At 40.8% G+C, this 543,421-nt stretch overlaps 25 protein-coding genes across 33 annotated transcripts; 17 read left to right on the top strand and 8 right to left on the bottom strand.

Annotated features, from left to right (window-relative positions):
* The first annotated feature begins 2,740 nt into the window (after positions 1-2,740).
* Positions 2,741-37,853, top strand: clip1b (CAP-GLY domain containing linker protein 1b). Of its 2 annotated transcripts, XM_061085140.1 has the most exons (23): positions 2,741-2,846; positions 5,764-5,973; positions 6,361-6,741; positions 6,900-7,033; positions 7,877-8,001; positions 8,125-8,329; positions 9,453-9,650; positions 10,313-10,416; positions 11,181-11,241; positions 12,183-12,287; positions 13,200-13,361; positions 13,478-13,573; positions 14,563-14,620; positions 14,726-14,823; positions 17,778-17,852; positions 23,853-23,959; positions 28,461-28,500; positions 28,709-28,752; positions 32,745-32,850; positions 32,952-33,117; positions 33,200-33,252; positions 33,348-33,460; positions 34,481-37,853. In XM_061085140.1, exons 2-23 carry the CDS (start codon positions 5,865-5,867, stop codon positions 34,713-34,715), a joined length of 2,775 nt encoding a protein of 924 aa, XP_060941123.1. In that variant the 5' UTR covers positions 2,741-2,846; positions 5,764-5,864; the 3' UTR covers positions 34,716-37,853. The 2 variants fall into 2 exon arrangements, with proteins under 2 accessions (XP_060941123.1, XP_060941174.1); XM_061085191.1 differs by lacking the exon at positions 12,183-12,287.
* A 2,994-nt stretch (positions 37,854-40,847) lies between these two features.
* bcl7a (BAF chromatin remodeling complex subunit BCL7A) lies at positions 40,848-49,258 on the bottom strand. Its single transcript, XM_061070347.1, has 6 exons — positions 49,129-49,258; positions 46,581-46,662; positions 45,692-45,788; positions 44,710-44,859; positions 42,101-42,204; positions 40,848-41,118 (listed from the first exon to the last, which is right to left on the bottom strand). Exons 1-6 carry the CDS (start codon positions 49,218-49,220, stop codon positions 41,044-41,046), a joined length of 600 nt encoding a protein of 199 aa, XP_060926330.1. The 5' UTR covers positions 49,221-49,258; the 3' UTR covers positions 40,848-41,043.
* Positions 49,259-52,556: 3,298 nt separating this feature from the next.
* eif2b1 (eukaryotic translation initiation factor 2B, subunit 1 alpha) lies at positions 52,557-59,465 on the top strand. The gene is made up of 9 exons (XM_061073930.1): positions 52,557-52,801; positions 53,460-53,561; positions 53,672-53,808; positions 54,857-54,973; positions 56,009-56,121; positions 56,207-56,275; positions 56,363-56,438; positions 57,258-57,383; positions 59,260-59,465. Exons 1-9 carry the CDS (start codon positions 52,789-52,791, stop codon positions 59,413-59,415), a joined length of 909 nt encoding a protein of 302 aa, XP_060929913.1. The 5' UTR covers positions 52,557-52,788; the 3' UTR covers positions 59,416-59,465.
* ddx55 (DEAD (Asp-Glu-Ala-Asp) box polypeptide 55) lies at positions 59,161-67,940 on the bottom strand. Its single transcript, XM_061073929.1, has 14 exons — positions 67,742-67,940; positions 67,604-67,654; positions 67,031-67,117; positions 66,772-66,863; positions 65,970-66,032; positions 65,084-65,233; positions 64,359-64,551; positions 64,194-64,276; positions 63,483-63,614; positions 63,297-63,389; positions 61,383-61,497; positions 60,188-60,356; positions 59,809-60,092; positions 59,161-59,715 (listed from the first exon to the last, which is right to left on the bottom strand). Exons 1-14 carry the CDS (start codon positions 67,847-67,849, stop codon positions 59,488-59,490), a joined length of 1,848 nt encoding a protein of 615 aa, XP_060929912.1. The 5' UTR covers positions 67,850-67,940; the 3' UTR covers positions 59,161-59,487.
* Positions 67,941-69,962: 2,022 nt separating this feature from the next.
* On the bottom strand, positions 69,963-73,527 carry tmed2 (transmembrane p24 trafficking protein 2). The gene is made up of 4 exons (XM_061070738.1): positions 73,214-73,527; positions 72,466-72,658; positions 71,109-71,216; positions 69,963-71,022 (listed from the first exon to the last, which is right to left on the bottom strand). Exons 1-4 carry the CDS (start codon positions 73,391-73,393, stop codon positions 70,898-70,900), a joined length of 606 nt encoding a protein of 201 aa, XP_060926721.1. The 5' UTR covers positions 73,394-73,527; the 3' UTR covers positions 69,963-70,897.
* A 4,560-nt stretch (positions 73,528-78,087) lies between these two features.
* Positions 78,088-93,979, top strand: ptpn11a (protein tyrosine phosphatase non-receptor type 11a). The gene is made up of 16 exons (XM_061067820.1): positions 78,088-78,336; positions 79,664-79,786; positions 81,545-81,739; positions 83,176-83,368; positions 84,314-84,433; positions 84,546-84,659; positions 85,566-85,662; positions 85,765-85,862; positions 86,119-86,277; positions 87,277-87,408; positions 88,463-88,617; positions 88,719-88,786; positions 89,513-89,664; positions 89,752-89,870; positions 90,002-90,107; positions 90,870-93,979. Exons 1-15 carry the CDS (start codon positions 78,323-78,325, stop codon positions 90,069-90,071), a joined length of 1,809 nt encoding a protein of 602 aa, XP_060923803.1. The 5' UTR covers positions 78,088-78,322; the 3' UTR covers positions 90,072-90,107; positions 90,870-93,979.
* Positions 93,980-109,839: 15,860 nt separating this feature from the next.
* On the top strand, positions 109,840-140,623 carry rph3aa (rabphilin 3A homolog (mouse), a). Its single transcript, XM_061074262.1, is given in 17 exon segments — positions 109,840-109,906; positions 109,909-109,942; positions 128,159-128,287; positions 128,444-128,573; positions 128,961-129,044; positions 130,426-130,570; positions 134,121-134,336; positions 134,463-134,690; positions 134,949-135,028; positions 135,343-135,417; positions 136,942-137,051; positions 137,126-137,252; positions 137,495-137,548; positions 138,679-138,830; positions 139,075-139,156; positions 139,274-139,370; positions 140,490-140,623. Coding segments are annotated over 17 exon segments (1,944 nt in total).
* Positions 140,624-142,558: 1,935 nt separating this feature from the next.
* Positions 142,559-150,540, top strand: pla2g3 (phospholipase A2 group III). Its single transcript, XM_061068833.1, has 7 exons — positions 142,559-143,289; positions 146,227-146,359; positions 146,462-146,596; positions 147,708-148,069; positions 148,155-148,284; positions 148,790-148,900; positions 149,286-150,540. The coding sequence occupies exons 1-7, from the start codon at positions 142,752-142,754 to the stop codon at positions 149,524-149,526; spliced, it is 1,650 nt and encodes a 549-aa protein (XP_060924816.1). The 5' UTR covers positions 142,559-142,751; the 3' UTR covers positions 149,527-150,540.
* An 815-nt stretch (positions 150,541-151,355) lies between these two features.
* Positions 151,356-276,832, top strand: ttc28 (tetratricopeptide repeat domain 28). The gene is made up of 35 exons (XM_061079853.1): positions 151,356-151,575; positions 159,927-160,292; positions 221,174-221,321; positions 224,927-225,199; positions 225,284-225,414; positions 235,549-235,770; positions 237,728-237,916; positions 238,044-238,140; positions 249,809-250,005; positions 250,082-250,235; positions 250,336-250,507; positions 250,997-251,165; positions 251,269-251,429; positions 251,517-252,005; positions 253,083-253,275; positions 253,398-253,478; positions 254,142-254,394; positions 256,756-256,865; positions 258,512-258,641; positions 258,878-259,105; positions 260,858-261,026; positions 263,554-263,685; positions 264,660-264,804; positions 264,920-265,099; positions 265,333-265,907; positions 265,992-266,239; positions 269,618-269,742; positions 270,509-270,586; positions 270,679-270,838; positions 271,171-271,247; positions 272,070-272,093; positions 272,350-272,479; positions 273,076-273,183; positions 273,266-273,902; positions 274,966-276,832. Exons 1-35 carry the CDS (start codon positions 151,546-151,548, stop codon positions 276,092-276,094), a joined length of 7,710 nt encoding a protein of 2,569 aa, XP_060935836.1. The 5' UTR covers positions 151,356-151,545; the 3' UTR covers positions 276,095-276,832.
* A 1,332-nt stretch (positions 276,833-278,164) lies between these two features.
* On the top strand, positions 278,165-295,513 carry pitpnb (phosphatidylinositol transfer protein, beta). The gene is made up of 12 exons (XM_061066850.1): positions 278,165-278,199; positions 283,154-283,184; positions 284,239-284,384; positions 285,894-285,985; positions 286,235-286,242; positions 286,765-286,839; positions 287,475-287,558; positions 290,080-290,157; positions 290,270-290,374; positions 290,895-291,017; positions 291,301-291,387; positions 292,583-295,513. Exons 1-11 carry the CDS (start codon positions 278,180-278,182, stop codon positions 291,346-291,348), a joined length of 810 nt encoding a protein of 269 aa, XP_060922833.1. The 5' UTR covers positions 278,165-278,179; the 3' UTR covers positions 291,349-291,387; positions 292,583-295,513.
* Positions 295,514-297,643: 2,130 nt separating this feature from the next.
* On the top strand, positions 297,644-312,505 carry naa25 (N-alpha-acetyltransferase 25, NatB auxiliary subunit). The gene is made up of 24 exons (XM_061073112.1): positions 297,644-297,714; positions 300,230-300,315; positions 301,257-301,395; positions 301,483-301,601; positions 301,754-301,828; positions 301,913-302,020; positions 302,209-302,287; positions 303,209-303,320; positions 305,164-305,253; positions 305,955-306,127; positions 306,223-306,335; positions 306,426-306,633; positions 308,355-308,444; positions 308,528-308,708; positions 309,071-309,170; positions 309,342-309,493; positions 309,587-309,712; positions 309,814-310,057; positions 310,675-310,798; positions 310,883-310,948; positions 311,040-311,137; positions 311,225-311,335; positions 311,468-311,608; positions 312,038-312,505. The coding sequence occupies exons 1-24, from the start codon at positions 297,657-297,659 to the stop codon at positions 312,158-312,160; spliced, it is 2,916 nt and encodes a 971-aa protein (XP_060929095.1). The 5' UTR covers positions 297,644-297,656; the 3' UTR covers positions 312,161-312,505.
* A 2,783-nt stretch (positions 312,506-315,288) lies between these two features.
* brap (BRCA1 associated protein) lies at positions 315,289-332,143 on the top strand. The gene is made up of 13 exons (XM_061069598.1): positions 315,289-315,631; positions 315,846-316,007; positions 318,740-318,956; positions 319,045-319,234; positions 320,238-320,351; positions 323,815-323,963; positions 324,445-324,520; positions 324,643-324,781; positions 325,689-325,798; positions 325,873-325,962; positions 326,103-326,206; positions 326,512-326,651; positions 331,446-332,143. Exons 1-13 carry the CDS (start codon positions 315,553-315,555, stop codon positions 331,673-331,675), a joined length of 1,800 nt encoding a protein of 599 aa, XP_060925581.1. The 5' UTR covers positions 315,289-315,552; the 3' UTR covers positions 331,676-332,143.
* A 3,259-nt stretch (positions 332,144-335,402) lies between these two features.
* tor4aa (torsin family 4, member Aa) lies at positions 335,403-344,424 on the top strand. The gene is made up of 3 exons (XM_061075743.1): positions 335,403-335,493; positions 338,879-339,298; positions 341,326-344,424. The coding sequence occupies exons 2-3, from the start codon at positions 338,879-338,881 to the stop codon at positions 342,181-342,183; spliced, it is 1,278 nt and encodes a 425-aa protein (XP_060931726.1). The 5' UTR covers positions 335,403-335,493; the 3' UTR covers positions 342,184-344,424.
* A 730-nt stretch (positions 344,425-345,154) lies between these two features.
* Positions 345,155-355,172, bottom strand: zgc:56235 (Voltage-dependent anion-selective channel protein 2-like). Of its 2 annotated transcripts, none has more exons than XM_061075782.1 (9): positions 355,009-355,172; positions 353,167-353,237; positions 352,146-352,195; positions 350,288-350,440; positions 350,119-350,171; positions 349,243-349,464; positions 348,103-348,253; positions 347,949-348,006; positions 345,155-346,364 (listed from the first exon to the last, which is right to left on the bottom strand). In XM_061075782.1, the coding sequence occupies exons 2-9, from the start codon at positions 353,231-353,233 to the stop codon at positions 346,273-346,275; spliced, it is 846 nt and encodes a 281-aa protein (XP_060931765.1). In that variant the 5' UTR covers positions 353,234-353,237; positions 355,009-355,172; the 3' UTR covers positions 345,155-346,272. The 2 variants fall into 2 exon arrangements, with proteins under 2 accessions (XP_060931765.1, XP_060931766.1); XM_061075783.1 differs by having other exon boundaries at positions 355,062-355,172.
* A 5,189-nt stretch (positions 355,173-360,361) lies between these two features.
* On the top strand, positions 360,362-371,864 carry slc25a1b (slc25a1 solute carrier family 25 member 1b). The gene is made up of 9 exons (XM_061083137.1): positions 360,362-360,692; positions 364,875-364,982; positions 365,994-366,093; positions 368,409-368,547; positions 368,735-368,819; positions 369,084-369,188; positions 369,288-369,403; positions 369,492-369,565; positions 370,355-371,864. Exons 1-9 carry the CDS (start codon positions 360,581-360,583, stop codon positions 370,467-370,469), a joined length of 954 nt encoding a protein of 317 aa, XP_060939120.1. The 5' UTR covers positions 360,362-360,580; the 3' UTR covers positions 370,470-371,864.
* Positions 371,865-373,097: 1,233 nt separating this feature from the next.
* Positions 373,098-402,920, top strand: pi4kaa (phosphatidylinositol 4-kinase, catalytic, alpha a). Of its 2 annotated transcripts, none has more exons than XM_061071576.1 (54): positions 373,098-373,250; positions 375,487-375,603; positions 375,692-375,785; positions 376,520-376,608; positions 378,145-378,217; positions 378,316-378,572; positions 378,665-378,731; positions 378,836-378,984; positions 379,088-379,153; positions 379,240-379,336; positions 379,423-379,614; positions 379,712-379,812; positions 381,808-381,937; positions 382,014-382,143; positions 382,826-382,921; positions 383,018-383,201; positions 383,291-383,391; positions 383,569-383,737; positions 384,203-384,253; positions 384,385-384,493; positions 384,605-384,741; positions 384,829-384,962; positions 385,063-385,145; positions 385,218-385,288; positions 385,397-385,521; positions 386,473-386,554; positions 387,024-387,107; positions 387,200-387,289; positions 387,403-387,522; positions 388,293-388,385; positions 388,871-389,027; positions 389,152-389,279; positions 389,361-389,519; positions 389,608-389,759; positions 389,925-390,032; positions 390,391-390,518; positions 391,459-391,614; positions 392,516-392,595; positions 392,700-392,899; positions 395,861-395,948; positions 396,039-396,206; positions 396,333-396,386; positions 396,497-396,617; positions 397,295-397,424; positions 397,503-397,573; positions 398,063-398,135; positions 398,245-398,425; positions 398,514-398,618; positions 398,930-399,055; positions 399,515-399,635; positions 399,854-400,013; positions 400,139-400,228; positions 400,421-400,504; positions 400,648-402,920. In XM_061071576.1, the coding sequence occupies exons 1-54, from the start codon at positions 373,137-373,139 to the stop codon at positions 400,697-400,699; spliced, it is 6,297 nt and encodes a 2,098-aa protein (XP_060927559.1). In that variant the 5' UTR covers positions 373,098-373,136; the 3' UTR covers positions 400,700-402,920. The 2 variants fall into 2 exon arrangements, with proteins under 2 accessions (XP_060927559.1, XP_060927551.1); XM_061071568.1 differs by having other exon boundaries at positions 390,391-390,611.
* A 1,547-nt stretch (positions 402,921-404,467) lies between these two features.
* On the top strand, positions 404,468-416,387 carry marveld2a (MARVEL domain containing 2a). 3 transcript variants are annotated; one of them, XM_061069826.1, is made up of 9 exons: positions 404,468-404,539; positions 407,993-408,082; positions 408,825-408,881; positions 409,248-410,216; positions 411,688-411,908; positions 412,610-412,809; positions 412,980-413,151; positions 414,816-414,866; positions 415,520-416,387. In XM_061069826.1, the coding sequence occupies exons 4-9, from the start codon at positions 409,265-409,267 to the stop codon at positions 415,637-415,639; spliced, it is 1,716 nt and encodes a 571-aa protein (XP_060925809.1). In that variant the 5' UTR covers positions 404,468-404,539; positions 407,993-408,082; positions 408,825-408,881; positions 409,248-409,264; the 3' UTR covers positions 415,640-416,387. The 3 variants fall into 3 exon arrangements, with proteins under 3 accessions (XP_060925809.1, XP_060925818.1, XP_060925800.1); XM_061069835.1 differs by lacking the exon at positions 408,825-408,881 and having other exon boundaries at positions 407,993-408,051; XM_061069817.1 differs by lacking the exon at positions 408,825-408,881.
* Positions 416,388-419,375: 2,988 nt separating this feature from the next.
* oclna (occludin a) lies at positions 419,376-428,074 on the top strand. The gene is given in 8 exon segments (XM_061069849.1): positions 419,376-419,425; positions 420,125-420,800; positions 420,890-421,057; positions 422,893-423,042; positions 425,802-425,956; positions 426,994-427,165; positions 427,281-427,322; positions 427,461-428,074. Coding segments are annotated over 8 exon segments (1,512 nt in total). The 3' UTR covers positions 427,560-428,074.
* Positions 428,075-429,302: 1,228 nt separating this feature from the next.
* Positions 429,303-430,923, bottom strand: ankrd34ba (ankyrin repeat domain 34Ba). Its single transcript, XM_061080417.1, has one exon. The coding sequence runs from the start codon at positions 430,921-430,923 to the stop codon at positions 429,382-429,384; it is 1,542 nt and encodes a 513-aa protein (XP_060936400.1). The 3' UTR covers positions 429,303-429,381.
* An 18,426-nt stretch (positions 430,924-449,349) lies between these two features.
* Positions 449,350-489,202, top strand: rasgrf2a (Ras protein-specific guanine nucleotide-releasing factor 2a). The gene is made up of 29 exons (XM_061074083.1): positions 449,350-449,628; positions 467,543-467,649; positions 468,496-468,643; positions 468,944-469,033; positions 469,115-469,368; positions 469,479-469,558; positions 470,547-470,740; positions 471,114-471,223; positions 471,309-471,427; positions 471,534-471,697; positions 472,707-472,773; positions 472,866-473,002; positions 473,164-473,246; positions 474,092-474,340; positions 474,598-474,690; positions 474,781-475,295; positions 482,781-482,906; positions 483,007-483,096; positions 483,255-483,361; positions 485,188-485,300; positions 486,197-486,257; positions 486,373-486,402; positions 486,640-486,743; positions 487,266-487,350; positions 487,511-487,708; positions 487,796-487,875; positions 487,966-488,083; positions 488,273-488,341; positions 488,459-489,202. Exons 1-29 carry the CDS (start codon positions 449,350-449,352, stop codon positions 488,552-488,554), a joined length of 3,966 nt encoding a protein of 1,321 aa, XP_060930066.1. The 3' UTR covers positions 488,555-489,202.
* A 4,375-nt stretch (positions 489,203-493,577) lies between these two features.
* Positions 493,578-500,585, top strand: ckmt2a (creatine kinase, mitochondrial 2a (sarcomeric)). Of its 2 annotated transcripts, none has more exons than XM_061072857.1 (9): positions 493,578-493,726; positions 495,747-495,945; positions 496,170-496,265; positions 496,380-496,601; positions 498,195-498,280; positions 498,693-498,816; positions 499,360-499,494; positions 500,172-500,297; positions 500,469-500,585. In XM_061072857.1, the coding sequence occupies exons 1-9, from the start codon at positions 493,578-493,580 to the stop codon at positions 500,583-500,585; spliced, it is 1,254 nt and encodes a 417-aa protein (XP_060928840.1). The 2 variants fall into 2 exon arrangements, with proteins under 2 accessions (XP_060928840.1, XP_060928832.1); XM_061072849.1 differs by lacking the exon at positions 498,195-498,280 and adding an exon at positions 496,831-496,916.
* A 1,803-nt stretch (positions 500,586-502,388) lies between these two features.
* LOC133009768 (ubiquitin-conjugating enzyme E2 L3-like) lies at positions 502,389-504,795 on the bottom strand. 2 transcript variants are annotated; one of them, XM_061077302.1, is made up of 4 exons: positions 504,769-504,795; positions 503,484-503,579; positions 502,930-503,116; positions 502,389-502,715 (listed from the first exon to the last, which is right to left on the bottom strand). In XM_061077302.1, exons 1-4 carry the CDS (start codon positions 504,793-504,795, stop codon positions 502,561-502,563), a joined length of 465 nt encoding a protein of 154 aa, XP_060933285.1. In that variant the 3' UTR covers positions 502,389-502,560. The 2 variants fall into 2 exon arrangements, with proteins under 2 accessions (XP_060933285.1, XP_060933292.1); XM_061077309.1 differs by lacking the exon at positions 503,484-503,579.
* A 2,377-nt stretch (positions 504,796-507,172) lies between these two features.
* Positions 507,173-509,623, bottom strand: LOC133009555 (ubiquitin-conjugating enzyme E2 L3-like). Of its 2 annotated transcripts, XM_061077081.1 has the most exons (4): positions 509,597-509,623; positions 508,309-508,404; positions 507,771-507,957; positions 507,173-507,556 (listed from the first exon to the last, which is right to left on the bottom strand). In XM_061077081.1, exons 1-4 carry the CDS (start codon positions 509,621-509,623, stop codon positions 507,402-507,404), a joined length of 465 nt encoding a protein of 154 aa, XP_060933064.1. In that variant the 3' UTR covers positions 507,173-507,401. The 2 variants fall into 2 exon arrangements, with proteins under 2 accessions (XP_060933064.1, XP_060933071.1); XM_061077088.1 differs by lacking the exon at positions 508,309-508,404.
* A 1,385-nt stretch (positions 509,624-511,008) lies between these two features.
* Positions 511,009-516,517, bottom strand: LOC133005079 (ubiquitin-conjugating enzyme E2 L3-like). Its single transcript, XM_061074668.1, has 4 exons — positions 516,421-516,517; positions 513,192-513,287; positions 512,566-512,752; positions 511,009-512,339 (listed from the first exon to the last, which is right to left on the bottom strand). Exons 1-4 carry the CDS (start codon positions 516,445-516,447, stop codon positions 512,185-512,187), a joined length of 465 nt encoding a protein of 154 aa, XP_060930651.1. The 5' UTR covers positions 516,448-516,517; the 3' UTR covers positions 511,009-512,184.
* A 2,849-nt stretch (positions 516,518-519,366) lies between these two features.
* Positions 519,367-540,997, top strand: zfyve16 (zinc finger, FYVE domain containing 16). The gene is made up of 18 exons (XM_061074185.1): positions 519,367-519,541; positions 523,705-523,813; positions 524,263-526,331; positions 528,282-528,378; positions 532,420-532,596; positions 532,697-532,836; positions 533,975-534,197; positions 535,327-535,449; positions 535,596-535,751; positions 535,851-536,075; positions 536,715-536,797; positions 537,362-537,466; positions 537,977-538,127; positions 538,246-538,326; positions 538,438-538,600; positions 539,276-539,381; positions 540,064-540,240; positions 540,334-540,997. Exons 2-18 carry the CDS (start codon positions 523,744-523,746, stop codon positions 540,490-540,492), a joined length of 4,305 nt encoding a protein of 1,434 aa, XP_060930168.1. The 5' UTR covers positions 519,367-519,541; positions 523,705-523,743; the 3' UTR covers positions 540,493-540,997.
* Positions 540,998-543,421: the final 2,424 nt, after the last annotated feature.

The following is a 543,421-nucleotide window of genomic DNA, read 5'->3' as shown; positions in this document are numbered from 1 at the left end:
TTTTAAATATTTACTGTAAATGATTGCAAATGTTACATCTGTTGTGGTGAGTGAGGGATCTTCTTTTGTGGGTTTTCAACATTAAGGTAGTTAACAAAATCCTTTACTTTGTCAGTCACTTCAACTTTAAACAGCAAAGCCTGTCTATCTGCCAGGAAAATAATATTTACAGTACAAATCAGATGAACAGTCAGAGGCATGTTTAGATTTCTTGAGTGATATCAGTAAACTGTTGACAAAACACTCCACAGACTGGTTTGTGAATCAACTAGGAAAGAAAGCGTATATCATTATACATAGTTTTTCATTTTCCTGTCTTTGTATCCTGACACATTCTGCCTGGTTTTCAAAAATTAGTTAAACATTGGAGAATATGAATAAACTTTATAGTATGTTTTTGCCATATTCCTGTTGGTTATGTTGTGATGGCTGTACGGACTAAAGAAGTTGTGTATATCATTATGCATTTAGGATTTGTATTGATTTTGCAAAGAAACATCAGACACATGGCGACAGAAAGGTCAACAATAAAAAATGGTGTGTGAGAAATTGAGTCAATAAAATTAAAAGAAATGTGTGCATTTTGGCAACTCTTGAAAGCTTTTCTTAAAAGATCCCAGGAAGAGATCCCATCTTCCAAACCCACCGTTTAATCTGTCAGGTCTACACCTATCAGTGGATGCTGTTACTATAATTGTATCCATCTAGTCCTTTCAATGGCTCATTAATTAAACCCACTATAATAATAAAACAACAAATGTACATTAAGATATATTTGGTTTTGGAGTTTTGTCTCGTAACAAATATAATACAGGAATCAGAGGGTTTGCTGAACCAAACCAATAACCCAGGACTGTCGTAACTAAATAAGTTAAATCATTTGTGTATGTTGTCCAAAGTTAGAAATTTCAATTAAAAATGTCCCCCCTTTGTTTCTATTCTTCCCGTGTTACTGAACAGAGGAATTGTTTGGATAAAGGAGATGTATACTTGAAACGTTCCAACTTTGTAGCATTCTTTTTTTGACTGAGTCTTTCTGCTGACACATCATATTATATGAGCTTTGGATCAACTTTGTTATATATATATATATATATATATATATATATATATATATATATATATATATATATATATATATATATATATATATATATATATATATATATAAATAAATAAATCCAAAGAGATCAGGATATTTTAGTCAAAAACAATCAGTCACTGATTGTTTTTACAGACAAACCTGAAGACTTTATCTTTGGACAGATTCAGCCTGTATAATATTTGTGTGGTAACCATGCCTGACACAAACAGAACATGCAATTACCTTGTTTCTATGTTTTTATTTCCCCCCTGTTCTGCTGTGGTCCTAACTCCTAGGTCTTCCTGTCATGCCTGGCATTGGATAAACACTTTAATAAACTAGAAGACCAAACTAAGAAAGGGAATTTTGTCTCCTTTTAGTCATGTTGAAAACACATAAGAGGTGATGTTTTAATGAGTAACATAGATTTATTACTGAATGGGCCTATCGGGCACAGGACCCCGGGCCTGCAAAACCATTGAGCCTCTGTATGTGTCACATTTTTTGTTAAAAAGACAATTAAATAACTACAAAGAGATACAAAGCAACCAAAAAGTCTCACACAAGACATACAACTACTATAAAGACTCAAAACAAAATACAAATACACAACAGTACTATTAAGACTGTGCTACAACAGAGAATGGAACTGCCAATTACATGTTGTAATGGAAAATTCTACCAATACACTACAATATATATTATCTCTACTTGTGCATACTATTTCTGCTTGTGTAACTGTCAAGAAGACATCAGGGCCACAAATCTGAGACTGTGCTCTTCTCCTCCTACCAAGACCTCGAAGAGGCCTTCATCCTGTGTCTTATCTCCTGGGATTTTACCCTTCACTCAGTTCACACACATAGTTCATGCAAACACACACACACGTAGTTTAACTCTTCACAAACACACATCTCTTCACTGCATCTGCATAAAAAGTACACACCTGCAACTGTTTCTTTGTCACTCCCTCTGCAGAATGCTCTTCGCATGCTGTATGATTGTCTGACCTTCCCTGCAAGGAATTGAGTATATTCAAAAGACTATGATTCTCTAGTCTCTTTATTTCAGAAGTCTCACCAGGTCAAATTTCCATCACAACGTTAAATGACCAGAGAGACTCTAAACTGTTACAAACCCTCGCAAAAAAAAATGCAAAATGATGCAAAATGACAACCAATGGAGAAAAAACAGCAATTGATTTATAAATGGTAATTTTGTGTCTGAGTTTGGTCTCTTGAGAAGGACAGGAAGCCTTTTAAAAGTCTTTTCCCAGTGGTCTTCCATGATGGCCACCATGAACATGAAGACGGTGGAAGCCTCATTGCCCATTCTAGGTTAATGAAATTAACAATTCGTATAAATTAGATGAAACATGCAAGTGAAAACATCACTCTGATTATTTTATACTCAATTTCTGCCAATAGATCCCTTTCACCTAAATCTTACACACTGGACCTTTAAGGTAAAGATTTATAGATTCGTTTTTTCCTTTGACGAATTAAATCTCTGATGATGTTGTAGTTGGGAGGAACGAGGAAATGATCAGGATTTGATTTTGTTGAAATTTGCTTTACGATGCAGATTTGAACATTTGTTTGACGAATCACATCTCTGATGGAGCTGGGATGTACGCGGGTCCGTGAAGGCAGCATCAATACCCAGGCTGACGTCATGCTGTCGGGCTGTGGAGACGAGCTGCTCGGTGAAGTGGAGCCACGACATCCCGCCCTGAGACCCGGCTCGCCGACATAAACACCAAGTAAGCCTCCGCAAAGACTCGACTGCTTCTATTCTGCTTCAATGTCGCCTCAACATGGCGCCAGTCGTCTCGGGCGTTAACCCTCAGCTTGTTCTGCCATGCTAATCTGTAGCTAGCTAGCTGTGGTTCTCCTCCAGCAGCGACCCTGGACATGACAGAGAGGAAAGTTCGAGCGGGCTCAAAGCTCCGGGAGCAGCCGCCTCACTTCATGTGTGCTGGCCGGGAGCGGGCAGTCAATGTGCCGGGTTGGTGAGAGAAAGTGTTCCCACCAAAGTTATCCCACTGGCTCCGGGGAGGCAGCGTGGGTGGGGAGAGAACAGAGCCCAGACATCAACACCACGGGCCCGGGCTCTGCGTGTGTCTGCCCCGCTGGAGAAGCAGCGGTGCTGGGTTGTTATCATGGAGGTTGTTGTGTTTGTGCCCAGCGGCCACGGTGTGTGAGGCCGGGGACGAAGCGGTGACAGCGTGAGAAGCTGCAGGAGGAGGTCTGACAGCTCCGGGTGTGCTTGTTGTTTTGGTGTGGCTGCACCGGTTGGGCGGGGCGGGCTCTCAGGTAACATAACAAACCGAGCATCCTCCTCCTCTTGCCTGGTTCACTGGATGGGGTCGACTGCTCAGGACCCCCAGACCCCCACCCCCAAGACGACACATTAGACTCAGGTTTCCTCCACATTAGTTAGGTCTGAATTGTTTGATCGATTATAGATTGATTATAAATTAGTACCACTCCTCCTCTTGCTTGTGGCCCTGGTCTTGTGGGGAGAACTCTGTGTGGAAACCTGTCAGTTCATCTTTTAGTTTATATTGTTTTAAATCTGTAATTCATCATATTTTCTTCCTTTTATTTAGCCAGCAATAAACCCACAGAAAAGCAACCATGCAGGGTCTTGTTATTCCACCACAGAAGTATCATAAGGCTGCAATCACTGATTATTGTTATACTCAATGCATCAGACAACTATTTTCTTTAATAACTGCTTGATGTTTTCTGAATAAAATGTCAGAAAACAGTGAAAATACAAACGTTCTTCTATTGATTTATGTTATAAGTAAACATATTATAATTTCTTTTGCTGCTTGTTAGACCCCCAAAATGTTGAGCCGTCATTATCATAAAAATCAGTGGAGGATATCTTCCCACCTGGTTTAAGAAGCCTTAAGCCTCCACTCACTGTTGTTCTTTATCTGCCTACTCCTTCCAATGCCGCTTTAATCAAACCTATTATTACCACATTAGAGTGGTATTATACCACCACTCTAATGCTTCAAAATGTTCAATAATTAAACTGAAAATCCACCTATGTGGTATTTGACATCTGTCCCTCAATAAATAAAAAAAATCAACCGATCAATGAATTGTCTCATATCTAGAGCACTGACAAACTGTCAGCATGGGAACCATCATAGACCAATCAACTGGTTATTTCTCACAGAAACAGAAAATAGGGGTTGTAATTTACCACAACCAGAGGAGAGGTTTTCATATGTCTGGTGTTATTATACCACCACTCTAATACTTCAAAATGTTCAATTCACACTCTTTAATGATAAAGAACATATTAAACTTTCACACATTTGCTTAAAAAATGACCAACTTCTGTCAAAATAGTAAATTATAAAAAAAAATGTATTGACCAATTGTTGTTGCTCTGCACAGTCTTTGTTATATCTTCATCTTTTTATATCTATGTGTGTGATTATATTGTCGTTAGTGAATGAAACATAATGTCTGCGTTGACCTAGTTGCAGTTGGAGTGAATCATCAGCCTCATGAGTAAAATGTCCACCACCTACAGACCTGCAGGGGGATAAAATCTTATTTCAGTGTCTGAGGTGAAAAAACAGTCGCTCTTGATTTGACAAGTGCAGTATACAGTTCATGAAAAGGCATTTGTCCTCATGGCCCTAGAGCAGGGACATAGAGAGAAGCTACATGTGACGTGTGGTCAGTGTTGCTATCTATGGGTGATGATTCATAGCTCAGGAATAAACATTGGGACGTGACTTGTAGGAGGTGTGGAGAGCGGTCCAGAGTTCAGTCGCTTAGCAGTGCAGCAGCTCCCACTGAGTTACAGTTGTGTTTGTTGACTACAGAGCAGATACAAAGTAGTCCCCTCCCTGCGAGGTTTCTCTGGTTCAGTGTTTTATAACATTAAATCATATTAGATTTATTAATGTTTTACCTGACAACTGGTCACCAGTAGAAAATTAGTCATTAAGTGACAACATATCTCCGTAAGATAGAAAATGCATCACTTCCTAAATAACAGTCACCCAAATTGTTAAGGGAGCAGGCATTTGGTTTTAACTGTCATAATTAGTAGACTTGTGGTGATTAAGTATTTTTACCATTGATAAATCATTTCAGTCATTTTCTTATGCAATCATTGAATTTTAATTGAATTCCAGCTTCTTACATCATAAATATATCATATTTCAATTGAAACTATCTAGAGACTAAGGTGCCATTTTAAAAAAATTTATTTTGTCCAAACCTCAGAAATTCTGCCAACTGTGACACAAATATATGAAAATCTCAAAACTATATAATGTTTTTTCGTTATCATCTTCTTTTGATAATCATTTTCAGCTCTATAAGGTTTAAATACTTGTGTCTTTGCTTGTCAGTGTATTGCCTCAGCCTCTGGTCATGATTACATTATCGTCAAGATAATTTTTCTGCTCAAAAAAATGAATGAGGAATGAGGATAAAGATCGAGTGATGAGTTAGATCAGTTTGAAGGCTCTGTAAGTGGTTGACAACAATACATGACTTTAAGTTAACAGAATGCAACATTAACTGGTCCAGGTATGGTTCTAAATTTGTGTCATGTTCCAGCACACGTTGCAGCTGTGTTCATTGACTTTCCTTGTTTTATATTTAAAATAACTAAGTAGACAGTTTTGTTTGTTTCAGCTCTATTCCCTCATATTGGGATTGTGCGGGGGGGTGGGGAAGGCCTTGTCCTCCACCTTGATCAGGCCGGACACCCCACACACCTCCCACTATCCCCAGCCATGGACAAACCAGCCGCCATGACGACACCAGGCAAGGTCAGCGGACTCAAGCCGCCCAGTAAAATAGTCCGTCCATCAGGGGTGCCAACAAGGACGTCCCCGTCCTCAGGTAAGGACTAAGCAGTTCCCTCAACAATTAACCTTTGAATAGATGAGTGGCAATATTAGTGGAGGTTCTCACGAGTGTTTTCGTTTCCACAATAAAATAATGAATTAAACTTGCGTTGTCGCAATGTTTGTTGGTGTACGCCCTGAACTCGTTACATGTGTGTCTTTTTTTCACTACTTCCAAAACAAATGCATGTGCTGTCTGGACCAAGGTTTTTACCACTTTTGTCCACAGAGATGCCAAATTCAACAAAAATGGGAATATCCTTGTAGGAGCTTTAAGTCAAAACCAAGAGATAGCTGAGAAGTTGGGAGGGAGTTTTTAACTGACCTGTACACGGTTGTATAAACAACAAAAAGGCTGATGAAAACAAATTTGTGATTGCAGGTACTCCAAAGCCAGTTCCTCCTGAGAAGTCCCCTGGTGGTGTTACCTCCCCAACTCCAGATGGATGTGGCGACTTCCAGTTAGGGGAGAGGGTCTGGGTCAATGGCAACAAGCCCGGCTCTGTGCAGTTTATAGGGGGCACACAGTTCGCTCCTGGGCAGTGGGCGGGAATCGTGCTAGAGGAGCCAATTGGGAAGAACGACGGGTCGGTAACAGGGGTCCGGTACTTCGAGTGTGAGGATGGGAGGGGGATCTTCACGCGGCCTTCAAAGCTATCCAGGACTGCCCTGCCAGAGAAGGAGGAAAACGGGGGCCAGGCCAGCCCAGCACAAGCAGCCTCTGCAACAAGCCAGCCTGCACCTGTTGGCTCTACCTCAACCGGTAACATCTCTCAAATGTATACGTGAAAATAAACAGAAATCAAATACTTAATTAGTTTTCAGTAATTTAAAACAATGCACTACACTATCTTACTTTTTTGATTTGTGCTTGTTTTATTATGTCACATCAGCATAGTGAAAAATAATTTCTTTGTTCAGTTCAGGGCACTGGCATAAAGACAAGTGGGTTGCTCAACCGAATGCTCACGTCCAGCGAGTCGGTGTCAAACCTCTCAGACCCAGACTCCATGAAGAAGAACAGTAGGGAGCTGAGGCTGGTCGACCGTGTGCTGGTAAGTCATCCTTACATTTTGTTTTTGAGCAGAGTCAGTAATCATTCATAATGAGTAGTTATATTGTCTCAGACGTGCATTGAACTCTGGAGAATCTCGGGACATTCTACTGAGGGGCTGTATGTGATAACGCAAATGTCCTTGTGAAAACCTCCAGACTTTCTTCCAGATTTTCTCTTCCCATCTCCTAGTAAAAACTCCTATAAGAATGTCTGAATGAGCTGATGTGAGAGCACAGCAGGAGATCCTCCAGAGTATTCACTGTGAGCATTGGGACAAGTGGATGACAGACAAAAAAATGAAAAAAAAATAAAAATAGGCTTAAAATATCTGAGAATGGAAAAGCGGTGCCACACATGTAGAGGACACAGGCGAAAACGTCAAAAGACCTTTACACGATAAGGGCCTTTTGATATGCTGTAAACAAAAAACATGTAATCCAAGCAGCAGAATTAACATGTTACATCCTGCGTTGGCCTACTGCACCCCCCCCTTACCTGAACACTCTGGAGATTTCTGTGTTGTTATGAACACGTCTGAGCGCAGAATCTGGAGTCTCTTAGGAATAATGCAAAGACGATTCCTATTCTATAAGAGTGCTCCAGGAAGCAGTGGCTTATTTAACGAACCACAATGCAAAGAAAACTTAGAATAAATCATGAATTGGAAATCAATCTGGCGATGACAATGTTAACAATCTAGTATTTTTCTATAAAAGATGTCAATTTGGGTTGATCAGGTCAACTTTCAAGTCAACTGGTCAGTGAGCTTCATATGCTTAAAGTAGAGAAAAAAAACATGCTATATCAAACATAATTTGTATGTAATTCTTTTCATGTGTAGGTGGGTGGTAGCAAGGCAGGAGTTGTGCGGTTTCTGGGAGAGACAGACTTTGCCAAGGGATACTGGTGTGGAGTCGAACTAGATGAACCACTTGGCAAGAATGATGGAGCTGTAGCAGGGACCAGGTAAACAATGACAAATGTATAATATCGGCTAAAGTTCAGTTAAAAAATCTTCCTGAACCAGCAGCTGTTACTGGTTCTGTCTCCGTGTTCTGACTCTGTGCTGCAACCTGGTTTCCCCCTCAGGTACTTTCAGTGCATGCCGAGGTTTGGCTTGTTTGCCCCGGTCCACAAGGTGACGCGTATTGGCTTCCCTTGCACAACACCTACCAAGGCGAAGAGCTCACGGAGGAGGTCCGGCCTTCTGAAGAGGAGTCCAAGTGCCTCCTCCATCAGCTCGCTCAGCTCCGCCACCTCCTCAATCAGCGGCAAACCCAGCCGAGCAGGACTGGTAAGAACCACACTATGTTGTTGGCTTCATGCTGACTGGTTCTGCAGCTCATCCCCAAACTTCACTCTAAGTGGCAGGATTATGTTTTCCCCTCTTGTCCCTTTTTCACTCTGTTTTGAATTGCAGTTGATTTTCTGTTTTGACCATCAGTTAATAGCTTCTGAGAAATTTTGGATGGCAGGGTTGAGGGGTTACAGAGTGATTCTTACACACCAAACTCCCAACAGAATCATAAGGGCCGCCCTGATAATTACCAAACATGCTTTATTTTTAGGATAACAAATTGAATGATTATGCCATTACTTTCCGAAAGGAACCACAACGGCCAATGAGAGTGACAGAGAGACCAGAGCTGGTTAGGTAAAAATTCTGTAGTCTGAGCCCTTCTACTAATTTGCATTGAGAAAATGTTTTGAGACATGTGTAATACTACCATAGTGTAATTTTATGTTAAACATTTAACATGTATCTCTAACAAATCTGTACACCTTTCTGTGAAAATATAATTCATTATTTTGTTTTCCCAATTTCAGATCATTGAAATGTATACATGATTTGAGCATGTATGAACTTTTTAGGCAATCACAGCTCTTCCTCTTGGTTAAATGTAGAAAAAGTGACACAAACTGGAGGATTTTTTCAGCTGAAACCTGAGTCATTGTTTCACTTACCACAACCACAAAGTGCTGTTCTTGTCTCAAAATGACCACAAGAGGAAGGGAAGTCTGGTTTATATCGACTCCATAAGATTTACATGTCCGTGAATTAAATACAGGAGTTTATTTCAATCATAATGTATTAGGAAAAACAAATACGTATAGATAAATGTAGTTTCAGACAAATGATTACACACTGGGGCCTCATTGTGTGTTATGTTTTGCATTGGTGTATGCAAGCTAAATTAATATTTCTAAATAAGGATATTTCTTATCAATTCCACAGCAGGGAAATTAGACTTTATTGTTTGTGTGTTACTTATAATTTGCTATTTCATATGCCACCTTTAGGCCTTAGGAACCAGAAAGACAGTTCATACCCTAGCAGTATAAAATGCCCTGGACAACAATATTAGATAACATACAGTACTTGGTGTTAAATATGAATGTATGCTGTGATGTTTCAGCTGACGGAGACATCTGCGCGGTATGCTCGGAAGATCTCTGGCACCACAGCCCTGCAGGAGGCGCTGAAGGAGAAGCAGCAGCACATTGAACAGCTGCTGGCGGAGAGAGACCTGGAGAGATGTGAAATTGCAAAAGTGACCAGCCACGCAGGAGAGGTGCAGCAGGAGCTGACTATGCTGATGAAAGGAAGGGATCAGGTGAAGCAGGAACTAAGGCTACGAAAACGGAGAAAAATGACTTAATTAAACTGGTTTATTTTACCAAAAGCTGCTAGCTAGTAGTTGTTAAATTATATGTTTACCCCCAGCTATTAATGTTAGTTCAACACAACTCAATAAAAAAATTATTAGGAATTTTGAAACGAAACATACAATAAACAAAAACATTTCAAATACACAATACATGACAGAACAAACACAACTCAATTAGAAGAATATCTTAGATCTGAACAGTGGTTGCAGTCAGGAAACATGACTAATTGGAAAACAGCTTTTTAACACTATAATTGATCAGACTTGTGTTTCTGTGAGTTTCCTGCTAAAGAAATCATGCACCTTTTTAAAGAGTCACTTTTGCACATATCTATGATGACACAATGCTGCCTCTTATTGACAGAGGCTTAAATCTTTCTTATGAACCGTCAAAGGTCAAAGTTTTATCAAGTTTCTTTTGTAATACACTCATAAGAGCAACATGTACGACTACTACTAGGCCCACAACTAGAATTTGTACTACAAAGATCTTATCGAATCAGATTTTCTACTACTAAGTTGGACAATGTGCGGGATCTCTTTCACAGATATTGTAATAGTATGAATTCCATCTTAAATAGACTGCATTGTGGTTGCGGATGTTTCAGTATACCATGGAGATGGAGGCAAAGCTGGATCAGCTGCGTTCGTTGGTGGAAGCCGCAGATCGAGACAAAGTGGAGCTGCTCAACCAGCTGGAGGAGGAGAAAAGGTGGGAGGTCTGACTTTAAACATGATACTGTTCATGGATTGTAATGTCAGGGGTGAGAGCAGACACAGCAGACTCAAGTGAGAGATGAAGTAGGATAATAAAACTACTACACTGATCCAGAAGTCTGAAAGTAAGAGGTGCACGAAATGAAAAATTCATAACCTGAATAAATATGCACGGTTCAGAATATATTCATTTTGATCGACGTCAACATTTGATACAGTGTTACCTGTCTCCTGTCTTTTTATTGCATTTATGAGGGTGCACAACTAAACTAGCAATTATTCTGTCTGCAATGACTTTGCATTCATCTCTTTTTTCTGCACTAGACAATGTTGAACTAATAATCATTATATGTTCACTGATATATCCCAACAGCCGAATGTCCTTCCTGCTCCAAATTAATGTTTGATGGAGCCAAACAATTATTCAGTAGCTGATTGTAGTTATTTCTACATAAACACAGAACCGAGTGTCTAAACATAATGGATAAGATATTATTAAAAAGATAGAAATTAAAAGTCTGTTTTTTATTTCAAGCTTTTGAAAAAGTGCCACTGACTCAGCTGATATCTTCAAGAAGCCACCTGGGATGATATAATATTATATTTCACTATCAGACTAAAGGGAGCATTCCAAGCGCCACAGCTTTTTACATTTTGGCTTCATGCACCTCATTAACTTCCCATTTAATAATTAAATTAAAAATATGTATTGAAATCTAATATTTATGATGAAATTTTATTATTATTCCTGTTTGACAGAAAAGTGGAGGATCTGCAGTTTCGTGTGGAAGAGGTTTGCATTACCAAAGGAGACCTGGAGGTATCTACCTGTCTGTCTGTCTGTCTGTCAGTTATTAACATTTTATACTAATTAATTACTTTTATTTTTACTTCACTAGTTTTCTTCCTCTTTCCGCTCTGTGTGTATTGTATTTTCTCTTCAGGGATCAGTTTTTCTAGTTCTGCTTTTCATTGTCAAACTGAAACTTTTAAATGAACACCTTCACAAACTTACCAATAAGTTGATAACTAATTTTGCAATAACTTATCCATTCAGTTCTTTATAAATCAATACTTCTTCTGCACTTCTTTCATGAGTTTTGAGCTTTTTGCTTGTACTTGCTCTGTTTGCTCTGTTCTAATTTGTTAAAGCGCAGTAAGTGATTTCAAAATGGGAAAAAAGGGGCCACAAAACTAAATTACAGCTCTTGGATCAGTTTTTCCTTTTCCTGCGCTCTTTGAATCATTCATTTCATTTCTTCTTAAGACATGCCAGTCTTCCGGCTCCTTTTATTTATTCATTCAAACTTAACTCACTTATCCTTCCACTCAGATTTTTCTACCCATCTGCAGTACTTGTATATTACTATCCTTTCATCATGGTCTCATCCACACGCCTCTTCTTGAAAGCTGTTTTTGTCTTGCCTCGTCTTCAGTCTTCCTTTGCGCTTCCATCCTCCTCTTCTTTATCTGCTTCTTTGTCACTCTTGTGAAGATTTACTGCCTGGATTAGTCTCCTTCAGGTGCCCATAGAAGAGAGTTAAAAGTTTCTGAAGAAGCTGAGAGTCAGACTGAGATACTCAAAATAGTTAATTGCAGATATTCCTCTGAGCAGAATAAGCACAACCAACTGATGTAATTGAAACGATTGGAACCATCAGTGCTTTCTTACCCCCTCACTGCTCTTTTCTCTAAAGTCTTGCCTGGCATGTCAGTGTTGCATTGGTTTGTTCTACCCTTCCTGCTCTCTCTTACTAACAGACGCAGACCAGGCTGGAGCATGCCCACATAAAGGAGCTTGAGCAGAGCCTGCTCTTTGAAAAGACCAAAGCTGAAAAACTCCAGAGGGATTTAGAGGACACTAGGGTAATGCTGGCTGTCCCAGTCCCACCGCAGGACTGAGTGATGTGATTTTGATATGTTAAAGGAACCACAGTGCAAACATTATGTAAACTGACCTATTTATCCGATGGTGCCTCAGATGTAGCTTCATCCAAGTAGCTCTGGCATAGTGATGCTTAAAGCTCATTGGCCTGGGCCATATTCCTGAAAATGATGCATGTGTGCATGAAAGTCCTATTAAAGGACCCATTTTGGGAATGCCTGTGCTTTGACATTGTTGGACTTAAAGGATAAGGCTGGCACCCTTTCCACTGCTGCAAATCCCATGAAAAGACCAACAATGTGTCACGTTTTTCTTTGAATGTTCAAACTTCTCTGCCCTTTCCCTTGCACTCAGCCCCAAACTTGGAAAATACCCCTGAAATGTATATGCATTTGATGGGGACTATTTTCAATGGCGGATTTATCTGAATTTGGTACTCTAGGGAAAAGTTTGTGCAGGAGGACAGTATGTGTAAGAATAAGCCAGAATAAACTATAGTGTGTGTTTATGAGGATATTTCCTTTAGTGCGTAATTACATAGATTTTACAGGAGATTTACTTACATATACATTTCTCGAGTGACTTCCAGTAGTTTGGTAAGTACAAATTTTGGATTATGGTCATGTTATGATGGCTTAACCACAGGGATTGTGTTTGTCTTATTAATACTGTTTATTTTTGATAATGACTTATCTAAGAAACCAGTAAATAAAATATAATGATTGTAGATGATTGTATGATTCAGTTGCTACCCTCCCTCACATTACAATAGACATGTCAACGGAGTTCCCCGTATGGGCTTCAGGTTTTAAAACCCAGGTCTCTTCTCCTCTGTCAGCTTCTCCTGTATCCTCTTTCACCCTCATGCCTCCTCTCTGCATTTACTGCTGCAGGTGGCCACTGTGTCTGAGCGCTCCAGGATCATGGAGCTGGAGAGGGAGGTGGCAGATCTCCAGCTCCGGCTCCGGGCGTCCCAGCAGAAGGAGGATGCTGTGTCTCTGTCCCAGCAACAGATTAGCAGCCTCAAGGCCCAGGCACAGTCTCAAGAGAAAAGGGTTTGTGGAAAACATTAGGAAATAGGCATATATCCTTGTTATTAAGCTTTGCTGCTGTGATAATGCATTATTTATATATGTACATGTGTATGTGCTATATTGTGTGTCCACAACAGATCAGTGAGCTGAGCGTGGACCTGGAGAGCCAACAGAAAGAGCTTCAGTCTGTGCAGCAGGATAAGAGTTCTCTGGAACAGCAGCTGAGCAGCCTGGTAAGAAAGAAATAATAATCCCAAATAAACAGTAGAAAAATACAATTTGATACAGTGACATTCAATGCTTTAGTGACTTTTTCACTTATTTGTTTTATTTCAAACAAGTACTAGCGAAAAACAAGAAAATAAAAATGTCGTGAGAAGCAAATAATTGTCCATACTTGCCCAGATAAACTGTTTCTCCAGAGCCCAAAGCCTCCATGTCACAGGTGTCTATTACAGGTCAGCTCTGATAGACTCTACGTTAAGAGCCAGTTCAGATCTGGTACTAACACCAGTCTTAAGTGATCTGATCACACGTGCTCAGCGCTAAGTACTTGTCTGAATGCACCTAAATGCATCCTGAGCTCTGATCACCGAGGCCAGTCTCAGAGGTGACACATCTGGCCACATTCTTTTTGCTGTGTGAATGCAAATATGTCCTGGGACACATATGATGGACTGCCTACTCAGACATACTAACACACCACAGACACAAAAATTCAAAAAATGATATCTCAGAAACTATCTCTCAATGAAAAAGCATTGAAGACACTGATGAAGATGGAAGGAGGCTTTTCATTTTGCAACAAAAACTTGTGAAATGAATATGTTACATTCTGCCTCTGCCTTCTGCACCATCCTTCACCACTCCAGGGATTTCAGTGTTGTTGTGAACTGAGCTGAGTATCTCCTGCTGCATTGTTGACATGTAAAAGTCAGACCCTGGAGGAAGTCCGGACCGAAATTGCGAAGGCATGAAAATGGCTGTATAACACGACAAGCACGCTTCCACTAAGAAAGGCACGTCTGTAACTGGAGATTTTTTCACCGTGAGGTGTTTTGCTCGTGGGCATCGAGAAAGTGGCCTCATTAAGAGAGTTATTTCATCCACAAACTTTTCATGTTCTCTGGATTCGCTCATTACTGCCCGCTTAGCTCAAGGTACAAGAATGTTGCCATGTAAGTGATTATCTCTTAGTCAAGCTGATGTTTCTCCATTTCAGAGACAAACGCTTGAGATAGCTGAGGAGGAAAACAGGAGGACAGCAAAGACCATGCAAGGTAAACAGATATACAGTATATCTACCATCCTTATGCCGATTAAATGGTAGGTGATCTATTTCTGCTTCAAAATTGTTATTACAGTTGACCTTCTGTTTCCTTCAGAATTGGAGAAGAGTGTGGAGCAGTCGAAGAAAGGTTCTCAGACCCTGAAAGAGGAGAGCAAGTGTAGAGAGAAGGAGCTGAAGGTCCGGCTGACAAAGGTAGGTTTACAAATCACTTTGTACAGTTACTCAAGTGCTGTACTTTGAAGTACTTGGACTTAACTTGAATATTCCCATTATTTGCAACTTTACACATTCTGCTCCACCTATTATTTGGCAGCTTAACTTTTCAGATTTTGGATTTTACATAAAAAACTACAGTAGCTTAAACTGACCTAAAATAGAATTTGATACATTATCTGAAATTCAACTAGTGGCTTTTTTGTGATTGTGACCTCTAGCAAGAAAGCAGCCTTTCATGTTTTAGATGCCTATGTGTTAAAGAGACTTTCCTCTCTAGACATAAAATGAACCGATATATCATGGAAACATCTAAGAATACCGAAAATAAATCAATCTTTAATTAAAATGTGTGCATTAATATTAAATATAAAAAGCTCCAGAAGCAATTATGCATCTGTATACAAATGTCATGATGCTCTGTTACTGTGAAATAATAACTTTTGCTTTACTATTTAAATACATTTTGAATGCAGGTCTTTTGCTTGTAAAAGAGTAATTATTTATATATTTGTTTTTTCTACCGCTGTATTATGTGAGTTTTCAGTTTATGTAGCACAGTAATCCCCTGGTAAAACATCTCAGTGCACGATACTGTACAACAACACTCGTGAAAATATCTTGTCCTCATGTAACCAATCTTCTTATTGTTGTATGTGCAGTGCACAGAAATGAGCCTGAGAGCTAATCTTGCTTCTGTCTCTTCTGTCCCGGCCTCCGACTGCAGCTTGAATAATGCTGTATGTAGATGATGAATCAGTGTGTTGGTATTTGCAGCCTCCCACCAAGGTAGCTCAGTCTCAGTAAAGCAAATTAGTGTGGGCATTCTGTAAAAGGAAATGGAAAAGTAATTGCTCAGATTTAGCTAATTTTAAACTTTTTTGGCACTTTAAATAATCCCTACTGAACTAATCCTACCTCTCCAGAATGCTTTCTTACAGATTTAAGGAAAGGTTCTGGCTCCAAATCGGACTCTCTCCTCAGGCTAATTTTCTGTTGTTAAAACATTACTTGCACGCATGCACACATTGCACACATTCCCATGTGGATTAAATAATACGACCACTTTTCTTTTTTGATTAAAGCTTTACGCAAAGTCTATCAGCACAACTTTATTGTTACACCTACACAATGAAAGCATTGTTTCAATAATCAAGTTTTCAGAATCATCCATTAAATCATGTCAAATGGAGGGATCTGTAAGATGTTTTATATTGCTTAACAGGGGTTTGTTAGAATAACACAGATGACACAGACGACAGAGGTGACATATTGACTGTTGGTCAATCCTAGTTTTAATGGAAACTATGCAGCTTTTAGGCATTAATGCAGTTTTGCCGATTTTTCATGAGGTGAGAAATGAAGTCATCGTTATATAAAGGAAACACAGGAACACACTGCTTCAACTCATTTAGTATTTATGCTCGTACATTTCTAGAAGTCAACGTTTCTTCACATGTCAGACGTCATAGCAGCAGAAAGATTCTCCATGCCATCACTTAGGATCAATACAGGCTAAAACCTCAGCTATTGAATTTGGAAAGTCCTAGCTCCTAAATGGTGGAATGAGCTCCCACTCGACATCCGGACATCTGAAAGCTTACACATCTTTCGCCGAAAACTAAAAACACACCTCTTCCGACTGTACCGTGAATAAAAAAAAAAAAAAAAAAACACTAACCACTTTTGAAACTAACACTTTGGTAGCACTAAAATGGCACTTACTTATAGCACTTTGTAGTTTTGCTTTATTTCGAAGAAATTTTACTGTCTTGATTCTTGTTGTTCTTGGTTTGTACCCTCAGGGTTGAATGCACTTATTGTAAGTCGCTTTGGATAAAAGCGTCAGCTAAATGAAATGTAATGTAATGTAATGGAAAGCAGTGCATATGGTATCCACTCATTAGGTCCTCTGCTTTTATACTAATACAAATTCTAGAGTCTGCAGTTATAAGACAGTATTTACTTCCCTACTGGGTGTGAAACGGAAACTGAACAATCTTGAGATTCAGTGAAGAACCTTGTTTCTTTTTTTAGCCAAGATTTATTTGACCTCTGACCTTTGTGGTTATAAATGGAATACTGTTCCTTGAGAGCTAATGTTTTACGTCTTGACTTTGGCTTCAACTTGAAAGTGATTTGGATGATTTATACATTTGTCCACACTTGTAAGTTAATGTCTGAAATTTGCATAATGCTGCTTAGCTGTCTGGCTGCAAAACAGATTCACCAACTGCTGTTCAATCAATATTTAACGATAGCAACAGATCCCATGAATTATTTTTGATTAAAGAGATGAACTGCATAGCATATTTTAATGGGTTTGAGCTTGTTAGATTTTTACAGCACATTTCATGTTTTGATTCACTCTCACTGCTCTTATTAACATCAGTTTTGGCAGCTGTTTCATCTCAGGAATTTGAGTAGACCAAACTTGAGCTAAAAGAGAGCGAATATCAGATTTATATTTGTTAGTTGAACATTGACACAACAACAAATGAATGCTAATTTAGTTCTATGTCTGCCTTATCCGTAAATAAGCATCTGTTTGCTAATAAATTAACTATATCAACTTGATAAGGTGGAAATATGCATCGCATCTACGGCTACTCCTCTGCTGTGTTTCAACTGCCCCCAAGTGGCCAAAAAAACATTGGTTCAAATTAATGTTACATTCTAAAAAAAGGTATATTGTCCATTATCAACGAAATTCACCACAACAAACCAAAATAATACCCATAAACATAAACAATCATATTAATAGCCAGACTGTAAGCAGAACCACAGTTGAAATTCATAAATATTTTCTCTTTTTCTATAAATATAGAAAATAACATTTTTAAAAGTTGTCCTGTTTTCTCTAGATCACAGGATTTTGTGTGTTTAGAAAAAGCCAAACATTTAAAAAACGTTTTCTGTATTATCTTCTCCAGGCCACTGAGAGGTCAGAGGAGACGGCTCTGTCGCTTGATCATCTGACTAATGAGAATAAGATGCTGGAGACAGAGGTGAGTCCCTGGTTTAACATTATTTTATAAAACAATGTCACAACTCTACAAAAGAAGTGCGACCATGAGCGAGCTGTGGTTATGGTTGGTTCATGCATCTTTAATAACTGCAGGTCAGACAGGCTTTTATGTGTTCACAAAGTAATTATGTAATTTTCTTAAAGACCCATTAAAGAAATGCTGAATAAGTAACATCAGTAGTTATATTAACGTCATGACTCTCAGTGTCTTTCTAACTTATCCCCATTTGGCTGCTCAGCTTACCATACGCACTCAAACAAGCAAGTCAGAAGTTAAATTGTGCTATTCATTTTTAATGCAACAAGAAAAAAGGCTTTTCAGTTAAGGAGTGGCCGATTTGTCCTGCAAATGTTGTGTAACCTGGCATAACACAACATTTGCAGTGTAAACCTCAAGAACCAGCTTCCCCACTGTGGAGATATACTACACAACAGATTTTGTATCTGTGATTGGGGCAGTTTGTTTCATGTAACCTCACAAACAAATGTAGTTAGCTCATCAAATCCCCCTGGGCCTTTAAAGTCATTAGTTAGTTAGCCAGACATGCTATCGTTTGCATCTTATTTGAGAAGAAGTAACAGTGTTTAATCCATTCCTTATACTTGTGCTGTGGTATTACACTCAAAACTCTTTTAATACCAAATAATGCTCTCACCATAGCCCTGTGTAAACTGGTTCAGCAGGCAGAGGACGCGTGCATGTGCTACTTTGTGTATCCCCAGCCCTGTGAAGTGATTTGCACATGCACACAGACAAGTTTAGCATCTGTAGCCTGCAGGGTTTTTGTTGCGCATTCGCATCAGGAATCCCACACTGACTGCATGTGACGGTGTCCCAGTCCCAGTCCTCGCATGTAATCACCCATACATGGAGTACTGCAGTCAGCCTCCCTCTCTCTGTCTCTTTCTTATTAGCCTGAACGTCTCACCTGCCCTGACTGCCATCTTTCTATCATTTCATCATAATCCATGCCATTCCTTTAAACTGTTGTTCACCTGCAGCCACTCATTCAGTCTGTGGCTCACTGGTGCCCTTCCGCTCCTCTGCTGTACGTTGATCTCCTTTGACAGCAGCGGCCTATGCGCTCCAGATGGTCGGCATCATAACAGCGAGTGAAATGGATAGGAGATTAGCACGGGAGAGAACATAAACATGCTTCCTCTTTGGGAGTGTTTATATATTCGTCATTTTGTGGCATAAAGCACTGCAGCTGTACTCTCCTGCTGTTGCTGACTTTAAATATTTTACCGTTTTTATCTTTAAGAAACTGAATGAATGTGTAACGTGTAACTACATCGCCAACTACATCGCCAAAGCATTTTGAAATAAGAAAAAACGTAACTTTAGTGGTGGCAGTAGGTAGAGCGGGTCGTCCGTGTGCGCACGCGTGTGTGTGTTAATTGGTAAATGGCAAAACCGTACTGTAATGAGTGGTCATCAAGACTTGAAAAGCTGTAATATAAATACAAACCGTTAACCATTTTACTTTAGCTTCTTTTGTTTAGAATATGTGTACAGTTTAAATAGGTACTGTTTGCCATAGAGTCATCACCGAACCATCAACATTCTAATTATTTATTAATGTGGTTAATGACCTTTTTTATAACTTATTGAAAGTATGTTGCATGTAGCATAATTGCTACATAAATAGTTAATGAATACCACTGAATTCATATTCAAAGATAAATAATCATACTTTATTCTTTATTAATATATAAAATAAATAATTATCTAAAAATATATTAAATAGATATATCATATTTGATATTATATTAGGTTTCATGTTGTTGATTCATTGACTGTTTATACCACGGTTACCAATGCGTCATACGAGCTCTAGTTATTTATAACTTCATTAATAAATAATTACACATTATTCTTATATATGTTATCCAACCTCATTACAGTGTTTTAATAAAATGTATCATACAGCTTTTAAATGCTCAATAAAGAATGTTAACATACAGTGTGATGTTATATTTATTAATATAATATTTGTCAGTTTGATATTGTGAACCTGTAAATCTGACATCTTTTAAACAGGATCGACAGAAAATGTATCCCTACTCCAGGAAATAGTTCAATACATTCAGTGAGTAAAAGTTATTAACAGATGCATGTATGGCAAAAAAATAACATAAATCGTTTTTAAAGGCTGGAACAAACAGCAAACTGGCAAATGTATTTTAAATCCCCTTGCATCTAGAAAGCAGTAGGAGTAATGTGAACACATCAAAAAATTTACAAAATTATTTTTGCAGCTTCAACAGAGCGAGCGCACACACAACCACACACACATACACGCACACACACACACACGCAAGTATCATTGAAGAGCAATTATTCAGCAGGACGCTGCTACATCTGCCTCCTCCCATGACGTGGTAGCCTGTGATGTAATCCTGCACATGTCAGAGTGAGCGTGCGTGCGTGCTTGTGTTCTTGTAAATTTCTGACGCCCTTCGAAGGATCAGAAGTGAATTGTGGTGAGGTAAGGTTAGGGTTAGTCATGAATTGGTCATGGTTAAAGTTAGAGGTTAGGTTTGGTTGGGCTGTCCATGATGAATGGAAGTGAATACTATAACAGAGATAGCTTGTGTGTGTGTGATGATGATGATGCCCTAGTGGACAGAACATTGCTTTAGTTAATGGATGGATGACTTGATATCAGCCTCTTGTCTTGTGCTGGTCAGACACTTGTATGAGGAGCTGAATCTATAATTTCATTAATCTATCAGTTGATCAGGGGATTGGTCTTCAACAATTTTGACAATCGATTTATTGTTTATGTCTTAATTATTACTTTCTCATGATGTCTTAACCCCCACAATGGGGACACTTTTAATTGTGACATTTCTTTTCAAGAAAAAATGCAAAGAAATCTGATTCCAGCTTCTTAGTCGTGGATAGCTGCTGTTTTTTCTATTGATTAAATCAACAGAAGTTAATGGCACCTATTTAAGTAATTTTTAGGAAAGTATAAAAAACATCCTCTGACTATCTCTTTCGATTAGGTCTGGAGGATATGGCTAAATAGAAATATCACATTATTATTCATTTTAAGGTTAAGGGTTGATTTTTACTCCTGAGTAAAGGTTGTGGTTTTAAATTTCTTGATGTGCAGAGAATGACAAACTCTTGATAAGCAGCTCAACATTGCATTAAACAAAAGATAGATAAATTGTGTTATACCTCCTCCCTGTGCTGCACAATGCATACACATTATATCAATACATATTGGACTTTTATATTGCAATAATTATTGATCTTGGTTATCGCCGAGCTGTACCTCAGATGTTCTTTATTTGTCATACACGTAAATGAAAAATATTTGGGTTTTGGAATATTTGTCGGACAAAACAAAATACATGAAGATGTTACCTTTACATTTAAATTTCAGACCCCGTGATTGATTATTTGAGAAAATAATCAGTAGATTATTAATAATGTTAACTTACTGAGCTAATTCTGAACTCTGAATGTTATTGTGCTTGTAGGAGGAAGGTTCAACATAAATAAACAGGGTAAATGTGTCATTGGAAAAACAGGAGAGTACAGTATGAATGTCTTTTATCTGACCTTTTAATATGAAAGCAAAGCAGCTGATTCTACTATTTGAGACTCTGTGATTCACCATGAATGGAAGGTGAAGCGATGAAGGCGTGTGTGTGTGCATACAATGTCAGAGAGTGAGGAATCAAGACTGTGAGCAGGGTAGTGGTGGGGGTGAGTCAGGGAGGGGCTTATTTAGGCTTACATAATGGAAGTGCTCAGCTTCTTTCACCCGACTGGGAGCGATAGGGGGAGAAAGAGAGAGAGAGCGGGAGGCTGCTCAGGCAACACGCTCTCTATTTGCCTCTCGCAGTTGTGCACGGCGGGGATGAGAGCTGATGTTTTATTGATGCCCAGCTTGTGTTAGTCTGTGCATGTTGTAGTGTAGACTAAAGAGGGAGAGCGGTGTAGTGACAACGCTGCTGTGTTTAGCAGGTGGACATCAAGTTGACATCCAACAGGGGTGAGCTGTGTGTAGGTATGGACATAGCTGCTCTGCATCAGGGTTTCTCCAGTAATGTCTACTCGCCTCACTATCAGGTAGGATCGCCAGTCTCTCGCATGGGATTCAAACTGAACTGTCAGCCGATATCAGAGCGTTTAGTGGCATTGTAACCAGAAAGAGCCGGTAAACTGTTCTCTTGTTCCACCTGATGTAATTAACTATTTTAAAGTAGTATTTTCTTTGGTGTTCAAGTCAGATTTCATGTTATATGTTTCATGTTGATTCTCACTCTGCATTGAAGCTGAGCACATTCTGCATGTTTGCGTTTATTTGCGCATGTTTTCTTGGTATATTTCAGCATGCATCAGATAGCCTGTGCAAGTGGTTCTGTGTGGTTGTGTGTATTTCAGCCCGCTCTGTAGTCTAGATCTCACATTGGGGGTGTGGATTAATATTAAGGCATCACGAAGACTGAAACTCACGTGTGAGGCTTCCAAAACACAGCTGACGACACACTTAACAATGTGTGAACAAAAACAGGCTGCAGACAGCTCCCAGTGTGAAACATTACACACGAGTTTTATGATGCCAGTTGCAGCAAAAGCATTGATTTCAAAGTCATACTTGTTAATTAATTATTGACTGTTGCCATGTTAAAGCCACTGGGATCACAGCGCTGCACGTGTCTGAGAAGCAGTTTGAAGTCAGACGATGATTTATTTGGTGTTTTTGGAGTCCCAGACGTCTCAGTCAGAAAGGAAACAGAACCTTGGCTTCAGGTGAGGATGAGCTGATGCCTCTGAGGCTTTTATTTTTAGCTCCACGTGGATTTAACCCATACTGTTGTCTACTGACTCATCAGGAATATTAAGGCATTGTGTACTTAATATACTACCTGCAATTATTGTTAATGGTCCAGAATTTCATCTTATCTACCAGCAACTTTTCTATGAAAGCTATTTTGATAATGATTTTATGAATGTGATGTTGAGCTAAAATTATTGGTTTAGACTTCAACTAGGGACTGGGTTCATGGTCTTTGTCGATTTAATAATCACTGTCAGTCAAAAGAGAAAGAGTTAGAGGGGAGGCAAAGATACTGTGTGAGGTGAATTTAAGTCAAAGATAACTTTCCTTCTTTGAGTTATAACTCAGTCAAATCTGGACACACAGACGTGAAAAATATGTTGATATCATTCAGTTGCATTTCTCGAGGATACTTTTATCTTTATTGCGAAAATAACGGTTGATTAAATTATGTTTAGATGGAATTAGAATGTTGATGTGATAGTGATAGTTGTCTATACATAAATGGATAATTGCTGAAAGGATGGTGTGGTACCTAACTTTGCATATTTTAATGCTGCCAGTTTGCCAAGATATTAACATATATACTGGCCTTAATAGAGAGTAGCAGTTCCTGTACCTCTGACGTTACAACAGCACTTTGAATGAGCTTTAACAGGGTCTTGCTCTTCTAATGTCAACATGTTGGCATTAGCATGTTTTTATCTTTCAGAATAGCAAACATGTTTTATATTGTCCATTTTTATACAAAAGTCAAAATTCCCACTGAGCTGATGAAAAAATAAAGTACCTGTTCCCATAGAGATCCATATTAAAATACAAAGATATCCCTATGGCGAGATTTAACTTTAAGGGGTCTTTGGGAGTTCACTGAAAAACAGTTGGGTAATCAAAGCTTTAATTATTACTGAGGTGGGGTAAAAATAGTACTCACATGTGTCTCTAGGCAGGATTATAATCACTGACAAGAAAGGGTATTATTAAAATCAACTCGGCTTCATTAGGGAAATAAATCCTGTCTGAAAGATGCTCGGGTCTAACAACATTTTGTTGGGAATATAAGATGAGGTTTGAGCTAAAGAGAAGAATTCTACTTCCTGTGATGTCCTTTGTTGTCTTTATCTGGCGTATATCTTTCAGACCCTCTTACATTTCATGTGTCTGTTCCTCTGCAGCTTGAAGCTTTGAAACAGCAGAACTCCAACTACCAGGAGGAGCTCAGTCTGTCGAAGGAGCGGAGCAGCTCAGAAAACCAGCGTATCGGAGTCCTCTGCAAGGAAATGTAAGTAGACGGGATAATTGATGCGTCTTGTTCCTGGCTCGTGTATCCAATACAGGTTGCCCCTGCAGCCAGACAGTTCATTACAGCTGTGTGGTAAAATTTGGTGATTAAGAAAATGCAGTCTGCATTTTCTAGCTCCACTGTAATCCTGTACAAAGAAAGGACTGTGTGCACACGTGGCTTGATTTAATTACATATAGTCAATGCAAACATGTAAACAGTGTCTTTAATGGTCTACCACTGAAATGTCAAATGTGGTATTAATGTGGCTCCATCTGCAACTCTCTGGAGAGATGCTTCCACTTGTAAATATGCTATAAACCATTGAGTAAATCCCATAATGAGCTACATGCTTCTATTTTGTGATTGTGTACATGATGTTGGAATGGAGAACAATACTCAGTAAACCTCACACCTCCTTGGCTGTTATGGCTTCTATATATACATTTCTAAACTATAAGTCTTGACTGAAAATGTCAACATCTTTTCAGATACACGTGGTTTCCATCTCTCTCTGCATGGACTGAAACATCAATTATTAACTTCATGAAACAGCTTGAGTTGTGTAATCCCTCACAGTTTACTTTCACTTGTGGTAACACTGTTAAAATGCAGATTTGAAAGTCCTTTGAGTGGTACGTCATAGTAATCATTTTTGACAGAAATGATCCCATCTACATGCAGTGGATAACATAACACAAGAGAATTTAAAAATATTATATTTAAAACAATGGGGGAAAAAAATCACTTTTGAAACACATTCAAACAACGTAATTGTTTTTTATGTTAATATTCATACACCTTCCCTGTATCATAACTAAACAGAAGCCATAAACACTTTTTTAGATTGAGTGTGTTTTGTGCTTTCATTATCTTTGAATAATGAATAAACAGATTCCATGAGAACTTTATACCTAATAAATAAAATAACCATGAAAAACCCTTTCAAAATGCTGTAAGAGCTCATCGATAGATAAGAGTAAGCGATAAATAAGGCTTGACAGATTATCAGATACTTTTGTTGTTTTCACAGTTTTTGCTTGGAATTAATTAATAGTTAGAGATCTCCGACTGATTGTTCAGCTGAAGCATGATGTTTTTGATGCACAGTAAAAAAAATCATCTTTTACAAGCCTGTTTTTACTTTGCATTGTAGTGTTTGTGGTGGCTCTTCAGTCTGATGCTGAGGTCTATTTATAGACCTTGTGTGTGTATCTGTTGTGTGTGTGTGTGTGTGTGTATGTGGTATGTTTCCATGCGTGTGCTTTTGAGTCTCAACGTCACCCTGCCACCCCTCCCCTGAGTCATAAGTGTCCCAAGCTGTGACATCAGAGCTCCAGCTGGATGTAACTGGCTGAATTAGAGTCATCCATTACAGCGTCCTGTCGCAGCAGATGGAGTCGAACATGTCATAAAATGTGTTTAGTTACAGTGAAACAAAACAAGCTTCATCCACCTTTAGGAGCAGCACTTTGCATGCGTAATCCTGCCTAAATAATAAAAAAAACAAATGTCTGTACTCTCATGTGAATCACCTCTATGGCTCGGTTCTATTTCCCCAACCTCCACCCCCCTCCTGTCCTGCAGCAGCACTATTTTCCTCCATCCTTTCCGAGGCACATCCTTCCTCAGTCTGTTGATGTTATGTAATCGCTGTGTCTCCTCCTAGGACCGCCAGGCTCCAACATGGCCACTTCTCTATCAGTGACATCAGAGTGTGTGTGTGTGTGTGTGTGTGTGTGTGTGTGTGTGTGTGTGTGTGTGTGTGTGTGTGTGTGTGTGTGTGTGTGTGTGTGTGTGTGTGTGTGTGTGTGTGTGTGTGTGTGTGTGTGTGTGTGTGTGCTTTTCTGTATGTGTTTGTTTGTGTGGAATCAATGAGGCTTTTGTGGCATCTGAAAGAACAGCTGTATCCACCGCAGCACAGAATTTGTCTCCCTGCGTTTGTGTTACTCGCTTTCAAATCTTGAGGGGTTTGTCTATGGAAGCCAATGAAACCCTTTTTTTAAAGTAGGAAACCATTAGCTTTCAATTTGTGGTTTTATTTTGCAAATAATTTATGCTAATGTTTAATTTTCCTCAGAACCTCAGAGCTCCATCGTAAAAATAAATTAAACTTTAACACTGTGAGATGTTTATAAAGATACATGACTTCAGTAAAAACCCTTGCACTTGACACAGACAGGTTAAGTTAGTCAGAAATTATTGTGCTGAAGTGTTTTGCATTTACCTAAGAAAAGACAAAATCTGCCCTGTTTTTCTGAATAATGAGAACTCATAATTCTTTTAATTTCCGTCTGAGCTAGTACTGATGTGCCTGCACAAAGCAGACAAATAACAATGGCTTGCATATAATTTAAAGACACAAGCACCAATGTCTCCAACCCAAACCAAAATAAAATGAGAATCTCAGAATTCTGAGGTAATAATCTAAATAATAAATCATAAAAGGTGAATGCAATACACTTCAGTAATATTGTATTGACTAGTTAACACATTGTTGGCTTTGCTTTAGTCATGAGAAAAATAAATAGTTATTTTCATTATATTATTACTATCAAAAGTTTTTCATTTTTAATCGATGTTCCAGGCCATCATGTCAATCTTTTTCTGACTCTAAGCTGCCTAAACAAAGAAACAATGCAGCAATCAATATTTTGTTCAGGTTGTTTCATGTGTATTGATGCAGAAATTGAAGACAATCTTTCTGTTCTGCTTCTTTGTTAAACATGGAGTTTTTACCTGCAGTGATATACAGTGTTCAATTTTAGATATGTATGAAACAGCGTGACATTTAAAAGTGGAAAAGCTGAATCCTACCTGGTTCTTTCTCCTTGTGAATCTGTGGTCCGTCTGTTGCAATAGAGCACTTGTCTTGTTATGTTTTGTGGACCTATGGATTGGTAAAGTCTGGGCGAACAGTGACATTTCATTTCAACACTCTTTATAAAACATTATATAGGGAAAAAAACGAATATTTTATAGTTAAGTCCCCCTCTAACATGACCTTCTCCTGCTTGTGTTAGAGTGAATGATGCTTAAGTGGCATGGTGAATGTAATTATATATCAGGCAGCTAAATATTTCACCCAGATGGGGCTCAGACTTGGATATTAGTCACGCAGCGCTCCAGAGTTCCTCATTGGACACAAATCCTATGAATGACCCACATGGAGCTAAACTCAATTTCTCCAGCAAATCATTTGGTTCCAGCATCCAAAAATATACAGACTCATAAATGTGACTCTGATCATTTGCACAGACTAGACGATCAGCTTCATAATATCCTGATTGAGTTTTTCACTAGGGGTTGTTTGCATATTGTATCTTAGTGCTGAGGAGTATATAAACCACTGTGGGCTTTCCAGGCACCAAATCCTATAAGATGTTTCAAAGGGAGAGTGTAGTAGTCGACATAAGCAGCAGAGATACACCAACAGATGGTCTTTTTGAAAGATTACTCTGTAGATTTGATCGTCATGAGTCCGAATGTGATCTTTGCAGTAGATTAACTTAGTGAATCAACTCAAGATGCTTGTAGTTCTAACTGACTTTGCCTTTGACACACATGCAGCTGGGTCTAGAATACAAATGTAGTGTATCCAGAATAAATCATAAAAAGTTTAACAGTATTTTTAGATAGATACAGTTATCACCTGATGCTGCAGCTCATATCAGATCTAAGTGGCTTTTTTGCCTCCCTCGTCTCTTTGTTTTCGGATCTATTTGTAAACCACTGGAATATTAAACAAATTAATATATGAGAATTTCACTCACCAAGGCCCAACTGTCTAAATTCAATCAAGCCACATCAATTGCACACACTCTCTTTTAAACCAGATCGCAGTTTTTCCCTTCCTTCTTTCTTTCCCTACTTCTCTATTTTTTATATACTATAATGTTTTTTGGGAGTGCTCAGCTAAATTTGTTGTATAATGTACTATGACAATTAGGACATTCTATTCTAATCTATTCTATTATTTTTTATTTATGGATGACAGGTAAGACTTCAGCGGGTTAAATGATTAGTAGAATCTTTTTCTGATGATATACTGATCGCTTGTTGCAGCTCTCAGTGAAACCATGAAAGGCTTTTTGGGAACCATTAGGAGATGAGATGCATGATCTTCAACACTGCCCCCCCCCCCCCTTTTCTCTGTCACACACACTGCAAACTGATCAGAGAGTCTAACATACAACAGCATTTTACTGTCCATGATCGAATGTCAAATAAGCCCTCTTTAATTTAAGATTTGCACCTTTCTACTCACATCACATACATAATGCAGAACTTTTTTGGATCATACAACAGTGACTGTACAGCTCAAGTTATGTCTGTGTGCACGTTCAACAGATGTGAACCCAGAAAACATCTGGCAGACATAGATTTAAGCATTTACTGGAGTGACCGTGACACAGATATTCTAGAAACCTGATGGCTTTAGAGCAGCACTCAAAGGACTTAAAAAGTGATTCACCTCTCCTTTCTCTGTCTTCCCTCTCAGCGTGGAGCTGAAGCTGGCCTCCCAGAAGTCTCTTGACGAGGTAATGACCCTTCCCAGTCTCACATTATAGAAACTATTTCCTTCATCCTGTTATAGTAGATAAGGGTTTGGTAAACCAGACACGGTGATTTGATTAATAGGTTTTGGCATAGTGAGGATAGACTTCCTGCTGTGGCTGAACTCTTAAAGCGCAGACGGGCTAAGCCTCTAGTTTAATGCTTCTATATTTGTGTGTGTTTGCCTCTCAGTACAACGAGGATCGCAACCATCAACAACCGGACATGAAGAGCAGGTGATGTGATCTTCCTTTTATTTCAGTCCAGTTCTGACTTTTTAACCTGCACTGATGTACTCTGACTTAATGGAGTCACTTTAAGTCATTTCCTGGGTATAGCTGTACAATATAGAAATTGGTGCTATTTAAATATATGTTCTTAAATGATTGATTGCTTTTGATAAACGTAAATCCCTCCAATTTATCGTGAAGCAATGAAAGTGCAATAGCATCAACTTTCTGTGTGAAGGCTTGATTTTATTTAAATTAAATTACACTTTAACACACTATAATTTAGCTGTATGTGGATTTAAAGCCTGTTTTGTGTTTATCTTGTTTAATAGCATAGAATATCTATCGACCTGCAGCTGTTAATTTCTGTTCTTACTTATTGTTATAATTTCTTATTTCTATGGTTTAATCTGCAGATTATTTTCGCTATTTCCAATTAAGTTTGTGTCAATAATTGTTGCATTACTACAATAATAACAAGAAATGTCTTAGTGAATATTAGAGGTGCTGGTAGTTGGATTTTGTTTCCCTCTGACAGAGCCAGGTTTGCTGTCTCCATCTGTTAACATTTTTCTGCCAAGCTTCAGTAACTGCTGGCTGCAACTTCATCTCCAATGAACAGATATTAGAGTTGTGACGATCATCTTATTGGACTCTTATCAGGGAAGCGAGTTTGCATATTTTGTATGATGCCAAAAAATGCTCTAGATATTTCAGTTTTTCCTTTTATTGAATCAAAACGTAAGAAACACTAAGACACAAATAGTGGTTGCAGAATTGAACCCCGGGGCACTTCACATATTTTAGGGGCTAAAGACCGAAAAGAAACGACCAAATCGCCAACCAAAATAAATTTAAAAAACAATAATTATGACTAACACCACTGTATTGCAGTTTCAGATAATGTCTAAAGATAATGTCTAGGCATAGAGTTTGGATTCTGAAAGCATTTTATTGAACTATATATCATTAAGTTTAGCTTACATCATTATCAACTAACTAAAACTGTAAAAACTATAACTTAAACATTCACTTGGTTTCCACTGTGTTGAACTACAACAACACATGTCAGCAGACGTAGAGATACAGTTTTTAACAGAGTGATGTGTCTTTTCACTTAAAAACATATAATATATATAAAAATATATATATAATCCCCAAATTCGTATCATTTTATCTTGAGTTGGCTGTATAAGAAGCTGGTAACATTAGCTCCATGTTTATGATTAAAGTCATCATGTCAGAGCTTCATGTATCCAGGTATTTTCCCACTGGAAACCAGGTCTGAAGTGGATCTGACCAGCAGGAACCAACCCTTCAGGGACTCCAATGTAGATCCAATCTTGTTTTAGATGAACAGTTTTCTTAGTGTGAACCAGTGTTAATTTTGGCAGCTATTTTTGATTTAGTCTTAGTCTTAGTCTTTTGACGAAAATGCATATTAGTTTTAGTCTAGTTTTAGTCATTTTTATCCTTCTTAGTTTTAGTCTAGTTTTAGTTGACGAAAACAAATTACATTTTAGTCTAGTTTTAGTCGACGAAAACAAATTACATTTTAGTCTAGTTTTAGTCACATTTAATAGCCACATTAAACTCCTTATCTTCCCTTCTCAGGTCCAGGGACCCCCTGTGTTGTGTCTACAACTGCATACTAGTCTAGCTTGCAGTACTTAGGTTGTCCATTAGATGTCCCTCCTATAGGTCTATAGCAGGGGTCGGCAACCTTTACTCAAAAAGAGCCATTTTGCCCCCTCTTCCCCCAAATAAAATTTGTCTTGAGCCGCAAAACATATTTGATAACAAAGCTGATAAAATTTTATATAAAGTTATACTATACTAATCTGTAGATTACTGCATTTATGAAATTATAGAACAACAATAAAGAAAACTGTTGACATTTTATTTATTTTTACCTGTTACAACAAAGGGAAACACCAAATGCTTATGAAGAGGAGAAGAAAATACACAGGCAAGTGTCGGCCTACTTTGAAATAAATTAAACGCAGAACTATGTAGGGTTATTTGAGTCATCCCCATATTTGTGGGAAATGTATGAAATAAGAAGTACCCTATTTTGAAATAAATAAAAACATATAGCTGCAGCCTATATATTTTAGTTGGCGTTGGCGAAATGTGAAAACAAAAATTGAAAGCAGATCAGACCGGAGGAGGAAACTGCAGCTCGGTAGAAACCAGCTGCAGCTTCTGCTCTGATCCAGAAGCTGCGGCGCTGATCTCAGAGCAGCTGAGACCAGAGGAACTCTGTGTTTTCACTGTTTCCATAGTTAAGAAGCAGCCGGTGAGTCAGTGACCGGCCTGCTTCAAGTGAACGAGCTCTGATCTCACTGTGTCTCTCTGAGCGAGTGCGCGGGGGCGGAGCCTCGGGACCGGTGCGCTGTCAGCAGCACACACACACACACGCACACACACACAGACACACACACTCGCCGCTCCGGGTACTTCATGACGGCCTGATACGATTATGTTTTTAAAAATTGTTGTGACTTAGTCAACCGCCAACATTTTCGTTTCGTCTCGTTAACGAAAATTAAAATAGATTTCGTCATAGTTTTTATTTTCAAAGATTCATTTCGTTACGTCTTCGTCTCGTCTTAGTCATGGGAAAAGGGGCGTTAACGAATATTTTTCGTTATCGTCAACGAAATTAACACTGGTGTGAACGACAGTAAGGTTTATCACATGTGTCAAGACATTTAGAGGTACAGTTTTAATATGTGGTTTATATTTATATTTCTCATTGTGTTATGCCTTATTTGAGCCCTTTCTAAGTCTGGGAACAAAGGAAGCTGTGAATGTCTCGGTTTAAAACGTCACCACTTCTACAGAGCAGCGAGCGAAGTTTAGAGTGAACGTAAAATAAAGCGAAGGATGGCAGACAGCAGAGGACAGTAATGGAAGAAGCTGATGTGCATTTGGTGTGAGATGGAAGCAGCAGCGGGATGTGAAGAGAGGCTGACAGCTCTGTGGTTTTGACTACAGGAAAATGAAAGAGCTGTTGTGCATTGAAAGCAGAAACAGTAGATGAGGAGGGAGATGGTGTGTTCTTAGGTGAACATAAAAAAAAAGACAGGAGACGTGATGCAGTGAAACGATGTTGCTGCACATCCACTTTCATGTCATGGAGATGTTGTTGTGCCAGTTGTTATGTTGTGCTGTTGTAATTGATTCTGGAGGCTGTTCTATGAACCACAACAAAAAGGAGATTCTGGGATGTGAATGTGTGTTGAATCCTTACTTTGATGTGTGGTTTGTATCTGGTCATTAATTTTAGTTTCTTTGGAATATGATAAAAAAAAGAAGAAATCTTAGAAAAAACATTGTTTTTATCAGCTTTAGTGTCCCATTTAATTCAGTGCCTAATTAAATCAATCCAATTTCAGTGGGTGTGAACATAGCAATAACCTAAATGTGGAATCTAATGTTGATTAGGCCAGAAACTCTGCATGAGGTCTGCGAGAGATGTGTTCTAGTCACAAAGACTACAAACAAGAACTAAAACAGTTTGCAGTTGTGACATTTCATCAAAAACTTATAAACAACGGATGAAACATGATAATCAAGTCACATATATTTATATAGCACATTACAAAACAACAGGAGTTGAGCCAAAGTGAGCCCGACATACATTATTTATAATTTCATCGATTATTTAATATCTTTTTTTTTTGACATTTTTTAAGCAACTTATGATATTTATCCATGTGATCATTATTGTGTTTTAATGAATTAGATCTCATATGTTATCAGTATCATATTATGTATTAGGGACTTGTCTGTGTGTGCGTCATATACACACCCACATTAGCACAAGTGATAGGGAGAAAGTTGGAATTAGAGGTTTGACATAGATAAAATGGTCGAGACTTTCTCTCTTATGTGGTTGTAGAACAGTTTGATGAAGTCATTACTTCACAGCTCTTGTTCAGCTGTTCTCAGGCCTGAGCAACACACTCTCTGATTGTCACATTTTTCCACAGAGAAACCAACTCAAATCGGGAACTGGAGGAGGAAGTCAAATTCCAGAAGTCAACCGGAGCCTTAACCTCAGACAAAGATCGGGAACTGGAAACTCTGAGGAATGAGGTGCTCACTCATGACTTTCACTCTTCTCTCAGTCTTCTCATTTCTTGGAAAGTCTCCATTGAGCTGCATGAGGGATTTATCAGTTTGCTCTGTCGCTGCAGATCGCAGTTCTTCGAGGTGAAAACGCCACGGCCAAGACCCTTCAGTCGGCCGTGGAGACGTTGGAGAGAGACAAAGCTCAGCTGCAGAGTCGTGTTTGCCGTCTAGAGCAAAGGCTCATGGGAACGCAGACCCCTGAGGGAGAAGACAGCGAGGCACCACTATCGGGTGAGGAGCCAACGACTTGAACATTCACACTCTGCACTTCTTATTTTCGACCTGTTTTCTGATTCATGGTGTGTTTCTGCAGGCGATGCGGCTCTCGAGCAGCTGAGGGAAGAGAAGGAGTTCGCTGAGGGACAGGTAAGACTGTCTCGATGCTTCCCAAAATATTTTATATGCTGCGATCAAATCAGCATGTGCCTGGTTCTCAGTTGTGTTCTTATTGTCTCCGTCAGATCAACTTCCTGAACAGTGTGATCGTGGACCTGCAGCGGAAGAACGAGGAGCTGAAGATCAAACTGAAGAAGCTCGCGCTGGCTGAGTTCAATGGCAACGAAGAGACTGATGGGTAAGGATTAGACAAATAAACAATGATTATTTGTGATTTTTCAATTCTTGGTCAGACAAAACTACAAGATGTTAGAGAATAATGAACATATCACCAAACCATGCACAAAAGAAACCTCCATACTCGACCCCCCCCAACCCAAATCTGAGTCAACACACAAACACATGCAATCATTCAAATATACACACAAGCAGGGACACAAGCAGACAAAAAAAGTTACACAACCTACATAAATGTTAAATTAAATTTGTCATGATTCGGGACACAAGCCAAAAAAGGAGAAAAAACTCAATCCAGTCCAGACTATACTCAGACCAACGTCAATTCTGTTCTCAAAGATCAAATTGTGTTGTGAGAGACAGAGAGTGGAGTGAATCAATGAAATAAGGAAAAATGATAAAAGAGGAAGTCAGTGTGTAGTGGTTAGTGCTGGTTGTGTGGTGGTGGCCACAGATAAACCAGTGATAAAATGAGCCTTAACATATTTTGGGTTCATTATGAAACTGTAGCAGGTTAGAGGACGTCAGCTTCAGTCCTATATACGTGGCCCAGGACACATTTGAATTCATTCAGCTAAAGAAATGCATCTCACTCCACCTCCAAATGTGGTCTCTGATCCCTTCACACCTGAACACTGAGCTGTCCACTTGTGATCAGATCACACAGGATGGATGTTAATACCAGGTGAAGAGAGATTAACATGTACAACCAAAAAGTCAGAGTGAGTGTAAGAGACAACAAAAATTGAACCTTATGCAGACACAATGGTCCATATCTACATCAAATAAAATAGACAGGCACAGACATGATAGAAATCTGGGTTTTAACAAATGATGAATCCTGAAAAGCTTTGCACAGAAGTTTAATACTGTTATGTTGAGACAATGTGATTTGCTATGATCATGTGAAGACTGAGTCCTGAACAGACCAAAACACACTCAAAGTAGCACCTCAGGTCAAGACTAATGTTTCATTTCGTATCTTTTTTTGTCTCAAATATACTTTCTCTTTGCCACCTAGTTTTGATGAAGCTATATCGAAGCGGGAGAAGAAGGCCTCCCTCCGTCTGTTCTGCGACATCTGCGACTGCTTTGACCTCCACGACACAGAGGACTGTCCCACTCAGGCCCAGAGCCCCGACTCCGTCCCTCACAGCACCTTCCACGGGAACCCGGCCAACGAAAGGCCCTACTGTGACATCTGTGAGGCCTTCGGACACAGCACAGCGTCCTGCAACGATGACCAGACCTTCTAGAGGCTCCAAAAAACTCTCCCTGCATTTCAATTCCTTCCCTTTCCTCTTTCATGCACATCTCACCTCTTACTCTCCTGCTACATTTCCTTCAGTCCAGCCCAACATGCCTGCAGATTCTTCCATATTGTATTTTTATACTCTATATAAGCATATCACTGGTAGCCACAGTTCTGACCCAAATCCTTTAGCCCGCAGCTCTTTTCTCAGAGGAGAACCGGTTCTGTAACGCAGAATGTCCGTCCAAATACGCTGCTTTAGTGCAATATTGATGTTTAGAACAAAAGGAATCCGTCCTCTGCACTTGTTTTTAACGTGTTGTTTTGGAGTCAAGGTTGTTTTCAAAAATGAGCATTAGTCACATTCAATGTGTTTTGGGCTTTATTAGCAAACATGTGATGCGACAAAAAGTGAAGCACAGTCAAAAATGAAGGGAAAATGAAATTCCTCTCGTACTTTACATTCCTGTCCTCTGTATCACACTCCTCAGTCTGTACGCCTGTCAACCAATCAGATACTGATACAGAGATACTGCCACGACTAACATTTTACTGATGTTTTATGCTTAATAACATTTTACAAAGCCACTTTGTCAGTTTATATCTTACAATAGAGTGTTAGGGCCACTTTTAAAGAAGACGTTATGCTCGTGTTCAGGCTCATTATTTTAATAATTATTATTTTACAAGTAGTATTACTGAAAACGGTTTACATGCTCTTTTGTGATTGGTTAACCGCTTCCAGCACATATAGGAAATGTCAGCCTCTGCTCTCGCTTAATCAGAAAAGAGTGAATATCTTGAGACCAAAAGAAAATCATTTTAATATTTCAATCAAAAGTTTTATTTTTGAAGGATGTTTATGGCATATTCTTGATATATAACAACTTTATTTTCTAAACCTTATGGTTATTTTTTTGGTTTACTTTATTTTGAAAATATTGCAACTTAATTTTTTGAAATATTTTGATTTTAGTCTCATAATATTACTACATATTAATATTTGAAAGGTTGTCAAATTATTACAACATTACTGGTGAGATATTACATAACACTTTATTCTCATAATAGCACAGCATGTATTTTTGCAACATTCGCCTACATAATTACTTCATGCTCTATATATATTATACCTTTTTTTTTTACTGTTGTCTCCTTAAATATCCCAATTTCACACTTAAATTTTCAGCTTTAATCTTTAAATTTTACAACTTCACTCTCAAATTCTTATGACTTTATTCTCTAAATATTCAGACTTTTCTAGTGGCCCTAGTACTCCGTCTAAATGTTAACACTTTGTAAAAAGTTCCTTCTTGACCTTGAAAATCCTAGTTTCCATGGTAACTAGTTCTTTACAGAGCTTTCAACTCTTTCTTGAAGTTTATTCCCAGGAACTTTAACAGTTTACACAACGTGTGGAGCGTTAACGCCATCTATCGATGAGGACTGAGATGCAAATGAAGGTTTCAGAAACAGCTGGCAGGTGGATGTTGAGTCAAAGAGTCACCCAGTTGATCTTAAACATGAAGGACAGGTTGATCTGGTTACTTGCTTACTTCTCTTGGATGGAGTGGCTCTGCAACGTTTGAAATTGCAGAGATCCCTTTTAGGACTCTTCTCGTCTCGTTTGCTTTAAATTTAGATTTGAGAATTCCATGACATCTGGGCAACTTGACTGAAAACTCCAGAAAAGCTTCTCAATTATCCTTGAGGTATAATTATTTTTAATTTGAGTCTGCTGTTGGATCCAAGGTCACGAGTGAACTTTCTATTTTAACATTGTTGTGTATTTACCTTTCAATAGGTCGGCATATATGCGTTAATATCACTCAGTAATATCACGGAACGTTACTGAGGACCTGTTGTAGCTCTTGATGATGTTGATACGTTTTGTTATTTATTGTCTAATCTTTCACTAACCAGTGATATACCGACAGGGAAATAAGCTAGCACTGATTTAAAGTGTTTATAATCTGTAGTAGGACTACTGTAGTGTAGGTGGGCGTCTGCCGCATGTTACAGGAACTCACCCAGATGAAACTATAGCAGCCTCGACTTGCTTAGATTTGCACTGTCCACTTTAACGATTCAGCAGAGACATACGTTAATGTTCCGATTCTAACGTTATATAAAAGTTATTTTATCTTAAAAGTCCGTTCAGATAATTCAGTAATGTCCCATTTCATGCTGCCCTCTTTAAAGATACAGTTTGACATTTTGGGGAAATTCTCTTCTTTGCTTTTCCATGTTGCAAGAAAAGATTGACACCACTTTCACGTGTGTATGATACATGCAAACCTATAGCTATAACAAAGCCTGAAAACAGGACAAACAGCTTTAGCCTGTGAAGTTTTTGTTTAAAATTAGCTGCTGCTAACATAACACACCTCACCTGAACCAAACTGGCTGACAAGTTGCACTGTGGGTAATGCAGCCACCAGGTTTTGACCAGAGAGAAGAATGTGGAGAAGGAAGAAAAGACGATATCTCCTGTTCTGCTACATTGATTTTGATCATTTTTGTATTTAACTGACCACCTTCAGTCCAACAATGCTCTGTATCTAACTTACGTGAGCAGTCTTTTAACCCACAGACACTTTCCTCATGTGCCAGGAAGCGAATTGGCCTATTTCCCAAAATGTCAAACTATTCCTTTAAATGTATCCAGTATAAAAACATGTATTTTGACGTATCTCGTTCTTAAGCACAATGTTGGATCATATTGAATCTTCCAGTGTAACAGTGTATAATACATGACTAACCATTGACACTAGTCTTTGTAAATACCAGTCAGACGCTTCTGATAAATGTGTACACAGTGCCATGGAACAAACAATAGCTTTTATGTGTACGGCAATTTATTTTTTCTGCCCTGTTGATAAGATCGACGTTGTATATGGAGGTTTCCACTCCAGAGGAAAAACCAAGCCCCTTTGTATAGACTTTAAAAACATGATGTACTTTGTAAGTGATATGTCTAATTATTAGTGTCATGTTTTATATATGTAACATTTTCAGGCACCATCTATAAATGGTTTCCAAATGTTCAGACCATTTGACTGACGTTGGTGTGGTGTAAGATGTCCTGTTTTCTATGTACTGTATACTCCTGAACAGTCCAATAGAAATACTAAGAACAAAACCGCTGCTGTATTGGTGTTTGTTCCCTCCGGCAGGAACCTGGTGTTTTTGTGTAACACTCTAAAGGCACCGCCATTAAATCCCACTCTCTAACCCGATCGTATAGATTGGCTGCTGCACCGCTTATTGCAATCTCATTCCCACATCCATTTACTCTGGAGAGGCTCGGGCAGCACAAAGAGCCTGCTCTATTTTTCATGAGCTGCAGAGAGTTGTTACTTTTACATGAAAGTGGCTGAAGGGAGCCCAGGTTTTTGTCAGTGAGTCCAGCATTACAGACGACACGATGAGACAATCTGCTCATGCAGGATTTAAACCACCAAGACGATGCTGCAGTCAGCTTCCGAAGAGTTAAGAGGAAAGTTTAGATAAAATGTATCCGACAGTGCCGACTTGGACTGTTTAAATATGGACTAGATTTTACCAGAGAAGCATATGACTCTGGAAAAATGTTTCAGATTTGAGATACATCATCAGTGGATTAGAAAGTTTATGCAACTAAATTTGGTGTTCTTTAGCTACAAATGTGAAAGATCCCTTTTTTCATACATTCCCTAAAATAAAATAAAAGTTTCATGAATCTGAAACTGTCTAAATGAGGGTCTGGCCTCTCTGGGACAATCTATTCTAGATTTGACGGGTCTAAGTACAGTGGATTTCAATCGAGACCTGGTCAGAAGTGGTCTAGATCTTGAGTCAAGATTTTTCTTAAAGTCAAGAAAACACTATCAAGTTTTGTGAATTTTATTAAGAAAACAAAACCATTGGACATGATAAAAACCAAGCACTACTGATGGAATAAATAAGTCAAACCAAACCATTAATCTGTACAAGATCTAACGTGAAACAAAATGGTCCCATGACAAAAAAACATACAAGATTTTATATCTCACAGCTTTTTTTTCCTTACGCACAGTTTTGAGCAAACTATAATTAATCGGCTCGACCAGATGAGAGCTACAACATGAGTGAGAATTTTTTCTAAAACTGAGAGTACATAATGCTGTTTCTAACTGTTAATGTCAATACAATAGCATTTTAAGTTCCAGCGCTGCTGGACTGGGAATGAGGTATATGCTAATCCATCCTCTTAACTGAGACTGTTTTCTTTTCTCTCCATCCATGTGAACGCTGATTTGATGAAATCTGATCAAGTCATTCTGTGTCCCGTTCCACCTCTATAGCCCCTGTTGTGTCATGAAGTTGGTGGTTTGCGCTGATTCAATTGATTTCAATCCATATTCGCGAGAAAATATTGATTAATCCAAGCACATCTTACATGTGTGAGGTTGTACATTAGAGGTCATAGGTCTGAATCCGTACAATAAAGTTCAAGTCCGCACAAAACCAAGGGCGTGTATGGATTCAGCCGACAGACAGCACCTTGAGGCAGGAGGAGCTAAAAGACTGGAGCCTTGTGTATCGGGAGCTACAGGAACATTTGTGGGACATAGATAAGTTGTGATACACAGAACACGTACAGAAGACAAGGTGAGTAAATGCAAGTCGAGATGGTGGAGCAGAGGAGAAAACCAGTTTGACACACTGGTCCGTTTCTACTTTTGAGGGTGGGAAATACAACAACATGTCACCTGAAGTAAACACAGACCAGTGACCAGGAATTCGCCAGGTTTTTGTTCAGATGTTCAAATGTCCAGCAGAAACAAAACTACATTAACTTCTGGTTAGTGTTGAAGTTCTCCGTCTCCAACTGTTCAAACATGTGGTTGAATATGATTAGAATCAGGGGAATAATGAACAGAGTTATCTTAGCATGACGACTGGAAACAGAGGAACAGTTTGTCTCGTTCTGTCCAAAGGCAACAAAATCCACCAACGGTCTGTACAAAATAACTTTTCCTCAGGAAGTCTCCACATATAAAAACCTACTTCTTGTAAGAAAACATGTCATTCATTTACTTATGTGTGTGTCAACTTCCTAATTCGAGACGTTGAAGGACTGTTTTCACTGTTTGAGTCGAGCTAACCGTTTCCACCTGTTTCCAGTCTTTATGCTAGGCTAACTTAAGCTAAGCAAACCACCTCAAGCTGGAGCTTAAGCATCAGTCTTGTTTTCCTCTGGGCAAGAAAACAAATGTCAAACTATTCCTTTAAATGAAATCGGACTGTCGAAGTGGACTAGAAATATTGGATACAGCTGATTAGCGATGATTATAAGGCATAAAAACAAAACATGGCACCAAGATTGTAATTCAAAACCTGTTTGACCTAAAACATATTTCATTGTAGCAACTCAAGGCACACACCCTCAGGACCTACGCTACCTATGCCTGTCACTACTTTTTCAAGAGTTTGTATCTTCACCAGTACCGTCGTCTTCCTCCACTACCAACCACAAACTAACTTCTTGTATTTTAAAAATAATGAACACGTGAATGGAGAACCTTTCATGGATAGAGAAAAAAAGACATCCACTACAGCAGCAAATCTATCTGTGATCGATTGTGACATACCATAACAGTGCATTGACCCTCCTGAGAAAAAAATCCCTAAACATTTCCTAAACAAATATAGAACATTAATCTAACAGGAGGCGAATCGAGAGGACTGACATGACGTGGTCACCCCCCAGCCGCTGATCTGAGACCGGGTTAGCCTCTCGAGTTGTCCTGAGCTAAACCATTTAGCGGTGAAACATCTAATTATGCGGCCTCAGAGCAGCGTCCGGGATCAACCTCGTCCCGATCTCAGATCCCCAGTGTTTACTCTTTTAGTCACAGATGCAGGTCATGGTCTGCGGTCTGGCCTGGCGGTGGCTGGACTGGGCTGACAGCGCTGCCCCTGGTCACGTAGGGGATTGCAGCCTGGGTTCAGAGCTTCTCTTGGCATTAGTGAAAAAGTGTGGAGAACTGGAAGGAAGCACGGAGGGGACCAGTGAATAGAGGTAATATCCATTCTCCCTCTGTGGCAGAGGAGTGTTAGGGTGAAGGGGACAAACTGGAGGGAGGAAGGGGGGGGGGGGGGGCAGCCTTCAGGGTGGAAGGGAGAGGGGGAGGAAGAGAGATGCCCATTCTCCCTTTGGTGTTGATAAGTTTGGGTAAGGAAGGAGTGGTGGGAAGGAGAGGGAGGAGAGCCGACGTGTCCATTAGCCCTAAATTATCAGGAGTTAATGGAGGGAGGTACAGATAGAGGGAGGGAGGGAGGGGGAGAAATGACTCAGCCCCAAACGTTTAACTCTCCTCAAAGTCCGGAGAAGAGGACTCCAGTTTGCTCTTCTTGGTGGGTGGGGTCTCCGCCTCTAGGTCCTACGACAAAAACATACAACATAAAGTCATTTCCGATACCACACACATCTTTTTTTAAAACAAGGACTCAATATGCACAATGTCTAGTTTTATATCAACGAAAAGCTCTCTGTGCAATAATCCCTGATGATATAATTTAATGTTTACTGACTGACACCATCATTACCGCCCATAACAGGTAGGGAAACATTCAGGACTTTTGTAATTATATCTAAATACCTTCCTAGACCGAGGTACTTTTCATGACCTACAGACGGTGCTAGGCAATAAAACTATATCAATAATTATTGCAATATAATTTTCATCAATAGCAAGATTACAAAAGTCCAGTGTTATGGATATAATGCTTTTTCATTGAGTAAGCGTAGTGATGAGGTATAAAGGTGCATCAGATTTGTAAAAATGTTTTGCTGGATGTGATTTGTGTTTTGACTTTGAGTTTCATTTGATTTGTAATAGCTGTTCCCTTATTTTCTGGTATTCGTATGTGTTTCGGATCTGCTCTAAATGTGAAGATAACCTCTGGTTTGATGCCATATAAGTAAGAGTCTTCACTCAGCCTTTCCGTGCTTCATTTAGTGAAGTGTAGTTCAAAATCTTTTTATGTAGAACAAACAAAGACCTTATAAGGTCAGCAAACTGTGAAGGCTGATTGGTAATTCATATAGAGGAATCAAGGATTTAAGCCTGGTGGCTTTTGTACAGATTTATGTTGTATCATTAACGTAATTAACACTTGAGTAAAGAAGCCGTGACAAAAGCGCTCCGAAGGCCAAGGTCCTACCGTGTCTGTGTCTATAAATATCCACTCAACATTCACTGGCTTGAGGCCGCTTGTTGTAAGTGTAGCAGTGTAGTCAAAATGGGGCAGGGTAAAAAAATAGATCTTTATTCTGCTAATTTGACGCTTTAAGAGTCCAGACCAGCACTACACAGAATGAACTGATCTGTTGTCTCGTCCAGTTTGGTGAGGTGTTGGTACCTGAGTGGCTTTGCTGTCTGGAGAGTCCTTCTCTCCTGGGGACAGGCTCTCTCTCTTGGCACTTGGTGCTCTCTCTGAGGTCTCTGACGAAGGGACGGGCTTACCTGAAGATTGGAAAACAGCAAAGATCAGAACAACATCTTAGTTTCACACAGAGGAGAACTCAACACTCAATATTGTGGGTTATCTGCTGGAGTTTTGCGATGACACTGTGTGGGTGTGCAGAGCAAAGTCTGATGGAGTGTAATTGGATGAAACCAGCAGAGACGCATGACTGTTTTCAAGCAAAAGACAGAAAGAGACCAATTGATGAGGAGACGGGATTTAGTACAGAGTCGAATTCATTCATTTCTGTCTTCATCTACTTTTCCCCAGGACAAAAACCCTCAACAGTACGTCTGGTAAGCTCCTCCTGCACTGGATTGATTGTACTAGTCACACATTCGTCTGATGTTTAGCCAGCTTGAAATCTAGTCAAAGGCGGCGATGAAACTTTTTTCATTCACACATTGCAATCTGCCACTGCTGATCGAACGCCGATTTGGCTCGGTCAGCAAGTGGAAAATTGGGCTACAAATAATCATCCATCCATCCACCCATGCAGTTGGCATTAGGGTATCTGAGGATTCTGCTGAAAGTGCTTAACGTGCAAAATAAACTCATACTTGAACAATATATATCAGTTCAATGCACAACATGAAAAGACCCAGGAAACGTTTCAACGTCGAAAAAAGAAACTGAAACAACATTTTTAACTAGATGCCGATGTGTAATGAATTTACCTTGTTAGGGTATTAACGTAAGTTCCGTAACTTTTAAAGTTGATTATGTTTTGGTGGTTCACGTGAAGTAATGTGAAAATGGAGATGAAATTGTATTTCCAGTCTCTCTCCCACAAAGCATAGGAGTGAATTAAATCTGTATTATACACTCATTTCACAGAAGAATATTATCCTCAACAACTTGAAATCATCTCCTCTGAAATGTTACATGTTGAATGTATAAGTCATGATACTTGTGCAACTCATTTGTTAAAATATTTTCTTTATGACAAAAAAGTTGCATGGAATCTTTTTTTCATGCTGCTGTGGCCTTCAGTTTCATCGGATGACATTCAGTTCATAAAGACTAAAGTTGTCTTCCTGGCGACACTCCGGCTGTGTGAAGTTATCCGCTGCGGAGGTTTGTCATTTCCCCCCCTCGCCCTTTGTGGGACGTGATGAGCTCCAGGAACCAGCGGAGGCTAAGTGCTAGCTACTCCTGAAATCCACACGTACCTGAGAGAGGTTGAGATAAAATCCAGGCCTAAAGCCGGCTTGGGAGAGTTACAACATCGTCTTGTAAAACTACAGTCGCGCCTGTAAAGCTAGAGGGTGAGAACCCTGAAAGCAGCTTGACGGGTTTGGATGGTATGAGATTTCCACAGTATGATAAGTGTCACGGTTAATTCTTTCATGTTTGGAAGTGGGATCTCACTTTCTTTCTATTGGCAAGTGACTTTGTGACCGTCAGTCTAGCTGGATTAGGAGGAACTCTCAAGAATAAACAGAATTATTACAAACAAAAGTATATTCATGATTTTCTTCAAATGTAACTATCGCATGTTGTATAAATAAAGCAAGTTTGTTTTCATGTTAGCACCAATGATAGAAGAAAGAAAAACTCTGTAAGTATTATCATAAAAATGTACTTAGAGTCTTAAAATTAAAAGTATTCATTACTACTCAATGAAGTGAAGCTCATTTCAACAATGACTAATTTATTCCCATTATTCCCTCAGCCAAGGAAGTCATGTTTTCACCCATCTCTGTTTGTCTGTGGATTTGTTTGTTTGTCTTAAGCAAGATGACGCAAACATTACAGGATGGATACCATGAAACTTGGTGGAAGGCCAGGTATGGGTCAGGTCCCTTTAACTTTTGGTACAGATCCAGATCAGGAGGCAGATCCAGGAAGGTTTTATTTACTTTCTTTAACATTGTTTAACATTTCAACACTGTGAGATCGGGTGTTTAACAACATTTTCACTGATTTCTCCGATAATAATTCATGGATCTTGATGAAATAAATTGGGCATGTCTAGAGGACTGTTATTGAGGAGTTTGTGCAAGTTGGTGCAGATCCAAATAAAATCCAGATCTAGTTAATTTACATGTGGTATAAGATTAAATATAATTACCACCAATATGTGTTGGTAATCACCAGATAACTCACTACCCTCATACTTCACTATATAGGCACTTCTGTGTAGCTGGACTATTTAGTGAGCTTACCAGCACTGAACCACACTGAACGACAATCTTGTTTGCATCAGTTTGTTCTGTGATGCGCTGCTCCGCTCTTTTTTACATTTGTAGGACTGGTCAGGCTGTTCCTGCTGCACCGTCAGCGTAACGCATGATGGTAAATGCTCAGTTAGCGACCATCGGTTGTGCACTACTGTTCACGGTGCATTGTGGGAAAAAATAAGTCCACTTTATTAGGTAATAATAATTTCACCCAACATTAAAACAGCACTACAAAAGATTTTCTAGATTAGTGAGTGATTTCGGACTCCGCCTGTGTGTTTCTGTTTGGGTGTGTTTGTGTGTGTTGTGTGACTGTCTGACCCCTCTTGCTGTCCGGGCTCTGGTCAGTCTTGGTCTCGCTGTTCTCACGGTGAGACAAGGTGGTGGGCTCAGGGGCGGGGCTGGTGCTACAACTGTTCTCCTGTTTCACTGGGGATGAGTCAGCGATCGAGCTCTGGTTGCTGTTGTCGTCTGGCAAAGACAGAAAGATACGAGTCATTTCAGTTTCTCTCACTTTGAGGTTGTCCAACATTCGCCATAGACACAAAACACAATCAGACACGGTTTTTGCATTCCCTCAGTAAAATTTCAACAAGAGTAGAAAATGTAAATAAAAGTTCAAATGACTAAAACACAAATTTTACAGGAATTACAGTCAAGTTCTAGAATAAGATACAACATAAAAAAGATGTTAAACATATTTAGCTAAACCAATTAGCCCAGTTCTCTGTTAGTGTAAGAGTGGAGAACACAGAGTGCTGTGTGGGTTTAAGTCCATATGTCTAAAAACCAGCAGTGACAAACAACTGATATTTTCTGTATAAGCTAAGTATATTATCTGAGCTGTGAATGAACCCCAATGTTGCACTGGGTCACATGTTCATTCATTCCCATCAACACACACACACACTGTAGTTGATTTAGAATCCGTCCCACACACACACACCGTCCTACTGGCCCAAATTCTCACTCGAGCACCAAATATGGATTAATCCGCCTCTGAAAATAGTCCCAGACAAATGAAAATTTACTTCTGTTTAGGTAACATTTATTATAACCCTACCCAGCCCAACTGTTGCATATAAGCTCAAACCAGGTTTTTAAAAGATTTTATATATATATCTGTGACTTGCTTATGAGTAACCAATTGGCTTCAGTCTCAGAGCCAGAGGCAAAGAACAGAAGTTGAAAAGGACACACACAAACACTACGTTGGTTTTAGTCTTTTCATGGGATTTGTTGACATCAAGAAAAATGTAGAAAAAGTATCACCAGCCTTCACTTTGAGACTTTCAGTACCTACCATGCATGTCCATCATGCCTGGAGAGGAGCTGTTCTCCGGGGTCGTCAACTCAGATCCGTATTTTTCATCTTTACCCTTTTTTTTATTCTTGTTCTTCTACAACGAGAGAAAAAGCACAACATTCAAATGCATTAATTCTCCATTCAAAGTTAGTTACCATACAATAATGTGATGTGAAAACAAACAATGATAAACATGGTGGAACTTGAAAGTGTTATATAACTACAGAAAATGCATTATGAACAAAATGCCTTAAACCTTTCAGCGTATTAAACCAATTTTACAAATCATATACATTTAGCCCTTGATTGTGAAATGTTAATTTATGCAGTCTGTTAATATTATGTATTTGACCTGTATATTGGCAGTGTGTGCTGTTTTTAATATATAATTTGTCCACCGTCTGTACACAATAGTCATTATGTTCATATTTGCTTATGTTTTATAGACAGTAATGATTATTTTCACTGTAAAACTGATTAATCGACTCGTCTATTAAACTTTGGGGAAATTGTGATAAATTCCCATAAAATGTCCATTTCTAGAATTACAATTATCAAGACAGCAGTTCGCAAATCAAATATATTCAATTTCCAATTACTGTATATCAAACAAAAGAAGCAGCATTTCAACTTGAAAAGTATCCTCAACAATTGATTTTGCAACAATCAGTTCATTGAGTAATTGTTTCAGCTCTACTGGGTTGAACTTTTGTTTATCTGTTTATTATCTTGCAACATCCAGAGACATTTGGCCTTGAATATACGTAGATTAAAAGCTACTGGAATTATGAGTCAAATTAGTAGTATGTGTAACATACAATAAAAAAGCCCTTCTGATAATGTGGTTAAAAGTGTGTTTAATGGTCACTGAGGAGGCCGAACTCACATCATCTGATTTGGGCTCCGTCACAGGCACCCACTTGTAGATGCGAAGGGACGTGTCTCCGACAGTCACCCATTTCTTCTCCCTGTAGATGAGATTTAAAAAGAACACAAGATGAATGGAAGCCTCTGGGAGGAAATATATCATAAGCCTGACACTTTGAAATCAAGATGCTTTTGAAGTAATGTAAATCACACCATGAATGCAGATTGTTAGATTGTTTTCATTCTCAGTTGATTTCACCACAAATTCAGTTAAATGTAATCACCACTTTCCAACTGCAAATCATTACATTGTCAAAATATTAGTTTGGTCTGACAAAACCCAAAACTATCTCATTTAATATTAAAGAAAACAGACAAAAGCAGCAAATCTTCACATTTGTAAAGAAGGAAAATGTCGTATTGTTATAACTGCAGTCTAAACTCACTACTGATGCCAACAGACTCTATATGTTTTGTGACACTTTATACATCAAGTACTTGAGAGAATAATTGGTGTGGTAATCAATGATGAAACTAAAACTACAGTTAGTTAGAGCAATGAATCAAATGTCTATTCTAATTTCACAAAGATAAAGTTGACAGTCATATTTCATTTTGACTAATCAACATTTGGAATCCCAAAGAAAACAAAGAACATGAAATACTTGTGTCAGAGAAGAATGAACAGTGAATTATGGCAACTATACAAAATAAAAATCATCAATATAACGTTCTATTTGAGCCGATTAATAATTTTTAACAACAGATAATGATAATATAGCTACATTAAATCAGTATAAAAGTTATGGTTAAGTCAATATTTACATTATTTATTAATCTGCAAATTATATTCTTGAGTGATCAAAGGATTATTAAGTCTACAAAATGCCAGAAAATAGAAAATCCATACGATGACACCAACAGTTCTATCTTTGTCAGATTAAGTAAAAATATTCAGTTTAATTTGACAGCAAACAGCAAATATGAACGGTCTCTCTATATTTGCATTAAAAATTACTAATCAATTAGTAAAATAGCTAATGTAGATGAATAATTGCCCAAGGTCATTTTCATGTTTTCTACATTCACATTATTAATAGTTATATGAATGAGTACATTTTGTTTTAACTTATCTGAATGTTTTACTTTCAGTTTACCATGACTGGAAACATGAAATAGGCAAATATGAACAGCCATGATTGAGGTTTCAGTGAATTCTGGCATTTTCACTTAACACTTTAGTTATTACATCAGTAAAATAGCTTCTGAATAATTGTTTCTAGGGTCGACCAATTGATAAAGCGATAATGTTTCAGCAACACACAACAAGATGTTGTCACAGACGCATAAAAGGTCAAGACAAACAACAACAAAGCCAATCTCCATGTGTTCTTTATCTGCTCTTAAGCATTATTAAGTATGATCATTTATTTAATCAACTTTTACCAATGACAAAATTAATATCAGTAATATATTTCAATTTTCCATTTTGTCAGATAAGTTGTTCAAATATTTGGTTTACTAGGACACAAAACAAAGAAAAACAAGGTAAATATGAATATTTGTGAAGCTAGTATCTGGGATTCTCGTTGATTAGTAAAGCAGCTGCTGAATAATTGACGAATCAATTAGTAATCAATCAATAAGTCGACTATCTCAAAGTCACTGTCAAGTAAATATTTTGCTCGAGGCAAAACAATGCAACAGTAAAAGAAAACACATTGACACAAATGTATAAAAGGCCCGAACAGGAACACGAATCACCCCAACCATGACATATGTAATTTCTACTACATCCACTTGAAAGCCTCTCGAAGTTTGATCATTCATTTTATTTTTATAAACTTTTTTTTTCATCGAAGACCAACTTCCACCGGTCGGAGGGCGTTAGATTTACACACCTGATAAAAACAAAAAAAATCACATAAATTCATCCACCGTGCGGGGCTTACACACGTTCATATAAAAACAAGCCATCCTCTCAATGGCTACATGTGTGTTTGTGAATGTTTATTAAAGCGCTTTGTTCTGGTGTTGAACGTGGAGTTCACTGTACGTGTTCAGCCATGCACCACAGCCTACTTCCCTCTCCCCACCCCCACCGAGCCCCGCTCCGTGTCGGACCCACAGGGCGACTCGGAGCGCTCCATTCCAAACTCCGCCCGGACCAAAGTGCTCCGGCTCCGCGGCGCCGTCGTCGAATCGCTTCCCGGGGCCACGCGTGTCCCGACGGTTCGCCGCTAAAACCCCGCGCCGCGCCGCGAGCTCCACAGCAATGGCTTCATGTGACTGCATCGTAATGGCTTCTGGGTTCAACCCTCGCCGGTAAAAAAAAAACCCGCCGGCTACACGTCGGACCGAGCCGCCAGACGCCGGGACGACGGCGGCTGCTGCCCCGGTGCACCCGAGCCACCCGAGCCGCGGAGCCCGTTCGCGAAAGCGTCCTTTAAATTTCCTCCACTTTCATCCCTCGCTCCGTCTCGCTGCTTCCCTCTCCTCCCCCAACGAGCCTTCTTCTTCTGTCGTTAGATAACCGAGCCTGCTTCTTTTCCCTTTTGTCCTCTTACCATTTTCGTACTTTCTCAATAGCGGCCATGACCCGCTTGATGTCATCCTTCGCCCTGCTCCGGGTCTCAGCTCGCACCGACCTGCCCGACATTGCCGCGGTGGTTATAATATTTAGTAAAGCTCGCCGGCTGCTCAGACACAATGCAAACAGTGGAGCGCACACAGGAGCCAGTGCGCATGCGCCCACTGATAGAGCACGGCGAGGGGGAGGAGGAGGAGGGGGGGGCACGGGTGCAGCGAGAGAGAGAGAGACAGAGAGTAGGAGACAGACAGAAAGAGAGAGAGCGAGAGAGAGACACAGAGAGAGAGATACAGAGACAGACAGACAGAAAGAGAGAGAGAGAGATGTGTCTCCTGCTGTGAAAGAGAGAGAGAGGAGGAGAACAAAGAACCTGGCGGAGAGTAAAGTACTAGACCGAAAAAGTTATTCACAGTATAACTGCACCACATTAACATATAAATATGATAAATTGTCTCTGAATATAATATATTTTACCTGCATATAATGTATTGTCTCTTTATTTACTCTGTACATTGCTCAAATAAATGAATGGAACACTGAATCATCACAGTAAAACACCATGTCAGTTAAACTCCAGGGATCAATGTGTCCATTCAGGAAGAGCAAGTGATGAATCAATGTCTCCTGCTTTGGTGAAGATGAAAGTGACAACAGGTGCAATGGAGGCAAACGCAAGACAGCTCATGATGGTTTTACATGTGGTGGCCACAGACACCTGTTCTCTCCTCTTCCTTCCTGACTGATTCTTCTCTAGTTTAGTGTCCTTGTCACTACTGGTTGCATGAGGTGGTACCTGCAGCCCAATCAGGCTGCACAGGTAGTCCAGCTCCTCCAGGAGGACACACATCCACATATGCGGTGACAAGAAGGAGAGCTGAACAGGACAGCAGCACTGGTATCTGCTCCTCTGAGCAAGGAGGAGAAGGAGGAGCTTTACAAACTGACCTCCAGCAGGCTACAGGTGTGCTTGTTTCTGACCAAACTGTCAGAAACAGACTGCATGAGGGCCCGACTTCCTCCAGTAGGTCCTGTGCTCACAGCCCAGCACCGTGCAGCTCGATTGACATTTGACATGCGCACGTGTGACAGGCGTGAAAGAGTCTAGAAGCTGAGGTGAACGTTATGCTGCGTTTAACATCATCCAACATGACCAGTTTGTTGCTGGGTCTGGGTCTGTGCGACCCTTGGAGGGTCGCACAGACTTTCCCTGTCATAGCCAGCAGTACCTTGACCGCTATTACGTACCGGGATGAAATCCTCACAGCGATTTTCAGACCTCAGGTTGTTGCAGTGGGCCCCGGGTTCCTCCTGGTGCAGGACGATGCCAGGCCTCATGTGGCCAGAGTGGGCACTTCCTGGATAAATCCAATTGAGCAACTATGGAATGTTATGTATCCGTGCGTCCGCCGCCGCCAAGTACCACCACAGACTGTCCAGGAGCTCACTGATGCCCAGATCCAGGTCTGGGAGGAGATCTCCCAGGACACCATCCGCCAACTCATCAGGAGCCTGCCCAGACGTTGTCGGGAGTGCGTACAAACAATCGGAGGCCATTCCCACTACTGACTCACATAATGAGTTGCCTTGATGAAATTTCCGCAAGTTTGATCAGCCTGTGATTTCAGTTTTTCATTTTGATTTTTGATATGGTTTTGAATCCAGCCCTCAGTGGGTTAATGATGTTCATTTCCATTGAACGTTGTAATTTTGCTCTAAACAAATTATACAATGTACATCAGTCAGGATTTTCAACTTGAACAGTTCGTTCATTAAGATCTAATGTGTGATTTAAGTGTAACCTTAAAGGGACAGTTCACCCAGAAAGGAAAATCCACTCATTATCAACAGTGTTTTAGTCAAAAAACTAAAAAAGCAACAGAAAAAAACACAACATGCCTCCATACCGCTCCTATGTTGTCATCCAAGTGTCTGCAAGCCCTGACATTCATATCGGATTTGAAACAATTGACCATGTTTTTGGCCTAAATATCTTCTATGATCCAAACGTGTCCACGCAGAGGAGGATATCAGGCCTGTGAAATTTGGTGTGGCTTGCCTGAATCTAAGGGGACTGTTGGGAGGAGGTATGTGCTCTACTGAGTGACACTGTAGTTCTAACCTGTATTTATTCTTTACTTGAGCTACTGATATACACACATTCTCCCCGTGGGGATTAATACAGGATTATCACATTTTATGTGTAATCTCAAAGGTAGAGAGAGGGAGAGAGAGAGAGAGAGAGAGAGAGAGAGAGAGAGAGAGAGAGAGAGAGAGAGAGAGAAAGAGAGAGAGAGAGAGAGGGAGATGCCTCAAGGAGAGTGCAGTTGTGTGACTGTTGTAAAGTATAGCACTGTCAAACTGGTTAAAATAATACCAGTACATACAGGTATAATGATTTTATCAGTTATAAAACCATCAATGAATAAGTAATAACAATAGTAACAAGGACAAATAGAGGAATAAGAAGTTGATAACATGCAGTAGTCTGAGTGCCCAGTGCATGATGGGAGTTCCCTAAGTACTATAATCAGATAGAACGCACTGGAGCTGCTTATTTGTGATGTCTAATGTCATGCAGCCAGACTCCTCACCAAATCTGCAAATATCTTTGCTGACACCTTGAACCATTGTTCAGCGGCAATATGGCAAAAGTTGAACAGAAAAAAATGTGTAAACTTAATCCATGTAATGGTATGACACTGATGTACAGTACATTTTAGTTGGTTTGACTGTCACAAACTCGCAAAATGCTTTCTCCTTATAATCTCCTTATAATTAATGATACATTTCTCTTGAGCTGTATATATATATTTAGATATATACATTTTATTTTCTATTTTAAATTTTTGATATTCTATTTTATACTTTTTATTTTTTATTTTTTTGGTTGTAATTATTGAGCATTGCTAGAAGAGAGCTAGAAGAGAAAAATCTTGCAATTTAACAGTTCAAAAACATTCAAAAACGAATTGAATGAAACTTCAGTCAGGCTCATATAAAGGGAAAATGACCGTGTAACCTTTTAATGGCGTAAATTAAAACGCAAAAATTGCACTTTGCCTCAATGAGGGGTTGGAGAAAAAAATTGATATAAATAAAAAATATATATTCTGAATAGTTCCTAATTATTATTTTGATTAGACACCATTTTAAGATCTACAGAAGGCTTAATGCATGGGCTCAGTAGCTTGTCCTACTCATTGCACAATTCACACGTGGAATACAAAAAAAACAATGTTATCTAAACTTCAACCACACTTTTTTAAGTCTACATCTTTCCATCATTTCCACCAACTCCCTCAAACGTAAAATCGAGCACAACTTTTCCAGCAGCACGCGAAGGCACCACGCGAAGGAACTCTGATGTCTGTGTCGCGGGGAGATGACGTCATCTCCCCTCGACAAGCAGCGCCGCCACAGTCAGCTAATGGTGTTCAGCTCTTCACAAACCGACCACAGCTGGCGTGTCAGCTGGTTTTCACCTGGTAACTGTGACTGAAACTGCTTGTTGTAAAGTCGCGTTTGACGGGAGCTGATATAAAAACCTGTTGACTGCCTGAAACTAGCGAAAAAACCTCCGACGCTTGATTCGCCGTGGTTTGTTTCTACCCTGAGAACTCCACCTGTCAGACTGACGATGGATGAAGAAGGTGAGTTAGTTAAGTTTCCTCCTCGGTGAGCAGATAAGAACCAGGTGGTAACTAGTGATGGGGACAGTGGAACCACCTCTCAGCAGGGGAGGGGCCCTCAACAGAGTGAGATACAGTTCACACGTGTTTGGAACAACACCAGGGCCTCTCAGGGGCCACAGCAGTCATTAGTTCAAAAAAAGTCAAATCAGCAGAAAGAAAGAAAACAGTCAGAGTGAGACGAGCTGTTCTCTTGATAGTTACCTGTTTATATTAGTTGAAAACGTCTGAAGTTATAGAAACAACACAACACAGAGTTTATCAGCTCGCTGGTGTGAATACATCCTCAGACATGTTGTTATTGAACTCTGATGTCTGTGTTGAAGCTGTTTGAGAGGGATCACAGTTTTATTATCAAGTGCTTTTATTAATACGCTAAGTCTAATAAATCAGGATTTATAAGTTGATTATGGAATACAGTATGGTCAACAATAGTGTAGGACCAAGAGTTGGGGTTAGGATGTGTTGGTGTAGTTTACTCCAAAGATGATGTAGCTGTTCGATATGTTGACTAATATGCTGATGTAGTTATGTATAGAGCCAAACACAGGTGGGACAACGGATGCTCAGATTGTGGTGCTGTCTCACTGACTCTCACTCTCACTGTGCCCCGGGTCAGAGCTGGTGGAGTATTTCAGGGCTCAGATGAGGGAAGACCCGGACATGGCCTCAGCTGTGGCCTCTATCCGCACTCTGCTGGAATTCCTTAAGAGAGACAAAGGTACGTTCCCTCCCAGGTTCTGTATTCTTACACATGCAACCTGTAGTGTTAAATGGAACAGCTGCATTCTGTTCTCAGCCTAATTCGACAAGCTCTCTCTGCCCCTCTAGGTGAAACCATCCTGGGCCTGAGGGAGAGCCTGACTTGGGCCACAGACTGCCTGACGCGAGTGGACTCCTCTGTGGGCGTGTCCTCAGGGGGGGAGCTCTTCCTGCGCTTCATAAGCCTCACGTCACTGGAGCACCAGGTGAGTGACCTGCCCGGGACACAACCACCCTACAGCACTACATATCTTACACTGGGACCAAGACTGAAGAGGCAGGCAATGGCTAAAGGAGAGGTTCAAAAAACTGTACTCACATCAGGCCATCATTGTTTTAGATGAATTGCCTTAAAATTAGTTTATGGCATAAAACAACATTTTAAAATCAAGCAAAAAGTATCTGCTGCTTCTTTTATGGTTATAAAAAGGAGAAAGAGAAGTTTGTGAATTTCACTGGTTCAGGAGCTTAGACTGTACCACTGTCTTCAGGACATATTTTAGGATGTGTGTAAAGGAAGTGTTAAATTTGATTTTTTTGCATTGTTAACTGTCCGAGCTGCATTTGGTTCATTAATTTTCTTCGACAGGAGTTGAGTTGCCTATCGCGTGATTTTACTTTCAATTCAGCTACATCATATCCTTTTAAATTTACAAATGGGAGCAGTGGCTAAAGACAAATATATAAAATAATTTGACAAATAAATGTATTTAATATCAGACTAGACAGAGGAGGAAGTTGTTCTTCTACTGCCACTACTATCTCTATTATTTCTTCTGAATGTAACGTTGTCAACAACTCACATTCTGATGTGTTGGATGTGTTCGTGTTGGAAGCAAAACCTTGGAAAAATATACCCTGGTCACAAAACTGTTTGTTTGTGGTGGTTTTAACGGCCAGAAAATTGAACAGGTCGGTTGGTGGCTTGTCCATAATTCTTTAATTGAGTAAAGTTAGAAAAATGCAGTTTCTTAAACTCAAAACTTTTCATTGGTAGCTTATGAAGCAGTAGGTCTGATGACATGTTTGCTCGAATGCACTGCTGCCTTCCACGTATTAGTTCAGCTCCTCCAAGGCCAAGTCCTGTTGGATCCTGTCAAAGTAGTGTCTAGGGCCAAAGAAGCACCAAGCAATAAACCATAACTACATTAATAAGATAGTTAATTTGCATCTTTACATTATTTAGTTATTTTTTGGGGTCAGTTTTAGTTATTATTTCAAGGCAAAGCTAACTTTCGTCTCTCTGTCTGTCAGGATCTGTCTCGTTGTAAGAAGGTGATGGAAGAGAGGGGAGAACTGTTTCTAGAGAAGATCTCAATGTCCAGGGCCAAGGTTGCAAAGCTCTGTCACACCTTCATCAAAGACGGGGCTGTAAGTACAGTATTTATTATTAATATTAAAACTGTTGATGAACAAGCTGTTATTGTTGGACAGTTTGCTGAAAAATTTGTTATGCTGTATTGTATGGATTATATTTTCATTATGTGTTTGGGTCAGAGGAACTTCAGATAAAAAAACAAACAATAATCGCAAGACCTGATAAAACAGTGACTAATAAAAACAAATAACTAAAAGTGATAAATGTACATTTTGATTTAAAAGAAAAGTTCCTCAGTTTCCTCAGGTTCCACAGCTGCAGGGTTCTGATGGGAAATGTCCAGTTTCTATTGTAGCAGGACTGGGAACACTTAGCAGGGTTCTACCTGAGGAGCACTGACAGTGCTTGTAGGGGGCAAATAAACATGTAATTCAGATTGGAGCAACACCTTGTAGAGCTTTCAGAGTAATTGATGAAGATTTTTAGTAAATTCTATAGCTTAGGGTTAGCCAAAAGGAGGGGAGTGATGTGTATCTTGTATTTTGGATATTCTTTTTAAAGTCAAGCAGCCAAGTTTTGAACAATCTGAAGACTATGTGGGACACCGTATCAACCATTTCAGGTTTATAACAAGCACATGTAAATAGAAAAATTATAACGACAATAGGAAAGCACCTTATTAAATGTTCTCATCAAGCATAATTAAAGCTTTGGAGAAATCCATAAAGTACGGAGCCCATGAAGTCTCAAAAGATGATATTTTTTATATTGTGCGCACAAGTTATAATCTTGTGGGAACAAGTTACTATCATACGCGCACAAGATAAACAAGTTGTGCACACAGAGTTAATATCTGTTTGGCAAAGGCATGGCCAGCTGATGCTTTGAAGACACTAAATTTGGTTTATAGCTTTTAAGAGTTTATTAATTTCTCAAGTATTATGTTTCAATAGACCACATTTTAAGTTGGCCAATGATTCTAGGATTTAAGACAACACAGTTTGGATAAAAGCAGACAGAACACAAACACTATTTAGGCAATGTGCTGATATTTCCCCCCCTTTGTCCTCCAAATGTTTCTCTCTCAGAAAATCCTGACTCACTCCTACTCCAGAGTCGTCCTCAGAGTGCTGGAAAAAGCTGCAGCTGAGAAGAAACGTTTCTCTGTGTATGTGACTGAATCGCAGCCTGACTCAGCTGGGTGAGTGATTACTGTCAGTAAACTGTGTCCCAGTTTGATCCTGACGGGACAAACGCTCATTGAATCAGTTTCTTTCTCTATTCAGGCGACAGATGGCCGAAGCCCTGAGAAAACTTAATGTTCCAGTAACAGTGGTCCTGGATGCAGCCGTCGGGTAAATAGATTTAATATCTGTATCATACATTGTCAAGATGAACTCAGTCGCATTAATTTAGTATATTTCTGTTATTATTTTTCACAGGTATGTCCTGGAGAAGGTGGATCTAGTTATTGTTGGTGCAGAGGGAGTTGTTGAGAGCGGAGGAATCATCAACAAGGTGTGTTTCAGGAAATAGTCAGGGGTCTGTATCACAAAGTGAGTCCATCTAAGGGGGTTTTAACAAATGAAAGTCCAAACCAAGGTTCATGTCTTAATTACATTTTAAACATTTGATCCGGTTAGTTTTGGTTTCATAATTAAATTAGGAAATGTATAGATCTTGTCATCTCCGTCTAGCTATTCTTGACATTGGTTTCTAGATGGGTGTGTGTCTGACATCGGCGTCTTGTTAATTCGGCGGGTCATAGTTATTCTGTTTGAATGGAGAAAATTATTTTGTTGCCAGGGTTTTACCATTTTTTGATTACTACCAGCATCATCAACATCAGGCCCAGAAGTCAACACTAGCTTGAATGTGCCAGATGACCGTCCTCTTCAATCAAACATTATATCGTTGAAGGATTATATCGCTGCAGCAATTCTGTATCGTTTTCAATTGAAAGTCGGAACTTTCCAAAACAGTGTTTTCACTCTGCGAATGAATCAAGCCATGGTTCAGTTTGATCCCAACTGAGACCACCTCTTTTGTTCTGACTGTTGGTCCAGAGTACCTTTCATATGTTATCTTAGTTTGGACTAAACTGAAAAGTCAGAAGGTCCGGACCGAACCAAGCAGGTGTGAAAGTGCCTTAACCTGCAACATTGAGCTGAACACTTGTGATACCTTGGTGAGCTTCTCCAGATAATGGTGCGCTAACTGTATATAAAGACAGAAAAAAATGAGTAAAGCCCAAAGATGTCTGGCTCATCAACTGATCTCACTCTGTGATACAGGTCACCTGTGTCAGGCCTAAACTCCTCACCTTTGTTTCTGCAGATCGGCACTTATCAGACGGCGATGTGCTCCAAAGCTCACAACAAGCCCTTCTACGTTGTGGCAGAGAGTTTCAAGTTTGTCCGGCTCTATCCGCTCAACCAACAGGATGTGCCAGATAAATTTAAGGTAAAATATCATGTATTATGACACATTAGCCGTTTTCAGACAAGTCCTGCAGAGGATCTTCTGGACTTTCTCCGCAGTTTGCCTTTCTCTGCTCAGTCATGCTCACAACAGCAACAAAAAATCCTCAGGATTCAGGTGAGGGATGGTGCAGTGAGCAGAGACATGATGTCATTATCATGTATGAATTCCACTGTGGAGATCCTGTGATTTTGTTCGCAGCACTTTCTGTGGACGTTATATTAGGGGCCATGTGGAGAAAGTCCCTGGAGGCTCTCACTTGGACATTTGCGTTCACACATACACCTCCTTCGGAGAAAAGGCGGACCATGTCCTGAGTTCAGTGCATGTCTGAAAGCAGCTATACTTTGGGCTGTTGTCTATGTAGGAAGTTAAGCCAGTTTTGGCTGAAGTGCCTCTACTCTGAAATGTATTTATTTATTGAGACATCCCTACCCACTCCTTCATGCAGTGTCAGGGTCGCGGTGATGTGAGTCTATCTTTGTCTTTGAGAGGCGGTGGACTAGTGGCAGAAACTTGGACTATGGGCAGAAAAGGTCTCTGGTTCGTCTCTGGTTCGACTCCACGGAGAAACAACAAAAAGACGAACCTGGATTGATCTGTCCAAAAATCCAAGAGGATTCTCCCTACCCTGTCTAGTGCCCCTGAGCAAGGCACCTTACTCCCCTAACATCTGCTCCCCGGGTGCCGTACACGGCTGCCCACTGCTCTGTGTGTCTGGCACCAGATGTGTTAAAAGCAGAGGTTAAATTTCTCCTTGCATGAGTGTGCCTGTGCATGTCTGTGCATGTGTGTCGGATAAATAAATGTATCTTAATCTTAATCTTGTCTACTGCTCATCATGGGGCTTTGATTTGGGAAAGTAAGTCATCAGGCAAGGAACTGTAAAAGCTTCTCTGCACCTCTCACAATGGATTCCTGGACAGGCACCAAATCACAGGAAAGGAATTCATTTCTTTAGCAATTCATCTCCATTAATTTCTAGATGATTTTGCAGGAACCACTCAATCACTTAACTCAATTAATGCAACCTTTCTCGCTCCACTATTCAATTTAACTCCTCTCCCAGTGGAGAAGAATAACGAAAGAAATAACCCCCGTATCCACAAAAGCCGCCTGTTGGCCAAATAGCTGTCTAATCACTGAAGGTAGTTTATTCAGGCTCCTTATGACCTTTAATTCTAATTCCCCTGATTTGTCATAAAGCCAACGAAATAACAAGCGGCAAAATTTCCAAATCATGCCATCCTGAAATTCTCAAGAGTCAAGAAATATTAAGTACGGCAATGAATCATGTTCACTCTGTTTACGTTGTAAATTATTGCAAAGGGCCAAGGTTACACTGCTTAAGCAATAACATATTTAAAATAATTGTTTTTAATTCGGTTTTTTTTCTTGCTGCCTTTGCATTTCTGAGCACCTTCAGTATTTCTGCTCTATGCACATAGTGATTTGTGTTTCTATTGATGAGTGCACCAGGGCCTGAACGGAATTCAAGGGGAATTGCAGAAAGGGACGTTGAGAAACATCAGCTTGTTTTACTTTTAGAAGGTTCTTGGTGAATTTATCCTGTTGTAGAAGTCAACCTCTTCTTTTCACTTTCCTGACTGCCAGCAGCTAATTTACATCCAACATAGGAGTCTATTCTTACCACTATCTGTGCAGTGATTCTTGTGCCACATGCTACTTTTGTTGTTATTGTTCATCAAATAAAAGTGAGAGTGCTTCAACATTAATAAAAAGGGTCACTGCTGCAGGGGTTACATTTTTATATTTCCACTTTACAGCAAAAGGTCCTTTGTCCAAACCTTTACATACAACTGTTGTATCTTAACATGTCTTCTCCGTTCCTCCACAGTACAAAGCAGAAACCCTGAAGACGGTGCAGAACCTGTCAGAGGAGCATCCGATCATCGATTACACGCCTCCCTCCCTCATCACCCTCCTCTTCACCGACCTGGGCGTCCTCACCCCGTCCGCTGTCAGCGACGAACTCATCAAACTTTATTTATGACCGTGACTCAAAAGTCTCAAATAAAACCCTTTTATCAAAGGGCAAACAAATGTCCGAGGTGTTGCTCTGGATTTATTTAAAACTTTGTTTGACATTGGCCATTTTGACTTCAGGAGTTTTGTCAAACAGCTCCCCCACTGAGCCGTCGACTGGTGCTCCCTCGGTTTTGTGTTTGGATTTTGGCAAGGTTGTTATCTGTTTCTCAAAGTCCTCCTCCGTGATTTGCCCTTTCTTCAGTCTCTTGAGGAGGCGAGTGTCGCTTAAAAGCTCTTTCATATCTTCATCGTCAATTTCGCAGTCCTGCAGACACAGAAAATATAAAAGGAGGGACATAAATACATCTACTCACTGACGCTTTTATCAATTAATTTAATGGCCACTGAATGGAAATACCTCATTGCGCTTCCTCTTAGCAATAAACTTTTTCTTGCGATCCTTCTTGTTCTTCTGTTTGGACCAGGACGTAGTCTTGACGAAAACCTTTCTGGGAACAGGATTCTCAATTCTGTCTTTCAGCATCTTCACTCTCTCCTTCTGCCTGTTCTTGTCCTTGTAGCGGATGGTTTCTGTGTCCACCATCGTCGATTCGAAATCAGGGAACGTTTTTCCTCTCAGTTCAGGCATCTTCGGCAGGCGAAGGAGAGCAAAGCCACGAGCTAAGGTAGCAAAGTCCAAATCTAGACAAAGAAAGGAAATACATTTTTTTTTGTTATATTTGGACTTGATACACACCAACAAATTGAATCCTAAGATGTCAAGCTGCTTATTTCACCTTTGACCCTAAAGATGAGACTACATTCGTGTTTGGCGTAGGCCTGGACGAATGAGACGAAGGCCCTTGCGCTTTTGTCAAACATGGCGCGGTCTGCCAGATTTAAGGCCCTGGCTTTGGGCAGCACATCCACAACATCACGTACAGCGGGCATCAGCTGGAGCGGGCACTGAGGAAAATGACAGGAGAGCTTTTATTTGTGAGGCCTGGACTGTGAAGTTGCAACAGAACAAGTCTTTTTTTCAACTGATACGTATTCAATAGTAACTTATAAGGAATGTGGCCAATATTCCTGTGTCTTTTTAAAACCCTGTGACACAGATCAGAGCGGTTTCATTCTGCATGTATATGTGTCCAGTAAAACACACAGCAATGGAGGGAACTGTCGAGGATATTGATTGGCGTTTTACAGCAGCCGATAGAACTGAATGTGTCGCACAGCGGCAGCAGAGTTAAACAGTAACTAACAGCTCAGCGCGGAAAGTCCTGATGACATCCTGCTCACTGTTGTTGGGGACTCTTCACCTTCAACTGCAGATTTTAACCAATGACAGTGTCGGTCTCTGTGTGCTGGTCGCTAATTGTCAGAATTTATAGTCAAAGGGGAGGAGTTAGAAGATCAGATGCTCATATGGTAGAAATATTAATTGTTGTGTGTGTTGGCCGAGGGGGTTCATCCCTCTTTATCATCTCACTGCTGTCAGTTATAAGTATACTTATTACATACATTTATGTAAAAATCCATATAATCAAACCGGTTCTTAACAGCTAAAATTAAATGCAACCAGCATGCAGCATATATTTGCCTTAAGGGATTTTACAATCGGTATAATATAACATCCTCTGTCCTTGGACCCTAAACACCAGTGTTGATGTGCAGTTTATAAAAGATGAGAGCAATTTATTTTACTATTATACTATACTTATCATCTTAACCAGATCTAACAACCTGCACTGCCCCGTCAACATAACTCCACCCATCACTCATCCAAATATTTCCCCCACTACATCTGTTGAGTTTACCATTCCACATGTGCCTAGGTGGGAAAGTAACCTGGCAACAGCCACATCAAAGTATTTCCTAAAAGGTTTAAAACAACTTCAGTATAAGCAGATCAGGTACAAGCAGTGATAAGTTATATGGCTTTCAGAGATTGGTAAATGTTGTATGAATAAAAAAAAGGAAAGAACTCACTTTCTGGTTGATGGACAAGAAGGTAACATACGTTTCCTCCATCGGCAGCAAAAAGACCAGAGCGTTGCCCAGGTTACCAATACGTGCTGTGCGCCCACATCGATGAACAAAGGCCCTGAGACACAGACAGAAGAAATGTAGAAGAAATTAAAGCCTGAATGATGAATCTTTTTAAATAAAATAATTGTGACAAAACTACAGTATGTAATTTTAGTTAATTATACTGAAAAACGTACTGGAAACTTAAACTGGCATCTGAAGACGGTTTTTCTATATCCTCACAGTAACTTTCAAAATGCGACACAGTGTAATCTCAACATCTGAGGTTATTTGTCTTAATTGATCTGATATTCATTGGTTTTCGAAGTCATCGTTATTTGAAAGTGAATTGTGTTTGATAAAAGGTCATTAAAAGCAACTACAAACTCAGTCATAGTCCACTAGATAATCAATGTACTGATCTGCAAGTGGCATTAAGCAGCATGTTCACATCCAAGTAACCAGTGAGAAAAATAAGGCTGGTGATGTAACAGCTATGGCAACCTGTTCACTGCAGGTTTTTTAATGTCACTCAAAAAGTGGGACAACTAATGTAGGGTGACCAGATTTGAGTTTGTGAAAAAGAGGACACTTCGTCGCGGGGGGGGGGGGGGGGGGGGGGGGGGTTGGCGTGGGGAGGTGTAGTGTATAGCATGCCGCACCATGACCATGTGAATGCATACAAATGTCACAAATTAAATGACAAAAATGACACAAATGACTATATGAACATCTATTTATTGAACTTTAACAAAATTGCAAAGTGCAAATGTAAAACAAATCTTTTTTGTGGCATTTAAATGTGTCAATAATGATAACAAATAAAACATTCTAAATAATAAATTCTTTATATGGCCACATATTAAAATAAGAAAATTAAGAAACTTTTCAGTCCTCCTCATATATTAAAGCAATAATGATAACAAATACAATATTCCAAATAATAAATTACTTATATGGCCACATATTAAAATAAGAAAATTAAGACACTTTTCAGTCCTCCTCATGTGGTTGGCCATATTTCTCTGAAGACTGAATCTTACCCAGGAGTTGGCGATTGCCTATCAAATAGGTATGAAAGTCCTTGCAGGTCATGTTTTTGAAATTGTACTGGGTGCACAGAATCCCCTTCAGTGATTCAACAGACAACCGATTCCGCACGGAGTGGAAGCGGCAAGGTGCTCAATGTTGCCAGATTGGAAATGGCAAAGTAACGTTCCAAAGGCTCAAAATAGTCGTATTTGGAGGATAATTATCGTGGCTCTGGCAACCCTGAGATCGGTCGCCCAATGACAGACTCTCTCTACAGTCAGCTCGCGCAAGAAGGTGGAACGTAAGGGTGGCACCATTTCCAGAACTTGGAAGGCCGAAATAACTAGTAGGCTATGTGAAAGACCCAGAAACACAAATATGCGACGAGGCAAAAAAAAAAAAAATTATTAATATTTTTTTTGCGACGAGGCAAAATACCGGACGTTTTTGGAATCCCTGCCGGACGCATTTTTTAGGTCTCGAAAAGAGGACATGTCCGGGAAAAAGAGGACGTCTGGTCACCCTAACTAATGGGAACTAATTTCAGCAGCGGATGAATCCACATGTTAGGCTCTCATGAGTATTTGAGGAGGCGGGGCGATGTGTGTGGAACGAAAAAATTTAAAAGTGCAGTGTTTCTTCCTGGTGATGAAGGAACATGTGACCCAGTGAAACAGTGTGGCTCTGTAGAACAGAGGAACAATATGCATCAGGCTTTAGAGAAACACTAGAGATATTCATCAGGGTTTAGGTCTTTTAGTTAGATTGTCAATATGATGATGCTTATTTGGCTTTTCAGATCCAGCTATGCAGATTTTCAGAGACTTTACTTTGCTCACTCACCTGGCACTGCTGGGGGGATCATACTGCAGCACCCAGTTCACATCGGGGATATCGATGCCTCTGGCCATTACGTCTGTGCACACCAAGATCCCACTGCAGCGTAACACACGGAAAAAAGCGATACTTGGAAGTCAAATCACGTACAACCAGTGTCTCTGCACCGATCACACGCAAACTCATTCTCACCTCTTCAGGGCCCGAAAGTCTGCAAAGATCGTGTTGCGTTTACTCTTCATCTTGCCGTGGATGCAGCAGATGGTGGCTTTCTTGATCACCGTCTCCAGAATTTTGCCAAAGTACTCCACACCCGCACACGTGCTGATGACCAGAGAGACAAGTCATGTGAGTTGGTGACTAAAGAACCTGAACCACACTTTTTTTTTTTTAATCAGGGACACTAAAGGTGGAGGTTTCCGTTTGAGGGGGAACTAATCATGAATCCTGATTAATTTCCTGAACAGTTGACGATCTGTCCCCAGAGGACGGGAGTCAAATGCTGAAGTTTGAGCTGCTCAATCAGATTTCTCCCATGGCTGCTGTTGAATTATCCATTAGCTCTGGTGAGCTTATTTAGAATTTGCAGGAGTAATATTTCATAGAGCTATAACAATTAACTGATTCATTGATCAACAGATAATGAATTGTTTTAACTACTGACTATTTTTAGTCGAAGTCCCTATTTATAGTTGTGCTGCACAAAGTAACGTTGAATTTCTTTTTCTGTCCACAATTTTGACAACATTGTTATTAAGTAACCTAGTTGAGTTGTTACTAGAATAAAAAAAAATCGGGATTCTGTGTGAGAACATAAGTTGAATGTTTTGGATGTGCAGACCGGCTGATTCAAACTTTCACCTCACACAGGATTAAATCGAATGTTTGTCCAGTTCAACGTACTTGAAGAAGACCAGATTCTTCTCGTGCTTGTGTTGTCTCAGAAAAGCCACCAGGTTGTTGAACTTGTCCTCAGCTTTACATAACTGGAATGAAAACCACGATGTGAATTTTTGTGTTGTCACCATTTTTGAATTTCAGGCTGATTGGTGCGAAGGCCACACTCACTATGTAGTAGTTGGAGAGCTTGGCGGGGGTCTTCTGGGAAGGGGCGGCCGCAGCCACGCCTTTCTCTTTGACGGTGATGCGGACAGGGTTCCTGAGGCCGGCCCTCACCAGCTTCTCCAGCTCCTGAGTCTGAGTGGCTGAAAACAGGCCTGTGCGCCTCTGTTTGGGCAGGTAGCCCAAGATGGTGTTCAGACTGGAAGCACAGACAGACTGTTAATGGCAAGAAGACATCAAATAGCAGAGGAAATTAAAAACACAGCACTGTGGGAAGGTTTTAGGGACTTTAGAGATTTGGACGAACTCGTCTGCCTGGTACCAAATTCATTCTGGAACAAAATGAGCCCAAACACAGAATTTTAATCCCTGACGGGTCTACACGTCTCTGTAACGCTGCATTTACTCTTATTATTATTTAGATAAGCGAATCGTTTTTAGTCCCACAACAGGGAAAAGTGCTGTGCTGCAGCAGCAAAGAGAACAGTGAAAAAATAGGCATCATTAAAAGTAATAATTAAAGATGCATTTTCAATACAATAAGATATAACAATAGAAGTAGAATAGAAATAATATAGACAATGTAAATACAATGTATTCACTGTGCACAGAATACAGTGTACATTACACAAGAGCCATTGGATTGCACAGACAGTAAACGGTTGTCAAGATCGTGCACACAGAACTCATTTGTTCCCACACAACAACAAATATTCCCTTTTATCCCGTACCTTGCCGCAAAGCCCATCTCCAGCAGCCGGTCGGCCTCGTCCAGAACCAGCACATCCAGACACCTGACTGAGCTGCCAAAGTCCAGACCATCTTCTTTCCTCCTGAACATATCCTCCAGACGGCCGGGAGTCGCGATCACAATGTTGGCTCTGAAACCCAGGAGTTGTCAGGTTGGTTTGTGTAACTCTGTCTATACATTTTTGCGGACTTAAATTACGCGACACTCTGGAAACCGAGTCCAGGATCTGATTTGATTTCCGAGCCTCACTGCAGACATTTGTGTATAAATGAAAACGATTATTTGGGAAACGTCTGCCAGAATTCCTCGTGACAAGAACCATGGACATACTCGTTCCTCTGTGAGGAAGATGATGGCGGGACAACTGTAAGTAAGTGAGTCAGTTAAGTTGAATTAATAAAGCCCCTTTCACAGGGTAAGTCACAGTTATTCATAAAATACAGTTAAATTAAACAATAAGGGAATCAGAAACGTGTCTTGCACAGACAAGAAACATTTCCTATAGTTTTCTTTCTATTATCTCTCTCTCTCCTTTCCTAAGCCAAAGGCAAGCTTGAATAAATGAGTTTTCAGCTTTTTGTTGAGAAGAATTATTGCATAATGTTAGACCCATCACGTTCATCTCTTGTTTCTATATTGTGTGCGAGGGACATCTACTAAGCCCTGGTCAGAATAAGTAAGGTGGTGATCTAACATGGCAACAGGTCGGAGATGAACATAGGGGCCTGGCCACCGCAACCTTAATATGAATTCTGACTTAAAATGGGAAAAATATAGAATGGTACATTTGGACACCATCAGCATATAAATAATAATACAGTTACTGTTAAATGATCTGATGATGTGGCGCCCCATGCATCACATACCCTTGATCCTGGATCTTCTCCACATCATCTATTGGGTTGGATCCACCAATCAATAAAATCTGCCTGGAAAACACAGACATACATGAAACAACTTAATTAGTTAAACACAAAAAAGACTGTGTGTGGGTCAACTGATGAGGATGCTGTTCTTTTGGGACGGGTATCAATCTCGTTCTGGTGCTTTTAGATTGAATTAATGACTCTCGGTCATGGACTTTAATTTTTTGACCAAGACCTCGTACATTAGGGTTTGCCTCATTAGGACCAGGCTTTGGTTCCCATAAGGTACACTGGTCTAGTCAGTGTTTATTTGGAAAAGGTCCTGAATAAGTAACAAAAACACACTTCAGATGTGTTTTTGACAGATAAATATATTGCCACATCTCATTCAAGCTCAACAAACAATAAGGGAGATGTGGAAGAAGCTGGTTTGTGGCTCTTGGTCAATAAGGAGGCTTCATGCTCTCTCAGATTTGATTTTAGGGTCCCTCTCTTTTGAGGAGTGAAGGTGAATACAGACATACACCCTCAGTAGGAGAAACAGTTTGTCTCTCGTCTGATTATTCATTCCAGAGCTATAACTAACAATCACTGCTACTATGATTTCAATTGATTATTTTTCTGATTCATTATTTGGTCTATCAACTTTCTTGAAATTGTGGAAGTCAATTTTTTTGCTTGAAGAAAAAAAGGTCAAATAACTGATGATAGTCGCAAATTGATGCACTAATCAAATCGTTCTTTCAGCCCCAGTTCATATCTTCATCCAGTGATCCACCTTCTGCAGTGACTTTGAACTCACGTGAACTGTGGAAACTTCTGAATAAACTGCTCCATCACTTCGCTGATCTGAAGGGCCAGTTCTCTGGTGGGAGTGATCACTAAGGCGCCAACCTGCGGAAAAACACAAATCAAATCTCAGCATCTCCCTGAAGGGTCCAACCAGCCTTCTTCACCTGTGAACCTGGAAAGAGCAACACTCGCAGCATCCAGGAGACATGACAACTCCACTGGGAATGTAAAAGTACCAGGGTGAAAATACGCGTCTCTCTTATCATTACCTGCATCTTCTTCAGCTTCTCCTCTCTCTTCAGGAGCAGCTCGATGATCGGGATGACGAAAGCAAGCGTCTTCCCACTTCCAGTCACCTGCGCAACAAGACATTAGTGAACTGCACGAAAAGAAGAAAACATCTTTGACTTTGGCCGAGCGGGAATGTTTTGATGAAATGAGTAATACAACACATTATACAATTCATAATGTCCAGATCTGACGTAACATGGTTATATGGGACAGACCCCAGCATAAACAAACAATAACATGACTATAATTTGTATACATTAGTGAAATTGGGATTTTAAAAGATTGAGTGACTCATACGATATATTTGTATTGACGTGACAACACATAATAAAGCGTGATAGTTCGGGTTAGGGTTAGGGTTTTTTGATAATATGCTGTATTATCGATCTGAATCTGCTAAATACTGAAAGTTTTCTCAAACGTGTGGAGGAGTAAGAAGATAAAATATGTGATAAGTTGCAGTAGAAGGTGGCAAGAGATGGAAACAGTGAAGTAAAAGTATCTCAGGTAAGTACTCGAGTACTTGTTGCAGGTGGAGAACGTGTACTTACCGCCTCCGCAGCCACATCTTTGTTGCCCATGAACAGCGGGATACACGCGGACTAGAAACACACAAAGATGATGATGATGAGTAAAGATGCTGTGGAGAGGAGCTGGTGGGAGACTCGTGTGAGGGGTGCTGGTGTTACCTGTACAGGTGTCATGTGAGTGAACTTCAGCTCCGCCAGAGTTTGTAGAATTCCCTCGTTCAGCTGAACAGGTAACGTGTCCCATGTTGAGTCTGTTGTGTTGTCCATCCTGAAACAAACCAGCGGCGATCACTGGTTTTCACCGTGGAAAGGAAACGTGCGTGTCGCAGCTGCTGGGTCTGAGCTGCACGCTGTTCCGTGTTCCTAGTACGCCGATGTTTACAGGCCGGGTGGGAACTGAGGCACAGAGGCAAGTATAGTTCCGCGTGTAGTTCAGTTCCGCATACACATGTAACTTTCTTTATGAACCTTTAATGTTGTATTTAGGTAGAAGTAGAAGTACCCCGTTACATGGGCGGCTGTGGCTGAGGGGTAGAGTGGTCGTCCTCCAACCTGAAGGTCGGCGGTTCGATCCCCAGTCTGAACCATCTGCATGCCGAAGTGTCCTTGGGCAAGATGCTGAACCCTCAATAGCCCCCCATAGAATAACAAAGTGCTGCAAGTAGATGCACTGTATGAATGTGTGTGTGAATGGGTGAATGTGAAACTGTACTGTAAAGCGCTTTGAGTGGTCTTCATCACACTAGAAAAGCGCTATATAAATACAAATCCATTTACCAAATCCATTTACATGTGAAAGTCCTGTATACGTATATTTATTATATAAAGTACTCGTACTGACTGTTTGCTGCTTTATTTGTCTGTATTGGAACTCATTGTACTTTTTACTCTACTTAATTTATTTACTTATTATTCTTTTTAAAGTTTTGAATTCAGCTCAATAATAAAACTACAATCGACCAATACATATATAATTTTGCTTTATTTACCACAAGCCAATAAGTGATTGAAATTAGCTGAAATTTACCAACTTCAACATTTAAGTGATGTTCAAATCAATCCATCACTGATTAAAACTAATTTATATAATATAGGCTGAAATGTGCCTGGTGAGTACTTGTACTTTTGGTATTTTAAGTATCTTTCCATGTTAATACTTTGGTGCATTGACTTCAGTAAGATTTTGAAATTAGAGCATAAAACTACTTCTATAATGAGTTTTTGATACTTCTCCCATCCCTAGCATTTAAAATATCAAAACCTGATGTGCTTTTATATGTCTATTTGAATTCTGTTTGACTTTTAATGCTACCGCACGATCATTTTAAATAAGGCTTGGATCAATATAACCTGTACATGTAGGTTGTGTCTGTAGTCAGGGATACCTAAAAATGTATCGAATTTTTTTTACCTTTGGCCAATCAGCTCCTAGTTAATCAACTGGAGACAACAAAGTTTCGTGAAAATCTATCCATGTGTTGAGTTATTGACATGTATACAAACAGGGGTAATACAGTAATCTGCTTACAGCCAGCCAGAGCAATGTGCCAAGTGAAAATCATAACTTTTCTCCACCTCCTCCCATTCTCATAAAGAATACGTTTTCAACAAGTTGCGTTCCTTATGGAAAAGGTTCCAGCACATAGTTGGAAATTTATTTTCAACTATACAGGTAGAAACTTCTGTATGTTGCTGTACTGTCATTCCCACATTGTTACAGTAATCTCGTCTATAAATGAGTTAACATGTTGGACTTTTTTCACAGCAGACATTGACTTTTCATAGTAGGTGAAGCTAATAACAAACAATGGTTCTGTTCCAGTGATTAAAGCACAGAAATTGAGCATAATGTTATCACCAATTTAGCTCTACTGCTGAATTAGGTGATTTGTGGTCAAACTTTTTACCATAGCAGTTTCCACTTGTTTACAAAGACATTTGAGTAATTGTACAGAATATTGGCTTTATTATGAAACCTGGGGAATTTTCCACAATCATTCTACATTTGCACAGATGCATGAATCAGATTTTGTCAAAATCACACAAAGGAGACTGTGCACGGAGCAGTTTACCTGCCTGAACTCAAGGATGCTTTTTTAATACAAAACTGGAGCATATTCAGTAACATGCTTCAGATGGGAAGTGCCTTGGACAGAAGCGTTTTACTTTGTATGAGGAACGAAAAAATTATTTTAAAGGCATCACCAAAACAGTCGCATGTCACTGGATATGCTCCAGAAAAAGAAAACTAAAACAAAATATCCAAAATTGTATACAATCTCATAATTTAAAATCCCAGACACCAACAAACTAATTAGAGTAGAAGCAACTAAAGCACACAGCAGTCAATTAGGTGCCCCTCCCCCCCACCCACCCACCCAGCCAGCCTCAATCAACACGTAACATGTATTTCTGTATTCCTCTCCACTTTGTTTTGGAGTTTCAGCCCAAGTAGTTAAGATGAAATCCAACTTGGTCTCAGCTTTTCTGCTAAATCGCAGCTTAAAAGTTTAACTTTTTGACTATAACATCGACTTGTGACCTTTCAGGCCTGTTGCCTTTTCCTGAACTATGTAGGGACTCAAGCCATTCCCCTACAAAGGACGTCCACTGGACCCCCCCGTGGCACGGATCAAACTGATTCAACAGACAGAGCTAGAAGCTGAACAGTTTCCCATAAAGACCAGCTGAAATATAAATCCTTCAGGTTATTTAGACATATTCTTTAGGAGTGCAATTTGTTGTTTGAGAGCAGTAACACAATGTACAGTACATTGTCGGACTTGGCTTAGATATTGGAATAAAAGCCCCCAGCATCTCAGACAGTGAGCTAATGGAATCGGTTTTTAATGTTTGATATATTAAGGGTTTGAAAAGTATCCCAGTTTAATCTAAATAAGGGCACATTCTCCTGTGGTGACTCCACACATGCATGTCCACTTGTGAACATTTCTAAGCATTTTTCATCAGACTGCCTTCACTTAAATTTATGAGCCTTACACTACTTCATACAGCCCAAACTGTTCTGGCTTGTGATTGGTATTTATGTATAATTATCAAACAATACTGGAGAAAAAAATAGTCAGTTAAACAAAAACAAAATAAAAAAAAAAAAAAAACTAATGAACCTTCAGCCATTCACTACAAACATTATAACATTTTTACAGAAGGACATAGGTAACAGGACAACAAAAACATCTGAGATCCGATCATTTGTGGGCTTTACTCAAACTGCCAGTCTCATTTCCAGAGTGTAAATAACTGTCTTTGTGTTGGAGAAAACAGTGGAGGACACAGAGAGATCACTTCATCGCACTACACCACTCGCCGCACTTCGAAAAATCTCTTCAGATAGTAAATCTGTCCGAGCGTCATCGCCACCAGAACCAGAGCCTCGAAGAACGACCACAGCACCACTCTGCTGTTTGTGTTGTCGTTGACTAGAGGGAGACGAAAAGAACATTTAGGATTTCACACGCTTAAATCAACACATTACAGTTTCTGTACACGTTCCCTGGACTCTTACTTGCTCTGTGTATCCTCTCGCGGACCTCCATGTACTCCTGCTCATGCTTCACAGCTGTCATGGCAACTGCCAGCTCGTTGATCATCTCCTCCAGTTTGTTTTGGTGGGCTGAACCAGGAAAAAGTTAATGCATCAGTAACAGGCCACGCAACCATTTGTGTGCACAAAAACATGCAGAGTATGCAATACATGCGTCATACTTGGGGACATGTGAAAGGTGATGCTGTCCCATCAGACACTTACAGATCATATAATTTCCTCATTGTGCAAATAGTCAAACCATTCACAAGCATCACAGCAGCTTGATTACATGTCGTAGTACTGCACAATATTAGTTTAGGCTACGGAAACAACACTGGTTAGAGAAAACTCTGCAGTGCATCGCAAACTCAAGAGTCATAGCCTGCCCTGTGCCCTACCATCCCAGCTGTCACCACCTGTAAAGTGGGGGAAAAGGTGCCCAAAATAAAGTCACAAGGAAGGAAATCTGTTGTTGAACAAGGTAAACACAAGCAGAACACACAGAGAAACATTTTGCTGGAGCCATCTAGTGAAAGGCTGGGACACACACTCTTCAATTTCTTAAGCTCTTCTGCACGGACATATTGAGTAATAACCATGTAGATCAGTGGTCGCCAACCCGTCGATCGCAATCTAACGGTCGATCCCTCAACTCTAAAGACTCACTGGCTGTTGTCGCGCCGCAGATCAGCTGCGTGTGGGTTGTCTGTTTTACATATGCGCTGTGTGTCCGCTACTGACGGTGGAGTTGCATGTTTATCTCTTGCATTCTCTTCAAGAACAAGTTTGTTTATTTACCAAAGTAAATGTCAGGACTCTACAGTGTGAAGTTGCGCATTTTTTGGTCTGTCGATAAAAATCAAATCCCTGTTAGAACAAATGAGTGCTTTTACTTTGAAACTGGTTTCGAAAGTGTTGCAAATACATTTGTGTAATAGCCAGATAAACATTGTGGTTCATAGCAGAATAAACAGAGAAGATGATCTTTCACCTGAGTTTTAATGTTTATCTGATGAATGTATGTCACAAACAAATGGTTGCAACACTTTCTGTATGCCTTTTCAAAATAAAAGCACTTCAGCATTTCTGTTGATGGAATCCATTCCCTTGTTTAAAAAATGTTTTTTTTATTGTGAAAAAGTTGCACATCTGCCTCTCTGTGTATGTTAATTTCTTGTACATTCAACCTTAAACAGAAATTGCAAAAAAATATCAATATGACCCTCCTAAGTGTTTTTTTTGGAAGATAGTGGCAGATCTCTGCTTTCGTTTGGAATTAAAAAATGATCTTGGCCTCGAAAAGGTTGGAGAGCACTGATGCAGATCCTCCACGTACCTTCTGTCTCCATGTCTTGGCCTTTCGGTGCCTCTCCAATATCAATGGTGAACATGACAATCTTGGGTGTCATGGTGGACATCTTGTTGCTGAAGCAGAACTTGTAGGTCCCGTCCATGTGTGCTGCCACAGAGTACTTGCCACTGGACTCTCTGTCGCCTTTGTAGATCTGCTTCCCATCAGGCCCTGTTATCTGGAGAGGGGGGCATGTGTGAAAACTCAAGTGCTGCATTAGGGCAGATCATAAACTCCATGACAGGGCTGTGGACAACATATGGCAGGGATACGTGCTGCGTTCAAGTACACTGCAGAGAGCGCATGGACGTTTTCAGAGACATCTGTTGATCAGAAGAGGGGGGATTTTTCCCCTCATAGTGTATTATCAGGTCAAGCACCTCTGTTGGCTATGGGATTTTGCTAGCATGAATTAGCCGGTGACATGCTAACACTGCACTTCCTGTATCGCTATGAATAATAAAGTGGTCAGTGCCACACGCTCCATAACAGAAAGCTTAAAAAAATTATATATGAACATATGTATCCTCAGATTAAATAGCTACCCGTGAGTTGAAAGCCATAAACATGGGCAGCACAGGACTACTTCCACTAGACGTAACGAAGGGAGCTAACAGCTAAAAGCTAAAGTTAGCACAGGCCTTGGGGTTCCCAGAATGAGTTGTGTTTACATATTAAGATTTATTTCACCAGGCTAGGGCGGTGGTGTATGATCTCAGCGACATGTCCTCACCTCCACATCAATGTCCAGGAAGCCTCCTTCGGCGACCTCAAACATGAGGCCCATCTTGGTGCCGGAGTTGACCCGCTCGTAGAAGCACTCGTCGGCATGGGCGTCTATGCTAACGAAGTAGCCGGACGCGGTGGACGACAGGACGGCCAGCAAAACAACGAGCTCCGACAGGGTGAACATGTTCCAAGCGCTTAGGGGGTGAGTCCGGCGGAATCGAACCTATCCTCGCCACAGTATCTCCTGTGGGAGAGCAGGAAGTCGAGTTGTACGAGTGAGTACGAGCCGCCTCGGCTGCGCTGCACCGCTCTGTGAATGCCACGTACGGGTTTAAACAGTGGCCGGCGAGGGACAAACTTCAGAGTCGCAGAGCCTGTCAATCAATCCCAATCTACACATGCTGCTGCTGCTGCTGCTGAATGGATGAACATACTTTGATTAAGTCCATCAAGGTGCTTGGATATAAAACTGTTTTTTTTATATATACAGTTTATGATATCCTTTGAATCCTTTATAGTCCTTTGTATATACATGGATATATCCTTTGTATCCTTTATAGTCCTTCTGACATACAGTCTATGGGTGGAACCCTAAGTTTTAAATTTAAACAGCAATAAAATAATACATGGTTATACCAATGAAAAGGAATTAAAAATAGATTAAAAGTATTTTTTTAAAGATACATTTGCAAAAAAATACATATTTATAAAGAAATGAAAGAATAAATAAAAGAAGAAAAAACGTTATAAAATTAAAAGTATTGTCAATTTATTGCCTCAGTGGTATAAATGAAATCAGTTTGAAGTTCTGGTAAAGTGTGTGGAATACAGTAAAAGCAGAGTTTCCTAGCAGTAAATGGATTTTTTGGCACCTGCGGGGTAAACCATATTTGTGATCAGGTAAAGTGACCACCATCATTCCCAGACAGCAAGTCAGAGAGATTGGAGTGGGGAGCAAGGAGACCAGTTTTTTGTACAATTGGCAATGGCATGTCCCATAACTATCTCCAGAAATAAATCTTAGTGCGGATTGATGAACCACATCTAGAGGTTTGAGGGTGAAGCTTGCTGCTTGACCGTAAATAACGTCATCATAGTCCAGAACAGAGAGGGAAACGGCTTCAACCATTCTAATTATTGTAAAAGAAGGAAAACAAGATTTGTTCCCAAAAGGAAATACCAGTTTCATTCTCAGCTTTGAAAGAGGGGGGGGGGCACACTGGTAGACTAATTAACATAACCTGAAATGCAATTGGGAGATACGGAATGAGCCGCAGGCAGACATGTCATCATAGGAACAGCACAGGTGTTACAGATAACAGCAACTGGCTCTGTTCGGTGAGTCAGTGTGAAGAAATCCCATGACCCTGAAACTAACACAGCTAAAACATACATTTCATTGTTTATTTACACTTGTGCTTTTCCCGCTGTGTACAATTAAGAAAGCCCATTCTAAAAACAACGAGCTTCTACGACCTTCGGAAGGGAAAAACCCAATTTGTGAAGTGTTAGGGTTAGTGTTGCAATTAGGGTAAGGGTTAGGGGGCTAAGGTTAGGGTTATTGATAAAAAAAGGTCGTAGAGACTTGCGAGTGAGCTCTGCCCCCACTAATGCGGGCACTCCCGATCGATTGGTACCATCCCCGAGCTTCTACGTCCTTCGGAAGGGAAAAACCCAATTTGTGAAGTGTTAAGGCGCATGCTGCCTTAAAGGGACTCTTACCTTTGTTGCATTTGAGAATTACAGCACATTCAAATCATCCCGCCTTCCTCCAATGCCCCACCCCCTTGTTCCCATCCGCGGTGTTTTTTTGAAGAAACTTTATTTACAAGCAGATTTACAAGCTACTGCCTCCGCGCACGCACGTGAGTTTTTGTTTACCAAAGCAATGGATTCGGTAAGTTATATACATTTACATTCATATGCCTTGATGACGCGGGCCCGAATGCGCCACAAGAAGCAGACGGAAAACCTGCATGTCCATGCAGCAAACAGACAGGTCTGTCGGCCAATAAGGTCCTTCGGTCCGAAGAATTTTATTGGTTGAAGTTTTCACTAAATATTATGAGAGTGAAATAATTGTTTGTTTTTACTCCTGGTGGGTCTGTCTTGCATTTTAGAGTGTCATTACCTTATTAATACCAATTTAACCTTATCCAAAAAAAGTGTAAAAATGCAACAAAGGTAAGAGTCCCTTTAACACTTGGTCTGCTAACTACATCCTTTCTGGAGTCGCATTTCCGGTTTCATGCCCGATAATACCGGCGAAAACCACGGAAGATATAGAAGAACGAATATGGACCAAATACAAGAGCACTTGGCAGAAGAGATCCGAAACTATGACCACTATAGCCCGTCACTGACTGGCAGATTTGTCCGCCAGAAAAAGGCTATGAGGAGCCGCCGTGGCGATGTAAATAAACAGTTGACAACGACTACCACACACGAAGAATAGACGACTTCGACAAAAAACATAACTCCGCCTAGTGGTCTGGCGGTGAATTGCTTTGCATCAAGCGCAACACTTGGGGAACTATAAATTAAAACGAGTCCATCGACAGAGCTGCGTGAAAAGCCGCAGACGCCTTGCAAAAGCATGTGCCGGCCTTTATGGTTAGTGTTGCAATTAGGGTTAGGGTTAGGGGCTAGGGTTAGGGTTATGGATAAGAAAATGTCGTAGAGACTTGCGAGTAGGCTCTACCCCCACTAATGCGGGCACTCCCGATCGATTGGTACCATCCCCGAGCTTCTACGCCCTTCGGAAGGGAAAAACCCAATTTGTAAAGTATTTGGGTTAGTGTTGCAATTAGGGTTAGGGTTAGGGGCTTGGGTTATGGATAAGAAAAGGTCGTAGAGACTTGCAAGTAGGCTCTACCCCAACTAATGCGGGCACTCCCGATGGATTGGTACCATCCCAGAACTTCTACGACCTTCGGTAGGGAAAAACCCAATTTGTAAAGTGTTAGGGTTAGTGTTGCAATTAGGGTTAGGGTTAGGGGCTAGGGTTAGGGTTGTCGATAAAAGAAGGTTGTAGAGATTTGCGAGTAGGCTCTACCTCCAATAATGCGGGCTTCTGTCTTTTCACATAGACTGTCAATGAAAGCATCACATGTCAGACAATGTGGAGGACACTGCGTAAAGTCAGCGTAAAGTCAACCTCTGTTGAAGAAGATAACCACTGCTCACAAAATGTCACAACTTCAAGATTAAACTTTGCCAGAGAACATTTGTATTGCACTGCACGAGAGCATGTCATTTTCAGCATCAGGCATACGTGTCACAAGTGTCACCAGCTCTTGTTTTTTTTCACCGCTGAGTCCTGCTGCAGTGAGTCCCCACACTGTGGCAGCTGTCTGCAGCAGGCGGTGGCACATTGGTAAATCACTGACAGCACCGCGGCTACACGTCACAAATACTTAGTGCAACCTGCCTTTCTACACAACATCCTCAGACACTGTTGCTGCTAAACTGGCATCTGCACTGGCCACCTGAACTGTGGCGACTGTCATTTGAGGGATTCAGGCATTGAGGACAAGAACTAGGCTGAACTAGTTTGTTATGGTTTTTGCAAGTGTATGGGAAGAAAAACATGACACCCCTGATGAATTAAGAGATTGTTCAAGATATTGTCCTATCTAAAAAGTTAGCCTGTAGATCCTCTTCAGTCTTAAGCCTCTACTATAGCCCTTGATCTTTTCTTTATGCCAAAAGAGAATACCCTTTTTTATTTTAGGTGCATTATTGTCAGAGTAATAGATACAAATGTGGCTTTTGGTTAAAGATTAGTGAAGAATAACAAATGCTCACAGTCTTTCCCAATAATATTTAAAATGTCTTTAAGTTATCAGACATTCTACAGGGCGTCACATTCTGAAAGTATTTGACTTGGAGCTGGAGGTTGTCAGGTCGTTGTTTTGAGTTTTTTTTGTGATTAATGCTTAATGTCTTTTCCTGATTTGATGAGACCACACATGTATATTAAAAAAGGGTTAAATAGTGAGCAGTCTCTTTTGTTTCCTGTTAGTAGAGTTTTGTAACACTTCATGAACAAACCATCTGTTGTCACCTCCAGCAAATAAGGCCAGTTAATGGCAAAGTTGAAGGTTAAGTGTGTAGAATCTAGTGGCATCTAGTGGTGAAGTTGCATGTTGCATCTGAATACCCAACACCTCACCTTCCCCTTCCAAACATGAAAGAGAACCTTTGGAAACTTTCAGTTGTCATAAAAACTCAAAAGGTGTTTAGTTTGTCCAGTTTGGACTATACTGTAAAAAAAAAACAACAAAAAAAACAACATAGCGGCCTAATTATAATTATAAAGGGTCCATTCTAGAGTAGAGAAAACAACAATTTAGTTGAACCACACTAGTGAAAAAATCTATTTGATTATTTTATATTCGGTTTCTGACAATAGATTATTCACCTAAATTGTACACACTGGAAGGGGATGTTTTCTTCATATTGGGTCAGTAAGTGAGCATAAAAAGTAAGAACATTTTCCGGTATTTTTACACGTGAAACAACCAATAGAAAAAAATTCAAGGTTTAAAATATTAGAACGCTCCTAGAGAAAATAACCACATGACTGATAACGTGTTATTACGGCAGAGTTAAAGCTGAGTTGAATATCTGTTATAGGTGATCCGGTGTAATCTGTGCGCTTGCGTGTCCTTTTCAAAATATCGCTATATTAATAAATAGTTGTAACGCGCATGCGCTGAGGGAAAGCGACGGGTCTCTTTGATTTACTCCAAGCTACACGCCGGAGGAGGACGAGCTCTGCGGCTTCGCACGACGCGGGCGACTCCGCCGAGGCGAACGGCCGCACGGGGTGAGCAAATCCGCGCACCCTTTGATTCTGTCGCATGTTTGGTGACGTCCAATAATCGACTCGCTTGTGAAGTGTCCGAGGCCTGAAGACTTTTCTTATGTTTCTAAACGGCCGCCCGCCTGGATCTCAGCGTGTGGATGCTCGGACTGCGGTGCCCGGTGTGAGCGGGTGTGAACCGCTGTAGCGCTGGACGCCCTGAACCGAGCGGAGGCGGTCGGACACGTTAGCCGACGAGTCGAAGCTACCGCTAACTGCCAGCGAGGAAGTGAGGGAGGAACAAAAATGACATCTCGGAGGTGAGTGTGGAAAACAGCGTCTGGAGGAAGATGTTAGCGGAGCTAGCTTCGACTCCGCTCCGCGGTTGGGTCGCGGACACGTCGGTGAACGGGGTCCGGCCGGGCGGAGAGGTCTGGAGAGAAAAGGGGATGGCAGGAGAGAAGCTAGCAAAGGAGCGCTTCGTGTAGCACACACCGGCAACTTGGAGCCAAGTCTGGAGATGTTTAGAAACCCCTGTTAATGCTGCTATCAATCATACTGCTCTGCTCTGGTTACCTTCCCCCAGATGTTAGTTAGTAGTGGGTCAAGTTTAAACCAGCTACCTTCAGGATCTAGCCTCTGAAAACCGACCACAACTGTTGTTATCTTAAGCAACTCGGGTCTGTTGTGATGTGAGCTGCTGTTGAAACCCCCACAAGTGAAATCAGTAGTTTTTGCACACGTACCTACACAGACTGGCCTAAATACAACAGGTCTACACAGCATGTGTTCATAGAGAGCTGGATCTGGAAAGAAAGTTACTTTTAACGTAAGAAGGGTCAGGGTGAGGAGGAGCAACATCCAGGCCTGTCAGACATCTACAAGTTAGTGACATAGGAGGAGCAGGCAGACATGGCAGCAGTAAGATATGAAGAAACAGGAAGACACTGCATGCACAAACATGCAACAGTTTGGTTTAATGTTAGATGCCCCCTCCAGACATGTTTTAGGACATCACATAATAACCTACTGTGAATAATCTTTTAGAAAGATTCGGTTGTTTGGTAAGAAATTCTTGATTTGACATCAACCGGACACATGATGTCCTGGCCGGTCATGATAACACTGATCATGTTTGTAAATACTTGATTTGAACAAAGATTCCTGGTGAGCACAGAGATTCAGACAGATTCTGCAGATTAAAGTGAAAACACCTTTCTTGGCTTAAACCGGGTCGACCATCATATACAGTGAAGGTCAAACATCCATTAGGCCAAGCATTGACCAAAACACAAAAGTTTCCCGCAGAATTTAGCGTTTGAAGGGCGTTAGCATTGGTTTTGCTATTTAATCTCGTGTTTTTAGTGTTCTGTCAGGTTGTGGGATGAGATCTGTGTGTTCGCTGAGCTTAATCTGTCTGTAAGACATTCTTTCATCTGGAAATAACAAAGTTAAAAGGTATCGTTAAGGTGCAAGAACGGTTTCTATATAATGAGCGTCATTGCAAGATTGTTTGACAACAGTATCGCAATGAACAGTTGTACTATGGGGAATTTCAAAACATGGAGTCTTAATTCAAATTTTGGAAAGTATATATAGTGCACGATATAGGGATTTTGGGGCTGATCATTGTTTTCTTCCTGTCAGGTGGTTTCACCCCAACATCACAGGTGTTGAGGCTGAAAACCTCCTGCTGACTCGAGGAGTAGACGGGAGCTTTTTAGCCAGACCCAGCAAGAGTAATCCAGGAGACTTCACCCTCTCAGTACGGTAAGTGATGGCATTAGCACTAAAGCAATAAAGCCACATGAAATATTGAAGCACTCAAAGTTTCCAAGTAAACCTTCTTGTGCTCGCTACCAGTTTGTATGAGGATTGGCATTGATATGAAATACCCATCACCAATCTTCCTGAGCCTCAGACGAGACTATTCAGCTTGATGTTTTTACATTAGCGTTCTCTGTCCTCTTCTCTAGTCTAGTAGCTGTACCATCAAGACTGCCTTTGGATAGTTGCTGGTATTTGACGTTTTTTATAGTTATTTGTGTCAGTTTTGAGTTCATTTAACAGTCTTTTTAAACCTAAGCTCAGAAACCTGAGATATGTCCGCTATAAAAGATTACAAAATATATAGGTTATTAAAGGTGTGATTAATAGTGCAAATGTAAACACAAGTCTAATCCTGCAAACAAAAGTCACATATGATTTGACCCTGCTTCCAAACTGGTCAACAGCGCTTTAATAGAGACACTGCTCTCAGACCACCACCAAATGCAGGTTGTAAACGTGCTGTAAACCCACTGTACACCATCCGAACAGAACAATGAATATCAGTGTCTGATTTGATATGGGAGGAAACGCTGATACCTGCAGGTGAATGTGGTTACTGTGAAAGACAAACTGAGATACAAAAAGGTGATGTATTTTATTTGTAATGTTGCTCTGTGTCTCTGTGGGCGAGTAAATGCTTTGCTCACACATTTGACGTCACTTAATGAGATGATGTGATGCGGCAGTGTTGTATATTCATCTGTTTTGCTGCGAGAAAGCTCAACTAATGCAGCTTTGAAGGTGGTGTGCTATGCAAAGTATTAGTTATAAAACTGCATCTTAAGTATAAGCTTTGTTAAAGGATGGTGGGAAGGCAGCAATATCCAAAGAAGGGTGATAAACCTTTGCCAAAAGTTTGTGGTTTTATCTCGGGGCCTGTCGAGTCATACATTTCTAAGATGAAGTATCATTAAGTCTGTTAAGCTGATGTAGCCAAAGTTATTTTTGTAACAGTCTCATATTTTCGCTGCACGGCCTCTCATCTCCTGCCATATTTACTTCCTATGGAAACAAAACAAGTCTCCTCTTGTGGAAACAGAGACATTTCCACAGATAGACTCATTTCAGATTCCTGATGATATGCTCAGCTCAGGGCTGCCGATAATGCTTCATCATCAGGTTATTTTTTCAGCTAATCATGTGATTGATCTGATCACTTGTTTTGTGTCAGCAATTGCCTAATATGTGAGGTTTATAGTGATTTAAAAAGAAGAAGCTCACACTGTGGAATAAGGGACCAGAGAATGGTTGGCATTTTGCTTATTAAAACAACTTCAATGTTGATTTGATAAGTTTTCTGTTTATAAGCAAATTGTTGTGGTTCTAATCAACACAACTGATGAGCTGGAGCGAGTCAATGTTTGAATGAAAATTTAATTAGTTCCAAATGAGTGTTCAATTAATCAACTAATCAAATAATAAATTCAAAATGAAACCCTAAGTAGTACCCAAGTAAGTTCGTAATTGTCTGTAAAAATATGATTGTGTAACTTTGATATATTTGGAGTTTAACACAGAATCATGAAATACAACAGGCTAAGCTGTGACAGTGGATTTGTTTAGAGGAACATTAGTTTCATGTCAGAGTTGGCTTGTGTCATGATGATGATGATGATGATGATGATGATGATGATGATGACGACGACGATGTTCCTGCCATGGATGCTCTGATTTCTCTAAATGACTGATCTCTTGCAGGCGAAATGGAGCTGTCACCCACATTAAGATCCAAAACACAGGAGACTACTATGACCTTTATGGAGGAGAGAAGTTTGCCACTCTTGCAGAGCTGGTGCAGTATTACATGGAACATCATGGACAATTGAAGGAGAAGAATGGAGATGTTATTGAGCTCAAGTATCCGCTCAACTGTGCTGATCCCACATCAGAGAGGTGAGTCGTAACGTTAAATGTTTCAGGTTTGTGCTTGAATGTCAGCTTGATAACTGTCGAGATATCACCTGTTCCATTGGGAATAATTTTGGGATTTGTCAAGTTGCCTTGCCAGCCAGAACATCAGTGTTAAAGTGTTCAGAATACAGGTTTTAGACATTTATACGTTACATAATCGTTCATTAATCATGAATGAGGAAAAGTGAATCGTGATATTTCGCCCAGCCCAACATCACAAGTAAATTCCTCAAACACTGAGACATTGCATTATGTAAATTAAAATAACAGCTGGAAAAACGGTGGTGCTAGAAATGGGTTTATTTAAGTTCCTCATCTCATATACTAAATAGCATTACAGAGAATTACTGTGGAAATGGAGTTTTCCATGCTAAGAAAGAGGAACTGGCTGGGTGGTGGTTATACACTGTTGCACACTGTTTCCATTACATTCATCCACTTTGTCTTTTCCCTTCATTAAATATGTGCAGTCGTAAATCCAGTTGTTTGGTTAATTAAGAAAAACATGTGCCCATAAAAAAACATGACCGCATTTTACATTCCCTCGAGATGAAATCAGTGTTTCCATCGATATGTCATGTTGGGGTTGCCATCGGCTCCTAATAACAGACTAGGGGAGACGAAGTGTTCCCCAAAATGATGATTGAAATGTTTTAATGACTTATCTTACTGATTGTTATTAGGTTCAAACACTAATACGATTAATACTGATACGGCTCAGGTTTTGTAAATGGCATCACCCACCTGACCCATAAGACTATTCTTTAAACAACCACCCAAAGACTAACAGACCTACTCAACTCCTCTACATGTTAGTCAATGTGTAGAGGAGCTTCTTTCTTACTTTTTCAATGGAGTTTTATTCTCAAAAATGCTCCCACATTACATATGCACAATTAAGATGAAAATGCATGTAATCACTGAATCAGATAATCAAATGATCCTTCTCTTTTTTCAATTAAAGAGTGCAGTGATAACTCTAAACATGCCCGTTTGGCTTTGAAGAGATACTGAACAATTGTCAGAATTGTTGCTTGTTGGGTTTATGTTGAATTAAGAATTGTTTAATGTTCAGCTGCTTAGTGGTTGTTGGCTGTTGCTTTGTTAAACTGTCCTGCCAATTGATTTTTGTGCTGTTACGTTTTTGTTGCCGCAGATCTGAGGATTAAGGAAAACAAAGCAAAATGTTTGTAATGACACTTATCTGCAGACTTTCACAGGAAATGGATCCTGAGAGTTCCTGTGTTTGGCCCTTGATTAACATTGCTTGCAAACATTAAACACTCGTGTAAATAAAGAGAGGGATGACATTATGGTACAAGTTTATCCCAATCATCAGTGGAAGCAGATGTTTTATTTATTTGATGTGAATTGTTCTTCAGTGAGTTGCATCCAGTTGAAACATGTGTTTTTGCCAGATGGTTCCACGGGCACTTGTCGGGCAGGGAGGCTGAGAAGCTGCTGACGGAGAAGGGGAAGAACGGCAGCTTCCTGGTGAGAGAGAGCCAGAGCCATCCAGGGGATTTTGTCCTGTCAGTTCGTACAGGAGATGATAAGACGGACAGCAGTGACAGCAAACCCAAAGTCACTCATGTCATGATCCGCTGCCAGGTGAACACACTCCTCGTCTCCTGTGTCTGTCCCTGCCTGCCTGCTTACAATATGTCAATGTTACTGTGATGCATGCAGTTGTTCAGTAATGTCCAGATAATTCAAGACATTAACACTTTTTGTGAAGGTCTGATTCTGACAGATACAGATTTTAAGATTTTCTCCTTTTTTCCCTGCTGCGATCCACATGTTTTTAGGGGTTCAGTAGGCATGTTGTTCAAATCAGTGTGTTATCATTAGTAATTGATTGACAACTAAATACATGTGGCGATCGGAAACACATGCACTAATGTGAAAAATAATAAAGAGGAATACATATTTTTTTTGATCAATAGAATGATTTTGCTGTACCAGGATTTTCATTAGTCACTGGATTTAAAATAGCTGCTAATGTAATGGAGGGAGAATTTGTGACGCCAACATATTCCTGATATATGCCCCTCATGTTAGAAGGTGACATGATGTTTGGAGGGTGAAGCAGCGATCAAGAGCGAAAACTGTCACTGCCGCCATGTGCTGTTTCATTTACTCAGACCTGGAGCGCTACATTGTTATTAAAATTGCCAGATTCAGAACAGTGGCACTGTCCTGTGAACTGTGTTTTACAATTTCCTGCCAGTTGCATTTAAATCCTTCCTCTTTTTCGTTTATCGTGTCACAGCCCTGTTAAACAATGTTTGTGGGGCAGAAAACAAAAAAATATCCCATCGTAGCTGAATTTAATCAGATCAGCTATGAACTGCAGAATATTGCATCACTACAAATTTCTCATTATGTTTTGACTTTGTCACAAGCAGAGAGATTAAGTCCTTGAATGTACAGTAAATATATTGTTTGAGTTTTCTCTGAGTAACCTGTTTTTTGTTTGGGTGTAAATTTCTAATTATAACTGTGACAATGGTGGTGCTTACTTGTATTTGTTTGTGTCTGTGGCTTTTTGTTCAGCATGACCTCAAGTATGACGTGGGTGGAGGCGAGAAGTTTGACTCCCTCACCGACTTGGTGGAGCACTACAAAAAGAACCCCATGGTAGAAACTCTGGGCACCGTGCTTCAGCTAAAACAGGTACGTCCCCATCTCGTTTTTGATGTGTCCTAAATATTGTAATATAAAGCTGACTCACAGTCTGTCGTTTCCTGATTGTAAGTTCTGTCCTGACTCATGTTCTCCTCTGCAGCCCCTGAACACGACTCGTATTAACGCAGCAGAGATTGAAAGTCGAGTAAGGGAGTTGAGCAAACTAGCTGAGGCCACAGACAAGGTCAAACAGGGCTTCTGGGAAGAATTTGAGGTGAGCGGTTCTGTCTTTGATTATTCACATTACAAGTCCAAATTATACTATACTATATAATAATCTTTTTCTTTTGTCTATGTGAATTTCCCACGAAACAGAAAATAACATACAGACTAAAGGCTCCTTCCAAACATGCACCTCGTTACATAAATGTGATAGACATTTTCAACCCCTGAATAAGGTCCAGTCATTCTAATGTAAAAGTCAACAAGATAAAATCTATCGGTAACACTTTGAAAAAAGCACAACTTTGATCTGAACGCCTAAAACCGAATTGTCATTGTTGAGCTGTGAGCAACATTCAGGTAAGAGCCAGTCCAGTGGAAACAGAAACACAGAATTGTTAACGACTACTTGCTGATTGTCACAGTCGATGAATTACTGGGATTCTATGACGTGTCTTTAATGAATTACCGGGACATTGAATATTAAAACCTTTCCAAAGTTGGCGTTGGCGGATGTGTCAGAAAACATTTGTCGATTTGGAGCATAGTTTGTAAATAAGATGCTCACCACAACACCCCCCCAGATTTAAACATTCATGACCAGACACTGCCAGCTACTTTGCATCTTCACATGTGAATGCGTCGTTAGGCTTCAACTGCAAAATGAGCTCTGAAATCCTTCATTGATGCAGAGAAAACTTGATATCATTACTTTTCCAGCTCGCTGCTGTTCTCCAGCTCCAACTCAGTCCCTCTTGTTCACCAGATGCCAAATATCAAGCACTGACTCTGGATACCCTCACTTTACCAGACACTGTACTAGATAAGGCCAACTGTGAATTACATGTTGAAAAGCCACAGATATATATATCAAGCGGTGTGATTTCAAGATGTTCTCTAGACTTGGCTGGAAATGACACGTTGAAATGTGACCCTTTCGCCACTTTTCTCGATCCAGACCTTGCAGCAACAAGAGTGCAAGCTGCTCTACAGTCGCAAAGAGGGCCAGAGAGCAGAGAACAAAAACAAGAACAGATACAAGAACATTCTGCCATGTGAGAAACGCTCTCTGCTCTTTCACTAGAACAACCTCTCAGTTTAACAGAGATGGGCCCACCTGAGGGGGTTTTGTTGACTGTTGTTCCTTCTGTTTCCAGTTGACCACACACGTGTGGTGCTGAATGATGGGGACCTAAATGAGCAAGGCTCAGACTACATCAACGCCAATATCATCATGGTAGTATCGGCTGTCATGGTAAACTCACTTCATCCTCAGGGGATTCAAACACACACACACACACTCACATAAAAGTTTCTTCTGTACATGATAATATGTAAATTACTTGATGTAGAATTACATTAGTCTGATTCATCCTGTAGTTGGCCTCCATGTGTCGTCAGTCACGTTATGTTCTTGTTTTAACACTGGAATGTATTTTTCTCTTGTACACTGAATACTCAGCTGACTGTTGTGTGTGACTGTGTGTGTCGGCATATGTGTGCTTGTGCAGCCGGAGCTGGACCCAAAGTGTAACAGTACCAAGCTGAAGAAGAGTTACATCGCCACTCAGGGTTGTCTGCAGAGCACAATCAGTGACTTCTGGAGGATGGTGTTCCAGGAGAACTCTCGAGTCATCGTCATGACCACCAAAGAGGTGGAGAGAGGAAAGGTGAGCAACATTAGTAAGGAATGCATTTAGGGCTGGCCGATAGTACGATAAGGATTATTATCGTCAATGACTTTTCCTCAATAGGAATTTAAGACATGGTCGATATATAATGTCGATCAATGTTTTCACATAAAACACAAACAACCAACGATAATGAGCATAGGGCCGCACCGAACCAATCATGTGGCGGGAAAAGAGTTACAGCCGTGTCAGGGTAGGTTTACGCACACAGCACAGAGCTGCAGCAGCAGCACACATGCTAATGTTTGGGTTCCTGTAGAATGGTGGACGACTCTGTATCGCTGCAGTGACATGAACATAATGATTTGTGTTTTTTCTGCTACTTTCATTGTTTTGTCGTTTTCCACCGCTGAATAATTACACCACTTCCTCCTCCTTCCTTTTTTCCCCTCCATATTGCCCAGCCCTTGCTGCACTGTAATTTAATGTGGATACACTTAAAAGGTTGTGTATATTACCATATATTTTTTTTACCTGAATATATCAGCCAACAATATTTTTCTCTGTAAAGAATTGGTAGACTAACTATTGTGTTGTGACCCACACATCTCTCGTTGCTCAATCTCTTGTTTTTGGTGACTCCAACTCTAATCAGCTGTAGTGTAAACATGACACCTAGGTGGACACGTATATTCTCGTCTTTCAGAGACACTAACACTGTCAACTCACTTGTCGCCTGCTAGCCGCCCTGCAGGCCCACTGAGTGCGCTCTGCTCAGAGCTGCAAGAGGGACTTCACCTCTGTAAATACATTATCCAAGCGAAGGAGGCTCAAACAATGTCAGGAGTACAAACCAGCGAATGAGATGCCAACCTCTTTGGGGCCGAATGAAAATGATACAGACAGTTAATCATTATTCAGGATCATGACAGATTGATTCTATTGTTGATTGTGTAATTACTTATCGTTCCAGCTCTACTCATTAGACAGTAGCATCAAAGGAAACGTGACAAAGTGAATGTTATTGTGTCTCAACAGAGCAAGTGTGTGAAGTACTGGCCAGACGTGTCGGCTCTGAAGGAGTACGGCGCCATGCGCGTTCGCAACGTCCGAGAGACAACTGCACACGACTACACCTTAAGGGAGCTCAAACTGTCCAAAGTTGGACAGGTAAGTTTGTGTGGCTGTATATGTATAAGCAAGTATAGTTATCACCGTAATCATAATGATAATCTTTGTTTCCCTAGCACCTTTCATACAATAAATTGTGGTTAAAGTGGTGATATGATACTGATATGAATTATTGAGTGTAGAAAACATATTTTCTAATGGGTGTTGTGCAGCATAATGATGAGGTCATGACTTCTAAGAAACAAAGTCAGATTCTATGAAGGCAGAGTTGTTGCAGTTTTGTTTGACGACACTGATGGATGCTTTAAAGTTTATATTTTAATTACACCCAAGGTTTTCTGTTTAGTTTTTTTCAAGCAGCATTTGACATATTAGTGTGAACTGCCCTTCATGGTCTAGGTCATAATTATTGCTGCATGTGTTTTTCAATATCTTTTTAGAAAATATGTTATAGATTGGTATTTAGGTGTAAGGCTGGTGATATTCTATATTTTTGTTCACATGAAAAGACCAAAACCAACAGTGTGTTACTACGTCTCTCCTTCTTGAAGTGATACATTTTAATAAAAAACATCATAGATGTTAAGGCTCAATACCATTTTCAATACAACTGTCACTGTAGTTTCTACCATGCATAACTCTAAACAGGAGATATAACTGTATATTTCTACTGTTTTCAGTGGTGGATTAATCCACATTAGGTGCACTTACAAGTACCTGCTACAGCAGGACAGTGTTTGTGGGATTGAGTCAAATTAAACTACAGTGTGTGTTGATGATGATGAAGTTACATGAGCAACAGTGTGAGTCACTGATGTTTTTATTAAATTGTTTGACAATGGCACTCTATGGCTCAGAGGGATCAGATTTCTTTCTGGTCTTTTTATGTTAATGTATAATTGTTGGTTTTGTCTTTTCATAGGATTTCTTAATTATAAGAAAAATAATATCACAAGACAAAATACCCAATGATGATGCTATTTCAAAGTCTGTTCAGTGACAATGACAGACTCGATTATGATTCGACTGTGCTCAAGCTTTGTGTCAAAAAACTTCAAATTGAAACCTTTTATCTTCCTGTGTGTGTATTTAGGGAAACACAGAACGTACAGTTTGGCAGTACCACTTCAAGGCCTGGCCGGACCACGGCGTCCCCACTGACCCGGGTGGTGTACTGGACTTCTTAGAGGAAGTCAACCTGAAACAGGAGAGCATACCGGACGCTGGGCCTATAGCGGTACACTGCAGGTACACAAGCTTCTCAAATACTTCAACAAGCCTTAAATCTTCTCTAACAGACACAAATGTAAAGAATAGAGGAGATAAAGACTTTGTCTTATGTTCTGCAGTGCAGGGATCGGGCGTACAGGAACGTTTATAGTGATTGACATCCTGATAGATGTGATCAGAGAAAAAGGTGAGTGTGCTTTTCATGTGTCAATAATGCGATTCAACACAGTTCTGTTTACATTTAGGCACATACACGCACTGTAGTACAGTGTAAATTAACACAACTGTCATTTGTTTTGGACACGGTTATAAAGGTATTTATTCAATAATGTTTGACCATTGAGGTCATTAGTGAAGTTCTGGTACTGGAATGTATTATACAGCAGTTTTTGAAATTTCAGCAATATTTGAATATTACAACCTGTGTAAAGGTTGATCTTATGGCATAGCTGTTGGATTGAATTGCTTTAGATTGTACAGGTGTATAAGTAAAGCAGCCACAGAGCGTAAATGTGAAGAGCAGCGTAAAGCATGAGCAGAACAAAATAATACAAAAGACTTAAACAGGAATCACTGGATTATGAGGGAGGAATACTTAAGATATTTGGCAGTTAAGAACACTCTCAGGTATCTATTAACGAAAAAAGGGATCAAATTAAAGCAGGCTCTGCTTAATGCCTGGTAATATTAGGAATAGATTAGAGCAACATATTTATTGTTTCTTTTACATCATTATTTGATATTTGCAGATGTGACTGAAATCATGTTGCTTACAGAGTTATCATTAATTGTGTGACTTGGTGCAAACAGGATCACACATAACATGAATGTGAATATCTTCTGTCTGACCAGTCTACTTCTGCCATGTTGTGCTAGGGATGTGTCAGAGTCAAATGTTGTTTTTACGCTGCAGGGGTGGACTGTGACATCGACGTGCCAAAGTCCATCCAGATGGTTCGTTCTCAGCGCTCTGGGATGGTGCAGACCGAGGCGCAGTACAGGTTCATCTACATGGCTGTACAGCATTACATAGAAACATTGCAGAGACGCATAGAGGAAGAACAGGTGAGCAGTGGACAACTCTTCACGTTTTTTTAGTCGGGATTTGTTTCTGCTCCGGTCTCTAACCTTACCCTGTTCTCCCCTCTGCAGAAAAGTAAGATTAAAGGGCGTGAGTACACTAACATTAAGTACTCCATGTCTGACCTGACTGGGGGAGAGCAGAGTCCTTTGCCTCCTTGCACTCCTATTCCTACTCCCACCTGCACAGAGTAAGTAATGCTGCTGTTAGGAGGCTCTTAGAGTTTTTTAGTTTACTGTGAAATTCTTTAAAGCTTTTAGGGTCCTTGTTAAGGAAGTCTAGACGGTACTTTCTTACCTGAGTGTGTGCATGTGTTGCCAGGATGAGGGAGGACAGCTCCAGAGTGTATGAGAACGTGGGCCTGATGCAGCAGCAGAAGAGCTACAGATGAGATTCACCTTTGACCCCAGTGCTCTTTCAGTTCCAGGTAAATACAGCAACATGGTGCTTATTGTATAGAACTATAATTTAGCAAAAGCTACTTTTCAAATTCAAGCAGGAAGTTGCTGTGTAAAAATAATGAACGGGTGGAACTGCCTCTAATCTACTGCTCACATGATATATTCAGCATAATGTCCTGGGTGTGGGGGGGTTCTCTGCATGTCTGAAGTGAAGTGAGTCAGCTTGTGCACATCCTGAATTACAGGAGTAGATATGCCAGATGGCCAATTCAACTATAGAGTTTTTGTTGTACCTGGGAGGGGTGTGTATAATAATGGTGGGCAGAGTGAAAATCAATACCTTATGAAAACCTATCTAACTAAATATCAGCAAGTAAAATCATCATCTCTGACATCGCTTCCTTTATGTCTCCTTTCCCTCTCTCTCCCCTTGGGTGGGTTTCACACGTGTCTCCCATCTCCCGTGTCCTTTACAAATTAAAAGCCTTCTGTCCAGTAATTTCATTATCGACAACCGAAAACACAGACAATATTTTTGCCATTACAGGTTTAAATGTTTGAAATTTGTCATCAGTTTATTTCAGCTCATTCGTCTAAACAAAAGATGTATTACTGCTTTAACAAACGTCAATCACTTTTATTTTTGTTATTCTTTACTGAAGAAAAATATGTCATGGCCAATATATGACAAAAGTCTCTCTGCAGGTCAGGTCAATAAAGTATTAGTCAAGTATTAGAGAATTCCCAGTGATGTTATGTCATGTTCAATTTGTTTCTGTCCCCTTCAGGATCTTGATACCTGACAGTTTATTCGCCAGCCACACCTTGACGCCTGAGACTTGACCGTAATGACATGGAACCATGGACACACACACACACGCACACACACACAAACACACACATACTCACACACACTCCACTCACACACAATGAGAGAGACCAGACTCCAGGGTCCTCCTGTTCTCGCTCATCTTCCATGAACATTTGCCCTCTAGTTGAATTCTAAACCACTGTGATCATCAGAGGAGCCTTTGAGAAGCCTAAAACACTAAATCCCAACTAAACCACAGTCTGAGTTTAGCCTTTGTAAAGTCTCCCCTCAACAAGGGCTGCACACAGTGAGCACTCTCCTCAGAGGGAATAACTTAGCTAATCTTTGCTCTGCTCTCATTTTTCTATGTTGTTTTTTTTATTAACCAAAGGAAAGATTAGATTGTGTTGTGTCAATGGAAGTGAGGAGTTTCCTCAATAAGACCTGTAACAAAACCACAAATGATTTTATTGACATTTCTCTATTTGGCCTGATGCGCCTTTAAAGCAGTGGGAGACAAAACTGGGGCAAAACTTCCAGTGACTTTTCCAGTTTTCACTGTGTTTATATAGAGCGATGTTTCTGAATGAAGAAGTATTGGCAACATTGTAGTGTAATATCATATTTACAGTTGATCTGTTGATTCATAATTCACTGACTTCTAAACATGAGTTCTTTTTTTGTGTGTGCCAGAACCGCCTTGAAGAGAAATTCAGGCTGTTCAGAAAATTAATTAATTTTTTTTTTTTTCTTTTTCTACTTCACATGGGTGTAATATGCTTTTGTTGGGATACACAGTGTCTGTTAGTTAACCATTCCTGAGCTCAAGCCTAATGTCCTTAATGCTGCACCTTTTATTTAGCAGCTTAACAGTTACAGTCAAGCCTTGATTCACCGGTTGGATTTATAAATGATCTAATCTGCGGTTACTACAGGAGTTTCGCAAGGGGTGGGGGCGTCCATATTTGATTTTTGCCCTCCCCCTTTCATGCCTGCACTTCTATGTCAAAGTCGGTGACTGGCATGTAAAGATTTCAGGGGAGTCTGTTGTGTATCTCTGTTGCAGGCATCACTACAGACGCACGACTGCCAAAAAGAAAACCTTACGTTTTTTTTGTTGTTTTTTTTAAGTGCATATTACTTTTTCCATTCTTTCTTGTTCTTTTTAAAGAAAAATGCCTTTTGTGTATCATTTCCTATTTGAGCACTACATGTACTTAAGTTTAAGAGTAACTATTTTAAAAAGCAATCACACAACTCTCAGCCTTGGCAGCATAGACGGCCAGTGTTGTGGTTATAGAATGTTGGGCCTGTTCTAGTCAGCTGGATTCAGTAGTTACACAGACACACATGTACATGAACACACACACACCCACACACACCCACAAGTATACAGTTTTCAAGAGGAGAGTATTTTCTTGTGTACTGTTAACAATTTAAATGAATTGTCTTATATTTTTTTCAAATGTCACTCATCCCACTTTCCTCAGTCAGATGAGAAGATGGACACCACTCTCATACGTTCGTACGCTACATATGAAGCCAGCCAGCAGTTTAGAGTATTAGCATAAAGACTGAACAGTCTAATGGAGACAGACTCTAGGAACTCTTTGTAAATAAAACAGGGAATTAAGAAACAAATCATCATGTGTTTATCGTTGAGCTTTAGAGTGGGGTGGTAAATAGAAGATCCTAACCACTCAAGTTTGCGTGCTAACCATTAAGCCACGCCCAGCGGCTGATTAGCTTAGCATAAAGAAGCACAAAGATTGGAACAAACTCCACCCATCAGCACCTTCTAGGCTCAATAATTGTGGTTCAGGCGTCGCCATAGAGATGAAGCTTGGCTAGCTGTCTCCTAGCTTAGCTCAGCCGATTACCTGTCAGTACTGGCCTCATATGTACAAATATGAGAGTGGAATCAAGCTTCCTGTCTTAACTTCATACAAGAAAGCGTATTTCCCAAGATGTTAACTGTTCTTTTAACGTCTCCATCGGTTTCAGTATTGGGGGATGTTGAATATTTTGTATTCTAGTGAGAAACACACTCACACTTACTCATTTCAAACATGTGGCCTAAGTATTTTCATTTGTCAAGCCTTCCCAGCTTCTGCACATTGGCTCACCATCACTCGCCTTGAGAAACTGCAGTCTTGTGATTGAACTTACTGTAACAGTGCTGACTCAGAATTTCTCAGTTAAAGAAAAGGGAAGCGGCGGCTCTTCTCTTTGCCTTTGAGGGACAGTTCTCAACCACCACTGATCCAGGATTGAACAGCCTCTTTGTGTAACATAAAAACTCATGAAATCAGTGTTTTTTCCCCCGGGCTGCTCTGCTTCCCCCCCCACCGGAGGACTCTGCTTATAACATTTGTCTGCTGCTTCACAGCAAGTGTTCTTTGAAACTTCCCCCGGGTGAACGCCATCCACTGACTGAGTTAATGAGAGCTGCAGTGTGGTGGGGTTTTCTGTATGCAGTTTTATCGTCGAATGGATGACTTTGTCTAATGTTTAGTGGAGTGCATGTTGTGGTGTTTCTTGTCCTGTGGTGTGTGTGTGAGTGTGTGCAGGGATGTGTGAATGTGCTGTGAGAATGTGGCTTCCGTATCAGCCATAAGTTCTACTTTTCTTTTCCCGCAGATGATAAAACTGCTTTCCATTTATCATGTAAGCAATTAAGATGCATAGATGTGCCTTCTATGCATATGCCTATGTGTATGTGATAGGTATTACAAAAAAACAGTGCTCTTTAGTTTCCACCGCCATTCAAGAACCTGTAACACTTAAATGTGAATTCTTTCATCCTGAACATCCTGAACAAAAAAGGAAAAATGGTGATTGCGATGCAAACAAACTATATTTTTTAACATGTATATTGTACATGAGTACCAGGTAGAGGAGAATGTACTTACTAAAACATATCTACTTGCCAATAAGATATACTGTATGTATATTCCTACAGCTTTCTCTCTGTGACACAGAGAGGGACCTCTCACAAAGCTTAAGAGGTTTATTGTATGACTTTCAATGCAGTTAACCATGTTAACTTCCTCAATAACAATAAATGGCTAGCTCATGCCTCATTAACTTTGTGTTTTTGGTCTGTTTTTGTGTGAGTTACTCATTTATAAAGTTTGACCATTGTACTCAATGTTGGCACAAGAAGGACATGTTAAATGTGTTTGCCATCATTTTTTACAAGCCTGAGACAAAACTCACATTTCAAGTTAATAATCAGTTTGTAATTTAGCTGTGTCAACGAGATGTTCGATTTGGAGATTGATGCGACTCTTGCTACTGTGAAGATGAATATGACCTAAATCAAATTGTTTCAGTAATTTAAGGTGAAGTACTAGGATGTGTCAGTTTGCCATGACTTACAAAAGTGTTGTGGTTCTCTATAGTGCCTTGAGATCATGTATGCTGTGATCAGGCACTATACATAAGTAAAATTGAATTGAATTGAAAATCATTTGCACAGAGAAATTGCCATACTATATATGGGTTATTCAAGAGTGGGGTCTTTCAGTTTGAGAGCAGGACTTATTGATCTCAGGCACAGATTGTGTAATGCTCTCACTCAAAACCCTGCGCTGGCACTCAAATATTCCCTACAAGGATGCAAACATGGAATACTATCGTTTGGTGAGTTTCGACAGAATCTCAAAAATCAGTGAGCAGAGGAGACAATTGAGAGAACATTTTCTTCATTTGCACAAAAGCATTGTGGGAAGCAGATGAAGCGCAGGAAATCTGTCAAACAACATGTCTGAGTGCAAGTGCACAATTTGAGTACAAGCAGGAGCTATTTCAGTACGATGGGAGGGCTTTGCGTTACAAAGCATTACAAAATCTGAACTTGAAATTGATCTGTGCGGCTTTCAAACTGACAGACCACATGCTTGAATGATGATAGAAAAAGAAACCCATTACTAACACTCCTGAAAATTCAAGTCGTTGAAATACTGAGGAAGTTGAATTAGTCAAAATAAAACTAAAATCAATAAAGAAGTGCAGAAACAAGTTGGAAGTATCGAGCATGAATGAAGTCTTAGGTTTAGTTCAAGTACAGAACATATGAATTAAAGTGAGATACAGTTAGTTTATGTTCAAGCGCTGATGAGACAAAGTTGTGAGATGTCAGTACAAAAAAGATGAAGTGTCAGCAGTGAAAGCAGCTGAAATGTCACTCAAAATAAATTAATGAGAGTTAAATCACTCAAATAATTGGAAAACCCATGAGTCATGTTACAAAAAATTTGCAAATCATAATGGTTTAGAATCAGAAGGTACACAGAAAATTAAACTCCACCTACATGCAACTAAAAATGAACTCTGACCTCTCCTTTCTTCTCTTTTTGGTAAAGTAATTAGATTGTATCGCTTTTGGTTGTAAGTGCATTACACCTCACCTGGAGACCTGTGAGCACTGAACAGGGACATTAGTTTAAACTAATCCTTTTTTGCCTCACAGGACCAAGCACAATCAGACATGAGCTTAATGTGATTAATGACATCTGGCCAGAAGACAAGAAAGACCTGAGAAACAATGCACTAAATGAACTGACACCAATGAACAACAATTTCCTTTACTTATTTACTGTGTCAAACACTTCTGTCCTTCATTAGATTCTTTGTTTTCTTTGCTCAGGACCACAAACTGTATTTACCACCATGTGCTCTTCCATTATTTGACAGGTCAAATAAACGCAATATGGTTTATTTTCATGTCTACAATTTAAGTATCTTTCATTTATTATGGTTTCTGCTTTTGTAGATGGGATGGGAAATGTGCAGTGTTTGTTTCTGGGCAGGAGGCGGTGAAGCAGATCAGTAAAATACCACAAGGCATGATGGTCATTCATGTGACAGAGGGTAAAGGTGAGTCACAATTTTCTGCGTCTGTTCTTGGAGTGCAAGGCTGGATTACCGAGCAGGCAAAGCAAGCAACTGCCCAGGGTGCCCCAGACTTCCAGGGGGCCTCAGAACTCCAGGGGGCCCCAGACCTCCAGGGGGCCCCAGACCTCCAGCGGCTCAGAAAACACGAGATTCCCACCACATCTTTTGGATTGTGCTACATAATTTGATTAAATATAATCTAGATTAAGAACCTGATCTTTTTCAATTTGTATAAAGTAAAATTTAGCTTGAACAAATAATCTATCATATACTATGAAGCTGCAGCCAGTGATTCATTTCATGATCAATATTAGTATTTTATTTATATTGTGAAAAAGTCTTCTTTCCCTGATGCCAAAGTTAACATTGTCAAAAATTAAAAAAATTAAAAATGTTTTGGCACTTTCCTTAAAGATTCAGTGTGTATAATTTAGTGGCATCTAGTGCCCCCCCTTCCAAACATGAGAGATAACCTGTGGTATTCAGTTGTCATAAACACTCAAAAGGTGGTAGTTTGTCCAGTTTGGGCTACTGTAAAAACATATATAAATATAAAGGGCCCATTCTAGGGTTAAGAAGAAGAAGAAGAATTTAGATGATTAGGAATTGGTGAAAACATCACTAGGATCATTTTTTATTCAATTTCTTCCCTTTCTCCCTTTCACCTGAAGCTTACACACTGGACCTTTAATTAAAAAAATATATGAATCATTTATCAGAGTTGTTTACAGTTCATTGTCTACTAATCATCCATTCTTCCACCCATGCATGATCTATACAGCTTATCCTGTACGGGTCATGGCCCCCGCTGGAGCCGACCCCAGGTGGCATCGGGTGAGAGGTGGGGTACCGCCTGAACAGGGTCATCAGCCTATCACACGGCCAGCACACAGAGACAAACAACCATTCACACTCACAGTCAATTCAGTCTCCAGTTAACCTAACGCCAATCTGCACGTCTTTGAACTGGGGGAGGAAACTGGAGAACCTGGAGAAAACCCACACAGACACGAGGAGAACGTACAAACTCAACATCAGTGAATCCACCTCAGCTCTATTAGCTCTGGTTGGTTTCTGGTGCCTGGAGAAATGATAGATGTTGGTGTGTAGCATGAATAAAGACTGAACTTTCTTTAAAATGTCAAGTCGTATTACGTCTATGATACTGAGCCGTAACAACATGGATGTGTGTTGGAGAGCTGGCTCTATAAAACAGACCATCATTCTCAGTGGTAACAGTGTTTACACTATGATGTAGTTGTAAGCAGACAAGTGTTTATTCACGTGTGTATTATAGATTATTTACTATTTTTTTATTTAGTGCATACATCATATTAATGCTTAATATGGAGACTCCCAGTAAAATGGTTCCCGTAACGCAAATGCTAATAACTTGAGAAGGAACACATAAGTTGAAATTTTGACACTTTAACTTCCTGTGGCAAATAACTGTACTTTGCACAATCCAGTCTCAAGTGCTTACTTGCAATACATTGCACAATCCCACCCATGGTGCTTATGGTATTTTTTATATTAAATTTTTGTTTTCCTGTTTTCCTATTTTTTATATTTATACTTACACAAATACACCACAGTGAATTCCTTGTATGTGTAAACCTGAGGGTTGGGAGTGGGGGGGTCCGCGCCTTTCAGATTTCATAGTCTTTTGACCCTTTTTAACATTGATAAACATTGATAAGTGCAGCTTTAGAACAACAGACACGAGAAGACACACACTGACGCACACACACACACACACAAAAACACACACACACACACACACACACACACACACACACACACACACACACACACACACACACACACACAGAGTTATCTGCCACCTCAGCAGCCCTCATCATTATTGATGAATATCTTAGATAGTAAATGACTCGCATACACAGACAGACGTGCAGCACAGGTCGAACCACTGATGCATTTCATTTGTCACATCAGTCTCCCTGCCTTTATGTGGTGGCAATAACACTTATGACCTGATTACATGCACAAGCACACATTTGTACACACACACACACACACACACACACACATTTGCAATGCAAAACATCTCATTTCCTCTTACACATGCTTTTATGGACGTCACATGGACGAAAGATTCTTACCCTAACTACGCAAACCTGGCACTAATCATCTCTCCACTATTTCTGATGTTATATTCAGACTTGATCTTTGACCTCAATCTAACCCAAACCCTTCCTCCTCTTAAGTTACAGTGATTCTGCTGAAACGTGTTCCTTTCAAACCAACACTGCAAAAACTGTTGTAAGATTTTGTTAAGACTGATATCTGTGCAACATCATTTTACTGTTCCAAAACCATAGATGAATACTGCATGAATGAAAACAACTAGTAAAATGAGACCATACCTGTTCATGTAAGATGCTGCTGCCTTGTTCTTATTATTGAAATTATATATTTTTCTCAGTGTAAGCGACTCAACAGAAAACTACCGGACAGATTATCACGAAACTTGGTGGAGGATACGCTATGGCGTCAGGAAAGAACCCATTCAATTTTGGTGTGAATCCGCATCAATATGGATCCATGATTTCTTTATTCATTTTTCACTGATTTCTCAGAGAATAATTCATGAATCGAGAATTAAAAAATTTGAAATGGGTAGAGGACGACTATTTGTGTCTGCAATTTAATAAACAGATGTGTTGCTATGTTGCATTTCCAGCTGGGATTGTTCCTTCAAGTACCCCCCCCCCCTCCATCCCTAAAGAATCAATAAGTGCAGCTTTAATTCTTCTCTTTGTGTCTCTCTTTCTATGTGAAATCCCCTCATCTCTGACCTCCCACTTCTCTCTTACTAGTGAGGGCAACATATGAAAATCTGGGAAGTAAATCCTTACCAAGAAATTTCTTCACAATTGTGTTTAGGAAGGTGTGTAATATCATGTCTTAAAATGTTGAAATTCAACTCCCGTGGGAAACCTCCTAAAAAATTGCTCAAAGTTGGGGTACCTGTAACCGATTTTTGAAAAATCGAAAATGTTAAATTTGGCTTTAAGTAACTTGTGAGGGGTCAAACTAGGGGTTTTTCATGATTCTGAGTTGATTGCAAGCATTAGTTTTTCACCAAAACCACTCCTTAGTGCAAAAACAGCCACCCCCACTTTTCCCACTCACTGCATTTTCAGCCATTATTCACGAATAAAGGGTTCCAAAAACAATAAAAAATAAAAATAAAAATAACCCAGTTAACACCATGAAAAATTCTATCTTTTTTCTATTTGTCTAAAGCAGAGGTCTTCAACAGGGGGTCCGCGACCCCTAGGGGGTCCGCGGAGGTACTGCAGGGGGGTCGCGAAATCTTTGGTTGATTAGACAATTTTAAAAAAAATTAATTTTTTTTTTTTTTTTTCACGAATTTAAATGTCTTTCAATACACATTAACATGCATCCAATATATTGTGAGGCTGATTTGACCCTCTGCCTAACAACCTCCATCCATCCAAGATTAGGTAAGTTGTTTGCTACCCATCAGGGTCCGACATCTCACTAATGTGGGAGTATGTGTGCCATGCACAGATAGCTTGAGGATTCACTGTCTCTTCTACATGTATGTTAAAAATAAAATCATGAATCTGTGAATTACTTGAATAGCTCAGTGTTGTATGCAAGATGTACAGTGGGAACGGAAAGTATTCAGACCCCTTTAAATATATCACTCTTTGTGTCATTGCAGCAATTTTCAAAAATCAAAAAAGTTCATTTTATTTCTCATTAATGTACACTCAGCACCCCATCTTGACTGAAAAAAACAGAAAAGTAGAAATTTTTGCTAATTTATTAAAAAAGAAAAACTGAAATATCACATGGTCATAAGTATTCAGACCCTTTGCTGTGACACTCATATTTAAATCACATGCTGTCCATTTCATCTGATCCTCCTTGAGATGGTTCTACTCCTTCATTGGAGTCCAGCTGGGTTTAATTAAACTGATTGGACTTAATTAGGAAAGGCACACACCTGTCTATATAAGACCTTACAGCTCACAGTGCATGTCAGAGCAAATGAGAATCATGAGGTCGAAGGAACTGCCCAAAGAGACAGACAGAATTGTGGCAAGGCACAGATCTGGCCAAGGTTACAAAAGAATTTCTGCAGCACTCAAGGTTCCTAAGAGTACAGTCCTTACATAATCCTTAAATGGAAGAAGTTTGGGACGACCAGAACTCTTCCTAGGCATGGCTGTCCAGCCAAACTGAGCAATCGTGGGAGAAGAGCCTTGGTGAGAGCGGTAAAGAAGAACCCAAAGATCACTGTGGCTGAGCTCCAGAGATGCAGTAGGGAGATGGGAGAAAGTTCCACAAAGTCAACTATCACTGCAGTCCTCCACCAGTCGGGGCTTTATGGCAGAGTGGCCCGACGGAAGCCTCTCCTCAGTGCAAGACATATGAAAGCCCGCATAGAGTTTGCCAAAAAACACATGAAGGACTCCCAGATTATGAGAAATAAGATTCTCTGGTCTGATGAGACCAAGTATGAACTTGTTGGCGTTAATTCTAAGCGGTATGTGTGGAGAAAACCAGGCACTGCTCATCACCTGCCCAATACAATCCCAACAGTGAAACATGGTGGTGGCAGCATCATGCTATGGGGGTGTTTTTCAGCTGCAGGGACAGGACGACTGGTTGCAATTGAAGGAAAGATGAATGCGGCCAAGTACAGAGATATCCTAGAAGAAAACCTCCTCCAGAGTGCTCTGGCCCTCAGACTGGGCCGAAGGTTCACCTTCCAACAAGGCAATGACCCTAAGCAGACAGCTAAAATAACAAAGGAGTGGCTTCGGAACAACTCTGTGACCATTCTTGACTGGCCCAGCCAGAGCCCTGACCTAAACCCAATTGAGCATCTCTGGAGCAGTGTTGGGAGTAACGGCGTTTAAGTATAACGGCGTTACTAACGGAGTTATTTTTCAGTAACGGAGTAATCTAATTAATTACTTTTGTCATCGTTACAACGCCGTTATCGTTATTGATAATGTAAAGTGGCGCGTTACTACAATTTGGTTGAATGAAGCGTGCGGTGTCATATTACACCCCAGCTGCGTGGAGAGAGCAGGGCATGGGGATGACGACACCGTTGCAAACGCGATGATGATTGGCTGGGTGGGCACGCGGATGCCCTGCTCACGCTGTCTCACTGCACGCTCTGACTACAGCTCAAGACAGCGACAATGGCGACGAGCCAGGGAAATTCAAACTTCGCTGGCTGCGGTCACAGGAGTTAAAGGATAAGGCTAAGGCAAGTTTGCTGGCAGAGTGCCGTAAAATTGTCCATGAAGAACCACAGCCAGGCACCAGCAGCACATCTTCACATCACACAGATTCAGCCAAAGAGAGCGATTTCTTTGCTCTTGAGGAGGATGAGGACACCTCTTCAGCAGAAAACCAGGTGGCAGACTATATTAGATCTTCAGAACAAAACTTAAACTCTCTGTGTGGATTTTCTCTCATCAAGAAAATGTCACTACGTTACAATGCTGCTACTCCATCTAGTGCACCTGTTGAGAGACTGTTCAGCCTGGGCAAACTTGTTTTCTCTCCGAAGAGGAACAGGCTGTCGGACAAAAGATTTGAAAAGCTTCTCCTCCTACGTTACAACCACTGGTTTAATTGTTAGATGAGAGGAGTATTTCAGTATAGATAGATTAATGCATTGATCATTTTCACTGAGAATGAACAACATGTTAAGCTACATTGAGAGTTGGATAGTGCTCTGTTTATTGTGCAATAATATACAGGTTCAGAGAATTGCACTACTTAAAGGTCAAATTTTCGATTGTTTCTTTTACAGAGATTTGCACTATACTTAATGGCCAGATCTTCCTTTGTTACTTTTTACCCAAGTTTACATTTGCGTGTTTTGCACTTGATTGCAAAGTGTGAATAGCTGAATATTATTTATTTTTAACATTTCATTTTGTTACTGTTCTGAATATTTAAGAGTTGGATAGTGTTCTGTTTATTGTGCAATGGTATACAAGTACAGATAATGGCACTACTTAATGGCCAGATTTTCCTTTGTTTCTTTTTACCCAAGTTTACATTTGCACTTGAATTTTATTTTCAATATTTATTTTTATATGTTTTAATTCTATGCATCATTTGATTTTAGCAAATGGCTGCAATGAAACAGAGTGAAAAATGTAAAGGGGTCTGAATACTTTCCGTACCCACTGTATGTTTATAAATGGCAGTGGCATGGCCACCCTGTACCTTGCACATGTTAAAATTAAAAACATGAATATATGTTCCTGTGTATTATTTGAATAGCTTAGTATTGAATGCACAATATCAGAGTAGTTATGTTTATACATGGCACTAGGCCCAATTTAATATAAAACACAATTTTATACAATATATATAGTAGGGGGTCCCTGCTCCATCTCTCCATCTGTTTGGGGGTCCTTGGCCCCTAAAACGTTAAAGACCCCTGGTCTAAAGCAATAGCCTTATGGAAAGGTAATAATTGTCAGGGCAGCATTAGTTTTTCACCAAAACTGCTCCCTTGTGGAAAAACAGACATTTGGATTTTTAAAAGTAGCGTTATTCGTTAATTTCAGTATCTTGCAGAGTGCTGTGCAGCTGCACCCTCTGTTGGAGACAGGGTTAGGGTTAGGTTAGGGTTAGGGTTAAAACTTTTAAAGGTTTCCTTGTAAGCAGGCAAAGTTTCGAGTTGCTTCATGAGTTGACAGTACAGCCGTGCCCACTTGGCGTATTGGTGATGCCCCGCAGCTGCAAAGATGTCTAGCATCCTGGTGACAATGCAGGACAGGTGCCCATTGTGGTCTGCAAGCCATTCAGTTCTGATGAAGATCTTGATTACATCTACCATGTAGTGGTACTGCACCCAGAGGCGTTCTTCCTCCTTTGGCAAGTCTTTTAAAGATTTCTTCAAACCCCTGTTCAAACAGTATAACAACTGGATTTGTGTGTCTGGCTCCCATTTTCCCATCAGCTACCTTCTCCATCAAGGTCCTCATTTCACCAAGCTCCTCCTCAGTGAAGGCATGTTTCATGATGTGCTGATAGATGGCTGCATCAATTAGGAGGTGAGCACGGATTGCCTTGTCAAAACATCCTCCATCCAGGATGTGGTTGGCTGTCGTACTCCCTGGATAGATCAGCTGGATCAGCTCTAGTAGTCCAGAATCCTCCATGATATTACCCAAGGATCCAAGTTAGGACTTCAGCAGGTGAAATCCACCCAACCGTGGAATGATGGGTAGATTTGCCTGGTTTATGATGTCCACAGCTTTGAGCCAGATTAGGAGATTGAACGTCACTATAGTGACTTTGTCTTCAGAGAGCCGCATGCACTCTTTGAGAGCGGTGAAGATGGTGTTGTGGTCATTAGGGTCACCTTCGATGACTGGGAGGAAGTTGATCAGCGTGCTCTGCTTGGCATCATCTGCATGGATACGTTTCATCCAGCCATTCCAGTTGGACTGTGATAAATCAGGATCCTGTGCTTTGATCACCCACCCTGCTGCCCAGAGTGTATCGCCCGGAGTGAGGAGTGGCTGGTCTTGTGTTACAAAGGAGGAGAGCTCAGCGATGGGAAGTAATGTGATGGTGTTTATTACAGTCTGTTTTCTGTTGGTGAATGGAAGAATCTTCACTTCTTGCAGTGGCTTGCAGACCACAATGGGCACCAGAATGCTAGACATCTTTGCAGCTGCGGGGCATCACCAATACGCCAAGGGGGCACGGCTGTACTGTCAACTCATGAAGCAACTCGAAACTTTGCCTGCTTACAAGGAAACCTTTAAAAGTTTTAACCCTAACCCTAACCTAACCCTGTCTCCAACAGAGGGTGCAGCTGCACAGCACTCTCTCCTTGCATATATACAAACCCGGGACTGGATCCTTCTTAAGAGCATGTCTTTGGACCCTAGTGACTACGGGTGGACACTAGGTGTTCAGGGATATGAGCCAGTTCCAACACTAGACCCCCTGCAATTGCAATGGAGATTGCAGCGACCGCCGGTGCAGCTGCAAAAAGAATGGTGTCAAGTGTATCTCGGCATGTGGAGTTTGCAAAGGCATTACGTGCAAGAATTGTGTTCATGATGATGTTCAGTTTGGAGAAGACTCAGACATTGACACATGAAGCGTGTGGCAGAGTGGATCAGTATTATGCAAGATACTGAAATAAACGAATAACGCTACTTTTCAAATTAAAATGTCTGTTTTTCCACTAAGGAGCAGTTTTGGTGAAAAACTAATGCTGCCCTGACAATTATTACCTTTCCATGAGGCTATTGCTTTAGACAAATACAAAAAAGATAGAATTTTTCATGGTGTTAACTGGGTTATTTATTTTTTATTGTTTTTGGGGAGGCGGGGGGGGGGGGGGGGGTTTGGAACCCTTTATTCATGAATAATGGCAGAAAATGCAGTGAGTGGGAAAAGTGGGGGTGGCTGTTTTTGCACTAAGGAGTGGTTTTGGTGAAAAACTAATGCTTGCAATCAACTCAGAATCATGAAAAACCCCTAGTTTGACCCCTCACAAGTTACTTAAAGCCAAATTTAACATTTTCGATTTTTCAAAAATCGGTTACAGGTACCCCAACTTTGAACAATTTTTTAGGAGGTTTCCCACGGGAGTTGAATTTCAACATTTTAAGACATGATATTACACACCTTCCTAAACACAATTGTGAAGAAATTTCTTGGTAAGGATTTACTTCCCAGATTGGTCAAATATCTGCTAAAATGCCCTTACTATTACTCTACTGTGTCTTCTTCAGGACGACGTCAGAGGGACACATGATGGAGTTTGGGTTGTTTCATATCACCACCGGGGACACAAGTTGACGAGTGCACACACACACACAATGAAAATCATGTCCTCTCCTTCGAGATGTATGATTTATGCTGTGACGTAACGTTGTGGGGACATGCTTCATGCTTTTCATCGCTGTAAGTAAGACAAGGCCCTGTAATGGGAAATAGATTTAGGTCCCGACAACAAACACACACACACACACACACACACACACACACACACACACACACACACACACACACACACACAAACACACATTCACACACACATCCGGGCATTAGAGCGAACAAGCAGCATCTGGACAAGTCCTGTGAAATCCCTCAGACCCAGGGTTATTAATGACATTACTGAACAGAGACATGTGTGTGTGTATGCATGCAGGGCAGACAGGCAGTTAGTCACATGCCACACACACACACACACACACACACACACACACACACACTCTACACGTCATTGACCTTAAGCGCTCAGCATGCGTGGTCTTGAATTTGGCATTTACCCGTCACTTGTCATTAACAGAGCTTCACCGTCTCTTTCCTTCTGTTTTATTTTCACACTGTACTTATTTTGGCTTGTGTCTTCCCCCCTGTCCTCTTAAATATGTCTGAAGGATCCTGTATGATTCAGAAAGTCTTAAATGAATGAACCAAGCTATGCTTTTTTCTTGTCGTTCAGACGCTAGCAGTAAGAATCTGAGTTTATGAGTAACGGTACAGGTGTAAGTCAGTCTAGCACTTTGATCCTGAGACTGAAATATACATCAAAATAATCTGATGAGTGTCAAGAACATCCGACTGTCACCAGGACATCATAGTTTTCACTTATTATTAATGAAATATCTCAACATCTACAAGGGCTACATACAGTACATACTACATACTACATACACATACAATACTGTCTACATTTAAAGCCACACACATCAATATTTTTACGCTCTACAGATATTTTTGGACATTTTTAGATCAATGTTTTGGTGTTATGAACTTTTATTGTTTGGTTCAGTCTCAGGGTTCTCATTGACCTCATTTCCAGCAGCCTTTGTAGGATAGTTTTAGCAGAATATAGAATATAATGTTCATTATTATTATGATTATGATTATTCCAATTATTCTGATGATGATTGTTATTTTTATTAATAATACAAATTTGTATGATAATTTATCATATCTCCGCCATGTTTCTACCATAAAGCCCAGAACAGACAAACCACACACTGGCTCTAGAGAGGGACATTCATGTGTTCATGTTTCCTGTTCTGCTACACACGTGGAAGAGGAGGCTGAAGTGAAGGATATTCCGATGGTTGCAAATCTGAAAAGTCACCACTCGATATCACTAAATCCAAAACACTGAAGCTTTACGCTCAAGGTTAAAACCTAACTTAACCCCATCAACATGCTTACTCTGTTAATCTCTACACTTACACTCTCTTGTCACTGTGGTCCGTTGAGCAGGGTTTGGGATCAGTGACTGGAGGGCAGCCCTGTGGTCATCCTCCTCTTTAACCACTATGCAAACACAGCCCCATCAGTTTGATCCCTCAGGCACTTCTGCACCATTTGCAAATCTGACTCCATCACGTCACGCGTCCATCAGAGCACAGCCTCTTCTCAGAGTGCAGGATATCAACTTTACGTTAATACAGAGAGGCAGAGCTGAGCTACTCTGATCTGCAAACTAAAATATAAATCTACGAATAAATTATAGTATTTAAAGTAGTAATAATTAGTCTAACCTTTATCAGCTACAATACTAAAGAAATTCTTACATTTAATACTTAAATAAATGTTCTACAGTAATGCTTCGCATGTTTTTACTTTTGATATATTGTAGTCCAGATTCTGATACAATTTTTTTTTAGCTTTTCCTAAACAAAATTATTGATATTTTATTCTTTTGTTAAATAGAAACCTCAGAGAGCCACATGTTATAAAATAGTGTATTTAATTTACCTGCATTAAGAACATTGGAGCCTGCGTTTTGATAATAATGGTGATAATCATATGTTGTTTACATTAAGTATCTTCTCTGTACATAAACAAGCTCAATTTTATTTTATTTTACTGCACTTTATTTTGTCAGCTTGCACCACCCAATTTGTTGGCCCTGAGGTTCAATACTCTGTGTGAGTAGTTTTCTCACTATCCATTCTTTGAGTAAAGAAAAGTCAAGTGTCCATCCTGTTGCACGAAGTGATGCCTGCCTCACATCTTGTGGCTTAGCCAACAGCTTGTTTTGGCACTTTTTCAAGGTTGAATTAACATTCGGCTTCGTGCAAATCTTCTCGCCGGCGAAATGTTTGGCCAATTAAGTGTGCAACAGAGCGTGATGACACAGCAGGCTCAGACAGGGAGCCAGTGGATTAGCCTTTACAATGAAGGAGCCACAAGAGGGCAACAGCCGGCCGACCACCGCTGCACATTTCAGATGACCGGCAGCCGTTTAATTTCAGTGGAACCTTCAAGGGACAGGAAGTGTCCTCCGGGACACACTAACCACAATCCAATAAATCAAAGTGGCTCCCATGATACTGAGGCTTATTTCAGCACCGTGACATGAAGATGCTTTTCACATGTCAGTGTAATGTTTCACATTTGTAACGGTAACAGTGTTTGGCTTTTGTTGCTCCGCTGCCTGTTCTTGGAAATGGCTTCAGGTTAACTCTTGGCTATGTTCATTGAATAATAGAATTACATAATCAGTACGGTCTCTAATTGCACAGTGCAGCCGGCCTATTGGATTTGTATTGTATTGTACATAATAAGTGCAGCTGTTTCGCTTGAGGGTAAATACAGGACCAAAAATAGATCTATAAGAAAGGATTCCCATATGCTGAATGGACGAAGGCCATTTTAAAGCACGTGTATGTACTCAGAGAGGCAGAGAGTTAAATGGATGGGACTAGGTTTCATTCTAAAACGGTAGCAAACAAATCAAACAACATTTAACTCGAAATTTGACTTGCAATTGTCTACTGAAGCTGCTAAAATGTTGTATATGGCTTCATATATTTATATAAATGCATTGCCCTCAATACTCTAGTGTTTGTCTGTTTGCATATATACTCAGCCCTATATGTCCCTCTGCACTTTTAGCAAATTTTTCCACTTCTGCTTAAATTGGTAAAGGAAATTGTGATCGTAAAAAAAGCTAGAGAGAACAGAATTCAGGTCCTTAACTCGTTTACAGGTAAATAGAAGTACAGTTTAGCGTTATCAGCTAAATTGACATCAAGCACTAACAATAAAAGTATTCAGTTGGATATGTTATCTGACATGATCAGATTGTAGATAGTGATGCAACAATGCTTCATGAGCATGATGCTGTTGGAGCTGCTGGAGGTGAAGCTGGTTTGAAATTCTTTATGTTCAGTTAGGTTAGTTAATCGTGTGGTTCCAGACCTACGGGTCATTACCTCCCAAAGGGCTCATCCGAGAAATCCAGGGGGGAGGTGAGATGATCAAGTGAGGAAAGAGGAAAGCAGCTGTGACACCTTTACGTTCACGTTTTGGATCTTTCTTGAAAATATGTTTTTAATTACATGGGTCAATGACATATAAGGATTTTCAACAGGCCAATTTTAAAATACAAAAAAAAGCATTATCTATTATAATTATTCAAACATTAGGAATGTTGTGTACACATAAAATGATATAAAAATTTAGAATTATTTGATTTGAGTGTTTTTTCATCTAGATGAATTGGCCGTGGCGACTGTGATTTGTCTTAAATTGAATTAATTTCCTAAATATGCTTACATTTTTTTTTTACAATTTCTCAATAATATAATAAGTCATTAGTAGCAAAGTAGTTGCATTTCTTTAGAGTTTTTTTAAAATAATGATCTCATGCATATATCTATCATGCAAAACACTTGGTGGCACCACATTTTGTCGCACCACATGATATTTTTCTAGTTCTGTCAAAATTTACAGCCACAGAATTGGCCATCTAAAGAAAACAAACTAGGTCAGCACAAAGTCACTATGAAATTTATTATCAAAATATATATTTTTAGAAATAACTTAGAATTCATAGTTTTTTTGAGGTCATACCACATTATATCCAAATGTGGCAACTACATACCAGTTGTGAAAAAGGGTTTTTTGTTTCCAAATTTGAGAGAGAGTTACAAACCTGTTGCTGCTTCCATGGGTCCTTGGCAAAATGGTTTATGATGCAACGTCCTGTCTTTGAATGGATTTCAACATTAAAGTCCCTAATTGGTCATTTCTTGATGGTCGCACCATATAACCCTTATAATATTTCATCAAATTGGACATCATCGGACAAAGTTTGTTTGTATACTATGATCGAAATATAAATGCAAATGCTTTGCAATTTTGCACAGGATTACAGAAGACTTTGGAAATCATGCCAAATATCGAAGAAAATAAATTTGAATAGATTTTGAGTCATTTCAAAGAGGTTTTCACAACAGCAGTCATGGCTGGACGGTTGAACCACATGATATTTTGACACTTTAAAAAACACAAACATTAAAATAACTTTAAAGTGCGGGACAGGTACTACATATATATGGTATTTCTTTATGTATTTAAACCTTTTTTTAACAGAAGAAAATGCAGTCGGACAGAAAATATATGGCGTCACGTCAATGACCCACTGCAACTGTAAATGTGTTTTGGGGTAATCATGGTGAAGATATTCATAGTTTAAAGACGACGCGACTGTTCCAATTTGACATATTGTTTTTGTCAGAGGCACTTGCCAACAATAGTAATCATCACACAGTTTCAATTATTATATTATATTATATAAAATGATATCTGCAACTATTTTTTGTATTTTATGTCTTTACTTTCCCCCTTTTTACACAATATCTAAATCAGGAAATCATTGCTGTCAGATAAATATGGTGGATCGCAAATGTGCAGTTTTGTAAAATGGAAATTCTCCTGTATCCAAACCATAAGTGCTGTACATCAGTAAATACTTTGCACATCTGGATGATTTGAAAGATTAGCAGCTGCAGAATACAGCTCAGTCAATGGTGCTTTAATTAAACGGTGTCATCACCATCTTGTCTTTGGCTGAAGAGATGAGAGAGGACGGATTTAGTGAAAGAGGAAGAGAGGGAGGGAGGGAGGGAGGGAGGGAGGATGACATGGAGGGAGGCGGAGCGAGGGTTTTACTACAGTGTGTGTGTTGAGGAGGACGACAGTGAGGAGGAGAGTAGCGGAGAGGATGCTGGATGCTGAGACGGAGCTGCTGGCCAAACACTTTCTGTCACACTGAAGCAGCTCTCATCCTGACAGAGAAAACAAAAGAACTCCACGTCGGTTTCAACGCCTCAGGTGAGAGGACACTGCTGTTTTTATTCATTAGAACTGATTTAAATCTTTATAAGGAATTTAAGCTTAGGTTGTTAATATTGAAAAATGACCTTTGGTGGCTACGTTTTTAATCAAGGTGGATTGGCAGGAGTAGAAAATGTCAGCAATAGCTCTGATGATCATATTTATTTTTTAAAAACTATTTATTTACTTAAAATAATACTAATAAATAAACTAAATCATTACAGTTAGTGATTTATGTTATATTAATCAATACCATAGACATTTAACTTCTTGTTTATTTTGCATAAATACTGTGACATTATTTGAGCTTCTCTCTATGTCGTGCACTGTCAATTTACCTGTTTTGATTTAAAGATGTATGTTCATGTTAAAATACATGCACAGGCGTAATGTCGAGTGCACCTTATTATCAAATACAGCCTGACTGACTGACAGTGGATTCTGATGCACTTAATATATTTAATCTTTTAAAAAGAATCTGACAAAGCATATCTAATAGTTTTTCCCATAGTAGCCTTTTTATGCAGAAACTGAAAGACAAAAGTACAGTAAAACGAAGCCTTTTAACATAGTAAACATTTATGTCATATATTATATGTTATTTGTTTATTACTGAGTGCTCACTGGGATTCTGGTTTGATTTGGTTGAAGAACATAAGCTTCTTATTTCATCCCTACAAATTCATTCATAATATATGAAGTTCACACACACACACACACACACACACACACACAAAAATACACACTACATATTTGATAGTCCCTTGTCAGTGCTCTCTGATGGAAAAACTGTGTAACAGAGAAATTACTTTCATCGTCCGAACACTGTTAATAACGACACTATTCCAGCTGAGCTCTGTGTAAAAGACTGAGCGTTAACTGCTTTATCCTCCACTCCATCCCTTGTTAACTGTAAGGTGTGCTCATGGATGACAGCACATCACCAGCTCTGTGTTAACGTCGAACGACAGGGAGTGCTAACCCAGTACTTTGTAAAGTGTTTATATTTTGGTGAGCAGCGACGTTAGCAGCTTCGGTCAGCGTTAACGCCGGATGTGAACAGGCACAGCGTTGAGTGCAGGTCAGAGATTAATGGTGAAAAATAAACCTGAAGTGGGAAATTCATGTGCGTATAGCTGAAGAAAAACGTGATCTGTTACATGGCCTTTGATGCAGGACATGAACTACTGATAAACATACCTAAACATGGTGTAGACATGAGAGTAACATAAAGGAGATAATATATATGACATTTGTTTTCTCTATAGCACCAGGCTCCAACTGTTTCCATCTTTCAGGTGTAGCTTCATGTTTACATGGTGGCAGTGGCATCAATCTTCTAACTCACAGCAAGAAAAACAAAAATGAAGAGTTTTAATTCCTCGAAATTAAATATCGTGTACACTAAATCAGATATTTGGAACGGTGGCCACTCCCAAAGTGGACTGTATGAAGAGTGTTTGCAGCAGAGATGTCGTCTCCTTTCTCTCCGTGTTAGAGTCGGTGGTCGGGTCCAGAGAAACCATCAGAGAGTGAGGGAGTGTGAGGCCTAACGTGTAGTGGCAGCAGTGAAGTCAGAGGAAGGGATGAGGAAAGATGAGGAAGAAAGAAGGCATGCACTCGCTCAGTTTGTGTGTGTGTGTGTGCGTAGGAAATTGATTTTCAATACCATAACACTCACTTTTCTATTTTGTCTGTCATCCGCAGCCATGGTCACGTTTATTGAGCCTGCTCTTCTTTCCCATGCTCCCTGTAATCTCTGCTGAATGTGTCTTTTGACCCCAAATCAGCTGCATCGACTGTGGTTTGTGCGAGGTGGGTGGTGGTGGATTATACAGACTGCTGAGCTCTCAGGTGGAGTCTGATGTGGCTAATGTGCTTGGGTATAAACGCATCACACCCTCAACAGCCCCTGACTGCTGAGATCAGGGGAAATCCATCTTACTGCAGGTTTTTTTTTTTACTTGAGTCTTTGCTTTTCAGATGTTGGCAGGCAGGACTTAATTGTCTCGAATGAAAGCTGCTTTTGGAAGCAAGGAAAGGTAACTGTGAGGGAAATTAACCATCATCTGTTAGATCCAGCAATAACAGTTTTTTGGGCACTTGGGGCCATTAGATTAGATTAGAACTGATGATTCTAAAGATCATTATCCAACATTTCCTGTCTTTTAGCTCTGGTTTGGTTTCCACCAAGTCCTGAGGAAAAATACCTGTGTCTTTAGCTGTTTAGTGGTTCAGTAAGATCATCGCTTGCCTCTAACTGTATCTGTCTGCTGTTTGCTGCTGAGCAGAGGCTTTTAACAGAAGTTTCTATGAGAACAGCTGCCTGCTCAGGCCAAAACGACGCTGTGAGAACAATAAAGTGAGTCAAGGGTAAAGTAAAGCCCATTTTCCACTGGTAGACATCAGGCTTTTGTTTACAATTGGAATGGATACAATCTGCATTCACTCCCAGCACAAATTACTCTGTAGTAGACAGTTTTTTTTGGTTCTGGTTCTGATTGTCAGTGATGGAAAGGTAACAGCCAGGTGAACGTATTTATTGGGACAGCGAGGTGAGAGAGCGCGTCAGTTGTCGTGACGTTGATCATGACGCACTGGGGGTGGAAAAACACAAAGGCAAACTGTTCTTATGGCAATGCAAAGTAGTCAATCGCCTTTTTAGGGGGTTTACCCGCATTTAAAAAGGCCTGCATATACATAATTGCTTTTGGTGTAATAGAGGTATGACAGTAAAGTTCTAGACACACACACAGTGAGCTCAAACTCATTATAAAGCTCAGTAAAGCTGAGGGGAGCCGCTGATACAAATAGTAAATCTCTTTTAGGTCGTCACTACAAAATATCCCATTCAACAGGGATGAATTACCTGTGTCCCAATTCAGGAGCTGCATCCTTCGGAGGACTCGGCCTACATAGGAACTCGTGGCATTCCTACACTGAGTCAACCACAGAGGTCATACTGATACGATACATTCTGGTCTAAGAAGAATTTCCTGTTTGCATCACTAGCTTGTCCCACCCTTACTGTTGCATCACTAGCTACTTAAAGCCACTCGGCCGCTCACATTGCTTGGTCGGTGGTTTTATTACCGACAAGCAATGAGTCCTGGAATAGGTTTTCCAAAGAAAGATCCTGACTGCGTTCTTTGTTGCTTGGGAATGGAAGAATGTTGGAAGGAACCTCAGAAATGTGAAAGCCTAGTTGACCTGAAGGATGTGACCCCTGAATTGAGACACAGGTCTTCCCTTTGAAATAAGAAGTATGGCCACTTTAGACCCAAATTATAAACAATAATTTACTCCTTAAAGTGCTAAATAGAAGTATCTTCTATGTCTATAAAATGTACCATTGCAGATTTTCTTTGCAATGCAGAAAGCAGTGTGACTTATTCACATTCATTAGCTAACAGGAGTGTAATGTGGAGGTGGAGCGAATAATGTGTGTGTCTCGGGTCCAAAGATGTATTTTCTTAAACTTTACCTCGTATTTTTGTCACACAACTGTAAACCTCATCTTTACATAGACAAGTGGGATGTGATTTCAAACCAGAATCTGCAATTCTGCACTTTTTATCATTATAGGTGACTAATGAAGTGTCATATCGGGGGAGAGACATGTGTCATGGTTTATGAGGTGAATACGTCATTAACCACCACTGGATACATTTTATCACCAGCGTCCAATTTGCATGCATGGACAAAATAGCAGCAGAGGCGTGAAGATGAGTGCTCATGTACCAAGATGTGGTCCAACATTCTGTTGTTGTCCATACACCTATTAAGATTTAGTAACTGTGGCATTGATGCTTAGTTTATTTGTTATACCACGCTGTTATATGCAGGTATTTTCGAAAGTGACATTGAACATGTTCTAGGCCGGGTTTTCAAAAATCCCGGCCTAGAGTACTCCAAAATGAATGACAAAATGCATAATTGTAATAGTTTGTCAAACTGATATTATAATTATCCATGTTTTATTTATTTAACATTATGGTTAATGTTGTGTTTGGTTTAAACAATGAAATAACGTGGTTTAGGGTAAAATATGTTCTTAATTGAAGTCTTGTAGATGCTGTATCCATCTTCGAGAGTAGATGCCACTGGGGGTCAATGAAACTTTATGTTTCTGGCTGTTGAGGAAACTGAGCATTAGATAGAGGTGATAAATTCAGATTAAATGAGTTTCTCAACCTTTAGGTGAAATCAAGTCAAGGACCTTCTGTTTATTATATTATATTATATGTTTTAATTTTGAATTGTCTGTTTTCACCACTCTGGCCCTTCGCTCACACACTATTGTACACCGATTGCACCATTTAAGGAACTAAAAAACAGCAGCTGTATACTGTTGATGGATTTTATATGGGCACCTGTCCAGTTTCAGTGAGTGAAATTGCCTCTTTGATCATAAAGCGTTGTCAGGGCTGGGGTCAAGTCCACTGTGACCTCATCCATTCCAGCAATCAATTGAAATTCATGAATTTCCCATTACTTCATGTGAGGACTGTTCCACATGAGCTCATTCATTGCAGCGTTTTAGCAGTCTGGATGGTTGAGCTGTACAGTAATTGACTTCCCTTCTCCTCAGATCTGCAGCTGAGGCCTTATTGTTTTCAGGGGCTGTGGACTTCTCTCTGGCACAGCAGGCGCACCAGATGTGCTGCACAAATCCACTGTGACCAGGAGTGTGTGATTAGCCGTATATTGTGGTCACACAACACAGCTGTAAACAGAAAACTACTACAACACTTTTTCATGCTGCTGTGTGAAGATCCCTCCCCCTGCATGACCCAAATATTCTGTCAGGGGCCTCAGGGCAAAAAGGTCCGACACACAACACCACCAGCAATCTGTCATTTGGGTTCTTTTTCATCTTCCAGAAAAAGGTGCCTACGTGGCCCCACAGATGCCCCATCTGAACCCATTTAAAGAAACATCGACAGCGCTGACACTGTGATGTGTGTCCAGAAAATGTCTGCGTGTTCTTTGGTTCTTATTGACTTAGTGCAAAGCTGCTTCAGCGGTTTCATTTTACAAGTGACGAACCGAAAGTTCAGATTGGCTTTGAGCTCAAAGGCTCAGTGCAGCAACAACACAAAACCGAGTAATCTTAACCAGAGAGGGGCCAGATTGAATATAAAAGCCTACAATGACAGAGATGATCGTTGTAGGACACATATTACACCTCATCTCTTTATAACAGCCAAACATATCAAACGAATCACGTTGTTGTACTGATAAGGTGGAAAACTTGCACGTGCGGAGCAGAAGTTTGAATTTTTTCTAATCTAACTCCACATTTTGCAGTTTTTATCCCCTTGTACAGTTGTGTTTTTCCTGCATACGCTGGAGTCTGGTCTTGCAATGCTTTGCCTGAATTGCTGCCAAGTGGTGAGACGAGCCTAAAAGGACTTTACCCATCACATAAGCAGGACCAATGTGGTGTCTGAGTCTGACCCAGTATAGTTTGAGGTTATCAGATCAAACCAACACCTTGTTCTGGGTGGATTTTAGCTCATGGACGCTGGATGCAGTAAAACTTTGCTGGCCTTCATGACAGCAAACATTTTGATATGAAATCATAGGACACCCGTCCCAGTAATTAATTCCTATATTTATGCTTGTGGGAATTGTAGATTTTGAAATTCCCATTCTTTTTCTGAGCACTTAAAGATTATCTCATCAATCCTGACCTAAAGGTTTTGCTACAGATCTGCTCCCGTACTGCATGTATGTATTATTTCATAATTATTTTTCATAAACCCAACTGGAAGATTTCAGGACCACACAAACTTTGAGAACCTGTGATAAGGAGCATTGCATCTGTTCCTTTCTCTTCCAGCAACTTCTCACTAACACTCTGTATGTTGTTTATTTGGAGCAGCAGACTTCCAGTCTCTTACAATGAGAATAATGATGTTTGCGGACTTGGTTTGGATGCGAGAGCAAAGGTTTGCTGATGAGTGCATCACATCTAATGACTCCTCTCACAGGATGTGGTGTATTTGTCCTTATTTCTCATTATTATATCTCCAACTGTCCTCATCGTGAAGTCAGACTATGTAGAAACCTCCCTGCTCTTTGCAGACAAGGAGAGAGTCAGATACAGTAGACAGAACGACAGAGTTAGACAGAGATGGCCTGAGGTTTGCTTTTTGTTCTGCTCAGTGTAGTGGCTTCAGCGCTGCCCCTGGTGTACACACAAACACACAGATACAGAGGCTTCCGCTCACCGCTCACCATATGGGTGTTTGCTCTCGTTGTTAACTTGTCATGCGGAGCAATCACACACTGAACGCACGACAAGCCGCTAATTATAATTATTGTGACGTCTAGGCTGCTTTTGGTTTTTTAAAAGTCCTGCAGATAATGAGTGGAATCTTTAAACATTTCTGCAAAAGTTTGGGGCATTTCATGCCTTGATCATAACTGACAGTGGAGAGATGACAGGAAATGAGAGCAGGGGAGAAACAGAGAGAGAGAGAGAGAGAGGGGGGGGGGGGAGATATGGTATATGCAGCAAAGCTCCAAAGTTTGATTTCTGTCCAGGCCACCAGGGTGTCCTCATATGCCCTCACCCTGCAGTGCATTCAGCTTAATGCTCATGAGAGCAATGAGCAATGATACTGTGGACCATGTTCATCGGTTTATTTTTGAATGCAAACATTTGCTAATTAGCATCAAGTACAAACTGTGACGATGGAGTTGACATTTGTTTTTCACGTAATTTAGTCAAAAAAAAAGTATTGGACACATTTAATAAATAGTTGATTGATCACCAAAGTTATTGCAATAATTCTGAAGGGAGAATGATCGGTTGAACCAAACTGTCATCCATTTATTAGTTCCTGGGATATTATAATAACAAAAGAAATCCAGCTTCATAGTGCTGCATAGGATTTAACAAGGTGCAACATCCTCTGGAGGATGGAGAATGGAGAATGGAGACTTTAGGAAACAATGAAACAGACACACATGAGTCTTATCAATCAGGACATTCTCTTCCCTGATTCGTCACGCTGCTATCATGTGACCCTAACAAACGGCATTAGCCTCAGTGACCAGTGATGAATACAAAAATCAAATTACACGTGTTTCGACCCTTTCAGAAACACTTCCACCTCCTTGCTGGTCCAAACAAAGAAATCCCTAATCCTACTTTTCACCATGCTGTTATATAGCCATCCTAGGTCTATTAGTATGGATGGAGATTATTTCTGACACAGAATCAAAACACTGGAAAGCACTTTCATTATAAAAATGTGGACGTAGCCTGAAAGTCATCCGGTCTTTCACTCTCATGTGTTTTACTTTCTCTTCACCTCCTCCACTGCACAGAGGAGGGACGTTCATGTCTAGAAAACCTTGTGACGTCAAAGCTCTCAGACGCCTATGTTGGGATTTGAAGACCAGATTAGTCTTCTTGCCAGGCGTGAATTTTCCCAGGAGTCATCGGAAAGGGGGCTGTTTGTGTCTGTGTGCGTGCGTGAGTGTGCGACTGTGTGCGTGTTCGCAAGTGTTAACAATCAAACTAGAGAGTCATCAGACAGGGGATAAAGTAGGTGGTGATGCTTCTTTGCAGAACTAAGCTCCATAAGCTGCTTCCTCACTCGTTGGACAAGCCTCTGTGGAGAGATGTGTGGGGGAGGCGAGGTGGAAGAGTGCAGGAATGGATGGTTGGATGGTTGGATGGTTGGATGGTTGGGGGGTGGGGGGGCGATCGGGTGAAAGGATGAACAGATGAAACTTGTGTGGAGACTGATGGCACTCTAGTTGGTCGGATTGACGGGATGTCGTGTGTTTGAGAAGTGACAGCTGTGGGGACAGTGTTAAGGAAGGAATGGATGGTGGGGGGGTGGGCCGGCTGCGTAGCGGGATGGATGAGCATGTTGAACAGACGAGGGTGTGCGTGTGTGCAGGACTGATGAAATGTTCCAGTCTAATTCAGAGGGGAGCGTTCGGGCTCCTTGGGGAATGTTCTGTGTACCGTAAATAACTGTGGTTTTAGCGTGGATGAGGTTGCCTGACTTGGGCTTCCTGAGATGGCTATCCTCATTTAAGGTCGAGCCACTGATCCAGAACACTCAAGCTTTGTGATTCTATAGTTCATAACAATGGGATCAACCTTAAAGTGCACTGTCCCACATATTCTTTATCTGCTCGTATAAGATAACTGGAGTTCGAATTGGGTCTGATTTTACACTGGAGGGCTTTTGTTTCCCAAAATTAACTTAAAGGGATAATTCACCCAGAAATGAAAATTCACTCATATATACTCACCATGTACGTCATTTACACCAAGTTTTTAGCCTTAAAACTTCTCAACTGATGACACGTATAGAAATGATGGAAATGATCACGGTTTTTCATTGTATTTCTTCATTTCATACTTTTATCGCTAACACTGATGTTTTTTGGACATTTGATGTAAAGTAAGTGAAGATGTTTTCTTTAGAAAACGGAGGAAATATACCTGAACCGTCTTATAAAAATGGATACAATGTTTTATCAGCACTATTAATCTGACATTTTCTGTCACGATCAACCACCCGTTCTTCTTCAAATATATAATGTCTTCGGACAAAAAAATAATAATACTTTCCTTACATTTTGTCTTGACTGTTATTCTATTGCATTGTTTGAGAAAATATGAGGTATTGATTGACGTGTTTTATTACCTTTCGCCAAGGAGGTTATGTTTTCATCTGCATCTGTTGCTTTGTCTTATTTAGCAGAATTACGCAAAAACTACCAGACAGAATACCACAAAACCTGGTGGAAGGATCCGGTAATTGGTGCAAATTTTCTCCATTTTTTTCTCAAGAATAATTCATGGATCTTTTTGACAAAAATCAGGTGTGAAACTCTGTGCAGATCTATATAAAAATAGTAAAATGAAATGTGGGTACATAAGGGGACTTTACGCTCTCTGAGAGAAATACCAGTTGTTATAGAATAAAACTGTCTCATGTTAATAAGAGACCTTATTTCAGACATCTGACCAAAAAATCCATTCGAAAAATCCTTTGACTTTGTGACCAGTGGACTTATTCCTACAGCATTCAATGGAATAGATACATCACTTAATGGTGTGTAAACTAAGCACATATGATTATTAACACTAAGCACATTTCTTGTGCACATGAATATGAAATATGCAAAAAAAAGCAATACCAGTCTGAAGGGGGGAAGCCTCTTGGCGTCACAGGAAACAGGAGGATGACGCAATCTGTCAGTTTTCCTCCCCGCAGCGCTCATACTCTCTCTCTCACACAGTGTGCGTTCGCTTGTGTGTGCTGACATGAATAACTTTTTTTTTGTGTGTGTGCATGTGTGTGTGGCCCTGCAGCTCTTCGTCAGCCCACATAGTCTCATGGAGATGAAATGCCTTGGTTTCCTCTTACTTCACGTCAATTTGCAATGCTTTTCTCTGTGCCGCTGACCGTGTGTGACAGGTCCTCAGAGTCTGCGCGTGTGTGTGTGTGTGTGCATGTATGTGTGTCTGAAAGTCAGCAGCAGGGATGGGTGTGTATCTGTGTGTGTCAATTTATATTAATGTTAATACAACAGGCATGTGAAGGTCTTACAGAGGATTACAAAAGACCTGCTTTACTGAACTGGCCTGCGGCTTGGAGACAGACAGCATGAAGGAGAGGGAGAGACGGGGGGACAAACAGAGGGACAGGCAGAGGAGTGATAAACTGAACGACGACAGAACATCAAACATTACAGAACAACACCTTGCTCTATGAATTCTCCTAATCTGACCTCAGAGAGAGAGAAACATCTTTGTGCTGAGTGGAACAAGGCTAGGAGAGGGTCATAATATTATGAGCATAAAGTCATTATCTAATGAGAATTTGTTTTTATATTATAATAAAGTAAACTATATTTTTAGGGATAACTTGCAGTAACTCATGCTTGCTGGAGTTCTACTCCCCTGGATCCAGAATCATGAACCAATGTAATTGTTTCTTGAGAAACTACACTGTGTGACAATGGCCTTGCAGTGGACCACTACCAATAATTTCCTCCTCCACAAAAGAGGCCACTTCCTTCAAGTCTGTGTTGTTCTTTCTTTAGAATATTTATGATAATGTGATGCAGATGTGTCCAAAGATTACAGATAACACACAGCCGGAAATAAAGACTTTATTCTTTTTAAAGTTACAACTATGTCTCTGACTTATTCCCCCTTTGAGTGGACCTAATACTCTGGTAGGTCATAAACCAAATTTTAAAAGATACAAATTCGTACCTGATGAATATCAGAGGAAATACTTTGGAAAAATCAGTACCTCTACAAACATTGAATGTCAATTTAATTTAATGGCGACCATGGTGGTGCAAATGGAAATGTCAGAGATAACAAAGTCACTATAAACTCACTTTATCCTCTGGGAATCATGAGGGTCATAACATTTTCAAGACAATCCCTCCACTGGTCTTGGAAAGCCGTGCTTGTAGTGGAGCTTTGCAACTTTTCCAGAGATCGAAATCTTCGGATCAACACTTTCTAATGCTCTAAAGATGAAGATCATATTATTTATCTAAAATGTAATTCCTACTCACAATTGATTTTTGATGGGAGCAGCGGGTCAGTAATGCTTTTAATACGTCTTTAACCCATTTAGAAAAACTGTAAGTGGGTATGTGAAAATGGCTCCATTACAATTCCTCTTCATCATCGTAGAGCAGTTAACACTGGGCTCACCTGACAAGCTATAATCTCAAACACACACACACATGCGTGCACACTTTGTACACACATGTAAGTACCCGTGCTCCCTGGAGGTCGATCTGCTCCTCAGTCGAATCCCACCATAAAGCAGGTGTAAATCAAGCCAGGCTTCATGTGGTGACATGTGTCCTTGGTGTAGGTCAGAGAGGAGGAGGAGTTCAGACACTTCACCATTTTTCATGCTGTGCTTGACAAAAACCATATCATCTCTCACATAATGCACATATTTAGGGCAGGATATACTGCCTGTGGATTTAAAGTAGAGTAATAGCCCTCAAAGTATTCGGCTGTCATGTAGGACTTAGATCCACACAGTGAGCAAGAAAACTATAATTCACTGTTTATAGGAGTTAAAATAATGAACATACAGTACAGTACAGTGAGAGCAAAATCTATAGTAATGTATTTACAGTTATCAATAACATTTTGCAAATAATATTGGTTATGTATGTAACTCTAGTCCTATGAGTATGGTTGAAGGTGTGTTATGGAGGGTAGCTCTCTGTTCCAACATCGTGTTTCTCTTGTTTCCCTCAGACTAGCATTGTCTTTATGTTAGCCTGTGTCTTATTGGGAGGCGCTCTGAGCGAAAAAATTTGTATCTACGGCCCAAGTGGGAGAAGTTTACCCAACAAGACAGTGAAAATTGTTTCCAACTTCCTGTTTATCCTCTATTTCACTAACCTCTGTTTCCCACCCGCTGTCTATCAAGCTTAGAGGGATGAAGACGAACCAATGAGCAGACTTAACGTCCAAGTCTTTTTTTGTCCGGAGTTGGTGAAAGTATAAACTTTTCTAAACAGAACAGAGCTTAACCACGGATATTGCACCATGTGCACAAAAATGGATGACATAACAGCGCCCCAATCAAATGAAGCCAAATGATCTTGAACACTTCCTGGTGGCTGACGATATATGTATAGGTTGTAAACAACGCCTCCTCCTTGATAGCAGATGGGATATGGATAATACTTATGGTTTGTTTTGGGTTCTTACTTCATTCAATTTCACTTCAATTTTATGCGTATAGCACCGAATCATAAGATACATTATCTCAAAGCACTTCGCATAGAGGTCGGCCTGCTGCTGCTGCGACTTACAGTAGTGAAGCAATGATTGGACAATCAAAGTTTATCACTGGGTTCAGTGAACAGCCAGATGTTTGTTGATAAAACTTCTCTTGGAGAACTGTTAGATTTAATCCCTCAATCTCACCCTGATGTTTTCTCCCACACTGTCGGGTGAACTAAGGCCTCACTGAAAGCAGGTCACTGCTTTGACATGAAATCTGTGGGGTGAGCAAAACAGTGTTCATGGAACAAAGTAACCTTTTGCATGTAATTGATTGGCCTGTGCAGCCCCTCCCTTAATGCATCAGGTTCTGGTCATTCATAAAAAGTTTGTAAGGCTTTGACTATAATAGAAATCAGAAGAGACTTGAGCGGCTCTGTATAAATAGCACAGGCCCTTTGAGCCACCTCAGCTGGCCCCTTATGGTCCTGCTGAGCAGTATGTTGTCGCTGGAGTCCTTCCAAACCACTGAGCTCCTGTGACCCATCATCTTGTAGTGGGAAGTCGTCCGAGCTGCACATCTTTAGTCTTCCAGTCTCAGCTGGTCACCACTGGGGTTTGGCTATAATTACCTCAGCTGATCCTCCTAGTCATCATCATTGAATCTCATAACCATTTTTATTGCCACCTGCAAAAGACCCCCCAACATGCTCAAACACAATGGATGTAAAATTAAGTAAATAAAAATCTGCCCATCAGGTTTTATCGCCCCTCGGGGATGAGAAGTACCCTCAAAGCTCAGTTGTAATTATGTGAATAGCCTACTACAAGTGCTCTGACACACAAGTGCTGCACGTGAAAAACACTGGGAGGTCCCAGGGTGAAAACAGGGCTGGTATTGACATGCTGTCATGTGTAAGCAGTTTCTGTCCTCTCCAGTGGATGACATTGAGAATCAGATAGGAGTTTCATGTCCTGCTGCAGAGCACCAGTGCACATTGATTGGATGTAAGGCAGCGACTGCTCCCGTCTATAATCAATTCAAACTCTGTGTGTGTGTGTGTGTGTGTGTGTGTGTGTGTGTGTGTGTGAGAGAGAGATAAAACAACTCCCCCTGTCTCTAATTTATGGCTTATATTGTGCAATTCATGAAAAAAGTAAATGTAAGAGTCGACATTTAATTTGGTTCTAAAGCTGAGCAAGTATTTGTATGTGTGTTTAATTCAAAATGTCATTGTTTCAACCAGTGGAATGAAATAAAGTACAAATTGCTTACAAGTCAATTACTAACGAGCATTAATCAATACTGAAGCTATTTTTACAAAACATTTTGGACAAACAATGAGGTGACAATCTCACCTCCAAATATCACTCTTATCAAAATACACATTCAATTCAATTTAATGAAATTATATTTGTATAGGGATAAATAATATACATTTCCTCAAGGCTCTTTATAGAGAAGGTCAAGACCTTAAAAACAGTTCCCAGTATGAGCAAACACTCTGGCGACTGTGGAGAAAAAAAACTCATTCACATTATCAGCAGCAGAACCAGACTCAACTTATCCACATCACATCTCATGTCTGAAAACACATCTTGTCTGTTTGGCAACGACACTAAAAACATCTGGGCTGCTTTCAGCTGCAGACACAATCAGCTGTGTTTTGAATAATTATAATTTTATTATATTAAAAAAAATCTTAGACTTCTAAATATTTTAAGATGGTCTTTGCTGAATACATACAATTTGCCATCAAGCTGCCTTGAATTTGTTATTAAAAGTTTTCATCTTATACAATAATTTTCCTTGTGAGCAGCATTAACATTTTTCCAAATGACAGTAATGGAACTGTTCTATATATTGTTGCTCCCAGATTACATACAAAATATTTGATCATTCTATAAAATATGATGCGTAGATTAAACGAGCAGTAAATTCAAATGTAAACATTTAGCTGCTACTTAACCACAAATGCATCAGTAACATTGATCCAATCTTGAATTTCTCACAGTATTAACTTTTGATACAGTAAAGAAATTTTTTGACATTTTAGAAAATTAAGCTCTTTCTCTTTCTTGCTGGGAATTACACAAGAAGATTGATCCCACTCAGACTCTTCTCAAACTCTGTTAAGCAACAAAAGTATGAATTATCATCATTATCGTGTCATCATTATCATCTACAAGTGTTGTTATAGCTGTGGTCAAGCAACACAATATCAACCCGATTATAGCCCGACCCAGAAGACAGGGTGGGTTTGAAAATGGTTTGAAAATTATCGATGGGTATCGAGCGTGAAGACTGATCGTTTTATCTTGTGTGGTATGTCATGATGGACGAGAGTGGAGTAGAGTAGCATTTTCTTTTTTCACCACGTGCACAGCTGAAGTGATGAAGCTGAGCACAAATGTACACATGAAGAAGTGAAAGAGGAATGAAAGAGGAAGGATGTTGTAGGTGTCGCATGATGTTTTCCTCGTCTCCAGCTCGTCCTTTCCTGTGATGTCACACACTTCATATCAGAAGGCTAACGCTGATTGGTCTGGGAGCAACGTGTCACGTCCATCATGTCTCTCATGTTTCTCAGCCACTACACGACAAGAATTTATGAGAATTTATAATCATCTGATCTGACAGTGACCTTCTTAACAGACACAAACGTTTTATAGTCTGACTCCTGCAGGAAGCAAAGGATCTGCACGATCTATAAATGAAGCCCAAATGTTTTTTTCATCCTATCAATTTGCACTTTCACGTGGTTCCGACTGTAAAAGTAGTGACTTGATTCATAATGACAGTGTGTGTGTGTCTGTGTGTTTGTGTGCGTGTGTGTGTGAATGTGCGTGGGTGTGTGTGCCTTGAAGCATTCGCAGTGAGAAAGGTGGGGGTCAGTATGAAAGGAAAAGACACTTTCAGCCTGTGAGTCACCTAACACACACACACACACACACACACACACACACACACACACACACACACACACACACACACACACACACACACACACACACACACACACACACATACACGCACACACACTCATCCATCAATCTGTCAGGTTTCCACTGTCCGCTATGACAGCCACCCCTGACATTTATATGCATTGGGGACAAGACATTTTCCAGGGAACACAACAGGGAGGGGACCGGAATGAAGAAGATGAAGGGCACTGAGCTGTTATGTATGTGAGCCAGGGCAATAGTCACATTAGTCATTGGGAGGGCAAGTCCCCCCATTTCTTTAAATATGGTAAAATTGTCCCCCCCAATAAACTGAATTGTAAACTGGCCGATGATAATAATAATAAAACTGTAATGCTATGACGACAAGCAAAAAAGCACCGGCGTCCAAAATAGTCACTATGAAACTTTGACGATTAAGGAATTACGGTGTAGTGCAGTTCATATCCTGTTTCTGGCAGCTCTGCAGGCGGTTTGTCCAATATCCCTTTTCCTCTAATGCAAACCAGGTTCCAGTTCCAGGCTGGTGCTAGTGCTGGTTCGCAGTTTCTTTTCTACAGGCCAGTGCCGTTCAAAGGGCCACGTCATGCGACACTGTATATGTCTGTATACGGCGCCGCTCTCCCAGCTAATGCTAGCGCTAAATCTAATTTTAAGTGTTGTTGCTGATGGCTTTGCTTTTCTGTTTTCGATTATACACAGACATCCAAACATGGATATTTTTGCTGCTTCACTAGCATAAGATGCTGTTCTACTGATTCCGGTTTGAGGACGGTTTGCATAATATCATATTAAATATACATTGTTTTAAATAACAAAACACATACAAACTCATCTTGTTTATAATGAGTTGTGAGATTTTGGTCCCCCCCAAATGTTCACTTCATGACTACGGCCTTGATGTGAGCCATTTAAATATTCTTATACAGGAGCCACTGCTCAAACTCATGTAAAGTTTAATGCTCAGACACAGTCATACAACAACCAGCACGGCCTGTCAGTACATCTACATGCACCAAATATTCTGGTTTTGTCCTTATTTTGAAAGAGACCATATTTCTACCAAGCTACTACTGATGGAAATGATTACATTGCTCAATTCCTGTTTATATGCCGCTGTACAAACTCTGATTAACATAAAACACCTTATCCTACGTACATTATTATGAGTGAATTAGATTAGGGCGATATTTCCTCTCCCTTCTATTCTCTAATTGTCAGCGAACGCATTGCGCAATCCGTTGTTCAGCGAGGTGTCGTCTGTTTCAGCAGCCTGGTGGAACCGGAGGCGAGACGTTGAGGTCATGCTTTCCTCTTAACCATGTTCTTGTTAAAAGATAATGAGCGCGCTTCTCCGCAGTGAAAGTGTCTTCAGGCATGCACACTGCAGACCACACTTCAATGACACATTACAGCTACCAGTGCACTTTCTCTGACCAGCTCAATTATTGCCCCATTTTCAAGGCAGAGCAGCGGCGCCAGTACACAGTGCCTGTGCACTCGGACATGACCAGCAGATGTTTGGGAATTTCACAATAGACTGTGGCACAGCAGCGGTTAATCTTCCCCTTCACCAGGGAGTGTCTCTTCAACCATGACACAGTGATGTTCGAATGAGAAATTACATCTTTGTAGTGATGTTTGAAAGTCTGTCTATCTATCTATCTATCTATCTATCTATCTATCTATCTATCTATCTATCTATCTATCTATCTATCTATCTATCTATCTATCTATCTATCTATCTATCTATCTATCTATCTATCTATCTATCTATCTATCTATCTATCTATCTATCTATCTATCTATCTATCTATCTATCTATCTATCTATCTATCTATCTATCTATCTATCTATCTATCTATCTATCTATCTATCTATCTATCTATCTATCTATCTATCTATCTATCTATCTATCTATCTATCTATCTATCTATCTATCTATCTATCTATCTATCTATCTATCTATCTATCTATCTATCTATCTATCTATCTATCTATCTATCTATCTATCTATCTATCTATCTATCTATCAACATTTTCACCTGAGGGAAAGATGATTACATTTCCTATGGTCAATATGGATAAATTCATCAAAAACTCTTGGCGCTTTTACACGACCAAACCCATATTTATTTCAGTCTGTACCAAGGTAGTGAAGAACTGATATTATCAGCCCTGGAGCCAGGCTGCTATAATTGATGGAATCAAACAACGACATTCAAGGCGACATTTGAGGCCACAGTTAATCACGTCCACATAACGCTGATGATTACATTCCCTGTGTGTACCTGCCTTCATGCGCACAGACGTTTTGCAGGACATAGGAACACAGCACAGCAGCTATTTGAGTTCCATCTGTAGCCTTAAGGTCTGTGTTTTACAATTATTCATGCAGCAAATATAGCCACCTTGATCTAATCTTGGAAAAAATTGTAATCCCTTTAAAAATAGGTACACATGCGTCCTTACTGTGTTTCAGAATACATCAAATACATGGCTGGAGACTGGTGCACATAGCAGTACCATATTACAGTAAAGGAAACATTATTTTTAAGATGATTCACAAAAATATTGACCCAACATAGTTACAAATATTTTTTTAGAAACGACGTGTAATATTTGGTATATTCAGTGTACCTGTGTAGAGATACCCTGTGATAATAGAGCAGATGTGAAACCACAGCTCTATTTCATCCATCGATCCATCCCATCATTTGATGGATACTGGTACCAATAGCATCGGAAGCCACAAAATTACCAAAACAAACACATTTAGGGGAAAAAAGCCAACTCCTACTTTCAGTTCACAAGCTACGTCCATGTGATTTTGAACATGCAAGACATTTGGACTCTGCTCATTCTGTGATTCTCAACCTCATTAGAAGATATACTGGAAGCTTCCAACCAACAGCAAGTGTAGAACTTTTTTACTGGTTAATTTCAACTGAGTACTGTAAAGCTGAAAGTTTCTGATACTTAAGTTTACAGTGAGAAACAAAGCAAATGTTAGCACTGATTTTCAACATGAAACTGCTTTACTCAGAGGTTTTATAGGATTTTTATTAGATCAGTGGGTCAGTTTGTATTGGAGAGGAAACTTGCTCTGTAAAAATGTTTGGTGTCAATAACAATTAAAAGTTGTTTGACGTAAGAGAGTCCTGATGTCTTTTTCTATGATTATTTTCAAAACAAGAAAGACCTGATAGATTGTGGTCAGTAGTTGAGAAGTCCATGTTTTACTCGCCTTCATCTGTTCAGCGCTGCTTTAAGTAAGAGTTATTTCTCAGCTCAGTGCTTGTCCTTTTATATACTATCAGTGGCGCTGCACAAAAAAATTAAGATCTGGCCTTTTGTCTCTGCTGCACTTCACTTTTCTTTGCATGCCACTAACATTCTGTCTATTTGTGTGTATGGGTGTGTGTGTGTGTGTGTGTTTGTGTGTGTGTGTGTGTGTGTGTGTGTGTGTCTGTGTGTGTGCGCTGTTGGTACAGGATTGGGTGGATGATGAACAGGTCTGGCGGCCCCCCAGGGGAGGAGCTCACGGATGAGGAAAAAGAGATCATCAACGGTGTACTGGCTCGTGCGGCCATGATGGAGGCCAAGGAGCAGCAGAGGATTGAGTGAGCGAGCGAGAGAGAGTTAGAGCTATTGTCTCTGTTGCACAGAATCACATCACTTGAATCATGTCATGGCTGCAGATGCCCACTGAGCTGCATGATTTTTGGTGTAAAACCTGTGTCGCATTTGTGCTTACACATATCTGTGTGTGTTCTCAGGCGTCTCTCCAGTCGCCTGGATAATATCAAGAAAACAGCGTGTGGTGATGGACAGTCCCACTGTCTGCTGTGTGGGGCGTCGTTTGGATCACAGGGGGTCACAGCTGTCCTCTGCGTGCAGTGCAAGAATGTAGGTGGATATCTGTATGATTTCTGCTTGGACAAAGAAAGTAAGCAGAGCTAAACCGAGAGGATGTAGTGAGTGCAGGACCTCTGTTTACTATCTGTTCTCTAGTGTTGTGCAGATCCCAAAAGGTTTCCTATAGCGATAAGGTGCCAGTGAGCCATACACTAACTTGTTCTGACACACACTGTGTCTCTGTTTGTCTTATGCATCACATTCTATTTCTTGTTGCCCTAATTAACTGCTCCTGCTAACTAAGTAGAGGATAATGCTATCCGAACTGTAAAAATATACATGCTCTGTGCACCTGCTATCCACCAAGGACTAAATCTGTGCTGGATTTTGCTTATATATGTGTGTCTTAATGTTAAACGTGTGTTTGTATATTTGCAGCACATGTGTAGCAAATGTGGGATCCGGAGCAACAGCCGAACGTGTCCTGTGTGGCTGTGCAGAATCTGCAACGAGCACCAAGAGGTGAGGGCAGGGAGTATGTGAAGAAACAGAGGGCTCTTGATATAATCATGGGGCCAGATTACACCATTATGTCGTTCTTCTGCCAACGAGGAGCAGAGCTTTTCCTGTGACATGAACCATTTTCGAGCTTTTAGACTGACCTTTTAGCACAGAATTGCATTTCAAAGTCCAGTGGCCCGGAAAATTACCCCTGATTGCACCTCAATATCCGAAGTGGATAATGGGCGATGATTAATTTCAACCCTTATTTAATTAATGGAAAAAATACAGATAGAATTTTGATTAATATAGAAAATGAACAAAAAGGTCTGGTTTCTGCCTTTCTTGCTGATGCAGTTACACAAGGCTGTTTTGATGATGGTGCTGTGTTGGCTGAGGTCTCTGCCTCAGGGAGCCCAGACTTTTTAAATAAATGCTCTCTCCTGTCAGTCACACACAGGATATAACAACTCTTTAATGCTGCAAATACAAAGTGATTATTTGTCTGCTCAATAACATAAAAGAATGAAGAAATATAGATAACAAAGTTGCTTTAGGAGATTTTTTGGCCACTTGGAGGCAGTGGAAACAAACTGTGAACATACCATTAACATACCATCGTCTTACAAGTTGATTTGCTGAATGTTGTTATGAAACAGCCGCTTGTTTACTCATCCAGCACTTAAAGAGCAACATTATCCTTCATTTGGAGTCAGATTTGTGTTCAACTGATGAATCTACGTGGAGTATTCACTCTCTTGTATCTGTTTTTGGTCTCCACCACCTCCTGAGGGAAATATCTCCCTCTTTATCTGCTAAATGCTCCACTATGTTCACCAGTTGTTCACTAACTATGTCTATCTGCTGATAAACAAGAAGTGGACAGTTTTTTTTTTTCAGCCTTTCATCAGAAAACATGAAACCCAAAGATAAAAAATTAACCAAAACAGTAAAGTTGTGATCAGAACAAATAAATAATTGTAAAGGTGATGGGAGCTGCAGATTCAGCTGTTAATATTGCAGGTTTATCATATTGATTCTCAACACTTTCGAGGTAGAACTAATCAATATCTTTCGATTATGAATTTATCAAATGTGCCTGTGTGTAATGGGACAGTGGTCTTAAAAACCCATAATTGTTATTAAATCCAAACTCTGCAGTTTCTCTTAGCTCTGTAAGACCACTCTAGCCTCTTCGAGTTCACCCATCTCAACAGCTTCACCGCCAGCAATTTTCATTTGTCTAAAGGTCAAGCATTTAGGGCCATTTTATGAGTGTACACTGAATATTCACGTAACTGAGATTGCAATGTTTAACACTGCACATAAAGCCAGTAGTTTCCATTCTCATCTTTCAGCAGCGTATTATTCTTGTGTATGAACTCCCTGTGTGTTCCTGCAGGTGCACAAACGTTCCGGAGCTTGGTTCTTCAAGGGAAGAGAGCAGCAGGGTCTTCCACCCCCCCTCCCTCTGTCCGGATCCAGACAGGCCAGCACTGAGAGCGATGGACCACAGGAACCTTCAACAAATTATCATCCAAGACACGGTACCCTTTATAATAAGATTAAGATAAGACTCCTGTATACACAAGATAATGCGCTGTGGAAAAATGAAATTCTCTATAATCATTAAATATTCTCTTAAAAAGGCTACATCATCCTGCTCCTAAGTATATTTGAAGGCATGTACTTTTTTATATGGTAATTATGCCATTTTATAATAACGTCACTGTGACATAATTTATCACATATGACGAGGAATGATTGGTTAATCTAAATAATATGTCCATCGTGTCTACAATGTTATTGGTTACAAAAGTTTAAACATTACACTAAATGTTGTCATTATATGACTTCATATTGACGACATGATAACATCCTTCACATGATAATTTTTTTAATCTATATTAGATTTAGTTCATGTCTCTACTCCTAAAGGATGCAGTGATACCTCGGGAAATGTGTTGTTGAACCATGTATAGAATAATTTAGCTTATTTTATTCATCTATTATTTTTTAGATCTTGAAAATGTGTTTTTCAATCAATATTTTTTATCAACTCAAAAAACATTAAGAAGAAAATAAGTTAAGTTATTTAGTTCACATTCTCACACACACACTCACACATTCACACACAAAGGAAAACAATACCTTGTTTGTGGGATACTGCTCACAGGATACTATTAGATTAGATTAGATTTCTTTATTTATCCACACAACGGGGAAATTCACTTGTTACAGCAAAAAAGAGAAAAACAGAATTTAAATAACAGTGCCGAAGCAACAATAAAAAAGAAAGATCAAAATATATACACTACTAAACTACACATAATGAGAGTAAAAATATACAGAAAACAAAAACAAAAAACAACCTGCAAAACAGACACTGTGCAAAAGCAGGTACTGGGGAGAAAGTGGAGTGATGTAAGTGTTATTGTAATGAAAACAAAAGTATTATAAGTAATATTGCAACAGTAGTGACCATGATACAGAAAAAATAATTAAAAAGTAAGTGACCATAATATAAATAATACTACAAGATAGTATAAAGGAAAATATAAATATTGCAATGTAACCATTATAAGTGACCATGATATAAATATAGATGTAAAGTGTTGAATATTATTGTGCATAGTAGTGATCTGAGTAAAAAAATAAAAAATAAATAAGAAAAATAAAAATACAAATACAGCTATGGTGAGAGGTTGAGTGGAGATAAATAATAGACAGGGACTACAACATTATCAGGTGGTGCTGGTGTTGTAGAGCCTGACTGCAGCCGGGATGAAGGACCTGCGGAACCTCTCCTTCTTACACCGTGGGTGTAACAGTCTGCTGCTGAAGGAGCTGCTCAGGGACCCCACATTGTCATGTAGGGGGTGAGAGGTGTTGCCCATGATGGACGCCAGCTTGGCTAACATCCTTCTGTCCCCCACTTCCTCAATGGAGTCCAGAGGACAGTCCAGGACAGAGCTCGCTCTTCTTATCAGTCTGTTGAGCCTGCTCCTGTCTCTGTCCGTGCTACCCCCCCTCCAGCAGACCACAGCGTAGAAGATTGCTGAAGCCACCACAGAGTCATAAAAAGTCCTGAGGAGAGCCCTGCACACTCCGAAGGACCTCAGCCTCCTCAGCAGGTGGAGGCGGCTCTGGCCCTTCTTATAGAGGGCATGTGAGTTATCAGACCAGTCCAGTTTGTTGTTGAGGTGAACACCCAGGAATTTGTAGTTCTCCACCACCTCTATGTCCAATCCCTGGATGTTCACTGGTGTTAAGTTGGATGCTTTTTTCCGGAAGTTCACGATCATCTCCTTCGTCTTGCTGGTGTTCAGCTGAAGCTGGTTGAGCTCACTCCAGCTGACGAAGTCTGTGATGACCGCCCTGTACTCCAGGTCATTCCCCTCAGGAACACATCCAACGATGGCTGTGTCATCTGAGAACTTCTGGATGTGGCAGTGGGTGGTGTTGTGGGTGAAGTCGGAGGTGTAGAGGGTGAAGAGGAAAGGGGAGAGCACCGTACCCTGAGGGGCACCTGTGCTGCAGAGCACCACGTCAGACACACAGTGATGGAGCCTCACATACTGTGGTCTCTTGGTGAGGTAATCCGTTGTCCATGCAGCCAGGTGTTGGTCCACTCCCACGTTCTCCATCTTCACTTTGAGCAGTGAAGGCTGGATGGTGTTGAATGCACTTGAGAAGTCAAAAAACATGACCCTCACAGTGTTCCTGCTGTCCTCCAGGTGTAGCAGGGATCTGTGCAGCAGGTAGGTAACTGAGTCATCCACCCCAATCCCAGGCTGGTAAGCAAACTGCAGGGGGTCCAGCTGTGTGCCCACCAGCAGTCGTAGGTGTCTCAGGATAATCCTCTCCATCGTCTTCATCAGGTGAGAAGTCAGGGCAACTGGCCTGAAGTGGTTAGGCTCCTTGGGGCGCGGCGTCTTCGGCACCGGGACCACACAGGAGGTCTTCCACAGGGCTGGGACTTTCTCCAGGCTCAAGCTTAGGTTGAACAAATGCCTGATCACACCACAGAGCTGGTCAGCACAGTCCTTGAGCAGTCTTGGGCTGATACCATCCGGGCCCGGGGCCTTCCTTGCCTTGATCTTCTTGAGTTGGCTTCTCACCTGATCATCTGTTATAGAGAGGGGGGTGGAGGATGACTGTGGTGGGGGTGTGGGGGTGAGGAGTGGTGAGAGTCTCAAGGGGGGATGATGATCTGGATATGGGGTGGGGGTTGGCTGGTGGGGGTCAGGTGTCGAAGGTGGCAGGCTGAGGAGGGGAGGGGGGGGAGGGGGGGCTGGCCAGGAGAGGTGTGAAGAGGGGGCAGGGGGGGGGGAATCAAATCTATTGAAGAACAGATTCAGTTCATCTGCCCAGTCCTTGTCCCCGCTGGGTTGTTGTCTTCCCACACCTTTTCCGTGGCCTGCAATGGTCTGCAGCCCTCTCCAAACGTCCCTGGCGTTGTTCTGCTCCAGCCGCTTCTCCAGTTTCTTCCTGTAGCTGTCCTTCCCCTTCCTGATCATCAGCCGGAGTTCCTTCTGGACTCTGCGCAGCTCCTCTTTGTCCCCCGATCTGAAGACCCTCTTCTTCTCGTTCAGCAGGGCCTTTATCTCGGGGGTCACCCAGGGTTTGTTGTTGGGAAAACACCGTACCAGCTTGGAGGGCACAGTGTTCTCCTCGCAGAAGTTAATATAATCCGTAATGCAGTGGGTCATGCTGTAAATAAGACTTCTCACAAATGCTGTGCACCACTGTCTAACCTTCAAAGGTTTATCAATGAGAGAGATGGAGGTCAGGTGAGGAAATAGAAATTTGAAGATTTGAAATCTGAAGAGAAAGTAATTCAATCTGTTCCTGTAAGGAACCACAACAGCGTAAGAAGAGACAAAGGCAAGAAAAAACACCAGAAACTGAAAACTCAAATATTTTCTGCATCTTAAGAGAGACAGCAGGGGCGGAAAAAGCCCGACGGGCCTTCAAAATGTCATCTGTTGTAAGACTGTGGTAATAGCAGTGTAAAGAGGAGGTTGCAGTTCGCTGTAGTTTAACCAAAAGTGTATCTCCAGTGGTGGAGGTGTTATTCTTATTTTGTCTCCACAGACTTGAGCCCAGAGCCACAGCAGCAGCAGCAGCAGCAGCAGCAGAAGCAGAAGCAGCAGTCCTGTGGATCAGAACAATGGGAGCAGACAGCAAGAACAACAACTGACAGCTATAATGAGAGTCAGTCTCGTCCAGCAGCTGTAATGAAGACAGAGGGACATGTGTTAGCCTCCAAACCACCTAGGCCTAACGCACAGCAGGCCACTCTCACCTCAGGTAAAGCAGCAGTGCTCCTTCTGATGCTTCAGGGTTGCTCTCTAAAACATTTAACATCAACATCATTATAAAAAAAGATGTTTCCGTCAGAAACAGTGGCATATTTTTGTGTCTTTTCGCCTGTAGCTCCTGCTGCAGATGTGGGGAACAAACGTTCAGAGAGGGAAGGGACGGTGTCCCTTCCAGCTGTGGAGGAAAAAAGACAACCTGTTGTCTCCAGTTCCTTTCCATCTAATGTTCCTGCAGCCAGAACTATTCCACCTGTCAATCCCCCGGCAAACAATCCCACTCCCCCGAGACCAACACCAGATCGAACAGAGAATGAGGACAATGACTACGACTCGGATGATGCCAGTAGGAATGATCACCTCCCCTCTGATTTATATTAAGAATAAGAGTGTCCCAGATGTTTACTTTTTAACTCATTTTTTATCACAGTATAAATTCCTTCTTTTGTACCTGTGGCTGTGAGGGACATTCCCAGTAGAGCGATGAAGAGTGAAAAATGAATGTTCCTCCTGCTTTAGAAGGATATTGGTTTCTGTAAGACGAGCCATTTAAAAGATTGTACTTCTCTTCTCTGATGTCCTTCCTGTATTTTTGCTCCTGCAGCTACTCTGGGATCTCTGGAGTTCAGTCTTCTTTATGAACAGGAGAGCCACGCCCTGCACTGTTGTATCATTAAAGCTAAGGTAAACTAACCGGCACACATAAGGTATTAGACATTGGAAAAGAGAGGCTGAAGTTACACAAGACGGGACTAGATGCAACACAAAAAGACAAGATGGGAGCAGTCAATACAAAATGAGTCAGGTCGGGACAAAAAAAAAGACTAGCCTATAAAAGACAGAACAAGATGAGACAAGATGGGACAAGATAGGATTAGATAAGATGGGACAAGGCAAGATGGAATAAGACAAGACAAGACGAGATGGGATAAGACAAGGCTTATTGAGTACCTTTATATTTGACTTGTAGTGCAGTTTGTTTTTCTCATGTGTCTCAGGGTTTGAAGCCGATGGACTCAAATGGACTTGCTGACCCGTATGTGAAGATGCACCTGTTACCTGGAGCCAGTAAGGTACAATGATCGCTGTCATTATGGCATCAATGGGCTGGTTTTGACAGCTGCACATCTCTGATTTAGTTGTTTTATCCAAATTTATTGGTGCAGCACATATCATCGAAAATACGATGAATGCATTTTGTAAAAACAAATGTTGGTAATCCCATAATATCCACTTGACTTAGTAAACTTTGAACACTGAATTAAGGAGATTATCCACATTAAAATGACTGGCTGTTTGTTCGGGGTCGGCTGTGGCCCAGGAGGTAGAGCGGGTCGTCAACTAACCAGAAGGTTATGAAGTGTCCTTAGGCAAGATACTGCCGGTGAATGTCTGTGAATGTTTAAATGAAAAAACTTTACTGAACTCTCATACCATGTAGTCTTATGTCCTGGTCTTTAGTTTGGGAATATTTATAATTTCAAGACATAAAACCAAGACTTCAACTCATTTTGTTGCATCCAGTGATTTTATTGCTCCGAATTTCTCTTGGGTGTGCATGCTAGGTTTTCTCCCCCAAATATGTGCATCTGCCCACTGTTTATTGGACAACTCACTCATGTTTTGTACAAACTTATTAATAGCACATGCAGCTGGAAATAGGTCACTACTTGTTGTAATTAATTGATATTTGGAAGCATTCATGCTCTTTGGTGGGGTTTGCCCTTGCAAAGCTTGACAAGCAATTGCGATCCCACTTACACACATCATCACTATTTACAAACAGTAAATCGCTGGACATTTACCCTTCTTTTAAAGATTCAGTGTGTAAGATTTAGTGGCATCTAGTGGTAGAGTTGCAGATTGCAACCCATAGGGAAAACAGTGAAAGGCCCTCTCCAGAGTCAGTGTTTGGTTTGTGAGTTCTGGGCTACTGTAGAAACCTGGCAAATCAACAAGGTGGACCTGAAAGAGGACCTGCTCTTAAAGTAGATGTAAAAGCTCATTCCAAGGTAATTACAAACATGTGAATTGTTAGTTTCATGTGATTATACACAAACCAAAAAATAAAAATGTATATTATACTTCCGCAAAATAATTAAAGATCCTTCTAAAACTTACACACTGGACCTTCAACAGCTTCTTTGCTGATACTAGCTGCTAGAAATGAGGTTAATGAGAATACAGAGACTGAACCAATGCAGTAAAGTTGCAGCTCATAAAACCAAAACAATGACTTAAAGTAGACCAAAAATGTCTGAAGTGCCTCAAACTTAGCTTTAAATAACTACAGGATAGTGGTGTAAGAGTTGCATGTAGCCATCAGCTACTTTTGTATTCAGTGTTTTACAACAACACAAAGCTTGTGATGGAGTTGTTGGGTGTGTCGATTAAATTTGGGATGATCTTAAATTATATAATTTAGCAGTAATATATGTGCACTCAGTGAGGGCACATGATTTATGTCGAGAAGATTTGTCTTCATTGTAGTAATCTATTGAGTGAACCCATGTTTGCTTGAATCCAGGCAGTTGTATATTTCGCCCAATCAAATTGATGACGTTTCTCTTCTCATTGTCTTGTGTGCTCTCACTCAGTCGAACAAGCTTCGCACCAAGACACTGAAAACAACTCTGAATCCCGTGTGGAACGAGACGCTCATCTATCACGGTATCAACAATGATGAAATGTCACGCAAAACTCTCCGGTAAGATCAACCTTTACCTGCTTTAACTTTGTCCAAATAAAATGTGATTCATAGAGTGCACTGTCCATCTTCAGGCTTTCAGTGAGTGACGAGGACAAGTTTGGACACAATGAATTCATAGGAGAGACTCGAGTTGCACTGAAGAAACTGACGTTTAACCAGAAGAAGAACTTCAATGTTTGTTTGGAGAGAGTGATCCCGGTGAGCCTGAAGAAGATACTGACACATTCTCAACATATGTAGATACAGTTTGATATTTCAGGAATCATTATTATTTTGACCAATAGGGCAACATGGTGGTGCCGCGGTTCCCTCACGTTCAGAATGATACCCAGTTAATGTCTTAATTGGGTTTATCTATTTCATATTCAATGTTCTAGTTTGTGTAATTAATGTTGATGGTGCTGATGTTGATGAGTGTTGCTGCTTTTCTTTATGTACAGGTGAAGAAGGCTGTCGGAGCCTCATCCCGCGGCATGGCCCTCTATGAGGAGGATGTAAGACCCTCACATACACTAGATCTCACACATGTGAATATTATTGTGTATCCAGGGCCTGGTACATCTGATTCCTCTGCACCATAGATGTATGGATGCGCTGAGCTGATAATGACCTTATTAAACAGATCCGGTATCTGCCAGGCATGATCGACCCACATTGCATTTCTCTATCAATGTCAATATAAAATTCATTGTTTCCGCGATCACTTACATGCATTTAGTCAAGATGGGAACTCATTTTCTATTGCCACAACAATCCCTGCTCTCGTGTTACCTGAAGTAAAATTACCTCAATGAGTTCCATGCAGTTTGATTTGCAGAGTTTACATTTGGTAAATGGTCATTCCTTCTTTTTTTTTTACAGTGTATATATTAGCTATTATTCCATTTATATGTTTCTATATTGTGTATATTTCCTTACACTTAAGTATTGCATATTACTCATTATTACTTACTGGAGCCTATTTTTGACTGCCCTCTTGCTGCTGTAATATTTCAAATTACCCCATTGTGGTACTAATAAAGGATTATCTTATCTTCTCTAAACTTATCTTATCTTAAATCAAAGACAACAAATAAAAATTTCAAACCATTAAGGAAATGAATAAAAGAAACATGAGTAACTGTATCAATCAAGTAAAAGCCATCCACTGAAAGTAAGTTTTAATACGCAATAGAGCAATAAATGTGGATTAATACATCACTAAACATAATCCCCATTATTTCGTCAAGGTCGAGTTATGTTTGTAGCTGTTACTTTAAGACATTGATCAACTTAATTTGTGAACATTCTTTGTGTCTATTGATTTGATTGAATGGTGACACAATATGTAAAGCACCATCCCAATCTTTCCAAGAAAAATGGAAAAGAAAGTGTCTACTACTGCTTTTACGTTGATGCACATGTATGTACAAATATTTAATCCTCCTGCATAATAACAGTTTTAAGCATGTGCATTATCATCCATTAGCACAGTATAATCCCTCCAGATATGTGCACATAGAAAATAAGCATTAGGATAGTGCAAAAGTAGTACACTACCTTGTCTGCATGTGTTTGTACATAATCTGTAATGTGTGTGTGTGTGTGTGTGTGTTTCTGTGTGTCTGTATGTGTGTGTGTGCAGCTGAAAGAAGGGGACGATTCAGAGGAAAGAGGTCGTATCATGGTATCACTGATGTACAACAGCCAGGTGGGTCGTCTTGTAGTGGGCGTGGTCCGCTGTGCTCACTTGGCGGCCATGGACTCCAACGGATACTCTGACCCCTTCGTCAAGATGTATGTTCTCCATTCTCTAACATCTTCCTGAACCTCAGTGCACAGACTGAAGTCTGAACATTTATTGGTGTAATCTGTACAATGGCCACTAGCTTTAGATACACTATATATTTACTGTGTTGAAGTGAGAGTTGTTGCTCTAGGATACAAATACTACAATTTCCTGAAATCAAAAGTGTTCCTTTAAGAATTCTTAGATTTCTGAGGTATAACTTTCTCTCTTTCTTGGTCTTTGGTGCTCTAGATGTCTCAAGCCAGACATGGGAAAGAAAGCTAAAAACAAGACGCAGACAAAAAAGAAGACCCTCAATCCAGAATTTAATGAGGTCAGTTGTGGTTGTTTCTGTACTTTTTTAAATGTACACTTACTTTACTTTGGTGTCTCCTCTTTGCCCATTGTCCAGCCATGTATTGTGTAATATATTCATTGGTCTTTTTTTTAGGAATTCAGTTACGAAATAAAGCACGGTGAACTTGCCAAGAAAACCCTGGACATCTCAGTCTGGGACTATGACATGGGCAAATCCAATGATTTCATTGGTAAGTGTGGACATTTGTTTGAAATCCTATTCCCCCATCCAGCTAGTCATTTGACATAGACATTGATAGAAATGAAATTGTCTGTTGGTTAATTCATTCCCTTTGGTCCAGACTGATATCTTAACAACTATTACACAAAAAAAACGTTCATGAAAAAACATAGACATATGTGAGGGCTCTGTAACCTTGACCTCAAAGTGAATGTTTGTGCCAAACTGGAGATGATTTATTTCACAGCGTTCCAGAGATATCACTTTCACAAAGCAAAAAAATGCTTTGTGGGGTCACTGTGACCTTTGACCACCAACATCAAATCAGTTCATCCTTCAGTCTAAGTGAATATATGTACCAAATTAAGATATTGCAGGAATGGGACCTGAGCAACCTGGGACAACCTTAAAAAACATAATGCCTTCGAATGCTGGATTATGCCTTTGCAGAGGCATGAAAAAACTGCAGAGCTATGCAGCCCATAATCTATTGTGAACCTCACTAACACGACTCTACATGACCGGACTTGTTGGGATGTTTATCCCTCTGGACATTTTCCTCATCTCTAAAAAAACCCAGCAACATGTTAAAAAGAGATTTTTTGATTACTGGCAAACGTAATGTTACGCTGAATGACTTGATAATAGACAACATGATTTTTGCAGTTGGGGTTATTATTTCCGTGGTAACAGCAAGCTCCACCAATCAGAGACATCCGTATCACACCTGAGAATCGTGACACAAGATTTCACTTGAAATGCAGTTGATAGCTTACAAAATGTTGGCTTCTACTGGAGCATATAGCATTGTTTCACAAACTTGCTGTAAGTCTACCTTGGATGGTTACAATATTATGGTTGATTACTAAAATCAATATTCAGAATATGAATGAGACTTTTACTTCTAGAACCTCGCTATGAGCTCTGTTTGACAATGTTAATATGTTAACTTACAAGGTAAACATCATGTCTACCGAGCATCACCACATTTGCCTTGTCATTGTGACCATGATCGCATGTCGATAAGCTTTTGCCTCATGAGACTGCTGTTCTCCGCAAGACTGCTAGCATGTGTGTCATTTTTAACTTTGTATACTTATTAATTGCCACTTTTCTCTCTTTCGTTCAGGGGGATGTCAGTTAGGCATCCAGGCAAAAGGAGAGTGTCTGAAGCACTGGTACGAATGCCTGAAGAACAAGGACAAGAAGATTGAGTGCTGGCATGTTCTGTTAAACGATAACCCTGCTCAATTTGAGGACTAAAACGACATCTCCTCTCCAAACATGTATCGTCTTTGTCTCTCTAATTCTCCCTGTAGAATATAGTCCTCCTATGAGCACGTACTTCTATGTGGATTGTCCCAAAGTGCAATGTACAAGCGGCATTTCCAGCAGTTTTCAGGTGACTATCGTGGATGTTGTTCTCGAGTGACCACTAAACAAAACCAAGAAACTGTAATTTGACCATATTCACTGATATCAAATCTTAATCTGGATGAAGAAATGATTGAAGAGTGATTATCGCATTTTATGGAGACTAAATTTGTCTTTGAGATAACGTGTACCGCCGAGTTCCAACCCAACTGAGGGGAATTCCCAGTTTCCTGTCTCTGACCTCTTCCCCGTGTTGATTAGTGCTCCTGTCATATGGGACCATGTCTGATGTCATCAGCTGATCTATGTGACCACGTTGCTCAAGTGCTTGCGTCACCAAAACATGCATTTCACTCGTATAACCGTGAATAAATATCATGCATCGTGCAAATGTTAAATATTAAGTGGGACACTCAGAGGTTTGGTTGATAAAATGATGTGAACCGACTCTCTCTTGTTGTTGATGTGCTGATACTTTTGACACAGATAAAACATTGGTCTAATTCATCTCTTCTCCTGTGCATGTGTGAGCTTTCTCTCTTTCTGCTGCAGAAATAAAAAAGTTATTCTGCATGACATCTTATTATTATGCAGATGAAATTCAAGTATGCAACGTAAGCACAGTTCCTCAGATCTCATGAAATATCCCCCCACAGATATATTGGATGGATGTATTCTGATGCCATACAAATTCAGCATTTTTCATCTGTATTCATATAGATGCATGTCTAATAAATAAAAACACCGCGGCACTCCCTTTGCTCTTCGGCTCGTTTGATTTGTGCTGTGTGACATGGAGGAAAACTTTGTCTGGATCAGGTGAGGTTTGAACCAGCCAGCTCAGACAGACACGCAGCTGATAGTTTGGTGAACTTTGACTTCTCCTGATAATACTTCTCTCTCGCTCCAAGTAGGTAAAAGTTGAGACTGTGAATCGTGTAGCCTTGAACTTAATCTTGGACGCAATCTTTTTCACTCCATCTTAAGCTAAATAAAAACACAGGCAGGTCAGACAAGAAACCCAAAACATTTACATTTGACCCAAAAAGGCCAATCAGTTCAAGTGATGTGACCTTTCCAAAGAATTCCAGATGGAAGAACAGAAAGCAAAACAGGCAATGTGTAGAATTATGCAATGTGTAGTAGCTTCAGGAATTTGGCTGTAAAACTCATGTGTGAACCCCAATATATTCAGAGAATGGGTGAGAAATATACTCAAAGTGACTTTACAGACAACCTAAAGTTAGAAACTGTCGTTGACCATATTTATGGTGACACACAGGAAGGAGGCAGTAGGACAGAAAGACATATACAAAATGAAACAACAAAAATATTTTGGGTGTGTGAAATTCGGGACCCATTAGCTTGATCGGGTAGGGGGGGGGGCAAGCTTAGTTAAAAAGCTGCTCACTGTTTACGTTTCGACAGATCAACAGTTCGTTCTCTTTTATCTGTGCGCTTGTTCTTTGGGAGAAGGCAATGAAAAGAAAAATAAATGGGCAAGATAGTAGTTGCTAGTTTATCTAATGTCATCTTAGCAATCAATGTTAATTGATTACTTAGTCACTTTGTCACTGGAGTGTCTATTTAGTGTGTGTTGTGTGTGTTGGTGGCGGGCCAATACTTTATCAATATACTAGTCACATTTTCAAACTGATAACAATCTGGTTTGTGGGTGTATGTGTGTGTGTGTGTGTGTGTGTGTGTGTGTGTGTGTGTGTGTGTGTGTGTGTGTGTGTGTGTGTGTGTAGGTGGGTGGGTGGGTGTGTGTTAATCAATATGTCATGTATTAGTGCCACTGTCAGCGAGAGTGTGAGTGAGAGAGAGGGGGCGAGGGGGCTGGAGAGATGTCACATGACTCCGTGTGGTTCAGTTTACTTTGGATGCTCCAGGAATCTCCCCTTCACGCCTCCTCCCGTCCTCATTTAAACCACTTCGCCATAACTTCTCCATCTGCTCCAGAAGCTGCAGCCTGTCAGCATCACTCACTCCGCCTCCGGTCCGTCAGCGCGCCACCATGACGCACATGTCTGCCCTCGTCCTCCTCACCTCATCCCTCCTGCTGTGGACGCCTGCACAAGCCTCGCTCCTCTGTCTCCGGACCAGAGTTCTGCCGGAAGACGAAGTGCACCACAGCTTCCTCCGGCGGGACTCCGCATCCCTGCGGCTGTACCACAGCGCCTGGTCCGGCGAGCGCACTCTGCTCGGCTGCGCTTGGAGCGATGACGCATCACTGATCCAGAACTACTTGTCTCTGTGCGCGGAGAACACGCACGACTTCACCGATCACCCGGATCCAAATCTACATTTGAACTCAGTGTTCGGGCCCGAGGAGAGGTGCGTCTCTTTGGATTCTCCAGGGTCGGAAGGAGCGGGGTGGCCCTGGGTGAACAGGCCGCTGGGAAGCTATGGAGGTCTCCCCGAGGCTGAGAAGAGTCAGGGTCAGGATGAGAGGTCAGAGGTCAGGACCCATGTGCGTGTAAAACGAGGTTTCATTGTACCTGGGACCCTCTGGTGCGGCTCAGGAAACAAGGCGCTGTCATATGCTGATTTGGGTAAATGTTCTTCATTTCTTCAAATAATTTAGGGTTATATAAAGGTTGTGTGGAGATGAAAGCCTGGTATAAGACTAAAGGTATTTTCTTAGTTCATTGTTCAGGTTATTGGTGAGATGTTAACTGTGGTGAGGTTAACATTAGGGTTAGGCATGAATTGGCCATGGTTAAGCTTAGGGATAAGGTTACTGTAAGACGGTCCAAATAACGATATCCGGGCAAACCTGTGTGTGTGCAAATTATACTAGAATATGCTTTCATATTCCTTGTCTTGACTGCATTAACAAGAGAAATATTTATACTCCAAAGCAATCTTCTTTTATTAGGATCATAAATAGATGTTTCATTTAAAAAGGTGTGGGAGTTATAGATGTCGGCTTAATATAAGAATATCTGGGCAGTAGGTTGAGTTATAAATATAAGTCTCAGGAGGGAAACACAGTGGTCCCTCTGAAGTGTGTGTTTAATGGAAAAAATGTAATTCAGCCGTGTGCAAATTAAATTTGTAGCATTTGGCAGTACCTCTTCACGCTGTGACTAAAGGCAGTCTGCAGGGCTGCTGACTACTACTACAGTAAAACGTTTAGTAATCAAGATAACATTTTGATAATTTCTCGTCTACATCTAGACAGTATAGACATGTCTGTGAACTATTTTCACAAGGTTTGATTGCTCCACGAGTGAGAAACTGATGTTTAAAGATGATATATTTCCATTGACTGTGATGGGGACATGATGATACATTTCAAAACATTTTCAAAAAGACTGTTTTAGAGAATAAAGTTTGACATTTTTCAGATCGCAAATACCTAGATGTGCGAATTATGTCATTTATTTCCGTGACCATTGGAATAATAATAATAATAACATCGAAAAAATAAGGAGCATAAAGACATGAGGCTCACAGCAGCTGACCTGGTGTGTGTAGAGAAAGAAGTGGAGATGGGTAGACATCAGGTGACTGCAGGGATGATAAGAAGAAGGGACAGGTGCATGGATGGGTGGGACAATCAGGTGAGGTGGGAAAGGAGGGAAACTCTGACGACATCTGGTGGAAGGGTGGAGGAAGGCAGGTCTAGGGAGCTGGAAGAAAGAACGTGACCTGAGAGAAGTGAGCAGTGGCAGAAGAGAGGTGGAGCTGAGGAGCAGACAGGGACCATAGACTATTTATCAATAACAAAAATGAAGCTAAGATATCCAGCATAGAGGTGCTACCATCTTCTTTTTTTTTTTTTTTTTTTTTTTAATATTTTAATTAGAAGGTATGGCACAGTAGAAACGGAAGCAATGTCAAATTTACATTGGGTATCTCAAAATTACAGTCAGACAATTAACAATATATAGAGACATTGACACCATAAAAACACTGTGCATCACAATGGATTAAGAGTAAGGTATACAGTCTTCCTCCTAGGATATTTTTCTTATTTTCTGGACCACATGAACGTGGTCATACGAACAATATAATACACAACTCAATGAAAATAATAAAAATAATGAAAGATAGATAACTGTAAATTCTATTAAATAATAATAAAGTATTAAAGCTGCACAGTATAAATAAATTAAAAGGAAAACAAAAAACAAAAAAAACAAAAGAAAACACAGGAAAAAAAAAAAAAAAAAAAAAAAAAAGAATAAGTAAATGAGTGAATAAAAAGGAAGAAGAAAGAGAGAAAAGAGAGAGAGAGAGAGAGGGGGGGGGTCCGTCAATCAGGGGGCAGAGACTGGAGAGAGTGAAAGAATGTAAGAAAGGGAAGCCACTTACTATAAAATTTGTTAGAGCTACCTTTCACCGAATATCTAATCTTTTCCAGCTTTAGGAAAGACATGGTGTCGTTGAGCCACTGAGTACTGGAGGGAGCTTTAGTTGACTTCCAGTTGAGAAGAAGGTGGCATCTTGCCAATAAAGAAGTGAAAGCTAAAATGTCTAATTGATTAGAAGTAAACCGGTTATGGTTCTCTGGGAGCCCGAATATGGCAACATGGGGGGAGACTTTTATAATCACTGAAAGTATTTTTGACATCGTATCAAAATAGTTCAGCCAAAAACAAGAGAGTAGCGGACAAGAGTAGAACATATGGGTTAAATTGCAGGATGAGGCATGACATTTGTCGCATTTGTCAGTGATACTGGGGTAGATTTGCGACAGTCGCGCTTTAGAAAAGTGGACTCTAAACAGAACTTTAAATTGTATAAGTGTGAGACGAGCGCAGGATGAACTTGTATGAATTTTCTTAAGAGCAGTGTCCCACCAGTCATCCTCCAGGTGCTACCATCTTCATCATCATTTGGAGCCTGAGTCTAAGTCTGTGCTTGCGTGAAGCCGCGGTATCGAGGTCCTGCTGATACTCAACCCTCTAGAGTCAGTCATGACATTTCTACAGCATTAAATTAATAATTACAACAAAACTTATCATGTCCCATGTAAAAACAAGGAAGAGGCAGGGTTTATGACATCTCTTCTGCAGCCAGCCACCAGGGGTGATCAAGATGTTTTGGCTTTACTCTTGGGAAGCTGCCGTGTCATCCATCATTATATACAGCCTATGATACGCCTCTAAACTGCACAAACTGAACATTCATCTGTAAAGATATATATTTAGATGTATATATTTTATTTTCTATTTTAAATTTTTGATATTCTATTTCATTGTTATTCTATTTTATTCTTTTTTTATTCTATTTTATACTATTTCTATTTTTATTTTATTTTTTTGGGTTGAAATTACTGAGCATTGCTTAAAGAGAGTGTGTGACCCAAGAATTTCATTGACAGTGACTACTTCATGTTATCTCTGTTCATTTGACAATAAAAAATCTTGAATCTTGAATCTTGAAATCAGTGATTGTATGTATGACAGCAAGTTTTCGATCATATTGTGGTAATATTCTTTTCCGCCCCTGCTCAATCCCTCTTGCCTTGTCTTCTGCAGGAGTTTTTTCGGACACAGACAGCTGCTGCCGGGAGCACGACCAGTGCAAAGACACCATCCTGTCCTTTCACTCTGAGTTTGGTGTCTTCAACAAAAACATCTTCACCATGTCTCACTGTGACTGTGACAACAAGTAGGTTTTTGTTGTTACTGCACTCGGTCCGTGTCAGTTGATTTCCTGTATGTGCGTTCTGTGACGTCTCTAATTATGCACCCAACATGTTTCACGTTACAGGTTTCATAGTTGTTTGACTCAGGCGAATGACAGCATATCTGATGTGGTGGGATACACCTTCTTCAACCTGCTGAAGATGAACTGCTTTGAGTTCTCCTATCGCCTCCAATGTCAACAGAGAAACTGGTTTGGAATGTAAGACAATTTTTGAATAAGTTTGTATCATATTTTGAGTACACATCAATAGATCTGATTTGGGATTTATCAGTGATGAAAACAACTGCATATTTCACCCACTGTCCAAACAATCACATTTACCTCCAGCTGCATTTAGTCATGCAGATAGAATTGTGTTTATGTAGGTTTTGTGATATCTCTCACTCAGAATTTTCCTTCCCGTTTTCAATTTTTAGCAATGTTAGCCGCTCAAAGGTTGGACTTGATTGTAATATTTGTATAAGCATTCATAGTCCCCTGAGTATGCATCTGAATGACTTGTACGATAACTGGCACACCAGGAGGTCACATCTGTTGAGGGGATCCCAAGATAGGTGTAAGGATAAGACAAAACAACAAAAACAAGTTTCTATTGTTATTCTTTAACTTTATTATATTGTGGAATAATGGATATCTTGCCACTTCAGACTTCAGAAATTAGTCTTTGGTTTGACTGGGGAACCTACATATTGGGTCATGCTATTGCTTAGATTTTGATTGACGTACACATTTGTATGTTCCCCTCAGGAAAATTCTAATTGTAAACCATCAGGTCAAAAATTCAATGCTTTGGTTTATGATCAAATACCTGAAAAGAACTACATCCGCTTAAGTTATGTTGTGTATTTACAGCTAAACTAGAAGCTGAACTAAGATGGTGAACACATTAAATGTTGTACCGGCTAAACATCATTGTGACTTCATGTTAGCATGTTGGCATTTAGCTCAAAGCTCTGCTGTCGTATCTGCTTACAGCCTCACAGAGTTGCTAACATCACATACATCAGAACAATTAAGAATATCGACTCTGAAGTTTGCCAGGTCGCATAGCTTAGCATCATGGCTGGATTTTTTTCTGTTGTTAAAATAAAAAAAACCACATATTAACTATTGAAAATTTGAGGTGCGGGTGAGGGACAGAGCAAGGCCAACTGTTTCCAATGCGTCTAGTGACTGTGCGAGGTTAAGCAAACAGACTGTTATCGATTGAACCTTCCTCTCTCACTTGCTGTAAAAATAAGCATGTATATATATATATAAATGTCATTCTCATTCTTCAAATGACTTCAACCTCTGTTGCTATTTACAGGTGTAAAGAGACTAAAATGGCTTTGTATGCTGAGGTCCATTCCCCCAAACTGTACGAGTCTACCAATTCAAGAGAGGCCGGCATGAACGACACTATTGCCAACACCACCGCACCTGCAGAGTTCCCAGAGAGCATCACGTCCCACCCACAACTTTCCTCCATCACTGCTGCTGCATCCACCGTCCCTACACCTTCAACGAGGTCCCCCTCCTCCTCCCTCACTCCTGTTACCAATGTCACCCCCCCCACGGTCACAACCATATCAGAGAAACCTACTGGATCAGTACCTGAGAGTAGAAACCATCTCAGCATGCCACCGATCCAAACCCAAACGGTGACTGAGCTGGACGCTAATATCCCAGGTATTTTAATATCGCACACATTTCTCCAGCTCTTCAGTTTATAGCTTCACACGACAGTTAAGGAATTCCTGCTTCATATCCACAGGGATGCAACTATCGTGTGGTGTCTATAAGGATCTTGATGAGTGCAGATACAAGATCCTTCCTCAGCGGAGGAAATATGGCATCCACAACCTAGAGCCCAGGACGCTGTACCACTGCAATTGTACCAAAAGGTAAATAAACCTTTTACAGGTAATAAATACAGATCAGACAAAAAATGTAGCTTTTTTGCAAAAAAAAACATATCACAGTTTATTGATTAAATCATCAAATAAAGAGGCGGGGATGTGTTACACCATGTCTGGAATACGTAAATGTATTTAGCCCCCAGAGTAAATATTAGGAGTGCTATTGTCAGAGCATGTGTAGACTTTGTGACCTTCTTTTCGGTTTGTACCAAGAAATATGAGGCGGACATGGTGTAGTGTTTCATAACACAGAAGTAGGCCACAAGTAGTGTCCTCATAGATTCCCAGACACACTGTTGCATAAGGTGTACCGGTTCTTTAAATATGTACAGAAAGGATTTTGTGTCCTTGGCTAATATATTTTCGAAATCTCATGTTTGCACTTCTCTTTTTCCTTTGGCAGTCCGTCCATCATCTGTATTTGTGTTCCTTTTTTTGTTTGGCATGTCTTTTGGTCTCTGACGTTTGTTTTGTCTTGCTGTCCTTTCAGATTATTCCAGAGTTTGGTTAAACAGAGACAACTGACCGAAGTACATTCTCTTCTGCTTGGACGCGTGTCTGGATCTTGCTTCCTCCCACATGACTGCACTGCCGGCAAAACGTCAGTACACAATTCCACAGTCACTGTAGATGAATCCACATGACATGAAAAGAACTGAAAGACTGTGTGACTTATTAGTCCTGTAATTAAATACCAATTTAAATACATTTTTTAATAAATCCTCCAGTAAAACAACTTCTCTTACAGAAAAACATATATTTCAGCAGTGTTTCCCTGTTGTAGATGCATGAGGGGGGGCTTGTGTTACTTTATAAATTGTTTGATACTTTAGTCCAGTGGTTTCCAACCTTGAGGTCAGGCCCCTCAAAAAGCTCAACAGCAGTTAGAGAGCACGATATTAGAAGTATAAAGCAGCATTAAATGGATGTACTGTACCAAAGTTATTATAGCATCATAAAACCATCATTGCTTCTTTGTTTTACAGCTGTACAGCAGCTCTGGTGAAGGCAGACCTTCCTCAGCTCGAGCAGAGGAGTGGTGCTGAGGTGGAGGAGCAGCGCCATCTACAGGCAGTGCAACTGAAGGTCAGGAGGCCAAACAACAGGAGAGCTAAAAGAACAGACCGAGCTGTGAAGCTTCACAGACTGTGTCTCAGGATGACTCGGCCCAAACAAATGAACAAGAGCAGGAAACATGTTCAAAATGCTCAGCGGCCAGCTGTATGAGGAAGATAACTTGTCTGAGAGGGAGTATTATGGAGACTCAAAGCTTCTGATACTGAATAAGTACATAAGACATCATGAAGTAAATAATCATATAAATATATACACACAAAATATACATACCAACAAAACACACCATTAAGAAAGGTAATAGGTTGAAGTGAGGGGAAATTATTCCTGACATGCTCCCAAGATTTTTCCAGAAAACATAAAAACAGACTCTGGAAAAGGATTTTAAATCTTACAAACAAAAACTGCCCAAATAGTAAAAACAGCAGTAACTTTGTTGTTTTAACTAATGACATTAGTTAAAACAACATTTAATTGTTTTGTGGCAGTTCATAAGCCTGGGATCTATCATTAGAGTTAGCAGACATATGCTTTTTTCTGCCATGACAAACCCAGACAACTGCTATAAACATCTATAGTGTTTCATATCGGTTGTTGTTATGCAGAATATATAATACCAAGGTGGTCAATGTTTAGTTCTCTTTTTATGCACCACTGAGACTGTTCACATTCCCCTTTAGCCACCCATGATACTCAGGTCTCTCCTTATTACTTCTGGGAATGTTTGGCAGTTTTAACATCTCCAGAGATTGTTAGGTACTCTAATGATATTCTTAATAGCTTTAAATTTGACATTTTTAAAGTGTAAATATAAGTCTAGTTTAAATTAAACTATATTATTTAGTATTTCCCCATATGATGGATATTGAATTTACACAGAATACAACTTGATTGTTCAATGAATAAATATAAAGTGAAAAACTTGTCATGTAATATAAGCTCACACATCAACCTTTCATATATTGAAGTGTCAGCTCTTGTTACTTGTGAATGTTTTAACTGTATTGTTTGAGTTGTAGACTGATGCACATTATGTTGTTAGCACCATAATGAAAAAGGAAAGTGTACAGGGGAACGTTTATGTAAATATCTGTACATAACAAAACATTGTTTGAAGTGTGAAGGAAATGTATGACTGATTTAAATGAAGAATCTGACCATTTTAAATATTGCTTTCATTACTTGCATTTTTAGAAGGCTTTCTTAGATGAGAAGATTGACACTACTCTCATGTTTATACCACAAATACTACACGAGAGTGAGCAGCGGTTAGCTTAGCATAAAGGCTGGAAAGAAGTGGAAACAGCGCTTTGGCTTCACTTTTGGAAAGCAGTCAAGTCGTCCATATTCATGTACAGTCAGAGTTGGTTGGCTGGCCGGGGCTAGCTGGTTAGCATGCTAACCTTGGAAGAAGATAAGCAAAAGAGCTAACATTAGAAATAAAGTGGATGAATAAATAAAGTAAGGAATTTTGATGCTGAATCCAGAGTGAGTGTGCTCGATTAAACAAACAACAGTTGTAGCTATAGAAAAAAACTACATATAGCACCTTTAATGGATATGAGAGTGGTATCAACTTTTCCAACTATGACTTTGCACACGCGATATGACAATTTAAAAAACGTTTTAAATTCATTCACCCTATTTGCTTCCTGCTGTATAGACTACAAAGGCTATTTGATTATTTATTGTTTTGTGGGTTTATCCTAATAAAACCAGAAGGAAAGAAAGAAGGATTTATTTCATTATTGACTCCTCAGACTGATGAGAGGACTCAGGAGTGATGTGCACCGGGAGGCTGCAGACACACGGATCTGTCAGGTAACTCTACTCCTCTCTGATGTCATGATCGTGTAATTGAAACCTGGGGGCTGGAGGCTGCAGCCGCGGAGCCGGACCGGATCCCCGCCTCTCACCGGACTAGCATTCCGCCAAGGAGAGGAGATCGTCTGTGGGAACATGGCGCATTTACTCTGGATTAACTTTCCCCAGGAAGAAAAGCTCCGCCGGGTCGTCCCGTAGCGCACACGTCTCCCAATCCCAACTTTGATCCGCTACTAACAAAGCGCAGCAGACCGTTAACTTTGGCCTCGGAGTGGATGGTGGCGGAGAGGTTTCCTGTCCCCGCTTTGGGATGAAAGTTTGGAGCCGCTGTCGCCGGATTTAGCAGCGATGGAAAAGCACAGGACGAGGAAAGAGAAGGTAAGAGCCCTGGAAACAAGGGGGTTTCTTCGGCTAGGGGTCTGGACAGATGGCCCGGCGCGGTGTCTGGGTGTCAGTGGGCAGAAGAAAGGGAGCTCCGACACGGTGACAGTTCCCAGACAGACAGACAGGCTCACCATCCTGCAGGATCCATCTGAAAACCAGCTCACACAGTCTATGGTTCACACCGAGCTGCCATCTGACCACTGCCATGCAGCCTCCCTGCTCCACTTCCCTGCTCCACTTCCAAGCCTCCAGGCTGTGAATGCCTCCATGCTGAGGGACTACTTGTTGCCTCTAGAGTCAGGGAAGCACAAACTACATTACAAACCATTAGTAGCTTTAGAGCTGCAGGGCAACAGGAATCACTGTCCTTATTTAAACAAAAGGAGTTGGCAAGACGAGGCTAATTCATCTGTATATGGCATCTTTCAACAACAAAGTCAAACAGACATTAACAGAAAATATAGAAGAGATACAAGTAAAATAAGGAAACACAAACAAATATAATAGAATTTAAAGGGATAGTTCACCCAAAAAACATCTTAATTCACTCATTATCTACTCACCACTATACCAATGGAGGGGTGGGTGAAGTGTTTGAGTCCACAAAACCCTTTTGGAGTTTCAGGAGTAAACAGGGTTGCAGCCAAATCCAATACAATTGAAGACATTAGTGACTATCTTCAGACAACAAAACAACAGTAAAAACACAACATAGCTTCATACTTCTCCTGTGGTGTCACACACAGGAGAAGTGTGTGTAGTGTCTGTAAAGCCTGGCATACCTATTGGACTGGAAACCGTGTCATTTACACAATGCTTTTAGCCTAAATGTCCACTGTGGTCCACGCACAAATACAGCTGCAGAGGAGGATAACATAATGGTGAGTGGACAATGAGTGAATTTTCATTTTTTGGTGAACTATCCCTTTAAAGATGATTACATTGCAGTTACAGTAGAGAGCAAATCTAAATGGTACCAAATATAGTTTAATACAAAGCAGTAACTACAGGATACCACAACAATAGATTTAAAGCCTGGATTTAAAAGCACTGAGACCTGGAGACTTTATTCCAGAAAAAAAGAGTTATCAAAACCTGAAAAACTAATGAAGGTGAAATAAAGTCAACGCTACAGCCACAAAAACAAGACATCATGAAAGTAGGTGTGTAACAGGGAGTTTTAGGAATTGATTTCAACACTGATTCTGTTTAGAACTAGACTGATTTTAGCTTAATATAGATTTATCAGTGTTGGTGTCAATGTTGAACGATAAGTAGCTTGAGTAATAACCGTGACCCCTGTAAAACAGTTGGTCCACCAGGTAGCGAGGTGACTGGATGTTTTGCACTTTAAAATGTCCCAGTCAGTTTGTATCTTAGTCACAATTCTTTACAAATCAAATGTCAGGTCTTGTATCAAGATTATTCATTCATGTTAAAAGTAAGCCAAATATCTTTTCTCAGCATTGACCCCAAAAATCTAGAGTCAGTTGAGATATGTGTTGGGACAATTTGCAGGAAGTGTCGTTGTAGAAAGGCCAGATGGACGTCAGAAGTAATTTGTAAACAGTGTCTCTGGAGCCGGAACCAGAACAACTGCCAAAAAATGGAATTGTAATATTTTCAAATTGTGTTTCAATCCAAAACCTCAAAAATGTAAACAGTTTCTCCAATGTGAACATTGGGTACTAAGTTTTAAATAATTGTAAAAAACAACAACCACAACAACATTTAGGTTGATGCTGTCTTGGGCTGTGGTTCGTTATAATGGTTCCTTTCCCCTTCTTACATTTGAGAGACCTAAGGATTGATCAGTTTGTGAAGGAAAATAATCAGCAGAGGACTCACCTCTGCCAAGGAATTTGTTTTCCGCCCTGTCTGTTTATTTGATTTTGACCAGGATCACACAAAAACTACTCAACAGATTTCAATGAAACTAGTTGGAAGGATGGGACAGGGGCCAAAAAAGATTTCTTAAAATTTGGGTCACTTCCTTATTACATTTCTAGATATTGAGTTTTTTTATTTCATTCACAAATTCCCCAGTCAATAATGCATGAATCCTAATGAAAAAATCCAGCAGACTTTTATTATGAGTTCATAAAAGTGCATAAATTTATGAGTTGTGACACGATTGAATTTAATGGGACTGGCTGGAAATGGTAAGCGCTCTGCTGACTAGCATTCTATTTGATAACTGGAAGGGTGATCAGAGAGTATATAAATCCGCCGATGCTAAAGCCCTATCTCAACATGTCAAAGAAAGTAAAAAGGTCCGTCCCTTTGTTTGGATATATGCCCAAATTGAATGGGTTCATGCCTCACCACTCCACAAAATGTCATGGGAAATCGGTTAAGTATTTATTGCCTAACCCTGTAAACTAACCAACATACAAACAAACACCAATTCAACCTAATTTTAGTATTTAGTAAGTATTATGTCTGTATTACATCTCAGAAACATTCCTATCATAATTTCCCTGAGACTGAGGTGGTTTTTCACTTTGTCCAACAGTCCAAAAACGAGCTATTCACATCTGAGGGTATATTAGCTTGAAAATATAACCACAACAATTTATTAAGATAATTATTATATGAGAATAGTAATCTATTGATAGTTGTCTATTAACGTATCAATTATTTAATTAATCATTTCACATGTGATCCACAGTAATATCGGCTGGGCTCTATATCTTTCATCCAGCTAATCAGAGCCATACCATTACCTAATAATAAAAACCATGTTATCTTTAGTCTTAATCCCTGACTTCATACTTATACTCATAGTAATCATATTATCAGGTATCCTTGCTTCATATTCTGCATGTGATTTCACTTAATAGCAACTAGTTGTCTTAGCTCATCACCTACAACATGACTCATATTAAAAGAACAGAGGTTCACTCTCAGGGCCACAATTTCCTCTCACTCAGGTATTCAGCTGCACAGTTTATGTCTGTGTCTCTGTGTTGTTCTCCAGGAATGTACTCCCTTTGACCTGATCTGAAAAAAGGGTCTGGGAATAGTAAGACAGGAGACAGGGGAAGTGTGTGTGTGCGTGTGTGTGTTTGTGTGTGTGTGGGTGGGTGTGTGTGTAATCTTGGAAGGACTTGAACAGGATATTCACGTTGTGTTCCTGTCTTTTTTGTTCATTTCACATGTGTGTGTGTGTATGTGTGTGTGTGTGTGTGAGAGAATGGTCTTCCTCAAGCTCAAACTCTTTCCTGTGCAAACTCATGTTCAGGCAGCCTAACATTATTTTTCTATAAAGTATAAGTGCGTGTGTGTGTGTGTGTGTGTGTGTGTGTTTGTGCGTGTGAACTCTTATGTTCAACCCAGAAAATACATACCTATTAGTTATTGTGTCAGCAATGACAAAAAAATAACCAACTGTCAGTGCGAACGTCCTGCTGAGTGACTTAGTGCCACTTATCTTGACAACAGTCTATCGTACTTCTCAGTGTGTGTGTGTGTGTGTGTGTGTGTGTGTGTGTAAATAAGCTGCCACAGCCATATACACAGACCATGTGACACACCAAATCAACATGAGCTTAATTTAAGATGTATTACAAAGTCACAATACAAATTCCTGTCAGGGCAATTTAATGACTCAACTGGACAATTCGCAGATGTAGTATAAAATTGATTTATTTGTTGCTTTTAGAGAGCAACAATCTCACAGCAGCAGACACACCATCACATTCAAATTGTCATATACATGTGAGCAGTGATCAGAGCTGAGGCTGAACTCTTTTGTGTCCAGAGCACAGGTGGGAGAGGCTTCCCTGATCAAAACATATTTATATACTACTGCATGTCTTCACCTCACCTTTTCAGAAGAATTCAAAAGAATGTGTCCTTCTCTTTGCATGTCAGCCACAACCAGCCTGATCCAATATAGATACTCCAGTATATTTATAATTCCAGCTCTCTAAAAGTTACTGAGCCATTTTCCTCAGCTAAGCTTTGTAAATCAGTTGTTGTTTTGTGAAGTGAACTGCAAATGCTGTTGTCTGATTTCAGAATAAAGGTAATCGACTGCCTATATTCACCATGAAGCAAACACAGAATGTGGTGCAGAATCTGCACTAGCTTAAACATCAATGAGCAGAGCAGAATGAAGACCTCCATTATCTTGACGATCCAACTTTGGTCAACACCTACTCAAAAGTCTTTTAGAAAATTAATAATTTCACAAACAGTGGCAGGTATAGTACCCAGATCCTTTATCTAATGGGGGATTTCTTCTACCTCTGCCCTATGTTTCTAAATGTGTGTGTGTAAGTGGTACATGGCAGCAGCAGGTACTATGTAACAATGTTTTTTAACAAAAAAAGGCTTAATTTGTGACTTTGGGTATTTCCTAAGAGTCCTAAAAATCTGTTTTCTGATGTGGACAGTGTTAAGAAGCAATTGTCAAAAGATGGCCATTCCTACTTGTTTGAGCAGGAGTATACGGAGGAAGAGCTAAAGCAAATTGATTTGTGAGTGAGGAGAGAGAGAGAGAGAGAGAGAGAGAGAGAGAGAGAGAGAGAGAGAGAGAGAGAGAGAGAGATAGAGATAGAGAGAGAGAGAGAGAGAGAGAGAGAGAGAGAGAGAGAGAGAGAGAGAGAGAGAGAGAGAGAGAGAGCGAGAGAGAGAGAGAGCCAACAAACAGAGGAGGGACAAGGAGTTGCTGCGTGGTTCCCAAGCTCTGGAAACCGATGATGTTCCTGTGGGTGCTGTGACTTTATGCCCACAGAGGAAGAATGTTAAAAAGAATGCAAAAAATACTTTAATGGACATTTTGTGGACTGTTGCTGTTGCCCCATAAGATTACACTGTAGCCACGGCTGTGTTGAGACTCTAGAGTGGATCTGCTGGAGAGATTCTAAACGTTTTACTAGTACCAGTAATGTAAATACCAGAATTACTATTTAAGTGAAAGTAGTATTAGTACGCAGTGTATACATACTCTGCAACATGTCAAGTCCTCGATCAAAACTTTATTTATGTTAAAGTAAAGAAAGGAAAATAGACTCAAAATTTCAAATATTGAAGTCTTCACTATGCAGAAGTCATTAAAGAATACTTTAACGACTTCTGACTGACCTAATTTATAATGACATGATCATTTATGAGTCGACTTTATTTTGTAGGATTCATTTGAAGTGGCAAAGTAAAGAGTAAGTTAAAGATTAATTGGGTGGAGTGAAAAAAGTGCATTACTTGCTTTGAAAAATGTAAAGTAGAAAGTGAATAATTACAAGTACTCAATCTTGTACTTAGCTACAGTACTTGATTAGATATATAGTACTTATTTACTTTCTCCAACTCCAACTGTGCTTTTGTGGAGACATGAAGCGATACAGTGGTTTAAGGAGAACTAATCACCCTGTCCGGACCTTTAAACTGAGCCATTAGTCAAACATGGAACAAATCAGTCAATGCATCAAACTCCACTCTCATATTTTCCACTTTTCACTTGAACTCGGCATGTGCACGGATTGTGTGCAGGTGCTTCCTCATAGGTTCCAGTGTACACAAATGTGTACACATCCCACACAAAAGGTCATCTGAGTGACTGAGGTCCACACTAAAGTCTCCACCGTGCATATTCTCCTGTTTTCTAGTTCAACAGTAATAGGATTAGAGCTTTACGTCTTTCGATATGATCCTTTCTTTGTTTACTTCCGCAAACACAGCCCTGGTTACATGTTAAACAAGCTCTGCTTTACATCACGCCTGTTATGTTTGTGTTTTATATCGACATGATGCATCCACTAATAGTGATGGCACCTTTTAGAGAGCAGCTGTAGAATTGGCATTTCCAGAGGACTGTGAAAAGTGTAAATTGGCTCCATGGATCAAGCACTACTGTGTCATAGTTCCCCTCAGGGCTGCAGCCAACAATGAGGACACTGATGTCAGGTTGTCAACGTCCATTTTCTGAACAACCAAAGGGCTTCAGGCACATTGAGGGGAGTTGACAGCTGTTCCTCGTATTTTAAAATTCAATTTATTTTTATTTCAAGCCAAGGCCCAACAATCCCGTTATGAATCCACATTTAAATTCATTAGACTTTTTTTATTTGAATGTCGAAACCCTCATAAATCAGTTACCAAAACATGTTTGATCCAGATCTATGAATTATTCTCTGAGGAATCAGTGAAAATGGTGACAAACACCCTACCTCATGTTAACTGATTTTGGTTATTTCCTGACCCCCTTCCAAGTTTCCTGGTAATCAGTCCAGTAATTTTTGCATAATCCTGATCACTAAGTAACAGACAGACAGAGAAACAGAGATGGAAACATAACCTCCATGGAGATAGCTATAGAAATCAGTGTGTCTCAATCAGATTCGATCTCGCACAGTGGGGCCTTGGAGACACTATTTATGGGGAATTAATGAGTCTGTAATTGACTGAATATTTTTACTCTGGAGAGAACTGTGTATGATTTGGTTTTAAACATCAATAATTGTTATTCCATTGCCATCTGTCAGAGGCATAGTTTACTTGATTAAAAAGGCCATGAGTAAAACAGAGAGCAGCACTCACTGTGCTCCAGGAGTCACTTGATGAGCCAAGATGGAGAAGCTTAATGTGTCATTTGCTGCGGCAAGTCTCATGTACATAAATAACAAGTACTAAAGAGCTGCCGTGTTCAGAGGGATTTGTCCTGCTCTCTGACCAGTAGAAGAAATAGTACTAGTTGTTCCTGATCACTTGTTGTAAATTATGTTTTGACTCTGACTGACTGTGTTTACAAGAGTTTAATGCTGCTGCTGCTGCTGATCATGTTTGCAGCCAAATTACAAGTAACTTCCCTTTATGTAATTTTTTTTACACCTGCATGCATCTGTCCCTTTCACCTCACACAGCTTCTTTGCCTCACATCTCCCCTTTTTGTACCTGGCAACCGCCCTAGTGGGAGCTGCCCAACGTAAATATAAAACGGTTTAAACTTTGGGCATTTTCTTGCCTCTCACTCAAAACTCTCGGTTGAAGTTTTAGGAATCCCTCCAGTCTGCATATTTGAAGTGTGTATACAAAGATTTAAGAGTGTTTTTGTGTGTGTGTGTGTGTGTGTGTGTGTGTGTGTGTGTGTGTGTGTGTGTGTGTGTGTGTGTGAGAGAGAGAGAGAGGGAGAGGAACAGAGAGGTATAATGAAGGCCTTGGTGTAAGCTCTGGTGAAAGGACAAATTTGGAAACACCAGATCAGGGAGGGAGGCAGCGACTCAATGTTAAAGCTACAGAGAGCTAACCTCAGTGTGCACATTTTACACAAGGTTTCAGCGGGTGTGACAGTGAAACGAACAGAAACCCTCATCTGACTGTCTGAGTCGCTGTCTGACTTTCCTCCTCTCTCTCTCCATCTCCCTGAGGAATTTGAGCCGTTACCACCGAACAGAAGAGAAGAGTGCACGCAGCAGTTTGGTCCCATTTGCCAGTGACTCCAGTATCATATCATGCAAATGAGGCTGCTGCAGTTTCTGTGTCGTCCCTGGTAGAGTTCTGATCGCAATAAGTCATTTTTGTGAAAGCAGCCGAAAGCACAATCCACACTTCAACTCAGTAGTGATGACAGATGTGCTTGGAGGCATGTTTCTGGTTTAGTGCTCCATGTATCCCATCTGTGAGAACATGATATCTCAGGAACGCCTAGGGAGTTTCTTTAAATGTGGCATTTTGATTGATTGATTTTGACTCATTTGATCAGCCTGACCTTTGTAGCTTACTGGCGCAGAATACATGGTATAACTTAGCACCTCGTGTTCCTCCTGTAAGAGGGCAGCTCTCCCCACTGAGTGACAGCATATAACACTTAAGTAGGGCTGAGTGTTGGCAAAAATCTGCTGAGACAATAGGTATCATGATGCAGGGGTTGGATTACATATGTCACAATAAATTGCGATACTGTAAGCAAGGCAATATATTGCCAATTTGTCTAACTTTAGGAAGACCACTACAGTGTTAAAGGTAGTGTATGAAAACACTTTTATCCCATTTGATGACATCTTCCTTACGTCCTGATAGCCATCAATAAATAAAGTCGTCTGGAAGATAAAATAAAAAGCTAATGTCTGTGTCCCTCGTAGGACTGTGATAAACATGACCAATCATTTCATTGGCCTGTGTGCACCCTGCCTGTGCTGCAGGGGATGGAACCACCTTCCTTCTAGTTAATGGACGACCCTCTCTATCTCCTGAGCTGCACACCTCAGTTTGTTCCTGATGAGTGACTGTTGACGAATGTTGATTGATTAATGGAGTGATCATTTCAACTGTAGTTACAAGACATTCAACCAATGTCTCTCTCTCTCCTCTTGTCCTCCTCTCCCTTCCCATCTACTCCTCAGTTCTCCCTGTTTGGTTCTCGCTCCACCAGCAGGACCACCTCCAACCCTCCTTCTTCATCCTCCCCCTCTTCGTCCCCTGTGATACCTTCAGTGGCAACACTGAAACGGGTGGAACGACCAACGGGCTGCAGCCCCTCCGGCTTGAGCAAAGCCGAATTCCTGGAGCGCGTGCGTCGCAGTAACCAAGCCTGCCAACAGGGAGAGTATGGGCTGGCTGTGCGTCTGTACAGCGAGGCCCTGACCGCTGACCCCCAGAACTGTATCCTCTACAGTAACCGCTCGGCGGCCTATCTCAGACTGGGTCAGTACAGCACTGCCCTGGATGACGCAATCAAAGCTCGTCTCATCAACCCCAAATGGCCCAAGGTAAGAGTTTGCTGCTAAAACACCCACTCCATGACTGGGGAATGTACTTTATTCATTAGAAGAGTGGATGTATCCATTAAGTGGATGATTAGATGGATGCTGATGGATGTGTAGATGGTGTCTTTACTTGTCTGCTACTCTAAATCAATCTCACTAATGCTATATATATGTATATACGGAGGAGTGGACATGTAGCGAATCATAAACCCTTGGTGGATCGTGGTGGTGGATCATGGTGGTGGTGGCAGCTGATCATGGACTATAACAACAAGATTGCCTGATATACAATAGGCATACTCACGTATCTACCTTTACATATATATATAAATATAAATATATACAAATGTATACATGCCACTGGTTTTAACCTTTTTAACAAGTCGGTCGAGGTCCAGTGATGTGAGGGAGAAAGAGGCGTGTTAAAATGTGCAGTGTTTCATATTTCCACTTTAACCAGATAATTAAATACACCTGAAGACGGCGGACTTTTTACATCTACCACCACAGTAAGCCGTGAGGAAGGTGAAGGCTGGCGAGGGCAGAGAGTCTTCTGAATCCATTCAGAGTGAGAAGTAAGCAGGCCTGAGACAGGGTTCTGCCAGGCTACCTCTGTCTGGACGAGTGGGGCCCGGCCAGCTCGACTCTACTTCCTTTCTCTGTTTAAGAGAATGGACGGAAGTGTTGTTGGGTGTGTTTGTGTGGGTGTGTGTGTGTGTGTGTGCGTGTGTGTGTCAGTGTTTGTGTGTGTGTGTGTGTGTGTGTGTGGGTGTGTGTGTGTGTGTGTATGTGTGTGTGGGAGTCGTTCGCACGGCTGTTATTTTGTTTTCCGAAGCCTGGCCAGGCCTTGGCCTGAGTTTGGCACTTAAAGACAATAACAGAAGCAGCATTCCTTATGTGTGTGTGTGTGTGTGTGTGTGGCTCTTATAGTGGCGGTGTCATAGCATTGGGCTTGCTGCAGCATTCGACGTGGGTTAAAGGCAAGGTCGAGACTAATGAACTACCAATAAGAGAGGGTCTCTGTGAGACGGACGTTTACTTCTGCTTGAGCTCTCTCTTTCTGCTCTTCACGCAGTCTCATTTGCTCTCTTCTCTTTTCTTCTTTTCTGTTTTGCCTCCCACAGTTTGTCCCACTGCTGCCCCCGTCAACTTTTCTGTTGGCACAACAGACTCAGACACACACTCGCTGTATCAAACACACACAGACACACACTCACAAAGCACGACCCGGTCATGGGAACAGAGGGGTGTAGCTTGTCAAAAGTTGCATAAGTTTGTGGGCTTATCAGGATAACAACACTGTACAGAAGCAGAAAACCTCTGTGCATTTTGATGTTGTTTTCTTGTTGTGTTCCTGTGCAGCTTTATCATTTTGTCGTCACATTCAGTGCAGAGCTTTGAGAAAGCCTTTTGTTTCTTTGTGATTCAAATGAAGTCACGAACAGCGGCAGGAGCGAGAGCCTTTCTCTTGACTCGCTCTGAGTGTTTTCCAAAGACAGACCTGACTATTTTGTGTATGAATGTTTGCTGTCATCCGCACACTCGCTCTGTGTGATTGTGTGAAGTTGTTCAGTGCTTTCAAAGAGGCTTTTTCTTTTTACCCCTGCGCCAGTGCATTTATTCAGATTCCTAAGTCTGCAGCAGTCTGGGAAACGTCTGCTCCTGCACACAAGCTCCTTCACTCTTTGGTCCCTCGGATAAAGACGTCTGTTTGCTCCTCTCGTGTCCAACAATAGAGGCGCAGCAGCAGCAGCAGATCTGTGGCTGCATCAGGTTTAGGATAAATTGAGTTAGAATTGACTCAGTTTTGGGATAATTCGCCCTCATTAAGGGGGCATGGGAGAACCAAAATCTCACCACAAGGTACATCTCCTTGCAGGCTTCATATGAGCAGGAATGGGCAATGTGGCCAAAAAATGTATATCAAGATTTTCACATCAATCGATATCGATAATTCTCACGATAAATGTCACATTATAAGTTGAAAGATTGATTTCTGCTCCTGAGTGAAGGTTGTGGGTTTACATTGTTCAGCATGAGCAGAGAATGACAAACATGTGATAAACAACAAAACATTTGATAAATCTGAGGTAGATAAATATCAGTTATACTTCCACTGTGCTTACACAATGCAAAAGTACTATATCAATATATATATATATGAGCGTGGCCGCCTAGTTGAGACGGAATTTGAATAGGAGCTATACAAATAAAATAGGATTGATTGATTGATTGATATTGCTGTTGAGGAATACTACTATTGACCCACCTGCTAACAGTTGCTTCTTTACATGTTGTGATGATACGATTAAGTCATGTTTGTGTCCTTATGATAAATGTGAGTCCATTATTCATTCTTTCCATCAACTCCAGAAAAAATGTGTCTGTAAAGAGCTTGATCAGATGTTAAAAGATGTTAAAAAGCATTTTAGACCTGAGCTGTAGAACTAGATTTTTCTCTGGGGGTTTGTCACTGCAAATCTTAAAATAGTTTCAGTTCTATGGGTCCAGGTTTTTAGGATATTCAAGAGCTGAAACTAGGGCTGTCAGTTTAACGCGTTATTAACGGCGTTAACGCAAACCCATTTTAACGCCGTCAATTTTTTTAACTCGAGTTAAAGCAGAGCTGCAGCTGCAGCTTCAGTATCTGTGTTCGCCTCCAGTCTGACCTGCTCTCGCTTTTTGTTTTAATATTTCGCCACCTAAAATATATATTTTAAAGCTATTGTAGCGTCCCACAGGACACGGAACTTCTTCATGGTTTAGTAACTGGTATTTTCCTCTACACGAACATGTGCACCTCTCGCTGTTACTCCGTCTCTCGCAGACATCAACACTTCACTTCCTCATTGATCCCCGATCCCCCCATCCTATTGGTTAAAACAGTCACATGTCCCACCCAGACCCCTTCATGACCGTCAGACATCAGAGCGCTCCTTCAACAGTGTTTTACTGAGCATACGTCAAAACCAAACATAAACATAAACCCAGTCCGTTACACTATTAGGCTGCAGCTATATGTTTTTATTTATTTAAAAATAGGGTACTTCTTATTTCATACATTTTCCACAAATAAGGGGAGGACTTAAATAGCCCTACAAAGTTGTGTGTTTCATTTATTTCAAAGTAGGCCGACACCTGCCTGTGTATTTGGTTTGTTTGTTATTTGTTGCTTGTCTGTTTGAGTAGCTAGCTTAAAGCAAAGAAGTAGTAGGCTTACCTTTTATTGGTAACCTAACTGTTATGGTTCATTGTTTCTGAAATAAGAGGACTGACTGCTATGTTCACAGCAAACTTGAAAAAAAGAAAATATTAAGCCATGGTTTAACTGCACTATAGGGAGAGTCCTTGTTAACCTGAAATGTGCACTTTATAATTTTATTTTGTACCGCCCTGTTTGGCAATGTTGTTTTTCAATAATATAAAACATTTGCATAAAGCAAGCCAATCCACTTTTCCATGTTGATAAGAGCATTAAAACGAAAGTAAAATTATGGAAAAATAATAAATGAAGGAACATTCAGAATAGATACAAATTTGCGATTAATTGCGATTAATCGCGAGTTAACTATGACAAAATGCGATTAATCACGATTAAATATTTTAATCGTTTGACAGCTCTAGCTGAAACACTTAGAAGTTTAACTGATTTGTAAGCAGAACAAAAACTACAATTATTCTGATTATAGATCTGTTATGTGATTGTTTCATCTCAAATCTGAACATTCAATTTCTTTGACATTTTCAACTAAATAAGAAATTTCAAGAATTTACCTATGATTCTGTAAAACTCAATTTTTTCTTTCATTCAGTAAATAATTAGTATTCCCATCAGGATACATTAGTTAGATTGGTCCAGGGTACAACAATAAGTGTTTCTTGCAGATTTGTATTACTTTGGCTAATTCACAGACTTCTGTGGGAACTTCAGAAGAATTAGTCCCTATGGCAACTGTTTTTCAGATTAGGGCCGCGTCACACATAAGCAAACGTTTCAGAGCAAAACATTTGCCTCCTGTTCAAATCGAATCTGTGCAGGCGAGGGAGCGAATAAAACATTTGATTCCTGTAGAGAGGCAAATCGCGGACACATTGGTGTATCTTTGACCCTGCCCTGGTGCCGAGCAACAAGGAGGCTTTTCTGCAAAATCAATTAAAATTACGACTTTTTTTTACAATGTTGTGATCAGCACAAACATAATTCTCCTTCTCTTTCATAACTCCAGAATAGAGCAGGATCCTCAGGGACAAATATGTCAAACTTTAACTATCTGTTTTGAAAGAAACAGGAAAAAAATTTAAGGAAGCAAGAAAATGTGTTTTTTTTGGGGAGTTGGGTGAACTGAGCCTTTAATCGTGTGGCTGTAAGTTAGAAGTTACCGGTCGAAGCTGTTCTTAAATATCCTGCTGCGGGAGTTGTAGCTTGAATCAGTGCAGATCATCAGTTAGCGTTCCACGGGCGCTCTGCTCTGAAGTGGAAGCCAACCAGATGGCAGCCAGCTACGCCTGTTTACGCAGAGGGCCCGTGGAGCTGGCCTGCACCGCTCAGGCTTCCCCTGTCATTAACCAACTACTCGGCAACCGCACGTTGCAAAAATATTACTGACATACGTGCAGAGAAAGCGTGGAGCCTTTAAGCGGGTCGCAGGACCTAAAATGGCCTGTTAAGGGAGGTTTGCCACATAACAGAGTTTATATTATAATGTGATCCAAGCAAAGGAAAAGATTCTATTTCCTCAAGTTCGAGTTCCTCCCCGGTTGGACGAATTTAAGATCCCATGACCTGACCCGGGACTGTGTTGATGTGACGCTAATGTTCTTCTATGGGGTTTGTGCTCCATGTGAAGTTGTGTCATGGAGAACTCAGTCTGGGTCAGTAGGGTAATCCATGACTTACTGCAGACCACGTGATCAGGAGACAGTTCCTCCAACAGGGAGATATTTCACTGTGTGTGCTCCACTTCTGTTTCTCTCTGGCAAGGGTGGTCCTGCTGGTTCTTGTTGTTAAACTTCTCCTTGCAAAGAATTATAGCGGCAATGATTTGTCATTTTAACAACAGGCAAATACTCTGATAATTGATTTATTGTCTGAGTCACTCACCAGCCTGTTAAATAGGAAGTTTATTGTTTGCTTCAGTTTATCAATTTGAGTTGAATCCTTTTGGGGTTTTGGATTGTTGGTTGGACAAAGCAATCTTTTGAAGGTGTCCGTTTGTGTTCTGGGATACAATGATTTACACAATGATTCACGAGTCAATAGACAGAAACAGTTTATTTAATCAAATTATTGTCTTAGTTGTCTAATCAAGAAAAAGTCTCATATGTGAAGCTTTTGCTGCTTTTCTGTTTTGTATGGTTTTTAATTGAATTTCATTTTGTTTTCATTAGTTGGACAGAAAACGTCATCCGAAGAAGTTTTCCACAGTAATTTTTTTCACCTTTCATAGAACAAACAATAAATCAGTTCATTAAGATAAACTCAACCGATTAATCAATAGCTTTGCAGAAATGAAAACCTATTTGAAGCTCTTCTCAGGGAAATTGATGGCAATTTTTCACAGTTCTCTGACATATTGTAAATAATAGGATTAATCAGTAAATCCACAAAATAATCAGGAGATCATTTAGTAAAAGAACACATTTCTTCGTCGCAGACCAGCAGAGACAAGATATTACTGTACAGTGTTTGGGGTATTTTTGGTTTTTCATTTATATTTCAATTGCTTGTCCACAAATATTAATAAGCTGATTAATAACAGTTGACAAGCATGCATTTTACTAATTAAGGTAATCTCATCCAACAATTACGTAATTACCCAGATAATTGCACATATTGAAATCTTTAGATCTGCTTCAACAAAGTACAGGCATTAAGTGTTACACATTTAAAAACTGATGATGATCATCCATGCTCAACGCTGAAACAAACACCCTCTGCAAATCTGTGCCAATAATGTGTTTTTGGCTCCAGAATACAAATCTTCCCGTTGACACTTGGGATGTTTCTGTGGAGGGAGGTAGTGTTTATAATTTCTGTTTCTGTTGCTGCAACAAGAAAAATAAAGGCTTTATTTTATGGGTCAGAGATCTTCAAATAATTTCTACAGAAAATGCACTGGTAAGGTAATTTGGTGCCATTTGTAAAGACAAAGCTCAGAGACACTCATGTAGGTAAGATTTATTTAGTTTTTTTTTTTTTTGGTTGTCTTGCTCGTGCCCTCGTTTAATATCCACTCATTTATTACTTTTAATTGTATATTATATTTCTTTTTAGACATATTTCCTCTGACTTGCTGTGCTCTGACTCTAGGCGTGTCTTGTTAAACAGCAGTCAGTTGGAATTACAGGTTCTGGATTGGTTTCAGTAGGGCCGGGCACATAATTACTTCTCAGGCTTTACAAATTAAAAGGTGAAGTAAAAGTAGCATCTTTTAAAATTAGCTCATTCCTCGGATGCTTTTGTCCAAAGTGAGTGACACAACAAAAAGCTTCTGTGGAGCTGGAGACCTTAAAGTCGTTACTAAATGCTAAATCGGTTCAGTCAGACAAAGTTGGGGAGATCAAGACATTTACAGAAAGTAAACAGGAACTGCTAGTAAGGCATGTTATGTTAAAGACATTAACAGATACATAAATGCCTGATGTTTTATGACAGATGAATATTGTATTTGTGTCTTTTCTTTTCTGCATTATAATTTTTTTTATTATTATTTTTTTTATTTAAATTTGCTGTATTGAAGTCTCTGTATTTTTTGTTTGTTTCGGTACCTGTAACATCCATCAATCCTTTACTGGTCCTTGTAAAGTAAAATAACTAAACGCAGACAAACACTTGGCAGCGACCAACACACATATGAAAACTCTATCAGCTTTCTGTGTTAGGGATGCAGTGCCCGTATCCAAAGAACACTCCTCTTTCTTTACACCCTATCATTATCTCCAGATTACATGCTTCTTCCAGGAAATCCCGTTGGAGTTAAAGGATCTGCAAAATAAAGCATCACCAGGCCTGGAAGTTGAGATGTCATGAAACACTGATTTTCGGAGTGGCCACTAGAGCGCAGCACTGACGCACCGGGAAACTACCTAGTCCCAACCACAGGGAGCTCAGGCATAACTTTTCCTTTGTTACAGATCTCTCTTGAGCTGCATCACATGAGGCTTTGCAGCTCACAAGCACGCACAATCCATGTGACGCTACCCAGGCCAAAAGGCTATTCCCACTGCTGCAGACACAGAACGGAGCATTTGCTTTATTTGCTGCTCTGTCACTTGATGGAAGTGTAAATTGTTGTATGTTAAAATGATCACACTTCCTCCTCTTTCCTGTCTCTTCTTTGCTTACACCTTATCGCTCCCGTTAGCAGCAGCAGCAGGGCCAGACGAAGCCACTGTACCTCACCGCTTCCCATCTGTAAATGAATTTGATAACATGTCTGGAGAAAAATGCACATCAGCAAATAACCTGCTTCACACTCTGTCTCTCTCTCTCACACACACACACAAACACACACACACACACACCGATTTAACATTAACACTCTCGCTCAGAGTGGAGTGGGCCTAATTGCTTGGTATTAATTCAAGAGATATGCTCCTACTTCTCTGCTCTCAGTGTTCATATACTGCTGTAAGACATCTGCTCGCACACAGACAGACTCTGCTGTCTCAGCAACCATCCCGAGCTGCTGGAATCTCCGCTTCTTCTTCTTTCTTTTTTTTGTCCGTTCTTTATCCTCCCTCTGCGTCCGTCTCTCGTGCTCACAGTTTGGCGCCTCAGCTGTCTGTGCAGAGAGAATTGCACAGGAGGTAGGAAGATAACAGCAGCGGAAGATAATGAAAGAGTGACTTGAACATGGTGCGGTGATATCAGAGAGGGAATGACTCAAAATGTGACACAGGATAAGGATTTACAGTCGCAGCTTCAAGCACCAAATGACCAGAGCACAAGCAGCTCCCAGAGATGAACTGTGGGTCCTATGGTACATGATTCTTGTACTGCTGAAGTGATATCACCATATTCCCAGCTGTCGTTTAATTTTACTGATGTGATGCAAATGATTGCTACACTCGGAAAGTGTAAACCTCTGTCAATCCTGAGTGTCCACTTTATTACAATATTGCTTATACATGTAGTGAGATCAGATGTATCCAGATCAATATACCGATCAACACCAAATTTCAGTTGTTCATATAAGCTGATTTTGCTCCTTCATTTCAAAGAAATTCACAAAAAGGTTGAAAATCCCACAAAATAATAGAAAGTGGAAACAAAATCCTGAATCCACACCCTTTCTGTCTTTGTTTTTGAATGCACCAAAAACCACCATACTAATGTCACTACACCAATTTCCATACTAATCTTAAAGGTTCAGCGTGCAGAATTTAGTGAGTTGCCATCAGGAGCAATGTGGGGTTAAGTAACTAGCCATATGACACTTCGGCATTCAGAATGTGGGAGACAGGGTTCGAAACCGCTGACCTTCTGGTTAGTGGGCAACCCGCTCTACCTCATGAGCTGCAGCAGAATGTCATACACTAAAGTTGGAATGTGGACAAATTGGAATTTTTGCCTGTTGATGATGATACATGCAATAATCCCTAATGTGTATAACTCATAATGAGTGATATATCAATATCTGAAGCAAATGTTGCAGCAAATATATAAAATGTTGTTGAGAAATTCTACTGTGAACTACCTCTGCTCCACTCTGAACTCAATACTGCGTCTGAGGAAAAAACAGGAACCATGTCAGTCATTTGGTTCAGGATTTGTCCTTTTGCACTTGGTAAAATGTCAGAAGATGAACAAAGTCTAGACTGAACATGATACCCTTTAACAAAAGTTCACAACAATTGATTTTGGTCTGTACCTCAGTGGTGGACCCACTTACTGATAATACTTTGATATAAAGTCCAAGATGTAAAGCAAGATTACCAATATTTTTGAATTGAGACTAGTGGCCCCTCATCTATAGCTCCAAGATTTGCTTTGGGGTTTCTTGTCCTTGTTTCAGGTCTTGGAATTTCCTGGTTACCCCTCAGTGCCTTTGGACCAGAGAGGCCTCTGAGTAATAGAGCAGAAAGAAAAAAAAGTCTGAAAGAAGAGAGGAGAGATAAACACTAGGAGGAATGACTCACTAATAATGGGGTATATGTTGCTATTTCCAGTCAGACGGTGAGGTTAATGAACAATCACGCATTCGAGACTCCTGTGATGTGTGTGTGGGCGTCTGTGGAGGGAGGCAGTCCTTGTTGGGCTTGAGCTTCAAAGAGTTTCGTAATGTGACGGGAGTGTGTGTAATACAAGCAGGGGTCACACCCAAGTATAATCTCCTTTTTAATGATGCCCACTTAACAGCAGCATAAATCTGATAAGTCAGTCCATCTTGTCATTTACCAAGTGGACTTTTTAAGGGTGTAAAAGCATCAAGCCACTTATCCCACTTCCACCACTAGAAGGGGGTGTAGTGGGTCATCAGTGCAGATCAGGAAGTTATCATGCTAGCTGCTCTGTATGGGCTGCTGCTTAAAATGGTCACTGTGGATGGAGGGGAACTTTGCTCAACACTGAAATGTCTCAACAACTATTATGTGGTTTGTCTTTAAATCGTATACAGATATTCACGTTCTAAGTCGGAATGAAGTTTAATAACTTTACAAAGTAGCCGGTAAGAACAAATTAGTTTTGCTCACGTTAGAGAATCACAGTTTGAATTCTTCTTCTTGTCGATCGTCAACACCCGTCAAGCGAGCATTAATCGTTAAACTGTGACATTCAAATGTTCTAGTAGGAATGGATGCATGTTTGTGGGATTCATTTTTACATTTGCAAATAGCAGCATTGGCAATAGAACATGATCATTCACACACATCCACCTGCAGCTGCTGTGAACGGATTAAAACTGATGGAAACAGACCAACAGGCCTCCACAGTGTTTCCCAAGAGTTAACTCGACTGTAGCGGCTTCCACGGAATCATTTGACCTGCCACAGTTTCATCATGAGCTGGATTTTTTCCAAACAACCCTTAATAACACTGTTTCGTGCAGTGGCTTCAGTGTAGAGTTTGGTACTGACTTGTTGCAGTGGTTCATGTCACTGAGTGGTGCGGCCTGTCACTATGGCAACAGTGGTTCAAATTAAGGATTATCTTTTTCTTTTGTGAAATTGTTCTCAGGATTTACTGTCTAAGCTCAGATGACTAGTGTGTGTGTGTGTGTGTGTGTGTGTGTGTGTGTGTGTGTGTGTGTGTGTGTGTGTGTGTGTGTGTTTGTGTGTGTGTGTGTGTGTGTGTATCTTAATAAGTTTGAGTATTATGGAGCATAAAATCATTGGTATCACATGAAATTCTAAATTGTGGATTGTGTGCTTGCTTAGTTTCTTTCTAAGGGGAGATAATGCTTATTTCATTTGTGAAGTAAATGATCCCGCCGGCTTTTACACAAAAGTGTTCATTCTGTATTCCCTTTTCAAAAATGTTCTTAAAAAGATCACTTACTGTACATAGAAAAAACCTATTCCTCCAGATAACGTGATAATTGCATTGTTTTTTTAAGGTCTCAGGTTTTAATCATTTCTTTCTCTTGAGAAATCTGGTTTGCTGTATATATGCAACTTCTTTAACCATTGTTCTAATGGATGAACCATCAAAGCCATTTTTGATGCCGGTGAAAATTTCAGTTATTCTTTGAATTACTCTACAGGGAAATTAAAATCTTTGAATTTTGGACTGTTAGTTAAATAAAAGAAAATAAGATGACATCACTTTGGTTTCTGGAAAATTGTAGAAGTAATTTCCCCACATTTGTCTGTTTTGTTAGTAATTACAGCTCCAACAAGGTCCTTTCTTTTTCGTTGATTTTGGCGCCTCTGAGGTAGTGTCTCCACTGTCACCTGTGGAAAAAACCTAGGTCCAGACAGCACATTTGTAGACATTTCTTGGAAGGAGTGAAAAAACACAGCAGCACTGCAGCTCTCTTTGGATATTTTTACTGTAATAAGTTTGCATCCTCTTCTCTGCTCCAAATACAGACTGAGATACAATACAATAATACAGGTAAAAGAAATACATACCTCGCCTTCCTCCTACTGTGGGGTGACGGAACATCCCAACTGAGACAATACCAACTCACTCAATGTATAGGGGGTAGGGGCTTAAAGTTGGCTGGAATATCAAACCACCGGGGGTAATCCTGCCGAACCACAGACTTTAAGAATAGTTTATAGAAAAAAAACAGTAAGTCATAAAGGCAGCAATATCAAAACAACTTTTATCTAATTTGTTGAAATCCTCTTCATGTCACGATACCCATCAACATATAAAAACAAAGACCAATCATTTCATATGGACTTGAATGCAATGATTGGTTGGTTTACCTGCCCGTCCCTAACTGACCTTCCTGCCTGCACCCACCCTCTCCTGCTCTCAGACAGCGAGCGAGCCACAGGAAAGTCCTCTTCTAGCAGTTGTCAGTAAGTGCACGTCCATGTGTTTTGGGGGCGTAGCTTTGACGAGAGGGCCGATGGGAGGGGGCGGGATGTATCGATTGTCTATTGTATCCTGCTCTTGCTAGCTTTTCCAGGACTACCAATCCTAGCTTTTATTGATAAATCAAGATAAGACTGGGCAGATGAATTAATTATGAAAATAATCAAATAAAAATACTTCTGTACAAAATACTTCATTAGGATTTTGAATGCAGTATTTTATCATCGTGGCATCGCTATTCTTTCATAAGTTTAATATGTCAGATCTTCTTACGTAAAGAGATAAGGAGGCTCGTCACCACATAAGTCAATCAATGTGTACAGCCTTGTGCAAGCTCTCCTCACCATTAAACCAAACACAATTACAGGCTCATCTGTTCCACAGGGCGCCAGCGACTCGGTGCCAGGCTGCCACGCACGCCAGCTCCACCAGACATATGTGCCACCAACTGTCTGTCTGAGCGCTCGTGCTACAGCTTCCACAAAGGGTATCAATAATAACTGTCCTACATGAGCCTGTTTATTCCTCATCTTAACAGAGAGGGGTTGAAGACTCACTCGACACAGTGTGCAGGCGTCAGAGGATTAATGAACGCAGCACTCAGCAGTTTCAGATAGGGTTAATTCTCTCTTGTATGTTCCAGCTTATCTTTAACCCAAAAAGGAAATTACATATTCATGGTTTTAAGTGAAACTCTCGAAAAGCCGCATGTGCTTTTTTCCCCCACTGAAGACACAATGTAACTGGAGGAGGAAAGATCTGACTGAAATAAGTCATCAAATATCTGGAGGTAATGTAGGTAAATATTTTATAAACTCAGGTCTCCTCCGCAGACACTGAGATCAGCTCTCACCTCATGTACACGCACTATGGAGAATTTACTGGGTAGATTAACTTATACGCATAGATATTTTAATTTATATTAACCTACTGTAAATATCTTTTAGATATTTCATGTCTATTTCTGTGTTTGCTTGCAACTAATGATTGTTTTCATCATTGATCAATTTGCAGATGTATTAATTTCAATGTCAAAGAATATATCCCCACAACTGTGATGCTGGAACTAGTCTGTTTCCTTTAAACATGACTTTACCATCGTTGCAGGTTAATTTCCTGTCAGTTGATCAATCGTTTTATAGATTTATAGTTTCAGGTCTAAATTGTCCCAATGCGCGGGACGAGCAGCACAATGCTTTCTAAAGTAAAGTGTGAATGATCAGTCGAGGATCAGTCGTTATATAATAGACAGACAATGAATCAAATTCCAAAAATACTCTAATCCTTGTGATTCTCCACTTCTTTCTGACATGTTATAAAGGGAGTTATCAGTAGATAATTTTTGTGAACAAAACATACTAAAATTTCTCTCTTTCTTTCCATCAACCATAATAGAATATATTATCCTGATATTTTCAGAATAATATCTACTGTGTGTTTTAATCATCATTCATTAAGCAAAAGTACCAGAAAATCTCTGATTGATGTTTCTCCAATGCAATATAAATTAGAAAACTGGGTATAATTGGTCAAAACTAAACATTTGAGGATGTTTAGTTTTGACCAAAAACAGAAGCTTTAATATTATGTTTTATATTTCATTTAAAATTTGATCAGTAGAATAATAAAACGTTTATTTGCAGCCCCATAGCTGATAATAAGAAAATGATTTGTACCCACACTAATTTGCTGTTAATTGCCAATTGACGCGCTTTGTACCAAAGGTGTGAGTTTCACCGACATGTTATCAGCACCTTCTCCTCTGTAATGCTCTGCTCGCGTTATAACCAGAGGAAGCAGAAGAGTGTGATGTCAGTTGGCTAAATATGACCTTCACAAGTGTCTCGAGGGAGCAGAGCAGGCTCAGTGTACAGCATTCAACTAACACTCCTGTCAGGCACAGGTTAGTAATGTAGTCAGAAGAGCTGAGGTTACTAGGTATGTGTGTGTGTGTGTGTGTGTGTGTGTTTGTGTAAGTGTGTGAGCATAATATGCACAACTCAATATAACCTTGCTATAAGCCATTAACGTATCAAACCAGCTATTGGTTAGCTGTGAAAGTGTACCATGGAAACAAATCGTCAGACATTATGCACACACACACACACGCACACAAAGACATACACACACTAACCTTATCCGTTCCTTTGACTACACATTTTAATTTATTACAAGCATGGACAATGTTTGTTATTTATTTTGACATGATTTTCTCCCCCTTATAGCAATGTTATAATTACAGTGTGTGTTTGTTTGTGTGTGTGTGTGTGTGTGTGTGTGCATACTGGGCCACTGTTGCACAGGATCAATATCGGTGCTGTGTTGTTGACTCCAGGGTGACCTGGGTATGGTGAGACTCTTATATTCAAAAGGACAATTACCTCCTGACATCCACATCATCACTACACACCCACACACACACACACACATACACACACACACACACATACACACACACACACACACACACACATACACACACACACACCGAGCACACACATACACACACACGCGCACACACACACACAAACACACACCTGTTCAGTATTGCAACTGCATGAACAGTATATTAAACCTGCTCCTGTCGTCCTTATCTACAACTTGTCTGTGTAGAATAAACAAGAGTATGAGATGAAAATCAAAATGGCCACAGAGGAAGATAAACTTAGATTTCTCAAACTGTCAGAGAAGAAGGCATCAAACCCATGTAGGACTCCAGGAAGTATTGTTTTGCTATAAAACACTTTATGCTGAAGAAGAAGTGTTATATAATACACTGACTTTACACTTCATAGAAAGAAAAAAAAGAGAAAGAGGAAAAAAGCACCTTCCATCTCCTTGGTGCTTCACACCTGTCCCACTGGTGAATGTTACCGACTTCCACCCCCCCACAAACTCCTCTCCACCTGCTCTCTGCCTACAGTGTGTCTGGCAACTGTGAAATATTTCCTTTTTCCTCTCCTTTCCTCCTCTTCCTCCTTAAGTGTAAAATATGAAGACATGAAACCAGCAATTCAAAGAAAGAGCTGTCTGTTGTTATTTCTCATAATCGTACTGCATGTATGTATATTTGTGTTGTCTCGTTATATCAATGTTAAATCCCTCTAAGTTTGTCTTGCTTCACCAATTAACAAAAGTAATTTAATCAGTGTCCATGTTTTCATATTTAAATGTTTCTTTTCTTTTCATTAACTAATATGAAAATTATAAACATTTTCAGTAAAACATTGCCGTGTCCTGCATCCATTCTCAACTATGCTGATTTTAAAATCCCATTGATGCAACCAAAATCAATATTTGTATATCAACGGGTTAAATGACTTAAGTTGAATTGTATGTAATATATAGAAATATTGCAGTCCATTTATATTTACATTCAATATATTATATAAATAAAAATCCCTTTAAGTATCATCACTTTAGGTTTAGGCCATAAAATATCTTAAACTGTGCAAAAAAACGAAAAACGAAATCCTATACACGCAATAATTAATTAACACCACCATTAATGAACCTCACATTTGAGGTGTAAATCTCTGATGTACATATTCCTTCTCATATCATGTTTTCCAAAGGTGTTTATTTCCTTCTAGCAGTCAGAGCTGATGTGCTGTTGAACACATTGGACATTGAACTTAGAACCTGACGGGTTTATCATTCTGTCGACCAATCACTGTTCAATACTGCCAGCGGTGCAGAGGTGCTGCCTCCTCACGCCTTGTCGATTCTTCCAGCTCTCACCCAGTTCTCAGGAGGAAAGGGATCAATGTCAAAAAGCTCTCGGATCTGTAACTAAATCAATATTTTTATCCCTAACAGCACATACATGTGAACCCAGATAAGAAGAAGACACTGTGCATACCACCCGCAGCTGGACAGATCTGATAACCAAACAGGCCCATGGTCTCATTTGATTAGCCCCCACTTTGACCCTGATGCGACCACTCTCGCCAACAGTAACGCTGTGCCATTTGACCTCTGAACTCTTGACCTGCACTTGTGTGATTCACTGCCAAGGATGGGAGAGGATGCGTGTGGGTTCTCAGTTTAGTGGTTACATTGATTTATCATGTATGCAGAGGGAGGAAGGGTGGAGGTGAAGACGGAAAGAGATTATGAAACAGCTGTTTTCAGGTCAGATGACTGTTTTTGGTCACCTGAGAGCAGCATGGCAAGCTGTTAAAACTGAATTGCTCTAAAGTCCTATTTGTGGTCATGATGATTGTTAAGTTGACATTTTTTCTTCATTTTTGGTCACCACCGTTTGGCTGCTTAAAGCACCAAGAGGGAAGCACAACCAAAACGTTTTAAGCTGTAAAACCAAAACAATGAGCTGAAAGATGCCAACGCAGGCGTTCGTCACCTCAAGCATCCCATTTCACATTACACCAGGTCATGTGATCCACTGCTGATATAAAATATTTGGTTATTACTGCTTTTACATACATATAAATAAACCAAACTGAGCTGTTGCTTTTAACTCCTGGTACCAAATATGTTCACTTTAATTCTCAGAGAGAAGCTGAATAACCCAAGCTAAGTGGGCTTGTTGAAAAAAAGGGGAAAAGCATTGTATGAACTAAACCTTTATGATGTGCTGCTGTGTGCATCACCAGCTCAGATGGGTCTTAAACACGGCTCTGAGGGGCTGTTGTCATAGTGATTCCTTCTCTAACAGTTTATATTCTACAATATACTCTCACTTTTTGTTGTTTTTGTGCTTTTTGTAAACAGTCTATGGTGCAGAGTGAATTCAGAAAACTTTGTGTTCATCCTTATTTGCATGAACATTTTATTGTCAAACTTGTTATTTTTTCCTTACATTACATGTTAAAACAATTGCCCAAGCTTCAGAGCCAAGTTCACAATATTTCAAAATAAAAGCTATGGCTCGATATGAAGCATAGCAGCAACAAAAAAAACGTTTGGTTTTCAATTTGATGATTAATTGCTGAAGAGAAAGTGATTCTTTGAATGCTGTTGTCATGATGGAGATCAGCACACACACACACACACACACAAACACACACACACACACACAAACACACACACACACACACACACACACACACACACACACCACACACACACAAATACTGACGCCTACCTGTTTATTAAATTTGTATTAATATTGAACGAATCACACCAAACTAGGCACTGCACTTTCTCTGGCAATTTCCAACAGACCAGTGTGAAGCCATTAAGATGAGCGATTTGTGATGTGTGTTCCACATTCAGACAGACGTTTGTGGAATAGAGGGGAAATTGCGCACAATATAGCCACAATATCATTATTTTCTATATGAGAATACAAACATTTAGTTTTTCTTCAGTACATTAAGTCAAACTTAGATTACAGTGTCTTCAATTTTTTACGTGTTGCCTTTTTTAGTCCTAGAAACTCACATCGCCTTTCCTCCCACTCCAGTCAGTCAGTGCCGTTCCACAATGTCCACAAGACACCCAGCAGTCCTCGCTGCAATCACAGCCTCCTTCCATCCCCTGCACCTCCCCCATCCATCTGAATGAGGAGCGCTTCTGATTAAGGAGAGCTCTCCATCAGGGTTTGCCTCTCACAGAGCTTTCACTGTTGGCAAGAGATATATAATTTATCAAAGATCTTTAACTAAAGCCTCCTAATTGAGTGCCTGGGTAAAATTGGATGAGACACACTTTTACATTTGCCATGATTTGTGTGCTTCCTGCTCCAACTGCACTTGACAACACAGAGGAGTCAAAGGATTATTCCGCTGCTGTGTGACTCAAGATAAACGTCAGTGCTATTCATTGATTTGCAAGACGATTTCTCCTCACATACAGAATAATAGTGGACAAATTATTCAAGTGTCTTTTTGGCAGGTATCCATTCAGTGACAGCGGATGCACCACCATCAAACTAATGAGACGAATGGAAAGAAGGCTGGTTGCTTGACAAATGGCAGACCAGTGCCAAGACAATAGCAGTACTCTCTTACCTGTTTACTTAAAAAAGCCCTAATGTGCAACAACCATATCTTTGAAAGGTTTGTAATGGGTAAATGTTTTTGGACTTTTTGGTTTTGAGACTATGCTGCTACAGCACTTGATGCAGTGTTTCTGCATCTTGTCAGGCATCTCTGGTCATCAGAGTACTTGGATAAGGTTAGAGAGGGGTGGTGGTCTCAGTTTCTTTTCTCTGGTTTACGTTTGTCAATTGTCAGAAGTATATGGTTTCAAACTGACTTTTCTCGAAGTTAGTGTTTTTGGTGCCAACCCAAATGCTAAATATTTGACCTTTTACAGTTTTGGAAGCCTCAGAGAAACACTGTCATCCTGCTGATAGTGATATGTGTTGCTTAAGAGCGTATTTGTTTTATTTCATTGGAAATTTCTTCAAAGAAAGTTGGTTGTTATCACAGACAAAACAAGGACAGAGCAGATAAGAAGACGTGTCTCAGAGATCAGAGAGTGGACTCTGCCTGGGCAGTGGAAGAACAGAGAAATAACAGCAGGTGAAAGACCTGCTGTGGCTGCAGAGAAGGATGAACGGTTATGACACCAGCTTGTGTGAGTGTGTGTGTCTGTGTGTGTGTGTTAGTGAAACAGAGACAGTGTTAGTGTTAGTGCTGACCATGTATGGTAGCAAAGATGAATGGTCTCATTTGTGCTTGGAGCCCGGAGGCCACACAGACTGAGGAGGCAACACTAAGACTTTATCTCACACTGAAACCATGTCCACACTAAATGCTGATAAATTTGAAAATGCATTTTGTGTGTCACATGGTCTTCAGTCAGTGCTAGAATTTTCAGATGTCCACTTCCAGGCTGAAATGTTAGAAAAATATAGTAACATGCTGTTCATTGAGATTTTTTTTTTTGTCTGCTCTTTTTGGTGCAAATCTGGTGCTTCAACGTAGAAAGGGAGGTGATAAAGAGATGGATGGTTCTGATTACAGATAACGAGTCCTCCAAATTAAACATTGAAATACAGACAGGACCAGGTCATTTTTTAATGCCTTCCAAACTGCAGTCTCTTGTTTTACATCTTGTTCTCATCACTTTGTAACATCACTTCACTTACATTTTTACTCTCAAATATTGAGTTTCAATGATAGTTTTGAACTTTTAACAATACAGCATACAACTGCACACAGTTTTTTGTTACCTGTTTAGTGTTAAGGACCTTTTCCACTATAAACATTGACCTTGTCAGGACCAGACCTCATGGTGACCAAAGCCTGGTCCTAATGAGGCAAACATCATTTCTGAGGTCCTGGTTAAGGTTAGGAAAAAGACTTTGGTAATGCTGTCGAGCAAGATGAATGTCCGGTTTCCACTAAATTTTGCACTCAAGACATTCTTGGTCCTCTGAGGACGACTGGCTGACTTGACCAGCGTGAGATGTGTCTTTTTTAGTTATGTTTGAAAACAACAACTGAAATTTGGCTCATGTTCCCCTCAAATTACTTTTTTTTAATCTAATATCATCAGCTCCAATTTTTTTATTTGTTCAATAAGTTTTCTTTATGACCAAATTACCTGAAAATGCATGAGATTCTCATCGGCCTCACCTCAGCTGTACTATGTGTAAAATGCTTATTGGGATTACTGAGACGGTGACCTGCTTAACAACAGCGTGTTGATATACTGTATTAATTGTGAGCATGTTAGCATTTTGCTCAAAGCGCCACTGTACCTATACAGACATGCTTCCATGGACAGGGGATCTTAGTCTTGATTAAAATGTGCTTGTAGAGAGTGAGCTTACTCTTATTATACAAAAACAACAGCCACAAGTCAAGATTATTGGAATATATTATTTTTTTAGATCAGGACAGGACACCTGAGAGTGTATTGTTGAGCCTTTACTTTGACAGACAACCACAGGCAAGAAAAAGAGCTGCTTGAATTATCATCCTTTATAATCGACGCCTGCGAGGTGCCAGTATTTTCCATGATCATAGTTTTGGTATGTCAACAGACAGTGGCTACTTAGATGCAGGTGAGGGTCACATCATGGATATATTGTGTACTTTATGAAAAATATTAATATTGTATACTTGACTTAGAGGTTCATTAAGCCAAACATACTAATATTAAAGTTGATGAATGTGAAAAAGCCCAAGGGTTAATAAGAGGTTTATTTCATCCTGAAGATTCACTAATTCTTCTTTTATTACTGTGTCATGATGTTAGAGGTTTTATATTGTTGTTTTTAATTGCATGCACTGCAATGAGCTATAATTTGTATTAAAGTAAACTGTGAGGTTTAAATTCTGAAGCAGCAGCAATGAATTTGTCAATAATGCAGCTGAACAGCATGAGCAAAGAACAGAGATTACAATCACACACAGTAAATATGTCTCTCCCTCACACACAGACACACACAGACACACACACACACACACACACACACACATAAACGCACATACTCACACATTGAGCCACTACATTCATCACTGCCAAGGTGTGTGTCCAGTAGTCATGTTGGCTGTGGAAAGTGCTTCATCACATCGACTTTCCTGACATATGGTGTGTGTTTACCCATCGTGTGTTTAACAGTGTAGTGATGTGTGTGTGTGTGTATGTGTGTGTGTTTGTGTGTGTGTGTGTGTGTGTGTGTGTGTGTGTGTGTGTGTGTGTGTGTGTGTGTGTGTGTGTGTGTGTGTGTGTGTGTGTGTGTGTGTGTGTGTAATGGCAGAGTGATGATGCCGGTCAGAGAGATGAATAAGCTTGATACAGATTTGATAGAGATACCTCTGCAGCGCTCAGCCCCTGTGACAAACATGTCATCCAGCCTCCTAAGAAAATTTCAAGGTTCAAAGGTCAAGACTGACTTCATTATCTCATCACAGGAACACTGCCAGACAGGCCACTTTGGCAGCTTGGATTTTAGCCATATATATTATACCATTGTGGCTGCGCTGCTACGAAACATACTCAATCAAGGAGATATACGAGTTCCGAAGAATTATATTACATTTTTGTTACAGTAATATGGAGTTGAAATGTATATTAATGACCCTAGCTTCCAACTGTGATATAATTTGCATACCTCTGGTGTTTGCATGGCTGTGTGTTTCCTTTGTCTGCGCCTTGTAACAGGTTGTAAATATGCAGTTTACAGTTTTCATGAAAAAACAATGAGGTTGGCAGCAGCCATGAGCATAAACAAATAACACAGGCTCAGAAAACCAGATGCTGCATTATTAATGGGACCTGAGGATTTAAGATCAACAACAGAGTTGGTTTGCACATGAACTGTCATGCAAAAACATACATGCCCCCACTGAATCAGATCATAGGCGCACCATGAATGTCATGCACCAATATATGCAATGTAAAGATGTGTGCTTTCTAACACAGCGGCTGCAGATTCTTGTTTGATCACTAACATCCGTCTCAAGTGGCAAAATTTGTTATTCCAACAGCGTTAGAAAGAAAGGTACTGGGTTTGGTGCGGTCCTGCTTTTTTGGCCTTGAGCATCTTGCACAAGTTGACAGTTGTTGCACTGCCACACAACAGGGGTCTCCAAGCCATGTGCAGCCCTAAAAACATTGTGGTGATGTGGCTATATATTAAGTGGCGTATTGAAAGGTGCAAGCACAAGTACCACAGACACCAATCCTGAAAAAAGGAAGCATCACTAGTTTAGAAAACTGTTGCCAATATGCAGTTTTTATCCATCAGTTTGCTAATCAGCACCCAATATTCGAACCCTTGTCTTTTCCCATCTTTTAACTGGACTTTCAAAATAAATGATTTACCAGACATCAAGTACATTCAGCTGCCAGAGTTTTAACCGATATGAGCAGAAGAGAGCACATGGCACGATCCATTCTGGAATCTTCACACCAGCAACATGTCTTTGTTTAGAATAGATTTTACAAATGTTATGACTTATTTATGAAACCCTACCAATTTCTGATTTAGCACCAGCATACTAAACCCCTACTAAGATTGAAAAAACGAGAAGAAAATACCATTAGTGTATGAACTGTCAAGAGCAAACCATATGGAGAGCTAGCCTTCCCATGGGTTCAATTCAATTTTATATGTATAGTTCCAAACTACAGCATCCATTAACTAAATGCACTTTACAGAGTAAGGTTAAGACTTCACTCATTATTATACAGAAAATATATTAACATACAGAACATAATACAGAAACTCCACACTTCTCACAACTATCAAGCACCTGGTGACTGTGCAGAGTAAAAACAGCAGAACCCGACTCAATGTGGTTCGGGTGATGAAGAGAAATAAGGGAGAGAGGAAAGCGAGAGGGGAAGGTGGAAGAGAGGGGGAAAAATAAGAGTGAGAGACCACGAAGAGTTGTGCAACCGTAGTATTTGTGCATGTTGTATGCAACATGCAGCTTCTGTAAATTCCTCTAAAAATATATTCAAGGCTCATGGCCTTTACTTATGGAAACAGATCCATCACAGCCCATGTGTCCTTGACATTTACACATTTTGATGTGTTAAGGACAGTCAAGAGTTTCTGACAACAACAAACATGTCACAGAGGTTGTGGCAAATGTAGTCACGTAGTAAACTGTTTGTCCCTGTGCCAGGGCAAAGTAACATCATATAGATGCCAGTACTTTCTTACCTAATCTGTAGGGCTTCTCAAAAAGTTGTGCTGCTGATGAAATGTTGTCCTCATATCACATGATCATCTTGCCTGAGCTATTCGATACACTGCCACCTCACGCTATACCGTGGTACTTCCATGTTCCATCTGTTTTGTAACAGTATTGTAATAATAATGATCATTATTATTATTATTAGGGCTGGGCAAGTTAACTTGTTTTAATCGAGTTAACTCATCACTTATTTAACTCAGTTAATTATTTTATCTCGCATTAACTCAGGTTTGATTATTTATTGTTTTATTGTGAAAGTCAGGCTTTTATTTTGTGAAAGTCTGTTGCTGAAAAGAGAAAATAATTGGCGGATAAACAACCATGGATAAGGGTACGGAGCTTTTACATGGCCATTTTCATTTTAAAGTTCTTCCAGATGGCGGAGTCGACAGAACCAAAGTAATTTGTAGCCACTGCCAAGGTGAATTTTCTTATCACCGGAGTACTTCCAGTCTAAAATATCACCTGAATGCAAAACACACAGTTGATATCAGCAAATCACTCAACGAAACAGTGAGCAGAGCGAGGCTTCGGCAGACTACGTTAGACGCAGGGAGGAGTATACATTTTTCATAACGAAGAGGATAACATTAATGCCCTGGCAGTGGCATTGAGCTTTAATTTTGTATTTGCTTTGATAACATTGTTAAGTTGAGATTTACACTGAATATTTTATTTAACTGGTACTGTATTAAATGCTGATGTTAAAAGTGTTTGCACAACAAATGTTATGGCACTTTCGTTCATATGGCAGAACATTGAAAATAAAATTGCGCTATACACTACTTTTTAATTCATTATTGGATTTTGTACTAGTGGAAGTGATAGTAGAAGTAGTAGTTGTATACTGGGAGTAAAGTAGTGCTGCCTGTCATGGTGAATAGGCAGATGTGTGTGGTGCTATGTGCTGTGGTGAGCCTCTTTCATACGTACAGAGGTGTTCAGCTCTCTGTAGCGCCCTAGATGTCTTTGATGTTCATATCAACACAGCAGGAATCTGTGCTCTCCCTTCAGGCTCTCACTAACCCCCCCCCCCCCCCCCCCCACACACACACACACCCAGGGGAGCAGAGTCACGCATGTTACACGTTATTGACACAGTCAACACATTAGCATATTGAAGAATGGTTTAGCAAAAATCTGTGACGAAATATTTTATTCAGTCTTTTTATTCAGATTTACTACTTTTGATGCTGGTTCAAGTCCTATTACATGTGTGAGTTTGTGAGCTCTCTCTATATAAGTGTCTGTGTGTGTGTGTGTGTGTGTGTGTGTGTGTGTGTGTGTGTGTGTGTGTGTGTGTGTGTGTGTGTGTGTGTGTATTTAAGTGTGTAAACCAGGAGCTCTCAGCAGGCTACAGATGACAGCCAGTCACACTCTCTGACAAGTACAACAAATGAAGGAGCATAATGAAATATAATTTATTTTTTAAGGCCTCTCACCTCCTTCAATCATCTGTCTCACTCACAGTCGTGCAGGCACACACTTGCACACGTAACTTGTCAAATCCCATATCAGCAGCAGATTTTATTGTGGTGTCTTCTTTGCTTACCACAGACAGACATGTAGTTTTTTTCCTTTCTACTTCCCATGCAGACATATGTTGTGTCAGCTTCTGTTAAGAAGTTTCTTGGTGGAAGTGACATGTGTACACACAGACTGAAGCTGCTGTCAAGTAGCAGCATCCACAATACTGTAAAGCTGCAATTGTTCATTTTTTTCAATATTTTGACTGCACATGTGTATATTGGTGATGCTAAGATGCAGGCATTGGTAATATTCTACAGTATAAATTAAGCATTTGCACATGATAAAGTGCATAGGGAGTGATTTCGGACACAGCTTAAGAGGCTACACAGCCGTGCCTTTTAAAGTTGTGCTAACAGCAGCATGCTAACATGCTCATAATGAATATGTCAACAACTAGGATTCACGTTCATACCTGACCCTTAAACCAACCACATGAATTCGGACTGGAGGACATGCATGAAGCCAGAGCATATTGATAGCCAATTGGTGGCTGGTTGCAGTATAGGTCTTAAATCCAGCCTTCTTCTTGATAGTGAGTAGGACAAGGACCATATTTCAAAAGTGGAAATACACATCAAAGCAATTTTTCTCAATTGTGCTTTCCCTCCTCTAAGGTAGTTCGTATCCCACTGATGTATTTTCAAGAGTGCATTTCCTTGTTTGTTTGGTTTTAACTAGTTATTTGAAATTGATTGACAGCTGAGACCAAATTCCCCTACATAACAGGTTTCCAATCTATTTTGCGGTTCTCTGTGAAGTCAGAGGATTTGATTAAATGAATCTTTATGGTTTATTGTGTCATCACAGGCTGTTTCATCATATTCCTCAGAGAAATAGCATCAACACTATCATGTCACAGCTAATTAAGGTGGTGCACGTGTTACAAAGTTTATTTTTATTCAGCGCTCATGATGGCAGGTGAAGTGGAGATGACTTGAGATAATGGCTCTTCACTTCATCTTCACTCATCTGAAAGAGAGAAAACTTTGTTGCCAGTATTAAGCTTTCATAAGAGACAGCAGGAGAGCGGTCTTGTCTCTCACTTGCACCAAACCATTTACACCTGCATTACATCACCACCGCCCGCCTTGATCTGCTGGTCTTGTTCCTCAGCTTCCCAACCAAAGCACATAATACAGCCGGCATCTCATTTATTTTACAACATGTGCTCAGTTAACCCCACGTCAACCAGAGGAAATGAGGTGATCACAGAGAACTGCTGCTGTGCTCTCACTGGTCATTATCAATAGCATAATATAACCGCGAAACAGCTGCTGCAATGTAATAAAGTACTTTTTTTTGCCACTGTAAGTGTCTGACAACATTATAAATAGGTGTTCTTTTTAAATAGAAACAGCCATTATATCTTTTTGTTCAAAGCCTCCAGACTCCTTTGGTAAAAATATTATTTTTATATTCACATCCTTCACTTCAGGAAAAGTAGCACAGGTTTTTATAACTGTATATACATGTATTTGTCTTTGAAAATTTTATGAGAGTATAGACCGTCAGAATTCATATTCATGGGTCTGCTAAAAAAATACAGATGGAACTTTGATATTAATGCTAATGTCAGCATGCTAACATGTTCAAAGAGACAATGCTGATATGCTCACATTAAGCAGATATAGTGTTGACGATGGCCACCATCTAAGTTTAGTGTGTTAGCATTTTACAGCAACACTTGCTGATTAGCAGTAAACATGAAGCACATATATAGTGGCTGATGGGGATGTCTGTTTGAAGTTATTTGGCCATAAACCAAACTAATGGACATTTTAAAATGTTGATCTGATGGTGGCGCCAGATGGAAAGTCAGAGGGTCTTCAAAGTCAGGGGGGTTCATCCTCTGGGAACAATGAATGACTGTCAATGTTCGAGTGGATAAGCGATTGAAAAGTGGCATGTACCTTGACACACACAATAAACTGACACATAACTGAAGTAAGAGACGCTGATTCCTCTGAGGAAATGGATCAGAGGAAATTTGACTCACTCACACGTTCAATAATACATATGAGTGTGTGTGTGTGTGTGTGTCAGTGTGACTGAGCGTCTGAGTTCTCGTTGCGTTGCTGTGTAGCCCCTGTATCTAGTATCTTTGCTTTGTTCTCTTGAAAAAAAAAGGTTCTTAAACTCAATGAGACGATCTAAATTAATAACGTTTACTAGACTAACTATTTCAAGTTGCTGTGAAATGTCCCAAAGGATCAAAATAATGAGACAGAGCTCTAACAGAAGGAGTTGGCTATTACAGTGCTCGGCGCCTGTTCGTTTGGAAAATATTGTTTGATTTTGAAAGGTCAGTGGAAAAGTGTCCTGATGTAATCTGCCTGGTTGTCTTTAGGTGCTGACATCATTTTTTAATTGCTGTTGCAAGGAGTGTTAGACTCATAACTGGCATTTTCTTTCATAATTCTTTTTTCTATACAGTCCGTGATAATAAGTGCCTTAATTGTTTTTTGCTTTGATCGACTACAGCAAACTACAGCATTAGTTTGAAATGAGCTGACAAAAAGCCTTCCTTTCATTTGCGCTACTTAAACCTGTGGTTCTCCAATGGGGGTCCATGGACCCGTGGAGGACCATGGCATAGAGCCAGGGGGCCTGTGAAAAGTTTCCAGATTCATCCATTACAATTATGATGCTATATGGAACTTCATAGTCACAGAGAAAATATTCAAGACATTTCTCTTGTGTCATTTGTAGATGAGCAACATGAATATACATTGGCTTCGATTCTCTTTGGTATCATCTATGCCCATCCTTGGAAAATGTGCTTATTACTGCTGACTATTGTTTTGTTTTCTGTGGCAGTTGAGTAACATGTTGAGGTATTTCTTCTTGTTAGCCTGGACACTGTAACTAAGAGAGAGAGAGAGAGAGAGGGACACACACACCCATAGTGACAGACAGACAGACAGACAGACAGACAGACAGACAGACAGACAGACAGACAGACAGACAGACAGACAGACAGACAGACAGACAGACAGACAGACAGACAGACAGACAGACAGACAGACAGACAGACACACACACACACACACACACACACACACACACAGAGTGAGAGAGAGAGAGAGACAGAGAGAGAGAGAGAGAGACACACACACACACAGAGTGAGAGAGAGACAGACACACATACAGACAGAGAGAGAGAGACGCACACACACACAGAGAGGGAGTGAGAGTGTGAGAGAGAGAGAGACAGAGAGAGAGAGAGAGAGAGAGAGAGAGAGAGAGAGAGAGAGAGAGAGAGAGAGAGAGAGAGAGAGAGAGAGAGAGAGAGAAAGAGAGAGAGAGTTGTAGGTTGAGTTCAGCTCCCGGAGCTCGGCTCAGTCCGCGGAGCCTCCGGAGCAGATGATGCTGCTGCTCGGTGTCAGGACAGTTCTCTGGCTCGCCGGCACTCGGGCTCTTCCTCTGTCATTTTAACGGGATTGTAAGAAACTCCTGCACCGCCCCCGCCCCCCCTCCCACGGGTCTCCAGCAGGCTTGCAGCCGGCGGGGGGCAGCCCTGACGCGGGCTCTGACATGCCGCTGCTGCCGCTCCAGCTGTTGTGACACTTTGACGCCGCTCGCATCACATCTGCTCCGGCAACATGATGAAATGGCAGCCCCGGAAGAAGGTGAGTGACCCGCGGCTCCGCTCCGGACTCAGCTGCTCCGAAGTTGGAGCGGAATGTGGCCGGTGGGACGAGCGGATGACTGGCACCGCTCGGGATCAACAGGGCTATTTAAACCCGGTCGTTGAGCGCGGTCACGGACACTTTATTAAGGATAATCCCTTAATAGCCTGCATTTCAGAAAGACACTGCAGCAACATGTCTGTGGAGGATTATTCGGAGGATTAGAGGCTGCAGCAGATGAAAAAAATTCCACGGATCAGAATGAAAGTCGCTGTAAGAATATTATAGTGATGCCACGTAGAATTAACATGACTTAAAGGTCACTGTATGAGGTCCAGAGTATATCAGCCTGTGGGAATGTTGGAAAAGTGTCAGAAAGTCAGTGTGTGGATTCACATCATCCAATATGCATGGAGCAAACTGTCGAAGCTGAACCGGTATATGAAGGACAGGACATAAGGAACCATACACATGCTGTGATGTGCATGTGTGTGTTATGTTTTGCAATCATCTTCTGTTTAAGGGGTTGGGCTGAACAATCTGAAGTCAATTAAGTGGTTGGTGGTTTGACACCAACATTAAAGGGATAGTTCACGGAAAAATCTAAAATTCACTCATTATCTACTCACCACTATGCCGAAGGAGGGGGGGGGGGGGTCATCCAAATGTCCATTTACAACCTGTTTTTAGTTTAAATGTTCTCTGATATCCTCCCCGGAGGTTCACGTTAGCATGCGCACACCGGAAACACGTGACACCACAGGAGCAGTATGGAGGCATGTTGTGCTTTTTACATATGAAGACGGAGCCCCCAGTTACTTCAACTATCCCTTTAACAGTGAACAATTTGTGCATTTGCTGTCTTTAATTCAATTAATGTCATTTTACATTACAGGTCACATTGTGTATGATATATTTGGGTTTTGGACTGTGAAAGTATTGATGTCAGCTGATGATCTCTTTCTGACATTCGGTGTGTGTCCATTTTAGGTGACGTTACAATCTGCAGCACATCATTTTTAGTTTATGTGCTGCAGATTGAAATCTCACCTCAAAAAGACATGGCATAGAGTTTATACATTTGTTTTGTTGTATCCAAACTGAAATATCTACTCCTATGAAACTTGGTTCAGACTTTATTAGTTCTTAGCAGATGAATCCTAATGACTGAAGTGAGCCTCTGACTTTTTCCCTCTAGTGCCATTATGAGGTTGGCAGTTGGTATTGAGTGACACAAAAAGGCAGACAAGATGGTGCAGACTTTCATGTCAATCAGAATTTAAATATGGGATTTATGATCAAATAGCTGCTGCATTATTAAATTTCATTTCGTCTATGTGCATGTTTGCTTTTGCCATTCTGCCATTTGGTACAGTCTCATTTGTGGGGGAAGCAGGGCTACAGCTCACTACAACATAACATTATTACATTACAAATAAAAGTGCTAGTTAAAACATCCAAAATACAGAATGTTAATGTTGGCTAAAATATCATGAATTAAATGTGAAGAACAGTTGCGTGAGTGGCATAAAACGTCAGATTATTATCACTGATGCAAATTAGTTTTTAAATAAATGTAGTGGGGTAAAGGTTTCCTTTTGAAATTCAGTGGAGTAGTAGGAAATTTAAATACTCTGGCAAAGTTAAAGTATCTCATACTTGTAAGCTGCTGAGTAATATGGGTATTTTTGGTTAGCACACTGATGTTACTGTATGGCTCAAAGAACCACTGTTCCCAGGCCCAGTCTCATAGAGCCGCTAACTCTTGGTCTTTGTTAAGAAGATATAATCCTCTGCTGCGTGCTGGAATAACCCTTCCGTCTGTGTATTGAAATATGTCTGAGGAGCCAGTTGCTGATAGTTGAAAACCTCCTCTGTCTATTGAGTGGGTAGTGTGAACTGGAATGGGATTTAATGCCTTACCAAATTAGTTTCTGGCTCTGAGATCACAGGGATCAACCGTTCCTCAGGAAGGCTGTGACCCTGTTCTTCAAGTGGTGGGTCCAGCTGTAAAGTTGGGAGCTCTCCCAGTGGGGGAAAGTTTTCCCCTCTCATCCAGTGGAGTTGGAGTGGAGTGGAGTTAAGCTATAAGGCCAGACAGTCAGCTGTCACAGTGCTAATGTCAGTCATGAGAGGGGAACCTGTAAAACTGTAAACAGCGACAGTTGTCTGGATGTTTGTGTTGGGTGTGTTGTGCGCCTCTTGAATCAAGTTGAAGAAGTGAAATACAACCGCTGCTGCCTATGATGATAATATTTTAAAGACCACTCTTGTGTCGTGAAATTATTATGTCCTCAGTGCGTTTTCATCTTCCTTACTAACTGATCAACAGGTGCATGGGGACTTCAAAATAATATGAGAGAATAATTTGATGCATTAAATACACAGAAAACAACATCTTAAAGGAAGCTTGGTGAAGCATCATTTCATTCAACAGGTACTTTTATTGAAAAAGGACACAGAAAGTTGGCAAAATGCTGTTGAATTTGTTAGGTGCTAGTGACCTGTTAGGGAACGGTCACACACATGCACATATTTGGGGCTAACCTTGGCCTCGTGTTCACTTCAAATCTGTGCGAGTGAGTCGGGACAAAAACATTTGCTTCCTGTGGCAAAGAAAATCCGCAGTTTGGCTTCAGGTTGAGTTCAACTTAGGTGAACTTTTATGACTGGCGCTGCCACAGGCTCAGCTTCAACCAAAAGCAACGAAGTTTGCACGGTTGAACCCACTTGGCCGTAATTGGCTGTAGTATTCATAAGCCTTTTTCAGACATGTCAAATCCGGAGAATTGGTTACGGAGTTTACTTAGAGTTTGCCTTTCACACATGCAAAACCCAGCAGCATGCACCTCCTCCGGAGAGAATACGGAGCATCTGTAGAGTCCACTGCATGTCTGAGAGCAGCTTCAGGGATCCAAGATGGAGGAGACCCTGATATTAGCTCTGTTTAACCAGCCGATACTTTATGATGTCAGACATGAAAATTACAAACTCCCCCACAAAAGAGAAGCTGCCTGGCTGTCAGTGAAACAGGAGCAAACATTGAACATAGGTACATTAATTGTGTATCAGTAACAGACTACAGATCACACAACTGATACCTGTGTGTGTCACATCCTGCACTGCCCACAATCAGAGATCGATGATATGTAATTTTCCTCAACAGGAGATTATCATTTGCCTGATTTCTCGTATATCTGTAACTGTGCCTGTTGTTACCAAGCTCTGTCACTTATGGGGCAATATGACCATATATTTATTTATTTATTCAAAAAACCTACAGTATTTGTACTCTTGGTACCTGTATCATAACTGACACATTAGTATGGAAGAGGTTTAATAGAACTGCATGGTACAACAGGCTACGTTTCCAGTTTGCACTCAAAGGTTTTCTATTCCCTCAACAGTGAATATTGTCAATAATTAGCACAGTATAAATTTGTTCACTTTCAACTCTTTGCAGTTTTTAATGATGGTGGGACCAAGTCTTTATAGTAAAGCCACTGTAACAAAAAGACAAGGAACATTTAAAATGCCTGACACAATTATTACATCATTTGATGAAAAACAATCTTTTAATCAAGACGGACTGAATATTTCGGGAATACTAATGAAAATAGAAAATGGATTGAAATTTGAAAAAGATAAGTTGGGCAATCCAAATGTTTTTAATCCACTGAAGGAGTTACAATCGATAACAGGGGTGGCAGCTCATACAATAACAGTCCAAGTCTCATGTCCAAACTGTAAATATTTTAGTTTAGGGACTGCAGAAATGAGGAATAAGTCGATGTTGTGAATTTGATTCCTCACGTACATCCATGGCTGAAAGTCTTAATAGGCTCAGGGCTGACAATGGGCTGGAATTCAACCTTTTACATATTTAACACAATGTGGAAATTGTACATTAACAAAAGTGGGGACTTTGAAGAAGCAACACATGGTTTCTCTGTGAAGACTGCATGCTGACATGACATCTCGCTTTGGTCTACTGTAGGACTGCCTCGGGATCCTCACAGGGTGACGAAAGCCTCTGAAAGAGACTCGGCGGACTGCTTGTAGTGTGTGTTTTCTGTGCTTTCAGATCTACTGTACAGCAGTTATCAGCCTCTCTTGGGCTTTGATTAAAAAAATACTTTGCTTCAACATTTGTTGCAAGTATGAATATTTATAAGAGCTCATCGTTGAAACAGATCGTTTTTGTGCTTTTATTCTGAAGCCAAAATGAAAAACACGTCAAGCTCTTATTTTCCAACAGAGAGCCGAGTGAATGAGGGCAGTCCGCGTGAGATGAGCTTCAGTGCATTACTTTGAATCAAAGTGGTATTTAATGATGTAAGATGCCATAAAATCAATATGCTCTTTCTGCTCAGCGCAATGTACCACAAATTAGAGTCGATCCTCTTGCAAGCTCTCTCACAGTACACACTTGTGCAGATTGCCTTTTTTCACACACAATTTGCTTGTGCAAGCTTGTGCTTCTGGGTCATCTTATCTGAATTAAATGTGGAAATATGTAAAAATATAAAGATGAGTATGTCAGTAGAAGTGGGTACTTGGGGACCTATTTTATCACCGTAGCCAGTCTGTGAATGACTCAGGCCATGGGACCAATTTGAGCCTGAACTAAAAATATGTCACTATTATCTTACTGTAGGAAGAGGAGGAGTGAGAGAGGGATGAAGGAGTGGTCGAGTGAAGGAAGAGGAGTAATTCTGAGGGACAGTGAAACAGTGTTTGAAGCAGAAAAAAACGGGGCTTGGTGTATCTGCCTTTATTATTTACTTCAATGAATACGGTTGGAAACAGGAAACATGTAATCGGATGGCCTCCATTACATTTTCATATAATCTGGTAATTCATCACTAATGAGCAGGTGAGCAAATATGCTCATATTTGTTCTCATTAGTACCTGCTTTATTTATCTCTCCTTGACCCACATAGTCTAATTCCAACATGGAGGTATCAGGGAATCGTGTGCATGTGACATGATTAAGGCACAACCACATTATATACTGTTGAAAGGAGTTTACTAGTCGTATATCAAGTTTTCTCTTGAGGCTGCACCAATCAACATTTCCTCTACTGACTAATTCCACAAATGTCTGTAAAGCATATTTTGTGATTCTTGTCGACTTTACTTATGGAATTTGTATTTCTAATGGCCCCTCGAAGCGTACTAATGAATTTTCTGCGATCTTGACATCTGGATCTGCATCTGGTTAATACAATTTGGACAAACAGACCACCAGCACCCTGTAGAAGTCAGTGAGGGCGGGGCAATGTGCCTTCAGTATTTGGACCGGGTTTAACTTCTACAGCCTCAGATAATCTTCACCATATTGGACTGATCATACAATCATGGGTTCTGCGGGTGCTGATCTCCGTCGACAACAATGTTTGTTTGGTTGCTGTTATGTGAGCAAGCCCAATTAACAAGCTTTTATTTTGAAAAAGCTTGGTCTGAAAGTTGTGTTGCTTGCTTAACGGACCTCTAATGATGTTATGTATAACAAAAATAAACTCCTTCAGACTTGTGTATAAGCAACACATGTGAACAGTAATAAAGCAAATTCAGTTTCATTTTATGAAAAACATTGATGATAAAATTGTAGCTGAACCAGGTAGGATGAACACAACTATTTCTAACTTCACTCTGCACCACAGACTGATCACAATGTCCAGCAAACCAAAAAAGTGACAGTATATCAGACTCACTAATGGCAAGGAATAATTCAGAAGTAGCATCGGAGCATTGACACAGGCCACAAGAACAGCCTCTTCCAAACAAGCAGGTTTAGAATGGGCACTGCACTAGTCCCAACAATGGGTAAGATAAGTATGTGTAACTTAAAAAAGGGTCTCACGTATCAACAGACCCCACTTAGAATAATCCCCCCAAATTACAGTTCCCCTCAGATATGGATCATTTTAGCATCTGTTAGCTAATTGTTTTGGTTTTACTTTACTCTTTTGGCTCTGATGAACTCACTGTTCAATACCTGCTAAGGATAAACCCCCACACAGACACGGGTAGAGAGCAGCTGATGGCGGAACACTTAGCAGCTTAAAAAACTGTAACTGAAATTTCCCTCAGGAGGTGTTAGAGATCAAAAACAGATCTAAGATACCAGCCTTTCTTTCAACTAGTGGACAGAGACATGACTCAAGTTATTGTCAGTCATTTAGATACTCCGAGATACTAGCATTCAACTATACAGCTGATGTGTCCCCCTGTTTCCAGTCTTTGTGCTAATCTAAGTTATCTGGCAACAGCTGTAGCTCTGTATTTGACAGAACCACATCATTCTTTTTTAAATCCAAGCAAAAGAAGCGATAAGTGTATTTCCCGAAATTTTGAACTGCTCTTTTATCTGTCAGTCCATGTTTATGCATACAGTAGTGTTGCATTTAGGCAGTTCAGGCCAGCAGCATGCAGGATGTGTCACATGGACGACCCTGTAAAGCTGGCATTGAAATAATGTGCCCAGAACCAAAGTCAAATAAATGGACATATTTTCCAAATTTAAGTCATAAAAAATGTATAATATAATGAGCAATAGAGGAATGTGAAAATTAAGCAGGACATTTAAAGGACTGGAATACAGGCAGTTTTGAAGTAAAAAAACAACCATTTATTTTCTCCACATGAACCTGTGTCCAGTTACCATCTATGATCACTGTATGTAATCCAGACAAAACATATTTGACAAAACAAATCAGTAGTTTATGACCAAGGAATACTGCTGTTATATGGTGGTTGAGCTCAATGATGTATGAGGCACAGTTTTGCATATGATCCAGTGTTTTGACATACATGTGACTTGCACTGTATTTGTGTGTATCAGTGTGTTTGTCCCCTGACCTGATCCGGAGGTGTATTAAATATTATAGAGCGCTGACTGTTTCAGGGGAGTTAAGCATGTTGCTTTCAGGGGCTCAGGAGCCGTTCTGAATAGGTTCACTCCTTGGTTTTATTTTTCCAGTGTATAAAATGAGCAGTTTCTTGTGTGTCCCCCCACCATCATACCTCCCCTTCTCTCTCTCTCTCTCATTCACTCTGCCTCTCTCTCCACGGCATTGCTGATATTTACCTGGCAGGAGTTCATGAAACGTTTCTCTCTCTATTCTGCTTGGTCGGATTTGCAATACACTATGTGTAATGTGTTTACTCACAATAATGCTAAGCTGATTGTGGCTTCACCCCTGCCTCTGATTTAAGACTTTGCCCTCCACCTAGAGCCCCTCTTTGCACGAGGACTCTGTTAGACACATTGTTTTAATGTGTCCAGCAAATAATCGCTCCATTCTTTCTGTAATCCAGAGCAAAGATGTAGTGCAGGCTGCAAGTTGGGAGCCACTGTTCAAGTGTCATGATGTTGAAAGGTACGGTGATAAAGACCCAGAGGAGGCGCTCATTTTAACAACACTCCTTTCACACACCAGGCAGTTTGCCACTATTCAGAACATGGCTTGGATCCCATTCAACACTTTGGACCCGATTCACAAAACAGACAGGTCTCTCCTCTGCCTGCTCCTCTTTTCATCAGTCAAGGCAGGGTGCACATATTTCCCACTTGAAATCAGCACAACATATTCTCTCCAGTGATTCAGACTCGAGTCCTTCACTTCCCTCTACCAGCCACACAAAAACACATTTCATTCAGTCAGTCATGGGCGATATCATAACTGCTATTTGTCAGGTCAGCTTTTATACCCATCGGTCAACTGTGAAGGGAAAAAATATACAGTGAAGTCAATCCCTGATCGATGAATTATAATGAAAATCAAAGTGGTGTTTAAAATAGTGCGCGTCCAGAGAATGTGTTCTTTACAGCGAATTTGTACTTCCACAAGTGACCTGACACCAAACAAATCCACTATACTTGAAGACTTGTCAATAAACGGTTTAGAAAACGTACCTAGCCTCATGATCATTACAGTCAGACAGTTCTGCAGTATCATTACTTATCCAGCAACTGTGTGTCTATGCTCATAATACCAAGAATAACTACAAATAACAAATGTATCTTGACTATTCTTTGTACAGAATTGAGAAATGTGAACAATAATATCAGTGGGTGGAAAAAATTATGTTTGGGTGTAGCCCACAGCAAACTCACTATACAATATGTTGTTCTACCAGGAGCAGACTATATCTGTGTTTGTAACCAGCAGAGTGTGTTTGTGTGTGTGTGTGTGTGTGTGTGTGTGTTATAGGTGTATAGCTGTATATTACTAGGCTGATAACACATCTTTAAAATGAACAGACTTCAGACCAGAGTTTTCAGTCATTGTATTCTGCCTTAAGACATCAATGCCTCAGGTTTGAGATTCTAGTTTGAGCAGGCTTTGGTTTCCCGCTAGTAATTTATCTGCATTAATATGGCTGTGGATCAGGAGGTAGAGTCCACTAACCAGAGGCTCAGCAGTTCGATCCCAGTCTCCCTCATTCTTCGTGCTGAGGTCTCCTTGGGCAAGACACTGTTCCCCTAATGGCTCCGGACGCCTATGCTGGCAGTGTGTGAGAGATGTTTGATAGAGAAAGTGCTGCTCATAGATGCACAGTATGAATGTATGTGTGAATGGGTGTATGGCAAAAAACTTACTGTTAGGAGCTTTGTCATCAAGACCAGAAAAGATCATTTACCATATGCAGATAGCTGTTAATAGAGATTTAGCCAAAATGTCGTCTGGCCCTAAAACACCAACAGAAAGTATCGCTGTTTGTGTTTTGTGTGAAACTAGTCAGACTGTGGTGTACAGCGAATGAAAGCTGGAGTCTTGGCCCAGATATTCACTGTCTGACCCAAAATATTGTCCGTTACCCCAGAGTCTAATTCGTCATCAGACTGTAGCCGATGGGCTCTGATATTGAAAACGGTGTAGCCACTAACTGAATCTTATATCTGGACTTAATTGTTGCTCCTGTCATCTAATTTGTCCTTTCAAATGTCTGCCTCTTTTTGACTGTTTACTGCTCCACTTACAGCTTGACTGGAGCAGTGTTTAGGTGCCGATGCAAAGCAAATCTTTACCTCTTCAGCTTCACATTAGAAGCTTCTCACAGGTAAACCAGCAGGAGGCCTTAGTTGTTGAGCAGCCTCAGATTGCAGAATGCAGAGGATTTGTCGTAGACTCTTAAAGTACAATAAAATCTGTCTTTCCGATAAGATATTGAATTGTGGATCAAATCTTGCAGTGTGGATTAGTTCAGGCAGGAACAGCAAGAGTGAGAGAAGCGGAGAATACAAACAATACCATATCCATCCCTCAAGGAAATCAAAGAAAAATAACAACAGTGGATTAACCATGAAATGCATAATTATGGGTTTGTTTTTAGCAGTATCTTTATAGTTTGGGGACATTTACAGTCTCCTTTATCCATTCACGTAAAGGTATTTAGAGTGTGTTTAACACAAGCAAAAAAAGCTCATTAGATCTTGGTTGTTTTAATGGAAACTGTGCAACAATCTGTGTAGCACTAATGTGTTAAACTCATCCTGAATATACACGAATAAAACCTGTGTTGTTTTTCAATTCCTGCAAATGAAAACCAAGCAGAATTTAACTGTTCCAGGTATAATTTATTTTTCACGTTTCATTCACCATCACAGTGTGGGAAGCTTTGGAAGGTGGAGGGAGACATTGGGTTCAGTCAAAGCAGTTTTTTAACAACGCTGACAATTTGAAATAAACACGAATAAAAAGGGATTGGTAATAGGTTCAGGTCCTTTACTCTCAACATTCACAGAATGAAAATCATCTTCTCAGGAGTTAGGATGGAGTGTGCCTGTTGAGCCCAGGAGCCCAAATAAAGTTTGTGTTCAGTGAAGAAAAGTGTCCTTGTGTCTGCAGCTTCACTTTGCTTCTTTTGAATTTTAGAACTAGAAAATGGTTATGCATGAAGGAATTCCCTCAGTGCTGACCAAAGCTACACTGTCTGTCTCTCAGTCCTCCTCAGAAGTGCAGTGCATCTCCGGGCTGAGGGGACAACGCTCCGCCAAGAGCCTGTCTTGTTGATAGAGCTGCACAGCTCCAATATCCTCAGGACATGTTTCTCTCTTTCTCTCTCTATCTTTCTTCTTGATATACCTTTCCGTTTATTTCATGCCTATCACCATGTCTGTATGTAGAGATACCGTCTCTTACTGAACCATAATCTGTCCCAGGAATGATGTTAGCCCCTTTCTATCTCTCTCTTCCCATTTCAGCTGCTCCTCCCTTCATCCTTTCACTGCTTTCCCTTGAGGAATAAAGCAGTTTCTTTTTTTATCTAAGCAGAATATAAACAGGACGACCATGTCTGACTGCACTCTATCGCGCAACCTCCACCTTTACAACTCATCCTCTTCATCCAGTGTGTGTTTTCTTGACTTTTGTCTTCAAGTTTGTCCGTAACCCCGTTTGAATGAGATATTGCTGTCACACATCATCGCACAGCCTCTCTGTCACTTTCCCTCTGTACTTTACACCCACTGAAGCAGAGCAGATGTGCAGCAACATCAGCCTGGTCTCACTTCATCTGTCTGTAATGACTCACTTTGTCTGCGGATGTGTTTAAAATGTGTGTCTACTGGGCTTTATTCAAGCACTAGCTCTTTTTCTAAACTCTCTTCAACTGTGCCAAACTGGATGGCTGCTTCTATGAAAAGAAAAAAAACAACACTTTTCAGATTTTTCTACACTGCAGTTCAGGCTGCTTCAAGTAGAAAGTAGTTTGAAACAGCTTGGTAGGTAAAAAAAAATTCCGAGCTGAGGGAGTATTGTAGAAAAACTAAGAATTTCCAAGATTAACGTTGTAAGAAAACCTTACATATTCTCCAAGGTTAAAGTCAGTATTTAACAGTAAGATAGCTATCTTATCTTTTGTCAAGGAACTGCACCGCTTTACTTTGCAAGATCGGATCAGCATCGTCACACTTCAGACGCAGTCGCTTGCCATGAACAGTGTTTCGCAATATTCTTGCACGTGTCCAATGCATTGTAGTCCCTGATACACAAAGCCTCATCTAAATCAGTATATTCTCTACAGAATATATCCACAGTTCATAGAAATGTTTCCAACTTATTATAATACTGGACTTAATTCACAAGTAGTTCTCTTAATTGGTCTATGGTGAGATGAGTTTGATCAAACCAAGCAAAGTGAAACAGTGTGAATCGGAGTTAATTCAAATGCTTGTGTTTTTTGTGTGCAAATGTATTATTGTAAATTATACATATATTTATATAAAGGTGATAATATTTGACTTTTTTTCTCATAAAATTGTCAGGTATCCTTGATAATGTAAATTCCTCTCTTATTACATACACTGACCCTAATATTCTTTCCTTTCACGTACAAATTGTCACATCGTCATGTGCCCGCTACAGCTTATAAATGTGACTCTTTTACCTGTGCTGTAATATTGATGGAGCGAGCCCTGTGTCCCTCAAGTGGGACATACTTGTATGCACGCATATGTGTGCATAGCATTCTGTGCACTCCTGTGCGTGCTTTGTAGCAAACAATTGGGATTTAACCAGTTGAGGGAAGAGAGATGAGTGAGAGCACGTGCTCCTTTTTAAATGTTTTATTTAAATGAGCTGTGGGGCACTGGAATGAGAGATAAGCTGCAGTCATTATTTGTTGGTGCAACACACATAAGCACAGTGTTCATGTTGTCAGGCTGTTTGCTGCCCAGTTTGTACGACTCTGAAGCTCCACACTGTTATTCATGTTTGGGGGTGATTATGTGGGTGTTTTTTCCACCTGGGACCTACTCTGGAATGTTTTTGTCCATTGTTACATATTTGCTGGTAAATGTCAACTGATGTGGACTCTGGTACAGTCAGCATCAACTACAGCAAGAGGCATGATCTCTTAGTCTGAGTCTTGTAGCAAACCGCTGTGATTGAACACAAATTTAGACCGAAAACCTACCGACTCAAAGAACCTTAACCCTGGTGGCCTACATTCGTAAGTGCATGCTTTCACAGGGAATAGTGAGATGTTCACAATTGGTCATTATGTTGAACTGTGGTGTGACAATGTTACGATATGTTAAACTTGTGGGACAGCCCCAAAGTTTTTGAGTCTCAACCCCACAGCATCAAAACAGCAGCCATATTGAATTGAGTTATCTTTTAGGGTTGTCCATCTGTCTGTCCAAATGCTCACTTGGACTCATAGATGTACTGATAAGAATTTGTTGGTCAAAGGTCAAATTCGCTGTAACTTCATGAAGCACATATTTTGGTTTTAAACGCAATTTCTTAAGAACTCCTGAAGGGAATTTCTCAAACTTTTGTACAAATATTTACTCTGACTCAAAAATTAACTGATTAGATTTTGGTCACGGTGACCTCACAAAACTCTTTTTTGCCTCGTTAATTTTATCTGAGAGAATTGTTTCAAATTAGGTAAACATTTTCACTAACACTGGATTAAGTGATTAGATTTGGGTGGTAAAGGTTTTTTGCACATGATATTTTAAGTCAGTCTTTTGGGAATTCCTTAAAATTTTGATTTGAAATATTATATTCTAATGTGTAGACTGAAACTGCACTGGTTGACGGAGGCGTACAACAGCAGTGTGGTAATTCTTTTTCTTTAGTTTTTTATCCATGGTGTCAGTCTGAACAAGGCTTTTCCTGATGTATTCATTTACATGGTACGAGGACCTGGACTCATGATAAAATGACTATATGTGCTCTAATAATGGCTTCTGTTGTGTTAAATCTGTCTCAAACTGCTGCACAGTTTTTTACAGAAGGTACAAGGAATTAAAGGGAACTACTTTCTGCGTTTGAGAGATTTCCTGTTAAATCCTGTTCACACTGCAATGTGTGTTCAGACTGAAAGTGAACACCTTTCATCACAGTCTATGTGTTGGCAGCACAGATGTGAGCTGTAGCTTGTTAGCACAGTATATATGGAGTGTGTCTGTGTGTAAGCTCAGGGTCTAATAGATCTCCAACCTCTCCAGTTTCTGAAGTGAAGCCGTGGGATGAATGAAAAATATTTAAGCCAAGTTGAAACATTTTAAGCTTTTCTGGATGTGCTTTTGCCTCTTTCATCTGTTTATGCCCACTCATGTCTTATTATTGACTTTTTTAACATATCAACAACAGAGCTAGCCAGTAAAATGATATATATCAAATCATATTATGGACATTAAACTGACAAAAGTATGACAATAGATGTGTCTCAATTGGGCTACGTCCTTCGGAAGCTGCATTTTAAGACCAATTACGTCACAGCGGAGTGACTAGTCCTCCTCTTTTTCATTCTCTCCTCTTTCTGTACCTGATATACCAAATCCTTTTAATTTGTACAATATATGTGTTGTCAACGATTGTTCATGAATCCTTTATTTGCCTGCACAGGCCGTGTACTTTCCAGCTGTCTTTATTCTAAACTGAATATAGAGCGTGTAGTGGAAGCAAAGTGAACACATCTCCAGATGTATGTGCTCATTCAAAGACTGGACTGAAATAATGGAGAGGGAAGCAGACAGTCAAGGTCTGTGTTAGCTAGTGGAGTGTGAGCGGGAGAGTCACTGTGCTAGAAAGCGGGTAGAGGGATAAGTAGCAGAGGGGAAGGTGAAAGAGGGAGACACGGAGGGAAAGGCTGGTCTGTGACATGATGGGAGAAACAGAAAGAACGTGTGTGTGTGTTTAGGAGTTGAACCTATTTATAGTGAGGCGATCATACCTGCTTCAAGTCTCTGTGGGGCTGACCCAACCGTGCTGGGCCACCACTTTTTCTCAATGTGTGTATGTGTGAGAGAAAGTCACTCACATTTTGGGGTCTTGTCTTCCTTATAAGGAAAAACAGCTTGTCCCCATAACTTAATTCATTAAATATTAAGGTAAAGATATATTTAAGGTTTAGGAGGAAAGGCTGGGATTAGGTTTAGGTTAAGGTTAGGTTTAGTTTAAGTTTGTGTTGAGATTTAGGTTAAGGTTAGGCTAAGGTTATGTTGATGGTAAGGTGAAGGTTAGGCTTATGTTAGGTTGAGATTGATATTTAGGTTAAGTTAAGACTAAGGTTGAAATAGGGTTAGCAATTTAGACACTAAGTGTTTCATCCTTTGAAAACAGCTATGGAAAATGTTCTGGGAAAATATAGATTTTGTGAAAACTGATGTTTGGTTGATGTACTTTTAGGCATCTGATTGTCTTTTGAACATTCTCGAGAAACAAATAAGGCTTTTGAAACAGCTGACGAAGTATGAATGATACAGAGGATGGAACGAGATGGGAGAAATCTTAATGTGATATTTTTTACTTTGGACTGGGTTCTTTGAAACCTTAGGAAAGACGATCTGGAAATCCCATTCTCTAAATGTGTCAAACATCATCTGCAGCATGCGCTGGATGTCCTCCACCGTGTCAAAACAGCAACCCTTCAGCTTAAATTTCTCTCTGGGGAAGAGAAAGAAGTCGATGAATTACACTTCTCCGAACAGTGAACTTGCAGTTGACCATCTGACCCTGAGAGAGAAATTCAAGGTGCACATCCCTGCAAATGTATAAGACAACAACGAGCATCCTCTCGACCTAAAGCACCATCTTCTCTTTACTGTTCCACTGCTAAGTCTACTGTGTAGTCCTTGAGTCATAGCCTTAGACCCAACTCTGGTCACCAGTCATGCTCCTCAACATGAACGTTGGGTGACTCAAGGCCCTCACAGAATTCAATATGGTGCTGCTGGTGAAATCCAAAATGCAAGTGGTCACAAGCACGTGTGTAACACCGTTCCCAATGCTGACTGCGTCACGGAACAGATAGTTATTACTCGCACCTGCTGCATGCGTATTACCGTGTCGTGCTTTGTTGGCTCACACCAGGATCAGCCTTGATCATACCTTGTTTTGTCATTGCAGAAGCAAATCTTGCTCCAAGTGTGTCTCTCAGTACTGACTGAAAAAGAAAGCAAAAGAGGCAGGGGAGTGTTCGCTGTTAATAATTCATTTAAAAAAGCTATTGAAAATATGAAATGTATACATAAAACACAGACAGGATTCCAAAATCAGACTCTCCCCTTCTCCTTGCAGCTACAGTAGTGTATGTGTGCTTTTCTGCGTGTACAGGACATTGTGCCTGTGTGTGTCTGTGTGTGTCTGTGTTAGACGTATTCATTCCCTCGGCTTAGCAAGGCAGTGGGGAGGTGCAAATGTCACGCTGTCTGAAAAAGCTAAACCGACTGACTGTCTGTTGTTGAATATCTCAGGAGAACTTGGAGGAGGGAAGGTGAACTGGAAGAGACTTGAAAATGAAAGTGCTGAGTGAAGGGTGGAAAACATCACAAATGTGTTCATACAATGAGCACTCACCATGACTTTCTACATGCACGCACAGCCACACAGGCACACAAACACACAAACACCCACCCACACAGGCACAAACACACACACACACACGCACACACGCACACACATACACACTCACACAGCCACACACAGTATGGCCTATAACCACATTCCAAACAGTTTCTTCTGCTAAATTGAATTGTAATTGGCAGACAATGGGCGTGACATCACAATTCACTGGCTGGCTCATATAGAAGCAGCTCGTCTAAATTGAGGCTAAAGTGGGCCATGCTTACTGATGAGCCCAGAGCGTTAATGAAGGAATAAAGGAGGGAGCAGGGAGCAGAGCACAGGAAACATGGAGGCATGGAGAAGAAAGGGGTGTGTAGCATCTCTGTTAAATTAATTGCCCATTGGGAGTCGGTATGTCATTAATGATTATTGTGTGTGACGGCAGCTGTACAATTAACTAACCCTATGTATGCACAACCATACGTGAGTCATCTTCTGGGCAATTACGGAGCTTTTATTAGAAGAACAGAATGTAAACAGCGTCTATCTGTCCTTCTCTTCTTAGTATATTCATCTCTACTTTTCTCCCTACTTGTCATAGGTGGTTGCATCTGTATCAACCTACTAATTCCACAAATGTCTTTGTCTTTATGTCTGTCTGTCTGAACCGTTCATCTTAGTGGCTTCAGACTAGGCACATCCATTGTGAATTGCCAGTGACAGTGCAATGCGGATTTCTGTGTGATTTGGACAAACGATTCCTTCAATACTAATGAGAATTGAATAAACAGGTGAGCTGCTCTGTAGCAGACAGTGGGAGAGCACCATTGTGTCAACTGTCAGTCGGTGGACCAAGTTGTTTTCCTCTACGTCCTCATATAATGATATTTTTATGTCACCATATCGACTGGCACAGACAAACAATCATTGAATCACCTCCTCTTTAGCAATTTGTCTTCAAAGTAAAAGCATATTTGTTTTGTTGCTTTTATGCTTTATACCGAGCAGAAGTTCAGCAGTTTAATTTTTAAAGGTTGTGACCTTGGGTCTGAAGATTGTGTGGATTACTTCACAGAGCTCTGAAACAGCAAACATGTCATGTTCATACATTACATGGAGGCTATTTCATGAAAATAACAGCAGTTAAGTCAATAATTGAAACTTATATGTAAACAACACACATAAACAGTAATGAAGCAAATTTTGTTTAATTTTTATTATCTTGACTATAAAATCTTCATATAAACCAGGTAGGATGAACACAAAGTTTTCTAACTTCACTCTGCACCATGTATTGCATATTTATAGAATGGACACTACACTATTTGCTATAATGAAACATTAGGATGTACACCATGGTCACTAACAGATACACATTTATCTACAAAGTAAATTAAACCCAAATATGTCATTTTGCTCCAAAGCTGAGATATTTTTGATCAAATGTTCTTCCCTCTGTCCTAATGCTTTTTTATTAGCAAACATTATTGTATAAAAATGTTTCAATGGGCATCACATATTTATCTTTTGCCAGCTTAAATGAAAACATTAACCAGCGGCAGATCAAATCTGCTGTGGCTAATTAACTTTATTTCCGTAACGGTGAAGATTAAGCTTTTGGCTTTTATCTGGTTAATTTGCTAAATATGAGCTGGTATGTGTCAGGGATACCTAATGTTATCATTATATACATTTGATTAGTATGATAAGCCCCCGGAGATGAACCATCTCGTTTATAAGTGGGTACACAGAAAAGACAAGCAATGCATTAAATAAATCCGCACGAACACTAACAAAAACTTGACCTAAACCTAAACACTCCCACACCTATTGGTTCCCAGATGCCCTAACCCTACTACATACAGTAAATATACTGGTATATATATGAAGTATCAATACCACTGACACCGAGGGCTGAAAAGGTTGTTAATATCAATTGTGTAACAAACAGTGTATGTGTGTTATGCACCTGTCAATATAGATGCATTTAATAATAATAATAATTCAAATGAAATAATATGCCTTTAAAATAACAGCTTTAAAATAACTATAGCTTTGTTTGTCAATAACCCAATAACTAACCTAAAGATATCAATGCACCAAAAATGTGAGTGACCAGATGATCGTTTTAAGTACAACACGCCCATGGGTGCTCGCTTTGATGTACGTGCATTTTACTTTTTCATCTAGGTTGATGCAGGAAAATGGAAAATTGCACCTGCACTGGTCTGAATCCAACTTCATTTTCTGTTTTTGAATAGTCAGAAAAGCATACAGCTTCAAACCTGGCAACACTGATGATGCAATGAAAAGTCTGTAGAATTTATCCTTTGGGATCAATTTATCCAATATTAGGTCATGTGAGATATTTCAGTCAGGCCACAGTGTAATTTATAATTTAAGTTTTCAGATTTCCTCCAATTCAAAGTTGCAGAATCAGTGCTTTTCTCAGAAAGGTTAGACAGAGGCTTTTAGAGAGATGGAGCAGGAAGGAGAAGAAAACTGTGTGAGAGAAAAAGAGGAGTCAAAAGTCAAAGGAGAGAAAGTATATCTACAAATAAATGCTCCAAGGATTCAAGTCGTGAAAAACTTTCAAGTTGTGAACAGGTCTCTAAAAGTTTTGTTACCTGTTCACAACCAATTAAAAACCCTGTGTAACCAGGTTTACTTCAACATTTTGCGTATGCACATATATACTTTAAAACAACTTGGATAACAATTTTGCTTTCTGAGTTGTTCTGACCTTTTAACTTTCACAGCTAACTTGTTTCAAAACAAGAACACTGGAAAGTTAGATGCTAACAGGTCCCAGGACAAAAGTCTTCACACAGAGTGTGACAGGAAGAATGTAAGATACATAACCCTGTAAACCAGGCGGCTTAGCGTATAGAATCAGGATTTTAAAGGCTGAGTTTAGGATGAGGACTACATCAGATTTTAGAATATAGGACACAATGGTGAATGTCCCTTGTAAGTTTGAAGGTCTTCTGCACAATTTAGGTTACCAACTACCAGAAGATGTCAGCAGGTGTTAGTGACCACCAGCGAATGTTAGGGATATAATTTCAGTTGTGCACGTTAGTGTCCTCAAGTGTTTTGGTCCTGTAATCAACGTTACAGGACAAACGTGATGGTACGCTGAGGCTAAAGGTAAATCTGACTGGCTACCGGCTTGTACGTCAGTACTATGAAAGCATCAGACATCATTACCTCTATGCCTTTTTAAAACTAAACACTGTCCCATTTTAGAACATATAGGAAAAGATGGAGAGTATCCCTTGTATGTTATACCGCACTAATTAATGCCTACCGCCAGTTGATGTTAGGGACATGTCTTCAGTTGTGTATCTTAGCATCGTTAGGTGTTTCGTCACAAGATCTAGGGCGGATCATGAATACCCAGATCTCTGAGCAGCCTGATGGTGGATGTTGCAATGAAACCCCTGCAGCCGACCTCCACAGGGCAAAGTAATGCTTTCCAGCCATGTTGCTCTGCCTCAAATGCCATGTCTGCCTTTTCCTCTCATTCGTTTCATCAACATTATCCTCCCACGGTACTGTCAATTCGTCACCCAGGGTACTGTCAGTACTGTGTGTTGGACCAGAGGATTAGGTCTGGTCTTAAGGTGGTAGCGACAAATTGTGACAGGCAGTGGTGGCTGGTGATAACGTCGGCCCAGAGAAAGCTACTTTATCCTCTTTAGTTGGTGTTGGGGTGTTTTTGTAAAGAAATTGCCGGATTTACCGCAGCTTCATTTGAGGTCGCCGTATGTTTACCGGTCAGCTTTTAATAAAAGTGGGAGTGCATGGGGCTTAGAGAGCTGCGTCCCAATGAGATTCTGCAACAACCAATTAAAGAGCAGCCTCAGGTCCTATGGTTGCAAAAAGTTTCAGGACCCCCATTCACATCCATTTGGTTGGCGCCCTACATTCAGAAGTATTATGTATTTAGACAGAGATTAACCAAACACAATTTGAAAACAACTTACATTGAATGCTCACAGGCACTTACAGTCTACCAGGAGCATTGTACGAATAGAATATTATCATATATTAAAATGATGTTTAACATTTTTATACAGGCCTTTTTATCTATTATCTTTATCTATCTATGGTAATGAAGGCTGTATTAACTGCAGTTAAAATTTCCACGTATACAATACGGAGCAGTACAGAGTATCTATGCTCTGTAAAAAAAAACAACTCCAGACCTGGTTTCTATACCTACAGTAACCCGAAATCCCACAAACTAATTAAGAAGGTTTTTTTCTCTAAAAAAAAGGAATAGTATCTGCTTGATTAATCTTCCGCTTCAAGAAGTGGAGTCTAAGGCTCGAGTCCTGCTGGGCCGAGTTATTGCTAAGCTATGATTCGGACATAAACTGGTGGTTATCGGTTAAGTCAGTTGGAAATAAAAGTGTATTTCTGCAGTAATGTCCATCTCCTAACATCCGATTGTCAATGAATCATTTACCCTTGGAGAAATAAGCACATATGTACATGCATAGCGACACAAGGGAAGTGACTGGAAACAGGAATGTTGATAGATTAATGACCTCATACTCAGTGCTAGGTAACTGCTGCTTCTCTGTGAATTATCGCAACCAGCGAAGGTTGGATTTGAAACAGAGAGAGGGTCTAATTAGCTTTTGTAGGGAATCATTGGAGTGTGTTCTCACCTTGCCCTGATTCAGTGTGAGTGGGAAACTGCATGCCCGGCGTCTTCCCCTGTGTAATCACTGGTCTCGGTGATGTGCCGTCCCTCTCCCCGCTCATCCTCCACCTCTGTTCATCTCTCCTGGGATGATTTGGCTCTAATTAAAGCTGCGCACCAAAGAGAGAGAAAAGGAGGGGGCGTTGACCCTGCTCTCAGCTTCGGCGTTTAAAAGCGAGGGAAGAGAATGAAGCCATGGTTCAAAAGCACAGAAACACGAACAACTGAATAGGCACCAGGGCTGCGTGTAACTGACAATCATGATCGTCAGAATTGAGATCATTATTTTCTTCCAAAATATTTATATACCTCTTTGTTTTTAATGACAGAAATATGATCAAAATCTACATGTCTAACCATCTGCCTGAATAATTGAAATTTTTATATTCACAGTAGATCAAAAGACTTTGTGAAGCATGAAAAGGGTGGATTATTACCTCAGGACCTTATACCCTTATAGCACCTTTCAGCTCATTGTTCTGGTTTTCACGCCTGGATTTAAAACCCTCATTCCTTTTATGTCAACATTTATTTTCCCATATGTGACCTAGATCTTATTGTTTAATAGTGTGAACAGCACAAATCACATGGAATCTGATCTTTTCATCTTTCATGTGTTTCTAAATCAGATGCAGATCAGATTTTATTGAAATGCGACCTCCATCTAAACAGCCCTTGGAATTCAGTGCGACTTTTACGTCACTTTAGATTGACATTCCTCATAATTCTGCGCAGGAGAAAGGATGGGCAGGAGATACCCTGCAGAAACAAACATGGAAGACAGCTGCGACAGAGGTAGTCAGAGGAGGGATAGATTGATTTTAGACCTCATAAGTACTTGGGGTGTTTCACCCTGTGAACTTGAGGGGTGGTATCGTAACTGATGTTTGAATGCGTATCGATAGAAAAATGAAACCATAAATGCTCTGTGTCCTCCACGTTTATTACTGACTTCTTCTTGTTTACTTCCGTTCACAGCGAGCTCATTATAATCCATTGCATGATTTTATCTTCCGGGTATGATAGCGCCTGTGTTTGGCTCAGCCACTGCCAGGCTACCTCGTTGTGTCCTACCTGTCCTGTGTGTTGTGCTGTTCGTTCTGCTGTTTGTCAACAATGGACTGGCTGCTCATGTGTATGGTCGTCAAACTCTCCTGTTCATCAATCATCTGTGGGACTATGGTGCTTCCAATCTATTTGTACCAGCGGAGGGCGATCCACATAGTGGCGTGCAGCATCGAAGCTCTCGCAGGTATGGCAGGAGGAGAGGGAAAAGTGACTTATTTCCCTGTCCACGACCATTAAGCTATCCAGAATTATCATTGCGTGATTTCAACATTCATGTGGACGATTTGTCTGTGAATTTTGCCTCTAGTTTTTTTTTTATCACAGAGTCTCTTAATCTCAGTCAACATGTGTCCCCTCACTTTCTCCTCCAATCCTCTGCTCCTCTCAACCTAGGATCCTGGAGAGGTTATCTTCTATAAAACTCCAAGATCTCACTAATTTGGTCAATCTCCTCCTGTCCCCCTGATATGTTACCAACACCTCTGTTTAAAAATGTCATTGGCTCAATTGGTCCTGCTGTTCTCTCCATAATTAAGTGCTCTCTATTATCTGGTCAAGTCCCTGCTCAATTCAAATGAGCTGTTATTCAACCTCTCGACTGGGTGAATAACAAGACATTTGTAGTTAAGCAGCTCACAACTACAATAGATGAACACAATATCCTTGATAAGTTTCAGTCTGGTTTCCACCAAGTCTCAAATGATATCTTGATGCAGGGCGATGCAGGAGAATGTTCTGTGTTGGTTCTGTTAGATCTCAGTGCAGCTTTTGATACTGTCGAACACTGTATCTTGGTTTAGAGACCTGAGCAGTAGGTGGGTATCACTGGGTCCACCCTGCAGTGGTCCTCTCATCAGGGTTTGCTGGTTGTCCCCTAATCCAGATTTAGGACTAAGGGAGACTGCTCTTTTGCAGTTGTGGCTCCTAAACTATGGAACTCTCTCCCTTTCGTCTTAAGATCTGTGGACAGTGTGGAAACCTTCAGAAAGCAGCTTAAGACTCGCACCATTACCAGTTTAAAAAACGAATTGTCACGGAAGTGCAATGAATCCTGGGATATGTTGACCCAAGACGGAACCACCTGTCGGAGCCATTTTCCGTCTCCATCGTTCACATTTTACTTTTATTGAGACTGATGTCCTGCGCCCCTCTGCCTGTTCACAGGTTGTCATGTGAACTAACAGGTTAAATCTTTTGATAAACCTGGGTGATATGTTAGGAGAACTACAGTTGATGCAGTAGATCCTCTCTTCATGTAAATGCCACGGAATAGTTGTCACGTACAAGTATATTGCTTTAATCTTTCTCTCTGCTGCGACCTGGTCTCTCAGTTTTACAGCTCTGTTGGCGACACACTGATCCCCCCCCACTACTCCCTTTACCCAGCAGGTGTATGTGCTCCCTTGCGGTCAAAGGTCAGAGAGGCAATCAAGCGATCACTCGACCTGCTGCACGAGCACATGCACACACACAAGCGCAGCAGCCGCCGGTTGAGTGACAGCCTAATTACCCAGTGTAAGGGAACCAAACCCCTGTGCTGTTCTGCAGTTAACAGGATCAGAAGGCCACTTGTCCTCTTCTTCGCCCCACGTCGCCCTTTATGCATATTTGTCCTGTAAGTGCTGCAGTATGAGTGTGTTTCATTTGTGTGCGTGTAGTATGGCGAGACGTGTATTGTTTCAAAGATGGCCGAAGATAAGTGTGAACACACACATGAATGGGTCGATGGAATGACTCACGGTCTGGGTCTACAGATAAAGTAAAGCAGAGAGAGAAGAAAAAGGGAATTGCTTTTGGTCACCGAGGGAATAAACCTTGTGTGCGGAGGTTAACTAGGATTACTTGTGTGTATGTGTGCGACAGAGAAAATGCTTCAAAAATGCTTTAATTTAGAGCTCTTGGTTCGGAGTAATTCAGTCTGTACGCCAAGGTTAAATGTTCGACCCGACATTCCGCTCAGGTTATCGACACACACTTTTTGATAAAATGTGTTTTGAGCAAAATAACTCTTGTGGTATGTTTGTGTTGTCAGGATGGCATTTGTGTGGATGGCATTTGTGTTTACTGGAAGTTGATAGAGAGTGAAGGTTTGAAGCGGAGGATCGTGTGTGTTTGGACAGCTGCTGTAAAGTGGAGTTTCCGTGCTCTTTTAAAAGAAGATGAAAAGAGGGATGTGTCAGATGACCCTTTACATTGACCTCCACACATCACATTTCAAAGGGACATTGAAAGCTGATCTTTACTGTGTGTGACTTACACTTCGCCAGTGGCACTTGCATCAACATCTCATTTATCTCGGTGTACTTTGATCCCATGTGCTGAAACAGAATACATAGAGAATGAACCCACATTGAGTTTTCCACACTCTGCTACATTATCGAGCGTCAAGCAGACAGCAAGCAACATCCTCACTCCATTTTGAGTTGTGTTTTCTAAGCACAAGACAAATGTAAGTCCAGTTTCACCCTGATTCTAGTTCTTATTATCTCTATCAACCTGAACAAGTATCTGAAGCTGAAAAAGCCGGACAATTTACCCAATGTTTGTTTGCTTTGCTTTGAAAAGGCATCCTGCTGTGGCTGCAAGGGTCGTGTCCTAAAGCAGTGAGGCTACATCCACACTACTTAGTTGTTGTTTGACAACGCATCGACTCTGCTACAGATATGCCTTGTGTCCACACTACATACAAGATTTAGAGTTGCTAAAACAGAGAACCCCTTCTCTGAGCTTTTAAAAGTGCTGGACCTTTTTTGAATTTGTTAGTATTTTAGTTCTATGTTGTGTGTTGGTTTTGTATTGTAGTATTAGTCATGTCTATGGTGTTCTCCTTAACCTGCTGTTACATTGGAATTGTGGATATAAATGCATTTTTCTTATCTTATTCAAATTTGTTTTAAAACGTGATAGGAAACAGAGAAGTTTTGAAATGCTGCTGGCCCAGTTTTAGATGAAAACTCCTAGGCTATATTTTAGTGTAGACGGGCAGAGGTTGAGATATTTGGAAATGATGAGGTTGACACTCACAACCTCTTGCTGATTGGGTATTTTCAGTCATGACATAGCATTCTCTGATTTGCCAGGTTTAAACACATGACCCCCTTCTGGCAGAAAACAACGAGCAATAGCCTCGGCTACCAGTGTAAAAAGCAGTATGGATAATAATTTACAAGCATTGCTGGTCCTGTTGTCATTGCTAACAGCTGTTATGAAGTTAAATTCTGCATTTTACAATGATAAAACTGTTTACATGTGTTGGAGACAAGCTATCTGAGCAATTCCTGTGTACACTAACACGCGCATGCCCAGTGTAAGTTAGTTGTCAGGTGATATGCGTTTTAAGGTGTGTTAGTGTGGACGGGGAAGAATCTGATACAGAGCCGAAATGCTTCTGTAGACAGAGGTAGTAGAATGGATGTAGCCTGAGTGTGCAGGCCATTAAACCAAAACATTTAACCAAAGGGGCAGAAAAAGTCATTCAAGATAACAACGTATTTCTTGAAGTCTCTTCTTGAAGGTGTTGGCTGTGCACTTGATTGTACACAGCAAAAGGGACAGAGAAAACCTTGTAACTTAAGAAAGACAGCTAAAGAGAGAAGTTCAAACACTGCCTTCTTACTCGCCTCCACACTCCCGACCAAAGTCGCTGAAACCTTTGGATGCAGCCCCCCCACCCCCACCAAATCTAGTGTTGTTGGGTTTCAGACACTTATTTTGACCCCGGTGTGTCTCAGTTTGTGTGTGTGTGTTTTATATTCTACCTCGTCGAGGTTATAAACACACAAACATCAGTGAATTCAATCTTTAAGGAGTAGTTTCACATTTTGGGTAAAGATCAATGTATGATGAGAGTTTGATGAGAAGATCAATGTCATGTCTCATGGAAAACATGAAGCTGCCAGCAGTGCTTAGCATGATGACTGGAAACAGGCGTGAGGAGCCAACCCTGCTTTTATGAGATTAGGGGTTCTTATCATAACCTCGTGTTTCACCGGGGAACCAATCATTTACCGATCGTCAGCTCGCTCTTATTTTTACATCAATAAAAACGAAGATGAATGAGCAACTCATACAGGCTGGAGTCAACATTCGTCATTGTAACTTTTTAATTAGATTTTAACCAGTATTTCTCTCTGGCGGAGCAAAGGGTGTAAAGTCCCCATTACCATTTTTGTTAGAGTTACACTCTGACAGCTGTTTCATATAATTACTGGAATGGACCAGCATGTGATAACACCCACAACACCACTGTAAAGAACTAGCGCCCTGCCCAGACATGTCCAGCGAACACAGTTAATGGCCTGTGTTGTTCGTTAATGCCGCTCAGTCGCTGCCGTGGCCTGGTTACTGCAGACAGACAGCAACGCCTGATCTGTTGGCTCCAAATAAATTCTGCGGTCCCTCAACATATGACGCCAGGGGCATGACTGATGACCCTGCATATGGTACATGCACTTAGATGCGCAGAACACACAGAGAGGAGACGTACACACTCGTCTCCGTACCTGATGAACAAGCGTTTTAAGTTGAGAAAAAAAATTACGTCAAATGCAAGGCTTTGGACACACCGCTTTATCTGCAATGTATCCATTTTTCACACACACTACATCACACAGACTGGTGAAGCTATTAGACTGGCTCGGCAGGTCTCTGCGAGAGAGCCCACAGCTGGTCGTGTAACATCTTTATGGCTCCCTGTGGAAACAGTGGTTATGGCCACTCCAACTCAATTATTGCATCTTAGCTAGTGTCCCAGTGCAGCAATGATAAATATTCATGCAGATTAAGCAGGGAAAAGTTGGTGTTTGTGTGTGTGTGTGTGTGTGTGTGTGTGTGTGTGTTGCCTTTCGCTGTAAAACATTTATCTAACTGATATATTTGTTAGTTACTTTAAACAGTTACGTTATAACTGCATTTTGAATTCCATACATATGAGACTCTGACTCCTAATGCGCAATGTGTCCATGATATTTTAACTCCATTGCTGGGTATTGCAGGAAGTTATGAAGTGTTGTCCATGTATATATAGTTGCTGATAGTATGAATGAATATGAACAAGGATTCATAATGCATGAGTTGTACTTGTAGTATTTTCCATTTTTGTATTACTTCTAAATACATCTTTCACCACCAAAAGTCTCTCTCCATGGATGTATGGAATCCATTACGTCCCAGTTTGTTAGGTCCAAATGTCCACATTTTTTTTACCAAGTGGCCTTTGTGGTTTTTTTTTCTTATTTGTGTTCGATGATGTGTTTCCAGTTTTCTGAGGAGGTGCTTGCTCAGCAGCATTATTTCTCAGCCTCAGTACTTTACAGGCTGACTAGTCTATTAGCAGAACCTGTTTGAATCATGTCGCCCGGCAAGATGAGAGGGCTGTTCATTCCCAGACTGTGAGTAACTGTGCACTGCTGTAGAGGTCTGCCGGTTTAAATTCACCGGGTCTGATCATCCTTCACGCTGATAAAAAATAAAACTGCATTAAGTCCTGCAAAGGAGCATCCTCACAATGCCGATTACTGTTTTTAATGACTCCCTCACCCCCTCTCAGGCTCTGAAATAATGCTCTCACTCTCCGAGGTTTACGACACACAGCTCACAACTCACACAGCGTGTCCTTATATCACCAACTGTGGGATAAGTGAGGTATCGACTTTGCAAAATGAAGCCTCCATTTCTCAGCGGTGGCCATGTGACCTCAGCAGCCTCTTCATCCCTGATGTTCAGCAAAGACAATAATTCCTCCCCGAGTTTAGGTAACACTAAATCTTAAAGAGCAAACAGTAAAATTCCAGCTTTCACAAAGCCACTGTTGATTTGTAAAACATTTCTATTGGTATCTCTGTTGAGCCTGATTTCCAGTTTAGCTTTTTTAAAAACAATATGTTGTTAGTGCCACACAAATGTAAAACACACAAATGTTAATATGTATTTGATATGTATTCAATAAGTATTTGATCTTGAAAGATTGTATACTGTAAGTCATCCTCAGTTCACTTAGTGCACTCTATCTGGTCTATTAGCCTGAATGAATAATAAATTAACATAAAAGGCATTATAAGCTAATTATTAGAACACACATCGATATTTCGGGATATTTTTGTTTCAGTTTGGACAGTGGGAGGAAGTGGAGGCACACCATCTTTATATACTGTCTTTGATTCCAACCCTGTATTTTTCTCCCGAAATTGTTCCATGTTAAAGAATACATACAACCTCACGTTGTGTTAATCCTGCTCACACACTGACTCAGAAACCTTCGTCCATCATTAAAAGACAAGGTTTCGGAACAGGTTTGATTTGCTGCGTTTTTCCTCATCCATCAAAAGCATTCCTGAGCGTTGCATGAGCTCTTTAGGATCAGTTGGATCACAGAAAGCAGTTTTCTTCTTTTAATGTGTGTTTTCAGTGCTGGTAGCAAATCAAACTGGACCAGTGACATCCTGAAATAGATTGGGTAGTGACCAGGATAGTTTCCCAGAAATTCTCCCTGTTCGGCTTCTCAGGATTGGATAGACCAAGCGTTTTCTTTTATCAAGTGACAGGAGCACAAAATCCTCCTCAGTGCTCAACATTTTAGGGCCACCGAATTTTCGGTGTGAAAGGAATAATAAAACGCATTAGATTCAGTGTGCAATGTTCCGAGCTTTATGAGTTTTATTGGATGACAGGATAAAAAATAGAAAAAGAAAAATACAAATTCTGTTAGCAAAGACCTTCAATCTTGCTCCTCCTCAATAACAAGCGATGATATGCATGATGCGTCACTCACTTGTAAGCTGTAGGAATCTGAAGACGGTTTAGTGTTTATTGTTTGCTGTGAGGAAAATTAGAGCTGGCTCCAGGCTCCCAGGTCTGTCAGGAAGCTCCTCTCTTTATTCTCAGCCTCCTCCACCTCTAATAAATCACTTTCCCTCTTCCACATCCTCCCTTCTGTGTTAAAACTGTTTAGTCAGAAGCAAAATAAGGTCCAATCTACTTTGTCTCCAGATAAAATAAGAGTGAAGGTTTCATCTGTGCGTTTTGAGGCAGATTCTCTGATTTGCTAAGAGATCAATCTCTATCATGTCTGCTGCTTTATGTGATCCACTCTCTCTCTCTCTCTCGCTCAGCCCCTCTCTCGCTCTCTCTCACCACTTGCTTTGCCATCTGTTCTCGATTAATGTGAGTTACGAGCAGTAATTGAAGCATCTGTTCATCTGGTGTGCATCCTTTCCTCTGACACACCAACATATAGCACCTCTCTACGTGTCTCACTCTCTCCTTCATCCTGTCCCACTCAAACACTGAACCTGTGATACACCACTTTGGAAATATCTCAGTAACGTTTGAATGGGTTGAATTGTTGGAAGTTTGAAATACAAACACTTCTGTTCTTCAGAGGATGAAGCGTAATGACTTGATGATCCCCTGTCTTTAGCTCTATGCCACCAGACGTCTTACGTTTTCAATCACATGAGAAATATGCTGTGTGGACCTTCATTGTTCCCAGAGGATGTATTCAACTTTTGGCGATCCCATGACTTTAACATTAGTGCTGTCGTTTTGAGTGAAACCCATAATCATCCATATGATATAATGATAATTACTTGATGGTTTACTGTGAATTTTTTTCAATTTTTAGAACATTTTTTACCATTTGGTATATGTTCATAGTCTGCAGCCATATTTCCTTCCTTTATGAACGTATGTAAAAGTCACAATCAAGACAAAGTTGAACCCAGATTTATATAATGCTAAATGAAATGCTGCCATCTTGCATATCTGGAGCAAGAGTCTGCGAACTAGCGATTTCGTGATGGAGCTGCGGTTGCAAAGTTTTGCCAATACATCCACTCAACCAATGAGAAATCAATCTCATGACATGAAGAATGAAACAAAGGTCAGTGTGATAAGAACTACCTAAAGTTACAGAAACGTTTTTGAGAAAGACGTATTTGACGTGTACTCTGAAGATTTAGTTTGGCTGATGTCCCATACACTTACACGGAGGAAAATGCATGACTTATAGTGCAGCTAGCCACCAGGGTGTTATTCCACGTGCTTTGGCTTAATTTTTGAGGAGCAGTCATGGTGTCCATCTTCATATACAGTCTATGGTTGGTGCATTATTGGGCCATATGGCATAAGACACCTGGTCTGAGTTCTGTATAGTCTGAAAAACATACCTATGTTTAAGGACAACCTTTCCTTTCTGTTGTTAAACCAGCAAAAATGGAGTTTGATACACTATGAACTGCATTCGCACCATGCATTTACACAATGGGCATAGATTGTTAAAATGGAGTCCTTAGCTTTCATACTTTCCCCAAAGGCCCATCCCCAAGAGCTCTCAGGGTTCTTATAAATGAAGACACTTCAGGTACAAACACACTCACATACAAGCAGGATTAGTCCTGTCCCGTCTATTGATCACGTCAGTGTTCCTGACAACGAGCTGTCAGGTGATGTTGAAGAGTGCACAGTCGGGACTCAGTGTGAAACATCTGCAGACTGACTAGACGATCCAGACAAGGACCACAGCAGTCAGTGAAGGGTCTTATCAGACAAGGTTTGTTCTGAGATGCTCCTGAACACTGCTGAGCGACTGGCAGACAGATGGGGGGTGTATGTACAGTATGTATTAGTCTGGACGGAACCCCCCCTCGTATGAGCTTAGCAGGCAGCGTAGCCAGACTGAGCTAATAGGCAGGATGTGTGTGAGCAGGAGGCAGGAGGAGGCAGACTCTTCCTGCTGTCACATTCTGTTTGGATATGGCATGTTTACACCCTTGGTGGGGGTGAAAAGCTCTGACATACATACACCTGCACAAACACACACACGACTCAGCCGTACCATGTTGTGATGTATCTTAACACACATAGTCTTGCAGAGATAATGGCCAGTGAAATGATCCACCCTGAAGCTTCTCTAATCAAGGTAAAAGTTAATTGTAGGCTAGAATGGGACATGAATGCTTAAATGACAAACACAGCATCCTCCGTACAGCAGCAAGATCAGTGTGACGGTGACAGATTTGAGGGGCCGTGCTAAACAGAGGTAGACAGACAGGTGGGGTGTCCATATGTCGCCCCAGCTACCAGCCCAGCTCCTCTTCCCTGCAATGTCCTTCTGTCCTATCCAACCTGGATGAGGGTCAGAGGGCAGCCTGCTCTCCCTCTCTCCTCAGCGTGGACACTTGAAGTCAGTGTGAAGAGCTAATACAGAATCGCTGTCCCACATTTCAGCATGTAAAGGGTCAGAAAATGTAAATAGATCCAATCCCCACCCTGCTATTCAAAAGCCCTAAATGACATGTGGTAGCAGTTTTTTCTCTGACACAAGAATCAAAAAACCCAAATGAATCAATTTGACTTTCGCAGAGGAATAAAATAGACAGTCAATATTAACATTTAAAAGCTGGAAATGGTTACTCTGGACCTTTTGGGGTATATTCAAGAGGAAATTCCTGTAATGAGTAAACAAATTCCAGTCTTTAATCTGAATTTCCAGGTTTGGTACACAGGTGTACAGTCCAATTTGTCAGAAGTAACTAAATCACAGACAGAGGTAAAAAAAATAAAGCTTGGCCAAACATTACCTGAAAAACAGACTCAGAATCACTGGAATACTGAAAGGGTTTAGAGGAAACCCAGAGATTAAAGCCTTGTTGACTCTACTGCAGACATTTTTTGAATAGATAAAAAGCATGTTAAATGAACATCTTGCCTCAGTTTGTGCTGTCGTGCACTGCTCTGCTCTTTTTTACATATGTATGTCAGGTCAGGCTGTTTCTGCTGCTGTCTCTCCTCTCGTTTCTATGATACGAGTGCAATGCATGATGGTATATATTGCTCGGTTGTACACTACTTTTCGCAATTCATTGTGGGAAACAATGAGACTACTATGAAGGGTATAAAATGTTCACTAAACATTTAATCACTACATTCAGACAGCACTACAAAATGTCACTATAGAGTGGACTATATAGGGATTAGTGAGTGATTTAAGACACAGCCAATTAAAAAGCTTCAAATCAAAGGAAATATTAAACTCAAAGTGCAAACAAATGACACAAATTCAAAAACCAAAAACATGGAACACAATAATGTGCAAGTTCATAACGCAACATGAAGTCAAACAAAAGATCCACGATGAAATTTGATTCTTTGCTGGTGCTTTATTCAAAAGGCACAAAAACTTGTGTTCAGAAAAGAGAAATACAAAAAATGGGGCATAGCCATTTCAAATTATAGCGTCATGATGACAAGATATCAGAACACTGACTTTGAGTCTGATCCCACCTATATGGTCCCAGGTATATATAGCGTTTGTATATGACAATGACAGGTGAAAGGAGAAGTAGTTATTTTCAAGATGGTATCATTTAGACTAGATCCTGATGATGGCATGGTTCCTCTCCACTGTTTCCCTGTGGTTAATGAAATACACATTTTAATTAAGGCATTGATCTGTTGATGTGAGCACCGATCCTACAAGTAAATCATTTGGAATCAGTAATATAGATGTTTCATTATGGATCCGCACACTACCCCATAACTGATTGATCTACTAATTTTGTTAGACCTGCATGACATCTCATATCTATGGTGGCCATGACGTGCAAATCAGAACGAATAATCACAAATAACAAGAAAAAACGAGAAATGATGTATGCATGCATCTTCTCATTACTCCTCACATCTTTTCCTGTTTTAACTTTTAAGTTGAACTAGCTCCCTTCATCTTTTAGAATTAATTGCATGATGTTATTGATTTCATATATTACTTTGATTCCTTTTTGCAGTTTCGTAATATACCTTAAAACGCCCCCACACATGATGTGAACTCTGTTATTAGAGAGCTAATCCTTATTTAACTTCTTTTTTTTTCTTTTGTCTTATATCTTATCTCCTGGAAATTGTTTAAGTATTTGATCATACGACACACCTCATTATATTGATTTTATAATGGATGGATTCTAAGCTGTAGCCTTGCCTTAAGCACTTATTACTGTTATTTAGGTTTCGTAAACCCTCTTAGATTATTATATTATCATTGAGGCTTTGACTGATTCTAAGTCTTTTTTGTGTCATATGACTCCAGCTGTAATTACCAACCATTTATCCCACTTTGTGTTAATCAACAATGAAATGACACTGTTCACATCATGCACTGACACCAGCACACTGGGGACTCAAGGCCTAATGCATTAGATTAGACGTGACCCCCGGCCCCATTCGGTTCAATGAAGCTGTCTGAGGACGAGGACGGCACAAAGACAGAAAAGTGGCAGAAGCGGCCATGTAATCTAATTCCTCTCGTCTTTGTCTTCATCTATTCACTGTCATGACAGGTTATGTTTAAACAGGGGGAGGGAGGGCAGGATTATAAATGGGAGAGGAAAAGGAGAGGAATGGAGGGCAAGAGAGAGGTAGACGAGACAATTAGGTTACAGTCTGGTCGGCAGTCAGAGAGGAAGATATTGGTGTGTGTGTGTGTGTGTGTGTGGGTGTGTGTTTTTATCTTTTGCGAGATCCTCATTGAATTTGATGTCATCACTCATTGTCTCTAATCTTGCTGTGAAATGCACTAGGTGTCCGAATGAAGTGCGTGTGTGTGTGTGTGTCTGTGCGTGTGAGTTCCTCACAGTACGTGTGTGTGTGTGTGTGTGTGTGTGCGTGTGTGCGTGCGTGCGTGCGTGCGTGTGTGTGTGCGTGCGTGCGTGCGTGTTTGTGTGACACTGGCCAATACCTAAAAAATGTAACGATTATGGAAGTTTTCCAATCCTGTGCGAGCAGGTTGAGGTGCTCAGTCAGTCAGCTCACCACTTTGATCCATTGTGAAATATCTCAACAACCATTGCATTTATTACATGTGTTGCCTGACTGTGCTCTTCCTCAGACCATTCACACCAAAACATTGGTGTGAGAATAATTACCAAATTTATGACATTACCAGCTGTATTTTTTGTGGTATTATTAAATATTAAATACATTAATAACTGATCAATGGTGGAAGAATCATTGAGAGAATATACTGCACTGTATAGTTACTACATCCTCCTTTAAATCATACAATAAAACCTTTACTGAAAAGCTCAGAATTTTGCAGAAATTCCTCTGTCTGTATTATCTGAATCGTTTTAATAGATAAATTAACTAGCAGTATGTCAAGGTGAAGCTAATTTTAGTCATTTACATCTAATCTGTAACAATAAATCCATGTTTTGTATACAAAAATGTCATCTGCAAATGGTTTTTTCTGCAAAATTTTTATTTCTACACTATATTATTCTATTCAAGTTTTCTTAGTTACTTTCCAGGACTGTACCAGATAGAATTTAGCATTGCCGCCTCCCTGGACATATCCACTTATCCAGTAGTTTTATTATTGCACTGTTTAAAAACTGAAATTCCATGATGATAAATAATTTCAGCTGTCCTTGTACAAACCACAACCCAATATAGAAACGGATCGAAATATCAATCTCCCTAATGTGAAAGCTTTAATGTCTTGTTTTTTCTATCTGCAGGCCTACTTTCGTCAGGGGGTTGCTCTGCAGTACCTGGGTCGTCATGCCGACGCCCTGGCAGCATTCGCCTCCGGCCTCGCCCAAGACCCCAAGAGTCTCCAGCTGCTGGTCGGCATGGTGGAGGCTGCCATGAAATCTCCCCTCAGAGGTAGGCCTGTCGGACGAAGACAACAAGTTCATGTGCACGTCTACCTTCGTTCGCTGTGTCTCCCTGTCTCCCTGTCTCCCTGTCTCCCTGTCTCCCTGTCTCCCTGTCTCCCTGTCTCCCTGTCTCCCTGTCTCCCTGTCCACAACATGAGGCAGATTAATACATGCGAAAACAGTCAAACTAATTAAAACAACACAGGCCCCAATCCAAAACTTTGTTTCCAAGTTAAAGGAGAGGAGAGTGAGATGTAGGCTCCACGGCAACTGTCAAGTTACCACTGTTCTTTTGTTGTTTTATTCAGTAAGCTTCCTCTGGGAGTGGGATGTGAAAAAGTAAAAAGTTCCCTCTGATGATGCAGACCTCACAAAGAAGTGAATGCACATTAGATGTGAGGAAGATGGAGATACGAGAAAATAGTAACACTAAGGGGAGTGAGAATTGTATAAAAAAAATGTCCCGGATGAAATAGAAAGTGAAGCATATAGAAGATAGTGAGCTGGTAATGGCGCTTAATGAAGTAAAAGCATAACTCACATCCACTTGTCCATGAAGCCTGAGACCACCTGTGTCCGCTGCCAGGTGAAGCTTATGTGGTGGCAGAACTCACATCTTCTGCCAAGAGGAACAGCAGGCGTTTGGTGTCTGAGACTGATTCGCCGAGACAGAGTCTGAAGATGCTTCATCCATGAGACAGCACTTCACTGGGTTCCTGCTGTGTCATTATATAAGTGCTTCATGAGTTAGAGGAGGAGAAGGGTCAGGGACTCTCCTTGAGCAAAGTGTGGATCGAGGTCTTCATTTTGGACCTGATCTGAAACAGACCCATGGTAAATCTACTTTTATATGGCTTGCTTAATTAATGCTGCCTCACCACGTGTGATTATCTATTTTAAAGTTTTATAGATGTGTATACCTGGGATCGATTTTAAAGGTTCAGTGTGTAGAATTTAGTGATGAAGTTGCATGTTGCAGCTGAATCCCCCTCACCTCACCCTCACCTCACCCTCTCCATCCTAACATGAAAGCAAACCTGTGGCAGCCGTCAGTTGTCAGTCTGTCAAGTTTGGACGACTGAACCTGGCAGCCTTTGTAGAGAGGACCTGCTCCTGATGTACATATACAGTATTTTGATGTAAAGTGCCCATTCTAGGGTAAAGAAAACAACAATAATTACAGAAACACACTTGTGAAAACGTCACTAGGATTATTTTATATTCAGTTTATGCCAATAGTTCCCTTTCACCTAAATCTTACACACTGGACCTTTAAGTCAGGACCACTCAAATACAGACCTGGGCACAGACATTTAATAGCAACTAGCACATGTTTACTAACTTTATGTGCAGTGTCAGTTGTGCACAAATATTAAAAATGTGAACGGGTTAATGGAATATTTTCATTTCTGATCAGAACAGAGAAAGTTAGTTTGTAATGATTATGTTTATAGGCATGACTGGTTTTCTTGTGGAAATGAAATATTAACAAAGTAGATTACTGTGTGTTATTGGTCTGCACGCTCCACAGTTCCCGGTGGGCTGTTATGTGCAGGTCTCCACAGCACAAGAAGATGGAGAAATGATCAGGATGGTTTACAGGCGAGAACTGGCACAGTATTATGTTTTTGCCCTTCAGCAGTATCGGAATGAGGGCAGCGTGCCTTGAGAATAGCCTATTACTTGGCAAGCTGCAGCAAAAATCTGGGTATTCGTGATATGTCCCATATATTTGAGGTAGAACGCGTTGATCCAGAAGGGATCTGTAGCAACTGACCAAATGAGCACGTCTTCTAATCTTTTGTGCAAGCTAAGATTTTACAAGCAGCAAAGAAAAGGAGCCATTGTCTGATTTAAGCAGCAGCAGTGCAAGAATAATGCAGCAACCACTCCTTAAAGTCAGTGTTTGGTAGTGATGGAAGCATGTTGATATCAGTGGAAGCAGCTATGACATACAGTATGTACAGAGGCCTGCCTGAATCAAAATGAAGCCCTCATGTAGATCTGATGCTCCACGGGAGGTTATTCTGCTGTCCAGGGGCTGAAACCCTTCAAACTCTGTCTCCCTTGAGCTTCAAAGAAAGAAAGCTTTAGCAGGAGTTGCAATGCTTGAGTAAGCAGTAGACAGGGCAACAAGTTGGACCATGGAGGAGGAACAAATACAGTAAGCACAGGAGGGAGCTCAGAAACACAGAGTTTTCTGTCTTTCTCTGATGTCTTTCCTAGAGGACGATGTGTTGTAGGGTACTGAAGTATTCCGTATTATATGAAGCCTAGAACAATGGTTTCAGCTGTGTCCCTTTTCCTAATACCAGCTGACATTGAGTGACAGGTTGCCAGTCCACCGCAGAGACAACATACAGAGACAAACAACAGTTACAGCTCTGATCAATTCAGAGTGTTTAAATAACCTAACCTCAATCTGCATTTCTTTGGACTCTGGGGGGAAGAACCAGGGGAAAGCCCGAGCTAACACGATAAGAACGTAAAACTCGGCACAAACAGACCATGGTCCTTCTTGTCGTGTGGCAACAATGGTAGCCATTGCACCAACATGCTGCCCGATTCTTTTATTATTTAAATTAAAAATAAAGTATACTGCGCATACACATAAATAATAGTCTTCAATCTTCAGCCAAACCTCTATAATTACAAAGCTACAGAAAGAAGCTACTGGCACTGGTTGGTTCTCTTGATACAAGTCATGCAACAGAGCTGTCAGTTTCAGTTCTTTTATTTATTGCTAGTAAGGACTAGCAAGCCTAGCACAGAACTGCAGCCCACAGTCTCAGTGAAATGTCTCGAGGCGCCTTTCACTTGCTCCTCACACTCTTGTTTAGCTGCTCTCTTCTAAGAATCTCAGTACATCTTTTTTCTCCCGGCCCTGACTCAGAGCTGATGAGGTTCCACAGCCACACATTTCTACTCCTCACGACCAGCTGATTAATAATTTACTATGGAAAGCCTCAGTCATCAACATTTGTCATCACTAGTAGAAATACTACGTCATGATAAAATTACTTACGCTAAAAATATCCTTCAGTAAAATATTCTGTAAAATAATATGATTTAAATTTTACATCCTTGAAACACATTACTCCTGTACACATATTTGAGTGATTCAAAAAGGGCAATGATAACTTTTAAATAATGTATAAGCTGTAGATTGTGTCTCTGAAGTTACTGGTTGCTGCAAAAATAGCACAAGAATGCATTGCATTTCCATATGATCATAGAATATGTATACAATCTATATAAAATCATGGTCATGTCTATAGTTAAGTAGGATGCAGAGATGTTTTGAAAAATTATTTTTCTGACATCCACATGACTTCACTAATCAGCTAATAATCTGATCAGTACAATCTTTAGATTGCCTGTCTATTGAGATATCTTGAAAGTGTGTATTTTAGACCATATTTGTTGTAAATTGACCTTTTCACCGATCAGCTCTAAAAGTTATTCATCCGAAGGTAGACACTCCCAAGTAATTTTCCTACCAAGTTTGGTGTGAATCTGTCCTCATCTCTCTAAAATCAGAAAATCTCTCGTAGAAATGATAATTCCTACCCCCCCCTCTAAGCCTGTCTCTGTATGTCTTCACATCTTTAGACTCCCTTGAGCCCACCTACCAGCAGCTGCAGAAAATGAAGCTGGACAAGAGCCCTTTCGTGGTCGTGTCCGTCATCGGTCAGGAGCTGCTGACCCACGGTTTCCACGGGGCCTCTGTCGTGGTGCTGGAGGCGGGGCTGAAGATCGGCACGTGCTCCCTGAAGCTGCGTGGATCTGTTTTCTCGGCCCTGAGCTCTGCCTACTGGGCTTTAGGCAACGCAGAGAAGAGTGTGGCCTACATGCAGCAGGACCTGGAGGTGACCAAGACTTTAGGTATGGAAGAGGAACAGAGTGAAGAAACAGTGAAGACATGAAACAGGGGTAGTACGTGTCTAATGTCATTCCTCCGGCCCACAGGTGACCAGTCAGGTGAATGCCGCGCCCACGGGAACCTTGGCTCTGCTCTCTTCTCCAGAGGCAGTTACAGAGAAGCACTGGCCAACCACAGAAACCAGCTGGTTCTGGCCATGAAGCTCAAGGACAGAGAAGTAAGTCTGCATGCAAATGCGTCTGTGAGGGAGGAGAAAAGTAGAGTGTGTGCTCATGCATATTTATACGATAATTCACGTTTTATAGATGTGCACTCAGTCAAGAACGGTGCCCTCAAACTTTTATTCTGTTACCAAGTTAGAAATAACAGCCTTGATTTTAGTGCATCATACACGTCCACAAGTTTCTGATGACTTTACCAGAATTAATAAGTATACTAGAATGTACATTTCTTTTGTTTTACTTAAGAATAGATGTTCGTTCTGGACCTTGGGGACACATCAATTTTAAATATAAGGAAACAGTGGAGCTCATTTAAAGCTTTTGGAAGTAAATCTTTTACATTAATTCAGTAATTATCTAATCTACTTTAATGTCACAATCTGAGCATGTTCAATTTTTTAATTCGATTTTAAGACAATATTATCAAGATGATTTTGGTGAACTTAATTGTACAATGACATTTTCTATCTTTTCTGCTTCTCCTGGAGCTTTCTACCAAATCCCACCAGCTCATTCGGCAGCAACAGCTTTTCAATTCCTCTTGTGCCTCCTTCATTGTAGCTTTTTTCAGACTATCTTTCTAACCAGTACAATATAACTACTGATGTCATCATGGTTTGTTCTTGAAAACCAGCAGTTTTTTCAGTTTTCATACGAATTTATTTTTGGTGAAAATACTTAATTGTTCAAAATCAGGTGCAAATCAAGAACAGAACCTTCTCCATGTTGTTGGACAAGAAGTAAAAGTGTAGCATAGAGGACAGAAAAAACAAAACTTACTCACATAAAAGAAAAAAAGAAAAAACAGTTCACATTTTAAAAGTAGTAAGGAAGGGACAAGACTAAACAAATAGATCTTAATCAGTCCATAATTTAGGGGCCACAGGCTACAAAGCGAAGTCTCCTTCAACTGTTGACCATATTTTATGCGTTCCATGTCCACTGAGAGTTGCATAAATATCTGATCACATGCACATACTAAGATGAGGGTCTGTGATGGTCTGGCATGCAGTTGACGCATACAGTCAGCATGGTCAAAGGTTTTGGGCTGCACACGTCTGCAGATGGGTCCGTGTCTACCCTTACAGACATGGATTGATGATGACATTTTCTTCACATGGACCATAGCTGACCACAGCCGACTGGCAGACATGAAAACTATAAATCAGCTGCAGGAACCCCCAGTTTTTTTCAGAGACACCAATAAAAGAAAATTAGATTGTACTGAGTTACAGGAGGTCGAGACGTCATGACTTCAGGCCGCTGTACAGAAACTAGCAAGGAGCTGCATGGGCTGCTGTGACTGATTAGTGCCCAACAGTTGTAGCCCTGTCAGCCAGGTCAACACTTCACCAAGCGTAATCAAATGCACCAAGTGTTTCACAGATGAGCCCAAGAGAGTCTGTCCTTTTCTGGTCCTCGTGGAAGCGATGGTGACGCATCTTTGTGAGGATCTGTTTGTGTATTTTTGTGAACAAGGCACAGAGCAAAGAGTCTTTATGTAAATTCACCTTGGGCACTGTTGGTGTAGCCTTCTTTGTTTTGCTTGAGAACTTATATGCAGTGTATGATATGACACTGTCAGTAGTTCATGTGAAATTGTTGATTTCTCGCCAACATAGTAATCACAATGTAAACAGGACTAACTTCCGATTTGCTCCGGACACTTTGCTTGTTTGGTTTGCCTCTCTCTTCTTCTCTGCCTGCTCTCTCGCTCTCTCACGCTTCCTTGAAAGCAGGTTGTCTTCGCCTCGAGCCACAGCCAGAACTCAACCGGCTTTCTTCAGAAACTCTTTGGACAGTCGAGAAAACCAAAGTTAAATTGGATCTGCAGTTACACATTAGACTTTGGCCTCTTTAAGTGTCAATGCACAAAGTAAACCTGTCAGATTGTTTGTGTGTGTTCACTTCTCACCTACTGCTTAAAGTGTCATGGCAGATTCATTTATGCCTGTCTGGATTTAATATTTTATCTCTGCTTACTCATCTCTTGATTCCGTGGCTGTGGCGTGTGAGTGGAATATTTTATTGTGTCTTCAATATTTTACAAGAAATACGTGCGTTTGTGTGTTTGTGTGTCTATGCCTCAATCAATATTGTCTCATGTTGATCCTTTCTTCTTTCTCTGCTGTTTTTTATCTGCTGTGTGTGTGTATGTGGAGATAGTTTAATGTGTGCCAGAGTTTTACTTTGTATATACCGTATCTGTGGGTGAGGATGGAACTGAAGAGTGAGGGTCTGTTGTCAGTACCACTGATCGATGTTTGTGTTGACTGATCCTCCGTCTGGACCATGACAGTGTTCTGTTTGACTTCTGTTAGTTGTTATCTCAGTGCTGCTGCTTATGCTTCACGCCATGTTCCTGTCTAGTTCCAATATGTATTCTACTATCTCTTTGTTTTGTCTTTATTGCGGTTTTCTTTGTTCTTTGTTACTTCCTGTATTGGTTGTAGCCTTTGATTGATAATTGATAAGTTATTATATTTTACTAGGCGCTGATCATATGTTTTGACACACTTGTGTAAAATAATGGTACAACTAGCATTTATTAGCAGTCTCATCAAAAACACATTATTATGTAGTTGTACATTTTTTTTAAGTGCAACACAACATATTTATAATTATACATATGCCGATGGAGGAGTGGGTGAAGTGTCTGAGTCCACAAAACACTTTTGGAGTTTCAGGAGTAAACAGGGTTGCAGACAAATCCATTAGTATTGAAGTAACAGGTTACTCCTTCTTCAAACGTAAAAAAAACAACAGGAAAAATAACAAAAATGCCTCCATACTGCGCCTGTGGTGTCATCCAAGTGTCTGCAAGCCCCGACATTTACACCATGTTTTAGCCTAAAAGTCCTCTGATGTCCTCCTCTGGAGCTGCATTCACATTCGCACGCACACACTGGAAACCCCAAACCCACAGGGAGTGAACCTTAAGGCTAAAAACAGCGTGTAAATGATGCTTGGAAACTTGGTTAACACCACACAAGCAGTATTAAGGTATTATCTGTTTTTTTCTGTTTATTTTTTTTCATTTGAAGAAGAAGTCTCCATTTACTTCAATTGTATTGGATTTGGCTGAAATGCTGTTTACCCCTGAAACTCCAAAAGTGTTTTTTGGACTCAAAGACTTCACCCACCCTTCCATCGGCATAGTGGTGAGAAGATTATAAGTGAATTTCCTTTTTTGAGTGAACTATCCCTATAAGGCCCCACAGGGCTCACACACACACACACACACACACACGCACACACACACACACACACACACACGCACACACACGCACACACACACACACACACACACACAGACACACACACACACACACACACACACACACTCAAAGACACACACACACACACACAGACTCGAACACATATACACATGTAGTCATTTGATAGCGTGTGATTACATCCTGAATCTACAGAGGCCGATTGAAAATCTGTCAGTAAGACAGATGTGTGTTTGAGCAAGTTCATTTTAATGAAAGCAGTGGAACAGGAGGACACTGTGTCTGCAGGCATCAGCGTGTTTGTCTGTTTTGACACATGGTTAAATCTCTAACCAGCTCCCATTCGAAGAACTTTAATTTAGTACACACACTCACATACACACACACACACACACACACTCACACACACAATTCTAGTTTTCTCAGGATCGAAACCAGACATGTGAGTTTCTCCATCTGAGCAGGGGTTGTCTGTTTCTTGTGCGTTGGGAGCAGTAAAGACAGAGGAACGTGTGCTTGCTGCTGACAGACAATTATTGAACCTCTCCTCCACAGGTGCACAGCCTAAGGCGACTAAAACATGGTCATCAACAGAAATCCATATCTACCACTGTGTGCTTTCCTTGCTGCGGTACCTGCATTTGTTTGTGCCACGTGCAGGCGTTTCCAGACAGCATGCTTCCAGACAAACACTGGATAACAACACTAATATAGCATTTTAGAGAATTCAGGTCTATTTCTGAAAAAATGTATTTCATATCATTGGGTTATACCATGTTGTAGCTGATCGAAGATCGGATTTTAATTTCTTTAATTGTAAGACAAGTAGGTTATATTTTCATCTGCTATTTGTCTGCATCAGAATTACACAGAATCTACTGAACCCATTTTCTTGCAACTTGGTGTCAAAGTGGAATATAAGCCAAGAAAAAAAACATTACATTATTTACAATTGTGAGTAGTTTGACATTTTCCCTGATTTCACTGACTGAGAGAATAATTCATGGATCTATCTGATAATAATCAGCCATATTTAGAGGACTGATATCTATGAGTGTGTGCTATTTGGTGCAGCTTGATTGAATTGAAGGGACGCCTGGGCTTTGACTGAGGTATGTGCTCAACTGAGCGCATTCTAGTAGCTTTTGATTTCCATTCCCATTTGCTTTCTCTTCTCAGTCTCATCTTTCTCTCTCAGGCTACGTCCACACTAATATGTTTTACGTTTAACCCTCTGAAAGCGGATCTCACTGGCAGCCCCCTAATTGGCCGCAGGAGATTGTTGTTTGCATGATCCTGTTTAAATCCATCTAAAATTAAAACCTAGTTAAACACTCATTCTTTTTGCACTTGCAGTTGTACTTGTACTGTAACTAAGCAACTGCAAAGTGGACAATCTGTTTCCTGTTTCAACCACGACTAGTGTACATTAATGGTCACGGAGATGACTGGAGTGTTTTTAATTTCAAAGATTGAAAAACGTATTAGTGTGGAACCTCTGTCCTTGTCCATTCTCACCTCTGCATCATATCTGTAGGTACTGACACAGACTTGTGCTCGCTCAGAGTCAGACCAACATGAACCAACTTCACTTAGCTATTTTCGGATATAGCAGGAGAACCTGTTTCTTTTTTTGTCCAATCAGTCAAGATCTGTTTTTGGGGGTGTGGTTGAACATCGCTTTTCCAAACCTCATGCAACTTTGCTGGTTAGTTTATCAACCACAACACTAATCTTCATCTGTCTCTTTTCACCGCTTTTTGTATTCTCATTTTTCTCTTTTTTTCACCACACAAAGTCTTTCAATGGCAATTTGATGCTTCCCATAACATTATATTCAAAGTATGGTCATAGCAGGCTGCATAATAGGATTATTTTATTTCCTTTTGGACAAAATGACAAGGAATGTCAATCATTCCCTCGTTTCATATATGTAAAGCACGCAGACAACAACAACACATACACATATTGTGTCAACCTGCTCCGAGTCCCAGTCACAACATGATTGAATTTTTGTGTGTGTTTTCTCGTGCAGGAGAAACATTGTGTCCTTGAGGGAAATCAAACAGTTGTCTGGCCGGTTGACTGTACACACAGAGGCCTCCTCGTCATTTATTAAATCTCCCTCTCCTGTCTAGAATCCTGCCTCGGAGATGTGTCAACTGGATTTTATGTGTTTACACTCTTCACTTTGCTGAGAATTGGGATTTCAGTAGACGTGTGCTCTGTTCGCTTGTGCTCAATTGCACGTACAGACCAAGCACACATGAACAGGTATGGAAAGACCAGAGTGTCTGGATGTTAATCAAGGAGTGGTAAATTCCACTAAAGGTCACTTTGGCTGTTTTCAGTGACAGTTTTGAGCACTAATTAAGAATCTTCAAGGGATGTGCTATTGGTATTATCTATCATTCCTAGGCTACATTTGAACTGGAGGATTAGTTTTTCCTTACAAGCTCCACTATGGCTGCACCTAATGATTATTTTCATTTTTAATTAATCTGCAGAGGAGTTTCTTCATTGTTTTGCCTATAAAACGCCAGAAAGCAGCCTGTTTAATTTCCTGCTGTCCAAAGATACAAAAAATACCTTGAATAGTTTAACCGACAATCCAACACCAAATAATTTTCAGTTTACTGTAGAGAGAAGGAAAAGCAGCAAATCTTCTCAATTGAAAAACTTATTCTCACATAGAATTCCAACATATTGTTGCAGCATGTGACGAAGTGCAGTAGAAACAAACTTTGTGAATAAATCATGTCGTAATCAAAGTGAGTGATGTCATGGAAACTTTCCACTGATGAGATGAAAATGTCAGAAATGTTAAAAGCGTTGAGGAGACCGGAACCTTCCTCAGATTCTTTTGAGAAACATCAGATTTCCATCATGTTTTCTACTTTGTGTTCCATTGTGAGGACCTACTTTAATTCTGTCATCTCGTCTTGCTCCTCCTCATCTCCAGTGGTTTAATGGCATCGACTGGAGAATTAGCTCCACTAGCAGTTCATCTAAACTCCCAAAATTCAAAAAACAGCCATAGATTCTCTGAAAATTTGAATGGAAAGGAAGAGCTCTCAGTATTTACTTAAATGAGTAATCTCAAGAGAATTTTATAATTATATAAATACAGGTTTACACTAGCGAGCTGTTTGTTTGTAGCACGAATGCACACGGCAAAAGTGGTATCTACAGAATTTATGCTGTATTCTGCCTGCTTGCCAAAGATGGTAAAATCTTTATGGCTGTTTAGATGGTCAACCACGCAGATAACTGTCCCCTGTTATTTTGGATGCCATTCTGGCCAGTAGTTAGTTACTGTGTTGCACTGACCACGTGTCTTCTCTGACATCCTGTTTAGCAGGGAGTTTCAACTTTGAGACATAAACTGCGGATCCCGCGATTTACTAAGCTGCATTAACTATAGGATGCTCACCTGCACACACAGATTCTGTATGTGCACACGCAGCACTCTCTGGGATAGGGGATGGAGTTGGCTGAGAGGGGATGGCAGACCTGGCAGGTCATTTTTTGGGTCATTTTGGTTTTAAGGGGATGGAAACCTCTCTCGTCCCCCTACACATCTCCTGCCTGCTATCATTATCTTCTTTGTTTGTTTGTCTTCTCTCTGAGGGCTGACTCTAGTTTCAGTTTAGCAACACATACTGACTCCCAGTGAGAAAGACACAGAGAGCGAGTGCATGTGGGACACACTGTAAATTAGAAAAGAACATGCTAATCACTCCTCTTTAATAATTCATAGCTCCTTGTCCTCCTCACTCTCACAGTCTTAAAGCCTACAAACATTTCATTATGGTCTCTGGCTTTTTCTTTTTCTCTGTCTGTCCCTCATTGTTTGCTTTAAAAGGTCAAATTCAAATTATTAATTTGATCGTGTGTGTATGTGCGTGCACACTAGTATGAGTCACCGTTCGAGTACTGTTTGAGTTTAAGAAGCCCTCTAACTTAATTATTGTCCCTGTTACTGCCTCAAGGAGATCATTCTTACAGTCATATTGGTCATATAGGGTTTATTGATAATTCCATCTGACTGTGTGTTCACAGATATACAGTAAGCTGTGTTCTACAGATCAAACTCAGTATCACCAGGGCCATGTTTCCTTTGAAGGAAACAACCCTGTTTATGCACAGGCTGTGGAACGTGTTTTTTTTTTCTGACCTCCATTCAAGCACAAGGACTGGCGGAGGTTGCCTTTCTTCATGTTTTCGATCCGTTGTTTTTCGAAAAATATTTTCCAGAAACTTTGCAATAAGGTGGTAGAGTGTTCAGCACTTTCACATCGCAGGAAGAAGTTTCCTGGTTTGAATCCTGTCACGGCTGTGTGGAGTTTGCATGTTCTCCCCATGTCTGTGTGGGTTTTCTCCAGGTACTCCAGCTTCCTCCCACAGTTTTAAGACATGCAGATTGTTATTTTGTTAATTGGAAACTGTTTGTTGGTGTAAATGTGATCCTGAATGGTTGTTGCCTTTGTATGTTGTCCCTGCAATACATTGGCAACCTGTCCCTGATGTATATCTTGCCCAATGACCCCCCTTTCAACCCTCAAAACAATAAGCAGTAACAAGTGGATGAGATGTTTTGTATTGAAGTCAGAGGATCAACAGTTATTCAATTCATCCTGTGGATAGCATAAATGTCAAAAAATTTGGGGCAATCCATCAGTATTGTTCAAAACCAAACATGTCAAAGTGTCTTCATCATTAGTTGCTAAATGGAGTTTATTTATGTGGCACTTTTCCTGTCATGTCACTCAAACCACTTTATAGTACAATTTATATGCTTCTATTTGCAGCGCTTTTTGCGTTCATATATCATACACAGCTATCTGGGGCAATTTGCGGTTCAGTGTCTTGCAGAGGGACACTTCTGAATACAGAATGGAGGTGCCAGAGATCAAACCATTGACCCTCTAGTTAGTGGTCAACTCTCTCTCCCTCTTGAGCCATAGCCGCCCAAGTTTAATACATTTTCTGGGTATCATGAATATCAGTGTCATTTTTTATTTTACCAATATCTAATAGGTGCTGAGATATCTCATAGCTGAATACCCCTCAAACCCACCCTCCCCTCCCAAACATGAGAGAGAACCTGTGGAAGCCTTCAGTTGTCATGAAAACTTTATCTTTTGTCCAGTTTCGGCTACTGTAAAAAAAACATGGGAGCCTCCGTAGAGAGGACCCCTTCCTGATGTAAATATAAAGTATTGAAATATAAATGGCCCATTCTAGGGTAGTCCAGGCCAGTTATGAGGGAAATGTAGTAGTGTTTATCCAAGCAGCGTGTATTTGTATGTGTATAAAGTGATAAATGAGAGATACAGACTGTGGTGGTCTGGCCGTAATCTTTCTGGTTAATTTGAAACAAACCGTTCCTTCAGACTTCACAAATATTTCCCATGACTCCTCCGATCGATACCAGTAACCTTAAGATTAGTTAGAAAATGAGTAGGCAGCTTGCCAATGACTGCAGCTGCTTTTTCTCATTTCACTCACCGTCTACTCAGAGCAGCAGACAAGAGTGTGTACAAGCAGGACCTGAGACGATCTGTATGTTGTGGTGTGTGGGTGTGAGTTCACGGCTCTGTTTTCTTGCACACGTAAAAACTGTGAATATTACCTTAGACGCTCATCGTGATCCACGCGGTATTATGGCAGAAGGAGGCCTGTGATTAGCAGGAGACGTGTTGCTGGAGATCCGTAGGCAGCTCAAAGTGCAGCAAAAGTGTCATCTGTGCTAATTCAAACAGTAATAATAGAACTGAGGGCCCGATGCAGAGCAGCTGTGGTGGAGGCAGAGGGTGACACTCACAGCAGGGTCTAAATAGGATGTGAAAGATTAGCTTTCACCCCTGTAGCCTCCATTATGTGTGTGTGTGTGTGAGTGTGTGTCTTCCAAGGCTGCAATTTCCATCAGGGATAAAGCAATGTCCCCCCTCCCTTTTCAAATGTTTGACCCCACTTATTTTCATTTACTGTCTGAACATCTCTGTCCAGCTGCCATAACGGAAATAAGAGAAGCTCTAAATAAAGATATGCTCATCAAGGTCCCAGTCGATTGTTAAAGCAGATATGAGCGATATTTCTAAGATAATAATATATGAGACGATGGTGGGAAACAATGGAAGAGGCTCATAGTGATGAACCTACAGAGAATTGTCGGCTGAATCAGCAGCTCTCCTCTATGGAGCCTTATAATGAGTTTCAGCTCATTGTCTAACTGCCTGGACTTTTTTCTTTCTTAATTTCTCCTCATTCTAGCTCTTAGTGTTGTTGTGAAAAATCTCTGAAATTCCACTGTAAACTTTCAACAAACAGCAAACAGCAGCCAGACACAGCTATAGACCAGTTGCTGAACATAACGGAGCATTCAGCATTTGGCGGAGACCAAAAACAGAGCTAAAACAGAGTGTATATTCCATTTGGATTCGTCAGGTGGAAACAAACATGGCTCCAGAGAAATGATTGTGTTGCCCAGTACGTGCTGGATTTCTAAACACTTTTCTATTAAAAGGAGATGATGTGTCAATGTTGTGTGGCCAAAAAACTAAAATGATTACTTTTGTCAGGAGTAGAATGTCAAATATTTCTTACCTTAATCCCTCAGGTGTCAGGATCTGGACTTTCCTTTAACTTGGATGTAAACTCAATATCTCTGAGCTTTGACTTGTTGATTAAATAAAACAGATGTTGAAGGAGTTGAGGAGACCTAAAAGGACAATGAAAACTGGCTTATTACAATCCATAATGATTGTTTGTCATTTCAATTCTGTGAGCTCTTATTTTTACATAATGTCTTTACTGTAATCACGTGGAGGGTTATATGCCTTTCTATTTTAGATACTAACCAGAGTGTGTGTGTGTGTGTCTGTGTTTCAGGCTGCGTCTGATGCTCTCAGCAGTCTGGGCCATGTGTACACAGCTATCGGCGACTACCCCAACGCACTGGCAAGCCATAAACAGTGTGTGCTGCTGGCGCGACAGACCCAGTGTCAGCTCTCTGAGGCTCGGCAGCTCGGCAACATGGGCGCCGTGTACACAGCACTGGGAGACTTCACCAACGCCGTGCAGTGTCACGAACAACACCTGGATATCGCAAAGGTAAAGAACAGTATGCAGGAAACGTTATACTTTCCCTTTTGTTCGACGACAATTGTGGCAATGAGATCAAGCTTAAACAACAAGTGCTGCGATTTTGTATGTTTTTTCATTGTCAAAGAATCCCTTAAAAAAAGGCCAAACCAACAATGAATTGGTTCAGAGTCTGATGTATGTTGTTCCTCTGAGCTTTAGAGCTACATTGTTTTTCCAAAGACCCATCAGTGAGACATTCTGTTGCACACACTCACACACACACTCACACACACACACAAACACACAAACACACACACACACAATCACACACACACACACACACACACACACACACACACACACACACACACACACACACACACACACACACACACAGACAGATACATGCACACACTTTGTATTTTATTTGACTCAATCCACATCCTTCTGCTGCAAGAAAGACTCACTACCAACTGTGGATGAATCCGCTACATTAAATCGTCTGCAACAAATGTCAGATCCCCCCTTGTTTGACTGAGGTTCACAAAAATCTTCAGTGGTCAAGTGTTTTTTAGAATTATTTATGCTTTTGTATGAGTTTAAGTTTTAAAGACCGGTCTCCTCAGCAGGAGCTAATTGTCTTTCTTTTGCACATGTACTGAGATCACATATAAACTTGCAAGTCAATCTGTTTATTGATATTAGCATTTCACATATGTCTGATATTTTTTCATAAAGTATTCTGCATTTATTTGGAGAATAAAAAAAAACAACTATTTCACAATGGTAAAGTTAATAACATTGTGATTAATCCACTCCGAAAGTGAATGGGTTCTTCCTTGGCCCCATCCTTCCCTTATAATTTCTGCGCATTCTGGCCAACACACCGCACTGAAAACATAACCTCCATTTGTGGAGCTAATTATACTTTCTTCACCTGAGGGGAACACAATAATAGGAAGTAAGACAAATTCCACAATACGTTTGTATTCATTAAAACAAGCCTGTCAGTTTCTTTCTGTGACTTGTCTCTTTTCTTGCAAAGCGGAAAGGCCTGATTTTATGACGTTTTCGGGTGTCATGTAAAATGAATGCTGTTTCACAAACAGGCAAATAAATGGCAGACATTACCAGGTTGAATGAATATAAAGCCATTAGCTAGAGTACATGCAGTAATTGAATTTTGTATTATTATGGAGAGAAGCACAATTTGTATTTCAAGACAGTGATGAATTCAAAACAGGAGGGCTGGGTCTTTTACAGCAGCAGTTACATATCTGAATGGTTCGGCCCGGAGTTTTTCTAATGCTGTTGTGTGTATTTTAGCACATCTGTCACTTGATGAATGGAGTGTTTTATAGCAAAGTTATTGCATATTTCCAAAAGAATATAATGTGCATTCAGGATACTGGATGTTAAGCTTGTAAACATCTGAGGTGTCATAATGGAGCTTATCATGCAAATGTTACATCTGCAAACATAACAAGAGACAATAATCTGTGCACATATTGCTCAATTGTATTTGTTTTTTGGATGATGTGTAATCATCATCCAATTCTTCTGTAACCAGAATAAAGGTTCCCTCAAGTGAAATCTACTGACTAAACAAAGTTTGGAACATAGTTTTTAATTTGACAGTCTATAAATCTTGGCATCGGTTCGATGTGTGGGCTCCATCTCTATCTTCCTGAAAAGAAAAGCTGTTCCTTTTTCTGTGATAAGTCATTTGAGGGAGTATAAATATTTTTTCAAACATCTTTTATTAATTTCAAACTCAATTTCTTCATGAAGTCTGTAGTTCATCAGTGATTTTAAACTAAGTCCTGATTGGTTTATTGGAAGTCATTTATCATGTAGGTATACTTCTTTTAAAGGCTTACGTTTTGGACCTGTGACACACAGTCAGGAATGAAAATTGTAAAATATCTACTGTCAATGGAAATTGCACTGCAGACCATTTATAAGCAACAAATGTCTTTGGCAGACTTTGGAGAACCGGCGGGAGGAAGCACGGGCGTACAGCAACCTGGGCAGTGCCTACCACTCTCAACGAGACTTCGACAAGGCCATATCATACCACACAAGAGTGCTGGAGCTGGCCCAGGAGCAGGCCGACAGAGCCATCGAGATGAGGGCATACGCTGGTCTGGGGCACGCTGCTAGGTGCATGCAGGTTGGTATAAACACATTTCAAGACCTGATTTAATGTATAACTAAATCACATGGGCCCTCAGTTTGTACAGCTGTTGATACTGTGATAAATACACATGATAAAATCGGATCCTTCCTGTGATCGTCAGGACCTGGAGCGGGCGCTTCAGCACCACCAACATCAGCTAGAGATTGCTCAGGAGCTGCAGGACAGAGCTGCACAGGGCAGAGCATCTTCCAACCTGGGTACGTTAAACTCAGGTGTCTCTGTTTGTGTGTGTGTGAAGTTTTTGTCCTTAAAGTGTACCTTGGTCTCTCCATGAAAATAAGCTAATAAAAATAAAACCTAGAACACAGTGCTGGCAGGTGTGGCTAAGACACACGCCTACCTACAATGGCTGTCTCAACCAGCGGTTCAAATGTTGTGTGTGCAAGCAAGACAGCTGGGTCGCGGCAGAGGATGGGGAACGTCTCTGAATGGTAGACAATGTGATGGTTTGGGGATTTAGTTTCAGCATAGATTTGAAAATATGCACAGCTTTCTATATTCCCAGTCTTGAGCAGTTGCTGGTGGCTGCGGCCCTAGAAGCAGGGTGTTAACCTTTTCACATATATGTAAAATGTCATGATGTAGAGACATTCCAAATGGTTGATTCTGCATAAGCATTGGTCGTGAAAGGTTTGAAACACTGAGTGGACGTGGGCCATGTTCAACTGATAAATATAGATTTGTGATAAATATGCTATTAAAACCAGCATTTATGTATTTCATCAATTAACCGTGATAAAATTTAATGGCAGCTCAAAAAATACATTTAAGTGTGAAATTTCTCTTTAAACAAGCAATTGACTACATTTGTTGAGAGGGTGTGTCTTCATCAAATGTGGTACAAGAAGCTTTTTGATATACTGGCATCTAATATGGCGAGGGTCAGATAGGATATACAGATAAATCTACATGACATTGAAAAAGTTTGCTGAGACAGACTAGCGGCCTTTAAATACCTGAGGTGTGACGAATAAATTACACAAAACTGTGGGCAACACAAACCTGAAAATATTCCCCATCAAAACTCATACTGGTTGCAATTCAATTGTGTGGCAGGTGGGAATAGCTTTGTGTCAGCTCATTCGTCAGAAGAGATGATGGATCCAACATCGTCCTGTTCTTGTTCGGCTCAGTTAACAACAGAGGGGATTTAGGTTACATCCCATTTTACAAGTTAGAGAAAGAGAGTGTTACTTCCTCATATAGGAGCTGAGGCTCTTTCACGGCTCTGGTAATAGAGAACCTCATATTTCAGGCTGTCGGTGGGACAGCTGAAGTCCTTCTGTGGATGCTACTGCCTCATCTGAGATCAGTATTGTTCCGTTTGAAGCTCATATTTACGTCTGGACTCCACGGGGAACATTAGTTATGTTTCTCCACTTTGGCTCTTTCCTGAATATTTGGACAGCTGTTATGATGTGACAAGCCCGCAGACCTAAAGAGCCCAGTCACTAATATTCCTCTCAACTGCTGGTTTGAAGCCTGACTCTCTCAAAGCCCCCTCGTGTGTCATTTCAACTATAGATTGTGAGGCAAACCTTGAAGTGGAGGAAAGAAGCTGTCTGTCACAGAGCGACAGGGATGGTATTATAAACAGGACGTAGCTACAAGTAATGAGGAATTTGGGACCAGGTTCTGCATCTTTTAGTTGTTTGCCAACCACCCAGATTTTAAAGGAGAGAAGGAAATAATGATAAGGAGAAGACGAAAGGCAGAAGAGCATGGCAGCATAACAATAATCAAGATGCACTGTCACCCTCGAGGATATACTGTGTGGATGACAACAAAAAGGGAGAGTGTGGTAGATTGCTTCTTCTATGCCTTGTGTAGGAGAAGAGCGCCACAAAAAAAACAGAAGAAGAACGTCTGTGCATCCTCCTAATAAAAGAAGAAAGGATTTGAGTGTCTGCAGCACACCGGCTTTTAAGTGCTGCTTCACAGTCAGTTCAATCCATGATCTGAGCCAACGGTATACTGGATTGTTTGAAAGACTCAATAAAAACGCAATTAATGATGAGTGAAATAACAATAATACACTACCAATGATTAAAAAACACCACATGAGACATTATAGAACAACCGTGAGTGCACCTCAAGTTTCTTATTGACAAAATGTCAACTTTTTATTCGTTAAAGAAAAAAAAGATTGATGTATCAATTTTCAGCATCAGTTATAAGTGCAATGTGTTTGTTGACATATATACAGTCCTGTGCAATGAAATTCTTTCTTTTCCTTCCACTATGAATAATGTGTTTTCTAAGAATTAAAATTATCTCAGTAAATAAAAAATATACATATGTACAATAAAGCATTGTATATAACTGTTAAAGGATGGTGAAGAGTATAATGACTGTGCAGACTGATAAAAAAATATATATATACAGCAGATCTGTAATAGATGAGTAAATATAGCAGCGGATAAATTGGCCTTAATCTTATGATTTGAGGATTGTGCAGCCACATGCAGCTGGAGAGGGAAACTGCAGAGATTACTTAGAAAAAAGTGCCAACACATCTTCAATTTAAGGGCTGTGAAATATTAGAGAGAAAACTCCTATTAGAGAGAAAACTCCTCTCTGAAGCATAAGAGTTTCCACACAAATGACACTCAGTTTCCGGTTGTGGTCGATGACTAGTGGAGGGGCGGGGCCTGCTTTGGTTGTTTTGATAAAATGATCAAGAAAGATTATGATTGGTGGATTGCTGTGCAAACGTCTCTTGTAGATTAGACAAAGAAAATTGTAAACAAATAACATGTTTTTAGATCATTTGTAGGTAAGACACTTTCTTGACATAGTACATCCTGTGTGGTGACGACTGTGCATGCTAACATAATGATGACAAAACGATAAATTGTGGAGCCATATTCCACACATTTTTCCAGCAAAAATCATCCCTGGTTTTGAAAATGAACAGACAGCCAGTCTACATGTGGTCTGTGGACTTGGAGTAGGCATATGACCATGTCCCTCAGGGACCTGGTCGGTTGCTACGGGTCATCTGGATCATGTATTACCAAAGTGAGAGCTGCGTAAAAAATGTATCTCTGGTGGGTGTTTGCCAAGGTTGCCCCCTGTCATGATCCTGTTTGTGATATTTATGGACAGGATTTGAAGGCACAGCCGTGGTAAGGAGGGTGTTTGGTCTGGAGAAATTAGGATTGTTTCCCTGCTTGCTGCAGATGATGTGGTTCTTTTGGCTTCTTCAGACCCTGGCCCAGTGTGCACTGGGGTGGTTTGCAACCAAGTGTAAAACAACCAGGTTCAGAATCTGTACCTCCAAGTCTGAGGTCATGGTTCTGGTGGATTGATCTCTCTAGGCTGGAGCTGAGCTGCTGCCCCAAGTGAACAAGTTAAGTATGTAGGGGGCTTGTTTATGAGTGAGGGGAAGATGGAATGGGAGATGGTCAAGTGGATCAGTGTGGAGTCAGCCAGACTGTTGTGGTGAAAAAGTCGCTGAGCTGAGAGGAAAAGCTTTTGATTTACCAGTCGATCTATGTTCCAGCCCTCACCTATGGTCAGGAACTGTGGGTAGTGACCAAATTAAGAAGTCTGAAGATACAAGTTTTCTCCAAAGGGTGGCTGGGCTAAGACCTAGAGATAGGGTAAGGACATCTAGAGAGCAGCGGATCCTTTGCATTAAAAGGAGCCAGTTGATGCAGTTTGGCATCTAATCAGGATACCAACTGGAAGCCCTCCGTTGGAGGGCATGCCCAACTGGGAGGAGACCTCGGGGTAGACCAAGAACTGGCTGGAGGGATTATATTTATATTCCATCTGGCCTTGGAACGGCTAGGGATCCCCCAGGAAGAGCTGGAAAGTGTTGCTGGGGAGGGGGATGGAACGCCCTGTTTAGCCTGCTGTCACCTCAAGATGACTTGGTTAAGTGGAAGAAAATGGATGAGTTGGTGGATGGAACAGTGTATTCTGTTGTATTCTCCTCGATTCTATTGACAGGGGACTGGAACTGATCATCAGTTAAAGATCCACACAAGATAGCCTATACCCATTTTCATTGTCTTGTAACATTAAAGGTTACAGTCTTGCAAAAAACGTGTTGTGTTAATCTATCCATTATTTTTATTCACATTTGTCCAGGACCAGATTCTATTAATTTAACAAATCTTGTCATTTGGAAATATTGGTAAAATATAATGTATAATAAATTATTCCAGGCATCAATCATACTTTAATACTTTGGACATGATGATTACCTCTGCCAAGAAGGTTATGTTTTCATACAACATGGTTGACGTGACATTGACCCTCTCTGTCCCTGCTGTTGCCACTGGCAGCTCGATAGACTGACTGTGTTGACCAACTCAGTCTGCATTGATCGGCACCGAGTGCACAGACAAACTTTAACTGTTACATCTAAGATAAGTTTGATCTCAAACTTTAAGTAGGTGCCTCAGGAAAAATGTCAATGTGACGACTTCTCATTAACCAAAACTTAGGAGCAGGAGCATATAGCTGGTGTGATGGTCCCCCATCAACTCATCTGCTGTTTGAGGCTCTGTATCACATGACTCACACAGTGCTTCACTGGCCAATAAACGCTCATGTTTTATTAAGGCTGTTGTTGGTTTGGGTTTCTGCGGCCACGGTGATATGTGAGAGCCAGTGAACCCGACTCCGCCGCTGAGCGGGCACCTCGCCGCTCCTTGTGTGTGTGTGTGTGTGTGTGTGTGTGTGTGTGTGTACTGCATTTCACCTGTAACTTATGCCCCGCCTCTGTCTGTGGCATCAAGAGGCTATCACGCCGATGGAGGATGTACAGCAGCTTTAGTTCCTGCTGTTTCTACGTCCCGCATCATGTATGTCTCTGCAGAGCCGGTTTGAAATACACTTGACTTGTGTTCACTCACCAAAAAGTATTATTACTTTCCATCGGAAACGAAAAACGGCCAAACTCACACCCCAGCTCACTGTACACTTGATGTGTGACTAATAGGCTGCTGCTGAAGTCGCTGACTCTCCTGACAGACGAGCTACAGTCTGCGGTTCAGATCAATGATTCACATCATCATTAATGGATGATTACGTTTCTCTGAATGCTGACTTCACAACTCTTCATTCTCCTCTCCTCTCTTTTTTCCTTCTCTCCTTTCTTCTCATCTCCTTTCATCTGCACACTCCTCTCCTCTCTGCTTGTCACCTTCTTTCCTTTCTTTACCTCTCCTACCCTCTCTCCTTTCTCACGTTATCCCCTGTACCCTACGCTCTTGTATCCTCAGCTCTTCCTTTCCTTTTCCCTTTTTTTCTTCTCCTCCTGTCCACTTATCATCTCCTCTTTGTTTTCCAAACAAGTCCCCTCCTCTCTCTTTTCTTGTTTCCTTCTATTCTTTCATCCTCTCCTCTTGTTCATTTCTCCCCTCTTCTCATAACCTTCCTTTCCTGTCATCTTCTCCTTTCTTGTTTCTTCATCTTTTTTCTCCTCCTCGTTTCATCAACACATTTCTCCCCCTCCTCTTTTCTTACACATTTTTCTCTATCTCCTCTCATAAACGTATCTCCTTTCTTCACCTCTCCTTTATTTTACTTTCCTCTCTCCTTACATGTTTAATCCCCTACACCCTCCTCTCTCGTATTATCCCTCCCTCCAACCCACATCCCTTCTATATTTTCACCCTCTTCTCTCCACCTCCTTCCTTCTTCTTTATTTTCTCTCTCGTGTCCTCCTCTCCTCTCTTCCCTTGTTTCCTTGTCCCCTCTCCTCCTCTCATATGATCCATTGTTTCCTCCTCTCAGACTGTAGAAAACTTAATATAATATAATGACTAATTTTTCACAGCGCAGATCAGCTCTGCAGGTCCAGATATATTTCATGGAGGACTTTGTATAGTGTTGCCTAGTGAAATTCCTTAGTGGTTTTAGATTTTACCATTTAAAGCCTAATCATCTCTCTTCTTACACCAGATTCCAGTCTGATATAATGATATAATGATATAATGATATCATGCCAGCTTCATCAGTATTTTCTTACCTTGCATTTAGCTACTAATATCTCAGTGGGAGTTCTTGTTTTTCACAGTCCTTTTTTTATTCAGAGCAACGAATCCAAGCTAACTTTCATTAAAAGGCAGATCCGGGATTTGATTTCATGTCTGTGGACATTTCAGGCATTAATCCTCATAGAGCTCAGTCATCTGTTTTTCATATGCTGCTTCATCTATTAATGTGACTTATAAACATCAGGATATTCAGTAAATTGCTAATATGTAACTAAAATGGCACTCAGACAGCACCAACAGTCTTCTTATGAAATGAAATTCACAGAATCTGAATTTTTATTTTGATCATGGATATCAAACCCCATTTGTTTTCATCCAGATCCATGAATTATTCTTTTACGAAATCAATTAAAATGTTGAAAAAACCATATAACAATGTTAGAGAAAGTGAAAAGAAAAATCCCACATCCGCCCCTGATTTGGATCGGCAGCAATGTTTAATGGGTTCTTTCCTGACCCATACCATATCCTTCCACCAAGTTTTGTCGTATTCTATCCAGCATTTTATTTGTAATTCTGCTAACGACAGAAAAACACAGACAAAAACATAACCTCCTTGGTTATGATGGTAATAACCCCGAGTTCAGTTGGTTTATTTCTCAATATTTATTCTTTTATTCTTTAGCATTTGCCTTTATTGAAAAGCTGATAGAAAACGAGAAATTGAACCGTGGACTTAAAAAGTTATTTGGTATGCATCTTAACCACTTTTCCACTGTTGCACCCATGTTCTTTTGCGACTGAAGTGTTTAGCTTGTGTTTGCAGATCTCTCTATCTTTGGTGGAACCCATGGTCTAAATGACGTGAAACCAAAAGAACGAGCTGAAAGGAGCTAAGACGCTGTATCAAGCTAATGGGAACCACAGAGTCATTTCATCATCTGTGGTTTTGTCTTCTTCCAAACTATTGTTATATAATAAACTTACTGATACATGTAGGTTAAGATTTAACCGACAGGCTAACTCAGAGCTACATGTTTGTGACACACGATTTAGTTGACTGAGCGTTTTCCAGCCGACTGTGGGGCAAGGAGAGTGGAGATCACCACTCTCCTCCACTAATCTCTCTTTGCTGTTTCAGCCGAATACCCTGTCATCAGATCTCAGCTAATTTCCCACACCTCTAATCCTCACAGCTCTGCCCTGCTCGCACGGTGTCCCCTCCATGTTGGGGATTCCCACTGTCTTGCACAACTTCCACAGATAGCTTCTCCCTTACGCCTCGGAGGAGTGTGGGATTTGTCTTAAGGAAGAGTGTGTTTGTGTGTGTGTGTGTGTGTGTGTGTGTGTGTGTGTGTGTGTGTGTGTGTGAACAGAGTTTAGGAGGAGGGGTGTACCCATTTCAGCCAACTCTGCAGGCTTCTCTGTAATCCTCTTAGCGCAGGACCCCGATGAACAAGGTCTACATTTTCTTATCAACCACCTCCTCCTCAACCTCCTCTACCCCTGACTCTTAAATATTGCCGTGACTCCGGCAACAGCTCATTTTAAAAATAATTTCTCATATGGTTCAGTATTTTATGCCACTACACTCTTGCTGTTAACCTAATAATTGTCTGACGAAAAATGTATAACAGTGTATGACTAAAACCCTGTAGCACACATCAAATCATATTCATAAAATATACAGTATGGTGCAGTGAGTATGTTCTCGTACGTCAAGTCATTCACACACTCAATTTGGGAGATTCTGAAGTGGAAACAAAAAAATGAAGGCAAACAGAATAAAATATGCATCATTATTGTTTGAGGTTTTTGACAGTTACACCAAGTGTGAATGAATTGAAATTAATTATTTTGCGGTTCATGTACATCTATGATAGGTTAATTAAAGATTCAGTTCTGAACCTAATTTTAATTCATTGCTTCAGATTAATTATTCTTTTGTTCAGTCTGTGCTTTTTGTTTTACATTATACAAATAAATGTGCTCAGGCTTAAATTTAAAACTTTACTGCGAACAACTCAGATTCATGGCTATATGCAATATCATCATGCAAGGTTTGATGTTTAAATTTGTATTTTTCTTCCCCCAAATAGAGGTGTTCACATGCATATGTCAATATATTTATTTTAAAAAACTTAATTAGAGAATAAAGCCATTGAGATTTATCATTTCCTCTACATCTAACAAAAATAAATAACAGTTGTGATAATAAATGAGTGAATCCACCTAAAACTTTCTGTGGCTGTGGAAACCAGAACAGACAAGTTCACATGTATTGCGTTTTGTAAAACATATTTCTGCCTTTCTGTAAAGAAATTGTAAAATGCTTCTATTATTTTATATAATCTCTTATTATTTTCTTATTCAATCTTATTTTCACTAAATTCTATAAAAAAAGGCGTCCAAAGACAAAAATCAGGAATTTTTTCATCAGTTTCTTCCTGACTAATCTATCCTGTGTGGAGTTCAGCTGAGCAACCAAACACAGATGAGCAATTCATAGAGTCAGTTCAGTTTTGGTGAATAACAAGTGTTGAATGTCACCAGTCGTATTCTGAATCGTCGCCTACAACCGCGCTGGACGTGTGCCATGGACTCGCAGTTTACTCTCAGTGAATCTCTCTCTCCACACGCAGTTTGACATGAGAGGGACATGTAACCTCGTCCATCTGGTGTCTCGACATCCCCCCACCTCATCTCCCCCCTCTTGAAACCTCTCTCTTATCTGTCCTCTGTGTTTTTTACCACCTAGATAAAGACTAAGAGACCTTATTTGATGGATGGTCTCCAAAAAAGAGGAAATAATAAAGTGCAGCATTTGATTGTGTGGCTGGACCACTGTACACCCCCGCCCCAAGGACCTTTCTTATTCAAAACCCACTGAGAAGAAATCAGAGTGAAAAGAGTGTATGCAACGGTAGTAAAGGTAGACGTGTAATCCAATCATGTTAATCTCGTTATGTTTGCTCTGATTTGAACGTTAATTAGGCCGTGATAACACAGTTAAGGTTTTTACATGAGAGCTGCGATAATCACAGTTCTGCCTAAATCGGGGCATAATGAGGCTGTTAACATGAGTGTAAACACAGTAACTGTTCGAAGGAAGATGAAGGTCGCAATCAAACTGGCCTCCAAACCATAGCTCCAAGCACACACACATACACACACGTTTAATATGTGTGTATTTGTGGGGTTTTTGCTGGGTTGTGAGTGTTTAATTCCTTTACTTAAAGGGATAGTTCACCGAAAAATAAAGATTCACCTATTATCTACTCAGGAGTCTAAACAGCGTTGCAGCGAAATCCAATTTAAGTGTCTGTAAGCCCCCATATTTAAATTGGTCTCGAAACGTTGTCATAAACACCAAGTCTTTAACCTTAATGTCCTCTATATCCTCCTCTGTAGCAACGTTCACGTTCGCACGCACACAAGATCTCGGCCAAGGGTGAACTATCCCTTTAATTTAAAGTAACCATACCACAGTGTACAAATTCTTTACCTAAGAACAGTTTCTACAACCAGGCCATCAGGTTCCTAACTTTTAGTCAACTCCTGACTAACAACCCTCTGCATGACTGTTTTCCTGCCTGTTTGTACTGCAGTTTTTTTTATCTCACTCAAATATGCAATAACTCATACATAAGGTGCAATAATCTATACATAAACATGTGCAATAACCTATTCACACACACCATACAGTTAAAGTTGTTACCACATTTGCAACAAAGGTTTTGTCACACTGCACCTTTTGAATGTATAAAGTTTTAGTTTGGTATTAGACTTTTCTTTTTATCGTAAGCTCTTTATTTTCATTTTACTCTTGCACTGCTGAGCTGATATGTTTTCTTCTCGTCCAACTCCTTTCATTGTGCTGTTGACACCGAGTTAACTTGCACTTGATAAATAAAACTTGAAAATGAAATTCTAACCAAATTATCAGCAACACCTCATGTGGAGTGGCTCCTTTCAACGCCTATCACATATGATTTACTATTGGATTATCATCACTTGTTAATTTACCTTTAAGCACCATTTGAACACTGTAGCTGGTAAGGGGGAACCGTATTGTGACTGTTCTCTACTTTATACAGATGATGTGAGACAATAGGTGAAGATCATTTACGTTTAACAATGCAAGAGATTCTCAGTCTCCCAAAGTCATTTTAGTTGCTGAGTCCTTTTCTCCAAATCTCAAAAGAAGAAGGAATGAGAGAGGTTCCTTCTGTGGAATGATGAAAAGGACACAATTCTACAAGATAGATGAAACTTGATATAGCTTCTGGTTTAGGATTTAGTCTGATGCTGAGTTTTGCAGTGTTTGCAGCATTAAACTAGTCTATACTTTTTGGAGGGTGGAATTTTATTCATGTGCTTCTGACTCTTTGATTGTATTTTTTCCTCTCTATAGTTGCTTTCAGACATGCACTGAAAAGAATCTCTGGACATCATGCAAAACAGACAAAAACAATCCCCTAAAAAAACCTCAGGATGCGGTGCCACACACGTAAAAGACCCAGATGGAGATTTCATTAGAACTTTGGTGATAAGGGCCGACGCAGATGTGCTGTAAAAAAACAACAACACATAATCTCGGCAGAGGATTTAATACTTTATGTCCTGTCTCTGCCTGCTGCACCACCCCTCACCTGAATGCACAGCAGATTCCTGCATTTTTGCATTGTCATGCTGCGTAGTTCATGCTGAAAACAGTTTATGCGTGTGCGAACTCACCAAGACAAATTCCAATCAACTTGAATCTTGAATTTGGAATCTTCTGTTGCTGTCAGATAAATATCGTGGACTACAATGTGTAAAATATAGTTCATATATTAAGGAAGCAGAATAGAACGGAAACACTCAAGTAAAGTATATAGTTACTTTCCACGACTGCACATTAATGACTCTCCCACTTGTATTTACATCCTGCAGCTACTGTCTTTGTCTCCTCGTTCTCTTTCTCCTCTGCCTCCCAAGCTTCTTCCTCAACTTGTATTTTTCTCTTTCAACATTGGTTCGACTCTGGTGTCTGAGAACATGAATTGTTGACTGTAGGGAAGAACTACCACCGCAGAGCGTCGGTAAGGCCACCGGGAGCCAAGTTTTAGCAGCAGATGTCGTCAGATTTGTTGGAATTTTTCCGCTGTAGCATTTTAATTATTCACTGCTCTGCACTTTTTTCTGGGATTTGAAATCCGTCTATGCATCTACTTTCACATGCGCGCACACATAGCTGGATACATTTTAATTATTCGGGGAGTTTACCATGTTCATCACACTCCTAAATAAGTTGGAAAAACTATCCAGCAGAGCAGCAGACTTAATAACCAGTAGGTAACTTAATGAATTATTTCCATGTTCACTTGGTAGAAGAGCAGTAGACAGGAGCATAAAGGTTTGATGATTTCTTCTGTTATTTCCCTTGTTTGTCATCAAGAATATACAAAGAACGCTTAATAATGAACTTAATTTACACCATACCTGAAACTACTGTAAAGCAGATTTGTCTTGACTAAAAACTGTTCTTTTGATGGACACTTTGATTACACTCATCTTGACTGACTCCCGACTTGTTTTGACTTGTGTCTTGACATGACTTTAAGAAAGACTTGAAATCTGACTTGACGAGGACTTATGACAGCTGAGTGGAGAATGGATTTTGACATGCTGAGGGTCATAAGATCGACTTGGACATCTACGTTTACAGATTTACGGACTTTTCTTGGCTCTAATGACTCAAGACTGGATTTGATAAGCTTCAAGTGATCAGAGACTTGATTGGATGTGTCACGAAAAACACTAGAAATGACCTGGACTTGCATCGTGTGACATGAGACACATTGGTCAACATCTTGCTCTTCTATGTTACATAAAAAATAAAAAAACCTGCTCTCCGCTTGCATCTCAGGCATCATAAACCAGATGAAGGGGGAGTATGAAACAGCATTGAAGCTCCACAAAGCCCACCTGTCCTTCGCCCAGGAGCTGGGGGATTATGCTGCCCAGGGGAGGGCCTACGGTAACATGGGCAACGCCTACCACGCACTCGGCATCCACGACCAAGCTGTCCGCTTCCACCGGCAGGAACTACAGATGTCCCTGGAGGTGAATACCCTCACTCCTCACAAGTTACATTTAAAATACATGGAAAACTGATTTACGAAGGGTTGTTGTGTTTCAGGTGAACGATCGTCCGTCGCAGGCCTCCACACATGGCAACCTAGCGGTGGCATACCAGGCACTGGGCGCTCACGACCGGGCTCTCCAGCACTACCTTCACCACCTGACCATCGCCCGGGAGCTTCGAGACACACAAAGCGAAGCAAGAGCACTAGGCAAGCAAGACAAGCAGGATATGCATTGAGGGGAAAAGCAAATAATTTCTGCTTGACTTTAATATGGAATGTACACGTTAACTTTTCTTTCTTTTTCCAGCAAACCTGGGCAACTTCCACAGCTGGAGAGGTGAGTATGCTCAGGCCTTGCCTTACTACCAGCAGTACCTGGCTCTGGCCCCAGGCTTGCAGGATCTGGAGGGAGAAGGCAAAGTCTGCCACAACCTCGGCTATGCTCACTACTGCCTGGGGCAGTACAGAGACGCTGTCAGGTCAGAGACCAAATACATCACATACAAACACTTACTAATTCTGCTTGTTAGAAATCATTGAAGCCTCACTGATCACCAGCAGTTACAAGTTAATGGTGTGCAGCCAATTCCTGTTCAGACCTATAGATTTTTATTTTTAAATCTAGTGAACATATATTTCCAGTGAATTTTGGGAAATGTTTATAAATTTTAAATATATCTAGAATATTTACAGTAAACGGTTTAAATATTTGCCTAAGTCTCAATGTCAAAATGTTTTGTTGTAGCGCTGGGTGGTAAAAACTCTGTGAATAGCACTGAGTGTGATACTGTCAGTTATAAATTCTTTTTTTAACCTTAAAGTTATTGCATATGCAAACATGTTTTACACATAAATTTATCTTCTATTAATTAAATGTTTACTTCATGTTGGAAGGCATGTACATCACATTGGTGTGCAAATGATTGTGTTTTGACTCTTCATTCTTCAACTTTTCATCCGTATCTTAGGTATTACGAGCAGGACCTGGCCTTGGCTAAGGACCTCCAAGACAAATTAGCCCAGGCTAAAGCTTACTGTAACCTGGGCCTGGCCCACAAAGCACTGGGGGAGTACAACAAAGCAGAGGAGTGTCAGAGATACCTGCTCTCTCTAGCACAAGCCCTGGATAACACACAGGTCACCTACTTATGATCACTGTATGATAAACTGGGAAAAAAACGTATACTTGATACAAGAAGTGGTTGTTAATCTGTGTCCATGTGGTTGTGTTTGTCAACAGGCAGTTTTCAGGGCGTTTGGGAACCTTGGCGATGTCTGTGTGTGTCGGGGTGATCTTCCAGGAGCTGTGAGGTTCTACCAGCAGCAGTTAACCCTGGCTCAGAAAGTCAGCGACCAGAAGATGGAGGCTGACGCCTACTCAGCACTTGGCTCAGTTCACAGGTAAAACACAAATCATTTGAACTGTGTGATTTGCTCTAATTTCCTTGTTCCTGTTTCTCTTACTTGTCTTTCTCTCCTGCACATCAGGCTGCTCCGGCAGCTGGATACAGCATTGTCCTTCCATAGCCAGGAACTGACCGTCCGGAAGGATATAGGTGATCAGCAGGGGGAGTGCCGCGCCCTCGGCCACCTGGCAGCAGTGCACATGGCCCTGGGAGACTATGCTACAACCTTCCAGTGTTATGAGACCCAGCTGGGCTTGGCTCAGGGGCTCAGGGATGCCCGTCTAGAGGCCCAGGTCCACGGGAACATGGGCATCACCAAAATGAACATGGGAGTGTTTGAGGAATCGATCGGCTATTTCGAGCAGCAGCTGGCTATGCTTGAGCAGCTGAGTGGAACTGAGAGTATGTTGGACAGAGGTAGGGCCTATGGGAATCTGGCAGACTGCTATGATGCCCTGGGAGACTATGAGGAGGCTATTCAGTACTACGAGAAGTACCTGACTGTGGCTCAGAGTCTCAACCACGTCCAGGACCAGGAGAAGGCCTACAGAGGACTTGGCAATTCATACAGGTAGGCAAAGGAAAGCTTAAATAAGATATTCTCTTTCTTGCCGAGGGTCAAATAAGTAGATCAGTTACACCCCCATTTCTCTCTGTTCCAATGAAACTGGATCACAACACAACCATGGTTCAATTTGTGCTTTTACGAGGGCGCCTATCGTTAGTCCATTTCAAATCCAGTGGCTATAAATTGAAGATTATCTAAACATTACTAAGAAGTTAATCTCTATAAACAGATTCTCTATGTGAATCTCAATAATCTGTAGAGAAGGGGCAGGAGCAAAAAGGTTGGAACACATTGACCCCCAATGCATCGGCTAGGTGCTTTATGATTTATCTGCATTAGTTTGAAGATAACTGTTAATAAAGTTTGGCCAAAATATCGAACTACAAAAGTATCATTGTTTGAGTTTTGTCTGAAGAAACGTTTACTCGAGTGATAAAATAATCAAGTAAGACTATAACCAATGTGCGGTGAGCCAAAGGCTCTGCCTGTATATCTGCTGTCCGCACTGGAAGCCACTAGAGGCTCATTTGACACTCCTGATGGGCTCCAAGATTGATGTCTTAAACTAGTTTTAAACTAGTTTTTACTTCTTTGGCACTTTCAGCCTTTCTTCTGTGACTCTACCCTCAGTGTTTGGTGGTGGTGTTATCAACTGTACCAAATTATACTGTATAGTACACACCAAGCAGGATGAAAGACATGAGTTTGCTTTCTTTGAATTCATCTCATGTGAAGTGGTAAAATGTTTCTGTCAAAGCTCTTTTCTTGCTGTTACTGCACCATGCAACCGCTCAGATGTTCTGTTTTTGTTTGCTTGTATTGACATTTATGTTTTATGCTTTCCTTTTAGTTTATCGATCGTAATGAGGAGAGAGGAGTCACTCATTTATCTCCTTAAACGCAGCTACTGTAGAAGTTTCTTCTTTTACTGTTTTTTGCTTGGAAGATACAGATGGTTTATTCTCTCTTGCTTTTATAAATTGATTGAGTGACTTTCTCTGAGAATACGTGTGCGTGCAAGAACAAACCAAATGCCAATGATACGATGATCATCTTTTTATCTTACTCCTTTCTCCTCAGGTCTATTGGTAGTCTCCAGCAGGGACTGGTGTGTTTTGAGAAGCGGCTGGTGGTAGCCCATGAGCTGGGCGGGGAAGGAGGGGGTAAGGCTCAGGCTTATGGGGAGCTGGGCACCTTACACAGCCAGCTGGGCAACTACGAGCAGGCCCTCTCCTGCCTGGAGCACCAACTTAACATTGCACGCACAGCAGGGGTAAGGATTTACCTGAGAGGTTCTTGTTTCAGTTATCAGCTTCTCCATTTGGCCTGTTGAATGTGACAAATTATCTTCATGGAAAGAATACTATGCACAGTAAATCCTGCTCTGACTGTCAGGATAAATCCCTGGAAGCAGAGGCAAGCGATACTCTTGGAGGCGTTTATCAGCTGATGGCAGACAACGAGACAGCGCTACAGGTTTGTACAGATTCATTACACATCATGACGCAGTGTTTTCTATCCATCACTTAAATGAACAGCTTGACATTTTGTGAAATGGTGACACCACCTTCCTGTCTGTATACTGTCAGCCACCAGTTGGTTGGTTTAGCTTAGCATAATGACTGGCTCCATTTAACCTGCAGAGACTGGGAGATCAGTGCCCTCTACCAAGAAATAGTCACATCCTCCTACTCCTATTAAACCGCAGCTTCTCATGTTTGCACAGTTTCGCACAGATTAAACAGACATAATGTCTTCACCTTTAAAATGGAAATTCCTTTATTATCTACTCATCACTATGCTGATGCAGGGGTGGGTGAAGTGTTTGAGTCCACAAAACACTTTTGGAGCTGCAGCTTAGCAGCCAAATCCAATACACTTGAAGTAAATGGCGACAATGTCTTCAAACGTAAATCAAAACAACAGAAAATACACATAAAATGCCTCCATACTGCTCCTGTGGTTTCATCCAAGTTTCCGTAAACCCCAACGTTCAAATTTTACTTGAAATAGTGTCATTTACAACTTTTCTTTAACTAAATGTCCACTGTTATTCCCCTCTCAGTGTGGGGAGTATATAATGAGTGAATTTCCTTTTTGGTGAACTATCCTTTAAGTATTCAAGCTCTTCTACTTTAGTGGCACCAAAGGGCGTTGGATATAGCAGAGCAGACGAGATGTGTGGGGAGCCAGGGTCGAGCCTATGCCAACTTGGGACTGACCTACGAAGCTCTCGGGAACTATGAGCGGGCCGTGGTCTTTCAGGAGCAGCATCTGAGTGTGGCGGCACAGACCAATGACCTGATCTCTAAAACTCTGGCCTACGGGAGCCTGGGAAGGGTACACCATGCACTGCAAAACTATGCACAGGCTGTGATGTACCTGCAGGAAGGTAAGAATCCTAGCCCCTGAGGTGTGACTAGCAGTTATTGCTGTTACAAATGTCAGCAGCATTGTCACATGTTTTCTGTGATCATGAAATAATTGTTCTACAAGTCCTTGTGTATTGTAATATCACCCTGAATATGTTGAATGTCAGCAAATAGCTGCCTGTTTACATATTCAGCAGATATTATCATTTGTTTGGGGTTGTGTTTATGCCCCCCCTATGAATACAAGTCAAACATTCACTTTCAACTCTGATTTTGGTCTCCACCACCTGTTGAGGACATATCTGGTTCTTTAAAGGCTAAATACTAGACAGTGGTTCCATCAGGCCTTTTACTCTGAAAACAGCTACCTCCTGTGGCTGATGACAGGGGTGAGCTGTAAAACCAAAACCGTGAGCTGTAAGAAGTTAAAACGCTCTTTAGAGATGAAAGGAGCTGAAGCAAACTAAAAAACAAACATCTTTCACATACACTGAGTCATTTAATCCTTTGTAAAATGTATAAATATTGATAAAAGCACATTTAAATATGTTTTATCAAAGCCACTCTGTTTATACAAATGTAATGTTTCTGACTCCGGAAGTGCAGTGTTACTGGATCAAGTCAAACCTTGAGTCTGCTGAATGTTGTTCCACGGCTCCCCTCTCTATCCCTGTCTTCTGTCAACTAACAAAAGGCATGGCTAAACATGAAAAGCCTCAAAAACAAACTTTCACCATTCATCACAAATCTGGTGCTGGTACTCTGAAGGACGCAGCTCACAAAGCTCTGTCCTTCAGAGGCTTTGAAGGACAAGCTGAAACTGCTCCTCTTCCCCAAACTATAGACTGTTGATCCTCGCAGAGAATAAAAAAGCCAGGGGGAACGAAGATAGTACGATTTTAACAAAGGACACATTCCACAGTATTCACTGTAGTATTTTGGTGGCTGAAAAGAACAAGGTAATGCCTGGCTTCTGTTATTATGATATTTAACCTTATTCCATGGCATGAATTCTCCTTTCTATTTTCATGTAACGTTTCGGGAACCAGTAGCTTTGTGTCACATTGGTCTTTGCCTCTACATCATCTATTACAAAGATGGAGCTGGATGATTACGGATTATTTTATTTTTTTCAATATTAATCAATCTGCCAGTTATTGTATCCGTTAATCAATGAAATGTTTATTGTTTATTTACACACGCTTATCATACACACTTAATTACATAACGTGTAACCTCTCTTCCTTCACATCTTGATGGCCTCTTCCACTTCATCCTTGATTATTAGGAGCCAACTTTCAAGTCTAAAAAGTTAGTCACAGTTTCACCTTCTCCCTGTAGTCATACCGACTCTATTTAGGGAGGCGCTGATTCTTAGCGCAGACTTTGATCTACATGTGGGCATCTCATTTAAAGTCATAGTTGTTTAAGCCTGAGAGCAGTGTGAGTTGCATTTCTAAAACCCAGTAGAAGCATGAAAGGTATTCATAAGTCTGACACAGGCTAATAGAAGATCACTGCTCGGTTGTTTACCCTCGAGCTGCGTTTCTTTCACTCAGCTTGTTGCCAATAATCCTGTTTGATTTCACTTCTTCTCTAACTAGACTACTCTTTGAAACACACACGTGTCTCTTATCTCTCCTCAGTTGTAAAACTGCATACTTGTTGAAAATAATCCCATTTGAATCGCTGTCCTAATGGATTAAAAAGCACACTTTAAATATGCATGCTCTCATAGTTTCAGATTAATCCAACTGGAATTTAATTTTAATGGATATTTAAAATGAGTAGTTGGCTTCATTTGTAAACCCCTTGAGACACAGCCACTGTTTGTCATTTAACTCATGGATTTTAATTGATCATTAACAGGCAACGAGGAAATCTGCTCAGAGTTGAGGCGAGGACAGAGCTGAAGCGTGTCTCCAATTAACCTCCACAAACAGTAGAAGGAAGCACAGACAGCAAACATCACAGGGCCAGACAGAGACAGGCAGGCAGAGAAGTGTGAACCAAAACTTGATGATTGATGAGATTCAGCTCATTCTCAGAGCCTAATGAGAACTAAATGCAACCTGTCATGACTGTCTGCTCTTTCATGGCGGGGAAGATAAAACATATCAGAGACAAACTGAAGAGCGGAGAGAACAGGAACTTTGAATTTGAATCCGCAGAATAATAAGGCCGAGGCGAAGGGAGACAAAAGGAGCAATAACAGGAAAAGAATGGCAAATGTGAGCGCCCTCGGCTCACTGCGAGGTCGATTATGTGCAGCAACGGATGAGCACAGAGTGCAAGGACTTTCAAGAAGGTGATTTTCAGATCGGCCTCTTGGAACAAGCATCTGATCAGCTCTGCTTTGTCTCTCCTCTTCTTCTCCTCAGGTCTGCGTCTGGCCGAGCAGTTAGGTCGCAGAGAAGACGAAGCTAAGATACGCCACCACCTGGGTCTGTCCCTGTGGGCCAGCGGAAACCTGGAAGAGGCACAGCACCAGGTGTGTGTTTGTTTGTGTGTGTACACTCTCTCAGACTCGCAGCTGCATGTCTTAACTTGTGTTTGCTTCCGAACTTACTGTACAACTATAATGTGAATCAGAGATTTATTGCTGGAGGGATGTTTTGCCATTTTTTGATATGGGAACAGCTGCCTCCTTCATGGAACCACACTTCGCATCCATGACGAGAACTTTGTTTTATAGTCCCTCACTTAGCGCCAGGTCTATAGAGCTGTAGCAGGATGAGCAGCCTGACATCGTCCTGTGTCAAACTGGGTTTCTAGCCGTCTGTAACATCAGGCATCAGAGGTTGAGTTACAGCCAGTTGGAGGTGCAATGGACTCAATGATTGATCTGCGGGCTGTAACTCAGGAGGTAGAGCGTGTCGTCCACTAATCAAAAGGTTGAAGGTTTGATCCCAGTCTCTCCCATTATGCATGCCAAAGTGTCCTTTGGCAAGCTACTGAGCCCCAACTTGCCCCTGACAGCTGTGACAAGTGTGTGAGTGATGTGTGATAGAGAAAGTGATGCACATAGATGCACTGTATGAATGTGTGTGTGAATGGGTGTATGTGGATATCAAGACTAGAAAATCTCTATATAAATATAGACCATTTATCTTTACTCATCTCAACTTAAACCCTTTCCAGTCTTTTTATTCATCATTAAGCACATTTAATCGATAGTAACTATATTTATAAGTCATGTACAGACAAGCTGAGAAAAACAGTGAAAATTGCTGATGTGGAAATTATATTAAACATTATTTGGTTTATATCTGTTTATATCTCAGTGAGGTGATAACCAAGACACCTGGTGAAAGGATGTGGTATGGGTCAGGGGAGAACCCATTACAATTGGTGTTAATCTGAAACAGGGGTGGGTCTAGGATTATTTAATTTTTTTCACTTTCTTTAAAATTGTGTCTTTTGTGTCTGTGTTTTGGGCTTTCAGGTTTCTTGGGGAATAATCCATTGATATTGATTCAAAAGAAATGCTTGATTGAATGGATGGGGATCGTTGGGCCTTAGTGGAATTATGTTACAGTAATTGTTTTTAATTCTTACAGGTTTTAGGCAGTATTTCTGTGTAGAAATAGTCAAATAATATGTATTGTTACTGATGTGAACTTAACTGTTTTATTCCTCATTACTTTGGCATTTGCTTGGGCACCTGTGTTATTGTTATTGTAATTTGGGTCTCTGATACTGAAAGCTTATGTTAGTTAATTACTTATTTAATTTTTATGTATATGCATAAATCTCGCAGTGTAAGCAGTTAAACTAAGCCTCGAAGGAAAGAAATAAAAATGCTGAGGTACAGAACACACTGGGGTTTTGATCTCTGATCGGGATCCTACGAGGATTTCAAAATCAACATGATTAGCAGCCTGTTGTAGTGACACGATCTTTGCTTAGCTAGAGCCACCATGACAGTGAAAGTGAGGCAGAGCACTCACCCAGCTGTCCTTCTGACTGTTCACATTGTTGTGTATTCGTAGTGCCACCTACTGGTTAGTATTGTAACAGCTTATTCATTCAGGTTTGGCAAATGAAATCAGCTTCTCCTGCTTTAAAACAGTTTTTTTACAACCACATTCGGTTATGAAGGTTGTGTGATATATGTTTGTTTGCTGTGTCTTTTAGTTATACAGAGCATCAGTCTTATTTGAGATGATTCGTCATGAGACACAGCACAGCACGGATAACAAGCTCTCGCTGTTTGACCTGCAAACCAGCTCGTACCAGGCTCTCCAGCGAGTCCTCGTCAGCCTAGGTAAATCAGCTGCCCTCCCTTGTGTCATAATTGTGCAGTGTGAATCACTGCGCCCTGTTTTGTTTGTAAGGTCTTCTCACCTGTCCTCTCTTATTTTCCCACACTTCCAGTGTGTCTGTTCAACAAGATGTCTGGATGCACTTTAATTTACTTTACCTTCCAATCTCCCAGCTCTCATTCTTTCTTCCTAACTCACTACGGATTCCTGTTTTATCTTCTTCTGTGTTTCCTCCCAGGTCGGCACGATGAGGCTCTGGCCATTGCAGAGCGAGGGCGTACACGTGCCTTTGCCGATCTCCTGGTCGAACGCCAGAAAGGAAGTCAGCAAGCAGCGGGCAGCGACCCTTACATCCCAGTTACTGTGGAGCACATCCTGGAGACAGTTAACAGTCAGAGGGCAATGGTCCTGTACTATTCTCTGGCTGGAGGTTTTCTGTACAGCTGGCTGATATCTCCGGGAACAGGTACACACACACACACACACACACACACACACACACACACACACACACACACACACACACACACACACACACACATTCAAAACACCACAGACACGTATAGGTCCTCGTTTTTTTAAGCACTTTTTGTATTATTTGTTGAAATCCTCTTCATGTCCATCAATAAATAAAGTTGTTAGTCACACCTCAGTGGCTAGGATTCTCAGTATCAGTATTATGGTGTAGCCTGCTCTTGCTAGCTTCTCCAGGCTGACCAACCCAAGCTTTAAATACATGATACATCAACTGAGATTTAGTGCACAGGCTCCAATGTGTGTTAAATCCTGTTAACCTGGACAAACTGGCAGTTTATTAGGTAAACTTAATGCAGTGCATTCATCAGCAGCAAAACTCCGTCGATGATGTTGCATTGCACTAATGTCATGGGGACTGAATGCATTTTTTTATAATAATTCTACCAACCTGTATCAGTGGAAACAACATCCCCTTCACCGTGCAGTAACAGAGCTCACACGAAGATTCACACAGAATTATAAAAAACCTGTATACCTAATAACATAAGGGAAAATCTCCGCCTTTTTCGTTTTCAAAAGGTTTTAGTGCTTGCATCAATGTGAGCGGTTGCTTTAGCTATAAATGTTCTCATATTTTTTGCATTGTACATTATATCAGTCCTGTAGGGACTTGTTATTCAAGGAGACTAGCTTATAGTGTCTTTTGAAATGGTTTTACATTCAGCATTAGCATCTGTGGCAATGTCCTTTGCCACCGGGGTCTCCCCAAAACAATCAGAGACGAACCACTCGCTTTTCATTATTCTTTAGTGGTTCACCTCAGTGCTCACTGAGCCACCTCCACATCATCTTTCAGTGATCCGACATCATCTTCAGATAAAACTTTTGTACTGTTTGTTTGTTTGTTTTTTTGGAGGACTACAATAGACTTGAACACAACTGAGTGAATTCCACTCACCACTGCTGCTTTTCACGGTGGTATGACCTCACTCTGATCGACTGTTTTATGTGCTGAGTTCTTAAGTTGGTTGAGCAAATGAAAACAGATTTACACAAAGTTAGCAACATGCTAGCAGCATCTTGGTTTGACTGTCTGATGGTCATGTAATATGGAACTCATGGTTATGAAATGGGAAGTCTTGTACACGTTATACTTTTAGGGCTATATTTGTGAAATATGCACCCACCTGGCTGCACTTTATCACATAGGTTAAAAAAATGCCACAAAAGAACCGTAAAGACTTCCTGAGCCCCTGCAACCCTCTGTGACTCAGCAGGAGTGGACACTGGAACTGGGCCAAAATCTAATGGGTTGATTGCCATGACATTTACTTATCCTCCTCGGTGGATAAACTCTTTGATATTTGACTCTCATATTTTAATTGTCGTGACATTTCAGGACATTTAAGGGAATTAACTTTTGGATTTGCGACCGTATGACCTTTATCTAGGGCCAACTTCATGTTTGCGACCCCATCAATTGTTATTCCATCCAACACTTCTCTATCGGGGGTTGTAAAAAAACACACTGTAGCCTCTAGGATCCAGCAGCTACTAGGTAGGGCTTAATACTTTTAAATGTGTTATACTTTCCTACTTCACAATCACCTTTAAAATTAAACACAAAAAAAACCACACCTTTCCATGAAGACTTGCTCAATATACCCTTTCTACACTCACACACACACATACAGTACAACGTGCACCAATTCACCTATTTTATTCCTGACCGCTACAACAGGTATCGTGAAGTTTCATGAGGTGTATCTTGGAGATCCCGGAGCAGATGGCGTTGGGAGCCCACAGGATGGCGGAGGGAGCCCACAGGGTGGAGGAGGAAGTCCTCTGTCTCTAGACCAGCACATCTACAACGCCAGAGAGGCTCTGGGAGTGGACAGCCATTACAGCAGGTAGAGCTTTTTCTTCAGTAATTGAGTAAATTCCAAATTTGCTTAAAGCGGGCTTAGCTCTATCACATACCAACATCGGGTTGTGGATTTGGCTTATCGGCCATATTGCCACCACACAGAACAAGGCCGCATATGAAGATACGCAGCTGTGTCTGGTGGGATTGCGTTGTCATGATGCACCAGTATCCCAAATATATGTATATATGTACAAGTATACCTGAAATCCGAATATGACGTTTACTTAAACACAAATGGTATGATTAAAAAACCCAATAATAACCGGCATATAAATACGCATATAAAGACAGGCAGTGACAGAAGATAATCTTTTTACCAGCACTTTTTGGCCTCGTGTCCCCACTTATGTAGACTTTTTCTCTCATGCCACCAGCAGGTCATAGTATTCACTCATAATGTGAAATATATGATGATGAAATATGAAATATCTTAAGATCTTTACGAAACAAATTTGTACAGACATTCATGTTCTTACATTCATTACTTAAAAAGCCAACTACTGTATTGAATGGGTGCTATGTAATTTGTTATACTCGTTTATTTGTTTTCAAGAGTACACTGATCGTCTGACCTTTCATCCAGATCTGCTACTTTATCACCTAATATCTGAAAAACTACACAATAATGACGCTCACCTCGCCCTGAGATTTACCTTTTGGTCATAAACCTTATACCTCCTGAACACCAGCATTAGCAAAGCCTCATAGACTAGTCAGTGTAACTGCAGAGTCTATGTCTTATGGCTTATTGTTGTACATCTTCAGTGATTAAAACACACAGGGGAGGGAGTGAAAGGGAATAAAGCAAGATAGAGGAGCCGCATTCCCTTTGTCATCTGTCTTCCTTCTCTCCTGCTTTCTCCCACCATATTTCCTTGCCTGCAATTATCCTGCCCACAACTTCAGGCCTTGGTTGGTGCAACATGACGAGCTTGTAAATCACTACCATGTGTTGTGTCAGCAAATGTTCTCCCACACAAACTGCGTCTCAACTTTCTGTGAAAACCACTGCAGTAACCCACCAGCGATTCATTGTGTCTGTCGCCTGTGTGACTGTCTGCATGTGTTTGTCCGTGTGTGTTGCTCTCTCTCTCTCTGTCTCTTTCTTTCTCTCCCTGTGTGTGTGTGTCTGTGTGTTCGTGTGTGTGTGTGTATCAAAGCTGTGGCGAGCCTGGAGCCTCCCTCCATTTAGACTTGATGATATCATGAATCCTGCTCATCCACAGCATTGTGTGTATTTGTCCATATGCAGCACTGAACTGCTTTCCAACCCACCAGTAGACTTTTACAACCCTCTGTCATGGATCCAGGCTGCAGAACATGCTATTTTAACAGATCAAATCTCCCTGAGTGTGTGAAATGTGCAGCCAAGGGATTCCATAAAAAGTAATGACGTCTGCTAATGGCAAATTCTGCGAGCCATCAGCCCAGCACAAAGGAGTCTGTTGCCTTTTTCTTTCGGTAAAAGATTCATTATGCTCTTGTTGAGGTGTCACAAAGTAAGCACTAGGCTGGCAATAAACTGCAATATTAAAATTACTTACCGCCTCATAAGCAATATCATTACCTTGCTTGTACCTCCTTTTCTGCATCCTGTAGTACCATCTAATTTTTTATGTTTTCAGAACGCGTCATTGGTGTTAAAAGGGGCTTGATTTAACACGTGAAGTCAGCATGATGTACTCATGAGAAAAAACTCTCACCCTTGTTTTTGATTTAATACACATAAGGTTTTATTTGTTGCTATAGACTTACTTTGTCTGGTATGATCAGCATGGTGGCTAATGTTATATGTAGTTGGCCTTTAATGCTTTTCTATTTGTTTCCCATTATTTAACTATGTTTTCCATTATTTTTATACATTAACCTGTTTGAATCTCAATTGTGGCCGCAAAGGTCGAGCTTTAAAGGTTCAATGTGTAGGATTTAGTGGCATCTAGTGGTGAAGTTTCACATCGCAGGGGACTGAATATTCTTGCTTCACCCCTCCTCCTTCCAAGCATTTAGGAAAATGTACAGTGGTGACACAAAAACTTGAAAGTCCCTCTCTAGAGTCAGAGTTTAGTTTGTTCATTCTGGGCCACCGAAGAACCATAGCGGGGATACATGGGGGACACTGTAGGAAAGGTCCCACTCCCGCTGTAAATATATTGTGAATTATAAGGTGAATAAAAAAACAACTCTTACTTTCCAGTGATTCTTCTTAACATCTTTATCAATATTATATTCAATTTCTGTTGATAAATACTAAAACCTACAGACTGGACCTTCATTCAAAAGAATGACCACAAATACTAAAGACATCAGACAGGAGAAGGAGGTAGTGTGTCGGGCTTTGGATGACGTAACTTCATATTTCAATTCTTGGAAGATGCAGTAATTAATAGTAAGCTTCCTGATGGGAGGATTTACTGCTGAACTGTTGTATTAATTGACTCTCTTTTTCTGTTCATAACGTTTCATTAATTCTGTAATAACACTGTTTGCCTGCATCACTGTCTGCTTCTCAGAGTTGGCTCCAGCAGTGAGACAGAGAGTGAAGCCGGGGATCTGTTAGAGCAGCAGTTTGAGGAGCTGAACTCCTCGGCCACCGACCCCACGGGCTACCTCCGCATGGTGTCCAGAAACAACCTCTTCAACAGGTTTGTCTCCATAGATGGCAGCGCCATTTCTTTTAAATTGGTATTTCAAATCATACAAAATACAAAGAAGCATTCATACAGTTGAACAGAGACAATGCATCTCCCTGTTCAGCTCCAACAGAGCTCCTCTCCCCAGTAACATGTTACTGTCCCATGCATGTGATCAAAGTGTATTTCCAACTAAAAACAGATTCATACAGATAAATACAGTATGTACACACACACACTAAAAATAGATAGATAGATAAATAAATAAAAGAAAACAATACATTTCTTTATTTAAAAAAATCATTATGATCAATACCCCTTTCCTCCATACGCTAAAAAAGGTTCCCATGTACGATAGAATATTCTCCAATGTCACAATGTCAATATCTTCTATCCATAGTCCAAAAGTAGGGGGACATTTATCCTTCCACTTGTGACAGTGCCATTTTGATATGACTGAAATACACTGAAGTATTTGAAAATGAGTTGTTGTTTTTCCAGGACTTTTACTACAGACATGTATGGTCCCAAAAAGGATGCAGCTTATTGATTGTGTTGATCCTCTTACTATCCCTGAATTACAATATGAAGACCAAACTAATGGTATCAAATGTAAACAATGTATCAAAGACACAAACCTCGGTTTGGACCATGTTCCAGACTTTCAGGTGTGAAAATGCCCTTAAATGGTTAAAATAGACAAATATTCTGCACCAAATCTTTGGCACCGTCTGCTGAATGGTAGTGTTGTCAAACATGAAATCGTTTGAGGGACAACTCAGTATTTTCACACTGCAAACCAGCTAAACCCTGTTTCACTTTGATCCACTTCTCTTGGTCAGTCTATGGTCTGTGGCCCCTTTTCACACCGGTTATTTTAGGTCGGACTAAACTGATTATATCAGAAAGGCATAACTTCTTGCACCAGTCCAGCACTTTGGTTTATGTTTGTGTATTTCTCACATTTGTGTTTATGCCTTCAACAGAAGCTGTCGCAGCATGACCAGCCTATACAGTGCCACAGTGTCTCCAGCGAAAGACAGCTTGTCCTCTCCTCCTTGTCGATTGAGTAACATCAGCAAACCTCCTCTGCGAGCCCTTTATGACTTACTCATAGCACCCATGGAAGGCGTATGTATAGCATGCATGTGTCAGGAGAAATTCTGTAGATCTCAATATACAGCCAACTACCATGTCTTTTTTATCTTTTTTTTAAAGTCATATTTGTATCTTCTGTTGTCTCTAGGGCCTGATGCACAGTAGTGGACCTGTGGGCAGACACAGACAGCTCATATTGGTGTTGGAGGGAGAATTGTACCTGATCCCATTCGCCTTGCTCAAAGGCAGCTCCTCTAATGAGTACCTGTATGAGAGGTTCAGTCTCATTTCTGTACCTTCTTTAGCCAGCCTGGGAGCCACAATCAAGGTAAGTCAATTGTATGCATTAAAAAAAACTGTATCCTAATTGTTGCGGTTGTCCCGCTAAGTTTTTGCAGTTTTTTGTAAAAAGAAGGATTATTGTTTTGCTAAATTAATTAATTATTCTTCAAATCTTCCCATGTATCTTGTCTTGTATTTTGGATTTAAGTACTTAAACTATGTAGAATCTCAATACACACGAAAACAAAAGTCTGATCTGAGTCTTTGTTCTACCCACAGCCTCATCAACGCAGAGGCGGACCCTCACTTTGCACAGATGGAGGTTCGGTGGCTGCAGTGGTCGGAGCTCCTCGCCTGCCCCCCAGCGTGATGGACCGCTGGTTGTGGGGGCCCCTGCCTTCAGCCCAAGATGAAGCTCTTTGGTTGGGGGAACAGCTTGGATGTCATCCACTGACCGGAGCGAATGCCACAAAGGAGCGTGTGCTCACAGCACTGAGTCAGGCAGAGTGCGTTCACTTTGCGACTCATATATCTTGGAAGCTCGCTGCCTTGGTCCTCTCCCCCAGCCAAGAGCATGCTGGGGGAGAGGGCACAGGAAGCCGACCCAAGGAGAAGTCACTGTTTGGGACCTTGACCTCAGGCCAGCCTGTGGATCGGGATGCAGAGGTCAAGGGTTCGTTTTCAAAGAAGCACAGCAGCCCAGAGAGACTTAGAGGGGAAGATGAAGCGAGCGAGGATGAGGACAGTGTGTGTGATGTGGAGAGTGTGTGTGACAGTCCATCACTTCAAGACTTCCTCCTCACTGCTGCTGATATTCTGGGCCTGTGCTTAACCGTCAAACTGGTGGTTCTGAGGTAAAAACCTTCCAAAGATTCAACATTTAACACAAATGTTTTGGTTCCACAGCTCACCTTCATTCTGATTCTTTGTCACCTCAGGTTGTACCCGGAGTCCAGCAGCAGGGTGACAGCTGACGGGGTGGTGGGTCTGACCCGGGCCTTCTTAGCTGCGGGGGTCCAGTGTGTGTGTGTCTCCTTGTGGCCTGCACCGATAGCTGCCTCCAAACTGTTAACACACACCTTCTATACAGCACTTCTCAATGGCACCAAAGCCAGTGCTGCTCTGACTGAGGCCATGAAGACACTGCAGAGCAGCAAGCACTTCTCACACCCCTCCAACTGGGCTGGTGAGCAGATTACCATGGACAAACACACACACTCGCAGTCCACCTACTAACATCTCACAGTATTCATCTGCCCATGGAGTTGGCTCAGTTTTCCCTAACCCCAACCTAACCCTAAGAATAGGACTTCTGAGCAAACTCCATCCACTAAATAAGACATTGAGATGCAGTTGAAAACTCTGGAAGACACAAGTGGACCTGTAGATATTTGTTTTGTTGATTATTCACAATTTTCCCAAATCACGTATGTATGAACCGACTCTATATGAATTGAAGAAAGGTGGAGTGGATTTGCGGCAGAATGGTGCGGGAATGTCTACAATATGTAGATGATAACTAGATGAGACCAGTTATGTTTAATGGTTTGGAGATGGTGACACTGATGGAAAGACAGGAGCTGAAGCCAGAGTCAAATAAGATGCTACGATTTTTGATGGACAAGGGGTAGAGTGGTCGTCCTCCAACCTGAAGGTCGGCAGTTCGATCCCCAGTCTGACCCATCTGCATGCCGAAGTGTCCTTGGGCAAGATGCTGATCCCTGACTGGCCCCCCATAGAATAACAAAGTGCTGTGAATCGATGCACTGTATGAATGTGTGTGTGAATCGGTGAATGTAAAACTGTACTGTAAAGCGCTTTGAGTGGTCATCAAGACTAGAAAAGCGCTATATAAATACAAACCATTTACCATTTACCATTAGGAAAGAGTATACCAAAGGTATTTTTTATGTCTTACCACAAAGGGGCAATAACATATTGGTGATGGTTTACCTGACTTCCCACAATTAAGTATTAAGTAAACACGATTATTTTAGGCTCAGTGTGTTTGGACATGGGAGGGGTTCTAGTTTTTACCACAAAAATAAGATTTACACAATTAAATAAAGCACAAAATATTTTTTATAAAATATCACAAAAACAATTGTCTCTCAATCGAGCACAACTATTAACAACTAAGAAACCATGTTCTGCATTATGCAACCCGAAGCAAGACCAGCAAAAAGCAAACCGCAAAGAAATAACTAAATGTGTGCGAGTACACAACACATTTTTAGTGTTCGATCACCACCGTAACCATCAGTATTGGTCCAATTAGTCACAACAGAGACAACGGAAGAGAGGTAACACTGAGAAGGTGTGGAGGAGAGGTGTTGGGTACAGTAGGAGAAGGATGGAGAAGTTGGAGCTGTCAGACAAGAAGAAAAGAGGAGGTTAATGGATGTGGTGGGAGGGGACGTGCAGGTGGTTGGTGTGAGAGAGGAAGCTGCAGGGAACAGGACGAGATGGAAACACATGATCTGCTGTTGTAAATGAGAGCAGAATCATTAAAGACCGTGTGAAACAGATGGCAGAGCTGCTTGGTTCTGCATATATGTGGCTACTAAAACCACATGAAGGGAGTTGTTGCGGTTATTGGTCGATATTTAAAGCTGCCAATGGCACTGAATGGGGATTTGTTGACAGTAATAAGCAGCTCAACGAAACTGGAGAGTTATGACGGCATCCTGCTCTCTGTTGTCGAGGACCTCTCACCACCACCTTCACCGACGCCTGTCGAGTTAACAACTGAGAAGAATAACGTAGGTCCCTGTACGGTCTTCGCTCATTGGCTGAAGGATGAGTCACCAAACTGTTGAAAGTGTTTTACAGTAAGAGGAAAGACAGAGATTTAAATTTAAAATACTAAATGATATTGATTTTTTTGATATCGATTTGGCAAATAACAAGAGATACAGGAATAAAAGTGGGAACCTGTATTTTCATTTCATTGGTTCTTTTATGTTATTTATAGACTGTTCATTTTCAGCAACATAAAGTCCTTCCATCCAAAGGTTACTCCAATGTCAGCAGCACCCAGGTAACTGTGTGATGTAATTCAAGAAATATCACAATGTTAGTCCAGTTGAAAATGCTAAATCATGGGCTGGAAGAAAAAGGCCAAACATTATATCAGGTTAATAATGTTCATGTCAGTCGATATCAATATTAATCACAATAATGTCACATTATTTTTTCTTTTAGGTTAAAGACAGATTTTAGTTGTGGGTTTAAACTCTTCTTGATGAGCAGAGAATGACATCACTTGATAAACAGCAAAACATTTTACAAATCTGAGGCAGATCAATGATGTCTATATGTATATATATATGTATATATAGAACCTTTGTCATATTGCTACTGATGAAAATGAAATAGCAATAATAATTGATATTCTTTTATTCCCCAGCCCTTCTCAATTGTAGTTTGATTTAAATATACTCTATTTATGTTGTTTTCTGTCAAGTAAAAAAAAAGTAAAACTATGCTAAAATCCGTCAGGTGCAGTAGCAGTCTAATGCACTAACCCCTCTTTTACCTTCTGACAGATTTCATTTTCACTTCCATCTTTACAAAACAGAGCTCTGTGCTTCACTGTCTTATCTTTCAGTTGTGTTCAATCTTAGCTTCTTTTAGGAATTCAGTGGCAGAGCATTGAGAGAATAAATATAAAAATAAATATTAAATGTGAGCAAGTTGAAGGTTGTTGCAAAGTGAATGAAACATCTTTGTAACTGAATACAACAAAGTTGGATGTAGATATTTCATCTATGCCTCAATCCAGGCTGATGTGTCAAGTGCACTTCAGGGTGAACTTTCTTTATATAGAGGAGGTGCACAGCAGCAAGGAGGTGCACAGCAGCAATCCAGAACAGGCGAGGAACAGTTTGTTTCACATCTGTCAAATCTTTATATCATATTTTTTTACTAGGCCTACATGTGTAGTGACTAAAGTTATAGATTGTGTCCCTATCTGTAAGTCTACAAAACAAATAAATGTATTCACATTCCCACAGTTTGTATAGTTATGTATAAGAAAAGCTACTGGATGCTCCTTTAGACTCAGGAAGATATGGTTTCAGTTATGAATAGTTAATAAGGTAACTTTTCTCCCGCTCCCTCCCACTGCTCAAGGTTACTCAGATTGATTTCTTTTTTCAAAATTACACAAATAGTATAGTGAAGCTCCAACTTTGCGCACATTACTTTGGATGACTTCATGTTATCTTGTGATACACTTCATAGACTGTATATAAAGATGAATGATGAAATTCCTCCCACTTAAAAAAATTAAGTCAAAACATCCCAGAGGTGGGCTCTGTCTTCTTGCACATCATTTGGAGCCAAAGTCTGTCCAGTAGTGATCGTGGAGTGGGACTGTGGTGTCAAGACCCCACCAATATACACACTCAACCAACTACAAGCTGTCAATCATGACATTTCATCCATTTTTGTATTTGTCCTGTACTTACGGTGACCATGGAGGAGGCGGGGTTTATGACCCATACTGCCATGTCGACTATCTTTAACAGTAAATGATATTCCACTGTGTATTTTCTTTCAGGTTACATGTTGATTGGAAATGATGTGAAGCTGAACAGCCCCATGTCGCTGGTGGGCCAAGCCCTGGCAGAGATCCTGCAGTACCCAGACAGAGCCAGGGATGCCCTCAGAGTGCTGTTACACTTGGTGAGACCCCTCCACAATAACATAATAACTCTTAACATGGGTCTGGATAAACACATCTGACTCTCACATCAAGTGGACGACCAACTGTTAATGCAAATTATACTGTTAATCAATAAATTATGCATGTGGCAATCCCTGGGGGGGGGGGGTGCAGCCACAGGTTTGTATCATTTATGATTTGAACAATCCAAAAAGGATCATTGATAGAAATTGATAGAAAGTCTTCTGCACACATTTTGTAATCTGATTAAGTCTTGATAAACATAACAAAAATGTATTTATTCTCAGATGTGAGCATTTGTTGATTCCCTTTTTCAAATTGAATCTCTTTGGGTGTTGAACTACAAAAAGTGAAGACCTCTGATTACTGCACAAACTGATATTTTACAGGCAAAATTACTAGATAATGAAAATAAGCATTAGTTTCAGCCCTATATAGTATAGCATCTACTATATAGTGACACAATGACCTACATTGACTAGGAGCTTCCTCTATGCAAATTAGTTTTGTCGCTTACACCCTTCTGATGGTTTTGATGCATCACTTTCATTCCATCTAAAAAGAAAAATACATTGTTGAATTCCGGTATGGCATATTTCATGCTTTATCTATCACACCTCAATCAGAGCATGTTGATATGTGGTCCAGGTCTGAAATCCCCCAATGGTTAATTGTAAATATCATCTCTAGCACATGCTTCCCAATCAGAAAGTCCCACAGTGATTAATTACCATGGACCATCTCTGTCTCTTTCTCTCTCTACAGATTGAGAAGTCTTTGCAGCGCATTCAGAGTGGCCAGTGTAACCCAATGTACACGTCCCAGCAAAGTGTGGAGAATAAGGTCTGAGTGCTGGTGTATCTTTCTCTTTGTCTTTAAATGTCAGCGCCTGTCTTCTCCGTTCACGTCCATGTGTTTCCTCTCCTCTGGGTAAGGTCTGTGGGGTGCCCGGGTGGCAGGCCCTCCTGTCTGCGGTGGGTTTCCGGTTGGACTTCTCCGGTAGCGTCGCAGGACTCTCCGCGGCGGTGTTCTTCCCCACGTCAGACCCTGGAGATCGGCTGCAGCAGTGCAGCACCACTTTACAGGCCCTGCTTGGTACTGCAGCTTGTCCATCATTTAAATGTCATGTCAATCACACTGATAAAATAACATCTTATTTTACCCCTGCACAGACTGCTATGAAATTAAAATGTTTCATCACCCAGAGTATCATTCTTACTGGAGTGGCATAATACATGTACTTATGATATCTGCCAGCAGAGGCCACTGAAGCAGCAGATTCTGATTTGAATGGATTTGATGTTTAAACTGAGCTTTTGAGTTGTACACATTCTACCCCTGACCATATGAGTTCTATAAATAATCATTATAACTTTAATGAATATATTTAATTTCTATCTAATGAACCCCCTAATGAACTCCCTCAGGTCTGACTCCTCCAGCTCTGCAGGCCCTATGTAAACTTGTCACAGCGTCTGAGGCCGGAGAACAGCTCATTCTCAAGGTACTGTCACAGTTAACAGCCGTGTCACAGCTGTTCATGTCACTGGTGGAAGAAGCTTTTCTTTAGTTAAGTAGAAGTTGCATTCACCCATGTAAAAACACTCCAAATCCTGTTTGTGAAACATATCAGCAAAGTGTACTTATTCTCATTCTGTTAATATTGATGCTGCATGTCACTGCTGTCGCTGCTTGAGCTGGAGCTGGTTTTATCTACTTCTTATACAGTTAGGTTAGTCCAGAGGTTCCGAACCTAAGAGTCAGCCACCTCCAAAGGATCATCCGATTCACTTTAGGGGTCACGAGAGGAGATATGAAAAATAAAAATTATTACACACAAATGTAACATTTGATCTTTTACTATTTGTGAAGTATTGGAGGATTTCACCTCTTTGGCCTCAGACAATCGTACAAAAGACGTTTTCTCACAGACATCTGAATAATGCACAATCTTGTCCTATGAAAAGTATTGGAGTAGATAAAGGATAAAGGAGCATAAACTGTAGTGAAATAAAGAAAGAAAAACTGAGGAGATGCACTTTGCTTTCCACCACTGACTCATTCCATATTATTGACATCTGGGCATTGTGTTTTTTCCTCTCAGTTATTTTATTAGAGCGCATCTGTTCTGCACTGATCTCAACATTACCTTAAACACTCATTCTCCCACAAGTGAATACTCGTAACCCTCCATACCGTGTATCACATCTTACCATCGACATAAACAAGCCATTAGTCATGCATGTGTAGAGTGACCCAAACGCATCATTCACACAGGAATTAATTGAAGTTCTGTTTCCTCTTCTCTCATACCCACGTCATAAAGGCGGTTAAAAGCATGGTGGGAATGGTAAGTGTTCCGCACGGATGTTACATAGAAACTAATAAGACTGGTTAAATCTGGCCCACAATGATGAGAGCACTAAGTACCTTGATTGTGTTTGATTTGTAAGATCGTTGTGATGTGGGTGCTGAATTAAGCCTGACTGAGTGTTGTCATGTAATGTGGTCCCTGTAGAATCCCTGTTGAACAATATATCGTCCATTTATTGGATTCTTTTCTCTCTCACTTTTCCTTCTAAACGCCATGTCATTCTTCCTCAAAGCTCCACCAAGTGTTGGTGCAGTTGCAGTCTGGCGACAAAGAGCAGGACTTCTCACTGGCTCCCATTCAAGTGTCCATAAGTGTGCAGCTCTGGAGGCTCCCGGGCTGCCACGAGTTTCTAGCTGCACTCGGTGAGTCAGTAGGAATAAAAGAAGCTATGCTTTCATTTCCTTCTAATTTACTGTCATTCATTTACTTCATTAGTTGTGTCATTACTGGCGTCATAACCACCACCATATCCACCCAACAACCAAATGACTCTCTTTGTCCTTTAAGCTTTTTAATTGGTCACGAAGGCCCCTGCAATGGATGCTCTCTATGCACCGAATTTAAAACGGCTGCTGGACATCCAGAATAATTTTCATTCATGAACAGTTCATTAAAACCTACAACTGCAGGCTAAATCACGTATAAAATCTCATATATACCTTGTGCCTGAATTAAAAGAGTGTTCCACAGTGTTTTAGTGTTGTATTGTAGTGTATGCAGTGCTAATATGACCTATTTCATATGCTGTTGCCTCTATAATTATCTCATCATGCATTTATATTTGAAATCCTTGTCTCCAAATTAAATAATTAATACAGCTGATAAATACATGTAGGGACTAAAAGAGTACATTATCTTCCTTGAATGTTGTAGGATTAAAATAACAAAGTTAAAAAATGCACTGAAGTACTTTGAGTGAATGTCTTAGTTACTTTCCTCCACTCGCCCTCCCTCTCAGGCTTCGATCTCTGTGAGGTGGGTCAGGAGGAGGTCGTGCTGAAGACTGGAAAACAGGCCAGCAGACGCACCATGCATTTTGCTCTTCAGTCCCTCCTGGCGCTTTTTGGTGAGAATGATGCATAATGTTGGACCTTCTTTTCTAGAACTTATGAACTGTATCCTAACACTCATACCCTGTCTTGTTTCAGACTCCACAGAGCTTCCCAAGCGACTGAGCATGGACAGCTCTTCCTCCCTGGAGTCCCTGTCCTCCTCCCAGTCCGCCTCCCAGCCTCACTCTTTACCCCTCTCTTTCGGTTGCTACCCACCTCAGCCCTCCTTCCTGCCCCCTGTCTGCCCGGACAACCTCTCCTGCGATGCCATCTCTGTCTACAGCCTCAGCTCCCTCGCCTCCTCTCTCAGTTTCTTGTCCAGACCAGAGCCTGCAGGAAGTGACATCATCAGCCAGCGCTTGCATCAACAGGAACCAGACAGATCTCGTGGAGGGGCAGGCCTCTACGCCTCGCTCCGTCCTTCAGGTGGCCTGTCAAGAGGTCGACCCCCCAATCATGGAGGGGCAGCAGGAGAAGGGGAAGACGAGGAGTATGAGGGATACTCCATTATAAGCAGTGAGCCGTTAGGGCGAGGGGGGAGGGACTGTGACACACTGCCACTTCCTGCAGGACACAGACATGGCAGAGGCGGAGCGGGGAGAGGATCTAATGGAGGTCATAGGTATCCTATCACCATTTCCTCCAAGGGAAGCATCAGCACACCTACATCCCCCATTAAAGCTCCTCCCCTGCCCCCAACTGTTTCATCCAACCCCAAACTCCGGCAGGAAATGTGAGTCCAATGCTGTTTGTTTAGTCAGAATTAATGTACATGGTCTGGTCCTGTCCTGTCTGTGAAGAATTCTCACTCTAAAAAAAAGGGTTAGCAATAATTATATATTTTTCTGCCAGTTTCTAATGTCAATGTCGGACGGTTTCTCCACCATGATGGTCAAGAATGAAATACCTCAACACCTTTTTGATAGATTCCAATGAAATCTGGTGCATACATTTATTTTACACAATCTGTAAATCTGTCTGACTTTAGTGTTTCTCTGATTTGTCTTCAGCGCCACTGACAGGTTGACATTTGTAGATTTGAATGAAATGTCTCCACAATTACTGGATGAGTTAACGTGAAATTTACTACAGACATTCATGTTCTCCAGTGCCACCTTCAAATCAAATTATATAATGTTATATATTTGGTAATTTTTTTGATTATCACCAAATACTTGCGAAACATCCTCAGCAAAGTGTAGCTCAAACTGCAAGTTCAGTGGTTGTTACAAAATCCGAACACACTAAACCTAACATTGGGAACATGATAAAAGCATATGTGAGGACACGTTCGACTTCAGTCAATGCACAGCATGACACAGTCAACAGCTACATCTAGCTTCATGATCTCCTTAACACTGACACAAGGGAGTCTCCTGGATATCTGACAAAACTAAAGCATCAATACAAAAGTACACTTTGTCTATAATTGAGTCCTAAAATGTAGGTTTTTTCTTTAAAAAAGTCAAAGAATCTGCAGTTGCATCAAGTTAAATTTGACCATGCAGTGTCAGAAATCAACTTCTATTATCAGTTTGCAACAAGATATGTTTCTACTAGAATCGTGAAAAATTAACAGGCTTGGACAAATTAAAACGTTTAGAAACTTCTATTGGAGGCAAGTAGAAATCATTATACTGTACAAGGCAGTTAGATTTAAATTATCGATTTTTTTTATAAGAAGGAGATACTGGCATTACGGCTCTTACTGTATAGACTCATTTACTACTGCAGTTTCTAGAAGCATTCACGTAAACATAACTTGACATTTAGCTCTTTTTATTATCTTTTCCCAGCTCATCTCCTCAGAGGACAAGGAAAGGGAAGGTTAGCAGCTCTGAGTCGGACCAGTCGAGTACTGAGACAGACAGCACGGTCAAGTCCCAGGAGGAGAGGATGGGGCCTGCGGGACAAATGGATCCACAGGAACTGGCCCAGAAGATCCTGGAGGAGACCCAGAGCCACATGCAAGCAGTGGAGAGCCTACAGAAAGCCAACATGAGAGGGAAGACACTGCCGGGGCCTGAGGGAAGAGAGGAGGCACATGCCAGACAGCCATCTCACTCTACTCCCACAACGCCAACTTTGACTCCCACTGGGGGAGCACGTGGGTTTCAGCCCTCAGAGACCAGTGCATTTAGCAGGCCACCCAGTAGAGCTAGTCTCAAAGCTTGCTCGTCTCCTCTTTCGCTTCCTCGACATCGTTCGCCCCTCTCCCCTTCCGTCTCAACTCCTGCCGCAACTCGGCCTAAACCACCCTCACGCTCGTCTTCGCTACAGAAAATCAGCTCAGGCTACAACAGTCCAGCTCGTTCGTCTTCGTCCTTATCTCTCTCTGCAAAAGAGCAGGGTTCGCCTCTCCCCATGGCTTCCCCTGATGTGCATGCGCTGGCTCAGCTCAAACTGAGATACCCTCCCTCGCCTTACTCCGCCCACATCTCACCTTCCCACTCTCCGGCTGACAGTGCCCCATCGCCAGCTCTTTCCTACTCCTCCACAGGATCTGTTTCAGGCTCTTCCAGCCCGGCCAACACCCCTGAACTAAACCAGTCAAAACACGACAATAAAGTCCAGGCGGTTCATAACTTGAAAACCTTCTGGGCCAACGCCAGCCAGAAGCATGAGGTGCCCTGCCCTGCCAGTTTTCTCCGGGGGGGAAATAAAAGAATGAGTACAGTTCAGAAAGATGTTCTAGGTTTGCTGAATCTGTCACCTAAACGCGAGTCTCTAAGCAAAAACGTGGAAGGATCCGAGGATCAGAACACTGACAACAGACCAAATGGTCACCAAAAACTGGAGGCTAAACCACCTCCACCTCCAGCTGCTACTGTTCCCACAAACTCTAAAGGAGGCAGCAGACTTCCCTCTGGGAATGGCTACAAGTTTCTCTCACCTGGAAATTTTTTTCCTTCTTCTAAATGTTGAGAGTTTGGATGTTTGCCACGTTGCTCCCATAGCCAGTAGGTCGGTCTTCTGTTTCTGTTTCTGTGTGTGTAATGGCAGAAGTTTGCGAGATACAACCAACAACACCTGCTGAAGACAAGGATTTAAAAAACCTATTGTTTCATACTGACTTTAATTTTGGATGGCATTACTTTCTCTTTGAAGGGATGTTAATATTTTGAATGTGATGACTACAGTTTGCCTTCTTCTGGTCAGCGCTGGAAAGTGATGAAGCCCTGGCTTTATTTGGGTTTTCATGACTGACGAGAGAGAGCATGTGTCTCAATGGCTCCATGTACACTGAAAATAAATGTTGACTCACAGTCCGCTGACTGAATGCCTGGGAAAAGGAAAACATTTAATGTCAACCTAAGGCACTCGATATATTTGTGTAAGTTGACCTGAATTTGATCTTGATTTATTGTGTAATAATTATTGCTCAATGTCATTACCAATGCTTATTGTTGTCATATATTTTGTAAACTGTGTTTTTCAGTCATTATTACACATTTTATAAAGACAATTAAAAGAAGGATAAAGTAAAGAAAACATTTTGGTATTTTTTTATGGAGATGTGATTTGAAGTATGACAGTCAGCATGGTACCTTTTGCCATTGAGTGTTGCATTAACTTTGTAATGTGCAATCTTGCAGCGATGCCAGACTTATTTAGACATTTCTCAATTCTCATGAAGTTGACAAATAAAGGTTAATTTCCTTGTCTTGTTTTGATGACTTAAATGTATAAAGTGGCTAACAACTCTCCAGGCATTAATTTCATTCATATTAAACAGGAAAAAGTCAGTTAAATTGAAATTAAGAGCCTGGTCACACTTAGGCAAATGCGAATATCGTGAGTTGAAAGGAATGCAAAGGTTTGCCTCTTTTTGTGTGACCAAAGGACTTTTATATATAAATAAATAAATATACATCATGCCCAAGCACCAGTTAAGTGTCTCTGTAGTTTACAGTATATCTGTTGTTTTTAGTATTTATATCCAAAGTATTTAATCGGTCATTCAAATATAACCACATTGCTAAATTTTATGTGTCTGAAATCCTAAAAATATTTGTTAGTTATTTAGTTAGAAAACTCATTTTTAGTCATTAAACAATCAGACAGCTTGAAGAAAAGCAACTGGGAATAAAAGTAATATGAACAGAGTAATAACAGGATGTGGAAATTTGCTGTTGCCGGAAAAAGTCTTACATTAAAATTGTACTGCAATAAAAGTACAGACAAAAGAACATTCAAATATGATTAAAGCACCAAAACTAAGGGTTAATGATCGTACAGGCAGCCAATTTCAAAATAATCTATATCATATTATTGGATTGTAAGTGTTGACGCAGTAACAAGCAATAAGTTTAACTACTACTGGTTAATTTCCCCCCAGATATCCATTACATATTTTTGTGGCATGTATTTTGATCTGATTTTGTTATCTATTATTTTTAATGAGTTAGAAAACACTATCACTATTCCAAAAACAAGATTGTCTCGGTTAAGGCCCTAATGAAACATAAAAATAAAACGATGCTTGAACTTCCGCACCAGAACATAAAAGGTGGAGACGTTGCTGGCCACAAACATATCATCAGTTATTCATTCACCATATTTTGTAATATTACTTTAAACCTTTTAATTAACCAATAGTACAAACTTTTAAGTATTAATTTAGTTATTAAATACATGTATTTACAGTAAATTTTCTTCTGAACTCTGGTGGAAGAGAAATATGAAGTAGCATTAGATAAAAATAGTTTAGTACAGATTTTTAGTTAAATGCCGTACTTGTTTCCCACCACTGTCAGTATGAGTTGATCATAGTGAAATAACACATATTTAACACATGTAACATATGTTTACAACACATGAATAGCACCTGGATAACACATGTTTAACACATGTATAACACGTGTTTAACGCAATCTATAAATCTGTGTATTGTGAGCCGTGGTGTGGATTATTCTAGCCAATCAGATGAGTACGGTGGGCGGGCCCAACTTGTTGATAACTCTGTGTGGGGAGAGCTCTCAGTGCGCAGCCGTGGCCCGGGTGACGAAGATGGTGCTCATCAAGGAATAGTGAGTGTGAAGTGTTTCAAAAAAATCTCTTGTGCCGCACGTAGGGCGACGTTTCCGTCTGTCCGGGAGCTTCTTACTGAAGTGCAAACGTTTGCGCTTCGGTCGCTGCTGTCCTCCGCTGGGTTGGACATGTCTGTGGCCCGTAGAAGCCCCTCTTCGAGCGGGGGGATCGGGACGTGGATAACGGGACACACCGGTCTTTTTTAGGCGTTGCTTGTGCGAGCTACCGTTAGCTCGAGTTGTAGCATTGGGGAGGAGGATTAGCTTCTTAACGACAGCGAGCTACACAGAAAGGCTGCCGTGGTTACACACACACAAGCAGCATATTCACGCTATTCACTGTTAATGGGGGGTCGTGTGTCTGCGGTGTGGTGAATCTGTAAAGTGGCGCAACGGGAAGCTCCCGTGAGTGACAGATTAAGGTTCCCTCTCGGTCGGATTTACCGTTAATGCTAGCCGGCTAAGTTAGCTGCAGCAGCCGGCTAGCTGCTAGCTAGCACGACAATTCTCAGTAAATCTGTATTACACACACACTAATATTTGTTGCTCAGTTTTAACCTAGCAGCTGGCTATTCAGCAGGTAGCCTTCGAGTTAACAAAGAGTCTGGATGGGATTATCCTCTTGTATTGGCCCATTCCACCTAGCAGGTGTATCCTTCAAGCTAGCGTGAGGTTATGGAAGGACTAACTACTTTGCTGTTACTTTGTTGGCGCTAGCATGCGAGAGGGTTAGCCCTTTAAATGGATGGCCTAGTCTAATAGAAGAGTAATGCTGCCTCGGTAACACAGTTAATTAAATCACTTGTACTGGGAGTGTGCGGTTGTATGTACTGTTTGTCTCAGCAGAGCTAGCTCTTACCATGTGGCTAACATATATCCGCTCCAGATAACGGTACCTGTTGTTGAGGTGGGCTACACCACAAAAAATGGTTTCAATACCGGGTAATACCAGCACCAGGATGTGGAAACTTCTTTCTGTTAAAAGCAGTTCATGTTCCATCAGTTAAGTCATGATATATGTTGTGATTTAGGACATAGATGCTTTATATACAGGCCACTAAGGATTATTTGTTGAGTACTTACAGATAATTTGCCAAAACATTTGATTAAAACTGACTTAACATTACTCTATCAATCACATGTTACCCAGTGGTAAATAACACCTTTTTTATTTGATGTGTGAGATGTTAAACCATGCAAATACAGCAGAGCACAGATGCAATCTTAAAGCACAAGAAGATGTGTAATGGGATCTAACATGTAATGGATCAATTGTTTTGTATCGAATCTGAAAAACAAGTCCTTGTTCAAAACATCTGAAATTGCTGAAGCAAAGTTTAAATCAAAGTTTAATCACTAGTGTTATTATTTGCATGTCATTTATTCCTCTTCAGATACAACTCTTTGAAAGCGTATGCCCCTTTTCAAGTTAGCTGCAACAGTATTGATAATAGAAATGACAGTTTTTCACCTCAACAAAGTTAGTAAGTGCTGTTACTAATTTCATGAGTATGTTGTAAAAACTCTTCGGCTTAAAGTAAAATCAGAAACCCAATCACTAATACAAGTAGTAATTATAAACTTGTTCAGGTAATTAGGAAATGATTCTCGAGCCGGTCATTAGATTCTTGATTAATGTCTTATATGCAACATTGGAAATCAGTGAAAATGTCTGCCACCACATTTAAATTGAGCTGGTTAACACAATCTGCTCTTTAATCTGGTATGGAACTCTTTATTAACCATCTTGCTCACAGCATTTTAAATCAGGGAAACCGACCAAATCAATCAAATCATGTCCTCCAAATCTTCAAACAAGATAAGTCTGTTTACCATCAGTGATGCCAATTTCATTTTCTTACTGCACTCGATATAAGTGAATAATGTAAGGCATCTGGGAGAGCGCTTTGTCATTCTACATGGTGATCTGTGTGGTTGTGTGATGCCAGTAGGACTTCGTCAGCCACAGACTGAACAGTTCATGAGAAAGTCCTGCTGTAAATAGCAGTTTAGGGAAGGTTAAGGGTGGAGTCTTTAGTGTCTCTCAGGCTGTGTTAAACAATACCAATTTATGACAATTAATCTGCCATAAAATCAGTTGTGCATTTGTGCACTCCTAACATCAAAATCCTACTTGAAATACAACTGAAAGGATTCATTTTGTGTAAATACCATATGTACCCTTAAATACCTGCTTAACCTATGATCCCACACTGTAAGTTCTCCACTTACATAACAACGTTAGAGGGTTGTTACTTGTCACTGTTGTGAAATGCAGCTTTGCTTGTGATAGACAGAAACACATTATGCTTTACATTTAGTTGCTTTAGGTCTGCAAGTGCATTTGTAATTAAGCCATCACCCTGCTGATTGTTTTTATTGTTATTTTAGGGTTTGAATTAGTAACTTTTTCCACTTAATCTTATAAAAATATCTGAAAATTGTTAGAAAATACTCATTATAATTTAGTAAAGCAGAGTATAAAGGTTAATCTTTTCATTTGAGTGGATGTAATCAGTGAATGTTAGGCTATTTTTTTAAAAATTGTTTGACCGATTAACAATTTTTAAAATAGTTTATTTGACAAATCCGTTAACTGATTATTTATCTGACTAATCAGTTAAAAATAAGCCAAAAGTTTGGTTTTGTAGTTCTGCCATAGCAAAAAGAAACCAAACTCTTCTAACAGCTGATTACCTAGACTGAGTCCGGCATCGTGCTACCTGTGCTGCAGCTGTACTGTCTGTAAAGGGGCCCCACGCTACACTGGAGCTTACATAACTATAGGTAACCTGGAACACTAGACCATGTGAACTGTGACTAGTCAGCCTTTGCCATATCATTCAAGCAGTTTTGCCTTTTACGTTCCAACAAAAGCATTTCCAGCGCAGACCTTTTCTGTGTATCAATATCTGTGAGTGTAAACACAGTTGAATTGGATATATAGGATTAATGCCTGACACTGAATAATAATGCTGCAAATTAAAATGTATTTTCTGTCACTGGTTACATTGTGTCGTGCATGGCTAACTTCGATGAAAGTTTTACAACAATTGATTTAGGCCATTTTTGTAGCACGTCACAATCAATGACCTTACAGCAAATGATCAATAACTGTTTAATCATTAACACCTCTAGTTGTACACAGAAGAGAACTGGATCCTATCTGGTGTCACTTCAGTAGTTGGAGGTTTGAGCGCGTCACAGACCTTGACATTTTTTTTCTCAAATTTGTCACTTCTAATCTCCTTTTAAAACTCCAACCCCCCACCCTGTCATTTTCTTATCTGTGAAGTGAACCTGTGCTAGAGCACTGATCACCAGTGGTTTCTGGTTAATTTCTGATTTCATGCTGACATATGTTAACCAGAGAAATTAGCAGGTGCATAGACTTGAGTCGGAGTGAAACCTCTCTGCTCTTCATGGCACAGGATTAGAACTCCATGCTGTGTACTGTGCTTAACTGGTGCATTTCAAAATCGTATGCAGTGCATGCTGTTGCACACTTTGCTAGAGCCGACATGTTCAATTCTGTCTGTTAAAAAAGCTGCAGTGTACAAACCACCGTGAGCCAAATCCACAAACAGTGCACTCTGCCTTTGTTTTTCCAGTTGTTTCACTGTTCCTCCGGTTACATGACTGTTGGGGCCAAAATCTGGGTTTGTCTTTGAAAATCTTACGTATCATGACAGCTTATGTATATATTATGACATATTCTTCACGTAAAACACACAGTGTGCCCGTGTTAATGTTTTCGCCACAAAGGAAAGAATGTTTTGAAATCATTGTCACTAAAATGCCTGTCACTATAACTAAAAGCCTGAGAAAATGCAAATCAAATGGTTTCAGTCTGACCAACAGTGCAAAACCGAAAGGTTTCCAGTTAACTGTTATATAAAACACAGGAAAGCAAATACCTGTCATACTTTAGAGGCCACAGACAAAAGTATTTTAAGTATCCGTACATCCTTAACAATACTTTTTTTTAAATAATATAATCACTGCTTCATGTCTTAATTCATTTTATTAGAAAGAGTTTTTAGTTGTATACATTACAGATCTGTATGTGGAGGGACTGTCTGCCCTGACCTGAGTGTGTCAGGCAACATTCTCAGTGTTGGGAGCTGAATCTGCGAATCGTTACAGAGTATGTGTGTGCATTGTGCAAGGAGGAAGAGAAGCAGAGGAGGTGGTGCCTGAGAGAGAGCAGAAAGAAAGAGCAAGAGCCTGAGAGAGCAGAAAGAAAGTCCCTTTTTCTGTGCGCCTGCGTAGAGAATGCCTTCGTACCATAATTAAGCCTTAATAACCCGATATATGCTGGTCATATTCAGTACCATGGTTATACTGCTGTTAAAGCTGGTGTAGCCTGTTATTTCATTGTAATTTAACATGTATTTATGGAAGCATTTTGTGTATGAAAAAGCACAAAAATAACGTTTTAAAATTCATGATCATCACTGAACTTGGCAGTACAAACTTCATGTTAACTTTGTAGAGGGCTGTACTTTGAATGAATATATTCTTGCCATAAACACAAAGCCAGTCTTAGTGTGTTACTTCAGTTGTGGTCCTCAGTATTGGGTTAGGGAATCATTGCTCCTTTAAGACCGCGACTTTCCTCTTTTAGCACAGGGCCGGTTCATTTTCCCCCCCAAAGATGGTCAGTTTATCAGGTTTGTCAACAACCGCATGCCACGTCCTTCTTAGTTTGGTCACATAGCGTCTTCTAAGCTAGTGAGAGTGTACTTAATATACAAACATGATATGTGCATAATCACAGGGCCCACTGACTTTGCCCGGGCTCCAACCATAGACTCTGATTAATGTAAAGTAATGAAATCCTGAGCAAACTTTAAAGATTTGATATTTTATCTCTGTATTCATTCACAATTAACATGTTTGTTTCTTCATTCTCTGCCCCACCTCTCCCTTGTTCTCTCTCTCCCTCTCTCAGCCGTGTAGTGTTGCCGGTCTCTGTGGAAGAGGTGAGTATAATTACATACCATACCCACCTTATTTATTACATGACCAGTCAGTTTTGAAGTTCATTTCTGTGAATGCAGTGTTCCCAAATGTCACTAATACAGTGTACACTACAGCTACAGTATGTTAGATTGGTCATAGCTTTTAAATTACTTTCTCCTGTACACAGAATGCTCATCCTCTCATGTAGTCCAGGACCAAGACAAATAGCCTTTGTCAGAGAGCACTAGTATTTGTTTGACAGGCTGATAGTGGTGTTTGTGAAGAGAACAGCCCTGGGGTGTGGACTCTGCCTTTAAAACAACAGTCTTTGTGACATCTCCCATTTTCATACCCCGTTTATTGACAAAGTATAGTCTGTTTAGCCTCTAAAAGAGAATTTACAGTGGCATCATACTGTACACTGGACCAAATTCACAGACTTCTTTACTTGGCAGGAACATATTTCCCTCACACCATATTCAAATTAACTCACGCCCGATGTCAGCTGGGATTGGCTCCAGCTCCACCTGCGACCCTCAAAGGAGAAGCAGTAGAGTTGGATGGATGGATATTCAAAACATCAAACATGTTTTCTTTAGGCATCCAAGTGCTAAAGATAGTACAATTTTAAACATAGCTCTCTTTCAGAATGTGGAAAAACACTAAAATGTAAGGTCCACTGCCACTTTGGTTGCTAATGGGGTCAGAAATACTGCATCAAGGGACAGTTCAGCAACAAAAATCTCCACACTTGATAATCTGACAAACCTGCCATTGAATCGAAATCAACATTTGTTTGAACATTTCTTTTACAGCCTTAAAAACATACTGTAAACATTACATATTTAGTAGAAGTTTCAAGACAATCCATACTTTTTTCAAGAGGGTTTATTAAAATCAAATACGTTTCTGTGCTGCAGGGAGTGGCTGTTAGTCGTCTTGTATCCTTGAAGCACCTGCATTGGCCTTAGGGACTTGAGTCTTTGCCTATTCCAGCAAATAATCACAAGATTTGTCAAGCTGTTATGGCCCTATATTAAGTGTGTCTCTTCTTTCTGTTCCTATTTCTCACAGTATCAAGTAGGCCAGTTGTACTCTGTGGCTGAGGCCAGCAAGAATGAGACGGGAGGAGGAGAAGGCATCGAGGTGCTGAAGAATGAGCCCTATGAGAAGGATGGAGAGAAGGGACAATACACACACAAAATATACCATCTAAAGAGGCAAGTTCTTGAAAGTACAGTTGGCTTTTTACCAAATCTGAGGTCCTATTTCTATTTCAAGCAGCACTGTGTTCACATACCAGATATTTTTATTATTGATTAATCAGCAGAATATTTCCTCCATTAGTTTGTTTCTAAAAAAAATTTTTTTAGAGATTCCCTAATTCCTTTTCCTTATTCCAAGTTTACTTCTTTTCCAGTTTTGTTTAGATTTTCCATTTAGAGTGGAAAAAAGGAAACGCACCAAAGACTAAAATGAATATATTTATTTGTCATTTCTATGTTCACAAGGTGGACTATACAAGCATCTTTTGAAAAAGAGCTTTGACTTAAATTCACACATACATAGAAAGCTGCCAAATTGGCATGATTTGAAAGCTTTAAAAAAAATCACAGCATATGTGAGGCATACGCAATGAGTGATTGAAATGAAACGCTCACTGGTGGTAATTGAAGGACAGGGGAGCATCTGCAGCCTGAACAGAATGAGGCAACACCTTTGTGACCGCCGTAAATACCAGCTTTGCAAAGCTTGTGCTTAGAAATATTTATTATTTACAGCACAACGGAGGCATTTATTACATTGTTGTCATCTTCGGCCAACTCCCCAAACAGGTAACTTAAGTAAGCATGGCACAAAAAACCTGGAGTACTGGCAAAAAAAAGAGCAACACGATCTGAGCTTCTGCCTCCATGTGGACGTGTTTGTTTGGTTCACAGAAAAAACATAGAGACAGTGTCGGCGGCCAGCTGTTAAATCTGTGGGTTGACAGCCGTCTGAAGGGGATGCATTAGTTGTGATGGCAGCCTAAATAAACAGCCATTTTACCTTACAGTGGAGACATGATTTCCATATTTCAGCTCATCCCTGATAAGATTTGAGACATTCCTCCTTAATCAAAGGTTAAAAACATTAAGACAGAATATGTGTGGAGTAGAACAAAGATAACTGAGGTTGCTTTCAAGACAGAGGGTTTTCCTCCTCCTCAGGTGTTTCCTCATCTTCTGTCCATTGTCTGTATATTGTTTGACTGGTTCTTTGATATTGCAAGGAATAGATGTCTAATTCAGTCAATGCCACCGACAATAAAAAGGATAACTAAAAAGTAGAAGAGATAAAAATGTTTAATCTGGACAAGACAAACTGGTCTATTTGAGTGTTATGGTACAGTCTGCTCCAGGCCTATGGATGTTGTAGGATGTGTCCGCACTAATACGTTATTAATTAAACAATTGTTTTCCATACTAACCCTTCTGAAAACACTGGTCTTGCAAACAGGAAGCAGATTGTCTATTCTGGCAGAAAATTTTATAAACACGGACATTTCAAACAAAAATGGGGCCAGCAGCATTTCCAAAATTCTGTGGTTTAGTGTTTTATTTATAAAAAGAAAATTGTTTTTTTTGGAGTAGTGTGGTAACTTAAGTAGTGTGGTAACTTAATTTAAGTTTAGCAAAAGTGATGTGTTTTTAAAACTCATTGTCAGACTTTTTTCTCTGTCATTGCAGTAAAGTCCCAGGGTATGTGAAGATGATTGCACCAGAGGGGGCATTAGTTTTTCATGAAAAGGCTTGGAACGCCTACCCATACTGTCGCACCAGTAAGTTCTTGCTGAATCAGTAGTTTTATATTTACTGTCATCCTTTTACTGCTTGCACGATAAACATGAAAGGTCATAGTTGCATGGTTTTAATACCCTCTTTAATTTGTTATTCATATTATACAGTTAAATTATTTTTTCCTGTGCTGGTAGAAAGTGAGTTTTTTATCAATTTCCTCCCGATATTTTATACTGATCTCTTTTTTTTTCTTGTTTGTTTGTTTCGTTTGTGTCCTTCTTCCGCTGCAGTTGTGACGGTGAGTTGTTTGTCAGTCTTTTTTGACGACCTGGTCATACCATGAAGTGAAGTCTGTGTGAAGTAAACCTGTCCCATTAACTCCAACGTTAATGGGACACAATTTATTCAGAGTTCAAAAATGCACTCGTTTAGCTGTTTAAATGCTGGTTTGACTGGGCCTTTCGAGTAAGATTGGGTAGAAACGTGTTTTTTTTCTATTCTGATGAGGTTTTTCAGTCTAATATTGCTGTACTTTATCTGCTAACTACTACCACAAGGATTAAAAATAGATCCAAGCTGAGCAGTGCAGCATCACTAGTGTTGTTTCGGACTAAATGACTCTTTGGTTAATTGGATTTAGCTGTAGGGTTTACGTACATCTCTTTGAACCCTCCATTCATGGACTCTCTGTACTGGCTGAGATCAGCTGTCATTATATAAGTAGTATCTGATTTCTGAGTAATGACTTGAACTTCCTTTTAAAACCACAGTTAACAAATGCATTGTCCCTTTTAAGCCTTTTTTCTCTCCTGCTTTTCAGAATGAGTACATGAAGGACGACTTTATGATAAAGATTGAGACGTGGCACAAACCTGACATGGGAACAGTAGAAAATGTAAGTAAGCAGAAGACTCCATTTGGAGGATCCTTACTGTCTTCAGGAGAGCTCCAAAGATTTGATTTTACATTTCCATCGAAAGTGGTTTGGAGATCTTGATTTATAGACCCCATTATGAGTCACACTCAAATCATTTGAATCAATACACTCTCCTTGCCGGATTAAAACATATTTAAAACAATATGCACTGGGTTTATGAAGCTTTCGCTCTGTTCTTAAGTATAATTCACCAATGTGAAGCTGAAATAACCTTGATAACATCAGCAAGGTTGCAACTAATGATTATTTCAGAAGATTGTCATTAGATTATTATTTTCTTACTGATTGATCACATCAATTCAATTATTCAAGTAATCATCTCAGCTCTAGATATCAATATTGCTCTGATTTTAGGACATCCCCTCTAGAGCCACAGAAGAACACAGTGACCTTAGCTTTAGGCATTCTCATGGGTCGAACAGGGTGATGCACACAAAGGGACATATCCATGTTACAGTACACCTGGATTCGAATTTAAATCCCATTTGATTCACAGTCAACACATATTTGAACAAGGCTGCCTTGTTGCGTGTGCTCTGAGCCAAAATGGTATTTGACATAGGTTTAATAGTTTGTCTTTCTCTTTGTGACAGGTTCACGATCTGGACGAGCAGACATGGAGGACTGTAGAGGTGGTGCCCATAGATATTGCAAACAAAGAAGAATTGTCCCCTGGGGTGAGTTCTTATTTTGGCTGTCTTTAAACGCCTTCATAAACCTTTGAAAGTACTTAAGTGAGGGGATCAGTGGTGATTATTGTACAGAGGTGACACAGAAGCACAGCCTGATGACAAGGGGTTGGTAAATGACACCTGTGATTCACAGCAGGATGTCTCTACTCTGAGGAGGAGTGAGGTCATTCATTCAGGGAGCATGGATAGCCATGCAAATACTTTTGATTCATCCTTTATCATTATAACTGTCCATTCTAAAGCTCCATAGAGCAGTTTAGAATACTTCAGTTGCAGGAACAAGTGAAGATGGTGTGAAAGCCTGTGTCAATATGAAAACCATTTGCTGTTTGTTCCATGAATATTTAAATAAGATTGAAGGAAGAACTGTTGTTCAAGGTGATAACAGTGGCCCGTCCTTTCCCTGGTGGTGTGTTTGTTGCAATTGCTGAAAAACTTTTCTCTTTTTATGATGATTGGCCCTCCTACAGTCGTAGTCTTTCTCCATAGACGTGATCAGTGATTGCTGTTAATACTAAGTGCTTTGATTTTGTGATTAGACTTTGAACACCAGGTTTCAAACTGAGCTGATCGAAGAGCTGCCCACTTGTGATTGGACGTTAATACAATGTCTGAACAGGGCCTTTGTATGAACTCTATATTATCAATGTTTAAATGCATGGTTGTGGACTGTTGGTCTGACTTGCAGAGCTAATTTTGTAATTGGTTTTCATATTCTTGTTGAATAATTAGAGTTTTTAAGCAGTCCATACATATGATTTGTCCCCTGTCCTTTAGATAATAGCATTGTTTTAAAAACAGCATTATTAACAGCAAACAACATTATCTTCACTTCAATGATCATATCTTTGGCTTGTAGTAGTCATTCATTGATTCATGAAGGAGAACCACTCAGTTTGGGTTGTACAGTGGTGCTAGAGAGTGGCAGCTCTTCTCTCACAAACTATCTTTGACTAGACAGCGGTGTGCAGAGACACAAACAGACAACAGATAAAGTTGTGTTGTCCAGGTGATGCACGATGATACAAGTTTGATTCAACAAACCAGAAACTCAGCACCAGCTAAAAAGTAGAGGCCTACAGTCGAATGCTTTGTACTTTGCTGTGTCAATTCTGATGTTTGCAAGTTATTATTAGCATCAGAGTTCAGTAAACCTCACCCTGATATCACGGTCCTATCCTAACATATCACAATGTTTCACTGTACTCATTGCCCAACCCCAGTGTCAACAGATTTTGAAGATGTTACAGACTATTGGAAGTAAAGTCTGATATCTTGCTTTATGTAATATGAGACAACTATGACATAGAACTCCTAGCCAACTTTAGTAGCTGAAAGGGGGCGCCTGACTGTCAGTAATACCTAAACATGCCCATGGTTTAGAATCTAAAAGGAGGCATTAAGCCATTTTCATCCAGGTGGGTCACAAATGTCCCTGCGTTTCTTACACTAGCTCATGTACAGTAATGACTTAAGTGGATCAGTTGTTAGGTCAAGGCTTAATCTGAGTGTCCATCTGCTCCAGATCTTCACCACCACACGGTCCCCACAGACCTGACAGATTAAAACAGCAGAGTGAGCCCTGAGCTTGGGGTGGGGGTGGGATATCCAAGGGTTGGGGGTTGCCGTTTAAATGAAGATTTGTGTCTGAACAGGAGCGTGAACACTTGCTTGAGTCTGATGTAACAGCTTAAGTATGAGCAAGACAGCACGGACTTGTCTTAACTTGTTCTCTTCGCAATTTATCTCATTCATCTGTCATATTGAAAATACAAAATGACATTAGATCCCTGTAATGTAAAAACATGAAAGGGCTGATGAAAACAACCCTGTTTTCAGCTTTGTGATATTGCAATTTGTATATAATTCAAACTCATTATTTATTTTAAGAAGGAGGATTTCTTCTCCTTTGTTATCTACTGCCCTTTCAAATTGTATCCATAGTTTGACTGTGGCTCTAGCAGCCTGAACAAAATAAGTCCTTTTGTGTTTTGATTTGTCCATTTGGAATTCTGTAATAAAAGATGAGCTCTGGAAGAAACAACATAATCCACAGAAGTCACAGTGACTTTTTTGCCTCAGGAACATGTAATCTTAAGAGCACCTCGAGAAAATCGTTTCAAATTAGGCACAAATGTTCACTCACCTAATAACTGATTTGATTTTGGTGGTCAAAGGTAATGGTGGCCTCACAAAACAATGGCCTCTTATTTACACTGAAACTGCACTGGTTGGTAGAGGCATACAACCGCAGGCTGTAATTCTAGGTCACGCAATGCGCTTAGAGAAAAACACACTGATCATGTGAAACTTTTTCAGATGCAAAATTAACACAAAATAATCTGTCAAGTTTCTTTAAAATCTCTGAAGTGACTCATATCTGTACTTGATCACTGCTGCTGATGTCAGCCAACTCCACCAGCGTGACCCACAGCACTGTGCGGAACCCAGGTACATTCTGTTTCTCGCTGGGCATTAACGTTGTGTTTGTTCTTTGTTTCTTCAGGACTACAAGCCAGAAGAAGATCCCACTCTTTTCCACTCTGCCAAGACAGACAGAGGACCTCTAGGCCCTGAGTGGAAGGTACCTGACACAGTAACAGAGAGCAGTGCTGCATGTTGAGGTCACAATCGAATCCTCTTAGACATTACTGAACTGTATCTTTTCCTTGTGTTTTTTTTCTTGTCCTTCAAAGAATGAGCTAAAGACAGACTGTCCTTCCATGTGTGCATACAAACTGGTCACTGTCAAGTTCAGATGGTGGGGTCTGCAGACCAAAGTGGAAAGCTTCATCCACAGGGTAACGTTCATTATCTTGTCACACCACATGCTTGCACAAGTATTAATTCAGCTTATCCATAGCTCACAGTAACTTTTGATGAAAAATTTAAGTTAAGCCTTATTTCAACAAACACATTTTTATTTTTCTTCTTGCCGATTATGAACTGTGAGCATGTTTATTGTCGGAACGTCTACACAGCTTTGCCATGATTGTCAGGGCCAGTAATCAGTGTTGTTTCTGTTCTGCACAGCAGAGGGAGACATGGTTTTGAGAAACATCTCAGAATCACTTGGGCAAAGCATAGCCAGTGAGGTCAGAGAAGAGATAGTGGATAGAGCAAAAGTTTATTGACTGTAAATGGGGGAATAGAAAGGCATTTTAAGTCTACAACATGCATTTATGTTCCTTGGTTAAATATTTAGGTGATAGATGGTATGAGGAGACCCCCACTTCGTTCCTGCCTGTTTTTGGTCTTTAAAAACCTTATTAGCTATGCAGAAAACAAGTCGTTTTACTTCATTTGAATTCCTCTCCGCAGCAAGAAAAGCGTATTTTCACCAACTTCCACCGCCAGCTGTTCTGCTGGATTGACAAATGGGTGGGTTTGACCATGGAGGACATCAGGCGGATGGAAGAGGAGACTCAAAAAGAGCTTGAGGAGGTAATTAACTCACCAAACACAACTATTCCAGTCAAACCCAGACTGGTTGTTTTTCTTCTGAGTGTGGTGACAAGAATTCAAGGCAGAAATAAAAAATGCAGTAGAAATATTTCAGTTGTAACTGGAATGCAGCTTCACCGACTGCAGTTAATGTTTTCTGTTGTGAATGATGAAATATAATCCAATAAATGATCATTGTTTTGTTTTGACCAGACCCTTGGAGAAGACACAGGTTCTTTTATCTGCTTGAATTAACTACTTTTACCCCTGAATTTCACATTAGATGCGTCAGAAGGGAGATGTGCGAGGCACCTCTGCAACAGAAGAGTAGAGGCCCGTCATTGTAGGTCAAACACTAGAGGCAGGCTGAGTAAGTCTCAAAGGGAACTTCGGTGGGACTGCATGGCTCATTGTCCACTGTTTTCATTTTCCGCTCTTCATTTTCACCGCTTTCCAGCTGCTCTTAACTGTGTTACCATATCTGGAATTGTCTGTTTGTTTTCAGATCTTGTGTGCTTCACATCTCTTCTGCTTTGTTGCTTCTTTCCATTGTAATCTTCCTTTCGCTTCATCCCAGGGTATCTTCATTTACAGTGAATTGTTGTTTGGAAATCAAAGATGACATGAGTAGAGCTGAGTGCTGGTGTGATTGAGGTTATGCGCGAGTTAAAGCCATCATTTACCCATAATTAATGAAACATTTTCATTCAATTACAATATATAATGTCTAATTGTGTTAAAATAGCGATCAAATCAAAATGTTGTTGTCAAGTACAATAGTTTGGGGTTTGTTCTCTTTGTAGGATTTAATGCATCTCGTCCTCGTAGTATCACATATCAGGTTGTAATTGGCACACTAGTGGCTCCAGGGATCAGTCAGCTTGTTGCTCCACCAATTTGATTGAGACTGAAATATCTCCCAAACTATTTTTTGACTTCCTGTGAAATTTTGTTGAGACATTCAAGCTCTAGTGACAATTTATCTTGTTAACTTTTGTAATTCCCTGAAATTCCCTCCAGTGGCACACAAGGTTGACATTTGTGATTTTTAGTACGATTTTTCTCTACTGCTACAATCTTTAATAGATTTATTTTTTACGGTATCCGGCCTCAATTGTGAACCAACCCTTCTTGTGTTGGTTGGTTTTTGGGGCAAAACTTTAAATCTATTATAAATAAAATATCTATCTAAGAGAAATGGCAAAATGCCGCCATTTTAGAAAGCAATGCATAATGTGTAATACCACATCAGCATCCTGTCCCTCCATGCTGCCTCTCCCATTTACACACAGACATTAATCTCCTCTGTCAGTTTATTGCTGGAACAACAATCATCTCATCTCATCCTGAACGCTTCTGTCTGTGCTCTCAGTTCATTTTCCTCCTGATGTTTTGTGAGTGTCAGTAAAAAAGATAACTCACCTTGCTGAAAGGTTTTTCCTTTTGGTTTTCGCCAGTGAACTGGTTTTCTTGCATGTGCATGGCTTGTTGCATAAAATATTAAATCATCTGAAAATGTTTCATGTTACCTAACTTAATACAAAGCTTTTCTCCCCGTCCCGCAGCTGCGTAAAACAGGTCCGATTCGAGGCACCAGTGCTGCTGCTGACGAGCAATGAGGCAAATCAACCAAACCCTGTCACGATGACGTCATCCGAGACACGTCCACCATGATGAGGAAGTGGCCCTGGCGTCGCGTCTTCTCTTCCTGTCTCACATGATTCATTGGGGGGTTATACAAGATTGGTTAACAGTACTGTACAGATCCTACCCCAATCACCCCAAGTCTCCTGTTCACCAAGAAAACAAAAAAAACATGGTTTTTGCATACATATAAAAAGGAAAAAAAAACTCTTTGCACAGAACGTAAATTGCCTGATATGTAATTGTTAGATGATTATTACAATGGGCTTTGTTTCTATTCAGGTGTGTAAACCATGACTCAGAAAGTCAAGCCTTTTAAATTGATTAGAATGTTGTTTTTAGGTCGACAGATTCCCACAAAAAATTCATATAAGATGACTTTAGCAGGTATTGGACCATTTATCCTCCCCCCCTCCCTTGTATTATAAGTGTCTCTACTTTAATCCTCGTCTCCCCCTCAGTATTGTCTATACTCTTGTTCTGGTAAGAATTTGTCTAGATCTCCTCCCTGTGTTTCACTGTCCTCTCTGTCTGGCGGTTGGTTGGGAATACTGATGTTTAATTTTTGTTTTGTTTTTGTTCTTGTTTCCCCTATTTTCTTTTATAGTTTTAATTTCTGAGGCTTATCTATGTCTGCTAATGGTTCAAATTCAATATAATGCTCATGCATGATGGGTAATTCTTCGCAATAGTTTCTCCCCTTACATTCACATGTCCTCACATGTCCTCACATTTCAACATGCACACACACACACACCCCCTGTCACAAGTGCATGTGGACAACAGCTACTCCTCAGTAAACAGTCATTGCATGTGTATAGTTGCTGCAGTGCAGCTGCGCTCAAGTGGATTGTTTGTGTTGACAAGAGAGAGGGTTACCCCTACCCCCCTCTAGGAGAGTGTGTACAATACACCTGTGTGTTATTGTGTGCATTTGTGTGCTTGTTTGTGTTATCAGCTGCCTTCACTCTTTGGACGGGGATGGAGAACGTTCAGCTTAATATCGAGGCTTGTGAGGGGTGTGTTCACACAGCTTTGCTCTCGCTCTGTAACCAGCCTGTTGAACTTTGCCTCATGCTGTCGCTCCATGTCCTATCTCCTCGGCTAGGGCTTTAACTGGAAGGCTCCCACTGCCTCCACAAAAGCTTCTTTTTTTTAACTAAAAGAAATAAGGATGAGTCTGTGCGTCGTTGTGTGCATGATTCAAGGTAGTTTATTTTTCTCAAACTACCATTAACTATCTCAATTGACCGAGTAAATGGGTCCAGACAGATCTGCGATGCTTGGTGCAGCTGTGGATTCACAGGCATAGTGAGTGTATTGATAACCCTATACACTGAGTTATAAGCTTTTCATCTCCCTTAACCACAAGACAGTATAAGGTCAGTCTGAACTTTTCTTGACTGTTTCTGGTTAAGAATGAAATTGCTTTGGCAAAAGGTGAAATCAATTCGACTCTTGCAGTCTAGATACTGTAGGTGCTGGCTCATCTAGTACCAGCCTTCATCTGAAAGCAGGCGGTGACTTTACCCTGCTTTTCAAAGCATCGCTTCTTTTATTTTTCTGTGGCTGCATTGACTTGGGGTTATAGCCGTTTTATTACAGCTAGAGCTGAGTTTAGCCATCTTTATTTTGGATTGTGTGCAGCTCTTGTTGGGCTCTAGGTAAAATATTTTGTGATGTTTTATATGATCTTGTAGCTTAGTGCAGTTTTTCAGCCGTTGATTAAGACTTTATCCAATCAGGTGTGAGTGTCTCCAAAAATCTTAGGTTTGGTTGTAACCTATCTGTGTGTGGTATATGTTGGACAGGTTAAAGGAGAGTTATAAGTGTATTTTATAATAGAAATGGGCAAACTGTACATAAAAACACTGACTTGAACGGGATATTCACAGCTACTAGGCATTGTCAGGTCTATCATTCAAATACTGTTACTGCTAAAAGAAACTTAAAGGAAGTAGTGACGTTGTGGGTGCAGGTCAGCGCGGTGGACAGTGTGCTGTGTGTGTAACATGGAGCCAGCTGTCCACGTGTTGTTACTCAGACTGTACCATGGTTTAACTGTACCTCATCCATGCTTATGTATGTACAGCTAGGAAATACATGTGTCAGAGTAGTGGGACGTTTATTGAACTGCAGGAACACTGACATGTTTCACACCTGCACACACATGACATGGACCCATTGTATCATCAATTCACAAGGACAAATGGATTTACTAAATCTAGATTTGATCTGCATGCTCAACACTTTTTTGTTTTGTTTTTTCCATTTTCCTTTATTTTCTCTCAATTATTCCCCGTTTCTGTTTGATCAGTTCAGTTTTGAGAAGCTCTTGAGCTGCATCAGACAAAATAGGGAATTCCTTCAAAAGGGCGGCTTCTCCTCAAAATCAAACTGGATTCAGCTCGACCTCTGATCTACAGACGAGGAGTTAAAAGCCTGGCTGAGTTTGACAATGACGGAAGCCGCCCTGTTATAGACTAAAACAGGCTGTGTGATGTACAGTTTTGTAGCATTACCAGTGATCCCAGCCAGGGTATGACTGTGAGGGGAGGGATAGAAGCTTAGGGAACAGATGGAGTCCAAAATACTGTTTCTTTATTGTAATCATAAATAAGCACTTGCAAAATCTACTGTTTTTTTTCCTTTTGTTTTCTGTTTTTGAAAGACAAAGATTCACAATGTATTCAATTTTTCTCATTTCTGATAAGGCAAATTTCAGGGGAAGTAGTAGTGAATGTAAAATAATTAGTTCCTTTTTTTTCTTTTTCACAGCCATCAAGCTGTGACAGAAGGTCTAGACAATGGAACATAACAGAATATCTAATAAATTTGAACAAATAAGAGAATCATTGTGCTGTTTGCTGTTTTTCTTTTGTGTGTGAGGAATGTTTCTCTCTGGGTGAATATTTTGCTTTAATGTGGATTTGATACTTTATAGAAAATCTTCTCTAACACTAAAATAAGAGCCACACAGTGGTGTAAGATTAAGGTTATTAAACAATAATAATTAATTTAATTACAAACAATTTGAGAGGGGGAAAAGGTGGCAACTGAAGTTACTGAACCTTTTAATAAAATACACAAGCTATTAATTTTACACAATTCATCATACTCACTATTTGATCACTTGCCTATTTTAAACAAGAGTGCACTATAACTTCTATAGATTACCCCCTAAACTGAAATGCATAGATTTATATCATTCACATGTCTCTTAAATGCTCTGAAGACTTATTTTAAACAGAAAAAATCCTCTTCAATCGAATACAATTTTTGTCCAGAGTTTGGCCTTCACTGAATCTGTTGTCCTGCGACGGGCCTGAATATGGGACTACGTGTTTCATCCTGTTTTACATTATGCATTCTTACATAACCTCATGGATGGTGGTGGAATGTAACCAAGTACATTTACTCATAAAAGTATAAATATAAGCCTCTTTTGGAATTTTTTCTTTTAGGGCTAATTTATACATTCCACTACTTTTTTTTACTTGTGACATCTGAATTTTTTAAGTTTTTCATAGGTTTTGCTCAAAAATAGCACGAAGACTTTATAAACTGTCATGCTTTGTAACAGATCACTACTTCACTAATATTTTATTCTAATCATTTCATGTGTACTTCAGCTGTTTAAAGTTCCCTTGAATGCAATGAATTATGCGCTATTGTGTATACTGTATATATTGTGTGTGTACATACTAGCTTCTATTTTGGGTTGAATGTAAATGAACTTTGAATAATTTTATTTTTTAAAGATGATATATAAATAATGTTATGACTCATGTATTCATATTACATTATTATTGTTGTATTATTGCCTGAGTGTATGTGAAAGGACATCTGTGTATTTCATTAATTTATTGTGTGTTTTGGTTTGTGTGTTGTTTTGATGTTCAATTTTATATGTTGCAATTGACTGAATTTTAGAACTGTCACTTATGAATGAAAGTGCCATACAAATAATCTCGCCGTTATTGATAATACTTACTTTCTAATGATATAATAATATCTATATGTTATGGTGTAACGATCATAGGGGTCATCAGAAAAGGCGTGCCAAATGTAAAAATTCAATCAAAACATTTTCTGATATATTTCAAATATTATGCTCACTTTCTTCAGATTTAGCAAATTTTCCTCACATTTAAAACAGAAATCAATGTCATATATAAGTTAAATCGTATAACTTTACGTTAATACTAAATGTTTAATCTAAATGTAAATGTTCAATCTAAAATTTAAATTTAGAGGTTCAGTGTGTAGTATTCAGTGACATCTAGTGGTGAAGTTGCATCTTGCAGCTGAATTCCCCTCACCTCACCATCCCGTTCCAAACATGAAAGAGAACAAGTGGTAGCCTTCAGTTGTCATAAAAACTCAAAGGGTGTTTAGTTTAGCTACTGTAAAAAACATGCCAGCCTCCGTGGAGAGGACCCACTACTGATGTAAATATAAAGTATTTCAATTATAAAGGGCCCATTATAGGGTAAAGAAAACCATAATCATACGATTTACATGATCACACTGAAGTGAAAACAAGGATTTTTTCATATTTTATTTCTGCCAGTAGATCCCTTTCAACTAAATCTTACACACTGAACCTTTAACATTTAAGATTTACATAAAGATATCACATTCAACTTATATATGACATTAATTTCTTTTCTTAAACTTGAAGAAAGTGAGGTAAATATTTGAAATTTATCAGCGAAACAATTGTGAATTAATTTTTACATTTTGCACCCCATAATTGGATACATCCGTTACAGTTGCTGATCACATATATTTCACCTATGTTCGCCGGAGTTGGCAGTAAAGTGAATTCTGGACCATAACTTGTAGTGCAGTATTTTTCAGAGTACTTTTGAAGTATTCGCAGTACTTCCTGCAGCTCGGAGGCAGAAATCAGCCCAGACAAAATCCTTTAATCGCTCCTGAGGCCGCCGCCAGTGCGCATGCGCGAACATCTACCAGCAGGTAAACTCCACCATGGCGGCGAGAGGCCATGTGCAGGACCCCAACGACAGGAGACTCAGACCCATATACGGTACGGACTCGGCGTGGAGGTGTTTGTGTGTTTGGAGGTGTGCTACACGCTGTTGTGCTGTGTACGGGTGCATGTGTGTGGACGGGTGGATGGTGTCGGGAGTCGGAGTGCAGCGCTGCGGCCCCTCCAGCTCCGACCGCGGGTTCTGCTGCCTGCAGCGCCCGATGACAGTGCACCTTACCCCGGTCTGCCACCGAGACGAAAGTGGCTCACGACTACCGCTGCCGGTGTCGGGTTGAAGCCGGGTTGGTCGCCGTGTTGATGCCGCAGACCTGCCCGGTGGTGTCCCGTGTCCTCCGGCTCGGAGGGGTTTCTCCTGCTGCTGCTCCCGGTTGCTGTTTGACAGCTAGCCTAGCCTGCTAATGTGTCAGCTAGCTGCGGACATGCTGCGGCTTTTAGCACGTCGAAAAATTAAAGTTGTTTAATTGTGATGAGTGTGTTGTTGTGGCTCAGGTTGACGTGTGCTCTCATGTGGTTGTGTGTCCGGCTCCAGTCTGAGTGTGTAACTGCTTTTGTGTCCTGCTAGCTAAATGTTACACGCTTAGCTTCCAGTTAGCATTGAGCTCATAAGTTAAAGGACAATGCTCCAAGCTAACTCTGGCATATTAGCCTGCTAGCCAGTACGCTGTGCTGTCATGTAATAGAAATACCAAATGATCATAGTGTTAAATGTGTATGTGAGTGTATGAATGAACTATAAATAACCTCATGTTTACACTGTCCAGAGGTGGAGCTCAATTATGAGCTAAATGGACTGCAGTTCATTCATTGTATGCTACACAGGCAAATCCTGAAGGACTTCAACTCATGACTGTTTTTATTACTAGTTAATCTACCAGTTATTTTCTCGATGAATCTTTATGTCTATTAAATGTCAGAAGGAGAACAATTAAGTGTACTGAAACTTTGTTTGACCAATGGTCCTAAATCTAACAAGTATTACACATCTACTGTGTCAGACCAAGAAAATACGGTGTGTCACGCGTGATGAGCTGGAAGTTTGACATGTTCTTCTATATCTAAATCCACTCAATCCAGTATTCCACAAGCTGCCAGTTTGAAAAAATCTATTTTAATAATGTTTTCAAAATGCCAACCTGAGAAATGTTTTGTTTTATATGAATAACATCTTAATGTGTCCAAAATCATCAATCTATTAACAGATCATCAACTTGCAACTGTTTAAAACCAACTGGTCTTTTCCAGATTTTCTTGATATTGTGGATGTTATCTTCCTTTTGTCTTATGTCACATTAGAATCTCTTTAGCCATCACAGTTAAGTTTAGTATTATTATGTTCCTTTTTATTAAGTTATTGTCTTCTCAAGAGAGACCTGACCTAGAGGGCAGCGTAATGTTTTGGTCCAGCAATGAATCCAGATGAGAGACAATGGCAACTGTCACACAAGTGAGAGCAACTTAGTCAAAATTGAATAAATAAGGTACAATAAAGGCACATTTGAAAAAAACGTGAAATGAAAGTAAGAAATTTCAGGAGGGGGGGAAGTATTGACCTAGAAAATAACTATTCTCCAGGCACTTTAAGACGGACTTCAATTCGCCAACAGTCATCAACTCTGGCAGTTTCAGGTCCCTCTGTACATTGTTCCAGGAAAAACTGAGCAATTTAAAATCATTTCTCCCTCAACAGTGCCTGACCTCGTTATGTTATATTTTAAATTAATCATTTGTTGTAGCCTAATAAATGTATTGATATGTACAGCTGCCGCTAGAATGATGTGTCACACTGGTCCACACACACACTCTCTTCAGAACAGCTGTGTGCCAAAATTAACTGTGCCAGACAGGACACTGTGGTTATGTCAGATCTATTCTTTCTGTTCAAACCGTCGTCCCAGATGAAACTAAAGTTGACGAAAGCTTCCAGAAATTTGTTGAACCATTCATGACTCATCATTTACTTCCAGGGTTCAATTCTGTCTGCTGCCAAACTGAGCAGCACTGACGCTGGATGGAAAATACATTTTAGTAACCACTGAGAGACTAGTTTACTGTTCAGTTTTGAAACCACATTTTGATTTGCTGCAGTTGCAGAGCTTACATTTGTAATTTCATGTCAAATTGCAGTTCTGCCTTGCCAAAGTTTTTTTAATTCAGTTCAGAGCTTTGTATTTTAATAATATAGATAAAGAGCATATTCAAGTAAAAAACACTCAATGCCGTTAAATGTTCGTTATTTCTGATTATTATGCTGCTGGATTTGATCAAAGTTAGAGCTAGTAGTCGATAAACAAAAGTAATTGGCAACCATAAATAACTGAGTCCCTTTTTTGGACAAATGTTGAAAAAATATTCACATTTCAGCCTCAAGTGAGAGAATTTCCTTTTTAATTTGACTTTTTGTCAATAGAAGTTATTTGCAGATGTAATTGAATCAATAATTGACGTATTTATTTTTGATGGAAATAATCATTAATTGCTACCCTGCTTTCAAACTTGCATGATGCATTCAAATCTAACCTCAATATAATCTTGTTCTCCATTGCTTTCCCAGATTACCTCGATAATGGCAACAATAAAATGGCAATACAGCAGGCAGATAAACTGCTGAAGAAACACAAGGACCTGCACTGTGCCAAGGTGAGTGACTATGGGACTGTTTTCTCTCAAAGTGTTGGGGTTTGCTCTCCGTGCCCACTGTTGGCACAAGCCTTTCTTTTTGCACTGATTTATTCATCGAAACACTCGTTCTCTGACCATTTTCTCTCCCACTGCACTTGCTCATATACACCTCAGTCATGTCCCTCTTTGCATAGACCGCACCTCTAAAGAGATACACATGCACACATTCCACAAGGCTAATACGACTGCAACAGTTTGCACTTTGATGGTGAATGGTGAATGAACACATGCTGCTGCAGCAGGGGACAAAGCTGTGACCTGTGACCAACCTGCTGTCACCCACACTTCAACCTTGCATACTAAGTTTTCAAAATGTGCACTTATTCTTGGTATGAATAGAAAGAAAACAATCAGACACAACACATCACATCACACGGTAAAAGCACTTAGTTTGGGAAAAGAACAACAATAGCAGCTATTTACCAGTTTCTCCACATTTGGTTAGCACTACGAGGTCCGATTACAAATTTGTGCTAAATTTAGCATGACCGCACCACATTAGCAGCATTCACACGTGTCTTATTCACCCAATTTTACATTGACCACATCCTTCTTCTTTGGGCTTTGACAGATTGTTCACTTTATCGGACCTGTCATGCTTGAGCATTTATAGACTTTTTTGTCGCGTTATTGTCAGAGATATTTTGTAAAAGAAGGTTGTGTGGCCAAAAAGTACTGATATATACACACACACACACACATACACATACACACACACACACACACACACACATACATAGCAGAAGATGGCTCAAATCACAGTCAGATTGGGTTTTGATTTACCATGAAATGTCTTTGTATCCATGTTGACATTAACTTGGCTTTAAAATATTCTTTTTGAATTTCTCTCTTTTGTTCCCTGTGTAACTCGTTGTTTTTGTCTTTTCTCGTCCTCTTAGGTTCTGAAGGCTATCGGCCTTCAGAGGACCGGAAAGCAGGATGAAGCTTTCACTTTGGCCCAGGAGGTGGCCACCCTGGAGCCCACTGACGACAACTCACTACAAGCCCTGACTATACTGTACAGAGAGATGCATCGTCGTAAGTACATACACACCAACACTCTCATGAAGGCTGGTGATGATACCGAATTGACTGCATGTTAATTATTGTACCTGCTGCTTGCAGCGGAGTTGGTCACCAAGCTGTACGAAGCTGCAGTGAAGAAGGTTCCTCTCAGCGAGGAGTATCACTCTCACCTCTTCATGGCGTACGCTCGTGTCGGGGAATACAAGAAGATGCAGCAGGTATGTAATCTCACATCCTCACTTGTGTGTAAACATGCAAACACACATGACTAACAGCTGCGGCTTTTGTGCTCCATTGGTAATTTAAAAAGATGGACACATAATCAGAGTAATGAAGAGGATGTTGACGACTGCGTCTTCGCACTTTACAGGCAGGAATGGCCTTGTATAAAATTGTCCCCAAGAATCCCTATTACTTCTGGTCTGTCATGAGTCTGGTGATGCAGGTATGGGTAGACCTTTACGACACACTCATTCACATTCCTTAAATATTGTCATTCTGAAAATAATACACATGCCACGTTGTTCAGGCCATCTCCGCACAAGATGAAAAACTAGCCCAAACCATGTTCCTGCCTCTGGCTGAGCGCATGGTGGAGAAAATGGTAAAAGAAGAGAAGATTGAAGCAGAAGCAGAGGTGAGTTGGATGTCTGCATGACCTTAAGGGTGTTAAATGGTATTTCAGCTGTACCCAAGGTTTGACTGAGTTCACTTATAGAAATGGGCTTTGTTCTGCAGTTTTTCATTATTGGCCAGAATGTAAGACAACTAGGATTATAAGTGTTAACCTATTGCTTTTTTGTTTTCTTGTGTGTGCCACTGAAGGTACAACTCTATTTTATGATCCTGCTGCGTTTGGGAAAGTGTGTAGAGGCTCTCGAAGTGGTCAGGGGCCCACTTGGGGGTGAGTTGATGTGTTGTCTTGTTTCTGTGCCTGAAAAGTCAAGTCCCTTTATGTTCACTCACAATGTGTGTGTGTGTGTATGTATGAAATGTGTTTACACTCCATGTTTTGGGGTTGTCTGTCTGTCCGTCCATTCTAATAAAAGTAATATCTCAGGAATTCAAATCTTCAAATTTGTCTGAAATGGACATGGACCAGTCAGGATCAGCTGGTTAGATTTTATGGGTTAATCTTTAAAGGCACATTAACCTCATGTACGTCTTGTTAACTTGATATGTCAGGAGCCCCTAAAGGGTATTTGATTACGTCTAACACATATGTTCTCTTAGAAGTGAAGCTTAGTTGATTTGAATTGAATGCTCAAAGCTCATTGTGGCCTCAAGAGAAACACCTCAAGGATTATAATTATGAAGAAATTAACACAAATGTCTAATAGGGTAAAATGAAGAAATGAGGACCTGTTATTTCCAAAGGTCAGCTTCACTGTGATCATAATATTCAGCAAAATCACTTCCCTAGCCCTTATTGAAGGCTATAGCTCCGGAACAGAACAGGAAGTTGTGACCTTCTTCACGGGTTGGCTGAAGACAATGCACATTACTCAGGATTTCTGCAAACATGATAGCTTTAGGCAGTTCTTTGGCAGGTTGTTCTGAAACAACAGTAAGATGCCTATAATTTACAATATCATTCTCAAGTTATTGCACAAATTATGCAGAGCAGCAATGATTCAATAATACACATTAACAACAGAATACAATAATAAGCATTGGAGCAATACAGTGATAAGGACAACCAATTAGAAAAACCTTTTTTAAAGGTTAATATAAAAAGTTTGAATTTAATAACATGGTAGAATAGCGCATGAAAGACGAGTTAGGTTTGGTGCCAGTTCAAATCTTATCCATGTGTCTCCAACAGAGAAGCTGACCAGTGAGCTGCAGAGCCGAGAATCCAAGTGTATGATGCTGTACCAGCGACTACAACAATGGCCGGAGTGCAACGCCTTGGGTCACAAGCTACTACTCAAAAAGTGAGTATCAAACCTCAAAGTGTGACATGTCATGCAGTCAAATCTTTGATCATCAAATCAAAGTGCTAGTGCTAGATTGTACTGTGAGAAGAATTTTGAGTAGTGAATAGTCACTAGATCCAGATTTTTAATCAGAGCCTCATCAAATTTCTTACAATCATAAATATCATTTGCCTGAATAATTGTTTTTTTCATCATGAGCCCTGAATAATTGTCTGAGAAATTATTAGTTATTGCAAGCCCCCTATCTCAGAATGTTCAAGAAAGTGGATAAAATATTCTGGATGAGGATCTCCACCCAAATATATATATTGGCTTTTTCCCTGACCCATACCGAATACTTCCACCAAATTACATGGGAATCCATCCAGTGCTTTTTGCTAAAGATTCAAAGAGACAAACGCATGCCAGTGATCACTAGGGCTGCCGCGATTCGTCGACGTCATCGATTACGTCGACGCTGAAAATGCGTCGACGCGTATAAAATGCGTCGACGCATTTTTTTTTTAAACCGCTGGGCACCAGCCGCGATAGACTATGCATGCCGCGGCTGGGGCAGCAGTCGCCCCGGCGCCCCCCTCCCCTCCACGCAGCCGGAGGCTCGGTGTGCGGCCCGCCTCAAGTTGTTTTTTTTTGGGGGGGGGGTCCTCGTCCACGGCGCTTCACGGCGTCGCTGGTGCGGGGGCTTCCTTTCTCTTGGACCGCGGGGCGGTGTCCGTCGCAGGTGCGGACGGCTGCCCTGGACGCGAGTCGGGTCCTTCTCGCGTCACCTCAGCTACGGCGCCCGCGTGGGGGGAGGGGGGGCCGCTAGACTGAGTCCAGAACATGTGGACATGCTGACATTCTTACATTACAACACGCATGTCTAACTAACGTTTGAGTTTGATTTTGTGCTGGACACCATTGTTTCTTATACTTTAAACTTGTTGCACTTTGTTTAATATGCAGACATAACTTTTTTATTTTGATAAGGGGTTAAATAGAAACTTTGATATCTTTGAGTTGCACTGCTGACTTAACTTATATGCCCTCTTTTTTATTTATTTTTATCACGTTGGAGTTGCTAGTTTAAACCTACAGTTTTGCACTTTAATATTTGAGCCTTTGTTTACATTTTGTTTTGTGCTGCATTATACGATGACATACAGTTTTTTGTTGTCAAAATAAAATTAACTGAAATGAATGGTCAATTTGATTTTTTTGGAGGAAAATTAGTCGTTTAGATTAATCGACTAATCGATAAAATAGTCGTCCGATTAATCGATAGAAAAATAGTCGTTAGTGGCAGCCCTAGTGATCACATAACACCCTTGGCAGAGGTAACATGAGGAAATCTTTGAACATATTGTCTGCTTGTTAATGATCTCAGCTTGCTTAAACTTCAAGTCAAAGACAGAAAAGGAAAAACAGATAAAAGCTGTGCAGATGGATGAAACAGCTGGTGTTGTGTCTATTTATGAGAGCATAATTTATGAATCATACATTATGCAATCTGACATGCCTCAAATAGATATTTTATCTATGATATGCACACAGTATGATTGTGACATGCATCAATGAAAAGCATCTGAGGTCTCTATAGTCTTGTTATTTGAAAAGATATCTTGGAAAAGGTATTTTTCCAACTATTTTTTTGTTGACCTCGATCAATAAGTTCCAAAAGTCAATTTGAATTCTCACCAAGTTTGTCGAAAATCCATCCACGCACACACAGGATTGAAAACAAAATGCTGTTTGGGAGGCTCCACTTGTGTGCAGGATAATGGTCATTGTTGTTTCACAATGTAAAAGCTCATTTGGGCACTTGAGAACCACAGACAAACGCTGGTGTTTCTGTTTCCAGTCCCGATGATTGGCAGTTTTATCCCTCCTACTTTGACTCTCTCTTCCACCTCATTGACCAGACGTGGAGTCCGCCAGAAGAAGGCGAACAGTGAGTACAAACGATTAATATCTTAGACATTTAGAGTCCACAAAACTCCTTTGAGTCTGAGGGGTAAACAGTTTTGCAGCCGAATCCAGTACAAAGACATTATTGACCTATCTTCAGACATGAAAAATCCCAACATGCCTCCATACTGCTCCTGTGGTGTCAAAGTGTCTGCATGCCCGACATTCACATTAGACTCGAAAGGAAGCCATTTACATTGTGTTTTAAGCCTTGATGTTCTTTGATATCTTCCAACAAGGTGCATTTAGGGGCCGTCGGAAATGCTAACGTCTGCTAGCTTAGCCACTTCTGGGCAACTTTTAGGCTTAAAACACGGTGTAAATGACCTTGTTTCGAGGAGAATATGAATGTCTGGGATGTGGTCACTTGGATCCAATTCTAGTCTGCTGTCGTATTCTGTGATGGTCAGACATTAGCTCAGAGAACAAGTAATTCCAAAAAGATGCTATGCTATAGTGTTACCCTTTGAAGACCAACCCTTGGACTTATTTACTGTCATTACACAGGTACTGAAGTCATATAATCAGACTCTATTTGTGAGTGTTAGAGTTTATTCTATCTTCATTTAACCTTTTTAGCTCCTCCGTTCTTCTGACTGCCTCGAAAGATTGTAGGGCAACAAGACAGAGTTTTTCTAAAAGGACAAATATAATAACATCCAGCTTTGTTCTGTCTGTCTACAGCTGTTCAGAGGGTGCAGTACATCACACTGTGGCTGAAGTGATGAGGTTTGTGGAAGAGAGAATTAAGGGGGAGGACGGCAAAGACTCTCGTTCGCTCAGAGGGCCGTATTTAGCTCGGCTTGAATTAATGCACAGACTCAGAGAAAGAGGCTGTCCAGAGGAAAGCCAGCTCGGTAAAACACATTGAACCACACAAAAATAATTATTCAGCCTTTTTCCAACTGCTTTGACCTTTGTGTTTGACAGTTTGTTGCTTTGATTCAAACAGGTGATCCTTTAGAGCTAATGGTGCAGTTCTTTGGGAAGTTTGGAGACAAACCCTGCTGCATCACCGACCTACAGATATATCTACACCTGCTCCCTTCTGAACACCGCGTTCAGGTAAGACCTTGGTTCCTGCACTGTTGCTGAACTGCCTCTAGTGAAGTAAAGGGTTTGGATGTGAAACACATTTTCTCTGTAACCTTTCAGTTCATTAACCGTCTGAGTGAAGCGGTTCCACTCAAGGAGCAGGGAGAGGAGGGATTCACTTTTCCAGAGGATATCAAAGCGCTGCAGAGGCATTTGTGTGTGTGTCAGCTGAGTCGAGCTCTTGGGCTGCAACACAGTCTCGACGTGGATGGAAAACTTCGGCTTATCACGGAACTCAAGGCTCACTATCGTCACGGCCTCAAGTTTGGTAAGTGCATCGTTCCTGTTGATTCTCAGACCGCTTGGCATTAACATTAGTTCAGGATAAACAGATTGTTCACGGAGCAAAGGGTCAAAATATTATTGCAAAGTCCCTCAAACCATATAGACTCAGGACTTCATTGTGTGAATGCAGCAAGTGACACACACTTGTTGACCAGAAAAATGGAATCCCTTGCTGCTACCACATTTTTTGAGGCAGTGACTCTTCATCAAATCATGCTTATAAAAGAAGCCAGTGTTGTTCTTTTGCACACGACGAGACAAAAAACCATTCAACATCGAAATTCCCTGTTGCGTGACGGAGACTACAGGAGATATGCAGAATTGGGAGAGAATAGAGAAAATGCCAGTTATGCAATCTGCTGTGTTTTTCTGAGGTATTTTTCTGCTTTAATGTTCAATCAATTCCCTCCTCAGTCCTTAGATTGATGTTATTGGAAATCACTGCTTCCTGTCGTAGCAGCCAATCAAATTGCATGTGAATGTTCAGATCTGCAGAAGGGACTTTCTGCAAGCATGAACTAAATTTAGTCCTCAAATTTTCTGGAGAAAGAATTTTAGGCATTGGTACTATTCATTGTTCAATTGACTCTGAGCAAGGGTGGGTGATTGGATGAATTTATAGTCTATTGACTGACTCTATCGTAGGTTGCATTTTTGGGGGCTGATTTTATTTTGCTAATATAAAGGTCTGTCTCCTTGATAATTCATTATCTCATTATATAATGGTTTTCTCTTCCTATTCTTAGTCTATCTATCTCTCTCCCATTGAGCTGACTGAGCTCCAACACAAACATGTATCATTGGACACGTCTGTAAACTCAGACTGGGTAAAGCTGAATTTGGATTCACAAACAGAAATGACAGCCTCGATCATTTTCATATAGAGCAGGGAAATTCGTCTTGCTGGAATCTTTTGCTGCACTACATGTTTGCAAAGACGACTAATTATATTTGGAATAAAATTGAATATACCTGATTTCAATTGGCGCTTTACGTTCTTGCACACAGCACGGATTCAGGCAAGAAAGCTGAGAGAAGGCAACACAAACAAACATGGAAGATAATGAACATAGTTCTGATCAGGATGAGGACTCTTACAGCCAAGATAAAAACCCTAATGCTATAAAATGAAGGCTACTTATCCATTGTCAAAAACCCACCTACATGTGTGAATACAGACAAACAGGAAAAATCTTTACAGATGTACTACAATTTAATTGAGTATGGAAATAATGAACATACATGACATAGTAAGTCTGGTATTTAATGGTGATGAAGCTCAAACCCATGATTAGCCTGCACACTACTGGTAGCCTCACAAACTCATTAAACCCTCTGCTATGACTAATTTATCACCATCATTTTTCCATCTAAATTTTTCATTACAGAAGTCTGGTGCCACTGTCTCAGATAAGCGCGATTTTTTTTATATAATTTTTTTACAAAAAGTTTTGCCATTGAAATTTATACCTCAAAACCAAAATGTTGGTATCGTGACAACACTACCTCAGACTCGGCGATGTAAGATGCTTTTCGTCAGGACACAACATGAAGAATCATGAAGGAGACAACAACTTGTAACTTACATCTTCAAAGACATGACCCCAATTCATACAGTCGATACAGTAATGCAGTAAGGACATGCATGTTCATCTGGATATGAAATGTGAACAGTCACTGACTTGTCAATCTCTCTGTTAACAGGGAAGAACGCTCTGAAGACGGAGCTGCAGTTTTCTGATATGTATTGTCTCATGGCAGCTCATGTCTACATTGACCTTTGGAAGGACACTGGTGAGTTTTTCTCGCTCTCTTATTCCATTCCTTCCTCTGTCTCAGTATTGTCGTCTCTGAATGTGTGGCTGTGTGTGTTGCAGGGGATGAGAACATGATGTGGCAGTGCTTGGGTATGCTCCAGGAGGGTCTGTCTAACAGTTCCTCAAACGCCCAGTTCAAGTTGCTGCTCCTGCTCCTCTTCTGTCACCTGGGAGCCTTTGAGCCTGTAGTGGACCTTTACTCCAGCCTGGATGCCAAGCATGTCCAGCATGACACGATAGGGTCAGTACATAACACAGTTACCTTCAATTACGTTAGGGATTGTGTTTAACAAGCATTTCAGAAAACCCTCCTCGAATCCTGTTGAAAGTGAACCTAGAGCTGTGAGATCTTATATTATCATCATCTGTCCCGAGGTCACAAGTGGGCAGCATTAAGTTTGTCTGTTCACACCTGGTATTCAAATGGGTTTTGAATGTGTTTTTTCACTTCCCCGCTCTGTATGCAAATAAACACATAGGTCATTTGTTTTTTACGAGGACCACAAGGTGTGTGTGTGCTCTGAGACACCTACTTGATAGTAAACCATGTAACATTACTAGCAAGATTTGTGTCAAAAGGCATTTTTTCTCTTTCATTTCCAGGTTTCTGTTAACACGTTATGCTGGGTCATTGGGGCAGTTTGCAGCAGCCTCCCAGTCCTGCAATTTCTCCCTCAGGTTTTTCCACTCTAATCAGAAAGATGTAAGTTTTTCTCACCTCCAGATTTGATTCCTGAGACTTTTAAATCCTGGATCTCTGTTGTGTTTTCTGCTTCATTCATCTCTATTCCTTAATTAATTTATCTTCTTCTCCTTCAACTTTCTTTCTTTCCACCTCAATTTTCTTTTCTATTCTTGCTAATCGTTCCACCAGACCTCAGAGTATATCATCCAGGCGTATAAGTATGGTGCGTTTGAGAAAATCCCAGAGTTCATCGCCCTCAGGAACAGGTTGAATCAATCTCTGCACTTTGCCCAAGTCCGCACTGAGAGGATGCTGCTGGACCTTTTCCTCGAGGCTGATATGTGAGAATATACTCAACACACACTGAAAATTCGAAGGACTTGTGCTGTTGAGAATGATTTTTTAATTTCCATATTGCCTCATGTGTTTTCCAGTGTGTTGAGTCTGGAAGAAAGTGTGAAGGCCATGTCGTTGTCTGCAGAGGAGGATGACATCCCCTGGGATAATATGAGGGACAACAGAGACCTTACTGTTTTTACCAACTGGGACCCCAAGGAGAGGTATAGAGTTATTTTCCTCATTTTTTACCTAAACAGAGACCTACATCCCCGATTAGAAGCTCTAGCATTCCAAATCAACCCATCCTCCATTCCTTTCACAGACAGCTAAGTGACGAGCATCGGCGTCGGTCGGTAGAAGAAGAGTCTGTGTGGCTGAGGTATCGTTCTCTAACACTTCGCCTCCTCGCCCATTTGGCTGGTCTGGCACACACACCCTCGCAAAAGAACTCCGAGATAGCCACAGAGAACGGAGTCAGTGACAAGAGCTCGATTCTCAGCAACCTGCTCTCCCAGCTCAATCAGACTCTGCAGACAGGCGCTCAGATGGCAGAGAAACCCACCCAGGTACGTTTAACACACAGGCAACGCACTTTCTGAAGATCCAATGAAAACTTTTAATGACAATATAATAATCAGCAAGTAAACAAATCTTACTGTGTCACTTGTCACAAGTATTAACACCAGGCAACAACATTCCCATAAATACCCAATGATATTAAGAGTAAGCAAAAGAAAGGTTTTGTACTCCTCCCAAATGCTTTCTAGTTTGATGCTGGTCTGATAAAATACTTGAAAATGTTCTCACCAATACTACTCCTATTCCACTGCATGCATTGTGTTTTATAAAGTGGGAAGAAAAGCCTTTTTCCAAATGGCCAGTGTTCATACTTTCTTCAATCTACTGTACAGGGCAACAGTTTTTAACACAGCCTCTAAAATGTATCTGAATCCACTTTAAGTCTCACTTAATACGTTCACCAAATTTTTACTGATACGTATTCATTCAAAAGGACTCAAAGTTTGTGTTTCACATAAAACTGCATTTTTCAAAATTTTTACAAATTAAAATTTCTGAATATTGAATGTTAAAATGTTTACAAATATTTTTGAAAAATATTTTCATACCATGTAAATGAGATTATGAAGTACATTGCTGTAATGCTGTTACTGTTGCACTGCAGTATACACTCCTGGGACCACCCTCCACCCGTCTGGCCCCAGCTCTGTCCAATGGAAGCTGCCAGTGTCAGGCTGCAGCCCTCCAGCTGTCTGTGCACCTACAGGAGCTGGAGACTGTTGGACTTGGTAAAAAGATTGCAGTACTATGAGATGTACATCTTTATGTTGTCTGATGGTTTTACAATTTCTAATATCTTTGTGCCGTCCTAGATGAGTCGTTGGAGCTTCAAACCCAGATCTGTAACAGTTTCAAATCATTAGTGGTACAGCTACAAGGTGAGTTAGCAGCTGGAGTCTCTGATCTCTTCATCAGTAAGGAAGAGTAAACATTATTCAGTGTTTCATGTTTCCGTCTTCCCATCAACAGAAATACTGAATAAATGCAAAGGGGATTTATTGGAAATGAAAGACAGCACATTGAAAACCTGGCCCTCCTTATTAGAAAACCTTATCTTCTTTGTTGAGGTGAGGCATCGCTGTGCTTCCTTTTTTTCCTATTTATTCTAAATATAATATACTCGTGTTGTGACATAATCATGTTATCCTGTGCAGACGGTGTGCATAGTTCTGTGGATGGCTAGTTACTGTGCCAAGATCATCCGACCACTCAAAACTAGTCTACAGAAGAAGAAAAAGAAGAAAAAGGACACAAACACAGCTCAGGTACAGTCCCCTCGGTTTACTCCTCAGATACACCCATGCATTGAATATCAAACACAGTATTCTGCTCCTGACAATGTGAACTAATCAATACTTATTAAGTGCAATTCCACTGACAATGTGTGTTTCTTGCAGCCACTGGTGGTGTGTGGGTTCCAGGAGCTGTCGGGGAGCTTGCAGGACCTGCTTACCCTGGCTTTGGAGTATATAAATGGGCAAGAGACTGGCATCACAGCCCTTAAATTAGCCAGTTTAACCTTGGAAGGATACAAACAGGTCAGTGAGCAGATGCATATTCTGTTTCTTGCTCCCATCTTATTTTTCACTAATACAATATATAAATGCTCTTCCTTTTCTTCCGATGACATTTTTTTAAGAAATTACATAAATCTTTATTTGAGAAGTCTCAGAATCATATTTGTATGAATTTCAAATAAAGAGTTCTTGCATTTTTTTTTTGTTTTAGATTGTTTTCCTCTGAGCCACTTTGGAACCCTATTCTGTAGTTGACATGGCAGCGTTCAGTTAGATACATTCATTTGTTATGTTGGACTGCAACAAATGCATTTTTACTATTGATTTATTTGTTTGCTCTTTTAAAATGTACTGCCCCAATGACGTAAACAAAATCATAGATTTGTTGTTACATTTTAATTTATTTTCTGATGAGCTCTGAGGTTTCTCTTTCTCTGTCATGTGTTTCAGGATGAGGCATCGTTTATGAAGGATGCTATGGACAAGGTGCAGAGCAGCTACCTGCGCTCGCTACAGGAGGTGGGAGATCTGCTCAAAAAGAGAGCAGAAACTATAAAGAGCCTCAAGATCTGAAGATCTTCATTCACCCCTGATTAAGATGACTATACTCCCACCATCAGCCCCCTGTGCCCCACACCACCGTCTGTCAGCCCACCAGCTAACCTGCAAGTCCTACTTTTTACTTGCTGGTCCAACAAACCCAGACCCAACACGCCCATTAATCATTTCCACCCTCTCTCCCTTCCTGCATATTTCTCACTCAGCATTCGTGAACTCTCAGACTGGATTTTTTTCTTTTCTTCCACTCCAACACACCTCTGGGACATTTGCAACTCATAGCACATAAGCTTGGAAGTAAACTCATGGATTGATACAGCAGTTATAAGTGAGAATGAGGGGGGGGGGGGGGACATGCTCCTTTTGAAATAAATAAGGCAAAAGAACAACCAGTTTTAGACTAACTAATCTAATAAATGATTGTACATAGTGAAGAGCAACTACCACAAATCCTTGACTAAATGAGAATACAAGGCACAGTAAACCACTATTTTGTTTCCTCTTTATTCCTCACTTTGTTTTTTCTGATGACAGCAGTCTCAGTAAAACAGTGCGACACACACACACACACGTTGAGGAGGAGGAAAGTTCTGTCAATGTTCTGCTTTTTCAGCTGTTTCTCTCTTTCAAACAGAAACGGGCACAATTTTGCATTAAACTGATGCACTCTATGGAAGTAAGGACACCTAGCTCCTAGCTGGAAGCCTTCGCATTTAAGTCTCCCATTCAAGAATTATTGTCACATTTGTGTTTTTTTTGTGTGCATCTATCGTGTGTCTCGCTTTGTTGCTGAAAGTGGAACCACCTCTGTAGTTGCAGTATTATAATGAGCAATGTTGAGTTCAATAACCAGCAGGAATTTTTTTCTAATAAGAATAGTCTGCTGCTGTGGTTTTGTTTAGTGTCTCTTCAGTTCAAGTGGTGCTTGTAAAACAGGTTTAGGTGGAATTGGGTTGTTCCAGCACAAAAATGAAAAATCCGGCATGGCCAAAATCATCACAATCCTTTAAGACTGGACTGATTATCAATATTTAAGAGTGTGTGATTGTCTAAATATGAATGTTCACCACAAACTCTATTTTTTCCACTCCCATCATGCTGCAGACATGCAGAGTCCTTCTAGCAGCTTAACCCCTGCATCAGTATGCAATGACTATTGACGATCCTGACAACTCATTCATGAATAACCGTGTGTAGTGACAGAACATAAAATTCATAAGATTTGACAGATCTAGATAGTGTATTCTGTCCTGAGTATATATTCTAGTTCAGTCTAGACCGGATCATTGTAAGGATTTTCTATACTTTGACCCAGGTCTGATTGCACAGTCAGTTATTCTTGGCTCTTTCCTTCCTATCAATGGCTCAAACCCAGAGGTGTGTTTCCAACATTGGACCTAATTGTAAATAAAAGTCAAGGCAGCCTTTTCAAAGTACAGCGTGCAAAGACATAGATGGGTTTTTAAAAGCAGCTGCAGTAGAAGACTTTGATATTTGTCCTGCGTTCATGTTTTTGTCATGCCCACCAACTCCTCCCCCAACAAGACTCGTGAACTAAAACAGCATCATCACCCTAAGCATCTTCTCCTGTTCTAATAACCAGTCAGAGATAACCCAGAGGGGGACAAAACGATCATGATATAGTTCAGACATTACCAAGGAGCACTGACGGATGACTGCTCACTCTGCAGGTAGTGTGCAGTTTGCTTTTACACCATTTTATTGAGACTGGCAGAGCAATGTGAAAATGTGACTAAATCCTCCCCTTCCTGTTAAATCTTGTATATGCATACAATCACATACACATCTGCTAATAAATGCCTTTTTTTTTTGAAGAGCTGACCTCATCTGTCTGAATGGAGAAGATGTTTGTGACCTGACTACATGTGTTGTCGAGGTTCAGAGTAATGGTTGACAATCTGGAGTGTCACCTCACCACCCTCTTTTGTTAGAAAATGGAAAACAGAAACACTGGAAAGCTTTTTTTAAATAAAAAAGACGTAAATGTGAGCTTGTTTTATGTTGTGTCACGTCTAACTCTTTCTTTCGTAAATTATTGCTTTCTCTCAGAATAAATAAAGTACTTAACTGCACTACTAAACAAAAAAAATATTTATCAGGTACTATTATTGACCTGCACAGCCGGAGAGCCCCTGACCCCCGTCGTTTTACACCTTCGACCTCTATAGCTGAACATCTAGTATTCATATCTGCTTCATCTAGGCTAAACAATTATTTCACCACTCTATGTAGACATAAATACACTGATGGCGTAACAGTGAACAGCTTTAATAGGTTCAGTGTATAAAATATAGTGACTTCTAATGGTGAAGTTGCCTATTGCCGCTGAATACCCCTCACCTCATCCTCCCCTTCCAAACATTATAGAAAACCTGTGGAAACCCTCAGTTGTCATAAAAACTCAAAAGGTGTTTGTCCAGTCTGGGCTACTGTGAAAAATATGGCGGCCCCTGTAGAGAGGACCCGGTCCCTGTGTAAATATTAAGTATTAAATATAAAGGGCCCTCTCTTGGTAAATAAAACAAGACTCTGTACAATATAGATGAAAAACACTCAAGAAAAAATCACTAACATTATTTTTTTATTGAGTTTCTGCCAATACATCGCTTTCACATAAATCTTACACACTGGAGCTTTTATATTTCCACTCAGATCTACATGGATATGCCCAAATAAAGGTCAAACAAAAGCTCTTTAAGTTTATGTTTACTTTAATAATCCCCCCCAAAAATATATATATATATTTTCTGTATGTGCATGTGTGTAGGCATAAAGCTGTTTTAGATCAATGTTTATTATGTAGGCATACAGCTGATTTAACCTCATAAATTTTCATACTGAAAAAAGATATATCTGTATGTACGTGCATGCATACGTCTGGAACGATGGAGGTCCGGCTTCTGGATGGATGGATTCCTTTAGCTGACAGAAATTGGGCTTGTCAAAAGAATTTAGTGAACACTAATAGGCGTAGTTTTTATTTACTCATTTGTTTGTTTGTGTGTTTTAAATAACCCTGATTCATACTCTTGTGACCGCTGCAGTACCGGCTCAGTGCCTGTAGGGGGCAGCTACACACTTGGGGTTAACCACTGCTCCTTTGATATGTGCGCGAAGAAGAGTGACGTGCTCGAAACAGCTGGGAGCAGGATGACTTGAGAGACTCAGTTTTAGCTACAAAGCACTCGTTTATTTTGTGTTCTCGGTCTGCGAAGACCGCGCTGAATGACGACCGCCCCGTTTTAACTGCAGTCAACGTGCCTCGGCTGGTTAAACGCAGACGCAAGTGAAGTTAGCGTGTTAGCCGGACACTTAGCAGGCTAGCTTAGCTGTCTGTCACCGGGTTGTTTTGTTCTCTGTTGAGGTGGCTGTTTCTGTCGTGACACATGAGTGTGTCGCTGGTTGTTATCCGCCTGGAACTAGCCGACCAGTCTCCTTCTCCCCTGGGTTTCCAGTACTCAGCTGGTGAGTCACTTAAAAGTAACTGACACTTTATTGTGACGTCAGTCCGGTAGCTAGCAGCAGTGATAGCCAATCCAGTATCTAACTGACATAACTGGCGCTGCAATAAAACAGTGACGTAAACAATGTGTGACTCCGGTGCTGCGTCACTGTTGTCCCGTGTGTCGGAGCTCAGAGAAACGACTGACCTGTCTCACGTTTCTGTCTTGCTCTGCAGATGACGACATGTCTGAGGAGGAGCTGCAGGACAGAGCTCTGGCTTCAGCCAAACAAGCTCTGAGTGGAAAGACTGAGCTGGAGAGATCCGCTGTTCTGCACCAACACATCGGCAGCCGAGCCATGGGGGACATGGTGATAGAAACCTTTGAACCCAGCCCAGGTAAGACATACAACAACCAGAGCAACATTATGTTACACAAGAAGTACAACGTACACAGGAACAGTGGCGATTTTAGCCTGAAATTTCTGGTGGGGCAATTTTGTATGACGTCATGTCACCGTCACAAAAATAGAGGTAGCTGATTATTATAAGCAGTAGGCCTATATAGACCAGTGAGATATACCATGGGCTGCATTTTGAGTGCCAGCAGGGAGCAGAAATCCTATTTCAAGTACATTTCACATGCTTTAGCGCTCAGCCTGACACAAAGATGTTGCCTATAATACAGCATTAAAGTAAAATGATTGCAACAAAGTAAAAAGATTAGACAGACACATAGCTCAAATAACTTTCATAATTTATTATTATCAACATGAGGTGACATGCACCAGCTTCATCTGCACAACACTGTGTTTTCCTCCCCAACTAAAGAAGGCCTGCAACTGTTTAGAGTTGGCAGTCATTGCTAAGTGTCATGGATAAAAGAGTTTATTTCTATTTTCATTATATATTACATATTCAAATGAACACTTATTAGAACAATGTTTATCTTTTGCTTCTTGATTTGATACACTTTAGATAAGAACCCAGTGTTTTCTTTTTCTTCTTTGCCATAAGAGACAGAAAACAGTCAGCACAGCTGTGTCCTTCAGGCTCGCCCATCCCTAATAAAATGATAGGAAACATAAAATATGGAATTATTGTAGAGAAAGTGTTACACAAAGTTTATATCTTTATTTTCTGTGGATATTCAACTACTGATTTTGAATATGGTTTTGGATTAAACTGTGCACTACCAAGACAATGCATGTAGTGTGTGGAGTTCTTCCACATTATTAGTATTTCATAGCTTCTCAATAACTCCGTAGGCTATGGTCCCGTTAGCATCACTATTACTGCTGTAGGCATGTCTGCGGGCTAGCCGAGCTAAGCTAACACCCAGGTACAGCAGGTACCGAATCACTACATTTACAGATAAATACAAATACTAAACTTGACAAACCTCACCTCAGACACGGGAGCTCACACGTCTTTAGCCTCTCTGCCAGGAGAACAAGCAGAACTTCAAAACGTATTATTCATCCGATGTGAGTGAACCTCTCCACAGACCCGGATGGTGTTCACTGACGGAGGTAGCCTGTTAGCTCAGGTGACGTCGAACCGGAGCGTCAGCCAGTTCTCGGGTGACGCTGACGCTGGAGTCGAGTAGCTTGCTGGGAGCCGTCGTAGGGCCCATCTGCATAATCACTACTTTCTAATGTTAACAGTGGCCTGTGTGCTTCACGCTGATTGGTGCTCCCATGGCACTGGTCTGCCGCTTGCCCGTTGTGCCCACAGCAGAGAAGTACGGCAAGCGAAACGCGTTTCACAAAGCCCAGTGCAGAGACGTACGGCAAGAGGGAAGCGTTTCACAAAGCAAACACACAGACAGAAACACACACAAATCAAATGACTCCAAAACAAGACTATAATGCTTATGAGTCTCGTTTATTCACACACACATTCACGCTATTTGCATATAAAATAAAAAATATTTTTGCCACAAAGTTCAGATATGCAGTATTTAGCTTTCTGCACACCAGCGCCATCTGGTGGGGCAGTGCCCTGCACCTGCCCCTTATGTAGAAACGCCACTGCACAGGAATACTTTTAAGGAGCTCGGACATCCAGAGGAAGCAAGGACTGAATCCCCTCCTTGCTTCCAAAGGAATCAAATAAGGTGGTTCCAGTGTTTGATGACATCTTTTGGTGGTTTTCCAGTCCTGTCCAACTGGAACAAGACTCTGGGAAAGTCCCAGAAACCTTTGTAGAGACAAAATCTGACTTTGGAACGTGGTAGGATCCCCAGGTACAGCTGAACATCTTTCCCTTTTAACCAGTTGTCCCTATGATCTGACTCCAGATAGGAACATCGAAGAGTTAACAGGAATAGGGCTCAGTTTATTTTAAATCATAACAACTCATGTTATTGTATAGAAATCCTTATATGGAATATGATTAAGTAGCAATTTTGCTGCATGTTTGTTTGTTTAGGTTATAATAATGAGTCATTGCTATAAACTACAGGATTGTCATAGAACTGAGGTGATAGATAACCATGTATGGAGAGCTGAGTGAGGTGAGTCACGTATGGCCTGGCGAGTTGTCAAATCGGCTGGACAGATGAAACATGGTAAGAGAAAGAAAGCTAGTTATCAAACACCCATGTTTCTTGGAACCTTTAAGAGGATGCTGATTTTGTTGTTATGCTGCAGAGATTGGATGGCCAGGATGGTTTAGGTCAGATTAGTGGCGTTCCCTTTATATTAGCTTGTCTTCTGTCTCTTCATGTGATTCAATCAGTGACGTAGAGGTCAGGGCTCTGTGAGCTCCAGAGCATCTGCTGCAGGACTCCTGCTTCTTCTAGTCTGACACTTCTTTCTGACACTGGTTGTTTCTTTAGGTCCTTCTTTATTCTACAGAATGTTTTGGGGATGGATCAAATTCCCCCCTGTTGGAAAAATGTGATGGAGAGGAATGTAAACATCTAAACTTCTTAACACTTTTGGACAGTACTGTACTGGGGACAACATTTACAACATTGACATTTATTCTGTCAGAATCAATAGATTTTGAGCCAAGAGCCACATTCAAGGTAGAGAAGTCAGAAAGTATTGTGAAATTAACATGATGCATTTGGTATTTCCATTTCTACAAAAACTCAATATATTACCAACCAATTCCCCCTGTAGATAAAGGAGGAGGTGAAGACCCTGGTGCTTCAGCCGAGCAGAGCAGTGAACGTCAGGCAGCAAACACTGAGGACCCAGAGGGTTTACAGAACAGCAGTGCAATGGCAGTCACTGCTTCAGACTCGCCCTCCAAGCAGCTGCCTGACCAGATCTCTTTCTTCAGTGGAAACCCCTCTGTGGAGATTGTCTATGGTATTATGCACCTCTACAAGACCAAGTGAGTCCCAGCTGAGCTTTGTATTCATTTCTTCTGAAGTTATGTGCGGTTTTGAGCTGGAATGTATATTATTTTGGTCTTGTTGCAGCAAAATGACTTCACTGACTGAAGATGTAAGACGTAGTGCCATGGTGTGCATCCTGACTGTCCCAGCAACCATGACCAGCCATGACCTCATGAAGCTTATGGCCCCATATAATGATGTAATGGAGCATATGAAGATCATACGGGACTCCACTCCAAACCAGTACATGGTTCTGATAAGGTTTTGTACACAGGTAAAAATCTCAGCATTACTCAGCAGTACCGGGTGATTAGTCTAAAAAAAAGTTTCTTTTAAAAAATGGACAGGAAACAAACTTACAACTCCAACCCGCACACACAATGCAACCTCACTCAGCAAAGACTTTAACCAGAACATTTCGAGAGAAAGAAGTGGGAGTATCGTCTCTTCTCAGCATGAGGCACAAAGATTTGGGCTCAAGTCCACTTCCTACAGTTGTGTGTAGATGGCCTAGGTCGATTGAGTTGTGATTGATGGAGATAAATCACCTTTGGGAGTCGTCTACGTGAGATGAATAAAATCAGGGAATTTCCTTTTGAACAAAATGTCAGATTTAGAGGAAACTAATTCAATGTGATCTCGTGGGATGTAAATATTCCATCACTGTAGAGGTCATTTGTAGTACGTTTACCCTTTTGGCCTATTGACTAAGAGTTGCAACTGTGAAACCTTTTTTAAACCAAAATTAGCATGTACACGCAGAGTAAAATCAACTGGTATTGACTCCTTTCCCAATGCCAGTAGAAGAGTTTGCCTTTTTCTTACTAACTACATATTCAGCATCACAATGAATTCTAACCAGATATTGAAAGATTGCAGGTACTAGAATTTATACTGATATTAGTAGAGAGTGGCATAATTGTTGCACATAAACCAAAGCAGGAATTTAGTTTTTGTTTCAAGTATCTAGCTGATTTGAATGCATATCAGTGAATAGAAGGTCTTTGATTTGATGTTCTGATCTGGGTTTTCAGGCTCAGAGTATCAGTCATATCTGCAGTGCATTGGTTCTAGTTGTGTTCTGGAGATAAGTTCAGGCATCCAGGACTTCTCAGTCAATTCAACATGACACATTTCCTCAGAAAAATTAAAACAAAAGACAATCAAGTTGTTAGATTAGAAGAAGTCTATGCTTCTATTGCCCAGTAGTAATAAGATGATGTATCTCTGCACCATTCTCTCCTAAAGCTGCTTTTTTTTCTTCACTGTTTGTTTAGGCAGCTGCAGACAGTTTTTTCACAGCGTGTAACGGCCGCCAGTTCAACTCCATAGAGGAAGCAGTGTGCCAACTGGTCTATGTGGAGCGGGCAGAAGTTATAAAGTCTGAAGAGGTAAATCACTAATCGCCTTAAGGACATATTCTAAGCTCATGTATGGAAGGACGTACAGGTTTCCCCTGTGTATCTGTTAAAAACAATAATTTGTCCTTTGATCAGTTACATTTATTAATGAACAACCAATGAAGGACGAACCAAAGGGAACCCGACAATCAACAAATGCAGGATGTTTATGTTGTGTGCTTGATGTAGATATGCAAGTATAATTAGGGCCCGAGCACCTCCGGTGGGAGGCCCTATTGAAATTGAAAGGATTATTCTGAGCGTAGTGAATGGGCTTTTTGAGGGCTTTCCCATGCTCAAAAATGTTTTAAACTTTGCAGTAAGGTAGAAATGTGTGAAAATTTACGTATTCTGGAGTAATTTGAAATGGGCGTGGCAAAATAGCTCAACAGCGCCACCTATGGATAAGCCCCTCATTTAGCATTCACCGATCCTCACTAAAAAAAAGACGGTTGTGTATCATGACCAGACGCACAAAAAAGCCTCTCAGTGCATTATGAAAAAAGCAACAGGAAGCCCGCCATTTTGGATTTAGTGCCCATTTTGGCCATATTCAGTGTTTCCCCTACCATTCTATTAGGGGGGCGCTGCACCCCCCCAACGGGACCTCCCGCCCCCCCTGGAAGGTCAAGTTAATTATTTATTTTATTTTTTAATATAGCGCCAGATCTCTACATAAATAGAGATCCGCCATTTTGGATTTAGTGGCCATTTTGGCCATATTCCATATTTTTACTTTGGTGTACTTGTCGTAGAGCTTTCATCAAATTTAGACGAGTGTCTTCACAGCAAGATGGAGATCTAAAGTTATTGGAATTTTAACGTTTCGTCATACCATGTGACCTAGGCCTGGCGTCAAAGTTTGATTACACGCCATCGAAACACGAGCTACTGTATCTCCGGCATATTTGGTTCAATCAAGTCCAAACTAGGCATGTAAGACGAGTCATGACCTGAAGACATCTGTATAGACACTAGGGCTGCTCAATTAATCGAAATATAATCGTGATTACGATTATTTGGTCAAACAATCTCCAAACTACTATAATCGAGTTGAAACGATTATTTGGCATTTTTTTTCGAAAGAGACGCGCATGCGCAATTCAGTCCCTCCCCCGGAGCATTCAGCGCGGCCCCGCTGACCCGCACTCACTCTCAAGCAGCTGTGAAGTGAAGGAGGCGAGTTGTGTGCGTGGGGACAGTATTTAAAAAACAGCGCGAGTGAAAAAAGGCAGAGGGAGGGCAGCCCCCGTCTGATCGACTCTTCGAATCCGACGAGGAGAAGCACCACACAGTGTAGCGGCCGCGCAGCGTCCATTCTACAGCGCGCAGCCGCCCGGCTCTTCTCACCGGACCCGCGCGGGTCAGCTCGCGATTCTCCCCTTTTTGTTGTATGGAACCCGTTCAATGTCGGAGTTCGGGGGTAAATGATGATGGTCCTCATAGCCCCCCCCCCCCACCCCTCTCTTTCTCTCTCTGTCTCTCTCTGTGTGCTGGTAGTGGGGGGGGCAGATGGGGACATTTAATATTGAGAGGAAATTTCAAAGTTCTCAGTTACAAAGTGTTTTTATGGAGAGTGTTAATGTTGCCATCATTAAGGGTTTGAATAACCAGGCACCGATATCCTGCATGGTTTCACGGAGGAATAAGACACGCAGCCGTCCGTAATCGGTGTTTACCAGAACCGGAAGTGACTGGTACTTCCGGTTAGTCATTTAAAAAAATAAGGGCACATATTAATAATCGTTTTAATAATCGTGTTTTTTGTCGTTGTTTTTGTCCAAAATAATCGTGATTATGATTTTTTCCATAATCGAGCAGCCCTAATAGACACCATGACTTAAAATCACAGCGCCACCTGCTGGCTACAGGAAGTGAAGCGTTTATCCTAGCCGCAGTGCAAAAAAAAACATGCAACGCGGAGACGAGCGCTTGGTCATTGAACGCTGTCTCTTCCCCGACCGCAACAGACTTGAAACGCCTTTGTGCTCGGGCCCGTTAGTGCTACAACGTAGCCCTAGTTTATAATGTTTTAGTGTTTTAGTATTATTGTTTGTAGGGCTTTAACAATTCTCAAAGCGAGACGGTGCAGCCTGTAAAGGACACACTGACTGCGGTTGTGTCGTGGAACAGTTGTGTGTCGCTGTGGTCATGTGGTTCGTCATTTATGAAACCTTGTCATGCAAGAACTTCTACTTGTGTTTTTACAGTACTTGACTTGGTGTTGAAAAAAAAGCAGAAGACAAACATTGAAAGTTTAATGTCACTTATATTAGTCATTGTTAAAATATTAACAAGTATAATGAAATAGAATATAATATGTATACTAACAAAATTAAAGGGATAGTCATTTACTTATAAATAACGTGCCCTTATTAAATATCATTTTTTATTTGATTTTAAGAGGTGACTAGGAATCTCACTTCACTCTTGTTCAGGATGAAGAGGTATATTTTAAAAATGTATTAGGAGCAAGTAATCAGTGCACTAACAAAAAAGCAGCTGACTTTCACCTCAACTTTCCTCATAATTTCTACAGTAAAATCACTTGAAACTTGACATATAGGCAGTGTGGGTCACAATGAACAAGAGTGTTTAGTATAAAAAGGCATAGAGGTAATGATGCCTGATCTACTGAGGGGTTCCCTTGGCTTTCATAGTGCTGCCATACAAGCCAGTAGCCAGTCAGATTTACCTTTTAGCCACAGAGTACCCTCAAGTTCGGCCTGTATCATTGATTACAAGGCCAAACCACTTGATGGCGCTAAAGTGCACAGTTATTTCCCTAACATTGGTGGCCACTAATACCTGCTAACATCTACTGGTAGTTGGTAACCTACATTTTTCAAAAGACCCTCAAACATACAAGGGATATTCAACATCTCATCCTATATTCTCAATTTTGCCTTTTTACATGGCCATTCATGTGTGAGTGATGATAAGAAAATGCACTGGTATTTATTTGAGTAACTAGGAGTGCAATGAAATACAGTAGTCATACTAGAAACCTCACAAAGGCTTTGGTTATATTAAAACATACACACACACGCAATAGAACTTCCGGGTGTAAGACAGGAACATAAGTGGTCTTTCTGTCATCAGCATCATTGCAGAACTTGCTCAGGAGCTGTCATATGATGACGTCATTAACTAGGAAGCCAGGAAATGCAGACGTGTGTGAATGTCTTTGTTTACTTAATTAATTTACGTGAGGTCAAGTCCAACATGTTCTTAAGAGTTCTTCACTTTACTGTTCCAAGTGTTGGGGATTTAATAAAACCCAGCAATTTCCCTCCTGTTTCTCTTATCTGAATTTGCTCCGGACTGAAAACCATTCAAACATTTGACTCCGCCCAGCATATGATTTACATTCTCTCATATCCTCTCCTCTCTCGCCCCCTCTCTCTCCCTCTCCCTCTCGCCGCCCCCTCTCTCTCTCCCTCCCTCTCCTCAGGGAGCCAGTCTGCCGGTGATGGAGCTCACCGAGGTGCCAAAGTGCACTGTGTGCCTGGAGAGAATGGACGAGTCGGTTAACGGCATCCTCACCACTCTCTGCAATCACAGCTTTCACAGCCAGTGTCTCCAGCGGTGGGAAGATGCCTCGTGAGTTACACAAACACACACTCACACATACTTTGCCCTGTGTTTCGCACATAGTGTTACATTTTGTCATGCTATTCAGGCCACTCCCAGTCACCTGATGTACTTGATAGTTGCTCTCTGGAATCTCTATTGGCAGAAATATGTGGACAACACTAGTTAAGAGCTTATTTCTGACATTATTTGATCAAGATATGTGACTAAAAATCTGCAGTGCTAGTTTTGATAATTACCTCTATCAGTGGCACTATGTACATGCTAGTGACTTTTATTGTTGTTCAGTTTAAATACAGAAATCAGCAACCACCATGTTATTAAGGAACCATACTCCCATGTTGTTTCCTCTTACTCTCAGCCTACTGGTTATTTCTCCAGGCTTCGTGTCATGTGTTGCTTGTTTTGTCCTCTTCATAACACATGTCTGTTTCACAAAGGCCCTCTGCACATGTGTGTGACAATAGATGAATGTGTGCTCTGTTTTCAGGTGTCCTGTATGTAGGTACTGTCAAACACCAGAACCAGTCGAAGAGAACAAATGCTTTGAGTGCGGCGTGCAGGAGGTAACTGATACTGTCTGTTTGGTGTATCTACTATAAAGTCGCTTAAACTTGGCAGTTTATAAATCACTTAGATTTTCAGTTTTTCCTTTCTTCATCCCACTTTGCTATTTTTTTTTTTACAGAACCTGTGGATTTGTTTGATCTGTGGGCACATCGGTTGTGGTCGCTACGTCAGCCGGCATGCGCACAAGCACTTTGAGGAAACGCAGCATACGTACGCAATGCAGCTCACCAACCACCGTGTCTGGGACTACGCAGGAGGTGATGAATATTTATGTATTGTATGTTTGTTGCTTGTTTATGATGGTGATTGTTATTTTATGTTGCGACCTGTGGGTGTTTTTTCTCTTTGGGCTTGCGCTCATCTCTCCTGGTTTTTCTCTGGTAAATAGTATAATAGCTGTTTTAACCAATTTTGGCCACTAGAGGACAGAAAGATACCAACATATGCTGTTAACTATAACCATCAACAGTTGTTATGACTAAAATATAAGCAAACAGTTGCCTTTTAATACATCCAGCATTCACAGAGAAATACTAGCATTCAATTAGGATGATCACTGGCAAAACAAATTAAATGGTTCTTTAGAGGTTTCGGTCGTAACAAATAATTTTGATCAACAGATGGAATGGGCAGGTTCTCATAGATGTTCAAGCTTTTATTTTCATATTGACATTTGAAGGAATTGTTGTTCATGGTGGGTTACAAAAAGTAAGTGTATATACAAGTATTAATAAAATATTACAAAATAGTTAACCCCACTTCTGAACTGAATTTCATGCACTCAATCCAATTTGGATGCATTGTAGGGTTTAGACCCCCTCATTAGGCAGCGTAAGGAACCTTATTTTTAATACTGAGTACTATTTCAACTTTGTTTTGGTTTGTCTACAAAATGTTAGAAAATAGTGAAAAATAGTTGCTATGATTATCGTTGTATGTCTTGTCCATTTGAGAGTCCAAAACATAAAGATATGCAATATTAACAATGATCTAAAACAGAGAAATGGCTTTAACCAGCAAATGTTGGTAAATGGCTAAAACAATCAACAGTGTATTAGATTATTTGATTGATTCATCAACTGGATCCACTGGACCAACTTTGAGACTATATGGATTTTCTTATGACGCTGACTGACGAGCTGATGTTGATCCATGTTGTTTTAGATAACTACGTGCACCGGCTGGTGGCCAGTAAGACTGACGGAAAGATGGTACAGTATGGTTGTGATGGAGACATATGTCAATCTGAGAAAATCGATGGACTTCAACTTGAGGTTAGCTTTTCCCCTTTTTTGTTTTTTTGCAAAATCAACTCTGACCTGTTCTGATGAGTGTTCTGTGTGTACAGTACTCGCACCTGCTGACGAGTCAACTGGAGTCTCAGAGGATTTACTGGGAGAATAAGATCGTTCATCTGGAGAAGGAGACAGCCGAGGAGGTACTGATGCTCAATACAAGTCATTGCATAGGTTCACACAAATATGTTTACTAGCTGATTTCTTCCATCAGATTTGTCTTTTCTTGTCATTCTGTGCACACACATCACGTCTAACACCTGTGTTTATGTTTGCCCCTCAGATAAACAACATGAAGTCTAAATTTAAGGAAACCTTGGAGCGATGTGATAACTTGGAGCGTCGGTTGGGGGAAATAACCAAGGACAAGCAGGGCATGGAGAAAAAGTAGGTGTTGCCTCTGATTGCTTTACATTTTGGTTTGTGTGTCTTTGTTTCTATCAGTTTCTAGACTTCTTAGGTTCTAGGTTTTCCTGTTATATTCTTTTTATTTATATTTCATCCAAATATATCACTCTTAGCCCTCAACCACAGGGAGTACTCACCATAACTGTTTGTCAGCGATCCCTCAGTTCCAGTAAGTGGTGCAAGTGAGCCAACAGGCACAATACCAGGGCGTTTACACCAGAGTGAGAAGGTCTTGTTTCTGTAGAGAATGTGACAACTCACAGGTCTGTCATTTGCATGTTAAGGTACACTCAGTTAAACAGTCGAGTGGTGAAGCTGAGCCATGAACTGAAGGAGGAGCAGCAGATGAACCACTGTCTGAGAGACAATCAGATGCAGCTGCAGTCCAAGCTGGCAGAGGAGGAGCGCAAAGGAAAAGAGAGTGGTGAGTAGGGAGGAGACCACACATGACAAGACTCTGAATTCATGGCAAAGTCACCAAATATTCTAAATACATTTTTCAGTCTTCATCTGAACACAGTCGCCAAGCCCTTGCACAATACTCTGTGCACTGGACACAGTGTCATTATGGAGGGGTCATTGTTTTTCCTTTTTTATCAGCACAGACAAAAAAAGACGAAAAAACAGAACTCACCTTCCCATCAGAGACATTTGGTTCAAATTAAATTAAAGCTGTAAGAATGTGCCAACAGAAACATTGTAGGGTCTGTAGAAATTGTTTGGCAGCTGGCCAGAGTCAGCAACACGATGGGAAAGACAACAACCCTCTGAGTGACCACCACATTGGACAGTGAAGTTTTCATTGTTGCATGATTTGAAACGGATTTCAACTGAATTTCATTAAATATCAATATCTTATTGCATCTAAAACTAGACAGCTGGAAGCTTGTCACTTGTTGTACGCTGAGTTTTTCCCCCCTCACAATTTTCCATCGTTTCATAAATCACTTGAACAGAGTTAAAAGCTGTTTTACATTGCACTGTCATTAAGTTGATCAAAGGTTCAGTGTTTAGGATTTAGTGGCATCTTAAGCTGCATATTTTCTACTGAATCCCCTTCCCCTCACCCTCCCTTTCTAAAGAAATGTTGAGTCAAGACCTCTGGGGATTATCTGCACAATTTAGTCCAGACTTTCTATGGAGTTTGCCTTCTGGTCAGACGTGTTCACGCAAAACATGTCTCAACTCTAAGCGTTCATGTTAGTACCTTCATTTAAACACCCACATCTATAAAGTTAGTGTCCAGGTTGAGAAATATCAGAATTCCCTTTTTAAATTATATAAATGGGAAATTTATCGTGAAGATTATCGATATCGACTGTCATGGAAAGGACCAACAGAAATGTATCCTGCAGAGTCCAGCAATGGTTCACCTGCAGGAAGTTGTGTAACTGGCGAGATAACCTTTGATATATATCCACTGGTATGAGTAAAATTAGCTAAAATCTGGAGGCAGTAGGTGAGAAGTATAGTTATTTTGTACATTATATGTTTCACATTTAAATCTGCTAAAACAAAGCTTAAGCAACAGCAAGGATTTGTTTTATTGTGAAAGTCTATAACCCCTTCAATTTGCTTCAATAATGTCAAGAACATACTGTATGGTGACAGTTCTGGATGGGTCGGATTTGCCTTGGAGATAATTGCACTTAACGGTTCAGATCTGGTACGGAACTCTGCAGATGCACAAATGGTCCAAATGTCTGCTTGTTATTTACAATATGGCAAATGAAAGGGAATATAAGCCCTCAACTGGATGGAGTACTTTTGATCGAGGACTTACAGTGCTTGCTTATTAATACAGTCATATTTGCAAATCATAAACAAATGTGCCTGTGGCTGAGAACAGTGACATTCTGTAGGAGCATCTTGGGTAAAGGGAAGAGCTGCGTGAAGGATGGAAGTTTTATACCGTACTGTTGTACAGGGCAGTGTTCATTTTGGCAGCTATTTTTGATTTAGTCTTAGTCTTTAGACGAAAATGCATATTAGTTTTAGTCACACTTAGTCATTTTTATCCTTCTTAGTTTTAGTCTAGTTTTAGTCGACGAAAACTCAGAACATTTTAGTCTAGTTTTAGTCACATTTAATAGCCACATTAAACTCATTATCTTTCCTTCTGTGGTCCAGGGACCCCCTGTGTTGTGTCTACAACAGCTGCATACTAGTCTAGCTTTCAGTACTTAGACTGTCCATTAAATATCCCTCCTATAGGTCTATAGCAGGGGTCGGCAACCTTTACTATCAAAAGAGCCATTTTGCCCCCTCTTCCCCCAAATAAAATTTGTCTGGAGCCCCAAAACATATTTGATAACAAAGCTAATAAAGTTTTATATAAAGTTTTACTATACTAAACTGTAGATTATTGCATTTATGAAATTATAGAACAACAATAAAGAAAAATGTTGACATTTTATTGCTATTTTTACCTGTTTCAACAAAGGGAAACACCAAATGCTTATGAAGAGGAGAAGAAAATACACAGGCAAGTGTAGGTCTACTTGGAAAAAAATGAAACGCAGAACTGTAGGGCTATTTGAGTCATCCCCATATTTGTGGGAAATGTATGAAATAAGAAGTACCCTATATTGAAATAAATAAAAACATATAGCTGCAGCCTATATATTTAAGTTGGCGAAATGTGAAAACAAAAAGTGAAAGCAGATCAGACTGGAGGCGGACACAGAAACTGAAGCTCGGTAGAAACCAACTGCAGCTTCTGCTCTGATCCAGAAGCTGCGGCGCTGATCTCAGAGCAGCTGAGACCAGAGGAACTCTGTGTTTTCACTGTTTCCATAGTTAAGAAGCAGCCGGTGAGTCAGTGACCGGCCTGCTTCACGTGAACGAGCTCTCATCTCACTGTGTCTCTCTGAGTGAGTGCGTGGCGGCAGGGGGCGGAGCCGCGGGACCGGAGCGCTTTCTGGGAGCGCACACACACGAACACACACACTCTCAGACACTCGCCGCTCCGGGTACTTCATGACGGCCTGATACGATTATGTTTTAAAAACCACCAACATTTTCGTCTCGTCTCGTCAACGAAAATTAAAATAGATTTCGTCATAGTTTTTATTTTCAAAGATCCGTTTTCGTTAAGTCTTCGTCTCGTCTTAGTCATGGGAAAAGGGGCGTTAACGAATATTTTTCTTTATCGTCAACGAAATTAACACTGGTACAGGGGGTATGGAGATGAAATGAAAAACCCTTAAAGGATAAAAAGGTTGCACAACTGGTTTCACTCCCCCACTTCTCTCCTCTGTACACTCCCTTATTCATTTTTGGTGGTTCTTTAGAAGATAAAAAGATAATGAGATCAGACTCTGTTTCCTGCATCTTACAGACACTTCTGTCAAGGAAGGCTTTTAATCAACACTTTGCCTGAGGGCAACGTAGATGTCAGTTTAATAGATTTCAATGGAAGTATTCAGTCTGCTTAGTCACACCTGAATTTTTCCCACATCAGCCCACTCTGAGGATCAGGACAGTATAAACAAACGTGCCTCAGTGCATGTGCACTCTGTTTATGTGCAAGATCCACATGTCTCACTTGTTATGATGTAAAAAGGTTTCTAAAGTGTAATCCCAGCTTTGGCAGAAATGTGTCACACTGTAAGAACAAGCTTTAGGTGAAGCAGTTCAGAATGAACACACATCTTCTGATCTGTCGTCAGTTGATTCAAGTGATGATGTGTTTCAGGCTTCTGCAACAATGATGACAATATATCAATGATGTTTCTATCACATCCGTAAAGATTCAGAGACTCAGTCTCCAAAGCTGAGAGAGATTTCTGGTTTTGTGCAGCAACAGACATGTGGAGCTCAGAAATGTCCCATTCTTAAGAAAGACTGAACAGTTCTAATAGTTGAGTTCAGACACTGATACAGTTAACCCTGTTGGCTTTTCTTGGCACAAGCACCTTCCACCTTTGTTTGGAGCCCATCTGATACCTGGATTCTGAGGCTGACACTGATATTTGTGATTCCACAAAATTGGAGAACAAATGCACTGGTTGACATTTGTTAAATAAAGCGTAAAAACACTTTAAGGTACCTTTTATTTTTCTTTGAGTTTGTATGTAGAAACATGACAGAATAATATGTATATATGTACTGAGAGGGACATTTTACAGTTGAACACACCTGTAGCTATGCTCGCAGCCCCGGGCTGAGCTCTAACAGGTGACATTCAGGTATCACGTTTATCATGTTGACCTTAGTTTACTGTGGTAGTGAGTTTGGTTTCTTATCAGCTGACAAATATCTGTGGTAAGGTTTATTTTGCTCATGATGATCAGCTGGACTGTCGTACATGACTCATACAGTGGAGTATTTATCTCTTCGTTCTTCAGCTGCATCCCAGGACACTGTTTACACCGGATGCTTCAAGCTGTCTATCAACAGGAGTGTGTCCTTTAGTTTTTGTTGCATGCATCAGCTCGTTTGTGGGATAGATTATTCACATTTTCAGTTTCACATCTTTTCATTTAGGATTATGAGAATGACTTGCATGGGTTTCCTCCCTTTTCCACAGCTTTACTTATGTGTGAATGTTGAACTCAGTCTCTTGTACAGGCAGAACGTTCACACCGATGTGTGGAGTTGGACCTTGAGGCCAGCAGTGAGGGTTGTACATATCTCTATGCTGTACATATATAGCATATCACACATCTGTGTGAAAGTATGTCAAACACATTTTGACAGTGATGGGTGATGTTTCCTTATTATTCATAAAAGCAGCTGTATATTGATAATGACCTGATATTTATATAATATTAAAGGAAACTGTGAATGTAGTTTCACAGACGTCTGAAGTGATTTTGAATGTAGAGGAATCTGTCTGCTGAATCTGCTTTATAGTCTCAGCTCAATGTTTATCCGTCTGCGATGCCACTGTACTGTTTCAGTTCACCCTCATAGAATCACTTTTACATAAAGAAGCCACTTGCCCCCACCTGCTCCTTCAGAGGTTAAGTTGAACATAAATATGACTCCAAATGAATGATGATGTTGCTCTGCAACTGATGGGTTGTATTTAAGCAGATGTATCAATTTGGTTTCTAAAGCTTTTTACTGTTGGCCCCTAGTGGACAAAACATTATTTATCCACATGTGAAATTTTTTGTTTAATAGTAAGTTGTTTTTTTCTAAATGTTAACGTTATTTAAGTTTTTTTTATCAAAATAAATGTAAAGGTTTGTTTTCTTGTGTTTTTCTATAGTAAATCATAAGGATGGGAAAATATCAGAGCTGCAGGAGCAGCTGAGAGACGTGATGTTTTATCTGGATACGCAGCAGAAGATTGAGCACCTGACTCCAGAGGCTCGCAGCGAGCTCCAGGACGGACAGATCAACATCGGAGCCGGCCCGGAAGACAGCGCACTGGGCTCGGCCGGAGCAGGCCCCTCCCCTGGCAGAGGCAGGAGAGGCCGGGGCAGGAGGAGGAAGTAGGCAGTTATACAAGCTCCAACCAGGGGTTGTCCATGGTTGTCCATTTACTAACCTGTGTCTACATCATTGTGGCTCCTCAGAAAGCACTAAGAGGAGAAATGAAGATGTGAGACACTCGACGAGTAAATCGTGATATTTACCTGCACAGTTATCCTCCTTAACTTAATGTAGAAAAGTGGAAGATGTGAGTGGATTTCTCATTCAAGCCACAACAACCTTTGTGGTTTCCAAACATATTGATATGAATATCTTCTGTTTCCAAATCTGAAAAGATCTATTTTGGTCAAAGATTTTATTAATTTGATCAAAATAATGTTTGTTTGTTCCCAGTCTTAGACTCTGTGATTGTTCTTGTTATCAAAGTCTATGACATCTTTATTTTTCTGTCAAATGTAAAGATGCTGTTTCTTTTAAACTTTTTATGTCAGTTCTTAATTAAAATCCTGAAGTGTTCCCTTTTGAAAAGAATTTGTCAATACTTTCTGAAACGAACCCTGAAAACTACCCAGCTTGATAAAGATGGATAGAAGAGATGGAGGAGAAACACTGTTGCTTTTACGCATTGTTATATTTTCCAGTGCAGTTTCCTGGTCCTGGAAAGTCCAGGGAGAGGAGCCAGTGCACACTCAGTCACGAGAAGCAGGAAGTTCAGTATATTTCCCTTTCACCATCTAGATCAGTGAGCCAGGGACAAGGTTACTATCTGAAAGACTGTTGCGTGGCTATGCTAAATACAAAGCACATCAAATTACCTCAGGAGCTTTAGGATTTTGAGGATCTCAATAACAAACAAAATACTAGTTATGGCAATTAAACTGCACAGGACATGCCGTACTAACAACCACAGTTATAACCCACCCTGCTGCTGCAATTAGATTTTGTGTGTCAGTTATCATCAGTAATTGAATTTACCCAAGTGCTATATTTAAGTATATTTTGAGGTACTTTGAATATTTTGCTATATTTAAAGCTAAAAATATATTGTACTTGTTAGTTATTTTACAGTTTATTTGCATTATCCATTATGCAATCCAAAACAACTGTTCTGCCATAAGGTCTCATTTGTGATGCCTACAAAGTTCAGGTTTTATCTAACTTGTTTTTATTGATGAGGTCTTAGATTGGGAAGGCGTAGTACAGGAAAACATTCAATATTCTAATGTCAATGAAATGATCTACAAAGAAAAAGGTGTTTATGTAATGCAGTCCAGTACGACACCATCTTAACACATTTCCTACCATTTCAACAAAAACTTTACCCTCTAAATTCTCCAAAGGTAGAATCTATGGCAGAGCTTTTGTATTGTCATAAGTTTTGCATGTGCACATAAGTAAGTGGACACTGATTGTACATTCATTTTATAATTAAAGTTTTGAGAATCATTGGAGTATTAACTTGACGAAAAAAATGACTGCATTACATAATTGTGTTAATCACATCACTGCTTTGATGACAACAAACATTCTCTTGTTTGAGCTCAAAAGTATTTCTGCTTGTTCTTATCTTCATTACAAAGCATTTATTATTTTGTGTTTCTCACTATTAGTCAGACACCCATAACTCGGACCAACTGGGATCCCCTCAGGTTTGAGAAGTTAGCATCTTCAAGTTTCTTCTGCTCATGTGGATCGGAATTGGAAATAATCAGTAGATTAATCAATTACATAAATAACTGACAACGTTGACAAGCTGCAACCTTAAACTTGTCCTTACATACTAATGCATTAATGATAACTTATCAATAAAATCATTCTCTGAAAGGGGTTTTTCTGTCCGCAGGACAAGTTAATACTTTCCTCCTCCAACATGATTAACATGCAGTACTGTTGCTGGGTGACATTGCTACTTTGAGATCAGTAAGGATAAGGATCCAAATACTGCTTCCATCATTATTCTCATCGCTGAAAGGTTGGGACCCTCTGGCCTAGGTCATGTTTCGTGTTTGTGTGTGGAGGAGTGGACATCTGTCCTGTAAACAAAGCTCTGACCACACAACATACATGTATTTTGCAAACATTGGAGTCACGAATGACCTTAAAGATGAAGGGGGAACTGAACCAGGTGAATGCTATGTGATGAACTGGCTCTGTTCATTACTTTGTGCATTTCTTTGTTGCTCAGTATTTAGTTTAGATCATGTAACTGGCTGAATATTCTATCAGAGATTTGGATTAATCTGAAAAAACAGTTATGCAATAAAAGGAAATTTGAGATCGGATTTCCAGAAATGTGCTTATCAGCTTTCTTGCTAAAAGGTGGATGAGGAGATCAACGCCACTCAATATTGTTTCCAGGTTTTAAGATGAGCTAATGTAGCTTCATACAATAAAGACTTGGGAGTGGAGTCAAGTTTCCCACCTGAGTTTTAGCAAGGACGTGAATATTCAGCTAAGATGAACCCATTTGCTGAAGCACTGAACAAAGAGAAGAGAGCTGAAGTTTGATATATCCGAGAGCAGCTGACACTTTGTAGTGAGTGAGGAGAGCAGAGTAACACTGCTGTGTAGTTTATTAATATAGTCTGATGTTACACTGGCTACGTGTTTGTGGTGGTCATACACAATCTCAGTTTGAGTTAATGTTGTTGGCTCTGAGACCCCCATACAAAATTCAATAAACAGTTGAACTGATGAGGTTTAAAGTTGTGAAAAGAGCAGTAGCACTACAGCTCCTCCTGTGCAGCATGCAGAACAAAACATGAATTCATCTGCAGCCGTCAAGTCAAAGTGCAGCTCTGATCCGTACTGTTACTGGCGGCTGATTGATTTTACAGACTGCTGCAGCAAACATATGTCCCAAGGATGTTATCATGTGTGACTAATCCCTTTCCCTCCTACTACAACATGAACAGTTTACTTACAGCAGCTTGTTGAAAGTAAATTGTATATAAGTGTGGGTGTAACAGCAGCTTCCTGTTCAGAGAAAAAAGAAAAACACTAAACCATGACCAAAGCTCAGTGTCTTCAGAAAGTCTGATCACTTCATTTTCACGTGCTGCAGGCATATATATATATATAGCATTGCAAAATATCACTGAACATTGCTTAATTTTCTTTTTTACTTAGAACCTATTTTTAACATATTTGTAAGCTTCGCTGTTTCCTTTTGCTCAACTTGTCGCCTCCAGCTCACAGACATGCGAGTTGTATTTCCTCTTAACTCTCAACGACAAACAGCTGTATTCTTTTTTTCAAATTGTCAAGTACATTACCACTTTAAAATGTCCAGTGATGGTTAATACGAGTTAATGATGAGTGAAGTCTGCGGTTACATATTTTTTTAAAGATTATCTACAGTTAATCATATTGAGAACAGAACTATAAAGACACTTTAGTTGACACACTATGCATCGTTACATGTTGTGATATTTGTACAAATAATAGGGATGTGGTGTTTAATGCAGAATAATACATTTAATCAATAAATTATGAGTAGAATTATTTAAAATCCAAGTATGTTTAAACATTGAACCAAGCCAGGGGGTTTGAATTTAGATGTAGATTCCCTCTTGAACTGAATTCTCTTCATTTTAAATTATACTTAATTGTTTTTAAATGAAACAAATGAAAACAGGGATGTGTGTCAGACCCCTTTTTAAAGGCAGCACAAACTGTGAAGAAGAATGAGATAATAAAAGAGGAAGAAAGAGGAGGAGCCAGGGGATGGTAGAGATCAGGCTTTGGAGGTATGAACAGATAGGACTCTTCCTGAGTTGAGCTGTGTGCTGTGTGGGGCTCTTCTCTGCTGTGTCCGCTCCCGAACTATGGACTAAACCTGCCCACACTGCTGCTTTGAAAGAGTTGAGCCACATTCCAAGGTAAGCAAACTGTTTCCTCTCGCAGGTTTTCACTGCAGCTCTCCCTTTTCAGTGTCACATTTCCCCCTCCCATGGCTCTGCAGGCTGGGTGTTAGGCAGCAGATCAGTACCTGCGTCTGCTCTGTGTGAATCATCAATGGAACTCACACAAAAAGAGACGCAGTTCTTTCAGAAAGACACAAACCTCTTTGGGGCATTTGGGTTTGTTTCCAGCAGTTCAAGAGAGACAGGTTCAGCAGAGAGGCGCTTTCACATGTTAAATATCAAAGTGGTTAAGTGCTCTAAAATGCCTGGTATGCAGCCTCCTTTCAGGCCTCTGCTTGTGGGAAAGAGAGCAGAGAGCAGATAAAGTCCTGATACAGTCCCTCTGCCGTGGGCTTCTCTGAACTCTTTAAAGCTGAAGGAGCTCGTACACACTTGCAAAGTCTTGCATACTTCTTTAGAAATGAGGCCGTATCTGTGCCAAGATCATGCAGCGACACAATGCTGATACTGTACTCAGTTCCCATCAGGATCAGTGTTGTGCTTCCTCCCTGACAAGAGCAGAAATACATTCACTTGAACTCACGTTTATTGTTAATGTGTGTGTGTGTGTGTGTGTGTGTGTGTGTGTGTGTGTGTGTGTGTGTGTGTGTGTGTGTGTGTGTGTGTGTGTGTGTGTGTGTTACTGATCACCTCTGGGTGTAACTGAGAGTTCCTCCTTTTCTGTAAGGCCAAAAAGTGGTCAAAGAAAAACACTGTGTGCTGTTACACCCAAGATAAGTGTTGTTCAACTCTGGAGATGACTGCTCACTAGAGTGACTATTTTTGCACACTGAACAATGTCAGTTGTTTGAACACGTTAATCTGAAGTGGGGCAAATTTACTTTAACCATCAAACAGTCAAACCCACCTAAATGCTTTTGTCGGCAAAGCCCAGCCTATATTAAGTGTACGTTGCATGCAAAAGCTGTTACAATGCTCACCTCTGTGAAGTTGCACATGCACTGTGAATGCGTCTGGAGGGATCGTACTTCCCCTTTTTCTGCAGAACAGTTTGTTTCCACGTCATTTGAATATCATGTGTGAAGGAAAGGGCAGCACTGGACCGTGTGGGAGTAAAGTAGCAGTAACTTCAGCTGAGCTAACAAAGCAGAGGTAACAACAGAGACACCTTTCAGAAGTAGTAGGAGCTGAGTGACGGATTGTGTGAGGATCTTAGCCAGGCTTTTAACAGCAGCCGGACGCCACTCTTCTCCTGCCATACCTGTTGTCAGCCCCCATTTCAAAGACCTGGAGGGTATGTATATGAAAAAACAGCCTGGTGGGGTAGATAATGACAAACAAGTGGTTATACAATGGATAGGAAAAAAAGTTAGAGCACTAAAGCCCTTTCTGATTGGCTGCTTGTCATTTTTCCATAGTCAGCATTTCAGGAATTATGCTTATTGACTTGTTTGCAGAGAGCTACATGAGAAGTTTGCCATCACTCTCATGTCTGTGTGCTAAATATGAAGCTACAGCCAGGAGCTGTTTGGTATTAGCTGTAAACAAATATGTCTACCAGCACCTCGACACCTCCCTCATCAACATGCTAGAAACTCTTTGTGTTGCTCTGCTCAAACAGAACATGCAAATTGTTTCAGTCTTCATGAGATTAAATATCTCCTCTCATGGCTGCAGCTGCATGTTCCCTCTACTTGATGTGTATTTCCCAACATACCACACTACTGTTTCAATCAGAAGTAAAACTGTTACAACTGTGGTTTTAGCACCAACATCACTCTATCCTACATTTCCCCAAAAACCCAAAGACTTTTCTTAAGCCATCCAGTGCCACAAACATGTGGTTATTATAAAGTTTTATTTAAAATAATCACTCTGAGATATTGTGTAATAATTGTAAAAAGTAATTAGATTTACCATTAATAATTCAATAACCTTTTCTTACCTATATTTAAAGCTGCACTATTTTCTAGTACATACAGAGTATGTGGTGTGACAGGGTTCATGCATAGTGACGAACCCACAGAGAACTATTTTTACAACTTAGAATGTTTTTCCTCACTCTCGCTGAGGGTTGAAGGGATAGTTCACCCCAAAATGAAAATGCACTCATTATCTACTCACCACTATGTCGATGGAGGGGTGGGTGAAGTGTTTGAGTCCACAAAACACCTTTGGAGTTTCAGAAGTAAACAGTGTTGCAGCCAAATTCAATACAATTGAAGTAACTGGTGACCGATTCTTCAAATGTAAAAAAGCCCATTTGACTCAAAACAGCGTAATTTACTCTGATCACCTCCTCCTGGTTACTGCTGCAGTTCCTCGCAAAACACAAAGGAAATTAAATGTTGGGGCTTACAGACACTTAGATGACACCACAGGAGCAGTATGGAGGCATGTTATGTTTTCTTTCTGTTGTTTTATAATGTCTGAAGACACAGTCACTATTTACTTTGCTGCAACGCTGTTTACCCCTGAAACTCCTAAAGTGTTTTGTGGACTCAGACCCTTCACCCACCCCTCCATCGACATAGTGGGGAGTAGATATCTTTCGGTGAACTATCCCTTCAAGCTCTATGACACAAACTGTGATTTGTGAATATCGGTTATACACATAACATTTGATTGATTCTCCACAGCTCTATGGAGCATTTTAGCCTCTTTCAGCTCATTTTTTTGATTTACGAAACGCAAAATCCCTTTGCATCACCCATGTTTTTCAGACTCATCACGCAGCTGGTTTCCGACTGGACACTCGCTGTCCAGCACTTAACAGCTCACACAAAAAGTTAGCGACAAGTAGACGAACAAAGTGGAGTATTAACGGCAAAAGAGCCAAATTAATAATTATATTAATTGGGAGTTGGTGGAGACCAAAACAGAGAGGCAAGGGGTGAATGTGGCTGCTGGGGATGACGATTTGTTTCCAGTCTGTAATGCTGCCCCCATGTGGCAATGGGTTAAAAGGTGATGTTGCACTCCACCTGACTAGTAAACAGACTTTTACATTTTAAATTAGTTGATTTCACCATCAATTAAATGGCATAAAAATTTGTACAACTTTGTTAAAGCTCAAGAAATATCAATGTCACTTAATAGCAGCAACAGAAAACACAGTTTCAGTTAATATTGTAAACCTGGGCGGGAAAAGTTGCCTGAAGACGAAACCAGTAGTTATGGAGCAACTTTAAATATCTGGCTCCGCCGGCTCCGCACCTTCCAGTCATCAACTTTGACTGGAAGTGCACACGAGGTCTTTTTGCTTTTTGTTGGCCAACTCTGCCTGTTGTGATGCTTCAAATTTGAAATGCAAGTATTAACAGAAGTTGACCTTTGCCCTTCGATGATCTTTAACATACTTCATGTGATCCTTGTAATAAAAATGTTCTTCTCTCTGTAGATGAGCGACCAAGAGAGCAGCACCTCGGCCTCTCAGACAGAGGGAGAATTTGAGGGAGAAATGGAGGGGGACGAAGAACTGGAGGAAGGACCGAAAGACTCGGCCCCCAGTCTGTCCTCCACCCTCCGTGCTGTCATACGCATTAAACAGAAGTACCAGTTCTTGAAGAGGAGGCGTGAGGAGCTGGCCCTGGGGCTGGGAGGAGCAGGGACCCTCACAGGAGCTCCTGCTCGAACCAGCCCCAAAATCTTCACCTTCGATGGAGTCACCCCTTCGTCCGCCGTTCCTCAGAAGAAGAAGAGGAAAAGGAGGAGGCGGGTGATGTTTCCTAATGGAAATAGGCAAAGAGCCCCCCCGAAGCAGGAGCGCAGCAGAGCCAAATACTGCCTTTACCTGCTGTTTGCCATCGTCTTTCTCCAGGTATGTAATCTGACATTTTAGAGAGATTTTGGATGATGTTTCACAATTCTTCTTAGAAGTACAAAAATGACAACGTAGTTACACTGTACATTTTAGAGATTGCGGTTTCATTAACACATATGAAACCAATCCCTTCAACTTGAGCTCATCAGAGAAGGCAGGTTGAGCTCATCATTACTATCTCAGAAGCTGAGTTTGCCAATTGGATGATTCGTAGTTGTATGGATTTTATCTTTTTAAAATAAGCTTATATTAAATGTTAATATTCCCAATCAATCAACCAATCAGTCAAATTTTATTTGTATAGCCCATATTCACAAATCACAATTCGTCTCATAGGGCTTTAACAAGGTGTGACATCCTCTGTCACAAAGGCTTTTAATGGCCTCCTCCTTGCCCTCTGTCATTGTGCCTTTTGCATTTCCTGCATTATGTTAGTGAACTGTTGGCTTGTTAAAGGATTAGCCTGTGTGGCTTCTAGACAGTAATTAACTTCATTGCATACCATCATACCATGCATACCATCTGCACAACTCCCCTGTTGTTACCACAAGCTCCATTTCAGCGTTTGGCGAGCAGAGTCAGAGCTGCAGGTGAGCCGCGGAGGGGCGGGTGGAGGCAGGGTGGAGGCAGGGTGGAGGCAGGCAGGGTGTATTTTGCATACTCATAGATGTGCGCATACTAAAAGAGAAAAGGGATTTTAAGGTCATGAAGGGATTTTTTTTATTAAAACACTGAATATGCAATTTTGAGATTGAATCGATTCCAGGAGAGAAACTTTAAACTGCTGCACTATTCAGCAACATCTTCACTTATCTGATCACTCCATCTCCACAGACACTGCAGGGTATGGGGCTGAGGAATTTAAAGCTGGCCCCTCTAGAAGTACACAGGCTGAACTGTTAGTCTGCATGTTCAGTCCAGTCCCTCTGGTAGGTCACTGCTAGCCATTCCAAAGTCTAAGGTGAAAACCAAAGGAGCCTTTTCCTTGAGGGCCCTTACACTTTGTGACAATCTGCCAAAAGACACAAGATTAGCAGAGTCAGTTACATGCAAACAAACTCTATCTCTATCTCTATGGAAAAGCTTTTATCATGTGATGTGTATTGCTTTTATTATCTGTTTCTTTACTATTTACTATTCTTTTTTTCATTCTGATTATTTGTGAGTTTTATATTGTTTGTTGTAAAGCACTTTGTTACTTGTAATGAAAAGTTCCATACAAATAAAGATATTATTATTATTATTATTAAGGTGGATCCTGCATCATTACCTTGAGGCGCAGTTCAGTTTAGTCCGGTTAATCTGGGGATGACTGTTGTTGACTCTTACTGTTGCGTGTATCATGTAGCTTAAGTTATTACTTTACAATTTCAAATGGTCCAAGTGAAATTAATATTGACGTGCAGGGTTTGCATCACCCCTTCGAGAAATGTCATTGTATTTGTGAAGAAGTTATCAAAATGTGTTACTAACTATCCAACCTCTATGCTGCTTGTTAGCATGTTTTATTTATTTATCTTATTTTATCTGGAAACAATGATCCGTCACACAAAACGCCAAAAATCAGTGTTACTGTTCTCCTGTGAGGGAATAGTAAGACCTTGCCTGGTATTCTGTGTTTGAATGAATCAACCAACAAGCAAGAACGGCTGCGATTGGATCAAATACAACATTGAAATGAATTGATCAACTTGTGTAAGGAAGGGAGGCTGTGGCTGAGGGGTAGAGCGGTCGTCCTCCAACCTGGGATCGGCTGTTCAATCCCCAGTCTTCTCCATCTGCATGCCGAAGTGTCCTTGGGCAAGATGCTGAACCCCGAATTGCCCCTCATAGAACAACAAAGTAGTAGGGTCAGGAACCTCAATTCCGTGACCATTCTCTGGCAAATATGTTTTGAAGACTGATTTGACTTCTTTACACCTTTCTTAAAAAATGTGAGTTGACCTCTTTACCAAGCTGCTAATCCAACGGTGTTTAGAGTCCGTAACTGCCCCCATCTTATTTTGAATATTGTCTGTTTGCAGGTGTACAATGCCATAGAGAACCTAGATGACCATGTCCTCAGATATGACCTGGACGGGCTGGAGAAGACTCTGAGGAGAGAGGTGTTTGGACAGCAGGGAGCAGTGGAAGGGCTGCTGTCCCACCTGAAGGACTACCTGTCCACCTACGTCCACAACAAGCCCCTGGTGGTGTCCGTGCACGGCCCCAGCGGAGTGGGCAAGAGCCACTTGGGACGCCTCCTGGCCGGACACTTCCGCTCAGTGGTGGGGGAGCCACTGGTGCTGCAGTACTACGTCCTCCACCACTGCCCCCAGGAGGCCGACGCCCTGCAGTGCGCCCACAACCTCTCCTCTCTCATCTCCCAGATGGTGGTACGTGCCGAGGAGGAGGAGAAGATCCCGCTCTTCATCTTCGACGAGGCCGAACACATGCACGAGGAGATCCTGGACGAGCTGTGGCAGCTTGTGACCTCCAAGAAGTCCAATGAATACTTGAACGCCATCTACCTGTTCCTAAGCAATCTGGGTCATGCACACATCACCAAACATATGTTACACAACTCCTCAAGTAGTTCTATGGCGTTGACAGCATCCAGTCGCCATAGCAACCTCGTAAAAGAGCTGACTCCAATATTACGCAACACTCTGGAGAATCTTCACTCGCTGTGGACAGAGGTGGACATCTTACCTCTGGGCCTTTTGGAGAAAGGTCATGTGATGGAGTGCTTCCTTGATGAAATGACTCGAGAGGGGTTCTACCCAGATCATACCAACATAGAACGCCTCGCAGGGGAGATTGAATATTACCCCGCTGTAGGGGGGCACGAATATTCCCAGATGGGCTGCAAGCAAGTGGTTGCTAAGGTCAACCTGCTGTGAAGGGCTCTGCAGGAAATGTTTGGATGCTTCACATGCTTTAAATTATGAAGAAACCGTTCGAGGGAAGTGAGTGAGGTTACGGAACTTGAATGACACAACTCAGAGTTTTTAAGAGCAGCGAAAAACAAGAGGTTCTGCTGTGGGAAGAAGTTTGAAGAGGCCCAGTTCACAAGCAAACCATGTTTTCTCTGCTCTGGTCTTATCTTTTCATGCAGATGCTTGTGGCTTTGTTTGCCCAGTATCTTTTGAGCTTTCTGCCTCCACCCAAATACAATGAAAGTAGATAAATGTCTTCTCATGGCAAAAATAAAAATGTTATTTAACTATGTTGACAGTTAGGTCTATATCATTCAGTGCAAGCTCTGCTGATTTCTGGTGATGACAGATGGATAACTGAAGTTTTGTCCCATCCTTCCTGTTCCTCTGAGGATGAATGAGATATTTTATCCCCTGAATGTTGTTGATGTTCCACCAGCGAGTCGAATGTATCCCTTATCCTGTGAAATAAACTGCTCAGTCAAATTAAGGTCACACTTAAATCACACGTCAGATCTTGTTTAACGAATTATTTTCAAGTTGAAAATCACCACTGATGTACATTGTATAATTTGTTCGGAACAAAAGGACATTAAACGTTCAATGGAAACCCAAATCATGAACTCACTGAGGGCTGGATTCAAAACCACACCAAAAAAACAAGAATCTATCAAACAATAATCACAGGCTGATCCAAATTGCGTGAATTTCATCACGACAACTCATAATGTGACTCAGTAGTGTGAAAGGCCTCTTTGTGCCTGAATGCACTCCTGACAATATCTGGGCATGCTCCTGATGAGTCTATGGATGTTGCCCTTGGGGATCTCCGCCCTCATGCAGTCTGTTTCTGACAGTTTGGTCAGAAACAAGCACACCTGTAGCCTGCTGGAGGTCATTTTGTAAAGCTCCTCCTGGTCCTCCTCGCTCTGAGGAGCAGATACCGGTGCTGCTGTCCTGTCCAGCTCTCCTTGTGTAAAGGGCGGTCTCCTGGTACCTCCTGCATGCTCTTGAGACTTTGCTGGGAGACACAACAAACCTTCTTGTCACCGCATATGTGGATGTGTGTCCTCCTTGAGGAGCTGGACTACCTGTGCAGCGTGATTGGGCTGCAGGTACCACCTCATGCAACCAGTGACAAGGACACTAAACTAGAGAAGAATCAGTCAGGAAGGAAGAGGAGAGAACAGCTGTCTGTGGCCACCACATGTAAAACCATCCACTTGCTGTGAGCTGTCTTGCTTTTGCCTCCATTGCACCTGTTGTCACTTTCAATTGCACCAAAGCAGGAGACATTGATTCATCACTTGTAAAGTAATTTTTTTGAACAGTCAAACCGGTTTGCTTGGCGGGTTGGCAGTAAATCAAGAGACAATGACTCAGCGTTAAAATAAGAGAATAGACTTTTCAGTTTTCACCACATCGAAACTTTCCCTTCCTGCAATACTTTTTATAGCTCCTCATAGACTCATTTCTTATTTAAATGACATTTCCCAGATAAAATGCCATTCACCTGCATTGTACAGGGGTGGAGGCAGGGATCTCTAGACTGATAGATACTACTAGATGTTACTAACAATATGTTTATTGTGAATTTGGCTGAAGTGTCCCTTTGACCCCTTTGAGACAAAGCATATTTCAGAACAAATGAATTGGCAGCTCAACCTTACATGGATGTGAATGAGGAACACTTATTTCTGATCATTGCACGGTATCACACAGAAAATCAGGGGCGGAGTTAGACCCGTGTTCCTTCATTCAGAAAGGGAAGTTCCCTTATTGGTAATGCATCACTTATTAGCACTCATTATAAGGTGTTCAGAGGAACTCCTTTTTTTGTCTTACATTGAATACAGCATGACTTTTTGTAATGCTAGTGCGAGTGTGAAGATTTAAAAAAATCTACAACGAGTACGCCTGTGGATTCCCAGTATACAGCGAAAGAACGGTAGATTCTGTCTGTGACCTGCGGATGGAAAGTGGTGCTAGTGGCTCTTCATCAGATCTGGATTTGTGGATAGTTTATTAAAGAAAGAGGCTTTTGTGTCGATATTCTGAAAGTCCACAGGCAAAGGAATGAAGTCAGTATTGCCAGACTTGCACTAGCATTAATATCCATTTTGAATTGATTGGATTTTTGAATTTTGTCTGCTCAGATCATCTTTCAGTCCAAATATTTAGAATATCAAATTATTATTGTTAAAATTAAAGGACACTATTAAAACATGGCTGTGAGTTTTTTCTTGATAGAAGATCAACTATAACCTGCAGAGATTCTTAAACATTTTGTTTAGCAATAGTTGAACATTTTAGGGAAATGTTACAATAATGGAATAATAAATGGAATCATGTTTAAGTGTCTTGCTGCTGAAAAGTTTGACACCATACAAGTTACAGGCAGCAGCTGGTTATCATAGCTTGGCATTAGCATTAATTAACAGTCCCATACTTAAATACCTTCCTCATAAAACTTGTTTACAGATAGTATTTTTTGACGAAGAATATTTCCTACAACGGCTCCAACTCAATGTCCACGTACTATCTTCCCCAGAGCTTTTAACTCAGCCTCTTCCAGCAGCAGTTGGAAACATCCATGACAACTAAGCAACCTTCAATCTGCTTTGAGAAAGAGTTTAAGATGACACAGGGTGGCTGAGCAGTAGAGAGGTCGTCCTCCAACCAGAGGGTCGGTGGTTCAATCCCAGTCGTCCCCATCTGCATGCTGAGGTGTCCTTGGGCAAGGTGCTGAACCCCGAATGGCCCTCATGGAAAAAGGTGCTGCCTGTAGATGCACTGTATACATGAATGTACACTGTGAAGTAAAATACGCTTTGAGTGGTCATCTACACTTCAAGTTAATAAATACACACAGCTCCAGTGATTCTGTTTTTCCATTCAGTTTGATATCTGGTCAATAAAAGAAAGCTTTCAGACACAGTTTTTATCTTTTTTTATTATTATAATTCCCTTAGTTAACATTGGAAAAAAATGAGGTACTGTGTCTATGTGACAAACAAAAATGACTCTTAGCTTAATAAGAACAGATTAAGAAGGGAGGAGAAAAAACAAAAAACATTTTTGGTGCATGATAACTAAAACAAGTAAAAGGACACAACACAACAGCTTCTTCCGTTTCCCAGGGGAGCATTATGCCGGGACAATCAGCTGCATAATTGTGTTCACATCTGAGGAGTGTAGATGGTTTTCAAGAACAGAACCCTGACAGCAATGAGTGCAGAACCCCGAGCAACACGTGGCAACAGCTGATGCCACTGAGCTGCTGAGATACCTACGAGGTGCAGAACACTTTGAGGCTGTCGTGCTGAGACAGATAGATGAAAACAATGGTGTAGAAATGCAAACTAACTACACAAACTACCAGAAGATTCCACTGCATTGATTTCACCTAACAAAAGTCGCAAAGGATTAAAAGATGACATTTAGGAGCACCTGCACTAAACACTTTCAATGTTCCCATAAAGCAAAGCACGTTTTAAATATCTTTCAGTCCACCAATGAACTCTAACCACCAGTGCTTCAATATTTCAGTCCTATGCTCATGAAATGTGTCGTATCAAATCAATTTGAGATTAAATAACTCAGTAGAGTGTTCAAACACAACAAAACAAGAGGAAACAGACACTCAGCACCTTTTTAACCAAGCAGGAAAGCTTTCAGTTCTGCGTACACGTTTTCACCCTGGCATGCTTTTTTTTGGGAGGAAGGAAGGGACAACAATACAGAGGGTTTGATAAGCTACACATTTACACTTAAGACTACTTCATCCAAGGGACATAGGGGGAAATAAAAAGCCACACTTCTGTAACCATAGACTCGCTAATAAGCTTGGGCTTCTCGGCTCTCAGGGTTGACTGTCAGAAATGCTCATGAAATGTGAGGACAGGGGAAACGTGTGAGGAAGTCCAGAGAGGAGGAGGAGGAGGAGGGGTGTGGCAAGGGCACTAGTGTTTGTGGGTGTGTGTATGAGGACAGAACAGTGTGTGGTGATGTGGTTCTGGGCTTTTCTTTGTTGATGGGTCTGAGTTCTCCACCTTATGCCTCCAGCTCGAAGCCCATGCCGACTTTGTGTCCACCGGCATTGAAGTTCTTCCCGTCGATCAGAGCGGAGAGGGTGACCTTCACGCCTGCAGGCACACGGGACAGGGAAAGGAGTTAAAGCCTTGGTACACATACCGTCTGCCCACTCAGGTGTTCACTAGTTCCACCTCTACACAGAACTATGTGGGTGTGGACTAACTGGGTTTGACTGACTGCTCCATACTCCTGATTTGTAGCCTGTTTATTTTGAGTTTTGTGAATTCTAATCAGCCCCAGTAATTATTACACCAGTGAGTATTTAAATCGCTTTTTAACACCAACTGGAATCCAATCTAATATCCATTTCACAGTCACACTGGTCAAAGTATGAAGAGTATGAAACCAGTTGCAAGATGGCCAAGAAATATTGACTTAGTAAATCGTTTTTTGACATTTATATCACATACAGTTCAGTGCTTCACTGTGGCAACAAATAACTCTGGTTTCTTAATGAAACATAAATAGTTAATGAAACATAAATAGTTTCATTAAGAAAATTAACATGACCTGGACCCTGAAGAGACAGAAAACAGGGTGATGGATAATGCATTTCTTAAAAAGTTGAATCGTTATTTTTTTTGAAAATTATCAAACAGCCGCCGACAGTACATGATCCAATGCAATCACAGGGAATCAGGGATTTTCAGTCTGAAAACATGTATACATTTATAATTAGAGTCACTGTCCACGGCAGGGACAGGCACATGTCCCAAAACACCTGAGACTAATGTAACAAAGAATATCTTTTCAGACTTTTCAGGTATTTATTTCAGTTTCTCAGGAACAAACAAGGACCAAATGATGTGTAAAACACGCTCAGGCGGTACCATTAACTGGTGCTGCTATCACTATTATTATTTTCATTATTGCAACCAGTCTCACAGAGTTTAAATGTGATCCTCCAGGTTCCACCCCTCTCTCTCAATTCTTTTGTACCAGCCTCTCTTCTCTTCCACATTTCTCCGCTCACTGCTTGAGGAAGGACGCCCACATCGAGTCTGGTTTTACAGGTTGCCCCCGTTAAAGGGGACTTTTTTCTCTCCCCTCTCGGAATGTGCTGGCTCATTGTGGGAAATGTTGAGTTTCTCTTTAATATTATAAATCTTTAGATAATCTATGGTGTGATTTTGCTGTATACAAATAAAATAGAATCGAATAGAAAAAGCTATATATTATTAGAATTGAAGATATTTAGAGGACATGTATGTGAATATGACTTGCTCACAATCAGTCAGCTGCTGCAGGAAGTGAACAACATCACCTCAGCAGCAGCTCACCTACAATCACAATCTAGTGCACAATTTAATAATCACCAACTGCAGTTGTTATGTAAATAAAGCTGGTTATCGGTGCTATAGGAGTATATAGAACAACTATCACAACATGCAGATGGTGTTTGTTCCGATAGAAAATATTTGATTTGGTTCCATGTGTCAAATCTGTGGCACATGTGTTTAAATTTGTATTATATGGTCGTTGTCTGGGATGAGGAGTTCTTAGTTGCTGAGAAGTAGTTCCTCTCATCAGCAAAAGGTCTTAAGAGGAAGGTCAGATGTGTAGTCATAAGCACTGACTCCAAACACAACATGTAGGTGGGTGACATCAGCTTGGTCAGAGATGGGGGAGCTTACCTGGCCGAAGGCTCTGGGTGTAGCCTATACCGATCAGACTGGCATTGTTCACTTTGGCCTGCAGGGTGAAAAACAGAAAGACATGAAACAAACAGCACTTTTTTTAGATTTAGCCTCTGAAACAGAGCTGTAAATGAACAGCTGGTGGACTCACCGACAGAGAGGCGTCTTTGTCCAGCTTATATTTGGCAGCGATACCGAAGCGAGTGTTGTTACTGCCGGCGGTCCAGGCCAGAGTGATCGCCGTCTCCAGCTCGTCGTTCACCTTCTGGTAGATGGAGCCACCAAACTCGGTCCCGTCATTACTGAGAGAGAACACACAGCAGTTCAGAGAAGTTCATGCACAGGATTCGAGGCTGGATTACCAAGGGAGCACCGGTCCAGGAGCCACTTCATTCCTTTAAATACGCTGGAAAGTTACAACAATGAAGGAGAATATCTGATACACCTGAAAGAGACTGTGTCATAATCTAGTCTTAGTGAGATATTTTATAGTGTGAAGTAATAATCAGAAAGCATTATTATTCCATCATGGAAGAACTGAATCATTTTCATCATATAAGTCAATCTGAGAGTTATTTTCTATATGTAACCGTTGGCCATTCATTGTATGAGAGGGAGAATATAGAGGGAAACCATCCATCATATTGTTGTCTGATCAATAATGTCACTTTCACTGTCATATAAAACAGGGAAACCAGCAAATGTTCACAATAAAGAAGCTGGTAACAAGGATTTTTTTAATTAATGCAAAAAGCATAATTATAAATAAAAATAAAATGTTCTGTCAATTGAATAATCAACCAATCGTTTGTACTGGTTGGTTTCTGGGTGTCTGGGGGCATAATGGAACTTCAAGAACGTTAATCCAGCTAAAATGGAGATTTATTCAGTATGTTGCTCCACTGGTGTTGCACCTAATCCTGTGGACTCTACACAACAGGGGGTCGTTAGTGGACATTGCTTGGTTGAGGAGGGAAATACTTGAGCTGAGTAGGACATGTTATTTGGAACTGCTCTTCCATCATATTTGGTGGACCACAGACTGATTTAAAAAGAAAATTCTTAAAGAACGAAACACTGTCCGAGATATCCTGGCTTTTAGTTTCTAGCATTAGATCAACTCCAAAAACACTGGATCCTACTTTTCCCACTAAAAGCCTTTTGTTTGTTACCTTCTCTGTGCCTGGTTTATTGTCCACGCCCTTTTCAGATTCTCCCAGGGCCACAGGGGACATATTGCAGCTGCTGAACATAAATTTACTGAAGAAAAAATAAGAATCAAAGTACTCACACATTGGTATGCAGCTGGAAGTCTCCGGCCCTGTATCCCAGGGCGAAGTTGTTCTGGGCCAGTTTGGACTTGGCTGTGTCGAAGGCCATCTGGTAGCCGGCCAGCCAGCCCTCGTAGCCCAGCACAGCGGTGGCGTGGATGATGGGACCCTCGAAGTCCACGTCAGAACCCAGGTTGACAAAGTCACGCTTGTATGCCGTCTTCAGCTTCCCACTCTTCTTACTAAGAAACAGATTTATAAAGTTTAAAAGGATTGAACATTAGTTATCCTCTAATAATGAAGAATAAGTGGTGATGTGTATTTTTTCCAAAACTCATCAGTGGGCCTGTGTTACATGATTCCTCATCACAATAAAACAAACACACACACTGTAGTTTACATCTGACTCACACAGACACCCCCTGCTGTCACAAAATACCCAGACCAAATTAATTCACCAACAAATGCACTTTTTCCCCTTGTTAGTTTGATAGAAATTACAGTAAACAGACAATTATTTATTTATTCAAGATGTAAATTTGAACTGGGAACAGATGAGCTTGGGGCTGAGGCTACAAATGGAGTAGAACAAGTTGAAAGAGAAACAGACATATAGAAAGTGGATTTGATGTGATGTGTTTACAATAAAACAAATAAAGACTCTTGTGAGCCTCATCCTTTAATGGACAATTACAAAGAATTTGGTTCAGATCAGGTTGGACAAAATGATAGCAAAGAAAATCGAAACGAGGGAAAGAGGTTATTGAAAGGGGGGATTGATTGTTGCCACTGTGATTTTCCAGGGACCAGGGTTGACCCTTAGTTTATTCTCACAACACATAGTTCCACATGAACTCCCATGCTGCACTCGTTAATACAAATACATGAATTCTTACCCTGTGTTTGGTACAAAAGATGTTTCCAAGGCAACCTTCAGTCCTTCAGTAAGCTGTGGGTAAAGTTTGTGTCATGTTAATTTTTATTTAATCATGTACTAGTGCAAAGCATAAACAATAAAAAATGTATTCCACTTTAAAAACCCAGTTCTGAAGACTAAACACGTACCTGGTCCTCTACAGTCACTTCAGTAGCCAGTGTGTTGTCTGTGTTCCACTTCTGGTTGAAGCTCAGGCCCAGCTCCTTCATCTTGTATTTGGTCTCCAGGCTTCCTGCGGCCTTCCCTGTGTCTGTGTTACTGGAGCCAGATGTGTTGAACTCCTGTCAGGAAGACAAGGAGGACACAGGTTCAGTGCACCACAGTCGATCACACCCAGTAAAGACAAACTGTCTGACTTAAAGTATGAAAGTGTAAAGCAATAAACAGTTTGATAAATAGATAATCCAAAAACAAAAGACAGAGACAGGGGACAGAGGTGAGCATTGTGCTGAACAAAGTCATTTGTGAAATGTACAGGAATAAAATGAGGATTCTCAGAAGACAAAAGTCAAAAAGAGTAGACAGACAACAGTGAGAGCCTGAACATTAAGTCATGCAAGACGCCAGAACCACAAGATGGACAGTAAGAACACAATGATGAATCTAATGAAGGTTAAAATTGTGATTTCACGTATGGAACAACTAAATGGTATTTATTTATAGAGATTTTCTAGTCTTGATGACCACTCAATGCTCTTAACAGCACAGTTTTTGCATTTACCCATTCACACACACATTCATACACTGCATCTATGTGCAGAACTTTCACGATCGTACATCGCTCACACACTGTCAGCACAGATGTTAGAAAACCCTTTGGCAAGTAGAATGGCGGAGACTGGGATCAAACTGCTGACCACCTGCTGAGTGGACGACCCGCTCTACCTCCTGAGCTACAGCCGCCCCTAAGGCACCATCTTAAATTTCACAGTGACAGAGCCAGTGTGTTTGGTGAAGCTGGACTGAAAAATGAAACCAGGTTAATATCTGCTGATATCAGCTTCCAGATGATGTTTGTGTACATCAGCCAATAAGAAGGAACAGAAACACCTAATATTTTCTGATTCATTTGGGGCTTCATTTAGCTTTACATCTGCAAGCAATGTTTCCAATCTAATGTCATGTATGGGGGAATAAGGTTCAGGGGAAACTATTAGTTTATAAGGCAGTCACATTAAACACAGAAAAAAATTAAAGAGATACATTTACTATGACTGACTTTCTGCCTGCATTGTATTTCAATTTAATGAGACACATTATGCAATCTCATGAAATGTAAAGTTTCATATTCTGATGTGGGACAAATGAAAGGAAATGATTGTTTGTGATGTGATGATTCACCACAAGCCTCCTGAACATCTTCAGTGGTCCTCGTCATAAATTCTTCAAGTGTATTGAATTCTAATGGAGGGATGAACAGTGTGTTTTCAAAGGACGTTCCCTCATTTGGTGTTTTGTTGAAGGTGGTGGGTCACACATCTTACTGAGAGTGATGTGACAGAACATGATGAGACAATGATAATCACAGAGACAAAAAAAACAACAACAACTTGTGTGAACAAGCAGCTGATGATGTGAGCAAACAAGACAGGACCAAACGGGGAGGATCCGTTTCCATATCACATCGACAGTTAGAGTCGGCGGGTCTGACACAATCTTACCATCTACATTAGAGCACGAGCGGTCCAGTACAGAGAGGGCAGCAGCAGGGAGACAGAGCAGGGGTTAGGAAAGGCAGGTAGAGACAGGCTACAGACATGGCACACATCTGTGAGCCAGGCGTGTTTCTCCACAACATACCACAGATCTCAGACCAACCTAGAAACCTCGAAGCTCCAGTTTAGAGCAGGTCAGTTAAGTAATAGCAAGATGGATTTGTATTGGTGTGGTGGGAGGTGAGAGTTAGAGATGGCAGAATGAAAGCTGAGAGAAGGTAGGGGAGAGGGACTCTGCAGAAATGACAAGATAACAAAATAATGTCCTCACCACTCCACTTTGTGATTTGGTCTTGAGATCCAGCTTCACGATACCAAAGCCTGGAGGATTTCAAAAGATAAAGTTGTGTGTTAACTGTAAATAAGTACAAGAAACAGTTTGATATTTTGGAAAAAAATGTGTATTTGCTTTCACAGCGAGAGTTTGATGAGGATTGACAACACTGATTGTTGTAAGGAACATAACAAATTAAATGTCAGTATGAGATCTTTAGAAGTGCTGTTGAATTGTTTGTCTCCAAAATGGTGAATTGTTGCCTTAATTCAGACTATCTGGAAGGGTTAGATTTGCGGTACAGACTTAATGGTTTGATATTTCGGACAATGACTGAAGATCACTATGACGACACAGCTTCATGTCATCTGCTAATATGTGGGTTCAGTTTGTTATAGCCACATTCTGTTTCCATGTCAGCTTTCTCTAAAACTTTTATAGCACATGTCCATGTACTTAGGTCGGGCCACGTGATAATATACTGTAGACTGTGAGACCAACAAAATTTGTCAGATATCTGCTGATACATTAGTATTTAGTAAATATTAATATGCAACTTATCTTTCCTAAAATTCAACGTGACAGCTGCAGATTATTTGCTTTGTCTGACATTCAAGCAGCTGATTATCCCATTTAAGAAGCTGCAACAAGGTTATGTTTGAGATTTTAGCATTTTTTTTACTTCAACAATTAACTGATGACCTATTAGCTAAATAGATGAAGATAAATTTTTTGATAATTAATTGTTACAGCTCTATTGCTATGCCTTTGCTGTTTCTTGGTATATTGGGCCCTTGTAGACAGTGATGCAAATCAATAAGCAAAACGTATTACCTCTAGTTAATTTACCCATTCATTATCACAGAATTGGTTTTAGTGTGCAGCAACATTGTTCAGTGATAGAACATTTTATCCACATCAATATGTATCTTTATTATGAAGTGTCTAACAGCTGGTTTCATTGGAACAGAATTCCAACCAGTTAATAATTTACTCCTGGGGCTAAAACTGTACTCACCATAGCCCTTGCTGAATATATCCTTGGCAGATTTGCCCAGGTCTGAGTATGAAGGAGGGACAGCCATTTTGCTGGAAAAGACAACATTGTGATTATTTAGTAGCCACTGGACAAATCAAACAGAAGACTAAACTATGCATTCTTCACTTTTCAACATGCAGGTTTCTGCAGTGTTCAACAAATACCACAGAGAACACAATCTTTTTTCTTAAGGACTGAAATAATTTATTAAGTATATAAATTTCTAAACATTTATATCACATTTGACATGTATTTTTCAGGTTACCAATAATATAATTAATCAATAAACTGACCTGACTCAGATAAGCAGTAGAGAATTGACGGATGATAGATTAAAAAATTAAAAAGGATGTCTTTGAGTAGGTTTTTTGAGTTTTAAAGCTTAAATGACCATTCCTCTCATTTTAGGTTTTTGAGCTTCCAGGCTTCTGTAGCAACAGTGTTGTGGTGGTGCTGATTCAAATTCCACAAAGAGAGACTCAAAATCCCTTTTGCATTGAAGCCAACCAGTTCACATCCATTTTTCCATATTCAATCAAACATATGTGGTGAAGACGGCAAAGGAATTTAATAAAAATGTATTAAGTGTATTCTGTCATTATAACCATATTAATTCATGAGTTTTAGTTAAAAAAATGTATGGTGTGAGGTCACAGTGACCTTGACCTTTTGAGCATTAAATTCTAAATGGGTCATCCTTGAGTCCATATGAACCTTTGTAGTGATTAAACACTTGGTTTCGGGATTCATTATGTCCATGAGCGTGGGACACGAAGAGGGATGGACAACCCAAAAAACAATGTACCATAATGCCTCCAAATACAAAGGTCACGGGTGCTGATGCATAAAAGTAAAACTAATATCAAAATTTGGAACAAGCTGATAACATATTTCACACTAGAACATCCTCTGAGGCCTTTTGTTGAGGAAACTGAACACAGTGGTATCTATGACTTTGAGGCCCAGTACACTGCTGCTGTAATGATTTAGCACTAACACATGTCATTATCGATAGTGATTATAGCAAATCTGATTCTGAATAAAGACAGTATATATGATAAATGAATAGTAAAGACTGTGTGGTTTCTCATGTGCCTGTTATACGCTTGAGTAGTGAGCTGCAGCAGAAGAGGACAAGCTGTTCCTTTAGGGGGCGGCTGGGAAGTTCACAACCAATGAGCTCTGCAGCTAATGGTGCATCAAATAAGTCAAGAGATAAATGCATCCTAAAAATACACCGTGCATGTGCACAGATGCTCACTTTGATATATGAAAACAACATGATAGACGAGGCTGATGCTAAAGCACCAGAACAAAAGGCTCTGTTGGGTCTCTTGTGGTCAAGGTGTCTCAGGGCTGTAAGGACCAAACGGGCCCAGCAGATAAACCTGGAGACAGACCGGTGCTGCACAGACAAATCCACACTGTTGTTACAGCTGCTTTTCAGCTGGAGACTAAAGAGAAAGAAGAAGGTTTTCCGGCTGCTCGCTGCTTCTCTCCCGGGGACAAAGGACACCAGATGGGGCCAGTGAAAGAGGTGTGTGAGTGGGGAGGGGGAGGACAGCCAGCTAGCTGCTGCTGCTGCCTGAGCTAACTTCATGTCCATAGTAACAACGCTGTGGCCCCTCTTCCTCTCAAACCCCACAACCCCATAGACACACAGCTCGCCTCAAACCAAGCTGAGTAAGTCGCTACATGCGTGACAAGCATAGACTCCACACTATCATGCCCGGATTAAACTGTGAGTTACCGGGCTAAACGTCCTTACATAACACGGCTAGCGTCGGCTAAACCTCCCAGCCTGGTGGTCAGGAGGCTTACCTTGAGCAGACACGTTACCGAAAGGCGTTTCCGGTGCAGGAGCTTCTTCTTACCGGTGCGAAGGTGTTCACTGGGGGGGTCTACACGGCCTGGAGCGTCCCTGACGTGGTGCTGCTCCGCGGGTTGACAGCTAGCTTAGCTTAGTTTAGCGCTGTGTGACGGGGACACGGTGAAGGAGACTAATGGCGCATGCGCGGTGTCGCTGGGAAAGGGCGATCAAAGAGTCGATGCGAAGACAAGAGAGGAGTCCTCCCAAGCACCGAACGCCTGCTTGCGTGGTGGATCTACGATTTTGCTTAATTTGGGGCCATAAAGGGGCAACAGTTTGCATAAAGGGGCCGAACAAATGCACAATATATGTCTCCACGCACCCACACAGTCAGGAGTTGTTGTTGGCTACTGAATTGGCGTACAGTCAGTTTCAGCATGTTTTTCTAATCATTTGCAGCATTAAAATTATATAATACATTTTATTAATGTGTTACTTTTATGCACAGTGTTACAAATTGCCTTACAAAGAGGAAACAGCATCAGGCAGGCAGATACAATGATAATTAAACAATGGAACATGAGCAAAGCAAAATATATAAATAGGATTGGTAGACCATTAGACCATTTTAAGAGATTTCACAAAAAATAAACGTTTTGGGAAGGTTTTAAAAGAAAGATTTAAAAGAACGACGAGACATTCTAAGTTCCATGGGCTGTGAGTTTCTTTATATGGGGGCTTTGAGAGCAGGGGCTTGCTCACCCTTTGTTTCCAGCTGTGACCTGGGAGTGAACAGCAGGGCTCCATCTGCTGATCTCAGTGGCCAAGAGGGCAACTCCCTGGTCCAAAATCGGACAGATGTTTGTCTGAACGGGCATTCAGGGCCTGAAACGTGAGCAATAAAATGAACATTTGTAGTTGTGCTGTTTGTCTTTGCTCAGTGTTTATCTTTTTGCTTGGTTTGGGAGTATTTTGAATTTGTACGTGTTTTCCTGAGGGGCAGTGAGTTAAGCCCTCAGGTCTACGTGTGTTTTATTACTATCAGTAAGGCTTTGACTACATCTGGCAGGAAGGAAACTACAGAGGCATTGGCGGTAAATGTGCAGTTAAAACTGGGGACAAACAAACAGCCTTTTTTTTCTCGGGGATGTGGGGTGGGGCAGGGGAGGAACCTCAGTCATTTATACATTGAAGGAATTTGCATATCAATCGGATCAATAAACTGCACCTGTCCTCACTGTAAATAAGACGGAAATTAAGTGTCTCCAAAAGTGCAGATTACTGTGGTGCGGTCACAAACCTCCTACATGAATTCTGTGAGACCTGCATCACTAAAATTAACCCAAAGACAACAAAACAAGATATTTCCAAAGCAGCCTAGAAGTCAGGACAACAAACACATTATCTATTTAATCATCACTAAATTGCAAAATCCAAGAAAATAGAAACCCTCTGGCCTCAACATCACATGTTCGAGAAACCTCAACTTGGCTGTGAAACTTTTGAGATAACCAATCCCTCTTAGGGAGAGGCGGTGGACTAGTTGCAGAAAACTTGGACTATGGGCAGAAAATTGGGAAGACATCAGACTGGAAGGTCTCTGGTTCGACTCCACGGAGTAATAACAAAATCCATACCTGGACGGAGGAACAACAAAAACATAACTTGAAGGACAACACTTGGATCTGTTCAAAAGTCCAAGAGGACTCTCCTTACCCCACTGTCTAGTGCCCCTGAGCAAGGCACCTTACTCCCCCAACACCTTCTCCCTGAGCCCACTGCTCTGTTCACCAGATGGGTTAAAAGCAGAGGACAAATTTCCTTCATTTGCATGAGTGTGTGCATTTGCTTGTGCCCAGCATCCACGGGAAATGTACAGTGACTTAGTGTAACCTTTGTCTTTGAATTGAGGGAGGAAACCTGCACATGAATGGGGACATGTACAACACTCTGCCATAACATAAACGCTGAATGAGGGTGAATCATGCAAATATACATTTAGGTTTATTTTACCTCAATAAAACCTGTGCTAGTGCCATCCCTGTCACAATCATGTTGTAATCTAAGAAAGCTCCAAGAATCCTTATATTTACAATGGCCATTTGCGTTGTGCTTGGATTCATCAGCTGATTCCTCCAGGTGTCATAATTTTATTGTCAGGCTTATCAGGGTTGGAGTAAGCTTCACTTGGAAATATATATATTTATAATGGTAACATAATGCCTCAGAGCTTCACTGAGGGTGAATTTTTTTCTTGCAGCATTTGTTTGAAAATACTTAAAAATTCCTGTGTCCTCATGCTCAGTGGTATATGTGTGAGTATTTATCATCAAGACTGGTCAAGGAGCCTGTTGCACAGTTCCTGTCTACAGCCTCATTTAGGGGAACGTGAACGACATTTCATAAGTGCTCTGTGTTTTAAAAGAATGAAATCTCTTTTTAGCAAGTCAGAACTCTTTGTTTTATACAGGCTTAATGACCAGATTTTCCTTGGTGTTAAATCGTAGGCACCGGATCAATGTTCCAAAAGCCTCCTTCTGCCTGAGCTTGTCAATAGGATACCCACTTAATTCACCAGGCAGACCATACATGTCCTTATGAGGCAAATTCTAAGTTGTGAATATGGGTTATAACTTAGCTAACTTTCAATAGCATTATCTGAATGTGTATAGAAACCACATATGAAATGAGTCAATCGAGATTATGGATTTTGGGGGCAAGTTTTTGTTTTGCACTCTACTGGTATGTGTGTGTGTGTGTGTGTGTGTGTGTGTGCTATGTCCCCATGTTGAGTGCTGCTCCTGTTTGGTCTGTGTTCCTGGCTGGGCTTGGTGTCTGGTTTTCAGTATCTCCTGCCACCACTGCTGCACAACTGCAATCACCACTTCTCTGCCAGATCGTCGATTGAACTGGTGGTAGTAACGTTTCCCCCAGAATCTTTCAGAACTTGTCTGGCTTGTCTTTCTGAATCTGTTTGTTACATGTAAGTTCACTTGAACCTGTTCTTTGTTGATCACCTGCTTGCTTATTGTCTACAAGACACACTTAGCCACACCACCTAGCAGCCCTGGTCAGCACTCTAAGTCCCTCACTTATATGCTCAGTCTGCTTTGCCTTACCTAGCACATCTTTTGTTTGTTTAAGAGCACATTTAGTTTTGTATTAGGACTATTGCTCTTCACCAACATCCTGTCTCTTTGCCTGGTTTTCCCCACACAGAGTCTAAACTCTCCTAAAACCTTCACAGTCCCACACTTTGTAATGATGTGATCCATCATTATGACATCAATGCCCGTACAAAATCGGGCAGACTTTAATTAACTCTTTTCAGCGTGCTCAACCAAAACAGTTTTCCCAGAAATGAGCGGATGTCATGTCTGTACTCAGACCACTAAATTTGTATTTAGATCATGTGCTGTACTTCCGCTGACTGCAACTCAGGAAGTCATCCCTTGTGCAGATTACTTCCATCAGGCTGCTGGCAGTTAGAAGTCACAGGATATTATTTGCTGACAATCTAAAATGGCTAAGTGGAGAATACCCTTCATTTTAACAAACTGGAGGACTTCTTTTTAACTAGGCAGTGCACCAACCATGACATCCCGTGCTGTTCTCATCGCATAAGGGGCAGTGGGAATTATGAGAGTGTATTTTGTGTGGGGCCAGGAGCTGCTGAAGATCACAAGACAGGGCCAGAAATGATTAGCTTTGCAAATTGATTGGCCCACAGCAGCTTTTGCTCTACATATGAAGACACTGGGTACAGGTTCTGTGGAAACAGCAAACTGCTTCTCTGCCTCACAGGATCCAACATGTGTGCCAGATTTGTCCAAAGATGTGATCTGGTCCTGGATCCCTGCAGGCAATGGATGGCTGTCAAAGTCCGGTATAAGCATAGAAGTAAATGGATCCAAAGCATGTAAAACCAATGCATTGGCAGGTTTCTTTAGCTCAAGGAGATAAAGTTATTTGGGGAAGTTCGGAAAAAGCTATTGAGTAATGCTCTCTCCAGCTGCAGTGTCTCTGCTTGGCAATGACAGTCAGCAATTGTGTGGCCATCCTCTGCAGCCGGCCCCATGTAGCTCCTTGGCAGGGGCCTCCCGCAATGGGGGAAAAGAGAGGTCCTTGACTCCACCGGTTGAGTATTACCAGGTCCTGCAGGGTGTTGCTACTGGTCATCTGCGGAGTCACCAAATAGCATGTGTGGGACTGGGTCAGAACTTGGATGAAAGCTCCAGACAAAGACTTGAAATGGCAAGATTTTGGTCATAGCCATCATTATGGATAATCCATCCGAAGCATAAAACCTTTCATGTGTTTTTAGCTATTTCATTTATAAGGGAGATCTTACCATTGGACGGTTATATATATATATAGCTCATGGAAAAAAAGGCCTGCAGGACCAAAACCCATTTAATAGTCTTCTAAAGTTAACGTACCTAATATTGAAGACCTGCTTTTATTGGAGCTGGCTTAAATTACTTTTAGATTGTCTAATGGATAACCAGGAGGGTGGGCCCCTCAAGAGAGTCACCAGGTAAATCCACGAAGATGGGACACGGGCTAACTAATGGGAAGTTCCGATACACAAATTTTGATAAATGTTTCAGACGTGAGTCTTACTTCTCTGGGCTTCAAATTAATAGTTTTAAAGGGGAAATTTCTCTCTGATGGAACAACTTGATATCTTAAAACATGTCAAGGACCCACAAAGACTCTGACACTGGTTTATCTTCAACAAAATGCTGCATTTAACCTCATAAATGTATTTTTTATGTAAAATTTGAATCTTAATTTAGTGACACTTAGTGGGGAAGTTGTATGTTGCAGCTGAATACCCGTCATCTCACCCTCCCCTTCCAAACATCATTGGTAGCCTTCAGTTGTCATACAAACCCAAAAGTTGTTTAGTTTTTCCAGACTGAGCTACTAAAATAAAACATGGTGGCCTCCGTAGAAAGGACCTGCTTCCGATGTAAATATAATATAAAGGGCCAATTCTAGGGTCAAGATTCCTGCCAATAGATGCCTAAATCGTACACACTGGACCCTAGTGTTGTAAAATTACTATGGTTGACTACACATAATGGACAGAAAGTCGCATGAAGTAAAAGTATCTTTCTAATTGAATGTATACTTCCTATTATAATTCCTTAAAGGTGCTTTTCAGTGCGGTGGGGACAGACAGAAAACGTGTTGCAGGAGTTTTTCTGTGAGAGTTACCGGTCCACCTTAAGTTGGTGACAAACATGGCGCCCTCCATGTCGGGTTGGCGGGGAGGGGGGGGTGGGTCAGTGTCGCGCAGTGCTCCGCCCCGAATGAACACTGACTCGACGCTATCAGCCAGCGTGTGTGCGTGTGTGTGTGCATGTGTTTGCACTGTGGTGATAACTGTCAAAAGTCCACAGAACAACAGATCAGCGCTGGGAGTCCAATGGTCCGCGCCCCCTCTCTGCTCGCCCAGTGTCCGCGTCGAGGCGCCCGCTCCCGGACTGCGTGAGAAGCTCCTGACGGCCGAGCGGCTCCGTGGCCACCGAGCAGCTCCGTGTTGACAACAAAAAGTTTGCCCAGCGTTCCGCAGTCATGTCCGGACAACCAGGCTTCGTGAGCCCGTTCCACAGACCCCGGTGTCTGGCGGCTGCAGCCCCGGCGAGCAACGCCAAGTTCACCCACCCGGGAAAAGCTATCATGGCAGGTAACAAAGTTTCTGTGTGTGTGTGAGTGTGTTTTTCTTGCAGAAGCAGCTGTTGATGTGTGTGCAAAAGGCTGAACCTGTGTCTACAGATGTGATCGCAGCAGCTCTGTGACTCAGTGTCACACTGGTCTGAAAGGCAGTGGAGAGGAATGTGCCCGGCAGGCAGGAGAGAGACATGTAGTTCACCATGATGTTTGAAAGGCAGGGCGTCTCCAGGACTTTAAAGGTCCAGTGTGTAAGTTCCAGGTGGAAAGGATCTATTGGCAGAAGTTGAAAATATAAGAATCCTAGCGATGTTTTTCACTTGTATGTTCCATCTAAGTTATATGAATTGTTGTTTTCTGAACCCTAGAATGGGCTTTATATTGAAATATTTTATATTTATGGGAGCAGTTCCTCTCTACGGAGGCCGCCATGTTTTTAACAGTCGTCCAAACTGGACAAACTAAACATCATTTGACAGCTGAAGGCTGCCACAGGTTCTCTGTCCTGTTTGGAAGGGGATGGTGAGGTGAGGGGGATTCAGAGGCAACATGCACCTTCACTACTACCTCTCACTATATTCTACACACTGAACCACTGACCTGTGTCCTCAAGAGAGACATTGATTTCAGTATAACTTTAAAAGTTTTCCTTTTCATTTAAAAAAGTTTAAAATATGTATAATTAATCTTCCACAGTCGGCAAAGTTACTCAAATGTTTTTGTATTTGTTTTCAGAACATAAAACTGTCTCAAAAGGTCCAGTACCATGTGCCAACACCTGATGTTATGCACATTTAATAAATGGATCTTAAATGAATTCCTACTTTTTATTGGGTGATACTTACCTCCATTCTGCCATATATCCTGGTCCAGTTCATCTGTTAAATGGGGTCATTTGGAATTATCATTATTGTTATCTATATCTGGGCCAGAGTGAGAAAATGTTATATAAATAAATAGAGGCACTGGGTAAATGATTCTAAGTTTCCTCCATAATGCATTTCATTCATATCTTGCATATTTTGTGAGAAAGGGATTTAACTGCATTCTTTGTGTTTGACTAAGTTTAACTTGGGTAACAAAATCCTCTTGCAGCACAGAAAAAAACTTTAATTTGATACTAGATTCATGAATGAACCACAAGTCTCTTCATCCATTGGTCCTGCTAAGCCTGCCAGGACAGATCATCTCAGTTTACTGCAGTAACATTTAGTTTGGGACTGGAGGGCGGAGAGTCTGGTAGCTCCTGGAACTTGTAGACTTTAGCCCAGACCCCTTTCCAGAGAAACCTGATAGCGATTAACTCTGATTGCCGGCCTGTCTCATCAGTCAATCAGTGACAGAGCTCCTCATGAACTACAGGACAATCATTGTTGATAAAATTGCATCACCATTAGAAAGAGAGAGAGAACCCTATGGCTGAATCTACTAGGTTTTCATCCTTGAACATAAAGAAATGTGTTAACTGTACTTTTACACATCACTGTGAGCAGTTTGTTTTTTATTGACCTCCTGCCCTCACAGTGTGTGTGCTCAGAGGCCCGGGTCATGAATCCTGAGCCACGATGACAAAGCACATTGCTCTGTCAGCTCCTACACTCATTCACCTGGGTTACAACACGCCTGTGAAAAGCTCAGCTATGGAGCTTTTGCAAAGAGAAAAATTCAAGATGATTTCCCATGCTATCTCTAGTGTAATCATATGTGTGGTAAGCCTGAAATGCAAGCCATAATCTTGTGAATACATGACTACAGCTCTCTGTAGTTACGGTGCAAGCTAATAGGATTACAAGGCAGCTACGAGCAAGTCACAAGAGAGTAGCTGGATCACATGCCAAAGCTTAATGGCACCACTAATCCCCAAAGAATCATAGATATTATAGTGGGAGTCATTTTTATTTACAGTACATGTTTCCTTTGTTTAACAACTAGCCTGGCCCTGTCTGAAGCAAGGTAACGAGAATGTGTCCCAAAATGTCAAACTACTCCTTTTTAAAAAGTGCAGTATCATGAGAAAAACTGCGTAAAATGAAGCTTGTGGGAAAATTACAGGCTTTATTTAGTCCATAGCAATTGCAAGCATAATTTCCCCCAATTTGACTTCACTTCTTTTTCATTTCAGGGCGTAAATGAAAGGTTATTACATGTCAGGCGTGTGTTCTGTTGTGATTGTTTGAAAGTTAAATACATGTTTGATAAAGTTGTGTCAAACTCAGGTCTTTCTCATTGTAAACAATTGACGTGCAGTTATGGGGTGACAGGATAATTGTCAACTTTCAGACTTGGAAAATGCATGCAAAGGCCACTTCATGTCTGAAAGCACCTTAATAGTGTCCATCTTGACTTCTCTCTCCGACTTGAGAGCCCATTAGCTGAACAAAGTGGGACGAACGACTTCCCATCTCAGGAAATGCAAGAAACGTGTGCAGCACGTTAATACTCCATTAGACTCGTCACCGCAGAACAAATGCATTGACATTAGACTGCGCATACAGCCATTTGTCATGTAGCTTTCCCTGAAGAAATTCAACCTTCCCCTTCCTTTGTGTTTGTCTTTAAAAAAGGCAGATAAAGTAGTAGATAAACACTGACAGTCAATCACTCTTACCACATTCCCTCTCAAAATACCTGTTTAAGTGTACCTACATGTCGGACTTGCTAAACTGGTTCTATATCTTTTTCCAGAACACGTGGCTGTAATACAGGTACTGAATGGAGGAGTGTTTGCAGATAATGATTGTGTGGACTGTGTTTTTGATTCATGTTTAATTCGTAACCACAGCTGTAAACCCGGTCTCTTACCGATCGAAAGCTGGAGTGTGTCATAACCAGCACTCTAAGAACCTCGGTCGAGCAGCCCAGCCTGTAACCTTGTGCTTGCACGTGCACGACCAGCCTGACTTGCATGTCCGAATGCGGGCTGCAACCAGGGGTGTGTTGGACTTCTCTGCATGACATTGTTTTGTGGACAGAGTGCATGTGAAAGACATCAACAGAGAGCCCTTTTTAAAGTGCGTGAGAATGAATCCAAGCTTGAATCCATATTAGAAACGTAACCATCTAAAGTCTTTTACCACTTCTGCATAAATGTACGTTCTTTCTAAACATGAACTTGTTAGACAGGGCCTGGATACGCATTAGTAGCCAGGTTCATTGAACACAGACGTCTTTTCTAGGACTACTCCCCATTCCCTCTGCAAACCAACCACTTGTCACACACCCGAGAGATCAGACCATCATCTGACGGCTGCCGTGTGTTGTCATAGGGTGATGTGGCGAACAGTATGTTCTCTGGAGCCTACACACCCCCTTGAGTCGAGTCAGGGCCAAGGGGAGTTTCTCTGGGCAGAATCATGCTTCGATCATTCGAGCCAATCAGCTGCAGGGCTGAGAGTTCGCTGTTGAACTGCAGATGTGTGAGAGGCAGGGTTTTAAGGTGGAGCTGGTGAATTTGCGCTGTAGCTGCAACACTGTGGAGCAGACATGCATCAGTCATATTGTATCTATACATCCTCCTGTGGCTACTAATGTGCACCTTGCTGACAGCTTATATAGTCAAAACTAAACTCTAATCAACTTTACAGGTTTATATTTAAAGTTGATTTAATAACTTTTTTAAAGATTTATTTCTTGCAACAGAAATGTTGTGTTGCCTCTTTTTATTATCGGATGTAAAACCTTAAAAAACATTTAAGACAGTCAATTAGGAAATCATACTTTAACTTGGAAGAAAAGTGTAAACATATGTAATTGTATAATGGGAACACAGCATTTTTTATTATTATTATTTTTTTTTTGAACAAATTTTGAACACATACCACACAAGTTGCACAATGAAATGCAGGCAAAATTCACTGCATACACATACATACAAAAAAAATAAAATAAAGATAAACACGCACACAAACATACATACCTACGTAAAATAATGACAATAATAAATAAAATAAAATAAAAATGTCACACTCGATATCCCTACAGATAGATATAATCTACCGTTGCAACACAGCATTTTAAACTGAATAAAGAATAGTCGCAATGGTTCAGTGTGTTGATGCAGTTGTCACATGAATGCTTGTGTGGGTTTGACAGTGTTTCTTAAGACTTTTGTTAAAACTGATTTGTGCTGAATGGTTTTTTCTTCTTTTAACCGATCTGTGCTGAATGGTTTTTTTCCCCTTCTTTTCTGTTATTTCAGGTGGGATTGCAGGAGGCATCGAGATCTGCATCACCTTTCCAACAGAGTACGTGAAAACACAGCTGCAGCTCGATGAAAAGGCAAATCCTCCCAAATATAAAGGCATCGGTGAGTTAGTTATATATTTTCTGAAAGGTATTAGTGCAAAAGAGAGTAGATTTCATCACTATTATTGCATGTGATTGTAATATTGGTGATTTTATAATAGAGAAATAAAACAATACAGGATACCACAGCACACTAGCTGAATGTCCTTATATCTTGTTAATCTGGAGTTGTCATTCATGGGGACAATATGTCCTTAAAGGAAAAGCCAGGAGAAAGTTAGTTTGTGCTGCCTTCAATGGGGGAATGCCCCCTTTTTGTGGTGTAAACACAATCAGGGAATATTGGAGTTCAAGAGTATAATAGATCTAACACGTAATGACATTACTCAACTGCTGGCTTGTGAGTCTGTGCCAAGCACAGTGTGTACAACTCCCCACATCATAACCACAAGCTCACAAGTTCTATTCAATATGATGGGATTTCCTAATAGAGTACACATGTTTTTTATGTGTTACTTTTTAATTCATTCAATCTGGAGCTATGCGATACAACTGTTATTTGTTAGAATTAATACTTTACAACATCGCCCCTAAACCAATCTATCACTATGTACACGAGATACACAGAACAATTTTTACATGATGAAGTAAGTTTATACATTGTGTTACTGCAGATTTGAGAGAAAACGTGAACAAACGTGTATTGTGTGGTAAGCTGGTGTTTATCTGTTCCATGAGAGCTTGTGAACTTTGGCACAGAGCATGTTTTTCTGTGGAGACTCAGTATGAGCATGGGTCGTCTCAGACTCCAATAGATACATGTGGAACTCAGAAATTCACTTCTCCTAACTTTTGACAAATTACTGTTATAGTAGGATTATTGGAACATTGCAGCTACTGATTATATTCACTGTGTGGGCTTTTCTTGGCAGTAGTGCGGGAGGGTTTTGATATCCGTACAGGAAATCTGTGTTTTTGTCTTTGTAGCTTGTCCTCTTCTCTTTTTTTTTCTCTTACCTGTTTTCCTCTTTTGTTTATGTCCCGTCTCCCCTGTCCTCTCTTTCTCCGACAGGGGACTGTGTGAAGCAGACTGTGGACGGTCATGGGGTGAGGGGACTGTACAGAGGTCTAAGCTCTCTGGTGTATGGCTCTATACCTAAAGCAGCTGTAAGGTACTGCAACCACACAACCTTACAAACCTGTGCAGGCACAAACAAACACCTCATAAGGAGATCAGCCGTGCATTATTATAAATAATGTACTTCGATTATGCTTCATTATGACATCAGGTGTGGAGGCTAGATATGCAAAGCATCATTTCTCTATTTGTACTTTTGCACACTTTGGAACAAATCATCCAAATTGGAACATGTTCAAGTTGTTGAGCAGAGATTGACAGAAAATGTACCTTTTCAAAATGAATTTTCATAACTGATTAATTAGGGCCCGAGCACCTTCGGTGGGAGGCCCTATTGAAATTGAAAGGATTATTCTGAGCGTAGTAAATTGGCTTTTTGGGGGCTTTCCCATGCTCAAAAAGTTGCTAAACTTTGCAGTAAGGTAGAAATGTGTGAAAATTTACGTATTCTGAAGTATTTGGAAATAGGCGTGGCAAAATAGCTCAACAGCGCCATCTACGGATAAGCCCCTCATTTAGCATTCGCCGATCCTCCTGAAAAAAAGAATGTTGTGTATCATGATCAGACGCACAAAAAAGTCTCTCAGTGCTATATGAAAAAAGCAACAGGAAGTCTGCCATTTTGGATTTAGTGGCCATTTTGCCCATATTCCATGTTTTTACTTTGATGTACTTGTCGTAGGGCTTTCATCGGATCAACTTAAAATTTAGACGAGTCTCATCACAACAATATGGAGATCTAAAGTTATCAAAAAAATCAACTTTTCGTCAGAGCGTGTGACCGTGGCGTTCCGTCAAAATTTGATTAAACGCCATCAAAACACGGGCGTCTGTATCTCGGACATATTTGGTCCAGTCAAGTCCAAACTAGACATGTAAGACAAGAGTCGCAACCTGAAGACATCAACACAGAAATCGTGACTTACAATCACAGCGCCCCCTGGTGGCAGCAGGAAATGTCTTGTTTTTGGAACGTCTTACACTTGGAAGCATTCCTCCTCATCCACTTTGTGCAACCATGTCAAACTGTGTCAAATGGGTCTCAAGACATTGATAATGAAGATATAAGATTACTGTGACTTTCTGTCAAACGCCATATTAATGGCGTGGCATCAAAGTTCATCAACTCGCCCTGACACACAAAATCGCTGTAACTTCCGTGTTCATGGGTCCATCACCCTCAAACTACATGTGTGTATCAACAGCCCCCCCCTGAAGACTGTCAGATGGGTTTAAGGAATGGGCGTGGCAAAATCACTGACTAGCGCCCCTAAAGGCCAGCCCCGGCACTACCATTGGCTTACTTCTACAAAAATCGACAGGGACATGTGTCTTTTCATGACAAAGAAATAAGTCTCTTGGATAGATATGCTAGAGTAAACAGGAAGCCCGCCATTTTGGATTTGGTGGCCGTTTTGGCCATTTTCCACATATTTACTTTGACATACTTGTCGTAGGGCTTTCATCATATCAACTTAAAATTTATATGAGTGTCTTCACAACAAGATGGAGATCTAAAGTTATTTGAATTTTAACATTTCGTCATACCATGTGACCGTGGCCTGGCGTCAAAGTTTGATTACACGCCATCGAAACACAAGCTTCTGTATCTCAGGCGTTTTTGGTTCAATAAAGTCCAAACTAGGCATGTAAGACGAGAGTCGAGTCCTGATGACATCTACAAAGACACCATGACTTAAAATCACAGCGCCATCTACTGGCTACAGGAAGTGAAGCGTTTATCATTGCCGCAGTGCAAAATAAAACATGCAACGCGGAGACGAGCGCTTGGTCATTGAACGCTGTCTCTTCCCCGACCGCGACAGACTTGAAACGCGCGTGTGCTCGGGCCCGTTAGTGCTACAACGTAGCCCTAGTTGTTTTAAATGTTTTTCATTTTCTTGCTCGAGCTTCTCAAATGAAAAGAACTGCGGCTTTTCTGTATTGTATCACCATATGTTTGCATTTTGGATTGTCACTGCTTTGACATTTTTCTGTCCAATTTGTACGCAAAGATTTGTTTAAAGAAAAAGACAGATTATTTGATGATAAAAAAGTTGGTAATTGATACATTAATAAATGCTAATGCTTTCAGATAATGTATCCAGTCTGCAGTTGTTTGTGTTAATTTCAAGTAACAGTCCAGCCAATTTTCACAACATGGTAACACAACTATAACACTCACTAATGTCTTATATCGGATCTAAAATTAAATAATTCAGTGCTTTATTAAAACTACTACAAATAGACAATATATCCTTTATAAAGAACATGCTGCCAGAAGCTGGTACATGTTATTTTGCATTTTTGGTTATTAATCATGTTGTTATTGTTTCTTATTTTTTACAGATTTGGGGTGTTTGAGTTCCTTAGTAATAAGATGCGTGATGAGAGCGGTAAACTAGACAGTAAGCGAGGATTCCTCTGTGGCCTTGGAGCTGGAGTTGCAGAAGCCGTGTTGGTCGTCTGTCCCATGGAGACAGTTAAGGTAAAAAAAAAAAAGACATAACCATTGGATGTCCATGAAAACAAAATATATCCAATGTGGATTTGAAAATTTCTAATACCATGTATATACAACTGCCAAGTTACAGGTTTTAAGAGCCATTTGTTGTTTTCTGCTCTGAATTTTTTCCCTTCAGAATGATTTGATCACTTTTGTGGTGTCATTTTAGGTCAAATTCATCCATGACCAGACATCAGCAAACCCAAAGTACAAGGGCTTTTTCCATGGGGTGAGGGAGATTATTCGAACCGAAGGTGAGGAAGGTTTTTTTTTATTTTTATCAGTTGCATTATACTGCCACCTACTGTTCCATCTCCACTTCATCGTGGTTTTACAGGAAAAAAGGAAATTACTTGTCAAGTTATTTGAGTCATCATCTCCATTATTTAAAGAATAATGTACTGTACTTTTCGTTAGCCTCATTACATCTGAATGGTCCTTAAATTTAAGACCTCGTAACTGATTCTAAAAATAGTTGTGTATTTGATAGAGCACTGATGATACTGTTGTATGTACAGGACTGAGGGGGACTTATCAGGGCCTAACAGCCACTATACTGAAGCAAGGCTCCAACCAGGCCATCCGCTTCTATGTCATGACTTCACTGAGGAACTGGTACAAAGGTGCGTGAGTGAATCAATTGTTCCTTATCTGTATAATCAACACATACAACTAAATAATGTAATCGAAGACTAATCTTTTACTTTTCATTAACTCCACAGGTGATGACCCCAACAAAGCCATTAACCCTTTGATAACTGGATCGTTTGGAGCTTTTGCTGGTGCCGCCAGCGTTTTTGGAAACACTCCTCTGGATGTCATCAAAACCAGAATGCAGGTTGGTTGAAGAACACGTTCTCTTCCTATCATCTCATAGTTCCACCCTGGGCGTAGCGACTAACGTATGTATGTGCATCTATCAACAGGGTCTTGAGGCTCACAAGTACAAAAGCACAATGGACTGTGCCGTCAAGATCATGAAGCATGAGGGACCAAAGGCGTAAGTTAATATGGATATGATTTATGGAGAATTACAGTGTGCATGTTGAATTTTGGTTGTGAAGTTCGCAGTGATTTTTTCAGATGCCTCAGGAAGCTCCCTGATTATAATTCATTCAGTGATTTGGATTGGCCTCATACTATAAATTTGAACTAAAGAAGACTCTTGGATGAGAAGTGAAACATCTTCAAGAAACTCAACCTAGTCCAGTTTTTAGCACTTGGATACTATAAAGTATTCACACTCTTTACAAAGTGATAATCCAGCAGTAAATTGAACTCTGTGTATGGCAGGTAACTAGAGAACCAGAACTTAACTGCATTTATTCTGAAGTATAAATCAAAGGAATAATTCGGCCATTTTTTTAAATATACCGATTTGATCTCTTGCTGAGAGTTGGATGAGAACCTCAGACAGAAATCCCAGCGCAAACTCCAGGAAGTATATGTATTTTTAAAAACTTTGAATCACTTGCTAATGACTGAGCATAAAAGGTGCTAATTACAGATATATAGTTCAACTCTTTCAACATAGAGCTAAATCAATAAGTTGGCTCGGCCACAATATCAACCAATAACGTAAGACTATAAAATCTGCTGCTCAGTCCCTATCTTATAAAAAAAAAAAAATTATTGACTATTTTTAACTTGTATATACCTAGCAGTAAGTTTATGTGTTAAGCACACCATATCAGAATCTGACAGTAGCAAGATACACAACAATGGGGTTCTTTTTACATTTGGTTAACATTTCGTGAGTATTCACTCTCTCTGTGTGTATTCCATTCAGGTTCTACAAAGGCACTGTCCCTCGGCTTGGTCGGGTGTGTATGGATGTGGCCATAGTCTTCATAATCTATGAGGAAGTCGTAAAGGTCCTGAACAAAGTTTGGAAGACGGACTGAAACGTACGTCCTGCTACACAAGGAGAAGTGTTAGGACAGGCCTTCCATATTATAAACCAGGCCAAGTCCCAAAACAATCTACTATAACACTGCTTCTAGGTTCTAATGTCTACCTCCGAGTGATTTTCAGAAAGAAAGGGATTGAGTTTTCTTGATTTTATTTATAACACAGTTAAGTGGAAGTATTATCTGCATGAAATAAGCTCCAGATTGCAGAACCACCACTCACACTTCCTCATTTATTTTAAATTCCAGAAGGGTAAAGTTCCGTACAAGCTCAGGGAAAGGAAAGGGGCATTTGTTTAGATCCGCTTGAATAGAGAAAAAGGTTAATGGGAACAAAAAAAAACGACCTGACATAATGTGATTCAGACACTATAGACAAGGAGATTTTGCTTGAAAATTAGAGATTCATATGCAAGTATTTAGATTTTTCCTATTTTCAAAAAGCTGTTCTAAACCACAGTTAATTCAAAAGCTGATCTGAATAATTCATCTCTAGATATCACTGCTGCAGAGGCTAAGGTACTCTATGAACTAAATGCCTTAAGTCACAGTTTTTAACATTGTAGGATCCAGAAAGATGCCGTTTCAATATAGAATATGTGGTTAACATTTAGAAATGCACGTTTCCACCAAACAGCCTTTGAGGTGGTATAAAGATGTGGTTCACTTTGAAGTTGCAGAAATGTTTTAATCAATTAACTTACTAGATTGATACTATAACAAGTGCCTATGTATTTTATGATTCATTTTGAGATCTTTTGAGATTAAGAATGATTAAATGTTGTATGTACTTAGTCACTAGAGATTTTTATGAATGTACTCAAGTGCAAACACTGCACTAGGGCCGAATGTTTCATTCCAGGCAGCATCTGAGTCACAGTATGTCTGAGATGTTAATGTTTTCTGCTGATATGCATTCCTGCTTCTAAATTCAAATAGCCTTTAATACATGATTTAATAGATGCCTGTTTGATAAATTCTATTAATAGTGCCTTCCAAGATTTTTTAGAGTTTTTTTTTTTTTCTTTTTAAGATGAATTGCCTTTACCTTTTACCTTAACTGACAACCCAATGTGCCAACTGCTGCTCAGAAACTTAATGCCATGTTAAAGACTGGAGCTTGTGAGTCTGGCATGTTTACATGCAGTGCAATTAATTTTTTTTGCTCATCATACAGTCTTTATTTAGGATACACAATGATTACTTTGAGCTACTTTTTCAGCTTCATGTTAAACCAGCCTTGCAGACATGGAGCCTCTTGTATGTCACAGATGTTTAAACATCTTTGGAGTTTACATTATTTCCTGTTGTTAAACCCAGTCTTGTGCCTTCAGTCTAATCAATTCTGATATGTATGCTCACAAATAAACATTGTATCTGACTGTTGAATTTGTCGTGTTAATTTCAACAGTTGTATGAAAGTACATGAGTACATTTATTTAAGAACAATACAGAAGTAAACACTTTGTGGTAATTGTTCTTTATTTAATTATTTCCCCTTCATGCTGTTTTATACTTAACTACATTTCCAATGGCTGTTTTCTTTTTTACTACACTACCCTTTTTCTACTACTAGAATAACTTGTTACTTGATTTGAATTTTTGCATTCAAGAATGGAAGAGAGACTATGATGCTGTGTAGATTATCAAACTTTTTATATACAATTAAACCGTATTAATTATTATTAATATAACTTAGTGTTTATACTTATCTTTATTAAGTGACTTACTTACAGCTCAGTGTAAAAGTCACTTTGAAGAGAAACTATTTAGTGATCACATAAAGATGAATCTACCAATAAATGTAAATTATATTGCTAGACTATTTATTAATACATATTTAAAGGTTCATTGTATTTGGGTGAATGTCTTCCTAATACCAATTTCATTTAATATATTCACAATACTTATATGGATGAAAGATAGGAAAATGTTTGTAAAAGAGGTGTATCAGGGATATAATAATGTAATAATAATAATAATATGACAATGTGGAGAATTTGCTGAGACAGTGGCTGTAGATCAATTGCAGACAAAGAGAAGAGATACAACGGTGTAACAAATGTTCAAATGCAATGAATATTAAAATAGAGCAAAAAGGTTATGACCATAAATGACTATTGACATACTAATAAAAATGTTCGTCAATTATGTTACATAAGAGGAATAAATGACTTAGGCAATTTTTTGAACATGCCTTTGTGACTTAAGCAGTAAAGTGACCTGCAACAGTGTATTTCTGTGTTTGACTTTGATATCCTTGACTTTCGGGATGGTCTTTGGTCACATCTTCAAAGGATGGGTATAGTCTGGATCGCTTAGGACATCATCATCAGATATTGATTTAGGCAAAAAACATAAAATAAAATAAAATAAAGGTTAATTCGGAAATTGCAAGCAATTTACAGATCATTTAAAAAAAAATTTTTGCTGTGTGAAACTGACACTTGATTTGACTTGTATCAGTTTGATAGATATTGTCTCATATTTATTTATTGTTCGGCATAATAGTGTTTTTGTTCTTCGCCTTTTTTGCATCGTGACCTTGCTTTGCGCGGCTGGGACTCCTCGCTTGCCGTAGTTGTCAGTGCGGACTCCTCCTGGGGACGAATGAGAGGAGATGTGTGTGTTTATGCTGCGGCTCTAAGGCTCCGTTGAACCATGTCTCTGGATGGAGGAGGAGGAGGAGGAGGAGGAAGAAGAGGCTTCTACTTCAACACCGTCCTGTCCTTGGCTCGGTCGCTGGCGGCTCACCGGCAGGCGCCGATAGACAAGGTAACGGTGCAGGTGCAAGGAGACACAGCTAGCTACAGCAGCAGGGAGCTAATACCTGTCAGAGAGCCGGTGACACCGAGGCCCGGCTTTAACAGAGCTTTTCTACCTGTGTGCTCCGTGTTGGGGATCTGAACACACCGTCAACACGTCGCTCATCTTGTCTCTGTGTGAATTATGTTTCCCTTTTCAGTGTTTTAACAGCGAGCTCGAGCCAGCAGCATCTGACTTCAGAGCTGGCTAATGTCTGCTAGTGTTAGCTGTTTTGAAGCTGTACATAATCTTTTAGTAGGTGAAAGAGCTGATATATTGAAGGAAGGAGAGCTGCCACGTTATGTCCCATCTACCCACTAATTCCACAAACATCTGTCTGCCTGTCCTTCTCTCTGTCTGTCTGTGGATCGCTCAATTTGCGAACCACAGAATTACAGAGGTTTTATTTTGAAAAGTTGTGTCTGGAGATCAGACCTCTGAAATAGCCTACATGTTATCTCTGGAGGAAAAAAGCAGTTAAGTCAATAAATCTAACTTGTATATAAACTTCTCAAGTCAACAATAATATAAACTCATAAAAACCAGGTGGGATGAACACAGAGTTGTCTGACTTCATTCTGCGACATAGATGTTTATAAAAAGCTCTGCACACAACTTCCAGCATACAAACAATGAGAAGTGACAGGATATTGTAGACATGTTTGAGGTTGACTCACTTATGACAAGTAATAATTTGAAAGTTGCTCTCTTGACACAGGACAAGGGAACAGCCCACTCCAAACAGGCAGGTTTAGAACAGACACTGCAGTACTATTTTAAAATGAATGTATAGTCATTGACTGCTTATTTCCTTTTGGACTGCAGACATTTGTACAGGATGGCACAGGAAACAGTGGCTAATGGAAAACTTTGTGGTTGTCTGTTAATTTCCACAGACGCATGAGCTGGGGAGTTGTGTAGAATTGATTTAGGGTTGCTGAAACTTCGTCTGTCAGAATAATGCTGTGGCTTGTTACTCAGGTGGTTAGGATTTGTGGTCAGGGATTACGGGAGGCCACAGGGCAGCTTCTGAAAAGCCTCAGAAGAGTAGGCAGAAGTTGAACTGATTGGAAGAGAAACACAATGAGACTGAACATATAAAATAGGAAGTATGATGAAAGAGCTATGGTTGCATTAATACAGTGAGGAGGGAGCCCATTGTGTAATGTCTAAATGGATTATTTCTATGTTTGTTCAGACTGTAATATTAGTGTTTCTTCTCTGTACTTAAAATCTTTTGAAATGTGTTTGCTTTGAAGAGCAGTATGAACACACTAGTCTATAAGACGTGTTGCTAGAAACAACAACCTTCTTGACTCCATTTTCATCATTGGTTACACTGCTGGTTATTTCTCTGATTCTTTGGTTATTTTTTTTTTTTAATAAATTGTCAGCAAAAACATATAATAATTGTCCATCATGGTAAAGTTGACTCAACACCACTTTAAAAAGTAACATTATAACCTTCATAGAGGAAGTAGTTATTGCAGGTCTATTGTTTTGGACTGTTAGTTGAAGCTGGGTGTACTTAACAAACTGTTAGTGAATATCAGAGTGGGGAAACCACAAACCTTCATACAGTTTGTACAGTGGATGTCAACAGCCTTTGGTACTTAAGAAAACATTGTTAAATATTTACTTGTGTTGAAAACAGTGCTGTTTTTTTATGGAAGTATTTAGTAGGTTTAATTTAATAGGCACTGCATGGCATACATTTTTTTTGTAATTTCATTTTTTTTTTAAATCTTTTTGGCTTTTACAAACATATCGGATTTGAAACTGTCTTTGAAATCCTGCTGTTAATATTCTTCCATGGTAAATTTGACCATAACACTAAACAAAATCCCCTTCATGGCCGGTGATCCTTCATCATCTGTTTAAAAGACATTTAGCGACAGAAGATAAATGTTGGAACTTTGGTGTCATTCTCTTTTTAGATGTTTTTTTAATCCCTATTTGAGCTCAGCACATCTGGCCCTTAACCATTTGGCTTATTGATGCAATGCGGAATCAGGTTTTTGGCTGAATTCCTGAGGGCCATTTGATAATTGCTAATGGAAGTGGACATGAACAATGAGTCTCCTTAATCCTGTGGGTAATTAAATTCTTTAAAAGGAATCTATCAAATCATCCAAGTAGCTTACTGTTGGTTACTCTGTTGCTTCCACCACATCTTAGCAGTAAAACGTGTGTTGTCCTCCCACAGGTCCAGAAGTTACAATGCATGTGCCCTGTGGACTTCAGGGGCGTATTCCAGCTGGACGAGAGGAGGAGAGATGCTGTCATTGCACTGGGCATTTTTCTTGTAGAGTCAGACCTGCAGGTAAAAATTTCAGCTCCTCGCTGCTTCACTTCATGGTGCTTCTGTGCAGACAGTGAATTCACAGTATGTTGATGTTATTCTGTTGCAGCATAAAGATGCTATCGTCCCCTACCTTCTGGGGTTGCTTAAAGGGCTGCCTAAAGTTCAGTGGATTGAAGAAAGTTCTGAACGCAAAGGAAGAGGTAAATATACCCCTGTGATTTTATTTTTATGTTTCTCATGATATTCAAGTGCCCATATTCGTTATTTTTAACGGTTCATAATTTAAATTTGGGGCTCAACTAGAAAAGGTTTACATGTTGTGGTGTTCCAAAAAACATATTTTCTTTCAAACCCACACTGCTGCTGCACCTATTTTGACCCAAATCTACATTAAGGACTTGGCCAGCCTCCCCAAAAGCCCTGTGTGCTCTGATTGGTCAGCAGGCTCATTCTTATGTGATTGGTCAACAGCTTAAAATATATATGTGTGGAAAATGTCAGGCCCTTTACCCAAATGCTTCCCGATCAGCTGCCAACACTGCTGTAGCCACGGTAATTATGGCATCAATACTCCCCTATCAGTTTGAGCCGAACTAGCCATCAGGCAGGTTACGTTACTTGGTGACACTGTGAAGGGAGAAAAAAGCCAGAAATGCAAACAAGGCACCTAAGGCTCTTCAGGAGCAGAGTTGTCTGTGATGGATGAGGTAAAGATTATAGTCTTGTGACTTAGCAGAACCTTTACAGGCACAAAAAGCTATAACACAAAAATGGAAAGGGAGAAACCCGAAGAGACCCTATGGGCTCATTAAATATATCATATAACATTCAATCATATAATTTTCAGCTGTGCTGTGTGAGTATGAATGTCATTCTGTCTAAGTATCATTTATGGTTATTTTGAATAATATTAGGTAAACTTGCTCTTTTACAGAAACCCTGCCTGTTGCAGAGAACTTCAGCTTTGGTCTTGTGACACTTCTCTCCGATGTCGCTCAGCGGGATGAGAGCTTACGAGGGCAGGTGTGTGTTTGTCCTGTGATCAATAGAAATATCCGTCTTGTTTGAGATGAGCTAAGCCTGCACAGAATAGAGCACGAGGGATCACTGTACTTCATGGCAGGCTACTAAAATGTCTCTCCGACTTGATCTGTGCATGCTGTGACATGTTGAGATGAGTAACCTCAGAACTCTTTCCTTTGTTATTGAAGTGTGATGGTTTGAATTTTCGTTTGACTTATTCGGACTGTAAATCTTTACTCTGTTGACAAAATAAATGCAGTGATGCTCGATAAGTCTTAGATAAACAAGATAAAATCACAGGACCATGCCAGTGTTTTTAATGGTAGATATTAATTGAGACAAACAGTCGTTCATAACTGGGACATGAGGATTAATCACTGAACAGCTGTGCAGACTAATGTTACGCCCAGGCATTCTAATTATGTCTGACACATCACTCAAATATGTATTCTTACGTTTTCTCTCCAAGGTTATATGTGACTGTGGGACCTTTAACTTTCATTTGATATTATGAATTTCCCGATTGTAGGATCTGAAAGTTTGAGTTGGAAAGGGTCACTACATAAAACAGTGAAAAAACTTTATACTGAGGTGCACTTATTTACATGCATATTCGGAACATATTTACCCTTTATTTGTTGATATAAGTATTTGTTAATGCTCTACTTTGCATTATAATCATCTACAACTATGAGGCCAATAACTAACACGTTCCCTTCTTTTTGATAGTAAGTTAAGAAGTTGTACATGAATTAAAACTTGAAGTGCTTTGTCCAGCATAGGCATAATAATGTACTGGAATCACATGAAGAGTCATTCTAAGTCTAACTGAGAATATGTTCCTCATTCTAAAGTGAGGTCTTGTTCGTAAATAATTCCTCAGTGGCTTGGTACTTAATAACCCAAGTTGCTTCCTACCTCCTCTTCAAACTTAATAAATCCTCTCTAGTAAAAACCTCTGTAAGTAACAAAGTAAAAAGATGAGGCCTACTGAGATGCACAGGTTCGTTTTCCATTAAGTGTTAGAAAAACAAGTCAGCACAAGTAGAATTATCTTCGTTATAGATAGAGCAGATTTCCCTTCAGATGATAACCTTTCTCTTATCCTCTTGTTTTCAGTTTTTTTTACCTTATTAGGCTCATATTGAGCAAAGCACATAACTATTCTAAATCATAAACATCAACCTCCTAACTTACTACCACTGAGCGGTAATTAGGTGTTTATTGAGATAACATTTTGTTTATGGCCGAGTTATTGTATAATATGGTCATGCAGAATACAACATTGATAATGACTTAAGAATTATCGATTTGCTCCTAATATGATGATAAACAATTAGTTATTGTTGAGTAAGTGATTATTAATATATTGTATCACCAAAGCAATCAAAAAAATAGGAAAGCCAAAGACGTGGTTTGTCAGAGACTCAGTAGATCCTGGAAATACATTTCCACTGAGGAACAGTTCATCTTAAAAGAGTCAAATATATAACATCTTGCTGATATGTGTATGTGATGATCTAACGTCTTTGTCAGATCCTGGAAACTATCATGGACATCATGCAGTTGCTGCTTGACGTCTGCAAGTATCCAGAGGCTCACGATAAAGGTATCAACATAACAAACACTCATGCTAACATGTGTATATTACTCATCTGTTCTATGTATTGAAGTTTTCTTGCTTCCTGCTACTCCTTTTCCTCTCAGAATATCTGTGCAGGTACACAGTGCCCACCCTGCTCGGCTTAGCCCGAGCATTTGGCCGATACAGCAACAGTGACGAACCTTTACTGTCCAAGCTGTTCCCTCAACCAGTTGGTCCTGTGCTGCCTACGGGCGACGAAACTGACGCTGCTCACCGTAGGTCCTTCAACGACTTCCGTTCCATCCTGCCAAGCTCTTTGCTCACGGCCTGCCAGTCAGACACTCTGAAACGTAAAAGCTCATCAAATGCATCACAACAGGTATTAATAATAAAGACATATAAGAGGCAAGATGACGAACTTTATGACCTGTGTCCGGCCATTTTTTACATTTTTCTCAATTTCTGTTTCAGGCCAGTCCAGAGAGAGCAGGCCTGAGCCCCAGCTCACCTGCTGATCCCTCTGTGCAGTACTTTGAAGGTAAGTGCCTCAGCAGAAGCAGCTGAACCTGCAGATGCTCCCAGGAAACATTAATAACTGGCATAAGGTCATGGCCTCAAAGAATTCATTCCTTCCCTCCTCAGGCTCGTACCTCCCCGATGGAAGTGCAGTGGACCCTGATTACTACTTCTCCACTATCAGCTCCAGCTTCTCTGTCTCGCCTCTTTTCACTGGAAGCAGCTCTGGAGAATTTCAGGTCCCTCTGGATATGCTCCGACAGCTCCTTCACATGGTCAGAATTTACTGCAATGGCAGAATGAATATATTAAAAGGAAAATTAGACCACACACAATGCATATGCGGTGAAAATTCGTTTAACTGTTTCTCTTCAATAGGTTGAACAAATTGTCACTGAGTCGTTTTTAAAATCACTGGATGACACCTTGGCAGAACTTAAAGAGGTATTACATTTAATTCACAGCAGATGTTTGTTTGTTGTTTTTTATACTACTGGTTCATTGATACATTTCTGTTGCTTCATTGGCAGTTGAATCCTGGTATTCATCTCTACTACAAAACCTTCAGTGATCCACTTTATGTAGCCACCTTTAAAATGCTGAGAGACACCCTGTACAATTTGAAAGGTAAAGAATCAACTTTTTTTTCAAAACCACACATTTTTTTCAAAATCTGATGATAGAAATGATGACACATTTTCTGTGTTCACCAGATCTGCAGACAGACTATGTGAAGGAGGTCCATGATTTTGTGCTGGAGCAGTTCAGCAGCAGCCAGTCGGAGCTGCAGAGGATCCTGCATGATGTCGAGTACCTCCAAAGTGAATTGAGTCCACTCAAACTGCGCTGCCAGGCCAACGCTGCCTGTGTGGACCTCATGGTGTGGGCTGTTACTGAGGAGCAGGGTGAGACGGTGGCTCATTCACTATGGGTGTTATGTGTCTGAGAAATTGCCTCTGCAAAGTTTCTCTTCTTAATCTCTGAATTTTCCTGATTCACCAGGAGCTGAGAACCTTTGCACCAAACTAGCAGAGAAGCTGCAGTCTAAGACATCCAGTAAGGTCATCATCGCTCACATGCCCCTCCTCATTTGCTGCTTGCAGGTAACAGTTTAATGCTGGTCTTTGTTTTATTTTTTCTTGCCCGAAACCATTTAAGAACCAGACAAAAGGATGGGAAAGAAACATGTGCATACAAATTCGCACAGATAGATTATTTGTTCATACTTAGTGTCTTGAATGATCACATGTGGACAGCACTAAGTGCAGGTGCGAGTGAATCCGAGGTGCATTGAGGATGCGTTTGAGATGCGATCATTTAGAAAACATTCAGAGGCGGTCTGGGACAGATGTAGCCACATTCTTTTATCAATGTGATCGCAAATATGTTTCCACATCTACTCACACACTGATTCAGCTGACATCCACTGTGTAATGAAAGTACATACTCTGCTCATTTAGTTGGTTCTCAAATTCTGTAAACTGACTTTGTTCACAACCTCTTCAATTCAGGAAAGCACGTAGAGATATATGACGAGTACGCATAACGATTTGGGTGATTTTTGTTTGCCTGGAACACATCACGGAATAGTCAGTCTGTGTTGGTTGATTTCTTCTTCTTTCCTGCAGGCTACAGAGACAGGAAGCTCATTACTGCCTCCCGTCGGTTAAAAAAACAATGTATTATGACTATAACTTATTTTCCCTGTAGGAGAGGAATGAGGTATAACAAATAATGAATAGGATATCACACCCATGCGTGTGTCTTGACTGAAGACACTTCTATTGAAGGCAGCTGACATGTGATTTTTAATGTGAGGCCCCGCCCGCACATATGAAAGTTTGTCAACTCCGTCCTTCAATTTGACAGCCGCCCTTAACCGAGCCCAGCGGGACAGGCAAGTGTTGTACCTAATTCCTCTCCTTCATGGAACAGAAGTTATAGTCACAAAATTTCGCTTAAACATGGAGAGTGTCCGAGTCTCCCCCCCGTCTGTTTATGTGAGAGACAACAATCGTGTTGTCTTATCTGATCAGACCATGGCTGCTTGTCACAAGACAGGACAAGGTATTGTGAGCTAGTAGCTCCAGTTGGTTGATGTGTAGTTGGCATTGAGCCAACGAACAGACACTTCCCACTTCCTCGCCATCGCATAGAGCGCCCCACCTTTTCTGATAAGCATCTGTGGCCACCACTTTGCGAAGAAACACCCTCCTTATGGGGCTGGGTTCCCTACATGGGATAAGAGCTGACATGCAGGAAGGTATTATCATCAGCCTCCTGTGAAGGTGACGTGGTGTGCATAGCTGGTGAAATTAAGCCCAGCGCTGAAAGGCTCTCATGTGTAACAGACCAAAGGGCACCACAGCGATCATTGACACCATCATGCCAATAGCTATAAAATCGTCTGGCAAAACAGTCTGCGTCCCAACAGAAATTGTGCGAGGCAGCGGTTAACGCAGCCAAATTGCTCTCCCAGAAGTGCCCTGCTGGAAACAGCAAATTTCCAGCCTGAGGAACGAATACTGCTGACTCTGAGTTTACAAGCTTTGCTGATGATTCACAGAGCGACCAAGACTTTGAAAGTGCAACAGAAGTAGCGTTAACTGCTCCGCTGTCTGTTCCTTGGAATCAAGATAAATTAAAAAACGCTTGCCATTTTCTTGGATTGGTGCTAATGCCGCCTCAACACATTTGGTGAAGGTGCAAGTGACGGCAGCATCAGGTTTTTCGTAAGCCGTGCCTTCAAAGGAAAACCTGAGAAACTGCCTGTATCGCTACATGGAAGTAAGCACCAACAAGAGCAGTTAAGCTAACTTCGAGCTGGCAGAAGCCTGAAAAACGGAGCTAACTAGCAGTAGTTGGCCCGAGGGGAGGTGTCCTTAGCGAGGTGAAGAGCGTAAGAACTGAAGAATGACGATGCTTCAGTCCGGACACGCAAGGGTGTGTCCCATATATCATGTGTTGTACTGAGGGAAGTGGCTGAAAGGGATTATTGCATCTAATCTTATAAATGACAAATGTTTATATAGTCATATTGGTTGGGTAAGTGAGATCACAAACAGTCACGAATCTGTTTGTTTTGTGTTTATGTCCAGGGCTTGGGTCGTTTGTGTGAGCGCTTCCCTGTGGTGGTTCATTCTGTCACCTTGTCACTGAGAGACTTTTTGGTGGTGCCCTCTCCTGTTTTGGTGAAGCTGTACAAGTACCACAGCCAGTACACGCCAGGTAAAAGAACACCCAGCACACCAAGCACCATCACTGAATAGCAGTTTTTCTCTAACAAAATTATATTTTTTCAAAGGGGGTGGCGACATAAAGATCCATGTGACGAACGAACACTCCCAGTCAACCCTCAACACCAATGCTAGCAAGAAGAGCCAGCCCTCTATGTACGAGCAGCTACGGGACATCTCCATAGATAACATATGCAGGTGAAAAAACCCACCTACACCTTTCTACAGTAGTATATGCACACACTCACAAACACGCACTAGTGCCAAAATAGATTACATCTGTACACATGTATAACATTTTTAGAAAAACATTTTAACAGTCCTCGCTCAGACAAATGTTTTAGCTCTTTTAAAGGAATGATCTCTGCCCATTCTAACACACATTTAAACATTTAACTCGTATGACCATTCACGTACACTGAACACGGGCATGTCAGTGTGAACAGGGAGAAGATTCTTTACTCTGCAATTAGTTGCTTAGTAGCAGAAAATACCAAACACCAGGAAAAGCAATGGTGGACAGTAATGGCAAGGATTTTCATTCTAGAACTAATGAAGAGACGAAACTGTTACTGAAAGTAAGTGTTAGCAATGTTTTGGTTGTCAAGATGTTGCTGATGAGACTCAATCAGGAAAGGGAAGGCAGTTGATTGTGTCATTGATCCCAAAGGTCTAAGATTCTGCCCATCCAGACTAAAACATTTAGCGAGTTTTAATTAAAATGGTGTCAGCAGAGTCTCCAGATGTCTCTGTTTTTATGGATTGAAAACTCTTGAGTTTTGTGGACAGCAGGTGTAGACATAGCAGTGATGTGTTTTAAAATGCAGTGGCGTTAATGTAGCCTTAGCATTTTCTATACAAAATCTTCCTCTGTACTCAGGTGCCTGAAAGCAGGACAGACAATGGACAGTGTCATCGTTGAAGCTTTCCTCGCCAGCCTGTCTAACCGTCTCTACATCTCTCAGGAAAATGACAAGTAAGTCAAGCATCCTGTCCTTCTGACTTCGATGACAATGAAAAGTCCTCATTTGACTGAAGTATTAATTAACACCCTCGCCCCTCTCTCCCCCAGGGATGCCCACTTGATCCCCGACCACACCATCAGGGCTTTGGGTCACATTTCCGTGGCCTTGCGCGACACCCCCAGGGTTATGGAGCCCATCCTTCAGATCCTACAGCAGAAGTTCTGTCAGCCCCCCTCCCAGCTCGATGTGCTTATCATAGACCAGCTTGGCTGCATGGTCATCACGGGCAATGTAAATATTTATATCTCTGTCAGTTGCAGCTGATTCAATCCCCAGTTTTAAAACACAAATAACATTTTTTTCCCCTCTTTTCTTCTTAGCAATACATCTACCAGGAGGTGTGGAATTTGTTCCAGCAGATCAGTGTCAAGGCCAGTTCCATGGTGTATTCTAACAAAGACTACAAGGACCATGGATACAGGTGACTACAACACTTACATTTCTTTAGTGTTGTTGAGAAAGTGCCACATAAAATATGATAATATATTTAATTTAATATATAATATAAAAATATCATGTTCCTGCTCATAGACTACAGATCCATTCACTGTTTGTCCTGAACATGTAATAAATGAAATGTTCCCTCATGCCGATATAGACACTGTTCCTTGGCTGTGATAAATGCTCTGGGTAACATAGCAGCGAACGTTCAGGCTGAACAGATGGTCGACGACCTGCTGGTCAACCTCCTGGAGCTTTTTGTACAACTGGGCCTAGAGGGGAAGAGGGCCAGCGAGAGAGCAACAGACAAAGGTCCAGCTCTGAAGGTACGGTGTGCACACACACACACACACGCATATACACACACACACACACACACACACGCACACGCTCACACACTCACACACACAGGTGGTCTGTATTTCAAGTACGAAATTTCATGTGCTCATTTAACTTCCTGCTCTCGTATCTAGATCTAATCAATTGTGTGATAACTTATGAACATAATATGATCTTGTGTTGACTTCTGAGAGATCACCTCTTGATGAGGGACAGTCTACTGAAGAATGTTGGGGAAATAGTTTTTTTTTGATAGTTTGCTTCTATCTATCATCATTTTTGTCTGACTTAACACAGATTTTATTCTACAAAAGCAGTTTGAGTAATCGTGCTGATAATAAGTGAAAAGTCATTTGACATCTTTTCTTCATCCTGGATTTGTTTAGTTTTCTCTGATAGTGTGAGTGGTACATTCCAGTTCTCAATTGTGCTTGACTCCTTTGTCTCTCCAGGCATCGAGCAGTGCCGGCAATCTTGGTGTCCTGGTTCCAGTTATAGCAGTCGTAAGTGTTTTGGATATTTACAGCATTTTTATCTTACATCACCGTGGCTTCTTTACCTTTATTCCCAATCAGATTTTGTCCGGTAATGTATAATTTTTTTTAATCTATTATCTCTCTTCTTCTGGTGTTAGCTGACTAAGAGGTTGCCACCGATTATGGAAGCAAAGCCACGTCTGCAGAAGCTCTTCAGGGACTTCTGGCTCTACTCTGTTGTCATGGGATTTGCAGTGGAGGGTTCAGGTACAAAGAGCTTTCTCACTGATAATTTTGTTCATCTGTTTCAACTGCAATATTAACTTAACATGTGTTAGAAAATCCAAACACATCCTTTGCTCCTTTTGTAATCGTCAGGTCTGTGGCCAGAGGAGTGGTACGAAGGAGTTTGTGAGATTGCGACCAAATCCCCATTGCTCACGTTTCCCAGTGGAGAACCTTTACGCTCAGAGCTGCAGTACAACTCTGCACTGAAGAATGACACCGTCACCCCAGTATGAGAACACACTCTCACGCATGTTCAAACACACTCACAGTGCATCTTCTGACTCTCTCGTTTATGGTCCAATGTTGATCTGTAGGCGGAGCTGAACGATTTGCGAAGTACAATCATCAACCTTCTGGATCCTCCTCCTGAGGTGGCTGCACTCATCAACAAATTAGACTTTGCCATGTCGACATATTTGCTGTCAGTTTACAGACTGGAGTACATGAGGTAAATAAACATGATGTCTATTAGTATACGTTACCTTTTGTGACTGTTCAGTGATTGTGAGTTTAACCTTTATGCTGTTGTGTTTCTCATCAATTGTCAGGATGCTGCATTCCCCGGACTCTGATCGTTTTCAGGTCATGTTTCGATACTTTGAAGACAGAGCAATACAGAAGGATAAATCTGGTAAGCAGAAGCCAAAAATAAATGAAACTCACGTTGTTACTTGTTTATTAATATGAATTAAATCCTTTTCAGGCATGATGCAGTGTGTGATTGCTGTTAGTGACAAGGTTTTCGAGGTCTTCCTGCATATGATGGCTGATAAGGTAAGAGAGATGTTTTCACTTGTGTAAAACTCACATCCCATCAAGATCACATATCTGACCCTGTGTTTCATAACAATGTGTATCTTAATGAATGTGTCATATTCTCAGGCAAAGACCAAAGCCCATGAGGAGGAGCTTGAACGTCACGCTCAGTTTCTCTTGGTCAACTTCAACCACATCCACAAGAGGATCCGCAGAGTGGCTGACAAATATTTGTCCGGCCTGGCTGAAACGTGAGAGTGCACTGACGCTAGGTCTTCGGGATATGGCTTTGTGCATTTATTGCAATATTTTTAGGCTAGATTGTTATACACGATATATATCTCGATATTTTGAAATCACCTCTAAATCACTGTACAAATGTTATATTCATAAAAGTCGGCATGAAGTGGCTAAGCTATTGGACCTTAGCATTTCCAACGGTCCCTGAATGTACCTCGTTGGAAGATATCAGCGGACATTTAGGCTTAAAGCACGGTCTAAATTACCTTGTTTCGAGTCCAATATAAATGTCGGGGCTTACCTTCTGATCATTGAGCAATGTGGATCATTGATGGAACTCTGTTTTTTCACTGTTTGTTTCCACTGTTCTTCACTGATCGGCTACTTGAAGTGAACGAGCCTCGCATCACTGTGTAGCGGAGTGAGCCTGTGTGAGTGTGTACGTGTAAACAGTGTGAACACAGAGTGTCATTCACACATCATTTGTAAACTGATTAGTTCAGTTCAGCGTTCACAGAGAACATGAACTAACTGTCGATAACCGTCTCTGAACTCTTGTGAACTTGCTGGAACTCTTCACTTTCTTTCTTTCTCTGCATGCTCTCTTCCCTCCTCTCCTGATACAAAAATATGCATTTGCACAGGAGAGTTTTCTGGATGGGCGGGGGAGGGAGCAGTTTACTGTAAGAGGGTCATGAGAAGAGACAAGCGAAACTCAAAGAGAATTTCATGCTGACGGCTTAAAACATCCACGTGACAATTTATACTCAATGGTCTCGATATAGTCATTTTATACATCGCATGTGGAACAAGCTGTGATACATTGAGTATCTTTGATATATCGCCCTTAACTGACGCACATGCCTAGTTACTCAGAATAGAATAATACATTAGTATTTTATGAATAGTTTAAAATGCAGGTTCATACACAGTCGTGTAAACAGTGTTTTCTCTCTCCTCAGTTTCCCCCACTTGTTGTGGAGTGGCCGAGTGCTGAAGACCATGTTGGACATCCTGCAGACACTTTCTGTCTCGCTCAGTGCAGTAAGTAATGCTTGCTGAGAGTATACTTAAACCTTATTCTTTTTCCCTTTCTTTATATTTGTAATAATTTATGTGTATACAGTAGAGTATGACAGATTTATCAGTTGGCTGTGTAAAACCTTGCTGATATGAGCCTTTTACAGACATATTGGTATCAGAGTTTTTTTCCCGATATGTGAATATGTTAAAAACTTTTATTTTACAGAATGAAAAATGCAGGAGAAAATGTGCTTTTGTTTTTATTTATTTATTTTATTTTCAATGTTGATATATTTGGTTGTTATTGGGTTTTCTTTTTATTCATAGCTATTTATAATAAAGTTAACGTTTTAAAATTTAAATTTAAAAAATTTTTTTTACTCCCTTATATCGGATTTGGAATCGGCCCCCAAAAATCCTCAACTGTCTGGCTTTGTAAAAAGGTGACATTATAACTTAATAGTTAGTAATTGTTTACGCTTCATTACAGGACATTCACAAAGATCCACCCTATTACGACATTCCAGACACGCCTTACAGAATCACCGTCCCAGATACATATGAAGCCAGAGAGGTAATGCTATTTTATACAGAATTAGTAATTACAGTGTCATTCAGGTGTCTCTTTTGTCACACTTATATAACGTATGGTATGTTTACCTGCAGAGCATAGTGAAGGACTTCGCTGCTCGCTGTGGGGAGATCCTTAAAGAAGCTATGAAGTGGGCTCCATCTGTGACCAAATCCCATCTACAGGTATCGTTTACTTGGAAACAGTGTGTTTTGGAAAATTCAAAACCTTCACAGATTCAAAAACCTTTAAAAAAAGTTTGTTTTTAACATGCTATACTTTGCATGGTGTCTTTCAGGAGTATCTGAACAAATATCAGAACTGGGTGTCGGGTCTCTCCCAGCACACAGGCCTGGCCATGGCCACTGAGAGCATCCTGCACTTTGCCGGTTATAACCGATACAGCACAACTCTGGGGGTGGGTCATGATCCAGATTTAATGCTTGCATCTGTTTGTAGTGGAAGAGCCTGATAATGAGACTGAAAAGTAATTTAGTTTGAATAAATGTCACTTCATTGTTGGAATGTGTTTCTAATCGCTAGTTTAAATCTGATATTGTTGGAGAATACTGGGCCAGATTCTAAGTCTAGACCTCTTTTCCAACACGTATACTCTATTCCTACTGGAGTCTTCAATTGTTAACTGGAGATGGTCAAAGTTCAGTCCAGTAGAGTTTATTCTTTTACAATTGATAAACCCGAGCTGGCCCCGAAGCCCAACTGAAGACTGAGCTTCAAACCTTCTGGTTATGAGCTAATCCCTGTCTCTGCTGTTGCCTGTTCAACCAATCAGGAGATGGCTTAACCAAACTCCTTTCAAGTTCAAAACTGATTCGTCCCAGATCTAATGGTGTCATATTTCCTTTAGTGAATTTTGGCATTAGATCACAGGCTTTTATTGGTTTAATAAATCACTGGTTATCAGTCCAACTCTGATACCATTATCCATCTTAGTCATCGGAGGCTTTTGATCTGAGCAAAGAAGAATTTTCTACAAAACTATGAGACTCAGAGTTGTGGTTACCAGGATAAGATCATTGTTGTGGGGTCAAGAAAAACACAGGCTCAAGAACAGAGATTCATTTCTGCCAGAATACATCAGCAAACCTTTTATGTAATTGAGTTTTTACCAGTGTAGGTTTCAGACAATGTCACAAACTTCATTTAATTCTTCCCTTTTACCTCTAGTCCACACAGCTGACTGAGAGGCCAGCCTGTGTGAAGAAGGACTACTCGAACTTCATGGCCTCCCTCAACCTCAGGAACAGATACGCTGGAGAGGTAAAACCACTTAAACATACCAGTTGTTATGGCTGATGATGACTGGGTCTTGCAGCATCACATTACAGCTCCCTCACCTCTATTTGATCATCTATTCTGGGCCCTGATACAGCCAAATACTTTCATCTGTTGTATGGCCCCTGAGCTAGTATGAAACAGTGATTTGATCGTGGCTGATAATTGCCGACCAAGCCAATATTTCATGATATTGTTTTGAATAAACATACAGTTATTACAGAAACAGTGATGTGCCATATGGACATTTAAAATAAGGGATCATAGAGATAGCTAGAATCAACGAAATGGTACAGCCTTTTAGCCTTATCATCTAACTGAGCTGCAGATGTGTATTCTAGAACAGTGGCTGCTTAAGAACAGCTGTGTTGTCTCGGACAATTGTCGAGTGGACAACTTTTTGTCATAATGTCTGATTCTCTGCTTGAAAGATAATAAATAAAAAATGTTATGCATTCTTTCTCTTGCAGGTATCCGGTATGATCCATTTCGTCCAGGCAGTTAAGGGAAAGTCCGATCTGAGCCGGCTGATGATCAAGCAGATGGGAGAGGCTCTGGACTCTGCGCAGCCTGAGGCCTTCACGGAGGCCATGTTCAAACTGGCTGCATTACTCATCAGCAGCAAAGGTCTGACTTTTTCCTCTGTGGTTGTCTTAACTGCTTGCACACATGAGATTATAACCTTCAGGGCTTTCTCTTAGATATCCTCTGAATTTACTATCTGTTTGCTTTTTTAATGTTTGGTCCCTAGAGTGTGATCCTCTGCTCCTGCACCACCTCTGCTGGTCCCCTCTCAAGATGTTTACGGAGCATGGCATGGAAACATCTATTGCTTGCTGGGAGTGGCTGCTGGCAGCACGTGTTGGAGTGGAAGTACCGGTTCGTAGCAGTGATTTATGTTAAGGTTTATTTTGCGTGTGTGTATTCGCATTGTAAACCTACTATCGATCTCCTCTCCAGTTTATGCGAGAAATGGCGGGAGCGTGGCAGATGACGGTAGAGCTGAAGATGGGATTGTTTTCAGACGCCCAGGTGGAGGCTGATCCCCTGGCTGCATCAGAGGAGAGTCAGCCTGTCCCCTGCCCTCCAGACGTTACCCCTCACAACCTATGGATTGAGGTCGGACAAAAGTTCTTGTGTTTTGGGTTATTTTCCTTGTTGTCTTCTCCACTTTGACTGACTCTTTTATCTGCCTCTTGTCCTCTAGTTTCTAGTGCAAAGGTTTGAGATAGCTAAATATTCCAGCGCAGATCAAGTGGAGATATTCTGCAGTTTACTTCAGCGCTCACTGTCTCTCAACGTAGGCGGGGCTAAGAGTAGCCTCAACCGCCATGTAGCTGCTATTGGACCCCGTTTCAGGTATGCAAAGTTGTAAAGAATCATATGTTCTCTTCTTGATTACAATACTTTATCTCCTGGAAGCTCGGTGTCATTTAATGTCAGTTGAAACATGCTTTTGTTAAAAAAAAGTGTGTGTGTGTTTATTGTGATGTACTCATATTCCGCATATTCCTCATTATTCAGGCTGCTGACTCTGGGTCTGGCTATGCTTCACTCTGACGTTGTCACCAACGCAACCGTAAGAAATGTGCTCCGAGAGAAGATCTACTCCACAGCCTTCGATTACTTCAGGTACTTACACACTCAACGATTTTAAATTTACATGCATCATTCATTTGTCTACTATTTTTTTCAGTGAGACGAAATAAAATTCTAGTCTCTTCAAAAACAAAAAAATGGCCACGACAGAGTTATCTGTCAGATGAGGTGATTTCTTCATATTCCGTATTTTGGACAAAACAACAGACCAAACCTAAAGAGCTTGAATTCACGATAGTAGAAAATATAAAGATCCTCACATTTAAAGAAACTGGAGGCAGCAAATGGGAGGTGTTTTTGCTTGATAGAGTATGCAAATTATTGTTGTAGATTAGAAAAATAAAATTTGAGATATATCTCATAACTGTCGCTCCATTTTCTGTCTCTCCAGCGTGTCTCCTAAGTTTCCCACCCAAGGTGACAAGCGTCTCCGCGAGGATATCAGTATCATCATCCGTTTCTACGCCAGCATCTTGTCCGACAAGAAGTACCTGGCAGCGTGCCACTTGGTCCCACCCGGTGAGCTTGGCACTACCCCAGCCCCAAGTACGCTCTCTGCCGGGATATTTGGATCGCTTATCGTGTCCAGCACTTCTCCGATATCTCTATTAAGTAAGCCTAAAGCGATGGAATACGGACTGCACCGCAGCAGGGGAATGCTTTGACGAGTGTCAGATTTGATGCTTTTTATCCTCATTATGCTGCTGATAGATCCTGGTATCTATCTGATATATGGACCTAGATCTTGTTTGTTTTTGTTCCCAACTCTCCTCTATTTTCTCCCTCTTACAACTTCTCAATCCTTTTCCTATTAGAATCAATGTGTTATTTTTTACCTTTTAATGTTAAGCAGCTCTGAGGAAAAAAGCCCAAATTTGTCAAGTGCGTTAAAATGCATGATTATTCATCATGTCAGCCCACCCGTCTGCCCCTCTCCTTGACTGACCAATTTGGCCTCAAAAGAAGAAACTACAAGGTGAAAAAAATGTTTTCTTCCACCCCAGAAAATCCACTCCTCTTCATACCCGACGATCCCGAGAAAAGACACGGTCTCATTCTCATACACATCGAACTGCCTCAGGTAGACGAGTGCTCTAATCACAGATCCTGGATCAGATTAATCAACTGCTTCACCCCCATCACCCTCGTATTAAGAAGATAAAATAATATCTGACCCAGTATCAGTGTCTCAAGGCAACTTCTACCTACCATGAAAACCATCTGTTATTTCCCTGCTAATGCATGACCATCACAACAGCAGGGGACTAACTGATACAGCTCATCTCTTCAGATTCTCCATCATCATCGATCATATCATTATCTGCTTTTTCATTATATGGATTAAGGATGATTTGATGTTTGTAAGAATTGTGTATGATTTTACAAATGTATTTGAGAGACAGAGAGAGAGAGATGTGCTTGTGTCGTGTCCATACTGAACGTATTTGTGTGTAAACAGATAATCAGGATCCGTCCTTGAACAGTCTGTCGGTGATGAACGCCGCTGACCTCAGGAGCAGCGTGGACTCCAGCTCTCGCTCCCAGCAGAGCAGCCAGGGATGGATCAACACCTACCCGTTGTCCAGTGGCATGTCTACTGCATCCAAGAAATCAGGTACCACTTAGATTGAGAACATTAACCTGAGCAATCAGACAACAGGGCTTTGCCAGTACAGTGTTATCTAAATTCATATTTACATTCTTGGGAGTTTCATATTTAGAAAGTTGAACTTGGAGGCCCGAACTGATCTACACTACTACATTGTTCAGTTTGCTGGGTGATAACAGTAAATCAGCTCAGCTGCTATAATAAATATTTGTATTGGGAAATATTACTCGACCCTGGATTTCGCATCATCTCAACAAAAGTCATTGTTTCTTTTTCTTTTTTAAGAAGAGTCTCACCACTCCAATCAGTGTCACTTCCAACTGCAGCAGCCAACCTATTCAGATGTAAAGCTCCATGAAATAATGAGCCTTAACTTAAGCTTAGATAAACTATGAAAATTATTATATTTAGACTCTTCACAGTGACTGTATTTATCCTGCAAAAGAGAAAAAAAGTGAGGTGTAATCTTTTTAGAATATAGGACTAGATGGTGAAATTGACGGATCAGTGCTACTGGTAAATAACATAAGGGCTGTTGAGATAAAACTGCTATTTATAGGTTTCATGCTAGCTCTCTGAAAACATCTAAGCAGATTTGATTTAGTTTGATAAATCCAAAAAAATTCTAATTCAAAATATGACTAAGCTCAGTAGTCACAATATCACAGTTGTGGTTTTGACCCTGGTTCAAACTTCCAAGAGAACGCAACTACAGAAAGGAATGCATATGTGGCGATCCCAGTCTTCCTCATCTGCATGCGGAAGTGTCCACGGGAGAGATGCTGAACCCCCCAATGGCCCCTCGTAGAATAAAGTGTTGCATAGATGCATAGATTCACTCTATGAATGTGTGTGTGAATGGGTAAAATAGCTACATGAATTTATCATTTAACTCTTCTCCACTTAGGCCTGTCCAAGAAGAGTAACAGAGGGACACAGCTTCACAAATACTACATGAAACGCAGGACCCTGCTGCTGGCCTTACTGGTGAGTGCAAATGATCATTTTCTTGTTTGGACTCCACATATCCTCACCCATTCTTCAATCTCTGTTCCCTCAACCTCTCCGTCTGTGTCGCCCTGTCTTTCCAGGCCAGTGAGATCGAGCGGTTGACGACATGGTACAACCCGCTCTCCACTCAAGAACTGGCCATTGCCACAGAGCAGTCAGTGGAGACCAGCATCGCCAACTGGAGGTCCAAATACATCAGTCTCACTGAGAAACAGTGGAAGGACAACGTCAACCTGGCCTGGAATATCGCACCTTACCTGGCTATGCAGTTACCAACAAGGTGAACACTCTCTCAGTTTCTATGTTAGCTTTCCCAAAAAGAGACTGGATGTGAGAGGCATAGACATGGGGGATATTTTGATCATTATTGTTTTACGGAGCTTAATTCAAAAACCAAGTTTTTCATGAAACTACACGATTACGTTAATCAGGGTTATAGAATAAAAAAAAAATTCTGTACTTCCAAGGCAGTGATTTTGACTTGCGAGAAATTGCGAGTAGATTTTGTTTAACTGGGACAGAAACAAGTGATTTTTAATTGAACAGTATTATTTGATCTTTTGCCTTTATTTGATGATGGAGAGAGAAATCTTAGTGAGAGAAGAGTAAGTGACTGAGTTGAGGGGCATACAGTAAATCGTCTGGATGCTTTGAGTTTCAAGAGGCTGAGGTAAAGATATTCAAAAAAGGAACCTATACCCTGTGATCTGTTAAACAGTCACTGGCCTTTGGGCTTCTTTCCAGCCATTTATTTTGTTGTTTAAGTAAATTACACAGGGCGGTTTCAGTGCGGTTTCCAAACGGCTGTGTACCTACCTGGCAAAGAACACCTACATCGATACATCTGTCCAGAAAGGCGGCATTCCAGGAATGTCAGGATGTGTGGAGCATACTGGTGTGGTGACACAGCTCATTCGGGAGGCCAGAGAGAACAAGGGCAACCTGTCAGTGTTGTGGCTTGACCTGGCAAATGCATTCGGTTCCATTCCACACAAGCTGGTTCAGCTCACCTTGAGAAAACATCATGTACCCAGCAGGTGTAGAGACCTCATCGCTGATTATTACAGCAATTTCAGGATGAGGGTCTCTTCAGGAGCAATAACATCCAGTTGGCACAAGGTGGAGATCGGTATCATCACAGGGTGTACTATCTCTGTGACATTGTTCTCCCTAGCCATGAACATGCTCACTAAGTCTGCTGAGCCAGAGTGCAGAGGGCCCCGCACGAATTCCGGACAACGGCAACCACCCATCAGGGCATTCATGGATGACCTCACAGTCATGACGGAATCGGTCCCAGGCTGCCGGTGGATTCTGAGGGGACTTGAAAAGCTGGTGGAGTGGGCCCGGATGCGTTTCAAACCCGCCAAATCCAGATCAATGGTGCTGAGGAAAGGGAAGGTGGAGGACAAGTTCCGGTTTAACATCACAGGCACAGCCATTCCAACTATCACAGAGAAGCCAGTCAAGAGCTTGGGCAAGGTTTTTGACTGCTCTCTGAGAGACACAACATCTATCCAGTCAACCTGCACTGAGTTGGATGGCTGGCTGAAATCCGTGGACAAGTCAGGCCTACCTGGGAAGTTTAAAGCCTGGGTCTACCAACATGGCATTCTTCCCAGGATCCTGTGGCCCCTCCTTGTCTATGCGGTCCCTATCTCAACAGTTGAGACCTTGGAGAGGAAAGTCAGCAAACACCTCCGGAGATGGCTTGGATTACCAAGGAGCCTGAGCAGCATTGCACTCTACGGGAACACCAACAAACTGCGACTGCCTTTCAAATCCTTGGAGGAGGAATTCAAGGTAACTAGAGCCAGAGAAGTGGTTCAGTACAGGGACTCAAGTGATCCGAAGGTGGCTAAAGCAGGGATCCAAGTGAGGACTGGCAGGAAATGGAGGGTAGAGGATGCGGTTCAAGAGGCAGATGCAAGGCTGCGTCACAGGAGCCTGGTGGGAGTGGTCACACGAAGTCGAGCAGGGCTAGGATCCTTTCCAACTCCCCAAATGAACACCAGGGGGAAGGAAAGGCGACGACTTGTTCAGGAGGAGGTGAGAGCAGCAGTGGAGGAGACGAGAACCTGCAAGGCAGTGGGAATGAAGCAACAGGGAGCTTGGACGAGGTGGGAGAATGCGGTTGAAAGGAAAGTGACCTGGGCTGAGCTTTGGAAAGCCGAGCCTCACCGCATCAAATTCCTCATCCAGGCAGTGTATGACGTGCTTCCAAGCCCGTCAAATCTGCACATATGGGGCATAGCAGAGACACCAGCATGCCCACTGTGTTCCAAGCGAGGAACCCTGGAACACATCCTCAGTTGCTGTACAAGGGCACTTGGAGATGGTCGGTACAGGTGGAGGCATGACCAAGTCCTCAAGACCATTGCTGAAGCCATCAGCGCAGGACTGGCGTGGGCAAAGCAATTCCGACCCTCCAAGATAACCATCGCCTTTGTCAGAGCTGGGGACAAGCCAACTCCTGCCAGAAGAACATCATCTGCAGGCATCCTGACGTCTGCAAGAGACTGGCAGTTGTTGGTGGACCTTGAACATCAGCTGAAGTTCCCCAGCCATATTGCAGTCACCACCCTGCGACCAGACATTGTCCTTGTGTCTGAATCCACCAAGCAAGCAGTGCTGCTGGAGCTGACAGTCCCGTGGGAAGATCGCTTGGAAGAAGCCTTTGAGAGGAAGCTCTCCAAGTACGCAGGACTGGTCAGTGACTGCCAGCAGGCTGGCTGGAGAGCAAGGTGTTTCCCTGTGGAGGTTGGATGCAGAGGATTTGCAGCCCGTTCCTTGGCCAGAGCCTTCAGTAGTTTAGGCATCGAGGGTGAGAGAAAGAGGAGAGCCATCCGCAGTACCACCGATGCGGCAGAGAGAGCCTCAAGATGGCTGTGGCTCAAAAGAGGGGAGCCATGGAGTCATGGTAGCTAGCTAGTCATCTGGACACAAGCTGGGGTCTGATCAGCCCCGGCTGGGTCACCTGGAGGAGGGCGTATGATGTTGAAAGACCCGAAACGTCCAATGATTCCAGGAACATCACTGAAGATGTGTCCAGATTAGGCATCAGTAGATGTATGTATACAGCACAGGGCAGATTGAATATATACTGTACTGTCTTGCGAATTATTTTTAAAATATACTTTAGGTTCACAAATAATCCCCGCAGAGAAAAAATTGTTCCTCCTTCTCATCTCACACTGAAGGTTATTTACTAAGCTTGTTTTTAATGTCTTGATTTTGCCAGGTTTAAGAATGATGCCATTGTTGCTGAAGTGACCAGGCTGGTGAGACTGGACCCCGGAGCTGTCAGTGATGTACCTGAAGCTGTCAAGGTGAGAGCCCTTGGTCTTATGAGGCTCTAAATGCCTCCTAATGCTGTAAATGTGTGAATAAATATGGTTTTATTGTGTGTATTTGATCAGTTCCTGGTGACGTGGCACACCATCGATGCTGACTCTCCTGAGCTGAGCCATATCCTATGTTGGGCCCCAGCGGACCCGCCCACTGGCCTGTCCTACTTCAGCAGCATGTACCCTCCTCATCCTCTAACTGCTCAGTATGGGGTTAAGGTGCTGCGCTCCTTTCCTCCAGTAAGTCACACACTCACTCACTCTGGCATCTTGGCATCAGTTTAGAGGGATTCATTTTTTTCCTGTGCTGGAGCAACAGCAACATAGCCAGCTTGATGTTTCATACATTTGTTTGTCTCCTTTTAGGATGCCATCTTGTTCTACATTCCTCAAATTGTACAGGCTCTCCGTTATGACAAGGTAAACATACTCATCACAAAGATGAACAAAGTATTCTGCCCTTTTCGCATTACTGCTTGAATACACTAGATATTAATAAGCAACTGTAAATCACCTCTGCTTCTGCTCAGATGGGTTACGTGAGGGAGTACATCCTGTGGGCGGCACAGACGTCTCAGCTTCTTGCCCACCAGTTCATTTGGAACATGCAGACCAACATTTTCTTGGATGAAGAGGCACACCACAAAGATCGTGAGTAGATACCTGAGAATCGATGGAGCTCCTCAGGCTCGAGTAGTTAGTGAGACTAGCTGTGGTAAACAACCTGGTTTCAGGGTGCAACTGTGGTTGAATACTGGGAATAAAGATCCTAGTGTTTCCTAGGAATGCTCTCCACAATCTACCAGCCAAAATAAGCCCAAAAAGTACTTGTAATAAAAACAAGTGACTTCAACTTTCAACTTTTTCAGCAGTAGTGGTTTCCTCCAGTTGCCAAAATGTTAAACTGCAGAGCAAGTGTATAGTAAAATACATTATAGGTTGTGATCCACAACCTATAATGACAACTCTGCAAATTGTTTCAACGTGCAGGTTTGTGTCCCTAAATCTGAATAGAGAAGGATTTTCAACAACGTAAGCAGTGAGTGACAATGCAATGGTTTCTTCCTTTTTAACTAAAGCAGTAACGATCTCAGCATTTCATGAAGATCATTATACACAACTCGCAGAAATTGATTGAGGTAGTTTTCTGCACGAGTCATTATGTCATTCAGATATGGCTTATTATCAACCGTCTTCCTCGCAGCACTGTACTTCTGGCTGTTTTTATTATTCATGTGTAATTAGATTGTTCTGCCTCATTAGATATTAATGAAATCATATTAGGGTGAAGTTAACACACTGACTTGCCCATTAACGTGTCTGTGTAGCCGACATCGGGGAGCTGTTGGAGCAGATGGTGGAGGAGATCACAGGTTCTCTGTCGGGTCCGGCCAAAGACTTCTACCAGAGAGAGTTTGACTTCTTCAACAAGATCACCAATGTGTCCGCCCTTATCAAGTGAGTACATTCTGTGCCATCTCTCTGAAGGAGACGTTTTAATGGAGTGTTAACCCTGATGAATTTGTATTTTTTCAGGCCGGTTCCAAAGGGAGAGGAGAGAAAGCGAGCGTGTCTTAAAGCACTGTCAGCTATCAAAGTCCAAGCAGGTAACATGCTGGTCCATTGTATGTCTGGATAGATGATTTAAAACAAATATGAGCTCTTTTTACGTAATACAACATTCAAAAATACAATATAAAAAAATACGTAATTTATTCGACTTCCACTGTATGTGAACAAAAAAGACAATTCTCTATGTAATCCCTTAACTAATATCCTATCCTCAAATCCTCTCATGAGACAATGCATCACATTTTTGTTTAATTTCAGTTTTGTAAAATGTTGCTAGTTTTGCTTTGGACATTATTCACCCTGGCTATTTTCCAGTTAAAGCTGTTACTGACAGGCCAAACTCTGCTTTAGCAAACCTTGGTGGTGTGATACATTTATCCCCAAATAGAACAACTTGTGGGGATCTCAAAACTTCTGTCTGCCCTGCTCTATTCATCAGTTATTGAAGTTTGAATGTGTAAATATTTGCTGCTATGAAACAAAAAATACAGCAGAATGTCTGCTTCTATTGGTGTTTTTTCTAGGCTGTTACCTTCCCAGTAACCCTGAAGCTATAGTGCTGGACATTGACTACAAATCTGGAACACCCATGCAGAGGTAATAACAAATTTAAGGTCATGGGATTTTCTAATATATGTGGGTCAGTAATTATCTATTCATGCCCAGTACCCTCTGTCTCATGTGAATGTGTTTTCCATCACCACAGCGCTGCCAAGGCGCCCTACCTGGCCAAGTTCAAGGTGAAACGGTGCGGGGTGACTGAACTGGAGAAGGAGGGTCTCCGCTGCCCAGCAGACTCTCTGGACGACGGAGAGGAAAATCCAGATGGGGCACGCAGGGTTATCTGGCAAGCTGCCATCTTTAAAGTGGGAGATGACTGCAGACAGGTACCACACTTTTCCTTTATGCCTTTTGTTAAGGGAGGAAACTCTTGATTTGTCCTGTGACTGTGTTGTGTTTCTCTCCTCTCTTTAGGATATGCTCGCTCTACAGATCATTGGGCTTTTTAAGAATATCTTCCAGCTGGTGGGCCTAGATCTGTTTGTCTTCCCATACAGAGTAGTGGCTACTGCACCAGGGGTAGGACTTCCTATGCCATTGCTCTATACCTCTTTTCTCCCCTTGAATTGTCTTATTCCAGTTCTAATGATAAGATACTGTATAGGAACATGTGAACAAAATGCCAAGAACTACATCTGCAACACAGACGTCAATTTAAAGGGTTTTCAATAAATGTTATAAACTGAGATCATGTTTAGAACTTGTCTGATCGCTCCTGCCATTTTGTCCGTTTACTCCCTGTTGTTACATCTCCATTTCTCAACAAGTGTTTCATGACTGAATAAGACAATAAGGATGTCAAGTTTTAATTCAGTTGATCTTTTCCTAAGTGTGGCGTGATTGAGTGCATCCCAGACTGTAAGTCTCGTGACCAACTTGGCCGACAGACGGACTTCGGGATGTACGATTACTTCCGCAACCAGTATGGCGATGAATCCACCCTCGCCTTCCAGAAGGTTTGGAGCTTGTCCTCTCTTTTATTCACCCTTTGTAACTGTTTCTCAAGCGTAAAGTTTGGGTCCGCATTAGTAAAATGTGTTTTCAGAGTTGACAGGAAAGTTTTTCTTAAAAAAGTGTCGGTTTTGATAAACAGAATTTAAAAAGAGGACCAGAAGGTGTGAGCTGAAAAAGTGTAACATTTGACTAGTTCACATTAAAAGCTTCTATTTTAGAGCTGATAAAATTATGTTCATTAGATTATAAGAAATTATGTCAGCAACTCGTGTACCAAACGTGTTTACCTAGACTTTCTGAGTTGTTATTCTGACTTGAGGTGGCGTCCATGTCAATTTTATGTCTCGATCAAATTTTCTGATTATTGTGACTCCACATGAATACATAGGCCTTCAGAGTGTATAGTGTCAACTGGCACAAGCAGAATGTCAGTCAGCTGTGTCCTCTTCCTCTTTCTACAGGCTCGCTATAACTTTATTCGCAGTATGGCCGCCTACAGTCTTCTGCTGTTCCTGCTGCAAATCAAAGACAGACACAATGGCAACATCATGCTGGACAGCAAGGGCCACCTCATCCACATAGGTACAGTATGATATGTAAAGTATTTACAGCTATACAGTATAAAGAATGCAACGTTTGTCTGTTGTTTACACTGGTCGCATCATATTTCTACGTCTTTTAGATTAAGCTGACTTTTTGAAGTGAATATGAAAATTGTATTCTTTCACGCGAGACAGTTATCCGCCCCTGCTCACAGAGTGGAAGAGATTTTCACTCAGTGTTTACCTTGTTTGCTCCAGACTTTGGCTTCATGTTCGAGAGCTCACCAGGTGGGAACCTGGGCTGGGAGCCAGACATCAAGCTGACGGATGAGATGGTGATGATCATGGGAGGGAAGATGGAGGCCACTCCGTTCAAATGGTTCATGGAGATGTGTGTAAGAGGATATCTGGCCGTAAGGTAAGTAACCGCAAACCTTATGGTCCTGAGCCATGGTCTTTGTTGGTAGTGTAGAGTTTAAAGTCCATGTTTAGTCCTTTATGTTGTAGTTGAACTGTTTGCTCTGTGTACATTTGAACAAACAGACCCTACATGGATGCAGTGGTTTCTTTAGTGACCCTCATGCTGGACACTGGACTACCATGCTTCAGAGGACAAACCATTAAGCTCCTCAAGTAAGTTCAAAAGCAGGTTGTGTGTTTTTCTGTCTTCTGAACATTTTCTCAACCCATCAGTTGGGACTGCTTGTCCAATTGAAGACAAAAGTTGTGAATCCGCTTGCTGCCCCCATGTGGCCAGAAAATAGATGTATATATGCATCCTAAAATATTAAATGTGTGTGTATCCTTTTTATTTTTTTCAATCAGAGGACGGTTTAATCCACAAATGAGTGAGAAAGAAGCAGCAGCGTTCATCATCAAAATCATCCAAAGCTGTTTCCTCAGTAGCAGGTGAGAAAAAGACTCAGTCCCACTTCTCTGCAGCTGATTTGTTCATCGCACATTAACACTGTGCAAAACGTCAACACAGTTATGAGCTATAACACAGGCATGAGCTTCTCACTCATAGACTTTCATGAACTTGTTTTCCACAGGAGCAAAACGTACGACATGCTGCAGTATTACCAGAACCAAATTCCTTACTGAGGACCTTCAACCGGACCTCCACTGTACGTCCAACACAAACGTCCCTACACAAGCAATGCAAACCGAGGTCATGTGCATACCACTCTGCTCTGTTCTCACTGGGAGCAGAGACAATAACGTGACACTTTGGTCCGTGGTCGATTTTATTGTAATTTGTCTGATTCTGTAATGCACATCTGGGTTTTAAAACGGTTCTTTATTTAACTTGAGAGTTAAGACAACTTTAACCAAAAGAAGTATTTGAATCAACCTTTAAGTATTTTCTTCCTGATGCTGTCATTTGTTACTTGTCCAACATGAACCTAACTACCATGCGAGAGGAAGATGGCCATATCAGGAGCCATGTTTATAGTCTATAGTCTATACAGCTGTCACATTCATTGTTATCATTTTGTTGTTACTATGCTGTTATCCACTTTTATGCACTTTGATTAGAGGTGATTAGAGCATTTACTGTAGAAGATCACTGCTGTTTCCTCCGTGAATTACTTGGAACTTGTATAATCAAATGGTAGGAACATATAATTCAACGATTTAAGAAATACTGTGTTGCTTTGATGCTTTCCCTCGAAAGTCATTCCACACCTCCTCAATTCAGCTTTTAGGTAGAATCTGTTGTATAGAGGCATCGTGTCACTACAGGAACTTGGCAACCCAGAACTTTAACTTTTAAGAACCAGTAGGATTTTGATGTAAACAGGTTCTGCCTTGTGTTTCCACTGTGTTTTCAAACTGTAACATTTTAGATACAGCACTGAGAAGGAGACTCCAGGAAAAAACCCTGTGGTGTTTTTGTACTGTTGGGTAGGTGGGTGTACATGTGGGACAGACAACAATAGAACAGGTTATGTTATGCTAATGTCCCTGTAGCATGCAGCAGAGATGAAAGGGAATCTAAATCTTAAATAGTTTGTATTATCTTATATATAGAGCACTTAGCGCCTAAGTTTTGTTCTGTGTGAAGGCTTCATAGAAACGGTTTGAACTACTATAAACTTATTTTTTTCAATCAATCAATCAAATTTAATTGTATAGCCCATATTCACAAATCACAATTTGTCTCATAGGGCTTTTTAAATATTTTAATTCGTCTTCGAATTAATGCTTTACCCCAGATGTTAAGGATCGCATTGTCATTGTTGCACTGGTTCCCTCTCACCACAGCCCCCTGTGCTCTTTTAATATATGGCTGTTCTTTCTGAATCGCCATCAAAATTGGTCGAGCCCCCCTTTAAATAATGGCCATTTTGCAAAACCAGAAAAAAAAAGAATTTGCATTCCTTCCCTATTGACTTCCAGGGTTGAGGGAACAATGGAAATAAAACCAGAAGCTCTAACAATGGCTGCAAGTTAAGTTCCGGGTCGTTAAGTTCCTGCAGTAGAAAGGGCCAGATGGAAGGATTTGATAAAGAAGCACAACGGGTAGACACAGGCTCTACACCACAGCCTGCATGTCTCAGATAATGAGTGGGATTTACAATATTTAGTCCTGTGTCAGAATACATGTCTTGTATGTGTCTGCACACCCTTTACAGTATGTGTAACCCTGTCTTGGAACATTCCTCTGTGAGTGTGAGACTTTGATCAAACCTCTTTGGTTCAGGTTTTTGTTGAATGATCTTGATGCAGTTGACGAATATGCCTAAGCCATTTCTCCTACCCTTGGTAGAAACTATAGTAATACTTGACAAAAGATAACTATATGCAATATAATCGTGTATTTTGATGCTGTATTTGTGTTTTATGTTCATCAAATGAAATTGCTGTAATTGCACCATCCTGATCATTGTGTATAAAGTGTTTTATGTTGCAGCTATAACTGACCGTCATTATGTACCTTAGGGGTTAACCCAACATTTTTGAATATACTAAAGTGTATTGTTTTAATGCCTCATATACACAGACTTTTTGTTATTGTTCTGACCAATTATTGACAAAGCCATTTCATTAATGGGGTTGATTTTACTGTTGCTGTTATTTTAAATGTTTTCGTCATCCCTAAATGTCCACTGTTACACAGACTAAGAGTGTGTGTGTTTGAGTGTGTGCGTCCGTGTGTGTGTATGCTCAGTTTGTGGCAACATCATTGCCGGTACAGAAGAATTTCACAGCTTTTATTCTGTGAAAATTCATGATATCCAGATTAAATGTATCAACATTTCATCAGTTAAAGGCAACTTGTGTGTTTTCTTTCTTAAATAAAACAACAGGACCTAATTAAGCAGACCACAGTGAATTGTATTTTATGTTTAAGTGTGTTATTCTTTCATTCATTTACTAAGTGTTATAAGAAGGCCTGCGATTAAAGACATAATTTATAACAGTAACACAAAGGACAAGATGGTGGTGGGAGTGAAACTTTGACTTTGTCTTCCTCTCTTCTTAAGAGTCGATTCCTGGTGGGGTGGTGCAGTCTGAGCTTATGTTTAAATGTTATATTTGGCCATATCTGGTCAATGGATGTCTATGGGATCAAATAACATCATCTTCATAGTTACATAATTGAGCTCAACAAGGCCAGTAAAAGTGAAGTGGGGGGGGGGGCATATTCCACACTTTGACTGGGTGGAGGCTTACAGACTGAAAACCACTTTTTTAAAGTTTGACTTACATTTGAACTGAAATTTTTAAATTATAATAAAAACGAATTTCCGATTGTCATGGGGAATGTCAACGGCTGTAAAACAAAAACTATTAACGGACACTGCATGTCTCCTCTATTGCCACAGGTGACATCATGGCAGTCAGTGTATGAGCTGACACTGAGTGACTGGACATATTCTAGTATTTTATGATCGATTATGTTGTGTGTGTGGTTGAGATACCTCAAAAAGCAACCAAGGTCTTTGTTGAATCAGATTATAAAAGCATGTAATGAAATGAATGACCCCTTGAAATTATAGACTACAAACTGTGTGATACAAAAACATCTGAATCTCAGAAAGAACATGGAATTACAACAAATGTCATATTTATCATGTCAAATGAATGTTCATGTGTTTTTGAAAGATCAAAATCAACCTCAGTTTCCACATCCAAATGTAGATTTTCACCTCTAAAGTTCTGTGGAAATCATAACTTTGTCCTGCCTATATCTAGATGTTTTGCGATGTAATGTCAGACTCAATTATCTACAGTATATCAAGTGTAATACATCATAATCAATCAATTCTTTATGATTTCAAATAGTGTACTGCACACACACACACAAATTAGTTTCTAAAGATTTTATTTCTTATCACTTGTTATTCAATTTATTGCAAAGAAGTAATAATAATAAGTATCAATTAACTATAAAATGAGGAATCTGATTACTTAGTAACTAATTATTAATATTGAATGACTAATAAAAGAGTTTTAGTTTATTTTATATCTCTACATGTATTTATGTATGATTAGTCTATCTGTCTGTCTGTCTACATGAAATACAGAAACACGTATCATTTAGCTGATGGATTAATTTGATAGAAGACATTTGTTTTATTGGACATTTAGATCTTTAGTTTATCTAATATTTGTATACATATTAAGAGTTTTTAGAGATTTAATTTCTGTATCAGTGGTTTTCCATATGATGAACCGTGAGTGTTGTTTCCTCTTCACACCATAGACTATGTATATATATATATATATATATATATTTATATATCCCACATACAGTAGACACAAATATATGATATTTTCCACAGAGTTCTTGTCTCAGGTAAGCTGCGCCTGTGTCCGGGTGACGTCAGAGGGATGGGCAGGTCACGTGGTGTTCCGCGGGGGAAACCTGCGGTGTAACGTTACTGGAATGGGAAAGAGGAAGACGAGGAGCAACAGGAGAAGAAGAAGAACAAGGTAGGAGACCCGCACGCCGCCCGCACATCCCGGGGTAGCCGAGCCGAGCCTTCAGCCTGACTCCCAGCCGGAGAGAAGTTTCCTGACTTTAACTGCGAGCGTTTCGTGTCGAGTTGTGTCCGGAGCGGACGAGTCTTCAGGAGACTTTGTTCCCTTCGAGGGGAACTTCAGCTCCGCAGCCGCCGCCGTGACTCCCCCGGTGGGAAACAACAGGAGAGGACATGTTAGGGAGCTGCACACACAGAGAGAGAGAGAGAGAACGGCAGCAGGTTGGTTCAGCAGACGGAAGGAGAACAAGGTGGAGGGTGGACTTTCTCCTCTGTCTGCGAGCCAGCTGCGGTGCTCCGCTGCTGAGGCCCAGAGCTGGAAGTTACTCACTTTACCGCTACACATGTTTATTATGCTCATCGGCAGGGTACTTCCAACACTGAGTTCCCGTTTTAAAGAACCCTCAGTACGACTGCTTCATTTGTATCGCGCTGCACACTCCTCCTCTCAGAGTCGAGCTCTTATTACATTACTGAGTTACAGAGAGAAACCGTCGAAAAGATAATGTGTTTGAGAGAGGAGGGAGGAGAAGTAGATTAGAACTGATGTTTGTATTCAGATTGTTTTTAGAATGATAATAAGAGCTAGAGTGAGACTCAGAATCACAATCGGGCTTTATTGCCAAGTACGTTTACACATGCAAGGAATTAGGTTTCGTGTGTTTATGAAAGCATGAATATGAAAATAGGAAACCATGTAAAAAACATAGTATGAACACTAGAACAAAGATATGTGCAATATGAACGATAGATAGTAATAAAGTACCGCATCAAGTATTATTAGAACAATAGATGAGTAGTAGAGGCAGAAGGATTAGAGCCACTTAAGTGCTGTCAAGTGCCCAAAACAAAACCAGGCTCAGATGTTACAAGGAACTTTTGTTTAATGATGGATCAGACATTACAAAAATAATCCTTCTCAAGTGTCTTGCACAGAAGACAGAGGTGGGGGTGAGAACTTATGGCTAAAAATAGTTCTCGATTGCTGTTATATATATATATATATATATATATATATATATATATATATATATATATATATCTGTATAGTTTTGTGTTGCATTACTGGAATCACTCAGCTTTGTTTTTAATATTCTGCAATATAAATATATTGCAGAATATTATTATTTCTGTGTAGGTTTTCTCTATAGTTCAAATATAATAGTGATCTACTAGTGTGTGTGAAGTCTTTCAGTTGCATTAGGTCAATTAGGATGTGAGATCAAGTGTTGAGCTGCAACATTTCTTTAATTCTTACTAGATTCAACTCAGTGTGGTGGATTGTGGGTTAACAAGTAGTTCAAATGTTTGTTTCAGTGGGAACAAAAGTGTGTGGAATTACCTGGTTGCCCAGGTAACATGACCTGATCTGTGGAGCTCATCTAAACTCATGTTGTGTGATCACTGCTGTTTCCTGTTTAAAAATAACAAACATGTCGGTGTATCCCTGTAATAACTTGATAACAAGCCAAAATTGAACTTGTCTGTTGTTGGTTGTTGTGACTGCACATCGCCCACAGACCTTAATCCGTTTGAGCCATGACTTTCAGTATTTGTTCTGAGGAGCTGATCAAATCTAAGGTGTGTGAGATGAACTGGTCCACAGGACAGCTCACATATTTAAATGTGAGGATTTGCTGCCTCTTCTGTTTTTATATTGTAAGCAATTAAATATCTTTGGGCAGATTCTTTTATTTGAGCATTTCACCTGTTTCACTTTTCACTATTTTCTGCACAAGGTAGTTATTAATCTGCTGAACATATAAGTTAGTATTTACTGAAGTTTATCTCTAGCTCTGTATTTGAGAATGCAAATGTTCAAATGAGAGGGTCTGTGATAGTTTCTCTGGCCAGCTCACTAGCAGTAACTCAACACTTTTTGTGCACTTTACAGACTTTTTTACATTACATTTCATTTAGCTGACGCTTTTATCCAAAGCGACTTACAATAAGTGCATTCAACCCTGAGGGTACAAACCAAGAACAACAAGAATCAAGACAGTAAAATTTCTTCGAAATAAAGCAAAACTACAGAGTGCTATAAGTAAGTGCCATTTTAGTGCTACCAAAGTGTTAGTTTTCAAAAGTGGTTAGTTTTTTTTTTTTTTTTTTTTTTTATTCAAGGTACAGTCGGAAGAGGTGGGTTTTTAGTTTTCGGCGAAAGATGTGTAAACTTTCAGATGTCCGGATGTCGAGTGGGAGCTCATTCCACCATTTAGGAGCTAGGACAGCAAACAGTCGTGATTTTGATGAGTGTTTAGCTCGCAGTGAAGGAGGAACGAGTCGTTTAGCTGAAGCAGAGCGGAGAGAACGTGCTGGTGTGTAGTGTTTGACCATGTCCTGGATGTAAACTGGACCTGATCTGTTTACAGCATGGTATGCAAGTACTAGTGTTTTGAACCGGATGCGGGCAGCCACTGGTAGCCAGTGTAGGGAGCGGAGGAGCGGAGTAGTGCGAGTGAATTTAGGTTGGTTAAAAACCAGTCGAGCTGCTGCATTCTGGATGAGCTGCAAAGGTCGGATGGCAGTAGCAGGTAGACCTGCCAGGAGGGAGTTACAGTAGTCGAGGCGTGAGATGACCAGGGCCTGGACCAGAACCTGCACCGCCTTCTGAGTGAGAAGGGGGCGTATTCTCCGGATGTTGTAAAGCATGAATCTACAGGACCGCGTTGTTGCAGTAATGTTGGCAGAAAGGGAGAGTTGTCAGTCGAGTGTCACACCCAGGTTCCTAGCAGTCAGAGTGGGGGTTAGCACGGAGTTGTCAAAGTTAATAGTCAGGTCATGGGTGGGAGAGTTTGTCCCTGGAAGGAAAAGTATTTCAGTCTTGTCAAGATTAATCTTCAGGTGGTGAGCGGTCATCCACTGAGAGATGTCAGTCAGACAGGAAGAGATTCGTGCTGCTACCTGTGTTTCTGATCGGGGAAAAGACAGGATTAGTTGGGTGTCATCAGCATAGCTATGGTAGGAAAAGCCATGTGAGTGAATGACAGAGCCGAGAGTGTTGGTGTACAAAGAAAAGAGGAGAGGACCCAGGACCGAACCTTGAGGGACCCCAGTAGTGAGAGGACAAGGTTCAGAAACAGATCCTCTCCAAGTTACCCGATAAGTGCGTTCGTTGAGGTAGGAAGAGAGCAGGGAGAGGGCAGAGCCTGAGATACCCAGGTCCTGAAGGGATGAGATCAGGATCTGGTGGTTCACTGTGTCAAATGCAGCAGAGAGGTCTAGAAGGATAAGGACAGAGGAGAGAGAATCTGCTCTAGCAGTGTGAAGACTTCATGTCAATGTTGGCCTGACATGTTTAAATTCATATGTTGAGCCTTGACAACTCTGACAAGCAGTTGAACATCATCATGTGCAGTTTAGAACATCCAGCCTTCACATCTAAAACCTTTTTTTGTCTTTACAGGTGATTCCTCAGCAAAATCTCTGTTCATACCAGGTTTGCATTCTGACCTGCGGGCCAATGTAAGTCGTGTTGAGTGACTGCGTGTGAAAGGTATTCAAGCACAGTTCCTATCATTTTTTACCTCTCCAGATCAAATCCACTTTACGCAAATGGGATCTAAGGGTTGGTTGGATGTTGAGAATGTATTTTTGTGCTGTCTGCAACAAGCACTGTTAAAGTTGTGTTGTCCTGGATACAATACGTGAGCAGAAGTTGTCACACAACAGGGGGAATCAGATTCAGTCCGACCTGTTGCTTAATTTAGTTGCAGCATGAAAATGCATTCTTGACTCAGCTTGCATGGAGGATGGTGGGATAACATCTTTACTCGCTAGAGCTCTGGCTGAAGGATTTTTTCTCTGTTGACCTCAAGTTCCAGGGTTAGTTTTCTTTAGTTTGAATTCAGCGGGTGTGGAGTAAAATGATATGTCCAATTCAATTCTCGTGGACATAATTTTTTCCAAATCTTTTGGCTTCTTCCTCTTTGTATTTCCTGTTTGCCTACTCTGTTCTCTCAGTGATTTGAATTGATGATAATATGAGCTAAAGCTAATAATCAGATGGTGGCATGACTGCTTTTCTTTTTCCTCTGGGATTGTAAATTGTATATATTTGATTTTTGAAGTCCACACTTCGAGAAATGTGGCTGCAACAAAAAGTTAGTTGATCTGCAAAAAAATCTCGGCCAGCTACTCTGGTGATCCAGTCTTGGTTTCTGGTTGTTGTCTTTTCAAAGCAAAAACCTTAAATATTCCTTTCAACTTCTCAAGTTTGAAAATGTTTTGTATTTCAGTTAATGGAACCTCTTTGAGTTTTTGATGTTGGGCCAAACAAAACAAGACATTTGAAGGTACCACCTTCAAAAGAGTTTTTTTTTTCACGTTTCATGGACCAACTGGTTATTCAAGGAAATATGTTTACTGCCACACAGTTCCTTAGGGTCTTAGGTGAAGTCTTCAGATTGCTTCTTTTGACCAGCCAAGACCTAATCCCAAATGCTTACACTTAAGACGATCGAACAGCAAATGTTTCCCATATCTTCCGGATCAGGACTTAAACAATTTACAATATTTTTTTAGCAGATCAACTAAATTGATAAATTTGTTATTATAACAGCAAGTTGCAGCTGTTCTTTAATCATTGTATCTAGTAGATTGAAACAACACACTTTAACAAAACTGAATAAATGCATGTGTCTGCCCGTGTGCGCTCTCAGGGACCATCACTATCCTCATGTCCTATGGGGGAGGCTTTCAGGGACGCTCTGAGCGAGTCCGCCAGGCGCCCCTCTATGACCAGGTACCACACGGCTCCTTACCCCGAGAAGACTCCTTCACTCTGCAGCCACTGAGAGAGCAGAGAGCCCCTCATCTCGCTAAGAGCGCCGACCCCCTCCCGGCCCCCCCTCTGCCAGAGCAGCCTCCTGTGGGGCATGAGTTCGATCCCAGCGGCAGCGAGGACAACAGTCACCCAGACCTCGACCCCGCCATCGACATCAAGCCAGTCCACCGCTTCGTCCCAGACTCCTGGAAGAACTTCTTCAGAGGCAGCACCGTGGGCAGCGACAAGTGGTCCATGCCTGAATCCTCCGTTAACAATAACAATAGCACCACTGGGGGGCAGCGCTGCTCACCCCCTCAGTCCCCCTCTGTTCCCGGGTCATACCGGGATCCCTATGGGGGCTCAGGAGGTAGCTACAACTCCAGAAAGGAGCTTCTGGAAGGACCGGATCCTCAGGAGTCTGTGTCAGGGCACACCTACCGCACGGGTCTGACCTACAGCGAGCGAGTGGAGGAGTACCATCAGCGCTACGACTACATGAAGTCCTGGGCAGGCCTGCTGAGGATTCTAGGCTGTATTGAGCTCCTGCTGGGAGCTGCTGTGTTTGCCTGCGTCTGTGCCTACATCCACAAAGACAATGAATGGTTCAACATGTATGGATACTCCTCTCCTGGGGGAGCATACGGAGGCGGTTACAACGGAGCCATCACAGGCGGGTCCTACTACTCAGGCCCCAAGACCCCTTTTGTGTTGGTGGTGGCAGGGCTGGCCTGGTTGATGACTGTGATTCTATTAGTGCTGGGGATGACCATGTACTACCGCACCATTCTGCTGGACTCCTCATGGTGGCCCGTGACTGAGTTTATCTTGAACCTGGCCCTGGCAGTGCTCTACATGACAGCAGGTAGGTCACAGAGCTGTACACCCAAATCACACAAGCATTTTCCTAGAGACGCAGCTAGCTGTTATTTTTGAATAATGTGGTAATTATATGTATTATTTATTCGGTATATTATGTAAAATTGAGATTATATAAGATTGGGTTTCTTTCAACAGCATTTCCATTCAATCAAGAGGTTCAGCGTGTACAGTGGCATCATGGGGACAAATGGAGGGAGACACAGTATTAATGCACTCGGGATTTTTAAGTAAAAAGAAAGTACAAAATGTTTAATCTATGAAATGGAAGGACAAAGACACACTTTAGGACATACACACTTTCCCACTTCAGACATTTGTCAGTTGCATATAAAAAAATAAAAAAGAGTGTGTAGCTCATACAACCCTAAATATCATCACAACAGTTTAAGAAGACAACATGGGATTTGTCTAGACAAGCAGTGGTTTTTCATTTCAGGCTGTTAAGTTGTGAAATCAATATGGACATGTGACAAACATGAAGACTCACAACAACAGATTGTGAGTGACAGGTACACAGACGAGGGAAAGTTCTCATGTGAAAGAGAACTGCTGTTCACTTTCCGGGTACGTGCACAACTGCAGCTGAAATTATGAGGTCTGACTGTCTTCAAGGGCAATAACAACTTTATGGACGATTGCACGAGCGCGCACACAGCAAATAGTGCAGCACACAGCTATTCAATGCAGCAACGGAGCAAAACACCAAGTTTGAGATCTCTTTTATGTTATTATGAGCAGTGTAAAAAATCTTTTAGATTCATTATGAAACTGTAACAGGACAAATTAGAATATGTCAGGCTGCCACAATGAAATACACAAACAATAGAAGTAGATTTCTTTTCTTAAAAAGAAAATATTCATAAATTAATAAATGTGTTTTTTTTCTTAAATGAATGCAATATGTATCCATACATTTGCTCTTTGCTCTCTTATTTATGCTTAAAGGTCCAGTGTGTAAGACCTAGGTAAGAAAGATCTAATGGCAGAAATTTAATATAAAACAATCCTAGTGGCGTTTCCACTAGTGTGTTTCATCTAAATTTGGCTTTATATTGAAATACTTTATATTTACGTGAGGAGTGGGTCCTCTACTGATGCCGCAATGTTTTTCTGTTTTTCACATAAGTCCAGACTGAATAAACTAATTTTAGAACAACTGAAGGTTTCCACAGGTTCTCTCTCATGTTTGGAAGGGGAGGTGAGGTGAGGTGAGGGGGATTCAGCTGCAACTTCACCACTAGATGTCACTAAATTCTACAGACTGAACCTTTAAATAAATTAGCTATATTTCAAGCACCACTGCTGGAAAATAAAAAATATATATATATAATTGTTCATTACTTTGACCACCACATGCAAAACTACATCACCTACATTTTATTGAGGTGGCATCATAAAAGTAAGAGAGATTTTCTTTAACACTTAAACTGTTTCTTTTGTTTTTTTTCACCCAGCCATTATCTATGTACGTGACACAACTCGTGGAGGGCTCTGCTCCTATCCAGTCTTCAACAATGGCATCAATGGTGCGTTCTGCAGAACAGAGGCTGGCCAGACTGCTGCCATCATCTTTCTGTTTGTCACGATGGTAATTTATCTGATTGGAGCCATCGTGTGTCTCAAGCTGTGGAGACATGAGGCTGCACGCAGGTACCGGGAGCTGAACGGCCTGGAGGTAAGGTCTCAGCCTGCTTTATTTGTGTTTGGTTTGTTTTCCAGGTTTTGGTCTTGGGTTCTTCTGCTTCTGCTCAAGCTTTAAGGATTAGCCCAACGCTATCTGCCATTTTGCATACTTAAAAAAATGGCTGTTGCTTCAGGCATCTTCTTACACAGAATGCAGTGCAACAGGCCAGCAGCTGTAATGTTAAAAGTCATCAGAACAATATCTTATTCAACTGATATCCCAGGGGGGTGAATGCCTGTGCCCTAGATTAAGTAATTTGGCCACAGTCCACTCAATGCAATCTACCTGGTCGCCTCATTAGCCTACAGAAATTCTACATAAAAAACCTGTATTTGCAGCATATTAAGTCATTGTGGCCAAATTCTTAGACCAAACATATTAAATCATGCCAATTCTGATGTTTTCACATGATGCCTAAAGTGCTGATGGCGTCCTAACGCAGACAAGCATGTCCGCTGCTTAAAATGATGCGACATGTTGGTTGAGTTTAACTCTTTGGTCATAGACGACTTCTTTGATATCGATCAATATTGATCTCCTCATCTCAGTGAAGTCAACTCAGCCAAAACAGTTAATGTTTATAATAGTTTATGTATAATAATCAAATATTGGTCAAGCTTTTCTTAACAGTAAATTGTTATTGTAAGTTATGTATTGACCAGAAAGTGTTTTTGTCTGTTTGTCCTGCACAGATGCTTCCCTCTGAGATGCGAGCTGGACGCTCATTGGTTGCTCCAGGTCCCGCTCCTGGACTCAAAACTCCCGAACAGGCCCAAGAGTCATCAGTGGTTCCCATCCAGGCTGCTCCAAAGTTTACGCCAGCGCAGATTCTACAGGGAGCTATACCATCAGGACACATTCCAAAACCTGTTATTGTGCCTGACTATATTGCGTAAGTGATGCTGAGAAAAAGGAGCATGCAGTAGGTCAGCAACTGAGGGTTATTTTCATTTGAAACAAGGCTGGTCCGCAGATTCTTTTCACAGTATGTAGTAGGCAGTAAGTATAATTTATAATAATGTGTATAAGACAGACATGTCTTTCTGTGCCTCCCCCCTGCAGTAAGTACCGAACCGTACGGACAGACGAGGAGCGGGACCAGTACCGAGCTGTGTTCAACGACCAGTACGCAGAGTACAAAGAGCTCCACGCAGACGTGCAGGCCACCCAAAAGAAGTTTGACGAGATGGACGCCATGATGCGTGGCCTGCCCCAGAACCCAACAAGCCAGATGGTGATTGGTTTCACTTTTCTTATCTGAAAAAACCCATCTCAGTAGCATCTTTTGCCAAGACTCCTTTCACTCTCTCTACGCGTATCTGCATCTGGTTTATTGATCCGCCAGAATGTGATCTCAGTTTAGGTGTAGATGAAGTCCTGAGCTTTATCTTCGAGCCAGAGCCTCTGTGTTTCTACATGCAGTGATTCATGTTATAGTGTTAAATGTGTTATTTCTGCTTGTGTGTCGACTCGCCATGCGCTGCAAAGCAAGTAGTGGTACAAGAGGGGGATTGTCACTGGTAATCTAGCAGCCTGTTACACTTCAAGGTTTAATACTAAAGTGCTGTGATACATAGTCTTCTCCCAGCTGACACTTGTAATTGCCTACAACAAAAACAATTTGTTTCAACTCCAATTCAATAATAATAATAATAATAGCCAAATAATAAATACACGTTTCACGCAAATGTAGAATTTTAAGAGCGTTGCCTGAGTGTTCAACTGCTCTCTTGCTCTGTAAAATGCTGCACATGCAACAGTATCATAAGAAATCTTCTTAAAACTTCTTAAAAGAACATTAAATAGTTTAAATAAGTTACCACCAAATCTAAAATGTCTTCATAGCTTTGAAAAGGATTGCCATGAAACGTTCTATAGACGATGTGTTCTGATGACTTAAGTGATCTTGGGACTTTTCCTCTGGTGCCACCAAGAGGTTGTTGTTGCGTTGCGTGTCACATCAAGGCTGCATGCTCGACTTGGCACAATACAGGCTGCTTAGACATTTTATCCGACTTTTTTCAGCGCTGCACTACGTCAGCATGTCACATGACCTTAAACATGTGCATGAGCCAGGCAGCTGCGGAATAGAACAGACCATTGCCCTGATTGGCTGAAGGCTACACTGACATTCTAGGAAGTGCACTCTATTCTAGGAAGTTTAGATCTATTATTTCCTCTTTATTTCTTTCCAAAGAGGATGAGATGTATTTGATCTGGAGTTCAGGAGTTTGTTGTTGTCACATAAACCCCACCCTGCTTCTTTTTTTACCGCATTCTCAAGGTCTTTGATTCTCAAGGAAACAGAAATGAATAGAAACTGGTCTCTCCCTAAAGTCGTTTTCAGACATGACGTATTCACAACAGCATCAAATCCTCCACATTATTTAGGCAAGAAGTTGACAGAGACAGGAAGCGATGTATTAACTCCACTGCGGAGTTCACATGATCATGTTTAATGCACTGCGCCACCATTGTCGGCTCTTATGACCACAAACACTTGACATCTTCGTTGGTGTTTTCTACGTGCACAGTAGCTCAGATCCTGGTTTTAATGTCCTGTGTGCTCAAGACAGTCCTGTTCCACCAACTGCACAGATACTTTGATTGCCACACACTGAGCTGTGCTGTACTCTTGCCCTTTTGGTCTGATTGCGGCTGTCCTCATAAACCACTGTTAGGTTTTTGTCTAGCACAAAACTGCACCCAGTCTTTTTGTTGTTCCAGTGCACCTCATTTTCCTATTCTGTAATATCCTGTTTGCACTTCCTGTCTCCTCTGTACTTCCCCTCCACCCTTAACATCCTCCTCTGCTCCATCCAGAGGTGGCCCTTAATTTTCATAAATGTCAAACATTTGTTTGACCTAGATGTAATAAAGTCTGTTCTCTTTTTGTAGGAGGTGGATCGTATTTCCAGGATCCTTCAGGACTACCGGAGGAAGAAAAATGTGAGACCATTTTCATGTCCATTTTTTACACAAACTGTCTACAGCTGTGTGTGTTTCTGATGCCCATGTTTGGTTATATTATAGACTGATGTGATGTTCTCCCGTGTTCATTATTTTTCCTTCAAACTTCGACAGCAGCAGATTAATCCTGTATCAGAATACATATCACCCCACAGAACCATAATACTGTAAAATAATCCAAATATTTTTGATTTATGTAATGTGTTAGTCTGTCGTTCTTTTTATCTATAGTATTTGTTTGCCCTTGCCATTCTTTTGAACACGGGGACACAAGAATGATACATTAAACAAACTTCCTATTCACACCACAGGTAGTTAGTTAAGAGTGGGTGTTCTGATTACTTTTCAGTCTTTTTCAAATCTGGAGAAATATGTCATTTTAATCAAGATAAAATTGCATTTAATTTTGTTGTCATTGGTAACATTCCCTTTATGAATGTGTTGAGTTTGGACCTGAAGTTGGACCTGAAGTTATCATAGCAAACTCAACGGAGTTCATTCGTTGAGTATCACCACTGTTATCCCTATTGTATTGCGGAAGTCACATAAGTAACTTCTCCTAAACAGTGGAAATGAAATGAAAGCTGAATTAGATTTTAATTCCTGTGTGTGTTTCTTCTCCATCATCCCAGGACCCAACGTTCCTGGAGAAGAAGGAGCGCTGCGAGTACCTGAAGAGCAAACTGTCTCACATCAAGCAGAAGATCCAAGAATACGATAAAGTCATGGAGTGGAACGACGGATACGACTAAAGCTCTGAGGCGTCTCTACAAGAGAACACCACTGAGCACAAACAGAACTCCCGCTGACGGTTAAGCAGGTACCGGTGGTGAAACCCAGTCATGAACCCAGGAGCACCAGTGGGCTTTTACCCTCCTTTGTGTTTTCAAATCTTTATTGCAGCTGTCCCTGACAAAACGTTTATCAACAGCTTTTGTGTCTGAGTTTATTTAGGCCCACGTGTAGAACACATGTCATTTTATGCTAAAAGAGATAGTTCTGCATGTTTGGAAGAGGCTTAATGGGACAACTTAACCTAACACAAAGACCACATGCACGTCCAAGCTCAAAACTAACAAGATATATCTTGTTATTGTGCAAAAATGACAATTTGCTGTTTTTACAGAAAGAAAAGTGCAGGATTTTTTCCTGGAAGTAAAAAAAGTCTTGCACAGGATCCTCTGTAAAACACTGACCTGTCATATTTACACCTTAAGTGATTTGAACTAACAAGTTATAGTGTGACAGTGAGCTTTAGATGTGCTTGTATGCATTTCTTGTTATAGCTGGACAGAGGCTAGCTGTACCCCCTGGTTCCCAGTCTCTATGCTAAGTTAGCATTTAAATGAAGCAGTCTCCTGGCTGTTTATAAATAATGACTGATATAAGAGTGAGATTGATCTTCTAATGCTCCGCCTGAAAGCAAATAGAGATACAGTATGTCCCAACATGTCAAATCACGCCTTTAAACTGTCCTGTGTGTGTGTGTGTGTGTGTGTGTGTGTGTGTGTGTGTGTGTGTGTGTGTGTGTGTGTGTGTGTGTGTGTGTGTGTGTGTGTGTGTGTGTGTGTGTGTGTGTGTGTGTGTGTGTGTGTGTGTGTGTGTGTGTGTGTGAGAGATATACTGTGACTGTAATTGTATCAGATGCTAACCACTTAATATGTGAATGTTTGTAGTGGGAATTGCTAGAGGTAGAAGAAGAAAAAAATATTACATTTTCTGCATTATTGCTGTCCAGGTTTACTACGTCTGCACTTCCGTCGTCCTCTCTGTCAGTCTTCATGTTTGTCACCTGTCCATATTGATTTCACAACTTCCCAGCCTGAAATGAAAAACCACTGCTTGTCTAGACAAATCCCTTGTTGTTTTCTTCAACTGCTGTGATGATAGTTAGGGTTGTTTGAACTGCACACTCTTTTTATTTATTTTTTTATGCAACTGACAAATGTCTGAAGTGGGAAATGTTTATGTCTTTGTCCTTCCATTTCATAGATTCAACTTTTTGTAGTTTCTTTTTACTTAAAAATCCTGAGTGCATAAATACTGTGTCTCCCTCCATTTGTCCCCTCGATGCCACTGTACACGCTGAACCTCTTGATTGAATGGAAATGTTGTTGAAAGAAACCCATTTGTTATGTGTTTGCAAGTGTAACTGTAAATATTTTGCTGTAAATGTCCATATTCTTTCATAATTTAAAGTCTTGGTGCTTCCTGTCCTCAGAATACACTTGAGTCTGTGGTCTTTGTCTTTTCATACCATTTGTCTTTTTTACTGTAAAAAATAGGTGCTATGTTAAGTTAAGCAAAATAAAGATGAAAGGAGTTGATTAATCAGTATTGATTGACAAAAAAAATATTTGAAATAACTTTTTATAATATAATATTTTCGAGAAAAAATACAGGAAAAATGATTTGTTAGCCTCCAAAATGTTAGTTTGATGCTGTTATTTGTCTCAATCTGATTATCTTTCAGTTTTTGACAAAACAAGCAACGCTGGCATTTTTCAATGCGAATATTTTCATTAATCAAGAAAATAAGTCTGATTAATTGGTGAATAAAATAATCATGAGTTGTGGCTCTAAACTCAACAATTAGCCAAGATACACACAATAACATATGACCTTAGAAGGGATTGATGTTAAGATATGTGTGGTGAGCTGCTTCCTTTTTCCATGAGTTACTTACATTATTTTGTTCATTTGGGTAGACTGGAAACAGACATCAATGTAGTCAATGTTATCTGACCAAACACAAAAATAACTAAATATTTCGATAAATAAAAAAGGGGGTTTACAGTACTTTTATTGGGAATTATTTGATTTGTTTGTGTTGAGTTTCTTTGTTGATATTTCAAACAAAGAAGGATCATGTTTGTATGGTAAACAAACTGCCCCTCAATATCCGATCAGCAGAATCAGTGCCTCCCTTTGAAAAGTGATTTAAAACTCCCCTGTTTATACTGGCATTTTTACATTTGTTATCTGTTTTGTTTATTTACATTGCTGAGAATGATCTGGCTTCTCTGTGATTTGCACATTTTATTTTTTAAAGCACCTTGTTACTCTGGTTTTGAAAGGTGCTAAGCTAAGTCAAAACATTTTTTTTTATATTATATAATATAATAATATGTAAAGCACTTAAATATTTATCAAATTTTTATAATTTTTTTATTTATTTAATCCAGAGATCGGTGTTAAAAGCAAAATGACATGTTCTGTCCACTCCTATTTGATAATACTACTAAGAATAATTCAAATCAAATATCCTTTATTGTCCCCAAGGGGAAGTTTAGCTTGGGCCAAAGTGCTACAGCGACTGCACAACAGTACATTATGTAACAAACAAAAAGAGAAACTGTTCACACGAACATATCGTATAAGACCCAGAATAATAACGCAGAATAAAAGTGAGTTGAATGTTGCACCTGGACCAAAAACCCTTTAAATGATAGAACTCAAAAAGGATATAACGCATTAAAGATTAACAACAAGAACTGGCTTATACACCAGAGTGTAAAATGTGCCTGACAAAGTGCAAAACGCTTATTGAGATACATGTCTGAAGCCAGATGTTTCCTGTTGGGATGAGTGAGAGCTTGTCTCAGTCTATATCCGGATTGGATCAGATGTAAACTTGGACTGAAAGACTGATGCTTCTCTTAAACAAAAAAAAAATGTCCATGTCCTTCCGTATTAGCAGCTATACAGTCTATGATTAGCAGGTGTTTTGGACGAAGCCTGACTCAGGTACTTCCTGCCAAGGGTTCGCCCGGTAAGGTGACACCACAGACTGTATATGGGTGACACCTGTGCGGCGAGAGGGGGTGGGGGGATCTGGGTGTGACTGTTTTTGTTCGCTGCTTCAGTTTCAGTCGACACAGCCCAGGTGAGACGCACCGAGCCACAGGTGAGTGACGAGCTCCAGCGTCTTTTACTTGATGTTTAGCCACTTTTAAATACATTTCCGTGAACCAGTTCCCTGTGGCTGAACCGAGCGAACCCAGGTGTGTTGTTGGATATCGCTGTAGATCAGTGATCTGCAGAGGGAACAGCATCTCAGCGCCAGCCCGCTGCAGGAGGCTGCTCTCACGGGAACAGTTTCGTAGTCTTGACTACTAAAAAATCAAGAAGTAAATTGGTGTTTCACTTCCATGTTGGCTGCCAGGTGTGGGTAGTTCTCTTCATCCTTTAATTTCGCTCACTCTGCTATTATAGTTTTCTAATTTCGACCAAAAAAATCGGAGTTTTGATTTGTTAATTAAAATAATCAGTGATATTTATTTCGAACAAATCTTTATTTCGAGCTTCTTCAATGTGAGAATGTGTTTTGCCGTGCCTTGGTTTAATGTCTTCAGATGTTTGTGACTATTTCCCAATTGTGTACAGACCAATCTAGAGAATTGTTATTTTACATAAAAGTACATTTCTAATAACTAAACTCTTTTTGCAGATTCTTTTAACAGGGCAGCACCCATAGATCCAGCAGCAATGTCCTCGGGACCCCATGGAAGTCCACCTCCCTACGAGGAAGATGGATAGTAAGTCTTCTGTTGTTGATCAGGGGATTTGCTATGATATCAAATGAGCCAATGACAGACTGTGTATGAACAGCCTGGGTATGGAAGCAAAGACAAGCAACAATTGTTAAAATTTTGTCTACTAAGTCGCTGACACTGTGTGATCTGATGCATCCAGAGTCTGATTATTACCTTGAAACCTGATTTGTTGCCTGGCTGTTCAAGTAGAACATTTTTCCTTCTTGAATTTTTTGCGCCCTCAAAAATGATCAGCAACTTTACAAAAAAATATTTAATGCACTTTAAGATTATACAATGGAATATTATAGTTTTAGGAATTGAATTTAAAAATCATGTTTTTGAAATTATCTCATAGATAAGGCAGAGTTTAGTTTGTCCACTCTGAGCTTCTGTAGAGACGTGGAGGAAGAGGCCTGCTCTTGAAGTAGATATAAGGCTCAGTGTACAGTAAGGAAAGCGATTCTTAGTTTTAGCTGATTATACACAAATGAAAACATCATTATGAAATGGAAACTCCTTTTCGGCTTATTAAGAAGTCCTACACACTGGACCTTTTAATTGATATATAGTCAGTAGCGTGTTGTGTTGTATTCCAACATTGTTTATTTGTTTGCTTTTCTTTGCTTCACTCCGGCTGATGTAAATCATTTACCACCACACTCAGATATTGACTTTAATAGTTTTTTTCTGAATCGACAGCACCGCCGCTCCGCAGACGGCCTACTCTTACTATCCAGATGATGAATTCCAGCATTTCTACCGCTGGACGTCTCCACCAGGCATCCTCAAAATCATGGGCATCATAATCATCGTGATGTGCGTCGGCATATTTGCTTGTGTAGCCTCCACTCTGGCTTGGGACACCCAGGGGGGCATGGCTGGTTTTGGGGGTATGGGGGGAGGCAGTTATGGTGGTGGCGGGTATGGTGGCTCCTATGGAGGCGGCGGTTATGGCGGCGGCGGTTATGGTGGCTCCTATGGAGGCGGCGGCTATGGAGCTGGAAACAACTATGGCTATGGTCAACTGGGAGGGAACTACAATGACCCCCGAGCAGCCAAAGGGTTTATCATTGCCATGGCAGCCATCACCTTCATCACCTGCCTGGCCATGTTCATCATCATTGTGTCCCATCAGAGCCTATCAGAGAGCAGGAAGTTCTACCTAGCAGTGATGGTCATCTGTGCCGTCCTAGCACTGCTAATGCTAATTGCGGCCATAGTTTACTTGGTGGCAGTGAACCCCGCCGGGCAGTCCTCTGGGTCGATCCAGGCTAGCCAGATCGCTGGCCTGTGTGCTCAGTACCAACGACCACAGGTGTCAGGAGTGTTCGTCAACCAGTACCTTTACCACTACTGTGTGGTGGAGCCACAAGAGGTGAACAAACCCATTTGACTTCCTCCTCTCAGGCCTGTAGCTGCACCTGAGGATTAGCTTCTAACCCAGAGTGTCACCTCTCGTTTCAGGCCATCGCCGTGGTGTTTGGCTTCCTGGTCGCCGTCGCTCTGATCATCATGCTCGTCTTTGCTCTGAAGACTCGCCAGAAAATCGGAAACTATGGCAAGAGCAACATTCTGTGGAAGAAAGTGAAGATCATCGACGAGATGGCGCCACCTCAGGATGTGGAGGCATGGGTATGTGACCTTAAATGTTTAACTTCATGGAAATCAATTAATTTCAGCTTTTAAGTTATATTATGTCAAACAGAATGTTTTGGGGGTTTTGGACTGTTGAATCAAAACAATATATTTTATGACTGCACCCTTGAAATGTGTCTTATGATTTTAAGCAATTTTAAAGACAATTTTAAAAGATTGATACATTTTATTGACCATTTGACTACGAACCGTCATTCTGACAATCCCCTTAAGTCCAAGGCATTAGCTTGTTGTCCGACCAGAGTCCGAAGCCCAAAGATATTCAGGTTATAATAATGTTAAAAAGAAATCGTTACTTCTAGCTTTGGTGACGTAGGATTTTTTATAGAAAGTCTGATGTGTTTCAACCCTCAATTTAAAATCTTGTGATGAGATTTAGACGGAAAAAAACAAGTATTAAATGAAATCCTAACAATTATGAAGCTATTACTCATATTTCACATCTCTGCTTCATAATTGAATCAAACCTTTTACAGAGCTGTGGCAATTATTCAGTTGAGTAATTAGAAGTTTGTCAGCAACTATTCTTATGATTGAGAATAGGCAAAAATGCCAATCATGGATTGAGTTTTCTAAAATATGACGGGGAACTCAGCGTCTTTGGGTTTCAGACGGTTGGCTCAAACAAAAAAAAAACATTTGAAGATGTCATTTCAGAGAGAAAAATTATTTATCCATAGGTTTAAAAGAAAAAAACGATAATGACGATAGCTGCCATTTGATGCATTTTGTCAGATTTATCAAGGGAGGTCAAATCTAAAGAAGCTATCTTTGCTGGTCCTAATTGCTTGTTTCATGCGAGTGACTGTGTGTTTTTGTGTTAGGTTTGAAGTTGTACAACCTGTTTGTCTGCGGGGGAAGGGGAACTATTTAGCAGCCAGCTCCTACTTTACAGCCCGCTTGGTTTCAGGGTGTGGCGTCTGCACGACGAGCAGTTTCAATCTTATGTCACCCTGTCATAAAGCAGGAAGAGCTGAAGCAATAACACCCTGCACCTAATAATGTCACAATATTCAAGCATTTTATAATCCGAATGCAATTTTGTTTTGTGAGTCATGGTTTCTGAAGCTTTTCACACAAGTGCTTTGCAACAACTCTCACATTTAACCCAGTAAGCAGTGATGAGCAGGTGAGTCACTCTGTAAAAAGGTGGACGTCGTGATGGCATTCAGCTCAGCCATGTCCTCAGAGCAGTGAAGAGGAAGAGCAGGTTGGACTGGTCCTCTGCGCCACAAAGCCCACCAGCCAGCCGACATCCAACGCCACAGCGGCAACACGATACTGGGAACAGGCTGCGTTTAATTCCCTGTAGCTTGTGGGAACAGGTCTGAAAGTGCTGAGGCTACATGTGTGTAGACATGCATGTAGCTGCCGGGTGCTACAACCACACAGTTGTTTTGGAGGCGTGCAGCAGGGTGTAGCTCTGTGTGTGTGTGTCCCATATTTTCAGAGGACAAGTCCATGCAGGCAGATCATACCAGACATGGTTGAGAGAAAGCATGTTTGAGGATCAAGACTGTTTTCATTGTTACTCGTCAATAATCAAGTCGGTTATCATTTCTCATCGTCCAGGCGGGCGGTGTCAGATGTTTTGTCTCAGCAACAGTAGACAACAAGAATAACTCATATTTTTGATATTTTTTGATCGTCCCAAATTGTCCGTTTGTGACTTTAAAACATGTAAATTAATGAAGTGACTAATCCTTGCATCCTTACTTTTTACCGCTGTCAGAATATGATCTAGATAATTGTTTTCTTCATTAAATAAATTCTGTCTGTTACTTATGCATGTCCGGTTTCTTCCTCTGCAGGTGAACAATGTGTCCGTTCCCCCTGAAGCGCTCCCGATGGCAGATTACCCTGAGAAGCTGAGAGGCTCCAGGAGCCACCTGGATGACGAGAGCACCAACTACGACAAACCTCCCTACAGCTACTCGCCACAGTGAGTACACAGACAGAGAGCGTGCACTTCATCAGGGGCAGGTGTGAGGATTCACTGTGTGTCAGCGGCCATCCACATCTTTCATGTTACTTCTTGGTAGAGAGAGAGGAGAGTTGGTGTGAAAGCTAAAAGGTGAACTATACACTCTCTGAGGTGTCATATCTATTCTAACTGGTTGAACAAGAAGTGAGATCCTTTACTTTGCTCAAAGCAGCAGTTTTGGAGTCATACACTCCCAAGTAGTACAGAAGTACTATGTTCAGAATGTAGTTGAAGTACCACAAAAAAGGTACTCAAGACAGAATAAAACATAATGTAAAAATGGATGATAATACAAATTAATTAATGTAAAGGTAACTTTAATTTTGAATCTGGTATGGACGGAGTTTATTTTAATGAACTTATATAATAATGCTGTGTCACTTGATCTGCAGCAGTGGTTCTCAACCTTTTCTAGTGGCAACCCACCAGTTTAATGAGGTCCTTCTTAGTGGCACATGACGCCAATTTCCCAAAATGAAAACCTATTTATCTTTATTTTGTCCGAGCACAGACCTTCTGTCCATACTACAGTTGTCAGTATTTGTGTACGTCTTTTGAAATCTCATGGATACGGACGAAACAGACCAAACTGAGCAGTACCTATGGATACCTTGGGGGGGGGGGGGGGGGGGAGATGATCAGAGGACACGAGGAAGACATTTCAACAATGGCAGAACGTTTTGAGGAGACATTAAGATTACATAAGAAACTGCGGGCCTCTCTCTGTATGGTGTTCCTTTCCCCGGGCACAGGGACAAACAGTTTATGACGCGGCCTCTGTTGTATCTTTCTTAAGAGAAACAATAACACAACCTCGTCCATCGTTGCCATGTTTGCAGAAACTCTCAACTCCCTCTAGTGGCTGTATTGCTGAACAACCATGCCAAATGTATGTGGGCAGTGGGTTACATCATTTGAAACAATCAATCTGTTTGCACATGTAAAGGATCTGTAAGCAGATCTTATCACTGGTACAGACATTTAATGTAAAAAACATTCCCAGACAACAGAACACAGCCCACAGAGGACATCATAATGGTGACCAGAATAAACCAGCACATCAACTATACCTGTATTAAATAAGCCGTCGCCTCCTTGAAGATGTTGAATAAATACTGACTGGCTGACTGCTTTAGACTTTGTTCTGACAGTCGCTGTCAGAACAAGAAACTTGCTGGAGCTTGTTATTAAGTAAAAATGTGGATCAGGCTTTTTTTCCCCATTTTTTTCTTTTCACTTTTCGTGCTTGGAAATTCTGGAAATACATTAAATTGACACTATTGCCACAAATCCATAGGAGGCACACACATCAGTTTAAGCAGTTAAACTATAAAACTACCAACATTGGTGTGTAAATTAAACTGCAACTTGTGTTTGGATGTATATAAGTATATCTACAAGTTATTTAAACCAATTACTTTCATGCATTGAGAAAGCAAAGTGGGAAAGTATCTGCTGATACTCTTGATTTTCTTTCCTGGAGTGAACACGCTGAAACTCAGCCTAGCACTCAGGTGTAATGTGGCTCTGTGACATGCTGCAGAAACCTGTGTCAGTAGAAAGAGCCTCCCGCTAATCTGAGGCAGAGCTGCATCTAATGAATATTTATTTGGATTAATCTCACAGTTTGGTCCGTACAACATTAGAACATATAGAAAATTACAATGGGTTCAGAATAGCAGTCAATCAACTAATGGTTTCAGCTCTCATCGAAACAATGTGTTTGAAATGCATCACGTCTTCCTGTAACACCGAAACTATGTAAAACATGTTTGTGCTGAAGAGGAAATGAGAGAGCGATGCAGTCATGAAGGAAACAGGACGTCACTGTCGACCTGTTTACTAGATCAACAATTCCTGCCACAGATTCAGTCAGGCTGCCCTTTGCTTCATCCTAACGGGAAAGAGACTGGAGGGTAGTGAAGTTTGACACTGTTTCACCTTCACGCTCTAGTACTCCCCTATGATCGGATCACTGGACACAGACACCAGGTCTAAACGGGGCCAAAGAACAACACTTGCGTCTTGAATCATCTGAAGAATCAATAGCTTTCTTTTTCTTAATACCTGAGGGTTTTATTTGATGATTGTCTTTTTGTTAAAACTCGTTTCAACAACCATGTTAAAAAAAAAAGTGTCCACACAAGCATTGTTTTTCTTCTAAATTCTGTAAAACCAGATCATCCAGTTATCTGCTCTATTTTTTTTACCACTGATATTAGATTCCTGTGATGTTGTGCATATGCAAGTCTCAGCTGGCTGTTTCAAACAAGGCTGTTTGTGTCATGCTACTTTTGGGTCCTTGTGAATCTTCTTTATGGGCTCCCAGAATGATTTGATTTCTCAGCACTGTTTCCTCTGCCCTCCTAAACTCAGGGAGTCCATGTTCAGGTTAACTGCTCCTTCTGCCTGGAGTGAACTTCAGAAGGATTTCAAATGCGAATGAGAAAAAGCTATAAAATTAAAGGGATGATAGTTTGCAGATGACAGGAGTCTATCATCTTTCTAATTATTATTTACTTCAACATAGTTATTTAACTCAGTGGTACCTTTTGAATGTGATCATATTCAGTGTGGTCTGCAACTATGTGTTGTGGATGCTGGTCTTGTAAATGAGACATGTCAACTCAACGGGACCAATACCTGATTGAATTAAGGAAACTGCAAATTGAATTGAAAATACTGTGATTGTGTTTGTCCTGCAGGCCTCTTGTGGAAAACCAAGCGCTGCTGCAGAACGGTGCTCCCTACAGCAGTAGCTCCGAGGTGGCCAGCTCGGCTGGACGGCAAAAGAAGAGGCGTGCAGGTCGCCCTCGCCGCGCCGATGGACAGGACTACGACACCGACTACAACTCCTCAGGAGATGAGCTGGACGACAATGACTTTGACAGGTACGAGGATATGAACGGTTCAAATCTCAGCTCCTGATATGGAGCCGTATTCAGATCTTTTAATTTTAGGTTAACTCTGGGAAACAAACCAACTGATCAGGCAGCGGTAGACCTGCAGCTCCGGTGTTGTGAGAGAAATCACGGTTTTAGCCTGGTGTTGAACAGAGCCAAGCTGCTGTTGTTTTAACAAAAAGGATTTAACTCTTTAACATAGCAGTCTGTCTCTGTAGGACACCAAGCCTTATTGTTATCAGACATTTATAAATGATAAATTAGTGGCAAAAAGCACAGACAATTTTTATTACAATGCTGAAGTTTTTTTGTGGCTGCCTTTCAAAAATGGACAAATTGGACACATGTCAATTACATTCAAAGATGTGGGGAAATAAGTCTCAGGTTTCCCTTTAACAAAAATAATACCAGTGTGTGAAAATACGCTAATACAAGTGCTATGTCTCTGTGTTATCTGCATTTTAATGATGCCATTGCAAAGTACAGCTGATTTGAAATATTTTACGTGATGATTATTTTGCACTGCAAAATAACAAAATCATTATTCAGTCTTTACTGCAAATTGTATTTTGATCGATTTAACTCACAGAACAAAACTTGTTTTTAGAAATTTGTGTGAGAATTTGCTATCAGAAAATATGACTTTAGCACTCAATACATGACACAGATTCCTTTGTAAGATTACTGATAATTTTATCAGATGCATGTAGTGAGGTAAAAAGTACCAAATAACGCTGAACTCACCAGGAGTTGTACTTAACTGAGTGAATTATCAATTTTTCGGTGAACTATCCCTTTAACTCTAATGCGTCTTCAAGCTGAAGTAACAAGTAACACAAAACATGAAATAAACAAGTAAAGTACAAGTAATTCACAATTTTATTTAGTTCCTTTCCACCACTGCCAACTCCAAGCGTGGTCTTCATTAATTGCTTTGACATATTTTTTTCACTTTGGCAATTTATTTTCCTTTTTCATCCCTTCGCCCCGCCTCTCTCTCTCTTTCCACTTGTTCTCTGCTTCAGTGAAGTGTCTCCGATAACAAACGAGAAGGAGCGCAACGACTGCAAGCGTGAATTCGACCGCGAGCACCAGGAGTACAAGGACCTGCAGGCGGAGCTGGACACCATCAACAAGAATCTGTCCGAGGTGGACCGAGAGCTGGACGACCTGGAGGAGGGGAGCCCACAGTACCTGGTGAGAGCTTGAAGGAAGCAAACTGTCCCTCAAACCTTGTGTATCTATGTATCTGAACAAGAGATCATGTGGGTTTGTGTCATTTGTCATAGTCTTGTCATTTGCACTCTAACAGGATGCCTTGGATGAGTACGACAGGATAAAGAGCATCAAAAAGGTACATTTGGTCCAAAAAAGGATGTAAAAAGATTAAACATGGCAGTGTCATCACAAGACAGTCCAATACATAACTAATACTCTTATTGGTGTTATTCCTGTTTTCTAACGCACCCCTCTATCACCCCCCCCCCCACAGTCTGCAGATTATCAGGTGAAGAAGCGCAGGTGTAAATATCTGAAGTCCAAACTGAACCACCTCAAGAAGATGGTCAGTGATTATGACCGCAGGGCCTGAACAAAAACCTGTGGGGACGACACTCCCCTCTGAGACGAGACAGATTGGAGAGTTTTTGGGACAGTAGCAGACTGTAGAGGACGGAGCTGCTGCATCAAATGTGGAAGCTTCTTAACTGTGTTTGAGCTGATTGCTGTTGAAAGGTTGTTTTTTTACTTTGGAAGGACAGAGCTTTATTCTGTCTGGTATTATGCCGCTGTTTGTATTACGATCATCTCGTGACATAGGTACTCTTTCTGTATTTATTTTACTCATTGTGATCTAAACATAGGAGTCTAGCAGAGGAGTGAGACTATATGCAGATCCCTGTTTGATTTTTAACAAGCTCTTTTAATCCTTATTTTTGTCCACTCATTTTTTTTATCGCCCACATAAACATGTAAATATTTGGGAAACACTTGTGTTTTTAATGTTTTTAGCCGATAATGGAAGTAAGTTCACATGTGCTCAATGTGTTTCAGACACATGATGATATTGCAGGTTTGATGCATACTGATGTACTCTGATGTTTTTTACTAGAATAAATTCATTTAACAAACACACTTTGTTGCTGTTGTTACACATCTGTACTTCTGCTCTCCCCAAATACTGACTCCAATCTCTGTGACAGATGCTTGTGATGCAGCTGATGCGTGTGTGTGTGTGTGTGGGGGGGGGGGGGGGTATTTAGAATCTTACATATTTTTGATTCAAAGCCATAATGCGTAGACGCCTTTGTTAATTTTCCAACTGTTCTAATGGCGTGAAACATGAAAAATATTACTGTAAATATATTCTTTTCTTTTCGAATGCTTCCACATTGTGACGAGGTTGCATATTTTTAAATTCTCCACAAAGCTGCATTAGAAAATAATATTATATTACAGGTTTTTTTTTTATATTACTATGGCACACTGTTATGAATTGGTGCGCATTGCTTTTGTTGTCATACACATAGAAGAACAGGTAACGATACACATTTACGCTCGACCTCTGATCAAGAGGTGTCACCAAGAAAAAAGCAGTGAAGAAGAAGACTCAGCAAATGTTGAGGTTAACAACGCATGTTTCAAAACTTGCATTTGTAAAACGTAAATAGAATAAATGAGCTGTGCAAATATTTCAGCAGTATGAAAATATACACTTCACATTTGTCAGGCCAAGTTTTTTGGTGAGTAAACCGACAGCCACAGGGTAAACAAAATCCAAACTTAGCTCTGACCTATGGTTGAATTACAAAACTCCCCTTTAAACAACGTGTCCAATTTCAACGAATCGAGATCCATGAATTATTCTCTGAGAAATCAGGGCAAAGGTTGAAAATCTCACAATGGTACAGAAAGCGATAGAAAACCTTCCTGGATCCGCCCCCTGACTCAGATCCTCACCACAATTCAATGAGTTCTCACCTGAGCCATTCTGCATCCTTCCACTTAGATTCATGGAGATTGTTTTTGTGTAATCTTGCCTACAAACAAACAAACTTACAAATAAACGGACCGTGGTGAAAGCAAAATTGCCTTTACAAACGTAATTAGTGCTAATGTTAGTCTATGTTTTAACTGTCTGCGAGATAGTTCACAATAACAATGTTTTAACTTTATAACATGTGTTTTCAGCTTTTTCTGCTGCCCCCTTGTGGCCAAAATATCTTTATGCATCTTTAAGGAAGAGTTACATATATGCTGAAGCTACACGTACAGTCACAACACACACTGGAGCAGTAGTTGATTGTTTTGTACTTCCTCTTTGAATTTCACTAGAGAGACGATATCACATGAATTTGAACACATTTCACATCAAATCACAAGGATTCGCTTTTTTTTCCCTTTTGAGCTGAATTTCACGCCGTGCTTTTGAACTGTTCGGACTGCATTGAATGTCTCCTCAATAGCATCCTCCTGGTCAGCTCTTTGGGGTGGCCCGGAGGAGCAGAGGGAAGGATGTTTTTTAGGTCAGACTCTTTCTCAGAGAAACCCCCTCCAGCTCCCGATCCAAAGTTGCAAACATTGAGAACAGGAGCGTTGGTGGTGCTGAGGGTCAGAGGAGGCAGAGACCTCGGCCTGGCCTGAGAACTGTGCTCCAACAAGAGGGCAGCGGACCCTCTGCGCTCATACCCGGACAGCAATCTCCTGCTCGGACCCAAGGCCAGCAAGGACTCCCTGGAGCAACGTAAGGGGGCCAGCTTCTTGGCGTCTGTTGGGAGATTTTGGACGTCTACAGAAAGCTGAGGGTCAGAGCTGTAGATGTCTGCACCCAGCTTGCGCCTCTGGATGATGCTATGAAGGCTTGAGGAGGCCATGTTGTGAAGTGCAGTACGATGGTTTTTGCCAGCAGACAGGCAAGAGGAGGAGTCTGGATCTGTTCCAAGGTTCTCCGAGTGGAGGTTAGGATGGGAGGCCGAATGGGGTGAAAGGAGACCTGGTAAAGAGATCTTCTGTCTGGCATGTTTGGCGTAGTCTATCTTTTTTTCACCTTCTACTCTTTTATCCCTTTCCAGTATGGGAACTCTGACAGAGAAGTTGTCGGTTTGGTTGACGTCCTGGCCATTTTTTGAAGACGAGGCTGCAAGAGACTGTTGAGTGAGCACAGAAGCTGGGATCTTTAGCCAGGGCTCAGAGTTCAACCTCAGGAGGGGCTGCTGCAGTCTGTTTGCCGCCACTTGGTCGAATCCTCGTGACCGTGCCGGGGAACACGGATGGGAGCTCACACCCCAGGAATGGGCTTCTTTAAAAGAGAAGACAGTCTTTGGGGGACATAAGGACGAGGAGGTGCACTGAGGGGAGGTGATGATCTGTATCTCAGAGGGAGATGCAGGAGCTGCTGATGCCATTTTGTCTGTTTGATTGAGAGGACCAATGGGAGGTATGGTGAGGTAATGCTTTGCCTGCAGTTGACCACATGGGAATTTGTCAGTGGCTATGATGATCACCTCCTTCCCTTTGGCCTTGCAAGTGTCAAGCAACAGCTTCAGAACCTTCCAGTCTCCAGCCATGACTGCGTAGACCAACGCTGACATCCCGGATTGGTCCTCCAAGCTAATGTCGGCCTCACTGGCCAGGAGCAGAGACACCACCTCCGGGCCGGCCTGCTCGCGGCAGGCGTGCATCAGGGCAGAGTGACCCTCCTTGTCCTGGATGTTGGGGTCTGCTCCTTTCTCCAGCAGAAACTGGACCAGCTTGACCCGACTGGCGCTCTGGGCGTCTGCATGCTGGGTCCTGCAGGCCACCATCAGGGGTGTCTGGCCTTGGCTGTCGCTCTCATTGATGTAGGCACCCCCCTCCAGGAGCAGCCGTGTGAGTCGCAGACGACCGAGGAAAACGGCTCTTAGTAAGGGGTTACCTGAGTCCATCGCTCCACCAGAACTACAGCCTTCTCCTTCCATCCCTCCTGGTCCCAGCGAGTGGCTTTGCAAATGTAGTAAGACAGGTTTCTGTGGAAAATAACAAAAAGAATGAAGGAAATTATGTGAAAGTGTGCACGTACAGTACAGTATTATTTTCATAGACAGCAACTTCTGAAACCTGAGGTAAACATGTTACACATCTGCCACGCACATCTACATGCAGATACACTAAATGGTTTCCTGAACCCTACATGTACACAAACAACCAGCCATGAATTTCTACACAACTCCCATTTGCCTGATCCTTTTTTCAAGTATTTTCAACAAAAAGCTTGTCTCATGCTCAGGTCAGGTTAATCCCGTTATTTTGTCCTGCGTCACCAGTAAGACAGTCAGCATTTTGAAATGTAAACATGTGAAATAATTAGGGCTGGGCAACGATTAAAAGTTTTAATCGCGATTAATCGCATGATTTCCCTGATTAATCACGATTAATCGCATTTGTATACGCAAAATCCAATAATGAATTAAAAAGTAGTGTATAGCGCAATTTTATTTTCAATGTTCTGCCATATGAACGAAAGTGCCATAACATTTGTTGTGCAAACACTTTTAACATCAGCATTTAATACAGTAGCAGTTAAATAAAATATTCAGTGTAAATCTCAACTTAACAATGTTATCAAAGCAAATACAAAATTAAAGGTCAATGCCACTGCCAAGGCATTAATGTTATCCTCTTCTTTATGAAAAATCTATACTCTTCCCTGCGTATAATGTAGTCTGCCGAAGCCTCGCTCCGTTGCTGTTTCGTTGAGTGATTTGTTGATATCAACTGTGTGTTTTGCATTTAGGTGATATTTTAGACTGGAAGTGTGGGATCTTCTCCAGTGTTTACGGTAAGCGTGCTGCGTCATTTCGTCACTTCCTGTTATTGCCACGGGACACGGGTGGTGTAGTCGCTATCTGAATTAGCTCCTCCGCTAAACACAACTGTCTTTCTGTTCTACTACGGCTAAAATCACCGGTATATAGTTAAGGACCCTCACATACCAGCCCCTCCTCTCTGGTGCTTTGTGATTCTGTGTTCTGTTTAAATCTCACACTCATAGTTTTAGGAGCGATGTGTTCTCTCTCTCCCTCTCGCTCCACCGCTCTCTCCTGCTCCGAGTGTCTCATGTTTACTTACTCCTCCGCCTCCATTAACAGTAGTGGTAAATGTAATAAATGTAGTATGTTGGTAGACATGGAGGCGAGGCTTAGCAACTTAGAAGCTCGGCTCCTCAGCTTAGAACCCCCGTTAGCTATAGTTAGCCGGCCCGTGCTAGCCGCAGCGAAGCCACCTAGCTTAGCTTCAGCTAGCAGTCCCTCGACTTGCCCCGGGCAGCCGGGAGCCCAGGGTGGCTGGGTGACGGTCCGGAGGGGGCATAGTACCACCCATAGAAAGCCCACGATTAAAGACCCACCAGCTCACGTCTCAAATAGATTTTCTCCACTCAGCGACGCACCCGCTGAGAATCAAACTCTGGTTATTGGCGACTCGGTTCTCAGAAACGTGAGATTAGCGACACCAGCGGCCATAGTCAATTGTATTCCGGGGGCCAGAGCCGGCGACATCCAATCCAAATTGAAGCTGCTGGCTAAAACTAAACGTAAATACAGTAAAATCGTAATTCACGTCGGCAGCAACGACTCCCGGCTTCGTATGTCGGAGGTCACTAAAGTTAATGTTGAGTCTGTGTGTGCTTTTGCTAAAACGATGTCGGACACAGTAGTTTTCTCTGGCCCTCTCCCTAACACTACAGGTGATGACATGTTTAGTCGCATGTTTTCTTTTAACCGCTGGCTGTCGAGGTGGTGTCCTGTAAACGGTGTGGGCTTTATAGATAATTGGCAAACTTTTTGGAGGAAACCTGGTCTTGTTAGGAGAGACGGCGTTCATCCCACTTGGGATGGAGCAGCTCTCTTATCTAAGAATATTACTAAGTCTATCACATGACAACCCAGAGTTGGGACCAGGAAGCAGAGCTGCAGTGCTAATCACTTCTCTGCGCTCTCTCTGGATCAGTCACCCAACCGCATAGAGACTGTCTCTGTCTACCGTCCGATTCAATTATTTAAATTAAACAATAACAGAGCGAGAACTCACAATAATCTTATACAAATTAACACAACCTCTGGAACAACACAGGAAACTAAGACTTTCAAATGTGGTCTTTTAAACATTAGATCACTGTCCTCAAAGGCTATTTTAGTTAATGAACTAGTCTCAGACTACAATATAGATGTAATGTCCCTTACTGAGACGTGGCTGCATCCTGATGAATATGTCAGTTTGAATGAATCTACTCCCCCCAGTCATATAAATTCACACGTTCCCAGGGAACTCGGGCGAGGAGGTGGAGTTGCTGCTATTTTTAACTCCAGTCTATCAATTAATCCTAAACCTAAACTTAGCTACAACTCATTTGAATGTCTTGTTCTTAATCTTCCACGTCAATCCAGGAAACACCAACAGCCAATCATATTTGCTGTAGTTTATCGTGCTCCTGGGGCTTATACTGAATTTCTAACAGAATTCCCTGAGTTTTTATCAAACCTAGTCCTAAAGACAGATAAAATTATTATTGTTGGTGACTTTAATATTCATGTTGACAATAATAAAGATAGCCTGAGCGTAGCATTTATTTCAATACTAGACTCAATTGGTTTTAGTCAGTGTGTGCATCAACCTACTCATTGTTGTAACCACACACTTGACCTTGTGTTATCATACGGTGTCAAAATTGAACATTTAACAGTACTTCCGCGCAATCCAGTACTATCAGACCATAATTTAATAACCTTCGATTTTTCACTATCTGAATATATGCCACTAATAAAAAACTCATTTTCTAGATGTCTACCTGATAGTGCTGTAGCTAAATTTAAGGAAATAATTCCGATTACATTTAAACCCGTATTATCCGTCGACATAAACAACAAATTCTTTAAAAACCCGAGCTCTATTGAGATTGACCACCTCGTAGAAAGCTCTGCAGACTCATTACGATTAACATTAGACTCAATAGCGCCTCTAAAAAAGAAATGTGTAAAACATAGTAAATTAGCTCCGTGGTATAATTCCAAGACACATGAGTTGAAACAAATATCAAGAAAATTAGAAAGGAAGTGGCGCTCCAGCAACAGTGTTGAAAATCTCCTAGACTGGAAGAGTAGTGTTACAGAATATAAAAAGGCTCTCCACAAAGCAAGAGCTGCCTATTACTCAAAACTAATAGAAGAGAATAAAAACAACCCCAGGTTTCTCTTCAGCACTGTAGCCAGGCTGACAGAGAGTCACACCTCCACCGAACCCAGTATTCCTCGATCCCTAAATTGCAATATCTTTATGACCTTTTTTAATGATAAAATTCTAACTATTAGAAATAAAATCAATCATCTCCTGCCCTCAATTGGCACTAATACCCTCCCAACAATAGAGATCTCAGAAACGGCTGAGAATCCTTCCCATTATTTAGACAGCTTCTCTCTGATCACCCGTGATCAGTTTACCAAAATAGTCTCAGGTTCTAAACCAACAACCTGTATTTTAGATCCGATTCCAACTAAATTACTTAAAGAAATTCTGCCCCTAATAGATAATTCGTTACTTAACACAATCAATCTGTCATTATCATCAGGTTATGTACCACAGTCTTTTAAAATAGCTGTAATCAAACCCCTACTCAAAAAACCCACCCTAGACCCAGAGGTTTTAGCAAATTACAGGCCAATATCTAATCTCCCCTTCCTATCTAAAATCTTAGAAAAAGTTGTAGCCAATCAGCTGTGTGAGTTTCTCCAGGAAAATAATATATATGAAGACTTTCAGTCTGGGTTTAGAACCAATCATAGCACAGAGACAGCCCTGGCAAAAGTCACTAATGACCTTCTAATAGCTTCAGATCAGGGACTTGTGTCTGTCCTCGTTCTGTTAGATCTCAGTGCAGCATTCGACACAATTGACCATCAAATTTTATTAGAGAGACTAAAACAGTTAATTAACATTAAAGGAACGGCCTTAAACTGGTTTAAATCTTATTTTGCTGATCGCTCCCAATTCGTTCAAATCAATGATGAGTCATCGGTGCGCACCAAAGTTAACCATGGTGTCCCACAGGGGTCTGTGCTCGGCCCAATTTTATTCTCATTATATATGCTTCCACTAGGAAACATTATCAGGACACACTCGGTAAATTTTCACTGTTATGCGGATGACACCCAGTTATATTTGTCAATAAAACCTGATCAAAGTAATCAATTAACTAAACTTCGAGCATGTCTCAAGGACATAAAAACCTGGATGACCCGCAATTTTCTCTTATTAAACTCAGATAAAACAGAGGTTATAATACTCGGCCCTAAACACCTTAGAGATACATTATCTAATGATATAGCTGCGCTAGATGACATTGCCCTTGCTTCCAATGACACAGTCAGGAACTTGGGAGTGATCTTCGATCCTGATTTGTCCTTTAATAGTCACTTAAAAGTAATTTCTAGGACCGCGTTTTTCCACTTGCGTAATATCTCAAAAATCAGACATGTCCTTTCGCAAAAAGATGCAGAAAAACTAGTCCACGCCTTTGTTACATCGAGACTGGACTATTGTAATTCATTATTATCAGGCTCCAGCAGCAAGTCGTTAAAGACTCTGCAGCTGGTCCAAAATGCCGCAGCACGTGTCCTGACGAGAACTAAGAAAAGAGAGCACATTTCTCCAGTATTAGCATCGCTACACTGGCTTCCTGTTAAATCTAGAATAGAATTTAAAATTCTCCTCCTCACCTTCAAGGCCCTTAATGATATGGCACCTCTTTACCTTAAAGAGATGTTAGTTCCATATCAACCTACTAGAGCACTCCGATCCCAGAACTCAGGTTTACTTGTTGTCCCTAAAGTCTCTAAAAGTAGAGTAGGAGCCAGAGCTTTTAGCCATCAAGCCCCACTGCTGTGGAATAATCTCTCACTTTCAGTTAGGGAGGCAGACACGCTCTGTTCGTTTAAAAGTAGACTCAAAACCTTCCTTTTTTATAAAGCTTATAGTTAGAGCTAATTTGTGCGATGTTCCAAATTTGATTAAATGGCAAAAACCCCTGATGATGCTAAGACGCACAGGGAATTTATGACACAAGACACACGGAGCTTCTCTTTCCTGCTTCTCCTTCCTTTTCTCCATATTTATCACATCAAGATAATTCTTATCTGATCAGTACATGTTACTAACTTGACCCATTTTCCCGGAGTTTCTGTGCCTTAGCGCCCGCGGATGCAGGGCCACAGCTGTGGCCGCACCATGGATTATGATTGTGGATCGCGTGTCGGAGGTCGCAATGGTGGATCCAGTTCGGTGGATTCTGTATCGTGCCAGCTGATCGTCGTTGTAATGGAGGATCCTTTGTCGCGTTGGCATCGGATGATGAGGGACCACGACCGAGACGGCAGCTGATAATGGATTCTAACTGGCGGCGGTGGACAATGACTGTGGATTATAGTGGATCCCATCCTGATGCTGGATCGTGGTCTTGCTGCTGGCCAGAGACTGTGATTGCAGCGGGACTGCCTGACACATAGTATTGAAAAATGTTTAGCCTAATGGATGCTGCTAAAAATCCTGATGATGTTTTCTTACACCTGACATCTATTGCACTTCTGTCCGTCCTGAGAGAGGGATCCCTCACATGTGGCTCTCTCTGAGGTTTCTACATATTTTTACCTGTGAAAAGGGTTTTTAGTAGTTTTTCCTTACTCTTGTTGAGGGTTAAGGACAGAGGATGTCACACAATGTTAAAGCCCCATGAGACGAATTGTTATTTGTGAATGTGGGCTATACAAATAAAACTTGATTGATTGATTGATTGATTGAAGTACTCCGGTGATAAGAAAATTCACCTTGGCAGTGGCTACAAATAACTTTGGTTCTGTCGACTCCGCCGTCTGGAAGAACTTTAAAATGAAAATGGCCATGTAAAAGCTCCGTACCCTTATCCATGGTTGTTTATCCGCCAATTATTTTCTTTTTCCGGTTCCGCAGCAGTCAGCAACAGACTTTCACAAAATAAAAGCCTGACTTTCACAATAAAACAATAAATAATCAAACCTGAGTTAATGCGAGATAAAATAATTAATCGAGTTAACTCATCACTTGAGTTAACTCGATTAAAACGAGTTAACTTGCCCAGCCCTAGAAATAATTATTTAGTGGTTTGAAAAGGCAGAACATTTTCTCATTGCAGATTGGATCTGCAGCACCAGCAGAGGCGGCCACTTTCTATCAGTCCTTGTGCTGTTTGTCCTTGGATCCTTTTACAAGAGCAGATGAGGTGGGTTACCAACGTCTGCGTCAGGAACGTAACATTTTTCTGCATGAGTCACAAACTGTGAAACTGAAAAACAGCAACACTTTACATCATGAAACAGACATGTACATAAAACAGAAATGATTGTGATTATTTTAGCTTTTAAGGTGGTATGCAAAGTGGCAACAGTCATTTTGTGTGTGTGTGTGTGTTTCACTGATATTGTATACTTTTTAATACAAGACCCAGAATAAATTAGTCAATCAAATAAGTATCATGTGGAGTCTGAAACCTGATATATCATATTTGTCTGAGCCATAGAGTTCCATTGTTTCCAAAACCCATTAAACCCCATTTAAACACAAATTAAAATAAACTTCAGTCCTTTTTAAAGGGCTTCATCATAGCAGGGGTTTGGTGAAATGTCACCAACAAAAAACATTTTTAATCCATTAAAAAAAAGATGGAGCAAAAAGCAACATTTCCTATATGTATATTCCTTATATTGCACAGGATCCCATGATGCAGCTCAACATTGTATATCATTAGACAATCGCACCTTTGAAATTCCACGTCTTCAGTTTGTAATGAAGGTGAGTGTTGGAAAAAAATCAAGAGAACTTTATTGTCAAGCCATACAAGAACCCAGTAAGAATGAAAACTATCGTCTATATCTACAACATTGTGATATGTGGTGATATGAGATGCTTCAACTAAACAAGGAAACAAAAAGATATAAACATGAGACAAAACATGACAGTTGTGCAAAGATAAGATGAAAAGTGCAGAAATAAGACAGCAGTGGAAACATAAAACCCAAAACAGTGCAGACTAGTTAGTGGTGTTCTGGCACATGTAAAGAGTATACATGACCTGTAAATGCTCACAGCCATACCATCAACACATCGGAACCTCAAATCCAAGCAGGGGGAGTCTGGTCAGTACCTGGATGGGAGACCGCCTGGCAATTCCAGGTTCTTTAAGCTTTTTAACCCCATTTTAAATCTGCAGAGGGCGCTGGAGTTTCTGAGGTTGAGGAGACAGGACTTGTCACATCAGAGGAGCCCGACTTCACGCTACTCTGTTTTGTATTTTACAGTAACCATAGAGGGGTGTGGCTCATTGCAGCCTTCTCTAATCAATGATTGACAGAAATGGACGTCTAACCTATAACACAGAGTAACATGCTTTATCAGACACTGGGTCCAGTCCTAAATTGAAATCGTTTCTTCCTTGGGCCATATCCCACCCCTCCGCAAAATGTCCTAGCAGTGGTAACAGTCGTAATCCTGGCTGACAGGCAGACATAAATTACAACATCACCTCATTGGCAGAGGTGATGGGACAAAGACAGGATGAAGACGACATAAAGATTCAAAGATATTTGTGAAAACAGCAGAATGACATCAGGGTAAAATCAGTGTAATACCCCTTTACATTTGGTGAATCCATATAATTCCTCTGTGTGGCTCTCAAAGCTCCCAGACCGTCTTGGACATGTTCTTATGGAATCCTTATTTTGCCATGTTTCATGTCTTCTGCCTCATCCTGCTGCTGCCGTCTGCAGTCACGTCATCACTGAAAACAACTAAGTCCTTCTCCTGGCAGCCACGCACGTCAGGAACAAAACACAACCTGCACCTTGTTGAACACGTGAGGTGGGGGTGGTTTGATTTCATTAATTCATTTTTCATTTTATAATCAGCTCTTTTATCCCCCTAGTTTTTAGTTTTACAAATGGCAATCAGCTCTGGTGTCCCCTGATTTTTTCTGTAGCATCACTAAGAGGTTGAAATTTGTGGGGGGGGGGGGGGGTTTGTGAAATATGTTGAAGCTGTTGGAAGAATTGCGATGAAATTTGTGTGAGATGTTCATCACTTTGTCCGACACAGCACAAGAAAAGCAAATCGACCTCAGCAGTACTTTGTGTTTGGTGCTAATTGCCGCATGTTAGCGCGTTAACACACCAAAACAAGACAGTGACCATGGCAACCTCAATAACTGTGTCGGTCAGGTCCAGCCTCACAGAGCTGCTAGCATGGCCATTTATCACACATCTGGACCTACACCCTGTTGCAAAGGGGGTTCGAGTCACCTTAGCAAGTATTCATCATTCTGTGACCTACAGGGTCAAAAACAATTTCTAAACTCACCAGTGCATTTCTACTACAGTAGCAATAATACCACAAAAATACTCCCTTACAAACAAAACTCTACTTGAAGAAAGTACATTAACGGCAGCAATATTTCTTTAAAGTAGTCACAATTCTAGAAAAATGACCTGAATAAAGTCAGGGTTATATTATATAACTATTAGATAATAGTTACTGGTGGAGTGTAGTTGTTTAGTTGAGGTGGTCTAATAAAAAGTATAACAGTAAATAAATCCAGTGCCAATAAAGGTACAACATTTAATGGTATTAAATTACGCAGGAACAGTACGTGTATCTCAGATATAGGTGCATCATTAGCTTACTTTCTACTTCTGATTTCATCACTCCAATCCTTGAGCTCTGTAGAATTCATTCTGATTTGATCCCACTGGTGTTGAAACCAGGAATCAGCTCTGGACCTTTCTATTGTAGCTATTTTGTGCTTTAAGTCATGATGACACAAAATTACTCTTCTCCAAGAATCATTAGAGGAGCTAATACTTGGGTTAGTATCCTACAAACAGGTCTACATTTCCAGATGTGCAGGTAAACACCCTCAAACTGCACATTCACAGTTTCCGTCAAACCATTGTCCTAATACTTAGAAGCTGCACTCTGTGTTCCTCACATGCGTTTATTGTGCAGAGCATTGCAGTGTTGTGTTTCCAATATACCTGCAGACTGCAAAGCCAGGATATTCTCCTCCTCACAAAAACAGGCTCCTCTCAGCACTCATCCTTCACAAGAGCCCACTAACAATCGCAGTGTGTGTGTGTGTGTGTGTGTGTGTGTGTGTACTGTCATTGCCACTCTGTGTTCATGGTGTACATGTTTGATGCACACGATGAGCACGTCAAGAAGTGACACATTATAGGAAATAACTGAACATCATCCATACATTCAGTAGGCTTTAGAGTTATCAACCACTTTCTTTCTTTCTTAAATTGCAAACTTTGTGAAGAACAGCTGATGATAATCGTTCTGCTGTATGTCAATATTACTCACCAGCCAGTCGCTCAGGATTAATCCTCTCGTGCAGACATTTATGCTCCTGTGGCAGAACTGCAACTGACGTCCTCTGTGTCCAGGCAGTGCTGAGTTGGAGTGTGTGTGAGTGTGTTTGTGTGTGTTTGTGTGTGTGTGTGTGTGTGTGTGTGTGTGTGTGTGTGTGTGTGTGTGTGTGTGTTTGTGTGTGTGCGTGTGTGTGTGTGTGTTTGTGTGTGTGTGTGACAGCAAGCCAGAGGAGACTGGAGCTGCAGCAGCCAAGGTTTCTCAGATAGTGTTTGCTCGTTGGACAAGGTACATGATGAGAGAGAGGGACGCAGGCTTGTTGTCAGGCACGTCTAAGAAATGGTTAACGCTGCTGTAACAGCAGCAGCAGCAGCAGCAGAGCTCAGGAGAGTTAGTGAAAAGGCGACCGGAAACCAAGCAGTAGAGAAACCCAGTGCCACAGCATGTCTGCTTTATCTTTTCACTAATTAAAGGGGGTTTGATTCAGCAAGAGCACATTAATGGTGAAACTGCCTCGTGGCACTTTCTTTAGTTATGTGCAGAAAGGAAAATTGTTTTGTCCACCTTATCAATGACATCTCCATGACAACCATCGAGGAGGCCGAATGACGGCACACGTTGTAATTGTGCTAGAGGAACTGTTCTTTGTTGTCTGTGTGGGAGTGTGCACGCACCTGTGCAAGGATAAGAGTCTGTGCATATACTTTGCATGCACAAGATATAGCTTGTATTGTAACGTGTAAGAGAACGAGACAAAGCCTCTTTAACTGACTGATTTATCGTGACTGCACCTTCATGTATGGAAACTTTAAATAATGTAACCAAAGACAATATAAGAAGATAAGAAAAATAAATGCTGATTCGAGCGTGTTGCTCTGAGCCCAACACATATGAACCTATGTTAATGCATGAACATGGAATATGAATTTTAAAGAGTCATTATTGAACTGCAGGATTATCTTCTGCCCAGCCCCTCACTTACCCAGTTGTTAAGAACACAGTGTTTCTACCACTGCTGTAGCCATAGAAACACCTGTGATTTCACCACGCAGGTCATAACTCCACCACAAGATGTCAGCATCTGACAATATGGCTCGTCACACTTGATCACCTTGTTATCTGAAGGTAGGTATTTTCTTACAAGCCCATACAATAGCATTATGATTGGAAAATGATGAGCACTGTATTAAAAAACTAACAAAAGAAAAACAATGAGGGGTCTGATACAGTCGGAAAAATCTAACTTGATATGTACTTTTCCACGTGTTCTTTTAGTGTAGTTATTCCTGGTTATTCCAGCTTCGGACTCATGGAAAATAGGTTAAATCAAATTAAAATGAACATTTCATATGAATACAGTTCTGGTTGAAGAGCCCAGATCTGAGTAAGTCCAGTCCACAAATGCAGATCCTTCTGATTTGACAGCGAACTCATAACCAGGTGACCACTTTGGTCCACACTAATATCTCACTATGGACAAATTACAACAATTTTAGTGATACATCAATGTCAATTAGACTCCAATATGTATATGATAATATGCTAAACTAAGTACGTCATAGAATTTTAGGGGATCCCACAAAATTGTCATTGTCCTGGATATAGTAATTAATAACAATTCATATGTATATACAACTAAATGTTTATTAGTTTCTATTATTTTCATTGTAACAACCAGTGTGAAAGAGCTTTAATATGACAGTTGTGTGATTGTCATATTAAAGCTCTGTCAAAGCATTAAAGCTGTGTCCTGTTCTGATGGAAATCACCACGGTGAAGTACTCTCAGCTGGAAACAGGAGACACCCACAGGACTGTATGTTTAGCCATAATGACTAACCAGGCACCTGCTGAACTGCCCTCTTGGGGAAAGCACACATTTTTGAGTTTGTTAGTTGGAGATATAATTTTTTTATGCAAAACTACCATACAGTGCAGTGAATCGCAGGTCTCAAACTGACGTTCTGCTTTGAGTTTTCTCAAAACAGAAAACCGCCGCTGCCTATCGTGATTCTGCTGACAAACCGGAGTGACTGAAGACTATTTACAGATGTGTCTCCTCACATAGTTACACCACTCGGCATTCAGCACTTCCACTTCATTTCCACACTTACATAGCAACATTAAAATGTATTTAGAGTCATGTTTGCGTTGATGCGGTGAATACGGTTAGGGTTAGCGAAGTTTTCCCTCTCTTTAAACTCTTACTTTGGCCTCCACCACCTCCTGAAGTCCATTTAATCAAGGCAATTCAATGAAAGTCTTTTAAATAGTCTGTAAAGCTGACATGATAATTCTCTGTGGCTTTATCGCAATAAGTGACACTTTACAACTATAAGTCGTCACGTGATCTGTTGTTAATATCAAAATACGGATTTTAGCCCCTTTAATGACAACAGTAGTGACACACGTAAATATGTTTGAATGTGAATGTGGCCTCAGCAATATATTTCTGTTATGTGGCACTAGAACAGTCTATAATTAACCACAACCATATTTACAGACCACTACACTGCACTGCAGTGATGTGGAGGAGTTGAGGGTCTCCTCTCACATTAGCTTGGTTCCACGTCGGTGCTCTCCCAAACAACACAACTAAGCATCAGCTCAACATCACATGGAACAGATGCAGAAGCAGCTGTGCATTTCTTACAGATTGGGAATGGATGCACTGTGTTGCATCAGATTGCCAAATGAAAATGTAAGGATCTTAACTGTGCACAATACCAGAGAATCAGACTTATATAAAGTTTTCATGTAGTGTAGAGAAGGGTAGATCATGATCAGAGGGTGGTGATTTATGTGTGGCACGGTAATAGTAATCCTCTATAATCCTGCGCTGGCTATATCTACAGATGAGAGTGCTGTTATTAAAGAGCCTTATGTCTCCACCCAGGACCACCCACTACGCACGCTTGTCTATTTATGATCACACTGTTCAAACCTGAATGTGAGGAAAGTAACGTCCTAAATTGAAATTTGCTTTACAAAAGCAGTATTGCTTCTTTTTAAATCAGGCAGTGTAAGGGGCCAAGCTGTAACTAATGGCTTTAATTGTTTGTTTATTAATGGTTAAATAGGTAATTTACATCCTTGTAGATCAGTTTAAGTGTTAAAAAAGAACAAAATTTGACTTGCCGACTTATGAATGATAAATCTGTATTTATATACCGCTTCTAGTCTTGATGACCACTCACACCATTCATCCATTCCCATACACACTATGTGAGAACAGCACAGGGACAACTTGGGGTTCAGTATCTTTCCCATTGAAACTTCAGTAAGTGGAATGGGAAAGAGGGGATTAAACCATCAACCTTCTGGTTAGAGGACGACCCGCTCTACCCCACACAGCATGGCCCTTTGGCTGGTCAGGAACAAACACAAACTGGCAGCCCAAAAGGTATTAACCAAAACGTTAGTAAATTATGCATTAATAAAGCCATTAACAGCAGCATAATAACCTAGGACTTATTACCACAGCCATAGGGAGGAGAGTAACGTAAAAAATACAATTTCAAAAGTAAATGTATGGAGTTAAGGTAAAACGGGCTGTTTCCACATAATCGTGCACCCCTGCAATGAACCTCTGCAGTGCATGGTACAGTTTTATGACAGCTGGTGGAATGATTGTATTGCTGTTTGTGTACAGCTTCTCAAACTGAGCTCCAGGCTGTTGAAACTGAGCAGCATGAGACTGATGCCCGGCTGTGATGCAACGTGTGTGTGTCCTTGCCCTCTCCTTTAACCTCAGAGGGATTGTTTTCTCTCTGTGCTCCCTCGCCCCATGTAGCTCAACTCTGGATATTAAGCTGCAATGAGTCTTTTTCATTTGTCAGCAATGCCACCGTTTGCCTATAGACTCTGGGGTCTGGTGTGGCCTTTAATGCTTCTGGGCTGATAAGATGCGAAAGGATGAGATTATTCTAGGCCAGTTGTTAATGTGTTAAGAGGAGGATAGTGGTTTATTTAAGTAAAAAGATGGATTGCAGGTTTGTGAGTGTAGGCTACCCTCTGTCTCCTGAATGAACTCGCTCACCCATATCTCGGCCTCACCACATATGGGGCTGACTACGTATTTTACGTGGCAATGGTTATTGGTTGTGAGCTGCAATATAAAATGACACTGGATTCTGCTGTTCCATGTTCCACTTCCCAGAACAAGGCAAATTGGTGCAGTGTGCCATTTAATAAGCATTAGTTAAGTGCAGTTTTAAACATCTGCCTTCGACCGTTTTTTATTTATTACTATTGCAGTGCCTGTTCTAAACCTGCTTGTATGAAATGGGATGTTTGCTTGGCCTGTGAGTCCTCCTCAAACAGTTCTACAATATACTGTCACTTTTGATTGTTTTTGTGCTAGATGTTGTGTGCAGAGCATTTTATAAACAATCAATGTTGCAGAGTAAAGTTAGACTTTTTTTTATCTTCATCCCACCTAGACCATGTTTGTATAAAATCACCCTGAATTGGCTTTAATTACTGTTCACATGTGTGACTTATAGCTAAGTTTGAATGATTTACTGAACTTGTGTGGAATAATCTTCAGACCCCAAGATCACAGCTTTTCAAAATTGAAGTTCTTTAATTCAGCTCAATGTCTGTGTTATGAAATGATATTGTGAAATAAAAATAATTACAATATGAAAATGATCTGGCGGTGGGTGCTGTAGTTTATCTGAAGATGTAGAAGAAGACATGTTCAACTCAGTCCAAAGACTGAAGGCACACCGCCCGTCCCAATGACTGCTACAGGGTGCAGGTCGCCTGTTAATATTGAACGTATCGCGTGTTCAGATAGAACCAAATTCAACACTGTGCTTCCTCGGTTCTTTAAGAACACACATGGAGTGTGAGGTCAATAGGATGACCGCTGCTGTGCATAGTGTTTAATGCTAAATAGCACATGTAAGCAAAGTAGGATGATGGATAGATGTTATCCTTGATAAACAACCATGTAAGCATTGTCTATGTAAACACGTTTTCACAAACTGGGCCAGAATATGTGCTTCAATCCGTTCCATGACCAATATTATGACTTATATTATAGCATGGACTCTGCAGTATAATACATTACTCTGACTGAGTGCTGAGACAGTGGATTCACCACTTACACAATACTCAGAAATGCACTGTCAACTGTTTTTATTTGATTCTTCCAATCAAATAACCATTCATTTGTCTATCAAGACAAAATACCACATTTTTACTGCTTCTAAAACATTTGTTGGACGAACAGTGTTTATTTGGGCAATGACAAATTATGATTGTCCATTTTAACATTATTTTGACATTTTCAGTAATAGAATACTGGAGAAAAATCACATTCTTATTTAGAATTGCATTTTAAAACATATGTGTCCTGTTCATAGTGCCAGCTCTTTCTCTTGAGTGTGCATTTGAAGTTGTGTTTGTACATGTTTCTGTGCAGAGGAATTCCTTGGATCAAGGTGGGACAGGAGTTAACCCCTAGTTCCCTACCAGGCGGTCGTGTGGTACCTTCCCAGTGGGCACAGATCTGCACCAGCGTGGGTTTTAATATTCTACATCAGCCGTGCTGATGTGGGTGGTGGCGAATCCGCTGCAGAGGGAAAGGTGCTTGTGTGGCTTGAACATTGTGCTTTATTGTGTGTGTATATGTGTGCGTTTTTTTATAGAACATCGTGTGTCACATCATCACACTATACAAAATTAAATCTCAACAGGTCACTGCACAGTAGAGCAGGGTTAGACTTCATCACAGTAAACTGATACTAAGCCGCCTAACAGATTAGACTGGCACCGTCTGCGTGTTACATTGTGTCTTTTGATGCTGTTCGTCGGTGTGGATGTGGGAGTGAAGCTATTAAAGGGTTGCATGTTTCTGACCATGACCACAAGCAGACCCTGACCTGACCCAATGACTGTAGGGTGGAGGGAGAGGTGGAGGTCTCTCAAGATTTAATACTCCTCCCTCCCCACTCCACAACGTCAATCAACCACTGCATTTTGTACAGAAGTGAAAAGCAAAGTCTGTGGCAGCTTAACCAACACACACACACACACACACACACACACACACACACACACACACACACACACACACACACACACACACACACACACACACACACACACACACACACACACACACACACACACACACACACACACACAGTCTACTAAAGCTCTGCAACATCTGTTTGTGCTTTCAGGCCAAACGAGGGTTTCATAACAAACACCCATCTTCTGAAGCATATCCCCAATTTACATAACTAGAAACTTCTGCTTTTGTCCACCTCTTAAGTGTGTGTGTGTGTGTGTGTGTCTTTTTGTGTGTGTGTGTGTGTGTGGAAAGTAAGAAAGTGAGAAAGAGACACAAAAAAAGGGGTCTCAGATTGTTTTTTTACAAGTATCGCCGTCGTTTGTCTAAAAACACAGTGAGAAAAATTTTGCTTAGGCTAATTTAATATCACAGAATTTTAATTTTACTCTATTGTGGAAGATTAAGTTAATAAATTTGATGGGACATAAATTCTGATTTTGCCTGCTGAAGAGGATTTCTACATATAAACTGAAAGGTGGGAGATCACAAGCATAAGGACAGATGTAGATCCAGTCGAGACACACAACCACACACTTGGGGTTCAAACACACACTTTCTGAGTTGCGATTCCAGACATTTGGAATCTCAGAAACTTGCGTGATCAAATGTAACTTCCACAAACCTCTGTCTGTCTGCATGTAAAAACGCATATCTCACAAACTGTTCATCCGGCTTCACACTTGACTTGTGTATTAGCAGTGTGGAATTTGTCTGTATATAAATATTGCCTATAAAATCTTCTGCAGGTAATAAAATGTATCTGCAAAAGTGACAGTGTATTATAGAACTGTTTGAGGAGGACTCAATGAGGAAAAGAAGATCTCATACAGTTTCCACAAAACATTCTGTCCTCCTTTACTTGGTGCAGGAGTCAAAAGTCTTATTAACACTGTAGGCAGCATGTTTATGTTCTAAACACAATACTTAACAACTGGTTGGCGACGCTTCCCAGTTAGCTTGCTCTCATTGGCTAATGGGGATTTCTACTCACGTGTCCAATCGTTGTTCCTTTCATACACCATCGGTTACCGTCGGTAACATTAAGATTATGTCAGTAAACCCTTCACATTACAGGATCATTTGGCCAGATAATCTGTTCTTTTCTTTAGTGATTTAGATCCAAATTTAATCCTGGGTACACACTGTGCTTTTATTAAGCTTGTATGTTGTGTTAACTCACATGCTCCAATCCTCTGTTTCTGCAGAAACATATGGATCAGCTGAGTGACCATGACATGGAGCACGTTCTGAACATTAACATGGAACCCTATTCTCGATTTATTAAAAAAATTCAGAAAAATTCACATAATTCTGCCTTACTTCTGCTGCAAACTTCTATTTTAGTTTCAGTCAAGCCACAACATGTCAAATAAAAAAGATATTTAAACAGTAGACATGAGGAAAATAAGACCAGCAACTGTACAAAGTTCCTGCCAGAAAAATTCTGCCTGATTCTAAAATTAGCTGAGGTTCAAGAATGTAATGAGCCAGACTTAGTTGGGGTCAAAGTCCAGACAAATGGTGCGAACATTTTCCAGGGTTATAGACGTTTTAGTAAAAGTTCCCTGTTTGTGTTTTATCAGAGAACGTTTGTTGACTGGGCCACAGAGACAGAACGCCAATAGGACATGTTGCACCTAAAGACACTCACTTTGTTTGTCTATCCCAGACCTGCTGAGGCCTCTCACACTCTGGAATACATTCTGCCACAGAATGAAGACTTTACACACATCACTTACAATACTGTGCAAAGGTTTTACGTAATGTTTTGAATTTCTTGTAACAAAGTCATCCGAGATTAATTCTGCAGCAGGACAATGAGTCGTAAAGAACCATCTTCAGAGACAAGAAGAACGACGGGTCCTGTTTTATGAAAGACATAAAACATCAGAGGATATTCAATCAATTTTATTTGTATAGCCCATATTCACAAATCACAATTTGTCTCATAGGGCTTTAACATGGTGTGACATCCTCTGTCCTTAACCCTCAGCAAGAGTAAGGAAAAACTACTAAAAACCCTTTTAACAGGGTAAAAATGCCACATGTGAGGGATCCCTCTTCCAGGACGGACAGAAGTGCAATAGATGTCAAGTGCAGAGGAGAACATCATCAGGATAAAGGGATATTCGGGCTAAATACATGGTGTGAATGACGCTGTTTACAATCTGAATATGAATGTCTGGGTTCTGGACACTTGGATGAAACCACAGGAGCAGTATGGAGGCATTTGTGTTGTTCATGTTTTTCTCTTTTTTTACGTCTGAAGAGTCGGTCACCATTTACTTCTATTGTATTGGATTTGGCTGCAACACTTTTCGCAGACTATAACCAACCTGCTGTGAGTGGTCCCCCCCACCCCCCTTCACCTGCTCCTGTGTGCACCTGCACGCTCAGGGGGGGCGTGTCTGGGCGCTCAGGGGGGCGGGTCTGGGCGCTCAGGGGGGCGGGTCTGCAGCGACCTGTCTCTTTAAGTCAAAGCCGATTAGCGCTGATCTCCGCCGCGATTCTGTTTGCACCGTCTGCTCCCTCCGTCTATTTGGGTGTCGCGGTGCCGTCGCTTGGAGACGCGTTCTCCTCTCCCTGGTTCATCTGATCTCATTTTGCAGAGACAACTCCGCATCCAAGTTCCGCAGCCCGCAGTGAAGTGCGCTGGATTCAGTGAAAGTGCCCAAATGTGATGAGAGGGACGTGACACTCCCAACTTCTCCTTCTGCCATGGTAAACCTGGATTACATCTGCCCGCACAGCGCTTTCTCTCTGGTATCCCTCCGCTGCGGAGCCGGCCAGTGAGAGCACACCTGGGGACGGGATGCGATGTGACTGTGTGAAGTTGCCACCGAGATAAGAACACAACCCCGGGGTGGGGACGCACAATGCAGAAGAGCGTGCGCTACAACGAGGGCCACGCTCTGTATCTGTCGGTGGTCGCGCGTAAAGAGGGCTCCAGGCGCGGCTTCCTGAGCAAGAAGACCACGGAGAACAGCCGCTGGACCGAGAAGTTCTTCGCCCTGTACCAGAACGTGCTCTTCTACTTCGAGAACGAGCAGAGCGCCAGACCTTCCGGTATCTACCTGCTGGAGGGATGCACCTGCGAGCGAGCACCGGCCCCCAAGGTCTCCGCCATCAGCAGAGAGCCCCTGGAGAAACAGCAGGTGCGTCCCGCCTCACCCAAGTTCAAGTTCTAGACGTGCACAGCATGTAGTACAAGTACACGTCCTGCATCCCCCCCCTCAAGTTAAATAAGAAGTTATTGTGTGCAAAATGTACTTAAAGTAGACACACACGTTTGAAGAAGAAGAAGAAAGATAGATACACTTTATTTATCCCACACACATGCACAAACATGCACAAACACACTCATGCAATGGGGAAATTAGTCCTCTGCATTTATCCCATCTGGTGTGATCTTTGGACAGACACACAGAGCAGAGCAGTGGGCAGCCATGTACAGATCCAGCACTGAAAGCCCGAATAAGTAAGCAGTACTCAAAAAAATTGAGGCAATCAATTGCCACAATTTTTTTGAGTTCATAAACTCAAAAGTTTGAGTTAATGGGAGCTTGAATATTTGAAGTTGAAGGTACACATACTTTTTGATTACAGTTAAACAAAATTACTGATTAAGCTAAATCAAATATTTTCAGTAACAGTTACTTAAAAATAACCATAAGCAAACTCAAATGTTTTTAGTAACAGTAACTTAAAAATACCCATAAGCAAACTCAAATGTTTTCAGTAACATTAACTCAAAAATATAAATTTGTATTGCTCATTGCAATAAGTTAATGGAACTGAATAGTTTAAAGTATAGACACCCAAGTATTTTTGTGTTCAATAAACTCAATGTTTATTAGTTTATTTTCCAATGTTTCCATTTAGTACAAATCAAAACAATTGACATTGCGAAAATCAAAAAACTACTAGTACTACCAACTTGTAAAATATCAAACATCAAAGTTTGGCTTTTTTCTATTCACAGGTTGTCTTGCAAAGACTGCAACAAAATGAATATTTAAAACTAAACAAGACCCATTTACATAAAAACAACAATTACAAAGGCACAATTGGAGCCATTTTTGTAAACCTTTTAGTTTACATGTAAGGCAGCAGCTCTTCATATCTCTGAAACTATCAACATGTGCAAAGGCAATGTGGAACATACTTTAGGTTTAAATCTACCATAACTCTTAATACAACCCATTTCACAACAATGTTAAACGGAAACATTGCCACTGCATTTCCAATCAGTGGTGATGGTAAACATAGCCAATAAATTCCTCAGTGTGTGCCATATCGCCCTAACTGCTAAATCTGTTGTTCCTGTATCAGTGATGTCGTCGACATGAGCATAGCCTACATAGCTCTGTGGTCGAAAGACCTAACGTTTCCTTTTTTCTTGAACAATATAACAGCACTGAGGAAATTATTGCTTGAATGGATAACATTAACCATAAATACTGCGTCAACATCAACCTAAAAATGGCAATGTTTCACTTTAAAATATAAAATTACAAAGGCAGTGTGTAATTTGTGCAAGGTGGCTGAAAGCCTAGAGTACAGCAGCAATTTGAACATCAACAGTAGAACAGTACAATCAACACAGACAATTAACTTATCATGTTGTGGCTCTTAACAGTGAGACTCCAGAGTCAGAGTGAACTCAAATGTCTTGGTCAATTCTTTGGAATATCTGAAATGTGGGGTGCATAGATGAGGCCAAAAGTAACCAAGAAGGCGTCAGCATGTTTTCGTTCATGCTCTGCATTTTCATCACAGACTGGGACAAAAATATTTCAATATCAAAACGAAGAATTAACAATTAAAGTAAACACAAAAATTGCATATGCACACGCTGTGCCATCTGGATGCAAACCAGTGAGGTAGCAACAAGTGCTTGACAACTTATAGAGCAGCAATTTGAACATTAACAGCTGAACAACAGTTAACACAGACAGTAACATTATTATGTTATGGATCAGGCTCTTAACTAAATGAGCCAGATGATTCCATTATTTCTTTTCAGATCTTCCAGTTCTACACATGTCCCATCAAGTCATTCTTCAAAGACTGCAGTCTGGGTGACAATTTACATTCTTCCAGACCAAGTAAAATTTTCTGAGTGAATTCGAAGGTGTTGGTCAGTCCTTTGGGATAGCTGAGATGTAGTGCATAGGTAAGGCCGAACATTACCAGAAAGGCATCAGCGAGTCTTGGGAGGGTGGCCACCACATCACCCTCTAGGACAACTGAGATTTTCTCTGGTTGGTAGTGAACTCGACTCATTGAATTGTCGCTGATGGTTGTAAGGAGAGCAACTGACGCATCCCCAATATCTGGCTCATCCAAACCATCCTGAAAGAATTTGAGACAGAGAGATCATATACTAATTACATCCACTGAAACACCATGGGCAATAAGGGTGTGGCAAGCAAAACCCTTTGGCATGTCAATACAAATTTTGACAAATGTGTTGTTTTATAAATATATATAAACAAAAATTTAAATATGAATGGTTAATATACAATGGGCCTGATATTTATATAATAAGACTTACCACACATGTTTGGAAAAATCCGGAGGTATCTTCACGCAGATACACAGGAAGGGCATGGAGGACAGTCGTACGCCTTGAGTGGATATCATGTAATACCTATGGAGATTAAAATGAATGTTGTGAAAAAATGTTGATCATGGAACCTATTACCGGCATAACTTAAAGAGTTAATTTGGGATCTATATAATCACCTGTTCATCATGGATTTTGAAAATTTCAGCCAAAGCATCTGCTTTCTTTCCAGTTCTAGAAGCCTTTTGTCGGAATAAAGCCATCAAACGAGGAGTGTGGCGATCAAGTTCGGCGTAGAATGTGTTAGGCAGGTTCTGGTTGGTTATCCGCTGGAATTCTGCAAACACCTACAATTTAGAAGAGGAAAAGGGGCAGTACACACAGCACAGTAATGATGAATAGTTGATTATAATGCAAAACAACACATAGAATAATTTGCCACCAAATGGAACATATTAAGATTAAGACATTATTGGCAAAGCAGAACAGGTGAAAAAATCAATCCATATTACCTCAGACTGCATGCGAAGAGCAGGCCACAGGTCCAAGAGCTGTTTCACTGGATGACGCGGAGGATCATTTCTGGAGCTTCAGCTGCCATTGCACTAAAAAAATGAAAAAACATTGAGGGATTACGCACTGATTGATGCACACATTTTTGTATTTACCACCATGCAGTAGCAGCTCCTCTGCAGAACATATTGTGGAACGGAGAAGCTATATATTGTGTATTGAACAGATGCTGTATATTTGAATAGATATTTAGGTGGAAATTATGCATTGAATAGATACAGCTGCAAAACAGTATTTCTTTGTGTGCATGTAAGCTTGTACATTGAGCCTGTTTTAACAGAAATTGCAAAAATAATCAATATGATCCTCAAACATTTTTTTTTAAAGCTAGAGAGATCATAGATCTCAGCTTACACTTGGAGTAAAAAATGTATCTTGGAAACTGTAGATATATGAGTCTCTGCACATTTAAAATTTTAAGTAGTGCTTACACAATCTACAAAAAGAGTTCATGTAAATCAAAAATTATCAGTTACACATACACTAAAATGAGACTATCGTTTTAGTACTCAATATGTTTAAGTAAGTACAACTTTTAAACAGATTTTAAGTTTCCACTACTTAATCCAGTTGATTAAGTTGAGCATTCGGGTTTACAGTGAGGTTCGTCTTTATGTTGTTATTCTATCCAGGTAAGTTTTTGTTGAAACTCCGTGGAGTCGAACCAGCATCGAACCTGAGACCTTTTTCTGCCAGTAGTCCAAGTTTCTGCCACTAGTCCACCGCCTCTCCCTCTTTGTACATCTATCTCAGGGAGGGCACTCATTGAGAATGATGTCGATTATCCATTCTCTAGCACCTTACCCTAACCTTAACCATCAAATGAAATGTCTTACCCTATCCACCTTAGAGTTAGCCTAATTCTAACCCTTACACCAAGTCTTAACCCTCAAACACAAAGTTGGTCTGAAAGTGGGGACACAAACGGTCCTCACTCTGCATATTGTAGGCTGAAACTGGTCTTCATGAAGATATCTGTAAATATACACACACACTGCCAACTGAGGACATTATATGGACTTACATTGATTTCTTTACTCTCACCTCAACTATTTACCAAACTCTTACCCTCACCACCCAATCCTTCACATAAACATCTAACAGACAACACACATGTATAAATGTATACACAGGTTGGCAACAATTCATTGGCTTCAAAAATAAGTTTGGAAGTTTTTAGTAAAGATATGAGAATCTTAGCCAAGGTCTGAAATGAACCAGATTTATGAGCTGAACCCAAAGAGTTCATAAGTTTGAATATAACATTTTTATCTGCAAAAAAACTAGTTTAATACTTTTTTGGTTCCCGGAAACAAACAGAAAAAACAACCAAAAGTGCAGTTAAAGGTCTATTGTTTCCCACTGAAATTAAGTGAAATAACTTTACTATTGTATCAATCTACAATTTGATATTTGGGTATTTATGTTCCGTTTTCTGTATGTGTGACAAAACGATCTCATGTAGGGCTGCAACTCATGATTTATTTTATTGTCATTGGTCTGCAGTTTATTTTCTTAATGAATGAATGAATTAATCAGGTCTCTAAAATGACATCGCAAGTTAGACCCCTAGGTTACATCTTTCAATGAAGATCAAGAAATATTTATTAATACCACCAAGTAACTTTCAGTCCAGTGATTATTTAACCAAAATATTCACCGTTCATCCTCCTGCATGTTTTTGTCCTTTCGGTCCTCCCCTCTGCCTTTATGTGACGTAAATTAATGTAGAACTTAAACATTGAGTCGACCTATTGATTAGTCCATTGAAAGAAAATGAACAGACAGCTCTCTTAATAGTTTCATCCTGATCCTAAAAGTGACTTTTTTAGCAGAAGAGGATGTTCAGTATTTGATTTTGTTAATGTGTTTTGGAAACGTTTGAAGTTCTTACTAGAAGAAAAAAAACGTATTTATTTGCAACTACAAGTGAATGAGCACTGACTTTGTTTCACTTTGCTGAGAAACTTCACCTTCTAAACGTTCATGTTTTACAGAAGAAGATGAGTTGCTTCTCTGTCGTCTGCTTGTGTGGAAATTAACGTGATGAGCTTGGCATCAAGAGCCTGGAACTAGTGATAACTTCATTGTAAACAGATTTCGTGCTAATGGAAATAGTTGTTCTGCAAGAGCTATAGAATCATAATGCTAATTTTAAATGACCCATATTTGTGTTATTGCTGCTGCTGTTTATAAAGATGTGTCTCTTCCCATCAGCAGCTGCCAGAATGCAGATTCGTATTAAATAAGCTTGTGTTCTCTGAGGGTGAAAAACCTAATTTCCTTCCACTCATGTGACTCCATGGTTCTGTTCAGATGCAGTTTGTTTCAATTATTTATTTTTTTTAGATAAGAGCTGGATTACATGAGTCAAATCTAATCTGATCATTACTCAGGTAATTTGTCACGCCTTGTTGGATACATGCTGCCCGTGACATTCTGACCCAGTCGGGACTTCACATGCTGCGTTGATGGGGCAAAATGAGCAGACATGCTTTAGTGGGGGGGGAATCTACTGAGCCGACCTGATGATGGCTGTGGCTCAAGTTGGAAGCTCAGGTTGATTTTAAACACTTCACATCTCTGATATCACCCAGCACTTTTATATTATTCTTGTCCTTGTGAAATGTATCCAGATCTTATTATTATTATTTGCTGGTGCTGCTAATAACATAATTACATGATTCACTGTTATTTGAAACCAGCACAAAACCAATCCACCCATCTCCTGTTGCCACCTTCTCTTCCTACCCCTTGTTCTGCTGTTAGCTCACCACATTCATGCATAGACAGAGTTTACTGGACCTGTTGTATAGTGATCCCTATGATCCTCATGTGATTTTTCTTGTTACCCCAATGCATATAGTGTATAACTGAAATCAAGACAATAGAAAGACTTAATGCGCTATGCAAAAAAACTTTTATTAAGCCCCTGCAACAAATGAGTAAATCAAATGTTCAGAGGATCAAAGAATAAAAGCAACTCAGGATCTTTAATAGATGCAGGTGTTGTCAGTGGAGAAGAAACAGAGGAAATCAGTTGATCTTTTCACATTCACAAGAATCACTGTATCGTGGACAGAGTCTGCATTAGTGTGTTGCCTTTGTATTTCCCCCGAGACCAACACCTGGGTCCTTTCTAAAGTATTTTAATACTAAGCAGCTAACAGCTAGCTTTTCACATTAACATAAATGCAAAGTGGTTATTATATTCAAATCAATGAAGTAGAGTTTCGTCATATACTAGACATCACTCTAGCATGTTGTGTTGTGTGATACCTGTTGAAAACACAGGTTTTGCATGCAGATAGGTGATACTCTACAATCTGTTATTCACATTTGAACAGAACTGTTTATGGATGCCGTCCTCTAGAGGTTTAAAGAAATAACCGATAATTACATTTGGGGGCTGTGCTTTCCAGCCCTTTTCACCATAATACCAGATATAGAGAGTGTGCCATGGATTTTTAGAGGTGAGGTCTTGTACCTTTCCTTTATTTAGTTATCAGCAATTATACAACTGATTCATCCTTGCATGCTCTCGAGTCACCTCTGTCTCTCTTTCAGTTGTACGAACTGTCTTAAAACAAGAGAAATATAGTTTGCCAATAAAAGTAACTGTTTTCTAAAGAAAATCTTTGAGAAATGACTGTAGCTTCAAGGAAAGAAGGTGAATGAAGCTTTAGTAGAGTCAAATCACATTCAACTGTAAAAAATAAGTTGATATCAGAAACAGATGCCGTTACACCTTTTTCACAGCGGACCTCAAATAGTAATCAAACACTGGTGTTAATAGAAACCTTAATCAAGGCTCTATCTAAATAGAGCACAACTTAAAGTTTTGTTTGTTTTATAGAAGGAATATGATGAATGACGTGGTCAGTAATGATTATTTTCATTATCGTATAATCTGACTTTAAATTAACCTTTTTGGTTTATTGTGCTAAAAAACTTCATATAGTGTTGAAAAGTTTCTTTCCCAGAGTGAAAGGGAGGTTCACAAGTTGTGGGATTTCTCCAACCAATTATCCCCTAAATACTGCACCTCATGATACTTGTTTTTATCAGCTAAGCTGTAAATTACTTCCCTTATTTATCTGTCCATTAGGTCAGAGAGCGATGAAAAATACCATCACTCTTTTCGAGAGCTGGAGTTGACATCAACACTTCTTCGTCAAATCGACAATTCAAACCCCAAAGATACTCAGTTACCGCTACGAACACATTATTCCAGAAGCTGATTATTTAGAAGCTGAAATTGGCAATTGTTACTCAAATGCTTGAATTAGTATTTTGCCTGCACTTCCATGTGACACTTTTAAAGTAAGTAAACAAAGTAGTAACTTCCTCCACAGTTCAAACTAGATGGGCGTTTTGTCAAGTACATGTGTCTACCAAAGCTTACACACTCACTTGCAGAAAGTGAAAGATAATTCCAGGATCCACCTCATTATCTAAACTGCTCCAAAATGTAATGGGTTCTTCCTTGGCTCATGCACTACCCTTCCACTAAATTTCATGGAAATAGGTAAAGCAGTTTCTGAATAATCCTGTTCACAGACAAACATGCAACAATGGAAAGTCCCCACTAATAAAAAGACTTCTTAATCTTAATCTTCTTAATATAATGTCGTTGGCAGAGGTAATAATCATAATTAGTGGTTTGTACATCAGTGACGTGGTTCTTGATGTATGAAGAAGGAGTGGTCTGTCACTGTGCAGCTGAGAGAAAGCACATGGAACAGCCAGGCTAAAGGTAACAAGGTTCATGACACAAACAGTGGTTGTTTGATCTCAACCTAATGAGGCTACTCTGTGGTTATTTTCTACAGGTTAGATCTAAGGCTGAGCTTCAATGGAGCAACATTAAAGTCGGACTGATGGTAGCAACAGTCTCTTGTCTCCATGACTGAGTCTGGTCATGATAATCTGGTTAATTAACATGACTCTGATCAGTAGGTTGATCTCAATATGCTAAATATGCCCTTATGTTCTTTGTTACTGTCAGAGCATGTCATGACAAAACAGCTCATGTTCTTAAATTAGATTTGACCATTTTATGTGCACCATCACTTTTGCAAAACTTCAAAAACTGGTCATGGCAGCAAATATTAACCAAATCATTTTAACATAAAGAATGTTCCACTTCAAGGTTCACAAATTCGGTGCATCTTGAGTAGTACATCCTCCCAAATCTACATTTCAGTAAGTCACATCTAATCTAAATTTCAAGTCATTTCTTTTTGAAGTATGGCATAGTTTTGGATCAGTTATATATCATTTGAATATTTAAGTGTTTAATTAAATCCAGGGGAGTTTTATTGGCATGATCCTTTGTGTTGCTAAATGTACTTTTGTTTGGGTCAGACGTTTAACGCAGGGCATATAAAATGACACCTGATTAGATGAAAATTTGTGGGTCATTGGACTTTGCTTGTAGTTTTGAAATTGGTAAAAACATGGCGGCTATTTTAATACAATATGGCTGAGGTTTTCAAACTCAGGGTTCATCTCACCAAGGGTGTGAAGGGAGAGATGTGAGGCAACGATACACGTGCTACACGCTAAGCTAGACTATACAAGTTTTGAAAAAATGTAAGCAGGTTTTGGCTGTAGCATTTTTTTGAAACATAAATTTGTTATCACTATTAAACTATCTTTGGAGTTATCAATGTGATTAGGGAGATTGAAGATACTAGTCATCAACTTGCTCAGGTATAATGGACTTAATGGTAGAAATGGAATGTGTTGTGTAGTTGAGATTGAAGATCACACAATGACTGGAGTACTACACCAACATTGAATTTCATATAAGTACTTCTGGTTGTAGAATTGTGAAAAACATGGAGTTGAATTTTAGGAAGGATTTGTAGACCTTGAGAAAAGACACAATGTTTCTTTTGCATTGTAATATTTTATGTAAGAAGTACATCATCACCACTGCACTGGTTATTTGAATGTCTTATTTGTTAATATGGGCTGTGAATCACACACATTTGTCATAGTAATGCACAGGTCATTACTTACACAGACATTTCTGTGGTGTTGTGACAGGAACTACCTGGACAGGCAGTGTGACCTGGTGAGCACAATGTTGGTACCCTGAATTGGATTAGTCTAAAATGGAGGTAACTGGCTGAAATGTGAAGTTACAGCAGACTTCCCTGGTGTGATTACTGTCTAATGACCTGGAAACATGGCGAACCAGACTAAAAGCTGATCTCATTGAAGATCAGGCCTGAGATTATTGTTTTTCTTCACCAGTCTGTAACTCTCCGGTTGTTTCAGTAAACAAAAACTCTGTTGTGCAGCCTAGAAAAGGAATGAATTTAACTTCACTTTGCTGACATTGTTAACATTGACATTGTTAAATCTCGCTATTCCAGTGTGATGATATGGCAGTGATGTTGATGGTAAAGTCACTGCCACTGCCGCTAAATTGTTGTTTAGATCTGCACAAGATGGAATCTTTCTGGGCGAATAACTTCTATTCAGACTACTGAAAATTCACTTTTACCCTGTCTAAATACATTGTGTTCAAGTGGTCTGGATCCCTTCTGCTGGCCTGTCCAGGTCCCACAGGTCTTTTTCACGTCACACTCATCTTATCATCCTTACACTGGCTTACTGTCCCATTCAGAATTATTCTTAAGATATTTGTTTTCACATATAGAGCACTGCATGATCAGACTGCTGCTTATAATGCTGACCTGCTCCATCCATACCCAAGTAGGTCACTGAGGCCGTCTGACCAGGGATTACAGGTCATTGAAGCCACAAACACTTTAATCCACAATTGGAATCCATGTGTTTTTACTGCATACATGTATTTTGTATACTACTATTTGATGTTATTTAATTTATGTGAAGCGCTTTGTGTCTTTTGTCGGAGAAACGTGCTATATTAAGTAAAATTTAACAAAAAATTATATCGACACTGAAACCAAGGAAGTGCAAGCTGTAGAACTCGTCAACTCTGTGGATAGAACATCAAGTCCCCATGATAGGATGTCTGCAGACTCTTTGACCCTCATTACTTGCTGGAACATGAGCTAGGAGTCATCAGACCCTTCCGCAACAGGTTGATATGTGCCTACAAATGTCCAGGTCCAAGAGCATTGCAAACAACTGAGTGATGCCTTAAAAGCCTGTGAATACAATAACTGGACTTTTGTGAAAAAAGGTTACACGCGGAACGGCGACACTGCTGGTAGTCAGGAAAAGAAACACTCTGGAGTATGTGAGAAACTCCCAAAAACTTAAAAAATCACCACAGTTCGGTGTTTTTTGCCAAGCCAGCAGCACACTTAAGCCTTGTCTGCACTACTACACATATTGGTGTACAAATATCTACATGTACATCCCCCTCTTTCAAAAATCTCCGTCCACATGACATTCTTTACTAAATATCTCCGTTCAGACGAGAATACAAAAATTTCTATTAACGCTAAAACAAGCATGCCAGGCCAGTAGGTGGGGATAAAGTCTACATCTACAATCCATCAAGAGAAGAACGCTGGGAGCATGCTCAGTGAGCTCATTCTCCCAAAAGGAAGTAACTTCAAAACCAAAACAATACCTCATTAGTTTTGTATTTCCGTCTTTGATCATAGTTATAGACAACAGGGACGCTGCTTCATTGACAACCATGTACATGTTTTAAAACATGACATTGGTGACCTTGACAATGACCCCTCAGATGTTAAACACCTGGGTTACCACACGTCTTCAAGTATCCACTCTAAGTCCAGGTTCTCTTGATTCAGCAATTTTTTTCTAAGAATCTTCTCAGACACTTTTCTGCAAGGTTAAACTTCACAGTAACACGGTTATGTAATATTTTCAGTACTTATTTAGTCACCGATTTGAATATGAGTTCCCAATAAGACGACTCGTGTGTCTGTAAGTTGTGTAAATGTCACACTTTAACAAGCAGTTATTGACTTAACACAGGTGAGCCACAGAACAGCTTGTGAAACATGTTTTAATATTTGTTAGCAAACAGATACCTGTTTAAACATCCAGCTGACAGAGAACAACATATGCATCAAAGTCCGGTTTCAGGCCATGCAATAATTAATATTGACTCTTGCTTTCACACTGCTGTGAAAACAATTCACATTCTTCCTGAACTGTCTTCTGAATGATCCACTTCGTTCCCCAGCTAGTCACTGGTTTAGTCTTTCTCCTGTTTGGTGTCAAATATCGGTAAATGCCCTTTATTTATATAGAGCTTTCCTAGTCTTGATGACCACTCAAAGCGCTAACAGTTTTTGCCATTCACCCATTCATACACTCATTCATACAGTGCATCTATGTGCAGCAGTTTTCTCTATGTGATGGGGCAATTTTTGGGGATTCGGTATCTTGCCCAAGGACACTTCGGCATTTGTGGAATGGGGAAGACAGGGATTGAGCCGCCAACCTTCTGGTTGGAGGACCGCTCTACCCTTTGGCCACAGTAATGTGCAGTGGTTTTGTCAGGGTATGGTTGTTAAGCAAGTGGACCCAAGATGCAGAGGCAGAGTTTTAACCAAAAAGTGTCCTTTTAATTGGAAATTGTCCAACAGAGAAAACAACAAACCGAGAGATCTCAAAAAGTTGAAACGGCAAAAACCAAGAGCACACAGGGGAAAACACCAGGAACTTACTAGAGACGGATATGAAGCAGAGGATGACAGGCACAGGAGACGAGGCATTTAACGACTCGAACCAACAAGAGGAAGCACAGAGACTTATATACACTGGGAAGGCAGGGGCAATTGAACACAGGTGGAACACATGAGGACTGGTGCAGACAATCACAAAGACAGAAAGTGAAGAAAGAAAACACAAGTAGCACAAATTACAAAAGAAAACAGGAAACAGAACAGAGGGAGTGGGAAAACATGAGACACAGAAACAACTCATATACAAACATAAACACAGGGATAAACATGAAACCCAAGGAGGTAATAAATAAACTGATAACACTCTTCATAAAGCGGCGAAATAAACAGATTACAGTCAGATGACAAAACCATCACAGGTTTTCTTTCAGTAAAAACAAAAAAAAGATACTAAAGATGATAAAATAAACTATGGGGGGTTATGGAAGTTTTCTGGAAGCTGGTGAAATGAGAGCTCAGGCAGCAGCTGATGTCTTATGCAGAATATTTTAATGTAGACTTGATGCATCAAGGAGACCAGAAGGTGCAACAATATACAAACACTAACAGAGTAACATGAGTAATTGTCACCCCCAAGTCTGAAGATGTCTCCCACAGCATCCCCATGTATCTTCCTCTTCTTGCGTCACCATCATTCTAACAGCACATCCATGAATGGCTAAAATTGCTGTCACTCTCTTTGTTACATGTAGGTGTTCACATCCTATTAGATACTCATGTTATTCAGAAAAGATTTGGTTCCTCTCTGTCTGGGGCATCTGAATAAGATATGAAAGTCCATGAGTGTAGACACTACAATGTACTGCTTGTTGGCCCTTTATCTATAACCTGACCTTGAGTACTGCTAGGAGAGAAGGGAGAAACTGTGGAATCAGACAGGCTGAAGCTAAACTGTCAATTCCTCACTATGTAATTTTTCAATGCAACTTTCATTTTACACACACTCATCTGATTGTTGTTGATTCAAAATAACTGAATCTTCTCAGCAGGTATATTTGTTTTAAAGGGCCAGATCAAATGTGGTGATTTTTCCCTCTGCTCATCGCTTTATTCTGCTCACCCATGCACCACCTGACTGATGTGTTTCCATGGTGATGACGGTTGATTAGTTGAAGTGGTTTATGTCCTGTGACACATTCAGCAAGTTGCACTTGGTAGAAACACAGAGATGTGAAGTAAAAGGAGACATTTGAAAGTGTTAGTTAATGTAGAAACAGTAGAAACAGTCAGTGATGAAGATGAGGAAGACTGGTGGTGGTTATCAGATTTAAGATTGATAATACAAAGCAGAAACAACAGTTTTTCAGTTATATGTGGTCGTATGCATGTGTTTCGGTGCTTTGCTCTCACGGTAGAGAAATGAGAATGAGTTGTGTTGCATTTAACACATGTAAAACCAGAGGAAGAATGTATGAAGGTCGAGGCAGGAATTATTATTGACTGAACATGTGACTGTGTTTGTGAGTTTGTATCTAACATGTGGCTGTGCTCCGGGAAGCTGCTGCACTGGACTAAGAATAGCATCCTTGCTGGTCCTTTTGCCTGCAGTCACTGTCTGAATACCAAGTCAACACAACTGCACTTCACACATACAAAATAATACACACTGCTGGTACCTGTGCTATTTCTAGACCACCTTGTATACTGGAATGAATCCGTCTTTCTCTTTGTGCAATGCATGTGTACAGTCTATAAAACAACTCATCAGTTTTACTTTTGTCCAAGCTGCCTGAAGGAAGTGGCTGTAGGTGTTGGGACCAAATGATGATGTCCATAAATCAAAAAACAATTACAAACAGCATATGTAGCCATAAGTGTTACAAAAGACAAAACATAATAGTTAAAAAAAAATATCTAACTATTCAAATAATCTACAATAATCAACAATCTTCATATTTTCTTCCCTTTAGATTAGCAACAGCATCATTTGCAGCAAGTGAAGTTACAGAACTACAGCAAACATTACGACGTGAACATGGCTCAAATTAACACATTTGTTGCAAATTGAAACAAAATTCATATTTCCTGATTTCAGCCAAACACAAAAGTTTTTCTTTTTGGATATTTAGCCTTACGTCTGAGTTTAAAACCCACATTAAAATGCACATCAAAAACAGAGAGATGGAAACTAAATGACAATTTAAATTTTGAGAAAATTAGTGCCAGCTCAAGAGTTAAAAATAAAGCCAAGAAACATATGTAGAACCTCAGTGTGGTTAAACATATATTTGTTGCTTATTTTATCAGTTGTACAACTGAGCGAGTCCATGTCGTCTGAGAGAGTTCCATCCCAGGACATCAGCTCTTGTCCTCTGTGCTCTCTTTACGTGAAGAGGAGGTGAAGCGAGTAATTCAAACACAGTACCGTCGTCCTGCAGGTCATTTGACATTGTGTGTGATGCTGAGTCTTCCCCAGTGAGAGCTGGTCTGTGCCAGCAGACAAATGAACTGATTTATGAGACTGGACATAGTGATGCCTTGTGCAGGACAGGGCAAGGCTTAAAGCTCCCTCTGTCTGTCTCCCTCTCATTGTTATGTTATCCTCTAGCTTAAATCAGGCTTGTGGCTGGGGAAGCCGCATTAGCAATGCAAGGAGCTGTACAAGCCTTGATGGTTATGTAAACCCTCCCTCCCTTCCCCCCACTGCACACACACACACACACACACACACACACACACACACACACACACACACACACACACACACAAGCACAAACAAGCCCTTAAGCTTCTCTCTTGTCCATAGCTGGCACACGCTAGGAAGTCTCTCTTACCCGCTTATCGTTACATCATTACTATACAGGCCTAGATTTCTCCATGTGGCAGTGTCACAGCAAAGTGAGTCGTCAGATGTTATAATATCATTTGAAAAAAACATATGCAGTAAGGTCCTAATGTCACTGTGACGATTTTGGTTTTGACAGAGAGATGGACGCAGACAGTTCTCCTGTGCAAACTTTCTGGCAACTTTTAAAAAGAGGCATATTTACATTGTATGTGTGTCATCTGCACCCCCCCCCCCCACCCCACCCACACACCTTTTAAGTAAATGTAATATTTAGATTAATGTTTATCCTCCGTACTTGTCAGTCTGCACTGCAGTGGACTGGGTCTGCTCAGTTTTTTTCAAATATGTTTCTAGCATTGTTATATAATTTCTTCCTCTCTTAATTCATAATTAGACTTATTTAGATAATTAGACAAGATGTCAAATGTGTGAGATTAATGCTGCAACTTAAATGATTATTATTTGATTATTATCACATTATTATTACATTATTATGACATTAATATCTCGATTTTTTTCCATCTATGTCCAAGGTGTTGTCTACAGATGTAGTTTTCTTTGTTCAAACCCAAATGTATTCACTGAACTATTATATATGACACAGAAAAGTATCAAATCTTCATATCTAAGAAGCTTTAATGGCAAATGTATTACTTTTTACTTTCAAAATAGTTATTTTCACTGTTGATCAATTAATAGACCAGTCATTGCAGCTCTAGTACATTATATACACTGTTATTTCTTAAAGCTGCTTCATGTGGGTTTTGGCTTCCTAGCTAATGTTAACATTAACAGCTGTTTACATAGTTAATGTTGACAATACAGCACTGTTCACACACATACACACACTTTAACGTGTAGTCAGATACACATAGCGTAAACACACAAACATAACACATAGTTCTTCTCCTGCTTCTCAACCTCAGAATGTTTCATACTCCTTAAAAAGGGAGTCTGGCATAGCGGACAGATAACAGGTTTTCAAACCTCTGGCTTCATGAATCACTTCATTATATTAGTTCTGAGACTCCCTCACACACACACAGCGGACAGATTAGACTAGAGGTTTTCATGCCTTTCTCACAGTTTTCTATGACCTCACTTCACTTCACACACACATAAAATATGTTTGGCTTATTTCTATAGCAATGATGATAATAACAATCTCAGTTGTTTATGTATCTCTTTAGTTTCTGTTGATGTTATACCTTATTCCCATTAGCATTAGATTAGCTCTAAATTATTTCAAATATGTGGCTTAATGTACAGAGTCATAAATATTTTTCTAAAGGGTAATGGTGTCATACGTACACTACATTAAAAACTTATATCTATCATTTTGAAATAGACTGTAGCCTCCAAACACAATGTTTTACATTGTATGTCATGCAGCAGTCATAGTTAATGTTTTATGAAATAAACAATACACAGTTCTCCTGAAATCGCTTGAAAACACAATTACATGAAACATTGTGTTTTGCCACCGCCTTTGGAATGCGTTCATGCATAAACACATGGAAATCCAAAGTCTGCATGTTCAGGTTTACATAAACACACATGTACTTTCCAAATAATGTATACACTGATTAAAATAAACCCCAAACAGGGATAAGCAGGTATAGAAAATGGAAAGTCTTGGAATCATATAAATGTTTCCCCCAAGAACCTCCACAAAGTTTTACCATTGTTTGTAAAAAAACTGGAGCTTCACATCTTACGCATATTTTCCACACGTGTACGTACAACATACATACGACATGATGTGAAATATAATTACATCCTCAGACAGATCCTTGCTGGTGCTGTGTGGAAAGGTTCATTGATCATAAATATATAAGTAATGAAAATATCACAAACGTGGGGAAATAAAAGACAGATAATAATAACAAATCTCTTTGTTGAGTCCAACACTTTTGACTATGTAATTACAGTTTCCTAAGGTAAATACATTCAACAGTAAATTATTGCATCATCATTTACACTGCTGGGATGTCCGCAGACTGTTTTAATGTCAGTGGTGTGTTCAGTCTGTTGAAGACGTTCAGAACAAAACCAGGCCTGTACTGTTTGTATTGTCAGTAAAGTTTTTAAATAAACATTCCCACCCATGGGACACTCGGGCCGTGGCTTCATTACTTCAGGTGCTGTGCATTGTGCATTGTCGCATCAAGAGGAGTTTGGGGTTAATGTCGATGATGCAGATGTTGATGAGATGAAAGCGACAGATGTGGCTTTACTGAGTGTCTGAGATGTAAAGTGCATTAAAAATGTACGACTGATTCATAAAACATTCTATATGAAGTAGTGTGTGTTTCATCTACTTCATTGTTTGATACATAAAAAGTCACCAACTGTGTTTTGGGTTTTCCCAAGCTTTGCATTGATATAATTTCAAAATAATAACTGTCAGCATAATCTCTCAGTCATCACCAGTTCTGTTAAGGTAGTTATTTTTCTGTCTGAGTTCTAGTGCTGCTAGGTTTGGCTCATGCAAAAAAATGGAGATCAGAACAGGGTTGAGATACTGTTTTCCTCTAGCGATTATTGTATTGATTAATTATTTTCTTTTTGCCATTGCAATTTCTTTTACAACTCGTTATGTCAAACTGACAAAGAAAGGATCTTAAAGACTGACTGGACCAGTTATTTGTCTGAATAATATATTTTTTTAAGTCAGGGTTGACCTCAGAGCATGTGGTCAGTTTATGTAAAATCATAAATATACAGGTAATGAAAATATCACAAACGTGGGGAAATAAAAGACAGATAATAAGGTCAATTACTCACAGACTGATGAGCTAGATGTTCCTTTGGTTCCACAATATGATTTTCAACATAAAATGTGCATCACTGTAGATTAACTGCGTATAGACCTGCTCCACTAACTTCGACAGTAAAAATCAACATACATCACATTAATGCATCAGTCATGTAATAATAGAACCGTTATGGACATTTTGAGTGCTTTTACTTTTTGCTGACAACAGTTGAGGACTTTTCTTTAGTACAATATGGAATGCAGTTTTTTTTTACATGTACTGTAATAGAATATTTTTATATTGAGCTGTGGCAAACGTTTAAGTAGAGAATATCAGCATTTCTTCCACCACTGACCACAGAAGTGCTTTATTTCCCACAAACTGGACATTAAGCACTGGAAGTGGCATCCCAGTCGGTAAAGCTGCTGTCATTGTCAGTGCTGCACAGCTGCTGCACAGGCCCTTATGAAACCCATTGGCTTCAGTCCACCTGCCAAAAACAAGTCACCAAGCATCAGGAACATTAACACAAGGAAAGTCTGATTATTTAATGCAACAATGTCCGTCTCGTATAACACTTAACAGACATAAGGCTTCATGTTGAGATGGTAGTACAGAAATACAAGAGAAAGAGCAAAGCAGTCTTTTTAAAGAGGCGCCGTATAAAATGTAATTCACCCCTGACTATTGTCCATATTTTGTCTCATGCAGCACTACTTCCTGGTCATCTTCGGCCACGATGGACAGAAACCTTTGGAGCTGCGGACAGAGGAAGAGTTGGACTGCAATGAGTGGGTGGAGTGCATCCAGCAGGCCAGGTAGATTCTGTTTACCTGGCAGTGCAGAACTTTCACTGCGATACTTCTCAGTATTCAACAGCACTACATTTGTGAGCCATATTTGCTTTGCAGACTTTATATTAAAAATAACATGATAAGATTCTAAAGCAGATTGAGATTACTCCAGTGAATCTCAAACTACTCAGACTACTCTGAGACACTTGTCACATTCAAGGCTCAAGAGTTTAAATGATCAATAATTATACACAAAATGTTTTTTTAGGCCTCTGTGCTGGCAACAGCTGTGACTGTGGCTTCATGTTTTTGGGGGCTGCTACTTTCATTCTTGTGTCCTACATATTAAACATACACACATTTTTATACTTGTTTGGTTGTTAAGTAACTCGCTGGAGACTCAAACTATTCGTTCTGCTTTTTGTGGTTTTGACACAAATGCGGTGTATGTGTATGTTTGTGTACGTGTGTGTGCATGTGTGTGTTTGTGTGTTTGTGTACACATGGATGTGTTCTGCTCGCAGCGGTTCACATTTAGGTCACACTGGTGCTGTATTGCTACACTGATTACATCACACAGACTTGATCTCGCCACTCGACCTCCATTTCTCTCCACTTTCCTCTCTGGGGCTGTTTCCTATTTTTATCTTGAAATTCAGTAGAAAACATCATGCACCTCAAACCGCCCGACTTGTTTTTGCAAGACGGCATGTTCCTTTGTGCACATACACTGTTTTTGTACTCCTGTCCAGATGGTAACTACCCTGTCTTCTCAGTTTAGTCGAGCATGTTACATTATACTGAATGCTTCACCCACATGTCTTGAATCGCTGTGCCTTTCTTTTTCTCATTTCCCCATGTCACCTTCAGTTATTCTGACATCATCATTGAGCGTGAGATTCTCATGCAGAAGTACATCCACCTGGTCCAGATCATGGACACTGAGAAGATCTCAGCCAATCAGCTTCGCACTCAGCTGGAGGACCAGGATACTGAGATAGAGAGGCTTAAAGCTGAGGTATGCATGACCGCATCCGCATCTGCGTGCGCATGCGTACATGAATCCACCTACTGCCGTGCACATGTGCATGTGCAGGTGCACTTAGACGCACTCTCAGACGGAGTGCATGCAAATGCATCTGGCATGATGGGAAAACACTTGAGTTTAGAGCACATGTTTCTCTTAAATGAAAGCACAGCAGGGCACCATTACTTCCTTATCATGCAATGAGATATTTGTTGTTTTGAACCTCTAAAGTGCTGTCATGAATATTTGATCCCTTGTGCCGGTAAATTCACATGAAGACTGTTGTGCCAGATTGTAGTGTTGAACAAAACCAAGGAAAGGATTCGGCCTTCCCAGACCAACCAAGAGGAGGAAGACCCCGATATTAAAAAGATCAAAAAGGTAAAGTAGTTGATAATCGCACATTAACAAGTAGAGAATCAAGGACAGTGAGAGACACCTTGTTGTTCTGTGGCTGTGCAGGTGCAAAGTTTCATGCGTGGCTGGTTGTGCCGGAGAAAGTGGAAGATCATTGTCCAGGACTACATCTGCTCCCCTCACGCCGAGAGCATGAGGAAGAGGAACCAGATTGTCTTCAACATGGTGGAGGCAGAGACAGAGTACGTCCACCAGCTGTCCATCCTGGTGAACTGCTTCCTCAGGCCACTCCGCATGGCTGCCAGCTCCAAGAAACCTCCCATCAGTCATGACAACGTCAGCACCATCTTTCTCAACAGGTGCACCCATCTTCTTTTTATTTTGTTTACCAGTCAAGTATATTAACTTTCAGGTTGAGACCAAACAGTATCATACGCAGAGTGATAGAAGACTGTTTCTCTTTCTCTAGTGAGACCATCATGTTTCTGCATGAAATCTTCCACCAAGGTCTAAATGCACGGATTGCCAACTGGCCCACGCTAGTTTTGGGTAAGTAGTTTCATGGAACTTACAGTTAGGTCTGTTTATATAGGTGGTGTGTTTTAGCCCATTAATTACAATTTGCTTGTGCGTTACATCAGTGCAAAACGATTTTAGATTGATCTCCTGCCTTCCAGGCAACAACTGACTTCTAGTGTCAATGCAGTATAAACAATAGAGAATATTTTTCCTGCACCTGGCAGAAGGAACACTCCATCCCAGGAATCGTGGGAAAATAACTTGTCTTTAAGTTTTAAGTATTTTCAACCTTACAGCTTTAATATGCTATTCAGTGGTATTACATATTTCGAAGACAGTAGAAGACTGTTTATGTTAAAACATATTAAAAGTAATTTAACAAACTTCCTGTTTGTGATGAAAGTAACTCCCTCATATTGCTGCCATCTTGCACAGGGATGTGTTTTAGCTCAGGCATAAATCCAGTGGTCCTGCACACTTTCCATCCAAAGGGTTTTCTGAACGTCTGGCACATTTTTATCACTCGTTCATTCAGGAAACACTCTTTGTATTTTCATTGTTATCTCTTTTTTTATGTATGTAAGTAAAGCTGTATGCAGATTCTGTGTTGTAGGCTAACTAAGTTGGCTAACTTGAAATTTTGAATAAGTTCCCACTGCAGACTCTAGCAACTGCATCCAAATGGTAGGACATTAAAGGGGTGAAAACTCACCACTATGCCAATGGAAGTGTGTTGGAAGTGTTTGAGTCACCAAAAACCCAGTAATATATACCATCATGCATTTCGCTTGTTGGCAGAGAGATGAGAGGAGCGAGAGCAGCAGGAACAGCCCGTGGTTTAAATGTAAATAGAAGCAGAGAAGTGCATCACAGGCTAAGGGTTAAATGAAACGTCACACTCGCATGAACTGAGACCAAACGCCTTGTGGAAGGAGGGAAATCAGTCTAAAAACTTTTTGCATGCTGTGGGAAACATCACTCAGAACTTTGAGTGTTGTCTTTTCTGTTTCACACGCAGCCGACCTGTTTGACATCCTGCTGCCCATGCTGAACATTTACCAGGAGTTTGTGCGTAACCACCAGTACAGTCTGCAGGTGTTGGCAAACTGTAAGCAGAACAGAGACTTTGACAAGCTGCTGAAACAGTACGAGTCCAACGCTGCCTGCGAGGGCCGCATGCTGGAGACCTTCCTCACTTACCCCATGTTCCAGGTAGAGCTCACTGTTTACCTCCGACATTGTCAATGTAGACCTCCATGAGCTACTATAACAACAAAAGCTTCTTCAGTGAACAAAGGACACACATTCTCAATAAGTCTGAACAACATTATGACAAAACTTCTTCTACAGTGCTGTAATAGCACCTGAGTGGAGAATTAGAGTCGCCTACTGTTTATCTCAATGAACCCTAACAATTGTAACAGTGGTCGACGGAAAATATACTTGTGTCCTACTTAAGAGTCTTGTTAAAAAAGGCTAGTGTTGAAAAGACATCACTGGTGAGCTAACGTGAATTAGGTTGGATGATTTGTGCGTTTATTTGTGCACGTCTGTGTATGATAATGTGTTTTGTTCGACATATTAGATTCCACGGTACATCATCACTCTCCATGAGCTGCTGGCACACACACCTCATGAGCACGTGGAGCGCAAGAGCCTGGAGTTTGCCAAATCCAAACTGGAGGAGCTGTCAAAGTAAGTGTGTGCACTTTCCGTAGATATGGGATATATTGATGATGATGATGATGATGATGATGATGATGATTGGTGGTGCTGTCAGGATGATGCACGATGAAGTGAGCGACACAGAGAACATCAGGAAGAATCTGGCGATAGAGAGGATGATTGTAGAGGGCTGTGACATCCTGTTAGACACAAGCCAGACCTTCGTCAGACAAGGTGAGCCTCCTATCCTGTGACTCTCTCTCTCTCTCTCTCTCTGACACCACCAAATCATTTATTACCATTCTCCATCTCTTTTAACTCACTCTCTCTCTGGGGCCAGGCTCTCTCATCCAGTTGCCGTCCAGCAGTGAGCGCGGCATGCTCAGCAAAGTGCGCCTGGGCTCCCTCTCGCTGAGGAAGGAGGGAGAGAGGCAGTGCTTTCTGTTTACCAAGCACTTCCTCATCTGCAACCGAACATCTGGAGGAAAGCTCCACTTGCTCAAGGTCGGCCTCACCTGTCCACAGATGTTTATTCCGCTACCCTGGAAATAACCGTCCCAATGAGTTCCGCAGATTTTTGTTTCATTTATGTAAATTTGAAATGTCTGTTTCGCTTTTCTTCAACACCTGTTGCTAATTTTCATAGCCTAATAGGAATTGATTGTAAAGTCAAATGAATGCGTGTCTCACTGCACACACACACATCTAACTTCAATCTCACCTAGAAGAGTCAGATGCATCCTCCAGCCAATTTAAACTTCTCACAGACACATTCAAATATACATGAAATCGGAGTCCATACACATAATGATGTTACATGCAATACTTACAGAAATTAATTTTTGATCGGAGGTCGTTCTTTTAACAGTTTTGGAGGTTTTCCTGTAGCATCACGCTAACATTAGTAGATGCAATTGATGTTCATATTACTGCTTTTCTTCAACACTACTTCAATCATTAATTAGTATTTATTATAGCTAAGATTTTATATATTTTTACATTATATATTTTTAATGATATATATTAAAATATATTTTGAGGACCCCACATAAAATATTGTCTTTGTTACAAAGTACAAATTTGTCCATTCATTATTATCATATTATAAATATATTATTTATATTAGTATCGGTATAGGCCTAAAAAAATCCAGTATGAATTGAGTTTAGTCAGTATTTCAGAAACACGTGGTTGCTACGTGATCATTGACATGTAATGCAGTGATGCAAAAAGATGCCAAAAGATGTAATGCAAAAAGATGCCACATACATTTTTTTTATTCTTATGCTACCATCTTACAGACATACATAACATATTTTTCTTATACCAGTTGAAACCATTTTTTATCGAATAAGTTGCAAAGATTAGTCGACTGACAGAAAGATTAATTGGCGGCTGTTATGATGTACGATCATTCAGTAAAGTAAAGTTCTCAACATTTTATTGATATGTCTAAATCACAGAATCTCATCACTATAAAATAAATCTGTTCCTTTTTTCCCATCACCAACAGCAAGGAGGAACGTTGTCTCTGATCGAGTGTACTCTCATTGAAGAACTGGAAGCCAGTGATGAGGACTGTGAGTAGCTGTATTCCAAATCCTACCTGAGCCTGACGTTTATTCCCAGTTGTCAGTTGACTGAACTGTGGGCCTGTGTGTTCACTTTGTAGACAACGCAGCAGGTCAGGGCTTCAACCATCTGGAGTTTAAAGTTGTGGTGGAACCTCCTGACGGTCAGTGCTTCTCTGTTGTCCTCCTGGCTCCGTCTCGCCAAGAAAAGGCTGCGTGGACCAGCGACATCAGCCAGGTACGATGAGATTATGTGTCTCGAAGCTGGTGGATCAGCAGTACACAAGGCAACTGGATTTTAAATTGATGAGAAGAAGTCAAGTAACCCAGACTTCTGATCCCAGATGTGGGATTCAAGAGAACTGACTGAGTCTCGTGTTTCTCTGCTCTCTGTCTCAGTGCATTGATAATATCCGATGTAACGGCTTGATGACCAGTGTGTTTGAGGAGAACTCCAAGGTTTCTGTGCCGCACATGATCAAGTAAGAAAAGAGGATTTTCGGATATTTTAATATAGAGGAAGATTTTCAAACTGTAACAGTGGAGATGATTGCATACGATAATCTCTATATTTCTGTCTTGTAATCAGGTTTTGTTTTCCTGAAAGTATTTTGTCCTTACTGTGTGATACAGATTAGACTTATTGTAACTGAATTCTGAATGAAATGTTGCAACACACAAACAACATTTTTTTTAATTTATTTATTTTTAAAAAACCCATATCTTTTATTAAAAATATACATGAATACAGGTTCAACATCATACATTACTTCCATTAACTTAAATAATCAATAATTCAATTGTCTGTCAGTATTTTTCATACAGCTATGATTAATGTATCCCACCACTCTCTCTGTACTAAAGCCTGATGTAACTTTGCCCTCTGGGCCATAGAGCTCCTTTGTTTCCACAAATACTCACCACAGCACAAAATGTGGATTAATCCACTGCTGAAAATAGTCCTAATCACGGCACTGTTTCCACATGAGTAGCGTTTGCTCAAAACTACAGTGAGTAGCTGCTGAGCAGGAAATCACTGCGCAGTAGTTTAGCGTAATCCTGTTAAATAGCAAACACACAAACAGACGAAAACGCAACCTCAATGGCAGAGGTGACGAACACACCAGAAGACAAAGACACATGTAACTATAGATTTGTGATTAGATTTTTGTTTTTAAACATGATTTGCTATCAATAGGCTTCAAGCTGAATGCCTGTGAGAGAAGGACGAACGTGGGATCTGTTAAAAAGGAGAAAAGAGTAGAACATCCTTAGCTTTTAACTCAACATGGAGAACAGTAACGACCGTGGTATTTGTCTCCTCAAGGTCTGACGCTCGCCTGCATAAAGACGACATTGACATCTGCTTCAGCAAGACTCTCAACTCCTGCAAGGTTCCACAGATCCGATACGCCAGCGTGGAGCGTCTGCTGGAACGACTGACAGACCTGCGCTTCCTCTCCATAGATTTCCTCAACACCTTCCTTCACACTTACAGGATCTTCACCACGGCTGCCGTGGTCATCGACAAGCTGGCCGTCATTTACAGGAAGCCCTTTACCTCCATACCTGTCAGGTAGGACAGACCACTGATTCTGTTAATGTCACATTTATCCATTGTCATCCCCCCTCCTCTCATTGAACAGACTCATGCATGGCAGCCCACAATACATCTTATCTCGTTCACTCCATCTTTCCATTTCAATATTTTCTACTCCTCCTTTCTTCATCTGTCACCCTGCCATACACCTCCTCCTCCTCCTCCTCCTCCTCCTCCTCCTCCTCCTCCTCCTCCTCCTCCTCCTCCTCCTCCTCATCCTGTCACTGTCTCAGGATCGAGCAACATTCATGTGATCGTCTGTCCATCATGTCCCTCTGTCCTGACTACAGTCTGAAGATCACGCAGCTTGCATTGGACCAGACCAAGTAAACACCACGAGCAGGACCGGTGACTGACTTGTACCAACTTTTGTGAAAGACGTAGTGACAACTATCAGCTCTTTCTCTGTCCCTCAGGTCTCTGGAGCTGTTCTTCGCGACCAACCAAAGCACGTGGGGAGCGGACAACTTGAACAACAAATCCCCGAGGCTCTGCCGCAAGTTCTCCTCTCCCCCTCCCCTCTGCATCCCCTCTCGCACCTCCTCCCCCGTCCACTGCCGCAAGCTGTCCCTCAACTCCCAGATCGGTGCGAAAGTGGGAGCCCTGGACTTGTCTCCTACCCCCTCGTCCTCTGCAGCCAGCTCCCCCACCTCCAGTCACAGCCCCTCCATCTCCTCTCCTCCTCCGAGCTCCACCCGGCCCCCTTCCGGCTTTTCCTCCCCTCCTCCCACCTCCACACGCTCTCCCAGCTTCCCCCTGACCTCTGGGTTGTCGTCGCCGCCCCCCACCTCCACCAAGGCCCCACTGGACCTCAGCCGTGGTCCCAGCCCCAGCTTCCCAGAGCTGAGCGCAGCCGCAGGGGAGGACATCAGCGGAGAGCTGCCTCGCATCGACGCCTTCTGTGGGAAGCTGAGGCGAAGCATCCGCAGGGGTGTGTAGCCACAAGAGAGAAGCATGTGATTCACACTCAGTCAATCCCATGTGAATATCAGCACATGGGTGTGCACACACCTTATGTGTCCACTCACACATGCTGTTGTCAGTGTTGGGAAGGATACTTTCAAAACGTATTCCGTTACAGAATACAGAATACATGCCCAAAAATGTAATCTGTAACGTATTCCATTACATTAACTAATCTGAGTAACGTATTCTGAATACTTGGAATACTTCCGGTTTGTATTGCATTTTTTAAGTGTATGATTGCGGCGTTGTTCTCTCTCTCCGCCGATGCGGCGATCGCTTCGGCGTCGAGTCTATTTTTTTTTGCGCTTGACGCGAGCGTATCGCTCTAGGAAACACACTGAAAAATGATTTTAAACGATATTGATGACATTTTATATGATATAAATGATAAAGTATGCATCCCATAGTTTGTATTCCCCTTCTGAGTTTTAATTTTAATATTTTAACGATCACATTATTAAATGCCCCCCTCTGCCCATCCACTACAGACACACAAGCAGTCATAAAGATAAAAAGAGAGGGGGGGGGGGGGCGGAGAATACGTAATTTACCCTCGACACCCGACATTGAACGGAGCAAACAGCGGAGAAGTTCTTGAAGATAGATGACATTAAATTGGGACGCGGTTGCAGTTAATGTTGGAGCAACAAGTGACTAAATGCTTTTATACTTCTGGGTCAACGGGTGATATTATTAGCGCTGCCCGGCGCTTCAGCGTCCGGTGTGAACCCTGCGTGCCTCGCTGGTCTCCTGCAGAGCCATGACAGCGGAGCTCTGGAAGCGCAGGTCGGTCTTCTCTCACCAGGCGCTGGAAGGGCAGCTTGGCGATCAGCAGCTCCGTAGATTTCTGGTAGCGACGGAACTCTCTCAGAGCCTCGGTCCCGGGCCTGTGTCCCGAGCCGGTAGCGGTGAGGCTCCTTCACGCCGCCGGGGGCCCGGGCGCTCTTACGGCAGCCCTGGTCTCCAGCTGCTTCCTGGGGGCTTTGCCGCCGGTGGATTTACGAGAGAGTGAATAAACTCGAGAAGTACCATCATGTAATCCACTGATTTCAACAATGTAACTGTATTCTGAATACCATCTATTTATTTTGTAACTGTAACGGAATACAGTTACTCATAATTTGTATTCTAAATACGTAACGCCGTTACATGTATTCCGTTACTCCCCAACACTGGCTGTTGTTCTGTTATGACGTTGTGTTTTAGAAACAGGTAAATGCATAAAGTTTAGATAGCTCATCTTTCCTCGTACATCTAATTTTCAAATAAGAGCCGCCCACAGAAAAGGTGACATCAAGTTCTGAAAGTATTAATAGATACATTTATTTCAATATTATACTTGAATCGGACACATCACAGATACAGTCTGTCAGCAGAAAAACGACTCATGAAACGAGAGACATAAATGGGTCACCATTACCCTACAGAGGAATAATAGGGCTCTTAGATCACCATCTGGCTGCAGCGGGTTCACTATGACAACAGCGGCAGATCAGGTTGTGGAGGAACGAAAAATAAAGAGATAAATAAAGTAGCTTCTGAGAAGAAAATTATATCTTGGATGGGTGAACTGAAGCGGCTCCAATAACAAAATATAGCAGGTCCTGATTCAGTAATTCCAAGATACACATGAGCAACACACGTAGTGACTGTCACGGGTATGGTGAGGACCCAAATGCAGCACAGGCAGACGAGATCTTAATTGGTAATGAACTTTATTTTTCACTGCAGTCTTAAACAGTTCTTAACAGTGGCAGGGTGAAAAGTCTTTGTTCCCAGTGATCTTCAGCGAGATCTGGCAAGGAGTGAGTCTGGTGTTGCTGAGTGGAGGCAAGGTCCACAGCAGGAGGATTACCTAGATGCAGACAGGTTCAGTGGTGAGCTGTGTAGCAGGCCGGAGCAGGTAGCAAGCAGGTAGCAAGCAGGTAGCAGGCAGATAGCAGGTAGCAGGCCGGAGCAGGTAGCAGGCAGGTAGCAGGCAGATAACAGGTAGCAGGCCGGAGAGAGAAATGCTGGAGGTCAGGCATTTACGCAAGACAATCTGGCACTGAAGCAGAGACAGGAGCAGGCTTATATGCAGCCAGGGCTGTCACAGGTGTGGAGAGTTGGCCTGATGAGGGGGCGTGGCTAACAGGTAGAGTGGAGCAGAGACAGAGGAGTGGAAAAATACCAGCAGACAGGAGATGAGCAGACTGTGACAGAACCCCCCCCTCAAGGGACGGCTCTCGACGTCCCAAGACGAATGGACCAAACCGGGTGGGAGGCGGGGGCCTGGAGGAGGGCTAATACTCGTCCGAGAGCCCAGCGTCCATCTCCAAGACCCTGGTCCCGGGGAGACTGTCGTCGCTGTCGTTTGGGGACTCCGACGGAGGATGTGGTCTGGGAGGTGGCCTGGTTCTGGACGTCTGGGTGGGGTTGCGTCGATGGAAATCCCTGATGATGGTGCGGTCCAAGATGTTCCTCCCAGGAACCCAGAACCTTTCTTCAGGGCCGTAACCCTCCCAGTCCACCAAGTACTGGAATCCCCTCCCACGCCGGCGAGACTGCAGGATACGACGGACAGTGTAGGCGGGACCTCCATCGATGAGGCGAGGAGGCGGTGGAGGTGGTGTGGCAGGAACCAGGGCGCTCTCTTGGACCGGTTTAACCTTGGAGACATGAAACGTGGGATGAACCCGCATGGATCTAGGGAGTTTGAGCCTCACTGCCACTGGGTTGACGATCTCCTGGATCTCGAACGGGCCGATGAAGCGAGGAGCCAGTTTCTTGGATTCCACCCGGAGGGGAAGATCACGGGTGGAAAGCCAAACTTTCTGACCCGGCTGGTAGTCTGGGGCCTTGGAGCGGTGGCGATTGGCGGCCGCGGTGTAGCGGTCAGCGGCCCGGAGTAGAGCCGCCCTGGCTCGGGTCCAAGTCCTGCGACAACGGCGGATGAAGTCCTGGACAGAGGGGCAGGATGTTTCTTTCTCAAGTGCCGGAAAAAGCGGTGGTTGGAACCCATAGGTGCACTCAAAGGGGGAGAGACCGGTGGCGGAGCTGGTCAAGGTGTTGTGGGCGTATTCTACCCATAGGAGCTGTTCGGACCAAGAAGTAGGGTCTTGAGACGTCATGCAACGTAGTGCCGTTTCCATCTCCTGATTCTTGCGTTCGGTCTGGCCGTTGGACTGGGGGTGGTACCCCGAGGACAGGCTGACGGTGGCTCCCAGGAGCGAGCAGAACTCCCTCCAGAATACTGAGGCGAACTGGGGACCCCGATCAGAGACCACGTCCACTGGGATGCCATGGAGACGGACGACGTGGAGGAGGAGTAGTTTAGCCGTCTCTTTGGCAGATGGGAGTTTGGGCAGGGGCACGAAATGTGCCATCTTGCTGAACCTATCTACCACCGTCAGGATAGTAGTGTTGCCGCTGGATGGTGGTAGACCGGTGACAAAGTCCAAAGAAATGTGCGACCAGGGACGATGAGGCACAGGCAGAGGATGTAGAAGACCGGCAGGGGCATGATGAGCCGGCTTGTGCTGGTTGCAGGTGGGACAGGCATTGACGAACCCCCGAATGTCCTCATCCAGTGACGTCCACCAGAACCGGCGCCGCACCACGTCCTTGGTCCGTTGGATCCCTGGATGACAGGTAAGTTGAGTGCTGTGGGCCCATTGTAGAACCTCAGACCGGAGGTCAGGCGGGACGAACAGACAGTTGGGAGGGCAAGCACTAGGTCCGGGCTGGTCTTGGGCGGCGACCCTGACCTTCTCCTCTATCTCCCAGGTGAGTGTGGCCACCAGACGGGAAGAAGGCAGGATAGTGTCTGGGTCGGTCCTGTCCCCCTCCTTTTCCGAGAACTGACGGGACAGGGCATCGGGCTTGACGTTGCGGGACCCCGGTCCATAGGAGAGGGAAAAGTTGAAGCGGGTCAGGAAGAGTGCCCATCGAGCCTGGCGGGAGTTCAGTCTTTTGGCGGACTGGAGGTACTCAAGGTTTTTATGGTCAGTCCATACCAGAAACGGCAGTTTAGTCCCCTCGAGCCAGTGTCGCCACTCTTCTAAAGCCAACTTGACGGCGAGGAGCTCTCGGTTTCCAATGTCATAATTCCTCTCTGCCGGGGTCAAACGTCGGGAATAGAATGCGCAGGGGTGCAACCTCTGGTCGGAGGCTGCTCTCTGGGACAAGACAGCCCCCACTCCCGAGTCGGAAGCGTCCACCTCGACCACGAACTGCCGTTCAGGGTCCGGTATTTGGAGGATGGGGGCCGAGGTGAATCGTGTCTTCAGGGCCAGAAAAGAGTCATTGGCGGCCGTGGACCAGAGAAACGGAACCTTGGAGGAGGTAAGAGCTGTGAGGGGGGCCGCCACCGAACTGTAGCCCCTGATGAACTTCCGGTAGAAGTTGGCGAAGCCCAGGAAACGTTGCAGCTGCTTGCGGGAATCAGGGGCGGGCCAAGTGGTGACGGCAGAAACCTTGGCTGAGTCCATCTCCACGGTCCCTCTCCCTACGACGTACCCCAGGAAGGAGACAGACGAGACGTGAAACTCACACTTCTCGGCCTTGATGAACAGGGAGTTTTCCAGCAGACGTTGGAGGACCTTCTGGACGTGATGTACATGTTCCTCTCTGGAGCGGGAGAAGATCAGAATGTCATCAAGGTACACGAAGACGACCCTGTTGAGCATGTCCCTGAGCACGTCGTTGACCAGAGCCTGGAAGACAGCAGGAGCGTTGGTGAGGCCGAAGGGCATCACCAGGTACTCGTAGTGACCAGTGGGGGTATTGAACGCCGTCTTCCACTCGTCCCCCTCGCGGATCCGGACCAGGTGGTAGGCGTTGCGCAGGTCAAGCTTGGTGAATATGGTGGCCCCCTCTAGGAGCTCGAAAGCTGAGGAGATGAGAGGCAGGGGGTACCGGTTCTTGATGGTAATGTCATTCAATCCACGATAATCAATGCAGGGGCGGAGTGTCTTGTCTTTCTTCTCCACGAAGAAGAAACCTGCTCCAGCCGGAGACGAGGAAGGGCGGATGATGCCTGCCGCTAGACCGTCATTGATATATGTCTCCATCGCCCCCCTCTCAGGAACGGACAGGGAATACAGGCGTCCTCTGGGGGGCGTGGCACCGGGCTGGAGGTTGATGGCGCAGTCATAGGGCCGATGTGGGGGCAGGGAGGTTGCCTTGGCCTTACTGAAGACCTCCCTGAAGTCCAGATACTCAGCCGGGACCCCCAGCACATCGGTAGAAGAACTGGTCGTGGCAGAAGGTCGTGGTGTGGCGGCTTGCTTGAGGCAGACCTGGTGACACGATGAACTCCACCCCAGGATCGCCCCTGTGGTCCAATCAAGGTGTGGATTGTGACGTCGGAGCCATGGGAACCCCAGAAGGAGAGGATGACGAGGAGAGTGCAGGATGTGAAACTGGAGTGTTTCATGGTGGTTCCCGGAAATTAACATCCGTATAGGCACTGTCAGGTGGGTCACAGTTCCCAGAAGTCGGCCATCCAGAGCGTTGGTGGAAACTGGAGCTGGCAGGGGAATCTGACCGACACCCAGCTGCAGAGCTAGGTTAGAGTCCATAATGTTGGCATCAGAGCCAGAGTCAATGAGGGTGGCGAGGGTCTGGGATCCCTCAGGCAGTAGCAGGCGGACCTGGCACAGGGATCGTGGGCTGGAGGAGGAGCTAGATGTATGACTCACCAGGAACTCCTTCCTTCCTGATGAACCCGACCTTTTAGCGGGCACCTGGAAATAAAGTGTCCCGCTTGGCCACAATACAGGCAGAGGCTCCCCTCGCGGCGTCTCCTCCTCTCTTCTGGAGTTAGACTGGCCCGACCCACCTGCATGGGTTCAGGCTCCCCTGAATACCGGCAGCCAGAAAGCATCGATACGTCGGAAGCCGCTGGTGAAGGGGCGGGCTGGCGTCGTCCTGCGAGCCCCTGATGTTTCTCCCGCTGTCTCGCTTGAATGCGACGGTCAATGCGGGACGCCAGCTCGATGATGCCGTCGACAGTGGTGGGAAGGTCGTACGAAATCAGTTCGTCTTTAATGTAGTCAGCGAGCCCCATCAGGAATGCGTCGCACTGGGCAGCCTGGTTCCACTCACTGGAGCTAGCCTGGCTGCGGAAGTGGATGGAGTAATCGGCCACTGAACGAGACCCTTGCTTCAGACCTAGAAGCCCTCCAGAAGCGTCCGGACCTCGGGAAGCTTCTCCGAACACTTTGCGGAGCTCAGCGGCGAAGGCTTGGAAAGTGGAGCACGCTGGAGTGCGACGCTCCCACTCGGCTGTTCCCCACAGCCGAGCGCGCCCCGTCAGATGATTCACGGTGAACGCCACCCTGGCGTCTTCCGAAGCGAAGGTGTGGGGCTGGAGGGCAAACAGGATGGAACAGTTTGTGAGGAACGGGCGGCAGCCCTCCGCGTCCCCGGCGTAGCGTTCAGGAACCCCCACACGAGGCTCCGAGGCGGAAGCAGAGGCAGCCGGGACTGGTAGAGGCTGGACTGGTTCTGGAGGCAGAGGGACAGCTTGAGCAAAAGCTGCGGCGAGTTGTTGGACCTGCGAGGCTAGCAAGGTAACCGCCTGCTCCTGCTTAGTCACCGCCAGTTGAACATCTGCTGAGTTCGAAAGCAGCAGCGCCTCGTGGTGCTGGAGCATCGCCTCTACCTTCTCCAGGCGATCCATCGGCGTGTGCGCTGGGTCCATGTCTGGCCAGATTGTACTTTCACGGGTATGGTGAGGACCCAAATGCAGCACAGGCAGACGAGATCTTAATTGGTAATGAACTTTATTTTTCACTGCAGTCTTAAACAGTTCTTAACAGTGGCAGGGTGAAAAGTCTTTGTTCCCAGTGATCTTCAGCGAGATCTGGCAAGGAGTGAGTCTGGTGTTGCTGAGTGGAGGCAAGGTCCACAGCAGGAGGATTACCTAGATGCAGACAGGTTCAGTGGTGAGCTGTGTAGCAGGCCGGAGCAGGTAGCAAGCAGGTAGCAAGCAGGTAGCAGGCAGATAGCAGGCAGATAGCAGGTAGCAGGCCGGAGCAGGTAGCAGGCAGGTAGCAGGCAGATAACAGGTAGCAGGCCGGAGAGAGAAATGCTGGAGGTCAGGCATTTACGCAAGACAATCTGGCACTGAAGCAGAGACAGGAGCAGGCTTATATGCAGCCAGGGCAGGGTGTGGAGAGTTGGCCTGATGAGGGGGCGTGGCTAACAGGTAGAGTGGAGCAGAGACAGAGGAGTGGAAAAATACCAGCAGACAGGAGATGAGCAGACTGTGACAGTGACACTCTGTCATGGACAATGACGTATGCATTTTATCAAACAGGTTGTAATTATCTGTATCCTTTTTGTCCATATAGTATATAAATTGGTGGGCTTGTCCTTAACAGACAATAAAGTATGTAGATTACAGAACTGATCATATAATCACATAGTCAAAACAGGTGTTGTGTGACTTCTTTTTTCCTAACAGCTGTCTTGGAGACAGTATCTCTGGACAAGTTTCTTCCGGAAATGCCTGCTAGCAGCGAGCCGGGCGACATGTCTCCCTGTCGATCACCTTCGACGCCGAGGCACCTCCGCTTCCGACAGCCAGGAGGTGCAACATGGACCCACACATCTCATTCTACACACGCAGAGCAGGCAATGTGCCGCTGTGTCTCTGACTGGTGTTTAATACTGTTTCTAATGTCTTGCAGTCTCACCAGGAGAGAACTCTCGCTGCACAATGTCGCCGGCTTCTGCTTTTGCCATCGCCACCGCTGCTGCTGGGCATAGCAGCTCCCAGGGTGAGCACGGCAAGAGAAGGTCAAAGAGACCTCCAGCTGGGGCAAAGAAATGCTGTTTTGTTGGAACTTGAGCTCCAATGTTTGCCAGTAATTACAGTTAGTTGGCTGTTCAATTGTGTGAAATCGTCAGCCTGATCTTTTCATTTTATTTCTCCCAGGTTTCAGTAATTCCGAAAAAACCTGTGACAAAGAATTCATCATCCGCAGAGCTGCAACCAACAGAGTTCTCAATGTGCTGAGACACTGGGTTTCCAAACACTCCCAGGTGAGTCCACACAGAGTGTACAGATTCTGAGAGAGGTCATCAGTGAGACCGGGTGAATACAAATACATTTTAAGTTTAAAAGGGTACAAGATATACCTTGAATGACTTGAGAGCTTTTGAAATCAACACAAAAAGTGTTTTTTTGTGCTTTAAATGGCAAAAAAGGCTAAAGTAATGAGTTAAAACAGGTTTGTTATCCCATGAAGAGACCTGGCTGTTAGCTCCAGAACAGACAACACTATAGTCCTCTCAGATTTTTATGTTGCCTGATGCGGCCATTGGTTTTCCTACATAATCATTCACTTGGTTCTTGTTGAAATGTGCAACAGCCACAAGATGTCAGTAGATCCTCCAGGCGGGTCCTTTAACCTGTGCAGCAGCAAACCACTGTCTACTGGCTGTGCATCCCCTCATGGAGGCAAACCACTGTCACTAGCTGATGCGACTTGTTGGTTGACAGATGTCTGCCGGTGGTTTAGTGTGGTCACATACAAAGTCACACTTAATTGTATTTTCACAAGTTTCCAGCAGCTATTTGTTTTGTGTGTGAAAATGTTGTAGATAAGCTTGATGATTAATGATTGTTTACAATACCACTTTACTATTAACCCCGTTTCTTCACAGCTCTGTAAAGAAGCTTGTGTCTACTTCTCTCTCCATGACATGACTTAGAGTTCACCTGAAAGAGTCTGTTGTGATCTGTTTTCATTGCCATCAACCCCCCCCCCCCTTACTCCTGTCACTATTCCCTGGTGGGGGTGCTCTTTGCGCTGAGTGTCTTTTCTCCCTCCCAGGACGCATTCAGAAAGGTCAGCCTCGTCCCTAGGGACGCTACAGGACGATCATTTTCATTCCAGATTATATAAGATTCTACTTCTGTACCTGGATGTTGTGTGAAAAGGGAACATTTGTTATTTGTTCTGATCGATTGAAAACGTGGCTCTGGCTCCATGTGGGAGACATCACGGTTTGTTGGCAGTGATGAGTGCTGAAGTGTTAAATAGTTCTTACATTGAGTGGGTCAGTGTCATGGGACAAACTAATATAAAACCAATATAATGATGAAGACCTTATCATTGTACAAAAATGTTGTCAAACTTGACTTTACATGTACTTTACTTACTTACTAAATTAAATTAATTAATATGAAAACAATGGTTCATATTAATGTATCAGAGTTAGCCTTTAAAACATTTTATCTACAGTCCCATGGCAGGTTGATGTTAAAAATAAAAACAACTAACAGTAAACAAATGAACAAAAACAAGCAGACAACAAACTTACAGCTAACACTTAGACATGCATATAAAAAACCTAGTACATATACAGACACAAAGCACATCCAGTTCATATAATGACAGTCTATATTATAGTATATACATAGACAAAAACACATAGGCACATGGACATCACAAATATCTGAAGGATTAGAAAACGCTAAGTGGGTAAGTGAAAAATAAACGTACTCAGGCAAAACCCACAGTATACAACATTAAGTAAAAATTTGACTATGAAAAGGAGAAAAATAACAATGAATACGATACTAAAATGACGATGACGAAACTTTTCCAGTAACCATTGTTTTACAGAACTGGAGAATTAGTTTATAGTTGTGATTGTCTAGTTATTTCTATGAGTGCAGTGTTCCAGGTGTGTGCTGCTCGATGGGAATAGTCTGATTGTAAAAGATTAGTTCTACAATCTCCTCTACTAGCTCTTGTGGTTGATGTGCTTTGATTCAGTGTGATGAGCTCAAGTGCAAATGTGCAATCATGTGGTATAACTGTAACTGTTACATTATGTGTATAAATGTGTTTGTCCATCAGGACTTTGACATGAACAGTGAACTGAAGATGGGGGTGATCAGTCTCCTGGACGAGGTGCTGCGGGATCCAGACCTGCTGCCGCAAGAGAGGAAAGCTACAACCAACATATTAAGGTGCAGAGTCCCCACACTAGAAACTGCATTTTAAACTGATTAGGTTTATGGGGACATTATTTGCATATATTTGTTGTTTATTGTCCCCCGTTCCACAACCTAAGTATTTAATAGTTAATGTATTATGTTTGCTGTTATATCGGTTCTTTTGATTCATTTAATAACATGACACCATTGAATGTTCTGAAAACAAATTTCAGTAAACAGATGATTTTTCCAAGTTGGTTAATTACATCAAAACATCATATGCAAATTAAGTTTAAACCAATATTTAGTGCACCCCTGTTTTTTCTCAGACATAAATTATTAGTATGAATGTCTACTGCAGTTTTCTCTCTCTCTCACTCTATAAATATATATATGCATTTATCATAATTGGTAGTATATTAGTAGTTAATATTTTATTACTTCAATTTATTGAACCTCAAATCTGTATCTTGTATTTTTAAAGCAACAACAGGAAATCCATTCATATCTGGAGCTCCTTGCGTCTTTATTGTCATTTTTATTCTCAGATATTGAGAAAAGAATTTTAACAAATTATTTGGATCTAATATATATATATATATATATATATATATATATATATATATATATATATATATACGAGAGGAAGATGCAATAAAAGACTTTTCCATAGCTTAGTTGCATCAACAACAAGCAGCATTTAAATTTAATATAACTTGTCTTTTAACAAAGATTAAATAAATAAATAAAAATGATGAAATATGGATTAAATAGTGTATAGAAATTGCATATTAAACCTGAAGACGTACATAGTGCTGTGTATGTGGTGTGCAAATGTGCATATTCATAGCCATTATGCTTATTATTTCCACCTTGAAATTGGCATCATAGAAGTAAAGTTAACATAGTTCCTCTGCTTTGCTCTTCAGTGCCCTTTCTCAAGAAGACCAAGACGATGCTCAGCTGAAGATAGAGGACATATTACAAATGGTCAGTATTTCCACCTGTTATTACATCACAGTAGGGATTTACTCATGTAGAGTAGCTTTTACTAAATAAAGCTCTGAGCAACTGTTAAATCATTTGTCTCCTGATCATGGAACAGAAAAGCTGTCCCCTGCTACACTTCATCGCGGTAAGAATCATGTTGCTCCCTCAGAGAAAAGCTCCAGTTCTAGTTACTGTGCACTGTGTCACAACCCCGCAACACTGATAGCTGGTTTCACAGTACACAAAGTTAGCTTTGTGTTTGTGTGGTATCGTAGTTCTTTGAAATATATGGTAATATCATTATGTAAGTCTGTACACATTCAAATACATATTGTACAAATATATTTATTATTTGCTGGGGTTTTTGTGTGCGTGTCTTTAGGCGGAGAGTCCTAAAGCTGAGTGTTTTGAGTCTCTGTCGGCGATGGAAATGGCAGAACAGATCACACTGCTGGATCACATTGTGTTCAGGAGTATTCCCTATGAGTAAGTGCATCCACTACATCACACAAAGCGGTTTGAAACAGCAAAGTGCACAAAACAAAATAGACATCTTGGTAACTCGTTATTATACAGGTCGGTAATTTCCTTGTCATCTTCATGAATGTTTAAAAGTCTTTAAAACTTTATTTGAAATGTAAGATTGCCATTAGCACCCAGAAGCAGTCGTGTGTGTGCAATATATTTGGTGAATTTAACTAACAGGAAAGCATGCTGACAGTTTGTAGGCAGATGGGCCAAGAAATTCCAAAACTCCTAAACAGAATATCCAATAATCTAATTTGAATTCAAATCAAAGAATTCAACGCAAGGAAAATAAGTCGCATCCTAAACTCCAAACCTAAATACAATAAGTCCAACAAAAAGATTCACAAGACAAATCAAGTCCGGCCAAAGTTCCAGACAGAGGCCGAATCATGACATGTGACCACAGCAGTTTCTGTGAAGTAGTCGTCATGCAGTGATAGCGGAGTGTGTGTACGATGCTGAAGGTTTCCTGTCCTGCAGGGAGTTCCTCGGTCAGGGCTGGATGAAGATTGACAAAACTGAGAGGACTCCGTACATCATGAAGACCAGCCAGCACTTTAATGATGTAAGACTTTGTGTCGCTCCCACTGAGTGTAACCTGGTTATGATGTTATAAGCTTTTGCAGTTTCATTTATGAACCTGAGGTATATATTCACCATATTCCCACGGGGGTGATTTAGCTTTGACATCACATTAAGCATTTGAAGTGTCCCTCTCTGTACAGATGAGCAACCTGGTGGCGTCTCAGATCATGACCCACACTGACGTGGGCTCCAGGGCCAGCTCCATAGAAAAATGGCTGGCGGTGGCTGATATCTGTCGCTGCCTCAACAACTACAATGGCGTGCTGGAGATCACCTCAGCTCTCAACCGCAGTGCCATCTACAGGCTGAAGAAGACCTGGGCCAAAGTCTGCAAGCAGGTTGATATCCCCTCATTAAATAGCTGTTATCCATCCACATGATGTTTCTTTGTGTAATTTTGTCATTTGTCAATTTGTGCTTTCTAGACGAAGGCGCTGATGGACAGGCTGCAGAAGACGGTGTCATCCGAGGGGAGGTTCAAGAATCTCAGAGAGACTCTTAAAAAGTAAATTCAGCTAATTCTCAGAGGCAGATTTTTCCTTGGGTAAATCAAGTCTAAAGTTTGTATGTGTGTGTGTGTGTGTGTGTTTTGTAGCTGTAACCCGCCATGTGTGCCGTACCTGGGCATGTACCTGACTGACCTGGCTTTCATTGAGGAAGGAACACCCAACTTCACTGAGGAGGGCCTGGTCAACTTCTCCAAGATGAGGATGGTAACAATATAGTCTTCTACACATGTTAAAAGCAGTGTGCACAGCACACGGTGTTTGAAAAAGCTTTTATCCATTTCTTTTCATGGTGTTACTGTGTTCAGAGAGAGTTTGACTGTGAAACCTTTAGGATCAGCTCAGAACCCTCTTATTCTAAAGCGTTGTCTTGACCCTATGCCTCCGCTCTCTCAGATTTCTCATATCATCCGGGAGATTCGTCAGTTCCAGCAAGCACCTTACAGGATAGAGCACCAACCCAAGGTGCGTTTAAAACATACTTTTAAAACAGCTGCCCTTTAACAGTACAAGTTTATTTTTGTGGAATGAATGATTGTATTGTAACTGTCTCCTCTGTCCTACCCCCCCCCCCCCCTCCAGGTGACTCAGTTCCTCCTGGATAAGACGCTAGTGATGGATGAAGATACCCTCTATGAGCTGTCACTGAAGATTGAACCCCGAGTACCACCTGGCTAGTTACATCTTTAAATACACACAAACAACTATGTTTTCCAGCATAAACACAGGGCCAACAATTTAAGATAAGGCAGGAAACACTGCAATTTATTGTGCTTAGGGATCTCAGGAGAAAATGTGCCTTGTTGTATGAATATCTGATGTGTATATTACAGTAAACAGAATGGACTGTGAAACATACACAACTCTGCCATACAATTGTACAGTAATGACTGTAGAAACAACATGTTAGCTACTGAAAGTGGCACTAGAAAGTAACCAGTTGCTGCTACCACACTGTACATACCAAACAATCTGCCTCTGTAGTCTTGCACATAAACACTGTCAGATGAGTTTTGTATAGTTGGTATGATCATGGCCAGATTAACCTGCTTGAGGGACCAAGTGAGCTGCTGGGCCCATATGAACCGTCCCTGTGTGACAATGTCTGGATGCTGGTTTATTGGGAGGCCCCACTTGGCGGTGTGGCTGCTTCAGAATTTATTTACCAAGACGCAACGAGGAAGCTCAGCAGCTACACGGGATGGAAACGTTTGTTGTGGTCATTTCTTTTGTTTTCTATGTGACAACAAAACACATGACACCAGCCTTTAGAGACACAACCCATAATGCTCAATTCTCTGTAGTGGACTGTGTTCCAGTCGTATCCTCTAGAATTTTCCTTAAGAATATCTTACATAAAAAACGGCAAATTCTTACTGAGGAAATAAGGTCATTTTTTAAAAATCTAATTTGCATCACATATTCTACTATATTTATTGTTGACACCATGCAAACATTTCCCCCAGAAAGAGAAATAATAATGGTCTTGACACCCAGATTTTTGGGGATCTGAAAGTCTGGGTCCTTGGCTGAGATCGTCTCTTGTTAATCCAGCCTGTTGTGTGAAGAATTTATATGTGTAGAAATACACTGGGTTACCTAAACAGCTGCACAGAGTACAGTTCAAATATTTAATCTACCTGAATTTGCACTGACTCCTATGTCTGTTGGTGTTGTTGATGCTCAAAGTAACAGGAGATCTTGGCATGTGCTTCATTTCAACATTTTTATATCTGCATTCATTTGTTAAAACATTTTTCTGTGGTTCCAGTTTATATTCTGTTGCATGTTACAGAAAAAATAGCTTGAAAACATTCCAAAACAGAGAGAAGACATTTTTATTCATCTTGACAATCAAAAACACATCAATGGCTTCCAATCACGTCTGTTCTTCTTATATTAGTCATTTTATACAGAAAGGTTTCTGACTTTATATCTTCATGTTTGCTCTTTTTTAAAGAATCGGCCTAAAGGTTTCTGACATTCTACAAAACCCAGCAACTCAAGTTGTTTTCTATGTATCACTATAATTATTAGTTCCTTGTCATATGATCATTTAATCATATTTTAAACTTTGTTGTCTTTTAAGTAAAATAGTAATGTCTAACTATTGATTTTGAATGAAAGTCTATAGACTCTAAACCTGTTTCTAGCATGAATATAGCATGTTCTCCCCTCTTTCCTCCAGATTACTGTGATCCTGGTAGGAGACTGTTACAGAGTTTTATTAGGTTTATTCATTATTTTGTCCCGTTCCTGATGTCAGGAATCTTTAAAGCCCTTTAATGTACAAGACCCTTGATTTCTTATACTACTGTATTCTTTGAAATTCTACTTCTGCTGTTTTATTTTCCCATTCATTTCTCTGTGTAATGTACAGATATTTACACACTCCAGGCTTAAAAATAAAAGCGACATTTTAATTTTGATACAGTTGCAAGTTGTTTTCATAATGAAATTAGTGGAGACACCAAGATATCAACAAAGGAAATTTGCTTCACAACCAAACACAGACAAAAATATGTAACACAGAATACACAACCAAACAAGAAATGGCTACAAATCACTGAAAACAAACAAATAACCAAATTGCAATATCGTGAAACACAACTAAACAGGGCAAACACAAACAAATACAAAAAACAACTAAATACGCTTACAACCAAAAACGTAAAACACAACCAAGAACGAATATATAAACAAAAACAAAAAAAACACCAAATGCAGAAACAATACCACACACAGGAAATGCAACACAGCCAAATACTCAAAAACAACCTGTTTGTTTTTCAATGAACGGCTGGAATCCACACATTCAGAACACTGACTTTGAGGCAAAAGGTTTTAAAGTGTTCAACATAAAACCTGTAAAGGGGAATGAATGAATTAGCAGATTGTATGTGTTCAGAGTCCAGGGTCCCAGCAGGTGATTACCTCCAACCAGTCCAGAGCAGGTGGAGGAGCGGTGTTCCAACACAAGAGCTCAGTAACCGTCTGCAATGAGGCTGCTATTGTCAGGCAGGAAGATGATCCTATATAGGCACAGGTGAAATAGACTTACTCTTTAACCAGCATAGACCTTCATCAAATTGTATTTGTATAGCCCTTATTCACAAATAGCAATTAGCCTCATAGGGCTTAGCAAGGTGCGACATCCTGTGCCGTTAACCCTCAGCAAGAGTAAGGGAGAACTAACGTATTAAGAGGTTAAACCTCACAGAGACTCACGTGAGGAATCCCTCTACCAGGACAGACAAGAGTGCAATTTACAACATTGATGAGATGAGTTTATACGAAAGAAAATGTCTGACAGAGATGAAGGGAGCAGTAATAACCAATGTAATGATAGAGTAATATCTAATTAGAGTCATATATATATATATATATATGAGTAAGCATGTTATATATGAGCAATCTAGTTTACCCTTTCTTATTTGTATGTGTTTTCTGAAGTTGCTATTAGGTGGAGGTGTCAGGGTCACCAGGGAGATCAGGAAGTGGAAGAAGTAGAGTAGTAAAAGGGAGATCATGTGTATGAGTGTGCGGCTTCAGCTGATATTTTCAAGGTCAAACCAGAGAGTGATATCGGACCCTTGGTGGTCACAGCTCAACGTGAGGCAGCCTGTGCTGCTGCAGCTCATCATTGTGGCGCTCTATTGGTTTATAACTGTGTGTTTCTGAACTTATGATTGGCCTCCAGTTTTTAATCCCACATGAGGGGGTGGAGCCCCCGGTGAGAGGAGTGTGAAAAGCTCTTTAACAAGATACCTTCAGCAAGAAGTCAGAGCCGCTTTTCCACAGGTACCGTACCTTCTTTTCTTCTTTCTCTTGCAAAAACTCTTGATTAGCTTCCTGTACTTACAAGTGCATCTCAAATTGTCTGTGAAATCGTCTCTAGATTATGCATCAAAGAAGACAGGGGTTATATTTTATATTATTTTATACATTTAGATATTTTTGTTTGCTTTGGATGTTACTTGATAATCTAATATGAATCACAAGTGTGTGCATGTTTCGAGAATCAAAATGTTTAAGATGTTAAAGGTGGATAGAGGCATGTGATGATGACTTGATGTAGCTGTAATTACAAGGCGTAATAAGGAAAAAAAGTATATATATATATATATATATATATATATACGTTTATTGTTTGTTTTTTCTTTCACAGTTACTATGAAAATCTTTTCCTTTTTTCTTTGAATCTTAATAATTTTCAATATAGGAGGCAGTGTTAACTCATCTATGTCCTTTGGAGAGGACGAGACTGGTCTTACGTCCCGTCCGGCACGTAAGCCCCCCCCACCCCACCTCCCTATCTCCCCGGGAGTTAAAAGGTCATACTGATCAGGGGGAAGAGAGTCTGAGTCTGAGGTGGTTTTGGTTTAATCCTGACCATAAGACCATGTGATCCATAGTGTCAGTTAGCAGTTGAGGCTTTACCACCAGAGGACACTTGTATCATGCAACCAGGGAAGATGTTTCCTGTTGCAACTTACATAACAAATAATCGACAATCGAAAAGGAGATAATTCTCTTTATCCTATTTTTTTTTTACCATCTCTGCTGTTCCATGTTATTTTCCTTCCTCCTTCCCTGTTTCCATCCCTCTGTCCAGCTGACTTGGCCTCATGAGGGTCCGGTCTTGTGACCAGGTTTGAATGTCACCGAGTCCTGAGCCAGAGACGGTTTGGGTTTTGGCCAAACAGTGGATCCTGGCAGCACTACTGCCTGTCCAGTGATCTATAAATAATATCACCCAAAGAGGCCAGAGTCCTTCACCTCCACAGACTGAGGCAGGAAAAAGAGACAGGGATAAAGAGTCAGTAAATAAAATAATCACACGAATTACTGGGTGAATGTGTTCCACCCCAGTTAGCAGTGCAGGGGACTGATTGGCCAAGACTCACCTCTGACCAGGATTAACAGGAGTAATGACGTCTTCACAGCTTCCCTCTATATTAAGACACAGCCGCATGGTCTCTGTGAAGGACGGGCTGGAAAATGACCTTTCAGTTTTATGAAACCCTAATCAAATGTAACAATTTGGATCAGTTTTGATGGACTTAATCTGAAGGTTGTGGTCTTATTTCCAGCCGGGCATGAGAGCTGCCTCCTCTTTCCTCCATCACCGGCACTTCTTTGGGTATTAGTAATGACTGAAGCGTAAGTGGTCATATGAAACCTGCCATTCTTTGGTACTGTGAGTCTGTGATAATGCTAAGAGGCTAAGAGCATCTGCCACGGTTCTTTCCACTAATCTTGTTAATGTATCGACCAGAAACCTGTGCCTGGGGGGGCACTGTCTTAGCAGCAGTTAGTTGGCAAAGTCGTGAGCTCGTGGTTACAACCTGGGAAGTAAGTGTATAATGACAGACAAAATTACAAAGATAAAATCTAACTAAAATAGCAAATAATGACATACTAAAATATAATTAATACTGTGACATAGTGAAAATATCATGGCGGTACTGTACACCTTCACAAATATGATTGGACGTGTCGAGTTGGCAGGTGGCCATGCACATGTGACCCTGTGAAAAGGCTTCAGTCAATCCTTCTAATCTTAAGTGCTGTTTCATGAACTTCCACATTGTTTGCCTTGTTCTTTATTCATCACATTTGAAGAGTTTAACAATACACTGACTCTCTTTCTCCGCAGCTCTTTTTCTACTGACAGAGTCTGAACAGAACAAGCAGAGAGATGGCAAACTCTTTCACACGAATGATCTCTGGCCGCAACACGGCTGTGCTGTTGGCCAGCTTGGGCGCGGGAACGTTGGCGACTGGCTTCCTGCTGAATGAAAACAATTCTCTTGCTGCCGAGGCGAAGAAGATGCTGTATCCTCCCAGGTAAGACAGGCTAACATGAAGGCCACATATACAGTAAGAAGGAGGCAGAGTCAGGGGCGGATGGTTCTTTACTGTAATGATGTAACAGGAAACAAGGACTGCATCAGTTTACATCCTCTTCTCAGAACACTGTCTCTCTGCTTCAAATGCAGACTGAGAGAGAGAGATTCCTGGGCACCCGCCACAGCTCAAAATAATCAACATATTAATATAAAAATGAAGATACATTAAACAAGAACCCATTTATCAGTTAACACAATCTTCTAACAATGTTAGAACTGATCTAACATAACCATAGAGAATAAATACATGTACACAGGTATGAGAAATCCATATTCCCCCATTCTCTTGTGGGCAAATGGAACATCCCACCTGAGAGTATACCAAGTCAGTTAATGTATAGGAGCTTAAAGTTGGCTGGAATATCAAACCACAACATTACACACAGCTGTTTGCAGGATGCATAGCAATGAGGTAATGTAATATAATTCTCATTGTGATCTCATCCATCTTGCTTGTAAAAGAGACCTGGAGTCTCACTGCAGTAAATCGTTGCTCCTCCCAGACCACAGACATTAAGAATAGTTCATAGAAAAAGTCAATTTGTCTCCCTGATAGTCTCATTTTCTTCTGTAGGTCATAGGTAGCAATATTAAAATAAGACTTTTCCATAACCAGTTAAAATCTCCACGTAGGGCCTTTACATTGTAAATAAGTTGTGGCCTCTTTTTGGCCCCTGATTTAAAAAAAAAAACCTAGATCCGCAACTGGGCGGAGAACAGTAGGAGGCATCATTCGCTGGGTTTTTCTCAAATTCCAGTGGATGGACGGCCTTGATGAGTCACCCAGTGGTCCAAGCTCTGTTATTATCTGCCCCGACAACACAGACACTGACTACGTGCTTCACATCACTTGCACATTTCAGACGAGTGACTCACTGCTTTATGTTTCGACCAGAGAAGCAACTGAGGCGACATCAGTAGAAATACTTCATGAGCTCATTTGTATGTTTTTTCAAAAGTGAAACTGTACAGAATCAACAGATGTGTTTTGAGGCCCGCTGTGACAGTGCGTTTCATGTCAGCACATACCCAGTGAGTATGGAGAGGGCACACCAGCCATGTTGGCATCATCCTGTGGTATCACCAACGCTCTCAGGTTTCCTCTGCGTTACCTTTGACTCACTCTCCCTCACCCTCTCTCTCTCTATCTCTTGCACACTCACAGCCTCTCTCTCCCGCCCCCAAAACCCAGGTTAACTCCACATCATCCAGGTCTCCACACTTGACTGATATGTCAGAAATTTGCACCAGTAAATAGTAGAACATCAGCTGGGACTGGTCTTCAGTCCTCCAGGATGTGGCCCTGGTGTTGAGCCTGTGTCAGAGCAGAGGTTTTTGAGCATTTGAATTTGTGAATATACAGAAAACACCATCATACAAGTACTGTAAGGCTGCTTACAATCACTATTTTTTGTTTTCAATAGGGTGTCTGGTCAATGAAATGTCAGATCAAGTGTCCATCATTAGTCCCTTAAGACCAGCTTGATGTATTTTAAATTGCTTATGTTTACTGATTAGAATTGAAAATCACCAAAATTTTAATTATGTTGTCACTGAATTGTGAAAAGTAGCTAATATTTGTATTGAACCAATTCACGTTTTGGTATTAATGCTTAAAATATGAATTTAACATTTTAAAGATGATCTAAACTGTTTCCAACTTATTTGATATCAGTTGACTAATAAATTAATAAACTATTATTTACAAGATGGGAGCACTGGCTGGTTTCTGTTTGTCTGGGGTCTGACTTGTAAAGTCCTGGGGTCTCCTTCTCATGGAAGTCAGAATTTAGTTTTCATGACAGTGACATTTTGAGAGCGCCTTCCTTTTGAAACTGGATGCTAGGATGGGATCGGAAGAAAAGGTTTTAGAATGTGATGTTTGATGGAATGGGTGTAGAAAGTCTTTAAAAGCAAATCTGCATTGAAAGCACAAAATCTTGTCTATACCCCTGTAGCTCTGACTACCCTGACCTGAGGAAACACAACAACTGCATGGCCGCCTCTCTGACTCCGGCCATTTATGCCAGACTGAGGGACAAGGTCACCCCCAACAACTGGACCCTGGACCAGTCCATCCAAACTGGAGTGGACAACCCCGGGCATCCTTTCATCAAGACGGTGGGGTGTGTGGCTGGTGACGAGGAGAGCTACGAGGTAAGAGAGGTCGAAGGTCACAGTTTGTTCTCAATCAATCTATCAATCAATGAATGACTCCAAAATTTAGTGTATGGCTTAAAAGTTCCTTTTTAATCTTGGAAATGAATACTTGACTTTATTAAAATAAACTCATTCTTTCTACACCAACACACACACACACACACACACACACACTTTTGAATCCAGACTTCCACACTTGACCTGTGAACTGTTCCCTGCAGGTGTTTGCTGAGCTCTTCGACCCCATCATTAAAGACAGGCACAACGGCTACGACCCCAGAACCATGATACACCCGACTGATCTGGAAGCCTCCAAGGTGTTTCCATCATTACCCCCCCCACCACTCCCTTACCCCTCCATCCATACATTTCCTGAACCTATCAAATATTTTCTTCAAAATACTTTTCATATTTTCTTTTCTCATTTCCAGATAACCAACGGCGTGTTTGATGAGAAATACGTCCTTTCGTCCCGTGTCAGGACCGGACGCAGTATCCGCGGGCTGAGCCTCCCCCCCGCCTGTTCGAGGGCCGAGCGCCGCGAGGTGGAGCGAGTGGTTGTCACGGCCCTGGCCGGCCTGAAGGAAGACCTGGCTGGGCAGTATTACAGCCTGGGGGACATGACGGATAAGCAGCAGCAGCAGCTCATTGATGTGAGTTTCATCTTGGCTTATTCAAAGGAGCAAGAAAATTGTTTCCCTTGTCCCTGAGATCTCGGACCACTCTTATATATCTGCTGTATCATTTCTTACCATTCCTTTTCCCCCTGCTCAAATCACATTATTGACAGCTTGCAATATAAATGCGCATAGTCCAGGAGGTAATGTAGGTTCAGTTTTATTGACCTTTCTGCTTTGACCGTCTCATGCTGCGCCACATAAGGATCACTTCCTGTTTGACAAGCCTGTGTCTCCATTACTCACATCGGCCTTCATGGCCCGGGACTGGCCTGACGCGAGGGGCATCTGGTAAGGCTGATGTTGTTCTGTGATATCCAGAGGAAATAAAGGAAATGCAGTTTAAAGCATTCTCACCCTGAACTTTAATGACCCACATGCCCTTTTCCTGTCCTAGAGTTCCTGTTCGGTGACGTGCACTCATTCACTTAGTTCTCCTGCTCTCCACTGTAGGGGGAGGTTGTAGATTCTTCCAGTGGTGGAGGGAGAAGCACTCAGACTTTTTACACAAGGAAAATTAGCAGTGCTTTGCTGTCAAATTACTTTCAAGGAAAACATTCAAAGTGCTACATGACTGAGAATTTAATAACCGTGTGTAACCATGCCAACCTGCAGATAAATACTGAAGACAGAAGTACCAAAATCAGAACTGAATCACCAGTGAGTAAAGTGGTCAAAATAAAGCACATTTACTCAACTGCTGTCCCTAATTTGAGGTACTTGTACTTTACTTCACTATTTCCATTTTATGGTAGGTACTAGTTACTTTTAAGATAAAGTTCTTAGGTTATGGATGATATAACAAGCTTTTAAACTACAACACACTGAAGATGAAAGAGGAAATCAGTGTCTCCAGCCATGTTGCATCCTGACGTCCTCCAAACAGCAGTTCACTCTTGAAAATATTTTTATCATGTTTTGTTAATGATAACTTAAATGATCTCTGCCATGTTTACCAAGTTAGAGCCACTAGAGGGCAAAGGTCATCCTACCAGACCCTCAACAGAAGTTTGACTTCTGCCATCAGTAAGGAGGTACACGTACTATTGGAAAGCCAAATCATAAATATATTTGAGATCATTAGTCCCCTCAGTTATATAACTAGTTTCATGATGACTTCTTGTTTATTATATTTATTTATGTATTCCATGCACTCTTATGATGTGTATGAGTTGTGTGTTGGTTGTATGACCACTGTTTGCAAACCAAATTGCCCCTTGTGGACAATAAAGACTTCCCTTAACCTTAACCCTTAACATACATGTATAATAATACAGGCGTCAAAGGGACCAAACCACAACTTGGATTTTCACATCTTTCTGCTTACGTTGTTTTACTCGTAGTTTTTTAATGCAGAACTTTTATTTGTAACAGAGTATGTTTTACACATAATCTACATAAAGATACTTTTGCTTAGGTAAAGTATTTGAGTACTTCTTCCACCACTGCTAAGTTACTTTCCACCACTGCTGTCTCACCAAACTATAAAACAATCCTTCTACTCCTCTTTAACATCCCCTCCCTGTGTTTTCTCCTTCAACCTGCCTCCCTGTACCCACCCACCTTCAGGACCACTTCCTGTTTGACAAGCCTGTCTCTCCACTGTTGACCTGTGCCTTTATGGGCAGAGACTGGCCAGACGCCAGGGGCATCTGGTAGGGTCTGTTCGTCTCTCCTGCCTGCATGTCTGCTGTGTCACCATTTACACTCTAGCCTCTACATGCTGAGTCATGACAGCAGGAGTGTATGAAGGGACTTTGGGGGCCCTAGGCAAAATGGATCCTGGGGCTCCCTTTTAGTTTGGGGCCCTAGGCAATTGCCTGCTCTACCTACCCTCTTGCAATACCCTTACGTGCCAGTGATTTGTTAAACTTTTTAAATATCTTCCTACATCTTGTGAAGCTCAGTAGTAGCATGTGTGTGTGTATGTTTCAAAGTAGCATGAATATATGAATGACTATAAGAAAGTCTGCTCCTTCATGACCCTATGTGAGTCCTCTCTGGAAATGAAAGCAGCTATTTTCCCAGAGAGCTCTTTATTTAATTCCTGTAGCTGGATTTCTACAGGCACAACAATGAGAAGACCTTCCTGATCTGGGTGAACGAGGAGGACCACACCAGAGTCATCTCCATGGAGAAGGGAGGCAACATGAAGAGAGTGTTTGAGAGATTCTGCAGAGGACTCAAACAGGTAGAGAGGAACATACAAAAACACAAACACCAACACAAAGACAGGATAATAGATGTGGACTTTGTGTAAAAATATGATATCTTACCAACTATTGTGGGGGTTACCAGGGGGTTTTGTGCATGTGGACATTCATGTTCCCCTCAGGATAAGTGTCATTACTTCAGTTGTCATAAAAACTCAAAATGAGTTAAGTTTGTCCAGTTTGATCTACTGTAAAAAACATGGAGAACATGTTAATTAAAGTATTTAAATATAGAGTATTTAAACATAAAGGGCTAATTTAGGGTAAAGCCAAAGACAATTTAGGTGAAACACACTGTTGAAATCAATATCAGGGTTATTCTATATTTAGTTTCTGACAATAGATCCCTTTCACCTAAATCCTACACACTGGACCTTTAATGTCAAACATATTTCAAGTTTTTTATCTTAGCAATAATGTAAAATAAGATCTTGGAGCATTTGTAATTATAACAAATCAAATGGGCCAAATTTGGAAATATAAGTGACTGATCAACTCTGTGCATGTCACATCCCATATAGGTGGAGCATCTGATCCAGGAGAGAGGCTGGGAGTTCATGTGGAACGAGCATCTGGGCTATATCCTCACATGTCCCTCCAACCTGGGCACCGGCCTGAGGGCGGGCGTGCACGTACGCTTGCCAAAACTCAGCCAGGTAATACATGCACACTTTCAGACGACTCAGCAGCTGTTGCGCTTCGTAACAGTCACAACTCTGTAGGAACATCCACAGACACAACTTTAACCAAGTTAACAAGAATAGTCTGTCTGGTTAATTTTATCGTCTGCAGCATTAAAGTTCCATTTTTCTGCAAAATGTTTAAAACATTTTGTGATATTCTGTGTTTTATTGATGTTAAATTCCATTCAAACTAAAGTTAAATGAATGTCTCCTACTAATAAGTAAAGTTTGTTCCTCAAAGCCTGATATATCTTATTCATTCCTATCAAACATTTAAACACACTGTTACACTGGGTCACATGTTCCTTCATCACCATGAACACACACACAGACACACTGTAGTTATTTTGAATCAGTCCCACATAGACACTGTCCTGCTGCACAAAATGTGGATTAGTATCAAATAAAAAATTGTCCCCAACAACTTTTTTAATTCTGTTTGTGTGAAGAAATGAAACCAGACTCTAAATGTGGTCTGCAGAGGAAGCTCATTAAATTGAGGTCAAGAATCAACACAATCTCAACTCTAGCCCAAAGCTTTTACCAAGAATTCAAATATAATTAAGTATATGGTATATTAGCATTTGTTCTTCAATCTTTCTTTTACAATTTACTGTCCAATGTAACAAATGATTGAAAACCCTGTGCAGGACCAACGTTTCTCCAAAATCCTCGACCACCTCCGGCTGCAGAAGAGAGGCACAGGCGGGGTGGACACGGCTGCTACCGGAGACACCTTTGACATATCCAACAACGATCGTCTGGGAAAATCTGAGGTGAGGATCAGTCATGATACATTAAGAAATATATTTTCATGCTGTTTATGTGTTCATGTTATTCGGGGAACTTCATTTCCATCATCAGACTCATAAATAGCTGATCTGAGTCACTGTTTTGCTGTAGAATGAACTTTATGAGTGTGTGTGTGTGTGTGTGTGTGTTTGCAGGTGGAGCTCGTCCAGATGCTAGTCGATGGAGTCAACTACCTGATTGAGTGTGAGAAGAAGCTGGAGAAGGGCCATGACATCAAAGTCCCAGCTCCCGTTGCTCAGTTTAGGAAATAGATGCTGGACTCCCGGTGCGTCCGATGTTAGATGGAGGTCAGCGCTCAGTTCGGTGCTCCCTCCCACACTGAGCCAGGGGAGAAACCTAAGAATGACCAGCGTCCACTGCTGCAGAGGAGGTCCTTTCTTTACTCCTCCCACAAAACTTTAGGGTAGCCTTATCTAAGATATGATCTGCTGTTAGGGGGAATTCTACCTCACTTTAAGGTCTTCACTGTAACCCCGACTTTCAATAAAATCAACGATAAATAGAAAAAACGACACTGTATTTTGGACTTTTCTTACTTTTCTTCTTCTTATGTGTTATTTAACCCTGTTTCACAAATCCTCCTTCATTCTTCCAGACGGCTTCCTTTTCTTTCTTCTTTTACAGCTATAGCTACAGCTACACCACCGGGACTTGTTCACATGTCTTCTACATCACTGTCAAATTTGGAATGAGGACAAGTAGGAAAGTGGGTCACTACTTTTGTAAATAAGCTCCTTGTAGTAATGTAAGCCAAGCACTGCAGCAGCTCATGACAGTTTTGGGTGGAATGTTTCAATACACCTCGGTTACAGCCATGGAATCTGTATCTGAGTAACACAATAGTAAAGTAAATGTATATATTTTTTTAATAATTATAACGACAATCACCAATCTTTTCAAATTCAAGCGCTGCGGTGTTTGTCTCTGCTTTAAATGAAACCCTGAAACTTTGAACCACAAGATATTTGGCTCCTCACTTCTATAAGCAGGATGCTGAAAGACGCGACTTTCCTGTTTAGACAAGTACATTTATATAATGAATATTAATGAATATATCAAGCAAATTAATGTTTTGGACCTTGGGGTTTTCAGGGCTCGGCTGTTAAGACATTTGTATTTCTTGGAAACACCTCATTTTGAGCCTCTTATTGATATCAACAAAACAAAAACATCCATTTCCCCACCTGCTTAAAAAGTAATGTAATACTCGCTGACATTCGACAGCCACCGGTGTTTACTGATGAGGAAAGCTTTTAAATTAGCGCTGTTCAACTGCTGATTACAGAAACATTAACAGCAGACGGAAAACCAATTGCAATTCCAACAACCAATCAGCACTTTCTATAGAATGCTCCTAGTATGACAATATTGTCAGTGAGTGTGATTAGGTGACATTGAACAGTGCAGAAGATCAACCCTGTGTGTTAACAATAGCTCTAAAACAAAAGGTTTGTCTTATTTCTATCACAAAAGATGCCAGAACAGACAAAAGAAACTGTGACGTGCCCAAAGAACTATGTCTGGTATCCAGACATCCAGTAGTTATATCAACAAAACAAAAACATCCAATTCCCCACCTGCTTAAAAAGTAATGTAATGCTCGCTGACTGTGTGTACTTTCCTGGGAGGCCAACAGAGGAGGAGTGATAATAGTTCGAAAGGGATTTCTTTCCCAAAATACAAAGACAAATGGTTGTTGTTGCATTTCATAAACTTTTTATTGACAAGTTTCTGAATCATCAACAAACTTTTCTATGTACTGCAATAGGTGATTTTACAGAGTACAGACGGAACCAAAAAGCAAATAAGGAGAAAAGATATAGAAAAACAGCATTGGATGCTGCATGGTTCTAACTTCTGAAACAAAACTATAAAATCTGTAAACATGTCTGTAAACATATTTAACTTTGCAGGATGCCACCTCTGACAATTTTCTTGTTTTTCTAAAAAGAAAGAAGTAGAAAGAAATCATAAACAAATCAAAAGGTGACACCTAGAGGCCAGAACCTGCCCATTCACCAAAAGTACTGCTTTTTTCTTTCTTTCTTGGCAAAGTGAAACAGAAAACACAATCCTCTATTAGTGGTGCAGAGTGCTAAAACAATGCAGGTACACAAATCTGGGCAACTCTGTGTGGTTTTCGAGATAAGAACAGAGAATCAGGGTGAGCTTTTTCAACAGGAAACAGAAAGGAGGCCAACAGCAGTGAGTGTCAGTGTGGTGACGTTAGTCCATAGGTCGCTTTTCACTGTGTTCCTTTGTGAACTCCTCGGCATTCTTCATGAATTTACCTTGGTCTTTAGTGTATTCCTCTGCCAGGTCTGCCCTAAGCGGGTGCTCGGGCTGTATGTCGCTCACCAGAGCAATGAGATCATCGATCACTGGAGGAGAGAAGGAATGGTAACACACATAAACGGTTCCCATTTTCTTATTTGAGAGTTTTACACACCTTTGGAAAAAAATGCAGATTATCACAAACAGCAGTGAGGAATTTATGTGTGAACTTTCCCACTTTTTAAACCTGCAATAGCAGATTATTGGCCACTTGGAGGCAGTAGAAATAAGCTGTGAACAGTACATCCCCTCCTCTCTTACCTTGGATGGTTGTTGTTGCTGGTTTCCAGTTCTCCACACTGACGATAGGCAGGCAGACCTGACCCTTCTCGTCAATGTTGGGATGGTAGATCTTTGTCTTGAAAGTGACCTTGGGTGGCTTGAAGGGGTACTCGACAGGAAAGATGATCTCAATGCGAAATGCTCCTTTGTCATATGGAGGACAATCCTTGGACCAAAATAACAAAAACAAATTTAAATCACATTTCTCAACCTTTTCAAACTGTTCCTATTAATATTGAAAAGGTAGGAATAGGTCAGAGGGATATTTAGAAATGGTCGATAGCAGCTCTGAAGTTAGAATCCCGAGTTGGTATAAATAACCGTCTCCGGCTTAATGTTACAAACCATTTAATTTTAAGATGAAAACCCTGTAAAAGGCTCTTAAAAGTGATTGTTCCATCATATAAAAATTGATTTCTGAATGCTTGTCAGAAAAGGGCACAGGACATACATTGAATGCTGTTGCAGGACATAAAATATACAATTTCAACTGGAAGTTAAAAAGATCACTTTAGTAATAGTTGAATACTTACAGGAACAATGAGCCCTTGCCAGGTTAAGATATTTGATTCGTCGACCTGAATGTTGCGGAAATGCCTAAGTCCAGATTTCCTGATGTCACCAAGCTCCTGAAAGAAACATTTTTGATTTGAAATGGGATAAAATTATCTGATTACTGGGAAATTATAGATGTAATGCAACTGTGCTGCCTTAACATCCACTTTTAAAATATAGAATAATGTTAATGTTTCAAATGCCCACTAGGTTAAGAGCATTGTAATACGTCCCTGACATACTGAGTCCAGTCAAACAGTTATGTCACTCTCTCCACAATGAGTCAGATCCACTCTGCTCATTTTGACTGCTTACAAAATGTATTCTCCTTCTGTACAATGAACAACAACACTGTAAATATCATGGAGACCTCTGTGGTACATGGTCAAGTCAGTGATTCATAACGCAACACACGTTTCTGGGAATGTTAGTGTTGAGGGCTTCATGACTGAGTTCCCTAACAAACCAGGACAATGATATCCCATATGGTATCTCAGCCAATATCAATATTAACTATTGTTGTAACCATTATCATTATTATTGATCTGCTTTCATTGTAATATGACAATAACTTTTGATTGTTTTTCTTATCATCAATCAAACAATTAATCATTTGGTCCTATCACAAGTTCTCAGAGTCAAAGGTGATGGTACAACAACATCTGATTAATTACTATTTATTTGAATAATTCATTTCTGTTGAATAATGTACTAGTAAATATGTGCATGTGCAAATAGGTGTCAAGTTGGTGGTAGTGCTGTCACGATACCAAAATGTTTGTTCGGATACCAATAAATAACATGTCATGAATAAATGTAACCTATACTTTTTCAACGCTTTCCTTAAAGGGGAGTAGCTCTAAGGGAGGCAGTGCCACCAGATATCTGCCCTTCTGCAGACGATGTGTCCCGGGCATAATTTATTACGTACCCATACTAATAACATTAGGTACTGTAACCGTTTTAACAGCTGGGTATCGCGATACCTTTCTAGTATCGCTATACCATGCAACACTTCTTGGTGGAAATGGATTAGTAGTCAGAAAACTGATTTAAGCTGTAACCAGCCAACGTTTGGCATTTCTGCTTGAATAAAATAATGACTGATATTTTTATCACTTAACTAATGTAATAATCATTTTAGCTCAATATGGCTAAAATTGAGACCGGCTCTTTTCATATTTGGGATAAAAAAAAACGCGACAGTTGAACCATCCTGACGTAGAATTGATTGAATTAACGTATATTATTATTTGTTAATACCTTTGTTAGTCTCCTGGACGCAGGCATTATGCCAGCGATCTCGTCGTCGTCGTCTTTGTCTTCTTCTGCTGTTTATTCTTCCTTCATCATTTAGTTAAAGGCTCCTTTATAACATAGTCGATGAGTCATCTTTGTCATAAAAGGAGCCTTCTTCATTTTGGAGAGCTGGATTCCAAGACACTCCCACAACTCCAGCTTGTAGGGTAGAACATAGTCTTGGTCTATATACTGGTATATAACGAGTTTTATTTTGTTGATCTAGCTATGGTTAGGTAGCCAGGAAAGAAGCTAGCTAGCTAACAGTAAGTTAGTATTGTACATATTTCTCTTTCTCACTAGTAATTGATTGTAAAATAAGACTTACATTCATCAGATGTGCAGAATCAGCTGTGTGAAATGGATGGTAGGTGTTTAGTTGTGAATACGTACCGTATGGGTCATTTTTGACCCATGTGTGTAAAAGTGATGTACAAATCCAAAACAAGATTTGTAATGAATACTTTAAAGGATCAAATATATTTATTTCAAACATATAGCAAAGAAACACTCAGCCATGCATGAAATAAAAAAGGAAATGAAAAGGGGTCATATTTGACCCATATTATGCATTAGAAGGGTAGTGATACAAAAATGATTTTTATTCAAAAAGTAACAGGAAAAATTTAAATAAGGATTTGTGATGATCAAAAACAAGTTAATTTTGGAATACCTGAAATACAGAATGACACTACAGTGTGTGTGTGTTCATGGTGATGAATGAACATGTGACCCAGTGTAACAACAGTGTATTTAAATGTTTTTTAGGGATGATTAAGATATATCAGGCTTTGGTGAATAACTTTATTTGTTAGTAGGACATTCATTGATATTTATAGTTTGTGGGCCTCTCTTATCTGAGGGAATCACTTCTTTGTTAAACTACATGTAAGATTCTGCCAGTTCTCCTACACTGCACACACACACACATTCTGTAGACATCTGCTGGTTGGGGACTGACATTGTAGTCCTGAGAGGAGTTATGCAACGATAGATGGTGTTGTAAGTCATGTCATCGGGTTTCCATAAGGTGGTTTAGTGAATGGATTCTTAGAAGCCATGTTTGGTTTCATTTTTTGTTGTTAAAGGTCATAAAACCGTCTCCTCTTGATACAATAGTGTAGAAGAGATGTAAAATAAATACAATGTAGATGAATTGGTTACACGTTAATTTATGTTTATAATTTTCAGTTTTTAACTGTGTGGCATGAGATTCCTGTTTGCACCCGAGTCTTTTTATAACTTTTACTACATTTTGCCTGTGCAGGGGCTCCATTATTTAATATTATACCTCAAATCCTTTTTAGGGTCATCAAACCACTGTGTGCTCTGTCTGAAATTCGGCACTGATGTTTCTAATTTGTTGCAGTTAATACAAAGACATAATATCTGAAGATGATAAACAAAAGAAATACAAGTTTGATTAAGCATCCATCACAGATCTTTATTCAATGAAGACCTTCTGTCTACCACCTGCAGCTGGATGTGTTGACAGCAGAGAGCGGGCTGGTGCTGTGGTAGGATTCAACAGCCACCGGTGTTTATTGATGAGGAAAGCTTTTAAATTAGCGCTGTTCAACTGCTGATTACAGAAACATTAACAGTAGACAGAAAACCAATTGCAATTCCAACAACCAATCAGCGCTTTCTATAGAATGCTCCTAGTATGACAATATTGTCAGTGAGTGTGATTAGGTGACATTGAACAGTGCAGAAGATCAACCCTGTGTGTTAACAATAGCTCTAAAACAAAGGGTTTGTCTTATTTCTATCACAAAAGATGCCAGAACAGACAAAAGAAACTGTGACGTGCCCAAAGAACTATGTCTGGTATCCAGACATCCAGTAGTTATATCAACAAAACAAAAACATCCAATTCCCCACCTGCTTAAAAAGTAATGTTATGCTCGCTGACTGTGTGTACTTTCCTGGGAGGCCAACAGAGGAGAAGTGATAATAGTTCGAAGGGATTTCTTTCCCAAAATACAAAGACAAATGGTTGTTGTTGCATTTAATAAACTTTTTATTGACAAGTTCTGAATCATCAACAAACTTTTCTATGTACTGCAATAGGTGATTTTACAGAGTACAGACGGAACCAAAAAGCAAATAAGGAGATAAGCTATAGACAAACAGCATTGGATGCTGCATGGTTTAAACTTCTGAAAACAAAACTATAAAATCTGTAAACATGTCTGCATGAACTAATGGTCAATCTGAGAACACCTTCAACATTTAAGTAAGAAGAACAGCATTTTAATTATTCCTGATATATAACTTTGAAGGATGCCACCTCTGACAATTTTCTTGTTTTTCTAAAAAGAAATCAGTAGAAAGAAGTCATCAACAAATCAAAAAGTGACACCTAGAGGCCAGAACCTGCCTATTCACCAAAAGTACTGCTTTTTCTTTCTTTCTTGGCAAAGTGAAACAGAAAACACAATCCTCTATTAGTGGTGCAGAGTGCTAAAACAATGCAGGTACACAAATCTGGGCAACTCTGTGTGGTTTTCGAGATAAGAACAGAGAATCAGGGTGAGCTTTTTCAACAGGAAACAGAAAGGAGGCCAACAGCAGTGAGTGTCAGTGTGGTGACGTTAGTCCATAGGTCGCTTTTCACTGTGTTCCTTTGTGAACTCCTCGGCATTCTTCATGAATTTACTTTGGTCTTTAGTGTATTCCTCTGCCAGGTCTGCCCTCAGCGAGTGCTCGGGCCGGGGGACGCTCACCAGAGCAATGAGATCACCGATCACTGGAGGAGAGAAGGAATGGTAACACACATAAAAGGTTCCCATTTTCTTATTTGAGAGTTTTACACACCTTTGGAAAAAAATGCAGATTATCACAAACAGCAGTGAGGAATTTCTGTGTGAACTTTTCCACCTTTTTAACCCGCAATAGGAGATTATTGGCCACTTGGAGGCAGTAGAAATAAGCTGTGAACAGTACATCCCCTCCTCTCTTACCTTGGATGGTTGTTGTTGCTGGTTTCCAGTTCTCCACACTGACGATAGGCAGGCAGACCTGACCCTTCTCGTCAATGTTGGGATGGTAGATCTTTGTCTTGAAAGTGACCTTGGGTGGCTTGAAGGGGTACTCGACAGGAAAGATGATCTCAATGCGAAATGCTCCTTTGTCATATGGAGGACAATCCTTGGACCAAAATAACAAAAACAAATTTAAATCACATTTCTCAACCTTTTCATACTGTTCTTATCAATATTGAAAAGGTTGGAATAGGTCAGAGGGATATTTAGAAATGGTTGATAGCAGCTCTGAAGTTAGAATCCCGAGTCAGAGACTTAATGTTACAAGCCATTTAATTTTAAGATGAAAACCCTGTAAAAGGCTCTTAAAATAGATTGTTCCATCATATAAAAATTGATTTCTGAATGCTTGTCAGAAAAGAGCACAGGACATACATTTAATGCTGTTGCAGGACACAAAATATACAATTTCAACTGGAAGTTAAAAAGATCACTTCAGTAATAATTGAATACTTACAGGAACAATGAGCCCTTGCCAGGTTAAGATATTTGATTCGTCGACTTCAATGTTGCAGAAATGCCTAAGTCCAGATTCCCTGATGTCATCGAGCTCCTGAAAGAAACATTTTTGATTTGACATGGGACAAAATGATCTGACTACTGGGAAATTAGAGATGTAATGCAACTGTGCTGCCTTTACATCCACTTTTATGATATAGAATTATGTTAATGTTTCAAATGCCCACTAGGTTAAGAGCATTGTAATACGTCCCTGACATACTGAGTCCAGTCAAACAGTTATGTCACTCTCTCCACAATGAGTCAGATCCACTCTGCTCATTTTGACTGCTTACAAAATGAATTATCCTTCTGTACAATGAACAACAACACTGTAAATATCATGGAGACCTCTGTGGTACATGGTCAAGTCAGTGATTCATAACGCAACACACGTTTCTGGGAATGCGAGTGTTGAGGGCTTCATGATTGAGTTCCCTAACAAACCAGTACAATGATATCCCATATGGTATCTCAGCCAATATCAATATTAACTATTGTTGTAACCATTATCATTATTATTGATCTGCTTTCATTGTAATATGACAATAACTATTGATTGTTTTTATTATCATCAATCAAACAATTAATCATTTAGTCCTATCACAAGTTCTCAGAGTCAAAGGTGATGGTACAACAACATCTGATTAATTAGTATTTATTTGAATAATCCATTTCCGTTGAATACTGTACTAGTAAATATGTGCATGTGCAAATAGGTGTCAAGTTGGTGGTAGTGCTGTCACGATACCAAAATGTTTGTTCGGATACCAATAAATAACAAGTCATGAATAAATGTAACCTATACTTTTTTAACACTTTCCTTAAAAAGGGGAGTAGCTCTAAGGGAGGCAGTGCCACCAGATATCTGCCCTTCTGTTGCCAATGTGTCCCGGGCATCATTTATTGCGTACCCATACTAATAACATTAGGTACTGTAACCGTTTTAACAGCTGGGTATCGCGATACCTTTCTAGTATCGCTATACCATAGAACACTACTTGGTGGAAATGGATTAGTAGTCAGAAAACTGATTTAAGCTGTAACCAGCCAACGTTTGGCATTTCTGCTTGAATAAAATGATGACTGATATTTTTATCACTTAACTAATGTAATAATCATTTTAGCTCAACATGGCTAAAATTGAGACCGGCTCTTTTCATATTTGTGATAAAAAAAAAACGCGACAGTTGAACCATCCTGACGTAGAATTGATTGAATTAACGGATATTATTATTTGTTATTACCTTTGTGAGTCTCCTGGACGCAGGCATTATGCCAGCGATCTCGTCGTCGTCGTCTTTGTCTTCTTCTGCTGTTTATTCTTCCTTCATCATTTAGTTAAAGGCTCCTTTATAACATAGTCGATGAGTCATCTTTGTCATAAAAGGAGCCTTCTTCATTTTGGAGCTGGATTCCAAGACACTCCCACAACTCCTCCTTGTAGGGTAGAACATAGTCTAGGTCTATATACTGGTATATATCAAGTTTTATTTTGTTGATCTAGCTATGGTTAGGCAGCAAGGAAAGAAGCTAGCTAGCTAACAGTTAGTTAGTATTGTACATATTTCTCTTTCTCACTAGTAATTGATTGTAAAATAAGACTTACATGCATCAGATGTGCAGAAGCAGCTGTGTGAAATGAATGGTAGGTGTTTCGTTGTGAATATGTACTGTATGGGTCATTTTTGACCCATGTGTGTAAAAGGGATGTACAAATCCAAAACAAGATTTTTAATGAATACTTTAAAGGATCAAATATATTTATTTCAAACATATAGCAAAGAAACACTCAGCCATGCATGAAATTAAAAAGGAAATGAATATAGGTAATATTTGACCCATGTTATGCATTAGAAGGGTAGTGATACAAATAAAATTTTTATTCAAAAAGTAACAGAATTTAAATAAGGATTTGTGATGATCAAAAACAAGTTAATTTGGGAATACCTGAAATACTGAATGACACTACAGTGTGTGTGTGTGTGTTCATGGTGATGAATGAACATGTGACCCAGTGTATCAAGTGTATTTAAATGTTTTTTTAGGGATGATTAAGATATATCAGGCTTTGATGAATAACTTTACTTGTTAGGACATTCATTGATAGTTATAGTTTGTGGGCCTCTCTTATCTGAGGGAATCACTTCTTTGTTAAACAGTGCACACACACACACATTCTGTAGACATCTGCTGGTTGGGGACTGACATGTAGTCCTGAGAGGAGTTATGCAACGATAGATGGTGTTGTAAGTCATGTCATCATGTTTCCATAAGGTGGTTTAGTGAATGGATTCTTAGAAGCCATGTTTGGTTTCATTTTTTGTTGTTTAAGGTCATAAAACCGTCTCCTCTTGATACAATAGTGTAGAAGAGATGTAAAATAAATACAATGTAGATGAGTTGGTTACACGTTAATTTATGTTTATAATTTTCAGTCTTTAACTGTGTGGCATGAGATTCCTGTTTGCACCCGAGTCTTTTTATAACTTTTACTACATTTTGGCAGTGCAGGGGCTCCATAATTTAATATAACTCAAATACTTTTTAGGGTCATCAAACCACTGTGTGCTCTGTATGAAATTCGGCACTGTTTCTAATTTGTTGCAGTTAATACAAAGACATAATATCTGAAGATGATAAACAAAAGAAATACAAGTTTGATTAAGCATCCATCACAGATCTTTATTCAATGAAGACCTTCTGTTTACCACCTGCAGCTGGATGTGTTGACAGCAAAGAGCGGGCTGCTGCTGTGCTAGGATTCAACAGCCACCGGTGTTTATTGATGAGGAAAGCTTTTAAATTAGCGCTGTTCAACTGCTGATTACAGAAACATTAACAGCAGACGGAAAACCAATTGCAATTCCAACAACCAATCAGCGCTTTCTATAGATTGCTCCTAGTATGACAATATTGTCAGTGAGTGTGATTAGGTGACATTGAACAGTGCAGAAGATCAACCCTGTGTGTTAACAATAGCTCTAAAACAAAGGGTTTGTCTTATTTCTATCACAAAAGATGCCAGAACAGACAAAAGAAACTGTGACGTGCCCAAAGAACTATGTCTGGTATCCAGACATCCAGTAGTTATATCAACAAAACAAAAACATCCAATTCCCCACCTGCTTAAAAAGTAATGTAATGCTCGCTGACTGTGTGTACTTTCCTGGGAGGCCAACAGAGGAGGAGTGATAATAGTTCGAAGGGATTTCTTTCCCAAAATACAAAGACAAATGGTTGTTGCATTTCATAAACTTTTTTTTTACAAGTTCTGAATCATCAACAAACTTTTCCATGTACTGCAATAGGTGATTTTACAGAGTACAGACGGAACCAAAAAGCAAATAAGGAGAAAAGATATAGACAAACAGCATTGGATGCTGCATGGTTTAAACTTCTGAAAACAAAGCTATAAAATCTGTAAACATGTCTGCATGAACTAATGGTCAATCTGAGAACACATTCAACATTTAAGTAAGAAGAACAGCATTTTAATTATTCCTGATATTTAACTTTGCAGGATGCCACCTCTGACAATTTTCTTGTTTTTCTAAAAAGAAATCAGTAGAAAGAAGTCATCAACAAATCAAAAGGTGACACCTAGAGGCCAGAACCTGCCTATTCACCAAAAGTACTGCTTTTTCTTTCTTTTTTGGCAAAGTGAAACAGAAAACACAATCCTCTATTAGTGGTGCAGAGTGCTAAAACAATGCAGGTACACAAATCTGGGCAACTCTGTGTGGTTTTCGAGATAAGAACAGAGAATCAGGGTGAGCTTTTTCAACAGGAAACAGAAAGGAGGCCAACAGCCGTGAGTGTCAGTGTGGTGACGTTAGTCCATAGGTCGCTTTTCACTGTGTTTCTTTGTGAACTCCTCGGCATTCTTCATGAATTTACTCTGGTCTTTAGTGTATTCCTCTGCCAGGTCTGCCCTCAGCGGGTGCTCGGGCTGGGGGACGCTCACCAGAGCAATGAGATTATTGATCACTGGATGAGAGAAGGAATGGTAACACATGTGACTTGTTAAAAAAAGGTTCCCATTTTCTTATTTGAGGGTTTTACACACCTATCGAAAAAAACTGTAGATAATCACAAACAGCAGTGAGGAATTTCTGTTTGAACTTTTCCACCTTTTTAACCTGCAATAGCAGATTATTGGCCACTTGGAGGCAGTAGAAACAAGCTGTGAACAGTACACCCCCTCCTCTCTTACCTTGGATGGTTTTTGTGGCTGGTTTCCAGTTCTCCACACTGACGATAGGCAGGCAGACCTGACCCTTCTCGTCAATGTTGGGATGGTAGATCTTTGTCTTGAAAGTGACCTTGGGTGGCTTGAAGGGGTACTCGGCAGGGAAGATGATCTCAATGCGAAATGCTCCTTTGTCATATGGAGGACAATCCTTGGACCAAAATAAGAATTATTAAAAAAAATAAAACATAATTATCACATTATTCAACCTTTTCAAACTCAAAATTAACGTTTTTCCCCTCAAGTGTTCTTATTAATATTGAAAAGGTAGTAATAGGAATGATCCTTTTGCTCCCAGCAGCTAGAGGGGTTTATCCGTGTCTGTGATTAGATGATAGCAGCTCTGAAGTTAGAATCCCGAGTTGGTATAAATAACCATCTCTGGCTTAATGTTTCAAGCCATTTAATTTTAAAATGAAAACCCTGTTTTTACAGGCTCTTAAAAGTGATTGTTTCATCGTGTAAAATTGATTTTTGAATGCTTGTCAGAAAAGAGCACAGGATATAAATTGAATGCTGTTGCAGGACACAAAATATACAATTTCAACTGGAAGTTAAAAAGATCACTTTAGTAATAGTTGAATACTTACAGGAACAATTAGTCCTTGCCAGGTTAAGATATTTGATTCGTCGACCTGAATGTTGCGGAAATGCTTAAGTCCAGATTTCCTGATGTCACCGAGCTCCTAAAAGAAAAAAAGTTGATTTCAAATGGGATAAAATGATCTGATTACTGGGAAATTACAGATGTTTTCATACCAATAACATCATTGGAAATGCCTCAGATACTGCTGAAAATGCCTGGTTGAGCATGGTCGAGTACTTGAAACTATGAACCAATCCGATTCCATGTCTTTAAGATATATTAATTTCACCCAGATAAAACCGCAGTTTCTTTTTCCTGGAAATCAATTCTGCATCTCCACAGCCAACAGCAGTTGCGCTGTACTGCCACTGGCAATACAGATTGGCAAGCTAGATAAAATGTCAGCAATATGGTTATATTTTATACTGGAAAGTCCAAGAAGTGATACCATGACGTTTACTGCATTCAAGACTTCAGATTCGAGGGATGTTGTAAATTCCTAGATTTACTTAGATGTTTATATACATTACATAAGTTGTTATTTTTCTAAATGCACCAGTATCAGATTTGTACTCAGTATCAGGAGTGGAAAAATGGTATCAGAACATTTCAATGGGAAAGCACTCACTCATGGAGGATGCACTCTCTGTGGCCACTTTGTGAGCTGCACCTGTATAGCCTAATGCAACTGTGCTGCCTTAACATCCACTTTTATGATATAGAATTATGTTAATGTTTCAAATGCCCACTAGTTAAGAGCATTGTAATACGTCCCTGACGTACTGAGTCCAGTCAAACAGTTATGTCACTCTCTCCACAATGAGTCAGATCCACTCTGCTCATTTTGACTGCTTACAAAATGTATTCTCCTTCTGTACAATGAACAACAACACTGTAAATATCATGGAGACCTCTGTGGTAGATAGTCAAGTCAGTGATTCATAACGCAACACATGTTTCTGGGAATGTGAGCGCTTCATGACAGACTTCCCTAACAAAGTTTGTTATCAATATATATATATATATATATAAATATCATTAATATTGATCTGCTTTCATCGCAATATGTCAGAAACTATTGATTGTTTTTATTACCATCGATCAAACAATTTGGTCCTATCACAAGTTCTCAGAGTCAAAGGTGATGGTACAACAACATCTGATTAATTACTATTTATTTAAATAATCCATTTCCATTGAATAATGTACTAGTAAATATGTGCATGTGCAAATAGGTGTGAACTTGGTCGAAGTGCTGTCACGAATCACAATACCAAAATGTTTGTTCAGATACCAATAAATAACAAGTCATGAATTAATGGTACCTATACTTTTTCAACGCTTTCCTTAAAAAGGGGAGTAGCTCTAAGGGAGGCAGTGCCACCAGATATCTGCCCTTCTGCAGCCGATTTGTCCCGGGCATCATTTATTGCGTACCCATACTAATAACATTAGGTACTGTAACCGTTTTAACAGCTGGGTATCGCGATACCTTTCTAGTATCTCTATACCATGCAACACTAATTGGTGGAAATGGATTAGTTGTCAGAAAACTGATTTAAGCTATAACCAGCCAACGTTTGGCATTTCTTCTTGAATAAAATAATGACCAATATTTTTGTTACTTAACTAATGTAATAATGATTTTAGCTCAGCATGGCTTTACCATGTGATGAGCAACTAACCCTCGCCTCAGTGGGTGCCTCTCATGTATTATTACAGGCGAGTCACAAAGAAAACCAAATTAAACACAACACCCAAAGACATTTCTAAATCCCTCAAACTGAGTGAAAACAAAATCTAATAAAATTAAGTCCCCTCCATGACAGAAAAGATGATCAACTCATATTTACAGGATGTATTTTCAACCCAGGAAACCTCTTTAGTGTTTTTGTAGGACATACGAAAAAAATGTAAGTTCTTTAGTTAGAAAAACACAAAAAAAATCAGCTGTGATGCTCCAGAGTTACACTAGTCAGTGATTGTACTAAGAAAATAATATAACCATGTGTTTTTTCAAGCAGCAATTCTTAATATTTGTAGCTCCACTTGCAGCTCAGATAATTTTACTGCAGTGTCATTAAGTAAATACTTTAAACTGAAAGGCAGAAGTATATCTCTACTAAATCCTCTACTTCCTGTTAGTATCTGTGTGGGGAATTCAGAAGCGGAAACAAAATACTTGACTGATGTTCTCACTTGACTAACTTTTAACACAGGGACCTTGTTGTAAATCAAAACCAAATGCTGGTAAATGGCATTGAAACTGAAACTATCAGACTGAAGTTCCGGAGAAAGTAATTTACTGTCTATTACACTCAAGTAAAACAAAATTTTAACCTTTGTTACATTTTCAGGCTGTGACAACTATATACTAGTTCATCCAGCCCAAACTTTGACCATTTAATTTGCACTTTTCAATTTTTTGTGAACATTGCATTAACATTTGTAGACAATTTGACTGACTGTAAGGTTTAAATTTACATATTCACTGAATAATAACTAGTATGTTTGTTGATTAACAATAATATGTAATTTGCGAACACTTTACAACTCAACTGTGCATATTTTTCACAATTTTATGATACTTAATTGAATGTACCAGTCAGTAAAATAAGTTGGCCTGTTATAGAATGACTAAAGAACATAATTATTAAATTTGAGCCTAATATGGTTGAAATTTTGAAAAAAACGGTGAAAAACAGCGAATCCTCAGATAGGAAGGACTGACTGACATAACTCGGATTCTTTTAATCGAAAATAACGGATATTTTCCCGTTGATACATTTATGGATTCACAGTCTGAATGTAGTTGTTTCGTTAATTAAGGTTTTTTGGTAGAATAATCTCCGCGCTGAGGTCTAAAGTCACGCCCCGGCCTAAAGTCTCCATGTTTTCGGCCGCGTCTCTCCACACGGTGACGGCTCGTGGAACCCGGGGCTTCATTTCCTAGGAACACGCCGACTCATCGGCTCGCCCTTCGGCTAACGACGCGTGGTCCGCCCGCTGCTGTCTGACAATTTTGCTGCTGACTCACTCCAACTAACTAACTAGTTCCCCCAGTCACCGTCTGTCGGACGTCATGGTCCTTTCATTTCGTCGAGCACATGAACGAAAAGACATTTACACGCGGCTGACGGGTTTTTAGCGACACACACACAGCCGACACAAGTAGGGTGAACCCTCTCGACGTAGAATTGATTGACTGTACGTATATTGTTATTTGTTTTTACCTTTGTTAGTCTCCTGGACGCAGCCATTATGCCACCGATCTAGTCGTCGTCGTCGTCGTCGTCGTCTTCTTCTGCTTCTTCTTCTTCTTCCTGTTTCTTTCCGTTCCTTCATCGACTTCTTTTGAGTTTGTTTTTATGAGGTTGTCAGTCGACATCCCGGCTCACTACCTCCACCTATCGGCCAGGATGATTGTCAGACTGTAAATTACAAGGAGGGGAAGCATTTCAACCAGAGACTCGTTTATTTGCACCAGAAGTGGATATTTTATTTTTATTTAAAAAGAAACAAAACATAATACTGACCTGCTCTCCTAACAAGCCTCTAGTTACCAAATACCAGGATTTTGCTATAGATCCAACCACACCTGTATTTGTATGTATATATACAGTATAAACAATGTTTTCACAAGTACTACTGTAATTTATGAGCATATATCTTTAAGGATTTAAATATGACAAACTACTGAACATAAACTCTAAATGACACAAATGGAGTTTTTGCCTGTCAGTTAGTTATAAGGCATTATAAAGAATAGGACATCAGAAAATGCCAAAGAATTTTAGAATAATAGTTTTAAAACTAGGGCCGCGAGCAGCACTGTGCGGGCACAAGCACTTCTGATCTCGGGACCTGATGGGGGGGGGGGGGAGGGCGAACCATTGGGAGAACAGCGACCTTTCGGAACAGCTCCATGCTGCGTGCGTTGTGTGCCTCTCGGGACAGATAAATACGTCACTTCCTGTGTCCGTCACGCGGCCCTTGATCAGGCCTACTAATCACGCATAACGTTCCAAGCCATCAATTGTAGACCACAAGGTGAACATTGAATGTAAATCGAATTAGAGTTCTAAAACGAGGCTTACCTCCTTTTGGCAGTGGATGGTGCTATCACCATCACTACATACAGACTGTTAGATCTGTTCAGGTCAAAAACACTCTTGTTTCTCAATAGATCTTATAAATCTCTCACATTTGCAACAGTCTAAGACATCAAACGAATCTATGACCACTGACACTCTGACATTTAAGCAAACTGACAATAAGGAATTATTTGCTTAATGAATCTTTTCTAATGTTTTTGACATAAAGCCTGGCTGGAGTTAAATACTAAGTTTCCAAATAAGTGTTATTCTTTCAGCTTAGCCCTTTTATACACAACATGGGTCAAAAGTGAACCAGCTCAGTTTTTATTTTAATTTTGTATATCATTCAGTATTTCAGGTATTCCCAAATTAACTTGTTTTTGATCATCACTTATCCTTATTTTAATTGTCATGTTACTTTTTGAATAAAAATCCTTTTTGTATCACTACCCTTCTAATGCAAAACATGGGTCATAAAGTATGTATTCACAACGAAACACCTACCATTCATTTCACACAGCTGCTTTTGCACATCTGCTGCATGTTAGTCTTATTTTACAATCAATTACTAGTAAGAAAGAGAAATAGGCTAACCATAGCTAGATCAAAAAAATTAAACTCGATATATACCAGTATATAGACCAAGACTATGTTCTACCCTACAAGCTGGAGTTGTGGGAGTGTCTTGGAATCCAACTCTCCAAAATGAAGAAGGCTCCTTTGATGACATAGAAGACTCATCTTCTATGTCATACAGGAGCCTTTTCCTAAGTCATGAAGGAAGAATAAGTTATACAAGAATATAGCAAAGAAACACCCAGCCATGCATGAAATAAGACATGTTTGACCCATGTTGTGCATTAGCAGGGGTTTGCATATCTTGTAATGCAAATTCAGAGTGATCAGAGTAAAATTCAGATTAATCACCTGAGCAACTAAACTCCACAGTGCAGAAGATCGAGGAAATGAGAAAGTGGCAACGATATAAAAGGAGAAGAGGGCAGATGACACTATATTTTGAGGCAAGTGAGCTAAATCAACTGACCTGCAATTCTGTCTGGTTAAACCAATCTTCATGAAATTTGATACACAAGTGTATTACTACCGGACAGAAAAAAAGGTCCCACCACCAATTTGATTAACACAGCAGGTAGTCGGCAGTGGCCATATGTTTTTCAATGTATCTAATTGACATACTGTGTGTCTATGTGCAGGACCAGAGAAACATACTGTGTGTCTGTACATGTAGAGGCCCATACACACATACTGTGTGTGTGTACATGTGCAAGACCATAGACACATACTGTGTGTGTGTACATGTGCAGGACCATAGACACATAGTGTGTGTGTCTATGTGCAGGACCATAGACACATAGTGTGTGTGTATATGTGCAGGACCATAGACACATACTGTGTGTGTATACGTGCAGGACCATAGATACATATTGTGTGTACATGTTCAGGACCATAGAAACATACTGTGGGAATACGTGCAGGACCATACACACATACTGTGTGTGTACATGTGCAGGACAATAGACAGATACTGTGTGTGTATACGTGCAGGACCACAGACACATATTGTGTGTATATGTGCAGGACCATGGACACATACTCTGTGTATACATGCAGGACAACAGACACATGTACACTGTGTGAGTACATGTGCAGGACCATAGACAAATGTACACCTACAGCTATGTAAGTGCTAATGTTAATTTTTCAATTTCAGGAAAAGTGACATCTGTGCATTCATATTTGAAGAAAGACTCATTTTGAATGTGTGTTACTTGCAGTTTGGTTTCTCTACAACAGTAAACAAAGTGTAACTTGACCTGTTGAGGCCAAACTTGAGCAGCAAAACATCTGTAAGGGAAGAGTCGTGTCTCACTCAGATAACAGACAGCTTCACAGAAAAGCTATGCACGGTGCAGTGTGTAGGAAAGAGCCAGAGACTGTATATGAAGAGTAATAGACACATCATAACCCCGACGATCTGGACTTTCTGGGTGTCGGATACTTCCACAGCTCAGAGCTCCGCCGGTGACCTCCCCCCGGCAGCAGCCTGCTCAAGATGGCCGCCTGAGTGGAGGAATCACTAGTCTCCAGCACAACTATCAAAACAGTGCTAGTTACAGCCGCTAACTTCAGCTGTCCGCTCCGAGGATGAGACGTCGACACCGGCCACGTTTGTTCCCATTCTGAAACGGAAGACGAGCAGGAGCGTTGTAGAAGCCATGGAGTAAGACGCCGCTGGGTGAGGAAGTCAGACACAACCCGGGTGAACCCACTGCGAGCTAGCCTGCGTTAGCCAGCGTCCACTAGCAGCTAACACGCTAACCTGAGCTACACCTGCTGCAGGTAAACCACGGTGGTTTGTCGATAGCTGGTGCTCAATTCAAACTCCTGAACAGCGCGTTAGTGGTGGTGAAACGATGGTTGCTGACTGTGCCTGCTGTCACCAGCGTTAGCAAGCGTCCATTAGCTCTCTGCTCAGCCCCCCAGGTTAGTTAGCTTGTCTGCTAAATGTGTAAAGAAAACAACAGTGGACACTTTCATGGTGAAAATGTCCACTGAGCTGCCTTTTTGCTGAGGTTCGCCGGTTGTTGTTTTGTGTGAAGGCCAGCAGAGTCTGTTGAATTGCATGAAATTGTATTGTTAAGTTTCTATCTGTGTCACAGTGTCATCCATAACCCGTCACGGTGTGTTGCTTATCTTTTAACAATAGCATTTAGACAGGAACACACCCTAGAAGAACAATGATGTTAAATCCTTCCTGTCACCAAACACAGGGGATACTGTGTTTGGTGACAGGAATACTTCAGTCAATCTTATCAAACTACAATGATAATAATAAAACCCACATACCATATCTATCCAGCAGCATTTCAAACACAGGTATAAGTCCACCTTATTATAACAAAAAAAGCTTAAAGAAAAACAAACATGATTCTAAACAAGAAAAACAATAACAACACTTCTTTTCTGATTAATGTAACAGCAAAAGGGTTGTAATGGTGTGTGGATTGTTGGGATGTACGATGGCTTTGAAGTTATTGTTAAGTCAGAAAGCAGTAGTAATTAAAAAGTTAAATTGTGTTAAAAATAGCCAGCTCTGCATTGACATTGTGGGACAACTGGTTCACAGTGGCCCATCAGGTTCTGCGAGGTGTTCTAATCACATGATTTGCAGGAAAACAAAGAGTCATCAGTCGTCTGGTTAAAACACTGGACTTCATGCCAGTTTCGTTCGGTTTCTAATGGCAGGATCATATAGAATCTAATTCAACTACTAAAAACCTTTTTGGACTGTACTCAATTTATGTAGAATATGGATTTAACTGTTTAAAATCAATCTCCTTGTTATGCCAAGATTAGGTAATCGTTTATCTTTTCTCAAGAGCCAACTTTTAGAAATTATATGACGTTTGCCCTCTGGGTTTTTTCTGCCATGCCAGACATTCGATAAGAGATTTGATCTGATAAACCAATCCATGAATCTGGTTAAAAAGAAGGGGTGTGTCAGTGCAGTATAAGTTATATTTTAATGATTTCAAGAGTAATTGATTGATCCATGGAGATTTACTGTAGGAGTGAAGAGGTGAGTCAGAGAATTATCTTAACACATCTTACTGTGGGAGGATCAGTATCATGCAATAGTGCTGTATGACTTGGCCTCAGGACTCCCGTGTTTATTAGTACTGTTGATTCTCAGGTAGGAGCTCAACACAGTGGGAGTGATACTATATTCAAAGTGTGTTCTTTCACAGTCTCGAAGCAACATGGTCGTTGTTGTGTTAAAACTATGTGTTATTGCAGGCAGCTAACTGCCACTGTGCCACAACAATACACGGTCATAACAAATTTCTCTCTTACTCTGATGTTCCTTAGCAGGTTTCTCCCTAGGTGACAAAAATATTCTCTAGACATTTAGATTCTCTGCTAAAAGTTGATCGCTCAGTGGAGTTGAGCTTTCTGAATCTTGCTCTGCTGAAGAGCTGCAGGCCATCTGAAATAACACAGTGTGACTTCTGTGCAACATGGAAAAGGAAAGTCATGACATTTCCCCAGGTGGTTGTGCTCCAGCCTCAGTAGATACAAATAAAAGAAACAAATATATAATTAAAAAAAAGTGTTGTAGATTATTTTAAACAGGTTTTTTTACAGCTTAACAAAGTCCAAACTATTTTCCTACCCAGTAGAAGAAAAAAATTAGGTGTTGACAGTTATCACTAAAATAAGATGATATTCATGTGTTGACTATTGATGGAGAAAAATCACATGATGCAACATGACTTGTTTGCTGTTAAACTCTGGTGAGGACAATTGTGACAAATCCCTTCTCGATCAAGGTCATACATTTAGTTTAAAATTTATCTGGCAGCTTTTGAAATTCAGAACACACGGCTTGTGTAGCGTACATTGTTAATAGAAAAAAAACCATTCATAAATATGAATTCAGCAAGTTTTTATAAAGATCAGTTCTACATGTGAGTGAAAAGAAAACATCAGAGTCGCAGAGTCGCATGTTGACCAGTGGAGTAATGCAGCTCAATTTGGCCAGGGGGTCCAGGCGGGTCCTTTAATATATATATAATTTATATCACATTATATCTGTACAGGATAATAGAGCTTGTCTAATTTCACAGATTCTCCCTTTTCCCTCAAAGCAGTACCAAAGGTCAAGTTATAGATAAAGGCCCAACCAGCAGTACATTGTAGTGTCTACGATTACGGACTTTCATATCTTATTCAGACGCCCCAGACAGAGAGGCATCAACTTCAACTATTTTTTGTATTTCACCAGTGGCTAGACGCAAGGACACAATGTGATTTAGTTATGCATACTTTAGGCTTAACTGTCCAATAGGTTGTGAACACCTACATGTAACATAGAGGGGGACAGAAGTTCTAGCCATTTGTGGATGTGCTGTTAGAATGGGTGATGCAAGTAGAGGGAGATATATGGGGATGCTGTGGGAGACCTCTTCAGACTTGGGGGTGACAATTGATCATGTTGCTTTGTTAGAGTTTGTGTATTCTTCCACTTTCTGGTGTCCTTGATGAATCAAGTCTACATTAAAATCTGCTGCATAAGACATCAAATCCTGTCGCATTATTTACTTGTCTAAGGCAAATTGTACAAAACGTTTTCTTCCAGACATTGTCACATATTTTAACAATTTATTTTATGCAAGATGATGGCGATCCTACACTGTATTGACACACTCCATTGTTTTGTAAGTGGAGATAAAATTCTTTCCTTAGACCTGGTCACAGCATTATCAGATAGACACTGACAGTGACGGAATAAAGTGTTGTCGTTTTGTGAATTTAATGTGATTAAAAATGGTCTGACAGAAGAGGGTTTGGGGGAAATATGATAAGATTTTAATTTTCTTAGCCATATGTCAGAAAGAGCTGTAGGGTGTCATTAAAGCCTTTTCTGTTTTAATTTAGTTCATGAAATGTTAAAAATGATATATAAAAATGCCAATCAGAGCTTGGCAGAGCCAAAGGTGACATTCAGAAATATCTGATATTTTTTGTATAACTAAAACTCAAAGAGAAGCCATTTACATATGACATTGAAAGATGGCAAATCCAAGCATTAACCAGTTAAGGTTTGGCCTTTTTTCATTATGTTTGCTTGACATAATGAATCAGTTTAAATAGCATAAAATATCAGTGTCATGGTTCTCACAATCAATCAATTAATTAATTTGAGATCTTAGGGTCAGATCAAGGCGGTCACATTTAGGACAATAACTTATTTCACAGTCACCTGGGAGGCAAGTGTTAACACAGAAACACAAACAAGTCACAGAGGGCACCGTCTGACAATCAAATGAGTTTCCTTTTAACTGCAGTGTGCACACATGTCCCTACCAGTGACGTATTTTTGACAATTAAGCAATCATTTCAGTTTCAGAATTAATATCATCTAAAAGTTCCCCTAACCTTCCCTTAAACATGAAAACACTTGATCTGTCATGGTTATTTCCTTGAGAAGGAGAACAAAGTTGGTAGGGCAGTGTTGCTTAATACATATTTAGACAGTTTCAAGGTGTATTTGGGACCTTGTAGTATCTGATTATGAATGCTGTTTATTTTGGCATCAATCCTGAAAAATAAGGTCAGACTGTTAAAATCATACTTTTTTTTTTGGTGTCACTTTCATTTGTCACGTGTTGCTAAATTGTTATTGTTTGCATTAACTTGTAAAGCTTTTCTGCTTTGTTACAATAGAGTACAAGCAAAAGTCACGATTGGGTTAATGTGTCATGAAGTGACCTGGATTCCTGCTTGAGGAAATGTTTGCAGTTACTGACTAAAGAACAAAGACATTAAGACTGTAAGCACATGTTTGAAATTCCTTTTTTGGGCATGACAATGACTTTTCTTTTTTTTCCTTTTCAGGAGTTGAAGGGGAGTAAGGGCCCTTTGTTTTGGTGCAGCATGGACAGCTTCTTCAAGGCAGCTGTATGCGATCTAGACAAGCTGCTTGATGACTTTGAGCTCGATACTGGTAAGCTGTAGGCTTGCTATGAGGGATTTATTTTGTTAATAATTTATCTGTATATTGTTTTGTCAATGTTATCATTTAGTTCAGTCTATTAAATAGCAAAGACAAAGACAAAATGTCCATCACAATTTACTAGAACCCAACTTCAGTCCAGAGACCAGTGTTAATCCTCTTAGGGAAATTAACAGGCTAATAGGCTGTTTACTGATAGTTGGTGCCTAATTTTCTGGTAATCGACTGAATAAAGGTTTAAGCTTAAAAGAATCATTAAAAAACACATTGGTTTGATTATGACATTATGTGGTATGAGCAAGCTGATTTTTGGCTCTGTAATTCTTGCTAAGCCAGTTAAAACATTGTGATATTTTTGAAAAATTTCAAATAAGACATAATCCTTTTATGTGTGAGTCTGACCTTAACTTGTATTGTCCTTCTTTTTTTTTGTTAAACAGAGGAACTTGATTGCAAATCCGTTTTCCTGAAGCCCTCTGCATACCCCTTCTCCTCATTGGGCTCTCAGTGTTTATCCTTAGAGGCATCCACTGTCTCACCAAGCCTCCCTGACCTTAACTCTCTTCATTATGGTTCTGCCACCAGCTGTCCTGACCGCCCCAGCAGTCACAACGGCAGCACAGATGACAGAGAGGTCAAAGGTCAGCCTCTCACTGGAGTGGACCTTCTCTCCTCTGTGGATCGTAGGCCAGCTATAAGCTCTGCCCCTCCCTGCCCCGATCGAGCTCTGAAGCCAGTGTGCGACCTTGTGAATGACACAAGCTCGGCCATACTGATCAGGGCCAGCAGTCATGATGCTTTCAGTGAACTGGACTTGGTGGAGAAGCAGATGGAAGAGGAGGAAACACTGCTTGTTGACTTTGACAGTCCTGTGGTTATGGATCAGCAGGAGGGGGGGTTAAGCCAGAGTGTATGCTGTGGGGTCACCATGGAAGAGCGAGCCTCTGCAGGTAAAGACGAACTGCTCAGTCTTGATTTCCATGAGCAGAGCGGTGCATGCTCTGCCTCACTCAGTCTGCTGGACGTCATTCTTCCTGCAGCAGTGGAGAGGTGCTGTGAGTCTACAGATGATTCACCATCATCAAGGACCATTGAGTCAGCTGACAGGGAGGACAGTGACTGTGAGGAGGTGGCTTCTATAAACCAAGTGGTGGATAACTCTTCGGACCACTGTGAACCGGAGGACTCCCTGCCTGCTCTGAACCTTAAAGAAACATCAGCAACAACCTTGGTGACTACAGAGGAGGATTCACAAGAAGCTTCAGATAAAGGTGAGGCAAGTCTAAAATCTGGAGCATCAGACAGTGAACCAGTAGGCTTATCGTGCCTGCCCATAGCTATGTCCATATGTGGAGCTCTGGTGCAACCAAAGACCACAGAAGAGTCAGGACAAGCAACAGAGCAGTGTGACGAGGCAGATGTGTGTGAGAGCACAGAGGCAGACTCCTTGTCAGCACTACAGGCGGAGGAGGATAGGCCCTGCTCAAAGGAACCTGTTTATGGGTCCCAGCTGATCACAGAGGGCAGGCTGTCACCAGAGGGGCAGCATGTCCCTCTTGAACCTGCTGCTGTTCCCCTTCATGCAGACCATACTAGCTCTGATCGCTCAGAACCCAGTCCAGTGGATCCTGCTGAGTTTGGCTTCGAGTATCTGCCTGAGAGTGACCAGGCTGAGCTGTTGGTTACTGACGAAGAGTTGGATGCATTCCTGCAGGCACATACGGAAGGAGAGCAGGCCCGAAGTGTCTCTTATTGCAGCAGTTCTGGAGATTGTAACCAACCTGAAAGTCTGTCGCAACCAAATGGAGCTGTAGAGGGTAGGCTTCTCGAAGAGGAACTGAGAAGCTGTGGTCGAGCCCGACTGGACGAGCTAGAGGATCTGGCTTCCCCAGAAAGTGACAGAATAATGTGTGTGTCTGTGGAGGGAAGTCTTAACCCTGGTGCTCCATCACAATCACAGGACTCTTGCAGACCTTGTCAAGAAGAGACAGAACTTTCCTCTGGTACGAGGAATTCTTTGACCAGTAACTCTTTCCAGTCACAGCACAGTAGTAGCCCTGAACAGCAGTCCTCCTATGGAGGTGCAAGACCTAAACAGCTACACTGTCAAACTGTAAGACCTCCACCAGCAGGGGAAGAAGAAGAAGAAGGGAAGCAGCCTTCAACATTTTCAAAATGGCCAAATGCAGATGAGGATGAAGAGAGTTCACCCATAAGCCCTAATCCTACAGAAGAGCATTCCAACATTAGTGCTTTGAGTCCTATATATGCAACTCAGGAGCATCAGGATTACAGTGTGGGGTATGATGAGCTGTCAGAGCCTCCACCTTACCCAGGGGAGCCACCCACAGATGGTCCCAGGGCAGCGACCTGGAAGAGAGAGGACCTGGAGGAGCTGGGGTGCAGGCAGCCTCCTTGGGTGCCAGATGCCGAAGCCCCCAACTGTATGAACTGCTACCAGAGGTTCACGTTTACCAAGAGGAGACATCACTGTCGAGCATGTGGGAAGGTATGTTCATCAGCCTTTACCTTTTAATTGAATCAATTATGTTTTGGAGCCTGTTTCATTGTAGTGTGAAAACTGTTCAGGTCTTTGGTGGTGGTGTTTATTGTTAAAATGTAAAGTGAGCGCAGGTCAGCAGGAGTATGGAGGGCGCACACCCAGACAGGAGACTCTGACATGGAACAAACCGACCAGTGCTTCTGCTCTGATTCTGAAACAGTGGCGCTAATAATTTTAAAGCATCGGTCCGTAGTGGAAACCCTGTATTCACACTTTTTGTGTCGCCACTGTTCGCCATTTACCAGCCAGGAGACTGTGTGTGTGAGTGTACACCCTGTAGAGGAGATGAGGAATGGACACGCCTCACTAAAATACACCAAAAGACCAAAGAAAACTTTATGTCTCACTTCACAGCCCTGCTTACTAATCCTTGCTCTGAAATAGTATAAATAATAGCAAAAATAAAGGTACAAAGCAAACGGATAAATCAAATTTAAAGGTTTTAAATATCTTTGGATCTTAACCTGCTACTGCTACACTGTATTATTTCCAGATTATTTGGTAAACATAACTGTAAAACAGCAGAAATGCCCATTGCAATGACATCACTTGTCCATGCACCAAGTGTGAGACTGTAAACATCGGAGTCAGAGTGCACTCTGCTGGACAAACTCAGCGATGACTCCATTTCAGAATAACTCCAAGCATCTTTTTCTCTGCATTAAGTTCAAATCAGCAATAGATCTGTGATGGGCCAAGATCGGCTACTGAAATGATCTGTAAGGCCCCCCACATTTCCTGTGTCTTTAATGCTTCATTCTATTCTTATTGCATAGCACAGCTGATAAAATAAACAGGCAACATTTATATTTCTTTGTAGTGCTGCATGACAGGCCTGCTGACAGGACAATTCAAACGCCAGTCATTACAGCGAATAGATTTCCCAGTTGTGATCTTCCATGTCCTTGTATTACCGACACATTGTTGTTTTTACAGTGAACACTATTAATGTTTCATATCGGGCCACAACTAATAGATCTTTCCTTTCCCAACTGCCGATTATCTTCTTGATCACATTGTTTTAATCTTTAAAAATCCCAAAACGGACAGTTTTATGTCTTCTAATTGTGTAATCAACAGACCACCAGTAAAAGATTGTTAATTTACTATCTCACAAGACAAATAAGCCCCAAATCCTTATATTTGAGCTGCTGTGAATGGAGATTATTTAGTCATTTTGGTTGAAGAGTGGTTGATAAAATTCTAAATAGTTTATGATTAATCTTGTCTTAACTTTTCGATGAATCGGCTATTTCTTCAGCTCTAGTTTCCAATGTGTTTGAAATGATTAGGGTTAAAGCATCTGCAGTTGATTTTAAGAACCCTCATGTTGTTTGTCCTTCTAATTTGACTACATTAACCAAATGCTTATAGTAGATAATCAGCTCTTCCTCTGAGCTTGTCCCAACAAATTCATTTTGTCTTTCCCTTTGTGAAATTGTAGTAACCGAATGAGGATTTTACATACAGTCAAACACTTATATGCGACGTGAAATGAAAGTGAAAGTTATGATGCAGCTAACGTGTTTCAGACATGTCTAAATAAAACAGATTAAATCTCCTGGACCAAATATAGCATAGTGAATTCATGGAAACAAAGAGCGTGAGTCAGCACTTCTTTTTCCAGCTCCCCTATAGATCTCCACTGAGCCATGTGTCCTAAAGCTGGAGCTAAGTCATTTAAAGGCCAGCGATTAAAACGGTATTAGACTGTTTTAGGATGCCTTATTGTTCACAGCATGATTACTGCTACTTAAACAACTAGATAGATAAACATGCTTTGAGCTCCTGTGCATTGCTGTACCTTTGTTCTTATTTCTAAGGACTTGTTATTCATGCTGGATGCTTTTTTAGCACGACTCCTTCATCAATCTCTTCCTCTTTCTATTGTGGCAGGTATACTGTGCTGTGTGCTGCAACAGGAAGTGTAAGCTGAAGTACCTGGAGAAAGAGGCTCGTGTGTGCGTCATCTGCTTTGATAACATACACAGAGGTAAGACCCTGCTTTGGTCTGATTGGAAATTGGGTTCACCACTGTGGTTTCATAGCAAGTTACTACAGACCCAAGTTTCAAAGTTGATTCACAAATATGGTTTCAGTGTTCTAAAACTAATGTTTTGTATTGTGACACACGGGTGTAGTCATTCAGGAGTTATCTGAATAATGATAATCATATGGTGGAGGTTAATTATTTTCACTTGAGTTCTTTTACTGCAGCTTCTTTCAGTTCTTGTTTGTTTCTGTTGGTGAAACGCTGCTCTGCTGGGTTTGGGTGCAGTGATTGACTGGGCCAGTATAGAACTGTCCTCGTTCACCCCGGATGAAGCTGCTTGTTGTGTTGGCATTGTTCTCTCAGTCACAGTTTTGCTGCTTGATGACATTAGGATGCATTGGTCTGTAGTCTGGTACACAGAGTGTTTCTGTAGACATCTAAATTCATTTTGCTGCTACCATCATGATTACATCATCCATAAAGATTAGTGAGCCCGTTCCAGAAGTAGCCATGACACCACCTCCAATGTACTTCAGAAATGAGCAATTAATTGGCTGGGCCAGGAGTTTTGGATGGGGTTGTTCGTCAGTTAAAACAAGTTTTTTGTTGCTGCCCGATGGCTTCACTAACATTTTTACATGAACGGTGGATGACATGGCCCTGTATGTGAAGAGGACGGTGTGGATTCACCTCACCACAGCTGCACAGTATTTTATCTTCTTTCTACTCATAATTTAGATTTAACAGTCTGCAGGTTGACTGTTGTGTTTCAGTCTCTTGGCTCTCTGTAACGCTGTTCCAGCAGAAGCTGTTTTCCTGCAGGAGCACCTTGGTTAAGCCCCCCCCCCCGTACACTACCTGTCCTGCATCAAACAATATTTTGCCGAGACAAGAGCTGAAAGGTGCAAATAAAAAAGACTTAAATTAACTTAAATGAATGCTGATAAGTTAATACTGTCACAATTTTAGAAGATGTCAATTTTGTGTTTAATATTTAAATCCACTGCTGCCAAAATGTATCTGAATATAACTCAATCTAGTATACCAATAGAAGTATTAGTTACATTAGTGGTATAGGTTTGAGGTGTTAATTGCCTCTTAGGTACAGACACAACTCTGAGAGTGGTCTCTCAAAATGACTGAATTCACGAGTTGTCAAACTTAAATACTTCACACCAACATTTTCATTATGCATCTGATGAATATTTAAGACATGAAACACAAAAAGATTTTTTGTCAAAATGGCTCAGGGGCTTTTTTTCTCTTCTCCTGCAGAAGATCTATTAAAAATTAATACATTCATAAATAGACTTGCTTCTTTTTTTTACTATTATATATGGCATGTTAGTGTCTCCCATTTCAGGCATCTTAAAAATTAAGTTCTGTAAAACATGTCTGTTGTTTCCATGTCTGTGGTTTGTGTCTGCCTTGACGATAAAAGACATGTTCAAAGAGGCACCTTTTCATAGTTAAAGACTGCAGCACGGACATGGAGACGGGAGGGGGGAGACCGAAAGGGGAGGAGAGTTATAGCAGGACGCTGGCATTTGTCCTTGATTGTGTGTGTATGTGTGTGTTTGTGTGAGATACAGGAACCGCCTAACGCAGTAGACATGTGACGCTCACACTCGGTCTAAATTAAGAAGGGAAGAGGTGATCCACTTTTAGTGCCAGGCGGATGCTCGAGCAGTGTGATGCGATTTCTCTCTCCCCTCTGTCACCTCTTTCTCTCCTTGCCTCCCTCTCTTCTCTTCGCTCTCCATCTCTCATCAGTGTGGCGAGCTGCATGTAAGGCTCGCCACATGCGCCCAGCCTAGAGCTAACAGGCTATCACGACTAACAACAGACGTAGACTCATGGAAATAAGCGGGGAGCAGCTTGAGGAGGCGCTGTAATGCGAGTGTGTAAAGTCAGACAAGGGAATAGACATGTGAGGATTTGGACCGGTTAAGTTTTAGTCGAGTGGATGATGAGGTAAGGTGCTGTTGACTACTTAATAAGTAGACTTTTGTTTTGTCTTGCTACTGTGTAGTGCTACTCTGCTTCCCTGGTGTGTTAACGTGTTTGACCATTGCAAAACATGCAAATGGCCGTTTGGACTCGACTTGAGTTTCTATTTGTGCTCCATGTAAAATGACGTCACAAATGTATTTTTACTTGTACTTGAAGCAGTTAGCCTCAAGCCCTGGATGACTTTTTATGCCTTGTCATCCTTTCCGTGTAGGAACAAGGTGAAACAGCTCTTCTCATTGATGCTGTGTGACTGACTCTGGACTTTTTTTAACCATAAACAAGGGTCTGAATAGTTGTGATGTGTTTGAGGTGTGCATGCTTCCTTCTCCTCACGTTGTACTCATCGTCAGTACACGCCTGATCGATAACGATCTATGATGCTTAGTCAATATAATGTAGACGAGTGCCACATCAGCATTTTCTGGGAGTGCACCCGGAAGACATTGAGAAAGCTTTTCAGTCGTAACGAGCTGTCCTGTTGTGTAGGCTCTGTCATTTTTTGGCACCACCTCGTATGATGAATGAATTGTCCAGTTTTCAACACGCATTTTCACAGATTCCTGTTAAATCTGAATGTTTAAACGCCTAATTTTGTTCAAAAGAATCTCTTCTTTTCCAAATCGGTAACTGAACTGCACAAAACAAGCCTTTTCAATTCCTTTTATTGAAAATGGCAAAATGCAGCTCTACAAATACATATATAATGTACTTTGCCAGACATAAGCTGTCTGTGACACCTGATCACAAAAATGTATTCCTCACTAGCAGTGGAAAGAGAAAACATAAGCAAACTCCCTGTGTTCATTTATGGTATGAGTGCCATAAAAGGAGGACAAACAGGATTACATGCATACTGTGAAAAACAACAACACTCCTACGTACCTCATATCTGCTGTTAAAAGAACAATTAAGTTCTTCTTAAGGTGCCTGAGGGGTAAGCTGAATAAAAAGAAAGATTTCAGTTACATTGTAGCACTTTGTTGTTTGGCTTTTTTGAAGCAAATTGTACTTTCTTGATTCTTGGTCTGGGTTTGTAGCCTTATGGTTGAAGGCACATATTGTAAGTTGCTTTGGATAAAAGCGTCAGCTAAATGAAATGAAATGTTATTTAATTTGATAGCATATAATATAGTGCTGTGTTTCTAAAGAACTAACTTTGTGTGTGAGGGTAAAGCCTGTAGCCTATGTAAAAACATCACTGTAGTGTACTACTGACACTGCTGTGCTGGATTAAGCTTTGTTACAACTAGAGGGACGGGAATAGATTTTTAAACAACCTTACAGCTACACAACCTGATATCAGCTGCTATATGAATCTTTTCAAGTTTTTAAAGCTATGTTGGTGATCATTTGCCTTAAATTGTTCTTATACATCCGGCAGCTGCAGCAGTTTCTGTCAAAGTTAGCAAACTGTTTCTCTCCCAAAGGTGTACAACTGGTCTGTGGAGACTGAGAGCAATTTCACGTAAACAGTTATTTTTTTATTTTTGAGTTTCCTTTTTTTCAACAGTCGATTCTAAATAAAAGAGAGTCATGCAAGCAGCTATGTGAAACATAGTCTACATGGCCCACTAAGGAGGCAGCCTGAACAGGGCCTTAGTCAGAGTACACACAAAATACAGCTACAGAGGACAGATGGACGGACAAACTTTATTGATCCTTAGCTGGGAAATTCCTGTTTGGAGTGATGGGAGATGAAGTCAAAGTCACTGAGGTCAAATAATACCTTGCGTGAGGATCATGAATGGCCCAAGCATTCAGATATTTTACAAGAGCAATCTAAACATTGAGTAGTGAAATGGAAGTCTCCTGCTGAAGCTGAGGTAACAGTCAGAGTTTTATAAAAAGACAGTCATCATCTGGGGACCTTGAATTTCTTCTAAATGCTGTTTTAAAGACATTAGCATGGCGACTAAAAATCAGTCCAGTGAAGAGAAAAAGCTTTGAAACTGGAATTTGAGGTAAAAGATTAAGATGTTGAAATGAGTACCAGTCTTATCACATCTATTTATGCGTTCCACTTTGCAGCCCAGGCCCTGGAGCGGATGATGAGTCCTACAGCTCCCAGTCCAAACCCCAACGTCCCATCTGAGTACTGCAGCACCATCCCCCCTTTGCAGCAGGCTCGTGCTGCCGGCACTCTAAACTCACCTCCACCCACTGTCATGGTGCCTGTGTCCGTTCTCAAACAACCCAACAACGACAGTATGTATACTCTCATATTCAGTCTGCACTTTGCCGTTGTTTGGATTTCCCCTCCCGAAAGATACCCTTGGAAAGACCTCTGTTTTCTGTTATCTGTCAGGTTGTCCTCGTGAGCAGAAGCGTGTGTGGTTTGCTGATGGTATTTTACCCAACGGAGAGGTGGCGGACACAACCAAGCTGTCGGTGACGAGCCGCAGGTGCTCCCAGGAGTTTGCTGGAGTCACCCCTGACCAGACAGCAGTAAGTCATGGAGATGTCATCAATGTAGCCAAGCTACAGGGAAGCACTTGGTTCTCACTCTTTATGACTTGTACATAGGGATGAAACGATTTCCAGTTTCATGGTGCACTGTGGTAGAATTCCAGACAGTTACTTGTACCTTTTAATCTTTAATTAGCATGATTACCGCAGGGTTTCCGCTACGTTCATTTTGCAGCGCTGGCCCGCTGCTGCTTCAGGATCAGGGCAGACGCACATTACATGCGCGGTATCCTTGGACCGTGATGTATTACCCTTCCTCTCACTCCCTTGCTGACCTGCGCTCACTTTACACTTAAACAAGAAACACTAATCACAAGTTATTATAGTACCCGTACAGTACTTGAAGTTTACTAAATGTCTGTTTGATTCGTTCTAGAGGTTATGAAGCACATATTTAAACACATTGGGGAATAAAGTCCAACATTTTTGTGAATATGAGCTGACATGACGCACATAGCCAGGACAGGAGAGAACTTCTTCCTGCAGATTATGTTTTAGTTTTAACTTCCCTGTTGCAGAAGAAGTGATGCCCCGTTTATCCATGAACACATAATTATGAGTTAAGTAGGTTATTCTAAAGATCAGTTCTACATGCGAGTGATTGGACAAGAGCAGAAGAACAGAATCGCATGTTAATTAGTACGACCAGGTTGGGGCTGTAACATCAGTAGAACTGTTAGTGATCTGTGGCCATAGCTAACAAATGATAGCATCCACTATCGCCAAATTGCATGCATTAAACAAACAAGCTGTCCACCTTCGATAAATAATAAAAATACCATAGTTTTTATTGATGAGTATGTCAATATAAAACTTGGTGAAATTACAGGTGTTTGTGTATCAGTAATTTGTTACATTTACAGCCTATTTATGAATATGGTCATAATATGGATAACATGATAATTTTGGTCACTGTAATCGTGATACAGCATTTTCACACCGTTTCATCCCTACTGGTACATAAAAGTCAGCTTGAAGTTGTGGTGAGTCAAGTTGGATATGTAATTTCCAATTTCTCTGCTTTACGGATACTTTCATTATTGTAAGCAGTAAAAATGACTTAATCCATTGATGTTCGATTGGAATGGTTCTACAGTGACTTACCCTCTCATTTCAGCCTGGGCCTGCTGGGTCAGAGGTGGGAGTCAGTGGCTCCTCCTCCTCCTCCCCGGAAGCTTCTGGAGCTGTAGAGGTGGTTAGACCTCCGCTGTCAGGACCCTGGGATTATGCCCTGCTTTCTGCAATCGGTTCCTCAGTTCAGAGAGTCCCCAGTTTGCTGCCAGACAATGAGGATGAGCTGCCTCCTCTGCTCTTCACCACCGGCGAGGATGATGGAGGAGGTGGGTATTTATCTGAGGTGCCATGGTTTCAGTGGTTTTATAACTCAGCAGTTTCTCATGTTGGTCCGATTTTTGGTAAAAGTCAAAAGACTGTAAACTTCCATGGTCAGACATGTAACAACAACAACAACAACAACTCTGCACATCAAACCTGCTCCAGAGCAGGTTTATTTCTAGGTGACAGATCAACTGACCAATCAGTAAACGGAACATCCAACTAACAGTTTGTCACACTAAATAAATGCATTAGAAGTATTATATCTTTGTTTGAATTCAACAAAGATCCTCTGATGGAGACAGTGTTGCAGATTTTTCTCTTTTTCTAACAGTGCGGCTTCGAACAACGTGAGGAGAAAGAGAAACTAGAGCCTCTGATGTCTTTTATTAGAAAAAAGGATCCCCACATTTCTCATGATTTATAAATGAACATTTCAGTCTGACTGAGCTCATCTCACGTCAATTGTCTCTCTGCTTTGGCTGCAGAAGCGGATTGACAATACTTTAACTGAAACAATGCTTTATCCTTGATGGCCCAATGTTAGGTTCTGTGTAGTCAGAAAATGTAAAAAAAACAAATCTATGTCAAAGGTCCTGTTATTGATATGTCTCAGGTGATTCAATCACAAGGGGATAGCTCTGATTACAGATGTGGAGATACATTGTAATACCAGGGTTGAACTCAGAACTGTCCACGGTCAAATCACCAGAGACGGATGTTACTTTCAGGTCTAAACAGGGCCTGAACACATTCATTTAAAGGCCACAGTTCATCAGTGTTATTTACAGATTCAGAGCAGTCTATAAAATCAACCCGGACAACCACATTAATAATCAGTATGTGTCTTCCTTTTATATTTGCAGCTACAGCTTAATAAAAAAAATGTTTTATTCCTCTGCACTACTAGACCTTATAATGTAGGAAGCAGAATATTGGGTTGCAGATAATAAAACTGAAAACAAAAACACTTAGTTTTTTCAATAATTAACTTAAAATTGAATTGGGTAAATGGTTCAGAAACCCTGGTAAAAAGTAAGCCATCACCTAAACCAGCAATCTCACACTTTAGCTTTTGATCTTATGAGTATTTAGCCTTTTCTGACATATTATGGTCTGCTCTTTTTCTTTAAGATGTTCTGGTTGAGGAAAATCCCGCCCCGTGTCAGATTCTGCACTTATTGGAGGAAGGAGGACCCCGACCTCTGACATTTGTCCTGAACGCCAACCTGCTGGTCAATGTGAAACTGGTTACATGTGAGTAGGGTATATCTCTATCCCTCAAACGTGGCTTTTCTTTGGAGGCGTTGCACATACAGAAGTCGAGAATTACGGATGTCCTCAGATGCCACAACCCCCAAATCCTAGTCACTATTAACTCCACCTTTTGTTCCATCTGTCAGATTCCAGTTGTCAGTGCTGGTGTTTTGGTTCTAATGGGCTGCAGTCTTTGGGACAGAAAGAGTTGGTGTTTTTGCTGGAGTGTTTGCCAGAGGAAAAAACTCTTCCAAAGGACCTCTTCACACTCTATCTCACTATTTACCAAGATGCCCAAAAAGGTACACGGCGAGCTAAGTCTGGTCCATTTATTTACCTTTTTAGTAGCAGAAGTTTTCAGTCATGAAAATCAAAGTCTATGTCAACATTTTCTGTTACAGGAAAGTTTTTGGAGGAGCTGGATAATGTGACATTCACAAGCAGTTTCCTGGGCAGTAAAGACCACGCGGGGATGCTCTTCTTCTCTCCCTCGTGTCAGCCTCTGGATGGCCTCACTCTCCCCTCTCAGCCTTTTCTGTTTGGTCTGCTCATCCAGAAATTGGAGGTGCCCTGGGCCAAAGTCTTTCCACTGAGGCTTCTCCTGCGGCTTGGAGCTAAATACAGCGGTTTGTTTATTGTTGCTGCTTTCTTTGCCTTAAACATAAGTCTAGTAAAGTTTAATATTGCTTTGAGTTCACATACCAGACAGTTACATAAACAGTCATGTACTTGTCGGACATTTTTGAAACTGACAAATAATTGTACTTAGTTTAGTTTCTATTTGGAACAAACTTGGTTGTACATAAAGTTTGCTGAGGAAGCACTTCTTGGACACACTTAGGGGGTTTGAGGTGCTTTATGTGCTTCAATGGGATGCATGTAAACATTTAAAGCCTTTTATCATGGCATGGTCAAATTTAACCCAAACTTACATGTTTCGGAGTCATTTTTTTTCTGTGTATTGTAATCTGAAAACATCTTGTTGGGACAAAAGATACAATTTAAAGACATGTCGGAAATATTATTATTGTTGTGATAATAGGATCATTAAGTATTTGATGAAATTTCATAAACCAAATTATAGTTTGCTCAAGAAAATAATATCAATATTTTTGTGCATATTTCTGTTTTTTGGATTGTGCCTTTTGAAGCAAGTTTTGTTAAGTATTATATTCAAATTAATTAATGGGGATTATAACAGTGTTGCATACCTGTAATTTTATACTTTTATGTAGCGATAACTAACCAACGTTTTCTGATTTCAGTGTATCCCACGACATTGACTAGTGTTCGTTTTCGGGAATCTTCGTATCGAGAGACGGGACACACAATTATGAATTTACTGGCTGTAAGTACTGTAACACAACCAGATGTAGTAGATACCCTTGTTATCAAGAGGGCCATTTTCTTCCACCTGTTTTATGCTCATTTCCAATGTGTACCTTTTAAAAAGACTCAAAAATCTAGTTTGTACTGTTAGCTAAGATGGAAAAATTTCAGTGCAACAGAAACGGTCTCATCTTAATAAATAAATGATAATGTACATGAAATGACTCAAACGTGCACTGAAGTGAAAAACAGATCTGTGTGGCGATGTGCATCACATTCTGTTAGTGTGTTTTAAATTAAGTTGCTAATGTTAATGACCTGAAGTCTGGTTACTTCCCAAATGACCCAAGAGACGGCCGTAGTTAAGGTAAATCAAAATGACAATCACTGATTCTTATGACATATGAAATATTTCAGTTAATTTAAGTTGTATGATAAACTCAAGTATCAGTTTTGATTTCCAGTAAACACAGGAGCAGATGGACTTTGGCCTTTGTGGCACCCGTCACAGGCAAACATGAAAACTGTTCAGAATTTTTGCCTGTCACACGTGAATCATTTTCTCTGAACTGTGTTCACGCAGGACCTGCGAAACTACCAGTACAGTCTGTCAGTTGTGGATGGCCTGAGGATCCACATGGAGATGGGCCACAGTTACATCAACATTCCCAAATGTAGCTTCAATGAGGTATGAGACTCAAAGAAATAATTCAAACATTCTGCAGAAAAGACTTGAGGATCCGTATGCCTCTTGTGTCTTCATATGTAACAGACCTTTCATCTGACACCAGCAAGAAAACAATAGCGGGTTGTTGAACAGTAATCAACAAAGGAGAGCATAAGAAGTGCAAGAAAAATCAGTTTCAGTGTTCAGGCCATATTCTGATTACAATGCAAAAGGTTTTTCTGCCTTGAACTGTGGATTTTATGTTTTGGGGAATAAAAAAGGCTAAAAGTTAGAATTGCATTCGTAATTAACTAAGTACTTTAAAATCATGGAACACTTCCTTTGGAGAGCGTGTGCCCCCTCCCCACACACATTGCAGCTAGGCAGCACAACCAAAAGCTGCAGCTCTGTTTCCCCTGAAGAAAAAAGGCTCAGAATTGTTATCTGACTTGAATAATTCAACCAAGAACACTGGCCAACACAGTGCAGAGCAGAGTTTCACTATGGATACATGTTTTCTTGGTTTAACAGATGCAGAAGGTGGTAAATGCGTCTAATGAGCACGTCATCAGCATTGGAGCAAGTTTCAGCTCAGAGGCCGACTCTCACCTGGTGTGTATCCAGAACGAGGAGGGGAACTATCAGACCCAGGCTAACAGCATGCCAGGGAAGACCCGCACAGGTCAGTGTCATCAGTGATGCTGTTTGCTCCGAGGGACCAGTAAGCACATCAATAGTCTCTTAACTCTGTTTATGTAACGTCAGTGTTTAACTGGACAGAGGTCTCTGTTTTGTTTCAGTGACTGGCGCCAGCTTTGTGGTTTTCAATGGAGCGCTGAAAGCCTCATCAGGCTTCATCGCAAAGTCCAGCATTGTTGAAGGTAACATTTGTTGAGTCTTATTTTATCACATCAAAGCCGTGAATCAAGCAAGAGCATGGTAACTTGACAGTTGCTGGACCTGAATAAGTGGAGTTTCTCTTTGTGTGGCAGATGGGTTGATGGTTCAAATCCCTCCAGAGACAATGGAGTCTCTGCGCTCTGCCCTGAGGGAGCAGACGGACTTTGAGATACCCTGTGGCAGGAATGACGGAGGGGAGGTCCGAGAGAATGTCACAGTCCGCTGGGTTGACTGGAGTTCACCGGTCAACACAGGGTAACAGCAGTACACAGTGCACACTCACAAGAATCTGTTCAACCACTGACTGCACTACAACCATACCACACATCTCTGTACTGGCTCCTCTTACAGGGAGGAGCTGTGTTTGCTGCAAAGTTTGCAGTTGTAAAATCTGAAGTTTTTCCACTGAACAGCAACAAAGCAGGTGCTAATCAGGTGCCAACAAAAGAAGAAAGCAATGGTGTAATGTCAGCACTTCCTCCATGGTCTCTCGTTGTCTTTTTAAATTGACTATAATGTACTTATTAGCATCAATCCTCTTAAACCGAAAACAATATTATAAAAAATATTATTTTCTGTCACATAGGTTTTACATAAGAAGCTTCTATGTGTTAGAACTTTATTTTGAAACGTTTGCAGGAAGTACACAATTTAATTTACATAATCTAACATTACTAGTAGAAGAAAGTGAAGATAATTTGTGAATGAAAATGGTATTTGTGTTGAAAAGAGAAACTGAGCAGGTGAGTGTGACATGACCGTGTTGTGCTGATGTAGGACATGTTACTGGCTTCACTTTGTGAGCAGTCACAGAGCAGGTATTTCCAATCCTCTATTTATTTAACCAGACCTGACTGTTATTAGATTTTTTTCAGGTTTTATGTGAGTATCTGTAAATGTGATTTTTGTAACAATTGTGTTTCTCTGCAGTAAAACTAGCGGTGTTGATGAGAGACCTCTGGATGGAGTCCGCAGTGTGAGGATGCAGCAGGACACAGAGTTCGAGTCAGACGGTCGCACCATCAGATGCACTGAGGTGAACTTGTCTTTTCAATAATACTCCCACCTCACCCCCTAGTGGTGAAGTGTCATGTTGCAGCTGAATACCCCTAACCTCACCCTCCCCTTCCAAACATGAAAGAGAACCTGTGGCAGTCCTCAGTTGTCATAAAAACTCAAAAGGTGTTTAGTTTGTCCAATCTGAGCTACTGTAAATTACATGACGGCCTCCGTAGAGAGAACCTGCTCCTGATGTAGATACAAAGTTTTTAAATATAAAGGGCCCATTCTAGGGTAAAAAAAACACACTTTGTATGATTACAAACACGAATGAAAACATTAGAATTATTTTGTATTCAAGTTCTGCCAATAGATACCTTTCTTGGTTGAAATAAGTGTTTCTGCTCTCAGTATCTCAAGCTACATTTGGTTTGATTTTGTTCACACTGTAAATTATGTATTTAAATTATAATTTAATAATATATCAACATGATTTCATGAATCATGATTTCTATAACCTGCATACTATAATCCTAAATAATAATTATTTCAACAATCTATTATGAATCTATTTTTGTATGTGTAAGTGACCTAATTTAGGGGGCCATCTGAAAACATCTTGGTCATAATCCAGCTAATTGTCAGGAAGCTGCACCTCAGAACATTTTGCTCTAAATCAGCTTGTGAGACCTGTGAATTTACCTGAATGTGTCCACCAGGTGTTCTACCAGCTCAAGACTCCTGACTGCAGCCTTTCGTCGGTGCTGTCGTCCTGCAGCGTGTTTCAGAAGGAGATGGCTTTGGCCGCCTGCAGCGCTCTGACTCCTCACCTTGCTGTTCTCACCTCCACTGGCATCAACTCCATCTCTCTCCGCATCTCCACGCAGGCTGATATGGTACGAAACATGTTTGTACCACAGTGCAGGTCTAAGAATGTCTTCTGTTCAGTTAAAGTCAGAGATGCTGAGTAGCTGTGTGTTTGCTCTCAGGTGGAGTACCAGGCTGGCTCTGGAGGCAGGCTCCTCCCTCAGCGCTACATGAACGAGCTGGACAGCGCTCTGATCCCTGTCATCCATGGAGGTAGCGCTAGTGTGCCACAGACTGCCATGGACATGGAGTTCATCTTCTACATCACACACACAATCTAATGCACACAATGACAGTGTCCCACACAAAGTATCAAATGAATCCACTTAACAGAAGGTGGTTGAGTACAGAAAGAGAAGCTGCTGACTGTGGCACAACGTGCTAATGCAACAGCTAACTGCGACTTGCAGCCAATCACAGAGGACATGAAGCCGCTGGCACAACATTCCCGCTCTGAGGTTAGGCATGTGTTTTGGAGGGATGTAAACTGACATGATATTGGTCCTCTGTTATGAAAGTGGTGTATGTTTGTGAATGTCGTTCTCACCGAAGCTGCTTTAATTCAAGAAGCCAAACACTAAACTAGAGATGAGACAAAACGACCAAATACAACCAAACTATTCAAACCGCTTTCCTCGGATCTGCCTTTCAGGCTCCACGCTGGCTTCCTTCAGCTCGGAGCACCTCAGTGAATGTTTCCCACAGACACTCTTATCGAAATGTCTTTTATTTTATTTTAATATGGGCATATTGAATGAAATGGTGATATTAAAGTGAGGGATATTACTGACTGCAGTATTCAATACTCCATGTGATCAGGTGCTACTCTATAGCCACTTCACATTTGTAGCTGTAGCTGTTCTAAAAGAAAAAAAAGTGCTGCACAGGGATGAAAAGAAATGTAACCTCATGTCCTCTAAAACTACTCTGCTGTCATTTCATATGCTGGTTTATAATGATATTGCACAGAGCTTTTTATGTTCTTTTCCAAACTTCTGACTTTTTACCGTGAGGTGTTGCCATCATTATCCAGACATGATCAATCCCTTCCTAATGTTATTGCAATATGCTGCATGAAAACGATGCAGGAGGACGTGTTACTGTGGACGTGTCCTTTGACGTGCCGGCTCAACATGATCTCCAAGTTGAACTTTTTTGTTGAACAACCCTGTTTGTTTATTCCTGGGCAGCGTTGTGGGCGAGTTTCTCTCACAAACATATCACCCAAAAGTAAAATAGAAATATTTCAGGGTTTTAAGTTGTGCTGTCAGAAATGAGATAAACAAACACAGCTGCATTAGCAGCAACAATAAGAAAATGTATTGATACAGGCATGAAGTTTATTTAAGTTGATGTCAGTAACTTGCGTAAACTCCAAATTCATTCATATTAAGGCGTCTTAAGTCTTAACACAAACTGTATTTCAATTTAGTTTGTGTAATGCCAAATCCTAACATATACTATCTCGAGGCACTTTATTGAAAAGTATGGTCTAAGACCTTTAAAAATTATAGAGAAACCCAACAGTTCCCACAACGAGCAAGGACTTTGGAGACTGTGGAGAGAAAAAACTCCCTTTATTTACTGGAAGAAACCTCCATGGTCGGCCATCTGCCACGACCGGACAGGGTGAGCAGAAAAATGGGGCAGAGAGGAGAGGTGGGTGTAAGAGAGGAGAGAGAGGAGACGGAGACCAGGATCAGTTGTGTAACCATCATCTTTCAGCTCTAACAGACTAGTTGTTATAATGAAAACATTAAGAGTGATATGTAAACATTTAAAGATGTTATTAATGACGTTAACAATTCATATAACAATTATAATAGTTGTCTGAGTGAGAGATACCTGCAAAGAGGGAGAGAGAGAGAGGGAGAGATGGGAGCTAACCAACTAAAAGTTAGTCACATGCATTCAAATGCATGGGGGGGTTAGGGTCAGGGAAAAGCATTGCATTGTTTTTGTATTTTAATGAATTCAGTGCATCGCCTGAGCAGCTCTGAGCCACTTTAGATCCATTAGAACAGGAGAAGGTTTTACCGGGTGTTGCCATAGTTGTGAGTAGGTTTTGAAGCGGGAACTCCTTTCTTCACCAATTTCTCATCTCTCCCTCAAAATGTAGAGCTTGTTCAGAACTGACAATTTCCTCATGGAAGTGCTGTGGTTACAGGAGGGTCATGTGGTTAATGAATACTCTTTAAAAATTCAGAAGATAAGAGCACAGAGAAGGTTACATCTCTGTTAAAACAAACACAGCCAGATAGTTTGAAGAAGCTCTGTCCACATTGCCTCAGGTGAGGCTCTCCGTTTTCACATGTCTCACTTCTCAGTCAGCTCTGTCCCAACACATGTATAAGATGTATTGTATGCATAGAGATTGTATCTTTTTTTTTATATATATCAAGACTTATTTTTGGAATCATTGGTATAAACGTTTTAAAAAAGACTAGAAAAATATTTTTGATAGGATGTAGGCCAAATTAATTTTGCCGTTTGTGTAGCAATGAGATAAAATAGACACCCTGGAATATTAAACAAATCAAATATATTGTTTTGGCTTAAGGTGGAAAATATAAATTCCCATAATGCAATGCAGGTAGTTTGAGTTTGAGACAAATGTGGAGGTAAAGATGAAACAAAAGTGGCTTTGATCTGTTCCAAAACTCTTTTATTTTTTACAATAGGTAGCCAGCACATACATGCTCATTAAAACATGATTCAGCATATTCGTTAAGTGACACAAGTGAATGTGACATGTATCCCAGGAGGAGTTGTCTTTCTGATTCGTAAACCTCCACGTTAGTCCTTCTGGTCAGCAGGGACATCTGTCATGTAGTCGTCCTCCGTTATCAGTATGTTTGGACAGAGCAGGATAAAGTTCAACGCAAGTTCAACAATTTTTTTTTTTTAAATCATCAGGAAATTGAATAGTGTGACATATGGTTAACTGACCCTGTCACTATCACAGATCTGTGTCCAGGGGCCTTTAATGTGGATCACCATCATCACACTTTCTTCTTTGAACATGTTTGAATTTCTCCTCCATGTGGTAGCGGTGGGTTGATGCTTAACAAAAAGTATAATTCGGGGAAAGTCAACCCGTTTCACTTTCTGTGCAAATGAGCTGAAAACTGAGCGGATGGTTTGCGGACAGCTGATTGATCTCGATAAAGTAAAAACCACTTTGTTTTCATCAGTTGAGCTTTGGAAAAA

This window comes from Limanda limanda, chromosome 1, assembly GCF_963576545.1.
Source record: "Limanda limanda chromosome 1, fLimLim1.1, whole genome shotgun sequence".
Taxonomy (NCBI): domain Eukaryota; kingdom Metazoa; phylum Chordata; class Actinopteri; order Pleuronectiformes; family Pleuronectidae; genus Limanda; species Limanda limanda.
This window is presented reverse-complemented; position numbering and strand designations above follow the sequence as displayed.

What these genes read in the sequence shown, in the direction of transcription:
- bcl7a (XM_061070347.1), bottom strand. Translation starts at nt 49,220, where the DNA reads ATGTCGGGCAGGTCGGTGCGAGCTGAGACCCGGAGCAGGGCGAAGGAT. An exon ending in ATTGAGAAAGTACGAAAATG is followed by an intron (nt 46,663 to 49,128) that starts GTAAGAGGACAA and finishes TCTCATCTACAG; the next exon opens with GGAGAAGAAATGGGTGACTG. An exon ending in CAGACAGCAAAGCCACTCAG is followed by an intron (nt 41,119 to 42,100) that starts GTACCAACACCT and finishes TTTTTGTCGTAG; the next exon opens with GACCTAGAGGCGGAGACCCC.
- ptpn11a (XM_061067820.1), top strand. An exon ending in GCTTCTGGGAAGAATTTGAG is followed by an intron (nt 84,660 to 85,565) that starts GTGAGCGGTTCT and finishes TTCTCGATCCAG; the next exon opens with ACCTTGCAGCAACAAGAGTG. An exon ending in ATACAAGAACATTCTGCCAT is followed by an intron (nt 85,663 to 85,764) that starts GTGAGAAACGCT and finishes TTCTGTTTCCAG; the next exon opens with TTGACCACACACGTGTGGTG.
- LOC133009555 (XM_061077081.1), bottom strand. Translation starts at nt 509,623, where the DNA reads ATGCCTGCGTCCAGGAGACTCACAAAG. An exon ending in CGTCCAGGAGACTCACAAAG is followed by an intron (nt 508,405 to 509,596) that starts GTAATAACAAAT and finishes TGTTTCTTTCAG; the next exon opens with GAGCTCGATGACATCAGGGA. An exon ending in GGCAAGGGCTCATTGTTCCT is followed by an intron (nt 507,958 to 508,308) that starts GTAAGTATTCAA and finishes TTTTGGTCCAAG; the next exon opens with GATTGTCCTCCATATGACAA.
- pi4kaa (XM_061071568.1), top strand. Translation starts at nt 373,137, where the DNA reads ATGTCTCTGGATGGAGGAGGAGGAGGAGGAGGAGGAAGAAGAGGCTTC. An exon ending in CCACAGCCAGTACACGCCAG is followed by an intron (nt 381,938 to 382,013) that starts GTAAAAGAACAC and finishes ATTTTTTCAAAG; the next exon opens with GGGGTGGCGACATAAAGATC. An exon ending in TTTCTGTCTCGCTCAGTGCA is followed by an intron (nt 386,555 to 387,023) that starts GTAAGTAATGCT and finishes GCTTCATTACAG; the next exon opens with GACATTCACAAAGATCCACC.
- pitpnb (XM_061066850.1), top strand. Translation starts at nt 278,180, where the DNA reads ATGGTGCTCATCAAGGAATA. An exon ending in TGCCGGTCTCTGTGGAAGAG is followed by an intron (nt 283,185 to 284,238) that starts GTGAGTATAATT and finishes TATTTCTCACAG; the next exon opens with TATCAAGTAGGCCAGTTGTA. An exon ending in CTCAAAAAGAGCTTGAGGAG is followed by an intron (nt 291,018 to 291,300) that starts GTAATTAACTCA and finishes ATTTCACATTAG; the next exon opens with ATGCGTCAGAAGGGAGATGT.
- ttc28 (XM_061079853.1), top strand. Translation starts at nt 151,546, where the DNA reads ATGGAAAAGCACAGGACGAGGAAAGAGAAG. An exon ending in AGAAACAACCTCTTCAACAG is followed by an intron (nt 263,686 to 264,659) that starts GTTTGTCTCCAT and finishes TGCCTTCAACAG; the next exon opens with AAGCTGTCGCAGCATGACCA. An exon ending in AGCAAAGTGTGGAGAATAAG is followed by an intron (nt 270,587 to 270,678) that starts GTCTGAGTGCTG and finishes CCTCTGGGTAAG; the next exon opens with GTCTGTGGGGTGCCCGGGTG.
- ankrd34ba (XM_061080417.1), bottom strand. Translation starts at nt 430,923, where the DNA reads ATGGAAGGAGAAGGCTGTAGTTCTGGTGGAGCGATGGACTCAGGTAAC.
- tmed2 (XM_061070738.1), bottom strand. Translation starts at nt 73,393, where the DNA reads ATGTTCACCCTGTCGGAGCTCGTTGTTTTGCTGGCCGTCCTGTCGTCC. An exon ending in TCCTGGACATTGATGTGGAG is followed by an intron (nt 72,659 to 73,213) that starts GTGAGGACATGT and finishes CCCCCTCTCCAG; the next exon opens with ATAACAGGGCCTGATGGGAA. An exon ending in CGAGAGGATACACAGAGCAA is followed by an intron (nt 71,023 to 71,108) that starts GTAAGAGTCCAG and finishes GTCTCCCTCTAG; the next exon opens with TCAACGACAACACAAACAGC.
- ckmt2a (XM_061072857.1), top strand. Translation starts at nt 493,578, where the DNA reads ATGGCAAACTCTTTCACACGAATGATCTCTGGCCGCAACACGGCTGTG. An exon ending in GTGACGAGGAGAGCTACGAG is followed by an intron (nt 495,946 to 496,169) that starts GTAAGAGAGGTC and finishes TGTTCCCTGCAG; the next exon opens with GTGTTTGCTGAGCTCTTCGA. An exon ending in CCAGACGCCAGGGGCATCTG is followed by an intron (nt 498,281 to 498,692) that starts GTAGGGTCTGTT and finishes GGATTTCTACAG; the next exon opens with GCACAACAATGAGAAGACCT.
- slc25a1b (XM_061083137.1), top strand. Translation starts at nt 360,581, where the DNA reads ATGTCCGGACAACCAGGCTTCGTGAGCCCGTTCCACAGACCCCGGTGT. An exon ending in GGGAAAAGCTATCATGGCAG is followed by an intron (nt 360,693 to 364,874) that starts GTAACAAAGTTT and finishes CTGTTATTTCAG; the next exon opens with GTGGGATTGCAGGAGGCATC. An exon ending in ACTGAGGAACTGGTACAAAG is followed by an intron (nt 369,189 to 369,287) that starts GTGCGTGAGTGA and finishes TTAACTCCACAG; the next exon opens with GTGATGACCCCAACAAAGCC.
- zgc:56235 (XM_061075782.1), bottom strand. Translation starts at nt 353,233, where the DNA reads ATGGCTGTCCCTCCTTCATACTCAGACCTGGGCAAATCTGCCAAGGAT. An exon ending in TCTTTTGTACCAAACACAGG is followed by an intron (nt 349,465 to 350,118) that starts GTAAGAATTCAT and finishes TCTGTTTCTTAG; the next exon opens with TAAGAAGAGTGGGAAGCTGA. An exon ending in TTCCAGCTGCATACCAATGT is followed by an intron (nt 348,254 to 349,242) that starts GTGAGTACTTTG and finishes GTTCTCTCTCAG; the next exon opens with TAATGACGGGACCGAGTTTG.
- zfyve16 (XM_061074185.1), top strand. Translation starts at nt 523,744, where the DNA reads ATGGACAGCTTCTTCAAGGCAGCTGTATGCGATCTAGACAAGCTGCTT. An exon ending in ACTGTCGAGCATGTGGGAAG is followed by an intron (nt 526,332 to 528,281) that starts GTATGTTCATCA and finishes CTATTGTGGCAG; the next exon opens with GTATACTGTGCTGTGTGCTG. An exon ending in CAATTATGAATTTACTGGCT is followed by an intron (nt 536,798 to 537,361) that starts GTAAGTACTGTA and finishes GTGTTCACGCAG; the next exon opens with GACCTGCGAAACTACCAGTA.
- clip1b (XM_061085140.1), top strand. Translation starts at nt 5,865, where the DNA reads ATGGACAAACCAGCCGCCATGACGACACCAGGCAAGGTCAGCGGACTC. An exon ending in TGATGAAAGGAAGGGATCAG is followed by an intron (nt 9,651 to 10,312) that starts GTGAAGCAGGAA and finishes CGGATGTTTCAG; the next exon opens with TATACCATGGAGATGGAGGC. An exon ending in CAACCGGACATGAAGAGCAG is followed by an intron (nt 28,753 to 32,744) that starts GTGATGTGATCT and finishes ATTTTTCCACAG; the next exon opens with AGAAACCAACTCAAATCGGG.
- naa25 (XM_061073112.1), top strand. Translation starts at nt 297,657, where the DNA reads ATGGCGGCGAGAGGCCATGTGCAGGACCCCAACGACAGGAGACTCAGA. An exon ending in CCGCCAGAAGAAGGCGAACA is followed by an intron (nt 305,254 to 305,954) that starts GTGAGTACAAAC and finishes GTCTGTCTACAG; the next exon opens with CTGTTCAGAGGGTGCAGTAC. An exon ending in ATTAGTGGTACAGCTACAAG is followed by an intron (nt 310,949 to 311,039) that starts GTGAGTTAGCAG and finishes TCCCATCAACAG; the next exon opens with AAATACTGAATAAATGCAAA.
- brap (XM_061069598.1), top strand. Translation starts at nt 315,553, where the DNA reads ATGAGTGTGTCGCTGGTTGTTATCCGCCTGGAACTAGCCGACCAGTCT. An exon ending in AACCTTTGAACCCAGCCCAG is followed by an intron (nt 316,008 to 318,739) that starts GTAAGACATACA and finishes TTCCCCCTGTAG; the next exon opens with ATAAAGGAGGAGGTGAAGAC. An exon ending in CAGCGGTGGGAAGATGCCTC is followed by an intron (nt 323,964 to 324,444) that starts GTGAGTTACACA and finishes CTCTGTTTTCAG; the next exon opens with GTGTCCTGTATGTAGGTACT.
- rasgrf2a (XM_061074083.1), top strand. Translation starts at nt 449,350, where the DNA reads ATGCAGAAGAGCGTGCGCTACAACGAGGGCCACGCTCTGTATCTGTCG. An exon ending in TCACTTACCCCATGTTCCAG is followed by an intron (nt 470,741 to 471,113) that starts GTAGAGCTCACT and finishes TCGACATATTAG; the next exon opens with ATTCCACGGTACATCATCAC. An exon ending in CCAGACCTTCGTCAGACAAG is followed by an intron (nt 471,428 to 471,533) that starts GTGAGCCTCCTA and finishes CTCTGGGGCCAG; the next exon opens with GCTCTCTCATCCAGTTGCCG.
- LOC133009768 (XM_061077302.1), bottom strand. Translation starts at nt 504,795, where the DNA reads ATGCCTGCGTCCAGGAGACTAACAAAG. An exon ending in CGTCCAGGAGACTAACAAAG is followed by an intron (nt 503,580 to 504,768) that starts GTATTAACAAAT and finishes TGTTTCTTTCAG; the next exon opens with GAGCTTGGTGACATCAGGAA. An exon ending in GGCAAGGGCTCATTGTTCCT is followed by an intron (nt 503,117 to 503,483) that starts GTAAGTATTCAA and finishes TTTTGGTCCAAG; the next exon opens with GATTGTCCTCCATATGACAA.
- tor4aa (XM_061075743.1), top strand. Translation starts at nt 338,879, where the DNA reads ATGAGCGACCAAGAGAGCAGCACCTCGGCCTCTCAGACAGAGGGAGAA. An exon ending in TTGCCATCGTCTTTCTCCAG is followed by an intron (nt 339,299 to 341,325) that starts GTATGTAATCTG and finishes GTCTGTTTGCAG; the next exon opens with GTGTACAATGCCATAGAGAA.
- pla2g3 (XM_061068833.1), top strand. Translation starts at nt 142,752, where the DNA reads ATGACGCACATGTCTGCCCTCGTCCTCCTCACCTCATCCCTCCTGCTG. An exon ending in CAGAGAAACTGGTTTGGAAT is followed by an intron (nt 146,597 to 147,707) that starts GTAAGACAATTT and finishes TGCTATTTACAG; the next exon opens with GTGTAAAGAGACTAAAATGG. An exon ending in CACTGCAATTGTACCAAAAG is followed by an intron (nt 148,285 to 148,789) that starts GTAAATAAACCT and finishes CTGTCCTTTCAG; the next exon opens with ATTATTCCAGAGTTTGGTTA.
- eif2b1 (XM_061073930.1), top strand. An exon ending in TCGCAGCCTGACTCAGCTGG is followed by an intron (nt 56,122 to 56,206) that starts GTGAGTGATTAC and finishes TTCTCTATTCAG; the next exon opens with GCGACAGATGGCCGAAGCCC. An exon ending in GCGGAGGAATCATCAACAAG is followed by an intron (nt 56,439 to 57,257) that starts GTGTGTTTCAGG and finishes TTGTTTCTGCAG; the next exon opens with ATCGGCACTTATCAGACGGC.
- LOC133005079 (XM_061074668.1), bottom strand. Translation starts at nt 516,447, where the DNA reads ATGGCTGCGTCCAGGAGACTAACAAAG. An exon ending in CGTCCAGGAGACTAACAAAG is followed by an intron (nt 513,288 to 516,420) that starts GTAAAAACAAAT and finishes TTTTTCTTTTAG; the next exon opens with GAGCTCGGTGACATCAGGAA. An exon ending in GGCAAGGACTAATTGTTCCT is followed by an intron (nt 512,753 to 513,191) that starts GTAAGTATTCAA and finishes TTTTGGTCCAAG; the next exon opens with GATTGTCCTCCATATGACAA.
- marveld2a (XM_061069835.1), top strand. Translation starts at nt 409,265, where the DNA reads ATGTCCTATGGGGGAGGCTTTCAGGGACGCTCTGAGCGAGTCCGCCAG. An exon ending in GGGAGCTGAACGGCCTGGAG is followed by an intron (nt 411,909 to 412,609) that starts GTAAGGTCTCAG and finishes TGTCCTGCACAG; the next exon opens with ATGCTTCCCTCTGAGATGCG. An exon ending in AGAACCCAACAAGCCAGATG is followed by an intron (nt 413,152 to 414,815) that starts GTGATTGGTTTC and finishes CTCTTTTTGTAG; the next exon opens with GAGGTGGATCGTATTTCCAG.
- ddx55 (XM_061073929.1), bottom strand. Translation starts at nt 67,849, where the DNA reads ATGGACAACACAACAGACTCAACATGGGACACGTTACCTGTTCAGCTG. An exon ending in GATCCCCCCAGCAGTGCCAG is followed by an intron (nt 61,498 to 63,296) that starts GTGAGTGAGCAA and finishes TCTGTGTCTCAG; the next exon opens with GGCCTTTGTTCATCGATGTG. An exon ending in TCTCATCTTTAGGGTCAAAG is followed by an intron (nt 60,093 to 60,187) that starts GTGAAATAAGCA and finishes TTCTTTGTCTAG; the next exon opens with ATTTGGACTTTGCTACCTTA.